The sequence below is a fragment of the Drosophila obscura genome, unplaced genomic scaffold, assembly GCF_018151105.1.
Source record: "Drosophila obscura isolate BZ-5 IFL unplaced genomic scaffold, ASM1815110v1 contig_46, whole genome shotgun sequence".
In the NCBI taxonomy this organism is placed as follows: domain Eukaryota; kingdom Metazoa; phylum Arthropoda; class Insecta; order Diptera; family Drosophilidae; genus Drosophila; species Drosophila obscura.
In genome coordinates this window covers 786752-1341783 of record NW_024542835.1, presented here as the reverse complement: position 1 = coordinate 1341783, position 555032 = coordinate 786752, and the positions used below count along the sequence as shown (strand labels likewise).

Genomic DNA, 555032 nt, shown 5'->3' with positions numbered 1-555032 from the left:
TTTTATGAGCCTCGAATAGGCACAACATTCGATTTGGGTTCGTTCTGCCCCGAGGGAGCATGGAAAATTATGTAAATTTGTGCAGGGCCAGACAATGAGAAAACTGTAAACATGTCGCATAAATTTAATTAATTACAATTTCTTTATCCAATCGACCCAATTTCGTTGGGAGCGACAGAGACCCCAGTCCAGTCCCCCAGTGGGGAGCGAATGGTAAACGTTTTATGGCCGCACAGCAGCCGCCTACAGATCATCGGAGATTAGGGCTTGGATATGGAGGAGGGGGAAGGTTATATGGCCAAAGGCCGAAATCACTTGATCACAGGTTCGAGACGTTGTCATCCAATCAAATGCTCTTCGATTGGCTTTCCACAACAGGCTGAGGGCATTTCTTATTCAAATTTGATTTAGTTTTCCATACCGTACCACTTGTGGTGCAGGGGAGGGGAGTGGAGTTCAGGTATTGGTACGGCATGAGCCTGAATGGCTCGGGAGGGACGGGACTGACCGCCTTTGGCAGCTCATTAAGAAAGTTGTTCCGCATTCATTTTTTATCGTCGTTGTTTATCGTGCCGCTTGATTATCTCCCTCTTATTTTCTTAGGCACTTTTCTCTCTTCATCTTGTCGCGCTTTTTATTGTCAGGCGTTTATTCTACCTAAATGTTTTGATAAGTTCCCCCCAAAGTCCGCCGGCTGGGTCCCGTCCCCGCGTGGACCCGACCCTTCTGGGTAGTGGGAAAATTTATGTGGCATCGTTTGTCATTTGGTTTATGGCTTGTTTAGGTGAGATGAGATGCGACATGGGGGCTTTATAGTTTCGGGTTACTCCTTATGACAGATTAGCCGCCGAATAATACATATAACTGGGATCAAGGGTATCGCATGATGCACCCATATGCACATGTCCAGATCCCGTCAATAGCTTATCCAAGGCGTGCATCGATTTCTACTTTCAGCTTTCGTTTCTTTAACTAAGCTTCTCTGAGTAAAGTTAATCTAATCTTATCTGTTTATATATTCTGAGACCAGCTAGATATCACGATCATCGCATTGCTCTGTTCAGATCATTTTATAATTGTTGCAGATTTGTCTGGTTTTGAGTTCAGCCAAGGGAAATGTATACCAATGTTCATATAAACTGCATATCTTGTAGCGCGTAAACTCATCTAAACGAATCAAAAGAAAACCGTTTAGTAAATCACGTTTGAGGTGCAACCTGTCATCGCTACTTGGGGACACAATTCGTTGGCTGTCACACTCATCATGTAATCATCGGGCATATGAACTATAATTTTTTTATGGCCAACATCCCCAGCTCCCTTGGGTCATAATTTAAACCTGAATGCCTCGTAAAAGTCTGTAAATTCTTTATTTTTACACATTTTTTATGAACGAATTACGAAAATGTTCATTCAAAAAGAATCGAAAGGAAAGTCACCGGAACGGGCGGAAGGCTCGAGAGCAGATGCCGGGGCCAAGAAAAAATATTTTATTAACACTTCGTTCCAATGAAGATCAATATTTTTCTTAAAACGTGAGACTTGCGGAGCGCCGGCTGCCTGCAGCTTCCCCCTGGACGGGTTGGGTTGAGATGGCGGTGGTGGGGGATTATTGTTGCTCCGTTTCCCGGAGGCTGCCTGGTACGCGTATTTCAACAGCGGCAAGAGGGAAATTAATTTTAATTTTTCAGCCTCCGCACTTGTGGAATGGGGATCCGATCCGATCCGTGAGGCTCTTACACGAGTGCTTTAATTGTGCCATAAACCCGTCAGCGAGCTGCACCGAAACTATTCCAACGTTGTTTATTTTAATTTATATTTGTTGAAGTTTTTATTTATTTTCTAGCTCTTTTTGTTGCCCAAATCATAAACTGCGAGAGCAGCCCAAGAGAGAGAGAATGAGTCAGTTTATAAACACATGAATCACTCGGCAAACGGAAACTTGTGGGTTCCCATTCTCATTCTCCGCTCGCCGCCTCTCTGGGGGCAATCTTGGGTTTCTTCTTACTTTCTGGCAGGGATGGCCAGCCATTAGCTCCATCGCTCCCCCCTGACGGTGATGCGCGCCATTTCTCAGGGTCCCTGAGCACTCGATCCGATCCCCACCGCCGGCCCTCAGACTCCGCCTAGGTAATTACCGGTCATTAATAATATGCAGATGTGCCTCCTGCGTCCTCATGCTTTCCGTGCTTGGTCCCCTCCTCATCCCCACCAGCTCGAATTTCACTTTGCCATTTCTTTATTCACAATTTTTCGGTTATGTTCTGTTTATGTTTTTATGGGCCCCACATCTCTCTCAAGCACCCAAGTCGAAATACATTTTGGAGTGGCAGTTACGGGTGAAAATGGAACAGAATGAGTCTTTGCTTGTCTTTTTTTTCTTCTCATTTCCATTTCTTGACCCCCACGGGATAGACAACAGAAATCGTTTCTGTTATGGGAAAAGTGGGAATCTAGGGGAGGCTGAGAGGCTGAGATGCTGAGAGTCTGAGAGGATACCGACCACATCTGCTCAGAGGTGGGAACATTCATTATGATATTCATATTCATGGAAATTGGTACTGTGGATGAAATATAAATCACACCCGATACCAAAACTGTGAACCACATCAACGACAGTTTCGCATCGCATCTGGTGCAACTCTTTCGCCTCGTAGTCCCTGGCTCGGATCGCCTAATGAATTGTCTCTCGAATAATGGAATAAAATTTGATTATACACAACCAACGCTGCTGCAGCTGTTGCATGCTCCACCTAATGAATAAGTGTAAATTCTAATGGAAAAAGCGTTAAAAGATGGTGGAATGGGGAAGAGAGAGAGAGAGAAGAGAACAATAAGAGCATCAAGTGCTGTAAAAGAATGCAAACTATGGCGAAAATTCAATTAAAAATGTAAAACAACTCAAAAGCGCGAAGCCAGAGAGGAAGGGACTGCAAGCGGAGAGTGGTGAGAGGAGAGCGGAGAGTGGAGGATGGCGGATGGCATGTGATGGAGCGCACGAGAAGCGACAATGCAAACGAACCCACTACATGCAATTAGAGAAGGAGAATGGGATGGGGAATGGGGAATGGGGAAGGAGATGCGAGCAGGAGGAGCAGCTGGCCGGAATAAAGGCGGGGCGCAGTGGAATTGGGTGGGGATTGGAGCTGTAGCTGGAACACAGTTGGCTTTGATTGCTCAATATGCGTGTCCGGTGGGACGGTTGGTTTATTGTATCGTGGCTTTAGTGCGAATACAGAGGCTTCCAGCTGCAGGTCCAGCTCCAGCTCCAGCTCGTACTCCCCTGAACACACACATAATGCCCAATGGCACGGATGGACCAGGGCCGTAAAATTGACAAAGAACTTAGTTAAAGCGAACACAACAGCAGCCACAGTCGTGGGCAGCAGCCAGCAACTAGCAGCACGAGGGATCCGAATGGCTGTGTGGGCGGGAGGGCCAAATCGGGATTATGCCTTTCCTGGTTACTGCAGATGGCAAATGTAGCACGGTGCTCGCTAGGGTCTGGTGTACGGAGGTATTGTGACGCTAAAGGATATTTCACACACATATTTTCATATGTTGTTCATAGCTTTAATATAATTTATAATTTGACAAATATTATGGATTCCAGCTTGATTGGCTTTGGCATTCAGAAGCATGGGGAAGCATTCAGAAATACTTCAGCTTTGACTAAGATTCACGTCTGCTATTGTGGCATCTTGTACAACCCCCAAATCAACCACAAGCCGGCTTACGGAGATGGACAGACTAAGTACTATATATTTCCATCTTCCAGCATTTTCACTCAAGTCAATTAAAGTCCTGCCTCGGGGAGTAGAAGTCCTGGCCGGGCTTGAATCCAGGGCCAACAAATCGCAGTCCTTGCAGCCAAGACCACCATTTATATTGGGGCTAAGGAGGAACAACTCTTTTGTGCCAGCGCAGAGATTTATTTGCTGAGATTTGGGGAAAGAGTTGTGGCCCCCGTCCCATCGGGTGCCGTCCCAGCCGCGTGATTATCCAGTGCATTGAACGCGACCAGACATTAATTACCAGCAGCTGTTTGGGACGCCCTCCCCCTCCCAGACTGTTCCCCCTGCGGATGCCTTGGGTGGGTTGTGCTGGTTGAGAAATCCAAACCGCATATTTGCCTATTTATGAGAAATTATTTCACTGTCGTGGGGGCAGGGAAAGGAATTTCCATGTCATATTTTGTCTCTCCGACAGAGATGAATCTCCAGTGTATCTGTGCGTAGGTGTGAACTCCTCGGATTTCCATAATTGTTGTTCCCCAGTTTCAGTTTTTAGTTGAAACATTCGTGGATTATGCACAAACATACTCATACTCATACACATACACATACACATACACATATGTATGAGCATCGTAAATATTATACGAGTTTTCATGTGTTTTCTCCGTTCTGCGGCATGTTTCTCCACCCACTCCGCTGAGGGGTGAGCGGTGCTATGGTGCTAAAGACATTAAAACTGTCATAGCATTGGGCACTTAATTTGATATTCGAGCGAGGGATAATTGGAGCAGACCGAGGCATGAGTGCGCGACTGTGGAAACGGGACCCGGGATACGGTGTACGGGATACTGTGCTCGTGTGGCTACGGTGCGGGAAAATCATTTCTGACATTTCTTGGCGGGTTCATGGGTGGCCCACACACAGCAGCAGCAGCAGCAGCAGCAGGAGCACTGGAGGGGAGTGGGCGTGGGAGTTGCTGCAGAAAACGGATGGGGGAGCTGGGGCAATTTGCTCTATTTTTGGATGCCTGTGGCTGGGAGCTGGTAGATGGGAGTGGAGTAAACAATAGCTGGGACACAGCTTGGGGCGCTGGTGCCACTTGAAGGTATTCGTTTTGTATCCATAGTAAATGAAATCAGAAACTAAACTAAACTAAACTCTTCTTTCTACCATTCCCATCCCTAGACTGAGCTGCAGAATGTTATGTGGTTCATCATTGCTGGAGCATTACTATTCACAGCCAATATCGCCGAGAACCACTTTCCATCTTGTCGCATCTCTGGCACGTTCCTATCGCGGATCTGTCGCATAAATCAGAATCGCAGTCATCACTGGCTGGCTGTCGGGCTGGCTGTTTGCAATTGCCTTGGCCCATGGCCCATTGCGGCCCGGGGCTTTTCCCACGCTTTGGCATTGGCGGATGGTCCGCCACCCAGCCACCCAGGGGCAGGGCCCGGGCCCTTGCCGCTGGTCATAAACCATGCGTTGTGTTGTCCCCGTATAGGGAGGGGAGGAGGGGAGAGCAGCGCCCATAAAAAAGGTCTCCTACAATATAATAAACAATTTCCTGATAAATCGTGGAACGTCGGGTATGGTTATGGGTACGGCTGTGGGGTATGGCTGTGGGGTTTTGACTATTTGGCATCGGATTGGGTTCTCTGGCTGCTCATTGGCATGCCGCAAATGGCAGTGACGGCGTCGAAGACGACGACGACGACGATGACGACGACGATGACGGGAAGGCCATCAAATTTATGGCAAACAGAAATTTATGTATTTTAAAATGCAAGCGAAATAATTTAGCCCGTCTGAGTGGAAGGGAGCTGTGAGTACAGTAGATGCAGTAGATGCAGTGGAGTGCGAGTGCCAGTCCGAGTACGTGTCTAATGTGCGAATGGGACGAGGCTCTAATGAGCCAAAGGGCCCTATGCCTGGCTGCCTGGCTGCCTCCCCAGTCGCCCCTTGCTGCATTGTTGCACAAATAACTCAAGTTGCAACTAATTACGACGCATTTCGTACTTAACAACTGAGGCAATAAATTCCGAGCGTGGCCCATGACACGACTGACGTCAACTGGCGGGACTGCGGCGACTGCTGGTCGCCACCGCCTGGCAGATTTCAGTCTCTGATTTTTGCTGCCACTGCTGGGGCAACATTTAGCACGCCTCGTCATCATATTCGGAAGCAATACATCATTCCGCAAAGGGTCGAGTCGGGCGGCAGGCAGGCGGCAGGCATCAGGCATCCCATGTCCGCGGCATGTGTCACGATGGCAACCGAGTCACTTGCCGCAAATTGGTTTGCATTTCATGGGGATCCTCCCCATCCTCCCATCTCGTTAGCTGCATACGCAAATTGCCCCCCATGCGCCGCATGGAGGGGCTGTGTGAGTCGGAGACTGCGTCAGGTAGCTCGTAAGTTGTAAATGAGTTTGGCACTGACGTCGACACGCATCAAGACCGCATCGGAGCAGACTGGAGCACGATGGACAAGATGGCCTTCCTCCCAGGGGAAAGTTAAACAAAAATCTACGATTCTAAGATCAAGGCTATGGGAGGGACAATTTGTAATGATAGATTTAGTCAGCTGTTGTTAGACCCCAGATGCCATCAAGCCCTGCACCCAGTTCCATTTTCCATCACACAAATGAATGCCACAAAAACACAAAAACACACTACAAACAAATTGGCGACAAATTTGATAATGAGTTGTATATGTATATTCGCTTTTAATTGTAAGTCAAACATCGCAACAACTGCCGGTCACGCACCGCACAGACAGCCAACAGAAAAAGCCAAGCCGGGGGCCGGCCCCCTCCTGCCACATCCACAACCCACTCCCAGCCGTGGGCGTGAGCTGCATACAAATGGCAGCAGCCACGCCCACGCCCACGCCCACCTATCGCCTATCGCCTAATCAGGCAAACACATGGGCGCTCCATAATTACATCGGAGCTGTCTACGTGCCGGCCACCGAAACCCGAAATTAAGAGCAACACAACAACAGTGACAATGGTGGCAAGACCCATACGCGCAACAAAAACTGCACCAGCGACGCGACAGACAGTACATGCAACATGGGCAGCAGCAGCAACAATGGACGAGAACACAGCAATATCGTGCACTTTTTTGTCTGCAATAAGTTGCTCGGAGCCCACAGTGCAAAGGTGTCGCAGGTGATTCAACCCGTCGAGGGTATCTGTCGATATATTTACATTATACCCCATGTTCAGAAGCGGATCACAGGTAGATCACGGGACGGGCTATGTGCGACTTTACATGCGTAATTTAATTCCAGAGATTTGAATGCTCAACTAACTTCAGCTGCGATTCCACCGCCCATCAAGAGTGTGCCTCTACTTATGAGTGCTTTGTTTTCATCTCCATTCGCTTTCCCCAAAAATATAGTGACGAGTTCCGCAGTGCATAACTTTTTGCGTTCACACAAGGACAGGGCCAGATCTCATCTCAATCACTTGCTCCCTAATCACGTTGATTGCGAAATCAGCGGCTTCCCTCTAGACCCAGTCCCGCCACTGGCTCTGGCTGTGGCTGTGGCCCTGTCCTTGTCCCAGCCTCTGCACCAGAACCTTTCTGTGCATCATTACTCGTGTTGCACTCATCACGTGCGAGTGGGAACAACAGCTACAACAATGCCAACAATTGCAGCAACAACCGCACAATCAGTTGGCTGCCACTGCCACTGCCACGACCCCCTCCCAACCCCTTCCGCCCTCATGGGGTCGTCGCCGGGTATTGAAGTTTTATTGGGCACCGACGACAGACGTCTACGTCTGCTCCGCTCCTGCTGTTGTTGTTGTTGCTGCTGCTGCTGTTGCTGCTGCTGTTGCTGCTGTGGGCAATGCCGAAGCCGCTGTCAGCGTTGTCGTCGTTTCCGTTTGACATTTTGTTAACAATTTCGACCACAATGCGTTTCATTGCAGCCAAAAGCCAAAGGGTGGAGCTGGCAGTGTCATGAAGGGGGAGTGGGGAGGGTAGGCGTGCGTGTGAATGGTGAATGAATGCATGAATGAGGCCGCGCAGCAGAGCGCTGCCCCGCGAGGGACGGCAGAGTTATTGCCCAAGTGAAATCAAACGACAAATGTCATCGAGCTAATGAATTGAAACGTGCCGAAATTGGGCCCACTCCCCTCTGATAAAGATAATGACGATGAGGCTACATATGCATATACATATGTACATGCATAGTAGATTACCACAGTACATGCTCTCTGGAATAACTTTCAGCATTTCCATGCGCATATTGCATATTGCAAATCAGATCAAACAACCAACCAGCCTAAGTTTATTATACTTATAAAAACTCTTATTTCATAGATGGCACTGCAAGGGAGTTCGATGGATGGGTTCCTACAGGCGACCCTCTTTGTTTTTCTGTTGCTGAGACTGAGACTGAGCTGAGACTGTCCCTTTTCCAGGTGTGTTCGAAGACAGTTAGTGGCCCAATGAAGCGCATGAACAGCGAATGTGTGTCCGGGTTGTCCGGGTTGTCCGGGGAACTCATTGAAATTGGAAAACTCATTAAAGCCCAGCAAGAGGAGGCGTGGGGAAGGAGGCGAAGGGCAAATCCTGCCCGGACTAAATAAATGTTAAAACGCAGCGAAGAAGTGTTAAAATATTCACCAACTTTGTAACTCTTTTTAACGAGCGATGCGTAGCGCTGGGCGGGGAGGGCCGGGGCCGACCGGGCGCCACCAGCCAAAATAAACACATTTAAAGCGGAACTTTATGCAGAGCCAAACTCATTTGCATGTTAAATGTTTCACCAAAACCGAAATAGCGGGGACGGGGCAGAGCATCTATGTAGTAACCGGAAAATTGTCTCGGAAGTTCACACTTTAAGGCGGCGATGAGCAAAAAATAAAAGAGAGAGCGCGAATGCTTAACGAAAATTTTAATTAAAACTCGCCCAAGACGAGGGCGAGTGCGCGAGTGCGTAATGGAGCTGGCTGGAGCGTGGCTCGTGGCTCGTGGACGCCCCGAAAATGCCACGAAAATGGTGCGTCTCTGGGAATTTCAATTAAATGCGCACATCCCGAAAAGGCCACACAAAGCCACTGAAATCGAAAGGGAGCCAAGAGCCGGGTTCAGTTCCATCGCGTAAGTGATATAGATAAACACTCGAGTATGGAAAAAGGATTTCTATATCGACTTTGGGTGTCTAAGCTGCTTTTGCGTGAAGCGGGGGGCGGGGCATGAAATGGAAATCAGTCAGGACTTTAAGCCAGTGCGACACTTGAGCTGATAGCAGGCAGCCAGGGACGTGGACGGGACCGGGACCGGGCCACGCCAAAGCCAAGTCATGGCAGCGCCCACTCAGGAGCTCCTGCCTCTCCTGCTGTGTCTCTATAGTAGATGCGGCCAAGAGCTGGGGGCTGACTGCAAGTCAACTGTCTACTTTGCGTGTGCCCAGGACAACTGTCGGTGTCGTGTTGGGGGCGTCTCCTTCTCCGTCTCCCCGTCTCCGTCTCTGCGTCCTCGTGCCCGTCCACGACTCGGGGAATGTGACTGCGGCAGCTGGCAGACACTCGACAACGCTCAAGTGTTCCGCTGGCATGTTTAAGATTAAAGCTTTGCGCCTTGCAACAAAAGTTGCACTGACAATGGGCGGCCAGCCGTACAACGACGACGACGCTTACAAGTGGGCCCCAGGCTCGGGTCCGGAAAGGAACCCCTCGTGCAGCCCATACCCATACCCATACCCGTACCCCTTCCCCTACCCGTCCACAGAACGAAAGTGCTTGAAACATTTGCAAAAAAGAATGGCATGCGGAATTGCAATGTCAGAGCTTGTGCTCCAGCAGCAAACCGAGCTCACGTTGATGCCACTGCTGATGTGGGAGGGGAAGGGAGAAGGAGGCTGTGAGGGAGGCTGTGGGTGGATAAGTGAGTGCACGGCCTTGTCCTTGCTCAGCCAGCTGGTGCAGGAAGACTCCTTCCGCACTGAGCCGGGAAATGTCTGACATAAGTAATTTAAGATATCTGCTAAACTAAAGTTGATGCTTACTAAAAGGGTGTACACTGTACACTGTACACTTTACACTGTGCAGTGCCCCCCTGATGGGATGGTCGCCGCCTGCTCCATATGAAGGCGCAGCCTCCCACCCATTTTGTATTGATTATTACCAACATCTTTTAAGAGATTCCCCGTTCACATTCCTAGCCCATATATTCACCCAAAGAGAGTAAAGTATTTTAAATTCCTATAAAATATATTTAAATCCAAAAATATCCCACAGGAAAGAGGAAAAGAAATTTCAATCCAGCTAAGATAAAATAATAAAGAGAGTGAGCCTCAATTAACAGGGAAATGTGCCCTCACTGAGAGTATTACCTCTGGCAGGCTCTAGAAGGACGTGTTAATGGAGTCATAACTAAATATGTGTACTTCCCCTGAGGACCCATCTCAGATCGATGCATGCAACCTGCTCAGGAGTGGCCCTTGCCCCCATCAATCTGTTGGCACTTTGTACGTGCCTGTAGAGAGTGGTGTTTGCTTATCCAAAGATGGCGCCGCATTCAGTCGAACTCCTAGCCCAACTCTAGTCAAGCGTCTCCAGTTTGAAAACTTTTTGCATTAGCAGCTGCCACTAGTCCATCTCCTCTCCATCTCGCCTCTCCATCTCCGTCTCCGTTTGTTTCTACTAGTGCTGATGCTGCTGATGCTGCTGCTGCTGCTGCCGGACCTGATTGCAACTGGTGTCTGTGGCATAATTGATTCGCTAACCACTGAAGCCCGACTGGGGCTGCAGATGGAGCTTCTCCTGAAGTCGGTGCTGGTGCTGGTGCTGGTTCTGGTGCTGGTGGCTGCTGTTCGAGTGTCTCTGCCAATGTGTACTTTGCCACTAAACGTTTTGCTGACAAGCAGCCACTTGTCTGGACGAGTCCCCATCTCTCGCCTCACCCCCAGCAGCAGTTGGCCTGCACATCGTCGTCGTGTTAGTCAATCAGTGACTTTTCTTTGGCAACAAATTTTCTAAATGAAAATGCAACATCATTTATCAACATCAAAACAGCAAACGGCAGCACATTGGCCGCATCAACGAGGGGCAGCTCGGCATGGGTCGGGCTGATTCCCTCTGAAGTGGCACTGCACTCTCAGCAGCAGACTGAGGCTGAGACTGGAGTTGCAGCATCAACTGGGAGCCGACTTGGGGCACTGATGCCACACCTTTTCTGGCCGCAAACTTGAACTCATTAGAAGGCGCCGAGCCCTGCTCAAAGGGAGACTCACATCAAGAGATTTGCATGCACTTCATTAGCCGCAGTATTCCAGACGCCCACATGGCAGCTCAGACCACTTCACACATCCATCCAGACCCAGGACCCAGGACCAGGCTCGGGCTCAGGCTCAGGCTCAGGCACAGACCAAGGCCCAGAGCCATTCATCCATCCATCCATCTATCCATCCATCTGCCCTCTGGCCACATCAATGACAATCCCAAATTGCAAGTTGTCGCTGGCTGTTTACTCTGCTCCTCCCCCTTTCGGCCTCATCGTGCTCCCCGGCCCGGGCTAAATCAACACTGTCCAAGTGGAAATAAATTACAGAGGACTTTGTCATGTTGTCCACTCTGCCAAGTCAGCCTTCTTAGCCTTCTTAGCCTCCCCCTCGCCTCCCACTCGTAGCTGGACGTTTTGGCTAAATAATTGCAATTTTTATCAGAGAACGCAATAAATGCCAGGCGGGCGCAAGCGACCCCTACTCGAGGGAGTGGACTGGCCCAACTATCCACTCACTATCGTGGCTATAATACTCATCGTCATTGGCATCGGAGACAACAGACTGTTGTGGGCTGGGCAATGTCTTGTTGGTCGGTCGGTCGGTCTTGGCTTGGGATACTCTGCGATGGGGCTAGACGATTCTCACGCACATCTGGAGCAGTGATTCAAAGCCCGTTGGGAATATACCCCTTTAAGATAATATATTCTCGTAGCTTTAATTAATTATCAATTTTTGGCAGCTGATTGTCTGCCGTTCCGGTTAGAGCATTTGAGCATCGCTTTTGCTCAGGGTTTGAGTGTTTTCTAGTTTCTTATTTGGCAAACTTTCTCGGACAGACGTCTTGGCTCATATGCCTTGGCACTTAATTGGATTTCTGCTAAAATTGCGTTTATTACTGCGGTCTCTTTGGCCAGCGCGCATCGTTCGTCCTTATGAGGTGTGAAGGGGCCAATAATCAGGGCCCTCCAATGCCATTGGCCCCACCCAACACTCATAAGTAGCTGCTGACCAGGCAGGCGGTAATTAAGTTTTTGGAATGCTCTCTAGTCTATGCATAGCTTGGGGTCTCTGCGGTCTGTGGTCGTAACGGACTCAACAGAGCGGCTCAAGGTGCGAACAGGGTTGGGGGCGATGTGGCAGGGAGTGCTTAAAGTCACCTGGACTAGCTTAAAGGCGAGTTCGGAAGGAAAACACACACCCTTTTCGAGATTGTAGGTGAGTGACAATTTGTTTGGCTGTCAGTCCATCAGTCCATCACATTGACAACCGAAAAATCTCATGTCAATTGCAGGACATAAATCAGAAACTAGTTGAATTGAGTAGATGCAAATTGCGAGGACTCTGAATGGAGTCATGTTTATCCAGGGCATGGCAGGGCATGGCAGGACAGAGGTTGACTTGCTGCGAAGGATCTTTTGGTTGCCCCACATCGTCTTCGTTTAGTCGGCAAATGGCGACAATTTGTAAAAGGAAACGCCTGAATGGAGAGGGGAGAGAGCTCCCCTGCGCACTCTGTAAATACTTTTCACACATGTGGGGGGTACGAGTACGGATACGGATACTGCTCTGCCCTCCTTTGGCGTACCTTTGCTTGGCTTTTCTTATTTGCCTGACCCCGTTTCTTTTGGGAGGATGGGTTGACTTGGGGCGACTTGATTACGGTTTTCTATGCGATCTGAATGGCGTTTTGATAGCTCCTAATGCAGCTATCTGGCATCGCGATGCAGTCCACTTAGTGCCAGTTAAGCTGAGTGCACACTCACTCGACCCTCTGGGGGCACTTTCACTGCCCCCGCATCCCGCATCCCGGCTCCTGGCTCCCAGCTCCCAGCTACATTTCCCACTCATCGCTGGTATGCAAATGGCAGTCAGTCCTTGAGCCTTGGCCAGCAGCAGCTACAGCTGTGGCTACTCTTCCTCCTCCGCTGGACAGCCATAATGCACTTGATACGAGCACCCATACTCGTACTCGCACTCGCACTCGCACTCGTATATATTTTGCAGGCAGGGCACTCGACGCTGCTTCGTTTTGTGACAAAGTGTCAGGAGGGGCCGTCTGGCCTGACATTCCAGCCATATCTCTCTGAGTTATATTAAAAATTACCGCCTAGGCTGGCAGTCTCTCTCTGGGAAGAGCACTTGAGATTTATGACCCTGTGATTATTGCTTCACTTGTCTGAAGATATAACGGAATCCGTCTCATAAATCCTACGTCAGTTTGGATTGGTTTATTGGCTGTTGGGGCCAAAGTATGCAGTGGGTGTGAAGGGGAGGGGCTGGAGCAGATTTAAACCGAAACAACTTCCGGTTTCAGTCCCTCTGATTCCACTCCTGACTCCACCCCGCACTGTTTGTATCTTATTATATCTGATCCATCACCCCCGTGGGCCATACATTTATACAATTAAGCACTTAATTGTCTGACAAGCAAATTGCTTTGTCAATATTTTCACCAAGTCATACCCCTCGTCCTTCATACGTCCCTCCACCATCTGTCTCTATCGCACGCAATTCTGACAGCCTCAAGGAGCCCCAGCCCCAGCTCCCGGAATCGGGTGCTTCACCTCCACCTTCGCCTCCATCTCCATCTCCACTGCCAACCATCAAAGAGGCTTTCAGGCATCTGACCACAAGTGCTGTGGTTGTTGCTGGTGCTGTTGGTGTTGCTGCTACCTAAAAAGCTTCCCTTTTCCCGTGGGGGGGTGGGTGTCTGCCTCGTGTCACTTATATATAAACTTCACTTTAAGCTGTCAATATTTATAAATATTTACACGCCACGAACGGTGGCGGGACCCGGCAGGATTGGAGCCCTTCTCTGTTGTGGCTTGGAGTGGCTCTTGGTGGTTTTCCATGTATCTATCTGGATTGTATCAGAGACAGGAGCCGGCCAGTGGGAGAAGCCAAACAGAAACGAGAAATCTGTGAATACGTGAAGGAGGATTGAAATGTTATTTTGATGTGGGATACATCTAGGGCGGAGCGTGATTTTATTGTTTGGTAATTTATTAAAATTCATTAAATTTAAAGTACGAATTAACCCGATTCCGATACATTTTAAGGGAATTTTAAGGGAAACAACACAAAGGCCGTATTAAATGTGGAGAGATACAATTTGCGTGTGGAATCATCCCCTAAGTTCAGCTGGGTTCAACTGGTGGCTTAAATTGCCTAACCCACATTTGACAATCATTAGGCATAATAAATTTCTCCTGTTATAGCCCTTAGCCCTTTCTGCTGAGACTCCCAATCTCCTGTCGCTGACTAACAAAAGAAAACGATAAACGACTACGGCTTGCTTCCGTTTGGGTTCGATTCGATTCGGCGGGGGCCATAAAACTCCAACATAATTCTCAGGGCCTTCAATCTGAATGATATTTTTATGCAAATCGTAATCAAGAGAGCAAAAGGCACACGCACGGGTACGAGTACGGGTACGAGTACGGGTACGAGTACGGGTACGAGTACGGGATCGAGTTTGTAGGGGGGATGTACGGACGGACATATGCCGAGCACAATTCGGCTTAATAAAAAGCGAACAAATGCCTCCTGATAAGTGTAAAATTTACAATTCCAATTTCGAATTCAATTTTCAGACAGTTGTGCCAAAGTCTTTAAAACCGAACAATGAAACGAAAAGTTCCATGGCCCTAGCTGAGGGCCCGACAACAATGGGGCAAGGATTTGTGGAACAATGCCGCAGATGTTTAACACATATTTTCTCAACTATTTAAGCTGTTGATTTCAACGCTCAATCAAATAAAATTAAAAATTTCCAATTCCCTCTCTTCTTCCAGTGCACTGCAGGGTCCCTCTCCAGGGTTGTTCCTGGCTCTAATCTAGTCTCTAATGAAGTCGTTAAGGGTTGCTGGGTAGTTCTTGGCTCTGCTCTCCTCGGCTTCGCATGTGTGCGGTTAACTTTTGGCAAACACACACAGAGCCCCAGCCCCAGCCTCACCCCAGGCCCGAGCACAGAAGACGATGGAGGTCCATTATTGTTGGCGTTCCAGCCGGCAAATGAATAAATTATCAACTATGTATGTGAGGTAGGAAAAGTCGTTGCGTTCTTCTACGAGTACGAGTAATGCTGTCGGGTAGTTAACTTCTGTGTACGACTGTGCGAGTGTGCGAGCGTGCTCTAATTGCAGGGCCTTGTCGTCAGGCTATTAGAAGTCGGCCCTAATGGGCCTCATTGGGTCCGGAATGGGGGGAGCGGCAGGGGGCTTTAAGTTGGGAGAAGCCACAGCAACATTAGCGCATAAAAAAGGCATTTGTAAGACATGAAAGGTACTCAGTCAGGGGCAGGTGGTTTCCTTTCCTTTCCATTTCCATTTCTATTTCTTTCCTTTGCAGCCCCTAATCCCCCAACAGCCGACAGTCTCCCCCAACACAAAAAAGGAAGACAAATCAATGCAGGTGTCACAAATGTCAGACGACTGCTTTCGGAGCCGTCCTGCGAGCAGGAGGAGGATATTAATGTCGCCAAGTGAATTGATGATGACGATTGTTGTTGTCCCAAGGCATAAGCCGATTTGCCATCTTATCACAGGTCCATCCCCGTCCCCATCCCCACCCCCATCCCAGGCACACGGCTTTTGATCCTCTCTCCGTCTCCGTGTCCGCTTTTGACTGCGACTCCACCTCAGATTCTGATTCTGATTCCGATTCCGATTCTGACTCCGATTTCAATCTCTGAAGCGAGCTTTCATAATGGGCTTCCCCTTCGCCGATTGACAGACATAATAAATCATGTGTTATAGTATTAATCAACCGGCTGCCTGCCTTTTGGCTGCTCTTCTCCTCTGCTGCTGTTGCTGTTGCTGCTGCTGTTGAGGTAATCGCTTGACATTTATTGCAGCTACCCCTGGGATCCCGAGGTAAGACTGGCTTTAAGTCCTCCACAGTAGGCGCTCCTGATTGCGACTCGCCGGCCTGCTTCCATTCTTGAATCTGTCTCTCGGCTTGCTGGCTGGTTGGCACTTGCTGTTCGTCTTTTGCTCTCCGGCCATTTCCTTGCATTGTTTCTCTAATTGCTATTTGTCGCAGTGTCCTTCAGACCCCCACAAGCCCCCACACACACCGAATAGCAAAGCTGTCTGGCCGTCACATTAAGAACTTGTAAAGTTAAATTAAGTGTTTCGTCCACTAGGCAGAAAAAAGCCACTCTCTGCGCAGCGGGGAGCAGTTGCAGGAGTTCTGAGTGGAGTAATTGGAGAATGTAAGCGAAGGTATTCTGAAAAATATAGAAAGGGGAATTCAATGGGAAGTTCTCGCACTTTGGAACAACATCCAAACAATTATTTTATAACGAAGAACGCCTTCCCCAAACTACATGGAATACAAGTACAAATACATTTATTTTACTCAATTAATGCCCCAAAAAGAAACCAATTAAAGAAAACTCTGCTCTGCAGTGCCATTGAATTTGCGTATAATTTCTGAAACCGCCCACGCAGCTCCCTCGCATTGCCTGAATTCACCTACAGAACATGGCTAGTAATATTATTTAATTCGCAGACTGGTAATTGTAATGCAATTAAGAGATTAGCTGAGAATGCCATTAGGCTTTACTCTGCTCGGGGAGAGGAGAGCACTACAGCGGAGATGGCATTGGTGTGCAAGTTGTCAGGAATGGTCCTCTGAGTAGACTGTCTCCTACTTACTTCTTTCCATTCGGAAGCACTTCAATCATGTCTCTGCTTAGAGAATCCGAGCCAAAAAAGAATGGAATGCACTTTTCAATTATTTAAATGACATTCCAAAAATCTTAAGTGTTTACACGATTTGCTTGAAAGAGGGAAAGAAAAGTCTGAGAGGGGAAGGGGAAGTTCCGATGAACAACTTAATGTAATTGCTGGCCCTTCGACGAGTCTGGAGGACCGAAAACACCCAAATCCGATACAGAATAAAAAAATGAACCCTCCGGGGATGAGGACAACTTGTGGGCTGTCCACACGGTCCATTTAAATAAACCCAATGTTGACTTTGGCAAACTAGTTTGATTTCTTTTCGAGTATTTTTTGTTAAAAATAAATGTCCCTGCATTTTATTTTGCTTTCCATTTGATTTGATTTCCTGCCTAGGTCTGTCCCCGACTCTGGTTCTCCTCCTGCTCGTGGGAGTTCCTTTTCCAGCTGATATCAGCAAAAATCGCAAATCAAATAAAGCAAATTGAATAAAAGACAAGTGCCACGCCTCTGAGTCAGAGCCAGAGACAGAGACAGAACCAGAACCAGAGACTAAGTTCGGAAGCGAATGACTGTTGGGTATGGCTGTGGGAATGGGAATGGGAATAGGAATAGCAATGGGCGTGGCAACGGACCTATAGTATAGTATAAAATTAGTTGCTAGTTGCCATTCGTCGAGCGCTGGAAATGCGAGGAAAGAAATCAAAATGTTCGCATAAAAGAATTATCTGTGCTTAAGTTAGATTATCCCTGGGCCATAGAATCCAATTGGCAATTGAATGGAAAGATGTCACAGATTCGATTTTGCAACTCCACTTTCCTGCCCATCTCTGCACCCCTCTTCCCTCCCCTCCACTGCGATGGCTTCCCGTCCCGCAAATTCGACTGCCACTTGAAAATCTGTCCAAGCGCTGTATCTGTATCTGTCTTTGTATGCATTTGCTTTTTCTTTTATCCAGTTTCATTTGATTTTCCTTGGGCTTAGGCAACAACCATTCCAATGTCTTTGTCTGTGGGTGGCCGCATACATATAGCATGCGGGGGTTGGGAGTGGCCAGGGTTTTGGGTTAGACAAATGTTATAGCGCTATCAAGAAGAAGGTGGCACTGAAAGGAGGGTAGATGTATATGTACCCATTAACGTTGTTGGGAATGGGGATGGATGATGTCGAGAGGACGCCTTTTTGATCCTGAATTGTGTTAACCCACAAATCGTTTCGTATTATACATGCGAATACAATACTTGGAGTTTACAGCTTTCGAAACTACAGGAAACATTTCTTTTGTAGAATTGCCAAGTAATTAGGTTTTTCTTTTGTGCAATATTCAGCATATTGGTAATTGACTGGCTCCCAATAAATGGTCTTGCTCAGTCCTCATACATGATGATAAATCTGTTCTTTAATTCTGTTCTAATAGTTCCACTACAAGAATTCCAACTTAAGGGTGTGGTCTCTCCTCCTTAAAGCACTTTTTCATTTAGTTGAATCAATCATGTTTTTATTAATAGAGTTTTTCGGTAACTAACAGAACACTTCATTGATGTAACCAACCAATCAACCATTTACTAACTACGAGCACTACTCTGTTAACACAAAGCTCCCTCGAGTACTCCTCTGTCGCTCTTGTTGGCCTTAGGGGGGGCTTCGATCTCCCGAATAACCTCATTCCAGAGACTTACCTCCCGTCTGATAAAGTCCAGGATAAGGGGCATCTCATAAGCTCGTAAGCTGGGCTTTATGCCTGAGGAATGGAATGGATGTGGATGCTTCGTCGAGCACTGGCCGTGGGCCGCTGGACGAGTACACTTACCGCGACGCTTGCACAACATCCTATACAGGCTTACGATGCAGTCGAGGGAGCGTTCCTTGTCCAGATTGTTATTGGCGATGACGTCCTTGCAGCTGCTTAGAATCTTCTCCCACTTGAGGCACGTCTGACGCGCCTGGTTGTACGAGCGCTCCATCCTGCCCAGGTCGTTCTTGAGGCCCAGCACAGTTAGGGCCGCCTCGCTGGTTAACTGAACCATCCGTTTTCGCATTTTCTCGATTTCCTCTAGTTTCTGGTTCTGCAGTTGGCTGATCTCCACCTGGGCAAGCACTAAGCAGGAAACAACAGACAGATATGGGGACACATTGGATGGCCTGAGTCTGAATGCTTACTCAGCGCGTCGCAGCGATCGATGCAGTCCTTGGGGGACACAAAGATATCGGACACCTTCACCACATCGCTAAGGACGCGCTCGTATGGCTGAAACTGGGTCACCGTGGCCTTAAGATCAGTGCGGAAGGCCTTCAGTTCGGAAATGGAGCTCTTGAAGGAATCGATTCCCTTGTTCAGCTCCACGTGCAGAGCAGACTGCTCGTGAATGACCTTGTTTGCCGCCCGCTTCTTGTCCACGCAGTCCTTGAAGAAGCTGTTTACCTCGACGAACCGCTTGCGCAGGCGCTCCTGCATCTTGTACATCTTCCGAATGCGCTGATTGTTGGCCAGGGACTGGCGCTTTGCATCTTGAAGCAGTTGCTTCTGCAGCTCCTTCATCGCATTGTTCTCGCGGAGATTTTCGATGTACATTATCTCAATCGAATCGCCTGGCGAGTCCCAGTTGGGAGGCTTACTAAACCATCACGAGGGATTCAGGTGTCGATGAGGACTTTTTAGTTACGAGGGTCACCAATTAGCTTACACAAAGTATTGGTCCTGCTGGCGAGAGACGCGATAGTCGCCGACGGCCTGCTCGGGACGGAGATCCAAGCTCCCGACCACATCGATGGTGAGGGTGGGCTTGTGGCGCGGCATTTTATCGTTGAATATAAAACCTCCTATAAAATATATCTGATATAATTGTACGTTATATAATTATCTATCTCTGCTGTATGAATACGTTTCGGGTCACAGTTAGACTGTATATATCCAAAGGGAAGACAACTCCAGTCCCGCCTACTGTTTGATTGCTTGAAATTGTAGTACTATCATTTGCTGTTTGCTTTGTAAAGTAATTCTCAATTTTATCTGCTTTTATTATATGGAAATAGCAACGGTCAAACCATTTTATTTAAAAACAATTGTGATTTTCTTCAGGGCGTTAGCTAAAAGATGAACGAGAAGGAACGTTGTGAGTCGCTTCTGTGGACGCGACTCTACTTTTAAACCCGATACTCAGTCAGTATACATGTAATCCCATGATTTATGTAACCCATTCAATATATTTGAGTATGACTAAGCGCTTGGAAGAGGTAGCGTAGCTACCGGAAAATGCACTACACGCCTTTTGCGGTGGCAGAAGAGGGCTGTTCGAAATTTTGATTCAGTGTGATGTCACAGAATTCTGTTGCTCTAGCTTATGGTCTCTGAAAACTAAGGCTATGATGATGATCAAGAATATATATATTTTATGGGGTCGGAAGCGCTTCCCGTCTGGCGCTTAGACACATCCACATAAGCCACAAATCTAACATATTCATAAACTCTTCAAGTACAGGGCTTACAAATTCTCAGAGTTATATTATGTGGCAAAAAATGTACGTAAGTAGTACCAAAGGTAATATAATATTTATGTGTTAATTGTGTTTTGGTGGTAATACCCATCTTCAAAAAGCCCTTGGCAACTATTGCCGTGGGGATTTTCGATCGCCCAGGCAACCAATGTTTTGTTCGTTTCACCACAATAAAGTCATGTTCCAAGTAGGTGCCGCACTATTTGTTACAGTAATAATACACAGCTACCAGCAAACAGCAAACAGAAAAACTCACCAAATTAGTATCCAAAACATTTCTTTACTACGTTTTTAAGTCAGGGGACTCAGTCAAGATGCCACGCGTTAAGCCCACTAAGAAGCTCGACGTCTTGGGCAACTTGGACCTGCGGCCCGAGGATGCAGTTGGGGACTACCTCAACTCCAAGATGCAAGACAAGTTCTTTGTGTAAGTTGTTAACATTGTCAGTGGGACGACATCCTTCCTCAAGATTAAAACTCGCTCAACAGAAAGCCGCCGAACTCAGACTCTGCTGGGGACTCCATCGAGCTGTTGTTCATTCAGAATCATCGCGAGCATGATGCCATGACCAAGCTGCAGAAGGAGATGCTGGCCAGTGCCAAGAGGCAGACGGAGCTGAACTCGTCTCGTGTGCGCAAGATGTACAAGATCCAGGAGCGCCTGCGAAAGCGGTTCATCGAGGTGAACAGCTTCATCAAGGACTGCGTGGACAAGAAGCGTGCGGCGGACAAGACAATCAACGATGAGATTGTCCTACACGGCGAGCTCAGCGATGGCATTGAGAGTTTCAAGGGGTCGATAGGCGAGCTGAAGGCCTTCCGTGAGGCCCTCAAGGCCACCGTTCAGGAGTTCCAGCCGTACGAAAAGGTTTTGGATGAGGTGGTAAAGGTCTCCGACATATTCGTCTCTCCCAAGGACTGCATGGATCGATGTGATGCCCTAAGTGAGCATGCGATGAGTCGAGTCTAGATATAGCCCTCTGACACATTATTTTAGTGCTAGCACAGGTCGAAATCAACCAGTTGGAGCAGAAGAAACTCCACGAAATCGAGGAAATGCGCAAGAGCATGGTGAAGGTTACCAATGAGGCTGCCCTCACGGTGCTGGGCCTCAAAAATGATCTTGCCAAGCTGGAGCGCTCCTACAATCAGTCGAGGGTCTTGTGCCTAAAGTGGGAAAGCATCCTGGCCACCACCAAGGATACCATAACCAACAGCTATATGGACAAAGAGCGGAGTCTGGATGGGGTCAACGTCCTGTACCGCACACTCTGCAAACGCCGTGGTGAGTTCACGATTCAGTGCTGATTCGATTCCAGCGAATACACATCAATAAACTTGATCTACTTTACACAGATCTACAGCCCAATGTACCTCGCAACGACGTTGAGAAACAGATGGATTTCATAAAGGCCGAGGTCGAGATATTGATGGGAACTTTGCAAACCTCCCAAGGCGATAGAAAATCGGATGAGCATGCCGTTGGAGATTTGACCCTCTGCTAGCCGGGCCAAATTTTAATGTTTTCGTTGGAGATAAATTCAAAAGAATACTACAAGATATTCAGAAAAAAAAATTTGTATTGTGGAATTGATATTATATTTTCGTGCTATATAAAGAGCATCAGATGATTAAATACCGAAACATCGGCAGTAAAATCACATACGAATATGTGACAAGTAACATGACTTGTCAATTGGATAACTCATATTTCAATTTTATATATTTCATATTTAAATTTAATGTGTATCATATTTAAATTTAATATGTTCCATATTTAAATTGAATATGGTTTATGGTATTAATTTGCCTAAGCGGACCACATTTCATGTCCTCATGGCGTGAAGTGGTTAAAGTTTTCAACTAGAAATGTTCAAATTAAGTCATAATAATATTCAATATGAATATGAAGCATATTAAACTACAAATTTAATATGTTATAGTTATTTTAAAGTGTTTTGTATTTAAATTAGATATGACCGTATTAAAAAAGCCTTTTTAATACATTTATATTTGAATCAAAGTGAATTCTATTTAATTTTAGTATGTTTGTATTTAAAAATCGCATATTAATTTGAAATATGAGTGCAGTTATTTTTACTATGCCTTTTTTCTATCAGTATAGATATATGTACATATATGAATATTTCAATATATTTTATTCTTTTGTGCACTTTAAGCAGTGTCAGCCAAACACTCTCTGTCCAAAATATCCTTTAGATGAAACTGAGTGACCCTTAACTCCATATCGGCTCTTTTTCATCCGCTGCTCCTCTTTTCTGCACCGTGGCACATCATTCTCTGTCTTTGGCTTTGACCTACGACTGCAGTTGGTAACTGTTATTAATTGTCCTACGCTGCATTCGCTTGTTAATGCCACTTTCTAATTGCTTTTACCTCATAAATCTCTTGCCCCAAGTAGCCCAAGTAGCAATGCTTTGTTTCTTCACTCGGTCCGTGCTGGATCCGGGCACGCCATGGCCACGGGTCCGGTTTTTGTCGCCCGCTCTGCAGTCATCATAAGTCACCAAATTGTCGGACACTCAAGACAAATGTGACGCTGGCTTATTTAATTAGAAAGCTGCAGACAGGGCCAAGTCCGAGATGAGAGTGCAGCTAACGGCCCTGGTCTGTGCATCAATTGGACATTAAGCACAAACTGCGCCAACTTCGCTTGACGGCTTTTTAATTACGTCAGCCAGGAAAATGTTTTCCCAGCCCCTACTTCTCATTCTCTGCGCTCGACAATTAGTATTTTCCATCCCCCCATAGATGGCCAAAAAGGGCATTGTCAATTGGTATCTCGTATTTTCTTTCTATTTTTCAATGGGAAAAACTTTTTTAATTACCCTCGAAAAGAGACACTGGAAAAAAGCACTTCTGCCGACGGCTCTGATTTTCAATTATATATTGACAGTCGACTCGATTCGTCGTTTAACCTGTCGGCCCCTTGACATGAGCCGGCCCCGTTCTGTTCCCAATGCTTCGCTGAAAGTTCTCACCAAAAGTTTCGGGCTTAACACTTTTGTTGGCGTGCAACTTTAATGCTGGCTGGATGTCGGCTCTTTTTTAATAATTGATGCGTTTTTTTGGCTGGGCTGTTGCAGGCTCTAAAAATGATACCATTTTGTGCATTATTGTATTATTTACTGGCGATTTAATTGCATTTTAATTATGCGCAAATGTCAAAAAGATAAACGAAATGTGGCAAAAATATTTAAAATAAAAACAGAATTTACACGCGAGCAAAAGACAGAGATTAGCGGGCTGACAAATGCCCGCGACCAAAAATAAATCTCAGATAACCAGAAACCAAAGCAAAAACACACACGCAGTGAGCTGGAAACTATCCCCACACCCAACCCGTTCGGGGTCTGACATCTTTATGCCCGGTCGCGGCTTCTGGTCGTGTTTCGATACCCGTTCTCCGGAGACATTTCCGCTCTGGCTGGTCCGCGATTGGGGTCTGCAGCAAAACAGAATAGAATAGAATAGAACAGAACAGAACAGAAAGGTGTTAGAACTCTGCCGTCTGCAGGGTAGGTGATGTGATGTGATGTATGAAAACATTTAATTAATGCTGACAGCTGAAAATGTCGCGGCCACCTTTTGTTGTGTAAATTCCATCGACTTCTTCCCGACGCGACCCGAGGCGTTGGACTCTATAATTATGATTAGATTTCGCTGCACGTTGACTGCTGCTTGAGCATTTTTCCATTTTATTTTCATTTTCTTTCTATTTTCAACTCGCTCCGGCTCGTTTTTCAATTGAGCAACACGTCAACAAATTAATCCGCTTAGCACTGGCGTACTCCTCCTGGGGGTTGACAGACTAGACAACAGCCAGACCCATCCACATTCAAACCCAAACGCAAACCCAAGCCCCAACTATAACTTAGACCCTAGCCCATACCCAATGTATCAGGTCGGAGTACAGACCGCCGCCAGACGTTTGTCCAGACGGTCAAGCCTTAATCCCTAATAGTTGTTGGCTCTCAAACTTTTCTAGGGTTTCAAGTGGGGGTTTTTTTGTAATCTTTAATGCCCGCGGGTGTCAAGGTGAATGAATGGGACAATTGCGAGTTGGGGCTCCACTCCACTTGGCTGGAGGGATAATTAATGGATTCAGTTGTTCAGCAAATGTACAGCAAATGAATTAAGATTAGCATAACACGGGGACTGCAATCGTTAATTAAGTTAAACAAAGTTGTGCATGAAATGGAATGACTCCTAATAAAAGCAAATAATACTCGAATTTCAACAGAAAATTTCGACCATTTTCCAAAGCAATTACAAGGCTGTCAATAGAAAATGGTGAATTTCCCACATTTAATCATTTTCCGAATTCATCAACAGACAAACAGCCGGGATTACAGCCAATTTGCGAGTAATGCCAGCCCAAAGTATTGACCCTGGACACGTTGTGTGTGTATGGTATGCTATGTAGGTGCCCAGCCATATAACCTTTGGCTGGAGGGCAAAGTGCTCGGCGTCTGACCAGTCTCTGTGTTCTGTGCAGAAGGAAAACAGGAGCAACAGCCATTTTCATAGTAATAACAATATATAACACACAAATTTGAATAACAAATTAACTCACACACATTCATGAAGAGCTCGGCTGAACGGAGAGCACGATGAGTGACATTCAGGAAGTCTTTGACTCTGCCCCTGCCCCTGCCCCTGCCACTGCCACTGCCACTGCATTTGCCTCTGTCTCCGACTCCGACGCCGTCATGTGGCGTGAGACTTGAAATTGCTTGCCATTCGACTTGGCACTCCTGGGCGAGCCGCATACAACATACAACATAATTGAATGCCTGCAGGATATGCACATAGGAGCAACCATAGCAATAGCCACAAAATATTTGCTTATGTACACGAGACCAGACGAGAAGAGACCAAACCAGACCAGACCAGACCAGGCCCGAGCTGAGCGGAGCGTGGCGTGGCGGTACCAGCCCCGACCAGGCCCAGGCTCTCGACCAGCAACCAAATGTGACTTTGCAGCGTCAACGTCAATGTTGCATAAATCAACACACCGACGATGGCGCTGCCAATTCTGTGGCTCTACTGTATACGCCATGCCCCTTCATCCACGCCCCCTCAAATCTGATTGAATATTTCAAGCTATGCATCTTTAATAATGCGCCACGATGTCGGCGACGTCGACGTCAATGTCGATGACGGTGCCCCAGGCTGTTTGTGGTAGCAGGCATGCAAATGCAAATGTGCAAAATGCAAAATGCACAGTAGCTCTGGGCCTGGCTCTGGCCCGTCGCGGCCCAGAGTGTGGAGGATGTAATTTGGACGCTTTTTCCTGGCTAAACTGACCGATGTCTTAGCAGGGTTCCGGGTTGCGGGTCCCAGGCCGGCAACGCCTTCTAATCAAACTTGACTTGACTTTTCTTTGCTACGTGTTTGAATACCCGTCAGTCGTAGCTGCCAACGGGTATACTCATACTCGTATTGTGTTCGTGTAGGTGTATTCGACACTCAGCAGAAATCATCCACACCCTCTTCGATCCATTCTCTCCGTTCGTTTTGATCAACTGGATATATCTACCAGGATTTGGAAGAACACACCCCAGAATTATATCTGTTTCAGTACGGATTTGGGAGTACGGAGTAGCGGGTATATGGTAGTCACAATCCTCGAATCTAACATTCTGGCTGGTATTTTTTCTAGCCAGCAGAGAAAAAACTTTAAACTTTGAATCGAGACTTGGCTTAGGTTTCCTTTTCGGTTTCGGTCTGGCAACATCTAATTGAATCCGACCGCATCAGGATGAAGTTCGTCTTTGGCGACAGTTTTGTTTGGGGTTTCTGGCTTGAGACCTCCGTGCCCTCCCTCCTTGCCTTCGCATTCCCTCTTTCCCAGCCCTCTTTGGGCCCTATCTGCTTTGTGTGTGTTTAGTTGACCGCAGTCAAAAATAGCTTTGAAAAACTTTGACTGCGAACGGAAGAGTCTCCCTGCGGCCCCTCGCAGCATGATGAGGTGCTGTCTGGGAGATTGCTGGCTGCCTGGCATCTTTGTCAGAGTCAAAAGTTTGCCATAGTTCAAGTTAATGTTGTGTGACTTTTGGTAGTTTTCTTTTCGGTCAGGCAAATGAACCATGTTTCGGATGATGTACGAGTATTGATGTATTGGCCAACAAAAAGGAGAGAAACTTTTAATAAGTTTGTCAAGTGCTTATTACTCGCATAGATCGCATGATGGCCAGGGCAAAACTTTCCGGGCTAAAAGAAACCATTGCAAGAACGGGCCAGGGCCAGAGCTAGAACCAGGCCAGAGTGAGGCTCAGGCTGATGCGAAACTTTTGACAGCGTCTCTCTCATAAATAGAACGTGGCCAGAAACAATGGTCTAACCCGCTTTGCTCTGTTGTCCGTCCAGTTAATTAAAATGTTGTATTCAAGTTAACTACTGCGGCGGATGGTGGATGGTGAATGGTGGATGGGGTGAATAGTGGGGCTCAGCCTAAGCTGCGTATGCGATATGTTGCACCAGGACGAGACGCGAATTGTAGCAAATCAGCTTAGCGTGGCTGAGCCGTGCTACAGCCCCAAGATCCAACAATGGAGATTGCTGTGGAGGGTCTGGGGTTGAATTTAATTTAGCTTCTGCCTTATTTTTTCCACCGCTCGACCCCAGCGCAGGTGGACGAGACAACAATGCGCAACATGAGACGCACTACACATACGCAGGGTTGGCCGCACAGGCCCTGTGCCCCTTCACCCAAGTTGGTCCAAACCACAGGAGATTAATTTCGTGTCTGTGCATTCTTTTCACAACAAACTGCACGGAGAGTAAGCCAGACAACACGCCCTAATCCCGAGCAGGGAGCACCGCAGGGTCACGACTGAATCGCCACAAAAATGGCTTTAAGATTGAAAAGTTTTGCTCTTACATATCAGAAACTCATCAAGCAATCGGTTTGGGCTCGATAATTACCCACATGCCCAGGCAGAGATCAGCTTGGCTGGAGAGATGCTCATTAAGCAGCAATTAGTCACACGACCTGTTCCACTGGCACTCTCCATTAGGACTGGGCGTGGCACAAGTGGCCCAACCAATCAAAATGACACCCTGTCAATAATATCAACACGCAGGATAAGCTCTCTCCTTAGACCCCACACCCACACGCCCACAAGCCCACAAGCCCACTCCCCATTACACTTAAGGAGTTTGCTGCTGCTGATGCTGCTGCTGCTGCCGCCGATGATATCCTGCTGACACTTTGGACAAGCCGCAAGCCACCGACTTTGATGTGGGCAACAAGAGTAAGTCGGGGAGTGGAAGTGGAGGTGGAGGTTGGAGTGTGGATGGATATTGGTGTCCGGCAAAGGTGTCTGTCCTGCAGCGGAAGCTGTGCATAATTGGAAAATAGTTTGTAGGCATCGGACATGCTGAAACCCCGCTGACTGCTTGGAGAACACCCCGGGTCGTTAAGTGGCTTATGGCTTAGCTGACCAGCTGTACAGCCACTGGCCTGTCCCTATAATTGGCCCGGAACTGGACGCCTGCCTCAGCTACATGCGGAGGAATCGACTCTGGGAATTAAGCAAGTAATCATTCCAATGAAATGGAGCAGATTTTGCATCATAACAAGGCATATTTTCGGAGCCATCCAGGCCCATCTTTAATATTCACTTTCCCATTAAGTAAAAGTTTCTTCCCCAATTTTCCATCTCTGCCAGTTGCTACTTGCCAACTTTGTGCCAGGAAAAAGTTTGCTGGCGTTGGCTCATAAATTTCAAATTTTGAGCCACGAACATAAGTTCTGCAGCTTCCACAGTTTTCAAAAAACTCCGCAAATCCAAAAACTCATTACGGTAATTAGACAGGAGGAGGAGGGCTAGTCGGCCGGATTGGCCAGCAATGGGGAGATGGGGAGCCCGCTAAGTGCTCCTGTGGCCGATGGAACATTTCAAATTTTCCATATTTTAAATTGATTTCTGCTTCCCGCCAACAAGCGCTATCATTTAGGCCAATTGCTGGATCTGTGGCTGATTGGGGGGGGCTTTCCTACTCCTACTCCTACTCGGGCTCGTATACATGGGCATGGAGTATACATATTGCTTATCAACTGTCAGATGCACTTCCCGCTTCTGGGTCATCGAGCTCGAATGGGATGCTAATTGAGTGGAACGAGCTTTGGGGGTGGAGCAGGAAGCGTCCAGCCCTGACCCCTTCCGCCGGCAATTTCCCTTTCCCCGCACTGAACTGTGTAAACACTTCATAAATAATTTGCTGATAAATTTGTAGTTTCTGTTGTTGGTTGGTGGGTGCAGTTGTGAAATATGACAATAAGTGCATTGACAATGGCATCATAATTATGAATTTTACATCGATAAAAATTTCATTTAAATTCATTAATTTTTATCGCAATAATAATAGTTCGCACTCATTATATGGTTCATTATGGTCCTCGTCGTGGCCGGTTTTACGAGTAGCTGCAGTTGTTAATGCCTTTAATTCATTTTTGAACAACTGACATTCACAGGCAATTCATTTTGCCATTTAATTGCCTGCTCGAATTGCCTGCCGGCCATTGCAATGGCAGGCCATTGAACCCTGATTGAATATTGACACCATTTCGAAAGTGCTCGACGCAGGCCGCAAAGTCCCCTTCAATCGGAGCGGAGCCTTTCTATGCGCCTCTCATCTCATGGTTAGGTGTAGGTGTCTCCTCATGTGCTGCAGCAATCAGCTTTTGTTCGCCTGTGCGTGCATTTTCCATTATGTTCATTTGGCTCTCAACGTGGACGGACGAGTGGAAAGGAAACCACAGCAACACAGCAGCACTGCAAAGGGACGGTCGCCCACTTTCCTCAGCCACTGCCTTTGTGCAAGTACATATACAAACGAGTATGCATATACATTTATCTGTATGCATGCATCCCATATCCTCGTCCATACTCGTTAAGGGAGAGCGCCAGTTGGGCTGCTGTTCTCTTTTGTCTCGGGCAACCGCATTGAAATTAACTTTAGTGCCATTTAAAGTTATGCGCTTCATAAATTTGCAAAAACAGTTTCAATTAAAATGCGGCCATCATAAAAAGGAAATGCTGTCGGCTCACATTGCTCCTGCAAATGCAATACAGTTGTTGTAGCTGCTTGTTGCAGTTTCAGTCGTAGTTGTAGTTGTAGTTGATATGTAGAGAGACGCGAACAAAAGGCGCTGAACCCGACCACACGGCCAATAATGCCACTATCCAGGGGCGCACATGCCGGGGAGCTTTGATTTTGTATAGTACCCCTGTTTGATAATCTTCCACGCCACTGTCTCTGTTCACAGTCCATTCGTTTGCATGCGCCTGGACTACGTCCGGCTATCTGCTCTCCCTGCCACATCCACGGCCATGGCCCCGTGGCCGTGGCCACGTCCAAGACCCCCACGACACTGTCATCATCATCAACATAATTTGAATGCAACGCATTTAATTGCAAACTTGCATTAATTATGATTGAACAATTTTAAAATGAAACTGTTTCACCACACAAAAGACATTTCCTTGTCATTTTTCGCATTGCTTTTTCTGGGCCGTAAGCCTGCGACCGCGCCTCCTATCTATCAGGATGGAGCCATGTCTGCCTTTGTCTCCCTTATCTGTGACTCAGTTCCGCAAGTAATTCAAAGCACCTTGGGGCGACACGTGGAAACTCTCATTCTCATTTCCCCCTACTCTTCTTCTTCTCCATGCTTATCGGCTATGAAACTCCAAGGGCTCACCTTGCCATTGCCCTGCGGCATTTGGGATCGATAAGAGGCGTTGGTATTGGCCAACGAAGGTGTGGGACCAGCTATATTTTTATAGGTCCTTCCATGAAATGTATCGAATTTTTAAACTGGCGGCAAATTGCCTGAGCAGACGAAAGTTTTCGTCAAGAAATTATGAAAGTTTACTGGGAAATAAATGAAGGACTTGACTCATGGCCGGGAACAAAATCAAGTTGTTGATTGCATATGTGGCTCCTGCGCTTAATAACCAAGTCCTTTTTCACTGTTAAATCAAATTACCAGCTTCCAATCGACTCTCGAGCTCTGCATTCTGCATTTAATCCCATCCAATCAGTGGGGAAATACTGGTGTATTCAGAACTATGTTTATATTTATATTTGAATATGGAATATTTTATCGAAATTGATTGATTAACTTGCAATGCATTGGATGAGATTTCGTGTTGCCATGACATTACCTCGTCCCTCGATCTTGATGAACGTTCACCGACGTAACTTTCATATGTGATTTTTTTTGTCATATTTTTGTTAAATTAAATCGGAGAGTAAATTGTCTACCTGTTTTATCAGATAGAAAAAAACTTCCAATAGGGTAAATTTCAAGTTTTGCCAAATTATGACTTAGGGTATAAAGTACTAGAGCTTTATCTTCCTTTTTTTCAAATTACAATCATTCAATAAACTTGAATTTTTAAATAAATTAAGTATCTAAAGTGCTTGTTGAGTGGGGTGTCCTATTTAAGCAGCGATGAGTTACCTGGTGAATAATTGTGTGTGTCTAACAAAATAAGGTTTATTAAAATGTTTTTGCTCATGTCATTGGTATGCATAAACCACTGATTCTATGAGCAGAAGCAAAGAAGCAGGAACCTCAAAAGCAACGTCACGATAATTGAGTCAAAGAAGACAAACCATCATCTTCTTCAGGGTTTTTGCAGTATTATACGTTAAACTTGAACTACTTTTTATCTTTTGAAATTGATCGTATAGAAAACGAAATAACTCTACTCCATTAGCTGTACTTAGGTACAAGTGTAACTCCCAAATGTTCTGCTATTAAATGTGCTGCTATTAAATGCTAACACCAAGGGCTTCCCAAACGACTGCTCTCAATTGTGGCTTGAAACTGTAATTCCCATAAAACCTGTACCATCCATTCGAACAACTCCAAAACTCTAAACCCAACACTTAAAGCTTTGTAGCACTGCTACATAGGTATCTTGTAAAACTTCAATCATTTATCTCTTTAGTAGGTACAATTCTTCTCCGTTTTAGTGGATGTTTAACTCTGATATAATCACCGATATATCTGAGGGAATTCGGAAGTCGACGCTTATTTGGATGCATTGATTAAGCAGAGATTCGGGCGGAAAAATTGAATTTACAGTTAATCAGACATGGCCACAAATGCGCTATGAGCAAACACAAGCGGCAACAACCAACAGAACAGCCAGCATGAAAAAAAGTGGCTAACGATGGGAATACCGGCACAGCCTGGAGCGTGGATTGTGGCAGGGATTGGAACGGTGGAGTACCATTGCACACGTGTATTTTTTTTCCATTCGGTTTTTGCCTCATACCTCCGTCGTGATTCCTCCTCGCGTCAGTCCTTGCCTGGTATCATAATTGTTGAATACACCGACGACGACGACGATGATGCCGCCTATAAAATAAATCAAGGATAATGCTGAACGGAATTAAAAATTAAACGAAGTGCGCCATTTACTGCTTTTTTTATGCTGCGCCATGCCACAGCCATAGCCAGAAACAGATACAGATGATGGTGCTGGTGCTGGTGCCTCCTGGTTGGAGTCCACGTTGTCTAGGGGCTTGGGCATCCCTACATCCATCCATATTGCATATCGTGTGTGCATAGCCGATTTTTATAGACGCTTTTTATTGCGCATTTTCCATTGATGTTGAAATTCTCGCCCATTTTTCTTTATTCTTCCCGTTCTCTTTACGTCCAACTTCCACCCTGCACCCAGCCAGCTCCTCCTTGTCCACTGCTCGCTCGTTTTATTTGAATGAAAATTGGTGAATTATATGATAGACGTTGTCTACGTCTGGGCGTGGCCATGCGGGCGTGGCATGGCGTGGCGTATGCGTAATATTTTACAGTGAAGCGAGGACCATAAGAGGAACATAAGAGAGAGGAGAAGGGGAGAGGGCCCACTCCATTGAATGGCGTGGCAAGGGTCGTGGCAGTGGGTGGTCCATGGGAGGACTAATGGCGGGCGCGTTTTGTTGGATGGGGAAGACGTTTGCTTGGCTGCACATCTGCTCAAGTAGCTGATTATATTTGGAGCGCAAACATTGTTAACTTTAAGAACTTTAAGTGGGAGCTGTGGAGGGGGCTTCCCTCAAATGGGGGCTAAGAACTTTGAAGGTCTTACAAAATTAAAGCACGAATACTTCGAATGGCAAATTGCAAATCTGACCAATTTTTAGTGTTTATCTACTTTTGAAAAATATTTCTCTCCGTAAATCCATTTAAAAGTATTTTTTTTTATAGACACCTTTCAATTTAAAAATTGTTTTATCTCGATGAACGTACGGCTTATACAAGCCACTCAATCATTTTTCATAGCAGAACCAAATCAAATGGGCTCCTCGTCCTTATCTTAACATACATACATATGTACATGCATACATCCATACTCGTACATAACCCCATCAAACAATCAATTCCTGGCGACCCTTGTCTGCATAGCAGTTCGTGTGACCCGCATTTGAGCCATTTATAAAAACGGCAGCATTTTTTGGTGGCAACAAGAAAATTTGTCAATGGGAGCAAACAAATAACTTCAAGGACTCGCCTATACTCGTTCCCTTCCTCACGAGTCATGAACAAACTCTGAGGCCTCCGTGGGGCCCAATCCCAGTCCCTAACTTTGGGGCAGCTTCATTTATGGCAAATGACCCTCATTACTTGGACTTATTACCAGAATAAATTGAGTTTTGGCTTAAAATTCTGTTTTGTCAGGATCCATCCCAGGATCCCAGTTCACCCTCATATGTAACCGACCCGAATGAACATTGAGGGACCGTTTGTGAAGCGCTCGAAAGCCCCCCGAAAGAATTTTTAAGCGAGCAAAATTAAATATTAACTTTCTGCTTCCTTTATTCGCCAAATTGTGGAGAAATTGAAATGAAAATTGAGTTTACCTGGGGTGCGAAGGCGACAACGATGGGAACTTGTTCGTCCCACTGCTTCATTGAAAATCCATCACAGTAGCTGTCAAAAGACAGCTCTATACGTATCCGTCCCCCTGCTCGACACGAACTTTAATTGCTGTTGCCGTAGGCGCCTCTGTAGATGTGGAAAATGCCAAATCAAATATTGACAGAAAGTAAGTAAAAGCCTGCGCTCCGCTCCACTCCTCGCTGCTCCACCTCTTCTCCCACTTCTTCCTCTCCATCAACAAAATGGTAAATTCGATTAAGTGCCACGCCTCTAGGCGCAGCATTGTGAAGCCATTAGCCCGGTTTCTGTTCCTGCTCCCGACTCAGTCCAGCGAAATTCAATTAAAAATGCATCATAAAATGAACGTTGATGTGATTAGTGGCCTGCTTCCGCTTCCGAGCTTGGGACACTGGAAATGTAAAATTATGAGTGCCACCAAAAGGGAAACACTCGTACTCATACTCAAATAAGGTTCTCTCCGCAGGAGGCCTCCTTTCAGAATGGATCTGTCTATCCTTTGATATATGCTAAAACGAATCAAAGGTATTGGAATCATTGACTGACAGTCTTAAAACTGGGGTAACGTTACATTGATAAACATTTCTAAGGCCATTTTGCACAAGCAGTACATTCAACACCGAATTTCTAATTTCAAGCAGTTTAATATTCTAAAAGTCATTGAATTTGAGACATAATTTTTTCAATCTGCGATGGTATTAGGAATTTGTATGCTACATCCATATATCTTTAGGACTTCATTGCATAACATACCAGATAGTTCGGGCGAATGGTAAAAGGTTCAAGTCATTCAAAACGAATGTGTCCGATCGCTTATGGAACATTTTTAAAACAACAATTTTGCAAATGGGCAATGCCTAATGCTTTTTTTTACTTTTTCCAACTTGGTTTTTAATGATAATTTAGGAATATCCCTCCTCCCGCCTTCCATCTCTAGTCCTTTTTCCTCTCAGAAAAACTTGTAATTCGTTAAACTGCTTTCATCCATACCAAAATGTGTATTTATATTTTGGGCTAACTCCTTCTCACAGTGCCATCTTGAAGCCATAATTCTAGCCCCAACAGGTCCTGCCATCCCGGTCCCATGCTGTTAATGAAGCCATTTGAGTGCTCTGGAAACTTACAGAAACTTGAGAAGGTTCTGGCTCTGTCTGCTTACAAATTGGGCAAGGACGAGACACATAAATTAGAGGAGAACGAAAGTGTTCTTGAACAACTTTGGGCGAAATAAAGGAGGCGGTGGATGAGGTGCAGCAGGAAGAAGCAAGAGGATAACCCATAGCCAGTATCGTAAAAATCAACAACCATATGGTGAGGTAACAAAAAATAACAAGCCATGGCACTTCACCGTTAGTCACCCTCGGGTGACACATTACCCCGACCCTAAACATCACTCCCCCGAATGTCCTGGGCCTGGATCCTTTAGAGCAGGCAGGAGGCAGCGAGCGAACGTGAACGTGCTTGAGGCGCGAAGAGTATAAAAATATATTTCAATTAGTTTTGTTTTTTACGTAGTTTAAGTTCTATTGCCCAACCATAAAACGTTCGTGGAGCGGTTTCTAGTTCGACAGGCTCGTAAATTATGCGACGGCGAATCGTAAATAATTTTAGACTCCTAATAGGTTTTTACAGCTCTGCAGATGAACAGATGTTGTTGTCTATTTTCATGGCCCATAAAGACACGAGCCGAGCCGAGCGCGGGTGCAGTGCATGCTAAAAAGGAGTTTTCCGCGGCACCATACTAATTCTCTCTAGAAATATGATATGTTTGCCTGACTGATATACATATGTATGTATGTATGAAGTGTTCATGAGTTGAGATGGGGTCGGATAGGGTGCGTACAGGGGAGGTTGTCTCGTTTTCAGTTTTATTTCCTCTGATTGAAAGTTTTCGTCTTTGACTTACTTGAATGTGGTTTTTTCTTTACACAAATATTTATAAGAGTTACTTGTTTCTAGTTACTTCTTTCTAGGAATGCATCATCGGATCATTTGAAACCAATTAAAAATACTACGAATTTACCTGCTTAAATATTCTAAGCAACATTCCATTGTTTTTGGGTGTCTCTCCTCTCAATCATCATTCGCAAGGATCCATCATTATCCCGGCTTGAATCTCTCTTCAATCTGTTGGCCCTTCAGTCCCCACCTTTTCCAGACACTTGCTTATCAAATCAAATTATCTCGCATATTAAGCGCATTATTATTCCCACCCAGACATTCGTACATACATATGTATGCACAGTCCAAAGCTCCATGATGATTTGATTCAAACTGACAGTCGAATGCAAACAGTATGGTGCACCGCTTAAAACCGTCAAAGCAATGCAAATAAAATCAAATCGAATTAATGTTGGAGCATTTTCTGCCGGCCAGAAGGCATTTCAGTCCCTTTTTCGGCCCCCTGATTCTGTGTGTACGATGGATGTTTTGGATGTTACATCCAATGTCCCAGCTGGATATTTTACTTTGTGTGCAATGGAAATTCGCAGCGAATAAATTCAATTGGAGTTTGACCGTTTAGGACACAAAAACCAAAAAAAATTCAACCGCATCACAGTCAGAAAACCCAAACCACGACAACAACACACAGCACCAAAAACATTTTGATATGCCCAAAACCAAATTGAATTTCCCGCTGCCGTAAAAAGCGTTATAGCTGTCGGTATAGCGGTCCTTCGTGGGACAGACCCTTCTCCCTTTCCAGTACGCCTCCACTCGAACTCCATTGCCCACTATGGAATCTGTGTAGTTTGACTCGTTCTGGCCAGCATCTTATGCTCTTGGTAGCCATGCAAACTGGCTTAAGAAATTGAAAAACCAAATTTATTTTTCCTCCTTATTCTATTTTGTTTTTGTCTTTATCTTCCGTCTTCCCGTTGTTTTTCGTCTTTATGCCACACTTATATCATTATTTTGTCCGTGTTGTGTTTGCCTGTGGTTTCACCGATAAGAGTAAATGGAACAACACAAAACAAGGCAATAGACCCAACTGGAAAAAAGAAACAGGGAAAACGATGAGCCATATAAACTTGGCCGCGTTGGTTGGGGTTTGCCGACCTCGACTGGACTGGGGGCTGGAAATGTATGATTATCCTCGTATTGTGATGTTGTTGTCGTTTGGTTGCCCCGTGGAAAATTGGGTATATATATCTCATATATCGTATGCATGTTCGGAAACAAAAATGTCACTTGTCGATATTCCTTAAGTCAAGTCCCAAGTATATTAAAATGGAATTTACTGATTGACAGATTGTAAATGTGGTAATCACCAAATCTATACATTAATCATCATTAGAAAATAGTAAATTATTTAAAGGTGTAAAATAGTTCCAATGCATCAATATAAAGGATCCATCCAGTACAATATTTGAAACATCTGCTAACTTAATATTCGAAAGTCGAACAACCCTGCCTGTGTAAATAAGAGTCCAATATCCATATGCCATTGTCCAACTAATAAAATAAAATGAGTGGACGGATCTCTACAATATATTTTTAGGAGGAAATTTATATGAAAGAACGTCTACATAATTCTCAAATTTGCAAATGGAAATGTTTAACTTTCTGTAGCAATCCCAAGCGAGTTTTGCTTTTTTACATTCAACATATTTGATTGCTAGCAACAAATCTTTCTTTCATTTGAAATCCAATGGCCGAAACATTACGTTTTTTATTTACGTACTTATTTTCTTATTGTCAATATACAGCAATAATTGAAATAGTTGATTCAAATAAATAGAAATTGATAATGTTGATAGATAGATTAGACGGGATACAAATGAGTCACATATAATATACATTCTCAGTTATCTCCACTCACCATATCCTGTTAGTAGTCTCTCTTGGTTCCAGCCAATTTCTCACTGGGGCTGCCGTATTCTTTGCTGCCGACAGTCGCATCCGTTGGAGGCAGTAGGCAATTTCAGTTACGACGACTGTCAGCAAAATGAAATCATTTCTTCGGCTCGTTCGGCTGTCCAACTGTTCGTCTGTCCGTCTGTCCGTCTATCCTTCTGTACGTCTGTGGCTCTGCGAGCCAAAGGAAAAACATCATAAAATACGTAACGAACGACGATTTGCCTGCCGTCTACATGGGCCGTGCTCTGTATTTTTTCATCCGCCGCCTCCACTCGTACATACTCATACTCGTACATATCCCGGCCGGAGTCCTGCATTTAGTTTCCGGTTCGCATTGCTTTTTGCATGCTCAGGCCGTTGGCAGATAGAATTTTCTGCTTTGTGCCAGAGTTTTCTTTTTCCATGGGTTTTCCTAGCTCGCTGTACCCCTACCCCTACCCCTGACCAGCGAAGCGCGTAAATGGTGATGACAATGGTGTGGGAGGGGGGAATTGGGTGGTGGCGATGGGGTGTCCTGTTGACGCGTGTATCCATTGACAACGCTTGTGGAGCCGCGCTCCTCCCTCGCAATGCAGTATTGTATCCCTATTCCATCGCCATCTCTAGCCCCAGTCTCTATTTGGGGCCATCCCTTCCTCACAAATCACACAAACTGCTGACGCATGCGGTGCTACCCGAAACAAGAAAAAAGAGGGGAATGCGATTCGCTGAAACAAATGCAAAAGAACGGCGACAAAATCAAATAAAATTGTTAAATTGAATAAAAATCGGCAGCTGGAAAATGGAAAAATATTTGCGCATTTAATGCAATTGCAGACATGGGAATCCCACCATAGCCGGCAGGCCAATTTGTAGTGCTCCCGGGTATCCTTTCATCCTTCCCCCTCTATCGCATCCCCCATCAGCGGCAGCAGATGTACCCTCCCCCCAACTCCTGGGGGATCGTATCTGTTCCCGGAACCGCCCGACCACCGAAGCGTGCCGTAATTAATGGCCCATCGCAGTCGGCATCGTTTTAATGGACAGATGCTGGGCCTCTCCCTGCATAAAGCGATAAGGTCTTCATTTGGCATTCTCATTGGTAACTCCATTAGCGCGGCCATTGAGTGTTCCACATTAAGCAAATGTAAATGGTTACAATCACACATACACTTGTAGGTACAAGTACAAGTGTATTAAAGAGCGTTAGAAGAAGGTTTTGGGGGTTTTTAAGTGAAGGCGGAGTGAAATAAGTCCAGCCTCAAAGCTCACTTTAACTAAGAACAGATCAACAACAGATGGTTCAGCAGAGATAGGTATACCCTTGCATTGCCATTTATCAGTACAAAGTAAGCAGCTTTCGTCAGCTATATGATAAAGTCATGTTGTCTTTATCTGCGTTACTAATTAGTGCTTCGAATCATAGAACCCTTCACATCGCCGCAAGCGTGGAAGTCCCAAGATCCCAAGTCCCCTCCTTCCCGTTCTGTTCTGGCAAAAGTACCTTTGTTCATGATTTTCCTTGATTAATTAGGAGCTAGCCACGAAATAGACAAAGCGTGTTGCCTGCTCAGAAGTAGGCAATGCTTTTTGTTTACTTCTCGACTCAACAGCTCCTGTAGAACCTGTGCTCACAGTTGCGACTGCAATTGCAGTTGCTATTGCTGCGAGTGTACGTACATATACTTCAAAGTTTCTTTCAAGTTCAGGCGCAATGCGCTCGACTCATTAAAGTTACACAAAGATGGCCAGCCAGACGAGGGAGGAAAAGAAAAGCCGCAAAAGGAAAACTTGAAATGGCAGCTCAATCGGAGTGGAGTCCGCCGCTCTCCGCTGCTCCTCGTCCTGGTCCTGAAAGTGACCAACTTGATGTCTCGAGCAGTACATCGGCTATTTTTTCTTTTTCTGCGTTGCTTCCACAAGAAATGCCACAGGAAGGGGTAGGAGAAACGGGATCCGTGCCCCTTCATCAGGGCAAACGAAATCGTCAAAAATCGCACTTATCGCCCCAGCTAAGAAGTCGACGAGTGGGTCCAAAGGAGAGAGCTGAAGCTCTCTGAAAACTTAATTTCCGCTTTTCGGCTTGGTCTGAGGGGGAGATGGGTTTCGAAAGTTTATGGCTGCTCGAGAGTCCTTGGAACAACAAAATAAAACTTAAAATAACAACAACTATTTGCTCGTAAACAAGAACATTTCTCTCAACGCCCCAACACTCCACTCTCCATCCAGGGAGATGGATGGATAGATGACTGGAGGGAAGGTACTGGCGGGGTTCTTTGAGCTGCATAGACGGGAAAAACTTGGAGCGGAAAAAAACCGAAAAACCAAGCCAACGAACCAAACTCTGAATTTGTCTGCCGGAAATCCGCAGGAAATCGTTGGATTCTCTTCCAGAAGGGTTGAAGCTGTTGGCCAAAAACGATTGAATGGGGGGACTGAATGGGAACCCCAGCAAATTGTCTCGTCTTTAGTTTAATTTCTTGGCCTCGGCCTCACGTCCATCGCCTGGTAATTATTCGTACAGCAATTGAGTATTGGACTGCGGCCAATCGAGTTAATGTGGCAAACATTAAGCATTAGCATCCAGCAGCTGAACAATCGAGCAATCGAGCAATCGAATAGTTGAACAGTTGGCCCGGCCCGGCCACATCGTCTAATCGTTTGACGTACAAATAATTTCCAATGAGTTTGCGGCTCATTGAGCCCGGGGACGTGAGCAGACCAGAGCATAGCAGGGCAGGGCAGGGCAGGGCAGGGCACGACAGACTGGACCTGGAGAATGGGCAATCTGGCCGTGGGGAATGGCCAATCTGCTTTTATCCAGAGTTATGTCCGAATGCGGCTGCTTGGACTAAATGCTTGGGTTGAATTCAAACTAACCCTGAAGAATGTCTGCTGCTCGGGTCGTCTGGCCTGACGGAGGTCTTGGCATTCATGTGAAACAATTCGACATCAATTAATGCAAATAAATATCTTGCAATGAGAATGTGCGGATTCTTTGCCTGATTCTTTGCCTCGCCAGGACTCATGGCAGTCGGCTTTTGTAATTTGTAATTGGAAGACAGGACAGCCCCTCCGTTAATGAATTTTGCCAAGCAATTTTTTGATACGAAGATATTAATCGCCAAAGGGTTGGGCTCCTAAATCAAGCCTAGAATATTTAATAAGTAATCATCGGATAAGGCAATAAGGGGTAGTTATAGCCATGACTTGCCTGAGCTATCGACCTCAACTAAGGATAGCCTCTGCTGGCCTATAAATTACAATACGGTGGATTGCTGCTATGTTATATCTGTTTATATAATTATTGCAATTTACACGCCAGCAGAGGCAGGTATTTATCAAGGATTCATGTGAAATCAAATGCAACTTAGAACTAAAGAAAATATTTATCGGATAAGTTCACACGACGACATCAAACAGAAACAGAATCAGACCTCTAGCTTATTGGCTCTGAAACATTATTTGATATTGCGGAACTGATTAGCTAACATTTGAAACAACTGCAGGGAAACCAGAATGAAATGCATTTTAATTATTATATTACTCGGTTCAACATTCAGCTCCAGCAACCTCCGAATTTTGCCTTCGACAGTTTCTTCTATATTTTCGGTGGGGAATCATTCTTTCCATTATGAGGAGTACTCCAAAATTGCACTCACCCGTCATGGCAAATGCATGGCCAACGGACACTCACACAGCATCAGCGTTGGTCGCTCTGTCTTCCCCAACGACCCCTCCGGGCCGACCTCTCACGTGGGTGCAATGGAAAACTGGCACTTTTAAAGTGGCCCAACACAAAGAGCAGCTGGAAAGAGTTTTGCATTCTCATAAATGCCGTGGCATAAAGCAAAGTTGTTGAAGCTGTTATTAAGTACATAATTTCTGTTGGGCAGAGGCGAGTGCCGGAGAGACCGGGAGGCAAGGCAGAGCCACGCCCATGCAGACATTCGCTTTGCCTCCTTCAGTTCAGTTCCGTTCAACCTGCCGATTCCTCCGTCTGCACCTGCCCCTGCTCCTGCCCTGCCCTGCCCTGCCCCTGCAATGTGTTTCTATTTAATTTTTATGAAATTGCAACGCAACCAAAAATGCGAGAGGCAAAAGCAAAAAGGCAAGCAAGCCAGCAACAACTTTTCGCCGTGGAGGTCGTTAACACGTTTACTGCTTGGTAGTACCGCACTTTGCTCACCCCTTCTCTTCACCCACCACCCACCACCCCGCACCCAAAGAGGTTGCCACGTTCGGAGGAGCGTTCTCGGAGGAGCAACAGTTAACGTGGCGTATGCGCAACGTATGCATTTAATTTAATTTCATTATATTTATGCGCATCTATAGAAATGTGGGCGGACACTGGTATGTGTGTGGGTGTCTGTGTGTGCAACCCCAGGATGGGGGTGCGGGAGGCGTGGCATGCAAATTGCAAAACTTTGTGCTCGGCCCCATTTTACGTTAAATAATTTATGTGGCAATGTGTGCCACACACCAACCCATCCCATCCCATCCCCTCGCATCCACTCGAATGTTATGCTGCATTTATGAATTTAATATTAAAGTGTCATTTAATTGACATTTTTGATAAAATATATTGCATACAGATATCATATCGTACGTATATATACCCGTACGATATGTGCACTTATTTTTATGCCGAATATACATTATTGAAGTGGGGATGGAAAAATAATTCAATTAATTAGCAACAAGTATTTGGGCCTTTAAATGGTTTCAGTCGCAAATGAAATACCAAACGAATTTGCACCAATTTTCAGAATATATCTCGTTGGAATTCAATTAGCCAGCCAGCAGTCCTGTCCTAGTCCCCTGCAGGGAGAGCCACCGATCGCAGAGCATCTGCTATTTAAATATTTTGTTAATTTGCATTTGCTTTCAGCTAAAACACCTCCGCCACTCACGGCCAGGCCACCACTGTTCTAGCCGTTAATAGCCATCTATGTAGATAAACATTGCCTGATGCGATTTCCAAGTGGAGTTTTCGCACTTGTTTTTCCCCCCATTTTCGGGTTGTTGTTTGGCGCGACAAAATTTCATAAATAAACATTCGCGAAAATTATGCGGAATTTCTCATTGAAAATTGTCGGGCCGGAGTCAGGGGTGTCGATGTCGATGGCGTTGCTCTTAACTAAGCACTCGGACAGTGCATTAATGCTGTTGCAATTTGAATTTTGAAATATGCTTTTGGGATACAAATTAGAGGGCAGTCGCCTGGTGGGAGAACACAGACACAAGGTGAAGGACTGCATTCGTTAGTTATGCTGATCCAGGAGGCCAGTAAAAAAAGGGTTATATTCTGATATCAAAGGAAACTGCACCGAAAGCTCTTTCCAAAGGTAATGAGGGAATCTACGAGCGGAGCAGCTGTAGAGTGGCCACACTGGCTTAAATGTAGCTCTCCCAGAAATACAGTTTTTTTGGCTTACTCTCTCATTATAAATGCAAAATGCGTTGAGTGTTCCGGGCTGATTTGGAATCGGATTGTGGTTCACATACACTCCACAAGTTTTTTATTTAAGAGTTCCTAAGCTCTGCCGTTTACTTAGCCTTTATTCCGTTACAACAAAGGGGGCCTTCTAATTTTGAGTCCCCCACATAATGGGCAATACTTGAAAGCACTTTCACTCATCGTCAACCCATTTGTGGGTGGCCACCTGCTCCCGCCACAGCTTCCCGACTAACGAGACTCTTTGACCAAGTTATTTACAAGCGAATTAACTTATTATCCATAAAGTAAACCCCATTTGGCGGAGCTCTAAATGCAACAAGCAAAAGGCTTTGGCGTGCTTCAGCTGCAGCTTCTGCTCTGCGCTGCTCTGCTTTGCCTTTCCTTACCTCTCTTTGTTTGAGTTACTTGCAGTCTGCAATCTGCAATTGTTGGGCCACAGCGGAGCACAGACCGGGCACCAGCCTGGTACCAGCCCAGACCAGACCAGACCAAGCATCGTCGTCATCATCATCAACATCAACATCGTCCTGGCGATGGAGCCGTGGAAGTCAACCCAAGCGGAAATGCTGCTTTTAGCTCGTTTTCAGCAGAAATGTTCCACATTGTTTTTCGTATTTCGTTTCGTTTAGTTTATTTTTTGCCCGTTGTTTTCTTGCCCAGTTAAGAGATTTTTGCACGACTAACACAGTTCCGCTCCTTATGTGCCATATTTTAGTTTAAGTTGTACTTTTTGCGTACTCCTTTGTTTGGCTTCTCTATTATGTTTCTGTTCCCCAGTCCTTTGTTTTATAGATTCGTTAGTTGGCTGCAAAGTGGACGAGTGGGAGAGTGGAGGCTAATGTGAATCTGAATGATTTTTAAGTGCACTTTTAGCCGGATTAAGCATACGACCTGGAGTCTGCCGTGAGTGTGCGTATTAATATGTACAATAGGGCGGCTCCACATAAGACGTAATGCTCAGCCTGACCTTTGGCCCCCTTATCCCAGCATCTCCACAACTCCACAATTCCTTCAGAAACCACATTGAAAAATCCTCAAATAGCGCACAAAATGTCATGTTCTCTGCCAATCAGCCCCTGCGGATCGTTATTATTTTTTAACCTACCCGAAAGAAAAGGCCGAACAAACAGTACGCACAGAACACAACAAAATCACTCCTCGTAATTGAATTAGAGCTCCAGAGCTTTGTTTTCAACTTTAATTTGTTGTTCTCTTTGGGACCCAAAAAACAGAAAAATAAATCTCAAAAATAAATACAGAAAAGCCATAAATGCGTTGGAAACTTTTTAATTACTTTATATGCGAATGAATTTTGCTACTGTTTTTTCCCCTGTTTTTGTTTATATAAATAATTCTTCCGTTTTCTCCCATTCTCCCCTCTCTTCCCCTACCACTCTGACTTTGAATTTTGTTTATTTTTTTGTATTATTTTTTGTTTTGTTTTGGAAATATTATCATAAATTTGTGAGCTTTTCTCGTGTCCTCATCCCTGCCTCGCTGGCTCGCCGCCTCGCCGCCTCGCTGCCTTCCCAGCTATCCCACTAATTAGAAGTGTTTGTTCTGTGGGCGTGGCCCTATTGTGACCCCGTTTGGGTGTCTGTACGTGTCAGGGAAGTTTTCCATAAACTTTTCCAGCGTTTTTGTCCGTTGATTGCTTTGACACTTTTAAGGCATTTTTTCGTTCCTCTTGAAATCAAATTGAATTGTTTATTAAAACGAAACATGGATATGATGATTGCCAGGCATTGTTTTGTGGGTGAGACTTTGGGGAGTGGTGTACAGGGGGACGGGGACATGTCTTCATGATGTCATCTGTATAAGGATTTACATAAATACATATAAATATACGATAGTTGAGGTGATAGAAGGATTTTTCCTCCTATTTCCTTGCGGTAATAAATGCGTCAAAAGCCCACACAGAACCGACCGTCAGAGATGTCTCACTGAAGAATAATTTGCACAACAATCACCCCATCGAATCTTCATAGAACTTTCAGAATAGGAAGAGCGCAACAGTTGAAATATTCCAAAGTTTACATTTCCAACTCATTAACCGGCACAAACTGCGAACATATCTCTGGTGCCTCGTTGGTTCCCCTAGAATTTGAAGTTCCAGCTTGACCTGGAAACAAAGCCAGCAACAATGGCAATAACAACAACTAATGGTTAAACTAAGACCATATATTAGGGGTAAGAGATGCCAACTCGCCCTGAACTATTCCTCAAGCACCCCACATCAAGCAATGTACCGAGCCCCCTCAGCCAGCACAGACACGCTTCTAAAACTTTCTAAACTGCACAGAAACTTGCACAGAGAAATTGATAAAATTTCTTAAAGTCGCCGGGGGGACACATTCCGGACGATCCAGTACGAGACCCGGCACGAGAACCAGCATCAGAACCAGAAGTGGGACCTGGACCCGAATCTCGTGGTCTTTAAAGACTGGTGGCAAGCACAGCGCATAATCATTTGCAAGTCTCATTTGTGCTAAGTAGGGAATAGAGCGGCGAAGAGCGGAGGGAAGAGTATGCAATGGTGGATGGGGGAAAATGGTGCTTGGGGGATGCGTACCACGCATAGCACGCGTTGCAGCTGCAAAATTTGCATTTAAAACTGTTGACGGCGTTTTATTAAGTTGAAGATAAAACCAGGAAAGCCACAAACTAAAAGTAAAACACGAAACTTTTCCCAAAAGCTGCCGACCGAAGCTGTGAAGCGCCACCCAACTACGAGGGGGTCACCGCCCAAGGGCGTGGGGGGAGTGGCCGGGGCGTGGTCAGGCGGAGGTGAGGCAGTGAGACGGCAAAACAGACAGGGAACACCGCAAAAGGCAACGAATGTCGGCGGCGCACAGTGGGCCTGATGTTATATGAATAAGTTATCAGCCAGGAACAGATAAGCCCTTAACAACCAAATGTCCGACTGTCTCTGTTCATCTAAATCATACTACCAGTATACGCATTTCAAAACCGTTTTAAATATGGTAAGCATATAAATTTCCTTGGAATTTGATGGAATGGAATAACGCTTCTACTTAATATAAAACCATTTTAAAACTAATTTCAAAGCGAATCCATAGTCTTTCGTGTTTTATTTTTTTAGATTTGGACCAATTTATGTAAATGGAAGTGGCACCCAGAATAATTAATCCAGAAATATCTCTCTTTTCAAACTTTGAGTTTTCCCCCATAATATAATAGAAAATATAATTTACATACTCTACATACCAACTTTATGCATCAGTATCTATATGCGACACCCACACCTTTGTACAATTTCTTGAAATTTTTCTATCCTAAATATTACTCTTATATTTAATATTGCGCACTATGGCATACTTTGGCACACTTTGGGGACACTGTGCAGCATCGATGGCAGCGCTCCCGTTGTGAGTTGTGGATCCTTCGGCGCCCCCGTCGTCTCAGTGGTCGGCGGTCGACTTTGTGTGTTAAAGGATATGTAACTTGTGGGCTGCCTTACATAACCCCATCCCCCCTCCACCGCCCTGCACCCAGCTCTCATCTGCCCCTTTCTGGTGGCAGGTTGTATTTGAGAGTGTTTTTTTTAGAGCAAAAAGTTGTATGTAAACGAAAGTGTTTACAAAATGAAGTTGCCACTTGAACGAGTAAACAAATGAATGAATTCATTGCTTCCTGTGCTGGCGAGGTGCTGGCATGGACGACCCTGCCGGAGGGCAGCCATCAGTTGCGTTCCGGTCTGGGGTTCCCTATTCGGGTTCGGGTTATTTGCCCGACGTAGGTGTCAAAAGTTAAAGCATCGAAGCGCAAAAGTAATGCAAATTTTAAATGCTTCGCCATTTATACTCGTACATTTGGCAGCGGAACAACTTTTTCGGGTCAGAATGTGGCCTGCTCCCATGGCTGGACGGATGGTGGGTGGGGAAAGGTCGTGTGCGAGGAGGATGTGGCCTGGCGCAGGGTTGTTGGGAGCGCGTGTGCCAAAGCAATTATTTCGCTGGCAGCATTCTAAACCGAAGCTGCTAATAGAGCCGGAGATGGCCGAGTGCAAAGCTTAGTGGGGTCGCACTTGCCATAAGCTATGTCTCCGCTTAAGCTGATCCGGCCCCAAAGAGAGGCGACTGGAGGCGCGAATAATAAAGAGGCGCCACTAAAAAGAGCGGGAGGGTCACTGTGCTAGTTGGGAACTGGGAGTGTTGGTGGTGCCAAGCATTTCCTTATTTCGGTTTTATATTTAATACAATTAATTTGGGGGCACCCATTGACGCCATCCAGACATTAGGACTATATAAGTATATATAAGTATATATGTAAGTACCACATTAGACCGAGTTGCTCTAAAGGCTCCATACAGAAATATTTAAGTTGGCTCTGCTCTTTAAAAGATTTATTATTTCTTTAGCGTTCTTAAGCTCATTCTCAGTCTGTCTGTCTGTAAATCTCTACGGAGGATTTCCCTAACCTTCCTTCCACTTTTCCCTTCTTTTTGCACTCTCGCTACAAAGTCCAATGTTCGTATATATGTATATTTATGTATATATATATATACCTACCTACTCTACTCCAATCCACTCTAATCCACTTTCATAAGTCCCATTCCAAAGTGACTGCTCACAATATCTTCGCCATTCCTCCCATGACTACCATTCTGCTAGATACTAAACATTTTAAGCAAATGACCATTGCCCATAACTTATGCCATTTAACAGATACAAAATGCTTTTCATATTTTCCACTTTCGCACTTCATGACCATAAAACATTTTCGCTTCCTTATATATCAAGGACTAACGAATATTAGATCCAAAAGTTCCTCGTTCCCTGCTCCTGGACTCTTGTACTCCTATACTCATACACTCCCCCCCACAGTCCCAGGGTGTTACAAAAACAAGCAGGCAACAAAACCCCAGAACAGACAACTTGAACTTTCGCCCCGAAATTGCGCAACAAAATGCAAAAGTCAAAATTCTGTGGTGCCGCCCCTGGAGAGGGCGTTGGGGCGCAGGGCGAGGGCGTGGCTGGGAAATGAGCGTTGCCAAAAATTCTCTACTGTTGTGGAAACCTAATGCATGCATAATCAACTTTGCTTAAACTTGGGCGCCATTCTCGCAGTAGTTGCTGTTGCTGTTGGTTCTGCTCTTTATGCTCCAATTGCTGTTATCCTCCTTGGTCCTGATCGCTCATGGTGTTGGTGTTGGTGTTGGAGCTGTTGGTGGCGTTGCTTCTGGCGCCTTATCTCTGGCTGAAAAGGCGCCAAGTCAAACTCAAGTTAAAGGTTCATTTCATTAATTTGCAAGTCGCATTTAGTGCGTCGATGTCGGCGGAAATTTGCATTTAAATCCCGTGGCAAAACGAGCAGAAAAGAGTCGAAGGGCGACGACAACGAAGACGACGACGATGAGGACTAAGACAGGACGGTGGATATGGAAAATATGCTGGAATGCGGAGCAACAAGGGATGCGGAACTTCGATGGTAGTGGGGCAGGAAGAGTGGGCCGGGGCTGTTGTCAGTGGTTGCGTGGCAACTTATGGCAGTGCCATCTTGCTGGCTACCCTAAGAGGGTAAGACAACTATCTAATAACACTTCACATTCAATCCCGTATTTGTATTTGTATTGAAACCATTTTGATACCAGTTGCTGTTCGGGTCACACTGACTCTCATACTGATTCAAGTGGAACACTATTTGCCATTGGGTCACTTGCATTCCGGCGAACTCTTCACCATTTTATTAGTATCAGATGCACAGCTTAATGGTCGTTGCTACATATGAAAGGGTACTCCAAGTTTCGACCTTCTTTTCCGGGGTGCACGTGAACTCATTCAAGCCGAAGTTGTTTCGCAAATGAATCTGCCACTAAGCGCTGATAACTTTTTGTCGACTGTACGCGTGCCCTCTATCTTTTCATTAGCCATTAATAACTTGATATCGATGGGCAGAGTAGAGAGCCGTGAGCCTAGGGGGCTGGGCGGATTTGGGGGGCGGCTTGTCGGCTTCCACAATGGTTTCAGAGTGGTAGCCACAAGCCGACAGTCGGATAGGTTGCTGGGACAGCCGTATCCATACCACTCCGTTCGCCTGCGGTTGACACGAAATTATGTTTGCTGCTAGGCATCCGAAATGCTGCTAATTGGCTGCCCATTTGCGGCCCGGTTTCAATTCCAATTCAAATTTAAGGCTTTAACACGGCCATTGCGCCATTGTGCCATTGCGTGGTGCGTGGTGCGGCACCACGCCTCGTGTCCGCATTACAAGAGCAGCTATCTCGGCACTCTATTGCTTGATGCGCACTACGCTCCTTTGCATAATCAGGAGAGGAGTCCGGTCTTCCAGTGCTACAGCCAGCGAGCCAGTCGGTTCCACATTAAGTGCCGCGTGAGAAGCAGAGCATCTGCGCCTCTTCTGCTGGAGCAGGAGCAGGAGGACCGACCAGGACGAGCTCTTTGGGCTATAAGCATCGCCCTGTAGCTGTTAAAATAAACACAAATTATTTGTGTAAACTTTGCCCGGATCTCCCTCCCTCCCTCTCTCTCTCTGTCTCTGTCTCCCTTTCTTTCTTTTGGGCCAACCACTTTGAGTCCACTTTTGTAGAATATGAATTGAGGGATTGCGATGCCTAAGTGGCTGATGCCTGAATCTCTCACTCCTCGTCACTATATCCCTTTGCCGATTCCCAGCTCCCTCCTGCGACTTTGATATGGTGGTGGGGGTAGGGGAGGGGGATGGCAGTAGAAATTGATTGATTGAAATTGATCGCTTTCGCCTCGAAAGAACTCCGGGAAGCAGGAGCAGGAGCAGGCACAACCCTTCTCCAACCTGTCATGTCATCGGGCAATCGGAGACGAAGCTGGAGATGGAGATGAAGTTGTTGCCGTCGCTGTCGCTGTCGCTCTCACTGGGCATGGCACTGGGCATATCGTCCTGGGGTCAGGGATGGTTAGGTATTTGAAGCATGCAAATCGATATGTATGTCAATTTGTCACGCTTTTCATTTGCGTTGGGTAAATAGCTCAAAATTGAAATAAATAACAATGCTGTTTGCCATGGCAAGTTTTTCCATCATGGCGGACGAGCTTCGGGAAATTAAGTTAGCTCAAATTTTAATTTAAATCAACACTTTTGTTTGTCTGTGTATTTGCGCATTAATTTCAAGGTTTCGTTCTACGAGTACACGAATCCAAAAACCAGCTCAATCGGCCTAAAAGGAACTCAGTCAATAATTTTCCTCAACTATGATAAGATAATATTCCCCCCAAGCAAAGGGTTCAAAAGGGAACCGAAATGGACCGAATTTAGTTCTTGCAACAATTTCCTCGGTCAGACCTTCCCGTTCCAACCCATTGGATATACGAGCTGAGGAAGGGCCATTCAGTATTTCTCCGCCATTCCTTCGGAAAACAATTTACATGCTCTCGAAAATGTTCGAAATCTTCCCGTTTATGCTTAATTCGGTCTAGCATTTCAACACCCACACAACGTCGAACGGAACATAGCTCATGGACATTATAAACGACGACGACGCCTCCGACAAACATTGAACGCCCGTTTCATGTTCCGTTCGAATAATTTCTGTGACGAGAAAAAATTGTGGGGTGCGAGGAGAGACACCTAAATCGCAGCCCAGACGAATGTCAACTTCTTGCCCCAACCTCTGTCAGGGGTCGGCGGTTCTTAAAACGCTGCCGCTACATCGCCACATATTGTTGTCATTAATTAAAACGTTTTATGGATTACATGGAGCGAGGCGGAGCGTGGTGAGCGTTGTTTCTTTTTGTGTGTGCGAGTATTTGGGGGGTGGGATGGGGGTGTCGTGTATTTTCACCTTTCCAATGATTTTTCACCATTTTCAGCTTGCCACTAAATCACTTTAATATTCAAATATTTTCAGACACACACACACACACACACCTAAGAGTAAAACGAAAACGAAAGAATGAAAGACAAACTCGAACAATAAAACATAAAAATGTCAGAGATTCCGAGGCCCCGTACCCGTGCCCCTGCCCGTCCCGACAGGAAACCGGAGAGGGAAAGCTCCCCTTGGCCTATTGATATTCCATGGAGGGTTCGAGCTCCAAGAAGGAGCGATACGAGAGCGGGATACGAGTTCGGTATTGTAGAGCAGTGGGGGTCCTACGGAGGAGCAAATGCTCGCTATAAAAATGTCACATAAATACCAAAGTCGAAGATGAAACTTTCTTTCCCGTAGTTTTTGGATATTCTGACCCAGTTTTCAAGGCGAAGGAATTTCAATTTAGTCTGAAGGCCTGCCTAGCCTGCCTGTCTGTCTGTCTGTCTGTCTGTCGCTCTGTATGTCTGACTGTCAGTCGCGTCCCGTCCTGTCTCTGTTTGGGATGTGTCGATGGCAATGCCATTACCATTATCCGGCTGCCGGAAATTAAATGCAATGACAGCAAGTCCCGACAGGGCCAAAGAATAAACCGCATATTTTAACCCTTTGTTGGCACGAACAGAAGCCCAGAACACACACACACATACACACACCTCTCCACAGTAACCCTGATATACTCCGCTCCGACACCCCACCACCCCATCGCTCTGACGCCTCAGATGTCAGAGACAAGAAACAGCTCCTTTCACCTGTCGCCCGTGTTTATGGATATGAAAAATGTCAAAGAGTTGCCACCTCTCTGGCTTCTGGAGCTGCTGCTCCTGCTCCTGCTCAAGCTACTGCGTTGTCCTGCTAGCCGCACATCAAAGGTAATTCCCAAAGGAGCTCGTGGAGAGTTTTCGGGTGACTCTCGCCATTTACTTTTCCTCAGCCGGGAAGCAAATGCAGCCAAAAGCAGTTTTTAATTTATTTTATGCGACTTGCAAAGCCAAAAAGAAAATTGTCAAAGGCACAAACCCAACACAAAGGATAAAATTCATAAAAGTTCGTGCTCACTTCGTGGGGCAGGGGCGGGGGGGTCGATGTCGGCTAAGAGCTGCAGCTGAAGAGCTGAAAATGCTGAAGAGCTCTCTGACAAGTCAAAGAAGTGATAAGTAAAGGCGTTCAACGTTTGTTTTGGTTAATGGGATTAAGAAAAATTGTATAAAGAAATTCATGCCTGAGCGTGCACACTTGACCCTTGGAAGGAATATCTTTGAAGACACGAATCACGAGTCCTCGTTCACTGAGGAAAATAGAACATATATGAACAGAACGGATTATTTCATTCCATTCATTATATTCTATTTTACCCAAGTATAAAATAAAACCTAATATGATTCAGCAATGCACAAAAGAGCAATCACCACAATTATTGTTCCGGATTACATCTCCTACTCAAATCCTTTTCTATCAATTTCATAGACCAACTTCCTCGACCAAACATCTTCCAATTGCGATTCATTCAGCTAATGGCAGCAGTTCGCAACTCATCCCGATCTGTGCCAATTGCATTAGCCATGAAAGCACTTCAAGCCCAGCCCCGATGAGTCAAACCGAGTCTCTGGCTCTGGCTCCTCCTCTCGTAAGCTGCAGACTGCAAGTGTCAAAAACTTAATTAAAAACGCGTTGCTTGAGCTGCTCTCGGCCAGAGTGGCGGGGCAAACAAACTTCAGCGTTAGCTACGTACAACTACTCGTACTTCTGCTACTCACTGCGGCAGGCACTTAATTAGACGTTAAACACTTGTAAAACGCTCGGCGATAATGGATGCGTGGGCTCCTACTTGGCTCCCACGCAGGAAGAGTTTGAGTAACTCCAATAGAAAGCGGGCACAAGTATCCAACAAAAACAATAAAGATATCGCTATAAACTATGTGAGTATATTATACTCGTACTACGAGTACTACTACGAAATATCGTAATGGATTTATTCATCTTAAAGAATTTAAATTAATTTCAAAATTTCCTTAGTCGGATATCCCCCACCAAATGTGATAATTTTTAAAACATATACAACATACCGTATATTTAGCCAATTAATTAGTTGTGCTCGTGTTTGGAATGCCTGAGTGCAGAGTTCCCGGCCGAGATCTCAGCTACCTATCCCGGCGAGCTACCACCTGTCCATGTTGCTGGCTCGGTCATTAGTTAATTCACTGTACAGAGAGAAGTTGCCAACAAACTAACCATAAATTGGGGCGGGGAAAATGGTGTTCGAGACATTAGAACCAACTACAAGTGCAGGTACGAGTATGCCAGTACCAACGTAGTGGAGGGTAGAGAAAGGTGCGCGTTGCTGCCAAAGTGAAATCGTGTAAATTGGACCACACAGACCCCAGAAACCAGCCAGGACAGGACAGGCCAGGCGAGGCCATACTCAGTGCGGAACCAGAGCCAGAGCCAGTGCCAGACCGACCAAACCCAAACCCAAACCAAAACCCAAACTAAGTGTGAGCTCTGCTGACTGGGAAAGTTTTGCATGCGATTCAGAGACGAAGATGGAACGGGCGGAACTTTATGCATATCGTGCATATGCGGTGGGTATTTCTGGTCGACTCTCTGCTCGCACTCCCCTCATATATATTTTGCATAAATTATTATCCAAGAGAGGCAGGCAGGTGGAGCAGAGCAGCAAACAAGATAATGCCACAGCGGTGCAACATCATTAAGGAAATTACTTGTAATACAAGCAGCAGGTACTTACTGCTCCCAGATACTGCTCACTGCTGACTGCTGACTGCTGCTGCTGGTAAGGAGGTGGCAATGGAAAATTATCATAACTACGGCGGCCAGGTCTGGGCGAACAAGCGTTCTCAATATTTCAGATGCAAAAATAATTAATGTGAGAAGCTTTGGCAGGTTGGTTGGATTTGATTCTGGTTCTGGTTTCTGGTTTCTGGCTGGCCGACTCTCACCCTGATTCGGATTTGGTTGTGGATCCACTCTGTGCGCCGCGGAGCCCCACTCTCCCCCCTACAAAACCGAGCGACTTTTGCTGCTCAAATCGTGGTTCGTCTAATTAGTTCACCTGCACGTAGCTGCCATTCCATCTTACCCGAAAGGCTTACAAATTAAGCTATTTGCTGTAGTTGTGCCGTTGATTGGCTCCGGGTAGACCCCGATACGCGTGTGGCAGCAGAGACTCGGGAAACAACCAACAAATTGAAGCGTCGCAATGTTAATTTGAAGGAATATGAGCAACAAATATTTAAGGTCGCGTAGGTGAAGAAAACACACACAAAATACTTAGGATTGTCAATATCAAACACTTTTTCGTGTCAAGTTGTTTGTTTCCGATAAACTGCCGAAGGATTTTGGTGAAACGCTGCACATTACGTGTGTCCAATTTAAAGAGGTGGCATTTGTTGCACTTGACAACTTGGGTAATGTAATATAATTTAATTAAATAAACAATGTTCGCTTGACAAAATTGTCCGAGTTCTTGCTGTAACCACGTGTCGTATCCATGTCGGTTTGGATATGGTTTTACTGGAAATTATTTTAGACACAAATAAAATTTTGCAGCTCCAAGGCTATCCATTTACCTCCTTGTCCATTCCCACGAACACTTTCACTGACCAGCCGTGGGCCCCTCTCAATCCCTAACGCAGAAGTGAAGCAGAATCCTTGCAAGGACGAGGCGTTAGACGGTTGCTCTGCCGGTCGTTCGGTCGGTTTTGCTTTGCTAGTTACACGAAAATTCTGCTGCAAATTACACAAAAATTAAATGCATGAATAATTCGAATGGTTTCTGTGGTCAACAGCCCGAGTCTCGGGGCGGGGTTCCTCCTCTAATCACACAAAGGGGGAAAAGGAGCGGAGCTCAAATGGGAGGCAAAAGGAGCAGGAGGTTAGCTGCTTTGTATTTACCCTGCATTTTATCGCTTTAACACTCTGACACAATGAATATAAATATTTGGACAGCAAAAACAGCATCAGCAGGAGGAGGAGTAAGAGCAGCAGCAGCAGCAGCAGCGTCATGTCCTGGCAACAGAGTGTGTGTGTGTCTGTGTGGACTTGACCTGCGCATAAATTGTAATACAAAATGAAATGCTGTCCGACGATTGTAGGAATTTTCGTGAGTTTCCCACTGGCAAATTTCGCTGTTATTTATCGTGTTCATTTTGCCAAAATATTTATCATATTCACTTCAGACTCCAGATATGTACATCGATGCATATGCATCGATCGATGGCGCCCAAGAAATATTGTGTTCTGCCATTGAAAATGCATGAAAAAGTCGTACAGTTTATGTGCACTTTTAGTTAACTTTTTTGCAGAGGAGAAGGAGGGGTGGAAAACTCGATAGACCTATAAATTGAGTGCCAAACAAGAAGTCAAAGTTCGTTTAAAAGGAAGCTCCTCCCGGCACTGCCACCCCGCTCCTCGCTCCAGTTCCACTTGCCACAACCTTTTTGCCTGGCAAATTTGTCGCAGGAAATGTGCGTTATGTCCTCTGTCCTTTGGCCCTTTTGGGAGGCGCCACACCAGCAATCTGCTGCTCCTTATGCTACGCTCAAAGCGAAATCAATTTCCGCCATAGAAAACTGCCGCCGTCCTCCTGCCGCCCCTCTCCGGCGGCACAACTTTCTTCCTGTTGCACAAACAAATATTTTGCACCGGATGTTTGGGTCACAGTTTCCCCCCAGACTCACCCATTCCATAGAACACGTCTGCCCTGTAAAATATAGAGCAGAGCTTGAAATAGTTATGGCCCCAAGTATGCGAAACAATTGCATTTGATTTTGCAGAAAATTCAATTTCTGATTCCATTAAAGTTGGCCACGTGCGGAGCTTTCTAAAAATGATTCACTTGGGGGAGGTGCAAACCTACAAATGTATTTTCAACAACCTGGTTTTATTTATGCTTGACTTTTCATCTCTAATCGCCCTCACTCCTCTTTCCGTTTGATTTATTTAATCTATTTCACAAAAAATAATGTGAATCAATAAAGTCAAACATAATTAATTCAAAAATTACCCACTTATCGTATCAGAAGCTAAATTAGGAGTAAAATGTTTTAATTTTGGAAGATGATTTCCATCAAATAAATTTTATTTATTTTAATTGCTAACTATTCATTTTCCCCACTGGTAATGTCAGATTAAATTAAATATAGCCTCCTCTAAGGTCACAAAGTCACAAGAAAGCCCCTCACTTTATTTGCATTTTATTTACTGAATTAATTTTCCACAATTAAACAATTAAAGAAAAAGCATGGCTGACTTAAAGTGGGGAACGCAGATTTACCAATATTCAGGTGTTATCCGGCAAGAACCGAGCTCAGACCTCTTGCTGAAACAGCTTCATTAGTTGCCCAGCACGACTTTGCCTACGTCTCTTCCCTGTCTCTTCATCTCAGCCTTCGTCTACAGTTTTGTCTGGGCAGAAGACCGCAAAAACTTTAAGTCACGCACTGCCCCAGCCCGTGGCCTCCATCGGCGTGAGTCCTTGGCCATATCGGGGCTCGGCTAGCTGATTCCAAAGTCACTGAAATGGGCGGCAAAGTTTCTCGAATTTATTTCTTTTCTTTTCTCTTCCCGTCCTGTTCGACGGCCGAGGCAAAGTTTCGTTCCCATTGTTGTCCCTGGAATGTTGCTAAAAGTTATATTATGATTTTTTCCGCTCGGTTTGGTTTCTGTTTTCAATTTTTGTGGCTGCTTTACTTTTTATTTTCGTCCTGTTTTGACTTTGTTGACAATTGAAATTGATTTTGCGGTCAGTCACAATGGGTGTTGATTTTCCCGAAATGCTTCGTATCACGAATAAATAGTCCACGCACTAAGTGGAAAATCTGAAATGAGTTTAACAGAAACAAAAATCATTTGATATTTTGGCAAGATAACTATTTGCTATCAAGTGCCAGACATTATTAAATTTTTGTATTTTTTCTCCCCTCTAAATAAATTGCTGCTCAAAATTCGATCATAAATAACAAATAAAACAAATAAAACCGAAATTCAAACAAAATAAATCACGAACGAATATGGCGCATTAATTCAATACAACCTGAGGGCAAATCTGAATCATGTGAAGGAGAAGGAGCGCACAGGAAGATATGTATGTACATATGTGTATATGTTTATGTATATGTCCGACATAATTGACATTTTAATGCGCTGATAGTTGGGCAGCGATAAACCGATTTAATATTCTGATAATTGTCTCGCGCACACCAACAATTATGCCAAACTTAATCGAATTGTCAACTCGATGGCAACGAGCATGGTTTAAGTGCTGCTCGGACACCGCTGCACATGCCCAATTTTATGAGATATAGTTCGGCAATTGACCAAGTGAATACCAAAATTAAACGAAAGGTCGAGGCAGGCGAGCTATTCTTCTCTTGAATAAAATCTTAATAAACGAAATTCATATATATACTATTCCCATGGGGGAATTCTCCACAAATTTGTAGATTCATTTCCATGCATAATTTTTTGGCTCATTAAGTCTACATCTCATCCATCTCCTCTATGCTGGGCGTAGATCACAGCACAAGAGCGCCGCTCGATCGCGTTCCAATGCTTCGTTCCATTTAATTTTCCGGTCATAACCACGCCCCCCTGTGGCTGTCATCACCACTTTTCCTCCGTAGTTCACCCTTTCTCCACAATTTGTTGCGACACTCAGATAAATGGGGGGACATGGCATGATTTCCAGAGGCGTGTCCAACAGTTTAGCTCTGGTTATTGATAGCTCTAAACTTCAAGTTATAATACTTTTAAATGATCGCGATATTTTATCTTTTTTTAATAATAATTTTTGTTATTGTTTGTATTTCTTAGTTAAGGTGCGCTACTGATGTTTTTTAAGTGACGTGGTAGATGGAATCACACTGAGCCCCTCTACATAGCTGTTAAATAAAACTTAAATTTATGAGTAATCCCTTGATTGAGAGTAGCCTCAGCTCTTCCCGTCCCGTAGCTCCAACTCCTGCGGGGGCAAACCTTAAGCAAATAGTGGGGAATAATGATTTCGGACGGTTTATTTGCCACTTTTTGTAGCTGGCATTAAAATTGAAATTGAAATGCCACAGACCGACCGCAGCTAAGGGACGGGACGGGACGGTACCCGACCCCAACCCGACTCCGAACCGACCAGCCCAGCATCATCGTCTGCTCCTGATGATGATGACATGATGACACAAAACCAAGTACAGTGGTCACCAGCTAAAACTGCAGTCAGACCGATGCCAATCACGTGTCGGGCCGTTCAAGCTGGGACAATTCGTTTGGGGATTGGTGGAGACTGGAGAGTGAAGGGTGAAGGCTGAGTTGGGCTGAGTCCTGGGCAGGAGTGGAAATGGGTGTGTAAAACAAACGGAGTGGCGACAAGCGCATAGTTTCATTATCCTTCCTGGAATTGTCAGCCAGCCAGCGGAACAGGCACGGACCTGTCGCTACATGAGGAGAATTACAAATTTTTGAAATGAAACTGAAATCAAATAAAGGACAGAGCTCCATCCACACACCTCACACACACACATCAGTCAGTCAGTCAGTCATTCAGTCGGCGGGAGTGGGTGGACAGAGCTGACATATATGTATGTGTACATAAAGTATATAGCTGGGAAAGTATACAACAAAAGCAACGACAATGCAACGCAATTAAAAATGGCTGTGTCGAGCAGGGGAAAAAGGAAAACGAAGCTGAAAAACAAAAACAAAAACAAAAAAAACAACCGAAAATTGGCAGCAGCAACAACAGCAAAACTGTGGAATGACAAACATGCTGCGAATTTGTAATCCGTAATATGAATTCGAATTTAAAGATACGAGTATTTCCATGGACCGGTGCAGCAGCTGAAAACAATGTCAGCCATCCAGAGAACGGAAACGGAAGCAGCACCAGAAACAGGTGAATATGATTGCAGTTCGATTTAATTGAGTTGCTGGAATGCCGGAGAAGAGAAGGAATGAACGGGCAGTGCAGCACACGGACATTAATATGGATATGTGGAGGCATGGGGCACCCGGCACCCCTCTGTAAAAAAGGGATAAGCAAAAAAGATTGGCAACAATCCAATCAGCTATACTGTAATTGGCAAAATGCAAAATTGCGAATGAATGAATACTTTTTGCGGCCAATTGATTGAAAACTCAAAATTGGCAAAATGATGGAATGTAATGCAAATGCGGTTTCTCTTCGGTTTCGGGTCGGTTTGATTCGAGCTTCGAGGAGGTGGGGAGGGGGTGGAAGCAGGGAGAGAAACCTCAGCGAATCCTGTGAGTCACCTGAGTCAAATTCAGGGAGCTTTATCACTTACGAGTGGAAAAATATAGCAAGGCTTAGTGCGTGGCCAGTAGTTCTAATTATGCGAATTTGAAATTAAAATTAAATGATTTATTGCTCCCCAACCGGAATAGGAATAGGAATAGGAATACGCATCACATCCTTCGTGTTTCGTGGTTTGGCAATACCCTATAATTCATTTCACATATCTAATCGATCACTTTACCAATTATTTCATCCTTCGATGCCTGTCCACATTTATTCTGCGTTCTCCTCCTGCACATGGCCTGCTTGCAAACATCCCAACTGGCTGACTGATTGCTTTGTCTTATCGGGGCACAAACCGAATACAATTCAATTTGTCCAACTGCCACACCCACCCAGCCCTGCCGCCCAATTTGTCGCTTTTTTGCTTGCTTTTTTGCCACGTTTTACCTCTGGCTGTTTTCTGCCGCTTCTAATCAGAATTTGTAACCAATTTTCAGTGCTCGGTGCGTTCCTTTGACGCTCACGCAATCATCCAGAAACCATTTCGAGCCAGCTCTGAGTGAAGCATTTGATTTTGCGATTGAATCAAACAATCAATTATCTTGTCTTCTCTCGCTCTGCGCTTCCTTTTCCCCATCTTCTCCCCCTTTTTTTCGGGCTGTATTTTTGCTGTGTTTGCTGCCAGCTGCAATTTTCATTGGCCACATTTTTGTCAAATGGCCAAATGACAAAAGCCAAAGTGAATGGCAATGGCTGCACTCGGACAGAGCAAGCGAAGGAAGAAATATAACAGAAATGCAAATAACTTACAATTGAGTAAGAACATTTCGGGCAACAGCAACGTTTGAGGAGAGAACGGCACAGGACGATAAAGCAGGCGGAGCATAATACGGATTGAGGGACAGGCTGGGGTCACGTAATGGATATCACACTTACCAGCTTACTGCCACAGAAATAATAAATCCGATGGATTGAACCTACACCTATGCAAGTTATTTATTTATTTCATGCTTTATCCTAACCCTATACATACCGTAGAAGTTTGTAATTTTCCCATCGTAGAATATACAAATTCATGGCTTTCAGCTTTCTCTAAGAGAAAATTGCAACAATCACATCTCCAAACTTCCACTAAACAATTTAGAACCAGGAGGGGAGCCCGGATTTTTAGTGGCTGACGCGCGTTTGTCGGCCATCTTCTGAGTCAACAGGAAGTCAAATATATGCACACTCACTCATACACACACACACAAACAGATACTCACACATATGGTTATGGTGAGACAAATACCAACATGTCCGCGGTAAAATGGCGAGCATAAATTTCCGCTTTGCCATCCGCCCGACTTTTTATGAGCCTGGAAGGGGGCGAGCAACTGAGTCAAAGATTGTTTATGGTGGCCAACAGTTGATTCATCGCATTTAATGGATAATGCCGGGGCATATTCAGCAGAAAGAGAATCAAATTCATGTGCACAGTGAGCGAGAGGCGGGCGAGGCGATTGTCTGCCATTTTTATGCTGAATTTATGAATTTATTTTTGCGCCACACAAACTGTGGGAATGTGCGAAGAGAGCGAGATATTGAGCAATAAATTTGCAAAAGGGACATGTCTCTATGCAGATACCCTACAGAGTATTCTGTATTGAAATGAGAGCTCCTCCATGCACGTAGCTCCTTCATCAATTGTGGCAGTTATCCTTCTGCTCTTATTTTTGAGATCCCAGAGCCCCAGAATTGCTGGCGATTGCTTCTGTCCCCGTGGTCCAATTGTTTAACCAGATTTCGATGGCTTATCATTTAATGAACTACAGACTTCACATTCACAAGGAAAAACCTGCAATTCAGTACTCGTATAACTAATGTCCTTTTACGAGTATAGCCAGAATCCCCCTGTGTGCACACAGGCCTTGCTTGGCATTTGGTTGCCTGCGATGAGGGCGGCGCCTATTTTTATTTGGGTCAACTTTTATACGAGTATGCACATAATTACAAAACCCAACAATCTGAGTCCCTGTGTGTGTGCTGTCGGAGATAAAGATAAAGCATTTATGAAGACAGACAAGTGGGGATTGCGGCCGAGCAGGACAAACAAACTCTCGCTGCCCCAACCTCTTCCACGACACTTCCTGCGGGAGCCCAGTGTCTCCGAGTCCTTCCGAGTCTCACTTATTTTCGCTGTTCTAATAATAAGAAATAATGTCATTTGATGTCGTATTCCTACTTGGCCTATTGTTCGCTGGCTGGCTGCTGATGTCTGCTGGTGTCACAGCCACAGCCAGCCCCCTCGCTTTTAAGGCACAAGTAAAATATTTATGCGACAAAAGACAATTTTGGATTTATGTTTCTGTGTGTATTTTGTTCTTCTCGGTCGTACAGCCAAACAGCAACCAGCAACCGGCAACCGGCAGCCGGCAAGCGGCAGCCGACAGCCGGCACTAGAAGTAGCTGAGTTCGGGCTTTCTCCTTTTGCCTTTTTCTCTTTTTGGTGCGAGTATTTTTGCCTTTTTGCTGAACAGGAACTGCTCCATAAATAGCACAGCCATGGCAGGCTCTCTCGTGTGCGAATTTATGTGGCTATGTGGCAGGAAATTGTATGGGAAGAAGTCCAGATGGAAGGAGGGGCCTTAAACTGGGACAACAAATTAAAGTGCTCTGCATTAATTGAAGTTCATTTTGATGGATGCGACAACATTTCCATATTGCAGCTAGAAAAATTACGGGAGCGACAAATGGTTACCATAAGCCACGGAGAGTTAAGTTCCCCGGAAATCAGCTTAAAAATCCATACTGAAACCCTAAACGAATATCAACCAATGTTATATAAGTTATACAAGCAATTCTCTACTCTGGCCAGGCACACAATACTTCCGACAGGACTCGACTCGGCACTTGCTTACAACACAAATTCTGGCACTCAGCAAACACATCTTTGGCATTTTACTCACACAGATCCCGAGCATCCGGGAATGGGATGGGGGGTCCTGGGCTAAGTCGAAGGGCACTTCATTTTCAATATCAAATTTCGGCAACATTTTTTAGCAGCCGCAAACACTTGAACATTTTCCCAGCGCTCAATTAAAGGCCATTAGCCGGGAGCGATAAATCCACCCATCCACCCAAAACTACCCGAAACCCCGATCCATTGCAATGTGTATGGCCAAGGGATATACACACATATGTATGTATGTATGTATGTACTGAGAACACGCATTGAGTTACGCAGACAAAAGACTCGAGCTGCTCGGAGAATGTCCCCCCCTTCAACCAATTTCCATATGCACAAATTCACATCGCTCCACGCTCCCCCTTGGCCATGACGTTTCTGGGGCCCCTGGAGCACAGGCCTTGTTCGAATACTAGACGAAAAATGTTTCGGTCCTCGAGCTTGGAGTAATTAAAGTTTTGCACAAGTGTCGATAAATTATGCGGAAGACGCTCTATGCAAATGGCTTACAACAATACACCGAACAGCAGCTGCCGGGCGGGACTTGACGGACTGACAAGCGGACAGACTGACATTTGGACTGAGGGACGGGACGGACAGTTGGACGTTCTTTTAGCTTTCGAATGACAGGCACTTCATCATCGTGTCCTTCGGCGAGTGTGTAATTCATCACGCGAACAACCGCAGCATCAGCCCCCCCAAGCCCCAAGCCCAGTCTCAGTCTGAGTCCATGCCTTGGCTTCGGCCTCGGCCTGAGCTTGGGCGGGCAAAAGTGACATGACATGTTGAGCCTGCATTTTGTGAGATGGGATGGGGGATGGTGGGATCAAATCGGGGATGGGGGCGTGACAGGAAATTACTGCCGCCTGTCTTGTGGCGACCATGGCACATGGCAGGGGGAAGGCTTTATGTTCTGCGAGCTGCTTTTCGTGATGAGGCAAAAGGAATGCTATTAAGCAAGTTGACATTAATCGCTGTGACTTTTCAAGATGCTGTAGAATAAGGCACAGGGGTGGTGAGGGGCACACGTGCGAGTCCGGGTCCTGTATGCTAATGAATCTCTGGTAGCTGTAATGTGAAAACAATTAAGTATGTAAAACGAAAACCTTGTCAAAATGTTCGTCATGCATATTAATAGGTCCTCAGTGTAGCAGCAGCCCATGGGCAGCAATTAGTTCGTCTTGAATGGGAAAACCCAAGACAACTTCTATCAGATGGGGAAATAACCTGGTTTCTTTTATACGAATTCATATCCAATATGAAGCTTCGATCCTTGTGCTTAGAACCTTCCCAACATAGCAATAAATTCGGAAATACATAGACAATCGTCAGGGTGCTTCGAATAAATATCCATAGCATTAAGCTACGCTGAGCCCTGTCTGTTTGTCTGTATGCTAGTTCCATGAATTGGATTTGTGTGCTTAGCCGAGCTAACTGACCAAACCCACAGTCCAGAGGCCCCACACCCTCAATCAGCAGTTATGTACTTAGTTAAATCCTAATTTATGTTGTGGATTGGAAAATAGTCAGAGCTGAAATACGATGCATAATTTTGGAGAGATCCAATAAACAAGATTACGCATACGCCATGTTGCACCCACCCCACCCCACACTCGCACTCGCACTCCCACTTCCGCCTCCTGTTGTCCTGCTGTCATTAGACAAACAGAAACTTTCGGAAGATTTACTATACATATTTATGTTTGCACAATTAATGAACAACTAATGCGCTTGTTTACTGCTCTCACTCGCCCGTACCGCCCAACCGCACCCCCTCGACTAATTTCCGGTTGCCCCAGGACCAAAGTTGGGGAAGCTGCATGCAGGCTTCATGCAGATGCAGATGCAGGCTTTGTATTATTTGTGGCATCCTGAGCATTAATGTTAATGCAATTATGAAATTCGAATCTTGTTCATTCACAAGCTGATAATTCCAGGGCTCTGATTTGAGATAAAGGCGTGCCTGCCCAATGGCAAGTGCAGGTTGCACGTGGCATGTAAATATTATAGCTAGGATGCTGTCAGGAGTGACACAGGCCAACAACCAAAGTTCAAAGTTGTTCAAAGATGTTCCAAGGCGTTGAACCAGTGTGCCTGGGATACGAGAACCAACACAAGAAGCTTTGAACTCGAGTTTGACAGCTGTCATAGACGGTGAAACCTAATTGTCCTTCGAAAGTTTCCATCAGTCCATCCAAAACCCAAACTAATTTACGTGGCTTAGCTGGACCATCTTAATCCAATTCCCATATTAACCCCTAACCATATTAATGGTAAGAGCGCCATCGATGACCCCACCAAATGTATCTCTCTTCTTTCGCTTCCGTTGACATCTCACATCCAAACAATAAGTCCTCCAAAGTTTAGTTTCCTTTTAGGGCGCATCGTCATGTGCGACGATAATCCCAAACAAAATCGAAAATCGCTTGCAACTAATTTGATTTCATTGAAATGAGCTTTCAAGGAGTTTCCTCTAAACATCCCCTTGGGCCTCTCCATTTCAGTCTATCGTTTGCTCTCTTAAATAGCGCTAATCATAAGAATGAAGTTTATGTGCTTTTACGAGCACTTTCGGCGTATGACGATGGCGATTAGCATTAAACTTGCCCGAGAGCCGCACATAAAACCGTTTTATGTCCTCCCATAAACAGGTGAGAAGGCGAGCGAGGCTGGAGCGGGCTGGGGAGCGGAGCTTGTGCCATGTAGGGGGACACACAGGTGACGCCAAGTGCCGTGTCCCCCTCTCAAGAGCCAAAATACCCGTAATGCTCCGAATTTCGCTCAAATGTTTTGGCTTTTTATTGGGCGCGTGCCCCGTCCGAGTGCCACCGCAGTTGACTTTCCAAAATGGCCAACACATAAAAATTGTATTAAGCCATAAAACGGTGAGAGGTGAACTGTGCACTGCCGAAACGGGGGAAAAAATAAGAGCATCTTAGAGGGTACATAAAACGATTTTATTTGCGGATGCAATTCAATTGAGTTCATCTTACACAGCCGCGGCCAACAAAATAGTACTTCCCGGACGAGAACAGTTAATCGTAATAAGTAATTAGAGTAAGTAATTATATTCGCCCTATTTATTTTTTGTAAGTTAACAATGGACTTAGACTTGCTTAAACCTTTACAAATGTACTGACTGCATCGTAATTATCTCAAAAAATAAAAGGCACTTATATTTACTCATCAGATAGCCGATAAAAGCAGAGTGAGTCCATTCTACTGGCCGCATCTGTAACTACTTCTCCTCGGAAACGCACACAGAAAATGTTCACTAAAATCTGGGACTCGATTCATCTATTAGGGACTATTGTTTCAGCAGGGTAAACTTCATTTGATGTGAATGCATGTTTTCCATTTCTCATTGGCTGAATCTCCCTGCGAGTGTAAACATTCCTATAAGGGTCCCAAAAAAACTCCACAGTCCCCATATCCCCCCGATTTTACATCGTTTTTTTTCTCTTTTGCTTTTTTTCGTTTTTTTTATTCCTCATATTCTTTGTGTTGTTTGTCGCTTGTGACAGGAGCAGGGGGCGGGGGGGTTACAGGAACATGCCACTTGAATGCGGAATCCTCTTCGTTTGGGATTCGCAGTCTGAAGTCAAGTGAAGTCTGTTCCTGCTGATGCTGAGGCCATGGATGCACTTGCCCCAAATATGATTTCAATATTTTTTCAGCTAAGAACATTTCAATTTATGTTCTTTCGGCTTGGGTCTGGGTCTGGGAACTGGGGTCTGACCCGCCCGGCGCACCAGTATCCTCCGGCTCGGGGCAAACATAAATCGCAGAGCATATTACACAATGCGAGATGCGTGCCCGGCTCAAATGGAGCCCAATAGGAGGGAGCTGGGACTCCAGGAGGAGTATTCCATCTCCATCTCCGCCTCCTTTTGACTGGCAGTGTTTGCATTGCAAATGGTTGCCACGATGGTGGGTTTGTGGATCTGGCTGTGGAGGAGGAGGATTGAGTAAGCATAGTTAGGGGTTACGGGAACAAAGAGCAAACTTTTTACGCTACGATTGCCCTGTTGCTGAGCTGAATGAGGCATCGTGGTAAGGGGAAACCCACTGAAGAGCGCCGGCTTATGGGCAGAGATGAGTGCTTCTACTTTGCAGTCGAAGGAAGCGCCTTGGAGTCTACCCAGACCTGGGGAACCATCCCCATCGGGTATGTATGGAAATAGGATTTTTTAAATATTTATACCTGCCATCATTAATCTTGTTCCGAAATCGATACAAATTGAGGTAACTAAAGCGTAGCCAAGCCCAAGCCATCGTGTCACGGTGCCATCGCCAGGAGATAGTTGGAGGGAACAGAGTCATCCCCGGATCGGAGCCCCGCCTGCTCTACGTGTCCTGCCTGCTAAAGCATTCAAATTGTTTACCGTATGAGCGGGGGTCGTGGGACGAGGGAAGCGCACGTGAATGCCAAAAGAAAATTGTAGTAAATTTTAAATGGTACGGCAGCAAAAATGTGCAGCGACTCCTCCGGCTCCGAAGCTCCCTTCCATGCTCCTCCGTTCTCGCCTCGAACCAGGAGCCGTTGCCTTGACGCAGTGTAATTTATTGGCAGCACGTTTATCATGCCGTCGGCTCTGCCTCTGACTCCGACTCAGCAACTCTCCTACGAGCAAGTGCAGTGCAACACCGCGTCCCGCCACAGCTCCAGACTTCAGCCCGAGTCCTCTCTCCGGTGAGCCCAAAAAATGCAACCATGCGCCGCATGCAAAAATGCCTATGCCTAGACCTGAAGCATGCCCTGCTCCCCGTCAGCAGTCCCCTCCCTTTGCTGCAGTTGGATGTGTGCCTGTGTCTGTGCCTGTGCCTCCGAGCCTCGTTCTGGCTTGCCACAATATTTGCACAAATTGCATCCACTGAGCAACGGCGTGCGCCTTTGCACAGCCTCAGCCTCAGCCAGAGCCACAGCCACAGCCCCATATACATCCTTTTTACTTACTTTTATCGGTGGCCAATGTTTGTCGAGCATTTTGAAAGCCTCCACTCGGAACCAGAAGGGAGTGGATGCGAGGCCGTTTCCCATTGTTTGTCTTTCGGGGAGCTGGAGCTCTGCCGCAGCAGCGGCTGCAACATTCATTAAAATGTTGCCAATGTGTTTCTGTGGCAAATTGAAGCTGTCTGCAGGAGGCAAGCCCGATTCACAACGGAATCTAACCCCGGCATTTCGGATATGCATTCTCCGAGTAGTTCCATATGCATAAACATGAGGCAGGGATTACACTGGAGGTGAGTTGCATGGGGCAGGGGCAAAGGCAGGGCAGCCAGCAATGATTGGAAATCACAGGTCCCTAATGGTTATTTCAGACTGTGCATCCACTGAGCCCCACAAATGGAGATGCAGGACACATGCGAGTATTTCCAAGCATCCATTGATGGATCATTATCAAGCGAGCATTTGAATTATGAAACTCAAAGTGGGTGCACTCTGCCTCTGCTCTGATGATGTACGAGTATGCACGAACACAATGTGAACAATTTTTAATTTATATTCTATTTATTCCTGGCTTGTACTTGGCACAAAATCGCTTCTGCCTGCTGTCTCTGCCACAAGGAAGTCTGCTCCGATGACAGTGCACTTCCGCTTTCCTTTGGCATATTCAACTTGCAGCTCCTTTGTCTTCCCTTCTTCCTCTTCCGGGCATCTCCGTTGCAGCTGCGCCTCAAACAAATGGCCAAGCTTCCAGCATGAGCAACTGCATCTAATTGTTATTTAACTAAATCATAAACGTTCGCAATTAAGGCGGCGTCTGTGCTCCTGCGGCTCCTGCTTCGTTCTTTTCTGTGCCCTCGTTGCGGCGCCCCAAACTGTTGACACTTTGTTAGCAATTAGTTTGGTCAATAGAGTGGGGCGGTGGGGCGATGCAGTCGATCCGATCCGAGCCGAGCCGAAGCGAGCTCCTCTGGAGAAGGACGTGAAGTTGAGTGGTGGCGAGGCCAGTCCCCTCGTCCCAGCTCGTAGGAAAGTGCCTGGACCAGGCATCGCCTGCCTCAAATGTAGAAAATTGCAGCAATTTTTTGCCATCTAATTGGGGCAGTCACAAAAAGGAAACGAAACGAAACGAAACGACGCTGTGAAGACGTCGAGAAAGAAGAGAGTCAGACTCCTGTGGGTAGGGAGGAGGGAGACCGGGCAGAAAATTAATTAAAATGCTGACTTCTTTTCTATTTACACAACAAATTGCGGCAAATGCGCATAAATCAATTTGTTCGCACCGTTCAATGCTTTCCGTTTTCCCCGCCGGCCCCAGCAGTCGTTCGGGTGGAGAGGACAATTTGGGTGCGCACACAGACCGGGAGAAATTCAATTTTCCATGCATATTTCATATGTTTGTGTTTTCCAGAGTGTTTAAAGCCGCACTCGATGGCCCCTTGAAACAACCCCGACCCGAGCCCAGACACCCAATGGAGCAGCGCCAACAGGTTTCCCCCCATTCAGGGTTGGGCTTTGGGAGTTGGGTTATGTGCGGGGGTCAAACAAGGAGAAAAAATAACAGAACAAAAAATCGAAAAAATGAAAAGCTACCCAGTAGAGCTCGCCAGAAGGGAACCCACAGGAGGAGGGCTGGAGAGGAAGGCATTGTGTTTGGGAGTGGGGAGTGGGGAAGGGAAATGGGGCTACGGAAAGGGACAGTCGTGCGTCTGGCAGGGACTGTCAGCCTGCTTTTGATTCATGCGTTAAATGAAAATTAATCCGATTTAATCTGTCGCTAATTAGGTTTACTTTGGGATTTGTTTCGCACCTCTCAGCGAACCGGATCGATTCGCCCTTGCCGCCCCTCCCCCACGACCACTTACAAAAGCTGCGCATTGTATTCGGAATGGAATCAATTAATGTTCCAGAGCGGCTCGCGAACCATCCGCAATTTGTTAACCAAATGGCGAAATAGATTAATGGCTTGGGCATGCAAAAAGAACCTTGATTTATTGTACGCTTCTACATATGTATATATGTACATTTGAAGCAAATAAAGTCACTAATTAGTTTCAATATTAAAGAAAGTTAGCATAATCACATGAACTACAGTTTTCAAATTTTCTGTCAATTTCTAACGATTTTTATAAGGAATTCTGCCGTATCCATCCAAAACTTATTAAAGGGAAATATTAAAACTAATTGTGAACTAAAGTAAGGGCTTAACTTCTATCTGTATGCCCAGCAGATTGCCTATGAACCTCACAACTAAAGAGAATTTGGGTCACTTAGGCTTTGCCACTCGAAACGACTCCTGACATAAAATTAACCTGAACGAATGCCTCCATTCGATTGGTATTATATGATGGTGGTGGCTAAGCTTTAACAAGATATAAATAACTGGCTCAGGTCGCACCATCCGGTCACATCAATCCGGCCCTAGTCAATGCCGATGATGACACTCATACGCACTGTTGCCCTTTCAAATCCTAAATGCGTCTGCCGGCGATAGCTGCTGTTGACAACGTTGTTTCACCCACCCACACACACACTCACACACACACACACACACTCACACATTTACGTGTTCCATATGGCTCTGTCTGTGTCTTGACTAAGACCAGCCTGGTCGTAGTCCTGGCTGGTTGGCGTTGGCGTTGGCGTTGGCTGCCTCATTTCCATAACGAAAACAAAGCCAAAAATCTGAAGTTTCATTAGAAGAGAAGAGGCGGGAATCGGGATCCAGCTCGAACTACGCCTCTGCTGTGCATCCTCTCTCGCACATCTCCCTCGAGCTTGTTTGTGCTTTCATTTTGGGCGATGTCAAAAACTGCCAAAGCCAAACCCTCACCGGCTTGCCTCACCGTTGTCTGGCAGGCGTCTGTGCCTGCCTAGATAATATGCTTAATACGTTTTTATGGGCCCGGCATTCTGGTTCCATTTCCATTTGGAGTCTCGTCCTGCGACCTGCGACCTGCATCCCTATTCTGCTTGCTATTTGCTGTTTGCTGTTTCATTGTTGCTGCCAACTGCCATTGACTGCTGCTGTTGCTGTTGCTGTTGCTGTTGCTGCTGCTTCTAGTGCTGCTGGTGCTGCTGCTACTGCGTCGCGTGAAATCAAATTTCCACTGAAATGACTTTTGGCCAAAAACAAAAAGTTTTTGTTTTCGGGTTTCGTTTCGGATTCTGGGCTCTGGGTTCTGGGCTAGGTCTCAGACCAGTTGAGCTCTCATCTGTGCTCCGGCTCGTTCGTTTTGGGGAGCCATGAATTATGCAAAGGACTCTTGGCAGCCGTGCCTGTGCCTGTGCCTGCCTGTTGGTTATCAGAAACTATTGACCCATTAACGGGTATTGCTGGTGTCTGTGTCTGTGGCTGGTGCCTGGTGTCTGGTGCCTCGTACTGTGTGTGTGCGTGTGTGTGTGGATGACACTTGAGTGCAACAAAACCAACCATCCACAAACTAATTAACATAACGCATTAAAGCGGCAAACACTCTGGAATTATGTCAAGTGTTTCAGCCTGCAGAGCCATCAAAGGATTACGGACTGGATGGCTGCATGTCTGATAAGTATGCCCCGTTCTCTGGCTTTCCACTGTTTTTTGCATCTTCAGCCTGGAACTGCATTTGCATTTATCGGGTGGGCTTCGGCGCCTGTAGTATGGCTAGGCCGCGACTTGGACACGCTTTGTTTGCGCTTTGACACGCGCTTCTGACACTCAAAAGGCAGTTCAAAGTAACGACGACGACGAAGATGATGATGAGGATGATGGGAATGATGGAAATGATGGTGATGCCATGTCCCGACATCTCTGACAGCCAACAACGCTCAACTCGAAGGCAAAACTCTGGAGCCCGGTCCCAGCTGCAGCCGCTGCATATTAAACACTCAAGTGGCGCCACTCTCCAGTGAGTCAAAGGAACTGACTGAGTCTGAGAAACTGACGAACCTCATACGCAGCATGTGGAGAGCTTTCTGACGAAAAGAATCCCATACGATTAGTTCAGTTAGACGAGAGACACACTGCCTCGATGGGGCAAGATAGCAAACTTATGAATGTCGCAGTCAACACTTGAACTGCCTGAGAGATGCGGGAGCTCTCGGTACTTGAACTGCTGGAAATTACTCGACCCATGGGGGAAAATGTGAGTATTTTTTAGGTTTACAAATGATTAATTAGGTCAGACAGCTTACAACGAACGCCATAAAAGAGTTTCCGAATATAAGTTGGTAGCTTGGGTAGGCTATGTAACTGCAGAGACGTTGAATGGAAAGCGTCTTCTGAAAGACTTTCTGAAAGAAAGAATCCACCACAAAACTAGCAAGGAACTGATTTTGGTATTGATAAAGCATATAAATCATATCCACATAGCTATGAGGAATAGGAGTGTTGAGATCTGATTGTATAGAGTTCTACTATCGATCAGCTGATTGGGTATCATGTGCCAAGTGCTTAATCGCCACCGTCTCGGGGACTCCCCTCTACTCCACTCATTATTTGCTCATTATTTTTGAAACACAATGGCCTGGCCGTAATAAGCAATTACATAAAAGTTGATGTAATTATTAATTATTTAATGTAAATATAAATAAAAGTCACGGGTCCCATGCGCACTCCCAGACGTAGTACTCGCATCCGCACCACCCGTGTGGCAGCGTGTGAAGCGCAATAAATGTATTTAAATTTATTGCATAATAAAGATTAAATATTTATTTACACAACGTTTCAATTAACTTTCGGCTTTTCTGACCATCCATCCATCCCGTCCCATCCCCTCAACTGGTCATCCCGTCCTTCCCGTGCATTTCATTCTGTTTTTTCGCCAATTTAATTATAAAATTTATTGTTTAAATTCGAGTCAGCAACAAAATGGCGGCCGAAAACCGGAAGTAGGTTGCCGCCGGTAGCCAAAACCAGTTGAACAACAGCCCCCTGAGCTGTGCCCACTGTACCCACTGTGCCCACTCTCCACACCTTCCTCTCTATTGTGCATATCTCTTTTCGCTGGCCGTCTGGGAATGTGCCACATTTTATGCGGCCGCTGGCTAGGCGAGTGCGAGGACGTGGCGAGTGAAGAGGGGAATGTAGGCCGTATTCTTGCCATAAATTTCCAGCCAGAGCAGACGCCATCGTCGCCGAATGGTAAAGAATTTGCAGCGTTTTTCCCTCTCTCTCTTCGGTCGGGTGTCTGTGTAAATTTCACTCGATTGACATTGGTCAAGGGGTCTCTGGAGCTGCAGTTCTGTTAGTTCTCGTTTCCCCTTGCGGGGCCCCACTTCAAAGTCAACGCAGCTGTTGCCCGGCACAGGAAAAAAGAGTCCGGAAACTGCACGGAAACGGAAGTCGCAGTGGCAATGGCGTAGGGACAGGAGAGGGTGACACAGAGAGAGAGAGAGAGAGAGAAGTAGCAGCTGTGCTGACTATCCATATACTCGTCTCATCGTCCTTTTCTCTCTCTCTCTCTCTCTCTCTCTCATCCTGGTACCTCCACCAGAGAGCTGGGGGCCAAATGTCCGTGGAGAGATGAAAGTCGCGCTGCTGCTGCTGCTGCTGTCGCTTTCAAAAATTCATATTCGTAATTGTTGACTGTATTGTCGCCCCGCCATGGTCGCCGCTGCCAGATTCAAAAGGATTGCCACAGTCAAGACTCGCAAAAAGCGATTGTCCAATGGCTCCTTTGAAGTTTGACTTTTTCTTCATTCTTTCGTTCTTTATGTCCCCTCAATTTGCATCATGTAATTACAATTCAATCTAATGGAATGTTCCCACTGAATAAGTGGGATGCTTCACACAGCATCTAATATTTCAAGACTTCATATTTAAAATATGTTAATGCCAAGCTATGGGCATTCCCTTCAATTTTTTTCCCTTTCAGCCCAAATTTTTAATAGAACCAGTTCTCCTGCAAATATGCATAGTTCCACAATTGTCATGCACTCATGGGAATCTTCACTGTCTCGCTGAACCCTTAAAGTGCATTTTTGGGTTTGGCACTCAGCTCGACTCGCGCTTCTGTGGAGCATGCAAAATATACAATATTTTACAGACTAATCTTATGCGACCGGAACTGCTGAGTTCCGGCTCAGTTTTGCCAGCGTTTTCCGCTTCCCTGACCGTAGCCGTAGCCGTAGTCCCCATGCATATGTCTTGAACATCCTGTCTAGAAGCCAACATGCAACACGCAGCGATAGTAGAGGGTTCCATTTTGGGTAGCAGTCCGAACAGTACAAAATATGTACATTGCACATATGTACATACATACATATGCACATATATTCTGTTTCGAGTTGATCTTTTGACTGTCATAAATCCTCGGCTGAGCCGCCTTTTCACGAGTCTTTGGGGATCCCCCTTGTGGGGAAATTATTTTTAGCTTCTCGCTGAAAAGCAACTTAAAAATAGACGAAACTTTCTCTCTCATTCTTTAGCTGTGGCGGGTTCAACGCTTTCGAGTGCACTTAGCAAAGTGCCGCCAGCATTATTAGAGCGACCACACATCATATTTATGTATACACATTTCCTTATAAGTAGATGGACCCACACCCGCACCGAATGCCGCTCTGACACCGACCCCGACTCCCGTCCAGAGCGGAGTCAAGTGCAGCCGACGCGCCGCTTTGTTAATTGCGACGTCGCTGATGAGTTTAATTGAAATAATGTGCTGCACTCTTGGCGGGGGCACAAGTGGGAAATGCATTAATAATAATTTTCGTTTTTTTTTCTTTCTCTTCCAAATGAATTTTACGCCCAAAAAGCAGAGCAAATGACAGAACGAGCAGCCGCATTGTCAACATTTTCAATTGCCTGAAGCTGAAGCCTAACGAAGCACACAGTGGCGACTACCCCATGGCTCTTTTAATTGTTTTCTTCTCTCAGTTCCCCTAATAATATACGAATACACGTAAAATCCTTCTTTGCAGTGCTAAATTATGTCTCTGCATCTAAATCTGCACTACAATTTCCCAACTTTCTCTCCAGAGAAAACCTATTGTTTGCTTAATTAATTAGCCTCTATGGCATAACTTCGATTGGGAACATTAGACTTGCCTGTTTAGCATTTAATTCGCAGACGGAACGTAATAGGTTAAAGCTCAACTGACAAATAATCTGAGTAAGTTTTTGACTAAATGCATTCGAGTTGAAAATATTTGCAGGCTGCTTCGTTGTCCGCCTCGTTCCCACTTTTCTGAACTTTATTCTGATGGCTAACAAGCTGAAATGGCTTAGCAGAGGGTACCGACTGTAAGATACCCAGGGGTAAAATGTGGAAAGTGCTTGAAATATTCAAGCCGCACTGGAAGGAAGCAACTAAATGCAGAACTAAATTGAATGTACCATGGACATACCTTATTTGGTGGCATTAGCTGGCGATACCCAGCCGGGGCGGAAGGTGTGTGGCACGCATCTACAGGCACCAAACATACCCCTGTTGTGCACGCTCAACGGGTATAAAAATGATCTATTGTAGTGCTGGGGGGATGGGGGATGCTGGAGTGCTGTTGCTGCTGCTGCTGCTGCTGCTGCTGCTATCTCTGCTGAATAAATGGAACGAAAAGAGGCTGCGGACCGAGAACTACGGAGGACTCCCGGCTCTGTCGAGCGAAACTTGCGGCGGCTGCCCCGAAAAGTTAAGTGAATTGTGCAAAGTTTCTCGCTTGCTGCAAATTTGTTCGAGGCACAGAAAAAAGTTGCGGAAAAAAGGAGAGGGGACGCTCTTGCCTATGCTCATGCTCATGCTCGTATCCCCATCCCCATCCATGACCAGCCAAAAAGGTAAATATGCCGAAGCAGCAACAAAAGTAACAATGCCAATACAATGGGCACCTAAATGTGCTCCCAGATGCAAAAATGGTTTCTGTGGTTTCAATGGCAACGCGACTCGACTCGACTCTACTCGACGGAACGGAACGGAACGGAGGAGGACTCTGCTCCGACACTGGGGGTGAACCGCTAACGCTGTGAAATTTAACGTCCTGAACTTTTATGGTGTTGTGCCCAGCCGGGCTGCCACCAGGTGGGGCACACACCTGAGCCACCAGTTGCATTGACACAAGCCCCATAAAATGAAAAGTTTTTCCCCTTTCTCCGCCGCTCTTTGAGCACCAGCACCAGCCCAGGTGTAATTTGCAATTGTTGTTGCATGAGCTCTTTGCCAGATGAAGTAATAAATGTTGCATTTAATGTATTAGGGGTGTTGCGGTCTCGGAGTGGCACTGTCGGAGCAAAGCGAGACTGGCAGATTTTACGGGTATGCATGCCATAAAAGTGATTTACGAATGAAATTGGTTTGGTTTCGGCTAACGTTCTGATGGTGATTGTAAAGAGACTTCATTAAAAAGTGCATTATACCCGCATAAAGCCAACTAACAAAAGAAAATACTCTTATCGTATAACCTTCATCAAAGGCTACTGAACAGGCAAGTTTTAACTGAATCGTCACGATTTTTGTGCTGCATCGTTCCTTCCAACTACACAATTGACAGTCTCACCCTCATGGATTGTCAAATGTAAAACCGAAACTCCAGGCATGATCAGTCCTGCAATAATAAGCTGCAATCTATAATCTATAATCGCTTGTCAAATTCGTGTTTAAGGGGGAATAAAGCTTTCCCCGATGAGCTTGGATTTCCGGCCACCACTCGATTGTGAGGCTTCCCAAGCCAAAACCAATTTGAAGACATTACAGGGAAAACAAGCACTTCAGAAATGTGCAGACCATGTTAGCCGGAAACCCGATACCATAAATCAAGTCGGACACTCTCGGAGCTAAGCTCCTCCCAGCCGTGGCGTAGTCGTAGTCGTAGCCTGGGACAAATGCAGTCGATTAATTGATTGTCTAAATGCACTTGTAAGCAACTCGGCGAATCAATGAAGTGTGGAAACAACCTCAAGTCTCCGGGCCGCCCTCGCGTGCCGTGCATCGGGAGCAGACCGGCTCCCAGACGACATTCACATGAGTGGAGGAGCAGGCGAATAAAAAACGAGGAAAACAGAAACAAAGAACTCTGTCTGGGAATTGGATTTTGCGGTTTCACGTTTCAAATTACCATCGACAGCAGCTGACAGCAGATACACGCCCGGGTGCCGGGGAAAGCTGCCAAGAGATACTCTGACCAGCGATTTCCGCAACAGAGTTAGCCACGGTTAATTGTCACTATCGCTGTCTGGCTCTGTTTCTGGCTCTGGCTCTGGCTCTGGCCCACCTCCGAGTCTCGCAATTATGCCGTATTCCATTTCAGTGGGCGTGTGTGTATGTGTGTGGCATTTTTATAGGAATCACTGGAATGACTCTTACCCCACCAATCCTCCTCTGCAATCGCTTGGAATTTGCCTGCAATCCATCCGCGTCTAAGCCACGCTTCGCTGATTCCTGAAGGTTCATCAAGTTGTTAAATATTTAAGATTTTTCCGCCTCTCTTCTTTGTTTTACTCTGCAAACAGGCGGACAGGCTGGCTGGCTGGCAGGCTGGCTGGTTGGCTGACTGGCTGGTTTAATCATGTTAAACATTTTATGGACAAGCCTCAGTGGTCGGTCTCGGTGTGCCCAGACTCTTTTTGTTGGTGCGCCAGAAACCTTTTTGCGGTTGTCATAATTGTAATTTTGGTCACTGCAGGGCTGCGGCACAAAGTGCATAAATTTATGATGACCAACTGGAGTCTGCACTCGGAGTCGAGACCAGGACCCAGAACCGGACCCGGACCCGGACCAGGCCACCACTCTCAAAGCCCAAAGCCATCCCTGACACAGATTCGGCAATGTCTGCGTCATAAATGTCACAGAGTGGAGTGGCTTAAATACATGCATACACACACACACATATACATAGTTATATGGTATAGTTATAGTATATTCAAATGCACGTACATTTCCAGTTCCAACTGTTCACAGTTTTAGTCAAAGTTGGCTGGGGCTTGTGGCTAAGTGCATATTGAGCAGAGTTTTTTGATGAAAAGTAAAAGTTTTCAATGTGCTTCTGCAGGAGGCAGGACGCTGGATGTGAAGCGCTTCACCACTTCCGTTGCCGTGATGGGACGAGACGGGCTTTCGCTTGAGGGCATCAAATTGGTTAAAGGAATGGGCAAAAGGGCTCGAGCATCACTCCCCCAAACTCTAGATTGATTTTCGCAGCTCCGTCGAAATCCGAAACTTGTTGGCCGGTGCAGTCATGCAATAATTTTAAGCCACACTTTGTTAAATGAAAACCCACCATACCCCCTGACCGGGGAGGTGAGCCTGTCTGGCTGGTGCCGATTTCATTGTTGACTGAACATTTACACAATTTATACGTCAACGTTTATTCTATTTAAAACTCAAAACAATTTCCCAGGGCTTAGTAATCAACAAACCAAAAAAACACAAATAAAACTCCATCAGATGGCGGTACTCGTGCATGGGGCCAGAAGTGCATCGACCGAAATTGTTATCCATGTGCGGATGGCTGGATAACAGTTCGGCTAGATGGTTACTGGATGGCTGTTATCAATTCATACATACATATATGCATGACCACACATACATATATGAATGTATGTAGGTAGGTACGATCCATGTGCATATATCCAGACATGGCTGAATCGCCCTTAAATAACCAAACAACAACTACAAGTGGAAACACAAAAAACAATTTGTGCTTGTTATTGCAGCACTCTTTATTTACTCTTGCGCATGCTGCGAGGAGAGCGAATTCTTAAATTTAGTTTCCTAAACACAAATTGCATATAAAAAATCAAAACAGTTAGAGAATATTTCTGTATAAAAATGTATAATTTGTTTAACATGTACTGCTGATGATAACCAACCGTGGCGAACCAACTGGGCCACACCGCCACAATTGCAGCTGAATTTCTATATAAAAAATAACGTACCTACTATTATGCCCAGACGAGATTCAAGAGCTGCTCTTCGTTTTTATTTTATAAATTTATAGATTTTTACTATATTTTCAAAAGATTTCTGATCAAATTTCCTCGAGCATAATTCAGTCTCACTGATTTGCTAATACATATTTTGATAGAACTTCTCAACATCTGTAACATCGCTATCCTCATAGCTATACATAAAAAAGTAGTCATGAAAATAGTTGAACATCTATCTATCTATCTAACTTAATCGCCTTCATCCAATTAGAACATATATTCCCACCGATCTACTACATTTTCACTATCCCCATCGTGTACATGCTTGTATGCCCACATAAAGCTGTAAGGAACACCGCCAATAAACATAACAATGGATGGCCATGAGGGCTGCTGCACTCCCCCAGAGATACATGAAGAGGAGGCTGTGCAGGAACTCGTTTAGGAGCCGAACCTCAATTTGTTTTAGCGCTAAAAATACAAATAAAATACCACCAGCTTCCATCCTTCGTCCTTCGTCCAGTGGTGACCCTTGAAAAACCACACCAATTTGCAGCTGCAGCCAACATTTTACGCCGGGATACTGTACACGAAAAACAACATCTGAAAAATCATAAAAACAGCAAGGATATATTGGTGGAAAGAGCCGGAGCACAGGAGAAGCATAGATGGAGATGGAGGGGAAGAGCTGGGCGGCGAAAAAATATGTCTATTTAAATTTGTTTTGTGGTCTCGTTGTGTTCGTCTGCGGTTCTTTTAGGTAATTTGCACATTTTACACGCAGACAGGACGAAAGCATCGGGTCTCTGGGCCAGGACATACCCGTACTCGCACTCGTAGATAGATAGATAGATAGATACGTATATCGAACCAGACCGGACCAGAGCAGAGCAGAGGAGGCAGGTCGTAGGGAGCAGTGGGCCCAGCTATAACGCAAATATTGAAATGTATTTGGCAGCTGCGCTCGTATTTCGGCCAAGAGTAAATAGACGATGTTGGCGGTAGCTGCGGGAGGGAAATGTAGAATCAGGCTGGAAATTGGTCTATAGAGAGAGAGAGAAGAGGATGAGAAGAGGGGGAGAGAGCAGGCGGGATGTCAGACATATGTGCTGCGTGCTTTTGGTGCTGGCACGTGATTTGCATTTTAAAGCGATTCCCGGCCTTTTATAATGTGTAATATGTAATCATAATGCAGCGGGAATTAAAGACGATAAAAATATTAATCATACGCCGCGTGGCGCTCATTATGCGCCACTCGAGGAAAATTCCGAGGAAAGCCAACAAGTAACAGCCACTCCCAAAGGAGAAAGACACAGAGTGGAAGAGTGTGCAAGAGAGAAAGCTGTCAAAGAGCCGGCTCTGAAAATAATGAAAAGTGAAAGGCACCACACAGGCAGGAGCAAAAGAAACCACTAGGAGGAGGCGCTACGGGGGCGTAACGGTCCAAGCAAATTTCACACGAGCCCTCAACGGAAGTTTGAAAAATTTAATTAAAGCTGACGGCGCTGCGGGTATCTTACAAGCGCATGGGCCGGAGTTTGGCAAAGTGGTAGAGGTTCTTGGCTTGGATGTGGATGTGGATGTGCCCGGAAAGGAAATTCCATGTAAGTCCTGGCTGAATTGTGAGGATTCGCTTAGAGCTTTTGGAGCGAACAGATCAATAAACGTAACTGGAGAAGTGTATGCATGTGGATGGAAGAATATTAATGTAGGGATCTTTATTTCGCTCGATGAGCGTACTATTGCTTCGAATCATTACAATTTATAAAGAAATGTTTGCTATTCTCTACATGGATGATCAATCGTTATTGTCGATCTGAAATCATATCATATTTTTTCTTTACCCAAGCTGCAATATGAGCCATTGATAGACCACAGGAACTTTGCTAAATTTACATGTAGGCAGACCGGCTTAATGGGATTAGCCACTAGCCACTCTTCTGACGAACCAACGTTGGCAGATAGGCCAGATTGATTTGAATAATTTACACTGCCACAAACATAGCTTGTTTGTGAAACTTAATGGCAGCTTAAACCTCCCTTGGAACTTGTTCGATGAAAGCTTTTATTCATTTTCCTACTCCAAGAATTTAGGGATATATTCGTTTTGTGGTGGATGTAGATGTTTCGATATAGTCATGTCTGTCTGTCCATCTGTTCATCCGTCCGGGTGTCCTTCTGTGATATCAGACTGTTGCAAGTGAATTTCAAAATGTCGGACCGCCCTTTTCGCCCGTTTACACTTACGATTGACTGAGTACCGGGTATTAAAGTAGAGCCGCGGACCTTGCTGCGGCTTACAATGTTCCAACCTGTCTTGTTTTTTTTTTGTTTTTTTTATATCGGAGAAAAATCTATTTCTTTAGAAATGTAAAGTTTCTTTCATATTCCTTCCTTCAAAAAAACAAAAATTACAAGTAAAGCTTTTATAGATTTCAGTACTATGCACAAGTACTCAACCAAGAGATTGAATAATCTTCATTCAAATACAATTTATTTGATGAAAATATCTTTATTCGTTCAGAAGTTATGATTTTTGCAAGCTTAAATGCGCGAAGGCCCCATTGTGTGACGCCAAGATGCGACATACTCGCAGGAGCGATCATCAATCTACAAGTAAAAGATTATTTTATTACAACAAGCGCAAGTGGTCCGTAGTGCTATTAAAAGTGGAATTTTCAGTGCATCAAGCATCGATAAATGCACCACGTCTAAGCCCTCCCTCGCTATTTATATGGGGGCTTCGTTCTGTACGATTGTCTGTCCGTCCGGCTGTACTCTCATGTCCCCCTCCACTCTCTGGTGTCCCGTATACCGCTGAAATGTGTGTGTGTGTGGTGTGTGTGCATGTGGGTTAATAACGTCATTTATTATGCACTTCTTTCCGGCATTTCCGGTATTTACCGCGCACGCGACACGACATATAAATGTTGCCATAAATTTAGGACTGCAGCACCGCAGGACCAGGACTGCTCGGAACTCGTGACAGTCTTATACATATGCATGCACTCGTATCTGTGTCTGCGAGTGTGTCGAATGCAGTTCACGTTTATTCAGCATTCATGGTTACGACTCCTCCAAGGATGTCTTCCCTGCAGTCGGTCTCAGAAGGTGCAACCAGCGCGGGCTCTGTTCTGGTGGTACTTTTGCTCAAATAACTTGCAATTTACTTGCCGTTCCTGTGTCTGTGCTTGGGGGTCTGTGTGTTGCGAAAAGCAACTTCCGTTGACGCCTCCACCATTTTGTTGGCGCGCCGCAAACGCCATTTTGTAGAAGCAACAACACGTCGTCGGAAGAAATGCAAATGCAAATGCAAAAGGCACACCACCTGCCCAGAATCCCGTTTGTGTCTCGTGTCCCCACCCCCATTCAAACAGCATTTTATTTCAGTTTGTTGCCTTGGCGGCTTATAAATTTATATTTTTCAGTGAGTTGTTGTTGGTTTTTGGGATTTTACGGCGCAAAACTTTACGGTTTACGCGGTGAAAGTGGCTTCGGTTACGCTGGATTTCCTTACCTCACACATAAATTTCCATTTCGTTTCAGCCATTGGTTTTGCCCAGAAATTGAGTAGCTGCAAGTACGAGTACTCATAAATCTCAGCCAGTTCAATAAGGTAAACACAAAAACTGAAGGTTCAACTTTCCTGGTACTCTGCTGTTCGCTTTTTCACCCCACGTGATTTGCATTCACGTACTTATACGTACCCATAGTATATGCAAATGGGAATCCCTTGGATAAAGTCGGAGGAAGTGCATTAAATGTACATGCATATGGAGTCAATGGAAATTTTCCCTTTGCAACTTAGTTCTTTTTCTCTTGTCTGATTTTTTGGCAATCCTAAGTGCGTTCTCTTCTCCATCCAGAGACACAATCTTCTCCGAAAAGCTGCATTTGCTCAGTATCTGTAGACCAAACATGGTCATTATTCAAGTTTATTATTATTATTATAGTTTTTGTACATCCCATCATCTAGTATACAGCTCCCACCCACACCGTGGTCATCGCAACCAATTTATATCAGCAGGGACCACCAAAGGCGCTGCTCAATTAGAGAACATCAATAAGTATCTCCATGTCCATCTCCATCTCCACCCCTAACCAAAACCCTAACCAACCGCATGGAAGAAATTGACATAATTTAGTATTAAAAGCAGCGGCGTGGTGGGCAGTTCTACTGCCATAAAAGGGGTGTGGGAATGGAAGAGTATTATTGAAAATGGCACAGCACATGAATTGGTATATAAATTCTTTAACAGGAGCCAGTTCAGTTTTCAACTGAAGACTTTATGATTTACTATATTTATGTAAAATATATTTCGATATAATAGAACAGTAGACTTTAACTAGCCGCATTTTCATCTAGTTATAAGTTATTTGCGTGACCCTGCCCTGAAGTAGAGCCGCATTACTCGCACTTGACTACGCCTCTGATGTGATGTAAACTGTAAACAACGACGCAAGCGGCGCCATCCTCGACTGTCTCGCCTCCTCTTTCGGAGTCTACTTGTACTGCCCTTGTCCTGCTTATTTATTGCCATAATTCAAACTCAATTTTTATCTTTCAATGCTCGTGTTCCCCGTAATTTGCTGGGCACGCTCCGAGTGGGGTCCAGTGCTCTGCGGGGCTGTGGGCGGCTGAAGGGGAGCGGGCAGACCGTAAAATATGCAAAAATAATTATGCGCAAAGTGCAACAAAACAGGGAGGATGCTGTTCAGTGCCACCATCTATGAGTCCGAGAGAATGCAGTTGTAAATGTGACCGTTTATTTGTTTTCATATTTGTTTGTTTGTTTGTCTGTTTGTTTGCCGATCTGACAACGGAACGCAGCAGCGTTATATATATATATATATCTGGCATGGGGCTGTGGATAGGGATAGCGATGCCGGGAGGGGTGGGGTGACAGTTTGTTTGCCTGATTATTTGCTTGCCAGCCTGTTTTGCATAGTTTGCTGGGCTGCTGGCACATTCAAAAATTTAAAACTCATTTGATTTGCATGAAAATTCATTGGCTTTCCTCGGTTTATTTACCTCTCTTTGATGTGCATACATATGTACGAATGTATGATGGTATGTACATATCTCCTTCTGCAGTGCTATGTTTCCGTTGAATCTGCCAGCGCCAGCGCCAGCGCCAACAACTAAAACTACACAAATTGATGCGCATTTATAATTGTTCCAAATGTGCACACAGACCTCTCCTCTCCTCTCTCTCTCTCTCCCTCTCTCTCTCTCTCTCTCTCTCTCGCTCTTCATCTCGTTTTATCATCAGCCGAACAGAACAGAACAGAGCAGAGCAGAGGCTGGCCAAGACCAGTCAGATCCGAAACCGATTCCGATTCCGAATCAAAATAATGAAAATGTAATTTCATTTCAGACCAAAAGACCCAGCACTCAGGCACCCCACCACCCCCACCCGCCGTTCGAATCGCTCTTCCGCGCTGTTGTTTGTTGTTTGTTGCTTATGAAATTAATTTTCATTGATTTGGCAAATGTTGAATTCATAATTTTGACGCATTATTTTTGCGTGAATTTCGAATTTTGTTTATCTGAATACATTGCCGTATTAAAAGATAATGAACCAGGCCGGGGTGGGAGATCGATGGGAAGCGGGAGCTGCGGTCTATGATGGACATTTGCACATCAAATGGAAGACTCTATGAAATATAATCGGAATCAGTAATGAGTCATGGCTCGTTGGGTGACTGAAACGCATTAATTATCATTTTCGTTAGAGCCATGCTACAATATAATTTCAGACATATCATTCAGACATTCGTTCAACGACTGAATAAACTTGAATCAACTTTAACCAAAGAAAACCATCTAGGGCAGTGGTATTAGAATATTAATACTTAAAATCGTCCCCAGTTGGGTCAGTGGAACGCCCCTCGATTCCCACTCACTTGTAGAATTCCACATGCAAGAATATTATAATTGGCGAAGTGTAGAAAGTATTCTAAAAGTTATGGTTTAAGCTGCACTCAAATGTTCAGTAAAGTTCCGTCTGCCAGTTAAATAACAAATTATTTCAAGCTTATTTGCCCGGCCTCGGCCATTTTACCATCAGAATTAGCAGTGAATTATTAATGCGGCCACTCGAACACCAACCTTGACGCCTTAATTAAGCAACTTCATCCGCATCCCCATGATTGGCACTCTTGAAAAGCCAAGCGGCATGCGGCGACCCCAAGGCTCGGGCTAAGAAATTTCAAGAACATTTAACACATTGCCAAATCTAGCATAGCCTCCTCCTACTCCTACTTCTCCTCCTGATGCGAAAACTACCCAAAACACCCACGACAAAAGTTCATGAAAATTTTATTTACACGCTACCAAACGGTCCAAATTAATCTCTCGCAAATTTATTTGAAAATGTGCCATAAAAATGCACACAAAAAATGCCGGGCAGTGGCAGTAAGCCGAACAACCAGGACTGTGAGCCAACTCGGGGGTTGAAGCCTCAGGGGAAGGGGCTGTGACTGTGCAAACAAGCTCCATACAATTTTCTTTCACTTGCCGCTTTGCTCAATTTTCGCTTCTCTCCTGCCTCTGCTCTGTAGTTCTTTGTGTGTATGAGTGCTGCTTGATTTTCGATTTGTTTCTTAATTTCTGCGAATTTGTTCTCTGCCCTCCGATTTGGGCAAACCCTATGACCCACACACGGGAGAAGGCAGAAGGAAAGAAGGGTAAGGAAAATCCTTGAGGCGTCCACGTCCACCCACTCGAACCATAAATACTTCCCCCTGTCAGCGACTGATTTCCCTCTGATTTATTTGCAAATGCGAATTTGCTTTTTATGTTTTTATTTGTATTTACTTTGTATTCGCACCACGAGTTCGGTAAGCAGTCCGTACAATTTTCGATGGGGAGGGTACTCCCACTCCCTTCCGCTTACCATCCCTCACCATCCCTCTCCATCCTCAACCATCCTCGGAGGTGTGAACATGCTTTCTTGCATGTTCCACCCTCTGCACCCATAGCCGCTGGCTCCGCCCCAGTGGGGTAATTTTTCTCTATTTTCCTCAGCACTTTCACTTGGCTTCACCGCAGCTCGCATTTTTTGTTGGCTTCTCTTTTCCCTCACTTCAACCTCGCCTGCCTCGTTTTTCTTTCCTTTTTTTGCCATTTTTCTATACACACAGTAATCATTGCAATTTTGATGCTCCAATAATTTGGAAATAAGTTGGCGATGGAAGGGTTGCTGTTTGTCCGGGAACCCTGAGTTGGAAGAAGCGAATTCGGTAGCAGGAAATGTGGGTCAACGACACTCTGCTCCACTACGTTGCTGAACTCAACTACTTACTAGTATAATCCTCTCAAAAGTTGCTTGAATATACACCACAAACACTATTTAAAACCATTTCCAAAACAATTCTGTTTAATTATCATGCAATATGATTATGATTATAATTTGCTCGATTATTCGTTGCCCATTCCTAACGTCTCGTAGTATAAATTCGTGATTTAAATTAGTTACACTGATAGAGAGAGATTGACATATCTATCTTTATCTCTAGACAGCTAGATATAAATAAAAAAAAACTGTATAAAACATGGTAATTTTTAGCACACTTCATCGCTGGTTTAGCTTCGCTTGCATCCTGAGGGTCACTAGTCACTATTCACCCCCACTGTTCACCTGCCACCCACCAGCACACAGAAAAGTAACGATTCCCAAGGGAGCTCTTAAGGAACACCCCACAACAGCTGTCAGCTTTTCGGAGTGTCCATGTATGGCTCTCACCTAATGAATCAATTCACCTTTATCCACCGCACCAAGTCAGACACTACCCTTGGGCACCAGCTCCTCCTCGGCGACTACTATCCACGAGGCCGAACCGAGTCATATGTGAGAAGGAACGGCCCACAAGAGCGGAAATCAAAGTTCCACAGCCCAAACACGCACCCCTGACCGAAACAGAACCCATCTGATGACCATGAATAAAAGCGACAAATGTCAGTTAACGCCTAACGCCTAACGCCTCGCATCCAGGCGAAACATCGCCCATCGCCTGGCGATGGCTAAATAAATTTGCATTAGGCTAACGTCAGGGGCTATACATATACCTATACCTATACGGAAGGGGTCGTAGCGGATCGGTTTGGTGGATTCATATACATAAATTATCTAGGGAAAGGAAGAGCGCGACATTCCCGTTTCTGTCGGGGAATCCAAAGGGGAGTGCGAGAACTTGTTTATATTTAAATTAGTAGGCAACACAAACAAGGATGCCGAGGAGGACATAGCAAGGACGTCGCCCAAAGGGTGACAGCCACCACCACCATCGGCAACACCAACCCTCACCACCACCACCACCACCACCGAAGAAAGGACCTTGAATTGTGACATCTGATTTGCTTTGGTTGCGCGGTAATGAGCATTTTATGAAGATGCCACCGAACTGACAACTTAATTAAGTTGCCATTGTATGCGGCGAGGGGTTGGCGGTGGCTCGGCGAGGGGTGGGAGTAGGTAGAGAGTGGGGGGTGCGTGCGGGTGTGGGTGAGGGTGAGGGTGAGAACTCTACAGAGGCTTTTCCCTTTGCGGCACATGTAGCAATTTCTGGGCAATCAGAGCTCATTGTGAGCGGAGTGTCACCATAGGCCTGCAGCAGCAGCGCGACTGACAGCAGCGTAATCCCCTCGACTCCGCCCCATTATGATCGATGGAGCCGAGCCGAACCGATCCGAGCCACGACAGACCGCTGACTGTGCAACAAATGGCTGCAATTAATTTAAGCGTTTCGTTTATTAATTAATAACTGGGCAGGCCGCTCCTAGGAGTGGACAACTTACACCTGGAACTCGTTCTCAGGAATTCGTGAGACTCCCAACTATCCGCAGCCCCCACTCCTTCATCCCCACCCATTATTTTGTGGAGGTTGCAACTCATTAGAGTGCAATTTTGGTGTGAAATTGATTGTTGGTCGGTGCAACAACTTTAGTTAGTCGATCAATCAACACAGAAACCAGTCTTCGACTGTGATTCTGGTGTGTCTGGTGTTTGGGACGATTTCGTTGGATCTGGCAATGGATATTCAGATTGCGGACAATATTGATTGCTTCAATGGGCGTGCAAGCCAGTTATATATTTGGGTATGAAAGAATGAGAAAGTGTGTATCGTAATATGCACATATTGATAATACCCACTGTACCACTGTACTCAAGGCATCACACACTGTAACACTTACGTAAATATAAGTCCCAGGCATATCTTATATGCGCGACATGAGAGCAACGTCGGCATGTTTAGCATAACCGACGGCACCAGAACATTATCCATTCATGTGGATGTGCATCCTCTCTCTCCGAGTTCCTAGGAAATATGTATATATATCTACATGTATGTATTACTCTCGCCACCTCCAATTTATCCACTATAAAATTAACGTTGGATTGCTTCAACTCTGACTCGTTTTAGTCGTATAACTCCATTGATTTCGGAGTAGAAATATGGCTTGGCTGTGATAATTGTGGATATAGAATGACTTGAGGATGAATTTCGGATTTTATCTTTAAACTAAACTATCTCTGTCATTCCCAAGTTCCATCACTGGCAATTCTCCCTTTTGTTCCAAGTAGTTACCCGTTGTTGGCCCCCAACAAAACACGCCTTCTTACAACGATTACCGGTCTCATGGCCACAGTCAAATATTTTAATAAAGTGCCCGAAATGTGTCACTGGCAAAACTCAAATTACACTTCATTCCAGCTCTAGCTCCAGCTCTAGCTCCAGCTCTTGCCGCAACCTAGAGCACTGTTTTCCATCTGTTCTCGCTTGGGTGGAATGCAAAAGACATTTCCTCCATGGACCCAAAGGCATTGTCTGCTGCACGATGTCCCTGTCCCTGTGCCTGTCCCGCCCGGGCTCGGGTCGAGAGTTGAGGGTCGCCTGGTGGCATATTTATTTAAGCAATCAGCAGACCGCTGCTGGAGCTGTGCTCACTCAAGGCCCTCTCTCTTCGCAAATCAAAAACACAAAACTAATTCCTTTGACAATGCCACACGCAGGGGGAAAAGTGGAGGATGGGATGGGATGGGAAGCTGGGTCTTTCAGGCTTAAAATGAAACCTCTGAGCGAGTGAGTTGTTGGTTTAAGGCCAGGCCAGGCCACACTCCCGGCTCCTGATGGGGCTGTCAAAGATGCATTCAAGGATTAAATTAATGTCACTGCCAGTGGACAATGGCCTTGTGCCCGTGCCCGTGCCTATGACTGTGCCTTGGACTCTGCTCTGCTCCGAGATCACTCGGATCCCAGGGACCCTGGAATATTAACGCTTAATTGTTTGCAGGAACCTGCTACTGAAATGAAGTCATAAAGAACCTTTAAAATATGGAAATGTATGCCCAGTCCCAGTCCCAGTCTCGGTCCCAGGCCCAGTCCGAAGCCCTCAGGGATCTCAGCTAGGCAGCAGGCCGAAGGTCTTGGCTTCTTCATCAACATCTTGATTCTTTCTGGTTCTGGTCTATTCTTTAAATCAAATCGCATTAACATTTCTATACAATTTTCTGCTCGCCTTCGTGACAAAGAAGTGGGAAAAAAACTCGTAGGAATATAAAGTGTTTTGTTGCTGGCTGATGGCTGATGGCTGGTAGCCTGCCGTTCGCTGGAGGAGGAGGAGAAGGAGGAGGAGGGGCAGGGGCAGGGCAAAGCGCATAAAAAGGATATTTGACACTTTTAAATGTGCGCTTATTGTGACTGCCCGGCCTCTCTTCAGTTCCCCCTCCAGCAACGACATTTCCTTTTTATATATATTTTTTATTTCCTTTGTCTGTGGAACTATTTGCTGCCTGCCTCAGTGCCGTCTTCAATTTTTGTTATATTTCTTTCGTTTCTTTCCTCCTTTTATTGTTTGCTTTTGTGTGCCGTCTCCGTCTCCGTCTCCGAGCAGGCATCAGAAGTCCCCGTAGCCCCTCTATCTGGCCCTGCTGGTAGAATCAAATCTATTGTCATTTTGCCAGCTCTGTTCCAGGTCCTGCCTTCGGTCCTTCGCTGAGCACTCTGCCGTGTCTGTCCCTCACTCTCTCAATACTCTTAGTCCTTCCATCCATCCATCGCGGCCTCAGCCTCCTTCTTGGCGCGGTCTAAAAGCCCCAAGCATTCGCTTTTATTGGGTTTTTATTGTTTTTTATACGCCGCCTGCTGCGGGTTCGAGTTGCGGTACGTCATTGCTGATAGTTTTATTATCAGGAATCAATGATCTATAAGCGTTTTCTTGCCACGTTTCTCGTTTCCTATTTTTTGGATGCGAAACTGTCAGCACGTACATCTCAACGTACAGAAAGTACAGTGGCACGAGAGCTAACACACTGGGAAAAACTGTGCCAAAAAGGTTGACTATACATCGGGACTCTGGTCAAAAAATAGAAAACTAAAACATTGAATTAAGTTCGATTCTCATCGGAAAATGCTTCAAAGGTATATGCTACCATATCCTCTTATTCTTGTTCAGAAGGAAAAAAGGAACATATTAATGCTATGCTTTACTGCACTTAAAATGGTTATGAACTGTATTTACTTGGAATACATTTAATATATTTCATACGGGACCTGTACGAGCCATGGGGAGGAAGTCCATTTCGAGGATTATCAGCCGTCAGAATGCCATCGATGAGTGCCAAAGATGTCTGGCGTGTCCTGGCCCAGTCAGCAAACACTCTGCTCTAGAACTCAGATGTGTGTCAAAAACACTGGCCAACCCAATTCGCATTGCTGTCAACATGGCTTTCTACCTTCAGTCGTGGTCTTGGCTTGGTCTCTCCTCTTCCCTCATCTCCTCTCCTCACCGCCCCACTATACTCGTCTCTGCCGCCATCACGGGACTCTGTGAAATCGCATTTCAAAAATTCATTTCATTTCCTTCGAATAAAATGAAAGAAAGTAGACAAATAATAAAAATAAAATATATTCCATACAAAGCGAGGAAGTACTTCTATTTTGAACACTGGGAAATGGGAAATGGGAAATATTTCTGCAATCGTTCATTGAAATTATGACAAACGCATTTCTAAGCTGTCGCATTGATTGCATTTTTAACCAGCCAGCCCTCCGGTCCCTTTCCATCCCTCATTCATTCATTCCTCATCTGGTCCATTGTGCTGGAGATTTTGCACCTTTTCATCAATGCGCGACTTGAAAACGGATTAACAAGCGCTCAGGTTCCGGCTCTGGCTCTGGCTTCGGCTTCGGCTCAATCCGATTCGATTTTGGATGTGTCTGTCATTTTCCTTTACAGTTGGCAATTGCATTTTCATTTTCATTTGAGCCACCTTTGTGTCGACACCTTTTCCTCACCCTTTGTGCTCCCGTCATAATGAGCGACAACTACAGACCGCTTTGCCACCAATTAAGGAGATTTTTAAGCGGCTGAGATGTGCTGAGCTGCTTTCTGTAATCAAATGTTACTCCCAGGGAGGCGGATGGTAGCTCGAAAAATTCGGTCTATTGACATCATCCCGTCGCTCTTTCCATCCATAATTCCATCTAATTGACACTGACGTTTGAGGGTTCTGTTTGCTTGGGAGAACCGAAATCAATTTTCATAAATATTGAGACAGCCGCATAATTGATGCCGGCAACCTCAAGACCCCAAGCCGCAGTCAGAGAACTACTATTCGAGTCTCTTTGCATAGTTTCCTGGTTGATTGATGGATGAACGGATAGATGGCTGATGAAAACGACCGAAAGAAGGCAAGTCCGAAATATTGGCCTGCCTGGACCCAGCCGAGATGTGTGTCTCTCTTAGTAGCCCATCTCCCCCTCCCCTGAACAGTGTAATTTATTATCTATTTACCAAAGTATTTCCACCATAAATGCTGATGCCGTTTCGATGCTCTCCATCTCCTCCCCATCTCTGACAGTTTTCCTTATCAGAAATGACTACTAATTGACTGATTTCCCCTGCTCCTACTAATACGTATCGCTTGCCACATTCCTGTTTCTTTTGTTTTATTTGTGCGGCCGGAGCGGCGGCCAGATTAAAATCTTCCTTCCCACACTCACACGAGTACATTCCCAAATTGGATGCCCCGGGCGGAGTAGGTTTACAAGTCGATCAATCATTTGATTGACGCCACATTGCACAGCATGAAGGATATGGATGTGAGCGTGGATGGTGACTGGTGAATGGGATAGTGGGAAAGGCAGCGCCACCTGTTTTGGCCAGGAATAGAGGCCAGAGTGGAGTGGAGCGGAGTGGAGTGAAGCGGATCAGAAAGTTTGGTCAGCAAACTGACGGCTGTTACGGCTGTGAAAAAGAGAAAGCATCACTCATCTGGCTGATTGTGAATGAGTGGAGGCAATGGCGGAGGAGGAGAAGAAGGCGGCCACGTTAATCGTTACTGCAGCTAAAAATGACTTATTTGGAGGCATCGGTGTTACCTTTGCGTACATCGGGTACTCCTGCCATCCCGCCGCCACTTTTTCCACTTTCCGACTGCTCCCCTGCGGGTCCTAGCGCAGCGTTACCGTTTCAGTTACACAACTAATCGTCAAACAAAATCCATTGACATGTAAACAACGTTTGAGTGAATTCCCCCCCGATCCCAGAAGGCCAGACAGAAGGCATTACTGTCCACAGCATCGGAGCGCCATTTGGACCCGGTTAGCTGGTCGACAAAGCCTGCTATACACACGTGGGTTCTAGGGTCGAGAGGTTTAGATATTACATTTATAGGAAGCGCTACACGATCCACAATTCATCCATCCACCGTCTGAATGAGTTAGTAGATCTTCGGAGATAAAATAAGTGTTTGATTCGGTTCTGCACATTTAGGCGAAAGTTTCAGATTTATTTTCCCCCTTATTGTCTTCTTTTGATCATGGAGGCCATTGTCCAATTAAAAAGTTCATTTTCTACTTGAAGGAGTCCGGGACAAGGTGAAGAATCTGTAGATTCCTTGGGTACCCCTCTGTCGGGACAGGCATGACCCTCCACTGGGGAGTTTCTCCCTTTTTGTTTGTTTGTTCGATGGAAGGAAGAACAACAAACAATCACAATTTTTTTTGTTTCTTTTATTATTGAAAATCGCAACGAAAAGGACGGTAGAACGGGACGAGAGTCGCTGCGGGGTGAGAAATAAAAAGAAAGAAAAATAAAAAGAAAAAACATCGGCAGAGCCGAAAAATTCGCTGCTAATTGCTTTTAAAATGCAAAAGCCCCGGCAGATAGAAGGGTGGGGGGCAGGGAAGGGGCGGCACAAAGGACCAACATTGACTTTGGCCTGGACAGGCGAATACTGGTAATAAAAACCGCAGCTGGCTGGCGCAAACAGTGAGTGCAAAAAGTAAACGGTGCCCGTAATTGTTTATGGAGAAGCCCAAAAAAGAGGGCCGCACCAGGGTCGCTCGGATGGATGGACCAGCAGGCTACACATAAATCAAGGATAATGGGCAGCGTCGTCGAGTCGCCATCGCCATTGCCATAGCCATAGCCATCGCCATCGTCGTCGCCATCCTTGTCCTCATCATTGTCCTCCTCATGGCCGTGCGGTTTTGAAATCCGTAATTCGATGCCTTTTGCATTGGGTTGTGTTGGGTTGGGTTCGATTCCCTCTTTGGCCTCGGATTCGGATTCGGCTTCGTTTCGCTTCCTTTCGATTCATTCGTTCATTTTTGGTTTATTAAAAATTGAAAACGCATTCAATTTATTCATTCGACTCTCGCCGAGAGCAAGGTCATCCCCCCACTCCACTCCACTCCCCATTCCTCTATTCCTCCTGCCCATTCAAATCGATTCAATGGCCCCGCCGCGGGGGGTGGACGAAACGGGACGCGACGCGACTTCTCTACCGGGATTGGGATTGGGATTGGGATTAGGGCGTTGTCTGGAATGACGTTTCGTGGCAGTTGTGTGAAATATTCGCTCCGCTCTGAACAGAGCTGTTGTGTTGTCTTTAAATCAATGTTAAAGCAATTTGTCACGGCCAACTCTGGCTGCGACAATGAGCCCAACGAGCGTTGAGTGGTTCAGCCGGGGAGGAGGAGGATGTTCGGAGTGGTACGAGGAAAGGGGTTCGGTTCGTTCTATCGGCAGTTCTTCCATTGTCACTGCCGCTGGGCTGGGGCTGGGGCTGGGCTGGGCTGGGCGCTGGGCGACTGCCATTACCTGTCAAGTGAGTTGAAAACAAATCGCAATGGGCATGTCAATAGGGCACCACCAGACCGGAGTCGAAATGCTCCCAATCCAGAATGCAAAGTGGCGGCAAAAAGGCCGTCGACAGTTCAATGGTCTGGGGTCAAGTCAATCGAGTTAGTGGCGGAGTACGAAATCCATTCGACAGTGCCAAGATCCGAGGAGAGTCTGCTATGGATGGGGGAAGTCGGCCAGAGTGGAAATCAAATTTATGCAAACTCCGTCTTCGCTTTTATGATTTGAGCTGGTAAACACAAAATTTCAGTTTACTTTCAGTTCGAGTCCGTCTCATTCGACTGGAATGCTGCACTGTAACTCCCTCTCTCTCTTTCTATATCTCTCTCGTACACGACACATCCCCCCCTTCACGTGTAATGTGCATAATTGAGTTGACTGCGTCTAAGTAAAAACATCACAACTCCATTAGACTGAAACATGGGAGCATGGGGGAGAGGGAGAGTGTCCTGCACTCACAGATAATCCAATTAGAGCGGGCGGTAAACTGAAACTTCAATTAAATAAAAGTGCAACACAAACCCGAAACCAAACCGGAATGTCATCCAATATCTAGCTGGCCACAACGAGATGCAGAGAATACAAGAAAAACAAGAGAGAGAAAGTCCAGCCACGGAGCACAGAAAGCACCGCCGCTCTCTTTTCATTCGATTCAACTGAAAGTTGGCAGGACTGCGTGTATTGCCTCAGAGCCTTCGATCTTCTCTTTTTCACTTATGCTAGTGCCGCTTTCTACTATGGCAGCTACATACATATACGTAATACGTATGATAGCCTAATGATCATGTACGAAAACTCCCATGGGCTTATTGTAGTCTGGACGATTCTTCCTCGATCGATCCAAACTGATCTCCCTCTCACTTTTATTATTCTCTTTTCTCTTTCTTATTCCACACGCTGTCGGCAAGGAGAGTTTGCTTACATCTGTGTTGGTGTAGAGTGTACAGCACAGAGAGCTTAATGGTTAATTCGCTTCAAACAATTACAGTGGGCTTAACAGTATGTAGTACGTACAATATGTACATAGTGTTTCGGCCCAACCATTAGTTTATTCCAAAATTAATTTTAAACTTTGTAAATTGCTTTCGTTGTTTATTGACATTGACACGTCCACTGTAAATTAACCAAACGCTGACGTTCCACCCAATTAGTCTACTCGTATGCAAATCTCTCTGCGCATATGTCTACTTTAAAATGTCTTTATCGTGATTTATCTGGCCGGACTTAGGAGTGAGAAGTCGGCTTCAATTCAAAGCTGCTGGCATAAATAAACATTACGAGCATAACGTTGAAAGAACACCAATTGTACTACTCGGTAGAGCAATCCCGGTACTGGACACATTGAATAGATGCAAGAGAAAAGATTGGCAGCTCAAAAAACAGTACATGAGTATGTATTAGCTGTAAACACGAAAGCTTCTTCGGATGCAATGTGTATAATAAACCTACTATCCTTTGTAATGGCTTAAATCTAGAATTAAACAACTATTAAAATAATTAAAGTGTTTCCTAATTTTAATTACAATCCAAAATTATAAGACGCCTTAGAAGGGTATCAACAGAAGGAATCCCCCACGTTGTGGGCGTCACAGATCCCAGATCCAAGGGAAGTGAGAGTGCGATGGAAAGGGAGTCTGCTGAGCTCGCTCTGTGGGAGTCATAAACAACACAACCGGATTCTCGAAATGTCAGGGAAGCAGCAAGGGCAAGGGAAGAGAGGGAGTCCCCGCCGGAAGGTAGTGAGTGTGAGGCTGGGCCCGAGAGTCAGAGACGCGTGCAGCAAACGGCGTCGAGTCGATAGCGATAATTATGTGGGCGTGTCGGCAACCTGCTGCCAAATAAGGCCCTACCTACCCGCTCCCTGTCTCCAGCTCTCTAGCTCTCCACCTCGCCATCCGACTCCCTATCAAACACAAAATGCCGCACGTGTCGGAGAGGTAGTGAAGGAGTCAACCTCATCCACATTCACATTCACATCCCACGTTCCAGTGGCTGCGTGTGGGTGTGCGTGTGGGTGTGGGGGTGCACAAGAATTGCCGATAATCGCGCCTGATCGGCGGCCTTTTTGCAACAGCCACCAGTCTGCCCGACGTCTGCCGCAGCCCCATCCCCAGTCCCATCCCCGGCTCCCGCCCAGCACCTCCATCAACTTGCACTTCACTTAATTAAATTGCAACGGAGCAACGTTTGTGGCACGGATGTGCCGCATTGAGCAGCGCTGCTTGAAAGCCGCCGCACCATAATCGAATTATGCGGCAAGTGCGGCACAAGAGACAGCGAAAGACGGAAAGAAATACGATGGCAAAAAACATTATTAAAAGCTCATCAGCAATTGGCATGCGACGTGGGTCGCCCAGCCAGGGACAGCCAAAAGGAGGAGTAGCCCTGGAGCCCAGGCCAGCGGAATGGTTAGCCAGCGACGACCCACAATTAAACGGAAGCGGCAACTTAAAAATGACTTCATTAACTAACCTTTTACGCTCAAGTCGAGGGAACAATGACTGGGGATCAGACACTGGGGACTCCGTGCTCAGCCGGAGCCCCTCAGCCGGAAATGGTGGAGCAAGTAGCAAAGCAGTGCCAATATGGAAATGCACTCTGTTCCATTCAACAAGTGCTTAATCAATTGTCGGACCACAGGTCATGGTCATAGGTCTCACGAGGTCGTACGGATTCCATTCACCTGGGAAATATATATCGTATATATTGTTTTCAGTCAATTTACTTCTTCGACTTGGCTTTTGGCTTTCCGACTTCACCCTCGAGCAGTTTTCTGGTTAGTTCTTATAATTATACAAATACATTCGTATACCAATGCGACTTTTTAAAGCAATATCCTTTTAGAGCGTTTCCCATTCCTAGCCCTATGCTGCCATAAAATCAAATCATTATATATCGGAGTACACCCATTCTGCCTTAAATGGTTCTCGGTTCTCGGTTCTCGGCTCTCCATCCTTCCACTTGGGCTCCGTTGCCCAGTTCGGAGAAGTCCCTTCAAGCTCTGGCAACCAAATCGCCTTCATATCACTCACCCTTAGACCCATATAAAGGTATCTGCTAGCACTCGGATAACGTGTGCACATTGCCATGCCCATTATCGACGGCATCAGCATCGTCGCCAGAGTGCAACACTCTGCGTACTCCATGCCACATCAGCGATGCAATCCACGTGCAACTTTTTGTATGTTTCATGTTTGTTTTTTGCGCTTTTCGTGTGTTGTGTTGTGTTGTGATGCCCATGTGCCAGCTCCAACCAGAGCAGTTCATATTGAATGCGACAGGAAAATTATGTCCACACATTAAATTGACGCTGCTCGTTTTTGGGGAGACGGAGCGCCCAAGGAGTGGTCCACAGAGGGCAGGATAAAGCGGGTGGCAGAGCGGAGCGGAGAGCCACTCTACTAGTACAAACACTCCGACCCCTGAGGCCACCGCATCTCGGGCGCTTGTCAACTTAATTTATGCCCGATGCCGAAAGCAGGCGGGCAGGCAGTAACCATCCAGTTCTGTTGCGTTCCCCTCCCGACATCATCCATTCGTACCTCGGCTGGCCTGGCTGCAGTCGGCAAAGAGTGCGCGACAACCATCGCCATCGATCGCATCGGTTCGGATCGGCTCTGCTCGGTTCGACTCTGTGGAGATGGGATGGGAGATCGCGGATCGTAGTCGTCATCATTGCTCTGGCAACTTGTGGCGACATTTTTCATGTCTTCATGTGATCGAAGGCATAAATTATCGCAGATCGCAGATCCCGAGTCGAGTCAACCGTTGTTTGTCTTCTTTTGGTCGCGGGTCTCCCTCTCCCTCTCTCTCTCGCTCTGTCTCTCGATTCCACAAGAGGCATTCAATCTTTGTGTCAACAGAAATTATTTTTAACAGCAACTACAAGTACAGCCATCAGAGCACTGGCAAACTGGATGGAGTCTGAAGCAAGCGACAGAACGAACGACCGAACGACCGAACGAACGTCCAAACGAAGGAGCGAGTCTTGAGATTAATTGGACCTGATTACGAATGTTTTGTATGGCAAAATAGCAGCAACTGCAACTGCAACTGCATCATGGATGGGATGGGGCATTCAGCCTTGTAAAATTCACATTTGGATCTATTAAAGCTAATATGTGATGATGGCTAGTGGGCCAACATGGAAGGATACGAGAATTCGACATAAGTTTTATGATTCCCTCCCGTGTTAGAGTAGGCAAATTTTCAGTGGTAGAAATCGAAACAAAAGGCACAAACGGCATAAATAAAACGACTACAACGACTACAAAGGGCGGGTGATGGATGTGGGTAGGTTCCCAGATTGAGTAATGGGAAGAAGGAACCTGCAGAACGAAGATTCATCTGGACTCATCTGATTTCATCCATATAACTGGATGGTGGAGTGGAGTGGAAACTTCAGGCAATCTTTTGAGTTCAAAATTTAATTGAGTCTCATGACAATTATATTTTTAATTGTAACCCGGACAAAGCGCCGAGAGTGTCTGTCTGTATATATTCTAATTATTTGTATATACTTACCCACTAAGTTCCACTACTTAAAATCTCCTTTCCATTGAGCCAAGATTAAGTTAACCCTAGATCTCCTTAAACTCGGAGCGCTTTCTTATCCAATTTCCGGTCCTTATGTGGATATTTGTGGCTTCCGCTCTGAGATCAAAATTCCGCTGTCTGCCACAAAAGTTTGCATCAAGCCGAGGCCCCTCCCACAACTCCCGGTCCAACCCGGCAGCTGCGGTTTGTGGGCCAGAGAAATACCTTAATAGTTTATTAATGATTTTGCTGATGCCGTCGAGGGCTTTTGTTGCAGCACACTCTCCAGAAGTTTACTGTAAGCGGCTCGAGTAAAGTGGCGTGGGGGACGGGAGCGGGAGCGGGAGCGGAGGGCAAACTATCTGCAAGTATCAAGCCAGGCAACACTTTCTTTTCACGTTTTTTAAACCAATTATAAAAGTATTCAGTGCAGGGAGGAGGGTGTCGTAGGTACCATAGTGAGGCGGGTGTTGGGTGGCGTCCAGGGGAGGAGGTCCCTGGGCCCAGCAACACTTCCTGGCTAAAGTCTATGAAGCCATCATGTGGAAAAACACTTAATTACTTCAGAAGAGCTGGCTGGTACAAAAGTGTAAAGTGCCTGGCCCCGCCCATGCCTCTGCTAGTTCATAAACAGTTAACTAACTAAAGTAAACTGGTAGCTCTCGCAGCCAGGCTAGACTTCGGATGGAATGGCATCGGATGGGATGGGATGGCATCGGATGGGAGGGAAGTGAAGCCATCAAAGGTTGCCCACTCCTGGCTGCTCCTTGAATGCCTGACGTGTAGTCGTATTTAAATTAGATTTGCCTGAAATCGTGCGTGATTGTCAGCGTCGAGGGTGGGTGGTCGGGGGGGAGCCAGAATGGAAATAAGGTGGCACTAGGAGTAGAGGATTGGGGCTGAGTAGACCTGAGCAAACAGCATTACCCATGTATTGCCAAGGAGCATTTTTGCGTGTGTGCTGCGCCACTTGAGAAACTTGCAAATTGGATTTCGGTTTGCCTCCCTCTCCCCCTCCCCATGGCCCACCCACCCACCATTCCGACAAAGTTTGCGAGAACTTTGAGTGTTAAAGTTCGCATTTGCCCGGCATTTGCCCACGTGGGTGCCGCATAAGTGGCAGGGCCGAGCACAGGTCGATCTGCTCCTTCCCACGCTGACTCCTGCCTGGGCCCTCAGTCCCTCAGTGCCCCCCAGTCTCTTTAATTTGAATAATTTCAAAACTCTTCGCTCTTCTTTCTGGGTCAATTAAAGCGAAGCGCTCGTTCTCAATCAATTAAATAAAGTCCAGTGACGGCAATTGTCTGAAGGGGCCTCGTCGCGACCCTCGCGGCATAGTTAATTTCCATTTAATTTCATTCCAATTTCAAATTTTGTCTCAGTTCTTGGCTTTTCTCTGTTTGTTTTGCTTCAAGTCTTGTGGTAGGAAGGAAATGAATCATTTGTGGGTCGTGTGAGTGCGTGAAGGCTGTTGAAGTGAATTGAGAATTTGTCTTAATCAGAGCTTGGCTGGTCTGGTGGGAACCAACCTGTCCCACTCCCACCGACACTTCGCTGGGGAACTTCTCCCACCACTCCCACCCCCACTTCGATGGACCTCAAACGGAAGCATAAATAATGGAACGAAATGGCTGACAATTAAAGCCGTTTTAACGCGCATTTGTAGCCAAAGCACCGCAGGACATTTATCCAGGACAGCCAAGGACCAGTGCGCCCAAGACCAAGTCCTTGCATAGCATAGATAATAAATGGGACCCAGGGTATAGGGACGCAGGGTATAGAGGGGGAACTAAACTGTTTTGACTTTGTTAATAAATTGAAAAATTATGATAATGCCCTGGGAGACAAGGAGAATGAGAACGAGAACGAGAACGACAACGACAACTGTGTGGGCGCATTAAATTAAACAAAAGCAACTCCTGGGACAGGACTCTAGGACTCGTGCAATGCGCAACGCAACATTAAGCAGGCGACGCTCCACTCCAGTCTGGCAACTGGCTCTGGGACATTAAGGCCACCGAGGCAATGATGCAACATATTCCAGCGACCGTCGAGAGCTGGCGTTCCAAGACGCCGCAAATGCGCAATTACATTCTCCTGCGTCCTGCGTCCTGTGTCCTGTGTCCCTTGTCCCGCGTCCCGTTTCCCGTGTCCTGTGTGCGTATCCGCCTGCAGCCGCCGCCGGTGGCACTGCAATAAAGTGTCACTATAAATAAATAATAACGCCCTCAAACTGATGCAGGGAGAGAAGAGCGAGCGGGAGAGCAGCATGCGCTCGTGTGGCGCCCGCTGTGCGAAAATATTGAAAAATTGTAATTGTATCTATAAGATACAATTACAGACCGGACCCCGACACGTGACTGCTCGGCACGGCTCGGCTCGCATCGCATCGAGTGCGAAAAGTCACCGGCGGCGGCTGGCTTCGACGGCACTTAATGGACCAGAGTTCCGAAAGCAAACAAAGTAACGCTTGATTGCGGGCGGATTGAACCCCGAAGCGGGTCAGACTCAGACCAGGGGCGGCCTTGGCGAAAAGGGCAATGCGTAAGCCCTTCACGAGTGCAAACACAGAGACAGAGACAGAGAGGGAGAGAGAGAGGCAGCAGGAACCGGAAGCGACTAACGTGCCACTGCAGAGATGAGAGATGAGAACTGCGATGAGATGAGATGAGATGAGTGGAGTGGAGTAGAGTGGAATTGGGATGGGCTGGACTGTGCCCGAGGGCAGGATAACGGTCCGTGTGTAAATGCTAAATGCTCCCAGTGAACGAAAGTGTGAAACTAAAGGCAGCCGTCAGAGGAGAAATGGGAAATGGAAAAGGGGTTTCCAGCAATGGCATTGTACGCGACAGGGTCCTACGAATAAGGTATATTTAAAGAGCGATTGAGCGGTGGGAGAGTACAGTGGAGGAAAGAAAGGAAGTCGAAAGTGTGCGAAAATATAAGAGCAGAGCTGAGCTCTTAGCTTGCATATTTTGTGGTGGTAATTATGAGCCGTGGCCCACGAGTATTCCAAATCTCATTTGCAAAAGGTTTGATTTATGATTGCAATCTATGCATGGCAGGCATATAACAAAGAAGGCGCACAAATCATTTCCTTGTGAGAGCCACAATCGTGCGGCTGAAGGACCCTCAAGGAGAGTCGCGTGCCCGCACCCAGCATAAGGCCAGGCGCAAAAGCGCAGGATCAACTTAAGTACAGGCCACAACAGACGGGGAGACAGAGCTCCAAGGACACGACTGGCTGGGTGGGGCGGGGCGGGGCGAGACGCACGTCCATGGTCAGAGTCGCATAAAGTAATATAATCTCTTCTTACAAGTACGACAAAAGCGACCACGACAATGCCATATGCTGTGTGGTGTGTGGTGTGTGCCCGACCCAGGCACACCCCACACACCCCACACTCTCCCGGGCAGCTCCCCTTTCGACCCATCTTTGTCTGCCTCTCTGCAGGCATCTCGGATCGAATTTATAGTCCCTGCAGTGCCAGTGGGAATCGGGCAATGCGACGACGACTCGCGACGAGTGGAACAGCAGCAGCAGCAGCAGCAGCAGACGGTCTGAAACATATTTATAACTAGAGCAGTCCCGTAATGAACTCATATTTTATAACCGCTTTTATTAACCCATTGATAACCGACCATCCGAGTGCTCCACTGCGCATGGAATTAATGCGTCTGTCTCGGGTACCCGTACCCTGTTCCCTGTTCCCCTTTCCCTGAGAGGAGGTTGATGGATAGATTGGAAGAATGAGAGTGCGGCAGGGGGTGTGGCTCAGGGTCTGAAGGACTGTGCTGTGGTGTGCTGTGCTGTGCCGGTCTGGCGGGCGGGCTATCAGACAAGTCCTAAACTGCCGACCGACTTGTGACAAATAAATGTCACATTAATGTCAGAGCCTCACAGGCTTCAGTGCCCATCTCCATCTCCGTGTATTCCAATCTTCGGGCTGCCCAAGAGACACTGCACCGACCTTGGAAATTGACTGAGAATTTCAGTTGGAAGTTGGTAGCTTGGGGAAGGGCATATTCCGAGTTCGAATGCTAGAATAGGGAATGGAATGAAAGTTCTACGAGCATAGCCATAATTGTCGATATAAAGTATTTAAGAATTGTTTTCCAATTATGCATTTAAGTATCATCCGTATTCGGATTTACCCCAATACTTCATCTGCAATACATCTTTTAATTGCCATTATAAAAGCCCTTCAGAACCTGCTAATTTCGTTTCTTTAAAGTAGATGTCAGTTTAATTTCCACAATGAATACTCGCAGCTCACTCAATGAACTTTTAACTCGTGCCCAAGTCACGGCACACTCGCACCGCGGTGCACCGCTGCGATCCCAAGTGGTTCGTCTGTGGTTCATCTTACTACAGCCTCGTACAACGTTTTCGTGCATGCTCCGAAGGGCTTTGGGTTTTGTTTCGAGAATATCTGCGATAAGCCCGTGTTATGGCTCTGGGATAGCCGTTAATGAACGTGTTGTTTCTGTCTGACGATGTGGCTGGCTTAGTGCAGTAGTACGAGGAGTATTGAGTGAGGGAGAGGCTGATGGGATAATCGGGGCAAGGGAAATCCAATCCTTTGGGGATGCTTCTGCATTCAGGCTTCGGCAACTCGAATTACCCATTGTTCGTTCTCGTATTATTCCAATTATTTCTGGCTACTTGTGTGGCTTCGGCCACTGGCTTCTGTTTCAATGGGTGTTCCCAAATCTCTCAATAACCAAAACAAGAGGGAGAGACGATGACCGCCTGGATGTTTCACGTTAATAATAGCCGTAAAATGAGCCAATCCTCAAATGAAGTTCTCTGGCCAGGCACCTGCCTCTGAGCCTGCCTTCTAGCCGAGATTTCGATGAAAGAACAATGACTAGGCCAGGCCTGACCCCTGTACCCAGAACCGTATTGAAGATGCGCGTGTGGTCGGTCGGTCCACAGACACAAAAGAAAAGCAAACAATGCAACAGACAATAAATAAACAATAGATTTGTTTGACGATTGCTACCTCATGTTCTCTCTATTTCTCCTGCTACGAGTATATCCATGCTCTAACCCCAGGACCCCAGGACATGCGTTTTAAATTTGTCGCCTGCATAAATTTTCCAGCCTCCTTCGACTCTTCTCCGGACTGAGCTGCTGTTGCGGTCCCTTCTTGAGTGCGTGTTTGGCCTTACAAATTTCCAGCTAATGCCTATTTCCTTTCCCCATGCCAGCGTTCCATTACGTAGCCTTTCCAATATCCAATATCCAATATTGTGTAAACAAATGATGGCAGTAGGTGTCGCCTTACCATTTCCTCCGTCCTCTCTGCACTCTGTTTCTAGTGTGTGTCGTGTCGCATAGATCATGGTATCTGAGGAGCAGCAGCCTGTTGGATTCGGTTCCGCCCATACCATCCCATCCCATTCCATTCCTTTACTTTCCTTTTCCTTTTTTTTTTGGGTTGGTCGGCTGCTCGGTTGACAGTTGCCAGCAGCTGTTCGAACCATTATCATTCTGTGTTTATCTGTCCCCGTGGCTCGCTCTGGATGCGGGTGAACCTATTGACACAATTGTTTTTGCTACACCGCTACACCGTGGGGGTTGGACCTTCCCCTCCCTTCCCCTCCCTTCCCGTCCCGTCCCGTCCCTAATGCTGTCTGGCAATTTCGAGCCATTGTCTCTTCGGGCTATTTTTAATTATTTGTATTATATTTCAGTCGCTTACACTGATGCGTTTCGAGTGTTCAATCCATCCATTCAATCCATTTCTCCTCGTTAACAACATTAGAGACGATAATGTTCTGCGTGTTACGGGGAGATCTATGGACTGCTGGAGAGCAGCTTTTCCAATATTTGTCACTGGTTCGGGCTGCTTCTCACTTACATGGTGGTCTGACCCGTGGACCCATAGTCGGGGGAGAGGGGACTCTAATGCGGTTACAGTGTTGGGTCATTCTGGTCAAACAGCGCTCTCAAAAACGACTTTCGCCTCAACTTTTGCCAGCTGCCTGAAAGACTGAATTTCAATTACGAGTATTCTATCCCAGTGCTCTGCCCACCCCAGAGATACATCACGATTGCCGGCTGGGGGCTTGAGCTCCGCTCCGTTAATACCTTCGAGGTTGCCTGCTGCCATGGGAGGATATTACGCTTTATTACCAGATAATTTCATTATTTAGCCAAAACATAATCAAATGTACCCACATCCCTATCCATCACATCTCTACCCCTACCCCTACCCCTACCCATACCCCTACATGCACACACACACACACACTCGCACACACAATTAATTTCATAAGCTTATAAAAACGTGCAGAAGCAAAGGAAAAAATTCACACACAAAAAAAAATACACGGAGTGAATCTGATAAACCAGGCAGGCAAGGCAGGCGCGGCCTGGGGTGAGGGGAGGGGAGAGATTTGGGAAGACCGAAAAACCGAAGAGAAATTATATATAATCCCGACGCGCAATCAGCGTGTAAATTATAAGGGACGAAGGCTGTGCCAAGTGCCGCAAAACTTGCTAGCGGTTCTGCAAAATAAAGTAATGCGAAATAATCCTTGGGTTGTTATCACACACAGGCACATACAAATACAAATACTATAGCACATACACACACCTCGTGGTCGTGTCCTCGAATACATAGAAGGAGCTCGAACCAGCACGACACCATCACACACCACCACCCCCATTCCCCACCACATACCACTCCATACTCCTCCACTCCACTCCACTCCGCCGTGTGCTCGCGTGGCGTACAAAAGCCTAAAGTCCGCCGTTCGTCACCCGTATCCATGGGGGGGGGGGGAACGGGAAAACTGGAAAATGCAAAGTGGAAAGCGGAAAGCAAAGCCATGATAGGGAGACAGGATATTTACACAACATACAATATTTGCTTAGCATGTGTGTGTGTGTGATTCGAGCAGAGCAATAGATTTCATACAGTGCGTTTCAAATGAATAAAACAGTTTGGGTATTATTTCGAATGGAAACAGTTGTGCCGGGGAGCATTTTCCGACTTCTCATTCCGACTTCTCATTCCGATTTGGCCTGACGCACCTCGATACATAACGCGGCCACTAAAGTACAGCGCAGCCAGATACCTACATTTATGCTTCAGACTGTATCAGATCCAACGCTGAAAACGCTGAACGCTGTCTCCTCCGTCCCGAGCAAAAGATATATGAGATTGTCGATGGTGCATCGATGGTGAAAGGCGATCCGATGTGGGCGGAGCGGAGTTCGATAACAGGCTAAAGTAAGGGCCTGAATGGCCCGTTTAATTCGTCGGCTCATTAATCGATCAAATACAGTTTGAGCTCGGGAATATCTTCCAAGTCCCCTAAGTCCATTTCAATTCCATTTTCACTCTCCGAGCTACCACTGTACCACTGTAGTAATAGTTGCAAGCGAATGCTATTTGCAGCTTGCAGTAAATTAATTCAGATAAGTGAATATTACACATATTACAGACATGAGATCCGTTTCCCAACATGTTTAGATCCGCGCATGAAACTGGGATTCTCTAAAGAGTTCTCATTGATTTACTAACGTTTAATACTAGCCCCTTCATACCAGCTTATGTATGTATTTATGTGCGAGTATATCGCCCGTGTAGAGTAAGTCCTGCCTCACTTTCCTCTTTGGCATTGTAATATTTTCTCTTTCTTTTTTTTTCCTGTTGTCTGCTGCAAAATCAGGTTATAATGGTTTTAATGAAAATTTTTATCTTTTGTTGCAGCAAGCCCCACACACACACGCACACACACACACACAGCAGAATCCCAGCAGGCCAGGCGATGAAAAGCCGCATTGTCATCAATTCTGCCTTTGAAAAGAACAACACAACAAAAAGGATGCGATATATGTACATACATATATGTACGTAGAGAGGTAGTCGCTGGCAGAGGCTGGGGACTGGCAAGGCAATCTTCTTTAATAGGGTGGTTATGACACCCGTTTTTATGGCTTTATAGTTTATGTTACGAACCAATTTTTTAATTTATGCACAATTTTGCTTAGCCCCAATAATGTTTTTTCCCCGTCCGCTGCCGGGGGTCGGACTGGAAGAAAAAAACCAAATTTGGATCGGTGATGGGCAAAGTTCAAAATTCGCCCCGCCCCCTTCCGACGAGGATGGGGAGGAGGCTTAGGCTTAAGCTGAAAATGCCCACCAATTGCGGGGTGCCCCCCCGGGAGGGGCCAATAATGTTTTGGGGGGGGGGGGGGGGGGGGGGGGGGGGGGGGGGGGGGGGGGGGGGGGGGGGGGGCTTAAGCTGAGCCACCAACAAGTATGTCATTGTCACTAAATAGTGTGGCACCACAAGCAATTGGCCTACGCCCTAGGGCGGAGTGTTGCGATGGCAAAAGCCCTGCCCATCAAATGGGCCCCTTAAATCCGATTACGTGTGCATGCAACAATTTTGTGACCCTTCTGCCTGAGTCCGGACTCCGGACTCCGGAGTCTGGACTGCGGGGCCCTAAATGGATTAACGCTTCAATGAGAATTCATTTAAAATACAAAAAAAGTGAACCAGGCCCCGAATCCTTTTCCAATCAATTGTTCACAGAGCCCCGGGCAAAGTTTCGTATTACACGATGTCTGAAATTTGAGCACGAGTAATTTTTCAACACATCCAGATACAAGATACCCTCTGAAGACAGGGCCCTCTGAATTGTTCCTTTTCTTTGTCTCGGCCTCTATTCGAGTGCGCAAAATCTGCTCATAATTCGTGGAAGTAACATGTTAATTGAGTTATCAATGCACACACCTTTTCAGAGGCCTTCTGGGGCCCGCTCCTCTGCAGATTAATCACGCATTCAGCGGAGATTGTCGATTTAAGAGTGTCTATTTCCGCACTGAATCTGATACACGATAGCTGATAGCTATAGCTGGTTGAGGCTGAGATTGAGTTACAATAGATGACAGCTGCGCTGCGCTGCGTGTTTTATCGCTTCTGATTGATTTATTGCATCTCAGTTTGGGGTTCCAGTTGCAGCTGACGGCGACAAAGGATTAAGCGAATTGTTCCCCACTCAAAACCCCAAAACATACTTTTATTCAGATGCCATTCCATGACCTGTGGTTGACTGCAGAGCCCCACGAATGTGCATCAGACAGGGGAGGCGGCTGCCGGCTTGTGAATGGATACCACTGCCCCCATTGCTCCTCTCTTCCAATATATCTGCTTATCCATCTATGCAAAAGAAATAACTCGTGTACTTTTGTGTGCCACAGCATTTTATTGATAAACTTCTGCCCACTACTTCTGGCCATGCCAATGCCATTCCCCGCCCCGTCCCGCCCAGGCACAGTTCAATGGGCACAAGCCAGCTGCAGCACTCGGAACTCGACTGCCACTAGGACTTCCAGACCAAACCACGCCGAGTCGATCCAAGCCAAGCCAAGCCAAGCCAGGCAGACTCGAAACGCAGTTGTCGCAAAAAGAATAAAATACAACAAAAATAAAGTTGTGTATCTGCGAGTACAGTGCGCGCTGTAAATGTAAGACGATTGATGGCAAGACTGAATTTTAGCAATGATATTTTGTACCGTTTTGGGGAATTGTCTGTCGCTGTATCGAAATGCAACAGTTACCATACGGTAATTCCTCTAGAAGCATACCGAATACATTTCAAGTTACAGAAATAAATATGTATCCAAATATAGTAATTATTAATTATTTCAGTGGCACAAAACCGAATCCTAGTCTGTATCTAAATACTGCGAAGGGTCTTGCTACGCAGACTGACTCTGTGAGTCCCTTCGCGCCATTAGTTCGGCCTTGTGTCGAAAACCTATGCAGCACAGTGTAATTATCACGAGTGTCTAACGGAACATTAAATTATTAGATTCGATCTCTCTAACAATGTTAATATAGAATTAAATCTGTTGCGAAAAACAAATTCAGCTGTGGAATAAAATCTTTAATCTGAATATCCCACTAGTTGTTAGGGACAGCAGCAGATGAGACGATTTAGATATTACTCGTAATATACTTTTGACCCTCACTGTAAAGTTGTTCAATAAGTGAGAAGCTCATACTTTATGGCACTCTTGGACCTGATGCAGGGGAGGCCGAGGCCCCCAGAAGACACCTTTTTGCCGAAATTGAAACGGACGTGAGCCAAAAAATGCAGCAAAAAATGAGAAATAGACACGACACGGCATATACATACATACACCAAGGGAGGTGAAAAGGAGGATCTGCAATGTGGGACGGGACGGCGAACGGGCAGAAATGATTAACTACTCAACTACGCTAACCGGTCGAAGGAGGGTGAGGTACGGGCACGGGCACGGGCACGGGCTAGAGTATAATGTTGTCGCAGTCGGAGAACTGCAGAAGAAAAATGAACTTAAATCAATAAAGAGAAATATGTACACACAAGCAACGCGAATGTGTCTCAAGGAGTCCCTCCGGCACTCCTCCCCAGACGGGGAAAACTAATGAGCAATGCCTACACGTTTATGGCCAAAAGCCAGTGGCAGGTGGCAGTTGCCTCGGCAGTACGTGTTGGTTCCTGTACAGGCCCGTGGAGTGTTTAATTTATGCGCCGCATATGTCGCCAGCCGACAGACTTTCCAGGTAGACACACATGGCTCCACTCGCTTCCAGCTCTGGGCTCTGGGTTCTGGGCCTTGCTGCGGCACGTAGTCCAGTCCGAACTCGAACTAGACCAGACTCAACCAGACAAGGCCTTGCCTTGGCCAAAAGTTTAATTAAATTGCACGTTGCGAGTGTTATTACAGTGAGAGGGTATTACAAGTATTATTATAGTTTGTTATTGCGCTTCCTGACCTACCACCGACCACTGCCCACTGTACCCCCCTCCCTTTTTCGGCGTCTACGCAGAGTTGTGTTGGTTTAGGTGCCAAACCCATAAACAAGTTGGCAGCTCTGGCAAGCTGCGAGTGGCGGGGAAAAGCAGTTGCAATGCTAATGAATTGGGAAGGGTCAAGGAGTCCCCTCCATTTACTATGATGCTAATCATAATATAATATTTTATAACATGATCGTGACTTAAAGCAGTTTACGGATAGCTTATGACTAGTTTCTTTTCGGATTTTTGGAGCTTAAAAATCGCAATATTATTCGAAATTCGCTTAACTAAGAGAAATCCCAGAGCATAGCAAAACGGAAGGAGGGAAAATTTAATCCGCTGGGCACTCTTCGATCCCACGCCAACGGCCAGGCGGCCAGCCAGATATTAGCAAACATTTACGAGTGTGGTGCAAGTCCCCTCCGATGATAGAGGGACAGAGAGAGAGAGAGAGAAAGAGTCGGGCAGACAGAATCCGGCTGAGACCGAGACGGAAGCATCATTAATCTTCGACCACATTCAATAATCATGCATACCATACTCGTGGAGCAGAAAATATAGCAGAACAGAACGGAACAGAATGGAGCTGCACAGAGACCAGGGATGTTATGTGCCCGGAATGGGATGCCAAGCGGGGGAGACTCACTGCCTTCCATGCATGCTGGGCGAGTCTCACTTAACGCCACATTGGAAGTGGGACTGGGACTTGGACTCGGACTCGGAGTAGAACTGGGCAGAGCGAGCGATGCTTTAAATTACGCCAATGATTTGTTGCATAAAACCAAGTGGCAAGTGGCAATATGGCAGCAAGTGGATGGCCCAAAAATGAAAGCCAAAGCCGACAAATTGTGCAACTGCAGCTAGAGCCAGAGCCAGACCCAGAGGCAAGCCAAAGCCAAAACCAGACTCAGAGCCACAGTCAGAATCAGAATCAGAGCCAAGTCAAGTAGAGTCAAGTCTGTTCACTCTCCCCGCCCCTCTGGGGTGTGCTGATTTTGGCAGCAAGTGGCAGGGCCACATTTCTCGGTTGAATGGAAGCGCACACTGCCCACCACAACCCACCACACAGTGCCATCCACCAACCACCATCCACCGCCCACCACCCACCGTCCTTGTTTGGAGTCTGCATAATTTTTATTCTATGCCTTGGCAACGTTTCTGTTTCTGTTGCATTATACGAGTGCGCCAGCTGGCTTCCATCCTCCTACGGGCTCAAGCCTGGATCAAGGCCCATTCTTCCCCTGGCAACGGCAACGGCAATGGCAACAGCAACAGCAACAGCAACGCCAACGGCCAGAGCAGTTGCACTGCATTGACAATGGCAAATGATTAAGTTGCTTATTCGACAAATTGATGTAGCGCTTTGTACTCGGATGTAGGATGTATCTCTCGAGCTGTGTCGCTTGTACATTTGTGTGCGTACATCTGTGTATCCTCGATATAATAGGCTGGCTGCCAGGGAAAAAGGCAGCATTCAAGACACCAGCCCCAGAGTTAAGATAAATAAAAGGAAATAAAATGTTTGAACAAACGGGAACAAGGATTAAGGATTCGGGATTGTACCCCAATGCAGAACATATAAATAGTAAAATAAAATAATATACTCTCATACACAGTTCACACAGCGATTAAGCTGAAAGGGTATCGGCAGCTTCTGCCTTCTGGTAAAAATATTAATACGTCGCTGCGATATAGAGAACGCCTTAAAGCAAAAAGTTCTAGTCGAGGAACTAGGTAAATATTTCAAACCCTTTAAACTTACCCATGCGAAGGTAACGAGGAGATCAGAAATAAAACTACACAAACTCATCAAAATACTCAAAGTATTGGCTACGAATAAAAAATAAACTATAAACGAGAAGGAACGTGTGAGTCGCTTCTGGGGACGCGACTCTACTTATACCCGTACTCAGTCAGTATATACATTTTTGACCTTATGATTTTTAAGAATTTTAGAAAAAAAAAAAATTTTAGATTTTACATTTTTTTGCTACATATGATATCTACATCTACATATACAATGTATATTCTACATCTAACATGTAGATTTTACATGTTCCAATTAGATTCTACATCTCCTCCGCTAGGGGTTGTTCGCGCACTGAACGCGGCAGAATGTGCGAGCGAGAAGGAAAATGAGATGCGTTGTCGTGGGCGGGAGGGGGAGGGGTAGCAACTGAAAATTAATTTCTTCATTCTGGCTATATTTATGATCCGATCTGATTCAGATTCGGCAATCTGGTAGATATGGGCATTTTCTACCATACTGCGTTTTTAGTTTTATCATATTTTTAAAACTGTGCCTGCCACAGATTTTCGTCCTTTGTGTGGGCGGAAGGGGGCTGGGCGAAATTTTGAAATACACTTGTAGCAGTGTGATATCACATGAGTCTGGAAACCAAATTTGGTTTCGCTAGCTCTTATAGTCTCTGAGATCCAGGCGCTCATCAAGACCGACGGACGGACAGACGGACAGACGGACGGACAGACGGACATGGCTATATAGACTCGGCTATTGATGCTGATCAAGAATATATATACTTTATGGGGTCGGAAACGTTTCCTTCTCTGCGTTGCACACATCCACTTTTACCACAAATCTAATATACCCCTTAACTCTTTTTTGAGTACGGGTATAAAAATAAAATAGTGAAATAATTGAAACTTATCTACTCGTAGGTTCACAATGAAAATAGATGTACTTGTACGAGTGCACTTGATGACCAAAGTAGATGAGATGGAGACAGATCACATGGGCATTGCCACTAAAACTACTCCAATGGGGCGCCCCGCCGAGACATCAATCGCTTGGGATCTATACTAAATCACAAGTTTGGAAGTGTTTTATGAGCCCTGTGACTGTAGGCAGACTAAGCGTCAACACGAATAAAGCCAGTGGGGGTGGGTCGTGGGTTACTTGAAAGGTAGGCAGGCAGCATCCATACTTGAAGCAATTAATCACACTCCGTCCAGCATATGTGGGACATTTTGGGCAACTTAGCTCGGGAACTCCATGCCAGGCGGAGGTGGTAGTGGAACTGGAACTGTAGCTGTATCTGGGAGCGAAAACGGTTTAAGATGAATAATGACAATTGGCAAAAAGTCAAAGGCAAAGGCGCAAAGCGGCGGCGGCACGAAAAGCGGCGGGCGAAATGATAAATGAATGCAGGTGGCGTCGTCTGCGAGTGTTGGGGGGAGGCTAATCGATTGACAACGACAAGAAAAAAAAAGAGGAAAAGTTTTTAATGAATTTTCAAAAGGCGTTATAATCAAAAGGAAGAAGAACTTCCTACCCGATCCATCCCTCTCCAACCACTTCAAACGAATGACAGAGGACAGAGAGAGTGTGAGTCGCAGTCTGGGGCTGGATCTGGGTCTGGGTCTGGAGGCACGCCCGAGTAATTCAATAAAACTTTGCGACAAATGAAGCCAGCCACCGCCGGAGTTGAAGTTGTGTAGCCGTAGTCGTAGTCGTAACGTAACCGTGACTTCAATCAACTGGCGAGGGAAGCGAGGAGCGAGCCATGAGCAATGGAGCGATGGCTTGCAAATGAAAATCATTTCCTTCCATGTCATTATTATGTATTTTACCCCAGTCGCCGCGACGGTTTTCACTTTTCTGCCATTGGCTTTGGCTTGGCTTTGGCTCATCGACACAGATACAGATACACAGAAACTCGTGCAGTTGGAGCTGGAGATGAGATGAACCCACCAGAGATAACAAATAAGAGCGTTTTGGCCGCGTATTCCGACTATGAGATACCCGCTACCACGATCCATTAATATCGTAGAATGAATTAGTTTTCAAACATACCAAAATAATATTCAAATGGTACATAAAAAAACCCGATTACAGTGAGGGAAAAATAAGATTAAAGAATAAAATGCTTATCCGATAGTGAAAATTACAGCATTAATGTAAATGTAATATAACATTAGAACAGTTCCTCCACACTTAAGGGGTTGTATCTCTAACGCTTGTCTGTTGATCAGGATCAGGATCAGTATCAGGAATATACGATATGCCCTTGTTCGCTACGAGCATCGGGTACACGAGTAAGGAGCAAATCCCAACTTCTGCTCCAGCATTCGCCTTCGTTACCCGCCGAGCCGAACCGAACCGAAATTTTACTTTGCCGTTTGTCTGGCGTTGTATGCTTTCCGTTTCCGCTTCCTTAGCCGTTTGCAGTTTTGTTGCTGACGCTGCTCCTTCGCCCTCTCCCTTTCCAGACCGCGTCCGCCATCGCCTCCATCCCTCCGCTCCAGCCCAACGACGGCGGCGGCGGCAATTTGGAGAATTTTTCACATAAAAAATAATAAGAAAAGTTGTATGCTAATGTTGTTCTCCTCTGCGCTGCTTCGGTCTCGTTCCGCTGCGTGCTTTGTGTGCGTATTGGAAAAGAAGAAAAGAAATTGAAAAACAATTTTTGCATTTGGCATTTTCTCAGCGGGATGGAAATGCGCGGGAGGGTGTGGGTGAGGGCTGAGTCGACTAGAGAAAGTGCCCAAAGAACTTCTAGCTTAAACTTAAGAGCTTACTGTAGACGTACTGTGGATTCCAGCCCCCAGAAGGGTTACATATCGAAACATGTACTTAATTTATGCTTCGCGTACTATGTATTATTTTTTGTATATTTTGGTGTGTCAGCTATCTGTTACATTTTTCAATGCCACTTATCGTTCGACTCATTGTCGGAGATGATGTTGGTTCGTTCCCCCTACAATTATTGGGATAAGCTAGTTAGGTGCTCTTTTGCTCCTCTCTTCCTGCCATTACTATTGACAACCTGGGAAGAAATTAACCCTTAACACAAACAGCCACCCACGAAATGAATTAAATCTTTAAAAGCAATTCCAAGCGGCGAGTTTCATCAACTTTTTAATTAGTTTTGCAATCGGAAAAAACAGAATGGGAGGAGCGGAAACTTTCCCAGTCGAAGCTTGCCGAGCTGATGGAACAATCAGGAGGGAGCGAGTCATACGGGGCGGCAAACTTTGCTTTATAATTTCAAAGGTAAATATTTATTCTCCTGCTAATGCCTCGCGGCCATAATCAACAGCTTCAAAATGCCAACCGAACCGCACCGAATAAAACTGAGCAGAACTGAACCGAGCCAAACCGAACCGAACGGAACGGAACAGAACTGAACAGAACTGGACCGCGTCGCGCACTCTCTACAAAGTAATCAATTTTTTGAGGACACTCCAAAGCCCGACCGACTTTGGCAAAAGTTGTGTTGCAGTTCCCAGAGCCATCAGCAGGAACCCCATCCGTTCGGCTGCTCCCCCACCCCCCAACAACCAGCCGGCACTGCCCAACCGCACCCACCCACACCCCCAGCTCATCAACCACAAAGTTCAGCCATCACCTGGACTCGTCGAGCGCCGCAGGGTCCGGGGACTGGACTGGCCTGGCCTGGCCTGGCGTTGGCTTCCCAAATGGCTCCCAACTGACTAGCTGACGGACGACTACCTGTCGTCATTTCGGTTGACGCTCTCACTCTTGCTGCAGTACTCTTGCGAAGGGTGCTAAAGCTATCCCTGAAGCTTGGACAGTTTCGCCTGAACTATACACGAGTATATTCTGGATCAGCATCCACAGCTGAGTCTGACAGTGGCAAATAAAATTTGAATCATTTTTCCACAAGATTTAAGGATGTGTAAAACGGAAGAACTATAAAAAATGTCCAAGAATAGAAAGAGCGGTCGGTGAGGGTATCTACAGGTTCGGCTCTGAGCCTAGTCTATCCTCAGGTGGTGTGGTCGCTGCCTCTCCTGATGTGCCCCTTTTTGTTGTGGTTGTTGTTGTTGTTGTTGCTGTTGTTGTTGTTGTTGCTGTTGTTGTTATCCTTGTTGCTGGTGTTTTACGGTTGTGGGCGTAGTGCCGTCGCGCTGCCGAAAGTTTTTCCGCTAAAAAGTGGAAATGCTGCCTCACGTGCTATGAAATTTTTTATATTTGTTGATTTTTGGCTTAGAGTGTTGACCAAAAACAAAGTTCCAGTTGGCTTTTGTTTTTCAATTTCAAGCTGTTTTTTTTTTGCACTCCCTTTTTTCTTCATTTTTTTCCTTTATTTTTTTGTTTGTTTTTGCCAGGGCCGGGGCCAGAGCCAGGCACCCATCAATGTGAACCCTTTGACGTTTTGGGTTTCATGTTGGGCCTGTGCGCCTCACTACACTATTCACTCCCCCTGCGCCGCTTGGTGTTTGCCTTTTTAATAACTAAATATCCTTTGTCAGCCCGCTGCACGGCACTTTAGTTTGATTGGAACGCAACTATTGGGGCCCGCTGCCCATCAATCCCCTTATTGGCTTCCTCCCTGGCGCGGAGACTGCCATCAGAAATGACGCGAAAGTCAAACGGCTCCTCTGCCCTTGTGGGATTCGCTGGAAGATCTCTCTCAAAAACTCTTTCATCGATATCTCTTGAAACTTTTGAGAGTTGGAAAACTTCCGTCGTTCTTCTGGCCAATCTGGTCACAAAAGGGAGAGGCCTTTGACCAAGCTGCTGTTTTCCTTGGTCATCAATAACATGAGCGGAATTCCATCAACAGTTTGCGATTGACTTACGGGTATATGGACCACAGAATTCAAGAATTACTGCCGTGTACGAGTACTATGAGTTCGTACAACATTCTACATTATGCAGGGGTCCGAATCGTGATTTTGGGTGGGGGAAATTAGCCTGCAGCTTAAATTGTGTTCTCCCATTCAAATTCAGCATAAAGCCCGAGCTCTGCGAACTTAATATAATCCACTTTCGCGTGGAGTGTGGGGTGTGGAGCGTGGATCGTGGAGCTGCTCCACACTCTGTGACATTATACTTATTAGCTTTCGATTTGCGTAGTGGCTTTAGCTAAATGCCACTGGTGCACGGGGCACGTGCCGAGCGAGCAGCGTTCGGCGAACGTTTTTTAAGTGATGTCTGCCCGGTGCCGGTGGCTGGCCCGAGGAGGACACAAACTAGTCCTCTCCTCTCTCTCTGGCTGGTGGTGGTGTGACAGGCATATTAAAAAGGACACTGCCAACATCATGTCCCCAGCATGACGTGCCAAAAACTAAGTAGTGTCAGCATGGCAATCAAAAGGCATGCCACGGCTTTGCTCCCATTCCACGTGCAGGTGTGCGGGCAGGGATCAGAACCAGAACCAGAACCAGGAGCAGGACCGGGACCATACCCACATTTCTCTCACTCCTCGCCTCAAATAGGCAGTTGGCATTACATGCCTTTTGTGTTGCCCGTGCGCCTGGATACGCAAAGAGATTGCTTCTGTTACGTAGCCTTCCATTGGGTTGGGTTGGGTTGGGTTGCCTTCCATTTCGGTTTTGGTTGGGCTGTGTACGGCTCTTGGAGATGTGGTGCAGGTGCTGGTGCTTAGGCTGTAGGTGTAGGTGTAGGTGTAGGGTAACCAAACAGCACATTGCTCTTAGAGCACGTTGTTTTAGGCTAAGTGACGGGCGTGGCCGTGGTCGTGGCCCGACTCAATTGTTGCCCCCGAATGGAAATGTTTTACTTACTTTACCAAGGGCTTGCTCCATAGCGACGCGATGGCATGCCCATGCTCATGCTCCCATTCCGATTTCCCAGTTCCCCCCGCACTTATCAAGGAGTCCATTTGGTTGTGTTTTAAATATTATGCACGGACGTTTATTGAAATGGTATTTCTCTTGTGTCTTGCAATGCAAATCATAGCAATAACTTAGCACCTAATGCCATCTGCTTAAGTATATTACACAAAAAAGGTACAACTTAAGTCTGTAAGGGGTGTGGGAGGGAGTGTGGGGTGGGGAAGGTGGGGAAGGTGGTTGGAAAACTCTCTCCAACTGAGAAAGGGAGGGATCTGTGGGGGAGTTATCGCATGTGCACTAACATTAGACAAATATTTACGGGCTTATACGTACTAGCACTACGGTTCTTAGACATGTACGTACACGTGAATACACTTACATATGGTAGATATACGTTCCGGTATTGTATTGGTATCCCGCTAGTGCACTAGTGTCCGTATTTATAATGACTGCTCCTTCAAGCTCTCTCTGCTCGAAGCTACTCGACCAAAACGCGCGACAGACAATCTGACAGTGCGGATCGGTTCCTATCCTAGTACTGGGGCTATGCATGCATTACTATCCGTATGTTTATTTGTTTTATTTGCTTTAGTTTATGTTGAAATTCATTGAAACTTTTACCTGGCCTTTACTGGGCCTTACTAGCTCTTCTTACAGAGTATTAGAGGGTCTACAACAGGGGGGGATGCCAGGGCTTAAGGGTGTTAGGGCGTGTACTCGTATGTTCTGTATCTTCTAATCGTTTGAAATGCATTGAAATGTCACTTGTCCTTACACGCTAGCCTACAATTAAAAGAGTTGCATATATGGGGAGAGCATCGTCGGGTTGTTGGCCTCTGGTGGTTCCTCTTTCTGAGATCTTCTTCCTCGCTTCGCTCCGGTTGCCCAACACACCCACTCCCACTGCTTCTGCATAAATACGTAACTATCTTCATAATCGTACCATATATGTGGTACGTGCGGGGATCTGCGGTCTAGCTGCAAGTAGGTGCGAGCCCCGCTCTAGGCGCTACCTTTTAAATATGTCTTTGGGAACAGAGTGGACGACGTGGTCTGCTGGAATATCTTGCGACGTCGCCTCTTGTTGTATTTACAGGTCTTGGCATGCTTCAGCACCGCTGGTTAAACATATCTGGTAATCTGGGTGTGGAACTCCGAGAGGCAGATCTGCAGCTGGCTGAACGAGGGTCGCTCGGCCGGCATCGAGGCCCAGCAATAGGCCATGATCGTGAAGCTGCATGTGATGAGAAAACAGAAATAATGCACTACTTTAGTACGGGAAAAACACTGGGGAAACTCCGCCAGCAAACGCCAGCAAACGCCGGAAACAGTCCACAACGAGACGCGAACAGACGGGCGGGCTTTGGGTATACGAATATGGGTCTGAGGTACACTTACAGCTCGTCAGGGCAGTTGAAGGGCTGGGCCAGTCGATAGCCGTCCTTGAGATAGTGCTCCATCTCATAGGGATCGATCTCGGCGTAGGGCAGCTTGCCCAGCGTGCACATCTCCCACATGAGGACGCCGAAGGACCAGACGTCGCTGCCCTCGTTGTAGTGGGACTTCTGAAGGGCCTCCAGGGAGAGCCACTTGATGGGTCGATACTCGCCATCGCCCAGGCAGTTGTAGTCCCCGGCAAACAGGTCCCGACTGAGGGCACTGTCCGTCAGCTTGACGCGCAGCTGATCATCGATCCTGAGGGAGAAAAGATGGAGGATGGCAAAGGCGCTCCTTAGATCGTAGCTCGGTGCAGGGACAGGGCCCAGAGATCCCATTCGGCGGCTCTACTTACACACAGTTCCTGGCCGCAATGTCCTTGTGGATGACGCCGTGGTTGTGCAGGTGCTCCATGGCCATGGCCAGCTGGGAGGCCATCAGCACCGTCTGAATGGTGGTCACACTGCGAGCGTACGAGGGGTCCTGCAGGAAGGTCTTCAGGTTGCGGACACTGCCCGTGGCAGCATACAGGACGAACGGGGTGGCGTAGTCCTCGATGGAGATGCCCAGCACGGAGAGAACGTTCGGGTGGATGGCCTCGTAGAGCATCATGGACTCCTGGAGCAGGAGGTTCACTTGCAGCTGGCTGGCGTGTTGCGCCACAGTCTTAACCAGAACCTCCTGACAGTCATTGTAAGTGCCGCGATAGATGCGCCCAAAGTTTCCCTCCTGCACGAGACAGGAGAGACGCACGCGGCACTTCTGGACTGTCAGCTCCTGGAGACGGCGGTTGAACTCCTCAGGCTCATGCTCATATTCGCGAAAGGGCCGCGTCAGAGTCGCGTAGGTGGGTGTTATGGTCGAGGGGCAGACATAGATCGAGTTGTGGGCGGTCGACGAGATCGTGGGCAGTCGCTGGAAGCTGGAGGTCTTGATCAAGTGCACCCCGTTCGAGGGATGGCGCTTGGAGGGACCCTTGGCACAGTAAGCGATCAGAATGAGGGTGGACACGAGCACCAGGGCCAGGATGCCGCCCACAATCAGGGTCACCAGGCCGCTGGCCGGCGGCACCAGGTTCTCCCTCAGCATCGGATCGAAGTCCCGTTTGGAGCCGCCCGCATTCCCATTTCCATTCCCATTGCCATTGCCATTGCCCCGACCCACATTTGGTGGTGGCTCGGTCACCGCATTCCGGTGCTTCTCCTTGTCGTGATCCTTGGCACTAGGGGCCAAGTGCCCGTTGGCCACGACGTGCTCCTCGTTGTGGTCGACATAGTGAACGTCCTCGTGGCCGCCCAAGGCCGGCTGCAGCACGTCGTCGTCGTCGTACTCTTCGTGGGCGCTGTCCTGCTCCTCCTTCAGGCAGATCTTCTTGCGCTTGAAGATCAGGTTCGTGTTGTTGTTGGTGGCCCGGTCAAGGATCACCTCCACGTTGATGGTGACGGTGACCTCGGCGTTGCGCGTGCCCGAGCACTTGAGGGCGATGCCCCAGGTCTGCGGCTCCTGCGGCACGTCCCCGATCCGGGAGATGTTCAGCAGCGGGCGGGGCAGCACGTCCGTATCCGAGGTGGCCACGTTGATGCTGTACGGCAGCGGGTGCTCCACCAGCGACTGCCACGTGAAGGTCACGTCGCTGATGTTGGCCGGCACGGGAACGGCGAAGTTCAGGGCGTAGTCGTTGATGGCTCCCTCCCGCACATAGTACAGCTCCGCGGAGACGCCTACAAGGAACAAGAGAGAAGGCAAAATCCGTTAGCAATGCTTGTTGCATGTTGCATGTTGCAACAGTCACAGTGACTGTGACTGTGACCCTACGAATCAGGGAAGAACTTTTCGCCCAGTCACCCGGAGACGTCTGCATAATCAATCACCAAGGATAAACCGTTTTCTTCTGCTCCCTTTCCTGTGGGTGGGCGAGGGCGTGGTGAATTGATTTCCCCTCCCACTCGGGGCTCGGCCAATATCTGTCCCTCGAGACACTTCAGTGACAGATCGAAGGAGTCAAATGGCATTCCGGCACTCGCCTCAAAGTGTTTCTCCCTCTCGTGTATTTTGTAAACAGTCAGCAGATAAGTTGGATATTATACATGTATATGTATGTATCAGTTTATTACGTTAACTGAGCCCGGGTAGCGGGTAGGTACGCAGCACCCCAGCACAGACACCTGTCTAAGGGTGTCTCTCCCTCCCTGTGCGTATCTGCATTGTATCTAAATTGATCTGATAGTTTTGACAGCTTGTGCATGTTGTACGCTGCCCCTGCCCCCTACTCCGAGGCTGTAACTGTTACCTGCCTGCCTGCCTGCCTGCCTGCCCGTCTCACAATGCACTTTTAATTTAATTAGCCGTACGATTACTCATTACTCGTGTTAAGGGGTGACGGTGGCAGTGACCCCTCCCTCACAACGAACCCTGCCTTGCGTGGAGCTCAATAAATCAATCAAAATTTAGGACCAGAGCGGACCGCGGACCCCTGGCCAAGACATGCGACTCCGACACTCCCCCTCCCGCGTAGGCGTGGCCCGGTGGGCAGGTTAAATGTTCATGCTTAATTAAGGCTGCCTGGCTGCTGCTGCTGCTGCTGCATGTGTGCGTTGCATGCCCCGTCTGCACCCGTGCGCCGCTGCAGCGAGTGGCAATGTTTATTGTAGATTTTTATCGCAGTTGCAGTTGCCGTCGCCCCTGCCCCTGCCCCTGCCCAACCCCCGTCGCAGTTACATTTTATTCTTGTACATTTTATTTTAATTTATTCCACTTATGCTTCGGCCTATTCATGGCACCCACAGAGAGAGAGAGGGAGAGAGAGAGAAGGTAGTGCATAAAGCGGTCTATATATTCATATCGTACTAATTAGTGGGGACAAGCCCGGCACCCAGACCAGGGCCAGGACCAGGCACTCCAGCTCTCCAGCACTGCCTCTACGGCTCCTTGCACGCTTCGTTTGCACTCTGGAAATGTAATTAGTAGCGATGCCCTAGCAGGGAGGGGAGCTGGCTCTGGCTCTGCAGCTGGAGCTGGAGGCGGAGTCGGAGTCGGAGTTCGAGGTCTGGGGGTAGATATGAAAAACTGTCGCATAATGAACTGAGTCGGCAGAGATAGAGAGCTGATGATAACTGCCTCGCGACGGGGGGGGCCAAGGGGTTAATGGGCCTCAGACATGTGAGGTGCAGCTCGTAGAATGTGAAAGCGCAGAAATTTAAGGAAAATTCAGAATAAAAACCTTGAAGCTTTTGGAACAATTACAATTTAAATTCCTTTCCGCACCGCACCGCACCACCCCACCCATTACCCCACACAATTATAGACAAGTAATAGCAATTGGGACTGGGACTGGGACTGGGACCAACCCCAATAGCAAGCCTCAGCCCCGCGCGACGCGTTTTGCATTTCAACGCCAGGGTCTAGTGCTAATTAGTGTGGATTGCCCAGCAAATGAAGTAGATGCCAGGCAGGCGGAGCATGGTGGGGCAGGTGCCGTGAGGAAAATCGATTTTGCCCAGCACCCATCAATCGGGGAAGGCGTGGGGGCAGTGGAGAGGCGCCAGCAGCTCCCGAAAACTTCTACTTGAAGTGCCACTGACACATAAATTCGACGCTGGGCGAAAAGTAAAAGTTTTAGCTGCGCGAAGTAAAATAGGGAAAAGGAATAAAAGGGAGACGAAAGCAATTGCGTCTCCCGCTGGGCCAGTGGCGATGGAAGAGTTGACTTACAGCGGGGAAATCTCTGTCGGATAACAGACAAAAAAATGGCTTTAATTTGGCTAAAAACGTCTCGGAAATTCGTTCTCCGTCGCTGGAATAAATCCATTCAACTGTTCGAGTTCCACAACGGCTTGCACATCCACAGTCACAGCCTCAGCGAAAGCGATTTGAATTCATGGCACGACATCTATTTAATTTCAATTACAACCCTAAAAACGCCATGGCTAACGCACAAACCGAAAAAAGGAAAAGAATTGCCAATTTTGTGAGCTCCCCAATAGCCCCAGAAAACTCGTGCGAGTGTTCCCCCATCTCGCCGCCTTTCAGCAACCCGTCCGGATCCTAATTTATGCAAACCCAAGCCAGACATGAGTGAGATTTCCAGGCCAGACCAGAGCAGACCAGACCAGACCAGACCAGACCAGAGCCGAGCCAGACCCGAGCCAGACCAGAACCAGACCATATCAAACGAGTAGTGGGTAGTTTGGATATCATTTTATGCTTTCTTAACATATTTTTTTCTGTTGTTCGCTCGCCCACATTGCGTCACTCTCGTCTGTTAGGGTTTTGGGACTGTGTTTGCATCTGATGTGGTGGGGGGGTGGGGATTTCGCAGGCCATAAATCCGAAATTGTCTTTTGACACATGAATATGTTGTGCATTAAAGCAGACCCCAAGCGAGAGCCCTTTCCCCAAACAGAGACAGTGACAGGGACAGGGACAGTGGAGGGTGGAGAGAAGGGAGGGAGGGAGAGACGACGCGTCGTACAGAGTCTAAAGTCAGACGACATTTTTATTATTATCTGGGGGAGTTATCTGACTCGGCCCGCGGCTGAGGCTGAGGCTGATGATGACATTTGGTTGGGCATTGGCCTAGAAGCTGATGCTGATTTAGGGCCGCTTTCGGATGGGCCATTCGGGGGGTGGAGAGACGAGGGTTGGGCAGACATCTAATGGGTTTTGCCATTTCAATCTCCATCCCCATCTGCATACCAAGACCAAGAGCCGCAAATTTGTCTAAGCCAAAGGCTGGCTCATCATAACTCAAGCCTCCTCCTCCCTTTCTTCTATCGCATTCCTTTGATGCTCAAACGAACTGCTAAAATGCAGCTTGCAATTCTCCAAATTATATGTTAGTCGAGGATGCTGATTAAATCGCAGTGGAGTCGAGTGGAGTTCGACTCTGAGTCTGAGTCTGAGTCTCACCATAAAAGGTCAAGAGCAGACATGGATGCCGGGTGCCTGGTGCCTGGTGCCTGGTTCCTCGACAGTGAACAGGGCAGACAGCGAATGAAGACCAAGGTAAGGCAATTTTTATGCTCAAATGGTCATGATTCGTGCTTGGCTGGCTTGGCTTGGTGGTTAAGAAGGCCTCCTCGCAGAGCGCTGTCTGACCAAACAACTTATCATCAGCTTGCACCGCTCCACTCCACTCCACTCCGCTCCGCTCCGCTCGGTTGCGATCCGCAGAGCGTCAGAGTGTAAGACAAACAAGCCAAAGGACATGTGAAGTGACTCCAGCCAGGCAACGTTGGGGCTCCTCTCTGACAGTCTGCCAGTCTTCCAGTCTGCCAGTCAGGCGCAGGCTGTGTGGCAACTTCATCCAGTAGCTGCCAAGTATTTCTATTTGTATTTCATCGCCCGCTCGAGCAGCTGCAATTTATTTTCCCCATTCCCTTCCTGCGTTTGCGTATGCTTTTGCGTCTGCGTCTGTGTTTGGGTATGAGTCTGAGTCTTGGCCTGGCCTGGCTCTGCATCCAGCATCACGGAGCTATTGCTGCTGCTGCTGCTGGTTCTGTTCCTACCTTTTCTTATTGCCCGCCTGCAGCACAAACGCAATCATCATGTCCCAGTCCGGCCCTGCAACTCCCCACTCCAGAGCTGTGTATTTTCTTTTACATTATCACCTCGACGCGGCCTCTTCATCGAAGACTCCCTCCTTCCGCGCCTTCCGCGCCTGGTCTTGGCCTGGTCAGCACCATAAATTCTGCGAGGCTGCCTGCAGTGGTGCATAAATTATGTTACCAAACGCTTGTAGATTTCTATGACAAAGCCCATAAAAGAAACGCATTACATTTATGGTTCTTGCAAGCAATGGGAATGGCAATGGGAATGGGAATGTGATCTGGGGCGTCTGTCTCAAGCTTCGTTAGGTCTCTTCTCTTTCTTTCAATTAAAAATGTAAATTCCGCCTGTACTGGGAAAGGGAAAGGGATCAGGATCGAAATCGGAAGCGACTGGGGGTCAGTAAACCTCTCTGATTCAGAGGAACCATTGATGAAAACTTGCGAGAAGAGAATCTTGTCTCAAGATATCTAGGGTGTAGAATTCCCTGCCCAATGGCCGATACTCCTACGAATTGCAAAAAATAAATGAAAGCCTCCAAAGGACTTTGCCATCGCCCACCCAACCAACCGCACCTCGCCTGATCCCATTCGGGTCAAGACACTTAAACAGCTTAATTATTCCCCCACTAATCTGTAATTAATCTAATGCCCGAGCTACTTGGCCGATATCTGCTACAAAATACCCTCAAATACGGCTCAAGTGCTTGGAGCAGGTGCGCCACCCCAACCAAGCCGCAACTTGGAAGTCGACACAGGACTCCCGCTGCCACTCCGAATCACAGGGTTGGCAGGCGTCCGAGGGAGTGAACCGAGCCGATTCGAAGCGATGCCATGTGATGTGAAGTGAGTCCTATGAACTCATAAAAAAATCAAAAGGAGCATTAACAGGGAGGGTCTTAAATTTAATGTGATTATCTGGAGAAGTAAATGTGATTATTATCCGAGAGACCAGATAGAAGGCACCAACACCTGGTGAAGCGGCAGCAGCAAACCAGCAAACCAGCAACAGCCGCAGGGAATCGTGGCAGATACCCGTATGGCAACAGCCAGCCACATATCCATCAGTCCTGCCCCTCATCCCCATCAGCTCTCTCCCATGACAGTGATTTCCCCCACAGAAACGCTGGGACAGAGGCAGCCATTAACTTGCCACTGGTGCAAAGTTTTCTTTCAATTTTCCAGGCAATGTTGCCACATACCGCTGGCTCGCTCTTGCTCTGGCTCTTCCCCTTCCTTCTTGTGCATTGCGTGACGTAATGAAATTTTTATCACCTTTAGCTGAGGGATCCGTCTCCGTCTCCGCCAGTATCTGTATCTCTTGTATCTGTGTATCGGTGTCTAGGCGCTGTCATAAAATGTATGTTAAGTCATAAAGCGAGGGCGGTGCTCGGTGCTCGGTGATGGGATGGCGAGAGGAGAGCAGGTGCCCCCAGAGTGTGTGGCCCAGTTGAAGGTGGAGATGGGAGCTTTCGTTGCGGTTTACGTTCGGCCTGCCTGGGTCAGCTTCTAATGGCGTTGCGGCTTGGCATGGATTTGCATCCATGGGTGGTCGCCGGTCCAAAGACATTCCACAGAAACTCGCAAAGTCGTATGTGAATTTGTTTCTGTGTGCTTTGCGAGCCTTAAGTAAACAGAAACTTCCTGTGCTGAAATTTTTCGGAGTTCGGGCCGGCGTAGGGGGCAGGGGCGAGCCTTTGAGGTAGAATTTATGAACAATTTTTGACAAGGCAGCAGGAGCAGTTAGCAGGCACCTCGGGGCATCGCATCGCACACAGCCCAAAACAAACAGCGAGGCGATGCGAGTGCCTACACTGGGAGAACAGTCAGAGCAGTCATTGGCCATGGGGACATGGAACATTCCTGATTTATCTTCCAGTTGCTCCCTATTGTTCCTGACATCTCCATAACGCTTTGTGTTTCTCTCGGTGTGATTCTGGAGTTGCTGGAGTTGCTGGAGGAGAACCAACGCACATATTTTTCAATAGCACCCCCGGGATGCTGTAATTTATGACTCTGACCGAGTGAGGAGCACACGGACACGGACACGGACTCGGTCGTATTGACTTTTTGCCGAGCAGCTGCTGGGAGGCAAACAATAAGCCAAAAAGAGCGGATGGCAGAGCGGGAAGTGGGAATAGGGGAGAGGGGAGAGGGGACAGGGAAGAGGAGTTGGAAGTGCAGATTAGCATTGTTGCATTGGTGGCACTCACTGGTGTAGGAGGCGTGGCTGCCACTGAAGTGGACACTGTCTACACCCCGCACCTTCTTCTGGTGCGGCAAGCGTGAAAAGTTTTCGGCCTTTGTTTGGGCCTGGAAGAGTAAGTGTTTTTTGGGTCAAGCAAATACAAATACAAATACATACGTATAAAGGTATGTATGTACACAAACATACATACATACATATGTACGTGTACTTTGGGTATATTTTCATTCGTTGCTGAAAAGTGCTTTGGGCTTTACTTTATCATCTTGTAAACGTGACAAGGCAGCAGGAGAAGGAGACAAATGGAAAATACAATTTTTTTACCGAATCCCACACACGGACAGTGGCCGGACAGGGGGAGGTGGGGATGTGCTTTCGCTACGAGTATTCTTCCCTGTTTCCGTTTATCCTTTGCCTGATTTCCCCTCCTCTGTGGTCCATTCGACTCATCAACTCTGGTGGATGGTGGATGGTGGATAAGTGGCGTGTGAGAGGAATACACAGTCGAGGTGCAGATATAATTAACACAGCTTAGCGGTGAGATAATTGCATGGGATCTCGGGCAGTTTATCGCAAGTTAAATGGAACAGCAAATGGGGTAGTGATGGGTAGCCACCCACCCACTTGGGCACCCGCTGCTCCTGTTCCAAGGCGAATTCAGAAGCTGTTGAGTCCGCTCCTTTTCCGCTCACTTAATAGATTTCCATTTGAATGCATTCGTTCATTCACTTATTTATTCATCGGCCGCCCCGCCACCCCTGGCTTATGCCACATTTAAATATGTTAATGTGTTAATGTTGCTAATACCCCTCATTCCTTCTCCATCTCTGTTCCTCTCCATCTCTGTTCCTCTCTCTCTCTCTCTCTCTCTGTCTTTGTCTTCCTTTCGACACACCCAACTCAAACAGACACTCAACGCCCATTTGGCTGTCCAAACAAACGCACCCAAGAGAAGGAGAAGGAGAAAGAGAAAGAAGATAGGGGCGACAAGGAGACAGGGAGACAGGGCGAGCAGACATGATAATAACCGCGACTAATGCACGGCAGAACGCAAAGCGAATTGCATTCGCCGCGGAACGAATCTACTGAATACCCATGGGCCATAGCGAGCACACTCACACGCACACTCACACTTACATGGGAGTGGAACAGGGGAGGGACAGGGACAGAGACAGAGACAGAGACAGAGACTGCCGTTTCGCTTTGCTCTTCTCAGATGAAATGAAATTTATAAATATTCCGTATCATCGCTTAATTAAACTTAAAATAAACCGCAAAATAATCAGGATTCTTGTCCGCCCCGCTCTGCTCCCTTCACGTGCCATGTGAAGTTTCCCTCACGCGTGACAGACGAATTCCGAGTAAGGAACCAGCAGAGGTTCCCCAGCCTCAGTCCGATTGAAGACATCAATTATCTGGTCAAAGCTGTTGCTGGGAGCTGCGACTGGGCGGGGGGTGCTGTTCTCTTGTATATTTTGATTGGCGCAAAATTGTGGAACAGCATTCGGCACATGTCGAGAGTGTTGCGAGCCATCACGGCGCGCCCTGACAAGGCGGAACCGAGCCACACAAACGATCAGTGGGTCGAAGCGAAGGAATCGGAATTCCAAAATTCGATGCGCTCCGACAGATTTTATTGCCTGAACCGCATTGGCAATCAGTTTTTAAATACTTCGGATGTATTTTTAGTGGCGTATTCAGGCACATTTCCATGGGACACGATACCCTCCACATTCCCATGCATTTTGGCGGAGAATAGAAGCCCCCAAGGAAGCTGTATCTATTATAGACTTACTGATAGCCTGAATATCCACTACAACCGTACCCATAGTCACAATCCCGATCCCCAGCCAGCCCCTCCTCAGCTGTTGCTTCAGCCCTGCGCTGATCCCCTCCCAACCCATTCGATGCAATCCCTCATTATTACCCATTAGGCCCCCACATGCACATCATTTTTGCGGCCCTTAAGTGCTCCAAAAATTGTTAATTGCCAGAAATGTTATCAGAACACACACACTCCACTCTCTTGGAGAGAGAGAGAAAGAGAGTTTCCTTTCCCCTCATCGCATCCCATCCCAGTGCGTGGGAAGCAGCTAATGGTGCCCCTGCTTCTGGGAGCGCTTCTGGAGCTGCTTCTGCGACTGCTGAGCAAACTTGTGCGGGCGTGTGAAATTTTCCAATAAGCTGCATTCGTAATATTTGTATGTACACTCATACATACATGAGTATGTATGTATGTATGTATGTATGTATGTATGTATGTATGTATGTATGTATGTATGTATGTATGCGTGCTCCACCCATGGAGGAGATACTCGAAATTGTGCGTAAAGTAATTAGCATTATATTAATAGATTCCCTGACAGAAGCCCGTTATGCCCGTTACTTTGCCGTTCGTTTCGAGGAAGTTTGGCCCGGGAACAGCGACTCTCGATTTAAGATGAATATCGATTTGCACTCAACTGCTGCCCCAAGGTGCTGCACCACCCACCAGACCTCATATCATATTCCCACAATCAATTCCAGCATCAAATGGATGCCAGACACGCGCCACCTCCCCGCTCCGCTACTACCCCTGTCCTTTCGCAGGAAAGGACTAAAGAAGGAACAATACCAGCCAATGAAAAAATTAAATACGAAATAATAAAAAATAATTTACGGCCTCATTACGAGAGTCATGTGAGGAGCCGCCTCTGCGGAGGGCAGGGGAGGGGAGGGGAGGGTGGCGGCAGGCAGGCCAAGCAGGCAGGCGCCCACTCGGAATTCGCCAGCATTAAAAATATGATCCGCTGACGGCACTGTGCACAGTGGGGTGAGAATAGGCTGGGATTGCAGCAGAGCAGCGTAGAACATTTTCCATTCAGGGTTTAGGGATGTTTGTGGGTACAATGGAATCCCTCCGAGTCCTTTATTCTCGCTCATGTCGCATGCACTTTCCTCTAGACGCGAACCACTGTGCCACGCCATCAGTGGAATGCCAGCCTGCAGGCAGCCTGCAGGCAGAGGTTTCAGGCCCGTTCTCCGAGCGAACCGTTCAGCGAGGGTTCGGGAGCTGAAAGGAGGTCTCATCTCAGCCATCGCCTGCACCAGGGGTGGGTGTATGGAGTATGTGTGTGGACCTGGTCCGGGCATGTCTCCAGCTTGGTGTCGGAGTGGCGGCTCGGGTAAGAGCAGGACTCAGCCACGCTGCGGCGTGCTCAAGTGCTCGGGTCCGCCTGCTTTCCATTGAGTCGGTCCCTCATCCTCATCCTCATTCCATTCACCCACTCCCCTACCCTCTGCCTGACGGTGCCGCGCATTTCCCTTCCGGGCACAGTTCCTCCCGTTTGTTTGCATACGCAGCGACGAGGGTCAGGGAACTGGGGATGGCTGCTCTGTTTGCACGACGCATTTCTGGTCCATTAAGTAGCATTGCCGTTGCTTTTTCTGTAGCTGTTGCTGTTGCTGTTGGTTTTGCTTTTGCTGCAAAGGTAGAATGAGGAGGCCACCACCAACCCAGACCCAGACCCAGGAACGAGAATGACGAGCCTGGAACGTTTGTCATTCTTGTGTGCGACTTTTCTCACTTCTGCTGTGCTGGCCTTGGCCACACGGGGGGAGAGTTCGGCGGGCAGGGTGAGGAGAGGGTAAGTGCGAGTGTCAGAAGGTATCCACAAGATACAATTGCTTTTGCCGTGCACGCGTCGAATGCTTTTGGCTTTGTTTATTTAGACGTTTTATTTGCAGCTAAGCTGATGCATCTGCCCACCCCATCAGCAAGCACCACCCCACCCCACCCCACCACACCCCATCTAATCGCTCATCATGATTGTGGGAAAAAGATTTCTCCCGCAAAAGCGACGGAGGAAGATTATTAAATGCGTTTATTTCTTTGCAGCCCCGAGCTTACTCCTCGCAGACAATCGTTTTTGGCAAGCTGATTTGGCCATTTCCCAGGGATTACCATGTACTTAAGTCTCTTTTACTTTGATTTAATCCGTCCCCACCATCCGTCCCACCCCCCCAGACAAAATGAAAATCGCACTTCAATTGTGTTTCGGCCTTCCCGAAACTCAACAAAATACAAAAAAAATACTGAGGAAATTCCAAATGAGAAATTATTTCCACAGCCCACATGTGTTTGGCATCAGTCCGGGGCAGCCATTAAATCCGCCTCATAACGGACGCAACAATTTGTCTAGCCGATAATTGTCGGAGCGAGGAGCGGGGGAAGCCAAGGAGTGCGAGTACACGAGTATGAATGTGGCCAGAGCTGAGGGAAAAGCACACTCAATTGGAAATGGTGCAACTCATTCTAGAGGGCGGGAGTTGGGGGTTCGGGGTTGGGCTATAGCGGAGCCTCAGCCTCAGCCTCTCCCCTTTCGTGTCTGACGACCACCAATCATGCAAAAAAAAAAAAAAAAAAACAAACCCGATAAAAAACCATCCGAAAACATAAACAATTGGATCTGATTAAATTAATTTGATAACCAGTCCGGAAAGCTCGGACAGCTCGGACAGACCGGACAGACCGGAGAGGGCTTGGAAGCACTTGAGATATGACAGGGAACCACAATTCTTTCTTGGGTCTCTTAGGGGTTGCTCGTGTGCGCGTTGCGTGCTCTGCTAAATGGGAATGTGAAATATGATTTTAATTTAAATAAATTTAGTTTAATTGAAAGCCTGGCCAAACGGGCTGGCCGAAAGCAATTACAGATAGTTTAATTCTTCTTTATTTCTGTGGGCCCTTTTGTGATAGCCGAGTGCCATAAATTACATAGATTGACAGCCAAGATTCTCGAAGCATTTCACTTGGCAGTGTTCAATAAAACTCTACCGAAGCGGGACTACAGCTAAATAAAGACTGCGTCCTGGTGCGACTTTACTGCAAGGATATGTGCCAGATAAAACTAAGTGAACTGCAGTTACATTGTGTTATGCTGTCATGAATGTCATGAATTTTCCAGAGTTGTACATCAACCAATACAAATAGGTATCTTTCGGTAAAGATATACGTATATCTTGTTTAGTTATGGCATTGATTCACATTTGAGACCAGAAGTTAGACTAGAATGTCATTGGCAGTTGCCAATGCCGAAGTTGGATTCCTAATTTATCCCATTTAAGCTTCTTTTCTTTTTTCTTCATATAATTTTATCACTTTTAATACATTAAATTCTTTCAGTCTAATATTTTACTTAAGTTATTAAACTAAATGTAAACGCTCTTGGGGTTACATAAATTGCAGACACGAGTTCTTGCCCGCTCCTCTCATTTTTGCCTGCCATTCCACGCAACTGGTCAAGTGTCCGCCGTGGCATGCGTGTGTCAGGTAACAAGCACACATACATACATACATATATACATATGTATGTACATGTGACAGCTTGTTGGCTGTTGAAATGGTTGTGTTTGTGTTTTTGTTTTTGTTTTTGTCGCTATTATTGTCACAGGCCACGGCTCTGCTCCGGCAACAACATCCACTTCCGCAAATCATTTAGTGATTCAATTAAGCGCGAGTGGAGGCGTCAGTTGCGGGGCGTGGCCAACTAACCATAACCAATTTTTAACCGTACCGTCGCGACGGTCGTAGCTGTTGGTGCTGCTGTGAAGTGCGTTGGCTTGGCCAATGCTTATGCAGCGATCGTGGAGGGTCGGGGCGGGGCGGGCGGGGGCGAGTGTAATGTGAAAGCCACTGAAGAGCCAATGACTTGCAGTAGGTGATGACGAGGAGTAGGGTGATGGGGGCGGACACGTGTGTGCATCCGCGGCAGGATTTAAGTGGCAGCTGAGATTCCGCCAAGCGAGCAAAATGCTGCAAGTGCTGTTGCCGCTGGCTGCGTCATCGTCCTTGCGCTTGTCACTGCAACAGCGTCAACACGGTTCCAGCCATCTGCTCCCTCTAATCCTTTCTCTCCGAGTTGTTCATTTGCCAATTACTCGCTGCGCTCAGCGGGCCAGCACCGCACCCACCCATAGCCTGGCAGTGGTACGGCATGGGACGGGACTGAGTTGAGTTTGCTGAGTTGTTTATGTTCTCGTGGCAGAGACAGAGACTGCCTTCTCCGATTCGAATGCCACTGTAATATTAATTATTCTGTCTCGAACTGTATTTTCCCCCTGCAAATGGCAAATGGCAAATGGCTCCCAAGTATGGGGAGGATGATGATGACGCTCTTTACTAATTGAGTTCACATTACTTGCCGAAATATGTTCTGTATTTTTAGCCAAATGTTCTTGGTTTTATTAGCCAAGCGTGAGTCGGCAACAATCTGCAGTTGGATTTTCAGCATTTTCCTCTGCAGTGATGAATCTCTTTGGCCCAGTGGAAAATGTCAAATCGTTTAGAGAGGCATGAGATTAGCAAGTGTTGATAGACAGACCCGAAACGTGACTGGCAATTGTCGATTGGATGAGTGGATGGGGATGACGGTGGGGATGGGGATGTGAATGCGGGTGTGGATCTGGATCTGTGCAGACAGATGGCAGGGACTCTCAAAGTTGCACAAAGTTTTGCCAGGCCTGGGCGTGGTGCGAAGGAAACTTTTGGGTGACAAAAGATGAGGAAAAGTGTTGAGGTAATGTTTCAAATGATGAATGATTTATCTAGCACACTTCTGATTGGTTTTGAATGCGGGTGGAAGTTTATTTGTTAAGCCCTCCATACGACTATTTGAGCTGAAATTACGGACATCAGTGTCCCCATTCTAGTTGGAGCCAGAATCTTTTGGCATTTTAGGAACGAATTTCCACTCTGTGGGCATGTAACCTCCTTTAATCCTCTCTGTGACTCAGGCCTTCATTATGGTGGGTCTGTTGGGCACTCGCTGCCACCGCAACGGAATCCATCAACCGGATCGACTTTACATATCCGCTCATTTCGCTAACGAGCAGAGCCACCGAAGCGCCCAGCAGAGCCGAGTAGAACGAACCTATGATGTCCGATGTCCGATCCACACCTGATGACACGGTTTACATAGAGCAGAGCAATTTGGAGCGCACTTCACTCAGGCTGTGGGGCTTTTGGGGCGGATAGATTTAACCCAACGAACGGTGAATGTGAATGCCATGCGACGCGCCCCTTCACATTCCCCACAGCTGCAGCTACAGCTGCAAGTGCACAAAACGCTGCTTCTTCTGCTGCCGCAGACCCTGCTGCTGCCCAGCTCCTCCTCCTCCGCTTTTTTGCTGGTTTGCTGGGTTGACAATTTAATTGATGTGCACTCACACAAAGGCTTTTGAAGCGACCGCTGAAAAAATAAAATGACACCTAGCCATATGCACATACATATGTACATATGTATGTATATACATATATGTATAAACATCGCAGAGTATCGCATATAGGGAGCCGAGAGCCAGAAGTAGGTCAGGCATGCAACCCGCTGTCACCGCTGAATAATTGGAGAGGGTCGTCTCCCCAGCCCAAACCCAAACCCAACCCAACCCGAATCCGTAACCCAAACCAACAAAACCAAACCAAAGCCAAGCCGGAGCCGGGCCAGAACCCCTCTGGCCACTGGCAAGGGGCTGGGGCAAAAGAACAGCGGCAACTGCTTAATGGGTTTAAATTTTGATTTCGTTTGACACGCTGCTGACACAACTAATAAATATCTGGGGCCGCGTCAAGTGCAGGGCCGCGACTGGCCAATACCAACGTCTCCCCCGCAGACACCCGCAGATCGGCAGCGCCACTGATTGATTGTCTGCTGGCATGGCGCTCGGGTAATAGGTGTAGGTGTAGGTGATAGGTGATAGGTGCCTACGCCTACCCCAGAGCTCAACCATCGAATGCACTGCATGAATTACGACGAGTGGCATCGGTGATAACTGCCCAGATAAGCGCCTGATTAGCAGTAGCCCCTCAATTGGAGTTGCACTCGTCCCAATATTTACCCAGTTATTCAAGAGTGACGCGAGCCCCTGGTGCTCCCAGTGCTTCCAGTGCTCCTAGTGCTAGTGCTGTGGCCATCAATCACTTGGCCTGTTTGCACGAGCAGCCGCAGCCCGAACACTGGTGGGGCCAGCGAGGCGTCGCCCAACGAGTGTTGTAAATTTTACAACATAATTTTTGATAATGCTTCCTATCTGCGCGCAAACATCTCCAGAGCAAACAAACACTTTGCATGTGTTTTACGATTCCATTGCTCACAGCCCATGGCCCATGGACTTGGTCTCCGTCCCTACTCGGTCACCTCACCTCACCCCTTCCTTTCCCTTTCCCTTTCTCAGGCTACTGATTTACTGATTTTTCTGCAGGGCCCTGTCGCGCACACACAGTCCCGAACTGAGGTGGCTGTAAATTCTTTGTTGGGCCTGCGACACATTGTAAAACAATTTTCCTCACTTTTATTGCTCTGGTGACATTTTTTGGCAGGATTTAATACTCGGAGTACGACTGCGAACAGATAAGGTGGTGAGAGTGGGGAAAGGTGTTTGGGATGCGGATTGAAGGCTTCTTTCTGGCTTGGGTCGAGGTTGAGTCTGATAAGTGTGAAGATACTAAATATCTGTATAAATACGATATACGATCCCCTCCCCAAATTATGGAAGCCACTGAAAACACACACACCAAAACTACGAGTATACGAATTTATCCGGATAATCTGAGTTGCCAGCAGAAGGAGGTAGCTTCAAGAAGCGGATACTGGGGCGATACGGACGATTGATAATCTTTACATGGGGCTGACTCACAGTCGAACACCAAGAGATGCAAGAGATGAAACCCAAGAACATGAGGGCAAAACAAATGGCGAGAAAATATACAGAGCATATGAATGTTTACTTAATTGATAATCGATTTGCTAGCCCCGAAACTAGGAGGAAAGGGAACCGACTTTGGCGATTCTCTTGGGGCGATAACTCACCGATTAGCCGCAACACCTCGTGCAGATTCAGGAAGATGTTTAGGTGGGCCTGGGCGCCGCTTAGGAGGTAAAGTAATCCAATAACGAAGACATTTCTCCGGATGCCGGCCATTTCGGTGGGTCTCTCGTCTCTGCTCTCTGACACTTTTCGCTTTGATGAACTGTTCAATTTATTAAATGCCGCTACAAAGTTCTCTTGGTTCTGTTTATGTTTTATTTAATTTACGTATGGCACTTGTGGCACTGGCAAGAACTGAATTTTCGCTGCACTGGTTTAATAATAATATTATAATTATGTGTCACTGCATTTCAGCTCATATAATTCTCCGAAGAACTCGAATCTAACGTTGCCCATGAAATCACCGACTCTACCCGCGCTGGCTTTCCGCGACGAATTTTTCTTGCGCGCACCAGGCTGAGGACGTCCTTGCTCGACGATTCAAAATTCAGTTATTTCAGTTACTTGGGCCCGCAAAAGCCCAAAATATCCCCGACTTGCTGCAAGCCAGAGAATAATATTATTTATTTATTTATTTTATTTACAGCCGACCGTAGATGTTGATTTTATATATTTTTGGAACAATATTCGATATTTTTGTGGGACACTACGTTGTTTCCTTGTCGGCGGTGCTTAAGTGTTTAATGTTTAAGTTCACGAGTTGAGTTCAAGTTTCGTTCAATTTGCGCGCGCATGACCGCCCGTGTTCAAAATTTTTTTGTTTTGAACGTATCTCGACTTTGCTCGACATGTTCATACCATTTTATGTTGCTGTATGTTGCTGGAATCCTGTGACGTCACAAGTTTTCACGACAACGAGGTGGAGTCCAGCAGCATGCTGCTGGCATGCCACGGTAAATGTTGCTGCGAAACATGTTGCTAGAAAACCTGCCATATGCAACATTTTATGAAGGCAAAATGAAACTACATCGACACTAGATTATGTATACATTGTCATTTTTCTCAAAGGTATTTTGCATTGGATCGATCTTTAAACATTGTTATTAAACTTTAAAAATAATTCTATCGAACATGCTGCGGAAACAAAACATGCTGGTCAACATTTACAAGCTACACTTCGTACAACACCGCAGCATGAAGAAACATTTTCGGAGGGTATAACAGTTTCAACACTCAACAAAAACTTAACAGTGCAACAACATTTAAAGTAAAATATCTGAATAAAAAATAAGATTCTCTTGGTTTTTCCGGCTCAAATAACTGAAATAATTGAATTTTTAATCGTACCAGGGTCGTCATTCGTAAAAACTAACTGTTAGTTCAACTGCCTTTTTTGTGCCCATCTTGATCTTACGGCTGGATAACCAGGCACCGTGCCCCTAATCCGAATATGGACATGGACGGCTCTAGATATGTATATGTATATATGTACATATATAACCATTTTTCGCATTTCAAATTTGGTTTCTTAATCAAATTACCAATTTAGTTGAACGCGAGATTTTTTTGTACATGCTCTTTGAATATTCCTTTACCTAATTTTAAAAGCCCTTTTTGCGGTTCTGACCCGTTTGGCTTCTAGATCGATAGCAGTGATGCGAAAAACGGCCAATAATTGGCTGACGAAGCTCTAATTCCCATACAAAATCCAAATCCGAGTCTATATCTGTCTGTCTGTCCGTTCGTCTGTCCGTCTTGATGAGCGCATAGATCTCAGAGACTACGAGAGCTAGAGCAACCAAACTTTTTTTCTCGACTCATGTGATATCACACTACTACAAGTTAATTTCAAAATTTTGCCCCACCCCCTTCCACCACCACAAAAGACGAAAATCTGTGGAGTCCACAATTTTGAAGATACGAGATAACAAAAAACGCAGTATTATCGTAGAGAATGACCATACCTACGAGATTGATGAATCTGGATCAGGTCGGAAGAATGAAGAAATTTATTTTCAGTTGCTTACCCAGCCCCTCTCTGCACTGAGGAACCTACATATTCTCTTTCTCGCTCGCACATACAGTGCAGTGCGCCACCTTTCGCGGAGATGTATAATCTACATTGCAGATGTGTAATATACATTGTAGATGAAGATGACGGAAGTAACAAAAAAAATATAAAATATTTTAGAATTCTACATATTCTACTGAGTGCGGCTATAAAAATAGAGTCGCGTCCACAGAAGCGACTTACAACGTTCCTTCTCGTTTTTTTCAATTTTATCTTGACTTTACGAGAATATATCCCTAATTTTCTCGAGTTTTTCTACATGCTCTTTAAATATTCCTTTCAAAGTTGAGAAACAGACAGAAATGAGGTCAATATACTAATGATTTCATATATTTCATCCATTAGACAAGGAAGATCTGAAAATAAATCCGAAAACAGTTCGATAGAAATTTTTAAGTTTATTAGATATTTCTTTCAACTATTTCAAAGTAAAAATTGTTTAAATACATATCGCATGATTCTTTTTTCGGTATCTTTATACAGGGAAAGTTCGGAAATTAGAGCCACCACAAATTAGAACTGTCCAGAAATTAAAAACGGGCATTTAATGCACTGGCGACTCTGAAGAATAAAAATATAAAAGTATTGCCCACACAGTTTTGCCTTATGGGTTAAAGTAAAAATAAAAATGGGAATCCCCGAACCACATTGCGCACATCTGCAATGTAGATTCTATACTTCTCTTCGAAAGATCGCGACGTCACAGGGCAGAGTGTGTACAAGCGAGAAAGAGAATAAGTAGTGTCAGCAGCGCAGGAGGAGGTATGCAAATTAATTTCTTCATCATTCATCAAGAATATATATACTTTATGGCGTCGGAAACGTTTCTTTCTCTGCGTATCACACATACACTTATACCACAAATACAGCATACCCGTTAACTCTTCTAGTACGTAACACTGTGCGGAAAAATATAAACTTTTAAATGTACTATGTACGAGACAAAGACTAGGTTGTAGGCCCGGAGGAGTAGATCACTGCCTCATACTAAAAATATATACAGAGGTATATACCCCTCAAAATCTTTTTAAAAAAATCATAGGGCGCGATTTGGTTACTGTGCGCCCTTTCGTAACACTGCCCGACACGATTTTCCTCAAGGAACCAAACCAACTTTTTCTGAAAGATTTGGGGCTTAGAAACTGTTTAATGATTTTTTTTTCTATTGCAGAACTTTTTTCTAAAGAATTTTAAAAAAATTTGTTATAAACGTTTTTAAGAGGAAGTGATTCGATTTAAACTACTCCTAATTTATAAACCTTTACACAAAAAATTAAAGGACTCAGGATATACTTTTTTTCAACTTTTCCTGAGTTTATATGTCAAAATTTCGTAAAAAAACACCGTACTAAATTCATCATTTGTGCATTTGAAAACTAAATATTTCCCAGACGGTAAGCTAAAATCAGAAATTGTTCGGGTCAATGTTGACAATGTTGGAGAAACATTATGAGTGATAAAAACTTTAAATTTGGGTCGGGCATATCCATTCTATCGCCACAAATCAAAAATCCTTTGAAAGGAAAAGTTTGAAAAGTTTTCTTATCAAACTATTATTTTTTGTTTGAGTTAGTTTCTTTTTTTCTCAGTTAAAATAATGAAAGTGCCAGTTACCAAATAGCGGTTTTAAAATTTTTTAAAAAGATTTTGGGTGTATATTGCAAATCCAATTTTTGTGGGGTGCAGTGTACATTTACAAGTTTCCCATTTGTCACATTTTTTTTTACATTACATTTTACATTTACATTTTACATTACATATTTTACATGTAAATATAAAACATCTGCTTTTTTTCTTTGCTAACACGCCACCTATTACCATTACAATTACTATTATTATTACCACCAAATACGCCATCTATACTACATACTCCGAAATTGGTGAACATATGTATGTGCATATATATTGAAATACGTCAAGTATATGCGTCAAGCTGGCTTTCCAGTTGAGTTGGGAGATGCGCTGTGTCAGAATTTTTAGATTGTTTTACTTTTACTGGCTTGGTAGCTGCGTTTTGCTGGAAAACCTCATTTTGTATCAAGTAGTGTATCTAGAGACGGCTACGAACAATGTCACAAAATTATTATCATCAGCCCAGCTGTAAGTCGATGGATGGATCAACGGACACCTGGTGGGTGGGGGTGGGTGCCGGAAACTTGGGCGTGGGAAATAAATAAAATGTAAACATAAAATCTGTTGTTTGATTTATTTGAAATTGCATTTATACATACATATACATACATACTATCAAACAAAAATACCGAAAATACCAAACTATATCATCAGTATATTGTCGTTATATTTCTGAGGGTCGGGTCAGGATTAACCACACATTTTTCTTCAGTGGTGACACCTGTTCAATTTTAACCACACATTATGTGGAGGAGACTGGAGACTCTGGAGACTGATCTGAAAGTCAGAAAGTCAAGCAAGAGGCCGGAGGAGGCACGCCTCACAAGTGGTTCTATATGGAAAAAAATAAAAGAGCACATACCGATGCTTTCAAGCAGCTGAACACCGCACATTCTTCTGGCGAAGGTTTCAGTTGATTGCAGAAATATTGAATACGCTTTCACAGATCTTACTCTCACCTTCCGTGTCCTTTGCTGGAATTCCCACTCGCTTTGGACGATGGAATGGCCTTCTTTCGATTCGAAATGCCTTACGATTCGAAAGGCAGGTCTTAATATAAGTTATGTTATAAGTATAGTCTTAATCAGTGTACTTATACTTATACGTATACTTGATGTTTGAGCATTCTAAAGTCTTAATCATTGTACTCACGCCTTTGCTAGCTCTTCGATTACGGGCAACAGCTCCTTGGGATGCGCCTTACGCTTATGCGAGCGACAATTCGGAGAAGTCCTTGTCGCAGAAATTACACTTGTACGGCCGTATGCCGGTGTGCAGGATGAGATGGGACTTCAATGTTTTGGTACGCTTGAATTCCGCACCGCAGAGCTCACACTTGTATTGCCGCTTGTCGGAGTGGACTATTTTGTGCTTGTTGAAGGTTCGTCGCTCTTGAGCTTCAGTCCGCAGATGTTGCACTCGTAGATGGTGGCACTGTGCGTGTCGGCATGCACCTGGAAGTGGATTCAAAGATTAGATTACCCTGAGTCTGGCCTTGTTCTCGGTGGCAGATGGGCATTCGAAGGGACACTCGTCGGTGTGGACCAGCTTGTGATCATTGAGAGCGGCGAGAAAATTGAAGCTCTTTGCACAGATGTAGGGCTTCATCTGCTTCCATGTGGCGCTTGAGGGTTCCCCGGCGTGGTGAAGAGCTTCGCACAGTGCGGGCAGGAGTTGTCCGCCTTGTTTTTGGCCGGAAAGTGACTGCGCTGGTGGGTCTGCAGCTGAGGCACTGTGGGAAAGCTGGCCCCGCATTGGTGGCAGTCGAGATTTGGCAAGTCGTTGGGCATGACATTATGCACTTCCAGCATGTGTCTCTTGTATGCATTCGGCTTTTTGTAGGGTTTGCGGCAGATTTCACATTTGTATGAATATATGGTAGGTTTCTCGTCCTGGGAGTTTGGCACAGGGTCATCCTCAACATCGGATTCTGAGCTTTTGGCAAGCTCTCCTCTGACGGCTCTCTTCATATGGTTTCACATCATTATATTCCTCGTTTTCGCTCTCTTCTATTATGCTATCCTCGTAGCACTCTTCTATCCTCTGCCTCAACATTCTCATCTTCGGCTTCCACTTCCTGCTTTTGCTCTTCCTGTATTTTCACTTGCACATGGAAGTCCTGTGGCGTTACGCTCTCGACATGACGTGCTTCCACTCGTCAGTAGACCACAATCCGTATTACATTTTAATGCACTTATTAGGAATATTCTTAGAACAGAAAACTCTGTAAAACAAAACCAATACATTTTTTCTTTATATTCATATTCTTATACTACTCCTTTCGTGTTTGCACGAAATGCTATTTACTCTGCATCTAACGTGCCGAAATATTTCTCGTATTTCTCGTACGGACGCTTGTCGACAAGCTGAAGGTGTTCCTCCACGTATACGCGAAAACATTTCATTTCAATATAGTTCTCGAATATCCGTTTCGTCTCCGCTTTCGTAGTCCATGATATTAGCCTGGGCGCGGACCGACGTGCGGCGCGTATTGAGAGGCAGGGGAACACTCTCAGTGGACAGACTTTTGCTTGTAGACGCGACTGGCTCCTTATTTTTGACAGCAGCAGAGCTTCCATTGGCCCGGTGGGGATCATCTAATCGGATAACCTTGGATAGCGGGACAAGGTCATGTGGGTCGTCATCATCTTGAAAAAAAGGGGGTAAATTTACAAAAACACCTTGCATTGTAAAATGTACTTACCAGTCAAATCGCTGCTGGAGCTGGAGACGGCCTTTCTTTTCGTTTGTTTCTTCTTAAGCTTCGCCAACTCTTCTTCCAGAATGTTTGGATTCTGCCTTAAAAATCGGCGCAACTTCTTTTTGTATCTATGGAAGGAAAGTAAGAATAATTATTACATTGCACTGTAAACTTAACTTAACTTGACTTACATAGCTTGGCCTTTGGCGGCCGCTTCTATGTACGGAACCTTGCACTCTTTCGAAAGCTGATGCCATTTATCATAAATGAATTTTTCGCGGTGAATTTTCGAAAGTTGCAGCCAGGTTTGCAGGCAGTCGCGTTTCAGTTCCTTCCGTCTTTCGTTTGTGAACCGCACATAGGCTTTCAATGGTGGTTTAGGGGCTCCTGGGGCAAAGATGCGGCGTTTGAGTTTCTTTATTTTTTGATCTAAAAATAAAATGAAATAAATATTGTTCTAATAATGTTCGGTTCGTACTTACTTAGAACGTCGTCGCTGTCGGAACTTGAGCTCAATTCGACTGTGATTCAATTCCCCAGGCGAGCGTGTACGTCATGGACGCTCTGAAGATGCATCTTCAGATTCACTTTCTTAGCGCTCTTATATGGACAGAGCGGGCATTCGAAATCTGTTGTCTTTGGTCCAAATGCACAGCTATACTGTTTATGTCTTAGTAAGGATTTTTTAATCATTTTTTTCTTGCATTGTTTGCATCTTACGAATCCTAATTCTAGTTCGCTCTAGAAAATATAAATAAGTGAAAATATAAAATATACTTACATATACTTTAATTTACTTACATCGCTGGAAGAACTGCAACTTGAAAAACTGGACGCATGACCATGCACTTCAACCCATCTTGTGAATGTTACGGGCAGGTCTTTGTTCCATGGCCTTTCGTCCCATGGAGGTAGGCTGGAGGTTGTTGGATGGTCTTCATCGCTTGAAGAAGATGATTTGATGATTAAAAGGAAAGTGGCAAAAAGTTAACAAAACTCTAAACAAAAACCGGCGCCGGCTTGCAGAAAAATGAGTGTGACCAGATAGGCAGATGAGATGATGCCAACTCGGTGGAAAAAGGATGGACGCAAAGTGCTCAAAATGAGCCATTTAAAAATGGCTGACTTTGATGATTTAATTTAATTTTTAAATTTACCTTAAAGTTTGTTCGCTCTAGAAAATATAAACAAATGAAAATAAAATGATATGTAATCCAACAATATATGATATGTAGCTTGGCAGGTCAATTTAAAAATAAAATATATATATTTATTTTGTGCTCAATAATTGAGCCGCGCCGCTCATTTAGCTCAACTGAACGGCGTCGACGGCGGCCGGAGTCTTCTAGATTTTTCGGCGGGCGTTATTGAACAAACGGAAAGCACGTGGCTTCAACTACAGTACAGTTCAACAGAAGGTTTTTCTCATTTTCCTTTTTTTTCGTTTTCTCAACGTAAGTATTACCATATATATAATATATATAGAGAGCCGTTGCAAACTGCCTGAAGTCTCATTGTAGAGTGTGTTGCAAAAATCCATTTATTTGCTTGCTGAGTTTTGGACCACACCATGTCCGCCTTCGTGTGGGTCACTTCACATAAAGGTGCTGTTTTATTGTTAAACAGCTGAAACTCACAGCGATTGTCGACATTGAAGACTGTTTGATGATCAAAGCAGATGTATTCTGCGTTGAGTAGTTTAAAGCAGCGTCGAAATTCGTGACAGGCAACATTTGATCAGCTGGTAAGTGATCCCGGATTTGGTCTAGTTGCTCTCTTAATTGCTCAGGAGATACTAGTGTTGGGCTTATTGTCCGATGGTGAATGCCGATTAATACATCAGATATGTCAGACTGCATACGTTGAAGACTCGTTGTCAGCAGAGTTAGTTGTGCTGTGAGCCCTAGGTATGACTGAATTAGATGATCGCCATGATATGTTCCTCTTTCTCGGCTGATGGTTGCCACTTGTTGTTCCAATACCTTTAGGCGGTTGTCCATGGCTGACTTATCCTTCCTGATCACGTTCATTGTGGAGTCGACAATTGACGTTTGATTTCGTAGTAGATGTAGCAGAAAGTCTTCGTTGGTTTGTACCTTTTCGATTACTTTGGCCATTTTCTCAGCATATGTAGAGTCAAGTACACCGAATAGCTGGTGTGCCACGTTTCCTACTATATCCAGCGGTGATCTGCGTTGTCGAGAGGCATCATTAGCATATTTCCTGTTTGTAGTTCTTTGTACAAATGTTGAAAGTGTTGAAATATGGAGTTGCACGCTGGAACATTTTTTAGTTCAGGGCACATGTGTCTTAGTTCGGACATTCCGGCTGACATGACTTGCATATCCTTCCAATATGGATCCAAGTCGTAGTATACAATCATGGTCCATTCGGAAGTGGTCATTCTTGAGGTTCCAAGTTTCTCATAGAATATTCCAGGCTTGTTTGCAAATTGCGTCACATTTATTGATTGTGAAAATGCTAATGGCAGCATGAGAAGTAGCACTACCAATGTGGATGTTAGTGTAGGTAATGATAACCCTTTTCGCTGTATTGGTGGCTCCTTTATTTCCGCAATGTCTTGAATAGCATTTTTGGAGCGTTTTGTTGCTACCTCCTCTGAGAGTAATGGGGCGAGACGACTGATGGGGCGTTTGTATACGCCGGACGATGTTTTGACATCAACCACTCGTACATGGTTGTCTTGCCCAGGATAAGTTTTGATGATGCGACCCATTGGCCATTTCATTACTGGAAGGTTGTCTTCCTTCACCAAAACTAATAATCCTTCGGTCACGTTTGGAGCGGTGGTTTTCCATTTATGGCGAGTTTGTAGTTCGTGGAGGTATTCCGTAGACCATTGTTTCCAAAATGCATGTTTTAAGCGTGAAACCAATTCCCAGCGCTTAACCAGAGTTTTCTCTTGACGATCGGTGTTGACGTCAGGTGCTGCGGTCAAAGGTTCACCGATCAGGAAATGCCCTGGAGTAAGCGCACTTGTATCCGTTGGATCATTTGACATTGGAGTTATAGGTCGGGAGTTCAGAATTGCTTCAATTTCGATTATGACTGTGTTCAGCTCCTCAAACGTCAAGGATGCTGTTTCTGTGGTTGTAACTAACAGCCTTTTCGCTGATTTTACCGCAGCTTCCCAGAGGCCGCCAAACGATGGGGCCCGAGGAGGAATGAATTTAAAATCTACTTGTTTTTTTTTGCAATGATTTGTGATCAGAGCATGTGCCCTTTCGCTAAATATTTCTTCTTTCAATTCCTTTAGCTTGTTATTTGCGCCGACGAAATTTGTTGCGTTGTCGCAATGAATAGTCTGACACTTCCCGCGTCTGCTAAGGAATCGCCGGAGTGCTGCCAAGAATGCATCTGTGGTTAAGTCACTTACTAACTCCAGATGTACAGCCTTTGTGGAGAAGCAGCAGAATACGGCAATGTATGCCTTATCTGGCCGTTTTCCTCGGATTTTATGGTGGATCATAATTGGTCCACAGTAGTCAACGCCTGCATTAAGGAATGGGCGTGCTTGCGTGACTCTTTGTGCTGGAAGATTGCCCATGATCTGGTGCATCAGCTTTGGTCTGGCTCTGGTGCATGTAATACAGCTATGTATGATGCTTCTAGCCATCGTCTTGTCGTTGATAATCCAATATTGTTGTCTTGCGATTGCCCTTAATGCTTGGGCACCGCAATGCAGATTTTCCTCATGAAGCTCACGCATAATCATTTTGACTATTGGGTCGTTGTACGGTAGCAGGATTGGATGTTTTGCATTGAACGGAATTTGAGCTTCTTCGAGTCTTCCGCCAACTCGGATGAGCTCATCATCTCCTAGTAAGGGAGATAACGAAATGATTGAACTCTTTTTATCCACTGTTTTATAGCGTTTTAATTGTTTTAAATCCGCTGTGAACTCAACTTGTTGAATCGTTCGTAGGATCATAGTGCGAGCACGCCTTAGTTCTCCTGCGCAAAGTGTCGTTGTAGGTGCTCTATTAGTTGTTTTGTAGCAGAAGCGAAACATGTACGCTACAATACGTTGTAGTTTGTTGAACGAGTTGCTATGTCTGCATGTGTATAACTCTTCTCCGAGAGAGCTAGATGCGATTGGCAAGCTGACATGCTTAGCCTTTCTCTCGAGATTTCTGGGCTCAATGATGGGTGGTTTTGTCCATTTATCTTCTGATCCGTGCAAGAATAATGGTCCGTATAGCCATAGACTATGATCCCTTAGCTTGCTTGCTAGGATTCCTCTTGAAAGGACATCTGCTGCGTTGTTGGCTGATGAAACATGACGCCATTGTAATTGGTTCGTCAATGCCTGGATTTTGGCGATTCGATTTGCCACGAATGTGTGGTATGTGGACGCCGATGCGTTAATCCAGGACAGTACAACGGTGGAATCAGTCCAGAAGATTCCTGATACTGTGTCAGGATTCATATGGAGATCCTTTCTAACTCGATTGGTGAGTTCGGCACCTAAAACTGCAGCGCACAGTTCTAGACGTGGTAGGGATTGTTTGGCGGTGGGTGCTACTCGAGATTTTGAGCATAATAGTCGTACAGAGACCTGATTGTTTTTGTAGGTGGCTCGTACGTACACTGCCGCGCCATAGGCTCGTTCCGATGCGTCTACAAAGGTATGTAGATCCTGGGTGACTGGCACTTTTCCATCATATACGTGCCGGGGAATCTCCATTGAGTTTAATGATTGTAGGTCCTCCCGGTACTCCTTCCATTCGTTTTGGAGTTGTAATGGCAGTTCATCGTCCCAATCGAGTTTAATCTCCCACAGCTGTTGCATAAATATTTTTGCCTTGACTATCACCGGGGCAAAGAGACCCAGTGGGTCAAAGATTTGGGCCAATTCTGAGCACACGACCCTTTTGGTGATGCGTGTTGCTTGGCTTTTTGTGGTTCGTCCTCGCAGTTGGTCTTGTTTTGGCATCCAAATGAGACCCAGCGTTTTCACGCTGTATTGCTCTAATGTTTCACCTAGTTTGACGTCGTTTACAATGTCCTCTTTAGGGATTCCTTGCAAGAGCTGGTCGTTGTTGGAGCACCATTTGCGAAGTTTAAGACCGAACGGTAGCAATATTTTATTAAGTTCTTGTTGAACTTGTATCGCTTCCTGAATGGTATCCGCGCCAGTAAGACAGTCGTCCACATAGAAATCGTTCTTCAATGCAGCAGATCCAATAGGTAATCTGTTTTGGCTCCGAGTTGCCAAATGATCCAGACATTTCGTTGCCAGGAATGGAGCAGATGTGGTCCCATATGTGACTGTTTTTAAGCGATAGTACCTGATATCTTCAGATGGATTGTTTCTCCAGACTATCATCTGATGAAACTGATCCTCTGGACTTATCCACACTTGTCGGTACATTTTCTCGATGTCCGCTGTGAATACGTACTTATGTATACGAAAACGTAGTAGAATGGACATAAGTTCACTCTGAACTGTGGGTCCGGCATGCAGAATGTCGTTTAGAGACTTTCCACTTGTTGATTTGCATGATGCATCAAACACGACCCGTAACTTTGTGCTGGTGCTCTCAGGTTTGAGTACACAGTGGTGTGGTATGAAGTAGTGTCTCTCCGGCACTTGAGTTGCTGGGACCATCTTCATGTGTCCAAGTCCTTCATATTCATTCATAAATTCCACATAGTCTTTCCAGGTGTCTGGTGAAATCCGTCGCTCTAATGCCAGGAATCGTTTCGTTGCAGTTTCCAAAGACCCCCCCAGGGCTGAAGAGTGTTCGGAAAAAGGGAGTTTTACTATCAACCTGCCATCCGATGCTGTTTGTAAGTTCTCTATAAAGTGAGCTTCGCAATGTGCTTCGATTGGCGTGCGTGGTTTTTCTTCCGTCTCTAAATTGTCCAGAGTCCAGAATTTTTCCATTAGCTCGTTGAGTCCAATTGCACAAATGGATGCGGAGTTGTGTGCAGACCTGATTTTTCCTGCCACAATCCATCCCAATTTTGTATTTTGAAGCAACGGACCTCCTGACTTTGGCTGTTTTTGGTCTGGGAGTAGTAGCGAATAATAGTGTTCTGCTCCGATGAGCATGTCGACCTTTCCCGGTTTATAGAAATCCGGATCTGCCAATGGGCAATTGTTTGGTATGTTCAAGTTCATTTCATCGAGTGCCTGCGCTGGTTGATCAGCAATTATCTGAGGTAGTACGAATGCTTCAATTCTTTGCGTAAATCCGCCGTGAAGTGATTTTATTAGAACATTTACTCGTGCTCTGCTGGTCTTTGACTGACCTCCAATTCCTTCGATGCGTAATGTTGTATCATTAAGTTTTACTGACAACATTGATGCCATTCGTTCAGAGATCAGGTTGATCTGTGATCCTGAATCCAGCAAGGCTCTGAAATTGGCTCTCTGTCCATTGTTTGCTTCTACTGCTACTTTTGCTGTAGCTAACAGGTTGTAATTATTGTTACTTGCTGCGCCAACCGTCGGTGCTCTTGGTTCTGTACTTACGCCCGATGGTATGTCCAAGTGCAGCAGTGTATTGTGTTTTTTGTCGCATTTGAAACATGTCCGACCTGGGCATGCATTTGTTTTGTGGCTTGTTTTAAAACAGTTGACACACAATTTCTGCTTTTGTACCCAATTTAGTCGTTCTGATGGTGATTTGGAGCGAAACTCATCGCATCCGTAGAGCCAATGGCTTACCTTCTTGCAGAATGAGCAGAGAGGCGTCTTCGATTTTCCAGTATTTACTGTTGCACATGTTGTGCCCTTTGGCTCTTTCCTTGACATTTGTGTCTTTTTGCCTGTTCCTAGAGCTCGAACTCTTTGTTCTAGGAACTGAAGCATTGTGTCCAAAGCCTGTATTTCCTTTGAGCTTCCCAATGATTGCTCGTACAAGGCTCTGTTAGTGACATCCAGCTTATTTTTGATGACGGCAATCAATATTGGATCCCATGTGGATATATTGATGCCCAATCCCTTTAGTGATGCCAGGGATTCGATAGTTGTAACGTACGACTCTTTTAATGACTTGGAGTCGTCATTAACTGTGTTATAATTTAGGAAGCGGTTTAATACCGTGCTAGCGACGTCTCTGGGATTGTTGTATGTATCAATCAGAATTTCCCAGGCGCTCAAATAGTTTTCTTCCTTTAGATCGATATGTCGGATCAATCTTTCTGCCTCTCCAGTTACGGTTGTTTTCAGATACCACATCTTCCTAACTGTGGGCATGTTTGTTTCATGTATCATAAATGAAAACAGGTCATAGAACTGGGACCATTTCAGTATGTCCCCATCAAACTTGGGAATGTTAATGCGTGGAAGCTGCACGTCATTATTGTTTGATGTGGCTGGTTTTGCCAATGCACTTTGAACCTCTTTTTCCAGGGTCAGGTAGGCTTCCATGTTGTATCCTCCTTCCTCTGGGTTATCGTATTCTTCGTGAATAGTAAAATGGACTTCTTGTGCTTGAGTCCATAGTGATTTTATCAAATCACTTGATGTACGTCCTCCCGCCTCTGAGAATTGTCTCAGAATGCGTTTTATGGACGCTACTATGGCGACATAGTGAAGGCAATTTGCTGTAAGTCTCCGTGGTGACAGCGTGTTCCTCCATTTCGCCTCTTACTTGGGGTCGGGGTCACCAAATGTTAATGTGTGATTGTGTGTGTGTTTTGGTATGCATACGGTACATAAACCGTCTAAAAATTTGTCGTCGCAACTAGAACTTGAACCAGTTGGACTGCGGAGAGGGTTTCCTACGTCGAGCAAATGAGGGTCTGAAGACACGGCGACAGCCTCTGTTGATTGCAGTTGTAGAGAATGAGTGAACAGGCAGTGATGGTACTGTTTCTGATACTGATTTTATTCAACAAACTTAATTTCTATTTATAGGTAACAAAAGGTACAGAAAGTGCTGAGTCTAGTTAGAATATGGTAAAAGGGAATTGGAATTAATATTGAATTAATTTGGATTTAATATGATATTGTGTTATTGGGCAATTGTGATAGTCAGCAATTGCACCAGTGTTTTTGCCCTCTGACGAGCGATCGCATCGTTGGCAGAAATTGCTGCAGAAGCGGTTATTGTTGACTCAGCTACAATGCCTTGTCGTTTGTTATTATGTCTCCCGTTACATGGGTCGACCTGACTTATTCGATAAGTGTATATTATGTAATATTAATTACTGCATAAATATGCGACTGAACAATATATATATATATCATATTTTCCTTTCCAGATGTCCCTTCACCAACATTTTCATTTTGGCGGCGCTGGCGGTGGTGGCCGTGGAGGTAGCGGCCGTGGAGGTAGCGGTGGCCGCACAAACACCCTAAGGGAAAGGCAGGATCGCAGGCAAGCCATCTGCGACAGAGCGTTCGCGATGATGATGGCCGTCCACCGTGGCGAAACGGGCGGCATGGCAGCCGACGGGCGCGCCTTGCTGGAGCGTCTGAGGCAGCATAATGTGCTGCCATACGTTTCGGTGGCCCCCCAGCAGGCCCAGGCACCACACGTCCAATACAACGTAAGTATTACCATATATATAATATATATATATATATTATATTTCATATTTTCCAGCAGGCCCAGGTACAACACGTCCAATATGTCTCGCAGGAGGCCCAGGCCGCTCATGTCCAATATGTCCCGCAGGAGGCCCAGGCCGCTCACTGGAGCAATAATACATACATTTGTCCAATGGACCAATAATGATAATAATAATACAGCGTGCAGGATTTCAAATGCTCCCATATCCATGCAGTGTCAGCTGTCAACGCGCCCGTCACGTATTGCCGTCACTGCGTATCCAGCAGAAGAAACTAGCAAGAGCTCGTGCACGTGCACGCAGCCAGCAGGAGAAACTAGCAAGAGCTACCACCTCCCGCCAAGTACATACGGCTAGTGGAGATCATATGTACGCGAGTACGCGTACAAAGAGAGATGCAGAAAAAGATGCAGAGAGAGATGCAGTGAGAGATGCAGAGGAGGATGCAGAGGAGGATTCAGAGGAAGAATCAGAGCAGGATTCAATCGTAGAGCGTGCCATAGAAGAGCACGAAAAAAAATCAGCACGAGCACAGGTCCAGTTGTGCCCCATCACGGGCATACTGATTGGCCGGGAGGAGCAGCAGCGACAAATGGAGCTGGAGGAGCAGCGAGAGCTGGAGCAGGAGGAGCAGCAGCGACAACAGGAGCACGCCACATTTACACGCCACTCTCCACTTATGGAACAGCCTCAGGAAGAGGTAGTGAAGGAGTGCAGCGCACCATCAGGTCCGGCCACAACCTCGAGCCGATCGATGAAGATTCAAGGGAACCATCCCTGGCTAATGAGCCGATCGATGAAGATTCAAGGGAACCATCCCTGGCTAATGAGCCGATCGATGACCCGAACAGGCTTTGGTGCATTTGCCGACAGCCTCACAATAATCAATTCATGATATGTTAAAACTGCAAGTATGAAAAAAATTATGTTTAAAATATTTACAAAATATTCCAAAGGGGTAAAGTTTCCCAAAATGGAAATTCAAGATTCCATAATGCAAATGCTCTCAATGAGCTCTCATTTGGTTGAGGAGGGGATTATAGATCTCAGGGACAATTTACGGCTTTTTCAGAACAAAAAGTTTGTTATATATTTTGATGAGTACCATTTGTACCATTTTAAGTATATGAACAAAGTTTTGCACAAAGTTAAAATCATGGCAGTTGCAGCATTTAATTTGAAAGGAAAAAAATTCAAATATCTTTATTTGAAATTAGTTGCTTTAAAGAAAGGATCTAAATTGGGTTCTATCATAATAAATGAAGCCGTGCAAACTGTTTTAGAACAAATTGTTATTAATGAAATGGAAAGTAACTTAATGGCGATCATTTCTGACAAATGCCGTGCAAATTCCTTTGCAATTTCCACAGCTGGTACATATTTCCCAGTATTGGCAGATAAAGATCACTTAAAGAGAGTGCATATCAGGCACCCACTCAATGTAGACGTGGCGTTAGAGTTTACGTATAGTCAAATATTTGCAAAAACCACTTATTTTAGAGTTTGCACAGATATAAAAGAACGGATATCTAGATTAAATGAGCATCAATTGTCGGAAAAACTTAGAAAAAGTGCCATCGTTCAAGTAGATAATATAACAAAATTGTTAGAAAGGTATTTCCCCACTTCTAATAGAGACATAAATTTATCGAATTTAATCAGCGACAACTTTGAGCTGAAAGGAAAGACGATAAAAGAAAATGTTGCAAATATTATGGCATTTGCAGATTTGGATGATGTTAAAGCTCACCCAATACATTATCTAACCACCGTAGTGGGAAATGTAATAAACCTTTTAGAATGGAACGAACGTTCCGTAAAAAGGGAAATGCATATTAATGAATTGAATTAAAAATAAAAATCTTGTCTTTACGAGATAAAAATCTTGTCTTTACGAGATAAAAATCTTGTCTTTACGAGATAAAAAATCTTGTCTTTACGAGATAAAAATCTTGTCTTTACGAGATAAAAATCTCGTTATTATGAGAAAAGCTGTCCGATCGACCTCATTTTCCTTATTTGGAAATGAAAGATCGCTGATGAGGAAGAGTGGTTTCTTCCGAAACAGTTCCATTATTATTATTATATAACGCATTTTTTAATAATTGTTAATTGTAATCATATATGTATTTATTAAATTTAAGGAAGAAAAATAAATTTTTAAAAGAAAATCAAAAGTCCGTCTTTAAGGAAGAAAAATAAACTTTTAAAAGAAAATCAAAAGTCCGTCAACCATCTGTCTGTCTGTCCTTATAGATATATATTTAAATTTGATGCTGCTGCTCCGCCAGTGTGTTGAACTTCATCGTCGCGACCCTCGTACCTGAAATGAGAGCGGGGATGTGTGTGCGTGACACCCATCTTTTGGGTTGTGGACAACTACACCCACTGCCTGGGACCGGTATTTAGTGGTAGATTTGCAGTACTGCCAACCATTATGCTCATGATGAATTGCACTTTCAGTTCTTTGTGATCGGAGTGGCTTGTCTGACCACTGCCGTCGTCAGCATTGCCTATTGGATTGGTTTCCCCTTTTGGTTGGCTATGGAGCTTCACTGGAGAGAGCGATAAAGGTAAATTTATGACTACCATTGCCGAGTTTTTTTACTTGAGCGAGTTTCTAATTGTTATTTTAGAACCTTGCGATCTATCGTCATCCTTACATATTAAAATATGTGACCACATGGGACCAGTCGGGACAAAAGCATCTTGCCACGGAGAGAGTCAGGCCACTTAACGACGTGCTGGCACTAACCATACAGTATATAGATGTGCCAGTTCATACAACAAAAGGGGCGCAAGCTGGGTGTTCTGTCCCGGCTCCCAGCGCTTTGGCTCTGTGAGGCTGAGACACTCGGGTCGGGAGCTGGGCCGTTCGGCATGTATGACTCATGTCGGGAAGCGAAAGCAAGCTGAGAATTGCAAATGTATGTGTGTAAACAGACACGACAAAATTTTGTATCAATTCTTATTTTCCGAAAACGTTTTGAGTTTGTTTTGAGTTTCGTTTACAGGTTACGTAAATGTGTGTGTGCCATGTATTCACACATACTATGCTTGTGTGTGGGCTCTACAATTGTTGGCCGCTTGAATTGGTTTTTCGTTTTGTTTTGAGGGCTGATGTGATGTAGCGACCTATTCAGGGCCGGATCAACCCTCAACGGTGGGCAACCATCAATATGGGGCCCTCCTTTATTTTGTATTTTTCTCAGTGGCTATTATATTTTTTATTCATTATTTGGAGTTTTGTTTTTTCAACAAAATTTTTCTTTATCCCTAGGAGGCCCTAGGCAACTGCTAATCCGGCCCTGGACCTATTCCCGTCGTAAGACTTAATATTTTCTTGGTGTATTCTGTCGCTCGACTCGACGCGGGTTGAGGCATTGACGAAGCCGAAAGCAGAGGCAAAGGCTAGCCTAAAAGAGAACCGCGCGCCCGTCGCAACATCAGCTTTTCAAAACAAAACGAAAAAATATTTTATGAACCGCTTCGTCAATGCCTCAACCCGCGTCGAGTCGAGCTACAGAACAAACCAAGAAAATATGAAGTCTTACGACGGGAATAGGTCCAGGGCCGGATTAGCAGTTGCCTAGGGCCCCCTAGGGATAACAGAAAAATTTTGTTGAAAAAACAAAACTCCAAATAATGAATAAAAAATATATTAGCCACTGAGAAAAATACAAAATAAAGGAGGGCCCCAGATTGATGGTTGCCCAGGGCCCGGTTGAGGGTTGATCCGGCCCTGAATAGGTCGCTACATCACATCAGCCCTCAAAACAAAACGAAAAACCAATTCAAGCGGCCAACAATTGTAGAGCCCACACACAAGCACAGTATGTGTGAATACATGGCACACACACGTTTACGTAAACCGAAATCTCGAACAAAGTCGGTTTCGGCAGCTAAAAATTATTCTATGCATACAATCATATATTTTGGAGTGTACACGTACATAACACATGCATGCTTGCTGCCAGTCGGCTCGTGTGACGTCATGAGCCGATCGCGGCCATTCCCAGAGCCGAACGCGGCCAATCCCAAAGCCGAAGATCTGGGAACGTTCGCTGCAAGCTCAGCTGCGCCCCTTTCGTTGTATGAACTGGCACATCTATATACTGTATGGTTAGTGCTTCAACCCATCTTGTGAATGTTACGGGCAGGTCTTTGTTCCATGGCCTTTCGTCCCATGGAGGTAGGCTGGAGGTTGTTGGATGGTCTTCATCACTTGAAGAAGATGATTTCATGATTAAAAGGAAAGTGGCAAAAAGTTAACAAAACTCTAAACAAAAACCGGCGCCGGCTTGCAGAAAAATGAGTGTGACCAGATAGGCAGATAAGATGATGCCAACTCGGTGGAAAAAGGATGGACGCAAAGTGCTCAAAATGAGCCATTTATAAATGGCTGACTTTGCGGGTAATTTTAAATTTACCTTAAAGTTTGTTCGCTCTAGAAAATATAAACAAATGAAAATAAAATGATATGTAATCCAACAATATATGATATGTAGCTTGGCAGGTCAATTTAAAAATAAAATATATATTTATTTTGTGCTCAATAATTGAGCCGCGCCGCTAATTTAGCTCAACTGAACGGCGTCGACGGCGGCCGGGGTCTTCTAGATTTTTCGGCGGGCGTTATTGAACAAACGGAAAGCACGTGGCTTCAACTCAAGCAGTTCAACAGAATTTCTCATCTCATTTTCCTTTTTTTTCGTTTTCTCACCGAAATTTCAACGTAAGTATTACCATATATATAATATATATATTATATACATATATATATTATATTTCATATTTTCCTTTCCAGATGTCCCTTCACCAACATTTTCATTTTGGCGGCGCTGGCGGTGGCCGTGGAGGTAGCGGTGGCCGTGGAGGCGGTGGCCGCACAAACACTCTCAGGGAAAGGCAGGAACGCAGGCAACAGATCTGCGACAGAGCCTTCGCGATGATGATGGCCGCCCACCGTGGCGAAACGGGCGGCATGGCAGCCGACGGGCGCGCCTTGCTGGAGCGCCTGAGGCAGCACAATGTGCTGCCATACGTGGCCCCCCAGCAGGCCCAGGCACCACACGTCCAATACAACGTAAGTATTACCATATATATAATATATATATTATATTTCATACTTTCCAGCAGGCCCAGGTACAACACGTCCAATATGTCTCGCAGGAGGCCCAGGCCGCTCATGTCCAATATGTCCCGCAGGAGGCCCAGGCCGCTCACTGGAGCAATAATACATACATTTGTCCGTGCAGGATTTCAAATGATCCCATATCCATGCAGTGTCAGCTGTCAACGCGCCCGTCACGTATTGCCGTCACTGCGTATCCAGCAGAAGAAACTAGCAAGAGCTCGTGCACGTGCACGCAGCCAGCAGGAGAAACTAGCAAGAGCTACCACCTCCCGCCAAGTACATACGGCTAGTGGAGATCATATGTACGCGAGTACGCGTACAAAGGGAGATGCAGAAAAAGATGCAGAGAGAGATGCAGTGAGAGATGCAGAGGAGGATGCAGAGGAGGATTCAGAGGAAGAATCAGAGCAGGATTCAATCGTAGAGCGTGCCATAGAAGAGCACGAAAAAAAATCAGCACGAGACGCCGAGATTCAGCGGCGAGCTGTCAGGCGATATGCCCAGCACCTGGCCCATGCCCGCCAGCAACAGGTCCAGTTGTGCCCCATCACGGGCATACTGATTGGCCGGGAGGAGCAGCAGCGACAACTGGAGCTGGAGGAGCAGCGAGAGCTGGAGCAGGAGGAGCAGCAGCGACAACAGGAGCACGCCACATTTACACGCCACTCTCCACTTATGGAACAGCCCCAGGAAGAGGTAGTGAAGGAGTGCAGCGCACCATCAGGTCCGGCCACAACCTCGAGCCGATCGATGAAGATTCAAGGGAACCATCCCTGGCTAATGAGCCGATCGATGACCCGAACAGGCTTTGGTGCATTTGCCGACAGCCTCACAATAATCAATTCATGATATGTTAAAACTGCAAGTATGAAAAAAATTATGTTTAAAATATTTACAAAATATTCCAAAGGGGTAAAGTTTCCCAAAATGGAAATTCAAGATTCCATAATGCAAATGCTCTCAATGAGCTCTCATTTGGTTGAGGAGGGGATTATAGATCTCAGGGACAATTTACGGCTTTTTCAGAACAAAAAGTTTGTTATATATTTTGATGAGTACCATTTGTACCATTTTAAGTATATGAACAAAGTTTTGCACAAAGTTAAAATCATGGCAGTTGCCGCATTTAATTTGAAAGGAAAAAAATTCAAATATCTTTATTTGAAATTAGTTGCTTTAAAGAAAGGATCTAAATTGGGTTCTATCATAATAAATGAAGCCGTGCAAACTGTTTTAGAACAAATTGTTATTAATGAAATGGAAAGTAACTTAATGGCGATCATTTCTGACAAATGCCGTGCAAATTCCTTTGCAATTTCCACAGCTGGTACATATTTCCCAGTATTGGCAGATAAAGATCACTTAAAGAGAGTGCATATCAGGCACCCACTCAATGTAGACGTGGCGTTAGAGTTTACGTATAGTCAAATATTTGCAAAAACCACTTATTTTAGAGTTTGCACAGATATAAAAGAACGGATATCTAGATTAAATGAGCATCAATTGTCGGAAAAACTTAGAAAAAGTGCCATCGTTCAAGTAGATAATATAACAAAATTGTTAGAAAGGTATTTCCCCACTTCTAATAGAGACATAAATTTATCGAATTTAATCAGCGACAACTTTGAGCTGAAAGGAAAGACGATAAAAGAAAATGTTGCAAATATTATGGCATTTGCAGATTTGGATGATGTTAAAGCTCACCCAATACATTATCTAACCACCGTAGTGGGAAATGTAATAAACCTTTTAGAATGGAACGAACGTTCCGTAAAAAGGGAAATGCATATTAATGAATTGAATTAAAAATAAAAATCTTGTCTTTACGAGATAAAAATCTTGTCTTTACGAGATAAAAAATCTTGTCTTTACGAGATAAAAATCTTGTCTTTACGAGATAAAAATCTTGTCTTTACGAGATAAAAATCTCGTTATTATGAGAAAAGCTGTCCGATCGACCTCATTTTCCTTATTTGGAAATGAAAGATCGCTGATGAGGAAGAGTGGTTTCTTCCGAAACAGTTCCATTATTATTATTATATAACGCATTTTTTAATAATTGTTAATTGTAATCATATATGTATTTATTAAATTTAAGGAAGAAAAATAAATTTTTAAAAGAAAATCAAAAGTACGTCTTTAAGGAAGAAAAATAAACTTTTAAAAGAAAATCAAAAGTCCGTCAACCATCTGTCTGTCTGTCCTTATAGATATATATTTAAATTTGATGCTGCTGCTCCGCCAGTGTGTTGAACTTCATCGTCGCGACCCTCGTACCTGAAATGAGAGCGGGGATGTGTGTGCGTGACACCCATCTTTTGGGTTGTGGACAACTACACCCACTGCCTGGGACCGGTATTTAGTGGTAGATTTGCAGTACTGCCAACCATTATGCTCATGATGAATTGCACTTTCAGTTCTTTGTGATCGGAGTGGCTTGTCTGACCACTGCCGTCGTCAGCATTGCCTATTGGATTGGTTTCCCCTTTTGGTTGGCTATGGAGCTTCACTGGAGAGAGCCCAATGGAGAGAGCGATAAAGGTAAATTTATGACTACCATTGCCGAGTTTTTTTACTTGAGCGAGTTTCTAATTGTTATTTTAGAACCTTGCGATCTATCGTCATCCTTACATATTAAAATATGTGACCACATGGGACCAGTCGGGACAAAAGCATCTTGCCACGGAGAGAGTCAGGCCACTTAACGACGTGCTGGCACTAACCATACAGTATATAGATGTGCCAGTTCATACAACAAAAGGGGCGCAAGCTGGGTGTTCTGTCCCGGCTCCCAGCGCTTTGGCTCTGTGAGGCTGAGACACTCGGGTCGGGAGCTGGGCCGTTCGGCATGTATGACTCATGTCGGGAAGCGAAAGCAAGCTGAGAATTGCAAATGTATGTGTGTAAACAGACACGACAATATTTTGTATCAATTCTTATTTTCCGAAAACGTTTTGAGTTTGTTTTGAGTTTCGTTTACAGGTTACGTAAATGTGTGTGTGCCATGTATTCACACATACTATGCTTGTGTGTGGGCTCTACAATTGTTGGCCGCTTGAATTGGTTTTTCGTTTGGTTTTGAGGGCTGATGTGATGTAGCGACCTATTGGGCCGGATCAACCCTCAACGGGCTGGGCAACCATCAATATGGGGCCCTCCTTTATTTTGTATTTTTCTCAGTGGCTATTATATTTTTTATTCATTATTTGGAGTTTTGTTTTTTCAACAAAATTTTTCTTTATCCCTAGGAGGCCCTAGGCAACTGCTAATCCGGCCCTGGACCTATTCCCGTCGTAAGACTTAATATTTTCTTGGTTTGTTCTGTAGCTCGACTCGACGCGGGTTGAGGCATTGACGAAGCGGTTCATAAAATATTTTTTCAGAATACACCAGAATACACCAAGAAAATATTAAGTCTTACGACGGGAATAGGTCCAGGGCCGGATTAGCAGTTGCCTAGGGCCCCCTAGGGATAACAGAAAAATTTTGTTGAAAAAACAAAACTCCAAATAATGAATAAAAAATATATTAGCCACTGAGAAAAATCAAATAAAGGAGGGCCCCAGATTGATGGTTGCCAGGTAGGGATCCGGCCCTATAGGTCGCTACATCACATCAGCCCTCAAAACAAACGAAAAACCAATTCAAGCGGCCAACAATTGTAGAGCCCACACACAAGCACAGTATGTGTGAATACATGGCACACACACGTTTACGTAAACCGAAATCTCGAACAAAGTCGGTTTCGGCAGCTAAAAATTATTCTATGCATACAATCATATATTTTGGAGTGTACACGTACATAACTCATGCATGCTTGCTGCCAGTCGGCTCGTGTGACGTCATGAGCCGATCGCGGCCATTCCCAGAGCCGAACGCGGCCATTCCCAAAGCCGAAGATCTGGGAACGTTCGCTGCAAGCTCAGCTGCGCCCCTTTCATTGTATGAACTGGCACATCTATATACTGTATGGTTAGTGCTTCAACCCATCTTGTGAATGTTACGGGCAGGTCTTTGTTCCATGGCCTTTCGTCCCATGGAGGTAGGCTGGAGGTTGTTGGATGGTCTTCATCACTTGAAGAAGATGATTTCATGATTAAAAGGAAAGTGGCAAAAAGTTAACAAAACTCTAAACAAAAACCGGCGCCGGCTTGCAGAAAAATGAGTGTGACCAGATAGGCAGATAAGATGATGCCAACTCGGTGGAAAAAGGATGGACGCAAAGTGCTCAAAATGAGCCATTTATAAATGGCTGACTTTGCGGGTAATTTTAAATTTACCTTAAAGTTTGTTCGCTCTAGAAAATATAAACAAATGAAAATAAAATGATATGTAATCCAACAATATATGATATGTAGCTTGGCAGGTCAATTTAAAAATAAAATATATATATTTATTTTGTGCTCAATAATTGAGCCGCGCCGCTAATTTAGCTCAACTGAACGGCGTCGACGGCGGCCGGGGTCTTCTAGATTTTTCGGCGGGCGTTATTGAACAAACGGAAAGCACGTGGCTTCAACTCAAGCAGTTCAACAGAATTTCTCATCTCATTTTCCTTTTTTTTCTTTTTCTCACCGAAATTTCAACGTAAGTACTACCATATATATAATATATATATTATATACATATATATATTATATTTCATATTTTCCTTTCCAGATGTCCCTTCACCAACATTTTCATTTTGGCGGCGCTGGCGGTGGCCGTGGAGGTAGCGGTGGCCGCACAAACACTCTCAGGGAAAGGCAGGAACGCAGGCAACAGATCTGCGACAGAGCCTTCGCGATGATGATGGCCGCCCACCGTGGCGAAACGGGCGGCATGGCAGCCGACGGGCGCGCCTTGCTGGAGCGCCTGAGGCAGCACAATGTGCTGCCATACGTGGCCCCCCAGCAGGCCCAGGCACCACACGTCCAATACAACGTAAGTATTACCATATATATAATATATATATTATATTTCATACTTTCCAGCAGGCCCAGGTACAACACGTCCAATATGTCTCGCAGGAGGCCCAGGCCGCTCATGTCCAATATGTCCCGCAGGAGGCCCAGGCCGCTCACTGGAGCAATAATACATACATTTGTCCGTGCAGGATTTCAAATGATCCCATATCCATGCAGTGTCAGCTGTCAACGCGCCCGTCACGTATTGCCGTCACTGCGTATCCAGCAGAAGAAACTAGCAAGAGCTCGTGCACGTGCACGCAGCCAGCAGGAGAAACTAGCAAGAGCTACCACCTCCCGCCAAGTACATACGGCTAGTGGAGATCATATGTACGCGAGTACGCGTACAAAGGGAGATGCAGAAAAAGATGCAGAGAGAGATGCAGTGAGAGATGCAGAGGAGGATTCAGAGGAAGAATCAGAGCAGGATTCAATCGTAGAGCGTGCCATAGAAGAGCACGAAAAAAAATCAGCACGAGACGCCGAGATTCAGCGGCGAGCTGTCAGGCGATATGCCCAGCACCTGGCCCATGCCCGCCAGCAACAGGTCCAGTTGTGCCCCATCACGGGCATACTGATTGGCCGGGAGGAGCAGCAGCGACAACTGGAGCTGGAGGAGCAGCGAGAGCTGGAGCAGGAGGAGCAGCAGCGACAACAGGAGCACGCCACATTTACACGCCACTCTCCACTTATGGAACAGCCCCAGGAAGAGGTAGTGGAGGAGTGCAGCGCACCATCAGGTCCGGCCACAACCTCGAATCATGAGCCGATCGATGAAGATTCAAGGGAACCATCCCTGGCTAATGAGCCGATCGATGACCCGAACAGGCTTTGGTGCATTTGCCGACAGCCTCACAATAATCAATTCATGATATGTTAGGTCTCACCTATTAAAACTGCAAGTATGAAAAAAATTATGTTTAAAATATTTACAAAATATTCCAAAGGGGTAAAGTTTCCCAAAATGGAAATTCAAGATTCCATAATGCAAATGCTCTCAATGAGCTCTCATTTGGTTGAGGAGGGGATTATAGATCTCAGGGACAATTTACGGCTTTTTCAGAACAAAAAGTTTGTTATATATTTTGATGAGTACCATTTGTACCATTTTAGGTATATGAACAAAGTTTTGCACAAAGTTAAAATCATGGCAGTTGCCGCATTTAATTTGAAAGGAAAAAAATTCAAATATCTTTATTTGAAATTAGTTGCTTTAAAGAAAGGATCTAAATTGGGTTCTATCATAATAAATGAAGCCGTGCAAACTGTTTTAGAACAAATTGTTATTAATGAAATGGAAAGTAACTTAATGGCGATCATTTCTGACAAATGCCGTGCAAATTCCTTTGCAATTTCCACAGCTGGTACATATTTCCCAGTATTGGCAGATAAAGATCACTTAAAGAGAGTGCATATCAGGCACCCACTCAATGTAGACGTGGCGTTAGAGTTTACGTATAGTCAAATATTTGCAAAAACCACTTATTTTAGAGTTTGCACAGATATAAAAGAACGGATATCTAGATTAAATGAGCATCAATTGTCGGAAAAACTTAGAAAAAGTGCCATCGTTCAAGTAGATAATATAACAAAATTGTTAGAAAGGTATTTCCCCACTTCTAATAGAGACATAAATTTATCGAATTTAATCAGCGACAACTTTGAGCTGAAAGGAAAGACGATAAAAGAAAATGTTGCAAATATTATGGCATTTGCAGATTTGGATGATGTTAAAGCTCACCCAATACATTATCTAACCACCGTAGTGGGAAATGTAATAAACCTTTTAGAATGGAACGAACGTTCCGTAAAAAGGGAAATGCATATTAATGAATTGAATTAAAAATAAAAATCTTGTCTTTACGAGATAAAAATCTTGTCTTTACGAGATAAAAAATCTTGTCTTTACGAGATAAAAATCTTGTCTTTACGAGATAAAAATCTCGTTATTATGAGAAAAGCTGTCCGATCGACCTCATTTTCCTTATTTGGAAATGAAAGATCGCTGATGAGGAAGAGTGGTTTCTTCCGAAACAGTTCCATTATTATTATTATATAACGCATTTTTTAATAATTGTTAATTGTAATCATATATGTATTTATTAAATTTAAGGAAGAAAAATAAATTTTTAAAAGAAAATCAAAAGTACGTCTTTAAGGAAGAAAAATAAACTTTTAAAAGAAAATCAAAAGTCCGTCAACCATCTGTCTGTCTGTCCTTATAGATATATATTTAAATTTGATGCTGCTGCTCCGCCAGTGTGTTGAACTTCATCGTCGCGACCCTCGTACCTGAAATGAGAGCGGGGATGTGTGTGCGTGACACCCATCTTTTGGGTTGTGGACAACTACACCCACTGCCTGGGACCGGTATTTAGTGGTAGATTTGCAGTACTGCCAACCATTATGCTCATGATGAATTGCACTTTCAGTTCTTTGTGATCGGAGTGGCTTGTCTGACCACTGCCGTCGTCAGCATTGCCTATTGGATTGGTTTCCCCTTTTGGTTGGCTATGGAGCTTCACTGGAGAGAGCCCAATGGAGAGAGCGATAAAGGTAAATTTATGACTACCATTGCCGAGTTTTTTTACTTGAGCGAGTTTCTAATTGTTATTTTAGAACCTTGCGATCTATCGTCATCCTTACATATTAAAATATGTGACCACATGGGACCAGTCGGGACAAAAGCATCTTGCCACGGAGAGAGTCAGGCCACTTAACGACGTGCTGGCACTAACCATACAGTATATAGATGTGCCAGTTCATACAACAAAAGGGGCGCAAGCTGGGTGTTCTGTCCCGGCTCCCAGCGCTTTGGCTCTGTGAGGCTGAGACACTCGGGTCGGGAGCTGGGCCGTTCGGCATGTATGACTCATGTCGGGAAGCGAAAGCAAGCTGAGAATTGCAAATGTATGTGTGTAAACAGACACGACAATATTTTGTATCAATTCTTATTTTCCGAAAACGTTTTGAGTTTGTTTTGAGTTTCGTTTACAGGTTACGTAAATGTGTGTGTGCCATGTATTCACACATACTATGCTTGTGTGTGGGCTCTACAATTGTTGGCCGCTTGAATTGGTTTTTCGTTTGGTTTTGAGGGCTGATGTGATGTAGCGACCTATTAGGGCCGGATCAACCCTCAACCGGGCCTGGGCAACCATCAATATGGGGCCCTCCTTTATTTTGTATTTTTCTCAGTGGCTATTATATTTTTTATTCATTATTTGGAGTTTTGTTTTTTCAAAAAAATTTTTCTTTATCCCTAGGAGGCCCTAGGCAACTGCTAATCCGGCCCTGGACCTATTCCCGTCGTAAGACTTAATATTTTCTTGGTGTATTCTGTCGCTCGACTCGACGCGGGTTGAGGCATTGACGAAGCCGAAAGCAGAGGCAAAGGCTAGCCTAAAAGAGAACCGCGCGCCCGTCGCAACATCAGCTTTTCAAAACAAAACGAAAAAATATTTTATGAACCGCTTCGTCAATGCCTCAACCCGCGTCGAGTCGAGCTACAGAACAAACCAAGAAAATATGAAGTCTTACGACGGGAATAGGTCCAGGGCCGGATTAGCAGTTGCCTAGGGCCCCCTAGGGATAACAGAAAAATTTTGTTGAAAAAACAAAACTCCAAATAATGAATAAAAAATATATTAGCCACTGAGAAAAATACAAAATAAAGGAGGGCCCCAGATTGATGGTTGCCCAGGGCCCGCTGGGTTGATCCGGCCCTAATAGGTCGCTACATCACATCAGCCCTCAAAACAAAACGAAAAACCAATTCAAGCGGCCAACAATTGTAGAGCCCACACACAAGCACAGTATGTGTGAATACATGGCACACACACGTTTACGTAAACCGAAATCTCGAACAAAGTCGGTTTCGGCAGCTAAAAATTATTCTATGCATACAATCATATATTTTGGAGTGTACACGTACATAACTCATGCATGCTTGCTGCCAGTCGGCTCGTGTGACGTCATGAGCCGATCGCGGCCATTCCCAGAGCCGAGCGCGGCCATTCCCAAAGCCGAAGATCTGGGAACGTTCGCTGCAAGCTCAGCTGCGCCCCTTTCGTTGTATGAACTGGCACATCTATATACTGTATGGTTAGTGCTTCAACCCATCTTGTGAATGTTACGGGCAGGTCTTTGTTCCATGGCCTTTCGTCCCATGGAGGTAGGCTGGAGGTTGTTGGATGGTCTTCATCACTTGAAGAAGATGATTTCATGATTAAAAGGAAAGTGGCAAAAAGTTAACAAAACTCTAAACAAAAACCGGCGCCGGCTTGCAGAAAAATGAGTGTGACCAGATAGGCAGATAAGATGATGCCAACTCGGTGGAAAAAGGATGGACGCAAAGTGCTCAAAATGAGCCATTTATAAATGGCTGACTTTGCGGGTAATTTTAAATTTACCTTAAAGTTTGTTCGCTCTAGAAAATATAAACAAATGAAAATAAAATGATATGTAATCCAACAATATATGATATGTAGCTTGGCAGGTCAATTTAAAAATAAAATATATATATTTATTTTGTGCTCAATAATTGAGCCGCGCCGCTAATTTAGCTCAACTGAACGGCGTCGACGGCGGCCGGGGTCTTCTAGATTTTTCGGCGGGCGTTATTGAACAAACGGAAAGCACGTGGCTTCAACTCAAGCAGTTCAACAGAATTTCTCATCTCATTTTCCTTTTTTTTCGTTTTCTCACCGAAATTTCAACGTAAGTACTACCATATATATAATATATATATTATATACATATATATATTATATTTCATATTTTCCTTTCCAGATGTCCCTTCACCAACATTTTCATTTTGGCGGCGCTGGCGGTGGCCGTGGAGGTAGCGGTGGCCGACAACACTCTCAGGGAAAGGCAGGAACGCAGGCAACAGATCTGCGACAGAGCCTTCGCGATGATGATGGCCGCCCACCGTGGCGAAACGGGCGGCATGGCAGCCGACGGGCGCGCCTTGCTGGAGCGCCTGAGGCAGCACAATGTGCTGCCATACGTGGCCCCCCAGCAGGCCCAGGCACCACACGTCCAATACAACGTAAGTATTACCATATATATTATATATATATTATATTTCATACTTTCCAGCAGGCCCAGGTACAACACGTCCAATATGTCTCGCAGGAGGCCCAGGCCGCTCATGTCCAATATGTCCCGCAGGAGGCCCAGGCCGCTCACTGGAGCAATAATACATACATTTGTCCGTGCAGGATTTCAAATGATCCCATATCCATGCAGTGTCAGCTGTCAACGCGCCCGTCACGTATTGCCGTCACTGCGTATCCAGCAGAAGAAACTAGCAAGAGCTCGTGCACGTGCACGCAGCCAGCAGGAGAAACTAGCAAGAGCTACCACCTCCCGCCAAGTACATACGGCTAGTGGAGATCATATGTACGCGAGTACGCGTACAAAGGGAGATGCAGAAAAAGATGCAGAGAGAGATGCAGTGAGAGATGCAGAGGAGGATGCAGAGGAGGATTCAGAGGAAGAATCAGAGCAGGATTCAATCGTAGAGCGTGCCATAGAAGAGCACGAAAAAAAATCAGCACGAGACGCCGAGATTCAGCGGCGAGCTGTCAGGCGATATGCCCAGCACCTGGCCCATGCCCGCCAGCAACAGGTCCAGTTGTGCCCCATCACGGGCATACTGATTGGCCGGGAGGAGCAGCAGCGACAACTGGAGCTGGAGGAGCAGCGAGAGCTGGAGCAGGAGGAGCAGCAGCGACAACAGGAGCACGCCACATTTACACGCCACTCTCCACTTATGGAACAGCCCCAGGAAGAGGTAGTGAAGGAGTGCAGCGCACCATCAGGTCCGGCCACAACCTCGAGCCGATCGATGAAGATTCAAGGGAACCATCCCTGGCTAATGAGCCGATCGATGACCCGAACAGGCTTTGGTGCATTTGCCGACAGCCTCACAATAATCAATTCATGATATGTTAAAACTGCAAGTATGAAAAAAATTATGTTTAAAATATTTACAAAATATTCCAAAGGGGTAAAGTTTCCCAAAATGGAAATTCAAGATTCCATAATGCAAATGCTCTCAATGAGCTCTCATTTGGTTGAGGAGGGGATTATAGATCTCAGGGACAATTTACGGCTTTTTCAGAACAAAAAGTTTGTTATATATTTTGATGAGTACCATTTGTACCATTTTAAGTATATGAACAAAGTTTTGCACAAAGTTAAAATCATGGCAGTTGCCGCATTTAATTTGAAAGGAAAAAAATTCAAATATCTTTATTTGAAATTAGTTGCTTTAAAGAAAGGATCTAAATTGGGTTCTATCATAATAAATGAAGCCGTGCAAACTGTTTTAGAACAAATTGTTATTAATGAAATGGAAAGTAACTTAATGGCGATCATTTCTGACAAATGCCGTGCAAATTCCTTTGCAATTTCCACAGCTGGTACATATTTCCCAGTATTGGCAGATAAAGATCACTTAAAGAGAGTGCATATCAGGCACCCACTCAATGTAGACGTGGCGTTAGAGTTTACGTATAGTCAAATATTTGCAAAAACCACTTATTTTAGAGTTTGCACAGATATAAAAGAACGGATATCTAGATTAAATGAGCATCAATTGTCGGGAAAAACTTAGAAAAAGTGCCATCGTTCAAGTAGATAATATAACAAAATTGTTAGAAAGGTATTTCCCCACTTCTAATAGAGACATAAATTTATCGAATTTAATCAGCGACAACTTTGAGCTGAAAGGAAAGACGATAAAAGAAAATGTTGCAAATATTATGGCATTTGCAGATTTGGATGATGTTAAAGCTCACCCAATACATTATCTAACCACCGTAGTGGGAAATGTAATAAACCTTTTAGAATGGAACGAACGTTCCGTAAAAAGGGAAATGCATATTAATGAATTGAATTAAAAATAAAAATCTTGTCTTTACGAGATAAAAATCTTGTCTTTACGAGATAAAAAATCTTGTCTTTACGAGATAAAAATCTTGTCTTTACGAGATAAAAATCTCGTTATTATGAGAAAAGCTGTCCGATCGACCTCATTTTCCTTATTTGGAAATGAAAGATCGCTGATGAGGAAGAGTGGTTTCTTCCGAAACAGTTCCATTATTATTATTATATAACGCATTTTTTAATAATTGTTAATTGTAATCATATATGTATTTATTAAATTTAAGGAAGAAAAATAAATTTTTAAAAGAAAATCAAAAGTACGTCTTTAAGGAAGAAAAATAAACTTTTAAAAGAAAATCAAAAGTCCGTCAACCATCTGTCTGTCTGTCCTTATAGATATATATTTAAATTTGATGCTGCTGCTCCGCCAGTGTGTTGAACTTCATCGTCGCGACCCTCGTACCTGAAATGAGAGCGGGGATGTGTGTGCGTGACACCCATCTTTTGGGTTGTGGACAACTACACCCACTGCCTGGGACCGGTATTTAGTGGTAGATTTGCAGTACTGCCAACCATTATGCTCATGATGAATTGCACTTTCAGTTCTTTGTGATCGGAGTGGCTTGTCTGACCACTGCCGTCGTCAGCATTGCCTATTGGATTGGTTTCCCCTTTTGGTTGGCTATGGAGCTTCACTGGAGAGAGCCCAATGGAGAGAGCGATAAAGGTAAATTTATGACTACCATTGCCGAGTTTTTTTACTTGAGCGAGTTTCTAATTGTTATTTTAGAACCTTGCGATCTATCGTCATCCTTACATATTAAAATATGTGACCACATGGGACCAGTCGGGACAAAAGCATCTTGCCACGGAGAGAGTCAGGCCACTTAACGACGTGCTGGCACTAACCATACAGTATATAGATGTGCCAGTTCATACAACAAAAGGGGCGCAAGCTGGGTGTTCTGTCCCGGCTCCCAGCGCTTTGGCTCTGTGAGGCTGAGACACTCGGGTCGGGAGCTGGGCCGTTCGGCATGTATGACTCATGTCGGGAAGCGAAAGCAAGCTGAGAATTGCAAATGTATGTGTGTAAACAGACACGACAATATTTTGTATCAATTCTTATTTTCCGAAAACGTTTTGAGTTTGTTTTGAGTTTCGTTTACAGGTTACGTAAATGTGTGTGTGCCATGTATTCACACATACTATGCTTGTGTGTGGGCTCTACAATTGTTGGCCGCTTGAATTGGTTTTTCGTTTGGTTTTGAGGGCTGATGTGATGTAGCGACCTATTCAGGGCCGGATCAACCCTCAACCGGGCCCTGGGCAACCATCAATATGGGGCCCTCCTTTATTTTGTATTTTTCTCAGTGGCTATTATATTTTTTATTCATTATTTGGAGTTTTGTTTTTTCAACAAAATTTTTCTTTATCCCTAGGAGGCCCTAGGCAACTGCCTAATCCGGGCCTGAACCTATTCCCGTCGTAAGACTTAATATTTTCTTGGTTTTCTTCTGTAGCTCGACTCGACGGGTGACGAAGCGGTTCATAAATATTTTTTCAACGAACAACCAAGAAAATATTAAGTCTTACGACGGGAATAGGTCCAGGCCGGATTAGCAGTTGCCTAGGGCCCCCTGGGGATAACAGAAAAATTTTGTTGAAAAAACAAAACTCCAAATAATGAATAAAAATATATTAGCCACTGAGAAAAATCAAAATAAAGGAGGGCCCCAATTGATGGTTGCCCAGCCCGGTTAGGTTGATCCGGCCCTGAATGGCGCTACATCACATCAGCCCTCAAAACAAAACGAAAAACCAATTCAAGCGGCCAACAATTGTAGAGCCCACACACAAGCACAGTATGTGTGAATACATGGCACACACACGTTTACGTAAACCGAAATCTCAAACAAACAAAGTCGGTTTCGGCAGCTAAAAATTATTCTATGCATACAATCATATATTTTGGAGTGTACACGTACATAACTCATGCATGCTTGCTGCCAGTCGGCTCGTGTGACGTCATGAGCCGATCGCGGCCATTCCCAGAGCCGAACGCGGCCATTCCCAAAGCCGAAGATCTGGGAACGTTCGCTGCAAGCTCAGCTGCGCCCCTTTCGTTGTATGAACTGGCACATCTATATACTGTATGGTTAGTGCTTCAACCCATCTTGTGAATGTTACGGGCAGGTCTTTGTTCCATGGCCTTTCGTCCCATGGAGGTAGGCTGGAGGTTGTTGGATGGTCTTCATCACTTGAAGAAGATGATTTCATGATTAAAAGGAAAGTGGCAAAAAGTTAACAAAACTCTAAACAAAAACCGGCGCCGGCTTGCAGAAAAATGAGTGTGACCAGATAGGCAGATAAGATGATGCCAACTCGGTGGAAAAAGGATGGACGCAAAGTGCTCAAAATGAGCCATTTATAAATGGCTGACTTTGCGGGTAATTTTAAATTTACCTTAAAGTTTGTTCGCTCTAGAAAATATAAACAAATGAAAATAAAATGATATGTAATCCAACAATATATGATATGTAGCTTGGCAGGTCAATTTAAAAATAAAATATATATATTTATTTTGTGCTCAATAATTGAGCCGCGCCGCTCATTTAGCTCAACTGAACGGCGTCGACGGCGGCCGGGATCTTCTAGATTTTTCGGCGGGCGTTATTGAACAAACGGAAAGCACGTGGCTTCAACTCAAGCAGTTCAACAGAATTTCTCATCTCATTTTCCTTTTTTTTCGTTTTCTCACCGAAATTTCAACGTAAGTATTACCATATATATAATATATATATTATATATATATATATATATATATATTATATTTCATATTTTCCTTTCCAGATGTCCCTTCACCAACATTTTCATTTTGGCGGCGCTGGCGGTGGCCGTGGAGGTAGCGGTGGCCGTGGAGGTAGCGGTGGCCGCACAAACACTCTCAGGGAAAGGCAGGAACGCAGGCAACAGATCTGCGACAGAGCCTTCGCGATGATGATGGCCGCCCACCGTGGCGAAACGGGCGGCATGGCAGCCGACGGGCGCGCCTTGCTGGAGCGCCTGAGGCAGCACAATGTGCTGCCATACGTGGCCCCCCAGCAGGCCCAGGCACCACACGTCCAATACAACGTAAGTATTACCATATATATAATATATATATTATATTTCATACTTTCCAGCAGGCCCAGGTACAACACGTCCAATATGTCTCGCAGGAGGCCCAGGCCGCTCGTGTCCAATATGTCCCGCAGGAGGCCCAGGCCGCTCACTGGAGCAATAATACATACATTTGTCCGTGCAGGATTTCAAATGATCCCATATCCATGCAGTGTCAGCTGTCAACGCGCCCGTCACGTATTGCCGTCACTGCGTATCCAGCAGAAGAAACTAGCAAGAGCTCGTGCACGTGCACGCAGCCAGCAGGAGAAACTAGCAAGAGCTACCACCTCCCGCCAAGTACATACGGCTAGTGGAGATCATATGTACGCGAGTACGCGTACAAAGGGAGATGCAGAAAAAGATGCAGAGAGAGATGCAGTGAGAGATTCAGAGGAGGATGCAGAGGAGGATTCAGAGGAAGAATCAGAGCAGGATTCAATCGTAGAGCGTGCCATAGAAGAGCACGAAAAAAAATCAGCACGAGACGCCGAGATTCAGCGGCGAACTGTCAGGCGATATGCCCAGCACCTGGCCCATGCCCGCCAGCAACAGGTCCAGTTGTGCCCCATCACGGGCATACTGATTGGCCGGGAGGAGCAGCAGCGACAACTGGAGCTGGAGGAGCAGCGAGAGCTGGAGCAGGAGGAGCAGCAGCGACAACAGGAGCACGCCACATTTACACGCCACTCTCCACTTATGGAACAGCCCCAGGAAGAGGTAGTGAAGGAGTGCAGCGCACCATCAGGTCCGGCCACAACCTCGAGCCGATCGATGAAGATTCAAGGGAACCATCCCTGGCTAATGAGCCGATCGATGAAGATTAGGGAACCATCCCTGGCTAATGAGCCGATCGATGACCCGAACAGGCTTTGGTGCATTTGCCGACAGCCTCACAATAATCAATTCATGATATGTTAAAACTGCAAGTATGAAAAAAATTATGTTTAAAATATTTACAAAATATTCCAAAGGGGTAAAGTTTCCCAAAATGGAAATTCAAGATTCCATAATGCAAATGCTCTCAATGAGCTCTCATTTGGTTGAGGAGGGGATTATAGATCTCAGGGACAATTTACGGCTTTTTCAGAACAAAAAGTTTGTTATATATTTTGATGAGTACCATTTGTACCATTTTAAGTATATGAACAAAGTTTTGCACAAAGTTAAAATCATGGCAGTTGCCGCATTTAATTTGAAAGGAAAAAAATTCAAATATCTTTATTTGAAATTAGTTGCTTTAAAGAAAGGATCTAAATTGGGTTCTATCATAATAAATGAAGCCGTGCAAACTGTTTTAGAACAAATTGTTATTAATGAAATGGAAAGTAACTTAATGGCGATCATTTCTGACAAATGCCGTGCAAATTCCTTTGCAATTTCCACAGCTGGTACATATTTCCCAGTATTGGCAGATAAAGATCACTTAAAGAGAGTGCATATCAGGCACCCACTCAATGTAGACGTGGCGTTAGAGTTTACGTATAGTCAAATATTTGCAAAAACCACTTATTTTAGAGTTTGCACAGATATAAAAGAACGGATATCTAGATTAAATGAGCATCAATTGTCGGAAAAACTTAGAAAAAGTGCCATCGTTCAAGTAGATAATATAACAAAATTGTTAGAAAGGTATTTCCCCACTTCTAATAGAGACATAAATTTATCGAATTTAATCAGCGACAACTTTGAGCTGAAAGGAAAGACGATAAAAGAAAATGTTGCAAATATTATGGCATTTGCAGATTTGGATGATGTTAAAGCTCACCCAATACATTATCTAACCACCGTAGTGGGAAATGTAATAAACCTTTTAGAATGGAACGAACGTTCCGTAAAAAGGGAAATGCATATTAATGAATTGAATTAAAAATAAAAATCTTGTCTTTACGAGATAAAAATCTTGTCTTTACGAGATAAAAAATCTTGTCTTTACGATATCGGTAAAAATCTTGTCTTTACGAGATAAAAATCTCGTTATTATGAGAAAAGCTGTCCGATCGACCTCATTTTCCTTATTTGGAAATGAAAGATCGCTGATGAGGAAGAGTGGTTTCTTCCGAAACAGTTCCATTATTATTATTATATAACGCATTTTTTAATAATTGTTAATTGTAATCATATATGTATTTATTAAATTTAAGGAAGAAAAATAAATTTTTAAAAGAAAATCAAAAGTACGTCTTTAAGGAAGAAAAATAAACTTTTAAAAGAAAATCAAAAGTCCGTCAACCATCTGTCTGTCTGTCCTTATAGATATATATTTAAATTTGATGCTGCTGCTCCGCCAGTGTGTTGAACTTCATCGTCGCGACCCTCGTACCTGAAATGAGAGCGGGGATGTGTGTGCGTGACACCCATCTTTTGGGTTGTGGACAACTACACCCACTGCCTGGGACCGGTATTTAGTGGTAGATTTGCAGTACTGCCAACCATTATGCTCATGATGAATTGCACTTTCAGTTCTTTGTGATCGGAGTGGCTTGTCTGACCACTGCCGTCGTCAGCATTGCCTATTGGATTGGTTTCCCCTTTTGGTTGGCTATGGAGCTTCACTGGAGAGAGCCCAATGGAGAGAGCGATAAAGGTAAATTTATGACTACCATTGCCGAGTTTTTTTACTTGAGCGAGTTTCTAATTGTTATTTTAGAACCTTGCGATCTATCGTCATCCTTACATATTAAAATATGTGACCACATGGGACCAGTCGGGACAAAAGCATCTTGCCACGGAGAGAGTCAGGCCACTTAACGACGTGCTGGCACTAACCATACAGTATATAGATGTGCCAGTTCATACAACAAAAGGGGCGCAAGCTGGGTGTTCTGTCCCGGCTCCCAGCGCTTTGGCTCTGTGAGGCTGAGACACTCGGGTCGGGAGCTGGGCCGTTCGGCATGTATGACTCATGTCGGGAAGCGAAAGCAAGCTGAGAATTGCAAATGTATGTGTGTAAACAGACACGACAATATTTTGTATCAATTCTTATTTTCCGAAAACGTTTTGAGTTTGTTTTGAGTTTCGTTTACAGGTTACGTAAATGTGTGTGTGCCATGTATTCACACATACTATGCTTGTGTGTGGGCTCTACAATTGTTGGCCGCTTGAATTGGTTTTTCGTTTGGTTTTGAGGGCTGATGTGATGTAGCGACCTATTCAGGGCCGGATCAACCCTCAACCGGGCCCTGGGCAACCATCAATCTGGGGCCCTCCTTTATTTTGTATTTTTCTCAGTGGCTAATATATTTTTTATTCATTATTTGGAGTTTTGTTTTTTCAACAAAATTTTTCTGTTATCCCTAGGAGGCCCTAGGCAACTGCTAATCCGGCCCTGGACCTATTCCCGTCGTAAGACTTAATATTTTCTTGGTGTATTCTGTCGCTCGACTCGACGCGGGTTGAGGCATTGACGAAGCCGAAAGCAGAGGCAAAGGCTAGCCTAAAAGAGAACCGCGCGCCCGTCGCAACATCAGCTTTTCAAAACAAAACGAAAAAATATTTTATGAACCGCTTCGTCAATGCCTCAACCCGCGTCGAGTCGAGCTACAGAACAAACCAAGAAAATATGAAGTCTTACGACGGGAATAGGTCCAGGCCGGATTAGCAGTTGCCTAGGGCCCCCTAGGGATAACAGAAAAATTTTGTTGAAAAAACAAAACTCCAAATAATGAATAAAAAATATATTAGCCACTGAGAAAAATACAAAATAAAGGAGGGCCCCAGATTGATGGTTGCCCAGGGCCCGGTTGAGGGTTGATCCGGCCCTGAATAGGTCGCTACATCACATCAGCCCTCAAAACAAAACGAAAAACCAATTCAAGCGGCCAACAATTGTAGAGCCCACACACAAGCACAGTATGTGTGAATACATGGCACACACACGTTTACGTAAACCGAAATCTCGAACAAAGTCGGTTTCGGCAGCTAAAAATTATTCTATGCATACAATCATATATTTTGGAGTGTACACGTACATAACTCATGCATGCTTGCTGCCAGTCGGCTCGTGTGACGTCATGAGCCGATCGCGGCCATTCCCAGAGCCGAACGCGGCCATTCCCAAAGCCGAAGATCTGGGAACGTTCGCTGCAAGCTCAGCTGCGCCCCTTTCGTTGTATGAACTGGCACATCTATATACTGTATGGTTAGTGCTTCAACCCATCTTGTGAATGTTACGGGCAGGTCTTTGTTCCATGGCCTTTCGTCCCATGGAGGTAGGCTGGAGGTTGTTGGATGGTCTTCATCACTTGAAGAAGATGATTTCATGATTAAAAGGAAAGTGGCAAAAAGTTAACAAAACTCTAAACAAAAACCGGCGCCGGCTTGCAGAAAAATGAGTGTGACCAGATAGGCAGATAAGATGATGCCAACTCGGTGGAAAAAGGATGGACGCAAAGTGCTCAAAATGAGCCATTTATAAATGGCTGACTTTGCGGGTAATTTTAAATTTACCTTAAAGTTTGTTCGCTCTAGAAAATATAAACAAATGAAAATAAAATGATATGTAATCCAACAATATATGATATGTAGCTTGGCAGGTCAATTTAAAAATAAAATATATATATTTATTTTGTGCTCAATAATTGAGCCGCGCCGCTCATTTAGCTCAACTGAACGGCGTCGACGGCGGCCGGGATCTTCTAGATTTTTCGGCGGGCGTTATTGAACAAACGGAAAGCACGTGGCTTCAACTCAAGCAGTTCAACAGAATTTCTCATCTCATTTTCCTTTTTTTTCGTTTTCTCACCGAAATTTCAACGTAAGTATTACCATATATATAATATATATATTATATATATATATTATATTTCATATTTTCCTTTCCAGATGTCCCTTCACCAACATTTTCATTTTGGCGGCGCTGGCGGTGGCCGTGGAGGTAGCGGTGGCCGTGGAGGTAGCGGTGGCCGCACAAACACTCTCAGGGAAAGGCAGGAACGCAGGCAACAGATCTGCGACAGAGCCTTCGCGATGATGATGGCCGCCCACCGTGGCGAAACGGGCGGCATGGCAGCCGACGGGCGCGCCTTGCTGGAGCGCCTGAGGCAGCACAATGTGCTGCCATACGTGGCCCCCCAGCAGGCCCAGGCACCACACGTCCAATACAACGTAAGTATTACCATATATATAATATATATATTATATTTCATACTTTCCAGCAGGCCCAGGTACAACACGTCCAATATGTCTCGCAGGAGGCCCAGGCCGCTCATGTCCAATATGTCCCGCAGGAGGCCCAGGCCGCTCACTGGAGCAATAATACATACATTTGTCCGTGCAGGATTTCAAATGATCCCATATCCATGCAGTGTCAGCTGTCAACGCGCCCGTCACGTATTGCCGTCACTGCGTATCCAGCAGAAGAAACTAGCAAGAGCTCGTGCACGTGCACGCAGCCAGCAGGAGAAACTAGCAAGAGCTACCACCTCCCGCCAAGTACATACGGCTAGTGGAGATCATATGTACGCGAGTACGCGTACAAAGGGAGATGCAGAAAAAGATGCAGAGAGAGATGCAGTGAGAGATGCAGAGGAGGATGCAGAGGAGGATTCAGAGGAAGAATCAGAGCAGGATTCAATCGTAGAGCGTGCCATAGAAGAGCACGAAAAAAAATCAGCACGAGACGCCGAGATTCAGCGGCGAGCTGTCAGGCGATATGCCCAGCACCTGGCCCATGCCCGCCAGCAACAGGTCCAGTTGTGCCCCATCACGGGCATACTGATTGGCCGGGAGGAGCAGCAGCGACAACTGGAGCTGGAGGAGCAGCGAGAGCTGGAGCAGGAGGAGCAGCAGCGACAACAGGAGCACGCCACATTTACACGCCACTCTCCACTTATGGAACAGCCCCAGGAAGAGGTAGTGAAGGAGTGCAGCGCACCATCAGGTCCGGCCACAACCTCGAGCCGATCGATGAAGATTCAAGGGAACCATCCCTGGCTAATGAGCCGATCGATGAAGATTCAAGGGAACCATCCCTGGCTAATGAGCCGATCGATGACCCGAACAGGCTTTGGTGCATTTGCCGACAGCCTCACAATAATCAATTCATGATATGTTAGGTCTCACCTATTAAAACTGCAAGTATGAAAAAAATTATGTTTAAAATATTTACAAAATATTCCAAAGGGGTAAAGTTTCCCAAAATGGAAATTCAAGATTCCATAATGCAAATGCTCTCAATGAGCTCTCATTTGGTTGAGGAGGGGATTATAGATCTCAGGAACAATTTACGGCTTTTTCAGAACAAAAAGTTTGTTATATATTTTGATGAGTACCATTTGTACCATTTTAGGTATATAAATCATGGCAGTTGCCGCATTTAATTTGAAAGGAAAAAAATTCAAATATCTTTATTTGAAATTAGTTGCTTTAAAGAAAGGATCTAAATTGGGTTCTATCATAATAAATGAAGCCGTGCAAACTGTTTTAGAACAAATTGTTATTAATGAAATGGAAAGTAACTTAATGGCGATCATTTCAGACAAATGCCGTGCAAATTCCTTTGCAATTTCCACAGCTGGTACATATTTCCCAGTATTGGCAGATAAAGATCACTTAAAGAGAGTGCATATCAGGCACCCACTCAATGTAGACGTGGCGTTAGAGTTTGCACAGATATAAAAGAACGGATATCTAGATTAAATGAGCATCAATTGTCGGAAAAACTTAGAAAAAGTGCCATCGTTCAAGTAGATAATATAACAAAATTGTTAGAAAGGTATTTCCCCACTTCTAATAGAGACATAAATTTATCGAATTTAATCAGCGACAACTTTGAGCTGAAAGGAAAGACGATAAAAGAAAATGTTGCAAATATTATGGCATTTGCAGATTTGGATGATGTTAAAGCTCACCCAATACATTATCTAACCACCGTAGTGGGAAATGTAATAAACCTTTTAGAATGGAACGAACGTTCCGTAAAAAGGGAAATGCATATTAATGAATTGAATTAAAAATAAAAATCTTGTCTTTACGATATAAAAATCTTGTCTTTACGAGATAAAAATCTCGTTATTATGAGAAAAGCTGTCCGATCGACCTCATTTTTCCTTATTTGGAAATGAAAGATCGCTGATGAGGAAGAGTGGTTTCTTCCGAAACAGTTTCATTATTATTATTATATAACGCATTTTTTAATAATTGTTAATTGTAATCATATATGTATTTATTAAATTTAAGGAAGAAAAATAAATTTTTAAAAGAAAATCCAAAGTCCGTCTTTAAAGGAAAAAAAAAAATATTTTAAAAGATCAAAAGTCCGTCAACCATCTGTCTGTCTGTCCTTATAGATATATATTTAAATTTGATGCTGCTGCTCCACCAGTGTATTGAACTTCATCGTCGCGACCCTCGGTACCTGAAAGAGGATGTGTGCACTCCATGACACCCATCTTTGGGTTGTGGACAACTATACCCACTGCCTGGGACCGGTATTTAGTGGTAGATTTGAGTACTGCCAACCATTATGCTCATGATGAATTCCACTTTCAGTTCTTTGTGACCGCTGCCGTCATCAGCATTGCCCTATCGGATTGGTTTCCCCTTTTGGTTGGCTATGGAGCTTCACTGGAGAGAGCCCAATGGAGAGAGCGATAAAGGTAAATTTATGACTACCATAGCCGAGTTTTTTTAGCTAAAGATAGTTTCTAAATCATTATTTTGGAACCTTGCGATCTAACTGTCATCCTTACATATTAAAATATGTGACCACATGGCCGACCAGTCCGGACAAAAGCCCTCCCACGGCGAGAGTCAGGCCACTTAACGACGTGCTGGCACTAACCATACAGTATTAGATGTGCCAGTTCATACAACAAAAGGGGCGCAAGCTGGGTGTTCTGTCCCGGCTCCCAGCGCTTTGGCTCTGTGAGGCTGAGAGTGGGGCGGGCTGGGCGTTCATGATTATGGCGTCGGGAAGCGAAAGCAAGCTGAGGCTTGCAAATGGTGTGTAACAGACACGACAAAATTTTGTATCAATTCTTATTCCGAAAACGTTTTGAGTTTGTTTTGAGTTTCGTTTACAGGTTACGTAAATGTGTGTGTGCCATGTATTCACACATACTATGCTTGTGTGTGGGCTCTACAATTGTTGGCCGCTTGAATTGGTTTTTCGTTTTTGTTTTGAGGGCTGATGTGATGTAGCGACCTATTCAGGGCCGGATCAACCCTCTCGGCGGGCGAACCATCAATGGGGCCCTCCTTTATTTTGTATTTTTCTCAGTGGCTATTATATTTTTTTATTCATTATTTGGAGTTTTGTTTTTTTCAACAAAATTTTTCTTTATCCCTAGGAGGCCCTAGGCAACTGCTAATCCGGCCCTGGACCTATATTATATATATATATTATATTTCATATTTTCCTTTCCAGATGTCCCTTCACCAACATTTTCATTTTGGCGGCGCTGGCGGTGGCCGTGGAGGTAGCGGTGGCCGCACAAACACTCTCAGGGAAAGGCAGGAACGCAGGCAACAGATCGGCCGCCCACCGTGGCGAAACGGGCGGCATGGCAGCCGACGGGCGCGCCTTGCTGGAGCGCCTGAGGCAGCACAATGTGCTGCCATACGTGGCCCCCCAGCAGGCCCAGGCACCACACGTCCAATACAACGTAAGTATTACCATATATATAATATATATATTATATTTCATACTTTCCAGCAGGCCCAGGTACAACACGTCCAATATGTCTCGCAGGAGGCCCAGGCCGCTCATGTCCAATATGTCCCGCAGGAGGCCCAGGCCGCTCACTGGAGCAATAATACATACATTTGTCCGTGCAGGATTTCAAATGATCCCATATCCATGCAGTGTCAGCTGTCAACGCGCCCGTCACGTATTGCCGTCACTGCGTATCCAGCAGAAGAAACTAGCAAGAGCTCGTGCACGTGCACGCAGCCAGCAGGAGAAACTAGCAAGAGCTACCACCTCCCGCCAAGTACATACGGCTAGTGGAGATCATATGTACGCGAGTACGCGTACAAAGGGAGATGCAGAAAAAGATGCAGATAGAGATGCAGTGAGAGATGCAGAGGAGGATGCAGAGGAGGATTCAGAGGAAGAATCAGAGCAGGATTCAATCGTAGAGCGTGCCATAGAAGAGCACGAAAAAAAATCAGCACGAGACGCCGAGATTCAGCGGCGAGCTGTCAGGCGATATGCCCAGCACCTGGCCCATGCCCGCCAGCAACAGGTCCAGTTGTGCCCCATCACGGGCATACTGATTGGCCGGGAGGAGCAGCAGCGACAACTGGAGCTGGAGGAGCAGCGAGAGCTGGAGCAGGAGGAGCAGCAGCGACAACAGGAGCACGCCACATTTACACGCCACTCTCCACTTATGGAACAGCCCCAGGAAGAGGTAGTGAAGGAGTGCAGCGCACCATCAGGTCCGGCCACAACCTCGAGCCGATCGATGAAGATTCAAGGGAACCATCCCTGGCTAATGAGCCGATCGATGAAGATTCAAGGGAACCATCCCTGGCTAATGAGCCGATCGATGACCCGAACAGGCTTTAGTGCATTTGCCGACAGCCTCACAATAATCAATTCATGATATGTTAAAACTGCAAGTATGAAAAAAATTATGTTTAAAATATTTACAAAATATTCCAAAGGGGTAAAGTTTCCCAAAATGGAAATTCAAGATTCCATAATGCAAATGCTCTCAATGAGCTCTCATTTGGTTGAGGAGGGGATTATAGATCTCAGGAACAATTTACGGCTTTTTCAGAACAAAAAGTTTGTTATATATTTTGATGAGTACCATTTGTACCATTTTAGGTATATGAACAAAGTTTTGCACAAAGTTAAAATCATGGCAGTTGCCGCATTTAATTTGAAAGGAAAAAAATTCAAATATCTTTATTTGAAATTAGTTGCTTTAAAGAAAGGATCTAAATTGGGTTCTATCATAATAAATGAAGCCGTGCAAACTGTTTTAGAACAAATTGTTATTAATGAAATGGAAAGTAACTTAATGGCGATCATTTCAGACAAATGCCGTGCAAATTCCTTTGCAATTTCCACAGCTGGTACATATTTCCCAGTATTGGCAGATAAAGATCACTTAAAGAGAGTGCATATCAGGCACCCACTCAATGTAGACGTGGCGTTAGAGTTTGCGAAAGAACGGATATCTAGATTAAATGAGCATCAATTGTCGGAAAAACTTAGAAAAAGTGCCATCGTTCAAGTAGATAATATAACAAAATTGTTAGAAAGGTATTTCGCCACTTCTAATAGAGACATAAATTTATCGAATTTAATCAGCGACAACTTTGAGCTGAAAGGAAAGACGATAAAAGAAAATGTTGCAAATATTATGGCATTTGCAGATTTGGATGATGTTAAAGCTCACCCAATACATTATCTAACCACCGTAGTGGGAAATGTAATAAACCTTTTAGAATGGAACGAACGTTCCGTAAAAAGGGAAATGCATATTAATGAATTGAATTAAAAATAAAAATCTTGTCTTTACGATATAAAAATCTTGTCTTTACGAGATAAAAATCTCGTTATTATGAGAAAAGCTGTCCGATCGACCTCATTTTCCTTATTTGGAAATGAAAGATCGCTGATGAGGAAGAGTGGTTTCTTCCGAAACAGTTTCATTGTTATTATTATATAACGCATTTTTTAATAATTGTTAATTGTAATCATATATGTATTTATTAAATTTAAGGAAGAAAAATAAATTTTTAAAAGAAAATCCAAAGTCCGTCTTTAAGGAAGAAAAATAAATTTTTAAAAGAAAATCAAAAGTCCGTCAACCATCTGTCTGTCTGTCCTTATAGATATATATTTAAATTTGATGCTGCTGCTCCACCAGTGTATTGAACTTCATCGTCGCGACCCTCGTACCTGAAATGAGGCGAGTGTGTGTGCATGACACCCATCTTTTGGGTTGTGGACAACTACACCCACTGCCTGGGACCGGTATTTAGTGGTAGATTTGCAGTACTGCCAACCATTATGCTCATGATGAATTCCACTTTCAGTTCTTTGTGACCGCTGCCGTCGTCAGCATTGCCTATTGGATTGGTTTCCCCTTTTGGTTGGCTATGGAGCTTCACTGGAGAGAGCCCAATGGAGAGAGCGATAAAGGTAAATTTATGACTACCATTGCCGAGTTTTTTTACTTGAGCGAGTTTCTAATTGTTATTTTAGAACCTTGCGATCTATCGTCATCCTTACATATTAAAATATGTGACCACATGGGACCAGTCCGGACAAAAGCATCTTGCCACGGAGAGAGTCAGGCCACTTAACGACGTGCTGGCACTAACCATACAGTATATAGATGTGCCAGTTCATACAACAAAAGGGGCGCAAGCTGGGTGTTCTGTCCCGGCTCCCAGCGCTTTGGCTCTGTGAGGCTGAGATACTCGGGTCGGGAGCTGGGCCGTTCGGCATGTATGACTCATGTCGGGAAGCGAAAGCAAGCTGAGAATTGCAAATGTATGTGTGTAAACAGACACGACAAAATTTTGTATCAATTCTTATTTTCCGAAAACGTTTTGAGTTTGTTTTGAGTTTCGTTTACAGGTTACGTAAATGTGTGTGTGCCATGTATTCACACATACTATGCTGTGTGTGGGCTCTACAATTGTTGGCCGCTTGAATTGGTTTTTCGTTTTGTTTTGAGGGCTGATGTGATGTAGCGACCTATTCAGGGCCGGATCAACCGGCCAGGGCACCATCAATCTGGGGCCCTCCTTTATTTTGTATTTTTCTCAGTGGCTATTATATTTTTTTATTCATTATTTGGAGTTTTGTTTTTTCAACAAAATTTTTCTTTATCCCTAGGAGGCCCTAGGCAACTGCTAATCCGGCCCTGGACCTATATTATATATATATATTATATTTCATATTTTCCTTTCCAGATGTCCCTTCACCAACATTTTCATTTTGGCGGCGCTGGCGGTGGCCGTGGAGGTAGCGGTGGCCCAAACACTCTCAGGGAAAGGCAGGAACGCAGGCAACAGATCTGCGACAGAGCCTTCGCGATGATGATGGCCGCCCACCGTGGCGAAACGGGCGGCATGGCAGCCGACGGGCGCGCCTTGCTGGAGCGCCTGAGGCAGCACAATGTGCTGCCATACGTGGCCCCCCAGCAGGCCCAGGCACCACACGTCCAATACAACGTAAGTATTACCATATATATAATATATATATTATATTTCATACTTTCCAGCAGGCCCAGGTACAACACGTCCAATATGTCTCGCAGGAGGCCCAGGCCGCTCATGTCCAATATGTCCCGCAGGAGGCCCAGGCCGCTCACTGGAGCAATAATACATACATTTGTCCGTGCAGGATTTCAAATGATCCCATATCCATGCAGTGTCAGCTGTCAACGCGCCCGTCACGTATTGCCGTCACTGCGTATCCAGCAGAAGAAACTAGCAAGAGCTCGTGCACGTGCACGCAGCCAGCAGGAGAAACTAGCAAGAGCTACCACCTCCCGCCAAGTACATACGGCTAGTGGAGATCATATGTACGCGAGTACGCGTACAAAGGGAGATGCAGAAAAAGATGCAGATAGAGATGCAGTGAGAGATGCAGAGGAGGATGCAGAGGAGGATTCAGAGGAAGAATCAGAGCAGGATTCAATCGTAGAGCGTGCCATAGAAGAGCACGAAAAAAAATCAGCACGAGACGCCGAGATTCAGCGGCGAGCTGTCAGGCGATATGCCCAGCACCTGGCCCATGCCCGCCAGCAACAGGTCCAGTTGTGCCCCATCACGGGCATACTGATTGGCCGGGAGGAGCAGCAGCGACAACTGGAGCTGGAGGAGCAGCGAGAGCTGGAGCAGGAGGAGCAGCAGCGACAACAGGAGCACGCCACATTTACACGCCACTCTCCACTTATGGAACAGCCCCAGGAAGAGGTAGTGAAGGAGTGCAGCGCACCATCAGGTCCGGCCACAACCTCGAGCCGATCGATGAAGATTCAAGGGAACCATCACCTGGCTAATGAGCCGATCGATGAAGATTCAAGGGAACCATCCCTGGCTAATGAGCCGATCGATGACCCGAACAGGCTTTGGTGCATTTGCCGACAGCCTCACAATAATCAATTCATGATATGTTAAAACTGCAAGTATGAAAAAAATTATGTTTAAAATATTTACAAAATATTCCAAAGGGGTAAAGTTTCCCAAAATGGAAATTCAAGATTCCATAATGCAAATGCTCTCAATGAGCTCTCATTTGGTTGAGGAGGGGATTATAGATCTCAGGAACAATTTACGGCTTTTTCAGAACAAAAAGTTTGTTATATATTTTGATGAGTACCATTTGTACCATTTTAGGTATATGAACAAAGTTTTGCACAAAGTTAAAATCATGGCAGTTGCCGCATTTAATTTGAAAGGAAAAAAATTCAAATATCTTTATTTGAAATTAGTTGCTTTAAAGAAAGGATCTAAATTGGGTTCTATCATAATAAATGAAGCCGTGCAAACTGTTTTAGAACAAATTGTTATTAATGAAATGGAAAGTAACTTAATGGCGATCATTTCAGACAAATGCCGTGCAAATTCCTTTGCAATTTCCACAGCTGGTACATATTTCCCAGTATTGGCAGATAAAGATCACTTAAAGAGAGTGCATATCAGGCACCCACTCAATGTAGACGTGGCGTTAGAGTTTGCACAGATATAAAAGAACGGATATCTAGATTAAATGAGCATTAATTGTCGGAAAAACTTAGAAAAAGTGCCATCGTTCAAGTAGATAATATAACAAAATTGTTAGAAAGGTATTTCGCCACTTCTAATAGAGACATAAATTTATCGAATTTAATCAGCGACAACTTTGAGCTGAAAGGAAAGACGATAAAAGAAAATGTTGCAAATATTATGGCATTTGCAGATTTGGATGATGTTAAAGCTCACCCAATACATTATCTAACCACCGTAGTGGGAAATGTAATAAACCTTTTAGAATGGAACGAACGTTCCGTAAAAAGGGAAATGCATATTAATGAATTGAATTAAAAATAAAAATCTTGTCTTTACGATATAAAAATCTTGTCTTTACGAGATAAAAATCTCGTTATTATGAGAAAAGCTGTCCGATCGACCTCATTTTCCTTATTTGGAAATGAAAGATCGCTGATGAGGAAGAGTGGTTTCTTCCGAAACAGTTTCATTATTATTATTATATAACGCATTTTTTAATAATTGTTAATTGTAATCATATATGTATTTATTAAATTTAAGGAAGAAAAATAAATTTTTAAAAGAAAATCCAAAGTCCGTCTTTAAGGAAGAAAAATAAATTTTTAAAAGAAAATCAAAAGTCCGTCAACCATCTGTCCTTATAGATATATATTTAAATTTGATGCTGCTGCTCCACCAGTGTATTGAACTTCATCGTCGCGACCCTCGTACCTGAAATGAGAGCGGGGATGTGTGTGCATGACACCCATCTTTTGGGTTGTGGACAACTACACCCACTGCCTGGGACCGGTATTTAGTGGTAGATTTGCAGTACTGCCAACCATTATGCTCATGATGAATTCCACTTTCAGTTCTTTGTGACCGCTGCCGTCGTCAGCATTGCCTATTGGATTGGTTTCCCCTTTTGGTTGGCTATGGAGCTTCACTGGAGAGAGCCCAATGGAGAGAGCGATAAAGGTAAATTTATGACTACCATTGCCGAGTTTTTTTACTTGAGCGAGTTTCTAATTGTTATTTTAGAACCTTGCGATCTATCGTCATCCTTACATATTAAAATATGTGACCACATGGGACCAGTCCGGACAAAAGCATCTTGCCACGGAGAGAGTCAGGCCACTTAACGACGTGCTGGCACTAACCACATATAGATGTGCCAGTTCATACAACAAAAGGGGCGCAAGCTGGGTGTTCTGCCCGGCTCCCAGCGCTTTGGCTCTGTGAGGCTGAGAACTCGGGTCGGGAGCTGGGCCGTTCGGCATGTATGACTCATGTCGGGAAGCGAAAGCAAGCTGAGAATTGCAAATGTATGTGTGTAAACAGACACGACAAAATTTTGTATCAATTCTTATTTTCCGAAAACGTTTTGAGTTTGTTTTGAGTTTCGTTTACAGGTTACGTAAATGTGTGTGTGCCATGTATTCAACACACTATGCTTGTGTGTGGGCTCTACAATTGTTGGCCGCTTGAATTGGTTTTTCGTTTTGTTTTGAGGGCTGATGTGATGTAGCGACCTTATTGCCGGAGCCTTCAACCAGCTTACGACCATCAATCTGGGCCCTCCTTTATTTTGTATTTTTCTCAGTGGCTATTATATTTTTTTATTTCATTATTTGGAGTTTTGTTTTTTCAACAAAATTTTTCTTTATCCTCCTAGGCAACTCTATCCGGCCTGGACCTATTCCCGTCGTAAGACTTAATATTTTCTTGGTGTGTTCTGTCGCTCGACTCGACGCGGGCCGGGTCGAGTCATTGACGAAGCCGAAAGCAGAGGCAAAGGCTAGCCTAAAAGAGAACCGCGCGCCCGTCGCAACATCAGCTTTTCAAAACAAAACGAAAAAATATTTTATGAACCGCTTCGTCAATGCCTCAACCCGCGTCGAGTCGAGCGACAGAATACACCAAGAAAATATGAAGTCTTACCGGGAAGTAGGTCAGCCGGATTAGCAGTTGCTGGGCCCCCGGGTAACAGAAAAATTTTGTTGAAAAAACAAAACTCCAAATAATGAATACAAAATATAATGGCCACTGAGAAAAATACAAAATAAAGGAGGGCCCCACATTGATGGTTGCGTCAGGGCGTGCAGGATCCGACCCTGAATAGGTCGAGTTTGGTTTTAAAGTTGTTAGAGGACACAAATACAGGCATAGTTACACACGCCACACGGTTTATATTCGACACAGCTGCAAAGGTGGTCTCTCTCGGCTCAAGCCGGAGGCCGGGCCCTCAAAGCTATCGCTCCCGACCGAAGGCCTGGGAGCCAATCGTCCAAAAATTTTATGCAGGCAGTTTTTAGTCGATTTGACGCCTCTATGTGTTGTTTGCTTAGTGGTGATACTATCAAACAAAAATACCGAAAATACCAAACTATATCATCAGTATATTGTCGTTATATTTCTGAGGTCGGGTAGGGATAACTAGTGGTGACACCTGTTCAATTTTAACCACACATTTTTCTTCAGTGGTGACACCTGTTCAATTTTAACCACACATTATGTGGAGGAGACTGGAGACTCTGGAGACAGATCTGAAAGTCAGAAAGTCAAGCAAGAGGCCGGAGGAGTGTAACATATAACGGTGAGAGGGGCTGTTCAAATAACTGAGCGGGGTACGCGATGGCTTCCGGCTTTTCTCTGGTCGGCTGGGGTGGGTTTTGAGGAAGAGGCCGTCAGTTATTGTTCTCACTTGGTGCAAATAAACAAGAAAATAAATTCGCGTACGAAAGGAGGGGAACGGGAAAGGAAGACTACAGTACAGCAAACCAACACTAACGGAAGAGATACATCAAAGATAAGGGGGGATAGCGGTCAGGCGATGCTCGATCTTGGGCTGCATGTGCTCAGCGGCACGGACGCCCACCCTACCATGATCCCCTATAAGCCAGCTGGTCGCCAGGGATCCCTCCCAAAATCGTACAGGCATCAGGCTGCGGCATTCGGGACAGGCATGGGTCCAACAAAAAAGGGATTTAATTCATTTTACTAATGCTATTTGTATTAACTAAATTAACTTTCACCATGGTACTTCAGGTTCTACCCATGTAGTTATCTAGACATATCTATTCTTCAAAATAGTACAGCTGTCGAAAATTCACTAACGTGCGGGAGAGTAATAGGGGAGCAACCTCAACTTAGATCTAGTAATACCTATAGGAAATTAATTAAAAATAATAAACCCAATAATGAATATGCAATACGATCTAACAATAATATATAATATAATGTAATGTAGTAATAGTAATATAGTAAATATTCAACTTAAATCAGGCTAACATCAGAGGGAAAAGAATTGTGTGCAAGTACGGGGTACCACAGGTGTCTTCATGCCCATTCTCACTGCCAAAAATAATCCACAACCTTTTTATTGCGGTTTCCTTTTAATGCCCGTGTGGATCGTATGTTCAATATTCTCGCTCTCGCGCTCATGACACTCACTCTCACCCGCACAAGCCAACTTTCTTGGGCCAGGCAAAGTTATAGCGAATTCTCACTTACATGATCATATGTACATATGTTACCGGGTCCAGCGCCGAAAGATCTTTCGTCGAGACTTGGTTCCACCTGTAGCTGAGAAAGAAAAACGAAAAAAAACGAGAGAGAGAGAGAGCGAACTGAGCTTTCAGGGAGCTTTTGGGGAGCTTAGCCCTCTGCTGCCGTCGGAGCCACTACACTGGGAGGTTATGATTTTACTGGGATTTTTAATTCACTTTGTTACCTCACTTCGCACATTTTTCTTTTCGCCCCGTTACATATTATCCACTGGGAATCTCTTTTATACTAATATAAACTATACCAGGGTAAACTTCCTAACCAAGGCTCTCTTTTTCGACTTTGCTCTGCCCACTCTCACTAACACACGCACAGACACCGAAAAATCAATTTTGGGTTATGGTTCCCATTAGTTGGCCGAATCACTCATTCCGCGGTAGAGAAAGTATATTCCGATGAGTTTGGCGCACTTCCGGTAACTTCCGGTGACTTCCGCTCCCTTTAGCGATCGAGGGTGTCACACCGTGATCCCGGCGGGAGCAGCAGCGTTGCGGCCGATTAGAGTCTGTCTTGCTTACTGCAGCTTTGCGCTCAGCTCTCGTGCGGTTGCACTTGATGTACTCAGTTTAGAGCTTTCTCCTCTAGCTATGTAGCAGCCTATAGCCTAGGTGCCATTCTGCGGTAATTAAGATAAAACAGAAGAGCACAAAGCCGAAAGACATATAAGCGGGGGGAATCGGATATAACCCTAACTACGAAACTGGTGCAATAATTACCCTTTTCCCGGTATGGCACCTTGCATAGATTTATTTTGTGTAGTTGAAAAGATCGTGGCTGCTGTCTGGCTCCAAAAGCCTTTGCTGATCAGATAGTGGTATTGACAAAAATGACTTAACGATTCGATCGTCAGAAGAGAAAGAAAGAGTTTTGCCCCGGAAACTACTTAGGAGGCCCTGTCAAGGCTTCCCCTTTAAATAAATATATATTTAAAAGCTTATAGCTGCGTTTCCCCTTGCCCAGTAGAACTGTTATACTATTACGATGCACGAACAGTGCCTACTTTTAGGATGCATCACCACTCGACAAACGACCCATTACACACCCCCCTGCCAAAATCACACTTAGGGGTTCAATACTCCCAAGGGTGATACTCGTTTGGAGAGTTAATTCTATCTATCATTGTTTTATGTCTTTAGCATGGTACTTTCCGACTAATTTACCCTGAAGATCCTCCAATTCATAATAACTATGTCCTAACCTTGTCCTTACTCTTGCCTTTACAAACGTCGGGGCGAGTTTTGCATTAAACCCCTTTGCAAAGTTGCTTTGTTGATGGTTTCGCCGAAATACCTCCTGCCCTGGTTGAAACGATACCTCGCGACTTCGCAGATTATACGTGTTTTCATTCCTACGCTGTTGCTTCAGCATGGTTTGTTTTCCCTTTTTGCGAATGAGGTCGAATGAGTCTCCCCTATCAAATGCAAAAGACTGATCCTCTAAAACTCCTAGGTTTCGTAGCAATGGATAGGCAGAGCCACTCGTAATCATATTCTGACCGAAAGCCACCCGATACGGACTACTGTTTATGGCTGCATGCACGCTTGATCGCAATGCACATGCTATCGAACTCATCTGTTCATCCCAATTACTTTGGTCGGGTTTGATATAAGCCTTTATTGCTGCGATCACCGATCTATTGACCCTTTGCGAGGCATTTGCTTGGGGAGCGTATACCGCGGTGTATGAATGTTTAATGCCGTATTTCTGCAATAGTTCATTAAACCGGTGCGACTTAAATTGCACACCATTATCAGACACCATAACCTCCGGCACGCCAAAACAATGGAATAGTTCTTCCTCTATAAATGGAGTAATGGCCTCAGCCGTAAATTTCTTCACCGTTTTCAAAAACGGAAATTTAGAAAAATGATCCAACACCACGAAGATGCCGATGTTTCCGGACTTGCTGCGGGGGTACGGCCCTAAAAAGTCCACATAAAGCTTCTGGAATTTCCCCATTGGCGGTCTCAACGTGTAGTTTGGATGCTTGCTACCTTTACAAATGTCACAGCTGCCTATAAACTCTTTCACATCCGTCACTAGGTTTGGCCAATAATAATAACGGCGAATTCGCTCTAGGGTCTTGTTTATCCCACCATGCGCTGCTAACGGGTGTTCATGAGCCTCCTTCAAGACCTCCTGTACTAATCCATTAGGGATCCAAAGTTTCCAACATAGATCGTCGGCAATTTTTTCTCCCGTGGCATGTTCAGATCGCCGATATATCAGATTGTCGACTATTTTCACGTCTGGCAATCGATCTTGGTTAGCCCGAACCTTAAACATCATCTCTTGATAGTCAGCTGATTGAAATTGAGGGGATCGTAAATCAATTAAGCTATCGAATTGAATGGCTGAGAGATCTTCGGTGAAAACCCTGGAGAGGGCGTCCGGAACAATGTTCTGCGATCCCTTTCGATGGAATATTTTAAAGGAAACCCCTTGAAGCTTCAGCGCCCATCTTGCTAACCTGGAGCTTAGATCTGCTTGGGACATAAGCCACTTCAAGGAAGCATGGTCCGTGATTATGGTAAACTCCTGCCCTTCTATGTATGGCCTAAATTTTTTCACACACATCACGGCTGCCAGACATTCTTTTTCCGTTACGGAATAGTTACATCTTGGCCTTCAGCAACTCAAATGCTTTCTGCGCCTCTTCGGTCCACTTGAACTTTAGCTTTTGCTTGAGCGTCCTAGTCCTTGATGAACTTATGATACCACCCTGTGAGACCTAAAAAACGTCGAACCTGTTTCAGTGACCGAGGGATAGGAAATTCTTTTATCGATTCTACTTTTTCAGGATCCGTCCGAATAGTGCCATGACCAATGACATGGCCAAGATATTTGACTTGCTTCAGGCAGAAATGTGATTTCTGGACATTTATGGTCAAACCCGCTTGCTGTAAACGCCCCGCTACCTCGGTGAGGACATTCACGTGTTTATCAAACGAGTCGGAAATGACTAACAAATCATCGAGGTACACAAATATCTCGTTCCGCAGCCCTGAAGGAATAACCTTATCCATAAGCTTGCACATTGTTTGTGGAGCATTAGATAGGCCAAACGGCATGACTGTGAACTGATATAGGGGTCGTCCTGGTACAGTAAATGCAGTTTTGTCGCGTGACCTTTCTTCAAGAGGGATCTGCCAATACGCGTCTTTCAAATCAATGCTTGAAATAAATTCCGCTCGCGGCAGCCGACTGAGAATCCCGTCAATAAGAGGCATTGGGTAGGCGTTTTTATACCCGTACTCAAAAAAGAGTTAAGGGGTATATTAGATTTGTGGTAAAAGTGGATGTGTGTAACGCAGAGAAGGAAACGTTTCCGACCCCATAAAGTATATATATTCTTGATCAGCATCAATAGCCGAGTCGATATAGCCATGTCTGTCTGTCCGTCTGTCCGTCTGTCTGTCTTGTTGAGCGCCTAGATCTCAGAGACTATAAGAGCTAGGGCAACCAAATTTGGTGTATTTCAAAATTTCGCCCCGCCCCCTTCCGCCCACACAAAAAACGAAAATCTGTGGCAGGCACATTTTTAAAGGTACGATAAAACTAAAAACGCAGTATCGTAGAGAATGACCATATCTACCAGACTGCCGAATCTGAATCAGATCGGATCATAATTATAGCCAGAATGAAGAAATTCATTTTCAGTTGCTTCCCCTCCTCCTCCCGCCAACGACAACGCAACTCATTTTCCTTCTCGCTCGCACACGCTGCCGCGTTCAGTGCGCGAGCAACCCCTAGCGGAGGAGATGTAGAATAGACATTGTAGATGAGATGTAGATAGCAGATGTAGCAAAAAAATGTAAAATGTAATTTTTATTTTTTTTTATCTAAAATTCTAAAAAATTATAAGCTCAATAATGTATATACTGACTGAGTACGGGTATAAGTAGAGTCGTGTCCCCAGAAACGACTCACACGTTCCTTCTCGTTAATAGTCACTTCATTAATCTTCATACTATCGATGCATAGCCGCACATTGCCTGGTTTACGTACCATAACGACCGGCGATGACCAAGGGCTATTCGACTCTTCTATCACTCCCAGCGACAACATTCTATCAAGTTCGGTATACATGAGCTGTTCGACCGCTGGAGAGACGGCATAGTGCCTTTGCTTGATGGGTTTAGCATCTCCCACATCGATATCATGCTGTAGCAGGGTCGTTTTCCCTAGGCCTCTCTCTGCAAATGAGGGAAACAATTTAATCGTTTCCACTAACTGGGCCTTCTGTTGTACTGACAGGGGCAACTGATTCGGATCATCCAGCAACACGCCTGAGATGGTCGCCCCCAGAGCTTTATTAGACAAAAAGGCAGGCAGCAAGTTAAACTTCGTCCAGAAATCGATCCCTAAATACAAATCTTGCGACAAAGACGGCACAATCCACAAGCGAAATGTCTGGGACTCTCCCCTAAACTGAATAGTAGTATTAAGTCGACCAATAATTGGTTGCTGCTTGCCATCTGCTGTACTAACCGACGCTTTAATAGGCCTGTAGCCCGAACTTTCCTTTTGCATTTCGGACGCCAGAGTTCCTCCTATACAGCTGATCGAGGCACCCGTATCCATTAGGCCTGTTACGGTTTTGCCTAATAAATACACTTCTGCGTACGGTCGCCAATCCTTGGAATCGTTGACTATTGATGCGAGCACATTTCGCTTTTCTGCCTTGTGTTTTTGCCGATATTGTAGTCGACGCTGTCTCGACCTACTGACTATTGATTTCTGACTCAACTTAGTTTGCCTCTGAGACCGGATGGGTAATGGAAATTCTGGTAATTCTGACAACTCCGGTAATTGAGATAAATCTAGTAACTTTGACAAATCTGGTAGTTTGGAACTAGTCGGTTCCACTAGGGGTCGGTGTTCGACCCCTTTAGGTTTTTTGATGCATTACATCGGTTACACGATGGCTTGTACGTATTTGGTCGCCCACAGCCGTAACAAAAGACCTTGCGTTCTGCTACACACTCCTGGTAACGATGACCATGCACTCCACAGTTCCAACAAAGGAGAGACACTGCAGCCATCTCTAGGTCCTCAGACATTTCATCTGGGCCCCCCGGCGGCCCGAGGGACGGCGCGGGCGTAACGTACGCGACCACACCGTTCGCGAGTGCGAACTACATGCCGTAGCTGAGCCACCGACATGATCGACACATGCAAAATTTCGTGCTGAATATCAGCGGCAAAATTGGCTCTCAGGATTTCCAGCAAGGCTGGTTCCGTCAGAGGTTGCACGAGTTTGTCTGCAATTGAGATGATGGCTTCATAGAAAGCATCAAAGTTCTCATTCCCTTTCTGTTTTCGCTGCGATAACGCTGAGCGAATCTCCAGATCGGTTCTGCCGTCTTTAAACTGCGCTCTCAGTGCGGCACTTAGTTGAGGCCAATTTACTATTGCGACACTTTTATGATACCGCCAGAACCACTCACTAGCGCTACCTTCAAACAAATTGCTAGCATACCGAGCAAGCAATTCCAAGTTCCCATCTAACGTCTGTCTAGTAAGAGCCTCCACTCGGTACACAAAATCATCCACTCCCATCGACGAGTATCCAGAATAACGCAGTTTCCAATTGGAAATTATTTGATTTATTCTGTCTGGTCTCAGCTCCGCTGTACCTTGGGATCCCCACGGGGAACGGCCTTCAGGGACGCCATTGTTCAACGGCCCTACTGATTCTCTCGGTGGTATTTGAAACAGTTGTTCAAATGTCTGGGGTGTAGCCTCCCCTTGCGTTCCCATTTCCGCGTGTGGCCTTGGGGTCGTATTCTGAATGGCTAATCTTTGGAACCCCACTTCGATCGAGTGTGTCATCTGCGCCATGGCTTGTGTCATTTGCGCGATCTGTGACATGGCTTTGGTCAGAGATTGGGTCATTTGCGCCAAGCCATCAGTCATAACATTGCCCTGCCTATTCTCGGCATTGCCATTTGGGGGGTCTACTGCCTGAGCAACCGGTTGCTGCTCTGTACCTTCAGATACAGGAATACCTTGAGATCTTGTTCTAGTCATGTTGCGCGTTTCTGACTGGGAACTAGAATTCTGCGCCGCAGCGAGTTCGTCTGCTAAATTAGGAGCTGGAGTCCCCAAATACGCAAAACAGACTGGACAGACTGTTTTTTCTCCTTCTCGACTTAGCAAACACCCAATATGAAATATGTGCTTACACCTAGTCTGGACACACTGCGTTGGGTCTTCAATTTCTATCACACAAATCCCACAGTTTAAACTAATATCTAATCTTTGTTCACTTTGTGACCCGCTTTGGGCGTGGAACATGTTCCTTTCACTCTCAGTTTTCTATCAAATAACTATTTTATTTCACTCTACCATAAATCCGAAAAGTAATTAATGCGTTTTCTTAATCTTTGATATTCTATTTGTATTTAAATTGGTAATAATTTGCTTGATCTAAAACCAAAAACTTTAATTAAAAAGATATGTATGACAATAATAATAGTTGGACCCTCACCTAAACCTTCATGCTCACAGTTTATTTTACCCATAGCATCGAACATACAAAAGAGGACGATTCACATTAAAGAAACCTCCTCAATACCAGCCGGGAGTAAAAGGGTCCTGTACCATAGTTGTATACCACGGCAGGAATTCCGCAAACACACGCCGATCTCCATTGAGGAGAGAATACCAAATTACTCGAAACCGTCAAGGGTCAATTTTTCGATAATCCGCCCACAAATAATAATATAGGGTTTTGAACGCTCATTTGACGGAGGAAACCCTCACACAAAACACAAAGGAAACTCTGCAATGTTCAACCCATAGGTCAGTTCCGATATGCAGGTCACCTCACCGTTTCGTATAGGAGTGGGAAAAATTAAAAACGAGAAAAAAGTTCCGGGAAACATATAGATGATTCAGACTTAAGACAAAGCAGTTGGTTGCTGTACGGAAGTGGTTCTCGAATTAATTAGTTAGCGGTAAGGCTATCAATGTGACTGATAATATTTCCTTATTCCAGCCAAACTGCATAGTTCGAACGGGACATGCTTCTTTAGGGACATTATATGCTCGCATTCGCTCTCGCGCTCATGACACTCACTCTCACCCGCACAAGCCAACTTTCTTGGGCCAGGCAAAGTTATAGCGAATTCTCACTTACATGATCATATGTACATATGTTACCGGGTCCAGCGCCGAAAGATCTTTCGTCGAGACTTAGGTTCCACCTGTAGCTGAGAAAGAAAAACGAAAAAAAAACGAGAGAGAGAGAGAGAGAGAGAACTGAGCTTTCAGGGAGCTTTTGGGGAGCTTAGCCCTCTGCTGCCGTCGGAGCCACTACACTGGGAGGTTATGATTTTACTGGGATTTTTAATTCACTTTGTTACCTCACTATTATCCACTGGGAATCTCTTTTATACTAATAAAAACTATACCAGGGTAAACTTCCTAACCAAGGCTCTCTTTTTCGACTTTGCTCTGCCCACTCTCACTAACACACGCACAGACACCGAAAAATCAATTTTGGGTTATGGTTCCCATTAACTTCCGGTGACTTCCGCTCCCTTTAGCGATCGAAGGTGTCACACCGTGATCCCGGCGGGAGCAGCAGCGTTGCGGCCGATTAGAGTCTGTCTTGCTTACTGCAGCTTTGCGCTCAGCTCTCGTGCGGTTGCACTTGATGTACTCAGTTTAGAGCTTTCTCCTCTAGCTATGTAGCAGCCTATAGCCTAGGTGCCATTCTGCGGTAATTAAGATAAAACAGAAGAGCACAAAGCCAAAAGACATATAAGCGGGGGGAATCGGATATAACCCTAACTACGAAACTGGTGCAATAATTACCCTTTTCCCGGTATGGCACCTTGCATAGATTTATTTTGTGTAGTTGAAAAGATCGTGGCTGCTGTCTGGCTCCAAAAGCCTTTGCTGATCAGATAGTGGTATTGACAAAAATGACTTAACGATTGGATCGTCAAAAGAGAAAGAAAGAGTTTTGCCCCGGAAACTACTTAGGAGGCCCTGTCAAGGCTTCTTTGCTTTCAGGGCGTTGTGCCGGCCTATCAGTTCTTCCCTTTTTTATGGTTTTCATTTTTGAATACCCTTAATGCTTGGTCGAAACTTTGCCGTTCGGGCCATCTTCGGTCATTGCCCTCGCTCAGCAGCATTCGAGCGCAGTAAGCTTTAAATAAATATATATTTAAAAGCTTATAGCTGCGTTTCCCCTTGCCCAGTAGAACTGTTATAATATTGCGATGCACGAACAGTGCCTACTTTTAGGATGCATCACCACTCGACAAACGACCCATTACAGGAGGCACGCCTCACAAGTGGTTCTATATGGAAAAAAATAAAAGAGCACATACCGATGCTTTCAAGCAGCTGACCACCGCACATTCTTCTGGCGAAGGTTTCAGTTGATTGCAGAAATATTGAATACGCTTTCATGATCTTACTCTCACCTTCCGTGTCCTTTGCTGGAATTCCCACTCGCTTTGGACGATGGAATGGCCTTCTTTCGATTCGAAATGCCTTACGATTCGAAAGGCAGGTCTTAATATAAGTTATGTTATAAGTATAGTCTTAATCAGTGTACTTATACTTATACGTATACTTGATGTTTGAGCATTCTAAAGTCTTAATCATTGTACTCACGCCTTTGCTAGCTCTTCGATTACGGGCAACAGCTCCTTGGGATGCGCCTTACGCTTATGCGAGCGACAATTCGGAGAAGTCCTTGTCGCAGAAATTACACTTGTACGGCCGTATGCCGGTGTGCAGGATGAGATGGGACTTCAATGTTTTGGTACGCTTGAATTCCGCACCGCAGAGCTCACACTTGTATTGCCGCTTGTCGGAGTGGACTATTTTGTGCTTGTTGAAGGTTCGTCGCTCTTGAGCTTCAGTCCGCAGATGTTGCACTCGTAGATGGTGGCACTGTGCGTGTCGGCATGCACCTGGAAGTGGATTCAAAGATTAGTGTTGCTCGGAGATGGCTCCATGGATCTACTCTACCCTGAGTCTGGCCTTGTTCTCGGTGGCAGATGGGCATTCGAAGGGACACTCGTCGGTGTGGACCAGCTTGTGATCATTGAGAGCGGCGAGAAAATTGAAGCTCTTTGCACAGATGTAGGGCTTCATCTGCTTCCATGTGGCGCTTGAGGGTTCCCCGGCGTGGTGAAGAGCTTCGCACAGTGCGGGCAGGAGTTGTCCGCCTTGTTTTTGGCCGGCAAGTGACTGCGCTGGTGGGTCTGCAGCTGAGGCACTGTGGGAAAGCTGGCCCCGCATTGGTGGCAGTCGAGATTTGGCAAGTCGTTGGGCATGACATTATGCACTTCCAGCATGTGTCTCTTGTATGCATTCGGCTTTTTGTAGGGTTTGCGGCAGATTTCACATTTGTATGAATATATGGTAGGTTTCTCGTCCTGGGAGTTTGGCACAGGGTCATCCTCAACATCGGATTCTGAGCTTTTGGCAAGCTCTCCTCTGACGGCTCTCTTCATATGGTTTCACATCATTATATTCCTCGTTTTCGCTCTCTTCTATTATGCTATCCTCGTAGCACTCTTCTATCCTCTGCCTCAACATTCTCATATTCTGCTTCCACTTCCTGCTTTTGCTCTTCCTGTATTTTCACTTGCACATGGAAGTCCTGTGGCGTTACGCTCTCGACATGACGTGCTTCCACTCGTAAGTAGAACACAATCCGTATGGAGCTCTTCATAGTCCACAGACCCTACATCCGGGCTTAGGTTCTGCAATCTAAAGAAGAGCGTCTGGACGCGTCGCACCCGCTCCGAGAACTACGACTACTACTAGCTATTTTTATTACATTTTAATGCACTTATTAGGAATATTCTTAGAACAGAAAACTCTGTAAAACAAAACCAATACATTTTTTCTTTATATTCATATTCTTATACTACTCCTTTCGTGTTTGCACGAAATGCTATTTACTCTGCATCTAACGTGCCGAAATATTTCTCGTATTTCTCGTACGGACGCTTGTCGACAAGCTGAAGGTGTTCCTCCACGTATACGCGAAAACATTTCATTTCAATATAGTTCTCGAATATCCGTTTCGTCTCCGCTTTCGTAGTCCATGATATTAGCCTGGGCGCGGACCGACGTGCGGCGCGTATTGAGAGGCAGGGGAACACTCTCAGTGGACAGACTTTTGCTTGTAGACGCGACTGGCTCCTTATTTTTGACAGCAGCAGAGCTTCCATTGGCCCGGTGGGGATCATCTAATCGGATAACCTTGGATAGCGGGACAAGGTCATGTGGGTCGTCATCATCTTGAAAAAGGGGGATAAATTTACAAAAACACCTTGCATTGTAAAATGTACTTACCAGTCAAATCGCTGCTGGAGCTGGAGACGGCCTTTCTTTTCGTTTGTTTCTTCTTAAGCTTCGCCAACTCTTCTTCCAGAATGTTTGGATTCTGCCTTAAAAATCGGCGCAACTTCTTTTTGTATCTATGGAAGGAAAGTAAGAATAATTATTACATTGCACTGTAAACTTAACTTAACTTGACTTACATAGCTTGGCCTTTGGCGGCCGCTTCTATGTACGGAACCTTGCACTCTTTCGAAAGCTGATGCCATTTATCATAAATGAATTTTTCGCGGTGAATTTTCGAAAGTTGCAGCCAGGTTTGCAGGCAGTCGCGTTTCAGTTCCTTCCGTCTTTCGTTTGTGAACCGCACATAGGCTTTCAATGGTGGTTTAGGGGCTCCTGGGGCAAAGATGCGGCGTTTGAGTTTCTTTATTTTTTGATCTAAAAATAAAATGAAAAATAAAATATTGTTCTAATAATGTTCGGTTCGTACTTACTTAGAACGTCGTCGCTGTCGGAACTTGAGCTCAATTCCGATTGGGATGATTCAATTCGCTCAGGCGAGTCGTGTACGTCATGGACGCTCTGAAGATGCATCTTCAGATTCACTTTCTTAGCGCTCTTATATGGACAGAGCGGGCATTCGAAATCTGTTGTCTTTGGTCCAAATGCACAGCTATACTGTTTATGTCTTAGTAAGGAATTTTTAATCATTTTTTTCTTGCATTGTTCGCATCTTACGAATCCTAATTCTAGTTCGCTCTAGAAAATATAAATAAGTGAAAATATAAAATATACTTACATATACTTTAATTTACTTACATCGCTGGAAGAACTGCAACTTGAAAAACTGGACGCATGACCATGCACTTCAACCCATCTTGTGAATGTTACGGGCAGGTCTTTGTTCCATGGCCTTTCGTCCCATGGAGGTAGGCTGGAGGTTGTTGGATGGTCTTCATCGCTTGAAGAAGATGATTTGATGATTAAAAGGAAAGTGGCAAAAAGTTAACAAAACTCTAAACAAAAACCGGCGCCGGCTTGCAGAAAAATGAGTGTGACCAGATAGGCAGATGAGATGATGCCAACTCGGTGGAAAAAGGATGGACGCAAAGTGCTCAAAATGAGCCATTTAAAAATGGCTGACTTTGATGATTTAATTTAATTTTTAAATTTACCTTAAAGTTTGTTCGCTCTAGAAAATATAAACAAATGAAAATAAAATGATATGTAATCCAACAATATATGATATGTAGCTTGGCAGGTCAATTTAAAAATAAAATATATATATTTATTTTGTGCTCAATAATTGAGCCGCGACGCTCATTTAGCTCATCTGAACGGCGTCGACGGCGGCCGGGGTCTTTTAGATTTTTGGCGGGCGTTATTGAACAAACACGTGGCTTCAACTCAAGCAGTTCAACAGAAGGTTTTTCTCATTTTCCTTTTTTTTCGTTTTCTCACCGAAATCTCAACGTAAGTATTACCATAGGAGCGAAGACTGAGCGACACCCGCGCCGAGAGGGGGCGACGGTATGTGGCAACATCCGGTATGCAGCCAAAAAAAACAATATTATTATGCCCGGGGGGGGGGATTACCATATATATAATATATATATTATATATATATATTATATTTCATATTTTCCTTTCCAGATGTCCCTTCACCAAAATTTTCATTTTGGCGGCGCTGGCGGTGGCCGTGGCCGAGGAGGTTGCGGTGGCCGTGGAGGTAGCGGTGGCCGCACAAACACCCTCAGGTAAAGGCAGGAACGCAGGCAACAGATCTGCGACAGAGCCTTCGCGATGATGATGGCCGCCCACCGTGGCGAAACGGGCGGCATGGCAGCCGACGGGCGCGCCTTGCTGGAGCGCCTGAGGCAGCATAATGTGCTGCCATACGTTTCGGTGGCCCAGGCACCACACGTCCAATATGTCTCGCAGCAGGCCCAGGCACCACACGTCCAATATGTCTCGCAGGAGGCCCAGGCCGCTCATGTCCAATATGTCTCGCAGGAGGCCCAGGCACCACACGTCCAATATGTCTCGCAGGAGGCCCAGGCCGCTCACTGGAGCAATAATACATACATTTGTCCAATGGACCAATAATGATAATAATAATAATAATACATTGTTATAAAATATATATATAATAAATACATAATATAAATATTTTTGTGTTTGACAAATACGGCGTATCGCAGCCACAAAGCGAGCAGAAGACAACGAAAAAGGGAGCAGGACTGCCCAAGGAGCCGAAGGGCTCGCGCAGGAACCTGGATGTGCTGTCGAAGATTCGCTTCTCCTACGAGGCTTATCCCCTCAGCTCCATATACTCCTCGCGGCAGGTGCTGCTCGTCTCGGAGATCGAGATACGCGACCGCCTGCGCTCCTCGGACATCAACAAGTTCCTGTATCATCCGAACATCAGCAACATATCCCGCCGGCTCGACGAGAACATGGTCATTGTGAAGGCCCTGAATGTGCGGCCCAATCCACAGAAGAGCACCGCCGAGGAGTGCTCCCTGCGCGTGTCCATTCTGCCCATCAAACTGAACATTGATCAGGATACGCTGCTCTTTCTGGAGGACTTCTTTTCGGCGCTGCTCAAGAACTCCTCCAGTGCCAGTGCCCCAGCGAATGCCAAAATGGAGGTCAACTCTGCCTCCGACATGCCCTGCAGGATTTGGAGGCGAGGGAGATTGTGGAGAGGAATCTCGATGTGCTCATCGACGAGGGCAAGGACAACACGGCCGAGCTGGAGGATGATCCCCTGGGTGGAGAGTCGGCGCCCGTCTACTTCCGGGAGGTGATCTTCAGCCCCGCACTGCCCATCTGCTTCGACTACCATGGCCGTAGGATTGAGCTCTCATTATGGGCCTGGCGCAGCTACAAGGATAGGGCATCTGTCTGCGGGAGCTCGTCAACCGTCGCGGCATCCTGGGCTGGAACAAGCTCTGCGAATTCCTCTGCAAGGAGTGGCTGAAGGACATCAAACGCAATCAGCTCACGAACATTCTGATTCTAACGATAATCCAGGCGCAGTTGTTGTTGCTGACAGATGCCAGGATTTCCACCGAACAGATAGTGGTTGTTGGCCAAACATCCATATGCTGTATGTCACGGCGATCCTTAACCTTACTCAGACTCTAGAAATGTATTTTCTAGTTAAATGTTTACTCATTGTTCGATTTCAGACTTACGGAGAATACATAGATTTCGTCGCGTTCACAATCAATCGTAGCCCACAGTGTGATATCCATTGCAGCCTCCATACAAATATAATGAGGCGTTTTTTGGCATCATCCACCAACTGATGGCCACCACGATTGCCTGCAAACGAATGTAAATATATATATGTATATACATGTAAATACTGACCAGGTTTGCCTCGCTTTCAGTGTGTTTCATATGCCAGCTTGTACAAATACTCGTCCATGAGACCCTCATCAATGCACTCGGCCTTCTCAAAGTCCCCTTGCACCACCTTTGAAGCGGAATCAGAGGAATTAAAATGTAAAAGCACAGAAATAACAGAGTCGTTACCAGGTATTTGTGCAATTCACTGATAAGCGGGTGCTCGAGTTTTACATTTGTTTGCTCCTGAAGGCAGGGCAGTCATGTAGCCCTGCTGACGAAAGTGTATTATAATTCTTCATTCGCGCACACGTATACATGGGATCGTCTTGGCCGTGGAGTTCGATGTACCATATACTATACGATGGACCCCGATATGTTCTCCGAGCCGTCTTCGGTCATGCAGCGCAGGTTGAATACTTCTGGTATATTGTCGTTCTTGAGTCCTCTGGGGGCGGGGGCGGCGGTACGCCCTCGGTAGATGGCGCAGCCGGTCCAGGCTCGGGAGACTCTGCGTCGAGCGGAGGTGGCGGTCCCAACGGAGTGTACCATCAGGGCGGTGGTAGCGCAAGAAAAGACGCCCACTTTGAGCGGAGTCTTCTCCAGCAATTCATTAACTGTGGATTGGTATAATGATTAAATAGCTATCAACCAGAAGTAATATCTCTAAGGTTCCTTACCAATATGTATAACGGGCTTCATGAAGTCCGTTCGGTGTATGTCAAAGGTGCTGCTGCTTTCCGATCCCCACTTGACATTAGATGGTATGCCCAGGGTCTCGGCCACAGGGCCACGGATCAGTTCTTCCAGCAGCTGATCGCGATCTTCGTCAATTTCAAACTTCACCATGGTGCGGTACTGTCGTTCTGGCAGGAGATTTATTTTATATCACGATTTTAGTTATACTTCCAGGCACTCACCTTCGGGTGTCATGGCCAGCTGCCTCTGGAATCGGTCGCCGAGGGTCTCCTTCAAAACATTGTAAAAGTCAACACCTTTGGAGGCCTTCATTACCTCCCACTGGGTGTTGCCCCACTGGGCAGTGGCCTGGATCCGCCTGGGCGCCTGGACGTCCGTCGACGAATCCCCAATCCTGATCTCCCGGTCCATATCCGGCCTTGCCTACGGTTTGCAATTGTTTGTGTGAGCGATAGATAGATAGATAGATCGTAAGACGGTGATTTATGGACGCCTCTTGCTATACGTGGGAAATCTCACCTGGTGGACAACGGACCATGCACTGAGGGACATTGCAGGAGGTGAAGTTCTTTGAGATTCAAACGGACAGTCCAAAGGTTTCAGCGTCATATCGCTGGGCACGGAATCCAGCTTGAGAGCCGTTTTGGATCAACTGCAAAGGAGATGCACGGTCAGGCCCCGAAATATTTATGAAATATCTCACCTTTCTAGCAACAATACAAGATCCAGGCTCCTTTATGTTGCAAACGTGCATTCGCTCCGCCTTCTCACCAGGTATTTGTGCAATTCACTGATACAGTTTTTTTTGGTTGCGTTGCGCCGATCAAGTGCCAAAAAAGATATATATATATATATATATCCTTCAACCAGTGGAAAATGCCATGCCGCTAATCTCAATCTAAATCTAAATCTTAGATTTGGTTAATCTCCAGTGTTTATTTATTATTTATTTGACCTTTTTAGCATACAAAATAAACAAAACATAAAACCGTCGCCCGTTTTCAGAAAATGAGTGTGACCATTCCATCATGTCACGATGTTTGGAACGGAACGGATAATATAATATAATATAATTTTTGCAATCTACGAATTAAAGTCTGCTTTCAAAAGTAAGCCCGAAATTTTTTGCGACCGAGGGCTTATCTTATCTTATTATTATTTACTTTATAGACCTACAAAATGCAAATTTTTTTCAACCGATAAAACTAACGATAAATCCGATATGGATGCTATCGAAAGTTGTATGAATATTTTTAAGACAAAAAAAACACGCGCAACGCAAACCGTTCCGTTCAGTTTTTGTTATATAGTTCAGTGTTTAAAGTTTAATAAAATGGAAAAGGAATCGAAGTCAGGAGGAGCCGGCACGCCCAAGCCCCACAATGCTGGCATGCGATGTAAGAGTTATAAATATAAATATATATAAATATTCACAAAATTTTATTTCAGATGGCTCCGAACGATGTTTTCCCCATCAATTGTGGGAAAATGGGAAGGTATGATTCTTGATACATAGCATATTATATAGCTTACACATAGCATACATATTACACATATTACATGTGTGTACAAATTGCCTGCTCTTGTTTCTAGTGTGTAGGTGGAATTTTTTAGGTGGCATGGCTGTTGGCACAGCAGTCGACAAATGTCAACTAAATGTAGTTTCACGATCGACGATCGGGAGCCACCTGTGTGTTCTTATATTATTATTATTATACCCTCAAAAAAGATTTGAGGTAAGATTTTTTAGATTTGTGGTAAAACTGGATGTGTGCAACGCAGAGAAGGAAACGACCCCATAAAGTATATATATTCTTGATCAGCATCAATAGCCGAGTCTCTGTCTGTCCGTCTGTCCGTCTTGATGAGCGCCTGGATCTCAAAGACTATAAAAGCTAGAGGAACCAAATTTGGTTTCCAGACTCATGTGATATCACACTGCTACAAGTGTATTTCAATTTCGCCCTGCCCCCTTCCGCCCCCACAAAGAACGAAAATCTGTGGCAGGCACATTTTTAAAGATACGCTAAAACTAAAAACGCATTATCGTAGAGAATGCCCATATCTACCAGACTGCCGAATCTGAATCAGATCGGATCATAATTATAGCCAGAATGAAGACATTTTTCTGTTGGTTCCCTCTCCTTCTCCAGCGCTGCTGACGCTACTGATTCTCTTTCTCGCTCGCACACTCTGCCGCGTTCAGTGCGCGAGCAACCCCTAACGGAGGAGATAAAAATTAACCGTTAACTGAAGATTTTTTCGGTCATATCATATGTTTTGCATGCAAAATAATTAAATATAAAAATACCTTTAGAAAAAGCTAAAAGTGAAGAAATCACATTTTTCAAGTTTTCAGGCAAATTTTCTCATGAAAACCACTGAGATATTCCATTGCATTATGAAAATTTGGACATTTCTTTATACAGCTGTGGCATAAATAATAGCACCATGACACTCAATTTTCTGTATTGAAGGATTTTATTTAAACAGTGGTATTCATGAACGGTTTAAGAACAAATATATATACTTTAGGATGTAATCTAATGTTTCCGAAAGCAATAGTTTGTATTGCAGACTTCAAACGAAAATTACACTAGTCAACACGATTTTTCCTCAAGGAACAAAACGAACTTTTTCTTAAAGATTTGGGGCTTAGAAATGGTTTGATGATAATTTTTTTTTTTTCTATGGCAGAACTTTTTTTTGAAGAATTTTTGAAAACTGGTATTTTTTTTTTAAGCTTTTTTCAGAGGTAGCGCTTGTTTTTTTCACATAGCTCTAGTGTCTTACGTCTGGTTGTAAACAACTTTGCTATTTTGAAAAGATAATTAAAACAGCTAGAAGTTAAGCCCAAACACTTTGTGATTACAGCTTACCGTCTGGGAAATATAAAGCATTGAAATGCAAAAATGATGATTTTTGTGCGGTATTTTTTACGAAATTTTGACTTTAAAAACTCAGGAAAAGTCGAAAAAAAATTATATCCTGTGTCCTCTATTTTTTTGTGTATAGGTGCACTAATTTGGCGTCGTTTAAGCTGTAATCACAAAGTGTTTGGGCTTAACTTCTAGCTGTTTTAATTATCTTTTCAAAATAGCAAAGTTCTTTACAACCAGACGTAAGATTCTAGAGCTATGTGAAAAAAACAAGCGCTACCTCTGAAAAAAGCATACAAAAAAAATACCAGACTTCGAAAATTCTTCAAAAAAAAGTTCTGCCATAGAAAAAAAACCATAATTCTTTAAAAAATTTTAAATCCCCATATCTATCAGAAAAAGTCGGTTTGGATCCTTGAGGAAAAAAAAAGTTCGATTTTGTCGAGTAGTGTTATCAACCAAAAATATTAAACTTAAAAAAAAACGAGAAGGAACGTGTGAGTCGCTTCTGGGGACGCGACTCTACTTATACCCGTACTCAGTCAGTATATACATTTTTGAGCTTATGATTTTTTAGAATTTAAAAATTAAAAAAAAAATTTTATATGTTACATTTTTTTGCTACATCTGTTATCTACATCTACATCTACAATGTATATTCCACATCTAACATGTAGATTGTACATGTACCATTTATATTCTACATCTCCTCCGCTAGGGGTTGCTCGCGCACTGAACGCGGCAGAGTGTGCGAGCGAGAAAGAGAATCAGTAGCGTCAGCAGCGCTGGAGAAGGAGAGGGAACCAACAGAAAATTAATTTCTTCATTCTGGCTATAATTATGATCCGATCTAGTTCAGATTCGGCAATCTGGTAGATATGGGCATTCTCTACGATACTGCGTTTTTAGTTTTATCGTATCTTTAAAAATGTGCCTGCCACAGATTTTCGTCCTTTGTGGGGGCGGAAGGGGGCGGGGCGAAATTTTGAAATACACTTGTAGCAGTGTGATATCACATGAGTCTGGAAACCAAATTTGGTTTCTCTAGCTCTTATAGTCTCTCAGATCTAGGCGCTCATCAAGACGGACAGACGGACAGACGGACGGACGGACGGACGGACAGACGGACATGGCTATATCGACTCGGCTATTGATGCTGATCAAGAATATATATACTTTATGGGGTCGGAAACGTTTCCTTCTCTGCGTTGCACACATCCACTTTTACTACAAATCTAATATACCCCTTAACTCTTTTTTGAGTACGGGTATAACAAATTTAAAAGAAGCTTTCCAAATTTTTCATTAAAGTAGGTTACTTTAGTTGTATTCAAAGGTTAATATTTTGTTGTAAAGCCTTTGGAAGCAACCACAGTGTCTCAGCGTCTTGTCATGAAAGTTCACCTCATTTTCGCATCTTTCCTGGGAGATATGGCACCACCAATAATGCCTGATACCCCAAAGATCAATATTGTTCCTTGGTTTCATATTAGAAACATATTTTTTAGCTTTAGCGCAAAGATTTTTCATGGTGTTCATATCTGGCGACTAAGCAGGCCAACGCATTACATTAAATGCACTGATCTCGAACCACCTTCGATGCTTCCTTGCTGGTCTGTTTTAGATCATTGTCCTGATGGCAGACACAAAACAACGGCATTTCCTATTCCATATAAGGCAGCATCATTATTTTCTAATATTTTAATATAGACATGTTGATCCATCATCCATTTGTGCCATGTATTGGACCACCTCAATAACACGAAAAGCATGCCCATGCAATGATACTTATCCCTGAGTGTTTAATGGTTTTATATATTAGCCAGGGGTTTTTATTCTGCATTAGGTGTCGTCATACATAAGATTGATAGCCTTTTCCACAAAAAAAAATAATTTGACTTTCTTCGGACCACATGATGTTTCTTTGGGACAACTCCAGTGCTATTTGCATACTGCACTCACTTTGCCCCATGGCTTTCTTTCTAAAGTGGATTTTTCCTAGGACTTTTGGCACTTAATTTATTATCTTGTATGCAAGAACTAACTTTGCTCATCCTTGGCGATTTATAAGGGTCCTTCTTGCTCTCATCAAGCAGTAGTTTGACCGGAAATGGCGGTATCTCGGCTTTTATTCCGTGTGTTTTTTGTTGGTTGCATGTTTTAAAGCATTGCGAATCAATGCTCAATGATCAACCAACAATTTGCTTCACACTAAGATAGGTGTTTCCTTCTGAAATAAAAGTTTTAATCCTCATGCTTTTTTCTTACCTAAAGTGCTTTCTAAGACCCAAAACTACTTTTATTTTGTTAAGTTCTTGCCAAAATCAATCTAAGACACCGTGTTTTAATTTATTTAAGATCATAAAATATCAAAAAGCTCGGAAAAGTAAAAGTTTTTATAAAAAACCAATTTTAGTGCTATTTTTGTTGCCGTCTTATTTCGCACCTCTTTCGCAAAATTGCATAAAGTAATAAGAACAGTTAGGATTTTGAGAGTAAGCACACTTCTCTCAGAGAGGAGATATGTAAACCTAATTGATATTACAGTAGAGTGCAAAATATGTTGGTTAGTGATCATTTTTTGAAACAATAAAGACTGTGGTACCAAACAGTGCTATTATTTCTGCCGCAACTGTAAGTATACACAAAAAAATACGATGATTATGAATATTTTATTTGTCGGTCCTGGTTGACCATTCGGCGGATATGCCTATATATAATTTGATTTTAAACGTTTTATTACAATATAAGAAACAAAATATGATACAACTGTATGTAACCGACTCACCCTCGTTATAATAAATAACAATAATAATATTTACAATAACATTTTTGGAACATTTACAGCGTGCAGGATTTCAAATGCTCCCATATCCATGCAGTGTCAGCTGTCAACGCGCCTGTCACGTATTGCCGTCACTGCGTATCCAGCAGGAGAAACTAGCAAGAGCTCGTGCACGTATTCAGCAAGAGAAACTAGCAAGAGCTCGTGCACGTGCACGCAGCCAGCAGGAGAAACTAGCAAGAGCTACCACCTCCCGCCAAGTACATACGGCTAGTGGAGATCATATGTACGCGAGTACGCGTACAAAGAGAGATGCAGAGAGAGATGCAGAGAGAGATGCAGAGGAGGATGCAGAGGAGGATTCAGAGGAAGAATCAGAGCAGGATTCAATCGTAGAGCGTGCCATAGAAGAGCACGAAAAAAAATCAGCACGAGACGCCGAGATTCAGCGGCGAGCTGTCAGGCGATATGCCCAGCACCTGGCCCATGCCCGCCAGCAACAGGTCCAGTTGTGCCCCATCACGGGCATACTGATTGGCCGGGAGGAGCAGCAGCGACAACTGGAGCTGGAGGAGCAGCGAGAGCTGGAGCAGGAGGAGCAGCAGCGACAACAGGAGCACGCCACGAGATAAAAAATCTTGTCTTTACGAGATAAAAATCTTGTCTTTACGAGATAAAAAATCTTGTCTTTACGAGATAAAAAATCTTGTCTTTACGAGATAAAAATCTTGTCTTTACGAGATAAAAATCTCGTTATTATGAGAAAAGCTGTCCGATCGACCTCATTTTCCTTATTTGGAAATGAAAGATCGCTGATGAGGAAGAGTGGTTTCTTCCGAAACAGTTTCATTATTATTATTATATAACGCATTTTTTAATAATTGTTAATTGTAATCATATATGTATTTATTAAATTTAAGGAAGAAAAATAAATTTTTAAAAGAAAATCAAAAGTCCGTCAACCATCTGTCTGTCTGTCCTTATAGATATATATTTAAATTTGATGCTGCTACTCCGCCAGTGTGTTGAACTTCATCGTCGCGACCCTCGTACCTGAAATGAGAGCGGGGATGTGTGTGCATGACACCCATCTTTTGGGTTGTGGACAACTACACCCACTGCCTGGGACCGGTATTTAGTGGTAGATTTGCAGTACTGCCAACCATTATGCTCATGATGAATTGCACTTTCAGTTCTTTGTGATCGGAGTGGCTTGTCTGACCACTGCCGTCGTCAGCATTGCCTATTGGATTGGTTTCCCCTTTTGGTTGGCTATGGAGCTTCACTGGAGAGAGCGATAAAGGTAAATTTATGACTACCATTGCCGAGTTTTTTTACTTGAGCGAGTTTCTAATTGTTATTTTAGAACCTTGCGATCTATCGTCATCCTTACATATTAAAATATGTGACCACATGGGACCAGTCGGGACAAAAGCATCTTGCCACGGAGAGAGTCAGGCCACTTAACGACGTGCTGGCTAAGCAGAGCGACATACAAATTTGCCTGGGTCTACGAAGGATACTCTGCAGCCTTATATTTTTGATTGAAAAGGCACAGGCAAGGCATTTAAATATATGCACACATTCCGTTTACGTGACAGACAGAACTGCTGGAGGAACTCTTCAACTCGTGCCGTCCCGGAGCAGTGGGTGGCTTCCTGCCCGGCGTCAAGCAAATCGCGAATGTGGCCGCCCTGCCAGGAATTGTGGGTCGCTCAATCGGCCTGCCTGACATACACTCCGGCTATGGATTCGCCATCGGGAACATGGCCGCTTTTGACATGGATAGCCCGCTGTCGATAGTGAGTCCTGGCGGCGTGGGCTTCGACATCAATTGCGGGGTCCGCCTGCTGCGCACCAATTTGTACGAGAAGGACGTGCAGCCCGTGAAGGAGCAGCTGGCACAGTCTCTGTTCGACCACATACCTGTCGGGGTGGGCTCAAAGGGCATCATTCCGATGAACGCCCGTGACCTGGAGGAGGCCTTGGAAATGGGGATGGACGTCTGGGCCGAGGACAAGGAGCACTGCGAGGAGTACGGCCGCATGGTGAACGCCGACCCCGCCAAGGTAAGCATGCGGGCCAAGAAGCGTGGTCTGCCGCAGCTTGGAACACTGGGTGCCGGCAACCACTACGCCGAGATCCAGGTGGTGGACGAAATCTACGACAAGTGGAGCGCCTCCAAGATGGGCATCGAGGAGAAGGGCCAGGTGGTCGTCATGATACACTCGGGAAGTCGCGGCTTTGGTCACCAGGTGGCCGCGCTGGTGCAAATGGAAAAGGCCATGAAACGCGACAAGATAGAGACCAACGATCGGCAGCTGGCCTGCGCCCGCATCAACTCTGTGGAGGGACAGGTCTACCTCAAGGCCATGGCGGCGGCGGCCAACTTCGCCTGGGTCAACCGCAGCTCCATGACCTCCATGCCAGGGGGCGTCGGAGACTCTCCGCCTACGTGCCCTTAAATTGGACCATGCCAAGTGGTCGCCCGATATCGTGAATGCTGTCTGTAAGGTTGCACGCTCCCTACTCTTCTTGGACATGCGTCACTGTGATGTGCGGGATTATCAGATAACACGGCTCTTGGAATCGGCGGATAAGATGGAGGCTCTTACTCTGCTGCATGTGCACAATCAGACGGGAGAATCTTATCTGCAGTACAATATACTCAGCAAGGTGCCAGCCTTAAAACTCATCCACATAACGATTCTCGGAATATTGCCGTTTTCACCTGAGGAGCTGTCCCAGCAGTGCACGCGCCTCAGCTTTTTGATTAGCGACTTGATCAACAGGGAATTCAAAATATACGGACCAACAGCTTACCTACAAAACTACTATAAATATTACCATGAATATTTCAAGACCCACTGAATGTTACAACCAAAAAATGTTAAATGATCTCAAAATAAATCCGTAAAAATAACCGAAAATATGTATTCAGTTCATGCTGAACCAGTTCGCATGTAATATCATATATCATATCTTATCATATCTTCATTTCGTATTTGCAGGAATCGACCTTCGATTTGCCAAATTCTGTCTTTACCACCATTGGTGTTGCCAGCTCATTCGCCTCTTCTTGTCCTCGTCTTTGGCATCACTTCCAATCCTGACCAGGTCTCCGTAATCTGGAGCGACGGATTGAGCCCGGCTGGCACGCTGAAAATTGTGGAGGAGCTACCCACATTGATTAAGTTCAGGTTCAGCAGCTTCAAGTACAGGGCATTGTTAAAACGATCCGATTTCTCCGTTTTCACTGTGACCAGGTGCACCAAAAGGTCAAGAGTCTATCCTGAGACGCGTATGTCGGCCAAGTGGACGAACCGGTAGATATTATCCTGCATCGCTGAAGTGATGCAGCGCCTTGAAGATAGGACTTCCGATAGGACTTTCTTGCAACCGGACAACTAAATTTGGTCCAATTACTATACACATCACAGCCTGGACTGGTCATGTGGCGAAATGGAAAAGAAAGCGTAGAACTTTCGCAAAAAAAATAGGGAAACGCTTGAAAGCCTTGTTGTGTCGTTCTTCCTACAAAACTGCTACTTACCAACAGAACAGAAATCAATATTCTAATGATTTCATATATTTCATCCATTAGACATTAGTTATATCTCAAAACAATATTTTCCGACTTGTTTTGAGATATAACTGTAGTTCTTCTATAGAAATTCAAATTTTCTGAGATATTTATTACAGGGTAGATGACTATGAAAAAAAAAATTTTTGAAATAAGTTTTATAATAAAAGCTTCTAGACATTGTAGCACCATTTTATCTTGCAAACTGAATTTTGAAAGATTTTCCTTTCAAATCCAGTTTATTTCATGAAGATATCTTGATTCGTTCAGATGTTATTAATTTAGCAAGCTGAAATGGCCGAAGGCCCCATTGTGCGACGGAAGAAAAGGTTGCTGGTTGGTACAACCAGTACAAATATATTCCATATATTTGATTTAGTGCAAATTGTTGTTGGACGCGGAGAAGGCGTGTTCCCATCGGTTAGAAAATTAATTCAAAACTCACTAATAATAAAAACAGTCAATATGCCAAGTTTAAACATTCTAGCTTTACTGTGTAGGTTAATGCCATACAAAAACAGCATTTCCGCCCACTGTGCGTTGGCTGGCGATGATTAAACTGACTAAAACGAATGAAGTTGAGCCGCTCCGTTTCTACCTTTATGTACATGTCGACGCAGTACTTTTGAAACAACCGGCGATATCTCAACAGATAATTGTCAACCTCTGGTCGAATCATCAATAGATACGCATACAAATTCATTGCTCTGACCTTCTTATTCGTTTTCTGCACGTTCGTAAAAACATTCTCCTGGCAACAACTGAATACCACTGACAACAAATTTAAATCAAATCAGTCCAGCCGTTCTTACGAGATGTACCATACATTTTCATCTCTCCATTTATATACATATATATAGATGGGGTCGGAAACGTTTTCTTCTCTGCGTTGCAAACATCCACTTTTACCAAAAACCTAATATACCCCTTAACTCCTCGAGTACGGGTATAAAAATGGAAGGGAACTATCGCAATCCGGCTAGAAAAGTGCAATAATAAAGATTAATGTAATCTAATTAAGTCAGTCGAATGAATACCGATATTCGAATTTACTAATTTTATATTCACTACTCATTTTATTAAAACAGGTAAGCAAAACTAATTGAGACTATTAAGACTGTGACACGACTACAAAACAATTCTTCCAGCTTCTGATGCGTTTAAAAACGTTGTCATTTCAGGGCCAATCCTTCTAATGCAATATTAAGCTTATGACATATTAATTCAAATTGGGATAAATATCTTACATAATATAAATAACACTGCGTTAAAATAGAAGCTTTTGAATGTACTTTGCCCGAGACAAAAATTAGGTTGTAGGCCCGAATGAATTTGCAATATACCCCCTTTTAAGTACGCAGAATAAGGTTATTTATTAATACTAGTTGCGTTTATAATATATAGTGTTTGTGTGTTCCAACTCCCATGCGTTCGACGATAACTTGATTGTCCCGAGAAAAAGGCCAAGCACTGCAATATAAGCAAATTGAAGGGCACATACGAGCTATTAAAGGCTCATGCTCATAGGAATATTTAAAGATGAAATAGTTCTCATTCCGAGGATTCCAACGATCCCCACTGATAATCACTTGGAGTTTAAACGAATTGAGTTCCAATTCCTCTTGCCTTCGCCATGGCGGTTAACAAATCGCATGGCAAATCCTTGATTGTTTGTGGTCACCACTTAAAAAATCCATGTTTTTCTCATGGTCGGTTCTACGAATTTTTTTTAGAATTATAAATAATTTTTAAATACTTCTTCTTTTTTTCATTCTGAAAAGCTAATTGATGCAGCTAAAAATTATACCCAAGCACCTTGTGGTTTTAGCTTACCGAAATATTAAGTGGAGTGCGTGGCTGGATGGGGGGACAGGAGCTTATTTTAATTAAGTAGGTGGCAGCATCTTATTTACTTTACGCGTGATTCAAGTATATTTTTGATTAATTTTCACCATTATACATAGTATGTACATATGTATGGCATATGTGGTGTAATCGATATAATTAAATAATTATAAATAAGTGCATAAATGTTTGTCTAATTATAGAAACTACAGCGAAATCATTATTAGACATGGAATGTATGTAAGCCTTCACACATATGATGACAATAGGAACCATTGAAATAATATTAAACACCGAAACTTTTAAACATTTAAGAACGGACCATGGCTATGTTTTAAAGAGAGCGTATTCTATTAACTTATGTATGTCCGCCTACAGACAGAATGTAGCTTGTATTGGATACCCAATCCAACCCAAATACTTGACATTTTGACACAATACTTTGGCCTGCATGTAATACTAATGTATTGTTTATATGTTATAGGTTTATATAGATTAAAGCTCTATTCTTCCACTTTCAGCTGGTCCATGGAGCTTAGAGTCGTTTCGATGAGCAAATTGTAGTCCAATTCGTTTAGACTCGCCTTCGCCGTCAGCAAGTCAAGAAAAGAGTCCAGAGGTGACAGTGTTTCCGCACTAAGATCTGAAACATGAATTATCACGTGAGTTACAACTTTAGAAACTACACCATAAAACAGAAACAAAAAGACGCATGCATTTTCAGACAGGACAGAGACTGGCAAACACGGAGTTAGATGAATGATGGCGCTGTCATCGCTTACCAGTTATCGATGAGTATTTGAGTATTCTACCAAATGCGGGACTGTTGCCTGAACACAAAACTAGAAATGCTCAGGACGGCCGTGGTTAAAATGATAAGTAGGAAAACCAAAACAAGCGAATGGCAAACAACTGTGTGAGGCTTTCCCAAGGCTGAATCGGGGTGGATGTGCGTGCAAATGAAATTGATTCAAAATATGAATGGGGAAGAAGGAAATCTCACCGCTCCTCGCGTTGGTCCGCAACTGGTTGGCACAGGCAGATGGTCGCTGCTGGTGGGGGGCTTCCTGCTGCTGACCCGATAGGATGTTGGCTGCATGCTCCCGGCCACGGATCATGAGGCTGTCCGGATGCTGCCAGCATTTCAGCAGCCTCTGGGCCCGCTGCTTGGGCAGGGCTGTCAGTAACAAGAGCTTTCGCTCGATCCCCAGCGGGGAGTCTTCGATATCTGAAAAGGAATCGGAAGTAAGTTAGTGCGTCAAATTAAAGTAATGCTCGAAAGTAATCCCACCATAGACAATACTCTTCATCACATCCACCTGCAGCTCAAACACGTGGTTCTCCACGTACTGCAGGAACATATCAAATTCCAAGGCCCGATACCCCAGGTAGGTAAAGAACGATGAAAAGCCTTCGGGCAGGGGAAAGGCAATCGATTCCACAGCCAAACAATACCGCTCCAGGATGAGAAACAGTGAATGCTGTTGACTGCCAGCCATTTGGTCACTAGAAAACAAAAGGGCATTCAACAAATTTCCTGTAAAATCCCGTAGCAAGGAGTCGATTTCCTTCACCCACATCAGTTGAAAGCCCCGCAATGTCTCCACACGTGCATCGAGGCCCGTTGCTCGGCACACCAACGAGCATAGGGCCCTGGAAAGCTCCAGCTGTGAGGACACGAACTGCGAGGCAACGGCATGAACATGAGCCGGAGCCTGCGACCGCTCGAAAAAGGTCTCCTTCAGCCAGCGGAATCCTGTTTGCGGTTTCGACGAGTGTTTAACCAAATGGACGCTCAGTTCCCGTAAATACTATCAGCACATCGTTAGTAAAGCTCTTAGGGAAAAGATTATTTTAATTACCACAGAGATGACATGCTCCTGTTTGCTGGCCGTGCATCCCTCAAGCTCTATGAAGGGCAGTACTTCGTTGCTGAACGGAAAAGCGCTGCTGCTGCTGTAATCCCCAAATCCGCCGCCGGTGCCCGTATTCGGCGTCATTGGTGTGGTAGAACGGGATAAAGCCTCCGGCTGATAGCACGCCAGACTGAAGATCAGCTTCTCTGTGACCTGTTCAGCGCTGAATCGTGGCTGCTCCTGCTTGGCTGACTCGTTCAGTAGGTCCCAGAGACGTGTCCAGATATCGGTGCGGTAAGGCGATAGTCGCTGCTGCGGCGAGAGCAACATCATGCTGGTGTTGTGAAGCGTCTCGTGCGACAGACCCACATTGATGTCAGCCACACGGGCATGGATGGGGCGCGAAGCTATGGCCGTTGTCAGAGGTATGAGTCTCATCAGTGGCTTGGCTTCTTCGGGCAAACCTCGAACGGCAGCCGCATAGCTGCCCGCCACGAGGGCCTCCTTCAGCAGGGCCACCGTATCGAGGGATAGAGGACGCTCCAAAATGGTGTTCAGCAGCTCCGCCAGGACATCCAAATCATTGGAATGCAGTAAAAAGTAGTGAATGATGCTGATGCGATTGTCCAGGGAGCTGTCATTTCGGAACGCCTCAATGAGATGCGATCTGGGCACAGTCAGCGAAACCAAGTCCAAGGTGGCTGTGTCATAGGCCAAGGTGCCCCACTTCCTCAAGGGCACAAACTGGGTAATCCGGGTAAGATCCGGCCCTCGATTGTGGGCCGCACAAACGATGTGACAGATGGGCTCGTGCTGCAGGCCCACATCCAGCAAGTGCACGAAGAAGGCCGAGGAAACGAGCAAATGGTGCTGACCATGCAGGGAAAATGTGGGCCGTAGCAAGCGAGCCTTCTGCCAGGGAACGCCTGGCATAACACAGTGCACCACACAGCCGTGATGCAGCAGCGTTACGGAATAGGCAAAATGCACCTCCTGCTGCTCAGTCTGCATGGGCTGGTACAGGTAATAATGGCAGACGAAGAACATGCCCGAACTGTCCGCCAGAATGATTAAGTTTAGCGTGCTATCGTGCACGCGCAGCGGGACAGCATCGTCGTCGTAGCTGGGCATTGAATCATTCGAGTCATTGGAGCCCGTTGGCAGCTTCGGCAGATTTAGGGGTATATTGAGCTGGAAAGGCCGAGTGCATCATCACAATAACTGGGTTGACTAAGCTATGTAGCCAGACTACCTACCACCGTTTCCGTCGGCTGTTTCTCGTTAAACTGAAAAGCGGACAGTGTTGGACTCAGCGTGGGAGCTGCCTGCCCGCCTGTCTCCTCCCGTTCGTCCAGCAAACTGAGACTTTTCGCCTTTGGCTTTAGGTGTATGTAATACAGGGCCTGGCACTCTGCATCCCACTGAGCCCAGCTGAAGTTCTTGGCCAGTTTTTCATGTGTCAGAATGCTAGTGTCCAGCTGCCAGGCACTGCCTTCCGCACCACCAGGTTGCGTTGTGGTCGAGCTTTGCTTGACGATGCAATTGTACTGCTTGATGGCTGTACGGGAGAATATGCTTAAGGGGGTTCCTTACTTCACGCCAAACTCAGACGACAACTACTTACATTCCTCGTGGGTGAGCACCAACAGTTTGTCCTGCCAGCAGGTGCGCGTGGCGCCCTCCACACGCCACAGAAACTGTGTCATTATCTGTCGCGACGAGGGCTCCTCGTTAAGGGGTGTGGGCGAGCCGCTCTCGGTGCTGCGCACTTCCACAACGAAGGCCTGGTAGAACTGTCCCTCGGACTTGACAACATACGAGAGGAGAGTCACGCTGCTGTTGATGCTCGCCTGGATGACCTCGCAACAGGGCATGGTCCACAGCAGGCGCAGCTGCTTTTTGGTGGCATGGAAATGTCCAATGCAGGTCTCACGTCTCTTTTCATCATCCAAATAGTCAAATATCCAGGATGTTAACAGTGAGCCGTCCTGCTCCTGGCCTAAAATTCTCCATTCATTCGCCTTTTCTGCTTCGAGGGAGCAGTTAAATAAATGCTTAATTAGCAGTAAATGGCTTTGATATTAAACTTGCCTATGTGCCCCTGGCTGGCCAGAAGTCCGCAGAAGTTGGCGGCCAAGTTCTCCTGACGCAACATTGTGATTTTTATTTAAAATCGTCTCATTTTTTTGTGCAACCCGCGGATAGGCAGTAAAAATCAATAACAACAGCTGTGTTCGCGGCCATCGGTGTGACCGTAAGCTGAGAGCCACAAAAATACCACACAATAGTGTTAAATATTTCAATAAGTAGTGTTGGAAAAGTATCTTAATCTTGTTAAATTTTTTCAACGTAAAACGAGAGTAACGGGCTAAATTATAGAGTAATAGCCTTTTTACACTGGGCGCGTCTGCTATCGATATCGGAATAGACGCAATGAAGCAGAAAAGGCGTTTACATTGGCAGACGTGCGTCTTGAATTTTGTTTTGGGTGCTTGATGACAAGGAAAGTAAACAAATTTTGAGAAATCAACAGAATTATGCAAGACGACAAGAAAATGGACGAAAGAGAATTGATTCTTATATTTATTTATTATGTTCAGACATTTCTTTGTAGAGCTTGTGGGAGATCTTCTTAAAATTATGAAAACCATCGAAGTTCGTCTCCAGCAGTGTCATAATGGCATCAGGGGATCACAAAACTGTCGTATGATAATAATACAATCAGTTTCAAGTATTTTATTTAATGACTTTATGTATATTTTCACCTTTTTGCACAATCATACATTTTTAGCGCCAAAATTTGATTTTTGATCTACAATTTTTTGTTGTTATTAGTGGTGATAGTTGCGCTGATAGGCAGAAAATCCCAAAAATGAGCAAAAGCAATCGAATATATCGAATAGACGCACATGAATCAGAAACTGACGCAACTTTTTGCCACCACTAGGGCCCTATGCTTAACCTATGTAAAAAAAACTGCGTCTTCGCCAAGACGCAAAGAAGCATGACGCAGTCCCAATGTAAACAGCCTATCAGCCTGGAGAAACATCGATGAAAGCATCGATGCATCGATGTTTTTAAACTTTTTGGAAACATCGATCTTTAATGGCGACTATCGATGTTTTTGCAAGGTAAGTAAAGTGATGGAAGCGGAGAAGGTACATACATATGTGTAAAAATGTATTTATAAATTGAATTATTATCTGTATTTAGATGTTTTCAGGTATTCAACTGGTGGTGTAGGCAACGTCGGTGGAGGTGCGGCAACATCGTGCGAGTCCGAAAGGTCTTTCAGCTAGGCTGGACAGATCATATCGGACCGTCGCACCAGACTTAAAGTTGATGTCCTAAATAAACTTATGTATCAATAAGAACCAAACCATTTTCTGTTAAACTTATAGAACAAGTTTTGTATTTTGATCTCATTGAATTTGTTTTTTTTTTTGCTTTTACGAATATTATTTATTTTGTTATAAAATGAATAAAATCTTTTCACTTAAATCAATTTAATTTAAAAAAAAAAGTGTGTCCACGAACATCGATGTTTCACCACCTCTACAAGACAAGCAACATGCCATCGGATAATTTTCTAGTATCTATCAACAAAGTATATTTAATTTCGGTATATTTCTGGGCGTCAGACGGTATATTTTATTGATAATTCTGCGGGAACATTTCTGAAAGAACAGTTATTTTGAACATATTTTTTTTGTGCAAAAAGAAAGAAAATAAAGTAAAACTTTGAAAAATTCAAAATGCCGAGTGAAATAATTACGCTTCAACTGGGCCAATGCGGCAATCAGAGTGAGCAAAAACTTCAACTGGTAACTTCGCCTGCTAATTTTCTGTTTAAGTTGGTTTTGAGTTCTGGAAGAGATTGTGCCTGGAGCACGGCATATCCCCGGACGGAGTGCTCGAGGACTTTGCATCCGACGGGCAGGACCGGAAGGACGTGTTCTTCTACCAGGCCGACGACAACCATTACATCCCGCGCGCTGTTCTGATCGACCTGGAGCCGCGTGTCATTCAGAGCATTATGACTTCCCCATATGCCAAGGTAAGTCAACTGGCCTAGAGTCCAGAAAACGAATCAGTGCGGAACGATATACTTCTTTCCCTTGGTAGCTCTACAATCCGGAAAATGTGTTTCTGTCGAAGCATGGCGGCGGCGCAGGAAACAACTGGGCCTCCGGCTTTAGCCAAGGCGAGCGCGTCCAAGAGGAGGTCTTCGATATACTCGACCGGGAGGCGGATGGCAGCGATTCGCTTGAGGGTTTCGTGCTGTGTCACTCCATTGCCGGAGGCACGGGGTCTGGCATGGGTTCATACGTGCTCGAGCGACTCTCCGATCGATTCCCCAAGAAACTTATACAGACCTACAGTGTGTTCCCCAACCAGGATGAGATCAGCGATGTGGTCGTGCAGCCCTACAACTCGATACTCACTCTGAAGCGGCTAACCAAGTGCGCCGATAGCGTCGTGGTGCTGGACAACACCGCTTTGAACCGCATAGCCACTGAGCGTCTGCACATCCAGACGCCGACATTCACGCAGATCAACAATCTGGTCTCCACCATCATGAGTGTGAGCACGACCACCTTGCGGTATCCCTCGTATATGAACAACAATTTGATTGGTCTGATTGCCCCGCTGATACCCACGCCCCAGCTGCATTTCCTTATGACCGGCTACACACCGCTCATATCGGACTATAAGGTGAGCTAAGCGAGCTGATCACTCTATTGCTCTTCCATCCAAACCACTCCTTATGTTATGATGGATTCCAGACCAAGGCGAATGTAAGGAGGACAACCGTGCTGGACGTGATGCGACGCCTACTGCAGCCCAAGAATATGATGGTCTCCTCAACGGCTGACAAGCAGAATCGACATTGCTTCATCTCCATATTGAACATCATACAGGGCGAAGTGGATCCCACTCAGGTGCACAAGTCCCTTCAGCGTATAAGGGAGCGTAAGCTGGCCCAGTTCATACCCTGGGGCCCGGCTAGCATCCAGGTTGCGTTATCGCGCAGCTCTCCCTATGTGCAGACCGCCCACAAGGTGTCCGGACTGATGATGGCCAATCATACGGGCATTAGCGCGCTCTTTAATCGTGCCCTGGCGCAGTATGACAAGCTAAAGAAGCGCAACGCCTTTCTGGATAATTTCCGTCGCGAAGATATGTTCAAGGAGGATCTCACCGAGCTGGACTTGGCCCGAGACACTGTCGACTGTCTAGTGCAGGAGTACGAGGCTGCAACGCAGATCGACTATCGCCAGTGGAGTCCCCGTGTGGAGCCAAAGGGAAGAGCTTGAGCTATGAAATGATTTTGTATTTATAAAGAAGTTTCAATTGGCGTTGAGTTACATTATATACTTGAATATGTTGTGTTGATCTGATCTGATCAGACTTTATCAAAACTTTTACTCTTCAGCTGCTTAGCTGTAAACACGGCCATGACAAGAGGGGGGTGAAGGGTGCATTTGCCCCGGCCGCCCCAATTTAGGGGAGCCGATTAAGATAATGGACCGGTTCTTATGCAGTTTCAAAGTTTCATTTTTGCCCATCCAAAATGTATACATAATCATGTATGCTTTTGAAGAAAATGTCCAAATTTGCTAATGGCATGCAGCACAGGTGTCTGTTTCGTGGTTCTTCGCAAACATTCGCCCTTTAAGCTGTTCCTCACTGTTGTGTTTCGGTATGGAGAAAACGTTGTGTTCAGGGTGAGAACTAAAATCGAACTGACTTTATTACTCTCTCAAGCGCTCTCTGAGCATACATAAATTCGGGTGAGGTAGTGTTAGTGTGTATGTGAATACATTTCAATGGATCGTGAAATAATACTTATGTTGCTAACATATAACACTCACCATGATGCAATTATATAAGGTGGTCTCGTCGGCAGCAGCAGGCCCTTAACAATACTTACAATAGGTGCGAGTGAAAGGGCTCAGCAGTAAGTGTGAGTGAAACAACAATAGAGCGTGTGGATTAACCCTCTAATGGTCCATGGGGTTTAAAGTTGCCGGTTATAATAAAAGGAGTTGATGTGTTTTTTATAATTTAATTTTTAATAGTTTTGAATTTGAAATTAAGCGCTGTTTTTGTTTCTGAATAGAAATTTTTTGGTTCAGACTCTTAATTCTAAAATAAATTCTTATCTTAAAATAAAACCTTTTTATATCTAAATTAATATTAACATTTTCGGAAGCCATTATCAATTTTTCCTTAACGTTTTTTGTTATGTTAAAATGTTCTTTTATAATGTTTAAAAATATTATTTCCAGCTCTTTCAGTTCATTTTTGAACTGTGCAGAAGGTTTTATAAGTCCACCATGCGAGACCTCATCTACGTAGGTAAATGTCGAATTTTCGGCAAACTCATTGGAAAGTCGCAGTTTTTTGATATCATAGCCTGCTAGGTACTCAATGGCATCCTCCGTTAGCTCGTCTAGCTCAGTTTCTGGTGCTATGTTGTTATCAATGTCTACCACAAAATCTTCATATTCGTTCTCCTTGTTGTGTTGACTTAGGTCTGCTTGAGTAGGTATGTCTAGGTTCAACCAAGTGTCAGAATTGTCTTCATCAACATTTTGATTGTTTGACAATAATTCAGTATTCTTGGCTGAATAAAAAAAAAGATTATTAAAAAATGATAATAATAAAAAATAAAACATGGTAAATCACAAAACAAAACACAAAATACAGAACACAGAACAAACCTACAAACAATCACAATCAAAACTTTTCTGGCTGAAACATAGAGCTAAACATTTGACAATTAGTATTTTTAAATTCAATTATTAATTAATAGAGTGTTTCAATTTTGTCATACCTGTTATATATTTTCTTAGCCTATACTTAAATTGAAGTGGAGTCGGATGGTCAAACTGTCCACCTTTAGACCGCATGGCGCCAAAAAAATTCTCCACAATGTCTTGGTTAAGACGACTTGTTAAAATATAACGAATCTCGTACTTCTCCGATAAATATCCATGCAAACCAGGAAGGGATGCATTGTTAACTAAAATACCTTTTTGGAACGGAAGCTTATGAGCTTTGCCAACTATCTCCGTGCGCATAATCTCAGACATTTTAGCCAAAATGCTTCGTTGAACTTCGATTTGTTGGCCATAGGGCTGCGTCGCTTCAATGGAATTTGCTGTTGATAATTTCGAATTGAAAACGTCAAACCAATCATTGAATATTTTGAAGAGATCAGCGGTTTCGCATGCGTTCTCTACTTCATAACCCAACGCATAGCATCGTCTAATGGCGCTAGCGGTTGTATTGGAGAACAGTTGTGTTGCCAATTTGACCTTCTGTTTAGCCAGCGAACCAATATTGATGTGATTATCGGTAATCTTGAACAATATTGACACATCTGATTTAGCACAGTGGCTGATTGTCTGCTGGACTGTCGTCTTAGTCAATCTATTTCCGTTGATGACTAATCCGGAGTGGACATAGTGGTTACGGATCAACTTTACCAGATGGGGAGTATCCGAAAAAACAAATATTTTCAATTCTTCATCCGCTGGATGGCTAAACCAGGTCTTTGCTAAACAAAGAAAAATGTTTCAAATATCTCTTTTGTTTAATTTTGTATAAGAAACTTACTCTCCGATATGCCAAGCTCCCTCCATAATCTTTGATTTCCAGCGCCCAAATCAGAAACAATGGCAACAACAGGATAACCTCTTTTGTGAAGCTTATTTATAATTGATAGCAAAGTATCCGCGTCCATTCGAGCATTGAAATCAAAGTATACTGGCTGCTTCCAAGATTTTTTCAAGCCACGCGCTATGGCCAGTTGAACATAGTTGCTCGGCTCATAGACAACATCCGCTGAGCTGTCATACTCGAAAGCAGCAGCAACCTTCATTTCATCGAAGGACAAAACGCAGAGCTTATCCACTTCGGACATTTCCTCATTTTCCATGAGGTCTATCACTACGTCTAGCTTACCGGCATTAATTTTCACATCTGCCAACCATCTATATAATGTTGCTCGACTCGGCAAAGGAAATCCTTTTCTATATAGATGATTGTAGGCACGAGGTCCCGCGGTATGAAGGCAGATGGCAGCAGAAATGTCTGTTGCATTAAATACAGCTCTCTTCCCTCCACTCTTCAAAATATTTATTTGCGTCTCGGTGAAAATTTTTCCTAAAGATTTGTTTAATTCCTCGTACTCTCCAAGTTGCTGGCGTAAAGATAGCATCTCCTTCTCCATAAGGCGAAGTTGTTTTTTCAGGCTTTCGTTCTTAGTTATGGAGAACGTTACGATTTATACATTTTTCCCTACATTACAAGTAAATTATTGTTTTATTTATTTAAACACGGTTAGCTTACTCTGTTTGCGTGCTCGAATCGGCGTAGCCTAATTTTAAAATATTTGGTTCAGGCTCTGGGTCTCTTTCCGGAACAGCATCGTCATTTAGGCGCCTTCTTTTAAAGACTTGGCCTTTAAAATGCGTGTCGCAAATTTTGGAGTTCTCTCCCAGGCTGCAGCCTAGAGATTTCTCCCACAATTCTCTTTTCACATTACATTTTGGTGCCTTTATCAATTTCACACCGAGCACGTGCTTGCGGCAAACGCGGCAATATGTCATTTTTTTTTTAAACAAGGGTTAAGGTTTGGCAAAAAATTTGTCCGTACCGAACCTTTCACTACAACAAGCGAGCGCGCACTGAACGTTAAGGTCCTCAAACCCGAACGATTCGGCAGCCGACGAGACCACCTTATATAATTGCATCATGACACTCACCATCCTCCTCTTCTTCTAGTTCAATCACGCGTTTTTCTACCCGTACTCGAAGAGTTGAGGTATATTAGCATCAAAACAGCCGAGTCGATATAGACATGTCTGTCGTCCGCCTGTCCGTCCGTCCGTCTGTACGTCTTGTTTGTAGCCGAAATCTCAGAGACTATAAGAGCTAGAGCACCAAATTTTGCTTCTAGACTCATGTGATATCAAACTTAGTCAAGTTTGTTTCAAAATTTTGCCCCACAAAGGACGAAAATCTGTGGCAGCCACAATTTTGAAGATACGATAAAACGATAAAACTCTGTTTCGTAGAGAATGCCCATATCTATCAGAGTGCTGAATCTGATTGAGATTGGATTAATTTTATAATCAGAATGAAGAAATTGATTTTCAGTTGCTTCCCCCACGGTACTTATTCCCTTTCTCGGTCGCACACACTCTGCCCTGTTCAATGCGCGACGATTTGTCGAGATTTATAATCTAACTCTGTATGTAAAATCTACATAACAGATTTAGCAAAAAAAAAAAAGTACAATGTAAAATGTAAAAATCTACATAAATTATAAGCTCACAAATTTATATACTGACTCAGTACTGGTATAAAAGTAGAGTCGCGTCCATAGAAAGCTACTCACACGTTCCTTCTCATTTGTGCATTTAAAGCGTGTGAACCGCGAAAACGCCCAAAACGTTGTCTTCTTTTACGAATAAATAGAGTTTAAGATTGTTGAATAAAATCAGTATCAGAAACAGTACCATCACTGCCTGTTCACTCGTCTACTCTACAATTGCAATCATCAGAGGTTGTCGGTGTATCTTCTGACCCTCATTTGCTCACCGTAGGAAACCCTCTCCGCAGGCCAATTGGTTCAAGTTCTAGTTGCGAAGACAAAATTGTAAACGGTTTATGTACCGTATGCATACCAAATCACACACACAAGCACACGTTAACATAAATAAATGAGAGAATAATAAATTAGAGAATAATCATTGTCCTATTAGTATCCGTTTAGACATCTATTTGTATTTAGCCTGAGCACTCTTTGCCTTTTATTTATCAGAATGTGTGTATTCGATCGAATGAGTTCAGTTGGTTGCTAAATTCGATCCGGTCAGGTGGGTTGCTTAGCAGATTCCCAGAAAAGTTTCACAGGTGAGTGAGAAAAGTTGAAAATTCCTTGGAGAAAACATCTCAGCCCCAATACACAATATACATTCTATAGATGTACATATGTCTTTAGCCATATCCCTCTTTACACCAATCACATGCACCTACGTGGAAACGTCCATGCAGCCTCTACCTTTCCATATCATCTCTCTACTATTAGCCTGATTGACTAACCCGATCCTCGTCCCACCTCCAGAGCCGCCATGTGCTGTCCAAGTCGCTATTATCGGACCACGCCGTGCGTGCAGTGCTGCCTAATCGACTGCAGCTACTGCTGCTTCCAATCGGACTGCTGTGGTCCCTGCTGTGTGACCACCCACCCGCCTAGCTTGTGTGGCGGATGCTTTGGTCCTTGCTGCTAACTGGGATTCCTTTTTTTGGCATCCACAGTACGAGGAGAACGAAGCAGGCGAGTTGACTTAGAGCAACTTTCGAGGTTGACGAGCTACCGAACATCGGATGTGAGCTCATTCCGACTTTGAGCCTGGTTGTAAGCACAACAACAAAAATTCCAATTTTCCAATAACTAACATCTTTTGGAATACTACACTATTTTGATTGTGGTAAGTGGCTAAGAGCATTCCCCTGATGGAAATCGTTTTGCTACTTAGACTTCATGGCAACTCTTTCTACCTTTCACAGAACACTTGTGCTCTTTGTCGGAACCAACAACAGCCACCTCCACCCTCCATCCTCCATCTCAGCAGCAGTTCCTGCTGTTGCTCCAGCTGATTGGGTTCGTCGATATGTGCTGCAATCCTGGTGGCTGCTGCGGCCTGCCCGCCTGCATCCAGTGCACCAACTTCTGCTTCAACTGCTGGACCGGCACGGCGAGCGTTCCCAGCTGCCGCACCGGCTACTCGCCCGGCTGTCCACTCTATCGCGGTTGCTGTGGTGGTCCACGAGGTTGTTGCTAGCGACGCTCCTCGATGTCTACGAAATTAAGAAATAACATTCGCCCTCCCAAATAAAATCATCCGTGAATAAAACCCAACAAAAAGAACCCCACACGACAGTTTGACTGACCGAGTACCAGCCTATACCTATTGAGGCGTCGAGGAGCTTTAGATTTCAGAAATGAAATCCCCTCTGCTGACGCTGTATCTTTTTAGGCACATCATCATAGTCAAATTAGATGCTCGTACCCTGGGAATGGAGGGGTGCCCTTGAAACCACTTGTGGCAGGTGATAGTAGGTGGGCTCCATCATTTGAAACTGCATAGGATGTTCTTGCTGAAGTGGCGTTGGCCCCGTTACATCGAGGGGAGCTTTCACTAAGGAGTTAAGAAGGAAGTGCGTGTGAGGGGTTAAGTAGGAGTGACGAAATCAGAAAACGTGCTCTGAAAAACTGCTGTCAGATATCGAGGCCAGGGTCAAACCCGATAGTAAAAATTGAGAAGTGAGTGGTGAGCAGTTCGGGCCCATAGCTTGGCTCGGAATATTGTAGCCGGGTCAGGTATCTTTGCTGGAGAGGATTCCTTTTTTTTTTGGAGAAGATAGGATCGGTTTCTTGAGAGGATCGCGTTTTGCTGGAGTGGGCTGTATGTCCCCCCATATTGGGAAGTGGATAATTCTCGACTAGCCAGACGATCCGACGTTCCAAAGCCGTGAGTCCGTTCTATATTTATTTACATATTTACTTACATATTTATTTGTTCTTTATTCTAGTGCTCCAAGATATAATTTTAAGGCCACAAAAATTATTTTATTTTTAAAATTAAAAAATTTATTTCTATTAGTATTAACATCATCTTCAATCTTTAAATTGTTTAATTTTAATAGAAATATTTTGGTTTTGTTTATCCCTTTTTTATTATTTTTATTATACAAGGGGTATAAGGGGTATATTAGATTTGTGGTAAAAGTGGATATGTGTAACGCAGAGAAGGAAACGTTTCCGACCCCATAAAGTATATATATTATTGATCAGCATCAATAGCCGAGTCGATATAGCCATGTCTGTCTCTCCGTCTTGTTGAGCGCCTGGATCTCAGAGACTATAAGGGCTAGGGTAACCAAATTTGGTTTCCAGACTCATGTGATATCACACTGCTACAAGTGTATTTCAAAATTTCGCCCCGCCCCCTTCCGCCACCATAAAGAACGAAAATCTGTGGCAGGCACAATTTTAAAGATACGATAAAACTAAACGCAGTATCGTAAAGAATGACCATATCTACCAGATTGCCGAATCTAAATTAGATCGGATCATAATTATAGCCAGAATGAAGAAATTAATTTTCTGTTGGTTCTTCCGCCCCCTCCTGACAGAGACACGCTACCTATCTCTTTCTCACTCGCAAACTCTGCCGTGTTCAGTGCGCGAGCAATCCCTAGCGGAGGAGATGTAGAATATAAATGGAACATGTACAATCTACATGTTAGATGTATAATATACATTGTAGATGTAGATAGCAGATGTAGCAAAAAAGTGTAAAATGTAAAATTTTTTTTTTATTTTAAAATTCTAAAAAATGATATGCTCAAAAATGTACATATATACTGACTGAGTACGGGTATTAATAGAGTCGCGTCCCCAGAAGCGACTCGCACGTTCCTTCTCGTTTTCTCTAGGCACATGTGACCTGCTTTGATCTCTCCCGGAAACTAACCTTCCTCAATCCTAACCTTCTCGGTCACGTTTTTTTTCTTCCTCCCACCACGCATCCCTGTTCCCGACTCTCAGGATCCGCACCAGATGTCGCTGTCATACTTGCTCTCCAACCCTAGCCACTATCGTGTTCATCCCAAGCCGTCCATAACAGTGTGTATTGCTTAAGTTTAAATTGCGTTGCGTTTCCAATGTGTTTTAGGTCATTTGGGAGCTGATTCCAGACTCGAATTAACAAGAGCTCTCGATAAGGCGGGACTGGAACACCTCTTTGCCTCTATAAAGGCCTAAAAAGATACAGCGGCAGAAGAGGGGACTATACATTTCTGACAAAGACGTTGGCCAATCTAAAGCTCCTCGACGCCTCAATAGGTATAGGCTGGTACTCGGTCAGTCAAACTGTCGTGTGGGGTTCTTTTTGTTGGGTTTTATTCACGGATGATTTTATTTGGGAGGGCGAATGTTATTTCATAATTTCGTAGACATCGAGGAGCGTTGCTAGCAACAACCTCGTGGACCACCACAGCAGCCGCGATAGAGTGGACAGCCGGGCGAGTAGCCGGTGCGGCAGCTGGGAACGCTCGCCGTGCCGGTCCAGCAGTTGAAGCAGAAGTTGGTGCACTGGATGCAGGCGGGCAGGCCGCAGCAGCCACCAGGATTGCAGCACATATCGACGAACCCAATCAGCTGGAGCAACAGCAGGAACTGCTGCTGAGATGGAGGATGGAGGGTGGAGGTGGCTGTTGTTGGTTCCGACAAAGAGCACAAGTGTTCTGTGAAAGGTAGAAAGAGTTGCCATGAAGTCTAAGTAGCAAAACGATTTCCATCAGGGGAATGCTCTTAGCCACTTACCACAATCAAAATAGTGTAGTATTCCAAAAGATGTTAGTTATTGGAAAATTGGAATTTTTGTTGTTGTGCTTACAACCAGGCTCAAAGTCGGAATGAGCTCACATCCGATGTTCGGTAGCTCGTCAACCTCGAAAGTTGTTTTAAATCAACTCGCCTGCTTCGTTCTCCTCGTACTGTGGATGCCAAAAAAAGGAATCCCAGTTAGCAGCAAGGACCAAAGCATCCGCCACACAAGCTAGGCGGGTGGGTGGTCACACAGCAGGGACCACAGCAGTCCGATTGGAAGCAGCAGTAGCTGCAGTCGATTAGGCAGCACTGCACGCACGGCGTGGTCCGATAATAGCGACTTGGACAGCACATGGCGGCTCTGGAGGTGGGACGAGGATCGGGTTAGTCAATCAGGCTAATAGTAGAGAGATGAGATGGTAACTGAAGATCCATCATAGAGGAATGTCGTAAACAAATTGCGATAAGAAGCAAACGAGACAAAAGACAAGAAATATTCAAACATCTCTATTGTGTGACCCCTCTTAATAAAAATAAAACAAAATTATTCTGTAAGATTATTCTGTAAGAAAATTCGTGCGGGTACACTGCTTGCTAAAACCGAGAACTACCAACGAGCAAGCAAACTGCTTCTACTTTAAATGTTTGCTGAAGGTATTAAACGCTGAAGTAATAATTCACACTTCGCTCAACCCCGAAATCTATAAGAAAAAGTCATTTTGGGCCACAGCCTAATTGTCATGTTGACTAGTGTAATCAAAAGATCTATTCCACGCAAGTCTCGGGTAGGTATGTAATAACACAACCAACTATAATCAATATAAAGATGTATTTTAATACAATTCGCACACAATTAAGTTTCACTGTGATTTTCGGAGGCTTGGTCAACAAATTCTAGCTGAGCCGTTTCTCCATACTTTTACTTTACCCCAAGGTCTAATTAATTCTCCTTTATGTATGTACATGTAATAACATAAGATATAATATTTTAATTTCCACTTTTCCTGAGTTATCAAAATTTTGAAAACAAAAAGTACAATAAAATCATAGTCTTAAAGCTCAATATTTACCAGACGGTAAGCTGAAATCACAAAATGCTTAAATCCAATTTATAGCTGCATTTATTAGTTTTTCAGAATGCCAAAAATGGTTACAACCAGCTGTAAGATACTCAAGATAAAGGCGCTACCCCTGAAAAAAGCATTACAAACTAAGTTTTGTATATAAATGTGATTAACTATTTTTTAAGCTCCAAATCCATAAACAAAAAAACAAAAGATTCTTGCCACAATTTTCATACATTTTCTCAGCTGAAATTATCGCTATACGCTCATATTTGAAGCAATTCAACTTGTTTTTTTAATTGTTTAATTTTTTTTTATTTGTTCGACACATGATCATCTATAACTGCCATCAGAAATATAAACAACAATATTATTAAAAATCTAGCAAAATATCACTATTAATAAAACATCATCCAAAACGTTTACTTATTTGGATACCTGCTCACAAAAATATTGAAGTCAATGAGCTAGCCATTAGCGCCAAATCTGCTCCATATAGTTCTCTAATATTAATCCATAGCACCTGACATAAACAAGTTCCTAAAAAGTAATATGCTCACAGATAAACACAAACAAATACAATTAACATTAAATTGGTACCAAATCTTTATATAACGAGAGGGAACGTGTGAGTCGCTTCTGGGGACGCGACTCTACCTATACCCGTACTCAGTGAGTATATACATTTGAGCTTATGATTTTTTAGAATTTTAGAATTCATTTTAAATTTTTTTGCTACATTTGTTATCTACATCTACAATGTATATTATACATCTAACATGTAGATTATACATGTACCATTTTGATTCTACAGCTTTACAGCCAGCGGGCTCTCGCGTCCATAACGAGGCAGAGTGTGCGAGCGAGAAAGAGAATGAGTAGCGGGTCACTTGATGAAGAAGGCGGGGGAACCAACTGAAAATTTATTTCTCCATTCTGGCTAAATTTATGATTCGATCTGATTCAGATTCGGCAATCTGGTAGATATGGTCATTCTCCACGATACTGCGTTTAGTTTTATCGTATCTTAAAAATTGTGCCTGCCACAGGTTTTTTCCTTTGTGGAGGTGGAAACGTTTCCTTCTCTGCGTTACACACATCCACTTTTACCACAAATTTAACTCTTTTTGAGTACAGGTAGAACAATTATATATCAGATTATGAATAAACAAAAAATTCAACCAAAACAAAGTTTTTCCCATGTACAAGCAAAAATAATAACATTAAGACTAGGACACACACTAATAACCAGCCAAAACTACCTAAATAAAAACCCCACAAACATCTGTATAAAATGTAATGATGTACCAATGAAAATATAAAATCTACTAAAATGAACACCTAAAATATTTGGTAACGATAATTCTATTTCATTACTATCCAGCCCTTCTGAAAACACTAATATTGTTTTTCACAATATAGCTTTTAGTCCTATATATGATCAGTTTGTAAATAAAGGATATAATATAATATAGGCGAAGAAAGGACTCCAAGGAACCTTTAACACTTACCTGTGAAAATATTTCTGGGAATCTGCTAAGCAACCCACCAGACCAGACCGAATTTAGCAACCAACTGAACTCGTTCGATAGAATATACGTACATACATTCTGGTAAATGAAAAGCCAAAGCCTGTTTAGCCTAAATTCCTATAATTCCTAATGCCTAAATTCCAGCCTATATGTCAAATGGATTCAATTAAAACAATGGATATTCTGGATTAAAATTCTGGACAAGCTCAACAGTCGGAAAAATAAAAATAAAATGCCAAAACAGGTACAAAAATCCGACCGTTTGTTCGCCGCCATATGAAACGGTAGGAAAAGCATTGGAACCGGAAATTAAAATTTTTATTGCATTGTGAGCACCGTAAAAAGGAAACTTGCTTCACATGCCTTCCCGAAACTTCCATTGGGTAATTTAATTTCTCATTCAAGGAAGAGTCGTCTAACCAATTTGTGCTAGTTTGCCCAAAAAATGAATTTTATCGGTCAATGTAGTTTATGCAACGCACCCCATTATTACCTAATGTGTACTCTTGGTCAGGATGAGATGAATATAGTATACGTAGAGCCATATAGAACCACCCACTTCTAAGGAAAAATTAAACTCGATTGCTTTATTTAAAAACAAAATAATTTTATTGTGTTTTGATGGAAATAGAAATTCTTACAATAATACAATTGTGGTTGTTGGTTTTTGTTGCTTGGTTGGTTTATTATTACTGATACACAACATTTTTTAAATGTTAATTAATACCGTACTTTAATATAATAATAATTTCATGTTTCGTTTTTTTTTTGTTTTTTGGTTTTTGGTTTTTCTCATTTTTTAATTACTTCGAAAATTGTGGCCCCTAAGCATTAAAAGACTTTTCATCGTTCTCTTTTTATTTTATCAATACTCGTATTATTTTGCAAGTTTTTTTCGATGCTGTTGCTGTTGTTGGTATTTCGAGTACTATTCATAATCAGTATTCAGTATATATAAAATTCATAGAGGGTGTCTTTTCCAGAATTAGCTCTAGCAAGTTGCAGCATTTCAGATATTATTATATTATTCCACGTGTATAAAAATATTTATATATAATTTACAGCAATTATTTGTTGCTTTTTGCTTTACTTACACATTACATTAATGAGTTTTAATCTTTGTTTGACTTGTTTTGCTTTTTTATATATGTATATACATATATATAAAATGCGCATACAATACAGTTGGAATCGTAGTAATAATAATAGTTAATGAGTTTATAACGTTCACATTCAATTAAATCGTATTCGATATAGTTACGATTTTGATTACAATACACTTTACTTTGTTTTTTCTGTTCTTTTTGAATTCAAATCTAGTGGAATACAAAAAAAACACAGCTTTGTGGTTATCGAAAAATAGAAAGTGATCAATTTAAATGCTTCGTTTTGGTTTGATATTCTTGAGAAAGTTGTCGTTATCTTTAAAGTTTAAACTGTGCTTGGTTCGTTGGTAGGATCCTGTACTTGACTTACTGACTGAATGATTCAATGAGTGAGTGAGTGAGTGAGTGGGTGAGTGAGTACCATGCGGGGGCTTGAGGAGATGAGCTGAGCTGATCCTGGCAGTAAGTAAGGTTGAGTGTCAGTAAAAAAATGAACCAAATCTATGTAATTCTGTATGTATGAGGTTAAATGTTTGTATGCATATAAGAAACAGTATATTGCATATAGTATGCATTTGGTGGGCGTGTATATCGTTTTTTTCATATTTTTTCATTTCTTTCAACACAAAAATTTAACAATTTCCTCTTTCGAAACAGCTGAGAATGGCGCCTGACAAAGTCTCTATATAATATATATAATTATGCATATATGATTAAAAATGCCAACCCTCAATGATATACATTATTTGCATGTCAGTCCATATTTTCCACATTCTTGTCCTTTGCTTTAACATGTTTTTTTTTTTTTGTTTCGTTTGTATCTCCTAAGTTTAAAACAAAATTTGAGCGAAATATAAGAGTTTCAACGGAACGATTTGTGAAAACAATTAACCACAGGGAAAACATATTGTTCAGCGTATAAAAAGTTTGCTTTTGGTTTTTCCATTAATAATATGTGTTTAAGTATGTCTATGTGTATGGTATATATGTATGTAAAAGCAATTTAAGCAACACCCTGTATACTCTCGTTTTTTTTAGTTACACTTTCAAATTCAACTTGGCTTTAGCAGAGACTTTCAAATTTAAATTCAAATTGCGTTTAAAGGGAATACATATATTGTACGTATAAAAATTAGTTCTTAGTCAAAAAATATATAAAGGTCAGCTATAAAGAAAACTTAATTGTAACGACATTTAACATTAGATTGGTGTTCTGTTCTCGTTCTTATTTGGTTTAGGTTTCTTTTCCACTTATTGATTAATATTAATAATTATAAAAATACATATATATATATATGTATGTATGTATATGTGTATGCATGATGACTAGATGATGGTTCCATGATCGGCGTAGTTGCACTATATATGTAGCTATGTAAACACTAGAATCTATATCGAATGCGTATGTATGATTATGATTAGATGAGCTAACATTTATGCATCGTATGTATGTATGTGTATCTCAATCGTCTTGTTTTCCTCCTTTTCTGTCTACGTGTGTATCTGTGTGTGAGTGTGTGTGTTTCTTGTGTGCGGTTCGACCGTAGAGACTCATTTACACTAATTGGAAATACATACATACATATACCAGTGTGTATGTATGCATATTTATATACTTTTTTGAGTCCCGAAATTGATTTAAATTAATTGCATAACGAAAACTGTCCAATGCACATTCATAAGAGTATATGCGAGTAGGAGCATATGTCATCCATCCTTCATTACATATGTATATAGATCTTCCTTTCTCAAACAACAAATTTAACATAGCAGAAGTGAATGGGGAATGTTTGTTAATAATATACAGAGATTAGATAGAGTGCTATCTCCTCTATTCAAATGAAATGCTGTATTCTGTCTGCCAAGCTTTGGGTGCTGATGCTGTCGTGGTTTTTGCTGTGCAGCACTGCAAAAAAAAGGGGGTACAAAAATTAAAATCAATGGGTAACAACAAAAAGAAATTATACCAAGCAACTGGAAGTGTAAATTCAATTCTACGCACACTCTCTTTGGGATTCCTGTGTTCCACCTTAAAAATACAAATCAATGCAATCAAAAAAATAAAGATAATAGTTGTTCCATAATTAGAATTCCCTCATTTAGTTATTGCATTTTCCATTGCCCATTTGGTTCTCATTTAAATTTTCATTAACTTTTACCTTAAATTCCTAACAATTTTTTATTATTTTTGAAATGCGTTGCTTTGCTTTAAAAATTACAAAAAAGCTTGGGATATGAATTGTTTAATAATTTTTTTTTGGTTTTTTTTTAGTCTTCAATAGGAAGATTAAGCAGCTAACAACAAACAGTTAATATGCCTTGTGTTTTGTATACGCACTATTTTTATCGGTTATATATGTATATGTATATTATGTATATAAATATTGTATTTTGCAGCTAGAAAAATTAGCGAAAATATTTATATATATTTATATTTGTAGTTGTGGATGTCTTGCGCGTTTAGAGTTCTAGGGTTTTTATTCAGTTGAGTTTGTTTTGAGAAAGTGAAAGATCAGTTTTCATCTAAAATCAGTTGAGTCTTCGTTCCTCAGTTTAAACAAGTGCAGTATGGAAAAGCGGAAACGGAAAAGTCTGTTCAGAAAAATTCCCTAAACGAGTCTCATATTCATTTTATTTCACATAAGAGTTTTTTTTTTAGTTTTTTTCAAGTTTTTTTTTTTGTTTTATGTTTTTAGTTTCACGTTTACGTTTTCGAAGCAGTCTAAGATTTTGTTGTTTTCTAGTGTTGAAAAATGGTAAGTTTTCTACTAAATTTGGTTTTTTTGCCTTTAAATACACACATAAATATATTCGTATATATTTGTAGATATATATGATTTATATATACGGTTCATAACTTACGGCTTACATATGTATGTAGCAGATGTAGCCTACTAGAGTGTAAATGTATTACAGATGGAGAGGGCCGCGTTTGCGGGCATCAACTTCAACTTGATTCGTTATATAGTAGCAACATTATAAATATATATGTATATGCATGTATATGTGTATAATTTGTTGTGTAAATGTTTTCAATTCGTGTATAAAATCAGTCATAGTCAATTATTTGTTTGGTTTTTAGTGTTTATCAATAATGTTTATGTTGTGGTTGGGATTACTAGTCGAATGTGGGGGAAAAAACTCGCCAGAAGAAGGGAATAGACTGCTGAACTTTTTCCAATCTGATTGATTGATTCCTTGCTCCCATTGACAAAGGGAAAATTATAAGAGGGGAAAGAACAATCCTTTCTACAATTTTACAATATTACGATTCGCACAAATGACATACATACAAACAGACACTACTCAAGCATGCATATTGAACATACATAAATTTATATAAATACTTTCTTGATGTACATATGTATATTTATCTGTATATATGTATGTATACTTATATTCTGTTAAAACACTTTGACGGACTATAAGAATTAAAATTCTACTTGCAGAAAACTGTTGGGGCTGCCGCAAGGTCGAGCGATTCGGATTCGTTTTGCATTCGTGGCTGCCCCAAGCATAGACACGCATAATCATTTGGTTATTCAGTTAAATACTACATAGTGTTTAAGCATTTCTCGAGTGGTTCCTTTATGCATAGTCTAATAATACTTAAAAACACTTCTACGAAGCCAGTTTGAATTTTAATTTACTTTTGGTTTTAGTTTTTTATTAGTTCGCTGCTGGTTTGACGTCTGTCAATATCGATCCCCTTGAATTTTTACAAAATTTAAATTCCATACAAACATGCTCAACAACGCCGACGAATGCCTTTGATTTACGTTTTGTTTCCTTTCCTTAATAACATTTATCAAAAATATAAACTACAATTAAAATGATTTTTGGTTTTCTGGTTTAGATATGACATACAAACATATACATATGTACGGATACACCTACTTGCATAGTATATGTAAGTATAACCTATCCCCTAGGTTTTTTTTCCACGTAACTTGTGCCTGGCAGTCTCTTGACCCGCTCGAAAAAAGACAGAGAGCCCAGTTCTTAGGGGGGACCGATCTCGCTTGATTTCGATTTTGCTTCGATTCCATTCAACATTCATATAGAGCTCCTAACAATCACAAAAAATAATAGTCGTAATAGTAGTACATATTTTCTCGCACATACATAGGTACGTGTATATATGAGTGATATACAACACTAGCATGCACTGCATTTGCCATTGCCTTTGCCATTCATTAAACAACACTTACACTTAGCTCTAATGAAAATATTCCTTAAGGATCGCTTCCTAGAACGGACCTGTTGCCTTCATTTCCTACTGGTGGTGTTACTTTTCTTTCGATTTCCCTTTCTGTTATTTTCTTCTCCTGTTTTTGGGAGGGAGAAACGAGACCTTTCCCCAAAAAACTAATCACAAATGGCCACACACGCAAAATGGCCAGCTACATATACTATATAGGTAATGTTAACATATATAAATCGGTTTATACATATGTATGTACGTATGTATGTATGTAGAGATATTCGCATGCGACAAAGTCAGCGCCAGAGTTGTAGGAGAGTTCAACCACTCTGACACTACAGTTTGGCGACTATATATATTCGTGTATATGTATGTATTTATGTATATCTAGGGGAGAGCACAGTTAGTTGGCGGTATAAAACGTTTATCGATTCGAATTATCAGAAATAAAAATGCATACACGAGTACTGTCCTATATGTAGTTAGTTTTGATAGCTCACTGTGCTATAGTTATACGATCTAGCTTATACATATACATATATATGTACATAAATATGATTCCTTATGGTGTCCTTTGGGTCGCGTGTGTGTTTGACTTCTTTTTGACCAATTTTCGCATATAGAGAAACATATATATTTAAAAAAATTATTTCGGCTTTCTTTATGTTTTTGTTGTTGCACAGTCTATTAGATTCTCAATTCATCAAATGTTTATCAACATACATTCATCATATATATATATATATATATATAAGTATATACAGTGATGGAAAAAATAATAGAAACGGCATGTGCATTCAAATTTGAAACCAAATATTTCATTTTTGGAGCAAATTGTTTGAATAAAAACAACTGTGCTTTGTTTCAGGATTTGGATTTGGATTCTCTTTTGGGCTCCTTTCGTAAAAATTATGAGCTTGGTACACTAATTTGTAGAAAGATCACGTTTTTGTCTTGGAAAAAATAATAGAAACGCATTCAAATTTTGTTCTTATATTGTGATAAAACGGCTAAAATCGAATTATAGAGGCAATATATTATCGCCAAAAGACAAAAGAAGATATGAAATACCTATTCCTGAGGATCCCGTTTTTGTTGTTGTTAATTTTCGGTTCAGAATGGAAATTGCCGTTTCTATTATTTTTTCCATCACTGCATATAACCATATGAGGTTTATATATATTTTATACCACTACTACAGACACAGGGGGATGTCAGGAGAGGGAGAGCAGAGAGAGAGAGGGTCTCAGGGTGGTCATCAGGGGTGTACAAAACGTCGCAACTGTTCAAACTATAAAAATCAAATAAAAAATAAATCAAATCAAATAAAACTACTAAATAAATAAAGCAAACAAGTTAGGGTTTTTTTTATCAGAATATATATCAAAATCTTTAATGTTTCTTGGTTTTTGTTTTTATTTTGTTTGTGGCATTTGTTGGATTGTGTGTGTGTGTGTGCTTCGTGTAGACAACAGTTTACAACAATTTGTGGAGCAGAGGGTCTGTCTGGTTATTGTTTAGTTTTTTGTTTTAAATACTATAATTTATAGTATAAATACTATAATTTTTATTTGCATTTCCATTTGTGTGTGTGTGTGTTGGTGTGTCTGTGTGTGGTGTGTGTTGGTGTGGGTGTGTGGTCGTTTCATAACATTTAAAAACCTAATAATAATGATAATAATAGTTGATAAACATAAAAACAAGTTTACGCAAGCACAAAATACAAATAAAAGTCCTCGCCGGAATCGGTCTATGCCATCCAAAATGCTAATAAATACATTTAAATAGTTTGCATTCGCATATACAGTAACTACATTATCAGTTATGTAGGTATGGTATTGGTATATTATATGCCTATTAGGCCATAATAAATACCATCAATTAGCAGTTTTTCATTTGTTTTCTTTTAACAATTTTTATATAAAAAAATTTCAACAGTTTTTAGTTTTTTTTTGTGGTTTTGTTTTTTGGTTGTCAAGTAAAAAGTTTTCTCACACAGAAAATGTACAATACTTTCATTTCCCCCTCCGTTGCATCATTGCATCGTCGTCGTCGTTACAGCTACATACAATACATAATGACATCGTTCGTCGTTACAAGAGAAAACTACAAAATATATGCTCGTATATATAATAATCTCACTTAATAAATACACACAAAAATAATCATAGAAAACCCAAAAAAAATACACTAAGAAAAGCGTTTTTCCAAAACAAACAACGAAAGCGCTAGCATATTTAAATAAGTAATACATAGGTATGTATAATAATTATATTCAAGAAGTCTAATACCTGCTTATGTGCGTGTGTGTGTGTGTGTGTATGTGTGTCGGGTGGTCATGGGGGGCGGGGGCTGTTGGGGCTGATGAGGCTGCTGGGTTACAGGGGCTCCAAGCAAAACCAACAAAAAAAGAGATTAAATACTTTAAGAATTACAAAATAAACATTTTTTAAATGCTGTTCCTGTTAATGTTGCGTTTGTAGTCTCAAAAGGTTCGGTTCCTTACATATTCCCCCCCCTGCTCGTCTAATTATTAATTATTATTTAACTAACACTTAGAGAACACTTTAGTTAGCAAAGTAAATGCCTTAAATGGATACAGTGCGCGCCACAAGCATAAGGAGGCACGCACTGTCGGCCCTCGAAAGAGAACCTAACGTAACGTAGCGAAGCTGCTGCCTGTTTTTCTATCCTTCCTTCCTTTCCATTTCTCCTCTTCCTTATGTTTCTTTAATAATTTTTAAATTATTTGAGATTTTTTTTTGTTTCACTCTTCAAGTGTTTCCGTCATACTCGTACTAGTATATATGTATAGGGACACATATCTATTATATATCTAGTTGTATAATTATAGTAGTTATAAATGTTAAGTCTTCTGTGCTGATTGCCAACTTTCAGTTAAATGTATTTGTTACTTTAAAATTGATTTATGCACACTTTTAATTGGAACATTAGTTCAAATTGCATCGAAACTGCCACTATCTGCGGTTTAATTGAACAACAAATTCGAAATTACGCAAATTGCAGCTGGAAATAAGCAGGGTTACTCATAAATACTCGTAAGGGATATACATATGTACTCATAAATAAAGGATCAACAATTATGAGCACGATTTATGCTGATTTTGTGTCAGTTGTGTGTGGACTTGTAAATTATGAAACGGCAAAGATTGGTTTGGCTTTGTTATTATTTTGTTAAAGATACTTTTTTGTGTGGTGTGGTATAGTAAAACAATGGAATAAAAAACATAAAACGTAAAACATAAAACGTAAAGCTAGTCGAGTATAAAAATGAATTCTGTTGTGTCGCGGTTTGGGCTCAGTTTTGGTTCGGGTTGGGAATCGGGCGTGGGTGTGGGTGTGGTTTTCATATAAAGGTAGCAAACATTTCTTAAGCAATAGGTTTGTATAAATAATCAGTAATCAATAGATAGTATAATCAAAAAATAATTTATAAACATAAAAACAGTTGTATAATATATATATGTATCAAATTTTTATGCAATCAAAGAATAATAATAACAAACAAGCTGCGCAGTAGTGATACATCTAGAATTACAATCGGTTATCAAATAATTACGCTCGATGCGCAGCCACCTTTTCCTCGACTCGACCCTTCTTCGACTATCGATCGTCGTTATAAGCAGCTAATCGTTATTTATAGTTTATTATTTTTTAGTTTTTTGTTTTATTTTTGTAATCTATGTTTTCTCTTGCTTCTTCCATAGTTTGCAACGAACATGAGAAAGTGGAGGGACTTCTTCTGGTATTATTATGCATATAAAAATTCTTATTTTGTGGTTTACTCTTGTTTTTTTTTGTTGTTTTTTTTTCTTTCGTTTTTATCCTGTTTGGACTTGCGCACGCGAGAGATGGAGCAGGGAGCAGGGAGCAGGGAGCGGGGGGCAGGGAGCAGGGAGCTGGGTGATAGTGATAGTGATATAGAGGGGTAGGTGGACACGATCCGACTTGAACTTGAACATGAACATGAATACATACACATATCATAAACAAATACACACAAAAGTAAAAACTAGGCTTAACAGTGTAAATATATATGTATATAAAAATAAAACAAAATTCAACAATAATTTAAAAGGTAATAAAAATCGTTCCAACAGTGTGCGTGTGTGTTATACAGATACTGAGCGAGTTACAGAGCGGAGCGGGCCTACTGCTCGCTACCCTAGGATTTGAGAGACAGAGACATATATATATATATATAGAGAGAGAGATAGAGAGAGACATGGGACATGGATGGGACATAGGAAAGATCAGAAGAAGACAGGAGACAGGTGACAGGTAAGAGAGTGGTGGGAGAGTGACCGCGCAAGTCAGACTACTGAGAGAGTGTGTGAGTGAGAGAGAGACGCACAGGCACAGGTCCTTCCGCACGTGGCTGCGGCTGTGGTTGTGGATGTCGAGCGTGTTTACATACCCACGGGCGCCAGCTGCACGTAGCGGTAGATGTAGAGGCGGTAGTCCTTGCTGGCCAGCACCACGCTGCCGTCGTCCATGAGCGCCACGTCAAAGCACTGGGCGTGCTTCACCTTCGACTCGAGGGCCGAGATCAGCTGGCCGTCCTGCGTGAAGATGGTCAGGTTGAAGTTGTTGTGGTTGTCCGCGATGAGGATCTCGCCGTTCGAGTTGATGCCCACGCCGATGGGGTAGTTGGTGATACCCTCGCCGCCAATCTGGCGCAGGTACTGGCCCTCGTAGTTGAACACCTTGACGCAGTGCGCCCGGTTGTCGCTGATGAAGATCTCCTGTTTGTCGTTCACCACGACGCCGTTGGGGAACTCCAGGTGCTTTGAGCACCCAAACTTGTGCAGCACGTTGCCGTTCTGATCGAAGATGATCACGCGCATCACCTTGCACTCCACTACTATGATCCGCCCCTTGTTGTCCACCGTAACGCCGCGCGGATGCTGCAGGATCGTAGCCCCGAACTTGCGCACGAATTGTCCGTACTGGTTGTAGATCTGGATCTGGTGCGTCGGCGACCGCTCCGTCACGATGATGTCGCCCGAGTTGCGGACGACGGCCACGCGGTTGGGATACAGCAGCTGCGAGTCCCGCTTGCCGCACTCCCCGAACTGGAACTTGAAGCGGCCCTCCTTGTCGAAGATCTGGATGCGGTGGTTGTTCGTGTCCGCCACAATGATGTCGTTCTGCGCGTTCACCGCCACGCCGCTCGGCTCCGTAAACTGGCCCTCCATCACCCCAAACTCTCCGAACTTGCAGTGGTAGATCATCTTCTGGCGCTTGATCTGCGACTTGGGCGGGTATATGGTGGCCGAGAGCAGCTTGTTGGTCAGGTCCAGCAGGGACTCTGAGCTCACGGCGCTGCCGCCTCCTACCACGCCCCCGTTGCCAGACGAGAGACTGGACAGCTGGCTGGCAAACGCGTCCACCACGGCAGAGCTGGCGCCGCTTCCACCCCCAACCGATGAGAAGAGGTTGTCGCTGCCCCCGTTGCTCCACTTCTCGTATGGATTGTAGTGGGCCACGGTGCCTGCTCCCGATCCAGAGCCGCTGCTGCCGCTGTAGCCGCCCCGCTTGGGCAGAAGCTCGCCAAAGTGCTGCTCCACGGCCAGGGCGCTGCGGTCGCGGCCGCTCAGCAGCAGGCTGCTGCCATTCGTGTACGCCCCCCCTCCGACGGAACTGCTCTCGAGCAGGCCACCGCTCAGGCCCAACCCCAGGCCATGGAGAGTGGATTGGGTCTGCAGCTGGTGCTGCTGCGCCTGGTGCAGCTGTTGATGGTGGTGATGCTGGTGGGCGCCCGACTGACCGCCCGAATGATGGTGGCTGTGGCTTCCAGCGCTACTGGCGCTGCTATTGCTGGCGCTCTGCGTGGGCCGAGCGATGGGCGGCTGCTTGCCGTGGCCGCTGCTGGTCTGGCTGAGGGCGCCATGGCCGCCATCAGAGCTGCTGGCCCGGATATAGCCAAAGGTGTTGCGTACTCCGGCCTGGATCGACTGGTAGTTGGACATAAACTCCATCTCGAAGGGCAGCTGCATGTCCTGGATGGCGGTCTGCAGCTGCTGCTCCAGGGACTTGCGCAGCAGAAGGGCCTCCGCCAACAAAGCGGAGGGCGGAGCGGGCGAGCGCTCCACCGCTTCGCATGTGGACAGGCCCTTGTCGATCAGATCCCGTGAGCGCTGCAGCCATGCGCTGTTGCTGTTTATCTTGGCCGAGTAGAGGGACTCGAGCTCCTTCAGCAGCTCCGTCTTGCGCTCGTCCAGCATGGAGGCGAAGAACTGGTGCGTCTCGTTCAACTCGTTGTGCGCCTTCTGGTACTGGAGCTTGACCTTGGTCAGATTCTGGTCGGAATTGCCGGCTATGCCCACGATCTCACCGATCTTTCCGCGCATGTCCGCCAGGAGGGTCTGCAGGGCCGTCTCGTTTGCCGCGGAAGCTGCAGTGGCAGCCGCCGTGGCCAGGGCTGGTGACTGGACGTTCTCCAGCTCGTGCAGGCCAGTCGAGTGCTCCAGCACGATGCACTCCTTGCACACCAGAATGCAGCAGGTGCGACAGCTGAACTTAAGCAGCTCCTGCTTGTGGCGTGGGCAAAAGAGTTGTCGCTGCTGGTGAACTGAGCTGTAGAGGCTCTCCTGTTGCTGTTGCTGGTGTTGATGCTGCTGCTGCTGCTGCTGCTCCTGGGAGCTGGCCTGGGCGGCGGCGGCAAGCACGATCTTCGAGAGCTGCGACATGGGCTGGGTGGGCAGAAGCTGCTGCTGTTGTTGCTGTTGTTGTTGCTGTTGTTGCTGTTGCTGCTGCTGCTGCTGGGTGTCAAGCTGCTGCTGCTGTTGCAGCATCATGGTCAGGGAGCTGGCGTACTTGAAGTCATTGGAGGCCGGGTTGTTGCTGGGCGGGCTCACCGCCAGCGGCAGGTTCGAGGCGGTCGCGTCGAACCCCTTGATGAGGCACACGTTGTGGCCGTTGAAGCAGTGCATGAACTCGTGGGCCGTCACGCAGTTGGCGCACAGGTAGCTCTGGCAGTCAAAGCATTTGGCCACCGCGTCGCTGCACTTGCTCTTGCAGGCGGTGCACCGGGGCGGGGAGCTGCCGTTGTTGTTGACGCTGCCGTTGCTGCTCCCGTTGGATGTGTTGGAGGAGGCGCTGCCAGTGCTGGAGCTCCCCTTGCCCGCGCCCACGACCAGGCTACTGATGCCCGAGGTGCTGCCGCTGGCGGAGCTTTGAAGATTGCTGCCAATGACGCCGGGTCCGTTCGAGGACACATTGCTGGCGCTGATGACGCTGCTGCTAGTGCTGCCGCACCCGCTCAGGCCGCTGGTCGATGAGCTGGATGAGGACGACGACGAGGAGCTCGACGAGGATGAGGACGAGCAGGAGGACGAGCTGGCCGAAGAGCTGGACGAGACGGAGGCCGATATAGGGTGGTGGCCATTGATGACGGTCACGTCCGATCGTGCCTTGACGCCGACACTGCTGCTGCCGACGCTGGTGTACTCGTCGCTGCAGATCGCCGAGTCGCTTGCCGGTGGCGATGAGCCGCTCAGGGTGAGCGGGGAGTCTGATAGGTAGCCGGCGTGCTCGTACGACTCAATCGAGTTCGCACCGCCCCGCATCGAGTCCAGAGATGGTGTCGGCGAGGACGCCATCTTTGTGTAATGGCCTGCGTTGGCTTCGTTGACCGTTAGGAGTAACAGCTGTGGCGAAGAGTGGAAGAGACAGAGAGAGAGAGAAATTGAGAACATGAATAAATAATTAATTGGACAACAGTCCCTGTCTAACCTGCCCACAGTCTAGACTCCAGACAGCGCCTCCCTGGGACTGATCCCACCTCCCTCCCTCTTCTCACACACCGAAGCGCAGAGTTGAGTGACCATGAGTCATCCCTTTCCCCCTGAATCCCCCCCGGACCCTCTTTGTCTCCATAATTTGACAGTAATTGTCTCCCCCCACGTAACTGTGGCATCTTCGAAAACAACCAAAAGGGTCCGTACCGTACCAGCCTCCCGACTCGCCAACTATCGCCCCCCACTCTGGTAACTGGAAACACGCCCCGCCAATTGGAAACACCATTAAAATTATTGAAGGAAGCAGACGGAAGCAAAGCGAAGCTGTACCCGGGATGAAAGCAGCCGCACTCATAGGGTTCCCCAGCCATCGACTCCCGCCACCTCCCCCCAACAACAAAATGCAATAAACGCACGCACAACCAGACAGCACCGCACCGCACCCCTCATTCACATTCAATTCACTCCCTTGGCGGTTCGCTCGTTGCCTTGGACAGAACTTTACAGGACCAAAACAGGACTGGGCAGAGAGCCACCCACCCCCTCGCCAAAGAGTAAACAAAAAGAAACTTCTCGGAGTTTCAGCTCCGAACTTCCGTCAACAAGGAAATCAACATAAGAGGCAATCGCGAAGGGGAGGGAAAGCAAAGAGAACGCAACGAAATCAACCCCGAAAAATGCGCGGGGGAGCGGAAGGTGAGCGAAAAGAATTCGGTTTGAGGGGGGTTGCTGACTGGGAGAGGCGAGAGGGCAGAGGAGCTGTGCAACTGTCTAGACTGGAGTACATTTATCATGCACACACACACACACATACACATACATCCGGCATACAACTCCAACTCACGCGAGAGAGGGACAGGGCGACGACTCACCTTTACTGTTTTGTTTTTGTATATCTTGTTGAAAATTCTATGTTCTAATATCCGCTTTCGTTCTTCCGTTGCTCAGCTTGTGGTTGTTGTTCTTCTGTTCTTCTCTCTAGTTGTTGCTCTCTGCAGTCACTAATCTGATTGCTCTCTGCTTGCTGTGGCTGTGGCTGTAGTTGTAGTTGTGGTTGTGTTGCTTTTGCTTTTGTTTTTGCTTTTGCTTGCGGGGACACGCTGAAACAGATTTGTGTAGCATACTTTTGGGTACTGTCAGTTAATGGCGGCGCGCGCACAAGATGCTGCAATGGAAAAACAAAATAATTGTAATTTAAAAATATTTATTTTCGTTAAAGGTTCATCTTAGTCACTATTATGATGCTTGGCTATTTGAACTAACTCAGGGGACTATGACGTGCGTGTCTGGGCTAGGGTACTGCCAGAGAATACATGTACTGTCCCCGCGCGACGTGACGCGAATGGCAGTTCAGTTCCCTGCAAAACTAACTTTGCGCATAATGCAGCGACCCGGGTAAAGCTCCCAAGCCGCAGCGGCAGCAGCAGCAGCTCAGTCGACTGCGACTGCGACTCAACTTCGATATCGCCGCCTGCAGAATGAGCGAGACCATGTCCTGTGCCTGGGGACCAGACAAAAATGCAGAAATGCAACTCTGCATTCCACCTGGCTGCCTACGTCAGAGCTCCGGTCCCGGTTTGCAAATTAACGGCAAAATGCCCACAATTACTGAGACAGAACAGGCGAAAAATCAATACACCACACACACAATGGTCTGCTATTCACATGCATACGCGGCAACAAGGTGCGAGAGAGCCAGCAAAGAGGAGAGCGACAGACCTGAGCGCGCGAGAGAATGAACTCTCGTGCCGAACTGTTGAATGCCGGTCCGGTCCAGGTCCAGAAAAAGCAGAGCACAGCACCATAGAAGCAGCTACAACATGAACAAACTGCATCCCCTGGCGCGCATAGTTGTTGCTGTTGTTGTTTAGCAACCCCTAAAACAATATGGCGGCTTCCAGACCAGACTAGACCACCCACCCGAAAAATTCTCGAAAAACCTCCCCCTCAAGAGCAACAATTTTCCATGGCAGAAATTTTGCGAGTGCTACAGGTTGCGTGCTCCGAGAGACAGCGCTAAAGAGAGAAGAGATAAGGCAGCAAAGAGAGAGAGCACGAGAGAGATAGCAAGCAGGAAGAGTTCTCAGAGCCCGCGTCGCTTTTCTGTCGCTGCCTGCGCATGTTTTTTTCCCAATTTGGGCAACGACCGCAATAAGCAAGCGAAAGCAATAGCAACAAAGCGTCTACAGCTCCCTTTCTCTCCCGCTCTGACTCACTAGATGTGGGCAGTGGGCTGTGGGTGGCTGGCGGCATGTCTGCTCTATGTTGCCGCAGAACTTTCGAGCAGCAGGAAGCGCTTATGCTGCCGTCGCCAGCAGTGCTGTTGCACGGCAGCATAACGGTGCAAATTTCTGTATGCCCTCCGATGGCGAGAAATAGCCAGACGACAGACACAAACGATTTATGTACATATGTACATATGTATGTATGTTACATGCACACATCAATGACCAAAGTAATAGGCCCACTACCAGAACCAGCCTAAAATCGTGCCTAATAGATTGTATTTCTTACAGATTTATGTAAATGTGGACTTTAAATGCATGAAAATCGAGATCCTCTAAGTATAGTTTGGTCTGGTCCAAATTGCCAACTGGCTGCAGAAGATTACATGGAAATAAATAGGGGTTTGGTCCTGGTTTTCTGGCTCTACCTATTTTGCGGCGCTGCCTGTTATTGCAAACTGAGGGAACCTCAGCTCTATCTCAAGTTCTGGTCACACCTGGAGCCTACACCAAGAAGTGACTCATAAATAAACTTTGGGCGCTGGTGATAATTTCAACAAATTAGTTAATATACACAAGAATAGCGCTAAAACGTCACCGGCATATCCAATAAAACCAAACGAAGGTAGGCGGGGGTACGGCGTTTGGTTCGGGTTGCTGGCCGAGGTTGATAGTAGGCGCGCATTGTCTATCGATTAGATTAGCACATTTCTGATTGGGGCACTGCCCATGCTCCGCTGCGAAGAGGGGCGCAGGCCAAACTGTCGAACTGTCAGTCCGATTGTATATCATGACAAGATAAATATCATTTCGGGCCATCAGAAGAAGCGCCCGGATCTCAATATCTCCGCCATATGTTTTCTCTGAAGTGGATCGCTGAGGCGAGTGTTAGTGGTGAGGAGGCGAAGAAGGGGAGGAGGGGGTACCAATGAAATGTACAAATTCCAGACGGCTTGTAAGTGTTTAAAAATAGAGAGAAGAGGAGCTAATAATCAGACGGTGCACTGCAATCTGCCTCTCCCTCCCCCGCCATTATCCCATGATAAAGAAAGAAGAAAGAGAGAACTGGGAAGTGGGAAGTGGAACAAACGGCGCAGCAAAACAATTTTACACGATTATGAATTTCATGGCTCAGGAGAGTGGCTGTTGCCAGCAGCGAGGGCCCTCCTGTTGGACACGTCGATGGAGATCGTTATGTTCCCGACGGAAGTAGGGGGGGCCCAGAGAAAGAGACAGAGAGACAAGTTCAAGCCATAGGACGCCGAGGGAGGAGGGGGGAAAGTGAGCAGTTCTGGTTCTGCAGAACTCCTCTCCCCCACAAACAAACTCAAAATAAACAAAGCTCTGTTCCACTTCCATTCATTCCCCGCTGCCTTTTGGGGTTGCGACGGAAACTGCGACTGCAGCAGAGTTCAATGGTACCGCGTGCCCAACAACAAGAACAACAGCACCAAAGAGCATGTCACACACATACATACATACATACAAGTGCAAAGATACAACTATACTCAGGCACGGAGCGAGGAAGAATGAGCAGGCCATAAAACAGAACAAAGCAAACTAAATTTACCTGATGCACACACACACACACACACACACAACAAATAAATACACACACAGGAGCAGCACTTCTTCTAGAAGATAAAATATTCGTCCCAATCGCAGTCCCGATCCAATCCAATCCCCAGGTTGGGACAAAGGCACCGCCACAGCACGACCCGCCGCTGCTCGATGCAAATTTTGTATGTATGTTCCCCAGAATTTCGCGACGTTCCGCCCCACCCTCTACCGTACCAAATGACAGGCGGGGGACTATGCGTCAGCTCTGCCCAAGCTGCTGCTGAATGAAATTTTATTGAACAAGACAATGGCGAAAAAAAATCTGCGACGCCAGCCACAAGGGAGTTTTATTGTAGCCAAGAGAGTGAAAGAGAGACGCAGACAGCAGCATCCAATTTAGCAGACAGCCTCCCGATCCCGACGCTAGCTCTCCCACGACTAGCGCCTGCTCTTTCCCACTGCTGCGGCAGCCCGGCAGGTCAACGGCGTCGCTGCAGTTCTTGTTGTTCCTCCTCCTCTTCCTACTGCTCTTTCTGCACAACAGTTTTCTTTCTTACTGCGCTTTGTAGTGTCTGTGGTTCGTGTTCTCCCGCTCCCTCGCCGGCCCTTCCCTGCTGTTGACAGGCCATTAGCCTGAGCGAGACAGGGACAGATGAAGTGTGTGACTGTGGCTGTGTGTGTGTCCTGGCCACAGAGGAGCAGAGTATAATATTGGGACTGGAAGTACAGTGCCGGATCGCAGCATAGATGCAGCAGCACAAACAAATTGGCGTTATCTATTGACTGCATCCAATCAAACGGAACGTGTTCTGCCGCCTCGTTCCTCGTGTTAACCACCGATAAATATTTGCTATCTGCTTTAACATTTTCAATTAGAGTTGTACCATTTTCGATTTCGGTTATTTTCGCCCCGACCAAGTGTGTTTGTGTTCCATCTGGCGTTATCTATTACGTGGTGCAGCAAACGCGACTCTACACTGCGTGACAATGGAAGCACACACAAAACAAGAAATTGGTTCAGAAAAACGACCCCGACCATGCGACCCACTTCTGGAGCGAACAGGAAATGCATTGCAGCCAAGACGCTGAACCCCGACATATGTGCAATATCCACCCATCGTACCCATCGTACTAGCCAATAGATTCCAGATCGTGGGCCCAAGCGGTCCCCTAGAGCTATAGAGCTAGAGCTAGAGCCCCATCGGGGGCGACAGCTTTCAATCAGTCAAAGCCAAATCGAGCGTGAAACAAGACACATGGAGCCACATCCAATGTTTTTTTTTCCATTCCGTGTGTTTATGTTCAACGTTCGAGTAGAGGCAAATTTTAAACACGTTTTAGGTTTTGTATTTTAATGAGGAGAGCCCCCGAGCGTCGCTGGCACGTCGATCAGTCGGACCGGACCGTCTGGCTGCTCGTCAACAGTGATTAACTTTAAAGAACATTGCCGTAATATTTTCTGTTTAAAATACACACAGAAACAAGAAATAAACCCGTGTTTTGTTCTTCCGCATCGCACAGACCCAGCAAAAACAACAATAACAGCTTTAACAGTCGAGTGTCTGAGGATTGTTTATACAGTTGTGTCGCAATAAATAGGATCGCCCTGGGGGAACCGGAGGAGGGGTAAAGGTAGCCCCACGAAGGTAAGCGTTGTGTTGCACCACCACCACACCACCCCCACAGATAATGATTCTTTGTCCTTTGCACTCACTGGTGGGAGAGGGAGTGGGACCGGGCACATCCGATGCCGGACGCGACACGAAGGGCGGGCGTTTAACGAAACAAGAAATGAGATAATAATAACAAAAAGCGCACAAACGCAGTGCTGCCTTCAACAACAACACAACGAAGAACAAACACAAAGCAGAGAGCGGAAAATACACGCGGGGGTCCAAAGGGGGCAGAAGGCGGGGCTATGGAGCAACAATGCAAGTGATGCGCCGCAAGATACACTCGTAGACAAATGGATGGCAGAAGGCGAGAAGGAAAAAAGGCAGCACACACACAATCACCGTCACAGAACACAGATACACTCGCACACAGATGCAACCACGAATGCTTGCTTGCTGCCGCCGATTCTAAACAAGTTGATGAACTCTGCTCGCCAGCTACGGCGTCAGCGTCAGCGTCGGCATCAGCGTCACAGAGAGGAAGAGAACCACAGTTCAGTTTTATTTTTCACAAGTACATGGGCATATGTATCTGTACATATGTGGCTGAGGTTTTTGCAGTTGTGAGTTGCACTTATATTTATTTTATTGCTTATTCCACTATTTTTAATACTTTTTAATGCTTTTCCGCAGAACCAACTGCACACGCACACACACAGACACTCACGGGTAGACGGTGAGAAAACAACGTCGCGACGGGGCTGCTGGCTTGTTGGTACGACGCGAGCGCACACGTTGCTTTTCAGTTTTTTCGCTCAAATATAACAAAATACCTAAATGCTAACTGAATTCCGTTGCTTTTCCGGCGAGTGCTAAGAACGGAATGAGAATGGACAGCCATAGCAAAGAATAATTTTACAAGATACAAGATACAGCAGAGGCAGCGGCAGCGGCAGCAGCAGCGACTGCGTGGAACGCGGAACAGAGCGACGTCGAAACGGAATGGAACGACGCGACCAAAAAACTCACTCAACCAGTTATCGCTGAGACAAAGAACGAGTGCGAGAGAGAGGCATGGCAGGCAAAATCTAGTTTCACAGTGGAATGGAGTGGCACTCGGAACATGATGTATGTATTTACATCTGTATGTATGTATGTATAGATAGCTAGGCAGCGTTGGAATCGTTGGCAGCGCAGCCGGCGATGAGACTGACCTCTGACAACCTCCTACACAGACACGCACACTAGTGTAAGGAGAGCGTACCAGCGCCAGAACATAAATTGCGCGAGGGAGCAGTGCACTCCAGAGCAATGCAAGTGAGAGAGGAGTAAACGAGAGAGTGTGTGTGTGTGTGTATGTGGGAACAGTGGGAGCAAAGGGAAGAAATTTCAGTGGGCACGGGAAACTTCTTGGGCACAAATGCAAAGTTTTCCAAGAATGAGTCAAAGCTTAAAATTAATTTTTATTTATTCATATGTATATGTATTATATAACATCATTTATTTCTGTATTGTCCATACAATTTGCATAAACAGGAATTGAGTTGCAGGTACAATACAAAGCAACAACAAAACCAGCCGAGCTGAACTGTTATTTCTTGTTCTCTTTTGGTCTTTCTCTTCGACTGGAGAAAGGAAGAACAGTCGAGAACTGAAACACACACTCACACACACTTACAATACACTTACTCTTTATGATCATAAACGACTAGTTTACACGCTGTAACTTTAGACTTTAGTGCTGATGCAATAGGAGGAAGCGGGACCCAACGAGAGAGCGAGAGAGAGAGAGGGGGAAAGAAGAGAATGTAAAAGTCTGCGCGCTTGCGTCATGTGCGTTTTGGTGTTCAAAGCGGAGCTTAAGAATAACGTGAATAGCCACTGCCGCTGCCGCAGTCAAAGCCAACGCCGGACACGCCGCGTATCATAAACCAGTCTAAAAACGCGCACGCCGCCTGGCTGTATAATTATGCTGCTCTTTCAACGTACATATGTATGTAAGTATGTGTGTACATATGTATACATGTATGTACACCGATAGGTTTTGAGTATGTTCAAGTGTGTGAGTGTGTGGTTGGCAGCTACAAAGGGCCTTAAACTCTGCTTAAAGTCAAGGTCAGTGATTTCTTATTCTCTCTTTGGACAGCATTGCCAATTTCGATTGGTTGCCGTGATTGGCAGCAGGCAGCGGAAGCAGAGGAGAAACGCGTCTGGTATGGCTCCACATCCCCGCTGCTCCTCACTACTTCTTCCCCATCAAGCCACAGGCCAGGCCAGGGCAGATTCCAAGAATTTCCAGAAGTTCAAGTGGTGGCTGCACAGGAAACAAGTGGAATATGGCACAGGGAGAAGAGATGCCTTGTCTCTGCCTGCTCCACTCTACTCCGTTCCATTTGTAGCCCCTGTGATCGATGTACCCTTGGCCCCCACCGAGTTAGCACGAGCAAGAGACAGAGACAGCGCTCGACGAGTCTTGTCCTTGCCAGCGGTTCATGAACCTCCTGTCCATGACGGACGGCGACGTGGTTAAAGTAGCAAAAAGATACCGATACGGCGGCAAAAAAGTCAGCGTCATGCCAACAAAAAATTACGCCAACCGCTCAATACACATATGTATGTACATATGTACACTGCTGAGAGAGCGAGAGAGTATCTGGTAAGGGGGGATGCTCGTCTAGGCCAGGGCACAACACAGCATTAATTTCCCCGACCTCAACCTCAACTATTTTTATTGCCATATTGACAGACAATTCAATCGAACCCGTTTCAATAGCCCCGCTCCCCCGGCCTAGACACTGTCGTCCCCTACCACACACCAAGCTAATTCAAGTAACGGCACGAGGGGAAGAGGAAGGGGGACGGCTCGATCCCTTTTAGCAGCTGTCGCCGATCTACCCCTGCGCTTCCACAGCCACGCCACTGCCACCAGATGTTTCCCTTGGACGAACGATGATCGGAGGGCAAACCCAACCCCAACCCATAAACCATCCAACAACAGCAACAATGCACACGTATTTGTTATGGCTCTTTCAATAATTTTTGGGAAAGACGATGGAAAAAATGTGACACTTGAAACCGGAAATTAGCAGCGGCAGCTGTCGCTGTCGCTTTCCCACTCGTTGCGTCTGCTCCTTTATTTTATCCGCGCTCTTAGCCAGGTGGGAAAGAGTATGCTTATGCACTTAAGAGACCACAAAGAGAGAACTAACACAGAGTGCAGCTTCTCTCTAGGACACAAGGCTGACCGAATGGGTAATGCCCTGCCTGCTTCTACACAAGTATCAACAGGAGGAACATTTTTAAGATCTTGCATCACTGACAAACAAATCTGCGCATTAGTCCACCACGAGTATAAACAGTTAGCTACACGTTTGGTTCCGGAACACGAGCGATTTGAGCCTTGAGTAATAATGGAGCAATGGAGACAGTATCAACGAGAACAAAAAGTTCCTCCATCAGCTTTTCTTACGCTGTTGAATTGCTCAATTTGGGTTGGCAACAGCAACACCACACAAATACGTAGAAGAAAACGAAGAGGAAAAAAAAGAACAAGGTATAATGGAGAGAGGGGGGTTATTATGTTTTTGGTGGCATAAGGCAATGTAACTCTAGCCCCGTGGCCCGCATATGTATGGTAGTTCGTAGATCCGAGAGACGATCCAGGCCCATGCCCAGGTCCGAGGTCGGGCAATACTGACCGTTCTCGTCTTTCAACGCCCACCATATCCCCTTACATTACCGCTAATAAGGGCTCTTTATTGAACTCTTCTCTCACTCGCTCTCCTCTTGATTGTTGTACCCCCCTGCTGAGACAATGTGTCTCTCCGCACTGACCTCATAATTCGCATTAAGCCACATAATAAGCGAGGAAGATCATCATATTCCTCCGAACCCCTGCCCCGCCCTAAATTGCACTGGGTTCGGCCATCCATGAGCAGGAAATTTCAATCAACCCGTTGAAATTCGAACTTCTGCGGGCCACGACTCGAGCTTTTTTATATACCCTTGCAGAGGCGCTTATATTCTTTTAGTGAGACATTGCGACGATCAGAAGGAATCGTATGCAACGCAGTGTGGTATAAAGTTTTGTTTATGCAACTAGTTTAAGAACTATCTGTAGGAAGATAAAACAATATGTCGATGACGGTCTTTGTTTTAATTAGAAACAATAAAAATGTTTAGGTATTGGTTAATGGAAATAATATCTACTAGATTCTTCTTCTTTCTACTGCCTAACGCTTTGCAGCTCCATTTGTGGAGGGACAGATTATGTCTGGCCTCAAGGGTATTGTTGCTTCGGTGCTAATAAATTAATTTCCATTCATTTTTCTGCTGCTGCTTTTTCTGTGTTCCCCTTTAGTTTTTTTCGAGTTCTCAGAAGGCTCGCGGTTTGGTCAAAATGTTGCGAAAACGATGCGAGGGGGAAGGGCTTTAGCTGGAATCGGACAAAGGCAAACCGGTGAGAGCACAGGGGCGAGAGGTAGCGAGAAACAGCGCTTAAATGACATTAGTTTGGACACAATAAATAAAACGTTAACAGCGCTAGAAAAACAAAGACAACAACATCAGCAACAGCAACAGAAACAGAAACCCCAAAAGTCAACGAACGGCTAAAAAATTCACGAACTTGAAAAAAAAGTGTGTAGCCAACGTTGACGCAAGCAGCGACAGAGGCAGAGGCGATGTCAATAAACCAACTATCCGACGACCTGCGTCGTTGCGGCTGAGTTGCTTAGACGCGGTCCATGAATATAGCCACAGAAGCAAAAGCAGCAAAAAAGAATAGACAAGAATAAACTTGTTGCTCAGGCAAACAGCAACAAATCGCTTGATAAATGTCCTGTGGCGGCAGCATACAAACGTACATAAATATGTACATAAATACACACATACCTACATATGTCTGTACATGTGTATGGCAAAAGCTCAGCGCGGAAGTTGAAGAGCAACAACCACGAGAATATTAAGAACGCATCGATGCCGTCAGCACATGTTTCGCATGCTTTATGGGCTCCTCCTACTCCTACTTCTACTGATACTCCATCTATCTCTCTCGCACCCATTACACACATCGCATACTACTTCTCCTTCTCCCCAGACAGAACCGAACATACATACATATGTATGTACGTACGCACGTGCGATATATATGATTAATGCTCTCGTCCTACTGATGCTCTGGCAGAGGGTATGAGCAGTGGGTGGACAGTTGGGATGGGTCACTCCAGAGAATTAGAACAATAAAATTTAAAAAAAGTTATATATTTTAGATTCTATAAAAATCTAAATCTGATCGAAGAGTAAATGTACAGATCGCATAGATCGATCCTGAGCAGGGTATTTGCGGGATGCGGCTGGACCCATGCTGACAGCGTGATTCATGCTTGTCTTCATTTGGTTATCTTCCGCCCTCATGACAGCGGCAGGTATTGGGTTTCTAGTACGAAGGATAAACATGGAAATGGGCCTAACGGGGCCCCTTGCCCTTGCCTGATAGATTTATTGTCGATGCGAAAATAAAAAGCTCTTAAGTACTCGTATTATTCTCTCCTTGAGTATCCCTCTCTTTTTCTCTTAGAAAACAACAATGTTATTTATGCAGCACAGGAGAGAATGGAGCCCCCAGAAAGTGGGGGGAGAGACGGGTAGTTTGAAGAACTTTGTCACTGCCTTGTGTTGGGGAGGGGGTGCTCTCGTGTGTGGTGTGTAGGCGAGTCTCATGTAATTGATGAACGCTCTTATTTATTGCAGGCTTTAACTGTCACTTTTTGGGACATTTTCCCAGGGAAGTCCTTGCCGGTGAGGGTTCTCGTACCTGAGATGCTCGATGCTCATGTTCGATTCCTCCATGGTTCAATGCCACAGTTGTTCCATTTACCATTTCGTTCCTCTTGCCAATTCACCTTCGCCCACAGTTGCGCGATCTTCACACGCGCGGACTGGGCGTGAGGGGGCGGGAGAGTGGAGGAAGGGGGGTTAGCTAAGCGTCTGTTCTTTTGTTTCAAACTCGTTTGTTGGCTCTACCTAGGCAGAGGCTGTGGTAGAAGCAGAGGCAGCAGCAGAGGCTGGACTGGAGGCATTTCAACTTTCAAAAAAAAAAAAAAAAACAAATTCAGCGCCAGGTTGTACTACGTTAATACATATATATATATATATATATATATACATATGTACATATGTATGCATGTACACTTGAACCCCGTGACTACAGAGTCTCTTTGTGATGCCTTTTTGGTCGTCTTGGCCAAATTCGCTTTGTTTTGCCTGCTTTATTGTTATCTCTCGTTCTTTGCTTATTTGCTTCTGAAAACTTTTCTTTCTCCCCGCTCTGCCTCAGAGTTCTGTTGCCCCCTGCCCACATTTCGCCAACCAACGAAGCAGCTGTCATTAGGTCTGCGTTCCATTCCCCAGTTCCCCACAGCCACTTCCCCACAACCACTTCTAATGTCTTTGTTGCCTTGCCTTCCTCTTGTGGCGTTCTTTCACCTTTGCGACGGGGTCTTTTTTGTGACTGTGGAAATTTTTGTGGTACGAGCATTTTGGCAGAAGGTCAACGTTCATAATTGTCTGTATTCTGTGGCACTCTTTAAGCCAACGAAGCGGGGCAACGCGGGCTCCTTCTCTCACACAATTTTAATATTAGATGCGGCAAATTATTAAATTTGTTTTATTCAACGGAAATGGCACTTTGGGTCGATCCAGAACGTGATTTTCTGTACAATCCCCTCTGTATATCATGTTAGGTATGTACATATGTACACATTTTTTGAGCATCAAGCCTTGCTACATTCATACATAAACATACATACATCTATGGTTAAATATTTAAATTATTTTTTAAGATGGTTTCAGCAGCATGGTGTAAAATTGAGAGCCGAAAGAGCATTCTATGGCGTTACTTTTAAAATTGTTTTGCATAACTCTTCCTCTTCACATTCTCAATTCGCACCCCATTCTTATTATTTTCCTAATCAGATCTGGAAGTTCTTTCGACTGGGCCTGCATCCACTTGCTTCCCTGAGAGCCGAGCCTTGATTGGGTTATTCCCACCTTACTTTCCCCAAAGAACTTCGGAGCGAAATTCCCCTGTTTAAAATTGGCTCTCCAAAGGTTAAAGGTTGCCACCAGATTAGGGAGAGGCCCATTCCCAAAAGTGGGGCGTTTGATCTATGAAGCCGAAATGGAAACAATTATATGATTCCATAATTATGGGGATTGTCTGTTTGGTAAATGGGGTGGGGCGGTGAGGTGAGGGGATGCCAGGCCAGGCACTAACTTCCAACATCATTAACCAGTTCTACGGGTATGGTCGGTTTCTTCGGAGTTGTCTGCACTCACGAGTAAATGAACCCACCCGACCCTCGAGAGCGCGACCCGCCAACACAAGAGCCGAGAACTCAAACAACAACAGCACAGCCCCCCAACAATCAGATCCGAACAACTGCCAATCATCGAGCAGCGGAGCAGCGAGCAGCAAGCAGCAAGCCACGATAGCGGCGGCGTTGGCGTCCACGAACATTGACCTTCATTAAAGAACAAGAAGAAGAACCAGAACCAGCTTCAACATAGTTTTAAGCTCTGTCGTATTTTCTCTGATAGCTGCTGCTGCTGTTGTTGTTGTTGTTGTTGTTGCTGCTGCTGTGGGCCATCAATCACTCTCCTGCTCGCTCACTCAAGTTTGCTCTTTCAGTACTTTCCAAACGAGGCAGCGGTCGTTTTTTGGTGCAGCACGGACACTGGACACACTGAGACTGGAGTTAGTCAGAATGGTGTTAGATGTTAGTTGCGAATGGATATGGGAACCCTGTCTGTCCCCGACAATCCCCTGTGTAGAGGAGAGGCTGCCTCGTTTGGTCAGTACTTGAAGCTCTTTCTTTGTCTACTCTACGAGGCGCTGTATCTAGCCAACGGTACATTTGCGTACGTTTCTCTGCTGTAACAATATTATTATTTAATACTGACACTTTACAGCACAGAAACAACACCAACACACGAAATGCAGAATGCGTTGCCTAGCTTCTGGGAGGAGCGGGAAAGGGGCAGGGGGGGACTCACTTCTCGTTTGGAGCTGAATCACCACAGCCCAAAGCCACGAAAGAATAAATAATAAGTGACTTTGGCCAGGCAGACAAGCGGAGGAACAGAGAGAAAGAGGAGGAGAGGAGAAATATCTAATAAGAAATCAGCAAAAGCCGAGTCTGAAAAACGTGTTTCTGTGTTTTTTTTCTTTGTTTTTTCTCTTGTTGCTGTTTTTTGTTCGTCCCCCGGGTGGACGTTTGTTAGACAAGGGGGAGGGAATGTTAGAGGGAAGAAAGAGTCGAAGCTCCAAGTAAATTGTGAAATCATTTCTATTTCGAAGCAACAACAAGCGGAAGCAACAACAGGAACAACAGGAACACCAAGCCAGCAGAAACAAAACCAAAGAATTGATAGGAATATATGTACATATGTATGTATGTATATACATACGCGCTGGCTGGTAGCTTCTCCCTGGACATCAGCCCACCCCCCACCAACACTCAACAACGGCATTTGCTTTGTTTTATCAGCAAAAGCTAAATATACATATGTACATATGTATGTATGTACAAATACTATATTTTGAGCTTCACCGCACTACAATACTCTGAATATTTCCATATCAATGTTTCAATGCGGACTCAAGTCGGTCCGCTCAAGGCACATCAAATAAAGGTGAGGCAGAGCAGACCCACTCCTGTACTGGATCATGTACTGTCATTACTGATTACTGTAAGTGTTTTTTGCACCATCCGGACTGCCTTACCCCGTCTATTGAATGTGTCTTGGGTACATGATGATGCTGATGCTGTTGCTGGCTCTTGCTCTGTTTCTTCTTGCGCGTGTCGCCGTTATTGCTAGATTCATTTGCTTTAACAGCTGTCTTGGTGTCGGCTCCGTCGTCTGGCCCCTGAGAACACAGAACCAAAGCCAAACAAAGTCAAAGAAAATGAAAATGCAAAGACGCAGGCAGCGTGTGAACTTTTCGAGCTCCGCAGCTCAAAAGAAGAAAGAAGCGGGAGAGCGTCACCAAGTGCAAGCAAGCAAGAACACAACGGAGTGGCGCGAGGGGTCGTTCTGTGGATACCCTTGCGGATCCGTCGTGCCCATGGAAATTCTCAATACAATATACATTAAAAAAATCGTTTATGTTATTAATTATCTCTAATTGTATAAAATCATTTAGTACTAAATATTTTTTTTACGGTTTAAATATTATAGACTTTATCTCGGCTAATCAAATTATCATACCCTCTCCAGCAAGGGTATGGACAAGAGCAGCATCAGCCAGAGAAACAATATGAGAACTCAGATTCAAGGCTACCCAGACATGGTGGTCAGAGCGAGACGGCGCGTGAGCCACAAAGGAGGAGACACGAAGGAATCCAAAACATGTGTACATCAAAAGGGGAAAAGACACAAGCAAAGCAAACAAACAGAAGACACATGCTGGGGTCTCGGTTCCAAGAATAAGCAGAGTAAAAGCACAGAGCGACTGGGGCTTGAAGGAGACGAATCTCTGTTGAAAGATTTCGCAGCTCTGATAGAATGCCCCCCGCCACAGACACGACACAGACCCTGCGCTGCGATCCCTGCCGATCATTATGATGATAATGGTATCTATTTTAATAACACAGCCCAACCTGTTCAGGCACAACCGAAAGAAACCCAAACACCCTTCCTGCCTAGCAGGGAAACTATTCAAAACAAAAAGTTCGTACAAAATTCCCACGAACTCACGAACCGTGCCCCGCCCTTCCCTCTCCAGCCATGCTTACAACCCTCTTTACTGGGCCCATAAAGATTCATTTACAAGACACTTTTCTTGGGACAATTTTCCGTTTCCATTTGCATGCGTTAAATTTTCGCATACTCATTGACGGGCGGGACGGGACGGGACGGGACAGAGACCGAGACCGAGACCCGACCGAATCTCAAACTAGGGAAAACTACCCCTGACGGTTAACAAAAGTAAATGACCTTTAATAATGATGTTCAGCAAATTATGTGGACAAGAAGAGGAAACAAAAGGTAGAAGATAGAAGGAACACTGAACAGGAACTGGAAATGGAAACGGTTGTCCTACCGAATCATCCAACTAAAAACCATCAATCTCTTACACAAACAAAAACCACACCCAGACATCAGGAGGAGGGGGCTGCAATGAAACCATTTTATGTGGCAAAACCCCCAAAGGTAAAATAACACTAAAAGAAAAGCCCAGCTCCAACTCCCCCAGAGAGGAGTGCAATTAAAGTCGCTGCTTGAGTTTATGACGTCATAAAGTTGCAATCGAAGATTCCTCGGCTGCCCGCCCCCCCTCCACCCCCCGTAGCAATGTAAATTCATATTTTAATACATCTGTATCTACATAAAACGTAAAAAAGAATACACATAAATTCATAATATTTCCGATAAAGGTGTACAGACCCATTCAAAGCCAGGCAATCCAATCCACATCCAAAACACCCTCCAGCCAGCTCTAGTGGAAATCAAATCAGCTAGGGTTGCCATTGTAGTATACAAACGCATATTCATATCAACATGTGTGTTCTGTGTGTGAGTGTCGTGTGTATGTGTATGTGTACGTTGTGGAGGAGGGTTGCCTTCGTCTGCCTGGGGTCAATGCACAAAAATGCGTAGAACGTGCCGTGCCCAGTCCGCAGCACGTTGTGGGGTTTTCGCACACTCGCACGCAGCCAGCGGCAGCACTGATGCTGGGGGAGATGTGGCTGTGGGTGTGGGCTGGGTCTGGCCCAAAAGTTTGTTGACCCCAAAATCAAGAGACAAAAAGCAATATGCGTAGCTGTACATGTGCAATGGCATTGGTATATTTCGGGGTAAGACGCACCCCTTAAGAGGGTGGATTAGCAACGGTCCCCGCTCCACCTCCACAACCCTACACTCCGCTGCGATACCTCTCTTCCGCTGGGGCATTAATAATACGGCTGACATGACTATTTATTTATTTGCAAGACACTTTCCCTAACGCTCCTGGGTCTGGGCCTGGGCCTGGGTCTGGGGGTGGCAGACTCAGAACCCGACCAGACAGACCAAAAAAAGGATCAAAGTCAGACGCACACGATATGCCACCAGTATGGTGGAAATTCAGCTTTCAGCAATGCAGTGAGGCAGACGTCGGACGACCCCAGCAACCACCCTTCCTAGCATGAAGCAGGAGCTGCGAATGCAAGGCGAAAGAGCGGCAGCTGTAAAAGTTCAACAATAAAAGTAGGAAGCAACAGAGCAAAAAAAGTGAAACGAAAACGAAATGAAACTACACACACACACACACACACACACACACACACACACAGGGTACAAGGACTGGCTCAGGACATTGCCGCCGCTGTCGCCATCGACAAGGGATGGGGCCCGTCCTCCGTGGCTTTCTCACAACAACCACCACCAACAGGAGCAATACGGACGAGGGCAACAGACGGCATTGGACACATTTTACGGTTGTTCCACAGCGTATTATGCAAATCTCTTCAAGCAAACAAAAAATGTTTTAATTTCAATGGAAAATCTCTTCGAAAGTTTCCATACCCTTGCAGAGGGTACAATACGTTTTCTGACAAAAGAAATGAAAAAATCCAAATAGAATTTATATTTATAACAATATATCCCTGTCCAGCTGATACATTCCTGCTAGCTTGATCGGATCGTACATATGCATGTCACATATCACTCTAACAGTTGTGCAGGGTATTAGAAGCCTCGGCCCAAAAGCAGTCCAGTCCCTTCCTGTTTTGACAACTCTCATTCCAATTGTGCAGCTCACAGAGCAGCCCGAAAGCCAGAAAAGTGTGCAGCGAGAGCAGAAGCAGCAAGGAAACAAGAGCGAAAAGGAAACAACAGAAGAATGCACACACATATGTATGTATACATCATCTGTATGTATAAAGTACGGCTGCGTCTGGGACGGGACGCGATCACGCACACAGGCAGACATACAGACAGAGAGAGGGTGGGAGGTGTGTCTGTCTGGGCAGCATTGTTCGTTTACTCATTTAATTTTTTGTTGTTTTTGGGAATTCTAAAAATGCTCTCAGCTCCATCCTGCTGCGCTGCCTCCTCCTCCGCCCGTATCGAATGCAGCCGCCAGATGACAGGTTTCTGCCTCTCATTCTCCGCCTGCCTATTCTCACTCTCATTCTCCGTCTCCGGCTCTGGTTTTGTCTGCTTTTTATGCTCTTTCGTGCTGCTGTTGCCGCTGCTACTGCACAGGATGTTGGCCTCGCACGCTGTGGTGTGGTGTCTGCCTGCGTGTCCGCATCTTCCTTGGCATTCGCCTTCTGCCATGGCCATTTATACATATGTACATACATACATATGTATGTACAAATGTATAGTTTTCACCAACCATTAAAATACTCGAATGTAGTTTGGTTTGGTTTGAGTTTGGCATCACTTTTATTACAATTGATGAATCATAAGTTACTTGGCGCTATATATGTCGCTTACATATGTATGTACATATATGAAAATATTTATATACATATATCAGTCAAGTCAAAATTCCCCCCTCTTGATCCAAACACCTATAAAACTATTCCGGAAATTGTTTATTGTCAGAGTAAACATACATACATACATATGTAAAAATTTAAAGGGTTTACATGTACATACATATGTATGTATTTGCAAGCAACATCAGAACCTTTGCATATTCCCAGAAATATTACAGTGCCAGTTTTTGCTTTTTTTGAGACGATCGTGCCGCTTAAATGCAATTCCTTTGTTGCAAATAGAGCGAGGAGAGTAGCGGTAAGCAAGATGGGAGCAGCTGCCTCGCTCTCACAGCATAATACATACACCAATGTACACACATACATACATATGTATGTAACGCCGGTAGGCATGGCATACATACATACATATATGTATGTGTTCACTGCAGCGATGTAAAAACAACAGAAAAAGGGCGCACAGCATAATGGGGGAAACAAAATGGAAGCGGAACACAGCCTAGACCAAATTGCAACAACTTTTTGCAGCCTGGCGAAAATTAGGGGGAACGCATGGAGTTGAATGAAACGAACGCCAGAGCGAGACGAGACCATTACAAGTGTGTAAGTGACGAGGGGACGCAGCAGGGGAACACATGAGATAACGGAACATGCTTTTGCATTAGTCACCACCACCGAAAGACAGGCTTCGTTGACAAACAACAGATGTGTGGGGTGAGGGGTGCTTTGTGAGGGAGAGTCAATGACGCTTGGAGCAAGGAGGAAGGGAGCTGCTCGGCTAGCAACCTAGCAACGAAACAAGACATTTAAACCATTTGTAATTATTTATTAGCCGAATGTATCAAATTGTACACGACGACACAATAAAACAGAACGCCAAAGCTGTCTCGGCGTTCGCTTCCGCCTTCGCTGGCTTCGACGCAGCAAGCAGCAGCGGCAGCTGCCTGTATGTCTGTTATGTTGTTTGTGTGTGTGTGTGTGTGTGTGTAATGCATGAATTTGCATAATTTGGATTGCGGCCAAAGGGAGGCGTGGCTGTCATGGCCAAAATCAAAGTGACACTTTGGAGTTCAATAGGTGTATTTATTAACTATATTTCACTGTATTTGTTGCTGTTTCACACAAACCTGTATTGCAGTTTATTCCCGTTTATTTATGGGCGCGAAAACGCAAAGGTATATGGACGCCTCCGGGCCGCCGTAGTGTGCGTCTGTCGGTTTTTTTTTTTTTTTGAACTGCGCCACTACACGCTCAGCGTATTGCGAAAACAATTATGTTTGCCGTTGCAGTTTTTTTTGCTGCAGCCTCGCCTTGCACATAGCGGTTTGGTTTGGTTTAGTTCTTTGCTTCTCTTTTGCCGCCTTTTCTGCTGCTTAAGACTTTTTCGCCTTCAAACAAACACATTAACAAGCACAAATAAACGAATTAACAGCTGCGTCGTATGTCCCAAAATCCGCGACGAGAACTTATTAGAGCTGGAGTTATAGTTAGTCGTCTTGCTTTAGGTAGGGCTTAGAACAATATCTATAATATAAATTAAAAGACGCTCAAATCGCCGGCAGTAGAGGTGTCAAACCATCGAGGGCACTATCGATAGTATCGATGTTTTGCTGCTAGCCGCTACTATCGATGGTTTTGCGACTATCATGATAGTATCGAGCTACAGTTGTTGCGCTTTTGATATGTTTGGATCGGTTGCTATAAAATACGAAGACACATTTGTAAACGAATCGACAGGTGGCATCTAATTTTTACAAGTTGGACAAGTTCCTAAAAGGTTTCAATGGTTTTTTAATAATTATTTCAGCCCGATATATCACGATAGTATCGATTGTTTTTTCAAAACATTCGACGTTGATATTCCTCGATTTTGATATTCCGTTTAATATTCTTAGCTAGTTGGCCCTTTCAGCCCTTAACATATAATATTATGCAATTTCTCAATAAATTTTGTTTAGGATTGGCTAGTGTTCAGAACTATTTTTCATTGGATTGTTTAGATAATAGGGTACAAACAAAAGCGGCCAAAGCATAAAACGTAAATGTTGACTAAATGTGACGTCAGTGTTGCTGGTCAACCAAGTTTCTTTTATGCGTATGTACCTTTGTATACCTTATTTCTTTTAATTGATGTTAAATGTTTTGTTCCAAGCTCCATTGAAACATTAATAATAATGATTTTATCATAGATTGACATGTTTTTAACCTCTTAATGAATATATTTGTGTTTTATATACACATTTATCCCGGTTCTGATACCTATTATTGGTACCCGTGAGCTACAAAATTTCGTTGATGTCTTTAAAAAAGAGACTGACTAGTTTTGGCATTAATTGGAGCCTGAAATTACAAACAATATCTCAAGTCCATAATATCCATTTTCCCAAGGCATGCAGATTGTTGCTCATTCCGTGCCAAAGTTGCACAACAATGCTGCTACTTCATTTCCCCATGTTGCTGAAATTTTTCCCATACAAATCAAATGTATCATACGGGAACCGTGTGGAACATCACAAATAAAGTGACCAAGTCTAAAAATACGATTATATACCAGGAAGGTGTTCAAATAAAATACCATAAAGTATTTAAAATACCGTGAAACGGTCACGTCAGCCTGTTTGCATTCGATATATATTAACAGCGGGCTATTGAGCGCAAAATTGAGTGCTGTTATGCGCGGCATTGTCTGTCGCATGTGCCGTGCACGTTGTTTTTTTTTTTTGTAAACAAAAACGATCCTGTACAAAATGGGAGCCCTAGCAGAGGTTGGTGCCAAAACAAACCATAGCAGAACATAATGCCCACTGATCCGAATATCCCAGCTTGCAGGCGACGAGAAGAACGGCGAGGGATCCCGCACCTTTGTGTTCCTTAACGAGGGCCACACACTGGGCAACGCTCTGAAGACGATCATCGCCAGGTACCCAGAGGTAGACTTCTGCGGCTACACCATCCCCCATCCCACCGAGCAGAAGCTGCACTTCCGCATACAGTCGCGCCGGGACCGAGCCGTCGACCTGCTCAAGCGCGGACTTGAGGACCTGGAAGCACTGTGCGACCACACTATAGACACCTTTGGGAGGGAAATGGATAAATTTAATGCTGCGAATGCCAGAGGAGTGCAAGAGAATACATGAGTGGTTCCTAGACGACGCTGCGCGCTTTCTTTGGGTCGTAATTGGGCTTCCGCAGGTGGTGGTAGTTGGGTAGGACCTTGCGGAGGAAGTCGATTTGCAGCGTCTGAGAGCCTTGCTTCTCGATCGCCTCGCGCTGCAGTGCTTGCTGCCCGTACACGATGGTATTTTCCGGCAGCAGCTGGGCCGTGTGCATCCGTATGCCGGCTCCGACCACGCAGCCGCTTGGCACGATGACGCCCGGGCCCACATAGCATTTGCTCTCGAACACGTTCTTGTCCCCGATGCGGTCCGCCTCCACCGTGCAGCCGACCTCGAAAACGTTGTGTGTTCCAACACTGAGAATGTTGTTGGCATCCCAGCTGGCCCCGGCCTGCAGCCGGTGAGCGATGGTGGTGTACTCCTCCAGAATGCAGTTCTCCCCAATGATAATGGGACCCGCCTCAGCTACGACAGTGGCACTGGGGTGGACAACGCAGCCAGCGGAGAAGGTGATGTCACCGCGCAGGTTGCTCTCCTCGCAGACCACAGCCTTGGGCATTACCTTAATGCTGGAATGGGTTGTGGGGTTTAAAATGGAATATCTCCAGTCTGTAATAGCTGCTTCTCACCTGTTTTCAGAAGACATTTTTTTGTTTTGTTTTGGTTTTCCTGCTCAAAAATACGAAAGCATCGAACTCTGTTATCGAGTGGTACATACGTGACTATCGATTATCCGGTGGAGCAATCTGATGAAATTTTGTGCACATTTTAATAAGATTTTCTCGAGAAAAACACTTCATTAATCATCATTGTCGAACAGAATAGGATGCCCGCGGACTTGGCTGATTTAACCATAAGTAAGTACATTTGTTGTTTGCCAAATAACGACACGTGCCAGTCCACGTTGTCAGTATCGGACTGCAATGTGCATCAATATTCATACTTATACGTCCGGTGTGTGCCTCTGTGTGTGTTCCTTCCTGTGCAGGCGCCCTCTTCACCTCTGAGAAGAGTGGCAGCGACGAGTCTGGAGATGGCAGCGAGGCCAAGCCTTATAAGAGCATCTTGCAGGCGATGCGCCATGCCGGCAAGGAGCCGTTCCCGACCATCTACGTGGACAGCAAGGACCCGAACGCCGCGGAGGCTTTTGAGCCTGCTGCCAAGTCCCAGCTGAAAAAGATCCAGAAGCTGTTCGTGCGTGAGGGACACAAGAACGCCGAAAAGCAGCAGCGTGAGGCTGGGGATGCCGAGAAGCGCCAGCAGAACCTTGAGGAGGCGCGCAAGGTTAAGATCTCGGAGGACCCCAGCTGGCCCGTGGCCCGCAAAATCCGCATCATGGAGGGAACCGACAACCGTGGCTCTCGAGTTAAGGTCTATGGCTGGGTGCATCGCCTGCGCCGCCAGGGCAAGGCTCTGATCTTCATCACGCTGAGGGATGGCACTGGGTTCCTGCAGTGCGTGCTCAACGACCAGCTCTGCCAGACGTACGACGCTCTCACCCTGAGCACCGAGAGCACTGTGGTGCTGTTTGGCACCCTGAAGCTGGTCCCGGAGGGCAAGTCCGCACCTGGGGGCCATGAGCTCAATGTTGACTACTGGGAGTTGATTGGACTAGCGCCACCGGGTGGCGCCGACGCTATACTGAACGAGGAGGCGCAGCCGGATGTGCAGCTGGACAACCGGCACATCATGATCCGTGGCGAGAACACCTCCAAGGTGCTTAAGATGCGGTCTGTGGTGATGCAGGCCTTCCGGGCGCACTATTTCGCACGTGGCTACAATGAGGTGACGCCTCCCACATTGGTGCAGACCCAGGTGGAGGGCGGCTCCACGCTGTTCAAGCTTCAATACTTCAGTGAGGAGGCCTATCTCACGCAGAGCTCGCAACTGTATCTGGAGACCTGTCTCCCGGCACTGGGTGATGTCTTCACCATTGCACAGAGCTATCGGGCGGAGCAGAGCCGCACGCGCCGTCATCTGGCCGAGTACACACACATCGAGGCAGAGTGTCCCTTCCTCACTTTTGACGACCTTTTGGATCGGCTGGAGGACCTCGTTTGCGACGTGGTCGATCGTGTGCTGAAGTCCCCATGGGGCCATCTTGTAAAGGAGCTGAACCCCGACTTTAAGCCGCCGACGAAGCCCTTCCGCCGCATGAACTATTCCGATGCCATCAAATGGCTGAAGGAGAACAACGTGACCAAGGATGATGGCACTTTCTACGAGTTTGGCGAGGACATTCCAGAGGCCCCCGAGCGCAAGATGACCGATGCCATCAACGAACCCATAATGCTGTGTCGCTTTCCGGCCGAGATCAAATCGTTCTACATGTCGCGCTGCCCGGAGGATAAAACTCTTACCGAAAGCGTAGACGTGCTGCTTCCCAATGTTGGCGAAATCGTCGGCGGGTCCATGAGGATCTTCGACAGCGAGGAGCTGCTCAAGGGCTATCAGCGCGAGGGCATCGACCCCAAGCCCTATTACTGGTACACCGATCAACGCATCTACGGAACGCTGCCTCATGGCGGCTATGGTCTGGGACTGGAGCGCTTCCTCTGCTGGCTGCTCAACCGCTACCACATTCGCGAGGTTTGCCTCTATCCACGTTTCCTCGACAGATGCAAGCCCTAAGCATTTGCTATCCATCTAGCGCCAGCATTTATAAAAATAGTCCTCGAACTCGACTATTTTCAGCTTCAGCTCTAATCATAGAAACCTATCTGTATCCAAAATATCCTCAATAAAGGCAGCGCCTATGCTTGATCAGAATGTCCGGTTGCCTGTTTACCGCTCGGTCTCTGGAGCTAGGCGACGACATTCCTTTAACGTCGTACAGCTCAGATCCGGACATCATGATGAAGAAAGGGGAAACATAGTGATAAGGCAATCGAAATCCATTGAAAGACCAGCCACCAGGAGATAGAAAAGCAGCAAGAATTGCAAAAAAAAAAAAGAAAAGCATACAATTAAATAGAAGAATACTTCCGATTCGTTTGGAACACCTTTCTATATTCATCGTCAAAAAGCACTGCCGTCTTGGAGAACTTTCCTGTTCGTCATCACCTCACCCCCTTGTGTTTAAACTTTAAAGTATCCACCGATCAGCAGTATGGATATACTTTCATTTTCGTTTCACTTATGTGTCCCGTGACATAGTTTCAGTTCCCCTTCTCCTGTACACTTAATTGCTTATTATCGGATCAGCTTGTGATATTATCAAATAACTGTTCGATGTCCTTGTCCATGTAGGTCTCGGAGTTGTTCATTGTCTGGGAGTCGTCAAGCTCCATGTCCTCTTCTTGCGTGTCCTCGTCCTCGCCATCGTCGTCCTCATCGGCCTGCGGCACCGCCTCAACCTCAGCCATTAGATGTTCCTTGCGGTAATGGCTGCGCAACAGATCGCTTATTGTGGCACAGACAATTTGTCTCACCTGAGCATCGAAGCTGGGTGGCAGCCATCCGGTGCGTTCGTTGCAAATGGCGCCAGTCAGGGGAGTCGGAATCTTCTCCAGCATATCCTGGATCTTTTGGATGCGGACGTCGCAGTAGCGAAGCATGCACTGTCTGGAGCGAGGCAATTTGTGCTCGTCGAAGTAGGGATAGTCAATGTTCTGGACCAGATCACACTTTGGCTCCTCTGCTCCAAACTCCAAACTAGACAAACTCGGAGACGCCAGTGCCAAAGCGCAGGCGAAAGTCAAAGGTCTGGTAGTGGCGGCTGTTGAAATCCTTGCGCGGATCGTATCCATAGCGCACGTACAGCGTTCGCCAGGGTCCAATTGGGCTTCCGCAGGTGGTGGTAGTTGGGTAGGACCTTGCGGAGGAAGTCGATTTGCAGCGTCTGAGAGCCCTGCTTCTCGATCGCCTCGCGCTGCAGTGCTTGCTGCCCGTACACGATGGTATTTTCCGGCAGCAGCTGGGCCGTGTGCATCCGTTATGGATGGATGGATGGAACGCTCAGGATACGAGATTCCTAAATCGACTAATGATTAATCATGAATCTGCAATCTGCCCCTAAGACTTAAATTTACAATATTTAATTATTACAACTCTACGCACGATTTGTTTTAAGCGAAATTTGTAAGAGAAGCTAAATTAGACTCTTAATCTCGCGTCGTTAAAACACATCGAATTTAATTGTGTATAGAACATATCAACTTAGGTTCTTGGCTTGGAAGTTATCTTTTTGGCCAATTACTCATCTCTACGAGAATTAGCTTTACTCATCTCTGTGAATACAGTAAAATCGATAGTGTCTCGCTCATCGTTTCTGGCTCTTTTACACCAGACCATGGTACAACTATAAAAGGTAGTCCCATCGCGAGAGCTGCTCTCTTTTGAGGACGGTATTTTAGCAGTATACAACAACAGTCAAAGAGTGCTACCTCTTTCTAGCGCATGTCTCTCGTGCGTGGTGAATAAGCTGGTGGTCCTCCACTCAGCTGACGACGTCACCTATTAGTAATTTCACCATGCAACGGACCAACCATTCGCTATCAAATCGTGGTGGTTTTTTAATATTTTCTCTCTTTTTCGAGGTGAAGAGAGCGCTTTTGTGGTGACTTTCCCCTCTTTTTCGTGGTGTGAGCCGCATGTTCCTAACGGGAACCATATGGAGCGTCGCAACAATGAATCTTCATCGTTATTATTAATGATATGATTTAATCTATTACACTACTCAACAAAATTGAACTTTTTCTTTAGGCTGATAGATTTCGGGACTTAAAATTTTTTGTAGCACTTTATTTTTTTATCATGTAATTTTTTTTTAAAGAATTTTTAAAATCTGGTATTTTTTTCATGTGTTTTTTCAGAGGTAGTGCTTCTATTTTTCACATAGCTTAAGTATCTTATACCTGGTTGAATAGAACTTTGCACTTAGAACTGGAAGATATTAAGCTTTCAATTTCAACTTTCATAATTTTTTGCGGTATTTTTTTTTTGAATTTCGACTTTAAAAGCTCGGGAAAAGTCGAAAGAAAAATTATTCTTGGCATGCATTTTTATGAAAAAAAAAAACAACAAAATTATGAAGTTTGAATTTGAAAGCCAGGCGTTAATCTGCAGATACAAAAAGTCTGGGTCCGATTTATATCTGCATTTGCCAGCTTTTCAAAACTGTAAATTCCTATGCAACCAGATATAAGATACTTAAGTTATGTGAAAAATACAAGCACTACCTCTGAAAACTAGTATCACATGAGTCTGGAAACCAAATTTGGTTTCTCTAGCTCTTATAGTCTCTGAGGTCCAGGCGCTCATCGAGACGGACAGACGGACACGGCTATTGATGCTGATCAAGAAACGTTTCCTTCTCTGCGTTGCACACATCCACTTTTTCCACAAATACAAGATATATCCCTTAACTCTTTTTTGAGTACGGGTATAAATACCATATTTAAAAAAATCCTTAAACAAAAAAATTAATTCATAATTCGTTAAAAATTTTTAAACCCCGAAATCTATAAGAAAAAGTCATTTTGGGCCACAGCCAAATTGTCGTGTTAACTAGTGTTATCAATGGATATTTTTTTGGTACTCAGCGAACTTGTGAAGCAAAATTTTTTGGGTACAAAAAGATAATATTTATTATTGTACATCAAATACATGTAAAACTTACGCAAGTAGTAGCTTAAAATAATAGTAAAAGTAGTTACAGTAAAATAGTAAATAATAAATTCCTAGTCAGGATCAGTGCCTGGGGTCTGTCAAGCTCACCATAGTGCCCAGCATCCATGTGAAGACGATTATAGCTGGAAACGAGTCCGACATAATTTCTGGACAGAATGCGTTCATCATCACGAATAAGTTCCGCATATTGTCGTTCAAAGATTATCCGAATCTCTCCAGCTTGTAGCTGTTGACATTCTCCACGTTAAAAGGTATCCTATCTAGGACCAATTTTCGACGCCTTATTGAACCTTATTATGTAAACATACCAATGAGAAAGAGTTTTGAAAACTAACCAGTCCTAAACAAAATTGATTGAGAAATTGGATAAAATTATTTTTTTAGGGCTGAGAGGGCCAACAAGCTAGTAATATTAAATGGAATATCAAAATCGAGGAATATCAACGTCTTGTCGTGTCCGTCAGTATATGTACGGTATATTTTGATGGCATTGCATGGTATATTTGGGTATATTTCTGTGGGTCAGGCGGTATATTTTATTGATAAATCTTGTGGGTCTATCTGTCCTTCGGAACCACTAACGCCAACAGTTGAAACCACAAAAAAAATATATATATATTTGATTAATAAATCCACTCCACAAACAGCCATCAAAGCAGGTACTGCAGCATCAGCCACATTCGAAATTAAATTGCAAAGTATCGCTTGCTATGCAATGGTAAGTGTTGCTGCAGCAATCATCTCGACAAGCGGACGCGGCTGCCACTGAAATGCGGCACATAATGAAATGTAAACAACATCCTCTTGTTGCCTGCAGCTACAAACTATCCATCAGACGCAGCTTGTACAATGCCACGGCACTCCAATCGGATCTCAGCCGCCCGAACCACGGCCACGCCATCGGCAATGTGGATCTGGAGTCGGCCCGTCAAAATGCCAGAATCGTGGTTATAGGCGCCGGTCTGGCTGGTCTATCAGCCGCTCAGCACCTGCTGTCGCATGGTTTTCGGAGGACTGTTGTCCTGGAGGCCACCGAACGCTACGGAGGACGCATCAACTCCCAGCGCTTTGGCGACACATTTTGCGAACTGGGTGCGAAGTGGGTGCCCATCGATGGCTCTCAAGACTCTACGTATGAACTGCTGCGCAATGTCGAGGGGCTGGGCAAGCGGATTAGGCAACCGGAGAGGCCCGAGTACGTCCAAATAGACCACGACCAGAATAAAGTTAATCCAGCCATGGTTGACCTGATCGATGCTCTATTCCGTCAGCTTTGTGGGGGCTTGAGGGTCTCGGACAAAGTCAAGACTGGCAGTGACCTTCACTCGCTGGACAACGTGATGGCCTACTTTAAGACAGAGAGCGACAAGGCCATCGGACTCGCTTTTAAGCCGGAAGAGCAAAATACGGCGAGAGAGATTTTCCAGTCACTATTCAAGGAATTCAGCAGCGTCCTGGGCTGTTGCTTGGAGTACGTCAACATAGAGCATATTACCAGCTGTCCCGTGCAAACGGATCCTTGTCCGATCTATGTGCCCACCGGCTTGGACAATATTGTGGACGAGCTGACTCAACATCTGGGCAAGGAGCAGCTGCAAACGGGCAAGCCCGTTGGCCAGATACAATGGACGCCGTCGGCCCTCGGAAATCACAACAGCGTGGGTTGCCTTGACGGAAGTTTGTACAATGCTGATCACATCATTTGCACTCTGCCCCTGGGTGTGCTCAAGAACTTCGCTGGCATCCTGTTTAGACCTACGCTGCCGAAGGAAAAAATGATAGCCATACGCAACCTGGGATTCGGCCCAGGCCCGCTCAAGATCTATCTCTCCTACAAGCTACCCATCAGCCTTTGGCTCAGAAGCAACCTGCGACCGCTCGGCAATCTCATCAATCGCGTGGCCGATCGCCAAGCGGAACGGAGCTGGACACAACAGGTGGTGGAAATAACACAGGTCCCCAGTAGCCAGCACGTGCTGGAGGTGCGCGTAGGTGGTGGCTACTACGAAGAGATTGAGAAACTGCCGGACGCCAGGCTCTTGGAGCACATAACAACGCTGCTGAGGAAATGTATTAGCAACCATTTGGTGCCTTATCCACAGGGAATGCTGCGCTCCAACTGGAGCACCTCCGCCTGTTATCTCGGTGGACGTCCGTACTTCTCCACCAGAAGCAGTGCCCGCGATGTCCAGCGTCTGGCTGCTCCGCTGGGCGGAAAAGCTCCCAGCCTGCTCTTTGCCGGCGATGCGACGGCTCTGCATGGTTTCGGTACCATCGACGCAGCGCGATCCAGCGGCATACGAGAAGCGCAGCGAATCATCGAATACTATAACATCAAGCAATACAACTGATGCAGTCGGCTTTCAAAATTGCTACAAGCAAAATCCTAGTCAAAAATTACCTAGTTACAATTACAAAATTTCTTTTTGTTAGCAGATAAATTTAATTATATGTAGCATAATATACATTTAAAGCATTAACAACAACAACAACAACGATACGATAGGATGATAAGATACTAAATTGTGATGCGGCGATGAACGGTGAACGGTTCCCGATCCATCTTATTGCGATGCAAATTCCCTAAACATGTCACAACCCAACCGAGCGGCTGAGCTCGGCTTACTGCGCGGCCTCCAGCTCTTCGGAGGCGGCGGCACTGACCTCCTTCCACGAATACACCATATCTTCGGATTGAGTGAAGCGCGAGCAGACGGCCATTCGCAGGAAGTACACATCCCGTATCTTCGCCGGCACCATGTGGATATTTCCCCGGCCGTTGATGCGCTTTAGCAGCGCCTCGTTGCGCTCGTTGCTACCCTTGAGCCGGAAGCAGACGAGGCCCATGTTCACTTCGGCGGCCAGCTCGAAGCGCTCATCCGCGGCGCACAGCTCCCCGAACTGTGTGGCAAAGTTGCAGTGGCGGCGGATGTGGGCCTGCAAGTTCTCGACACCGTACAGCCGCAGGACGAACCAGAGCTTGAGGGCGCGGAATCGTCGCCCGAGGGGAATCTGCCAATGGCGGTAGTCCGGAGCGGAGCCTTGCATGTCGTGCTTCAGGTAGAGAGGATCCACATTAAAGGCATTCACCACCCAGCTTGGGTCCTTGAGCCACATTGCCGAGCAATCAAAGTTAACAAGCATCCATTTGTGTGGATTAAAGTTAAACGAGTCGGCCGTCTCGATGCCCTTCATCAGATGCCGGTACTCCGGACAGATGAAAGCGGAGCCAGCGTAGGCGGCATCCACATGAACCCACACATTGTGTTTGTTTCCCACCGGACCACATTCGTCCAGGCGGTCGAAGGCGCACGAGTTGGTCGTGCCCAATGTGACCACCGCATAAAAAGGTATCAGGCCATCCTCCAGGTCCTGCTCGATGGCCTTCTCCAGAGCATCGCCACGCAAGCGACTCTTCTCCGACTGCACCGCACGCAACTTGACCCCACCCAGAAGTCCCGCTCGCTCCACCGAGGAATGCGCCTGATCAGAGCAGTAGCCGACTAGTTTGCCAATGATGGTGTGCTCGGTCCAGTCCGGATGCTGAGCCTGGACCTCTTTCACCTTCTTCGCTTTGGCGCCCAGCAGGGCTACCAGAGTGGACTCGCTGGCCGTGCCCTGGATGACACCACCCCCCTTGCCGCCGGAACAGGCAAGGAACTCGGAAGGCAAATCGATCATCTTACCAAGCCAGTCCATCATCGCCACCTCCAGCTCGGTGCAGGCGGGACTTGCAATCCAGGTGAACCCTATGCATGCGATCGCTCCACTCAACATGTCAGCCACAATGGCCGGATACGAGTTTGCAGTGGGGAAGTAGGCGTGAAACTTAGGGCTGTGCCAGTGCGTCACACCTGGCATAATCACTCGTTCGATATCCTGCATCACGTCCTGCCAGTTCTCGGGCTTCTCGGGCGCTGCATCCGGAATCAGAGGCTTCAAGTAGCCGGGCTTCACCTCAGGCAGGACCCGTCTGCAAGGCACAAAATTGCATTAGCCAGTTGTATACCCATCTATTCAGGAAATCTTTCTCCTAATTGCCTCTCAAACTTAATTACCCCAGGCCAGCCCCAACCAACTATGTATGTGTATGTGTGTGTGTGTGCGCAACAGCAGCTTCCCCAGATTGTTGCCAAGGGTAATAAGAAATCAATAGCAATATCTACAGAAGTGGGCGGAGGCGGAGACAGAGGCAAGAGGGAAAGATGTCATGGTATGGGTAGAACTGGCATAATAATATTCTTCATTGTGGGAGTTATTGTTAAGACCCTCATAAGCCCAACATTTTCGTTTCTTTTAACGGCACCAAATCCTGGTAGACAAATTTTGAATCATGCCAAAGAAGATCCATATAAAATTAACTGCTAATTGAATGTTAATTCCAAATTTTTCCAGTTATTGTCTGTTTATTCATTATCCAATACGACCAAATTCAAGGCAATGGAAAATAAAACGAAGCCGTTAGATTTGCCAAAGAACAATGGAACGGCAACACACGTACATATACACGCCTATGCAAAGACTACCTTGAAACGCCAGCATTAAAAACCGTTTCAATGCTGTAATAAACGATTAGCTTCATGTGGCCAAGAGCAATAGTACAAATATAGATAGTAAGGAAACATGGCGTGTACAAAAATGAAAGTGTTTAACTTCAGAGTGCTGGGAAGGCCGCTGAAAGCGAGCGGGAATATGTAACAAAGCAAAGGTCGGATCGGAGAGACTTTCCCATGACTAACGCACAGTACAGTGCCGCGTGCCCGTTGTGTGCTGTGCTGTGTGCTAAATGTCATTCACTTGCTTGAAATCGAACAGAACGAACTTTCATATTAACACCGCACGCTGAGGTCAACCAACAGCAGCCGATATGTATCACATCTGTGTATGTACGTAGTACGTACGAGTATCGAATGCCTTAAATTAAACTTAATTTAATTTAATTCAAACACACCGATACACACCTCACACCCTGGCTAACCTCTCTCGCTTACCTGTCTCGTATGTTCTCCAAATATTCGGCTATAAAGTCCACCATTGATTTGGCAAAGTCCTTGAACTCCGGGGCCTCCATGTCGATCTTTAAGTAGAAAGGCGGGACACTAATAAGTGTAGAATATGGTGGATGTTAAGTTGCTCGTTACGCGACATACCGAGACCTTGGGATCCTTATCTTCCACCTTGGCCTTAGCTTTAGGATTACCGTTAGTTTGCGTGGGTTTGTTAGTGGTATTAGTAGGTAGCTCGCTCATTTTAGGCTCGTTGCAATTTATAAATTAAACACTAAGTGAGATCGATGCTCTGAGCGGGTTAGGTAAGCAATGGGAAAAAGTTGAAATGTTGATATTAAGTTTTATTAGTAAAATATTCACTACATATGTATGTATGTATAGATAATGCTAATCAGTACAGCAGCTGCGGCCCCTCCGCCACGAACTATTTTAAGCACGTACATACAGATGTGGGTAAAATTACACACAGACATACCCTACTCGTCAGTGTGAATCAATCTACTCGTATTATTCGAATTAATGTTTATAGCGATGTATTTGTATGCATAAATGTGTAAGGGATCTCCCAGTTTTGTGATTTTACATTTTCGGTTAAATATAATTAGGAACACACACACATAAACGTATTTGGCATTACTTTCGGCTCAGTGTAATTAATTTGACGATTAGAATTTCAGGTCCATTTTTTGAATTAATGGGTTTGTTTGTATTTTTCTCAACTCAATTCACTTCTAGGCAACGCAAACAAGTTGGCATTGGAGGCAGCAACTTTTTGCCCGCTACTCAAAATAAAAACTTTTTTCATAGATACACAACTTGTTAATCCAAAAGCCCAAAAGTAGTAAAGACAGGGAATTCTGCATATACTTAAAAATTGGGCCAGACCCTCGTATAGGTCTCTAGGTTACTGGGCTTGGAGACCGTCTTCGAGTTCAAGCAACAGTTGCGTATACGCCGCGTTAGCACAGAAAATAAAATTGTGTGTCCATATCCATTCAGTAATTATGTTGCCACAGCACTTTAAGTGTTTGCACGCACATATATGTATGTATATACATTTGTAAATGTCTATTCGTAACTGCAAATATTTAATAAAGAGCCACTTACCGTGTACTTTAGGTAAGTGAAGTGCCTTTAATTATTAGCACTTGTCGCGCTTTGTTTCCGCTTCGAACTAAATCTTTTGGTCTACTGCGATGCTTTCTGAGCTGTGATGATGGACCTACTCGGTGCTCGGCGTTTGCTTGTTAACTGAGCGCTGCTCGCACTTGGCCAAGGCATTTAAAGCCCAGCAGCAACCCACCGCCATCGTATCGGGCACGGGCAGGACCGGTTCAAGCCCCTCGGTCGTGGCTACGGAATGCAACATTCTCAACTTGTTTGTGCGATTCTCTTTGATTTGTTATTGCGCTCTTCTGGTGATTTTTTTTATTGCGCGTGACTCAGTTGCAGGACATTACACTCGGGGCCCAGTCAATGCAGTAATTAGCGGGATAAACCCGAGTACTTGACAGCAAGTGGGTCCGAGGAGATGACAGGAAACATCGAATGATCTTGAATTATCTTATTTGAAGTTAGGGGCATTAAAAGATCTAAAAAGATTCATGAAAAGGTTTAAAAATTAAACTAAAATTAATAATAATAATAACTTTGCATGTTTGTTTCTAAGATTGTTAAACCCATTTCAAATTGAAATGTAAAGACAAACCCGAATGCGTTAAATTCGGCTCACGTTCCTGCTCCTCCAATCCGTTTTTGATTCCCAAGTTTCGTTTTATGGGGGCAGTGCGAGTGAAGTCCAGGAATCCCCTGTCATGAGTCACACAGAGCAGGGATTTTCCTCAGCACGAGCGACAAAAAAGATACAAGCAAATTAAATTCATAGAAAACGAGACATTTATCATATCATCGCATTCGCACGGCTTACGCGCATTCACAAACAGGTTTTCAGAGCATCAACTGTGACGTGGTACGGGCGGCCCGATCCGCTCGTGTTATCCGATGAGATGTTCCACTCCATTATGCTGGTGACGTCAAAGAGTTCCATATCCTATTGTGCCAGGGATGTGGAGCTGAAGAAGTGTTCAGCAGGGGGTGGGTTGTGGCTGTTGGCCAACTGTTGCTACGCGCCGAGGAGAGTGTGCCTGACATTTCAACGAAGCCACTTTGGCAAATCACTTGACTGAATCAACAGATTTTTATGCCATGCCCGACGGCCCTGCTTCTGATTGTAATGCGTTGAGAGCATGCCCCAACCAATCGCCCCCACCCACAAATATGTGCGCACCTCCTGTGCGAGTGCTGAACGATGGGGTCGAATAAGGCAGACTTTTCTACAATTTGATTTATGGCAGACTTGAGTTGGGAGAACGGGAACATAGAAAAGACTTTGGCATTTATTCATGTCCCTTTGAGATGGCGCCGTTAAGTGGGGGACTGCATAATCAGGCATAAAAGACCCTGCAAAAGAACATAAGAGAGATTCACAAGCAAGCAAAATTGAAGTCAGGAGCAATACAAAAAGTATAAATGGAAATAAATTAAACTCAAAGCAAGGCAAGGCGAGTAATGTGTATTATTTATTGTATTGTTTCTTCACATAATCAACATTCGCTGTTGGTTTAGTTTACAGTTTTATTGATTAACTGGATTCAGTTTGGATTGATTTCGATTTTATAAACCAATTCGCGGGGTGGGCTGCGCTCAAACGGCTCAGACGGAGACAACTAAAGTTGAGCTGAGTTGAGGCACACGCTGCGACAATCGAACCAACCATAGTGGGGTAGTGTCGAAAAACCATTGAAAAGGGACAAATTTTTGGTTGTTTCGCTTCATTTTTCCAGTCAGTCAGTGGGCGCGCATTACAATAGTGCATATTTCAGCAGAAACAAATCGAAAAGTACTTAGTAAATGCTAAAGGTAGTTACAACTTAACGGAACTAGACGCGCCGAGCTACTGCGCTATGGTCGATGGCAGATTCAGGAGCGTGTTCTGGCCACTAGGCAAGTAGGCAACGCCGCGGGATCTTGACAGCTGGTAGGCAATGTCCTCGGCGGCTTCAATACGACGCAGCTCGACCAGGCCGTCACCAGCCTCGCCAAACGATTTGGCCAGCAAACCGGCAGCGGCGGCATCACCCTCCGCTGAAATGATCGAAGCCAGCTTCTGCTGCTCGGCCTTCTCCACAACGAAGCGGGCCTTCTCGGCCTCCTGCTGGGCAACCTGTTTCATCTCAACGGCCAGCGTAAACTCGCGGCCAAAGGTCAAGTGTGTCAGAGAGATGTCATCCAGAATGAAGCCGAACTGATTGGCGCGCAGGGTCAGCTCCTGCGATACGCGCTGTGAAACCATCTGGGGATTAGGCATAAACGTTAGCACAAAGGTCTTCCATTATCGTTTCTATCCAAACTCACCTCGCGCTGCGTAATCAGCTCTCCGGCATCGAATTGAGCGACGACTGCCTTCAGCACCTCAGGGGCAATGGAGGGCAGGACACGCTCATCGTAGTCCTGGCCCAAAATCGTGTAGATCTTTGGCAGCTGTTCGGGTATGGGACGGTACAGGATGCGCAGTGTAATGTTAACATTCTGCAAATCCTTGCTGCCCGTGATGACTGGAACGTTGCGGGGCTGAGAGCGTATGTCGAAAATAATGGGGCGCTGCACCCACGGTATGAAGAAGTGCGTGCCCTCGCCAACCACATGCTCTTTGATGCCGGTGAATCGGTCGAAAATCACAGCTCGATGGCCTCCCTCCACATTATATAATGCGGAATTGACAACGCCGCCGAGCACGGCCACTCCGAGGCCCATCTGGCCAATGCGATTGAAAAATTGTGCAGCCATGTCTGAACAAAAGTAAGAAAGAAATTATTGGCTTGACGTGTTGGCTATTTATTCGTATATGTATGTAAATAAAAAGCCGACTAGACTTATCAATTTCATCAACTTTTTAGGTTAGAACGTCATTGTTGACCGACAACGTGCAGGGATCATGTTTCTATGCCGTAATAACATAATTCTAAAGTTTCGCGAGACGCGAGATATTGGAACTTACTAATTACAACTTTTTAATGTGAATCTTTACAAATTAATACACAAATTTTATTTAAAACACGAATTTGGCCGTGTAGAGCTGCAAACATGGATACTATCGATGAAAGAGTTCGAAAGCGTTCACTATCGATATTCAACGATTCCAATATATACAAACGAATATATATATGCGATTCCTGGGTATTCGTTTGCTTCGTTTTGCAACTCTTCCGTAAATATATCCGATTAAATAATCAACTTTCTATAACATTGGCTAAAAGATGGGCCAACTAGCTTGGTTTTGAGCAAATGTTTAAGGAAAATGTTTGTTAAATGTTTAACCCCCACAACAGCAGCAAACAGTTGTTATCGATAGGTTAAATTCAAACATAAAAAATGAAAGGAAACAAACGATTTATTGTGTCATTTCGGCTCGCCCAGCCCCCTTAGGCATCTTTTTGTTGGTCGAGTCCTCCAACTCCTTGGCTTTGTAGTAGTGCGGGGCCACTTCCAACAGCCACTTGCTTTCGATTTCAATAACCTGCCTCATATACTCCTTGGAGGTGAAGACCAGCTCATGGTAGAGCACCCAGCGGGGCAGCTCCTCGAACAGCGAAGAATTCGGATGAATCATAACCGTCTGGTTGTGCTTGATGGTCTTGTAGTGGCCGCCCTTGGAGAGGCGCGCAACATGATAGAAATATCCGGCTGTGGCCGCCTTGCGCACATTTATAGTCTCCGGCAGGCAGCTGACCATGTCGATCTCGACGCGCTGCATCAGGCCCACCAGCTGCTCTCGGACATCTCGTGCCCGCTTCATCGAACGGTACTGGATGAAGTTCTCGTAGCACCACTGCGTGCTGTAGTCCGTCTCCGCCCACTGATTGTAGACCTGGAGCAGGCTCAGGTGGTCGCCGTGCATGTGGTTGAAGTTCTTGCGGGCCGTGTCCGCGTGTATGATCTTGTCCTTGGGTCGATAGAAGATGGCACTGTTCACCGACAGCATTGCGGAAATCGTGACCATCTCCTCAGAACATTTGTACCTGCGGAAAACCCATCAAGGTAAAGTTTTTGTCTTGGAGCAACATGCCGTCAGTACTCACTTTTCGCTCGCCAGCAACATCTTGCCCATCATGGGATCCACTGGAAATTCGGCCATTCTCCGACCTAGCTTGGTTAGCTCCCCATGATGATTGAGCGCACCCAGAGCATATAGCTGTTCGAGGGCCAGGACGAGTGTCTCGTGAGGAGGGGGATCCAAGAAGTCAAAATGTATCAAATCGTTTATGCCCAAGGCCTTGAGCATAAGCACTGCGTTGCCCAGATTAATGCGCTGTATCTCCGGCACCGTATTGTCCTCCAGCTCGTGCTTATACGCCCATGCCGTGTACAGACGGAAGCATTTGCCGGGCGCTGTGCGCCCCGCTCGGCCAGCTCGCTGATTCGCCGATGCTTTTGAAATGGGAACCACCATCAGGGACTCCATGCCGGTGCGGGAATTAAAGTTGTTTTGCTTGGCAAACCCCGGATCGATCACATAGACAATGTTGTCGATCGTCAGGGAGGTCTCTGCTATGTTCGTCGCGAGGATCACTTTGCGGGCATGCGGGGGCGTGGGCTCGAAGATTTTAGCCTGCATGTCGCTTGGAAGGTTGGCATATACGGGAATGACGATCAGCTCGCGGATTTTTGAGCCCAGCCGCTTGACGCGATCCTGCAGAACCTCCTGGCAGGTTTCGATCTCATCCTGGCCCGTCAGAAATACCAATATATCGCCCAAGGGTTGAGTGGCGTGTATCTGAAGCACAGAAACGCAGCAGGCATCAATATAGTCCGCCTCAGGGGCCTTTGTGTAGAATATGTCCACCGGATATCGACGTCCGGGTATGCGGAAGATCGGCGCATCATCGAAGAAGGCCGAAAACTTGTCCGCGTCCAGGGTGGCGCTCGAAATAAGCAGCTTGAGCTCTGGCCGGAAGCGAGCAATGTCCTTGACCAGCCCAAAGAGGATGTCCGTATGCAGAGTGCGCTCGTGGGCCTCGTCAATGATCATCACACTGTAAGAGGCCAGGTCGGGCTCCGAGAGAAACTCACGATGCAGCGTACCGTCCGTCATGTACTTGAGAATGGTGCGGTCCGAGGTGCAGTCTTCGAAGCGTATGCTGTAGCCCACCTCGTTGCCCAGCTTGACGCCCATCTCCTCGGCTACGCGGGCCGCCACAGACATGGCAGCCACTCGACGCGGCTGCGTGCAGCCAATCATTTTCTTGTCCTTGGTAAAGCCCGCATCGACCAGATACTGCGGCACCTGGGTCGTCTTTCCCGAGCCAGTTTCACCCTCAATGATCAGCACCTGATGCTCTTTAACGGCGGCAATGAGATCCTCTTTGAACGGATACACGGGCAGCGAGCGGCGCGTCTCGTCCAGGGTGAGCCGTTTGCGCTCTTTTTCCGTTAGCTCTGGCTGGCGGCTGGATGACTTTTCGCGACTGCCGTCGAGCGTCAGGGCCTGAATGAAATCAATCTGATCGTCCAGCAACAGCTCATACTCCTCCTCGGCCTTGACGTCCTTAGCGCCGAACTGGAAACGGGCTGAGGCCAACTGCTCGGCTTCCCATTTCTTTTGCTCGGAATTGGGCTGCCGCTCGAAGTCGTCCACCTCGACATACTCAGCTGAGAAAGAGAAAAACATCAAGTGTGCATTTGCGTATTGCATATTGACTTACAGCGCTCGCCCTTCTTCATGTCCTGCGGCATGTGATAGCGCTGTACGCGCTCCAACTCCCGCGCCTTCTCGTGTTCCTTGGCGATGTTCAACAGCTGCTTTTTGTACTGGCGCTCTTCCCGCTCGGGCTTGGTCAGGCTGGTGAAGCGAAACGGATCATTAGGTTTGGCTTCTACTCAAAAAGCATTGCCGCTCTCTTACACGCTCTCCTCGAAGAGATACTCGTCGTCCAAAATATCCGCCTCCAACTCGGCCACTTTGTCATCCTTGCGCTTTTCAAGGTACTGGCGTCGCGACTGCAGGCGCAAGTGTGGGACGATCTTGTCCCGATCCTCGTGCTCCAGCTTCAAGCGTTTGGTGGCTTCCTCGATAGCCTTGCGGGAACCCACCGTGGAGTCGACCACCTTACGTGTACGGTCCTCATCGCGCTGCTTCAGTCGATTGGCGAACTCGTCTCGCTCCTGCAGGTCCTTCAACCGCGACTCCTCCTCGCTGTCCGGCTCCTCAGCACTGCTGCTGCTGCCAGCCGTACGTTTCCTGTTTTTACCCGACATTTTCCTACAAACTATATACGCGCAAAATCAAAACAATGCTCCGGCATAGGGCTGCAAAACCATCGATGGCACTATCGTTATTTTCGAACGATATGTTTCAGATAATTGAGATAAGTAAGATTTCGAAGTCTAGGAAATGAACTAAGCGCACTTATAAATTATGTGAAAGACTTCAAACAACCAAATCACAGCTAAAAAATTATAATTTTTGTAGTTTTGTTGAGGAAAAATAAGTTCAAAGTGACACGCCGATATTGCATTATGATGAGAAGCGAAATGCAACGCAAAATACGATTCTCTTAAATACTGGAAGCGAACCGCCAAAGCATTGAGTTTATTTAATTTTGTGCCCATTTTACCAAATACATATTGATCGTAATGCTATGACACTAGACTTGACTTTCCTAACTTTGCTATCCAACTATAGAACCAACTGGATGCATATATTTCTCTCGCTCTGACTGCAGGCATTTCCCATAGGGCTATTTTTAATTTGTAGCTAGTCAGTTAGCAAAGTCCAATGTCATAGATTCATTCGTATTCGACAAGGTCTCGGATATGACGCATCTCTAAGAAGTTTGCTGGGGGAGTTAGCAAGAGAGGGTGGTCCAAGATGGGACGCGGCGTGCATAGAATTTTTTAAAAACCAATTTATTTCAATCAATTATGTCGCGACAGTTGAGTTTTAATCCCCGCAAGGAATATGAATTGATTGAGTACCCCGGCCGTGTAGTAAACCCGGAGCGTATGCTGGACACCTTGGGGGGAATTGTCAGCGTTTCAAAAGTAAGTCACACAGTAGCTCACAGTTGGATTTACATTCTGATCTGCTTGTTCCAGGTCTTGGGCGACGAGGAGAAGCGACTGAAACTACGCTTTCATCCGCAGAACCCCTACAATAAGCCCGCCTTTGGCGATTGCACCGACAAGACTGGCGTCCTGCTCTCGGTCTCTGTGCGGCGACACAAGCGGGACAAGCTGCGACCTCCTCAGTATTTTGTTCGCGTTCTAGGGCACTGCAGCCGCAGCTTCTCCTTTGAATGTGAGTTGGCGTACTGAGATTGACAAGACAGCCGTCTAATAATCTTGGTTTATCCTAGCGCTCTGTGATTTTCAATACTTGCCGCTGTGGGCCACGCCGCAGAGTGACAATAGCCTCGCTGCGTCGAAGCTCGAGTATGCCCTGGAGCAAACGCAGCCGACGGGCGTGACCGACCTGGAGTTCTTCAAGTGAGTCCGAGTCGTCACAGTCCGAATCGAATAACCAGAATAACAGCAGCTTCTTGCAGACGGGGGCAGAGTCAGCTCCTTTGCCTGCCCGAGCTGTTTGCCCGTGTGGACCTTGTCCATACCGGAAACTACCGCATCGACGGGGCGGAGGATGGCCTGCAGGAGGTACTGGGAGTGCTCACAAAGTCAACGTATGACAGCTATGACGTGATCTCATTCAACATGCTGGACACCTTCCCCACCCAGGCAGACGCTCAAATTTTGAAACGCCTCAAGGTGAAGTACGTTTCCGATGAACAATTTGCGCGCGTTCAGAAATTATTCGACGAGTGCCCCATATGGACGCGCATAGCTCTGCTGTACGAGTCCGGCGTGGGCACCGACAAGCTCAAGTGCATCATACCGTCGCTAGCCTTTTACTTCAGCAACGGACCCTGGCGAACGCTGTACGTGCGCTATGGATACGATCCGCGCAAGGATTTCAACAGCCGCCACTACCAGACCTTTGACTTTCGCCTGCGCTTTGGCACTGGCGTCTCCGAGTTTGTCTACTCCAGGAAGTCCGCCAAACTGAAAATGACCTCTGCTGCTGGAGCAGAGGAGCCAAAGTGTGATCTGGTCCAGAACATTGACTATCCCTACTTCGACGAGCACAAATTGCCTCGCTCCAGACAGTGCATGCTTCGCTACTGCGACGTCCGCATCCAAAAGATCCAGGATATGCTGGAGAAGATTCCGACTCCCCTGACTGGCGCCATTTGCAACGAACGCACCGGATGGCTGCCACCCAGCTTCGATGCTCAGGTGAGACAAATTGTCTGTGCCACAATAAGCGATCTGTTGCGCAGCCATTACCGCAAGGAACATCTAATGGCTGAGGTTGAGGCGGTGCCGCAGGCCGATGAGGACGACGATGGCGAGGACGAGGACACGCAAGAAGAGGACATGGAGCTTGACGACTCCCAGACAATGAACAACTCCGAGACCTACATGGACAAGGACATCGAACAGTTATTTGATAATATCACAAGCTGATCCGATAATAAGCAATTAAGTGTACAGGAGAAGGGGAACTGAAACTATGTCACGGGACACATAAGTGAAACGAAAATGAAAGTATATCCATACTGCTGATCGGTGGATACTTTAAAGTTTAAACACAAGGGGGTGAGGTGATGACGAACAGGAAAGTTCTCCAAGACGGCAGTGCTTTTTGACGATGAATATAGAAAGGTGTTCCAAACGAATCGGAAGTATTCTTCTATTTAATTGTATGCTTTTCTTTTTTTTTTTGCAATTCTTGCTGCTTTTCTATCTCCTGGGGGCTGGTCTTTCAATGGATTTCGATTGCCTTATCACTATGTTTCCCCTTTCTTCATCATGATGTCCGGATCTGAGCTGTACGACGTTAAAGGAATGTCGTCGCCTAGCTCCAGAGACCGAGCGGTAAACAGGCAACCGGACATTCTGATCAAGCATAGGCGCTGCCTTTATTTAGGATATTTTGGATACAGATAGGTTTCTATGATTAGAGCTGAAGCTGAAAATAGTCGTGTTCGAGGACTATTTTTATAAATGCTGGCGCTAGATGGATAGCAAATGCTTAGGGCTTGCATCTGTCGAGGAAACGTGGATAGAGGCAAACCTCGCGAATGTGGTAGCGGTTGAGCAGCCAGCAGAGGAAGCGCTCCAGTCCCAGACCATAGCCGCCATGAGGCAGCGTTCCGTAGATGCGTTGATCGGTGTACCAGTAATAGGGCTTGGGGTCGATGCCCTCGCGCTGATAGCCCTTGAGCAGCTCCTCGCTGTCGAAGATCCTCATGGACCCGCCGACGATTTCGCCAACATTGGGAAGCAGCACGTCTACGCTTTCGGTGAGAGTTTTATCCTCCGGGCAGCGCGACATGTAGAACGATTTGATCTCGGCCGGAAAGCGACACAGCATTATGGGTTCGTTGATGGCATCGGTCATCTTGCGCTCGGGAGCCTCTGGAATGTCCTCGCCAAACTCGTAGAAAGTGCCATCATCCTTGGTCACGTTGTTCTCCTTCAGCCATTTGATGGCATCGGAATAGTTCATGCGGCGGAAGGGCTTCGTCGGCGGCTTAAAGTCGGGGTTCAGCTCCTTTACAAGATGGCCCCATGGGGACTTCAGCACACGATCGACCACGTCGCAAACGAGGTCCTCCAGCCGATCCAAAAGGTCGTCAAATGTGAGGAAGGGACACTCTGCCTCGATGTGTGTGTACTCGGCCAGATGACGGCGCGTGCGGCTCTGCTCCGCCCGATAGCTCTGTGCAATGGTGAAGACATCACCCAGTGCCGGGAGACAGGTCTCCAGATACAGTTGCGAGCTCTGCGTGAGATAGGCCTCCTCACTGAAGTATTGAAGCTTGAACAGCGTGGAGCCGCCCTCCACCTGGGTCTGCACCAATGTGGGAGGCGTCACCTCATTGTAGCCACGTGCGAAATAGTGCGCCCGGAAGGCCTGCATCACCACAGACCGCATCTTAAGCACCTTGGAGGTGTTCTCGCCACGGATCATGATGTGCCGGTTGTCCAGCTGCACATCCGGCTGCGCCTCCTCGTTCAGTATAGCGTCGGCGCCACCCGGTGGCGCTAGTCCAATCAACTCCCAGTAGTCAACATTGAGCTCATGGCCCCCAGGTGCGGACTTGCCCTCCGGGACCAGCTTCAGGGTGCCAAACAGCACCACAGTGCTCTCGGTGCTCAGGGTGAGAGCGTCGTACGTCTGGCAGAGCTGGTCGTTGAGCACGCACTGCAGGAACCCAGTGCCATCCCTCAGCGTGATGAAGATCAGAGCCTTGCCCTGGCGGCGCAGGCGATGCACCCAGCCATAGACCTTAACTCGAGAGCCACGGTTGTCGGTTCCCTCCATGATGCGGATTTTGCGGGCCACGGGCCAGCTGGGGTCCTCCGAGATCTTAACCTTGCGCGCCTCCTCAAGGTTCTGCTGGCGCTTCTCGGCATCCCCAGCCTCACGCTGCTGCTTTTCGGCGTTCTTGTGTCCCTCACGCACGAACAGCTTCTGGATCTTTTTCAGCTGGGACTTGGCAGCAGGCTCAAAAGCCTCCGCGGCGTTCGGGTCCTTGCTGTCCACGTAGATGGTCGGGAACGGCTCCTTGCCGGCATGGCGCATCGCCTGCAAGATGCTCTTATAAGGCTTGGCCTCGCTGCCATCTCCAGACTCGTCGCTGCCACTCTTCTCAGAGGTGAAGAGGGCGCCTGCACAGGAAGGAACACACACAGAGGCAAACACCGGACGTATAAGTATGAATATTGATGCACATTGCAGTCCGATACTGACAACGTGGACTGGCACGTGTCGTTATTTGGCAAACAACAAATGTACTTACTTATGGTTAAATCAGCCACATCCGCGGGCATCCTATTCTGTTCGACAATGATGCTTAATTTTTTGTTTTGTTTTGTAGGTGTCAAACCATCGAGGGCACTATCGATAGTATCGATATTTTGCTGCTAGCCTCTACTATCGATGGTTTTGAGACTATCATGATAGTATCGAGCTACAGTCGTTGCGCTTTTAATATGTTTGGATTTTCTGCTATAAGATACGAAGACACATTTGTAAACAAATCATCGACAGGTGGCATCTAATTTTTACAATGGACAAGTTCCTTAAAGGTTTCAATGGCTTTTTAATAATTATTAGAGCTATCACGATAGTATCGATTGTTTTTTCAAAACATTCAACGTTGATAGTTCTCGATTTTGATATTCCGTTTAATATTACTAGCTAGCTGGGACTCTCAGCTCTAAACAAATAATTTTATCCAATTCCTCAATGAATTTGGTTTAGGATTGGCTAGTTTTTAGAAGTCCTTTTTATTGGATTATTTACATATTAAGGTTCAAACAAAAACAACATAAAACGAATGTGTCGTCGTTTTGTGGCGCTACCAGACTCCTGCAATTCGTAGTTGCTGCGGGCTGCCATACCGTGATATTTTGTGATATGAAATTCGTCAATTTTGATATTCAGTTTAATATTACTATATTGATGGCCCTCTCAGCACTAAAAAAATAGTTTTATTCAATTCCTCAATGAATATTGTTTAGGATTGGCTAGTTTTCAGAACTATTTTTCATTGGATTGCTTACATATTAAGGTTCAAACAAAAGCGGCCAAAGCATAAAACGTAAATGTTGACTAAATGTGAGTCAGTGTTGCTGGTCAACCAAGTTTCTTCTATGCGTATGTACCTTTGAATACGGTTTTTTTTTTTAATTGATGCTAAATTTATTGTTCCAAGCTCCATTGAATCATTAATAATAATGATTTTATCCTAGATTGACATGTTTTTTTACCTATTAATGCATATGTTTTGTGTTTTATAAATACATTTGTCCCAGTTCTGATACCTATTATTGGTACCCGCGAGCTGCGAAAATTCGTTAATGTCTTTAAAACAGAGACTGAGTTGTTTCTGCATTAATTGGAGCCTGAAATTACAAACAAATCTCAAGTCCATAATATCCATTTTCGCAAGGTTTCAGATTTGTTGCTCATTTCCTACAAAAGTTGCACAACAATGCCGCTAATTCATTTCCTGAAATTTTTCCCATACAAATCAAATGTATCTTACGGAACCCTATGAACGTCGCAGCAATTAATCTACGTTCCAAACGAGAAGGAACGTATATGTGAGTCGCTTCTGGGGACGCGAAAATTTTCCTTATACCCGTACTCAGTCAGCATATACATTTTTGAGCATATAATTATTTATAATTTAAAAAAAAAAAAAAGTTTTACATTTTACATATTTATTGGTACAGTGTTATCATTTATACATCCACATATACTATGTATATTCTACATCTCCTCCGCTTGAGGTTGGGGGTCTCGCGCACTGAACGCGGCAGAGTGTGCGAGCGTGAAGGAAACATTCTGTCCAGAAATTATGTCGCTTGGCAGGATGCTTCACATGGGCAGGGCATATGCAACAGTATTTATTTTATTTCTTCTATTCTGGCGTATAAAAATCGATCCGACTCTAGTTCAGATTGCTGCCATATAAACCTGGTATGAAATGGGCATTCTCTACGATAAACTTTTTTTGTTATATTTTAATGCAATTAAATATTGTGCCTGCACAAAGATTTACGTAACCCTTGTGGTAAATCGGGCTAATAGGGGGCGCCATGCGACAATTGCAATTGCAATTGTTATGTAATTTTATAGCGGGCGGGGGTCAAAAAGGGAAGAAATAATAATTAATCCGGTTCTTCTAACAATCTAATGCAGACTCATTAAATTTGTTATATTTGCATGGTAATTTCCTTAGGCCTGTAATAAAGGGATCGGAAGACAAAAGTAGTCTGATAACGGTGGAACGACAGATTTCCTACTATGTTGCCTCTATATTTTTCGGTCTATGTTTCGCTGATCTAGCTTCTTTATACTTTCCATTGGGTCGGCAAAATTTTCCTTCTCCTGGATTAAAAATATGGCACTTTTACCACAATATTAAATATATAGGCCCCCTTTAACTCTTTTGAAATGATGAATAAGGGTACATAAATAAGTAAGAACAACAAACCAATGACAAAATGGATGAAATCATAACCTTGAGTACGTTTCAGAATTTATTGGTAAAAGTTCTGGAGCTAATTTTAACATTATTATACCAAGCCAACAACACAGTAACCCCATTGTTGAATTTTGTGGGATCACAACTAAACTCCACTAAACATGAAAAATACGTTTACAAAATACACAAGGTTTAATCGATCTAAAATACACAAAATGTAACAATCAGATAATTTTAAGAACAACAACTAAGTAAATACCTTCAACTTTAAAATTTTTAATAAAAATTGGAGAACTCTTTGAACGCGACCATTTGCACTTTTGTTTTGACGTGACTTGACGCAACGGGGGGCGCATTTCTGGTCCAGTAAATTATCCGGAATGGTTTGCCAGGGCGTTTTTGCTAAATCTTTAGATGGATGATGGGCACCCTATGGTGAGCTTGACAGACCCCAGGCACTGATCCTGACTAGGAATTTATTATTTACTATTTTACTGTACCTACTTTTACTATTATTTTAAGCTACTACTTGCGTAAGTTTTACATGTATTTGATATACAATAATAAATATTATCTTTTTGTACCCAAAAAATTTTGCTTCACAAGTTCGCTGAGTACCAACAAAATATCCATTGATAACACTAGTTAACACGACAATTTGGCTGTGGCCCAAAATAACTTTTTCTTATAGATTTCGGGGTTTAAAAATTTTTAACGAATTATGGATTAATTTTTTTTTAAAGAATTTTTTTAAATATGTTATTTATACCCGTACTCAAAAAAGAGTTAAGGGATATATCTTGTATTTGTGGAAAAAGTGGATGTGTGCAACGCAGAGAAGGAAACGTTTCTTGATCAGCATCAATAGCCGTGTCCGTCTGTCCGTCTCGATGAGCGCCTGGACCTCAGAGACTATAAGAGCTAGAGAAACCAAATTTGGTTTCCAGACTCATGTGATACTAGTTTTCAGAGGTAGTGCTTGTATTTTTCACATAACTTAAGTATCTTATATCTGGTTGCATAGGAATTTGCAGTTTTGAAAAGCTGGCAAATGCAGATATAAATCGGACCCAGACTTTTTGTATCTGCAGATTAACGCCTGGAAGATATTAGGCTTTCAAATTCAAATTTCATAATTTTTTTGTTTTTTTTTTCATAAAAATGCATGCCAAGAATAATTTTTCTTTCGACTTTTCCCGTGTTTTTAAAGTCGAAATTTAAAAAAAAAAATACCGCAAAAAATTATGAAAGTTGAAATTGAAAGCTTAATATCTTCCAGTTCTAAGTGCAAAGTTCTATGCAACCAGGTGTAAGATACTTAAGTTATGTGAAAAATAGAAGCACTACCTCTGAAAAAAAACATGAAAAAAATACCTGATTTTAAAAATTCCTTAAAAAAAAATGACACCATAAAAAAATAAAGTGCTACAAAAAATTTTAAATCCCGAAATCTATCAGCCTAAAGAAAAAGTTCAATTTTGTTGAGTAGTGTAATAGATTAAATCATATCATTAATAATAACGATGAAGATTCATTGTTGCGACGCTCCATATGGTTCCCGTTAGGAACATGCGGCTCACACCACGAAAAAGAGGGGAAAGTCACCACAAAAGCGCTCTCTTCACCTCGAAAAAGAGAGAAAATATTGAAAAACCACCACGATTTGAGAGCGAATGGTTGGTCCGTTGCATGGTGAAATTACTAATAGGTGACGTCGTCAGCTGAGTGGAGGACCACCAGCTTATTCACCACGCACGAGAGACATGCGCTAGAAAGAGATAGCACTCTTTGACTGTTGTTGTATACTGCTAAAATACCGTCCTCAAAAGAGAGCAGCTCTCGCGATGGGACTACCTTTTATAGTTGTACCATGGTCTGGTGTAAAAGAGCCAGAAACGATGTATGGATATGTGCGAGACACTATCGATTTTACTGTATTCACAGAGATGAGTAAAGCTAATTCTCGTAGAGATGAGTAATTTGCCAAAAAGAAAACTTCCAAGCCAAGAAACTAAGTTGATATGTTGTATCACTAACCATACAGTACTGTATGGTTAGTGGTTGTATACACAATTACATTCGATGTGTTTTAACGATGCGAGATTAAAAGTCTAATTTAGCTTCTCTTACAAATATCGCGAGTTCCCTCATATGTAGAAGGATATTTGTTTTAAACAAATCGTGCGTAGAGTTGTAAATACTAAATATTCCACAAAACCTGGGCCGAAAGTTCTTTTATTTTTACAATAAATTTTTGACTACAGATATAATTGGCACCATTCCTAGACCACACTAGTTATAAATTAGAGTAAGTTGGAAGTTTCAATCCTTGAACTTTTAATTGCGCCGCAAGGATAAGGTATGAGCAACGACAATATAACAGAAAAGACTATCTCCATAGAGCAGTTATTTTATTGCTATTTATATTTGACATACATTTTATTTAAACATATGGGTTTCACGCCATAAAAAATGCTTCAACCCTAAATATAATGCAAAAGTTTATGAATATATAAAAAAATTGTTTATAGCCTTAATAACATTAGACTTTGATGGCTTTGCTGCAAAAAGAGAGATATCATGAGAGACAATAATACAAAGTTCAACAATCGGCCAGCTCGACTGGAGAGACAAGCTGACGCATATGTTTCTCTCGCTCTCACTGCAAGTCTAATGTCATAATGGCCCTTAACATAGCTATTTTTGTTTTGATTCCCACAAAACCAGCTAAGGCCAGGCAACACTGATTTGGACAATATTAGATTTACTAAGCGATCTGGCAGCTCTGGCGATATTAACGTATATCGATATCAGATATTTACCGCCAAATATTTAAAGTGCACTAAATTAAAAATCTATAGATATTATCAAGATCTTTTCCTCCCCTTCCACGGTACTTTCGGGATTCTGTCCATGTTCAACTGCATTATTCACAAGAGAAATGCTCGTTATTTTCAAATGTAAATTGAATTTATTTCTAATAACTACAAAACAAACTAAGGACATCCTAAACATAAATAGTTCAATTGTATAGGAATCGGGCGCTATTGTCGTCACTGCGACTTCTCGTGGGTCCCGCTATCACTGGCCAGATGCATCTGAAAGTGATGCGTCAGATCGGAAACATTGCCGGGTTTTCCGAGCAGCCAGCGATTTCTCAGCCAGGAGGGCCGTCAGCTGCGTCTCGATCTCTGTCCAGGCAAACTCAATGTCGGAGGGCTTTGCATCCATGCCGCAGACGGCAAATCTGAGGAACTGGCGTCCCGCATGCTCGGCCTTCACCATGTAGATCTTTTTGCGCTCCATGAGTCGTTGAAGAAGCTGAGCGGTGTGTTCATTGTCACCCCTGGGACGGAAGCAGACCAGCCCCAGTGCTTGGGGGGCAACCATTTCGAAACGCGAGTCGTTCTTTACAAATTCCTCGAACTGTTGGGCCAGCGCGATGTGCTTGCGTACATGACTGCGCAGTCCCTCGGCGCCAAGAGTTCGGAATGTAATCCACACCTTGAGGGCACGGAAACGGCGGCCCAGAGGGATCTGCCAGTGGCGAAAGTCTGGTATTTGAGATTGGCCCTCGTGCTTGTGCTTCAGGTAGATGCGGTCCACGTTGAAGCTGTCCACTACCTTATTGGCGTCCTTCAGCCACATAGCCGAGCAGTCGAAATTAACTAGCATGAACTTGTGCAGGTTGAAGTTCAGCGAGTCCACGCGATCTAGTCCCCTGCGCAGCTCCGCGCACTCTTCAAGGGCAAAGCCGCCCCCTGCATAGGCTGCATCCACGTGAAGCCACACTTTCAAGGTCTGACAGACATCGGCCAGCGAATCGATGTCGTCATAGGCGCACGTCCCTGTGGTGCCCAAGGTGGCAACACATATGACCGGTATCAGTCCAGCTGCCACATCGTCCTCGATTGCCTTCGCCAGCGTATCGCCCCGCAGGATCAGATCATCGCCAGTCGGCAGCAACTTAATGGGCATGGCCGCCAGCACTCCCGCCTTCTCGATGCAACTGTTGCTCTGGTCGGAGGAGTAGGCGATTAACTTGCCTCGCACCTCGCTCTCACTCAGTTCGGGATGCGTCTCCTTGCAGCTGATCACTGCCTGCTCCCGGGCGGCCAGAACGGCTACCAGAACGGCTTCACTCGCGGAGCCCTGAATCACACCACCGCCAGGCCCGTCGCTGGCATGCTGGAAGTGCTCGGGAAGCTTGAGGAACTTGGCCAGCCAGTCCATGACCACCACTTCAAGCTCAGTACAGGCGGGACTGCAAATCTGGGAAAGATGGCAAAGAGAAAAGTGGCTTGAAATCAGTGCAGAAAATATGATGATGTAGACGTAATCCAATGTCAAAGGAAGAATATGATTCGGTGGAACATTTTACTGAGTTGTCATTCCAAATGAGAGCAACAATCGGACGGAGCACAGATTGATTCATTTGTAGATAATAGCTCCACCCTAATCCACCCTAAATCTTGAAGGGTACACAAAGAGTGAACAGATTGTGGTCCATTGTTCGGCCAAGGCAAAGTTTCATCTTCACAATTTGAACAAGTGACAATTCGCGATTGATTTAAATGAACTCTCTTCGATCTTCGATCTGCTGCTGCCATAACCTGTTTATCGAGTTCTCGGTCCCACTTTCACTCTCCATACAATGGGCGCCCCTTCAGCTGACCAAAACAATGAGATTTCTCCGCACATTGTGGTCGTTGGCCGTTGACCGTCTGACCTACCCAGCTGAAGCCGATGATGCCGAACCCACTGGCCAGCATCTCACCCACAATGGAGGGATAGGATGTGCTGGTGGGATAGTAGCCGTGCATATTGGGCGACTGCCAGTGGGTGATGCCTGGCTTGATCACGCGATTAATGTCGCTCAGCACCTCGGTCCAAGGTTCAGGCCCCTCGGGCATCTGTTTGGGCAAGAGATCCAAGAGATAGCCAGGCTCCACAGAGGGCAAAACCTCATGGTCGCGTATGTTCTCCAGATAGTCGGCCACAAAGTCGACTGCCGCCTTGCCAAATTCCCGAAACTCCTTGGCATCCATAGCGTTACTATCTCCCTCTTCCTCTCTGGCTGAGTCGATATCTCGGTTTCTATTTGCACTTTTCACGTTCTGTTTGTTCTGGCTTTTTGCTTTCGGTTCGGTTTGTTTACACTGTGCAAAAACGAAAATCACCGGTGATGCTTCACTACGTAGCCTGAAGTTCAATGTGAAGCCGCACTGCGATGACCAGCGGCTTTTATAGACTGTGCAGCCGGTTGGCTCAGGTAGCGCACCTGACTCTCTGAAAGCCATGCACAGTGGGACGTTGTCACGGTGTCACGGTGCCACGGTGCGGATCTAATCGCTGGGGGGAGATTAGGGAACGATAATCGGGCCGATCGTGGATTTATGACGATCATATAATGCGTGGGGCATGACTATAGAAAAACAATTAGTTGGCAATTCCCTTAATTATCATTAAGTTGGCTAAGCTATAATCTTCCAACCAGGTAGATCGTTATATTAAAGGGTCTCTTGCTGATTTTTTTCAGAGTTGTAATGAAACATCTTTGAATTCCATGAGAACGACAACATTTAATTCAGCTTCGCTCTTTTCACCTGCTCTTTGCGCTCTTTGGGCTGCGCTCTTAACTAAAGATTGGTTGGCCGTCTCTTTTAGCCCAACCGACGCTCCGCTCTCTTTCAGGTACGCTCTTAACTTACAGCATTCATGCACTTGTAATCTACATATCTCATACATTGACAATAGGTTTCAAAAGTGGGGTTTCTTTAAATCTATTGAGTCGACTCGTTGACTGTTTGATTCAAATCGAATCAAAATAAGTAAGTAATGGTGCAAAACATTTTGAAACCATCTTAGGTTTCTCTTACCCAACTAAAGCCTAAGACTCCAATGCCCGCAATCAGTAGTTCTCCAACGATTGATCCTGCCGACGAGGAGGATGGAAAGAAGGCATTGAAATACGGAGACTGCCAATGAGTCAGTCCGGGCAGGATGATACTTTCCAGGTCTTTCAGCACCTCGCGCCAATGCTCAGGCTTTTCTGGGATTTCCTTGGGCAGCTGATTGATCACTGTATACGGAGCGACGCTGGGCAGGACATCTCTATGGGATACGGAAAATAAGATTTTGTATAAGCCCTCTCATCACCATTGGCCGAACACACGGACGAACGACCACACACCTCTCCCGAATCCCACTCAGATAGTTGATAATAAACTCAATGGAGGCGTGGCCGAATTCGCGGAACTCGTCAAAGTCCATGGCGATGAATGGAATATCCTGGCTGGGAGCGATAGTCTAGCACGATCTTCAGAGAGGTTTGTTTTTGATTGACAGCCGCTGTCTTAGTTCCGTTCCGAGCTTGTGCACCGCTGACATTCGAGTCTACAAATGAGCTGGCTGCGCTTTAACCAAGCCGAGCTTCCATGAGATCCGAAATTCGAGCGTCGCGTAGGCCGCTGCTGCTCCGTAAAAGCGAATGAAAAATGGTTAATAAAAATCCGGCTATGTGTGAAAATGTGCACTGGCAGCAAGTTTTTGTTTTGGGCAGTGCGGCGGCTGGCCCATTGCCGAGATTTATGTTTATGTAACTGCGACAGAAAACGACGTCAAGACACATGGCAGACAAAAGTGAAAAACGTCGAAGAAAAGTTAAATGAAGTGGACTTTAATTGTTGAATAAAGACAATAGGCAACAGTCTACGCTGCTACGCCGAGCATTACCAGCCATTGTCATCATCATCAAACTATTCATTTTCTCGGACTGCTTACTGTGTTGTGTCTCTCCCAATCCGGTTCCATATCATCGTGTCAGCAACAATTGACGGCCCCAGGCCCAGCTCATTTGGCAAAATATTTGACGTGGTTAACCATTAACAGCTCCATTAGATGGCCAACACCTGAGTCGCTGCTGCTGCACAACAAAGCCCTAAAATATTTGAAAGTCAACGTCGATTTTGTAAGCGCAGACCGCAGCCCCTCTGCGGAAGCGCATAAACTTGCAGTCTGGTGTGGATAGATCACATGGTATTGGCCCGTATTGCATCGGACTGAATGTTGGATGCATTTCATCAGACATTCATTCCATTTCAGGGTCACGATGCGTTTTGTGCTTCGTTGTTAGCCTATATTTTTGTACCCGGTACTTGCAGAGTTCAAGGGTATGCTGTATTCTTGTGGATGTATGCAACAGAAGAAAGGATGTAAGCGTTTTATAGCTCCATGGATTGTATGCATACTAATTAATGCATAAGTTAATTCGCGCTTCTTTGCGTACATCTAGATGCTGTCTGTGATGTTACAGATCTGGCAGATACATATGTAGTTATTTGTGAAATGTTTATTATATAAAAGATACAACGTTTAAAAATGAAAAAAACAGGCAAATGGAATATCTATTACAATTTTCCTTCACTAAATAAATATTTAGTAAAAAAATAACAATTTTACCTTTGAGAGCTTAAAGTTTCCCAGACGGTAAGCTGAAGCTACAAAGTGGTCAGGTCCAATTTATAGCTGCATTCTTCAGCTTTTCAGAATCGCAATGTTCATATGTAATGAAAAAAGCATTACATGTAAAAAAATCATTAAAACAATACAATTTTGTTTAAATTAAAACGAAAAAACTCTGCTTAGAAAAAAAAACATAATTTATTAAACACTTTTAAAGTCCCAAATCTACCAGAAAAGGTCGGTTCGATTTTTTTGACTATCTATCGCCAGCGTTTAATATAACAGAAATAATACTTATTTGTTGGGTTATTTTTTTGGCCATTGATTTGCACTAAAAGAAGAAGGACATTACTTGTCAATCGCCCCGTGCACTCGCAGCCAGCTGTTTACCGCCCAACCCCTAGAACGACCTTCCTCTGGTGTCCATTTTGTTTTTGTTGTGTTGCTGACTGGGATTGGGGCTGGAGCTGGTGCTGGGGTTGGGCTTTGGCTTTGGCTCGGGGTTCAAAGTGTTTGGCAAAGTATTTGGCGCGCTCTAAGCGGCTCATAAATAAATTCGAAAACAAAATCGTTTTGCAGACGCAGGACCTCTGGGACGGAGCGAGCAGGCGGCGACTGGAGGACCCTTTGCAGATACAGCAAACGCAGCCACGGTACAGAGTGCTTCCAGTTCAGTTTCTTCCTCGTCTCTCTCCCTTTATGTGAGTGCGAGTGTGTGTGTTTTCAAGTGACAGTGCGCCTGCGCTGGAACGACTTTAACCCTAGAAATAGAAGACACACACACACACACACAGATACACTGGCAGACACACCCACCCACTCGCAGCCCACTCGCCACCCATCCAACCAACCTGACTGTTTAATGGCGACGCTGGGTCGACGATAAGATAGCGGTAGTTCTTGCGCATGTCCAAACACGTCTCTGCATTGTTGCTGTTGCTTATCAGCGATTTCCAATGCTTTCAATATAAAGGGGCGGCGCTTGTTTTCCCCTGGAAGCTGGTTGTTGTAGCTTTTGCAGTTTTGTATCTTTTGTTGCTTTTGTTGCTTTTGTTGCCAGTGACCGCGCGTATTGACTTGGACTTTTGAGTCGAGTTAAGTTTCGTTTCTCATATTTGTTCGTTCTGCCGACGTCGCAGTCGCAGTCGCTGCCTCTGACTTTTAAGTGCTGTTTACTGTTGTTTTGGGGCCACGAAGGTGTCGCCCAACGTTGGTTTTTCTTGTTGTTCTCGTTGTTGCTTCAGCAAAATTATCATTTTCCTTTTTTCTTCAGCGGGATGCTCTGCAGCAGTGAAGTAGCAGCAGCAGCAGCAGCGTGGAATTCTTGGGGGCAAAACATATTTTTGTTTTCGGGGTAAAGTTTTTACGTTTTACAAATATTTTAATGCTCACTACAATGTGCCCACCCCAGGAATTGGGGGGGACACAGGATATGCGCATGGCCAAAAAACAAGCATAAAAATGTCATCGCCTTCGCTGTTGGCGTCGCTGCTGTCATTGTTCTTATGCAGCGCGCCTCGTGTCCCGCTCCGTATCGCACCATATTTAACCATATCATTTGCGTCATATTAAGATCAATTGGGAGACGTATTCGTATTGTACACTGATACACAAATGCATAGAGACATATGTGTGGGGGCACGCACCCAAAAGCCAAGCGGTATAAAAAGTATCGTGAAAAGTCAAATAAAGACAACTCGCATAGTCCGAAACGGGAGCACAGCGGGGCGGCGCGGCGCGGCAACAAAAGCGTCGAAAAGTGCGCAAAAAAGCAACGAAGAAGAAACAGAGAAAGAAGGCGAAAGAAGCACGCACAGAGGGAAATAAATAAAGATGCAGCGCGGCAAATAGAAGAAGAGCGAAACAACAAAAAACAACAGTAAAAGCAAAAGCAAGAGCATCAGCAACAGCAAAAAGCGTCGCCAACAACGCAGGCGACCGCTGGCTGCTCAGACAGTGTTGCCATGCTCTGTCGTGCCGCTGGTACCGTTAAAAGTTAACCGTTAGCCCTGCACTGACAGTGCCGTCGCCATTTTGTCGTTTCGCATTTGCCGTCGTTTCCGTCGAGTTCGTTGTGGTCCTCGCCGTCGCTATCGCCGTCGTGGTTCTCGCAAAAAATTATCTTGCTTTGAAGTGGAGTCCAATGGAAAATAATATAAAAAGAAGGAAAAAGTAAAAACTACATATAAACTCAATTGTGGAAAACTACATGTCCTGAAATTAAGTGTGAAAGTGCGGAGACGAACTCCTGAACCAAAAGGGTCGTTGCAAAAGTCGCCTCAAATGAAAATAACTACAACGTAATTTTAATTTATTTACACCATTCTTCGTGTCTACTTAGATGGAGTTTCTTTCTTAGTAGCTTAAGGTTAATTTTGCGTCGCAATTCCTTCCCAAAGGAATCGTAGACAGCTGAATGAAAGGGAATATTCGTCGAGTGTAGATTAGAGTCGGATGGAATATTTATTATCAATCACAGATTTTCAGACTTTGCGGCCAGCGATGAAAAACATCGGTTAGGAGATTGTCAAGGAACAAGTAGGAGCTTCCAGATTTTCTTTCTTGGGTAGCATTCCGGCAGAGCAGATTTCATTAGCTAAGAATGTGATGAAGTATTTAATATAATTTTATTGAATTGCTTTTAGGTGACGTACGTACGTACGAGGATTGCTTGTACTCGTAGATTGGTAGTTTAAATGTATGGGAAAATAGAATTGATGTCTGCCTGCACCTACATAGAATATTTAGTTTATAATAAAATATGAAATTTGTGCACTTAATGCAGAAATAGATGACAAAATAACCTTAAATTAAAGCCAAGTCGTCACGAGCTGAGTATTTTATTTACATTGTATGTATATCTGTTTGCGCTAGTCCTAGTGTCTAGTGTCTCCATCCTACGATGCGTAAACAAATTTAAGTTGTTCGCCACCGTTGAAGCTCCGCGCTGCTCAACTGATAGAGCCGATGCACTGGTATGTAGTCGAAAGAGCACACGAACGCTATAGCGTCTCAGCCGAACCGAACACAACGAACAACAGAACCCAAATCGAATCGAAAAGAAACCGCCGCGATAAGAAGAAACCACGACGGAGCCGTGAGACGGCGGTGTGCCAGCAGCAGTTATACAGCGTCTCCGTCTATAGCTAGCTGGCGGTTGGCTAACGGTGCCTCGTTTCACGGTTAGCGAGTCGCGAGTGAAGCCTCTACAGGGAGAATATATTGAGAGAGAGCAGCCTGGTGGATTGGGGGATATTATTGTGTAATAATTTCTTTGAATTCAAATATCACTCATACGACGCGTGTGCCAATCCCCCACCCAGTACCATTGCCTATTGCTGTGCATGCATTTGGTCTTAGCAATGATGCAAACCCTGAAACCGCCGCCGCCGCTACATCACCACCACCCACAACAGCAGCTTCCCCAGCACCTGACAGCCATGGATAATCATCAGCAACATCCGCCGCATATCCATCAGCCGCAACAGCAGCAGCAACAATTGCCACCCACGCCGCAGGCATCGCACCTGGTAGGCGGCCAGCACAATCATCTGGCTGTCGACCATGATGACCCAAATCCTGAACTGGTGCTCGCCTTAATTTCAAGGAATCGTGCGCTCGAGGGTAAGTCAAGTCAAGCCCGGGCCAGTCATGCCGTCTCCGTCATATCTTCTCTCTGTCCGAAAGGATTTGGGCTTTGTCTAAGAATTGTGCAGGCTTTAATTATGCAAAGTTTTTGTTTTCCGCTCTTTGTTTTTATGAACCACAAAAAGGTCACAGCAAAAGCCAGGAGCCAGGTTCCAGCAAGGCTTGAGGGCCTTGAGGGGGGGGGCCCTCACTTTGATTGAGACACGTTGAAAGCGGCTCATGTGAGCGGGAGGGGAGGGGGCCTTGCGGTTGCTCTGGCTTATGCCTTGCATAACATTTACATGTTCAGACCGAGGCAGCTTAAGTGTTTTTCAATTAAATACGTGAGCTTTCCTGGTGGGACACCGCCATCGCCATCGCCATCACCATCCCACTCTTAGGAGCTCATTTCAAATGCTCTTTTAGGGATGCTGATGCTGAATGTTGCGGCTGTCTGGGCTTTCCTATCTTGCAGCTCGGCTTTTCCCCCGTTCAGATGAGCTGGTTGAAATATGGTCCGGGGGGACAGTAATATACGAGCGTGTCCGTAACTTGGAAACTGTTTTTCTTTCGCTTGCGAGAAAGTTTTTAGAGATGATTTATCATGGCTAAGCTTTGCCGGCCAAAGGAACTTCTTGCAACTCCTTGGACTTAGAGCTTCGCTCCACTTCATGTCGCATTTATGATTTCGTTTCACACACACACGAAGATCCCACGCCAAATCAATTGACAATCCCCGGGCTAAAAGCCAGTCCACAAAGTTGACGACTGAAGTGGAGTGGATTGCTGGGCGACTCAGATAGAGACACGCGCCGTTGACATCGACAAAAGCTGTAACCAAATCCAAAAGCCGAAACTGTTGACAAACTCCAAATGTCCCTGGCATTGTTCCTAATACGCAGGGTATGGTATTCGTATTCCCAGCTGAGCCTGGAGAGCCGCTCGCTGCACGTGTCGCAGGCGGCCTGGAAAAGAGCAGGCCCAGCTGATGGTTCCATCTCCATCTCCGATCCCGAATCCGAATCCGACTTCAAGTGCGGCGGGATTTTGTTTGGAACACGCGTAATTACAGACAAATAAATAACAGTGCAGTGCCCGAAACCGCATGTGCCACATCCCTCGGCCTCGGCCTCGCCTCCGCCACGTGTCACTAATATGTACGGGATGCAGCCGTGGCCGAGTGCGTGCACCGAGCAACATTGAGGGATCCAGCCGGTCCCAGTCTTAGTCCTAGTTTCAGTCCCAGTGGAGTTGAGTGACGTGCGCTGGGCGACGTGCAAAAACGAGCAGAAAAATTGAATTATGCGCTTGCGGTGCTTCTTTCTACCCCATCCTGTGCGCGGTCTTCTGGTTCGGGCAATCGACAAATATTTTGTTATTTGCACATAAACATATTTATCGAGTTTGGGTTTGGTTCTTTTCTTTCCCTTCCCATCCCATCCCCCGTTTCAAGTGCGTACTCGAACGCTCGCTGGCTGCACCCACGGGTGTTCTGTTTCAGCTTCACCCGTTCGGCTTTCTCTTGGGCCTGTCAAAAATTGTGTAAATATGTTTATCATTTCCACTTGCCTGTGGAGACGTTCGGACGGACCCTGTGCACTTAACGCTGAGCAAACATCCAACCGAGCCACCCACCCACCCCATTTCGGGACGCTAGGCCAGGCCAGGCCAGCCCCGTCGCACTTGTCGCTCAACCGTTGGCCGCGTGTCCTTCGTTAGCCGTTCTTGTGTGGCTTTCCTATTAACGGGAATGCCAGCCACCCCTACCCCCACCACCACCCCCACCCACGGAGTGAAGCGAAGCAAACCCACCCCACTCCCAGAGCAAGCTAAGCGTATCCGTTTCTGGTTTGTTGTTTCCTTCCTTTCTAGGAGGGGTTCAGCATTTCTCGCCCTCAGCTCACATAATTTGTCGTAATGTCAACAGGCGAGATCACGACCAGCAAAGCAAACACTCGTTATGGCATTGGGAATTTGGAATGTCTATTGAAACTCGACTCGAGAAAGTCGCGGCCTATATGTACATATGTCCTACATGTAGTGGTAGGCGATTAGATAGATGACTTCTCCACTGCCTCTAGCCGCCGAGTGACGGATCATACCCATCTCGCATGCCAGAAGTTGGCGCAGATCCCGGCGTACCGATTCGACCTGTGCCGCAGTGGCTGTCGGGTCGATTGCCACATGGATTTCGCGTAGGAAATTGGTGGGTGCTCGTCCGAAGCTAGTCTGGGCACTGCCATAAGAGTCGCTGTCCAGACTGGAGTCGTCCTCCGACTCGGTTCGGTAGCTGCTCTCTGTGGTGTAGTCAGACGTCTGGGGGTCTGTCGTCGGCAGATGGGCACTGCCGATGGTGCTGATGCTGCTCGTCCGACTGGTGGCTAACTGGTCCGCTGAGTGGCGCGAGGAGCTGCCCATCAGGTCTTCGCTGTGAAGTGATTCGTTCGCCTCCTCCCGCTCATCGGGTTGGGAGCGTGACGACGAGTGATGGGAAGTGTAGCTCGGCTGCATACTAGTCTCGGACGGCGTCCGTCGCGGTTCAAGCTTGATCTCCAGGGCCGCTTTCATCTCGTCCGTCCATTCGCTGGGATAATTATTTCTCTGGCTCGAGCCGGAGCTTTTTGACGCTTTAGCCTTGGCCCCAGGAGAGGTATCCATCCCACTTGACCGTATTCTTTGGGTCACCTATTTACTGGTGGCTTTACTCCGAATCGGTGCTTGTCCCAACCTCGTGCGTGAAATCCGTTTGTGTATACGAGCTGAAAGTCTTTTGTATGCGGGCCAGGTCCCGTCGAAAAGCGTTGAAGGCAGCCAAGTTAATATCGGACATCTGTGGGATTGCGGTGAGGGCTAATCTGGTTTGGATACTCTAAAGATACACAAATCTGCACGCCATCTCACCGTTATACGCTTTAGCTGTGGTCCAAATAAACTTCCCGTGATCGAGTTCTAAACATGAGCTCAAAGTGTTTTCGATCTACTGTGAACAAAGTTTAGATTCGAGACAGTATAGGCACGGCATGTTACGATTTTGTGGGCTCTCAGGCTCCAAGGTGAATCCGTAACTCATTCAGTATTCAAGGGCTCGAGCTATGTTTCAGATATCCTAGGCTTTAAGCCTAGAAAAGGTTTTGCCCTAGGGACGTCCATATCTCATGGCTTGCATGACCCCAATACCTTTGGAGACCTCCGCTGTCGGTTGAGCACACTTTGGACATTTCTCATGGCAGCAGGGCACAGCGCCATACCGTGAAAGAAGCCCGTACATTCGCATCCGAGTGCCGGGCCGGGCCGGGTCGGGCTGGGCCCATCCTATCCTCGGTCTCCGTTACTCTCTTCAATGGCGCTGGCAAGCAAAAGCGGACCCAGAGCCAAGTTGAGAAATCAGTTGATTCTGTTATTTTTTCCTGGTTATTGTTGGCTGTTGGCTGATATTTTCTTTCTTCCTTCCTTCCTTCCTTCCTTATGGCGTCCACATAAATCATTTTTTCGCCATTTTTCGGGATTCGGGGATGCGATGCGCCCTCCTGCATATTTGATGGCATCTGGGGCTGCGCTTAGCATCGACGACAGCTTTTTGACTAGCCGACTTCTGGCTGGCAGGTAAAACTTGGCAGATTCCACGCTCTCTACGCCTCCTTCCCTTTCTCTTTCTCTTTCTCCTTCTCGTTCTTCGTCCCCTTTTTACTCCCAAAATTCTGTCAGTTCTTTATTTTCTTTCGCTTTCTGTGTGTGTGTGTGTGTGTGTGTGTGTTTTTGGCTAGGTCTGGCTCTTCCCGCATTGAGGGAAACTCGGCAGCTTGTTTTTTTTGGGGCTGGAGGGAGGGCGAATGTTCAAGTTATGTTAAGTAAATAATGGGGCGTTCATATGACGCTGGAAATGTGTGGGCGTGGGGATAGGAGATTGCGGATTGCGGATTGGGGAGAGTTTTCTTTTACGCTTTTCTCATACTTTTTTTTACTCACGGGGGATGTGCACAACATACATACTTACAAATGTGTGTTTTTGGCAGTCAACTGTTTACTTTTGTATATTTTTCCTATGCTTAATACAATAAAATTGGAATTTGGCTTGATACAAAAGATACGAATAGAAAACATGGCAGTTCCCTCTCCGTTGCATCGTTATACACTACACTTTGAACTTAAACGAATATTCATTTATAATTTCATATTAATAATAGCATTTCAGCATTGCACTGGCAGAGAGGATAATGCCAAAGGGAACGTATAATGAAACACTCAAGAGGTCTTTAAAGGGATCACTTGGCCCATTTAAATTGTCAATTGGCAATTGTTTGCTGACGGTAATTAAGGGGAACTGATGACAGGCACGGGAAGAAAAGCATTTTATAGTTGAAATTAATCAAAATCATTTTATGCTTCAGCTCTCCAATACCTGAGTTCGAACATTGCCCAATCTTTTATCCACACAGTCCACATAGTAATGGAACGCACTGTCTCTTTCGGATAGCATAAGAAGAGGTTTCTAGACTCCACTTCATCGGAAAACTAGACTGGATAGGGTAAGGGTAGAGCTCCCAGTTCCTTTTCAGTCAAGTTGGTTTCATTATTGTCACTTGAAAAGGTCTCAGACCTTCACTTCGGAATTGCCACAGCCCGAAAATGTTGCGATACTTCAACGTAAAAACTTTTTCGCTTTCGCTGCTTTGCTTTTTCCGGAGTAAACAAGAGGGGTACACAAACATTACCCCCCCCCCCCCTCCCTATATGTGTACATACATACATATACCAGTATTCGCACAGACGAATATTTATGTGCTTATGTGTGTGTGTGTGCTGTGGGGGCGGTGAAGGGGGCGTGAAGGTGGGGTGCCTGTGGGGTGCCTGTGGCAGGCACAAAAGACAACATCGCGTTGTTGCAGTGTTATATGTAACTCAAATTTCAGTATTTGTGCAGCACACTTTGAGGAGTCACAGACTCCCATGCCATGCCCCAGCCGGAGTACCACCACTTGGCAGCCACTCCCCATTTGGCAGCTGGCAAAAGCTGTCGCTGTCTCTACACTGCGCTGGCTTCCATAAAAAACAATATCCCGCAGCGAACTTTATTAAATTACACGGTTTTGACAGTTAAGCAACAGCCTGGCTCAGGCCCCACTTCTCCAACGAGTTCCGTCCCCCAATTCACCCGATTCCCCCAATTCTTCTCCGTGTTATCCCCCTTATCCATGGCTCTCTTTCTGGTCCTCATGCTCGTCCTCGCCCTCGCTCTTCTAGAAGTGAAAATCATAATTTTTCTTATTTTATGTAATATGCTCAAAGCTGCCAACAACCCGGAGAACAGCCCAGACCAGACCAGACCGAACCAGACCCAACCTCCGCCTCCCTGTTGGTTGGCTAGCAACGTGGTACTGGCATTCCTCTTTCTATTCCTATTCCTATTCCTCTGGGGCCGGTTTAGGCAAATACGAGTCGAAAATGCTGGCAATAACAAAACGTACAGGGATACTTATTTTATTTTATTTAATTCTCTTTTCGGAGGCTGAAATCTTTGAAATGGCAACGGCAACGCAGTTGATAGAACATTTGCGTGTCTCGCCCTGCGGCTCTCCTGCGTGGTCTGGCACTGCGGCGGTGTGGGGTGGAGTGGTTGCCGTTACGGTTACGGTTACGGTTAGCAACTTCTTTGTTTTTATCATTCCGCAATTAGCGGGCCCATGTCCGCTCCCGCTTATCGGCCCGGGTCCGCGTCCGCGTCTGGGTCTGGGTCTGCGTTTGGAGCTGGAGCTGGAGCTGAAGCTGGTGTAGCAGGGGGGGGCAGCTCTTTGCTGCGGGTGTGTAAATATTTGAAGAGCATTTCAGTCGATACCTTGAACGTTGATTAGGTTCCTCTGGGTTTGTATCTCAGTATCTAAGTATCTAAGTATCTCAGTATCTCAGTATCTGTAAATACGCAACGCGTGCATTCTTCGCGCTGTGTTTCCGATTCTCATGTGAGCGTGTATCTTAGGTGCGATGTTCTCTACTGGTTATCGGCCTGCTACAAGAATTGCCCATTGAGACGGCAACACTTTGTTTGCATTTGTTCCACCGTTAACAAGGTACACGGCACCCCAGGAACCCCAGGAACCCCAGGAACCCCGCGTACAAGTCCCACCGAATATATCAGTTGATAAGGCCACAAAAAACATGAAACAGAAACAGAAACTGTGTTCTAAAAAGTGTCTTCTTTCGTCTGCTGATATGTGTGAATGGGTGGCAGGAGGAGGAGGTGGAGGAGGATGCGGAGCGAGTGACTTTTATGAGTTTATTGGTACAAGGTCCCCGATCCAGAAGCCCTTCTCCCCCTTGCAGCGATAAATGAGGCCTATTATCATGAATCCGAGGCATAATGCAAAAATTTTCCTTTCAGCCTCCGCCTCATGCCTCTGCCTCATGCCACGTCCACCCACCCTCAACTGCAACCCCTTTTGATGGCGATTCGTTTCATGCTTTTATTTTATCACTGATTATTTTCCACATCGCTATGCTCATTGTCCCGGTTCTGTTCTGTGCTGGCTCCTTTGTCCGTGGTATATCTAAACAGGTGGTCCCAGCAGGTGGCTGGCACTAAGGCTGCGCTGCAGAGAAGTCCCCTTTGTCTGGCTTCGCGCTGCGATCCCTTCTCACCCCACATCCACATTTATGCAGTATTTACCTTTCAATCATGCCCGAACATTGTCTGCATTTTTGATTTATGCTTTTTGCTGGCCAGTCGAGTCAACCGCAAATCAGAAGCGACAACAACTGCGAGACACAGAGTGTGTGTACATATATTTCGACAGAGGGATACCCTCTACAGCTAGAATGGAAATTAATATACCCTGGCCGTCGCAATCGACTGCCGTGTATGGCGAATCTGATGACAGGTGCGGTAATTGTAGAGCTAAGCCAACCTCGACATGTTGCCGGGCAGTTCCCATTCCCCCTCCCAGTGAGTCACGACCGGCGATCAAGTAAGCATCTAATTTTAGCTGAATTATCTGCTAGGGTTTTTTGTGGCAAAGATAATTATAATCGAGGCGCTGACAATGAGGCCAATCTCAGAGAGTTACGAGTATTTTGGCTATTTTAAGAGGCTATTCACGTCGGATCCACTTCCAAATGCATATGCATATGCATACATACATACATATATACATACCTGTAGTATACACATTGGCAGGAGTGTCATTATAGAGCGATCTAATCCGCGATATGTCAATTTTCAACAATAATGGCCGCGATTAGTTAACTTATCTCCCGCTGTAGGAGAGTCCAGTTCCGTTCCGTTCCGTCGGTTCTTCTGGCTCCCTATCAGCCAGATACCCTATCACATCTGCAAGGGGAAAGCTGTATACTCCGAACCGATCCATTTGGGATGAGCTGGGAAGGTTGTGTGGCTGACATCGGGCGTAGAGCGGACGCGCACGGAAATACTCGCAGCTCGAAGCGATTCGATTGTATATTCATTCGCTTATTGCTTTGATTTTGGGGGAGCACCGTTGGCAGTCGTCTCTGTCCACTTCTACGGGCTTATCGGGCTTATTCAGGCGATAAGTAAAGGTCTGTGTACACTGTGCACTGCACACTATTCCGTCTTGCCTCCTCTAGAGCCGATCCACACCGATAAGTGGCACTCGGGGCCCGATCGAATTGGTAGAATTGGAAGAATTGGAGAAAGAATCAAATCGCGGACCCTGCATGCAGTTTTCAGACTCTTCGGAGCTTCTGGCCTTCTTCAGTTAGTTGTTTGTCCGGACATCTAAGAAGTGCCGCTGGGTGGTTCTGCTTCGACACGGGCTCTGTTTGCACAGATTGCTGATCTATTTTCCAACGAATCCCCGGAGCCGGAGTACTTGAAAATGTCAAACAAATGTTGAACAACTAGCGATGGCCCAAGCGAAGCGATGGAGGCACGCGTGCTATCTCTAGGGCTCGACTGGGGTGGGACACACTCACCTGGAAGTGGGGGCAGAAAGTCACCGATAGAGACAGAGACAGAGAGACAGAGAGAGAGAGAGAGAGAGAGAGAGGCTTACGAGCCACTCCAGCGCTGAGCTCTTGTCGAGTGGCCATATAAATGTGGCACTGATTATGCCTCGAGTAGCTGATTATGGGCAATTGAGAAAAAGTAGCATGAAGAAAGTCATATGTACGATATACCCCGCATGCACAAAGACCGAAGACCGAAGACCAAAGACCCACTGCTCGGAGCTAACTCCAATATAATCGTTTATTAAATCTAGAGTAAAGTTATTTACGTTCTTTGAAGTCACCGATCCGTAGGCAGCGTAGTCGACAAACGGCTACCAACTGATAGTGGCGTAGAGTTTACTCAACGCTGGTTGGTGGTGGGAGGTGGGAGGTGACCCAGTAAGTCGAGTCGATGTAGGGGAAGGGCATGGGGCTCGTAGCACTCGCAGATAAGAAGCTAGAAAACCCCTTGAATCTCTGGTCCACTCACACTCACACTCACACAAATCACTGGCTGGCAAATAGATAAATGGGTTTATTTCCCAAACACATGACACCCATCCAATACCATCGGGATCGGTCGCTAGCTTCAACTCTGACCTGGCCATTGACTCGAACGTATGTCGCAAATTATGCGATGCTTGCTGAAAGCGCTCACTGAACAAAATGATTTTATTGCACGAGCCTTCGACATGGAGCTGGGGCATAGAATGGGCAAAGTATCCTCCTCCACTTGAGACCATTCGCCCATATGTTGCCATTTGTGACAAAACTGCACCAGGCACGCCATCGATGGGAGGGGATGGTGTGGTATGTATGGGGTTGATACTCTGATACTCCGATACTCTGATACTCGTACTCGTGTTGTACGAGTAGCTCGGAGGGGAAGCCAGGAGGCCTGGAGATGCTTCTGCTTCTGCCGCTGGTGCTGCTGTCGTTTGTTGTCGTTAATGCCCAATGGGTGGCAAATTGTTTTTTATTATCGCCCCGGCCGAGCCGAGACAAGTTGGGTTGGGCTCGATGTTCGGGATTCGGGATTCGGGGTGAAGCGTGAACGAGTCCTTTCCCCCCTTTATCCTTGTCGATTGCGTGAATAAAACTTTAATGGAACGACACAAATCCCTGCCGTTGACGGTACTCTCTCTCTCGTACACCCTGTCCTGGTGTCTCTAATGCAAAGTAATTGAGTGCGAAAATGCCGTCAGTTTGTCAGAGGTTTTTGTGGCTGGTTGGTGCTTGAATTTTTGATACTTTATGTCCCGGGCACATCCTCCCAGCCATAAGCAGGCATCAGGAGTGCACTCCGATTGCATCCACAGTCGCCCGGCACATTTGGGAATTGCCCGGAGACCAAATGAAACAAAAAGCTAACAGAGGAGCGGCTCCTAAATGGTCAAACTACTTTTGACAGTAGTACGTGTGGGAGAGGGTCTCCGGCCCCAGACTCTGGGGCGACAGGCGGCGTGGGAGCGCGCCCGAGGCCAGACAACTCCGACTCCACTGTCACAGAGAGCTCACGTAAATTGTTGATTGCAGCTCGTCCATTGCACGTCTCGAATCCGGAGCTGAATCTCGACTGAGACTTGCAGCTAAGTTGAGTTTACGGCCCTGATCCTCATCCAGCGCAGAGGAGGAGTGCGAGCGCAGGGAGTGGCTCTGTGTACGTGACCATGCAGCCATAGGACCAGGCCCCGCCTCGGTGTCGTCCCCCGGGGGCACAGATTTAACGCTTTTCCGGATGCTGGAGGGGAGTTGTTGTTGCTCAACCAGGAGCTGACAAAGTATTTTGAGCGCGGCTACCCGCTACCGGCTACCCGCTGCGACATGAATGAGTACTGGGCTGAAGGTAGCAATTGCTAGCAATGGAGAATGTGGTTTCTGGCTGAATTATTTGCTTGCATAGTCCAATCTCAATCCATGTTAAACATTAAAATAATAATAATAATACGTATTGCATTCATCGGAGACGATTAAACATACAAAAAATAGTTCAGAGAAATCAGTTCCCCATCGAGGAGACTCTCTCCCATTGAAGTTCCTGTGTTGGTGCTGCATATTCCACTCTCATTAGAGCACCACAAGTAATACAATCTACTTGCGATGCAATTTATATCAGATATGAATATCAGATGTAGTAATACATATAAGTCAATGGTGTGGGGCTATTGGCACTCTAAGCACACATTTAAATAGTTTAGGGGAAGCGAATCTCATAAACGCTACCCACACAAAATATGTGCATCTATAAGTTGTGTACATCTTTTACAAATGTCACCAAGTGCAGTAGGAATGACGTGTTTCAATGGGAGATGCGTATAAAATTGAAGTCACAATTCCAGCCTCCCCAATTACCTCCAATCCATGTCTTTGGATTTATGCCATAGCTCCCCATCAACACACAGCCCCGCACACTGACACACCCGCACATAGTATCCCTTTTTGGTCCTTTTATAAATACGGCGACGTCCATTTTTGTGGCTGATAATTCAACAATAGGCAAACGGAAATACCCGTAGCTCCCCTGGCCCCGGCGCCCCATCGAGTCCACCCCCACTGAACGCTTTCAACCATTTTCTGCGCCATCTTGGCTTCATCAAACGCACACAAAAGACCAAGATAATGGCAGGCCATCAGAGGATGGAGCGCAGAGAAAAGAAAAAGAGAGGAGTGGAGAGGATAGGAGAGGAGAGGAGAAGAGTGGAGCTGCTCTCGAAGCAGGCAAATAAAATGGGCACCACCGAAACGAAGTCGCTATAGCAGACGTACAACCGTACACCATTCCGTACACCCGTACACCCACACGGGGGACGTTTGGTGGCAGCTTCAAAGGAGGAAATCACCCCAAGTGTGTATTTTTATAGAGACCGCAATAAACCTTTTTCTTCAGCCATTTCTACATTTTTTGTGTGTGTTGTTCGGCTGATTCTGGCTGCTGGCAGCTGGCAGCTGGCTGATGGTTCTGGGTTTGGCCCTAACACCGACTGGTCTGGTTCCATGGTATGCCCAAGTCCTGGCATGGCCCCTTTTGATGAAGTTGCAGTTGTGCCACACAATACACTAGATGAATCAGAGGAGGAAGAGGGAAAGAAAACGTTGTCCATAACCATAAAGGCGGCTCAACGGGCCGGGCCGGGCCGGGCCGGTCCCACTCCGATTGATGATGGCCCCGGCCCGGCCAGGAAGCACTCAAAATTGAAAATGCGAGGTAGGGTCCCTCGCCAGGTCTTTAGCTGCTTTTCTTTTCTTTTCAGTTCGTTTCTGTTCTTTTCTAAGCTTGCGCCCATCTCGCCCCCAGCTCATGTCCAACCTAAAGATATCGGACATGGGCTTGGCATGGCGTCGTCGTCGTTGTCGTTGTCGTCTATGATACGGAGTATGCTCACACATTGGCTCGCCACCCTCTTTTTCTGGGGTTTTTTGTTTGTGTCCCGCTTTATAGCTCCGGTCAAGGGTGCCGGTGGTCGCTCGACCGCTCGGTCGCTCGGTCGGTCAGCCTGCAGCTCGGACTCGACGCTTCAATGGCTGCCGACGGACGAAAGCGCGCCTTTTTTGTTTGTACAACAAGCGAGCGAAATGCTTTTTGCAACAAAAAAACAAACAAAAGAATATATAAAACGAGACAAAACGAAACAAAAACGGAAAAAAAAAAACACACTGAAAATGGCGAAATGTGTGGCGACTGGAACTGGATCCCATTGTTTAATGGCCGTCAGCTGGAATGTACGCTTGAAATTGAAAAGTTATTGTGTTGCACGGCCCCTGCCACCCACCCTGACTTGCCCCCTCGGCCCCACCTCACCCCATCCCGTCTCTACTCCTCATCTCGCCATTTTCGTTCCAATTGTCCTGACAAGCTGCCGCTCGCAGTTTTTGTGCTCAAATTGTTGAACCAACATATTTGACAGTTAATTTTTGGTTTAACCGAGAAATTTCTGGGTGCCTTTTTTTGGCTGGGGAAATGGCTTTTGTCTGTTTTTGTTAGTTCCGTTCTCGATGAGGTGCTGGTGCCAGGCTTGAGTCTATTACTGGACTAGTTACGAGTAGTTGGGGACTGTTGCTTGGCATTGCAATGAACGAGCCAACTTAACCGAAAGTCGGGCTAATCTAATCCCCCTCAGTGGTACAACATTGGAGGGAATGGGTTTGCTTCGGCCTTAAGGCTAAGACTGAAAGCAGTTCTAGTAATTATTACAATATGTATTCAACTCAAGCGAAATGTGTAAAGTATTTAAAGATTCTCCAAAGCTATTTGTAAACGCTGAACCACAATTTGGCGGCTATTGGAATGCGTGCTACACATTAATGAACAAATTTTGTTTGTTTTTAAATATAGGCCCGTAACGCCTAGTGCTCGTTGAGAGTAAAAGATGACCTGTGTGTGGGTCAGCGAAAATATCAAAATCCAAAAGAATGTATAAATGCGCCTCCAAACGATCAACGCCGAACTTCACAAAGAAATGCATGCAAAAGAGAACCACAATTAAGAAATTGCATAAGCACCGAAGAAAGGCAGAGTACACGTAAACCCTCGCCATAGAGCCTTTCCCCTCTAATAAGGGGCGTCCACACAAAGGCTTAATCAGAAGAGCCGGGAGGACGAAATGGGAATGAGAGGAATGCAATTATAATAGGCATAATAAAAAAGAAACATGCTGAAAGCCGGGCCGGAGGAAAACATGTCGCAACGCTTTGTTGCCACTTACTTTGAATGCTTAGAGGTTGTGGGGCAGGTTGAGGTGGAGGTGGAGCTGGAGGTGGAGCTGGAGGTTGAGGGGGCAAGGCCGTAAGTGCTCACGGCCGGAATTAAAAGCAAACGCATTAAAAGCCCAAAAAGACTTTCACCTTGGCGTAAGAGGCAAATGGCGACAAAACAGGCGACAAAATGGCCCAGCTGCAGATGGGTATACGTTTGCCTCAGCCTTGGGTTTGGGCGTGTGTCCGCGTCCGTGCCGGTGTCTCTGTCTGTGTCTGTGTTTGGGGTTTCTGTTTTCCCCAGGACTTAATATTGCATGAGCTGGTAGCTCGAAGCTGGTAAATGGTAGCTGGTAACTGGAGAGGACTGCGACCACACGACACCGGCAACATTTTTAATTATGAAACACTAAAAGTGGCAAAGCCAAAGTGCAACACGGCGTCGGTTGAGCCACGCGCTAATGAAGGGGAGCTCGGGGATAGAGATGGGGAGGGGGAAGGGGGACGGGAACGGGAGCGGGAGGCCATTGCTATTAACTTAAACGCCTCTTGCCGGTTAATGGAAATGAACCTCGTCGACGTCGTTGGAGATGGGCAGTTATCTGGTTAAGACAGCGTGGGGGAAGGGAAGCGCACGCACTCGGGCACGGCTGGATGGATGGAAGTTCGTTCGGTTCGTGTGAACACGGCTTAACTGTGGAGGCGAGGAGGAGTGGAGGCGTGGAGGAGACCTGCACAGGCAATGTATCGAGTTGGGTTACGTAACTGTTGAACCCTTAATGCAGGCACGTGTGCCGCACAAGTGAGGCGTTTTTAACGTGGCTAACAGCCAACAAGTCAAGTGCGAGTGCGAGTGCGTGGCTCGCACCTTCGGTTCCTCCCTTGGCCTCCTACTCTATCTGAAAAGTTAGCCCTGCAATTGAACGGAAACTTAAGAAGCGCCTAAGCCACACGCGTTTTACGGAGTTTCCACGCGGCTAGAATTTCCATATGACTACGATTACCATCCACTGGCAGAGGGGTGGTTCGGGACTGAGACGACACCGGGTCGCGTGGCATGGACGATGAGTCCACTTAGCGAGTCGAGGCTTGCTCGCTTGGCTCCTCCCTCGTGCCTCTCTTTGCTCATCTCTGGTTACACAGAGTCTGAAGTCTTTTTTTATTGCTGTGTTTGCCGTACTTCAATATATCGATGGCTAAGCTGACTTCCCGGCATCCCATTCCACTCCATGCTCAACCAGCCAGCCGAGGAGTTACATAAGTGTTTCCTACCAGTCCCGGCCCGGCCCGGCCCGGACAGGGACAGGGACAGACGCATTCAACAGTTGGAGAGCTGCTGAAAACGCTTCTCTGATCTGATCTGCTCTGCCTCGCACGGGGGTTGCACGGAAATTGATTAAGGTCATTATGCAGTTGGGTAGACGTAGACGGCCCCGGCCGACTGACACTTAATCCCAGCGGCATAATCAGCAACATATTGTAGCAAAAAGCTTCGCCATAAAAAGTAGCAAGTTTTTGTTTTCACCAAAATTGTACACCCTTGGAGGGTAGGAGGAGGAGTGCAAAAGGCTAAGGGCCCTGGGCTCGCAGTCCTGTACGGCTTACCCATTTTAGTTTCACAATAAACAATAAACTGGGCTGTCTGTCTTCGCCCGACCGAAAGCGGGGAGTGCCCAGGAAACCAGTTTACCTCTCTGGAGGGTGCGCCCACCGTCACCGACACCGACACCGACGGGAAGCGGATTATTCATGAGGTCAGGGGGCATAGGAGCCCCTTCGAATCGTAAGGGGGCGACTAGGTAGGTAGGTAGGTGGAGGTGCATGCCCGTCGTTGCTGTGGCAGGCGACATAAATGAGCGAAACAGAACAGCATTGACAGGACAGCAACAAGTGAACCACCGAGGAACAAGCCCGAAACATGTCCTCTAAAGGCGCAGGGAGCAAACTCTCGACCCTCCACCCCACCCCCAATACGCCCCTTAAACGCTGCAAATGTTTTTATTACATTAAAAGCATTAACATTAACGGTATGTAGAGCAAAGTACCCTTAGAATACCCGCGCAGACACAATGGGGAACACGCCAGGCCGCCCCGGCCCTGGCCCCGTCCCTGGCCCTGTGCCGCACTATATCGACAATGCTCGTGTGTCATCAGTGCGTGGCAGGAATAACCCCCGATAGCACGCTGCGACTCGGGGTGGTGTCCTTAAATAGAGCGCGGCAATGAATATTTTGGTATTGGTAAATTGTGGATTGCGGCTCAGGCCTGGTCTCTGAAAACAAACAGCGGGATTTTGTCATAAGCGAGAGCTCAGTCCCCAGCATATTCCTTTCTTATTTGTATGTCCTGGAGCGACTGCACAGTTGTCAGCAATGCGGCCAAATTGTGGTTCGATAATTTCGATCCCATAAGGAAACTGATAAAGGTGGAAATTAGAGTGGTCTCGATTGGGCATTCCTATTTGTATTGCCTTCGAAATAAGAAATCTGTCCCCCTTATCTATTACCGAAAGTCGATATATGTACGTTTCAATATTCAGGTGAATAGAAAATTGCTGATTATTGCAAAATAATACTAAATAATCTCACTTCCATTGAATCAATTGTTTAACCCTCTGCAATTAACACTCTGAAATATTATGGAAAAGTGTTGTCGTGATTCTGCCCACTGTGCGCACCCCTTGCAGCCTGTTCCGTCGCATTGAGGACTTGACTTTGTCAATGAGGCAGCACAGACTCCGAGGCAACTTCGCAGAGAGTCCATGGGCCGCCACCCTTAGTTCCGTCTTTATTTAACTTTGTCGAATTGATTTCGTTTGGGCAACAGCAACAGCAACAGCAGCATCAACAGCAGCAGCAGCAGCAACAACAACAGCTACCACAGTAAGAGGAGTAGGAGTGAGAGTGGGAAGGGAGTGGAGTGGAGTGGAGTGGGAAACCGGCAACACCCTTGAACAAGAACGTTTTCCTTCCATGGTCGCGCTGCTGGTGATGTTTCCATTTGTGCAAAATAGAGCACTTAACGGGGAAAACTGCAAACAAATTATTGCACTTGCTGTCACCAGAGTCTGTGCGTGTGCCCCGCCCTCTGGCCCGCCCCAGCCCCTGCCACAGCTACAGCCACATCCGTATATCCGTATATCCGTATCCATGGCTGGCGCTGCATACACTTAAAGGATTACAAGCGGATCTGTCGCTTGTTTGCCGCTAAATGGACGCATTTACCCGCTGCCAAAGCGGGTAGGGTGGGGTGGGTGGCAGGACACAATGGTCGGGCAGCCTTGCCTTTGCGCGCTTTTTATGGCCAATGAATAGATGAATGACAAACTGACTGGATGACTGACTGACTGACTGACTGACTGAGGGAGTGCGAAGCGGAGGCTAAAGCGAAGTTACTTAATGGATTTGGTTAAGTGCTGCATTGACATTTTGATAAATGCTTTGGAACAGATGCGCTGCCGAGCAGCAGAGCGGCTAAAGCGGGGCGTTTCCAGGCGGGCGAGACCTTCTCCTTTGTCCTGGACACCGTTACAGCCGTATGATAAATAGTTCTTTCTTTCTTTCGCTCTTTCCTTAGAAGCAAAAGGAAAAGCCTCCCCAGGCAAATTGATTTTAACTCGAATCTTCTGGCCAGAAAACATAACCAGGATAATGTTTCTCTATTACTTGCTATATATCCAAACTTTAGCTATTTAAATCGCCTCAAATGCTTTTCTCTTTGAGCAAATTAATATCACATAATAAAATGCACAGCTCCCAGCTAAATATGGTTTCCTTTCCAGACAATTTTCCAACTTACCCCATAAAAATGGAAATTTTTTAAGTATTTGTTCAGTTTGTATCCTTAAACCCATCTGTAGAAAACAGTCAACCCCCACTCGTCACTACAGAAACCTCAGGCAGACCCTCCCCCACTCTCATCCCCTCCCCAGAACAACACCAACCGAAAACGAGTGTCAATTTTTTGTATTTGGTTGCCCTCAAATGGCGAAACTTTTTGTTTTGTACAATAATTTTGATCTTCAAGTGGCTCCTAATTAGATAATATGCGGCCTCGTTCGTGCTGGCCCAGGCCCTGGCCCAGGCCCAGGCCCATCCAACGTTGGCTGGCGCAGATGGCACAGCTCTTTCCGCATGCAAAGTGACGGCGCGTGCAATGGCCACAGTCGGCCACAGTCCCAGGGCAAGAGGCAGATTCACCTGGGAAAAGCACCGAGGGGTGCATACCCTATAGGAAACTCATGTAGCTCATGATGCGTAATTGTTTATTTACTTGGAGTTCGATCGTAACTCGCTATAAGGCCGGTTTTAGAACAAAGTAAACCATACTCTGAAATTCCACAAGATCGCAATCGAAGATTAAACTGACTACACTGACTGACAGGCTGACTGCATCGAAAGAAAAATTCGTGTGGTCCGTAACTTGGGAAACACTCCCAGAGCAGAGTATTTAAAAACGTGAAGTAAAAAGTTCAAGTCAAAAAGGCAGCGCATGAAAAAGGCGTCCGTCGACGGCGAACAATTTGAATCCTAATGGATGCGTGCGCCACGGCCAAACGACTGGCACGCACGCGATGAGGGCACAGCTGGCAGGGAATGGAAGGGCCGGGTCTATTCTGTCCTAGTATGGTTATGGTATGGTTTGGCTCCAGCCGGGCCGTGCCGGGCCATGGCGGAGGTGTAAAGTTCACGTGTGCCCACTTACCCAACCCACGGCAAGATGACGTTTTATTAATGCTTTTGGAGTGCTTTCAATATTTTATCGCGCATTTTGCTCTACGACTTCGGTGAGGTGAGGTCCGTGTACGGGGCTCGTCCAGCCTGGACGCTATCTACCGCTTCTGGTCCTGTTCGCCTGTTTTTACCCCTTTCGGAGTGCATCGGGCGTTGCGTAATAACTTTTAGTTGGTCACTTTGCGGGCTGATGGAAGGGCATATACTATGTAGAATTGGCTTCTGGGGCATATAAATAGTGCCCAACCTCAGCCCGACCCGCTCTTCCTTCCACTTCTATTATGATGCGGACTTCGAGCGGCGGACTGTTTATCTAAATGGGTCTTTTGTTTTACTATGCGCGGGCTCTAATGGAATAGGTGTAGGTGGAGCCATGTGGACGTGGACGTGGACATACACCCGCTCAGTATGCGTTGATTATGGTCATTTTCTGCTTGGGTTGTCCTGCTGCAGCTTGGTGGTTCTGACTGCCGCGGAGGGAGCTCAATTAAGTTGTCAATCTAATTACTATAAAGCGATCCAAGCAGATGTCAGCAATGACCAAAATAAATTGTAGCCAAGAATCGATCAGGGGAAGCTAATTATATTCTCAAGAACACTATAAAGTAGGCGAGAGTAAGGATAAGAGATATTGGAACATATTAGGAGAAGCCAACTGAATTTATGAGGCTGCATAGAATTAATTTTAAATGGAGAAATAGATACCTGTTTTGATCATTGATGAATTTAAGAAAGGGATTGGAAGACACTCTTATATTAATTATTAATGTTATTATTATTAATTAATTATATTATTAATAAGAATATATTTAAAACCAAACAAAGGGTAGGCAATGCTTTCTTCTCGTGGCAAACTTTTTGTTCAGCATAAAATGCCCTGAGAAAGGGTATAAGAACCAAATAAAGAAATAAGAAACGAAGAAGAAATGTAAAAAAGCGAACAATATGAAAGTGTAAGCTTAAAAGCAGCAGCGCAGAGTGGACCAGTGGCAACGCTTTCAAGTCGGAGCGCCAACGCGGCACGACAGGCTAAGGCCCAAGTGGATTTGACACGAGGACTTTGGACCAGCGGCAAGGAAAGGCACACGGCCAGGACAGGGAGCATCGGAGGTTGCTGCTTCTGCTGCAGGCGAGCCATTTTGCAGGGCGTGTCTGCAACCCCCAAAGCATCACCTTCATGGCTGTTGCTTTTGCTGTTGCTGTTGTCGTGGAAAGTGTGTGGGTGGTGCCGCGCACCATCCCACTCCTGGGTCCTGCTGCTGCTGCGGCTGCTGCTCCTGCCTTATAGTGGATGAGTATTTCGTGTTTCGGTTCCGGTTATGCCACAAACTCGGACTATGGACAGTGGACTGTGCGTGCGTCGACTCCGGTCGCACAAACGTTCCACGTTTTTGGCCATATGAATTTTTGAACACTCTGTCTCTGTATACTTGATACGAGTATCTCCCCTTATCCAGAGCATGGTGGCATGGTTACGTAAGAATGGTCGGTTTTTGAATCTACAAAACGTAATTCCAGCTTTGACTGCGCTCTGCCAGTTGCCAGAATACTTAAGCCCCATTCACCCCCAGCGATGTCCCATTGTCCTGCTGGGCAGATAATGCTCCCCGACCCGACACACACGTACACATAAAAGCACTTTCCCATATAAATATTAATGTATGTATGTATGTGTGTATGTGTGTACACAAATGTGCTTTCGGTCGCGTGTAGTTGTGCCTGTGTGCGTATCGTATCGCTCAATTTGCCTTCGATTGCGAATCCGCCATTTTACCTACGGTAGCCATTCAACAATTTCTCTTTTCGGGTCTATCCTTTTTCCATCGTTTCTGCGGATAGCGACGATAATGATTTTGCATGCACGAATTTCAATGTTTCTGTCGATTAAATTCGTTAAAAATACCCCGAGAAGTAGACTACAGAGTTTTCTCATAATTGTATCCGCCTTAGGTTTAAAGTCGGATAGCGATCGATACGATTGGTATATCGTATATACCATATATATGTCTTCGACATTTGTACATTGTACATGCAGACAGACTGAACAATATATATTTATAGCCGTACTCGAAGAGTTAAGGGGTATATGGTATTTGTGGAAAAGTGGATGTGTGCAACGCAGAGAAGGAAACGTTTCCGACCCCATAAAGTATATATATTCTTGATCAGCATCAATATCTGAGTCGATATAGCCCTGTCTGTCGTCCGGCTGTCCGTCTGTCCGTCTGTCCGTCTTGTTTGTCGCCTAGATCTCAGAGACTATAAGAGCTAGAGCAACCAAATTTGGTTTCCAGACAAGTTACAAGTGTATTCCAAAATTTCGCCCCTCCCCCTTCGCACCCCACAAAGGACGAAAATCTGTGGCAGCCACAATTTTAATAATACAAGGAAAACGCAGTATCGTAACGCAGTATCGTAACGCAGAGAATGACCATATCTATTAGATTGCCGAATCTGGTACAGATTGGATCATTATTATTAGTCAGAATGAAGAAATTAATTTTCAGTTGCTTACCCCGCGACTCTCTGCCCTGAGCAGTGCGGGAGTTTTCGCGGAGAAGAAGTATAATCTACATTGCAGATATATAATCTTTATTTAAGATGTAGTATCTGCATTGTATATGTAGATGACAGATGTAGCAAAAAAAAGTAAAAAATATAAATATTTTTAAAGTACGGTACGGTACAGTATACTGACTGAATACGGGTGTAAAAGTAGAGTCGCGCCCACAGAAGCGACTCACAACGTTGCTTCTCCTTTAAACTATTTTGCATACCTAAAACCATTCTAAAGAATCTCTACAAGTTTAATTTGTTTTATTTGTTGAATTCTAATTTTTTTAATTCGATTTAACTGATTTTTTCTGTCACTAGCATACATATTTATACAGCATCCCATTTAACGGGTGTCGCAGCATACGAATGGATTCATTTTAATATAAGTACATAAGTATGCGTGTACATAAATATGTATATGTGTTGAGGGAGAATAAGACCAGTGTTCAAAAATATGTACATATACCGCTAGCAAAGATTGGGCCAATTTTCTGCCGTTTTTTTTCAGATAGCTCAATATGTTAGAGAGAGGCTTTGTGGGATAAGTTTTATCAAGAATCATTATTCTTATAGGAAATACTACACCGATAGAAAAAAGCCCTGAAATTTTAATATTTTCACTTAGATTTTAATACTTATGCCATTGATTTTCATCCAAGAGTGGTTGTATTAAAATTAAATATTTTTTACTTAAATTTTGATATTAATATAGAAATATTTAAATTTAATATATTTCATATTTAAATTTAATATGTTTCATATTTAAATTTCATATTTTCATATTTAAATTTAATATGTTTCATATTTAAATTTAATATGTTTTATATTCAAATTTAATATGTTTCATATTTAATGTTAATAATGTTAATTATATGCTTCATATTTAAATTTAATATGTTTAATATTTAAATATAATATGTTTCATATTTATATTTATATTCATTTTTAACTAATTGGTTATTATTTTGCGTACGCAAATTACATTTCAAGTCCTAATGGTGTGAATTGGTTAAAGTTTTCAACTAGAAATAATCGCAACATGAGTAGAACTGTATTGGTTGTGATTATGCCCCTGCGCAGAGATAATTTTACTTTGTATTCAAGGCTGCAGCAGCGCGAACCAGTTGGGAATTCGAGGGACATACAAAAATAATATAAACATAGTTAAAATAAATACAAAAAATATTTGATTTCATTTAATATGGAATATTTAAAATAAAAAGTTTTTCCTTTGGATTTTAAAAGAAAAATTTTGAAATCAAGTTTTAATAATATTCAATTTAAATATGAAACATATTAAACTACAAATTTAATATGTTATAGTTATTTTGAAGTGTTTTGTATTTAGATTAAATATTACCGTATTAAAAAAGAATTTTTAATACATTTATATTTGAATCAAAGTGAATTCTATTAAATTTTACTATGTTTGTATTTAAAAATGGCATTTTAAATTCAAATATGATTGTAGTTATTTTTACTATCCCTTTCTTCTATCAGTGTATTAATGGAAAACGGGAGTATGAAAATACCAAACCGGTTTTAGCAGGTTTTCACTAGAAAGCTAATGAAATTGTAAGGAAATGGGCTAAATTAGTTGTAAACTATGTACAATATACCGAAAAGTGTTTTTTGACATTTGCCATTTAATTTTGGTGGAACTCCTCAAATGAGGTTTGCAACGGCAAATTATATCAATTTAATTGAACAAATATTCTAAAGTCAGGATGTGTGTATTTACTTCAAATAAAAAATAAATAAAAATAAATAATAAAATAAAAAATACGCTCACAAGTGATGAAGAGAACGCGACACAAAAACTCAATGAAGTAAACAACAAAATTAAAGAAAAAAAGAACGGAGTTTAACATAAAAACGTTTAAATATTTGTAAGAAAAACATTTCTGACTTTAGGTACACGATGGTTCCATGAGCAGATATTTGCTAGGGTATTAAAAGGTGTTCATTGGGAGTAATCTGTGGTATGTATTGGTATAGAAGTATAGAAGTTATGTCGCGAAAACAGGAAAATACCTTTAAATTTCTGTCAAGTCAAATTAAAAGAAGTTCCTTTAAGGCGGCCAAAGTCCAATTGTCGAGTTCGATGTTTGAATGCGCGAATGCGTGCGTTTGTGCCTCGTACATGTGGACAGGTGTAGGTGTAAGCGTAGGTGTAGGTCTCTGTGGGAACCCACAGTTTGGCTTTTACAGGACGGAGAGAGAACTAGGAGGGAGCTGCCAGTAGAAAGCGGAGAGATTTGTCGGCTGGAATTGAAATAAGTTTCTGTGCGCAGACGTCGCTCTGGCCCCTCGATCAGCCGGTCGAGCAGTCAGTTGGAGTCAACAATTTAACGCCTTTAAGGTCAGGTTTTTAGCCGTACAGTTACGAAACAATGACACTGCGCAAGGCAACAACAAACAGAGCAACAGTGCAACAGCAACAATAAGCAATGGCAGCCAAATGCACGCAAAACTGAGATATAGGGACGAAGAAGAAGTGAAATAAAAAGGAGAATGGCAACTGCAGCGTTGCATAGCGAAGATATAGTACATACATATGTATGTACATATGTATGTATGTATTTATTATTAGAACACACATCCGAATTCGCCAGCGCACTCAAAAAGGGACGCCAGAGCGAAACAGGAACTGAGAGAGAAAGCGAGAGAGACAGAGAGAGAGGGACAGGCCCATCGTGGGAGGGGGAGGGTGAAAAAGCCAAGCTGAAAAGAGCTTTTTGAGACCACTCCCCGAAAACTGCAAGCGACGGCGGTCACGACGTCGACGCACACAAAACAACCAATCCCAGGCACAAATATACGTGCATAAAAACTGAAAAGAAAAACTCACTCACACAAACACAAACACTATCACAAGCACACACAGAAATTTGGAATTGAATGGAATGGAATGGAATGGCAAAGTGTTACAATGCAATTTCCCCGCCGCCCCGTTGGGCGACCAACCCAAACTCAATTGTTTGGGGCAGAAAAAGAGGCAACATAAAAGGCCATAAAAGGCTGGAAAACGGGAAAGCTGGAAAACTGGCACAAGCGAGATATTACAAAAGCAACAGAAACCAAAGAGCACACAGTGGCGGGCCAACAGTGGCACAAGAGTCCGATTCCTAAGGGTTGGGTTGGGTTGGGTTCTGTTCTGGCTGTGATTATGTCAGCAGCAGCCCCGTTTCTGTCTCTTTTTCTGAGTGTTTCGTCGTCAGTTACTTTCCAAGCGTCGACGTTGCCTGCCGCACTTGCCACAAGGAGATATGTTGCTCGCGTCGCAATTCGTGCATCGCAGAGCCAACTGTAAAAGACTGTGATAACGGTTAACGGTACACGAAACACCAAACAATAAAAAATAAAAATAACAAAAACCGAAAACCGAAAGCCGAAACTCCGAGGAACGGCCTGTGGATACGAGTATATGTACTTATACCCCTCAACTTTTGCATCGCCGTCGGAAGCGCGAAATGTAGAAGAATCACCGAAAATAATATGTGGCTGTGCCTGCGATAGTGAAAGTGTGGATGAAGGAAATAAATCGAAGAATAACTTCATAGAAACCAGAGAAAATAGAAGGAGGAACGCCCAGACTTCCCCCTAAACAGCATGGAACTTCTGAAGCTAATGATGTTCAAAAGTGACTTTCTGTCCAATGGCAAATGTGATGATCGCGTACCGCCGATTAATTTGAGTCAATTGCCAGAGTTCTTACTGTGTAAGTTGAATGGATAAAAGCAATGGATCTGACGATACTCAAAAGATATCTCTGATCGAAAGAGCACGCCTAGAAGGAAACGCAGCTTAGCAAGCTCAGCATTTACTCGTACAATAATTTTATACGACATGGTGAAAGTTTATGCGCTTACGGAGATCCATACCTTCACTTCCCTCCCAATATATTGCTAATACATGTTGTTATATGTTGTTATATACCTATTTGTTTTTGGGTAGCTCAATCCACACTGCACATCGTACAAACATACAAACATACATATATATGTATGTATACGCATAGATTCTCGTAGATTTCAAAATAATGTTGAAGGTTGGCTTTCTTGGATACAATTTAAGATTTATGTATGTCCTAGAAATTGGAAATATTTTCCATACCCATTATCTTATTGGAGGAGTGTGGTAAAGGCTAAAGTATACCCTGGACTCTGTATTGATTGCGGTCTTATAAGCTTGGTCTTAAGTATTTCAATACTTTCCCAGAAATGGTTGCGTTGAAAAAATGTCATCTTTAATTCCAAACGTAACATTCCATCGGTTGCTTTGCATCTATTACCTTTTTAATATAGGCACTTTTCAAATAGACGACAAAAGCAAATTCAATTCTGAATCAAATTGCTCAATTATAAGCTGTGTCGCCTAATGAAAAACATTGGACTGAGAAAAGTAAAGAAAGGATTTAATATCAAATATAATAAAATGGGTAATCTTTAACCGATCAGAAACTTTAGAACGTTTGGCCCCACCACCATGATGATTATGGAATAAACGAAAGCCACTAACAACAGATTTCCTCACAGCTACGATACCGAAGTGCGGCGGCTGCCACGAGCTGATCTTGGACCGATTCATCCTGAAGGTGCTGGAGCGAACGTGGCACGCCAAGTGTCTCCAGTGCAGCGAGTGCCACGGTCAACTCAACGATAAATGCTTCGCCCGCAACGGTCAACTTTTCTGCAAGGAGGACTTTTTCAAGTAAGTAAATTTCTCTAATGCCAGCTGGAGTGGCTGGAGGGGCTGAAGGGGGTGTTCTAGTTGAAGCGTCGCCGGTTTAATGAAAATCTCCCCTTGCCCCATTGCCAATGTTTGGGTCTAACAGACGGTACGGTACAAAGTGTTCCGCTTGTGATATGGGCATACCGCCAACCCAGGTGGTGCGCCGGGCCCAGGACAACGTCTATCATCTGCAGTGCTTCCTGTGCGCGATGTGCTCCCGCACTCTCAACACGGGCGACGAGTTCTATCTGATGGAGGACCGCAAGCTCATCTGCAAGCGCGACTACGAGGAGGCCAAGGCAAAGGGTGCGTTTCGTAAGAGATCCTTGGCAGAATTCTGGTTCAATGGCTAGACTTGATTCTTGGTTAATTGCAGGTCTCTACTTGGATGGCTCGCTGGACGGCGATCAGCCGAACAAGCGTCCGCGAACCACAATCACCGCCAAGCAGCTGGAGACCCTGAAGACCGCCTACAACAATAGCCCCAAGCCCGCCCGACACGTTCGGGAGCAGCTGTCACAGGACACTGGCCTAGATATGCGGGTGGTCCAGGTCTGGTTCCAAAACAGGTGTGTGTCTTTCGGTCAGACACTCTAACGTGGCCAAAGTAACGACACTAACATTGCTGGCAACTTGCTTACAACATTGCAGGCGGGCCAAGGAGAAACGACTGAAAAAGGATGCGGGACGCACCCGATGGAGTCAGTACTTCCGCTCCATGAAGGGGAACTGTTCGCCACGCACTGACAAATTCCTCGACAAGGATGAACTGAAGGTCGATTATGACAGCTTCAGTCATCATGGTAAGTTTGAGCTATGTCTGGTACCTCAAGAGATAATTACACATATCTTTGGCCGTATCCCCGGAACAGATCTAAGCAACGACAGCTACAGCACCGTCAATTTGGGCCTGGATGAAGGCGCCTCACCGCACAGCATTCGCGGCTCCTACATGCATGGCAGCTCTAGTCCGTCTCAGTACCCGCCGAGCAGTCGCTCGCCGCCGCCAGTTGGCCAGAGCCATACCTTTGGATCGTACCCAGACAATATTGTGTACACCAATATAGGTGAGTTGAGTGGCTCCTGTGTTTTCACAGAGATCTTAAATCCACAATCTGTTCTTCGACTCCCGCTACAGATCATGCGACGGGCTCTACTCTGCACGCCAGCAAGTCACATCACCGCCTGCACAGTAGCAACAATGTTTCGGACCTGAGCAACGACTCAAGCCCCGAACAGGGCTATCCTGACTTTCCGCCGAGCCCCGATTCCTGGCTTGGCGACTCGGCAAGTACCAACAACACCAGCAACAACAACAACAACAACAGCAATAACAACGGTGGCAGCGGCAGTGGTGGAGCCAGTGCGAATGTCAGCAATGTCACCACGGCAAACCCCGGCACGCCAAGCGTACATTACTGATACTCAAATCTGCTTTTGCGTTATTTTGAGATGCAGTCTCGCAGTCTTATTCTCTCTGCCCAGCAACAACAACAGAAGCTTTAGCAGCGCCATGTTGAAAGCTCTGAGTAACAGCGACAGCGAAGCTAAGTTGTTAACGGGAATAAGTCAGGAGATGTGGCAACGCGGCGGATCTAAAACTGTAGATTTCAAGTTAATGCCATTTGGGTGCGTCTCGTCTCCATTATAACCAATTCGTGATTAGCGAAAAAATCCTCATCAAAATCAACTAGTTCAAAAATTAGCAAAAACAAAAAACATCTCTCAACTTTTTGGGTACGCAGGATCTACAGAGGCCATCTTTTGATGGGGTGCGAGTCGCGCCCACATGGCATTACCCTTAAAGCCTTATTTGTGTTTAGATAAACAAAAACCCTTACACAATTTGCTCAAAATAATTTATTTCCTTTACTTGGTCATCTACGTCGGTGGATTGAAAACAGATTACGTATTTGTACCTACTTTAAAGCTTAATTGATTGCATCACTTCCTGGAACAGCCGCTCTATCATTTACCATTGAAACCCTTCCCTGATATTTTACTGTAAATAATGTATATTTGTGTATAGTGAATGAACTCTAAAACTGAATTTTAAATTAAATTAAGTCTGTATAGCGTCAAACAAATGCGGGGTAGTAGAGCAAAATATGCATGCATACATATGCTAGGCTCGAGCCCAAAACAAGTTATTTATTGCTTTATATAGGAATACAACCAAATTGCATAGGAGAAATATCAATTACGAAAACGTGATGTCGTATTTATATCTAATGAAAACCCAAAAACCAAAAATATTTAAACAGCATAGAAATGTCAGTAAGGAAGCAACTAAGTAAAAAAATGATAAAATGAATGCGATGAAATAAATTACTATTTGACACATAAGAATAAAAGACAACAAATTTGTTAACACCGAGTTTAATTAAAATTGGGCGAACAGTCTGCTCGGATTTTAAAATTCAAACTTTAGCGGTGAACCGATAATCAAGCGGCCGATAGACAAAAGCTCGCCACCATGTAACTAAGTAAGTAAGTGGCGCGACGGCTACTAGCTGAACTAAAACGCGTTAAAATATTATAGCACATGTTAATGATATGTAGAAATGCAATTTCCTTGCATATTTTTGGGTGTACATGCAGATATAAAATGCCATGTTAACAAAGTGGTTAACATCAGTTAACTTGGTTGTTCTCTGTTAAAACCTATGCTAAACCGTAACATTAGCCTGTTAACCTGATCTGCTCGAGTAGTTATTCAGGCAGGCTCAAATTTTCACATTCATTTGCATTTCATGGCGTTCTGAAATCCACTTTTGTAACTTTACTCTTTGTATCGATAACCAAATCGGGCTGCCACAGCTGTTAAGATGAATTCACTTGTTTTTGTCCTGACCAATTTTTATACCCGTACTCAAAAAAGAGTTAAGGGGTATATTAGATTTGTGGTAAAAGTGGATGTGTGTAACGCAGAGAAGGAAACGTTTCCGACTCCATAAAGTATATATATTCTTGATCAGCATCAATAGCCGAGTCGATATAGCTATGTCTGTCTGCTCTCATGAGCGCTGTGCGAGCTAGATAGGCAACCAAATTTGGTTTCCAGACTCATGTGATATCCCACTGCTCGGTTTGTCGAAATTTCGCCCCGCCCCCTTCCGCCCAAAAGTGGCAGGCACATTTTTAAAGCAACTGAAAACTAAAAACTCATTCTGGCTATAATCTATCCAGACTGCTGAATCTGAATCAGATCGGATCATAATTATAGCCAGAATGACGAAATTAATTTTAAGTTCCTCCCCTGCCCCCTCCAGCCAACGACAACAACTCATTTTCCATCTCGCTCGCACACTCTGCCGCGTTCAGTGCGCGAGCAAACCTTAAAGGATATGTGGAATCTAAATGCTACATGTACATTTTACGTCCTTTTGATGTGGGATACATTGTATATGTTATGGAAATAACAGGTAGCGAAAAAAATAAAATAATTTTTTTTTTTAATACTAAAATTCTACAAAAATCTTGTACGTGCAGTGTGATACCACATGTTAGTGTTAAAACCAATATTTGGAACATTGCCTAGCTCAGTCTTAACAAGAAAATAATTGCGTTTCGTTCTTTTAATTTTTGCATTCTGGCTATAATTATGATCGTTTTAGTCTCTTTAAAATTGTGGCTGCCAGGCGCTTTGTGGGGACGGGGCGAATTTGATCAGAGGGGTCCACATCAGACGGACCAGGCGCTCATCGAGACGGACAGACGGACAGGGACGGACGGACGGACGGACAGACAGACATGGCTATATCGACTCGGCTATTGATGCTGATCAAGAATATATATACTTTATGGGGTCGGAAAATTTTCCTTCTCTGCGTTACACACATCCACTTTTACCACAAATCTAATATACCCCTTAACTCTTTTTTGAGTACGGGTATAAAAAGGGCACAAGCTCAATTGCACTGGTAATGGTGTCATATTCATATCAATGCATCATTAAGACATCTATTTTTTCCTTTCGCAATTAAGATTTGTTTAGTTATGTATATCATTTGTTTTATAGTTTATAAACCAAAATTCACCATTTACATCTGGCATAATATTATAATGGGATTACGGCCTTAGCTTTAGCTTAGCAAAGCTCCATGGGAAAGAAGCTTATTCCGGCGGCGTGTTGTCGTGTATCCACTCGGCGAAATGAGCTACTGACGTATAGACACTCGGTATACGCAGTCCGCCGCAATTGTCAGAGCCGAAGGACATGATTCCTATCTGTGGAAGGGATTGTTAGCCTGCAAATTCTAATAAAGGCCAGCACTTTTACCTGTGAGAAGATGCCGTTCTCTTGGATAAACAGGGGCGCTCCGCCAAAGCCCTGGCAAACATCCTTGCCCTCGCCACCTGCGCACATCCATTGCCCCTCAATCGAATTGGGAGACTCAAGCGCGCCAGTGGAGCCGTAGTTGCGCAGACAGAGGTCCCAGCTGGTCAGCGGCACATCCAGATGTGCCATCTCAGCCTGGCGAATGCTCGCCGTGGAAATCTTGCCCCATCCAGCGATGGTCGCCCGCTTCCCCACCACCAGGTTGACGCGTGTCTTTTGCAGACAGATCGGCTGTGTGGCCACTACCGACAATACATATAAATGGGATGGAGGGTTGCTATTAATCTTAAGTGCGGCTGCGGCTGCGGCTGCTGTAGCAACATTGTTGCATGACATGACCCAGTGATTAATCTCGCGTTCGGCTCACGTTCTCTTAATGGACATTATAAAGCAATAAGGATAACCACAAACAAGTTGGCCAGCAATCTGGGTGACGCCCAATTCGGCCCGCAGATGGTGTTGCTTACGACGTGGCCACATTTTAATTAGCCAATCGATTTCGGATCTTCGGATCTTCCAGCCCAGTGTCTGTAATGACTCTGGTTGTGATATTTTCGGAGTGACGGCAATAAAGTTTTTCGCTTCAAAATTCAGTTCAAGCTCTCCGAAGGGTCCATCATTACGTTTCGGTTGATGCCAATCTTTCGGTCGACAACCAACAATTTAAAAGTATCAAACAAAAGTTAAGTTAATAACTCAACGGATCGAATTCTTAATGTGATGTAGTGATGCTGATGCGTTGTTGCAGAAAAAGATCGCGGTCTGATGTACGTGGTTTTATTTACGTTTAACAAATTTAATGTTGCATTGTATCCACATAAAAAAGTTACTGGCTTGAGCTTAAGTTCCCCTTCCAGTTTCTGCAAACCCTTTACGTATAGCTATCCAGGATCTTGAATCCAAAGTTCGTAGCCATTGAGCCGAAACTAAAAGCTGAGAATCAAAGCGGATCCATATCCATTGGCCTGGTCGCGCTCAAGTCATTAGCTGCACCAGCAAGCACGCACCAAAGCCCAACGCCGCCCAATTAAGCGATCAACAGCAGCCCAGTCCAGTCCCCTCTCCCTACCGGACTGTGCTACGAATGGTGGGATGGGATGGGATGGCAACGGGGTCTCAACCTTAAATTAGCGACATGCGACCCAGATGGAGATGGGATGGAGCGTGGTCGACATTTGTGAACTTGGAGCGAATGGATGTGGATGTGGATGTAGATGTAGGGATGACAGAACAAAACGATTTTTAATTAACGTTGACACTGCCATGCGGAACCACACCTGGGACCCCACCCCACCCCACTCCATATACTTTATCGCTATACCTCTCATTGGCACTTACCCGAGTAGTTGAGCGGCGTTTTGAGTACCAGGAGAGCAATGTCATGATGGTAGCTACCTTGCTTGTAGTCTGGGTGGACGATCACATGGCTGATGGCATGATTCACGGAGCGTGGAGCGCAGAATCCGGTGTTGGCGCAGTCCGGATCGCTGGAGGTGTCGTACTCACCCACGCGCACTGACGACCTGCAAGGGCCGAGTGAAAGTCGATTAAGTCCGATAAGTACGAGTCCATCCTGTTGCCACTGGACTCTGTGACCCACTTACAGTCGATGCCCATCGGCCTTGGCCAACGCACAGTGGGCGGCCGTCAGGATGACACGACGCGCGATGACAGCTCCAGCACATGGATAGGCAAAGGCTCCCGTATTAACATCTGAAATGAGCCCACATCTTAGCTACTCGTATCATCAGACCAGGTGTCACAGTGCCACATCCGCTCATGCCACTGCCACTGCCACTTACGCTTGAATCCAATGCGCGCCACGAACGGATACGAGCCCAGTCCCTTGTAAAAGTGTCCCTGCACCAGAGACTTGCCACACACCTGGTTCTTTTCCAGGGGACTGCTCGGACAGCAGACGTACGGCATCTCCTCGGCGGCACCGCCACAGTATAGCGACTTATCGCCGTAATAACAGCTCCTCGCCACCTCGTAGATCAGGGCCGTACAGTCGTGCAGCGGCGTGCATTCCGTTCCCACTGAACACACGGACTGGCTGTTCTCTTGGTAGTATGAGCGAGCGAATAACGAGTGTCCGGTCGTCTCATTTCCTGGTTGCGCTTTGCTCGCTTTGGGTTGTGCATACTGTGCGGGGATCAAAAGTTGCTCTGAAAGTGGGAACAATCAGAACATATTAGTTCGAATTGGAGTGGACTTGGGGCGACTTTCCTATTTATTTTCGAATGATATTCAGCGCCATCTATTGACAAGTAACTTGGCTTGGAATCCTATTTTATACCCTTTTTAAAAAAATTCTCTTCATGGGATATTTTTTGGGATGTAAAGCGAGGACATTTGGTCGCGATTTTCAGCGCCATCTGTTGAGAAGTAGCTTGGCAAACAGATTTTCGACAAGGTAGTCTCGAATTTGTATTTATTTATTTTTAAACGAATCTGTTGGGATAATTTGGGAAGTACTACAGCAGAGAAGAATGCTGAGCATACTAAATATACTGAATACTGAACGAAGACAGATAGAGCCGGGACTTTTTCTAAGTAGGACATGAATAATTTTCGGATCTATTTTTAATCCTACCAAACTCCCCGGATTCCGTTCGAACGCCAGCCAAGATTAGGAAAACCATGAGAACTAAAAATAACACTTTAATCATTATAAAACTTGGAAACACTATTATGCCGATATTAAGCACTATTTGCAGTTATGGCCCACAACTTTTTTCCGTTTATAACCGTTCAGGTGAAGCGAAGCGATCTGACTAAATGAAAACTAAATACGATATAAGTTAGGTACATGCATGCATACATACATATGCACACATGTATGCCCATACATATGTACATATGTACCTTCATATGGCCGCTGCTCCACTCGTCGGTCGTCTGTCTGCGGTTATTAACTGATTGTATGGTCTCATTTTCAGGTTGTAATTTCAATGTGTTTTTTATTCTGTTCTGCTGCATTTGTTGGCGCTTTGCAGTTTTAAGTTTGACACATTTTGGGTATATCTTTTCTGGATGCTATACAAAAAATAGCAGTGGAAGCATGATCAATGTGCACCATAAAAAAGTATAAATTATCTAACTAGAATTGGAATTTTTACTCCAATTGGCAAAGGGACATTTTTCGATTCCTTTTAATACCCAGAAGGAAGTTTCTTCCTAACCTTTCTTACTGTCGTTGAAACATGATGTGTTGTGTTATTATTTAGGTGAGTTTGACGTACGTTTTTGGTTTTATTATTTTTTAGGCAATTGTAATATGTGGATGTTGGATGTGATGTGATCAGTGGGGTTTGATAAGCTCGCTGCCTTTCACTGACCAAACTTCAGCCCGCTCCGGTTCCAGTTTTTTAAGCAGGAAAACGAGCGCGACAAACGCACATTAAATTGTTTTATGTTTGGACGTATGTGCGCATATGTATGTACAATGTATGTATTGTATTGTACGAGAATGTGCCAGTAGTACAAACGTATGCTTGACTGCTAAATGGCTTTGTCATTTTATGTTGAATTTCCTCTTTTTTTGTTAGTAAATAATTAATGGTCAAGCTTTACTTTCGTTGCGTTTTTACGGCACTTAGCGCAGCGCATATTTATTATAAATAATTTCACTTTCCTAATCGCTATTCCCTGTAGTACTTCTTTTGGTTTTGCCTAGCCGGGTCTATGAAAATTGTCCAACAAAATTTGACAATCAACTAACCATAGTCTTCTACTCGGTATGAATTGCATAATTGAGCCTAAACTGTTAAACCATCATCAAACAAAGAGAGCTACCCACATATATGGATACAATGCAAATACATTCAATTTATATATAAATATATATGTATGTATGTACAAGCATACATATTGTTGTTAATAAATACGCTGCTCGTTGTTAGGTTTAAAGTAATACTACATGTTTATTGCGGATATTTGTAATGCACTTGTCGGCGGCTCGAAGACAACGACTTGAGTCCGTGAGATGATAATGTAGGGATAAGGATGGATAAGAACTATCGATACATATAATTTGATAGATTTCAACACATATATACAAACATACATATGTGTATGTACATTTGTATGTACATATGTATGTATGTATGTATGTGCAAAAAAAACCTCTGCAATTTTAGTACGTACCGTTATGCGACACTTTTTGACGTTTTTATGTGGCCATTAACTAGCTAAGCTGTCAGTAAATGTAAACTGCCAAAGTTTTATTGGCTTATGCCCATTATTAAATTAAATAGGTAATATTTATTGTGTGCATAGCTTAAAACAGAGGCGCCTCTTGAACTCAGGCTTAGACCTAGAACAATATTTTGGCTCAACTCAACACTCTATATTTATTTAGAGTTATCTGGATGTAACTTTACTCTCATAGTGCTTCATTAGCTCAATCGTTAATTAACTCCGATCATCTTCAGGACCAGGAACCTCACCTCCTTGATTTCATTTATATTAGTATTATTATCATAACGTTATTATAACGAAATAATTAAAATAATAACTACTCGAGCAGATCAGGTTAACAGGCTAATGTTACGGTTTAGCATAGGTTTTAACAGAGAACAACCAAGTTAACTGATGTTAACCACTTTGTTAACATGGCATTTTATATCTGCATGTACACCCAAAAATATGCAAGGAAATTGCATTTCTACATATCATTAACATGTGCTATAATATTTTAACGCGTTTTAGTTCAGCTAGTAGCCGTCGCGCCACTTACTTACTTAGTTACATGGTGGCGAGCTTTTGTCTATCGGCCGCTTGATTATCGGTTCACCGCTAAAGTTTGAATTTTAAAATCCGAGCAGACTGTTCGCCCAATTTTAATTAAACTCGGTGTTAACAAATTTGTTGTCTTTTATTCTTATGTGTCAAATAGTAATTTATTTCATCGCATTCATTTTATCATTTTTTTACTTAGTTGCTTCCTTACTGACATTTCTATGCTGTTTAAATATTTTTGGTTTTTGGGTTTTCATTAGATATAAATACGACATCACGTTTTCGTAATTGATATTTCTCCTATGCAATTTGGTTGTATTCCTATATAAAGCAATAAATAACTTGTTTTGGGCTCGAGCCTAGCATATGTATGCATGCATATTTTGCTCTACTACCCCGCATTTGTTTGACGCTATACAGACTTAATTTAATTTAAAATTCAGTTTTAGAGTTCATTCACTATACACAAATATACATTATTTACAGTAAAATATCAGGGAAGGGTTTCAATGGTAAATGATAGAGCGGCTGTTCCAGGAAGTGATGCAATCAATTAAGCTTTAAAGTAGGTACAAATACGTAATCTGTTTTCAATCCACCGACGTAGATGACCAAGTAAAGGAAATAAATTATTTTGAGCAAATTGTGTAAGGGTTTTTGTTTATCTAAACACAAATAAGGCTTTAAGGGTAATGCCATGTGGGCGCGACTCGCACCCCATCAAAAGATGGCCTCTGTAGATCCTGCGTACCCAAAAAGTTGAGAGATGTTTTTTGTTTTTGCTAATTTTTGAACTAGTTGATTTTGATGAGGATTTTTTCGCTAATCACGAATTGGTTATAATGGAGACGAGACGCACCCAAATGGCATTAACTTGAAATCTACAGTTTTAGATCCGCCGCGTTGCCACATCTCCTGACTTATTCCCGTTAACAACTTAGCTTCGCTGTCGCTGTTACTCAGAGCTTTCAACATGGCGCTGCTAAAGCTTCTGTTGTTGTTGCTGGGCAGAGAGAATAAGACTGCGAGACTGCATCTCAAAATAACGCAAAAGCAGATTTGAGTATCAGTAATGTACGCTTGGCGTGCCGGGGTTTGCCGTGGTGACATTGCTGACATTCGCACTGGCTCCACCACTGCCGCTGCCACCGTTGTTATTGCTGTTGTTGTTGTTGTTGTTGCTGGTGTTGTTGGTACTTGCCGAGTCGCCAAGCCAGGAATCGGGGCTCGGCGGAAAGTCAGGATAGCCCTCTTCGGGGCTTGAGTCGTTGCTCAGGTCCGAAACATTGTTGCTACTGTGCAGGCGGTGATGTGACTTGCTGGCGTGCAGAGTAGAGCCCGTCGCATGATCTGTAGCGGGAGTCGAAGAACAGATTGTGGATTTAAGATCTCTGTGAAAACACAGGAGCCACTCAACTCACCTATATTGGTGTACACAATATTGTCTGGGTACGATCCAAAGGTATGGCTCTGGCCAACTGGCGGCGGCGAGCGACTGCTCGGCGGGTACTGAGACGGACTAGAGCTGCCATGCATGTAGGAGCCGCGAATGCTGTGCGGTGAGGCGCCTTCATCCAGGCCCAAATTGACGGTGCTGTAGCTGTCGTTGCTTAGATCTGTTCCGGGGATACGGCCAAAGATATGTGTAATTATCTCTTGAGGTACCAGACATAGCTCAAACTTACCATGATGACTGAAGCTGTCATAATCGACCTTCAGTTCATCCTTGTCGAGGAATTTGTCAGTGCGTGGCGAACAGTTCCCCTTCATGGAGCGGAAGTACTGACTCCATCGGGTGCGTCCCGCATCCTTTTTCAGTCGTTTCTCCTTGGCCCGCCTGCAATGTTGTAAGCAAGTTGCCAGCAATGTTAGTGTCGTTACTTTGGCCACGTTAGAGTGTCTGACCGAAAGACACACACCTGTTTTGGAACCAGACCTGGACCACCCGCATATCTAGGCCAGTGTCCTGTGAAAGCTGCTCCCGAACGTGTCGGGCGGGCTTGGGGCTATTGTTGTAGGCGGTCTTCAGGGTCTCCAGCTGCTTGGCGGTGATTGTGGTTCGCGGACGCTTGTTCGGCTGATCGCCGTCCAGCGAGCCATCCAAGTAGAGACCTGCAATTAACCAAGAATCAAGTCTAGCCATTGAACCAGAATTCTGCCAAGGATCTCTCACGAAACGCACCCTTTGCCTTGGCCTCCTCGTAGTCGCGCTTGCAGATGAGCTTGCGGTCCTCCATCAGATAGAACTCGTCGCCCGTGTTGAGAGTGCGGGAGCACATCGCGCACAGGAAGCACTGCAGATGATAGACGTTGTCCTGGGCCCGGCGCACCACCTGGGTTGGCGGTATGCCCATATCACAAGCGGAACACTTTGTACCGTACCGTCTGTTAGACCCAAACATTGGCAATGGGGCAAGGGGAGATTTTCATTAAACCGGCGACGCTTCAACTAGAACACCCCCTTCAGCCCCTCCAGCCACTCCAGCTGGCATTAGAGAAATTTACTTACTTGAAAAAGTCCTCCTTGCAGAAAAGTTGACCGTTGCGGGCGAAGCATTTATCGTTGAGTTGACCGTGGCACTCGCTGCACTGGAGACACTTGGCGTGCCACGTTCGCTCCAGCACCTTCAGGATGAATCGGTCCAAGATCAGCTCGTGGCAGCCGCCGCACTTCGGTATCGTAGCTGTGAGGAAATCTGTTGTTAGTGGCTTTATTTTATTCCATAATCATCATGGTGGTGGGGCCAAACGTTCTAAAGTTTCTGATCGGTTAAAGATTACCCATTTTATTATATTTGATATTAAATCCTTTCTTTACTTTTCTCAGTCCAATGTTTTTCATTAGGCGACACAGCTTATAATTGAGCAATTTGATTCAGAATTGAATTTGCTTTTGTCGTCTATTTGAAAAGTGCCTATATTAAAAAGGTAATAGATGCAAAGCAACCGATGGAATGTTACGTTTGGAATTAAAGATGACATTTTTTCAACGCAACCATTTCTGGGAAAGTATTGAAATACTTAAGACCAAGCTAATAAGACCGCAATCAATACAGAGTCCAGGGTATACTTTAGCCTTTACCACACTCCTCCAATAAGATAATGGGTATGGAAAATATTTCCAATTTCTAGGACATACATAAATCTTAAATTGTATCCAAGAAAGCCAACCTTCAACATTATTTTGAAATCTACGAGAATCTATGCGTATACATACATATATATGTATGTTTGTATGTTTGTACGATGTGCAGTGTGGATTGAGCTACCCAAAAACAAATAGGTAGCTTTATATCATATAACACAAACTATCATATACCCCTGTTCTATTTGTGTGTCGGCAATCAAAAAATGAACTAGGAGTAAGGTCGAATGTTAACGGTTCTTATTCTTGGTCGTACCGATCATCCTTATTCCAGCTATATTAATATAGTGATCAGATCTATCCTGTTCAAACATTCTTACATAATCCCTGCAGAAAATAAAGTCAAACTAGGAGAGATATTTTTTATCGGTACGTTGCAACAACAATTTAACCCTTACTTTCCAACTTACTTATGCACAGTACGGAACGAAATGCACGCCGCTGCACGACTGTACGGCCCTGATCTACGAGGTGCCGAGGTGCCGAGGAGCTGTTATTACGGCGATAAGTCGCTATACTGTGGCGGTGCCGCCGAGGAGATGCCGTACGTCTGCTGTCCGAGCAGTCCCCTGGAAAAGAACCAGGTGTGTGGCAAGTCTCTGGTGCAGGGACACTTTTACAAGGGACTGGGCTCGTATCCGTTCGTGGCGCGCATTGGATTCAAGCGTAAGTGGCAGTGGCAGTGGCATGAGCGGATGTGGCACTGTGACACCTGGTCTGATGATACGAGTAGCTAAGATGTGGGCTCATTTCAGATGTTAATACGGGAGCCTTTGCCTATCCATGTGCTGGAGCTGTCATCGCGCGTCGTGTCATCCTGACGGCCGCCCACTGTGCGTTGGCCAAGGCCGATGGGCATCGACTGTAAGTGGGTCACAGAGTCCAGTGGCAACAGGATGGACTCGTACTTATCGGACTTAATCGACTTTCACTCGGCCCTTGCAGGTCGTCAGTGCGCGTGGGTGAGTACGACACCTCCAGCGATCCGGACTGCGCCAACACCGGATTCTGCGCTCCACGCTCCGTGAATCATGCCATCAGCCATGTGATCGTCCACCCAGACTACAAGCAAGGTAGCTACCATCATGACATTGCTCTCCTGGTACTCAAAACGCCGCTCAACTACTCGGGTAAGTGCCAATGAGAGGTATAGCGATAAAGTATATGGAGTGGGGTGGGGTGGGGTCCCAGGTGTGGTTCCGCATGGCAGTGTCAACGTTAATTAAAAATCGTTTTGTTCTGTCATCCCTACATCTACATCCACATCCATTCGCTCCAAGTTCACAAATGTCGACCACGCTCCATCCCATCTCCATCTGGGTCGCATGTCGCTAATTTAAGGTTGAGACCCCGTTGCCATCCCATCCCATCCCACCATTCGTAGCACAGTCCGGTAGGGAGAGGGGACTGGACTGGGCTGCTGTTGATCGCTTAATTGGGCGGCGTTGGGCTTTGGTGCGTGCTTGCTGGTGCAGCTAATGACTTGAGCGCGACCAGGCCAATGGATATGGATCCGCTTTGATTCTCAGCTTTTAGTTTCGGCTCAATGGCTACGAACTTTGGATTCAAGATCCTGGATAGCTATACGTAAAGGGTTTGCAGAAACTGGAAGGGGAACTTAAGCTCAAGCCAGTAACTTTTTTATGTGGATACAATGCAACATTAAATTTGTTATACGTAAATAAAACCACGTACATCAGACCGCGATCTTTTTCTGCAACAACGCATCAGCATCACTACATCACATTAAGAATTCGATCCGTTGAGTTATTAACTTAACTTTTGTTTGATACTTTTAAATTGTTGGTTGTCGACCGAAAGATTGGCATCAACCGAAACGTAATGATGGACCGTTCGGAGAGCTTGAACTGAATTTTGAAGCGAAAAACTTTATTGCCGTCACTCCGAAAATATCACAACCAATAAGAGTCATTACAGACACTGGGCTGGAAGATCCGAAGATCCGAAATCGATTGGCTAATTAAAATGTGGCCACGTCGTAAGCAACACCATCTGCGGGCCGAATTGGGCGTCACCCAGATTGCTGGCCAACTTGTTTGTGGTTATCCTTATTGCTTTATAATGTCCATTAAGAGAACGTGAGCCGAACGCGAGATTAATCACTGGGTCATGTCATGCAACAATGTTGCTACAGCAGCCGCAGCCGCAGCCGCACTTAAGATTAATAGCAACCCTCCCTCCCATTTATATGTATTGTCGGTAGTGGCCACACAGCCGATCTGTCTGCAAAAGACACGCGCCAACCATCACCGGTTGGGGGCAAGATTTCCACGGCGAGCATTCGCCAGCCTGAGATGGCACATCTGGATGTGCCCTGACCAGCTGGGACCTCTGTCTGCGCAACCATGGCTCCACTGGCACGCTTGAGTCTCCCAATTCAATTCAGGGACAATCTTCTGTTTATCCATCTTCTCACAAAGATCCTTCGGCTGTGACAATTATTGCGGGCTGCGTATAGGTCTATGGCTCATTTCGCCGAGTGGATAAACGACAACACGCCGCCGGAACAAGATCCTTTCCCGTGGGACTAGCTAAAGCACTAATCCTATCATAGTATCGTATTTTTTAAAGCCAATATAAATAGTATGTACATATGTATGTATGTATGCATGCCCATGTCTTGCTTACTTGTGTATGTGTGTGTAGCATTGATCTGATATGTAGATCACAGCACACGCATGCACCCAATAAATTAGTTTAATTGAATTAATTGAACTTTGACACGAACCATTCGTTGCGGCTTGAAAAATATGAAATGATCTTCTATACAAATGGGATCCCCTTCCCTCTTCGATACTCGCGATGCGCTTCAAAAGTATGCATACCAGTATGTAACTGAAGTATATACATACATACATATAAGTATGTACCATTTTGATTATACCCGTTACTCCCAGCGTACATGGGTATGGTGTAAATGTGTGTAAATAAATATGTACAATAGTCAGATATTACACTGAAATAAGTCTATCGAATTTAATTTCGCATAACCCATATGTATGTATATTATAATTAAGAAAACACTATAAGGTGTATGATGCTTACGGATGGCAATGTAACTTCCGTACTTAAGAGTACGTCAAACTACACCAAACTACACTCGACTTATTTTTTTTGCCCTTCAATTAATAGCTAAACGGCGAAATTAATTTCCCATCAAGCACTGTAGAAAAAGGATATTACTATTTATTCTAGTACTGAATACAAGTGTGTACAAATTTCGTTACTCATGGTCGTATTATGAATCAGCATGGACTATGCTGTCAGAACTTTTCTTTCCCGCTCGTTAAAGTTAATAACTTCTTGAATGCTGCTACCTCAGTTTGGGCTTGTTGGCTGTATAGGATTAATCTGACTTGATTTCCTGTTGTCTGTCGCCCATGTCTGTGTGTTGTGTGTGTGTTGGACCATCTACATATGTATACCGGTGCTGGGGCTGACAATCAATGCCAGCCAGCTGTTGGAGTCAGCTGTTTTTATGAGCTGGTTGATCGTTGGCCAGCAGTCTTAGCCGAATGCTGATGGCCAAGAACGAAGCAGTAATAATCCGCAGGCTGCACTGAGCGAATTTTTGGGCATCAAGCCCACACACCGATCCCATTGCATAATGGGTATGGTGCCACTTGCGAAAGCGACACATTAATAAAACTGTAAACGTTTTTCTCGGAAATCAAACGCCCTTTTAATCAATTTACGTCCGCGTCTGATGCGGTAATACAGAAAAGGCCTCGCTGTGGAAGTGTACAGGGTCGAACGAATAAGACACTAAATGAAAAATCAATTTTTTTGCTCTCCACAGACAGACGAGGTGCCCAGACGGCCAGTCGGCAAATGATCGTCGCGGGCACACATCGTCTGCGTGCACACATCAGGGGATTCTTTGAACATTCTCCCCAAACTGCAGGTGGCGTCGTGAAATTTCTGCATAGTCTACGTTTTTTTCTTGTGTGATTGCTTACGTTTAATAGTTTGGGGTTTGTTTCTAGTATAAACTAAATGAGTGCTTAATAACTAAAGACTAACTAGCTTATAGACTGTCGATCGAAATTCCGTGAGGGCATTGATGGAAAAATCGCTTCGCTTCAGAGAACCCGATTCTGTTTAGCAAAATGATTCATGTACATGTACATATTTGGTAGTTGAGCGAGATTGTGAGGATGATGCGGTTCCAGTCGAAGGTGTCTCTGAAAGAATAGGAAAACATGTGTGGCTGTTAAAATACTTGGTTAAATCACAAAGTAAAAGTAGTATTTTATTAAAAAAATTGTCTCCGGCTCATTGCATCTCATCCTCATCCTACTGCCATGCCATCAATATGATCTTCAGCTGTCGCACGTTTTGAGGTCTTCAGCATGCATAATCTTTGATCACCCCGTCCTCTCACGCAATCAATCTCTGCGAAAAAAGACGACTGCAGAAGGAACGCATTCTATGAGCAGCCTGTGCTTTGTAAGGGGACAGGGAATAAAGGGTAAAGTAAATAACACAAAAAGCCAAAGAGTAATACTCGTAAAATAATACAAACAGAAAATTTACAAAAAAATATGTTAAACGCGCGTATATTAGTGTCCCGTTCCAGTGTTTGTGTGTGTGCGTGAGTGCAAGTATTTTGTTTGCTTATTCTGGAGCTTTTCGACAGCTAAGCACATCATCGTGCCCAAAAACAAACAGAACAAACCCTTCGGGAGCGCAAACTCGTGTGATTTTTCGCCCCCGATTGCCAGTTGAAACATCAGCGCGGAGAGCCGCTCTCATAAACATTGGGCTAATCAAGATGGGCGGCCAGCCAGGGCGCTAATTAGCCGCACGGCAGAAAGAGCGCAGGGGAGACAACGCAAGTGTAATACATACATACATATGTATGTACATAACTGTAAGCAAATCGGATCAAAGGCAGAGCTAAGCAATGTGGAGGAGTGTTCGGTCCCAGCACAATCAGCCAACAGAGCAACACGCAGAGAAGAAGCCTCACAGCATGGGTTTCGGCAACAACGCTGTCGGTCTGATGCTTTTGGTGCTCATGGCCTTCTGGGGCGTGGGTGCGTCTGCTCCGGGTACGGAGCACGAGTGCACCAGCATCGACATCCGCAACGAGTGCAGCAAAATGCACCTGCTGGACAACTGCACCGTGATTACCGGCTACGTGATGATCACGCTCATTACCACCCCTCCGTACTGCAACTACTCAATGTACAAGTTTCCGAAGCTGATGGAAATTACCGAATTCATGATCTTCACGGAGGTGCGAGGACTGACCCGCGTCAACGAAATGTTTCCAAATCTAACCGTCATACGCGGCCGTCGCCTTTTCCTCAACTACGCCTTGGGAGTGACCAGTATGCTGGACCTAGAATACGTAAGAGAAGAGCAGCAATGCCAGGTGGAAAATCTCAATCAACGCTCCCATTCCAGCTGGAGTTCCCCACGCTGGTGGCTATTCAACGCGGTCATGTATACATAGGAAATAGCCCCAAGCTTTGTCAGCACGAGGGGGTTTGTATAACAGGTAAAATTTTTCCGTTGTCATGTGTAATGACGCCTTTTCCCTCCTCACCAAATAGGTTTATTGGGATCTTCTGACCCTTAGCCGGGGGGAAAATCACATCATGGTTGGATCCAGCAGGTGCAGCACAAGTGCATGCAGGGGATGCAGCTCTTCCTACTGCTGGTCAACGTACAATTGTCAACGGTCCCAAAATGACAATGCCGCCCACAATAAGGAGTAAGTCAAGGTCTACACAAATCATGGGCCCTTCTTTAGTTCTGCTACACTCTACAGAAAAGTTGACGACTGCCATGAGGAGTGTCTGGGGGGCTGTACCCAAAACTTATCAGCAACCGACTGCCGGGTCTGTCGCGGAATCAGCGATGGTGGCGTCTGTGTTAAGAGGTGCCCGAAACACAAGTGAGTTTGCAAGATTCGAGGAAGGCGTTTTTATATTTGATTAATTTGTATCTTTCATCCTTTTGCAGGTATCTCCTAGAGCAATATCAGCGCTGCTACACCAAGGAGGAGTGCGTGAAAAGGCACAACCACTATACATTCGGTTCCCAGTGCGTCGGCTTCTGTCCAAGTGGCTACAAGGCAAATGAGAAGAACGGCTGCATCCGCTGTGGACTGCAGGAGGCCTGCATCAGTGTATGCTCGCCCGAACCGTCAAACAATGCGATCACCATTTACAATCTGGGAGACGCAGAGGAGCTTCGTGGCTGCCAGATAGTCAATGGAAGCCTGATTATAACCATACGCAATCAAGTGAACGAGACGCAGCTGTTCCAGAGCCTAAGCAGCATTCGCGAAATACGTGGACACCTTAAAGTATATCGGTAGGCATCCGTTACTTGCAGTAGGTCGGTCTTCGTCAGGGAGTAAAATCTCATCTCGCTTTATGTAGATCGTCCCAGCTTAGAAGCTTGAAATTTCTCAGCAATTTGGAGCGGATTCATGGAGATCCTCTGGAGAATCGGCAATACGCTCTTATACTTTATGACAACAAGCAGCTGGGCGAACTTTGGAAACCGGAGAGTAAGCTGGAGTTCGTAGAGGGTGGCATGTTCATGCATCGCAACAACAAGCTGTGCAACAAGCATATGAAGGAGTTCCAGGGCGTCGTGACTCACGACAGGTCACTGGATTCATTGCAGACCAGCGACCAAGAGGTTCTCTGCAGTCCATCAAAGTTGCTACTAGTTGTACAAGTAAGTTAGGTCGATCCCCAAAGTATTACATCCGCTACTCAGAGAGTCACCGACATAAAAATGTAGATGAAGATATACATCGTCATCCGTCCGTCTGTCTGTCCTTGTCTGTTTGAATTATTCTGCTGAGTTCCTACAGATTATTATATATAGAGCAACACGATTTGCACACTCCACTCCCGTGATATCACATTGAAACATGTTCTTTTTCATCACTGATATTCCGTTTCAATCCCATATCTACAGAAACGCACACATCGCACTGTGAAATTAAGCTGGCTGAAATCCCAGACCAGCCATGAGCTTGAATTGATCCACAGACCATTGCCGCCGGGAGTATTTTATCCAGAGGAAAGCGAACTGGAAGCTCCAGTGTGCATACGCATCAATTGGCAACGCCGCCTTCTATTCCCCGATGAGCTTTCCGAGAACGGTACCCACTACTATTTCGTGTTAGATGAGCTAGAGCCAGACACGCGGTACGCCTGCCTGCTGCGCACTTTTGGAGGTGATCTCAGCCAGGAGGCACGCAGCGATCTGATCTACGTGCAGACGGAACGGGACATACCACAGGCCCCGCTACTGGAACTTGTAAGAAAAACGGATAGTTCGCTGACAGTGCGTATGAAGAGTCATGATCACCACCACTATATGCTAACTGTTTACGAGCTGGGAGACGATGAGTCCTATGTCGATAGCCGCGATTACTGCCACCAGCCATCGTACTTGTGGCAAGATATGGACGGCGGGCAATGGCGAGCGTTCGAAGACTATGACGATTGTTGCGCACACCAGAGGGAACAGGCGGACGATCGTCACTTTATTGCGGAGATGCGAAAGCAGTATCGTTGCAGCCTGGACAAACATGATCAGTGTCACGATCTTGACCAGAAGCAGGCGACTCTGATGAGGGTGCAAATACCCTTTAACACCTCAGAATACGAACTCCGACAGCTGCACCGGTATCGACTCTACTCACTACAGCTTCAGGCCTGCAGCGACCTGGGATGCAGCAGCCACACAACTCTCAACGAGCGCACCAACTACACACTGGGGGCGGACCTACTGACCCAGTTGACCGCCTGTCGTGTCCCAGACACCAAGAAGTACATCCTTCGCTTTGCCGAGCCCGTACAACCGAATGGCCAGGTGGTCAGCTATGTAGTACACTATCGCAACAATCTGTCCGACAGCCATATGAGCTGCCTGACCAGGCTGCAGCACGCCACTGCCGAGTATGTGTACATGGCGCAGCTGAACGTATCCTTCAGTGAATGTGCCGTGCGGGTGCACTCACTCGCCGGAGACGTGCTGACGCCTTATGTGGCAATCACCTGGTGCAGCGAGCAGGAGCAAGTACTCCCACACAGTAGACCAACAAAGCAACTTAACACTCCGTTAGATGTCTCACAGCTGAAAGTAGCCTCGTCTCATTCACGCGGCATAAGCATATTTTTGGTTTGCTTCCTCTTCGGCTGCTCGCTGTCGCTTATGTGGATTTTGTACAAGCGCCGGTGCTGGCGAAAACTGCCTGCTCTGCGGCGCTATGTTCCCGTCCGGGAACAGTGGTTGCGAGAGCGCCATCACACGGAAGATCGCGAGATCCTGGTCGATGGCTTTGAAACGGTTCGTTTCCAAAACAACAACAACAGCAGCCCCCGAATGTAAGCATAAAACACAAATTAAATGTCAACTTACGCAAAGCCAGAATTGGAGGGAGTTACATAGTCGACGTGGGCTTGGCATATTCCTCGCTCTCATTGGCGCCGCTAGCCTCAGGAATGCTTTCCGAGGGAGGGGTGGGCGTGCGAGGCGTCTCCACCTGCTGGCGTGTCTTGAGCTTGATCCGTTCGAGCTTGGCTTGTTCATACTCCTTGAGCTCTGATAGCTTTAGTTGAATAGTTTGGAGTTCCCGGCGTCGCATCTTATTTTACATAAATTAGAGGTGTCAAACCATCAAGGGCACTATCGATAGTGTCGATATTTTACTGATGGCCTCTACTATCGACGGTTTTGAGACTATCATGATAGTATCGAGCTACAGTCGTTGCGCTTTTGATATGTTTGGATTGGCTGCTATAAAATACGAAGACAAATTTGTAAAAAAATCGACAGGTGGCATCTAATTTTTACAATGGACAAGTTCCTAAAAGGTTTCAATGGTTTAATAATTATTTCAGCTCGATACTATCGCGATAGTATGTTGTTTTTTCAAAACATTCGACGTTGATATTCCTCGATATTGATATTCCGTTTAATATTACCAGCTAGCTGGGACTCTCAGCCCTAAACAAAAAATTGTATCCGATAGATACATAAATTTTTTAAGAGATTGGCAAGTTTTCAGAAGTCCTTTTTATTGGATTATTTACATATTAAGGTTCAAACAAAAACAGCATAAAACGAATTTGTCGTCGAAACACAAACATGTGCATTATTAGGTAATAAACATGTCAATCTAGGATAAAATCATAAATAATGTTTCAATGTAGCTTGGAACAAAACATTTAACATCAATTAAAATAAATAGGGTATACAAAAGTACATACGCATAGAAGAAACTTGGTTGACCAGCAACACTGACGTAACATTTAGTCAACATTTAAGTTTTATGCTTTGGCCGTTTTTGTTTGAACCCTATTATGTAAACAATCTAATGAAAACGAGTTCTGAAAACTAGCCGATCCTGAACAAAATTGATGTATCTATCGGATAAAATTATTTGTTTAGGGCTGAGAGTGCCAACTACCTAGTAATATTAAACTGAATATCAAAATTGACGAATTTCATAACACAAAATATCATGGTATGGCAGCCCGCAGCAACTACGAATTGCACGGGTCTGGCAACGCCACAAAAACGACGTCACATTCGTTTTATGTTGTTTTTGTTTGAACCTTAATATGTAAATATGTATTGTATCCAATAAAAAGGACTTCTGAAAACTTGCAAATCTTGCAGAAAATTTATATATCTATCGGATAAAATTATTTGTTTAGGGCTGAGACTGCCAACTAGCTAGTAATATTAAACGGAATATCAACGTTGAATGTTTTGAAGAAAAAACAATCGATACTATTGTGATAGTATCGGGCTCAAAAAATTATTAAGAAACCATTGAAACCTTTTAGGAACTTGTCGAACTTGTAAACTTGTAAAAATTAGATGCCACCTGTTGATTTGTTTACAAATGTGTCTTCGTATTTTATAGCAGCCAATTCAAACATATCAAAAGCGCAACGACTGAAGCTCGATACTACCATGATAGTCGCAAAACCGTCGATAGTACTAGCCTCAGTAAAATATCGATATTATCGATGGTGCCCTCGATGGTTTTTTATTATACAAAATAAATAATCACAGCCATGTCGAGGTTCAGTGGGGCACTCCAGCTGACTGATTTAGACGATTTCATTACACCATCACAGGTTCGGTATCAGCAAAGTATGGCTACAGCATTCAAAACCATTTAATGTTTAATGCCATTTAATTTCACAATGATCCACTAGGAATGCATAAAGCCCGTGACGGTAGATAAGACAACATTATCAAAGACTGGGGCTAAAATCACTGTTCAGGAGGATGGGTACTACGAGGAATCGGAGGTAAGTTAAGTGGATGGATCGATGGAAAGGAACTTTTTTCCAATCCTATTTTTATCGAATTTTAGAGCGGCAAACAAAAGCTGCAGAAGGTGGAAATCACTCTGCAGGATTGCCTGGCTTGCTCCGGCTGCATAACATCAGCTGAAGGAGTGCTCATAACACAACAGAGCCAGGAAGAGCTACTGAAGGTATTGCGGGAAAATGCAAAAGTTAAAGCCACTGGGGACATGGAACAAGTTCGCACAATTGTATTCACCATTGCCACACAGCCCCTTCTGAGCCTGGCCCATCGCTATCAGCTAAGTGTGGAAGAAACTGCCCGTCACTTGGCCGGCTACTTTCGCAGCCTGGGAGTGGACTATGTTCTGTGCACCAAAGTGGCTGACGACCTGGCGCTCCTGGAGTGCCAACAAGAGTTCGTAGAACGGTACCGCGACAACGAAGAGTTGACCATGCTAAGTTCTTCGTGCCCTGGATGGGTGTGCTACGCAGAAAAGACACATGGCACTTTTATACTGCCTTACATAGCAACCACGCGCTCTCCCCAACAAATTATGGGCGTACTAGTGAAGCAGTTTCTGGCGGAGAAGCTGAACATACCTGGCTCACGGATCTATCACGTTACAGTGATGCCTTGCTACGACAAGAAGCTTGAAGCGTCGCGCATGGATTTCTACAGCGAAGTGAATGGATCGCGAGATGTGGACTGTGTTATTACGTCAGGTAAGTGGATAAGCGAAGTGAACAAATTCAAACGAATGAATAATAACATTTCCTTGGACTCGTAGTTGAGGTGGAACAAATGTTGACCGAAGACGAACGGGCACTTTCGGAGCACGAAGCTTCAGATCTGGACTGGCCCTGGTCGGATCAGAGGCCCGAATCAATGGTCTGGTCACACGAGGCTACACTATCTGGCGGTTACGCAGAGCATATTTTTAGATTTTCCGCCAAAGAACTTTTTAACGAAAATTCCCCGTCCGAGCTGAATTTCAAGCAGCTCCGAAATCGCGACTTTCGGGAAATTTCGCTGGAAAAAGATGGCAAGACTGTTCTGAAGTTTGCTATTGCGAATGGGTTCCGAAACATACAGAATTTGGTGCAAAAGCTAAAGCGAGGCAAAGGGGCCAGTTATCATTTTGTTGAGGTCATGGCTTGTCCTTCTGGCTGCATCAATGGTGGCGCCCAGGTGCGACCCACCACTGGCCAGCACGTCCGTGAGCTAACCCAGCAGCTGGAGGAGTTGTATAAAAAACTTCCCCGCTCTCAGCCTGACAACGCCCTGACGAAGCTTATCTATGGAGATTTTCTTGATGGTGCTCACACGGAAAAGTCAAATGAGCTGCTCCATACCAGCTACCATGCAGTAGAGAAGCTCTCAACAGCACTTAATATTAAATGGTAATATTGGTTGTACATACATATGTACGTACATATATGGTTTATTTAATTTAATATTGTGTTGAATGTGGAAAATTCTACTCCTTTCTTATTCAGTAGCGTATATTTAAGTCGCGAAAGATTTTTAAATAATTACACATTTTTATACCCGTACTCACAAAGAGTTAAGGGGTATATCAGATTTGTGGTAAAAGTGGATGTGTGCAGAGCAACCAAATTTTGTTTCCAGACTCATGGGATATCACACTGCTACAAGTGTATTTAAAATTTTCGCCCCGCCCCCACAAAGGACGAAAATCAGTGGCAGCCACAATTTTAAAAATACCAGAAAAGTAAAAGTGTAGTATCGCAGAGAAGGACGATGTCTACCAGATTGCCGAATCTGAATCAAATCGGATCATTATTATAGCCAGAATAATGAAATTAATTTTCAATTGCTTACCCCACCTTCTCCGGCACGAGACCACGCTACTTATTCTCTTTCTCGCTCGCACTCGTACTCTGCCCTGTGCAATGCGCGACCTTTGCGGAGAAGATGTATAATCTACATTGTGTGTGTAGAATCTACATTTTAGATGTGGAATCGACATTGTAAATGTCGATGTAGATAACAGGTGTAGCAAAAAAATGTAAAATTTAAAATTCTACCTAAATCCCAAGCTCACAAATGTACATACTGAGTGAGTACGGGTATAAAAGTAGAGTCGCGTCCAAAGAAGCGACTCACACGTTCCTTCTCGTTTATAATTGATTAATGGCTACAGGTATGTGCTTTATTTCCGAGCAGGGCGGATATGAATTGATTTGATGTGAGAAGCTTCAGCCTCCCTCGCAGCTTTCAATGGCTGACGAACGCCGAGAAAGAGCGGAGCAAAGGCAAGGCAAGGTTACATTAAGAACTGCTCTTTGTTCTGCTGTGTGACGGCGCTCATACGAACAGGAACAAAAAAGTATTTTTTCGAAGGTTCTCCGGGTGTTTGGTAACTACTTTCACCTTTTTGAATATTACGCACATCTTAGGTCGGGCAACTAAACGTACACTGCGCATGTCCAACCCAGTAGCGAGGAGGACCACGACCACCGACTGGAAGCGGCAACCGCAACAGCCATTTCCATTGCATCACATCAGGAAGCATATTTGGCAAAGGAAGGTCAAGCCGTGTTATCGTTGTCTGGTGCTGTGTGGCTGCTGGCTGGGTAAATAAAAAATCAATGAGCTGGAGCAAATGTCCTTAGAAACAAAAATGTTGAGTTTCGTTGACATTTTTAATCAATTATCGTTTTGGGGCTGATAAAATCAATACACATGCCGCAGGACTTCGAGTGAACGGTATCCTGGCAGTAGTCTTTGCGTAACCAAGCAAAAAAGCTCTTAAAAAAACAAAAAAGATTGTGTTTATATTATATAAGAAATTCAAGTGAGTGGAGATTAACAATTTAGATGACAAGATGTCGTCTCCATCAACACATCCGTATGGCCTCTCAGCGGATGAAATGGCGAGTCAGTTCGGAGCGACGGCGACTATACCTATACCTACACATGGCTCTACCGGACCACCGCAGTCGACTAGACGTCCTGGTCTAGATCGGGAAGATGCCTTGGAATATTTCATCAAGTTTCCCAAGCCCTCTGCAGAGAACGATTTTGTTTTGGCCGACAATGACAACGAGGACAACAATGTTCCCATTGTAATGCTGCTGGGCTGGGCGGGCTGCCAGGACCGCTATTTGATGAAGTATTCCAAGATATATGAGGATAGAGGGTAAGTTTGTGGAGCTTTCTACCGTCTGGGGTATCATTTCTCCTTCTTTCAGCCTTATTACTGTTCGATACACGGCTCCGGTGGACACGTTGTTCTGGAAGCGTTCTGAGATGATTCCTATTGGCGAGAAGATCCTAAAGCTAATTCAAGACATGAACTTTGATGCTCACCCCCTGATTTTTCATATCTTCTCCAATGGCGGCGCCTATTTGTATCAGCACATCAATTTGGCTGTCATCAAGCACAAGTCACCGCTTCAGGTGCGCGGCGTGATCTTTGACTCAGCACCAGGCGAACGCCGCATGTTGGGGCTGTATCGCGCCATTACGGCCATTTACGGAAAGGAAAAGCGCTGCAATTGCATCTCAGCGCTGGTCATAACGATTGCTCTGAGTTTCATGTGGTTTGTGGAGGTATGTAAAGTTTAACAAGTGCGAAAAGCGAAGATCTAATGGCTCCATCTAATGGTTTTCAAGGAAACGTTTGCGGCCTTTAAAAGCTTGTTTGTGAAATCGTCGCCGGTCCACGCCAGTCCATTTTGTGATCTAAAAAACGAAGCAAACAAATATCCCCAGCTATTTTTGTACTCCAAGGGCGATGTTGTTATCCCTTACAAAGATGTAGAGAAGTTTATTCGGCTGCGTCGCGATCAAGGCATTGATGTATCTTCGGCTTGTTTCGAGGATGCTGAGCACGTTAAGATCTACACCAAATATCCCGAACAATATGTCCAATGTGTCTGCACTTTTGTGAGGAAATGCATGGCACTTCCTGCCTTTAATGTTACCGTGGCTCACCCAGGATGCGGGTTCAACGAGCTCCAAGAGAAACAAGAGCATACAAATCTGAAATACGATTAGACGCCAGCCGACGTAGATACTACACTACAAAATTGCAAACATTTGAGCAGCGTAACAATTAATTCTTAAAGAAAAATGTAATTACTAAGCACATCTTTGAACGCTTTATAGTAGAAACGAATTTAAGAGTTATCTTTGCAACTAAATCCTTGCAAAAATTTTGCAAACTCCATCGCGCAGTTAATAAACCCTAATTTAAAAATGCAATGAACTATTTCTATCTTGTAAAAAAGAAACGCCTTTGACACCTTAACACAGAAACTATTTTTAAGTTTAAATAGGGAGTAAGGTCTCAGAACGAATCGGTTGGTATCCGTTCACCAATGGTGTTATTGGAAAATGTATGTGGTCGTAGTAATCCTAGTCGATCTTTTTCAACTACACTACTCGACAAAATTGAACTTTTTTTCCCGCTGTGGACCAAAATTACTTTTTCGGATACATTTCGTAACGGTCGGTATTTTTTCAGCTAAAAATGAGTTTTGAGTCGTTTTGGTCAAACGGCTGCAACTTGGCCGCTTATCCATCGATTCTTACAAACAATACCTTACACAACGCTTAATTTATGCGTCTATCTAAAATAAAAAATTAATGCCAAGAAATATTTTTTTTTTCGACTTTTCCCGAGATTCTAAAGTCAAAATGTCGGGAAAAATACCGCAAAAAATAAAATAAGTTCATCAATGGCCAAAGAACAAAAATAATGAAAGAGTACACCTCCTAATCGGGATCTGAGGTTAAAGTCACACTCGACAAAACAAATCAAGTAAAATATTTATTTTTGAACACTATTATCTAAACAATCCCATTTAAAATAGTTCTGAAAACTAGCCAATCCTAAACAAAATTCATTGAGGAATTGGATAAAATCATTTTTTTAGGGCTGAGAGGGCCAACCATCTGAATATCAAAATTGACGAATTTCATATCACAAAATATCATGGTATGGCAGCCCGCAGCAACTACGAGTTACACGAGTCTGGCAGCGCCACAAAACGACGTCTTTTTGTTGTTTTTGTTTGAACCTTAATATGTAAATAATCCAATAAAAAGGACTTCTGAAAACTTGCCTGGGCAGACGGGGGTCGGGTCGGGGCTGATGAACTGACTTTACTTTATAAATTGCAGAGATCTCAATAAAAATGAATCTGTGGTGATGCGTGGCATTTTCAAGCGGGAGTCTCATGTGGTAAAGAGGAAAATCAAAAAGTCGCCGCCTTACGAGGGCCTCCTGTCCTTGTTCCAGGGGAAATATAACAGCGGCAGTGGTCTGGTAATAAAAACTAAAGCGGAGCCAGATAATTTCATAGAGCTGGATGATGCCTCTTGTCAGCCAGTTGAACAGGCTGCCGGGGAGAGCGTTATCTTCTGGACGACTGAAACGGAAACGAGTGAAACGGAGTCCGCTGAAGAGACAGTCAGCGCCGAGGACATCATAGAATTTGAGCCCAAGGTGGCAAATGATGCCAGCGCCGAAGCCAGTACTGCTCTATTTGAAATTCCGGATCTACCGCTGGACGACGTAGAGGAAGTTATCACGTAAGCTATCTCATCTCGCTCACCTTAAAGATCATTGGCGAATAGCAGAAATAGAAGAATATGAAATTTGGGTTGCAGCAACTTCCACAGCAACCTGGATGCTAGAGTAGCAGGCCAGCGGTCGTTTCTTCACAACATGGCCTTCTTTGTCTGCCGTGACAGGCATCCTCTGCAGATCATTCAGGCCGAGGGATTCAAGCATTTGATAAGTGAGTTGTGCCCTGGTTCTAAACTTCCCAGCGTGGATGAGCTGGGCACTTTATTTACAACCAGCGGCAGCTGCAAGCATCGAAACTGTGCCAACAATTAGCAGGACTATCCACGCTCTCCTTAAGTTGTGCCGTTCACACGAAACCAGAGGAGCGAAGTTACCTGGTGCTGGCGGTTCACTTCTTCGAGGGACTGGAAAAGGTTTCCAGAACGTTGTCGGTACAAATCGTACTTGAGCTACCGTACACGCATAAGTTGTTAGTGTGTTTACTAGTTAACTAGTACGCTGTTAACTAGTAGGTAGCAGGTCTACTGAAAAATACGCGACTACTGACTCCAAAAAATTTTATTAATCTATTAAATTCCAGTTTTAAAGTACATATATTAAAGAAAATAGGGTATCGAAGCTCCCATCCTGTGTATACCCTCCGGGGGTTTCCCCCTTGAAATTAAGGAAATATTTGAAATCTCCGGCTTCAATCAATGCAGAAACTAGTCAGTTATGTCAGCGAAATGTTGTAGTTTACAGATCCATACCATGTATATGAATATACTAATATAATAATGAATATACTATGGAAATATATTAAATAATGTCAATCAACATTATCGTCCAGAGCAGCTTGGACAACTGAATTTTAACATTAATTAAAGGAAAAAGGGTATACAAATTTCCATTCTACCCGTTAACAAGCAACAAGTGCTTAAAAGACGTAACATTCCATTCCAACTTACGTTACATTTCATTCCCACTTACGTTGTATGTTTTTAATTTTTTCTTACCTTATTTTATGAACAATAACATAAAAAAGTCCTTGCAACTAACCAAGTCCTTAAAACTAACCAATCTTGTAGAAATTGTATTAATCTATCGAATAAAATTTTGTGTTCAGTGCTGATTGTGTTAGCTAGCTAGTAATCTTAAGCCGAATATCAAAAACGAGGAATATGATTTCCGATCATGGACTGAGACCGATTAGCCCATTGTTGACCGGTGGGTATTTAAATATAAACACGACTATAACGAAACCTGAAGAATTTTAGCTCAACTCAAGTGAAAGATATTGTAGTTTTTTTTGTAAATAATAAGGATGAATAGGATGATCTACAAGAAGAATTTACAAACATTACTATTTGCCGCGGCTTAACTCAAGGTTTTCAACTGTTTAAATAGAGGGGGGTTAAGTGAGTTAATTTACGGTATTTTTTATAACATAACATAACATAAGAAGGTATATTTCGGTATGTTTCTGAGAGTTAGGCGGTATATTTTATTACGCGGTCACACTAGTGCGAAGAAGAAGAGAACTTTTCAAGATGGCGGAATGTGCGAAGAAGAAGAGAACAAGCGAAAAATCTTTAAGCGTATTTAAATGTACAAATGCATACAGCTCTACATCTTTCAAGACTCAGCACATTTTAAAAGCTAAACTAATCAACTTTAAGACAACCCAAGTACATCTGCCACCTTGTGTTTGCCCCTCCGCACCGCCAAAGAACTGAGTTGAGCCAAAAAATCGAAATATTGCATCGACGGACGGCCCGAAGGTATCCCTACACGCAAGAAGAAAAGTCAGTCATTTATTTGCTGAACACTGAGAAGCATTTTCGCCAAATTGAGGTAAATGGTCAATTAACACAGAGTAGAGAGTTCCCAGACCCCAGTCCGCTGCACTGACTCCTCGATGCTCTCCCTCCATCGGAAGATACGCACCACACAACAAAATTCGACACATTTCGCCGCCACGCCGCGTTCTGTGTCTGTGTGTGTGCTGTGGGCCCTACTAAATGCTTGGATATTTAACATTTGCAGACTCCAGAGCACAGACAGGATTCCTGCCCAGGCGGCTAGGGTGTTATAACCAACGAACTGCCCCGCCACAGCCAGAAGCAGACTATGTCTGACTTTCTGCGTCAACAGAATCCACAAGAGCATACATAGCCATGGCTGCGACGAGGAAACTGCAAGGTAAGCAAAACAGATTTACTTTTCAAAGTGTTTGTGTCTGCCTTCTCAGCTGTGCTGTGCAGTGCTCTACATATGTATATCCAAGTGAATATGTCGCCTAATTACCAAAAACCACATCTGCATTTTCTATTTTCTCTGTGGGTCTAGGCGAAATTGATCGATGCTTAAAAAAAGTAGCCGAAGGCGTAGAAACGTTTGAAGATATCTGGAAGAAAGTACACAATGCTACGAACACTAACCAGAAGGTAAGACTTGTAAACTGATCTATCTAACAGCAGCTAGATAAATTCGATAAACACTATAAACAAATCAAAGGGAGCTTAACTCTACTCTACTCCACTGTTTTTTTGAAGTTGAGCAAATAAACTAATCGAATTTCGTTTCATTTATATTCCACAGCAAAAACATCTGCAGGAGAAATATGAGGCAGATCTCAAAAAGGAAATCAAGAAGCTTCAGCGATTACGAGATCAAATTAAATCCTGGATTGCCTCGGCCGAGATCAAGGATAAGAGCGCTCTGCTCGAAAATCGAAGGCTCATTGAGACGGTGAGCTTTTCTAAATGAATTACATTGAATGTTATTGGAAACTATTCTTTCATTCTCTGGCAGCAAATGGAACGCTTCAAGGTGGTCGAGCGCGAGACAAAAACAAAGGCTTATTCTAAGGAAGGCTTGGGCGCCGCACAAAAAATGGATCCAGCGCAGCGAATCAAAGACGATGCGCGAAATTGGTTAACCAGCTCAATTAGCTCACTGCAAATACAAATTGATCAATACGAAAGCGAAATTGAGTCTCTGCTGGCGGGTAAAAAGAAACGATTAGACCGGGATAAGCAAGAGCGCATGGACGACCTACGGGGCAAGTTGGACAGGCATAAATTCCACATAACAAAGCTGGAAACTCTGCTTCGGTTGCTCGACAACGACGGCGTCGAAGCGGATCAAGTAAACAAGATCAAAGACGATGTCGAATATTACATTGATTCGTCGCAAGAGCCCGACTTCGAGGAGAATGAGTTTATCTACGACGACATCATTGGTCTGGACGAAGTGGAGCTCAGCGGGACGGCCACAACCGATAGCAACAATAGCAACGAAACCAGCGGGTCCCCTAGCAGTGTTACCTCCGGCGGCAGTCCATCCCAATCGCCCGTCACAGTACAACAAGTGCTGCCGGCATCCGTGCAGGCGGCAGCAAATACTGGCAGCAGTGCAGCCAGCGCTGCCTTGTTCCAGCAGCAGCAGGCAGCGGCCCAGTCGAATGGCAGCAATGTGGGATATGCGAGCGATACTAGTGCAGCCTCATCTTCGGCAACAACATCGACGGATCCAGCGGGCAGCACGGCTACCTTAAGCGGGGGTGGAGGCGGCGGCAGCGGCGATAAACGCAACAAAAGCAGCGAAAGCAATACCAACAGCAAATCGAAAGTATGTATTGTCTATCATGGAGATCACATGGAGGCAGAACCCAAACCTTATTTTCTTTTTTTTTTAGCCTCAACCTCAGCAGATCATTAAGCCCACGCCCGTTCGTGCGACGGCCAAGGCGGTTCCGGGTAGTGAACGTAAGTACCTGTAACTGTCGTGTCTTCCTCAAAACACTCCTTTAATGACGATTCCACTCTGTTCAATTGTGAAGCTCAAGTCAAGATTGTCAGCTCGACGCCCAGCAAAAACCAGCAGCTGCCCACAGCTGCAGCGGTGGTAGCTGCCACCAACTCAGCGCCGAGCAGCAGTAGTGCCAGCGGCAGTGTCAGTGTCAGTGGAAGCTCTAGTGCTAGTGCAGCCACTGGGGCGGCAGCACCAACAGCCAGTGGTCACAATCCTGCCGTACAGCCGCATGCCCCAACGCCTGGTCTAACTGCCGCCAGCATTGCAGCCGCAGCAGCCGTCTCAAGTTCTGCTACCCCAGCGATTGCAAGTATCAGCAACGTTCAAGGCCAATCTGTGATTCAAGCAACACCAACAATTGCATTTGCGGCGGTGGCAAAACACAATACATGTATGCGCCAGAAACAGGCTTTCGTAAAGTTCTTATTTATCGTGGAGTCCTCTTTCTAGCACTCCTGGAAAACGGTCCTGTACTGCAACAGCCCACAGTCACAACGGTAGCCGCCATTGTGGGAGCCGGCGCACAGACCCAACAGCCACAACACCAGCAGCAACAGCCGGCACAATTATCCAATCTTCAAACAAATTCCTCACACTTACAAAACGGTATGATCTGTCGCAATATCTGTCCTTTAAACCCTTCCAATGTAGATGCATTCGTGTAGATGAAAGGTTCCTGATATAACGTCGGGTGTGCGTAGTTTGTAAAAGCCGTTGTCTACAAAAAGCATTTCCTCTGGAGCAGCCAGAGTGCTCTTCACGACGAAGGGTCTTCCCCTGTCCCATCTAACCATATTGATTGAAAATGTATTTGATATTTGCAGGTCTACCTGTCTCGGTCAGTAGTAGTGACAGCAATAGCAATGTCGTTGAAGCAATTTCATTGAAAACCATGGCCCAGGAAGCCATCAATCGATCCGCGATCGATGCCAATTCGCTAAGTCAGCAGCAGCAGCCTCAGCAGCAGCAGCAAAGCAACATTGACACGAGGCAGTTACAGTCGCAGCAATCACTCCTACAACAGCATTTTAGCACGGAAAATACTGCCAACCAGCCGCAGCAAGTGGCGTCGCAACAGCAGCAAAATGCAGCTGCTGCGGCGGCAGCGGCTGCAATGGGAACAATTGCGGCTGCAGCACATGCTGCGGCAGCCAGCAATGGATCCACAGCTGGCAGTGGGCTCATGAATCTGGCAAATGCTGCAGGTCAGCCAACCAGCGGTAGTAACAAGACGCATGCTTCCCAACAGCAAATGGCCACCACGGAAGCGCACATTCCTACACTGCTGGGAGTAACGCCGTTGGGGCCAACGCCACTTCAGAAAGAACATCAGATGCAGTTTCAAATGATGGAGGCCGCCTACTATCACCTGCCACAGCCCATGGATACGGAGAAGCTCCAAACGTATTTCCATCGCGCCCCAGTGCCCACGCCAGCGCACTATCCCCAGGTTAGCTTTAATGTGAATAGTGTATGCAATGAACTACTATATGGCAAATAACATTTGCACTTCAATCCAGGCACAGCTGCCCATATATGATACTGTTGAATTTTATCAACGACTCTCAACGGAGACGCTGTTTTTTGTGTTCTACTACATGGAAGGCTCTAAGGCCCAATATTTAGCTGCCAAGGCACTGAAAAAGCAAAGCTGGCGATTCCACACCAAATACATGATGTGGTTTCAACGGCACGAGGAGCCCAAGATTATCAACGATGATTACGAACAGGTGAGAAAAACAGAGCAATGGCCGAAGAAATGACTGAAGAATCCTGAGGCAGCACCAGAACCAGGAGTCTATTGACCAAGAACTTTCCTTCCTTTCCCCTCTATTCCCAGGGTACGTACATCTATTTTGACTATGAAAAGTGGAGTCAGCGAAAGAAGGAGGGATTCACCTTTGAATACAAGTACTTAGAAGACAAGGAGCTAAATTGATAATGTTGCGATGTGTGTTGCTTCGTCTGTCTATAAGAAAATCAATCCATTAAAACAATAAAAGAAACCAATACCATTTTCATACAAACCACAACCACAACCACAACCACAACCCAACCCAACCCACTCCCAAACCTAAACACATAACCCATAACATACGCCTAGAAACAATAAACAACAGAGAGAGAGATCAAGAGAAGGAAAGAAAAATAAGAGATAACGCAAGCAAGCTGTAAACATAAGTTAAAAGGAAAAAAATGAAGTATGATAATTGTTCGGAATGCATGTAAAAACATATGCTTTTTTTATATAAATGTTTTATTGTTTATAATTACGTTTATTTTTTTTACACAATTCGAACCATCTCACGGCCCTCCAGAAATCAAGAGCAAAAATGAGAGATAATGAATAAGAAACCCCTGCAGAACTCCCAGAGCCCAGACCACAGATCCATGTCGCTTAGCGTTCCTTTAATCCATTCAAGCAAATAGCATTGCAAATAGTTACGTGATTCCCTCTCAACTCCCAATTCGCATAATGTATAAAAGTTGCATCCGAGTGCAGTACACTTTTAATTATAAAAAAACAAAAATAGAAACAAAAAAAACACATCAAAATCATTTAGCGCACCGATTTTTATGCGTTTTTTCGCGTTTAGAATAAGACGCGAAAGAAAAACAAACAAATTTCAGCTGATCTTATTTAAATTTATTAATGTAATTACGATTACTAAGATCATTGATTAAGTTGAGCATGATGATGTGCCGAAAGGCGAGGAAACAACAAATTAATGCATAAATGAAACTTTTTTTTAAATATAAGAACAAAAACAAAATAAAAGCGTGAGTAAATAGTTGAACTTATTCTGCGTTCTGTTCTTTTGATTTGTCTAAATATGTATGTATGTATGTATATCGGAATGGTTCTAGCTTTTGCTTTAAAGTTAGTGTTGCTCTCCACCTCCTCCTCGTTGGATCTGAGAGCTATCTCCTCCAAATGTCACCGAAGTAAAAGCTAGAGCTTGTTCCATTATTTTATTTTAGATATTTGATTGAGATCCTGATTTCCCGATGGATTGTTTAAATGTTAATATTATAATAGTCAAATGATTAATGGATAAAGAAATTGAAAAATAACCGCATTTTAGAATGTTTTTGCGTAAATATAGCATTTTTGCTAGCAATGTATGACGAAATATTTAACAATTTTACAAAAATAGTTTTAAACGCATGCAAGACAACAAAACAAATTGAAAACATTTTAAAGATTAATGAAAATGCATCAAAATATACATGACATTCAATTACATGAACTTTATTGTACAGTTTACAGAATTTCAATCTAGTTCGTGCCCCAGACAACATCATCTTCATCCTGATCGTGACCCCAGCCCTGATTCGCCTCATCATCCAGCTCGTCAGCATTGGCGGTCACTGTGGCAGCCGCAAAGCGACTGGCATCCACATGAACCACTGCAGGGTCACTACTACTGGCTTCTTTGCATTCTATGACCGGCTCCATGTCCTTAAAAAAATCAAACTCTGTCGACTCTGATCTACCTGGTCGCGTAGCCAACTGAACTTGTATATCAAGAGCGCTGAGATCATCAATGAGCTTGCGACTTGGTTGCGCGGCTAGCTTGTACGTTGATACTGATACGTTGGAACAGGCGGTACGGTAAGAGTCGCTCGAAGAGGCTTGCGTCGCCTGTGTGGAGGCACAGCTGTTGTTTTCCAAAATATTCAAAGCCATCTCGTCGGTGGGCACCTGTTCCTCGAATCCAGCTTGCTTAACGTGAAGGCGCTGGAGCTCATCTGTAGTGTCCCAGTCAGACCAGACCTCCTCCTCATCCGCGTTGATCAATGTGTTGTCGTGGGCAGCGGTGGAACTATTAGAATTGTTGGCAGGGTCGCTGCTGCGGTCCATCTCCAGAGGTGTTTCATTTAAATTCGTCAGATCCTTCTCGTCTTCACCGCCATCAGGACTAAGTCGCAGCGACAGAGGAGCTACATTGTTTTCTGTTGGCAGGGGGCTGCCGGAAACCATGAATTCGTCGTCTTCTGCATCTATGGAATTGCCATTCATCAAAGGAGTTATGGAACGCGGTTCTACCAACAGATTCTGGCTGTCTGTGGATACAGCTGCATGCGGGCGACCATCGGAAAAGCAGCGACGTCGGTCTCCACCCAGAACTTTATTAGCCCCTAAAATAGGCACCAAGTCAGCCATTGATCTTAATGTTTTGGCCACTAGCACGTCATTGGTGTCGCTCATTCCGAGCTGCAAATGCGGCAGAATCTCGCTCTGTAGCTGCTCATCATCCAAGAGACGAACGTATTCCATAAAATAGTCTAATAGTATCAAACGGATTTGTGCATCTCGGAGGCGGAACATCTTGAGTATATGTGGAAGAAGATACTGTACGTAGGTCTGTGGAGAAAAAAGAGATGACGTTGCGCCGTCTGTGGCCTTAGTCCGTAGCACGTACGGCAACACACACAGCTGGGCGGTGGGATCCAGTAAAACCATCCTGGAAAGCAAATCGCTGGCAAGCTGAGAAGCGACCATTTGCTCATCAAAGCAACGCAAACGTTCAATTAAAGTGCTAAAAAACTGCTGGCGCTCTTGGATCGACTTCAGCGGCAACTCAAAGAGAAAGGAATGTATTAATACAAATTCATGATTGAAGTACGGATGCAGCAAGACGGCTGAGAGCTTGGGTCTCAACTCTGTGTTTTTGTGTTTCAAGTGGGTGCAGCAATACTCTCGAAACTCGGGTACATGAGGAGTACCAGCGTCGCCTGCAGCAGGACAGTTCTCCAGGACACTTTCGCATAGGTAAGCAAAGGCGAACTGCTCAAAATCTGCCACGAGGTTTTTGGGATCCATAAACGTACTTGCAAGATCCAGCAATTGTTTGTTGACCTCCTTAGCCTTCCAAACGTACTCAAATCCAGCTAGACGCCAGCTCCCACTGTCTGTCACGTAAACGGAATGTGTGCATATATTTAAATGCCTTGCCTGTGCCTTTTCAATCAAAAATATAAGGCTGCAGAGTATCGTTCGTAGACCCAGGCAAATTTGTATGTCGCTCTGCTTAGCCAGCACGTCGTTAAGTGGCCTGACTCTCTCCGTGGCAAGATGCTTTTGTCCCGACTGGTCCCATGTGGTCACATATTTTAATATGTAAGGATGACGATAGATCGCAAGGTTCTAAAATAACAATTAGAAGCTCGCTCAAGTAAAAAAACTCGGCAATGGTAGTCATAAATTTACCTTTATCGCTCTCTCCATTGGGCTCTCTCCAGTGAAGCTCCATAGCTGCCCCTTCACCATAACTTCACCCTGAAATATGGACAGAAGCTGGCCGCCGCCGCCTTCTTCGTTGGACGTCGTTGGGGACTCTGCATTATATAGGGCCCAGAAGTCGTTGACCTCTACCGCATTTTTGTCAATAATTAAGCCTTTTAATTTGCTTCCTTCATTGCCCATTGTTGATCAATTTATCATTAAAATATACCCCCGTCTGACACTAAGATATATACCGAAATATACCTTCTCATATTCAAAATATACCGAGGAAAAAAACGAACTTAGCCCACTTAACCCCCCTATTTGAACACCTTGAGTTAAATTACTAACCATACAGTAGACAAGGCCAGTTTCATACAAGGCCTGCCGAAAATAGTATGTATGTATATGTATGTATAAATGCAATTTCAAATAAATCAAACAACAGATTTTATGTTTACATTTTATTTATTTCCTACGCCAAATTTTCCGGCACCCACCCCCACCCACTTGTCCAAAAAAATAGCGAAAAACGAATTTTCGGTTCAAGCGGCAATTCTACAACCTTTCGGTTGGTACTAGACATTACAAAACAAAATGGGCACGTTTCATAATAATATTAGAAATAGGTATTCGTGCGTAAATTCCAAATGGTCGATAATGGGCTAAAGCGCTCTTGATACATTTTTTTGTATTTTACGGTATATTTCTGTGGGTCGGACGGTATATTTGATCAATAAATGTGTGTGTGAGTTTAGCATGTTTATGTTTCAATGTTATTTTCTCGACCGCGATTAAACTTAAATGCCCAAGAATATATATAATCAAAATCCTGGCATAATTTTCTGTGTCAATAACGCTTTTGCGCACACCCTCGCAAAGCAAATGCTGAATCGAAAACACGGAAAGGAATGCTGCCAAGATTAAACTCTTAAACAGACTTTAACAATTATCAATTGATTGATTATTTTTAAGGAAACTATACTATTACAAATATGGATCTTTACGACGATATAGACAAGGCTCGAGCTAGTCAAATAGATGGATGGGGGGCATCGGGCATCAAAATGTTGCAAACACAGCTCGCAGTTAAAAAGGCGCAGCTTCCCAAGCAGAAGGAGCCGATTAAGAAGCCGGTGAGATTGTATGAAAAACATAATTTGCGCTGGTGAAACAATTTTCCATCTTCAGTTAATGACACCTCTGGTAAATCTGCGCGCCAAGCGTCCTCCGGAATCGGAAACTCCCCCCTTTTCGGCCATTACGGTGTCGGTGGCCAAACCCGTAATTTCAGGCACCGCTTTGCCACCTCCGGTCCTTGAATGCATAAAAAAAGATGACTGGGATTTTGTGGATGAGTACGATCCGCAGTGGCCCAACGAGTATGAAAAACTAAAAGAAAAAACAAAGAACAGTGAAAAGTCACGAAACAGTGGCGTCGGTGGTGCCGGAGGAAGCGGCCGCGAAGACCGTGAACGGGACAGAGATCGAAAGCGTGGTCGCAGTGGTCGCCGAGAAAACCACAGAGATGACTGCTCACCGCCGTCAATGAAGTTCAGCGGATTTGGACAGCGGCAAAGCGACGAAGACAAGTATAGTCCCCCACCCCCGGGATCTGTAGCAAAACAAGGTGGGGGCGCTGCAATCGCTCCCCCACCGTCACTGCAAGAGATATCCATCGACAATGGAGATGGTTCCTCCAATGTAACAATACCCTACTCAGCAAGCTCGGTGGCTGCCAAGATAATGGCGAAATATGGCTTTAAGGATGGACAAGGACTCGGAAAATCAGAGCAGGGAATGTCCATGGCCTTGCAGGTGGAGAAGACCTCGAAGCGTGGTGGACGCATCATTCACGAAAAGGATGTGTTCGTGGCCCCACCATCCACGTCGCCACCTCCGTCAGCGTCAAGTCCGGGCCATTTGGCTATGCCGCCACCGCAGATTCCAATGGCAGCGTCTGCATCTGCTGTCACTGAACCTGTGCCCAGCATAACAGAAATAATGAAAGATCCCAGCAAAGTGGTCTTGCTGCGAAACATGGTTGGTCCTGGCGATGTAGATGAGGAGCTGGAGCCAGAAGTGAAGGACGAGTGTAACACAAAATATGGGGAAGTTAACAGTGTCATCATCCATGAATCATTTGGAACTTCGCCAGAAGATGCCGTCAAAATCTTTGTGGAATTCAAGCGCATTGAAAGCGCAATTAAAGGTAACTACATCTGCATTGTCTGTTTTGTTTTCAGATTTTAGCTAATGCTTTCACACACCCAGCTGTTGTAGATCTTAATGGGCGTTTCTTCGGGGGACGACAAGTGCGTGCTGGATTTTACAATTTTGACAAATTTAAAAGTTTTCAATTAAATTAGTATTTTTTAAAAACAAAAAAAATCAATCTAGTTTCTATTCACTGGTATAGATGGCTCCTGTGAAAGCTATCGATAGCTATCAGCACTAACCATACAGTATATATGTATGTATGTACATAGATGTAGCAGTTCAGTTGATACAAGCGACACATATTAGGACATAATGTCCATTTTTGTCTATTTCTCGACTTCTAATGTGAATGCAAAGAAAAACTTAATGGACGACTGCCCCACATTCTTCGAATGTATTGACTAATTTACATTGTTATATACGTTATCCAGTTGTTTATTTTGTATTAAGAGTATAATGGTAGCACTTGGGACCGCCCGCAGCAAATTCCGTTGCGACGTTTCGCTTGGATGAACTGGCGCTGTAGTGTATACACGACGCAGACACGTAGCTATAGCGAAGTTAATATATTATTTAAATGTATAAATGTACTCTTTGTCAATTTTGGAAAATAGCTCGGAAATTATAAACAAAAGTTACGCATATTTAAAGCAAACATGGTTTAATATGTCACTACCATACCATGCTATTGTGGGAAGTCACAAGAGAATGTCGTGTCGTGCCTAGTACGCCTAGCGATTGTGAAGAGTTGGAGAACAGAACTGAAAACAATTAAAATCGAAGCCAAACGAAAATAAAACAGATAAATCAAGTTAAAGAAACCCGTAAAAAGAGAAGAAAGTTATTAAATCCCCAAGGTGAGTGAAAGAGTGCATCGATGAGGAAATTGTCGATAACCCTTAACCCCATCCCATTGGAACGAAACCAAACCTACTGTCATTTGTCGTGTGCCAAAAAACATTCCTCGTTCCCTTTTTCCACAAATGCAAAAAACGGTAAATTCTCAATCTTCAGCGGCACAGCCATAAGGCTGTGTAATTAAATTCAATTAAGCGAAAGTAAAACAGAAAGTTCATTTGTGTCTCAGTTTCATTGCAAAAAGGCGAGTCGCGCGATTCCAGCCAGTCCACTCGCCTCTCCGCCCGCCACCCAACGTTCACTGCTGTGAACTTGTGAACCAGCCAGCCACCGACTGCAGCTGCTGCAGCTGCAGGAACATTCGCATGTAGTTGTGCACTGCAACAGCAACAGCCACACGAAGCCATCGCCCCAATCAAATTTGTTATGCTGTGTTCCATGCCAATCAGCAACACAGCGCCAGCATTGTTCGAACGCGCATAACAAACCCAGTCGCCAGTCGTCAAGCGCCGCACGCCCACAACAGTGGTGGCTGTTGTTTTTGTTGTTGTAACCCCCCTTGATGGGTCACGGACCCCTGTGCCCCAGGGCCTCCACTATTGCCTCATCTGGACCAACAAGGTAAGGGGAATGGACGAAGGGTTGCTACTGCTACTGCCCACCGATTCCTTTAGTATCGCACGCACGTACTAAGCAATCTTCCGGCTCAAATGTGGAGCACTAGCTGCTCTGGGATGCACCTCCCCGCTCGACAGTAAGATAATTTTTTTGGCGGTTCTGATCTGCCTGCTCTCACCACCACACGCGCACTCTTGAAATGGCCCGCACTCGCATTCGGTTTGTTCAATTATAATTTGAAGAATCTATTTTTATACTGAATACAGAACATTATTCAGCGCCTGCACTGAACTCTTGTACGCACCATAAGAAAATTGTTATTCTGACAAAATTGGGTGTGTTTCTTAACATATGTGTGTATATATGTTTCTCCATCCTCCACTCCATTTTTCTAAGCACCTTTCATTCGAGATTTGTATTTGTGCTTTCATCTCGAACCAAGGTGCCCGTGAGATTCCAGTTCGCATTCGTTTCCGTTTAAACTTGAACAGCTTGTACATTTAACATTTGACTTTTTCGTTTCTCCAAAAAACACTACAATTCTCTTCCAAATTTCCGAACCGAACACAATCGCCTGGCGAACAAACTCCGGATGTGCAGTGATGGTCTTGGTGAGCAACGAATGGCTGAACAATAAGGATGACGAACAGAAAACAGATCCAGCAACAGCGGCGACAGCATCGGGAGCAGTCGGAGCACCAACAGTGAGTAACGGAGGAGTATCGACTGAAACAGCCGCGAGGGGATCGCTCGATACGGTGAGAGCAGCAGTTGGCGCAGTAGGAGGAGGAGGGGCGTCGACTGTCAAACGCAAGAAATCTCAAAACTCCCTTAACATGGACTCGACAAATACGATGAAGACCGAGCAGGATCTTCTTCAGTCCATTGAGAGGGAGAAGCACGAGCTGGAGACAGCGGACAGCAATAATGAGGAGTCCGACGAGAACCAGGAGAACAATAACGTGCAGGAAACCGACTCCAACACGAACACATTGCAGGGTACGAGCACTCCAGACCGTCGCTTTTCCCAATTGCCTGCATCCAGCCAGGTGCTACAGATGACACTGAATTCGGTTCTCAACGCAAACAACACGGCAGTGGGTGGGGGTGTTCCCACTGCCAGCAGTCTCTTCAGTTCATTGGGCGGACACAACAACGGCCTCCAAAGGGAGCAAAGGGAGGCGGACTACGGCACACTGTTATTACCACAGACACATACACAGGGACTGGGATTGGCATTGGCATCCACTGACCTAAACATGAGCTCGGAGACGGATTCGGGAGCAGCTACTGCTAAGGGCGAAGCCAAAATTGTGCTTCAGTGCGAGGCAAAGTCGCACAAGTTTGAAACGCGGTCCATTCTGCTGCATCCGAACCAGGAGTGCAAGGTTGGCCGTCTGATAGCTAAGAGCAAGGCCAGCGAGGAAAACGCGATCTTTGACTGTAAAGTCTTGTCGCGCAATCACGCGATGCTCTGGTACACACAGGATGGCCGCTTCTGGGTAAAAGATACCAAGTCCAGCAATGGCACATTTATTAACGACAACAAACTGGGCAATGATCCAGTCGAGCTTCACTTCGGCGACACGGTCAAGTTTGGCGTGGAAGTGATCGAGAACTCACGACAGGAGGTGCACGGCTGCATCATAGCCAGGGTGACACTCTTCTTGCCCGATGGCAGGGAGGCCATATCAATCGATACGGATCAGCTGCAGCTGCTGGGACCCAATAGGATTAGTTTCGACGAGATCCAGCGCCTGAACTCATTTCTCCAAGAAGCCGCGCAGAGGGAGAAGACCCTCAAGGCGAAATTGAACAGTTTGCAGGGTGTGCTCGACGCCACGCGGAAGAACTCGGCCCTATGCTGGCAGAGCATGATAACCGAGGACCAGCTGATTCACAAAATCAATCTTCTGGAGAAGAAACTGCAGATGATGGAGAAAAATGTGCCAGAAAATGCGCTGCGTAACGAGGTAAGGGTTCATTTGTCCTTCTGCTGCTCTTACACTGTTACAAACCTTCGCCCTCTGTCTCTTTCTTTGTCTTTGACAGATTGTAAAGATGCTGGAGGACAAGACAACGTATCAATTAACTGCCAAAGAGGCTCTGCGCAAGGTGTACCAGGAGCGCTGCGATGCTATGCAAGCACTGTCGAGGGCACAGTTGTCGATAGAGACCTCTGAAAATGAGTGCGTAATACTGCGTGCTCAGATCGGTACATCGAAGCAGACGCTGCAGGACTTTAATGCGCGGCTCGAGAAGCTCCAGCAGGAGTACATGGATTACAAGCAGGAGTCGCTGCGGCAGCAACAGGAGGCTAAGGAACAAGAAGAACAGCGCTTGGAGCTGCAGAGGGAACAACTGGAGCGTGAAATGGAGGAGCTGCGTTTGCAGGTGGTCCGACTCCAGAAAACCATTGACGAGCATGACAGCGAACAGAGGCTGCAAGAGCAGAGTGTCCTGCAGCAGCTGGACGCGGCAATTCCCGACGATGGCGATGACGATGATGCGTACGAGGACAACAGCGACGACGAAAGTATGGACGAGGCACAGGAGAAGGACTCAGCCACAGAGCAAACATCTGACATGGAGACGAAGGATCAACCAACGACAGTGTCTGAAAATCAGAAGGTAATCATATTCCATCTTACATTCTCTAGGTTTTTAAATAATCCCCCTCTCCTTCGCTAATTTCAGACTAAGACGCCCAAGCAACAGATCGATTTTGATAACAAGAAAAAGGTGATTCGTAGATCGCAGGTAATGAAGTTGCTAAAAAACTCAGATCTCAGCAAAGGCGTATTAGGCGGCGATGTGCTGAAGGCTATCCTTAACGACGCCGGCTCCGAAGATGAGGATCACGAGCAGGAGCAGGATCAGAATGAGGAGACGGATGTGCAGGCATTAAACGTGCGACCTGAGCTTAGTGCGGGCATTAAGCGAGAGGCGGCAAAAGCTGCTAGCGATGAATTCATCCACAATTCACCGAAGCATGCGCGTCTCAATGGCATTGATGAAATGCCAGAGCCCTCGAATAACCAATTGCAACCTGTACTCTTAGTGCACAAGTTGGAAAGCCAAGAGACGCTGGTGCGCGATGAAGAGATTCCAAATATTGAATATGATTTCCCCACAGATCAAGCAATCGAAATGCTGCAGGAGGAATGTGATAGTTACAAACAAAAGACGGTGTTGCTAACCAGCGACATTCACTCTCTGAAAGAGCAGATTGACAATCTAAAGCAACAGCTTGGGCAGGAGCTTCAGCGCAACTCACATAAAGAGCAGCCTAAAACAGAGACAGAGGCAAAGGCAGAGAAAGAAAACGAAGTCTTTGACAATGAGCCGCGTCAGGCGTCTGGCCAGGACGAGAGTCTCCGCCTGGACACTGAAAAAGCCTGGGACGAGGACCTCGCAGCCATAAACGACTCGCAGGTAGTACGCGAGGAGGAACTAATTGTCTACAAGGAGCGACTAGAAAAATCAGAAAGCAGCAATGTACAGCTTAAAAATGAAATATTACAGCTTCGTACCGAGCAGAAGCGTGAGCAGCCCCAAAATCTGCTATTTCTGTACCGGCTCGTGCCTTTGGGCTGCCTAGCTCTTGCTGGCCTCATCTACTTCCTCTCCATTCGCATCTAAGACACTTGGAACTATCCCAGACACCACAAAACACACCAGCGCGAAGCAATTGGAGCCATGGGGCTGATGTGGTGTATATGGATGTAAAGCTTGAGAAGTGCAACCGGAGGTGGCCACCGCATTTTCGCCGTTATTTATAAGTAGTCCCTCACCGAGCTTTACAATATTTAATTTGCTTTATCGCCTAATTTCTTTTGAGCACAAAATTTAAAGTCGTAAATTTAAATAAATCGTCGACCCGAACTAAGGAAAAAATTATAAAAATGTTTAAAAAATACATAATAAAAAATAAAAAAACGCAAGGTTAGTTAATTATAAAACCCCTTGATTTTCCAATAATCGTCTCATCGAACTTCGCACTTCGAAAAGCCGAAAAAGTTCCATGATGCGAGTATTGGATTAATCAGTCGAAGATCCCAGCTCACAATCGCACCCAGAGCGCGTCTTCTAAGCTAGCATTAAGTTGCGATAGCGATGTAGTACCAGCTATATTTTATATGCTAAATGTTGATTTATATATTTATACTATTTAGCTGATTTTATTTTCGATGTCTTTGTAAACGGGTGGAGTGTGTGGACGTGGACACGGCAACAAACGAAAGATATTCAAACGCTTACGATATAGCAATATGTAAAAATGAGATAAAACGAATATATTATATGTAATATTGTATGCAGCAACAATTGAATAAACAAACTGTACAACAAAACAAAATTAGACAATGTCTGCACTGCTCTCTGCAGTGTGCCAGTTATCAGAATAATCATCTACTTTAAAAACAAACATCCTTTCGAGTATGTACATCTTTATATGCATCTTTTAAACTGACGGCCCGGCCCCGAGTGGCTGCAGCAGGGTAAACAACGTTTTATCTTTGTTTTACGTCGCATAAGCAAACTAAGATGGTGGCTTTATTTCCATGTACGAAACACGGGAACTCTAAGTCAATCCCAGAGTACCTCCTGGATTACCTGGAGTTTCGTTCTGCAGCTCGGCATCCGACATGCTCTTCCAAACATAGGGCAGACACCTGTTATTTGCAGGAGGAATAAATTTGCAGAGCTGTTGCCCCGCCAGCCCCACCAGAGGACGGCTCCTCACTCTGAACAATTTGAAAAATATAAATTTGATATGGAAATAATTAAGTTCCTTTCTTGGGGCTGCATCTCCAATACATTTCTAAAGGGTTATGTATTTTATGTACGTTCTTACTTTTTCTTTTTTATTCCACCTAAAAGATGGAGTTTGTAAATCAATATTTAATAAGATGCTGTAAAAAATTGCCTATTTACTTCTGAAAACGGAGAGTTAGGGGCTCGTGTGTTGGCAATATTTTTATGTTAAATAAAGCTGGATTGAATACAAAAATTTAAGAAAAGGTTGAATTAAAAAAAGCTTCAGAAATTAGCTAAAACAAATTAATTAATAATAATAATAAAAAAAATAATGAGGCACCGGAGTCGATTTATTTACTCCCTGTACTGTTAAGCGCAAAATGTACTGCTGTTATACCGACGCGCCAGTGCCAGCTAATAAAAAATGCCTCTGTCTAAATGTTTTATATACAGGGGTGCCACAGAAATCATTTCCGCTGGAAAATCACCTCAATTCCATTCCGCCGTGCCACACACTGATTTTTCAGCGGAATCAAAATCGCTCACAATTTATCCTGCGAGTTGATTAAATACACCCATAAAACACACCCAAAAAGATTCGAATCTTACTTTCCTATAAAGGTTGTTCGATTGTTGGTTAACCCTCATCCAAATAATTTAACATTACACATGTTGAGTTAATAAAATAAGCATTTTAGTAAATCACTATTCAATCCGCTGACTGAATTTTCACTTAACGATTCCGCTTTCAATCCGCTGCAGAGCGAGGTGGCCACCTAGGCCGATTCGGACTTTCGAATTCGGAGTTGTCGAGTTCGGAGTTGAAATCAATAGTGATATGGGAAACCGCGCAGAGGATTTCCGCTTAAAAATTTCCGCCGTGCCACAGAATTCCGAGCGATTTCATTTTTCTTAGCATTGTCACAAACCAAATTCGAACTAAGGCTAGGGTTGACACCTCTCAAGATTCAATTCGAATAGGGTTCATTTTGCAGTTTTATTGATTTTATCATATAAAAACAATTGGTTTTTCTTTTTTTCTTTTATGATATAAAATATTTGATATTTCAAAGCTGTACTTTTATAATTTCAAAGCAAAAAACATCCCATATCGTGCGAGTCAAACAAAACAATGTACTCGGCAACTCTAGCAGTTGTCTGGCAACTCTCCATGCATGACAGCAATCAGCTGTTCAAAAAAAACACACATCTGAATTTTACGGTAAACTTAATTAAAATGTTTTTACCGAGACTGTTGGCCATCGAAGAACTACGGAGGCAACATATTAGAATACAAACCTTGCAGCGCAGGCTTCTCAGAACTTTGCAGTTCCAAATTTCATAATTTTTTGCGATATTTTTTTTTCCTAAATTTTGTCTTTGAAAACTCGGGAAAAGTCGAAAAAAAGTCAATCGGCTGCAAGTTGACCGTTTATCCATAGATTTTAATGAGCAATACCTTAAACGACGCCTAATTAATGCGTCTATCTAAAACAAAAAAATGTTGGCCAAGAACTATTTTTTTGTTTACTTTTCCCGAGTTTTTAAAGTCAAAATTTCGAAAAATAAATACCGCAAAAAATGATGAAATTTGAATTTGAAAGCTTAATATCTCTGGGTCGGATTTACAGCTGCATTTGTCAGCTTTTTAGAACAGCAAAGTTCTGTGCAACCAGATATAAGATACTTAAGTTATGTGTAAAATAGAAGCACTACCTCTGAAAAAAAACCATGAAAAAAATACCCAGATTTTAAAAACTCTTTAAGCCTAGTACTCAGATCGAAGTACTGTTTGCCAGCAAACGAATGTCATATATTCTTCGCGCAGCCAGTGTGTGACCAGAGGTGTGCACTGCATTCCGAACGGTTACTCTGCTCAGACAGCTGCTTGGTTTTGTTTAAAGTTAATAAAATGGACTTCTTCGGCTGGGGCCGCTCTTCCCCAGCCATATCCTGGGCTCCCCAATATTTTATTGGCAAGGTAATGTGTCTGACTATCAGCAGCAGCAGATGGCGACGCCTCCCGTGCCGGACACCGTGAAGACAAACTGTTTTGAAAGCAATATTTGTTTTATATTTATGAAAATTAATAAAAATAATAAATTATAATATCCAGATAATTGTCATTCGTATAACACTGCATTAATTAGATTATATTTGTCTTCATTATTAAAATATTCCATTTGATTTTTTGTACTCTTGCAATGTTTGCTGGCAAAATATATCAAATTGATATAATTTTCGAGGTGGGTCTAAGCATACCAAAAAAACATGCATATACTTCGGATACTTTTCCAGTATATACCGACCTTTTTTTTGTTGATCTGAAAACTGCCTTCCGTACAGAGCCTAGAAAACAGTTTTTGCCGTAAAAAAGTTCGTATCGGCTTCATACGAATATCAACCCTGATTATGTTCGCGAGGTGTTTTTTTCGATCTGAGTACTAGGCTTAAGGTGGCTCGGACACCTAAAAAAAACGCTAAGGGATCTGCTTCAAGACAACCTAAAATGAATCACAATCAACTTCCAGAATCCCCATAATGATAAGCAGGGCTGTCGATAGTGAAAAAAAAAACTCCATCGATAGTCAGCCACAAACAAAATGGGAAGTACTATCGATGGTTTTTCAAAATTCGTAGTGGGTTTTTAAAATTTGATCTCTTTTCAGTGGTGAAGAGAGCATTTTTGCGGTGACTTTCCCCTCATTTTCGTGGTGTGAGAAACATGTTCTTAACGGGAACGCGTATGGAATAAAGATTCATTGTTGCGTCATTCCATACGCGTTTCCGTATGATACATTTGATTTGTATGGGAAAAATTTCAGCAACATGAGGAAATGAAGTAGCAGCATTGTTGTGCAACTTTGGCACGGAATGAGCAACAAGTCTGAATACCTTGGGAAAATAGATATTATGGACTTGAGATACTGTTTGTAATTTCAGGCTCCAATTAATGCCGAAACTAGCCAGTCTCTTTTGTAAAGACATAAACGAAATTTTTTAGCTCACGGGTACCAATAATAGGTTTCAGAACCGGGATAAATGTATATATATAAAACAAAACATATGCATTATTAGGTAAAAAACATGTCAATCTAGTATAAAATCATAAATAATGTTTCAATGGAGCTTGGAACAACAAAATTAGCATCAATTAAAAGAAATAAGGTATACAAAAGTACATACGCATAAAAGAAACTTGGTTGACCAGCAACACTGACGTCACATTTAGTCAACATTTACGTTTTATGCTTTGGCCGCTTTTGTTTGAACCTTAATATGTAAACAATTTAATGAAAAATAGTTCTGAAAACTAGCCAATCCTAAACAAAATTCATTGAGGAATTGGATAAAATTATTTTTTTAGGGCTGAGAGGGCCATCTATCTAGTAATATTAAATTGAATATCAAAATTGACGAATTTCATATCACAAAATATCATGGTGTGGCAGCCCGCAGCAACTACGAATTGCACGAGTCTGGCAACGCCACAAAACGCCGATACATTCGTTTTATGTTGTTTTTGTTTGAACCCTAATATGTAAATAATCCAATAAAAAGGACTTCTAAAAACATGCCAATCTTGTAGAAAATTTATGTATCTATCGGATAAAATTATTTGTTTAGGGCTGAGAGTCCCAGCTAGCTAGTAATATTAAACGGAATATCAAAATCGAGGAATATCAACGTTGAATGTTTTGAAAAACAATCGATACTATCGTGATAGCTCTAATAATTATTAAAAAACCATTGAAACCTTTAAGGAACTTGTCCATTGTAAAAATTAAATGCCATCTGTCGATTTGTTTACAAATGTGTCTTCGTATCTTATAGCAGACAATCCAAACATATTAAAAGCGCAACGACTGTAGCTCGATACTATCATGATAGTCTCAAAACCATCGATATTAGAGGCTAGCAGCAAAATATCGATATTATCGATAGTGCCCTCGATGGTTTGACCACCTCTACCGCGAGTTCTATCTTTTCCAATGCTTTTCACAAAATATTTAAATTAAATTAAGTGCAAAATTCCAGCAACAGTCAGCAGTAGTATAGTATCGCACAAAGTTTGTGCCTAGCGTTTATCTGTGATCTGTGATGAGGGAGTGGCGCAAGCAGTGGTGAGGGTGAGCGAGAGCCCGAGACGCAGGCCAAAGTGAAATGTGCGAAGAGGCAAAAAAGGGAAACCAAGCGGGAGTGATTCGAGTGGAATAAAAAGTGTAATTGGTTTTAGTTAATTATACCAAAACGTTTGTGCTTTTAGCTGCATTCTTGTGAGCACAGAGAGGCCCAACAACCCCAACCCAACCCATCTGCAGTGAGTGACTGGTGCAAAACACAGCACTGGGCATTGAGCAGAGGAGAAACAAAACGAAAGCGAAGCGAACGGGAGGAGGAATACAAAAAAAAACTGCCTTGTTGGCTTACACAGACTTACGGGGTTCGGTTTGGTACACAAGGTGAGGCCACGATAAAACCAAACAAAAATGCATAAAAATAACCCATTGCGACACTTGACATCTGCCTCTAAGAGAAGGTGGTGGGCAAGGTGCTGCCCGCACCGCACCTAAAAGTGGAAAGAAATCGTAGATAAGCCAGTGCCGTTCGCTATTTTGATAGCAGCATTTAGTCCCAGGGCCGTGGGGAGGGGTTGCTGTGCGCTGGTCCGCTGGCTGGAAAATAAAAGAACAAATCGAACTGTCTTCTGCCGTGCATTCGCAATGTTCTAGCCGAAAAGCAACCTGTTCTCCCTGTTAACGCGATTTTGCCATACCCTCGTACTCATGCTCGTGCTCGTACTCGTACGCGTTTTAGTTCCCCCCCTTTCAGCTATCTCTCTGCTGACTTTGTTTGACTTATCGCCAGTAAACATATTCGTTCTGTGCGAAAACATCCAATCTACTATCTCTACTTGGTACGAGCCCCTACTAAGCAAACCATCAAGTTCTCCGGGCCTAAAGCTGAGTTTTCTCTTCTGCGGCAGAGTCGGCCGGATGATTCATAGGGCTCACACATGCAAACTGTGTTTGGGTTTGTTAGAACGCGAGTGTTAGCCGCCTTTGCTCTTACCTCTGCTTGTAACAACCAGAGGTAAATGTAAAGTAAAACTGTCACTCCCGTCCGCATCATGAAACGCGTGCGGATCCATGCACTGCCCCCACCAACATGTCTTCAAGATAATCAATTAAAAAGTGAAACCCAATCAAAGGCAAAATAAACTGAAATGCGGGCACAAAACTCACCCTATCGCCTTTATTGCAAATAAAGCACCCACCCACGCGTACGTCGCAGACGCGAGCCACAATTGGCAACTAGCCAAGCAGCCAGCACCAAATTTTCGCCATCCTGGATGTGTGCTGGGCAACTGCGACAAAAATTGGGGGCTCAACGACAGATTTAAATAGTTTCGGTTTTAACACGTTTAACGTTTAGGATGTTTTTCCTTTTCGTATTTGAGATAGAAAGGTCTTCCCTCAGTGATTCTCCGCTTCAGCAGGATGAAATTTGAGTGGAATTCAGCCCAAACTTCTTTGCATTGATTATCTTTGTGGCGCTATTAGTGTCCCGTCCCCCCATCTGGATCCATCTTTGCGCTGAAGATGTCATTGAAGGTGAATCCAGAACAGAACAAGAAGAAAAGGCAGCTGTCCTAGCCTCGATTCCTATGGGGTCATGTTATCCGTGTTCAAATGGCATTCGAAGGAATCAAATTAACAACGTTGGGCGGCCTTGCCCTGGCCTGACGATTTATTCATGCCTAGAGATGTGTACACACGGTGGGGCTTTCACTGTATGCCATATTATAGTTATAAATTATATAAAACAAAGTAAACGTGAATATTTCTCAATCAATTTGAATTTGCGTATTCGACCAGTAATCCCTGGCTCTCGCTGATGATGGCAACTCCGACAGTTGCTGCAACAACCGGCATTCTGGCAGCTTGACCAAAAGTTCAAGGACAATCCCGACAACCAACCCCTTGGCCAGTGGTTGGCGTTGGTGGCACTGGGGGAAAATCAAGAACGAAAAGTGTCTTGTCTGGAATCTGCCAAGAAGCAGCACAAGTGGTGCTGCGAGCTGAACTTTTACTTTTCCATTCCGTAGCTATGGCTGTGGGATGTGCCACTTCGCTCTGGGTCTTGTTTCTGCCTTTCAAGTCTGTCCCTCACGAGGCAACTCAGTTTTTGTGGCAGCCAGGGAAATGTGGAATTTTCACACTCTATGAGGAACCAATAAGGCATCATCTTGTGCGTCTCCCATCCACTCACCTATGACGCCAGGTATTCCATTCAAATTGAGATAGTGTTAACTTTTTCTTAGGCTCTGTTTGGAATTCTATCTGAAATTTTTCCTTTAACCCCAGACAAGGTTGCTGCAGACCAGTATCAAGGGTAGGGGTAGTAAGCTTCTCTTGATTATACGCCTGGCGAATCCAGATTCACATTCTTTTGGTGTTTGCATGGCAGGAAAATGCCTCTCCTTGCCTCTGCTCGTTCTCCCACAACTTCCGACTCTTTGGAGGGCGGTACTTCCGCATTTATGTGACTCAGTTCAAGGGTTGTGGCGAAGATACTTGAGCACCTGGCAGAATCCACCAGACTCTATCTCTGCTCTTAGGACACCCCCATTAACCACATGCTTGTGGCAGCTGAAGCTGTCTGGCGACGTTCAAGGACGACTGCCACGTCTTATCCCCCTGCTTCTTGCTGCTGTCGTTCATGACCCAATCAGCTCTGGAAATGCCCTGATTGAACTCTGCTGCATTAGATATACGTTCCCTCTTTCACGTCCTACCAATGGGAAGAGCGGGAAATTGATTAATTCCTCTTTGAGCGAGAGTTCACTTTCCACTAGCACCCTATTTTGGGAGCCACAAGACCACAGATTGCACTCGAAAGTGGGAATTCCAATAAACCTGAGGATAGGGCAAACTATAGTTTCGCCATCAGTTTATGAGTGCTGAGTATGGCATAGGATAGGGTATCGTATAGCAGTCGCCATTCGTTACATTCCATACATTCGTTTCGCACAAAAAACAGATACCGCCTTCGGTCACTCATTCGAGTGCATGTACACACGAGTAAGAGTACGTCCTAATTAACAACTTTTATGAACTATGGAAAATTGGCTACGAAAAGACAAGTAAAGAAACGAAAGAAGAGCTAGGGACAGCCCTGAATTGAGTGGTTTGCCACAGACTTTGCTGTGTTTCTTGCTTCTGCTGTTGCTATTGTTAGGAGCAACAACCGAGGATAGCTCCATGCAGAGCCACTTCGCTCGTACGCACCTGTTCAGTGAACGCGCGCCGACTAGTACCCACCCGGTTCCAGGTTATTTTATTTGAGTGGGGGTTCGGATCTCTCTTCTGTGACTATCGTCACAGTTTTGTTTTCGTAATGTGTGACCATTTCGGGCGAATGTCAATTCAAATATTTATTCATTCTTGTTTACAAGTAAAATTTAATTATAAATTCGATATCTGTTGTGTCGTCTATGGTGTGCCGTCTGCTCTGTGTGCTCTCTGGGTGGATCGGATAAACATATGTGTGGGTCTCTGCCTCTCTCTCCGCACTGCCTACTTATGTCGCCACTTATGTCGATTCTCCGATTCTACTGCCAGACACAGCCAGTCAGCCAGCCAACCCACTGGAAGCCGCCAACGCCACATGCTTATCGATTTTTAGCTTAGTCCAATATACGAGAGTACTTCCCTTCCCCACGACAGTCTTTCCCTGACACTCCCTCCGCAATAGCCTCTGGCAAAACAATCCTTTTCTACCCATGCAAATGGAGAGGGTTCTGTGAGGGTTTTCCCAGATGTTTGCATTGTACCTTATGCATCAGAGATGCACACAACATTCAGATCAGAATTCATATTAATCTGCCATAGGAACGATCGATCTGGAATGGTACTAAAAGCCTCGGTCCATGAAGCATGTTGGTTTCTTGTCATCATTTTCTCATGGTTCCATTTATAAATGTCATCCTCTAAACTTCAAACCCCCATTTCGGACGCCATTTTCACTTTTCAGCTTTGAGCCACAAAAAGGTCAAATGACTTCTAGACGTTGCGACGCGTCGTCGTCTGAGCAACCAAACAAAATGTCAAGAGTCATGCTCGCTTCACTCCATGGGCTCCATACAGCGCCAGTCTTTAAGTCTGCAGGTGGCCAACTCAGAGAACTTTTGTCCGACTTGGAAATGCAGATGGAAGCGGACAGATCTCGTCTTTGGTCTAAATAGACATTGTGGTCAAGGGGAAATAGCGAATTGCTTGAATTAGTAGTCAATATATTAACGAGTACGTACTTATACATATCGTGCTTACTCCCCAGATGCGCCTTGTGCGTGCTTGTGCTGAAAGTGCTGCTGCAGGTGGCGTCATATCAAGTAGCTCACAGTAATGAGGTAATAGAGTTGCAACTACGACGTACCACACACGTATTAGACAGCATTGAGGAGAAAGGCAGCCAGGCACCATCTATATGGCCATCGGCAGCGGCTCTACCAACTGCAGAGATAAAAATATCGCCATTCCATTAAAAACGAGAAGGAACGTGTGAGTCGCTTCTGGGGACGCGACTCTACTTATACCCGTACTCAGTCAGTATATACATTTTTGAGCTTATGATTTCTTAGAGTTTTACAAAATTTTACATTTTTTTGCTACATATTTTATTTACATATACATACATCTAACATGTAGATTCTACATGTACCATTTAGATTCTACATCTCCTCCGCTAGGGGTTGCTCGCGCACTGAACGCGGCAGAGTGTGCGAGCGAGAAAGAGAATCAGTAGCCTCAGCAGCGCTGCAGAAGGAGAGGGAACCAACAGAAAATTAATTTCTTCATTCTGGCTATAATTATGATCCGATCTGATTCAGATTCGGCAATCTGGTAGATATGGGCATTCTCTACGAGACTGCGTTTTTAGATTGATCGTATCTTTAAATTTGTGCATGCCACAGATTTTCTCCCTTTGTGAGGGTGGAAGGGGGCGGGGCGAAATTTTGAAATACACTTGTAGCAGTGTGATATCACATGAGTCTGGAAACCAAATTTGGTTGCCCTAGCTCTTATAGTCTCTGAGATCTAGGCGCTCATCAAGACGGACAGACGGACATGGCTATATCGACTCGGCTATTGATGCTGATTAAGAATATATATACTTTATGGGGTCGGAAACGTTTCCTTCTCTGCGTTGCACACAAATTGTTTTAACACAAATCTAATATACCCCTTAACTCTTTTTTGAGTACGGGTATAAAAACCGCCGGCACGCGAATACATTGAATACTCACAACAAAAAACAAAATAAGAAAGGCCTGAAAGCAGGCGCTTTCCTCTGATCCACTGATCCGATTTACAGGTTATTGTACACCCAATCGGGAGTGAGAAAAACTTTGATTAAAATTCGAGTAGACCGCAGCATACTATACGAACATCATTGGACAGTCAACTTTGAACTTGAACCCACCCCCCTTCTAAATTGTTTCTGTACTCTGGCAATGATCTGCCTAAAGATGCAGACAGAACTTTTCGGTGATCTAAAAGTATTCCTACCGTCCCGACAAACTCCAAGCAGCAAACGGCAATGTATGTAAGTCCTTAACGAATAACCAGAAGAGCGGCCAAGGCACGGCCTGTGCGTGTCTGGTTTCCCTGAAGCCGCTGACTCCCCGCAGCTGTTCCACGCCTTTACTCAGGTGGTTGGTTACCTGAGCAGAGTCAACTTTCCGTCTTTCTCAAATGGGACACGGACACGCCCGTTTTGGAGTCCTCTTCTTTGTGTCTTTTGCGAATGGTGGCGTCATCGCCAGCGCTAGCGCAGGGCTGGGCTGGGCTTGTGGCTACCTGCCCAGAAAGCGGGAAACACAAGAAAGCTTGTGGCCCTACGGAATCTAGTGCAGCAGGCCATCCAGAGCCAGATAGCAGAAACAATTTACGTAAATTAGCGTAATTACGGTTTGAAACTTTTGCTGAACGTAGCATGTGAGAGATAGTTTCAGAGTTTGTTGCTTGGCTCGGGTGGCAGCGGGGACTGTCTGTGGGTCAACCGAGTACCGAACCGGTTTGCCAGTTCGTGTGAGAAGGAATGTGTGTGTGTTCAGCGGTCAATAAAATAATAAATAATAGAAGCTGCTCAGAACATTGTCATAAAACATAGCAAAAATAGGCATTTGTATGAATAAAACGATAAGTAAATCTAAACCAAGTCAAGCAACGGAATCAGCAACGAAGACTACCTATAAATGAACGCGTTCCTGTAAAGACTATTCCTTTGGGTCCGATCTAATTGTGTGATGTCTTTTTATTGCTTCTTTGCAGCATGGAAGTGCACAACAGCCTGCACTGCACCGCCCCTGTGCTCTCCTCACTGCAGGCAAACGCCTCCGGCAGTGCCACTCCCAAGAAGACGGCCTCCAGTAGTGCGGCAGCAGCTCAGAGCGCACTCCTCAATCAACTCAGTCAGCAGCAGAAGGCCCAGGAAGAGGCAGATTCTCACAGTCGGCGTGACTGCGACAGTCCCGCCAGTTCCAACTCGGAGCCGGAGAAGGAACTGGACGAGCTGAGGGATCTGAACGGTTCGCTGACCGGCAGTGGAAGTGTGGGCAAGTCGAACGGCTCCCTGAGCGGCGCCTCTTCGACCACTTCAGCTCCAGCTGGAACGAGTACGCCTGGCACCGCCAACACCAATGGCTCTGCCAGCGGTGCAGCATCGCTGAGCGTCGTGCCAGCCACGGCCCATCTAAAGAAGCGCATCACAAGCAGCCGCACACCGACCCGCAAGGCCCATCGCATTAAGTTCTATCGCAATGGGGATCGCTTCTATCCGGGCATAACCATACCCGTGTCCAACGAGCGATATCGGTCATTCGAGAGCCTCTACGAGGACTTGACTCGACTCCTTGAGGAGAATGTGAAAATACCGGGTGCTGTGCGCACCATCTACGACATGTGTGGAAAGAAGGTTAGTGTTATATCCATCAGATTAATTACTGATACTGATTTTCTTCCCTTAGATTACCGCCCTGGAGGAGCTGGAGGACGGTCAGAGCTACGTTTGCTCCTGCAATAACGAGAACTTCAAGAAGGTGGAGTACAATACCAGCTCCCAGCCCCTGGCCAACCTCACGCTGGCGAACAACAGTCGCTCGTGCAACCATCGCTTGGCCAAGCTGCAGCGGCCCGCATCTCCGTTGAAGAACGGAGTGCTCAACAGCAGTGCGTCGGCTCCAGTTGGCGGAGGAGCCGCTGCCAACGGTAGTCCGTTGAATACTTCGCGGTTCAGTGAGCGAGACAGTGTGGTACATCCGCGCATCGTTACCCTCATACGGAACGGCACAAAGCCACGACGCATAATAAGATTGCTGCTAAACAAGCGCAACAGTCCCAGCTTCGATCACGTGCTGACCGCCATTACGCAGGTGGTCCGCCTGGATACAGGATATGTGAGAAAGGTCTTCACCCTGTCGGGCGTCGCGGTGCTACAGCTAGCCGACTTCTTCGGCTCGGATGATGTTTTCTTCGCCTACGGTACAGAGCGGGTCAATACCGTGGACGACTTCAAGCTGGAGTCGGAGGAACAGCGCGCCATCAATGCTATACGAAAGACGCTCCGCACGGCGGGCACCGCCTGCAAGGGACCCAAGCCCAAAATGCCCGTCAAGAGCAAAAAGGCATACCCGCCAGGGGAGCTGACAGCCCACGCTGAGGCTCAGCTTCAGTCAGCAGCCAACGAGGACGATGACCAAGCGGCGCTACTCAAGAGCACTGGCGTGGAGGTTGCCGAGCTGCCAGCTGCCATACGCGACAACTATACGCTAAGCCAAATCATTGGCGACGGCAACTTCGCCATTGTGCTGAAAATTAAGGAACGCCAGACGGGCATTCCTCGCGCTCTAAAAATAATCGACAAGAGCAAGTGCAAGGGTAAAGAGCACTACATCGACGCGGAGGTGCGCGTCATGAAGAAGCTCCACCATCCGCATATTATCTCGCTCGTCTTGGATGTGGACCAGAATACCAACATGTATCTGGTGCTGGAGTATGTGAGTGGTAGGTCTATGAACAATAACATCACCTCTTATCGAACCAACGGCTGCAGTCTGAAATGTATCATAAATCGCAAATTACTAATTTATCTTCATTTCTCAGGGGGCGATCTTTTTGATGCAATTACCCAGGTGACGCGATTCTCGGAGAGCCAGTCGCGCATCATGATCCGACATCTGGGCTCAGCCATGTCTTACCTACATTCCATGGGCATTGTGCACCGAGATATTAAGCCGGAGAACCTCTTGGTAAGTCCCAAAATGTTACATTGAATCAAGTAATCCTGTTGACACTGTTGCCTCTGTGCCCTGCTCGCAGGTTGAACTGGATGAGTTTGGAAATGTCGTTCAACTGAAACTAGCTGACTTTGGACTGGCCTGTGAAGTCACCGAGCCTCTATACGCCGTCTGCGGCACGCCTACTTATGTGGCACCCGAAATATTGCTGGAAGTGGGGTACGGCTTGAAGGTAAATACTTACATATAAGTATTAATGCTGCAATTTAATTGATTTGTTTATTTGTCCTGCTCACCGCAGATCGATGTTTGGGCCGCTGGCATCATATTGTACATACTGCTCTGCGGCTTTCCACCGTTTGTGGCGCCTGACAACCAACAGGAGCCGCTTTTCGACGCCATCATCTCTGGTGTGTACGAGTTCCCCGATCCCTACTGGTCGGATATTGGTGATGGCGTGCGCGATCTAATCGCCAACATGCTTCAATCTGATCCCGATGTTCGCTTCACCAGCGAGGATATATTGGATCATTACTGGACAATGGGCAACAAGGAAATCGGATGCGGCGACTACAACAGATGAATTATGGCCGTGTGGGGTGTTTAAACAGAATCTAATCACGCCCACTTGCGACGTTGTCGTTGGCGCCGCGTAGTTTTTGTATTATGTATTTTAGAACGCTATGTTATAGGCTTTTATTTATTCGCACATTACCACATACACCACGATAATCCTGTAGTGTAATAGCGGTAACTACAAACCAATTAAGACAAAACAAGACACGACGAGAAACGAACAGACAAACAAAAACAAGCAAACCCCAATATTACTCGTACAAGTGAAGTTTCGAAATTCCAGTTTCCAAACCGTTTACGGTTGGTTTCGCAATCATATATTTAGCCTTAACTTTTTAACATATGTATTTATATTTATAGCGAGTATTCAAGTGAGAATCATATTTTTTTATTTGGTACTTTTAGAATGTTTTAATTGGTTAATAAACCGCAAGTTGTGTATATTTTCATAAACTCTGTTCATTTTTCTCATTGATTTCCCCTGCTTCCTTGTTTCTTTTGATTTGCTTAGACCTGACCCGCACAGGAAAACAGAAATTAGACTAAATCAAACAATAATTAAGCGCATTTATAAAGAACACCAATAAAAACATTGGAGTGTGGACATATATTGTCAATGTGTATGTGTATGGTCTCGCTTGCGGTTTTATTTTTTCATGGGCACTGGGTTTGATTTGAATGTCGTCACCAAATCGAACAGGAGACTTCTAGCTTGTGAACCTTCGCTTCCTGTTATTTATCTCCAGATAAAGAAATCTTTAAAAAGGGTCTATCTCAAACCTATTTTGAAGATCGAAGGGTTACCCCCACCCCCAACCTACAAACGATGAATGTCTAAATATAAATAGCCAAAAACTTGGGATTAACTCATGAACTGCTTAATTTTTTAGAGAGTCAGGGCCGAGAAGCAAAGAAATATGATTCAATACTTTCATTTGAAAGGTCTTAGTCCAACCAAAACTTCTATCGCCTTGATTCTGCTCCTTCGTTTATAACAATAAAATTTTGGGTGGCAGAGTTTAAGTGAGGTCGTTGTAGCCACGAAAATGGACAAATGGACAAAATGGGAGACCAAATGAGGTGATCACAAATTATGGCAAATATTAAAAAATATGTACTGGATGATCGGTGATTGAAAGTTCCTGATCTAGCTGAATGTATAGGCATCAACTGTAGTATAAATAAATAATATTTAATCCACTGTACATTAATCACCGCTTTTTGGCAGCTTAACAGCTTTAAGCTTGATAGATATAATCCTGTTTTCTGAAAACTATTGGTTGTAACTCTTTTTTTCGGTAATTTTGACCAAACGAAAGAAATAGAAAAACTACCTTTAAAAACAAAATTAATTTTTTTTCCAATAAGTTAATTTAATTCCTCTCAACTAATAAAAAATCCAACAAAGTTCTCTTGAACTATTCATCGTCGGCCAAATGAGGTGGCTTTAATGACAAGGAGACCCACCAAAAATTAACTTCAAAATTTTTAATGAAAAAAATAGTATAAATTGGTTTAAGAAAAATCAAATTGAGATGTTTCAATGCTTCTGCACAGTTCGCCGTAGAAAAGAGAACCATATTTTGAAAATTGTCACTGCAATCGCCAATCTGAATCACTGAAAACTCCTTCCGTTTAAACGGTTCATTAATTTTGTCAAGACGGATTTAATTATGGTCATGTCGATTTCCAGTGATTAATCAATACTACTACACAACAACTGTAACTGCCAGTACATAAATTGGCTACTATCTGGTCTTTCAAAAAAAAACGAAAATCTGTGGCATCCACAATTTTGAAGATACGAGAAAACAGATTGAATCTGGCTCAGATTGGATCATTACTATATTCAGAATGGAAAAATTCACCTTCAGTTGCTTACCCACCCCGTTCCAGCGCTGCAGCCGCTACTCATTGGCTAATACCTGTAGCTTTTAATTCGTTTACATATGTTAGCCTAATAGCTAATCGTGCAGGCTCCGGTTTTCACTTTCGCTAAAAATTAACGATTTACTTCTGAAAGGAGAGGCTCTCCCGTTTTCAAAACGGCAACATATTTCTGCCAGAAAGCCTAGAACTCAGATCGAAAAACTGTTTGCTAGCAAACAGTTGTCATATATTTTTCGAGCGACCAGTGGTGTGACCAGAGGTGTGCACTGCATTCCGAACGGTTACACTGCTCAGACCGCTGCTTGGTTTTGTTTAAAGTTAACAAAATGCACTTCTTCGGCTGGGGCTCCCCAATATTTTATTGGCAAGGTAATGTGTCTGACCATCAGCAGCAGCAGATGGCGACGCCACCCGTGCCGACCACCGTGAAGACAAACTGTTTTGAAAGCAATATTTGTTTTATATTTATGAAAATGAATACAAATATTATATTGTAATATCCATATAATTGTCCTTTATATAATGCTGCATTAATTAGATTCTATTTGTCTTCATTATGAAAATATTTCATTTGGGTTTTTGTTCTCTTATTGCAATTTTTGCTTCGTGTTTGCTGGCAAAAGATATCAAATTGATATCTCTTTCGAGGTGGGTCGAAACATACCAAAAAACAAGCAAACACTTCTGATACTTTTCCAGTATATACCGACCTTTTTGTTTTTTGATCTGAGTACTGCCTTCCGTACAGAGCCTAGAAAACAGTTTTTGCCGTAAAAAATTTCTTATCGGTTTCATACGAATATCAACCCTGATTCTGTTCGCTAGGTGTTTTTTTTCCATCTGAGTACTAGGCTTAAACGGATTTTTATACAACAAAACGAATCTTAATTGCAAAAGAAAATTGGAAAAAAAAAACACTGATTGATGCATTGACATGAATTTGACACCATTACCAGTGCATTTGAGCTTGTGACCTTTTTATAAATCATTTTTATCAAAAACAACCTCAAAAAAATTGGTCAGGGCAATAAGAAATAGTGAATTCCTCCGAACAGCTGTGGCAGCCCGATTTGTCTATCGATTAGTGTCTAGAAATATCGATAGCATTTAATATTTTGCATGAAACTATCGGAACGAAGCAAATAAGATAAACAAGAAATGATATGTTTTAATACGAGCAATATCCTAATTGAAATTAAAAAAACTGATGGTTAGATATGGCAGAAAAACTGCCAGCCAATAGCGTAAGTTTTGAGAAAGAGTGTGGACGCACTTGAAACAAGACCTTTCTCTTGTCTAGGACTCTGGAACGGAGAGCACTGAAGAGGATGAAGAAGTTGAGCCCAAATTCAAGTACCAGCGCATAGCCAACGATCTCAGGAATATACTCAACGCAGACGTGGTCACATGCACTGCTGTCCATTTAAAGGTTTGAAAAATTCGCATTCCCAAAGTTGCATGGGTCTTTCCTACTAAAGAGATTGCAGTTTCTTATATTTGGCACGTTTCGAGGTCGCGTCTACTTGCTGGATCACCAAGGCAACTCGGTTGAGTCCAATCTGAGCAACAACGAGCAGTACACGCACAAAGTGGCAGTTAACCAGGTGGATGTCGACCAAAAGGGCGAGTATGTTGCCACATGCTCCGACGATGGCAAAGTGAGTCATTTTGCTGTATGGGGGGTGGACGTTGCAATCACATGTAGCAATTTTTTATCAGGTCAACATCACGGGTCTCTTCAGCTGCGAGAACAATCAGAATCTTAGTTTTGGAAAATGCATCAAAGTTGTGGCCTTAGATCCAGATCCAAAGTCTCGCGTCAGACGGTTCATAGTGGGTATGTTCAGCACATTTGTGGATCCAAGATCTATTCTAATTGGCTCGCTCTAGGCGAAGACAAACTCATCCTTTACGAGCGAAATCTTCTCAAGAAGCTCAAACCCACCGAACTGTGTGCAGTCGAGGGCAGTGTCTTGTCCATTTGTTGGCAGGGAAACTTTGTGGCCTGGGCAAGCCACTTGGGCGTTCGTGTCTATGATTTAAGTGAGAAGTGCTCTTTGGGACTGATGAAATGGGAAGTTCCTTCGCAGGCGCGTCTCGAGAACTTTCGTTGCCACTTGCGTTGGTCCAATGAGCACACATTGCTCATTGGCTGGGTGGACACCATAAGGATTTGTGTTATACGCAAGCGGAATGGGATTGAAGCCGCTTCTAGCAATTTACCGGGCTATGTTGTGGATCCCGGTAGGTATAGTGAACTGAACTCAATTTATAATCGTATCTAATAATATTTATTGCATTACAGTCTCGACATTTCAAACTACTTTCTACATTTGTGGACTGGCCCCACTGGCGTCCAGTCAGTTAGTGGTACTTGGCTATCGTAAAGAGCGCAGCGCAACCTACAAAGCGCTCCGACCCGTGCTGTGCGTCATTGAGTACAAGATGAACAGCAGCAAAGAGATCTGCACAGACAGTCTGACGCTCCGCGGCTTCGAGGAGTACACCGTCAACGACTACAGCCTAGGCTGCATAATTGAAGAGAATCGGTATTTTATTGTGGCTCCCAAGGACATAGTGGTGGCCAGTCTTATAGAAACGGACGATCGTGTTGAGTGGCTGATAAAGCACAGGTAACTGATTCCTTTTCATTGGTTGAAGCCATGTACCATATGCCATACGCCAGTCTTACGGCTAGACAACTATGCTATCGCAGCATTTTTCTGAGGTCCGCGTCCAATCGTAGTAGTACTCCAGTATGGTGCTCGGGCCAATTCCGCTACACGTTTGGCCGTGGTAGATTGCTCTCATCATTTCCTCGGTTCGTTTGTGCATGAGCAAGTGATACGTTTGACACTTTCGGGCCCTATAGGCAGTATCAAATCGGGGATCGTGCCAGCGATAAACATGCCGCAGCGGAGCTAGCCAGGTACCAACCGACACATCTTCCGACACATACGTGGAGAGCACATGAGAATTATTAACGACATGCTCGCAGAGCTTTCGGGATAGCACATATCCACCGCCTAGAGCATAGGGTAAATAGTTTTTGCTCAGATAATAATTAGTCTCCTTCCAGGGACCTTTTCCCTTGACCACTGAACGACCATTAAAGTAGCCCCAATAGAGCTGCGGCAGGGGGTCGTGCCCGTATTCGGGTGTCTTGCGGAGCATCTTGCGATCGTAGGAAATCAGCTCGTTGAGCAAATGGTCCAATTTGACGTAGGTATCGTCGTCTACTTTGATCAAATAGGAGAAATTGAAGTGATGCGTCAAAGCATCCAGGGCCTGCAGCAATTTCTCTGTGAGATTTCCGTAGGTGTCTGCGAGCCGTGGGAGCAGTAAGAGATCGTTGTACTGCTCCTGCTCTCTTATCAACTCAGACTTCATGCCGCCGGGTATCTGCTCAGTGCCAATCGCGAAGAGATGCTTTACTTTAATCTTCCGCTGAGTTTTTTGTGAACCTTTGCTTAATAGGCTCTCTTGCCAGCTTATATATTTCCTTAAGCGGACGGCCTGCTGAGCGACCAATTCCATTTGCAAGTGCCCATTGGAGCCATAGGTAGGCAAGTAGATGTGATCTTCGGGATAGTATGGCTGCTGGAGGGGCTGCACCAATCGAAGCCAGGTCTCTCGAATACTATTCCGCTGTTCAACATTGCGGGGGCTGCTAAGCACTAGCACCATGAGAAACAGATCTGGATGCGGCTCCAATTTAGGCACTCCACTCCGGTGGGACGGGCATTTGTCCACTGAACTCAGTATTTTTGTAATAAAACTTCCAAAAAAGAAGGCAGTTATGGCAGTGAAAAGGGTTACAAGGTTGTTCAAGCGCCGCATTTTTGTTCGTGGACACTCGACGTCTTATGTTTTACATGGATCGGATCCCAACATGGACAGTATAGCTAATACATATTTATACTGTTTGCAATATGGAGCGCATAATTGCGAATTGATTTTAGATACCACCTCTGCTGTTCGTTGATTCTATTTACTTCCTTCCTTCATCTACAGTAAATTCGAGGAGGCTATCGACCTTATATCAACACACGGCGGCAGCTTGCCGGTTCTTTCAGTTTCCAGGTGCGTTAAAATATTTTTTAATACCATATAAGTTTTGATAATATTATTTAACTATTTATAAAGAAAAATATCGCTAGTAATAATATATCGATTAAACGCGGATTTGAGCATTGAATATCGAAAACTATCGTGTTGATACTTTCGATACCAAAAAAAAACTGCTAAAAAAATATCGTGTCACGGTGTTTGTGGATGAACTCCACAAAGCTCTGGGTAATTTTGTTAATTTGGTTCATGAGCGAACGACATCAATGCATCGAGCAATTACCTCCGCTTCGTTTCTTCGGCTTGCGTTGGCATACGAGCCATCGACTCAACTCATCCGAAGGTGCTCTAATTGCAACATGAGTCAGATGGCATGTGTTGCGCACCAGGAAAAGTGCAACTACCTGTAATTGAGACACCGCCAGAACTATTTAACGGTCTGCTGATCCGCCTGGTCCTCGATTATTAAAGACCATTGGTAAATTTAATTCATGCTTCAAAATAACATCGGCAAATGGTCAATAATTCAATTCAACATTTAAGTCAAGTGTACCAAAATGTGGGCTCATTGCTGCCAATGCCAAACGAAGCACAACTACGTTTCTAGATCCACATTGATGCTACTATAACTTCAGTTTGCAAATAGCCAGGCGCAAAGTCAGAGAGCTGGGCGAACTACTAAGGGAGCACAATGAATTATGGAAATTATAAAAATCACACATGCACAACTTGAAAAGTTACAATCATGCTAACACGCATCGATCCTAATAAAACACCAAATGATGATCGCGTGCGTGGATTCCAAAGATCTTGTTGTTGACAACGTTTTATAGATGGTTCATGCTTGGCGACCGCACGAGAAATTGTGATTCAAAGAAGAATCAATAATCTTGAGTTCATCGCCGACATACACCGATAACACTAGTCAACACGATTTTTCCTCAAGGAACAAAACGAACTTTTTCTTAAAGATTTGGGGCTTAGAAATGGTTTGATGATATTTTTTTTTTTTCTATGGCAGAACTTTTTTTTAAAGAATTTTTGAAAACTGGTATTTTTTTGTAAAGCTTTTTTCAGAGGTAACGCTTGTTTTTTTCACATAACTCTGTATCTTACGTCTGGTTGTAAAGAACTTTGCTATTTTGAAAAGATAATTGACGCAGCTAGAAGTTGATGCCAAACACTTTGTGATTTCAGCTTACCGTCTGGGAAATATAAAGCATTGAAATGCAAAAATTATGATTTTTGTGGGGTATTTTTAACGAAATTTTGACTTTAAAAACTCAGGAAAAGTCGAAAAAAAATTATATCTTGTGTCCTCTATTTTTTTGTGTATAGGTGCGTTAATTTGGCGTCGTTTAAGGTATCGCTCATTAAAATCTATGGAGAGACTTTGGAGCTAAAATTCGTTAACCAAACCTAAAAAATGGAAAAAATGAACAAAAAATACCTTTTTGAAGGCGGCGGGCCCAACTGCCAATTGGGAACAAAGGAACGCGATCAGGTACCAAATGTACAACCCTTGCTCGTTTGCTTTGTTCCCAATTGGCAGTTGGTTTGGTTAACGAATTTTAGCTCCAAAGTCTCTCCATAGATTTTAATGAGCGATACCTTAAACGACGCCAAATTAACGCACCTATACACAAAAAAATAGAGGACACAAGATATAATTTTTTTTCGACTTTTCCTGAGTTTTTAAAGTCAAAATTTCGTAAAAAATACCCCACAAAAATCATCATTTTTGCATTTCAATGCTTTATATTTCCCAGACGGTAAGCTGAAATCACAAAGTGTTTGGCATCAACTTCTAGCTGCGTCAATTATCTTTTCAAAATAGCAAAGTTCTTTACAACCAGACGTAAGATATTAAAGTTATGTGAAAAAAACTATCGCTACCTCTGAAAAAAGCTTAAAAAAAAAATACCAGACTTCAAAAATTCTTCAAAAAAAAGTTCTGCCATAGAAAAAAAACCATAATTCTTTAAAAAATTTTAAAGCCCCATATCTATCAGAAAAAGTCGGTTTGGATCCTTGAGGAAAAAAAAAGTTCGGTTTTGTCGAGTAGTGTAATTTGCTGAAACATTTGCAAATCATTTATTAGATATAGGCGATGGAGAAGTTGCTATAAAATTGCCAATAAATTTCTCGGCACAATTGTTGATTCGCAAAATGCTCTCACTGAACGTGTATTCCCAGATGTATAAACACCACACTTAAATCATGCAATGGCTGGCAGAAAGAACAATTTTGGCAGCAAAAAAATGTGGAATGTGTGAAAATCGTGCAGTTGTTGTCAGGCGAATCGATCGATACAGTTTGCGATGTGAACGATGTTGTACAATGTACATGATCAAAAAGAGCTTTTGAACTCACTTGATTTGCCAGGCATGCCACCACACGTTATACGACTGAACATTGGATCACCGGTAATTATCTTTAGAAAGCACATTTTGACTGCGACAAATGGTTTGCCAGGTCAGTGAGGTGGAAAACGATCGTGTGAGCAGGGGACTTGTCCCCTAGTTTGTTATGAGTTAAACTTAATTAAATAATATAAATTCGAGGTTCTTTATCTATGCAACTCATCATAATTGCATTATATCATTTTACAGGTTGTACATAAACCATTTGCTGACCCTCAAACAATACGAAGATGCTGCCAAACTTTGTCTGCGTATGCTGGGCAACAATAAAGCCCTTTGGGAAGAGGAAGTCTTCAAGTTTGTCAAATGCCAACAATTGCGAGCTGTTAGTGCCTACTTACCGACATCCGAGAACTGCAAGTTGGATCCCCATGTCTATGAAATGGTTTTGTACGAGTTTCTGAAGTTTGATGTCAATGGCTTTCTTAACCTGATCAAAGAATGGCCGCCACAGCTCTACGATGGGTTGGCGGTGATAAACGCCATACATGATAATTTTCGCAAACAGAATGCAAACGAACTGCTAGAATCGCTTGCCCTGCTCTACTCGTATCAAGGGGACTACGAGAGCGCTTTGCGGATGTATTTAAAGTAAGTAATTCGATTAACTAACTGGAACTCTAACGAAGAGTCAATATTTTGGTCAGATTGCAGAACAAGGATGTTTTCGAACTAATACGTCGCTATGAGCTCTACGGCGTAATTTCTAAATTAATCATTCCACTCATTCACTTGGATCGCGAAAGAGCCTTCAAGGTATTACTGGACAAAAAAAAAATAAAGCCTGAAGTCGTCGTGCAGCAGCTAGAACAGAATCAGGAGTACCTATACTGGGTATAATTCCTATATATTTGAACCCCAAGATGAACAGCAGATTAGCCCTCTTCCTTTTTAGTTTTTGGATGACCTTCATAAGATTGACAGCAGCAATGTATTCCAACACAAGTTAGTTGAGTTGTATGCAAAATACGATCGGTCGAAGCTATTGCCCTTCCTACGACGTTCCAAGGAGTATGTCATACAGGATGCGTTGGCCATTTGCAAGCGCGAAGGTTTCTATCCGGAAATGGTATACTTGCTGGGCTGCATGGGCGGAGTAGAAGCTGTAGAGGCCCTTAATATTATTATTCACAGTGTATGAGAATGCCTACAACATATGTAAGTTGAATACAAAGTTTAATGGAGGACTTTCATTTTCAGATGAGTGACATTGAAATGGCAATTGAGTTTTGCAAGGAGCACAATGACAATGATCTGTGGAATGTGCTTATTGATGAGTCCACCAAGCAGCCCGAAATTGTAACGAAGGTCTTGGACGGCATTGTGGGTTAGTTAATCAATTACACATACTTTTCTTCTCAAAATGTACCGTCTCGTCTCTTCTCGTTTAGACTATGTGAATCCAGAGATAGTAGTTAGTAAAATTAAACTTGGACAGACCATACCAAATCTGCGTGAATCAGTAATTAAAATGCTCTGGCACTACAACACACAAGAGGAGGTGCTCTCCACAGCCCATGACATTCAACTGGATGACTATTTTGACAGCCATTCGGAAGTTGTTGCATTGCGGCAACGGGCGCAGCATGTATCCTACGACCACCACTGTCCTCAGTGCCATCGTCCAGTCATGATGAAAAGCACGACCCACCGCAATTGCCTAGTTGCATTCAAATGTGGTCATATCTACCACGAGTTGTGTATGCCTGGCGGTATGACCAACGGGCAATGCGCCGAATGCAATATGGTCAACAGTGATCCAAGCGAGGAGTAGTGCGGTTGTGTTTCACAATCAACAAATGAAATTTCTGAGGAAGGGTTAGTCTCCCACTCTTTCCCTCTTCTTCAGGATGCATTTTTCAACTGTTACCTTTAAGATTTGCGTGAATGTTTATTTATTGCTTTTAAAATTTAAAATAAAGATTGAATTTGACGTCGATTCCATTGTAGTATCGAATGGAAACAATTGCACTAAAAAGTGTCGATTCGTTATCGTATCCCCAAATAGATTAAAAAAACCATTCTGCCGTGTTCTATAATAGAAATTGTTTCTCATTACAATTTTTATTTCTTTTTCACACCAATACGAACTGCAACAGAAGATAAGCGCACCTAGGCATCAGTCTCGGACTGAAGCTTGGCCACATAGGCGGCCTTGTGGGCGGCAATCTTGGTCTTGCGCTGCTCGTTTGTGAGTTTCTTAGCATTCCACCTCTTCTTCGTAACGCCAACAGTCTTTTTGGCGGTGACCTTGTGGGTAGGGTCGCTACGAATGGCCTGGTGGGCTTTTTTATAGATATCCTCAAGCTGCAAGAAAGGCACATAATTAGAAAAAAATTCAAATATCATTCTGTAGGAAAAGAACGGAATGTGCAACCATAACAGGAAGTGCGATCCATTGAGGGGATTTAACTTCGAACACAGGTCACTGGGCTTTCATGTGGTCCACTTTTGGCACAGCCAGCGTTGTGGGGACTGAACGCAGCAGTAATTTTTAAAATGGACGTTGACCTAGTAGAAGTGTCTTTTTACTTACATCATCAGCACGGATGCCCAGTTTTATGTAACGGCTGAACTGGCGCTTGAAGCTCTCCTCGTCTTCCTCCTCCAGTGTGCGCATATAGTCGGCCACATGCTGACCAAATATGTGAGCGCGATGCACGTCAGCATTAAAACTCTTGGTCTCTGCAGAGTAGCCGGGGAAACGCTTCACTGAATGTGGAATGTTAAGTCCACCATCAACAGCGCCCTTCATGGCACCGAACACACGAGCTCCGGTTGTGGTGCGCGCCAAGCCAACATCCAAGAAGCAACGGAAAGCACCAGGTCCATCGTCGACTGGCTCCACGTTGAATTCCTCTCCGGTCACTTCAGTGCATCCGGCATACAGAGAGTCCAGGCCCAACTTGTTGAGCACACGACGGGCAACCAGCAGACCAGTGCAGTATGCAGCAGCGTAGTTGGTCAAACCGACCTATAATAATAACTCAAAACATATGATTATTTCCCAGACTTTTATTTTTAATTAAATTTTGCGATTCCACTCACCTTAATGCCATACTTCGGCAACTCGTGCGAGTAAGCGGCACACACGACGCGGTCACCCTCAATGCGAGCATATGCGATCTGGACAGTAATGTCCTTGTTGGAGAGACGAACAATCAAACGGTACTTGGGCGTGTTGTACTTGTTCTTATCCTGGAACGTCAAGCGCTTCCTGGCATAGTAATCGGTCTTACCCTCACGACGCCTGCGGAATTTAACCTGGTAGCGCTTGAAGTACTGCTTGTTCTTGACTACCTTAACGAAACCCTGCAATTGGCGAAAACACAGAACACTCAAGTTAGTCTCGATACGAAAATCAATCTAGCAATTACCGTGGCATCTTCGAGCGTTTTTAAAATGTTTCAAGCTTTTTAGATAGCACACAAAACGATTTAGGCATTGGTTTAGTTATAAGCCAGCAAATGCTCACCATTTTTCACTTTTTAATGAAAATTTAACACCGCTACACGATGTTTCCACGTAGGGTGAAAAAAGAAAGAAAGAAGCAGTGTCAAACCATCGAGGACAATATCGATAGTATCGATATTTTACTTCTAGCCTCTACTATAGACGGTTTTGCGACTATCATGATACTATCGAGCTACAGTCGTTGCGCTTTTGATATGTTTGGATTGGCTGCTATAAAATACGAAGACATATTTGTAAACAAATCGACAGGTGGCATCTAATTTTTACAATGGACAAGTTGCTAAAAGGTTTCAATGGATTTTTAATAATTATTTGAGCCCGATACTATCACGATAGTATCGATTTTTCTTATCGATGGCTCAACTATCAATCGTTTGACAGCTCTAAGAAGCAGGGCAGTGTGACAGCCGATTTACTGATAAAATATACCGAAACTGGAATGCTTAATCTATCTTTTGGTATTTAATGGTATAGTTCATACAGATTGTGGTATTCTATTACAGTATATTTCAATAACATTACAAAATAGAATAGTATTTGAATTAGCTCAAACAATCCTCAGAATCCCCAGTACTCGGATCAGCTAAATTTATAATTTATTTATTTATAATTTATAAATAACTGGCAGCTCAGAAAATGTTTGCGATTTGTAAAGGTCACTCTATATTGGGGCGAAATAGATTTATATTTAAACATGCTGATTTTGAAATTATTAAAAAATTGTATTTCTAATGGCAGTATATTGCGATCCCAGTCGCAATCGAATGTTAGTTCCACAGTCCGATCCATCTGCACCTTGCGTACCATATAACCGTTCACTTTCGCATTGTAATTTCTGTTGAATGTTCAATATTAGAGGAGGTAAATAAATTAATGTTTAATATTACCATAACTTTATTTAATACTGTAGAATTTCTATCAGAATCCAAGGGATCCATATTTAAGATAAGATGATGCTTGAAATAGTAAATGGCAGAGGGATCGTCACTTTGAAGTGTTAGAGATAAATGATGTTCCTCTCCATCATCATCTGTATTCCTCTGTAGGCGTAGCTTGATATCTATGAAAAATATTTCCAAAAGAGTCTCCTTAAAATTACCAGCGGCATTGAACAGATTTGCCATTTGCGCCAGTGTAAAATCATTAGGTACTCGAATCTTTTCGCAGATCGTTAGACTCGTCTTTTTATTGTAAATCGGTAGATCATTATCTGACCGTAGGTTTACGGCCGTCACACTTCCGCCAAAAAGGGCGCTGTAGGTGTACGGACTTTCTTTTACCTCAATGGGAAGGAGCACAGCACTTAGTTGACCATTCAAATCAATAAAAGAAAACAATTTCAGAGTGAACTCAGGCAGACGTTCGTTTCTTTGTTTTCTAAACGAAACTACCAAATTGCACCTTCTATTTAAAAGTAGTTCTGCTGGCAATACATGAACATGGGCCTGATGGTCATCAGTCAACATCAATAGTTGCCAGTGGGTGCTATGCATTAGCTGCTCACAGCTGGCTAAACTTAATTTGAAAATGGCATAAACGCAAGTACTGTGAAGTTCCATCTGGGCTGGTTGCAGGAGCATAACAGCGTCTCGACAGAGAGGTATCTGCCGATGAAACTCTAGGGACGCCTTACAGCTTCCGGCAATCCATTTGCTATTTCTGCCCACCGCCACCAGTTGCTGTTTTTGATACTCTCTCTGTATGGCCAACTGCAGGAGGACTGGTTGCCTTTCATATTTATCCAACTTCTGGGTCTTTTCTCGCAGGCGCTGTATTGTAGCAGGCGTAAAATCACTCATCAATGAAGAAGTATGCTTGGGTGCTTCCTCCTCGCCTGAACCAAAGTCAATGCGGTAGAACATGTTGTTGTCACTGAGACAAACCAATTTGTCGCTGTTGTTTACCCAAGTGCAGGCCTGTATGCCCGGAACAGACTTTGCCACGCTCTGAACAAGACACTCGTCAAGCTGGGCGCTATATGCAACTCTCAGCCGCACTATCTGCTCTCCATTGGTGTAGTATAAGTCCCCGTTCTTACTGGTGGCATCAAAGTCATAGTCCAACCATTCCGAGCCTGTGTGATGCATTTGGCGCTGCTTATTGCCCAACAGTTTAGACACGTACCATATGTCCACGCTGCCGCTGCTAAGAATGACCAAACAGAGATTCTGGCGAGGCAGAAAACGTACAAAGTGAATAGAGGCAGCATAGACACAAAGTAGTTCAATGTGGTAGGCTTGCTCCGGCTTTTCTGGGCGTGGCTCAGCCTCAGCCTCTGCATCGGAAACCAAGGCAAATATATGTCCAGCTATGCTGAAAATATGTACATACTGCTGCTTGACCACGTTGCCTCCAAACAGGCGCTGCATTAAATGTTGTTCCTCCTCATCAGAGACTTTAAATGTAGTCAAGGTGTATTCGTCGTTTTTCCAGTCGCACTGGAATATATTCTGTTCATCGTAGGTTATATCGAAAGTGTGCTGCAGAGTACTTTCGCCCTTCTCCAAGCCAGGAAGATCCAGGTAAATCTCTAGCAGCAGGCGCTGCTCTCTCTCACGAATCACACTGAACCCCTGATCTGTTGGGGCGAAGCACCTCACTCCACCTAACCAGCTAACAGAATGCAAGGCTTTGATCGACCCAAAGCAATATATCTGGCCGTCCGACATTAGCAATATTGTATTATATTTCAGGGTGTGTATGCTGCGGAGATGATTTCCTTTGCTGGTGGGCAGTGGAATTCGAACTCTGCTCATTTTCATCTTGTTCGTACCTTTCGGTTTCTTGAAACGAAAATTTAGTAAATAGAATTCGTTCCATGTAATAAACACAGACTTGCAGGAAGACGCCGCACTGACACTGATCAATCCTCTGGATTGGAATAGCGTATCATCCTCAATTGACCACTGCTCCTCCTCGTTGTGGCCCAAAGTATCTTCATGTTGGGAATCCATCTCGATGTATTTAATTTGACTTGGGATTTGTTTTAAATTTTGTGGATAGAGCTAGTCGCAGCTGTTCCCGTACTGTAACCCTGTAACACCATCTGCTCAGATTCACAATGAATTCGAATCTCAAATTAAAATCGACCGCGAATCTGATTGCATACAGATTATTGATAAGTCAGATTTCTTTATTCACTATTTTCAATTATTTTAAGCTTTTTGGTTTTTTTTATTAATCCATTTATCACAGCACTGTTTCCAGCCCTGGTAGCAAATAAAATATCGGAACGGATACGGCATCGCTCAAGAAGCTGGCATTCCGACTACTGTTTTTAATATAATAATTTTAATATAATAAATAATATATAACAATGAATAGCCATTGGTTTGCGCTGCGTCCACTAATGAGGGCTAATCAGCGACGCTTTGCCGCAAAGCTGACCGACCACCAGACGGAAATGATGGCGCGCGGTCTGCCCAAAAGGGAGAAACTGATTGGGGTCGAGGATATTATAGTCGTAGCGTCTGGAAAAGGGGGAGTAGGAAAAAGTACGGTCGCAGGTATGTAAGTAATATTGCATTTAAAAGATGTGTCGTAATCAGTTTGATTTATAATCCAATACAGCTAATTTTGCCTGCAGCCTGGCCAAGCTGGGAAAGCGTGTGGGTCTGTTGGATGGGGATATTTTTGGTCCGAGCATTCCTCTTTTAATGAATGTGCACAGCGAGCCCCTTTTGAATAGCCGGAACCTAATGATTCCGCCTCAAAATTACAACGTAAAGTGCTTGTCAATGGGCATGCTTACGCCACCCGATGCAGCAATCATTTGGCGCGGGCCCCTGGTCATGTCAGCCGTACAGCGCCTACTGAAGGGAGCCGAATGGGGCCCGTTGGATGTTTTGGTCATAGACACCCCTCCGGGCACGGGAGATGTTCATCTCTCCCTAACGCAGCATGCACCCATCACAGGTGTTATTCTGGTGTCCACACCGCACGCCGCGGCCGTGGAGGTTACTCTGAGAGGTGCGAAGATGTTTGAAAAGTTGAATGTTCCCATCTTTGGTCTGGTTGAGAACATGAGGTTCTCCATCTGCGGCAACTGCAAGCAGCGCATAGAATTTTTCAAAAATGCTACCACCGCAAAGTCGCTTCCTGTCACGCTTATATCCTTACCACTGGACGCTCACATAGCCGAGTGCGGGGAGGAAGGTGTGCCTGTCGTTATAAAATACCCAGATACCGACTATTCCACAATCTTTACTCAACTGGCTAGACACATTCTACAAGTTATAGAGGAGCGGAAGGTCGCTTCACGTTAAGATGCGAAATCTTGATGGTAGTTATATGATATACGTGTTAACAAAACAAAATCAGTGAAAAACAAAGCTGTGCAATAGATTTATTTATTTTTCTTTAGTTTCTTCATTTTTTTCATGGTCTTTCGATAAGCGTATTTGTCTGTGCGTTGGATTACCTCATTGTATTTCCGTTTGTTAAACTTCTGGAAGGCCTCGTCCTCCAGAAGTTGATCAACTAGTGATTTTTTGGCCTTCCTTGTGTTCTTTTCCTTGTAGTGATCTAATGCCGAATGTTGAACGGTTCCGATCTGGAAGTATTTGGGTAGAACCTTCAAGTCATTCTTCTTGTAGAACTGCTTGGGATTTAGAACCGATCGCATCTGAATGATTTTTAGTTCGTTGCGCATTTCTTCGGTGACTTCAGTGGCTGGCAGATCAAACCATCCGCTTCCTTTGGTTTTTGCACGTTCCGCCTTAAAAAAAGGTATTTTTTAATATATGATACTCTGCACCTACTATATTCTTGAACTACTGGTCTATCAGATTACTAAAGACGTCGTCAATGTGGCTTCCAGCTCCAGCCTTAGCAACTGCTGTGTGGGTCGACAATAGCTCATTAGTGTTTCATTATATGGAAAGAATATTAGCCCAGCTCTAAATTATCTGCCTTGAACTCGACGACAGACAACAGTCTAGCTCTATGGCTGCTAATGTCCCGTTGGCCTTACAGCCTCTACAACATGCTCCAACGTAGTAGCTAAGATTACAACGGACGAAACTAGAGTAGCTAAAGTCTGCGATTTTGAGTCTCGTCACAGCAGTTGCCTCGAGCAGCGTGAGCCGAGCACTTGCTATGAATATACGCATAACTTCCGATGTCGAAAATTTCATCATTTGTGTGTGAACAAATATTCTCCCTCTTCAACCACTTACTCTGTTCAGAATGCATTGCTTTCTCTTGCCTACAGTAGGCAGAGCATTGCGCTGCTCCAGACCCGGATCTAAAACTCGTCTCGACATAAGCATATCCTTTTCCACATTTTCCGCCCGATTGTTTAAGTCTGGTCCATAGCTGCAGTCCAACTCTGTGACCCGCCTTCGCTGCTCTTTTTTGTGTTTGCTTGAATTTTCCACCGCAGCTTCTACTTTCCGTGTAATCGCATCCAGGTGCTTGCCAACTTTTGATGGGGCTGGCTTTGTCCCAGCCAACGAAGAATGCACAGCATTGTTTATATCTTTGCTGCTCAACTTGAGCCCAAAAAGTTCCGTTTCGCTGTTTGGCGTCTCGTCGTCACTGCTTCCCTCGTCATCTGATAGCAAGAACCTATCTTTATCCTTTATGTAAAAAACATTTGTTCCTTGCTTGCTCTGCAACTCTTGGTTGCCAGTTTTGTCCACTAAAAATATGGAGTCCATTTTCCTGTTTCGTTTCTCTTTTTCAATTAAAAAAGGCGCAAACACATGGCGTACGTTCTACTGAAAATTAAAATACCAAATGTGAGCACCAGCAGCTGTGAAGGTATATTTATGGTATTTGTGGTAAATTACAATAAACAAAAGGGTGGTATCAAAATTAGCTCAGACAAGTGCTAGTTCCAAATATGAACGAATTTTTTCGGAGTTAAATTTAATCAAAACCATAAATTCATGACAAATATAATATGTTGAAGAATAAAAAAAATCAATTGGTATATTATATTCCCGCGGTCACACTGGGTTACTATTCACGTGTTCCCTGTGTACGTCACACACCTTGCATTTGATATACTTTTGTATAGTAGTTTTTAGCACTTTCCTATATTTTGTAGTATTTTTCCAAGACGCGTAGTTGGGCTCACCTCGTTGTGCTAATGCACCGAAGTAGAAAATGTGTTGACCTTTTTTCTTTAATCCTTATTTTATAAACAATCTAAATAAGACGAGTACTTAAAATAAAGCAATCTTATAGAAAATAAATTGATTTAACTGATACAATTATATGATCAGTGCGGAGAGTTCTAGCCAGCTAGTAAGTCTAAGCCGAATATGAAAATCGAGGAATATCAAAGCAATCAATGCTTAAATACAACGTGTTTTGGTTTCAGCAGATGTCTAGAGTCTAGGGTAAACACTATACGAATGTTTATCCTCAATTAACGTAATAAATATTGAGTGAAAATTACAATTATAATGAGAATATTGTATAGTAAAACTCCAGGAAAGTGTGTAAGGAGCTGCTTGAGTCGTAAAACGTAGATCGGTATATCGTCGCACATTGAATCGAAGTGTTCCTTTCGGGCTACATCAATTGCGCACTTCTAGGAAACTAAATTTTTATTAAAATGTCTGCCTACACAAGCAAAACGGGAGTGACTTCCATTTTAAAGTCGTTTTCAAGTGCCGATCGCGAGCGAGCAAAGGCTGCGGCAGTCAACAAAGTGAGATTCGCCACTCCCAAGGAGAAGGGACTTTTGGAATCGGTGCGTGCGGCGCAAGGCGGAAATTTTCACCTTGTCAAAGAATTTTCTTATTATCTTTTGGAAGCGGATCTTGACGTAAGTATTGTTTCGGACCTCACAAATGCAGGCGATTTTGCATACTCAAATTAATCCATCCATCGTAAACAGGACGATGAAGTATTACAAATCATGAAGGATGGAAGGAAAATTGTGCACAGCCTGACTCCAGATTTTGCCAACGTTGTTGAGGCTTTGCTTTCCTTTAACTGGCGAAAGCGTTCTCCAGACGTCATCAAAGCTTACACAGAATTCAGCATTGACATTATGGTAGCCCATAATACATATATCCCCATAGGAATATCAAAGTGTATTGTCCATTGGATACCTGGGGATCTGCACGCTGCCGACTGGGTCAATGGATGTCCAGCGGAAGGAACACGCACTGAGTTGAAAACAGTTCACGACATCCTCAACCGCATTTTGACCGCTGTGCCCATGTCGTTTGATGTGGTTATTGATTCCATATCCAGTAAATTTCCATACTTCAAGAAACCAGCGCATGTCACAGCTGGCTATCTGTACAATGTGCTGTGGTTAATAGAGTACAAACCGGTGATTGAGGAGCTCGTTTTGCAGCTGGTTTTGCAGAAGTAAGTAACTAATAGTGCAAATTTGTATCGACATTAAGTTATTGCCTCTATTCGATCCTATAGACTTCTTATATTGGATGTAAATGCTCCAAGGGATGAGATCGTCGAAACAGAGGAGGATGAAGACAAAATGGACGAAGACGGCGTCTTTACCATAGATGACATACCCACTGACACAGTGGTCAAGCAGCCGAAAGATTCGGTTCATCCCATTGGACACACACTAGATACATGTCTGTCTATGCTTTACAAGTTTGTGGACAGTAGATTTCAGTCCGAATTTAGCGAGGATAAACGTTGGGCTGCAAATAACTTCTTTAGGACGCTGCTGTATATCTTCGACGAGGTTTTGTTGCCCAGTCACAATACCCATCATGTGCAATTTTTCATCTTTCAAGTGTGTAGCATTCGCCCGACATATTCAGAGTTATTTCTAAGCTCGCTCTGGTTAAAAGTGCAGAATCCAAACGTATCGGCTATTATTCGTCACGCTGCTGTCGGCTATATGGCCAGCTATTTAGCTCGCGCTAAATTTGTCCCACTTGGGTAAGGAATCGATGAAAGCGAGCTCTAAGATCTAAAATTATGGTAAATACCGTGATCTATCTGTTTTAGCACAATTAAATTGTATCTCAACGAACTGAGCAACTGGGCGAATAGCTACATAGGGGACTCTGACCAGTACAGCAGCCAAAATGGCTCGTTAAAGGCCAACATGGTTTTCTTCTCCGTCTGTCAGTCTATTTTCTACTTGATTGCCTTTCGTGCAAAAGACTTGACAAAAGGTAAGGCATTACATATTCTAATAAGTACTCGACTTGATTTGTTGTTTTGCTTATAGATTTGCACTTCCTTCAATTACTTCCCCTCTCACGAATTGCCATGTCCCACTTAAATCCTTTGCGATACTGTCTACCAGCAGTGGCCACTGCATTTGCAGGCGTAACGCGGACCCATCAGCTCGCATATTGCCACACAGTTTTGGAGCGTAACGCTCGACGAAAGCTGGCCACCGTCTATGGCCATGACAAGGCTATGCCTGAGGAGACGCTTGAAACATTTTTTCCCTTTGACCCATACTTGCTGAAATTGTAAGTACCAATTATTCCCCTTGCTCTCATTTTAACCTATGTGAATCTTCTGTTTCAGATCTAACAAATATATTGAGCCCAACTATCTGGTTTATAAAGCTCATGATATGGACGAGTGTGCCGCAACAGAAACTTTTCGGCGCAAACGTGGCGACTCTGAAATGGTTGAGGAAGACGACTTTATATTGGCGGACAAACGTCAGAAGATGAACGAAGTTTCTAAGAGCCAGGAGTTCGACAAGCACTTCCATTTCGGAACTTCGCCGGGCTTTAATTCATAATGTTGTGTTGTACATAGTATTGATAAAGTTGAAATATACTTTCGCAACTGGTATTTTTCATATGAGTGATGATGTCACGCGATGTCGTTCGGCCCGCATGTGTTCGATCCTGTGGCCCGAAGTTCGAAAGGTTTGATAACAAATCTCGCAGGTGAAGGGGCGTTCGCCGGTGTGGAGACGCAGGTGAATCTGTAGAGCTGACTTGGAGCCGTACAACTTGCCACAAACTTGGCAGTTAACTGAAAGTCGCTGAGAAGAGTTGAGGTGGGTTGCCAAATGCATAGAGAGCGTCGATTTAAGGGTGAAGGATTTCTGGCAGAAGTGGCATACGTGGGATTTTGTTTTAGTGTGTGTTAGCAAATGTCTGGATAAATCGTTTGTATTCTTAAAGGCTTTTCCACACTCGACGCAACTCTTCAGTGATATATTTTTCCCACAGGGTGGGCTTAAGCGGCTTAAATGCGTCAACATATGACGACGGCAGTTGAGCTTTCGTTTATATATTCGACTGCAGTAAACGCATTTGTAGCTTCTGGCTGAAGTAAAATTTTTCTGTGCGCACGGCAATACCTGCTGAAGTGCGTGCTGCTTATTTTTGTTCAGTTGCCGGCAATTACTCGATTTACTATGCATCCGCTTTCGATGCTCATTTAATTTGGTTTGGGTGGAGAAACGCTTTAGGCATCTGTGACATGGATACGGTTTTTCCTTGGTGTGCGAGCGTCGATGTCTGAGAATTGTAAATTTACAGTTATAGTTGCACCGCATTCTCCGCAACATCAAGTTCTTACCTGATTAGGTCGTAAGTCTTGAAAAACTCTTTGGCGCAAAACTCGCAGACATAATAGCATCTGTTCGGAGATCGCTGTATTCTTTGAACGGTTAAGGTTGTTACTTGCCCAGAAGGATCCAATCTATCCAGAACTGCTACAATGCTGCACTGTGGCTGCTCTTCCATAGTGGTTTGCAGGCTCCCACAGCGCTTGGGGGTGTTTTGTGGTCTTGCTACCATTCCACTCTGCAGGTCTAGCAGAGCAGTCAAAGCTTGATGGGCAACTTGGTCGGTATCTTCAGGCACGGAATTAGTTTCGGATCTTGCATGCTTTATGCGTTTATGACGCTGTAAAGAGCTCTGCTGGGAAAAGCTGAGCAAGCAGGCTTCGCACTGAAAGAGACCACAGGGCCTTAACTAGAGCCGTCAAAATAGACAACCAAACCCACTTACAACGTATGACTTCTCTTTGGTATGTACAACTTGGTGCCGGCGCAGGAAAGTAGGTTTTGCGAATTGCTTTCCACAAGTTTTACACGTATTACTATTCATTATTGTGTCCTAAACAATAAAACTCGATGCGACTTGATAAGAAGAAACTAATCGATAGCAGCTGTTTATCGAAGAGATATTTTTTCCCAACAAGAAAATGCATTGTTTACAATTGTATAGAAAATCAATTCTTTTTTACACTTGAATTAACGAATCTAGACAAATAGCAAACACAATCCGTTTATTTATGAGCTTAGGCAATGAATTCGTATGGAATTGGTGCCAGGGCGATGGGCTCCTCCAGTTTCTTGACGAAGTGAGCCTTCTTTGGCTGCTCAGGCTGACGCTTCAGGGTGACCCACTGTCCCTTCTCCTTGGCATCCTTGAGCAGGCGCTCATTTTCCTTCACGCGACGCAAGAAATCCTCACGGCACTTTGAGTGGTGAATGTGCTCGATGCGCACATTAACGCGCTTGGCTAGGATCTTGCCGCGCACACGTTTGTTTACAATGACACCCACTGCATGCTGCGTTACATTAAAGATGCGGCCGGTCTTGCCATGGTAGGCTTTGTAGGGCAGACCCTTTTGCACAGCACCATGTCCCTTGATGTCGACAATATCACCAATCTTGAAGACGCGCATATATGTGGACAGCGGAATTACACCATGCTTGCGGAAGGGGCGAGAGAACATGTCTCTGGTGCCGCGACGATAGCCCTTTGAGTTGGTCATTTTGTAATGTGTAGTTCCCTGCAAAAAACAGCACTGTTAGAAGCGTTTAACATCGCATTTACACGCATAGCACTCCAGTGCAAAGTTGCACGCGCTTTGCATTGAATATAAATAAATTATTTAGTGTATTTTGGGCACAAAACCACCTAACCTTTTACGTATCGACGTCCACGCGGTCGTGAAGTTGGGGAAAGAAAGAAAGATGGCTACCTGCACAAAGTTGCCACGTTGTTGAACTACCTGAGCAGAGTTGCCACTTTGCCGTTGACGTTCAAACAGGGCTGCGTGAGTATTTCCCATCACTGTTTTATCGATTCGTTTAATTTGGCGCACAACTATTTGGTTTGAAAATGTTTGCAGCCCTAGACAGGTCACTTACAAATCAATTTCGCATTCGCCATAGGGGCTAGGCCAACATTTTGGTAAATAAAACTAAAGAAATGTGAATATCGGTTCTATTGTTTTATCCTTTTATTAGGGGAAACATTTTATACAAATTCAACAGAAAATTAAAATTACTTCGCGTTTTTACGTTTGAGCACTTTGGTACACACATATAATAGTAAATGTCATTTAATATCGTTATACAATTTTAATATTTTAACTATCGCATATACATTAATGTTATATAGGCATATTCCATATAACTTAATACATAGTTGTCCGTATTGTTCACAAAAACTTTAAGAATGTGGCGTCACATGGATAAATGGAATATCAGAGCACAAAACTATTACTTAATAGATGTCATGTCATTGTCGTTTGTCAAATACATGGGACATTAGGTATATATATGTATGTGTATATATAATAAATATTGTAAATAATATGTATATGTATATGTTTGCGTATACCAATAGAAACAGCACATACTTTGACGTTCAACATAAAAAATAGGATTTAACTTTAAGTGTTCTTGCCATTATAGTAGTAATTAGTTTAGATTTAGATTAGTAGTTTATACATCTGTCGATTTGTTTGGTTATTTTGGTTTGTGTAATACATGCATGCATTACGTTTGACTGTTGGCTTGGACCTTAGAAATCCCACTACATAAGCAGTCTCGTTCATATACTCGTACATATGTATATGTATATAGTAGAATGCACTACTTAGTCCCATGAAGATTAGGCTGCCTTCTTGTGTCCGTTCTCCAACGGCTTAATCGGCGAACTGGCACGGTTGCAGTTGCTGTCATCGTTGGGCTGCTTTTTTTCCTGTTGCTGTTGCTTCTGTATCTGTTCTAGGCGCGTCTTATATATGTAAAGTGATTGCAAGGGGACATGCAAGAGCTCCACAATTTGCGTGAAGTCTACCACTGAAAGAATTCGGAATCAAGACTATTGTCTATGGGTAACAATCTCAGTTGGGTTCTCACCGTCATCAGCCGTAATATGACCGTGGCGTATTAAGAAGTCGATCACCACCGGCGCAGAGGTTGTCTTAAAGTCCGGCGTAAACACTCGCTCCACACACTCCTTGGCTGGTAGCAGTTCAAAGGCCTGCACCTCGCCATCAGCGTTGTGGGGAACGAAGTCAAGAGGCAGCTCCAAGTCGAACACGTACTCCGTGTTGGGGAAAAGCCCCTGTCGACTTTCAAAGAAGAAAGAGACACATCCGGCTGACACTAGGTTCTTGACAAGATCACATGGAATGGATGCCTCCTCAGCGGCTTCTTTAATAGCCGTCTCCTTAATGCCAAAGCCCACAGATAGGCCGCCCCCCACCATATTATCCCACTTGCCTGGCCACGTTTCTTTGGTATTGGAACGCTGCTGCAGCCAAATGCACAAGCCTTGCGTCGGATGCCTCACATAGCCGTTGATGTCGACGCCATATTTGCGTACTCCAAACAGGGGCGTTGCCGCCCGCTCCATTTTTAGCAAGGCCCTGTGCTCGGACTTCACCTCGAAGTACTCATCCCGCCATCCCTGCAGAGCCGGGAACAATCCCTCGCTGCGCAGGTTACGCAATACTTTCTCCAGCTGCTCTGTGCGCTCATTATAGTCACGGAATGCCGGGTTCAGCTCCACCAGGCCCTTGGGTGAATGATATATAATATTTGTATTAGCAAAGGACATGTGAATGCACTTTAGATAACCGCAAAAGACCTACCTGTTTCGTCTGCTCACAGTCACGTATGCAGAACACTTCAGGATACTTAACAAGCTGCTTTAGAACATCCGATTTTATGAGACCAACTTGTTGACCCTCAACCAGGAACGGACGTATATCGCCCTTGTGAAAGCCTGTTAGTTGTGAAGATTATCATTTATTGAATATGCTGACGTATGCCGCCAAATCAGTTTCCAGGTTACAAATTTAACGAAAATTATGAATAAATATGTACATATACATACATTCTTATGTATGTATGTACATATTAGCAAATATGTTCCTTTCAAAAATTGGGGTATCAGGAGAAACCCGTTCTATCAGCTATCGAATTTTGGTGAACCATTATCATAGTGAATATGTATGTATGTATGCAATGATTTATATGAAGCAGCTGTTTCCCAAAAATCTGGACTGAAGCTTTTGTGCTGAACCTGTGGCCCAGCTCGTACAGGGAATACATCAGTGGTGGTGTTCTTGAAATAAACTCAGAATAATCTACTCAGAATAGCACTCGTTTTATTTAGTAGAGAGTGTATTTAGCACGTGATTGCTACAGTCTTTGCGATGTTTTCCAAACAGCACAAACGATGCGTCTAATCTCGTATCCCCATAAAAACATTCATAAATAAGTACATTAAAAGCCAGTGAAGTAAGAGTGATTTGTACTCTATTTCGATTGCAAGATATACGCTACTAATTCTTTATTTAAAGTACTAATTTAAAAAAAACATCAAGTTCCTATGATTCTCGTTATCCAATGATACAGATTTCATTAATAATTCTCTTCTATTGATCTCAAGATCTCTCTATGGCTCTCAAAGAATATACGTTCAGTTAATTACACTAGTCAACACGATTTTTCCTCAAGGAACAAAACGAACTTTTTCTTAAAGATTTGGGGCTTAGAAATGGTTTGATGATATTTTTTTTTTTTTCTATGGCAGAACTTTTTTTTAAAGAATTTTTGAAAACTGGTATTTTTTTTAAAGCTTTTTTCAGAGGTAACGCTTGTTTTTTTCACATAACTCTAGTATCTTACGTCTGGTTGTAAAGAACTTTGCTATTTTGAAAAGATAATTGACGCAGCTAGAAGTTGATGCCAAACACTTTGTGATTTCAGCTTACCGTCTGGGAAATATAAAGCATTGAAATGCAAAAATTATGATTTTTGTGGGGTATTTTTTACGAAATTTTGACTTTAAAAACTCAGGAAAAGTCGAAAAAAAATTATATCTTGTGTCCTCTATTTTTTTGTGTATAGGTGCGTTAATTTGGCGTCGTTTAAGGTATCGCTCATTAAGATCTATGGAGACACTTTGGAGCTAAAATTCGTTAACCAAACCTAAAATATGGAAAAAATGAACAAAGGAACGCGATCAGGTACCAAATGTACAACCCTTGCTCGTTTGCTTTGTTCATTTTTTCCATATTTTAGGTTTGGTTAACGAATTTTAGCTCCAAAGTGTCTCCATAGATCTTAATGAGCGATACCTTAAACGACGCCAAATTAACGCACCTATACACAAAAAAATAGAGGACACAAGATATAATTTTTTTTCGACTTTTCCTGAGTTTTTAAAGTCAAAATTTCGTTAAAAATACCCCACAAAAATCATAATTTTTGCATTTCAATGCTTTATATTTCCCAGACGGTAAGCTGAAATCACAAAGTATTTGGGCTCAACTTCTAGCTGTTTTAATTACCTTTTCAAAATATCAAAGTTCTGTACAACCAGACGTAAGATATTAAAGTTATGTGAAAAAAACTATCGCTACCTCTGAAAAAAGCTTAAAAAATACCAGACTTCAAAAATTCTTCAAAAAAAAGTTCTGCCATAGAAAAAAAACCATAATTCTTTAAAAAATTTTAAAGCCCCATATCTATCAGAAAAAGTCGGTTTGGATCCTTGAGGAAAAAAAAGTTCGGTTTTGTCGAGTAGTGTTATTAATTGCAAACCCTTAAAGCACGCCCATTCCGATTAGATACGGCCTTTAGTGAGGAATGCGATTACAGTTTCTAGTTTACACCTGTTTCCTGGTTATAAAAATAGCAAATATGTACTCCCAAGCAAAAATTGTTCTGCAGATACTGATTTGTGTTCAAGCGAGACACTTTTGGCTCTTCTTTCAATTTTGCCAGTTTACGAACACTGAATGGTCGTTTCCGCAAATTGTTTGGATTTACTTTAGATTATTCTGAGTTTATTTCAAGAACACAACCACTAATATATTTACTGTACGAGCTGGGCCACAGGTTCAGCACAAAAGCTTCAGTGCAGATTTTTGGGAAACAGCTGCTTCATATAAATCATTGCATACATACATACATATTCCTTATGATAATGGTTCACCAAAATTCGATAGCTGATAGAACGGGTTTCTCCTGATACCCCAATTTTTGAAAGGAACATATTTGCTAATAGCTAAACAATACGATAACAATTTTGGTTTTATACGTGATTTAGGTGCTTATGGCAGCTTAGTTTTGGAACACTGCTTATCAGGAAGAAAACTTCCTACAGAGATAGCTTAAGTAAGGGTAATCGTTAATTAAATGACACACCACCACACATACAGGTGTATATATGTATTTATATATGTACAGTTAACATTCGTCGGAAACTGTTCGAAAGGCGGCTCTGGATGTAAAAACTTGGCTGTGAGTGTGTGCGTTTTCAGAGTTCCCCCTGCCGTTTCTCCCTCCTGGTCAAACGCTTTGATCGGCCCAAGATGACGCGTGGAAAATCTTTTTGCAACAAACAAGGAGACATAAACGGATGGCTGACAATGACATCCAAGCGCTACGGAGCCAAGGTTCCCAATTATAAGAAACCAATTAGGCTGGCTGTATTATGTATGCACAGATGTACAGATATGTACATATGTATATACAATGTATATTTAGCTCTTGTGTTCCGCTTGATAAAAATGATCTTGCATAAGAGCTCTGGCTCGATTGGCGTTCTATTGAATTCTGTTAGCGGTAGTTATTACAGTTTACAGTGAATGTAAGCTGATAGGGAACAGAATATGTACATATGCATGTATGTAGGTAGCTGTTGAACAATTTGGTGTAATCCACTTTGTGATTAAATTGCAGGTTGCAGGAGGTCTAGCTCGGTCGAGCAGGCCAGCACACAGCAGGCTGCGGAATCAGAAACGCACTGGCATACACATACGCACCCACACAGGCAAGTAAACAAACTAATCGATAAACAGCAGTACTAGTACACGTACGTATGTATATGTCGACTGCCTCTGAATCAGTTGAAGTCTTCCACAAGCACCACCCACCACAATCCAACATGCACATACATACGTACATATGTACACATCCACACCCGGAAGGCAATGACCAAACCTATTTTCAGGGCCCGGTTTTTGTGCATTTTCCGCTAAAGTGCATCATTATCTTACCTGTCAGATAGAAATTGTTAAACTTTTGCGCCAGGATCAGCAGACGAGACAGCTTGACTTCGGTTGAAGACATTTGATGCGAGTTCAAAGCAAAAGCAAAATAAATACACTCCAGAAACGCCGGCACCTTTTTCGCCCCTGCTGACTCTCCCGTCCAGCAATCACACAACAAATGATTTGTTGGTTAAAAAGGCTTTGATGTTGGTCAGTTGTTGTCCTTTCTAGGCACCGCAGCGCTCGCGTACGCACACACACGCACTCACACACACTTTACATATATCTACCTTGTTCTATTTCAATTAGGAAATAGGAATTATTATCTTAAGGACAAAACAACACATCTAAACTCAAGGCAACGAACACAGCCCAGCGAACAATGAAAACAAAACAGTCAGAGATATGGACGATACTTTTTACTATTGATACTATTGGTGGGACTGTTTCGTCGACGATTATATCCAATAGAATCATCGTCTGTACGTCAAACTGGTGATGGAGAACAAATGTAGCCTGTTTCATGAAAATGCAACAAAACTAGTTTCTTAAAGTCGCTGAAATGAACGTAAAATATTGGAATTTATAAAAGCAGGAACAGAAAATTGGGAATATTTGACCGATATATCGGTATTTTTAAAATGACATTTCCGACATCGCGATAGTTTAATATAACAAATTTGATGTATCGAAAGTGCTCAACATCAGGCGTGCTACCCCCCATACGTCACGCTGACAAACTAGAAACGAAACTAAGAAAACAAGAGCGTGCGGAAATCGTTTGCATCTGTAGTGCGAAGCGATTTTTTTTACAATTGACCGGCTGACCAAACAACAAAATTATAATCATTCCCTTGGCAAAGCAAGCACACAAATTCAAAAATGAGTGACGACTTTCTGAGGAAACCATTTTCATTGGCGCCCGCGCCAGCCGGTAAGCAAAGAACTACGTTACGCAATGTGACTCGTTTGTTACATATGTACTAGCTGTGGATTGACCTGTTGGTTTTTCCTGAATGAAAATACATTAGTTTATTCCTTTCTAATCACATGGTGCAGCTGAAGAAGCAACAACATCAAACTACACACCGGGTGCAAGCAAATTTAGTAGTGCTCCGGTCTCGCCATACCTCAACTACGATTCCCGCTTCCTGCAGCAGGCACAGCCCGAGTTCATCTTTCCGGAAGGAGCCAACAAGCAGCGTGGCCGTTTTGAGCTAGCCTTCTCACAGATTGGCACTTCGGTTATGATTGGCGGAGGCATTGGCGGTTTAGCGGGAGTATACAATGGTTTCAAAGCCACCAACGCGCTCAATCAGACGGGAAAACTGCGGCGAACTCAGTGAGTAGATAATGAAATTCAATATCAATTTGTTGTAACACGCATGCTTCTCTCCAATCTCAGGTTAATCAACCACATTATGAAGCAGGGTTCTGGAACGGCGAACTCTCTAGGGACCCTGGCGGTGCTGTATTCGGCGTGCGGTGTGCTTTTGCAATACGCTCGTGGCGAGGATGACCATGTTAACACAATAATTGCGGGCTCTGCTACAGGCCTGCTGTACAAATCCACAGGTGAGGGAGGGGCTCAACTTTACCCAAAAAGTGACAATTAATTGATTCCAATCGTTTTTTAAGCTGGCCTACGGAGGTGTGCACTTGGTGGCGCTGTTGGGCTAGGCATCTCGTCGCTCTACTGCCTATACCTGTTAGCGCAGGAGAGAGGCACCAACTCAAGTCCAAAATTCCTGTAGATAACGATGGCTAAGCTTGCCAGGCACGAGCACACAGTAGACGCTTGTGTAGACGCTTCGATGGGCTTGACCACGTAATATGAAGTTTTGTTTTATATTATAAATACATATATATCTTAGGTTTATCTGGACGCATACGATCGTTTCATGTTCATCAGGCTTTAGGCTTTAAGACCAAAACTCTTGTAGCTAAGAAAGTACGCACTGGATGCTACACCAAAAAATGTATAAAAGCCTCAGTTGTGTGCTTTGAATGCAACGTGCTGTAAAGTATGTTTTATTGTAACCGAAGAAGCCCCTGTACTGCACTACACTGAACCATAAAACAGTTTATATGTACGTTCGTCTAATAGTCCAGGTCCACGGAATCGGCCCCAGTGAGGGTCAAGACTTTGACAGCCTTGCTTCCCTCGTCCAGCACGTTATTAGCTGGAGCCTCGCAGCTGGTGTCCTGTGTGGAGCATGTGTGGCAGTGGCAGTTTACCGCCTCCATGTAGTGATACTTGCTTATGCCCTCATCGGCTTGGGGGTGACAGTTTTTGAGTATAGCTACCGCTGGCTGCCGCTGGGCATGCACGCACACGGGATGAAATGAGCGTTTGTATGGAAATTTCCAATCCGATATTTCGCTAGAGTCACAGCGGCCCCAACAGGACCAAACGCTCACATAATCCCAGCACTCGCGGCCAAGCAAATCGGATTGGGTTACCTTGTATGTGTAAACGCGTCGATGGCAGCCCAATGGAGCCACTGTCGGACCACTTTTGATGGGTTGGAGCTCCACCAACTGCGTGCCGACGACATGCAACAGGGGTGTTCCCCAAGAAGAGTAACCAAATTCTGAAAAAGAGAGTAAAATATGCTTTAGACAGAGTCCAGGCCCCTTCCAGGCAGAACTCCGTTCTTAATGACCCTTACAGAACTGCACAGCCAGCCATTTTTCCTTGGTTTCAAGCAACCGTCTAAGAGGTGGACTCTTCGCGGACGACCGCGTAGTGGCTGACTGTGGCGCCTCACGCCTTCTTTTTATATGCCAGCCCAGCTCCGATTACAGCGACTGCGCTGCGGGCAAGCTCTTTTATTTCTATGCCAACTCGCCCACCCACCCAACTCGTCCCAGGTTTGCGTACAAAAAAACGCCTGTAATGATTTTGAGCTCAAAATTTTGCATATTCCATTCCGCTTACTCGAGCCGTTGCCGTTACCAATTTGAATTATAATTTGATGGCAAGGATTCATTTACTACTATTACAATGCAGCGATTTATTAATTTAAAGTCTGCACAATGCCAGGAATTTAGATATAGCTTCGGTACAATTTTGATGTATACTGAAATTTGGATTTGCGCCTTGGAGGCGGTTTGCTTGTCGTCTCCCGACAGATTTCGGACACTTTGCGGTTGCTTAAAAAGGAATTGGGGCCGAAAGGATAAACTTGTTATGTTTCAGAGATATCGAAAAACGGTTCCAACGGTCGTGGGCTGCGCTGCATGATTTCTCTACCGGAAACACTGCAGCCCACGCTAACGCATCTTCTAATGTGATATGTGTCTTTGTTGTCTCAGCCGGGGTTCACGGGGATATGGCAGGGTAGGGAGTCAAGGCCGGGGGTGGGATTCGGTATGCCGTCTATGGCGCCAGCGCCTAGGCTCGACGACGAATTTCATGAACCGAACCATACCGCTGATTACGCAGCTGCACGCGAAAGCGCCGATTATTGTCCTGTCCGCGATCGTCCACCGCCCGATTTTCTTGTCCTGGGCCAGGCTGGGGTTGGGCTTGGGCTTGAGCATGGGCAAGCACTAAGGCACCACCCGGAGCAGCAATGGCCGGCTGTCCAAGCGGCAGTGGGGGCAGGGGCAAGGGCAAGGGCAAGCCCAGCTGCTGCAGTGCCAGTTGCGGCTGACCATTACCTTCTTCGTCATCGTTGGGACTCTCGTAGTCATCGAGTGCCGCGTCATTGGTTGCCACCAGCGAGTGTGGCGGATTTCCATGGCCAACTTCGTCTCGAGCCATGGCCGAGGCCATTAATCGCTGACGGCGCTCTTCCATTAGGCGATCCCTCTCCTTGTGTATGTAGTCCCGTTTGTTGGGCAGTCCAGCTACATTATTGGCCGACAGTGCGGAGCGCACAATGTTCATATCCGTGGCCTCCATCCACTCATCTGTCTCGGCCACATAGCACTCAGTGTGGGATATGGTAGAGACGCCGTTGAAGCCCCCAATTGCGAATATCATATCATCGATGATCTCCAGGCCGAAGTTGCTGCGCGAGTGATTCATTTCCCTGATAAAGTGCCAGGCCTGAGATTCCGGGTCAAACCGCTCCCCGGTGGCCAATCGGGCGGTGCCATTGAAGCCCCCAATCACATACAACTGGCCCTTGAAGGCGACACAGCTCACCCCAGAGCGACGGTGGTTCATGTTCGCTATTCGCGTCCACACATTGGTAGTCGGATCGTAGAACTCTGCGCTGTCCAGGCACTCCTGGCCATTGAATCCGCCAGTGGCATAGATACGCCCCTTTAGGGTGCAGGCACTGGCATCAGACCGCTGCATGTTCATGGGTGGAATTATGGACCACTGATTTGTCTTGGGATTGTAGCGCTCTACAGTGTTTAATCGATTGTGCCCGTCGTAGCCCCCGATCGCATAGATCATCCCATTCAGCTCAGCCACGCTGACGTAGCAGCGGCGGCAGTGCATTGGAGCGACCTCGCTCCACTTCTTCTTCACGGCATCGAAGACCCGGCATGTGTTGAAGTACTCGACGCCGTCGTAGCCCCCAATGGAGTAGATCTTGAAACCGATTACGGCGGTGCCGTGGTATGCGCGGGGTCCAGCTGGGTCTTCGGCATTGATGTTCACCCAGCGGTCAGCGCGCGTGTCGTAGGTCTCGATGCAACCCTTTGAAGTGCCACCACTCCAGCCGCCAATCGCAAAAATCACCTCGTGCGGCAAGCGAGGCATGGCCAGCGGCGGCGTGGTGAGCTTTGGTTGAAAGGGCATATTAAAGGGGACGTATAAGTAGTTGCTGCAGGTAAGAGGGAGAGCATTAACTATTAACATTACCTCATCGGCCTGTGGGTTTAGAAAGTCCAGGTCATACATGAATTTAAAGGTGTCCACTATCAGCGGCTTGGCTTCCTCGCACTGCAGGACATACGGGTGCTCCTTCACCTCCTCCATGAAGCACTGCGGATTGCGATAAATTTTGATTGAAGTGGCAGCTGTGTGGCAGATTTGGAGTTTTGGATTTGTATACGCACCTTTGGGGTCATTAGACCCAAACGTACGCCTGTCATCAAATGGGCAACGTGCTTTTTGCGGTTCTCTGGATCCCGTTCTATCCACTTGACACACATCTTCCACACATAGTCCTCCTCCCGCGTGTTGAGCTCATCGTCGCTAATTATGGCGTAAAAGTCAGTCACGTTCATGTCCAGGATGTCCGTATTGCGAGCTGCCACCTCCGTGAAATACCGCAGTGTATAATTGCGCGCCTTCACATGCAAGTCGTCCAGAAACCGAAAGCTGTCGCCAATCAGGTATGTAAAATCAATTAAAATGGGTTTTAGCTGATGAAGCCAATTATGAGAGGATTACTGCACTGCACTCGTCGCACTGCCTTCCCTTCCCTTTTCTTCCACAACTCACCGTGCAAATCCCATGATGCTGACACAGTTCTCCGGCGTAAGGGTGCGGCTGAGGTACTCCTTGCACTGCTTGACTAGCCCCACCATGCCCACGTAATCCGCACATATGAGAAGCTCGTGCACGTTGTCGTCGCAGATGTTGGTCTTGCGGAGGTAGGCATACTGGATTACACAGTTCATGATGGATGCTCTGACGCCCGGTATGTTGACGACGTGGATCTGTTCACTGGCGCCCCCCTCCGCTCCAAATCCTTGACTTACGGCATTAAAGCCCGTAAACTGTGCGCTAGTTTGCGTGGGAAAGCGGAAATTTGAAAATGTGGTCGGTTTGGACTTGGGGGCTTTGTCGGGACTTGACTGCACTTGACTGGACTTACCGAAAGTAGGAGCTGCAGGAGCACATGATGGCACGATGCACATTGAACGCATGCTCGTGCTCCCCGACTGAGATCTCTGCATCACACAAAAGATTAGCCTCGCGAAGTTCATTGAGGGTATTAAGCGCCTGATCGCTCACTGTGGGGGCCAAGGACTTGCTAGAGGACTGCGTGGACCCAAGCCCGAGGCCGCCATTGGACAACTCATCTCCCTGATAGTTGATCTCCATGTCCACCTCCATGGCTTCAAATGGGAGATCTGGGACCAGTGGGACGCCCTCAATCACACCGTGAAAATGTTCGACGTTTTGGTTACGATGCATTTGGCAGTGTCTCGATTAAAGTCTGCTGGCAGCAGAGCAACGGAATGAAATGTATTCGTATTGATTGGGCTAAATTGTGTTGGTGTAGGAATACTGCTCAATAAATATTTAACGACAACGAAGCTGTTCTCGCCACTAACGAAATGAGACTAAAGAGTTTCGAACTGAAACTGAGCACATACTTAGTTCCTTGTACTGTGGGCCCAGCACAAACATTTATTCGTTTATGACAACCATTTCTGATCTTTTGTATCGGCCCGCAGGAGTATGTGGAAGATCCCCCTGTACGTTTAGGCTTTTGATGAAATTGAACACTTTTGCTTGTGCGGGCTGTATTTCCCAACTCCTGTGATAGAGTAAACATACAACTTATACTACCATGATTTGAATAGACTCGGAGGCCTTCGGATATCATTTTAAGGATTCTTTTCCGCATTCCATAAGAGATAGATCAGATACGAGGTCAGTCCTTTTAGCCTCCCATTTAAAAATCATGCTTATAACTTTTCCTTCCACTTCAGAAATACCAATCACAAAATAGGGATTGTATTATACTTTGCTACGTTAATCCGAGCTCTCACGCATCGCTCGACTCAACAGATTTTTGGAGCACCCTTGCAGACATGTCCTATTTTTAAAAAGCAATAAAACCATTATCAATCTTATGTTAGTTTAACATTTGCTATTGTTGGTGCTATTCCAGTTTCATTTCAATAAAATAAGCATATTTATTTATAGATCTGCACAGGCCATACTTTCTTTATTTACGCCTTGAGCATAGCATGGTTTAATATTCAAGATGCAAACCCTTGCCTACCCTCCTGCACGGCCATTAGGTTTATTCGATTGTCGCGATGGTCCATATCCTTCGGTAGCTCTGCGCAGCCGTTAAATTCGTTCAGCTCGAATAAAAACAAGGCGAGTATCTGGGCGCAGCAAACAGTTGGCAAGATGAGGTCGGCCCAGTGGTTTGTATTGCTCTGTTGCTCTTTCTGGTTCTTTGCCGGCGAGTGCAGTTTGGCGGGCAAGGATGTTTGGCTGCGTCCTGGATGCCACAAAGTTGGCAACACGCGGAAGATTTCTATTCCTGATTGTGTGGAGTTCAACATAACGACCAATGCCTGTCGGGGATTTTGTGAATCATATTCTGTACCCTCGATCCCCTGGGCAGGGGCCTCGCTTACTGGACTGTTCAAGCCACCAAAGCCGGTAGTGAGTGTCGGTCAATGTTGCAACATGATGAAATCAGAGGAGGTGGGTCGATTCTTTGATTCTTAAGCCCTTTCGGTGTTGATCTTATCTTAAGATTCTGTTGTTTCTTTCAGATACAACGACGCGTATTGTGCTTTGAGGGAATTCGAAATGTCATCTTTAAAAGTGCCGTATCCTGTAGCTGTTACCATTGCAAAAAGGACTAGATGCGATTTTTGGAAAAACCATTGAGCTAAGTGTATGCCTGAGCCACTTGATTGATTTTGTTTAGCAATATGTATACATAAACTATCCTGTAATTGTTAATTCCTCGATTGGCGCGTTTGATTTGGGGCAACCACAAAAACGACCTATCAACGTATGCACTGCTAAAGTCTTGTATCCTCCGAGATGCAAAGGAACGCACGGATCGAAGAGTGTATTTCTGCATTGGTACGAAGTGAACACTCGAAGGCATCTCCGACTCCATAATGCTCGTCAATTATAATTGAATGATAATTATCAGTCATTTGAAGCTATCTCGTGCCATTTCTTCATGAAAAGGCCCAGCATTTATCCGAATAAGTCGAATTGGACCACTTTATCATGCTATCATGGTAACTATTTGCCAAAAAACAAGTAGTTTTATTTAAAGTAATATGAAATGATTTTAATGGCAGAAGTGAGTACTAAATTCTCTCCTCAAACTTTAGAACAAGAGACAATAGCTGAGCCCTGCCAACCTTCAGACAGGGATTTATAATCGATCTCCAAAAGTATTCTAGCTTGCCCAGATATTTATGTATAGACACTACAATTTGGATCTTGGCTTATCGGGTTTCTCTGGGGCTGGGGCTGGACATTTCTCTAATACATCTTTCATTTGCAGGAAGGACTGTCGCAGTATTTTGGCGAACTTTAAGTGATCTGTCGCCTGACAGTAGCGCCAGGCAGATATAGCCAAGATGATGTCTTGTTCACGTGGGTTATAGCAGCATGCGTAGCCATCATCCACAGCGGGTCCATAGCCCATAAAGGCATCATATATCGTGGCCACCTGGGAGGTGGACATGCGAAAGTGGGAAGACTTGACGACACCCGGCGAAGAGAAGAATTTCGGGATGGGCTTGCCGTTCTCCTGAGCCATGAGTTTCAGCCCGAGCAGATGGCGATCGACACCTTTGCCTTGTAAAGCTAACCTCGTATAGGTCTGATGGCTGTTTACCGCCGCACGTAGTTTGTCAACACGCTCCTTGTTCGTGGCTTTGTCATCCTGCATTGCCAGACAGAAGGCCAAAGATTCATTGGAACACGACCGTATGGTTTCCGTACGCCCGCCTTCGAATATACGCAAATGGGCAGACTCGTATTGCGCCGCTGGCTCATTGTGCATTCTGCAAAAAATTTGAGACATACTTAATTATGTTTGGTTCCAAGTGAAAAAGATATGAGCTTTACTTGTAGAATGCCAGCTGCAACGCCATCTGCACAAAGCTGTCTGGTCCCAGGCGCTGTTTTTTGATGAAGCCCTTTCCATAGCCTTCAAATTTGAGCACCTTCATCTGCAGTTGAAAGACGAGGTTGTCAATGTTCCGCTTCGCAATGAACAACCATTGCTCGATGCATTCGTTAATAGGACAAAATGCGAGTTTCTCAGCGGGAGTGAAGTTGTCCGTGGCACCGCATTCGCCAAAAGATTGATCCTCCTTCCTAAAGAAATACGTTGGTGATATTTGTGGTTTTGCTTTCTTTTTCCACTTACATCTTCTTAACCACATAGTCCATCATCATGGCTATGGGCTGACCCTCAGCTGGAGAGTGCTCGTAGGTAAAGCCAACATTTCCATTGGGATTCACAACTAATTGAATAGTCTTATCCATCCAACGGTTGCCGCTATTCACGTTGCTGCCACCGCCATGGATCAGCCCCAGAATCAGTTCATTGGTCTCTTCACTTTCCGGAAGATCGGTACACTCATCCATCGATACGGTGAACAAAGCACCTTGGATGGCGTCGAGGGTGGCTTTGTTTCCTGGATATGATGACAATTGCTCGTAGGCCTCGGCCCAATTGTCTCGCGAGTCTGTGGTCAGAATGCCGTAGGGCACCCCAGTTGTTGTCGCCTTGTTCATAATCTCTTCCAGTTGGCTGGCCAGACAGCTAGCGGCAATCAGCTTTCCCTCCTTATTGTAGAGTCGCATTTTGTAAAACTATAACATAGAGGAAATCGATCAACTTGAGTGATACAAAATTTCAGCTACAGCATTGCTTAGCTTACATGATTCTTATGAATGACAACCACATAGTTGGAGCAGGGGTTATAGACAAGCTCATCTGTAAGTCGTTTTGGTATACGACAAGTTCCAAAGACTTTACTAAACTGTCCATTGTCCAGCTCGTTTTTTCCCATCTTTACGACGGGGATTTTTCCCTCATGCACAATGTCGTTAAACTCGCCCAGGCCAAAGATAACTTTGGAAGTGTAGTCGACAACGGCATGCGCATCCTTGAACTTTTGCCTTGGGAAAGTCATTCCAGGGCTAACGTAGACAGTGACTGGAGACCGGTACTGCAAATAGGCGGTCTTTAGCCAGCGATGGGCCAACCAATTCTTCTCTGCGCTGCCCACATCCTCCAAGAGCATTTGCAACTTGTCGCCCTCTTTATGTTTGAAGTCTTCAGTAATTTTCTTTTGAAGCTTAAGTTCGTCAGGTGTCAGAAGGGGCTCGACGGTGCTGATGAAACGATTCAATGTTTCTTCCAGCGGTAGGACGTGGTAGGTCAAGAGATTTTGTTTCTGTGTAGCTTTAGAAGACTTAGGCTCGGACGGTGGCGCGGGCGGGTTCTTGCTGCTGCTGTAGCTGGCGGGAAGCAGATGCAGTTTGGCAAGCGCATTGGGCGACTGATGAGTGATGGAGTTCTTTGTCTGCAAGAGAATCGCGTTGAGATGATAGTTATTTGAATTATTGCAGACAATTAACAATAATAACTTGCCAAGTTCCACAACACTTTTCCATTGCCCAGAAATCTCATTTCGGCGCTGGGCTTCTCAAACGATCTATCAAAAGAAGGGCTAGGGCGAGAGGGCGAGCAATATATATGTTTAGTTGTTGTGCACCAGTTTTGCGAGCAAGTGCCGTGCCCAACTCCTGGACCCCAAATTCACCTTTGATATTTGTACATAATCTCACCGAGTATCGCTACTATAAAGGCGATAAACAAATACCTTAAGATTAACGTCCAAGGGGCAGTTGACGATCAACTAGCGTTGGAGTCCACGTAGACAGTAAGTGCAGCACGGAGAGAAACTGCTATCAGCGACCGGTTTGCCATTTCCATGGAGCCGCCAGAGTTTTATTTGAAAGTGAGAGCGACTAAATACTCACATATGTATGTATGTGTATTATGTAGGCCTTGCGCTCTTTCATGTGAACGGCAGGACTTTACCTTTTCTTTGAAGTATGCTTCCCACAACACGACTGCGGTCCCTGTCAGCTGGTGTTCTTGTATTTGAAGCTATATATTTAATAACATTTAAAAAAATTTCAGCATTTACAGTAAATTTTGTGGTTTTGTTATGAGGTGAGCATGGCGTAAGGCAACACTGGCTCGTAGTGTTGAAAATTCAGCTATTTTAAAGCTAGTAATGAAATTTCTAAATTGCTGGAAAAACTTATCCGGAAATCGGCTATTGAAAATAGCTATATTTTCTGAAACTAGTGCGAATGGGATTTTATGAATGAATATAACATTTTATGTTAATGCTCGATGGTTTGACTACGCGAGAACATTAAACGTTTAGTTGTCTGTGTGTAAAACCTGGTGTTTTCACATCTAAGCCGCAAACTGTCATTGCAAATGCCGAACTAATAGGAAATTGAACGCGTTTGAACTCATCCAAGAACTCGCGGTTGATACCTGCTATCTCCATTGTAGCATTCAGCTGCAGTTCGGCTTCCAATAGCCAATTTTATCTTTAATTGCTTAAGTTAAAAAATCTCCAAACTTAACCATTCTTTAATCCCACTTTTTACTCCAGTTTTTACGGTCGTCCAGCGCACCGACTGATGTCCTTACCACCAATACATATTTTATATTTTTAATATTTTTGTGTGCTTCGCTTGGCATTGAATGTTGAATTGAACCTATAAACATTTCCCATAGTATTCTGAACTATTTCTGTTGCTCAGAACGATGTCATTTGGAATGGCGTTTCGTTTAGCGTCCACGGAGCTGTGAGTAGTACTATCTACTTCTAGTAAAATTACACGGATGATAGTATCAAAAACAAAAACTAAAACAGAAAACCATCGATGGACCGCGATTTATTACGTGAAGAAACTATTTGGCGGTCAGATATTACATTTTTGCCCACAAATGCTTTTGAACAAAATATCAGGTGACGACCCAAATATATGATAGAGAGATATTGATAATATTTTATTGTAAATATAAGTTAAAAACAAGAGCATTGAAGATCATTCTCTGCACAGTTCCCTGGCCGCTAAACGCCATCGAGCATGGGATAGGATGGGGCAGGGGTCGGCAACCTTTTCTCAATTTTTAAAGAGCCACTCAAGTGGTTCAATATCATGGTTTTTGATGTGAATTAGGTATCCACATTTTATTTTTGTTTACGATTTTTTTTTTTAGGTTCATTATGTAGGTTTATTGTAAAAAATTATTATTATTGTTTACGATGAAAAGCTTTTAAGAAGACAAAATATTTATTGATATAAAAACAATGTGTAAAGTGTGTAATTTTTGTCCAAAACATATTTATTTTATCTAGAAGTATTCTGATTGCTGTCCAGTATATTTCTTCAAGAAATTCTTTTTATTCAGTAGCTCAACAGTGATTGATGTATTGAACATCGATATTTTAGGGAATAAATGGCTTGGGTTGGCATTTCAGGATGGAGGTTATTTTCAAAATAGTATGGGTCAGTAACAATCTTATTTTCCTGCTTGCAGTATATATTTGCATTACAGTAAAATATGTTTGTGTGAGTTTTGTAATTAAAATATAATTATTAATATTTACGCATGGAACTTGAGAGGCGCATCTTGGCATCGAAAGAACCGCATGCGGCTCGCGGTCCGCAGGTGCCGACCCTGGGATATGGTGTTCCGTTCCTCCTCAGCACGTTCAGGGTTTCTTCGATACCAAATTTTTTGTATCGGATCATTTCAAATTCAATTCACAGCAATATATACTACAAAGAACGTATAGTTCCATTCAAATATGCATATGTACATACAAAAGAAAAAAGTTTCTTTATCTTTAAATAAAATGTCGCTTTTATTATTAGTATTATATTACTAAAAACTAAGACAACTACAATTCTACAGCAAAACGTTCAGTCCTGCTTATTAAATTCTGCTTCAATACAACATCACAGCAATTTTGAGCAACTCGAGTACAACACGTTGCAATTAACTAACTGATGTTTAGGTTATAATTTGCTTTAATTCATAGTTAAACTCAAATTAGGGTTGTCGCCTCATGGAGGCGACTACGGCTAAGACTACAATTTTGTATATGTACATAAACATTGCCATACCATACCCCTGCTAATTTTAACAATGGTATCTGGAGCTGGCTATTCACATAGGATGCATGGGTTCTGTTCTTCTTGGATAATTTGGACAACGACTATCGTTTTATTTTTTTGTTTTCTAAAGCTATCACAGTATTAAAACAGCAACTTGGCTTTTATATTATTTACACTAAATAAAATGCTATATAAAACCAAAACAGCGATGTTGATGCCCAATATGCCCAAACTACGACGCTACGATGAACTTAAAACTACCGACAACATAATCTACCAGCTAACTCAGAATTCTAAACGTGTTTGGGGTCTGTTCCCCCAAACTGATGGGGATGTGCGTAGGGCATCCAGCCTTTCCCATCGCTGCTGTCCACGTTCACATGGGAGCTGGAACTTTGAACAGAGGAGGGCGAGCTGGCGAATCCGCTGCTGACAAAGCTGACGGCCAACTAAAATAAGAAAAAAGAAAGCACATCGATTAATTAACATGTCAAAGTTATTCAATAGGTATTTAGATATTCAGACGTTTGCACACTCAGAACGTGCCATGTGAGAAATGGGTCCGCGAATTGTGCAGACTGTCGGTGGACCGAAAACGGGTTTGGTCTGCAAGCCATCAATTCATTTACGAGTAATGCTGTCGACTGGTTGACTTAACGAATTTTCATTAAACGTGCCCAGACATTTGGCTATAAACAACAGATTCGAATAATCAACGCCCGCCATAGACACGTTAGACGGCTTGGCGTCGTTTTCCTTACAAGGCGGTGGCTCTCCAGATGAAATGATATAACCGACCAGTGCTGGTATGTATAAAGTCGAGCACGTTTGCCTATTTAAGACCTCTTCTTAGACGAGTGCTCTACCCGAACGGCCACCCTTAGTCAGCAGAAACCTTCACTCACTTGATGCTTGGCTTCGGCTCCGCCCGCACTGCTGCCGGCCAACTCTGAATCCAGAGGGTTTTCGTCGAAGCACTCTATGCAGATGTCATCTTCTCCATTGCAGTGCTCGGCTTCTATGCAAGAGCTGGACGTCGTGGAGTTGCGGCTCAAGGTGAGGGTATCGCATTCGTTGCCCTCGTCGCTGCTCTCTCCTGCGTCTGACAGGGCAGGCTCCATTTCCAGAACGTATGCCGACTTACGACGACGCTGCTGGAAGGTCAAGTCCTCGTCCGTGGATCGTCCGATCACATGCTGCTTGTTGGCACCCGCCAAATTGTCTATCAACTTGAGTTCGCAGGGACTGTACACCTGATTGGTGGCACCTCCCGTTAGATTTTGAAGAAGATTCGCTCGGGCATTTTTTCCCTCAGAGATATTGGTTGCCTGGCGGGCATAGCTGGACATGTGGAGGGTGGCCCTCGTAATGGCGTAGCCTAAGAGCCCCACTCCCACAATTAGAGCAATCCAAAAGCCCAGAGGATTGACGAGCGGCAAGATATTCAGATAAAAATTGAATCGCGAGTCCAGTGAGTCCGGCAGGCTGGGCATCATCTGAAAATGACGCAAAAGATCAGTCACGGGCTCAATATGAGTACATAGTATATATGTACATATAATTGGGATTAGTAATTACAATTTCGAACCACAGCATCGGTGCAGTCAGGTGGCTGAACTTGGCGACTGCATCGAAATTGGTCAGATCCTTGAAATGCATGTTGATCTGCACTTTCACGGACAGCGATAGCGGTAGACCGGATTCCTGAAAGTAACAAAAAGGAAATATTGTGAGTAAATACACATATGTATGTATATATGTACATATGTTTGTATGGGTTGGTTGCCTGCTTTCCAAGCTCGACACCGTTTCGGCTGCACTTGGCCTAATTTTGGCTAATTGCACTTGAATGTAGGCCTGGCTATACGAAATATATGTACACAAATATGTATGTATGTATGTATGTACGTACACACGATATGATGTGGTAGTTGTCCTTAGTGATTTATCGAATTTTGAATTCGCGCATTTTGCCTTCTGGCATTGTTGTTGTTGCTATTCGTATTCCGTTTTGTTGCTTATGGTTTATTCATTGTATTTTTCATTTCGAAAAACCGGTAAAACTTGAGGCGAAATTGCTATTGACTGACTGACTGATCACTTGATCGAATCTTGCTCTGATTCGATACTATTCCAAAGCGCCAAAAGCTGGATAGCGACTCCGACTGCTAGTCATCTGGCCTGTGGGTGTCAAAGGCAATGCCAAAGGCTCAGTTGGCAATGATACTCGTATAGAAATTAATTAGGCAATTAATTGCTCTATTGAAAATAGGAAAGTTGAGCGGAAGCTCAATGCATACGTGCAAGCGTGCATAAAAGCAATGCCAATGCAAAATGGTTGGGATGCTAATGGCCGCAGAACATATTGCTTATGTTTAGTAGCTACTAAGCTGCTTGCCACTACACCTCTCGCCCATATTAACTTCCTGCTATGGATTCGCTTTTATTTGCGAATGAAAAGCGGCTAAATCGTGACATGTAACCAGTTTTAACGATTACTTAATTAGCCGGAAATGTAAATGCGAGTACATCGTACAGCCTCAATTCGTAAAGTTCTCCAATCTGGTCGGAAGCAGAGGAAATTGGAAGATAGCGGAAGATAACAGAATAACGGGGCACCTCAACTTTTGCACGCTTAAGTCGCAGCTTTTAGTTAATTGTGACATTTTTAGTACGAACGAACTCCTACTGACACATTGTAGCAGCTTCCCGACACTGTGACACTGATGATTTACACATCGAAAGTATTTGCTTTATTCAAAAATAAGTAGTAACAAGAAACACGGGCGAAAGGGTGGAATTTACTCCGCTAGTTAGTTGTACGAGATTATTCACTTACCGGTTGTATGACAAACGCCGACGAGTGCTGGGCCGGATCAGGATTCATGCCGGTAATATTCTGCTGCAGCCCCACATCACCATTCATGAAGTGGGGGAAGCTCAGGGAGATTGGGAAGCCGTAGTAGCAGTCAGTGACGTCAATGAGTCCCACCGGCTGGCAGTCACCTGTGAAGAATAGAGATAAACAGGACAATGATCGTTACAGGAGGGAGTCAACATCTTTCCACAGCAGTCCCCTCGAGCAACAAGGCGTTGCTCGACAAACTTTTTCCGTGACATTCCGTGACGTTTCATACCGAGTCTCAAGGGTATTGCCAAGAGTTGCTGCAAATAGCGTGTCTCTGGACTCAAGCGCACAGTTTTAAATTGCAAAAAACAGTAAAAAAAATAATAATACATATTGGAAGCGGCACGCGTGGTCCCCACGTGCGTCACTGCCTCAACTTTAGTAAACAGAAATTTTCCATACAAACTGGAAACTATGCTAAGAGTTGCTTGGGCAAAACGGAAAACTAGAACTAGACTAGTGCCTGAGACTCGGTTTATACAAGTACGAGTATTAATTGGAATGAGCTTTCGATTTTGAGTAAGCATCAACGCCTTATTTAATACTCGTATACGAGTAGTCTACAAATAAAGTGACATAACGACATGAGTCTTACCTTTGCGGCAGAAACACTTGTTGGCCTCATTAGTAGCCCCGTTGTCAAAGGCATTATCCTCGAAGACGTAGTTATAGCCCTTCAGACTGCCAAACGTTCGCTGCTCGCCCACACGATACTGGCGCCAAAAAAAGGAATCAATTCATAAATTGTATTTATGTTACGCGTCTGACTGAAGAACGTGCATTGAAAACTTACCAAATTGATGGGCCTGCACATGCTCTTTCTGAAGAACTTTATCGTCTCATTGGGGGCAATAAAGCTCTTGAACTTGGTGCCATCTGAGGCATACTCGATGTTGCTGCAGTGATCGCCCTGCCATTGGGGCAGAGTGGTTTCCCCGCGATAGGTGGCATATAAGCCGGATAGTGCCGGATTTGGCACGCCCGTGTAGAACGTCTCAAAGTCCGTGGAGAAATCGTACATGCGATCGATGAGCCCAACCTTCTCAAAGGATATCCAGTTGGGGAGGAAGGTATTGCCAAGCCTGGCCAATGCTGAGGGATATCCAAACATGAATTCTTTGGCAGTGGTCCGAACGATGGGCTCTGCCTGAGTGCTCTTAAAGAGGGCCTGCAGGGGCACTCGAACCCAGAACGGATGATTGGCAGTCAGGTGTGAGATGGCCTGGAAAGAGACATAAATATATGTAGAAACTTGTAAATGGATAGGCCTAGGTATAGAAAGTGTATTCGCGTGCTAAGATTCCACAGATAAAGTGCAGTTTTGATTCAGGTATAAAGTATAAAGTGGCTTCATGTGTGTAACTGCCTTCGCGGCAGCATCTAATAGTATCTAATATCGGTCTCAGCAGCTCGTTACTACAGGCTATTACAGTCAATAAATATTACATTTAATTAATACAAATTACGTATTTCCTGTGCTGCGGGATAGATTGATGGATTGATTGACTGGTTGACAAACTAGGCCCTATGCATTATTCAACGTTTTGGGCTCTGGACCCGGATCAAATGGCGTTGCGTTCTCTTCCGCCCCCTTCCGCCCTCTTCCTCTCTATCCTTCATTCCTTAGTTATTTCAGCTGATTGTCACCTAAACATCACCTAGAAGCAGGGCATCAGGCATAAATTAAGCAACTTTAGCTCTATGCTAATGAAAAATACTTGTAATTGAAACATCATTAAGACGACAATTAATTATAGTTTTTATAGGGGCATATACATATTAAATTTGTTTACGATTTTCAATTGACCCGAACGTCAAACGCGAAACGACGATTAATCAGTGAAAATTGCTGCCAATCATTTGACATTGGCAAACACGCCCCCCTCCGCCATAGCAATCGATTGAGGCAATAGTTCTCCTGGTTTCCAAGTCTCCAGTCTGAAGTCTCCTCCCATTATCGGTACATCTACACATGTACAGATCATATTTTATGTCCCGCAGGTAGACGTAGGGATTGCCCTGTCGGGCCCATTGTTGGCTAATTAATTGCCCGCCATTTAGTTAAACATACTCACAGTACTTTTTCTTCTCGCTGTCATTGTGGCTGTTAATGTGAATCGTTTATTGACCCAAATGCGGGGAGGGAGAGAGAGCCACTGCCCCACTGTTTGCCTCGCGAGGAGCTTCGTTGCAGGTTTGTTTTATCATACTGTTCCACACAGCGGAAATGATTATTTTTCGTCGTGTGCCAGGCACGCGATCGAACAGCCTGTGCTGTTTGTTTTTTCTGTACTGTGTACTCGGTCTTGGATCTTGGATGGCAAAGCAAACAGTGGGAAGTGCAGTGGGATAACAGTACTCTGCTCGTGTTTTGCATCTCCCAATTTGCATATCGAGATAGCGGTAGGGCCTGCCTGCCCTATTACGAGATATTACAAGTGAATGAACACGTCATAATTGGGACGGGGAATGACATCACTCGAGAGAGTGAGCCTTTCCGAAGGCTTGCCCATGTGGTTCATGACGTAAAGCAGTTTCCTCCACCTAAGCTTCTGAGCTTTCTGCTTGCAATGGCAAAACCTGTTGAGTATGCTAATGAAAATGACGGACAATCATCACTGAGTTGCCCACAGCGCGCTGTAGCACTGCAGGATGTGGAAGCACTTATAATCCTTGCAGAATACTTAACATAATAATACTCGTAGTATCCTATCAGATGTCACCATATGTATGTACATATACTCTTACTCACCAGCATGGCAATATTGAGCATTATCACCTTATCATCCTCTCGACGACCTTCGGACATATGCTCCTGCCAGACCAAAGGATGACTGGGAGTTGTCGACATGGTATTGTTCTCATTGAACGTGATGTTCTCGTGAGTCATAATCTCCCTATTGGAACGGGCGAGTGGGTTAGAAATGATTTCAGAGGTTCCGGATAATTTCCGGATAACTTACTTGTACACATATGGACCAACCTGCTCCACCTTGAGCTGTTCGCGGCCCGCTAGAAACGCCTCGGCATTGGTTATATTGAAGAGATAGATTTTTATATACAAATCGACTGGTGGCTGGGCCCAAAGATTGAAGATTTCGCCCTTGTCAGCCATTATCAACTTCTACAAAGATATCGTAAATAAAGTTCAGAGAGTTGTCGCCCGAGTAGCTCAACAACGCGCACAACTTGCAGGCACCTAAACCTAAACGAGCTGCATTTATGAAAGTACGTGCCAGCACCCGAAGGCTGAAGCTCCTCACTGGGACTTGGGGGCCTGGGGTCTGGTCTGGTGCGGGCTTCCAATAGGGGCATACTCACATAATTGGCAAACAATTTGACAAAGGCTAAGGCCGGCAGTTAAAAGCTTTAGTTTCTGTTTATTGGACTTACCCATTTGAATATCAAATCGTAGGGTTGAAATACTTTAACCAGCACCGCCGTTGTTATGGCCAAAAAACCAATCGCTAGAAGCAGAAATGCGCCTGCAAAATGAGAGATACAATATGAAAGATCGTACAATACATATAAATTTCCTCATTAAGTTCATTAAAATCAAATTTCATTATGAATAAATAGCCAGGCACGTGTACCACACGCGAAAATCGAAAAATGAAATGAAAAAATAGAATATTCATTGAATTACCATCTCCAAAACTGATCATCATTCCGTCTACTATGTACATACATACATTTTATGTATGTGATCAGCTTTGGCACACAAGCACACAAGAATATCGAGCGAGCTGATGTTTCTACCATACCCTGCTCCAAAGAGCTACTCCATGCATAGGTGCTAAAAATTAAATTTCTATCCGAACGTTTTTCGTCAGAAAGTTCGATTATTGGGACGGGTTCGTTGGGAATGTATGTATACAAATATTTAATAAAGTTAAATCGTTTCGCCTTCGAGATATGTACTTAAAAATGAAGCTGTAGCGCCTTTCTTTCCTGTTTGCATATCACAAAAGTCGACCTTGAGAATCGCAGTGGCCTGCCATGCCGCATGGAGTCTGTTGACACTCCCGACACTCTTACGGCTGCCTGCCTCACTGACGTGAATTATGTTAATTGCAGTGAATTGCATTATGCCGTACATGACAGACGCAGACAGCTGTGGACAGCAGCTGATCGGACGATTAGTATGTGTAAGTCAATCGGGCGATCTTCCAGCCGTGACGTATTGCGACCCTCGTGAGTCTCGTGAGTCTGATGGACTGTGAGAGACTGTGGGCGTTGGAATACTAGTATGCATACATACGTACATCCATGCATACATGTACATATGTATGTATGAATGTACGTCTTGTGTCAAATATGTGGCTCTAGCGTGTACGTAGTGTAAATTATTTGAATTTTATGGCCTATAAGTCACGATGCCCCGACTATTCTGAATGCGTGCATATAAATGTCTTCATTGAAACAATAGCAACAGAATAGCAACAATCACGTCGTCAGCAGAAAAATGCTTTGGTCATGTGAGAGTGCGCAAAATGGACAACCCGGCTAACTGTCCACCATTCCACCTGTTTTTCCCGTTTCCCAGGCAGCTTCTGCTTCTGCATCTGCATCCGCGATGCATCACATCTATTGTTGGGGCCATATGCATCTACATCGAAGACATAAATGCGTGGCCGGGACACGTGAAGCGAAATCGAAAAGATCTGCCGATAAACCATCTTCAGATGGAGAACCAGAACTGGTTGCTGATTATCATTCTGGGCAATCAACATTTATATTTGCTTTTAGTCGTCAGGCGTGCGCTAAAATAAACTCAAGCGTTTCTCCCTCTCTGGTGGCTTGTCAGAGAGGGGTGTGTTGTGTACTCCGGTGGAATTTTACTGATTTCTGGCTAGGGCCTGGGCCTCGACTCGTTTGGGCCCTAATGAGATACCTACTCTATAAAAATGAAGAAAGATGTGTATATTTTGTATGCAGTGGGAATGGGTTTCGCAATGCAGTGCATTGATGAGCTTGTTGCCGAGCGGATAGTACTCTTAGTTTCCTATTAGCAGTGGGATTCCCACACCAGTCAATCTGCCACATACTGCGAATCACTTATCACTCGGGCACTTGATTAACGATGCACACACATGTACATATTGTACACAACACATCGTCTAGCATAGGCCCAGATCTGATACATCGATGAATCAGCAAACCAAACCACTTCTGACGCGATCAACCGCATAGAGCATATCAACTTCGTAGTGGCCTTGCTCGGATCATTCTCTTGCTTTTGTCTCGTGTTCCTTGTGGTAATGACATTGACTTTGGCTTTGCCTTTGGCTTTGAACTTGTTCTCTTCTTCTTTCTATTCACTCTATACATACTTCAACGATCTCTGCGTCCTATCCTGCTGCGAGGGTCGTTGCATGCACTTCTATGCGCCAACCAGTTTCGAACAGACTTTCCATTCACAGCTTAATTCCCTCTACTTCCCACATCCCACTCCCCACACTCAACATCGTTCTTGCTTAAGTATTTTATGGCAAATATTTGTGTTGCTGCTTGCCCAGTTTCAGTATGGCCTTGGCTGGGCTGAGCGACTCTCTGGAATTTCCACATTCGATAGAAGTTCCTTGGAACCCCGGATCGCCGGCCCCACGGCTAACCGCAAGTTTGCTCGTACAAAGTGTTTTCGGAATGGTTTGCCTGTTTCTGTTTCTAAATCTGATTCTGGCTTACATATCACTTGGCGTCGGTTTCGCAACTGCTGGAAGTGGCGCAGCTTCTCCAGCGAGAAGCGACGGTGCGAGTACAGTGCGCCCAGAAATTCTTTTATCGACTGGCGCCGCATGCGGCGGCGCACCACAGTCATGATGGGAGGTGATGATGGGGGTTTTTCGTATTTGCAGTGTTCGTCAGGCCAGAGTCAAAATCAAACTAAGACTGAGTGACTCGCTGGGGCTCCGATGTGCCCTCGGGAACTTTCATTTCCTTTGAAATGATGTTTAATCGCCCAGAGGGCGTTTCTTTGGCTATGGCATGCGGTACGATACTTCGCAATCGCATGGCCTCCGATGTGCTCCATCAGAGTCATCCTCCCAATGCTGTCCAATCGCACCATCAACTGGTCTTATTATGATTTAAAGGGGGAAACCAACTATTGATAATCTGATATTCCAGTATAGTTTCCATGGCTCAGCTAGGGTATTCGATGGTCGCATTGCTGTAACCATTTCACATTTCTGCCTCTTAATTAATCACTTTGTATGCAGTGTTGACCGTTTCGTATTTGTGGCTAGATGCAAACGTCTAAAATGATGAACAAAGAACTTGGCAGTCGCACACACAGATGTACACGTACACGTACACGGTACTCAGTTCTCAGTTCTCAGCTCATATTTATTGAAATTGTGCTTGTACATGCAAATTATGTTGTGCTGTTCGGTGCTCTTTGTTTAATTGCTTTGTTTGTTTTGCCAAATATCGGCTTCGGAGAGTTCTGATTGGACTTGCCCGGCACGTACCGCCAGCTGTTGGTGCCTGCCACCCACCGAGCAGCCCTGCTCGTGGGAATGCGCCGCTTCATTGGCACTCCGCACACGCCACACCATACACGCGAACCCGCTTCAGTTCGAGTTCGAAGGGAGGGCCGGGGACAGAGGAAACTCTTGTGAGTCCCAAGTTTGTGGCTGCAGTCTTTTGTTTGACCCTCGAAAAACTAGAAGAATGCTGGGTAAATGGCGCTGACAACCCCACTTGGAGTAGTTTGGACTCGTTTCGGACGCTCTTCGGTGACGAGTGTGGGTCAAGCTCTATATAGTATCCATATCAGAGTTTCCTGGCTGCTCCGCTCGGTGATTAATGGCCATAGTAAAACCTTATTGGCCGGTCAGCAATATTGAAACCTGATTGGAGTCTTCAAACAATTTAGATTTATTCCTATGACGTCAGCCAATCAAAGTTCATTGAATCATCCACCACGAAGGTTACGTGGAAAAATGTTAAGTGAAAGTGTCAGCCGATCGAGACAATTCTTGCGCCTCCACTCCCAGGTTGCTTCACCTCACACACTTAACCCATTTGGGTCGGGGTCTACAGCTATGTACCTTCTCTGCCTGGCATCCCCGTGGGACACCTCTGCACTCGAGCCATGAATCACTTTTATTGCTCGCGGACAGATATCATCATGATCCAGCACCCAGCCAGCACATAGCACCCATAGCACTACAGATTTCTGTTTGCTCAACGGTGATTTGGCAATATTTGTGCTTAAGGTGGCGGGGAATTACCCATAGCCCCATACGCTAAGAGGAGGGATGGTCTGGAGCGTCAGGTCGTTGGATCATTGGAACGTTGAAGAGCTGAGAGAAGAGCCGATGCTGATGCCGATTCGACCCGAGACCGAAAGCTTCTATAGAGCCTTTTGAAACTGCTGACAAGTGTAACCAACGCTGCCGCCAATTGATTGCGTCGTAAGCAGATGGATGCTGGATGTTGGATGTTGGATGCTGGATACTATATGCTGCAACATGCCGCAAACTCTTGCCTGGGCTGAGTCACTATTGCAAGCAAACATTTTTAATGGGACTTATTTGATTTTCTTGTCCGCTGCGCCTGTGTGCCTGAGTGCCTGGGTTCCTCCATCCTCTTGTTGTGGGGTGTTTAAAAAATTAAACTCAAACTAGAATTCGCCTCCTCAATAATTATAATTATGGATGCCATGCCCCAAACTTGTTTTGCTACTTTAGCCAAACATATCACGGGCCAGGCTGGTGCCGTGCCCACCCAGTGGGTCTCCCTTCTCTTTAATCACCGCCAGATCGGTCTGCCCATAACTTGATGCGTCTCAATCAATATGGTGGGTATGTAGAATGTCTTGGGGATCTATTCTGTTTTTCGGATTTTATTTCGCGTGTGTTCTTTGTGTCTACTTTGTGATTTGGGCATTATCTATGTGTCCGCTTTTTTGCATAAATAATTTTGCACGTCGAACAAGAACAAAAATAACTTATAACGTATAACGTATAAATAAAACCCATCCGACAATCCTGTTTGGCCATGAACAGGCACTTTTTTATTGTAATTATTTATTGTGAGGCATTCGCCTTTGATAACCGCAACAAGCCACATCACATTTGTTCGCTGGCCAATTTATGCGAGCGAGGCGCGAAACTTGTCTGTTCGGTTCGGTTTTTGGGTCTGACTTGGACTTGGACTGGGACTGGGACCGCCCCCAAATGAATAATAAATGTGAGGCCGTCGAAATTCCCAATCAAGTCGCCACCAAATATTATTCTGCATCGTATCTTCTGTTTACTCCGAAGAAACTTTCTGGCATTGCACTCGACTCGTGGAATAGAAAAGCATCTGCAATTTGTCAACGATTATGTATCTCTAGAGTCTAGTCTAGACTCTGCTGAACGGTGTATTGACTGGTCCTTTGCATTTTCAAATCAATTTTGACTTCATATGTATATTGTTGTGCATTCGGTTTACCGGGGAACTGCTTTGATCTGATTCATAGATTTTGGTGGCCTGTGTCAATGCTCTCGGCCAAACTGATCTCATATGCATATACATATGTATGTTCATATTCATATCAACCTGTTCTTTGGCCGCCAACGGAAACTATATGGATAAACGTACCAACGTATCGGTTAATATCTACATACGCATATACTACGTACAATATATTAATCTTAGTTTATCTCAGCTCGAGCCATACAATAATTGGCAAACAAACCCTACGTAAGTTAAATTCATCCACAGAACCTACATACATACATTATTGTGTATATGTACATGTGTATACATGTGTACGTATGTATGTACATATGTGATGTTCCTTCCAGAAAGGAACGAAATTCCAGCAAAAGATAGCCAATTAAGGAGTTAATTGCAGACACGGCTCTTTTATATTTTTTGCGTAATCCAAAAATCAAAAGATAATTGCTTAAACCCTATCTGAACCCTGACCCCTGTGTCTATCAATTAATTCTGTGTGCTTTTCGTTCTGGCACTGGTGCACGTGGACTCTATTCAGCGTTTAATTTTGATTAAAGGAAACGGTCTCAATTTGCAGTTGATTGAGTTCTGGCATCATTAAATTATTGGCAAAGTGAACTACAGATCAGAATTGATTCCTGACGTGCCCATTTGTATATTTTACAATATTACATCCCTCCTGTTTGATTTGACTAATTCCAATCGGACAAAATCGTATAAGGAAGTACTCAGCACATGCTTTAACCAATGTTCATATCACTTGAAGCCAAATAAAATACTCGTACTGAGTGCGCACATACTCGTAACTGCAAGTGTATGTACATATGTATGTACATATGCATGCAGTATGTATGTATACGTATCTTTTGCTATAGCATTATTAAGTGTTTGTACTTTTCTTCAGAACACACATACTTTGAAAGTTCTGCAAATGAAAGTGTTCGAAATTTCGTGCTGTTCACGACCTCGACGTTAGCGAAAATACGAGTAATCAAGCTGTTTTTCTAGGTAAAGTTTTTGCCGAATTTCGCTTGTACCGCATATGCAGTGGTCTAAGCACACAGCTAGGTCGCCGCCAGCTGCAATCACAGAGGTCAGCGTTGATATGCGGCTGCTGCTACACTTGTCATTTCGATCGGCTGTAATTCGAAACTTGAACTTGCCTCACAGCTCAAACAGTCATTTGTACATACAGTACACACGTACATAATATATGTACATACATATGTATATGGAAAGTGGGATATGTATCGATTACGAGCATGTTATGGTCAAGTTCAGGGTCCAACTGCATTGGCAATTGCATTGGTAATTGATTCGGAAGCACTTTGGGCCCGCTCTTTCGGATCTTGTTTGGCTTATAGCACGACAAGATAGTTCGAGAAGACTTCGAGCCAAACTATGTCATTGTCGAATCGGCTTTGGCTTTTGTTCATTTTTGAATTTTGCTAATCAAAGCAACAACAAACATAAAGTGCTATGCTAAACAGCTTTGATGGCTTTTTGTGAGCCGTTCGTATCGTATCTTATCGCATCGTATCGTATCGTTTCGTTTCTTGTTTGTTTGTTCCGCATGTGGCAGAAGCGCGCGGTTAAAAACGCCTCGAACAACAACGTTTCATAATTAATGCAGCTCGAAATGATCTTCAGGCAATCGCTTCAGACGCACAGACGCAGAAGCAGAAGAGGGTGAAGCTTAGAAATTTCTAGATATCGACCGCATCACGCCTGCAGCTGTACAGCTCGAGGGCTTCAAGAGACCATTACGAGTACTCGAATTATTACAACTTACGTGTGGGAACTCGATTGCGTTTGCCTTGGTTTGGCTCGTTGAAGAAGCTGCCCAGGATGTCCATCGGCTTCATCGAGCGATTCGCCTTGAGGCTCTTTCGGCGCTGGGCCCTCTGCAGAGCGGCTAGAGCGGCCGAGGCGGCGACAGGATCCGCTTCAGGCAAGGCACACATGCTGGATCCTGTTGGCATCATCGACATCGATTGCTGGTGGCCGTTGCCGTTGGCGCTGGCGTTGGCGGTGGCCTCTTCATCGCTCACACAAACTGCACTATAACGTCGCGCAAACATTTTGCCAAAGTCCTTCATAATAACAGTTTGTGTTTGGATACTTCGGGGGACATAAATATATATTCTCTGCGAGTCTTTAAGTTTCTTACTGTTTCTTTTACGTTTACGTTTACGTTTACTTTTGCTTTTACTTTTAACTGCGTTCGTTTTCTGTTAACACATTTATTACACTTTGCTTGAAATATTTCAAATGATCTTTTCAGCCGCGGCACTTAAAAACTAGTGTTGGCCTTTGCTGCTGCAGCTCCTGGATCATGAATTCAGAATTCCCTTTGTATCTTATCTTATTTGTATCTTGTAGCTGGACTTGGGCCTAAGCGCGTTGGCGTCCGTTCGCTAGCAATGCTCGCTTATGAATGAAAACACGGACGTGATGCGATCGACCAGGTAACGTACGGCTTTAGTTTAGTAAGATCATCTAGAGAGGGAGAGCTGCCAAAGGCCAGCGAGAGAGTGAGAGTGCGAATGCGAGTGCTAGTGCTAGTGCGAGAGGGGAGCGCGAGCGAACCCGTCCTAGGGTCTCTGTCGTGTCTCTCCTCGCGGCGATGGCCTACGTTACGTTGACACGCCGACGCTACGTAGCTGGCAACAACTCGCAGCTCGCAGTTAGCTCAGCTGTTGCTTTATTTTGAGCCGGTCTTCTGATCGATCTAAACCAGAAGCAAAAGCAGAAGCCACAGTCAGAGCCACTGCCAGAGCTAGAAGGAGCTTAAGTCCAAACCTGTTTGGATCTAGGCTGGGATGCTATAGCCGGCCCGGTCTGGGCCTCGACCATGCCATGTCTGGGAAATACCATGCCTTGCCGGCTGACTCGTCCGTGTCTTGGACGCCACATTACTCATACGACGCGTGGTTGGCCAGAATGGAAAACTTTTTGGTATTTAAATTTAACAAGATTCAATCGAGCTCCAGTCCGTCTCGATGTCCGTCAAAATACGCAGTTCAAATAATGTTTATTATTTTTCCGTCCGTAAACAAAGTCGCCGTTTATGTGTCTGCGCCGAAATACTCGTATTTCTAAAAAGTCTTGTCCAGCGGTTTTTATTTTTTTTATTTTTTGTTGTCATTTAATAAAAGACAAATTACATTCCACGTCTCTGGACTGAGTCTCTGGGATTTTGAATCAGCGTCGAATTCGGCTTGTTTGGTTTAGAAATTTCACGAACTAACAGGGGCCTAAAGGCTAATGATAGGGCGGCGGAGAGCTGGAACTTGTCTGTTGTGGCTTGTCTACTGGGTGGAGTGGACAATGGAACTATGGATTTACTTTTGAACGGTTTTGGAACACGCCCCTCGCCATACCGACGCGTTTGCTAACACTTAAGTGGCTTGATATGGTGTTCATTCGATTGGCTCTGACAGGTGGGGAGAGTAATACTCCTAGAAAATCGATCTCGTATTTGGGAGCTGCCATCATCAGTGCTGCAGAGTGCTGAAGAGTGCTGACTGATGTCGATTGAACGGATTTCTCAACTTTAAGTATTGGGTGCACTGCTTATTTGAAAGCTATTTTCCGTTGCGTTTTGAAATTTTTGTACCCTAGAAGTGGGTGTTATGCAGTTGAATGAATTTCTGTGCTGACTCCGACCACATTGGGTACCTTTCTTACTTAGTACGAGCATATTCTTCATTAGCATCAACAGTCGAATGTCCTTTAGTTTTAAACTTAGACAAGTGTTTGCACAGAGCTGTATTTCGGTTCTAAGCAATTACTGCCCTCACCAAAAAAATTAAGGGGGCGGTTCTGAACGTTCTGACGTTCCGGTACCCGAAAAGCAAAAGTATTGGACGCAACTCTTCCTTTGTTTGTTTTTATTTATTTGATTTGTATTTGGCTTCTCCATGCCCCAATTTAAATTGCACTTGCCTGATTAACATTATCAATTGAACTCTAGTCTATTTCTGTTCCCAAATCTAATGTAAATTATTTTAATTTGTTGTATTTGGATTTGTATTTGGTTTTTGGTTGCGCTCAAGTCTGCTCGGAGAGGGTAGGGAACCTGCAACTATTGTGATTCCGTTGGAAATTAAATATACATGAGCCAAGAAGCGAGAACCTGCTCGCAATTCAGGTGGGCTATGGCTACCCATTCTAGGGCGCAACGGCGCGACGTCAGTGCTATCAATACTAATGATAGTGCCGGAGATTGCTAATAACTCCTGACCCTTGTGAACCCTGTGACTGTTGATGTAGTTGTTTCGAAAGTCAGTCGCAATTACGAGTAATATTTAATAAAATCGAAACGGCGACTGGACTGACACTACCATTAATAAGGGCGAGTTAGCATTAGCCAACCAAACGCGCTAATTGGAGATGGATCCGCCAAATGGACCCACGGACCGAAAGGAATCAGAACGGAATGCGATGCAATGGGAATGATCCGTACAATGAATTGGAAAATGGCCAATTAACGCCAACTTATATCAATAACACATTTCATTGTGATACCCTGTTCGCCGATTGAACGGTGAGGCTACCTTATATGCAGAGTAGGCTCCTTTGTCCCTTCCCTTCATTTTAAAAATTGAACGATTGAACTATTGACAATACGATTTGGGTTGCATCCAGTTCAAGACATAGCCTCCGCTTCCCTCGCCATTAAAAAAGTATATAGATTAGAGCAAAGATTGTCTTAGATTGTCAATCATCTGGGTTACACGGTTATTCACTCTACAGGAAAAAAATGCCCAAATGCGCTCAAAAATGCCCAGTATTTCGCTTTTAGCTTTTAATAATTGCATATGTGGCTAGCAAGCTATGAAGGCATACAACTGGCTAATTGCAATTCCAATTTGTTAACTAATTCTGGGAAATGTAGTAGAAAAAAAATAATCAAAGCAGCAGCAACAATTATTATAATGAAAACATCACATTGCACATATGTAAAAATATACATATGTATGTATGCATGTCAAACCATCACATCTGCATGGTACATATGTATGTGTTGTACAAATTCATTCAATTATTTTGATTCTCACAAAGAAACGCCTGGCCTACACCGGTCACCCCGACATCCCACGCTCTCAAGACATACAATCCTATACTATATTTTTATACAATTAGTTTTTAAATTTTTGATAATTTTTTTTATTTGTGTATTGTGTTTTTATTTTTATATGATCAAAAATGCGAGTTCAAACGTCTTTGGCAAGGCCACGGCCTGGCTTTAACAATGAAATAGATTGATATCTCCTCAGGCTCTCCTCTTTATTGGAAACTAAACATTTGAACGTTGATGTGGGTTGTTGTTGTTATGGTTGTTGTGATGCTGGTCTTATACATATATATATGTATATTCTTTATTAATGAATCAGAGATTAACGGCAAATGAAACGTCAATGCGGAAATTATTTAAATAAGAAATACAAATTTAGTAACAATAAGCCAGCAAAAACAGACAAATTTTAATAATCAATTTAATTATCTGTTGGAAAATGCATGGTATCGCATAGTTCTATGACACATTTGCATGCAATTCAAAATGAAAAAGTATACGGAAAATACATTTAGCTAATGTGAACATTTTGTATAATATTTTATTGCACTGCGAAAAGGTGTGGAATGTCAGAACTGCATGCGCCTAAGATTTACATTTGGTTTTGAAAACATGTCACATTCCAGTTTAAAAGGGATAAGATCATTCTTTGTCTGTTTTTATAGCATCCCATGCGGCATAGTTAAATAAATATGTACGTTTATGTAACTATTGGCTACGGATGTAAATTAATGAGATTTTAGTACACAAAATTAATGTTATAAAAAGGGTATTCCGCAGTTGGGAGTCGCTCAAGGCTGTCTATATTCTGATTCTTCCGTACTAGACATCTATGACCCTATTCAAGTGCAATTTGATATTTCGATTAGTAGCCAATTGATGAAATTAATGTAAGCAAAAGTACTTGAAAACGATCAACCATTAGCATGAATACTCCCAGAAAGGTCGACAAATGTAATTTATCATAGCTGGAGCTTGAGTTTATGTTGGGAGTATGATGATGAGTTGTTTGTAATGAGTAGGTTCTCTCCAGGTATGCAATATTGATGTGGCACAACTGTACTTGCAATCAATTGAAATAGATGGACGACAGCCGATTTGTTAGTTTCCCTAGTTAAATCATTTGTCGATCATTAGCTCTCCCTATCATTTTTACTCGTTTCTGAGAGGCAATCAGTCAAAAAGGCTTTTGCTATATTAGAGAACTTGTTTCCCTCCGCTTTGCTCAGTGCTTGATTAATGATATGATACGAGTGTAGGCGAAGCCCCCATCCATCCCCCACACCCATTAACCACTGATGAGATATCTAATCAGTAATATCAGCAAACAATATCTAGAAAAATGCAATGCAATAAGTGCCAGAGGAGAGTGGAAAAAAAGTACAAACGAACTTCGAGCAATGCCATAAATCGGAAGACTTTGTAAACTAGCCATAGCAGGCATGCAAATTTTTACCAACGGACGCCAAATTTGTGTCTGTGGTTAACAACTCGTACTTCACTGGGCAAAGCGAACTTTGCACTTGTCCGGATCAACACATGCTGCTAATGCTACTGCAATTATCCCGCAATTATCAATTAACATTGTTTCTGAATCGATTCTTGATTTCTTCAAGTGCAAACACGGCGGTAATTAAAGCTGCTCCGGTTACGGCTCTGGATCGACAGTAATACGTACGTTAGAGTTTAATAATGTGCTTGGAATGGGTGTTTGACTTGTTCCGGTTGTAGCTTTTTGTTGGAGTACTAGTACTCCAATCCATACACAATACACATGTAACTGTAATACGACCTGGCAACTAGTCAACGGGATGTTGACACGTAGCTCGTAGCTATTGAGCTACGCTAAATCCTCGAAACCATCAGCCTATTAATTGCCTTTAATTAAGTCATCGCTTCACAGGTTACAGCCAAGTTCAATCTGATATCGTTATCCATATCCCCCATGTGCGATGTGTGTCTGCTTTTTCTGCTGTGTCAGGCTGATGCAGGCAAGGAACTTCCCCTGTCAGACAAAAAAATTAAGCAATCTTAACCAAAACATACGCAATGAGCTAAGAATATTCAACACAAAAATAAAAGGCAGGCGTTTTGCCGAAACAATTTCATGATACAGGCAACAACTCGATCGAAGAACAGGTCGCGTCGTCATAGTATGTACATATGTATATCTGTATGTATGATAGTATGCACGTTATTTACGAGAATACCCATATGTATGTACATATGTATGTATATATTTTGAGTCAGCACTTTTCTTTGATGTGCTGAAGAGCTGCTTGCTGATGATGTTTTATCTCTTTTTCATCTTCTACTTTTTAAGAAGCTTGTGAAAAGAACTTTGTCTTATTGGCATAACAAATTGCTATGTGGACGAAATATTATATGTTTATATATATGTAGTGAATCGAAAAGAACTTCGGTTCGCAAAACGTTGATTGAATGCTCTGGAAACAGAATAGAATTGACCAGAACCAGATAAATAGAGTAAAAATGCATACTATTAAAGATTTTTGCTAGCGGAAAAAATATAATAAAATATCCAAATCAAAAGGAATAGAGATATTTATAATATTAGTCATAGAATGACAAACCGAGTATATCTATCGTTGTCCGGCTATCCGTCTGGCTTTTTTTCAGTCGGCTTCCACGTACGATATGTAAAAAAACTAATAAAACCCTGAGTTCGATAGCTAGTAGCTACATATCTCAACGACATTTTCCTCTACACACATAGTTCATATAGAATCATTTTTACAAGTCGGCCGGATTGGACTATATATATGTATATAGACTAGGATAAAAAATAACTTTTTGCTGGACTCTTCACTTACTCAAGCGAAAGCGGTAGGAGAGTGTTTAATTTGTTATTGTCTGAAGCTGGAGGCGTATATTGTCATATGGGAATATGAAAATTCATAGAGGCAGAGCCAAAACCGCTGAAAAGATTTACGGATATTTTGACGCCATATTGCTCACTTTACGTGTGATTTTCAACGCCATATATTTCAAAGTATACTTTTAATGGCCGTCGGCGATCTACAAAGTATACATATGAAATTCGTCGCGCTTTTCTGAATTTGTTCAGATTATATTCTGTCGCTAAGCCTGCCAAGCCTTACAATAATTTGTAAGTACCCCTTCGGGAGCACAGCAGGAGCGTGTGATTTTATTTTGGTTTGTTTTGTCCATGTTTTGCGTATTTCAGTTGGCTAATCATGAATTTGCAAAAAAATTATTGGTGAATCAACAATTTATTCACAAAAATGCTGTGAAGAATTTCAAACCACCTACTGGTTGTGTTTTAGAATTTAAATACAAAAATTAATTTGTTATGCGTCGAAAATTAAACGTATCAGGGAGTGCTTCGGTTTTTGGAAAAAGGCATAATAATAACGATGTACATACATATGTACATATGTAAGAGTATGTATATTCAAAATTACAGTAGCACAGAATTAAGCATTACGTTCGTTCGCGTGGCGAGCCGGGCGATCGATGTCTGTGGATTGGTCATGGCCTTGTAACAGTTTTTCCATCGCAAGTAGCGTACAACACATTGCTAACTACGAGTATTTATGTACATATGTACATGTGTATGTAGCATATGTATACCTCTGATTGATCGGCTGGATTGGGTATTATCAGTGCTGCGAGTCGAGCCAAGTTCAAGTTCACGCATCTCAAGTACGACTCAGTGACCATCCAGGCAACAGCTTACGTACATGTGTATGTATGTAATCAATTTAAGCGACAATCAAATTGTTTTATGTCAGGTATACAGCTTACAAGCATTTAAAAGCCCATTAATACCCATAAGCGCAGCGCAGTCGAGTATAATAATTAAACAAAAAAGCTTACTTGTAATTCCCAAGTAGAGCTTAAATGTCCGAGCATAATGAAGACATTTAGAGGCTGCTGATGGTCATAAAAATATCCATAAACAATGCTCTAATTATATGGATTATGGTTGGGGACATTAATTTTGAAAAAAATATTGAAGCAAATTGTGTGAGAATTTAATTATCGCCATGGGGAGGGACGTAGTGTGTGACAAATGGGCTATCTGTACAAAATGTATTTATTATCTATTTCGTTTGGATCTAATAAGTGTAGTGTCTAAAAGTAAGTGAAGATCAAAGAACTAAAAATGGTATCTTGTGCCAAGTTATTTTCATGGCTATTCCCTTAGCCTCTAATCTACCCTTTTGAGAATTTCAATCCCTGATTATTGTGATATCTGATACTCGGTAGCGGGTACATTGATCTCTGGACAATCTGAAAAAGCTCGCCCGCCATTTGGTGTTGTATAACTGCCAATCAATGATGATGACCGAAGTGACCCCCCAGCTAAAATATATAAATTAATTAAAATAATCTAGAAAACTGTCTAAAAGTACACATTTATATAGAAAGAATCTCAAAATGTAAAGATCGCGATCTCAATTCATATTAATATATAATATTAGTTAAATGCATTTAGTGTGTTGTATGTACATACATATGTACATAACGTACATAACATAATTTATCAGTATAATCAGCGTTTGCTAATCCATTTGTTTGGAAATTGGTTTTTGTTTTTTGGTTGATGGTTGTCTCCCCAAATAGTATTTTCATTTTCTACATCTATTTCTGCAGTAGTATATCGTAACTTACTCTTTTGCATCACTAACATTGTTGTTGCTTTTATTTGGGTTTCGCGTTTGTTAATTGTTAATTGGATTATGGTACTTCATACACACACCGACGACGGTAAGCTCTCTGAAGGAGAAGGGTAACTCGTAGTAACTTCTCGGAAATGGGAGCCGGTATTTCAGATTATCCGCGCCGCGCAATTACAAGATGGGCTGGTGACTGCTAGCAATTAAATGAATCCGATTTCCTGAACATCTTGAGTGATTGAAATGTTTTTATTAAATTTCGTTATTTAATGTCCGACATCGGAATTTACATACACACAAATGTATTATAATTTAGTACATTCGCTCGGTTCGAGCAGAGCTTTTTCGAACGATGCCGAACGAACGAGCTTATCAGAAGCTCTACAGCAGCCAAGAATCAGGCTGAGGAACAGACAATGACAATGGAAGTAACAGGAACGAGGGTATTTCCAAGTTATATGTACATACATATGTACATATGTACAAATGTATGTAAGTCCAAGTTTTGGAATTGCCCAAACAGCTGTCCGGACTCAGGAGTCGGTTAACTCCTGATCGTGAACCTCTCTTTTGGGAAAAATACATGCATACATACTACGAGTATGTATGTATGTATGTATATGTATGTATGTATGTATGTATGTATGTATGTATGTAGAAAAACACACACAAGTGGATCGGACCGCTTCTATTTAAATGGTTAATCAGCATGTGCACTATTGAAGTCGGTTTATTTTTGCTGTTGTCACACCATGAAATGTCGTAGGCCCAATTACCCAAATCCCTGAACTCATTTTCTTCATTTATTTCCTTATTTATTTCATTATTTTTATTCACACACAGGCAGCCAGACAGGCACGCAACAAAACCGACTAACTGGCAGACTTCACGAAAAGAAAAGACTTCAAAGAAAATGTTTAATCAAAATAGTAAAGTATCCCAGCCACTGCCGGAGCCAGAGAAGTCGTTGAACGAAGACAAAAACGGCGACGCAGAAACAAAAGGAAATCTAAAGGCAAAAGCACGATAGCAGAAGTCCGAAATGAGAGACTGAAGGAGAGACTTTGCTCTTTCTCTCGTTCTGTGTACTTCATTTCCTCTCCTCCTCTCACTAAGCAAGAAGCATATCAACTAACTGTACATGTCTTCCACTTGGAAAACTCTAGTTTTGTGATACGAAGCTTGGAACGAAAATAAACATGGGTAAACGACTAACATGGGTATGTTAATGCCCTACTTAAACCGATCGAACAGAATGTAAATTTTTGTACATATATACATACATATGTACTGTAGATATATATGTATGTAAATATGTTCAATCTTGACTCGAAGTCCCTTAGCTTTTCCTTCTTTGCCATTGCAAATAGAGAGGATAGTAGTTACGAATCCATATACGCACATATGTATGTATGTACATACATACGTATGTATGTAAATAAAATAGCTGAATATGAGCACAAATATTAGAAATATACATACACATGTATGTATGGTATGTGGTTGAACTTATCTTTAACACTTTGTGTATTGAAACGCCCACAATAAATTTTTCAGATTTTATTGCATTTAATTATTGGCTAGCTAATCCATTAGCATGTATTCAAATTGCCTTTGGACTCATTTAACTTTTTTAATTTCTAGTTTACTATATTTATTCAAATTTAAGCAAATCCCAAACATTACTACAAATATCTTCCGTGCTGCTCTGTATCAGTGGTGAGGTTACCACAAGGGAACATACTGCTGCGGTTGCGGTTGTGGTTGTTAAGCCTTGTCCATTATCCACCATTAATGCAAGTCGAATGCGTTGTGACCGTGTTCTGTAATGAAAGTGCATTGAAGATACATATTTCAACCGTGTATGACGCAAATCTAGATCGTCGAAAGACAAAGTGAAGGGAATTCGATGCTCAACTTCCGCACTTATGTTTCTTGTACAGCTTCCCTTTAACGTCACTGACCAGGCCAAAAAAAATCAGTCTTGTGCTTCACAGATCAGCGATCAGATATGCTCCTGTTGAAGGCAGCAATCGTGTGAAGCAATGATCAGTCCAAGGCTTTCCATCAACGCCAGGGTACGCACGCCCTGTCTGGCAACTCTAGGCGGCTTGACACCTTCCAGCCTCCAGCCTCTCTCTCTCTCACTCGTTCTGCACACGTGATGCCGCTCCTCCAATCCACTCATACTCATCCACTTATCGATCATGGCGCCAAAGCCGCGCCAAAACATTTCCAGTCACCTCAGTTGTTGTCCAAGTGATCGCAAGCGAATACTTGTTTGTCCCTCTGTGTTTTAATTGAATTTGTATGGTGCCCGGCGAAAGAACACGCGGTTTATACTTAGCACATTTTTTGTTTTCTTTATTGCCTTTTTTATTCGAGTATATTTTCTTTTATTTAAATTTAACGAGTTTCTCATTAAACAACCGATTCAATTTAATGAGACCTTTTTATTTGTATTTGTCAATTAGTTAATTTTCTCATCTACAATACTGTTAAATTGATTTTGTTATTAATACTTTTTTATCGGCTATTAACTGCCATTGTTGCGGGGCTCAAAGATAACACCTACATTTATTTAAAAGGATATCATCATTATTGATTTCAAGCGGAGGATCGTCTATACATATTTCGACCATTTCAGTGGCACACGTGAGTCTTTTGGAAAGGGTACAAAGGGTACGCGATTGTATTATTATTTTATTGTTGGGAGAAGTGGGTAAAAATAATAAATTCACTGATGCATGGCTTAGAAAGAAACGGTGTAGCGAATTACTCGACAAGAAACTCGTCGGTAATGAAAACATTGTTAATTAAAATAAACTATTTTAAAACAGATAACCTTTGCTTAGTAATAATTACATACATATGTAATTGGATAAAAGAGCTTATATACAAATTATAGCCGCCAGTTATTCTGTACCCTTAAAAATCATCCATTCACAGCGATTTAACTCCACTGTTCCACTAACTGTCCAATAAACAGTTGGGTAAGAAAAACAATAACGTAACGAAAATCGGCCCAGGTTCCACTCAATAATACCTTGAAATGTTTTGCGTGGGAAGCTATTGCTATGGTGTGTCGTCTCTCTTCCCTTATTCTCATTCTTTATCTGTATCTCTCTCTTTATCACCCTCTACGCTGGCGTGCTGACATGACCAGCAGCCTATTTTTCATTTTAATTCCATTTATTTAATTTATATGCGAATGCAAATCATTTCATGTTAACAGTTTTATTAGACCTCCTCCCGCGCGAAGTCAACACACAAATGATTATTTAAATGTTGTTATTCCATGTGATTTTTAAATCAATACGCCGGGCAATCGTCAGAATAATGCTTACAATAATTTTACATGAATCTCAAAATATTCCGTTTGTGGGTTTTTCTCTAATTGTATGCATTCCAGATAAACCGCAAACGTACCCGGCTTACCAGAGGCGTGCCAAGCACCGATATTAACACGTGAAGTCAGCATAAAACTAACCGGCAGCGCATTTTCTTCCACCGACATGGGCGAACGTTTGTATAGGTATGTACATATGTATGTAATATATTTTAGAGCACTTGGTAGCAATATTTCGAATTCCGATTACATTTCGATTTAATTCTAAGAAAAACACCCGAAACAAATATATGTATGTATATACATGCTTATTATTCATATATTTATTTAGTGATTATTTTCTTTTCCAACGGAATAGTTGGCCGTGTGACAGGGCTGGAAAACTACCGACCGCTTACTATGCGCCGGCGCAGACTCAGTCACAGCCACAAATTTACCAGCAACAAGCTGTATCTTTGCCATCGGGCGTACTTTGTGCGGATTTCAGCAATTCCGGCGTGGGTCTAGCTGGGGGATTGCGCTATTACAACAGTAACGGATTGGCTGGGTATATGCAGCCACCAGGAATGCTGCCTGGGAAGTACGCCAGTATTCCTACCCAGTTGGAGGTGTGCCAGCATGCTCATATCAATGGCAGCGCTTCCTGCTTCAACCGAAGTCGCTATATGCCGTACAATCACAATCGCTCCTGCGCGGCTGCAGCGGCTGTTGCTGCCGTACCCGGCCATCCGTTGCTGCATAATCATCAGCAGCAGCAACAGACGTATCAGCCATATGACTCCATCTATCAGACGAACAGCATGTGCCCTCTCTCCCTGCCCATGGCCTCGTCGGCAGCTCCGCCCCCTATCAGCGCCTCCGCCAGCAGTGCCACGGACCACACCAGCGTGGTCGCAAACAGTATCTCAGGCACTGATTTTGGCTACGCCAGCAGTCTGATCGATACAATGGCGCCCAGCATGGTGGGTCCCCGTTCTAGGGCCTTAGCTTCCACAGTGGCCCCAAGTGGCAGTAGCAGCAATGGGGAAGGGTCTGGTCAGACCTACGCCACAATTACCGATCCCAGCGATGCAGTCACTCTGCAAATTACCAATCTGGACTACTCACTGGATGAGTCAAGTCTGCGTAACTTCCTTATGAACCAACTGAAGCCCATTACGCCGGTGGTGTCGCTGATCTTTGAGGGCAGCTCCTATGCCAAGGTCACTGTGCCGGATCTTTACGTGAGCGCCCCACCGCATGCCATGCCCGATTTATTTTTGAACTTCCTTTTCCAAAGTTTGCCAAGCAGGTCGTGTCCAATTTGCATCGTAAGAAGATTGGGCACAAGCGTATGCTGGTCAGCTACACTCGCGACTCTTCTCTGACCGAGGTCAACACGTTGCGTTGCCAAGTCGCTGGACTGTTGAAGGTATGAGAAACTTGGATTTGCACTTATCCATTTAAGTTTTCCTTTGTGTCCCACCCTTTTGTGCTCTTTCCCAGGATGTTCCGTACTATACACTGCCGATGTATAAGTTCCGAGAGCTTTTCCAGTCGCGCTTTAAAACCTCAATCAGTGTTCTGGATTTGTACAAAATGCAGGACATCTGTACCATCAACTCGGATAACAATGAGGATAAGTTTATTAGTCTTCAGCCAGAGCTCGTAAACACCTTGGAGAGCTCACCTCTAATGGAGGGACTGCAGCACAGTGTCCCTTATTGCACCGTTCACTTCAAGAAGGAGCAGCACAAGGGATGGGCAGAGCAAGATATTGAGCCGCTGCCCAACGTATTTATGACTATTTCAGAGATCCAGAAGCTCATTTATCCGCTTCTCAAGCATCATCCAGGTGACATACCCGTGGCCACCCTTCTGCATTGCATTGAGGACCAGCTGAAGGTGTCGATTATGGCTAACGAAAGCGGCGTCAACCTGGAGCACTTAGTCTGCTGTGTTCAGGGCATACAGATACAGGTGAATAACTTCGGCATTAAGATTCTAGGCTGGTTGGAGCTGAACAAGGAGATGGCATCATCGATTGGAGCCATCTCGTGCAGCTCGAATTTGAGTAGCTTAAACGGCAGCGACCGTTCGAATGTCTCGGGCGGAAGCTACTTTAAGAACTCTGTCGCTGATCCGCTTTATCAGATTTCGCGCGAGGTTATCGAACTCGTAAAGATGTCACCAAAGTCGACGATGAAGTTCAATCGCTTTATCCCGGCATATCACAATCATTTTGGCAAGCAATGTCGTGTGGCGGACTATGGCTACACAAAGCTCATTGAGCTCTTTGAGGCACTGTCCTCCGTAGTCCAGATCATGGGCGACGGAGAGAATCGCCAGATAACTCTTACTCATCGCACTCAGATACGCAGATTCACGTCCGACCTGTTGCGGATCCTACGAGCTCATGGTAATAATTCGGTTCTGCTGTCCCAATTGCCGGGCATTTTTGCTCAGACCCAGAGTCGGAATTTCGATGTAACTGACTATGGAGTGTGCGACATTGTGGACATTCTGGATGGCCTAGTCAACTCCAATATTGTGGTCTTGAGCTCCGTGCAGCAGGGAAAGGACATTCTCATTTCAATGCCGAAGCGCAAGCAGACGAATAGTGAGCTCGAAAAAACATGCGTTTTTGCGGGGGAAATGGTGGAGCTCTTCCAGAATTCCCTCCAGTACACAATACTGTTTCAGAAGTTCGTACGTTCGTATCACTATCACTTTGCATACCAGTGTCGTCTCAGCGATTACGGTTTCCTGAAGCTGGCCGACCTCATGGACGCCATTAATGGTGTAGTTGAAATGGAGTTGACCGGTGATGAGGACAAGAAGATCCTACTCTCGCCAAAGGTGGCCAGGCGTGTGTTTGCTGAGCAGTGCGAGGACCTCATACGGAATGTCACTGGTAACTCCACGAACTGCATGAAACTGGAGCAGGTGCTAAAGTTGCACAAGAAGAAGTATGGCTACCAGATGCAGCCGCAGACGTTAGGGGTCTCGGATATAACCACGGCCATTGAGCAGTTACCCTATGTAGAGGTACAACACAAGGATCAGGACACTTGGCTGATTTGCCACAATGATGATCTGGAATTCCGTCAGCTGTGTTATCGGGCTTGTAAGCATATTCTGCAGCGAGAGTCTGCAGCTCCATCAGCTACAAGTATCCCGAAAGGAGCCGTTGAGTCTGTCTCCTCATCAGCATCGCCAGCCCTGGAGCCCTTGCCTAAAGCTCAATTCATAAGCGAATTCAACGCAAAGCACACGATCCAGCTTACAGAGACTGCTTTGCATGCCATGCGACATACCATCGAGGTGAGTGAGTTCTTCATCTACATCCCGTAGTTAGACCTTTTAGCGCATTGACCTCGGTGTCTTCCCAGATCTACGATGAGAATGATCAGCAGTGCGTTCGCCCTACCAGCTTCATGAGGTTTCTGATGTCGATCGTCCGAATGCTGGAACAGCGTCCCAGCATGTATCTGTACGAAATCAAGAGCGGACTGGACTGTGGTCTGAGCACAACTTTTGAGTTTGGATTTCCCAACTTATATTCGGTGGTGGCTGCGCATGAGGATCTCTTTACGATTAACAAGGGACCCACTCAGGAAAGGAGCGATGTGTCACTCAATGTGAACTGCGCATGTAAGTAAGATATATTAGTGGAAAAGACAAACTACGCTATCCCTCCCCCCTTATTCCCTCTATAGTGCGTCTCAGTTCAGGAGTCAGTCATCAGCATTTGTTCGGCTCCCTGAAGTTGCCCTATGCCAAGCACAAGGCGCAGCGCACCTACCGTACTCCTCTGGGCGAACACAATCGTCCACCACCTGCTCAGGCACCACCGCCACACAAAACACGAGCGATTGCCAATGAATATGCGAACAGTGTGTCCAGTACATCCAACGCGTCCTTCAAGCCACAGGTAAACAGCTTCCAGAACTACCAGGAGCAGTATACAACAACCACAAAATGCTCTCCACCGAGTGCGAACTCGTCGTTGCTGAATAGTTTTGGATCGAGCGCGGGAAACCTTAGCTTGTACAACAGCTGCTGCAACAAGGAGAACTCCCTAAACTCCTCCCTGCAGCTATTTAACAGTTCGTTCAACTCATCTGGCGACCTAAACGTCAGCCTTGGAGCCGGAGACTTGACCAACATTACATCCAGCACCATAATGCCAGGCACTCTTCATGCGCACTCGTCGGGCAAATTATGGCATCGCCGTCAGGCTAGTTTCTATCCACAGCAGATGCAGCCTCCACTTCAACCTTCCGTTATGCAGCACTCAGTGAATGCATCTGGGGATCTATATGATTTAGTTAGTTATACTGTCGCGCCGATAGGCTCCATCTTTGAGTCAGCAAATCCTGATACGCACCCCGCAGAGGTGAGACATTCTACATTAAATGTGGCATTGGCTATTTTTAATTTTAATATACTCTTGACAATATAGAAATTACCTTATTGGATCGATCCCATTTGGAGCAATCAATCGGAACAGAAACAGCCCAATCAAAATGTACTCAATATTCGTCTTCCCGAGCTAAAGTCGCTGAATGTGTTGCCCATGCTGCTGTCCCCATATACCATATCTAAAAATGAGAACATGAAGCGACAGCTATTTAATTTCGATAATCATGACCGTAAAATAGCTTAATAAGGCGGAAGCACCAAGTTTCTGTCCTTTTCATAAAGATAAATATTTTTTAATTTAAGCGCCTTCTGTCAACATTTAACACTGTGGCATTTAACATTGTAAATCAGAAAAGAAAGACATCTAGAGCGAGAGGGGGGATCAAGTAGGACGGACTCCAGGAGAGCCAACGTTATTAGAATCCCAACCAAATGCTTCGGATATTTGCTGTCGCTTTTTATTTTAAGCGCTTCAATTAAAACTTTTTTTATAAATCGTTAATTAAAACAGATATTTTGTATTAGCTGTTATGAACATTAATTATAATTATTAATTTTTTCATTTGTTTTGTATACTTTATTAAACTGCATTCTAAATCTATCTATTTTATAATACTGGTTGGCCTAAAGTTACTGTCCTAAAAGTCTGGGGCCACAATTCGAAAAAAAGCATTGGCTAGCTCGATACCGAAGAAGGTGGCAGCATTCGCGGGAAAAGCGCGCAACATAACCGGGGTAATTCCTCTGTATAGCGCCAGTAGGCCGTCATTTTTCATGAGATCCACAAAAACGCTTCGTATGCCATGCTTGTATGTCCCCTCAGGAGCTTCAGTTAAGGTTGTGGGTAAGATTTGGATAGCACTCGAAATTGAGTTTACTTACCTGACTGCAATCGACTCTTAAGAACATCGGCAGGCATTCCCCCAATCCAATAGAAAATACCCGCCATTCCACCGGCTATGATGGCCGGAAACAGATCCACATTGGGTCTATCATAGCGTCGCTTGTACTCAGACGTCAATATCTCGTAGCTGAGAAAATATAGCCCATTAGCAGGTAGATCTGTAAAGAACACTTAAATATTTCACACAACAACTATCGTACGACAATCAAAACCACCTCATAAATAGTATTAATTGCCGCTTTGTTACATCAATACAAGGCGCTATGGTTATCTAATCTAACATTTAATAGAACAGTTTTTGAAAACCTGAGTTACATGGAATGGTGTACATATGTAATGTTCGAAGTCAACCGAATCAATTAATTAGAATGACAAGAATGGCGCAATAATAGTGTAATAACCGCTGCTTACATAAAAAATAATTTTAGGATGAAAATTCATATAATAGAAGTCGAGTATAGTTAACCCATTCCGTCCCGGTTAGTTTGATTTTTAATGAAATTTTGATCTGTTGACTGGATGACGAGACGTAGTAGTTGAAACGAGAAGGAACGTGTAAGTCGCTTCTGTGGACGCGACTCTACCTTCATACCCGTACTCAGTCAGTATATAAATTTTGTGATCTTATGATATATGTAGAATTTTAAAATATTTTATATTTTTTTTATAAGCTCACAAATTTGTATACTCACTGAGCGTCCAAAGAAGCGACTCACAAGTACCTTTTCGTTTATTTTTCGCTCTAAAAAATTTTTATTTGATTTTGTTATTATTGCTTATTTGTTAAAAATGAAATGATTGATATATTAAAAAAATTGTTTTGGTTTGCTTTATTCGTTTAGCTGTTATTTGCGACGAAAGTCAGTGGTTATGAGTGTGTACTCTCTTTTGCCTCTCGCTGTATGTATGTATGTTAGGTAAGGTTAGGTCAGGGCGGCTGTCAGGCGCTATGAGCCCGTTACACGTAGGTAGGTTTCGGCCCGTTGCGGATGCGCTTATAAAGTGTTCTATCCTTCTGGGATAGATTGTAGACATTTCTGAAATGTCAGTTATGAAGGGCGAGCCCAAGTGTTGTAGCCTTCTTCTACTGACAGCCGGGCAGAAGCCGAACAGGTTTTCCTGAACATTCGTATGTCCCCGTCTGAGATCGGTGGCCCCTTAGAGCCAGTTGTCTCTGTGAGGGATAATTATTTCAAAAGGGGTATCGGTGTACTCACTCGAAACGCAGAAGCCCGTTTTTGTATGGACGATATTGTTTCCATTTAAAATGGATGAGTGACCGATGTGCTGTGATACCCATAGTTTAGTCTTTCAAACGAATTGCTGCCATTTTTGCCTGGTCAAGGCTCAGATGGCATTAGATAGTTTTTAGCGCATCATTTGGGGTGGTGCGGCGAACTCCACTGAAGCATCGAGCTGCAGTTCGTTGAAATTTGGCCAATTGGTTGGTGATGAAAGGGCTGGCCACCATATTGTAACTACATAGAGTATTATTGGTCTAGCTACTGCTAGATATATCCATTGGACTATGATTGGGATCATGCCGTATTTAGAGCGTTTAGAGTTAAGAGGGGTATCGAGGCCTTCTTTACTCTTTCTTTGATATTCAGGTTCCAATTAAGCTTCTTGTTAATTCTCAACCCTAAGTACCTAAGTAAGCACTGTCGCTGAAGGAGAGCCTGCATTCGTTTGGTATTGGAGGGTTGAGATGCGGATTTTTGTATATATTTGAGAATAAAAAAAATTCCTTTTTTGAAGGATAAACTCCCAGACCATTTTGACAGTCGCGCGAACTTCGCGGTCATTAAACTGCAGAGGGTTTGAGGGTATGCCTCTGTACGCAGAGGGTATGCCACTACTTTGCAGCAAAGTCCTCGATCTTGTTTGTATAGGGCCAGAGTGTTTCTCCTCGTTGGCGCTTGTGGCTCTGTTGAAGAGAGTCCTGCAGCTCCTACGTAGGATATCTATTTGTTTTGAAAACCAGGGGGGGTGTCTTTTTCCCCCTTGGTTTGCTGCCGTGAAGGGCTTGTTGCATGTTTCCGTGAATCTGTCCCCTAAACGATTTAGATCGTCTGGAGTGATATGGGCGGGAGTAGTTCATCCATGGTTGTACTAGATGTTTCCCAGTTGGATTTCCTGGGTTAATGTAGTCAGTAGGTTTTAGCTCTCGAGAGATAGAATTTTCTCGATATACCTATGGTCAGAAGAGGAGTGGAAGGAAGTGGAAGTTGTTTAGGACTTTCAAACTCTTGACTTTTGATGTCTGATAGTTTGTGAGACACTAAGGTGAGGTCAATAACCTCCTGACGGTTTTTATGATAAAAGTGGGGTCGTTACCGCGATTACAAATTACCAAGTTAGAGTTAAGGATGAAGCTGAAAAGTGACTCACCCCCTCACATTTGTATCCGAGCTCCCTTATTTGGTGTGGTGAGCGTTGGCATCGCAGCCCATTAGGAAGTCTATGTCGTTTCCTGGAAATTTGCGCGAATGATATGTTGCACAGGACTCTGGAGCGCTTTGGGTATCGGTATTGGGAGCCGATTCACCACCCACCCCAGGTCCGGACCCCTTTGGGTTCGCCGCACATTATGTCCCTGCTGTGTAGCGGGTTAGGCCAGACCTTTGGGTCTGCCTTTTCCTGCCTTTCCCTATATGGGATTGCTCCCTGTTTGCAGTTGGGGAGTGCCAGACTCGTTTTGTGTTGTTTTTGTTTACCATTCTGTCCATTCTGTTCCGACGATTTGGAAAGAAGGGGTAGGTCCGTCCGGGCAGAGATTCACGTTTCTCGGATAAGGCATATCGTATCGTCAGTGTTGCTGCTTCGCGAACACCCGGTGGCTGTCCGAGACTGCTTATTTTCGGAACTCTTCCTCAAAGACAACTAGGTTGAATTTTTTGTGATACCTAGCTATTCGCAGCTGAGCTACCTACCGAGGAAGGCCGTTCGCTATCCGCCACCTGGTGCCTTCTGATCCATTTCAAAACTCAATGCGACGTATATGTACATATGTATGTAATACATATTATTTATCTAAATTAACTTTTTATATTTAAAATTGAACGCAATTGCATTTCATCAAAGTTCAAACTCAGATCATTTGTATTTAAACATGTTCATCATATCAAAAAATATATTTATTTAACATAACTTTATGACTTAACTGAACAAGAAAGAAACCAAACACTATATGCAATTAGAACTGTGGTGCCACAACATTAAAAAAATTGTTCGCCAACTCAATCCCAAAGAAACATGCCGCATTGGCTGGGAATGCGCGAATCATAATAGGCGTAACGCCGCGATACAAAGCTAGTGGCCCATCCTTTACAATTAGGTCCTTGAATACACTTCGAACGCCGTGTTTGTAAGTTCCCTCAGGGGCTGTAATATAAGAATATGCATACTTAGCTACTGCTCGTAATGGAAAGCAATTTTTAGTTAAAAGTACTTACCGGACTGCAGTCGACTCTTTAGGACATCAGCGGGCATGCCCAAGATCCAGTACGCCATACCAGCAGCGCCGCCAGCAAAAATGGTTGAGGCAGTATTAATCTGGCCTGTTTCCGATTTTGCCTTCACCACATCCTGTATATATTCATATACCAGGAAGTATAGTCCGTTAGCGGGCAAATCTAAAAACCAAACAAAACAATTATTGAGTACATTAAACATGCTAATTTTTAAAATCGAATCAACTCTTGAATTTATGTACTTACACAATAATACGAATATTGTAAACTTTCTCTTGTCCTTGGTAAATGTTTCTAAGTATTTTGATCAATGTCTCGAATTCCCAATTCTTGGATTCCTCTAGCAATGATCTCGTGTCAATACTTATTATAAATGAATAACATGCACATAAGTAATATCAATATAAATAATAAAATGAATTGTTGCAATTGTCCAAGAAGTACATACGTTCAGTACTCCCCCTTAATCGTGATTCCCAGAATTTCTTTGTCTTTAATTGATCGAAAATGTCTCTCTTATGTAAAACGATACTGCCTAATAAAGATCGAAATATTGCTGATCTTTTCGCTTCATTTTTTCAACTTTGCTACTCTGTTCCCTCCACTAGTCTTCCTTCTATTCTCACCTCATCATCTTTCATTCCAATCATTGATTTCATTGATTATAATGGCCTCTTCACTAATTTACAGTCATGTAATTTTCTTTTTCTACTTGCTCGGATATGGTTCCCAGTGCTGTTCTAAAACTTTGCGTGCACCTATCTCTCGGTGATTTTCCCACTTTCTGGAAAGAATCGTATATTATTCCCATTTTATCTAAATCGGATGTTTCTAATAACTGTGGTATTTTGAACTTATCTAACTTATCTTTAACTGAGGAATCTCAGAAGAGCCATCCTGGCCACCTCTTGTTTAATTTTTTCATTAAAGATATTCCCCATATTCATATTCATTCTCGAGTCCTAATGTATGCTGATGATGTCAAGTTATGTTTTTCCTATAGTGATCCCGTGCTCCCGTTATTTCTCCAACCCGATCTTGACGCCCTCAACAATTGGTGCTTAATAAACATTCTTCCTCCTAACATTTTCAAACGTACCGGCATGACATTCCATCGTAGTTAGCCTTATCTTATCGACTACTATGGATAGAGTAGTCGATAAGATAAGGCTGACATTTCCTTAGAACGCCTCTACGCCTGATCTATGCCTTCAGTGTACTTCAGTGTAACTTCTATACAACTTCTTGCTTATAGGAGAAGGTTGCGTCTCATTAACATCCACTCTCTAGAAAGCAGTAGGATTTGCCATCAGTAGCATTATTAACATCGCTGTCCCATCCCGTCCGACTAGCCATTGCTTTCCTCTTCATCTTCAACTATGTCTTACTTATTTCTCTGACCATGAATCTTTCCGTAGCCTTTGCCGTAACTACATTTCCATTTATTTTCCTTCGATACTTGTACTTTGAAGTTCAAATCTTTGTTAATCAATAATTTAATTTAATTTATTCTTGATTTCATAGGCTATCGGCTCTGACTTTCTCTGACTTCTCTGACTTTAACTTGGCTGTGAGTTGGGCCATAGCGGCTACTTGAGCCAATAAATCAGTCCCAGTTTGATTCGTATTCATGTAATTTTCATTTATTAGTTTAACTGCCCATGGTTAAACCTTAAGCAATAACCAACGAGAAGGAACGTGTGAGTCGCTTCTAAAAACGCGACTCTACTTATACCCGTACTCAGTCAGTATTTACGTTTTTGAACATATGATTTTTTTGAATTTTAGCATTAAAAAAAAAAATTTTACATTTTACATTTTTTTGCTACATCTGTTATCTACATCTACATATATTATGTATATTATACATCTAACATGTAGATTATACATGTACCATTTAGATTCTACATCTCCTCCGCTAGGGGTTGCTCGCGCACTGAACGCGGCAGAGTGTGCGAGCGAGAAGGAAAATGAGTTGTGTTGTCGTTGGCTGGAGGGGGCAGGGGAAGCAACTGAAAATTAATTTCGTCATTCTGGCTATAATTATGATCCGATCTGATTCAGATTCAGCAGTCTGGGCATTCTCTACGATACTGCGTTTTTAGTTTTATCGTATCTTTAAAAATGTGCCTGCCACAGATTTTCGTTCTTTGTGGGGGCGGAAGGGGCGGGGCGAAATTTTGAAATACACTTGTAGCAGTGGGATATCACATGAGTCTGGAAACCAAATTTGGTTGCCTTAGCTCTTATAGTCTCTGAGATCTAGGCGCTCAACAAGACAGACAGACGGACAGACAGACATGGCTATATCGACTCGGCTATTGATGCTGATCAAGAATATATATACTTTATGGGGTCGGAAACGTTTCTTTCTCTGCGTTACACACATCCACTTTTACCACAAATCTAATATACCCCTTAACTTTTTTTTTAGTACGGGTATAAAAATACCGGACAAAAATCATAATTTTTGCATTTGAAAGCTTAATATTTCCCAAACGGTAAGATAAAATCACAAAATGTATGGGTCTTATTTATTGCATTTCTTAGCTTTTCAGAATGGCAAAGTTCACCAAATGTAAGCCGAAATGGTGTCGGGTAGTGCAATTGGCTCATGACGATTAATGGTATTGATACATACATTGTATTGTATATACGTATGCAATAGATTTCACCGCATTATCCAACTCATTGCCCAAACAAAATTTTGTTTTAATTTTCTTATTACAAAATTTTAGCAAGCTCTAAAAATTTTTTTTTTAATAAAAATAAAAACATTTATATTACTATCTAACACAAGATAAAAATATTAAGGGGTGCCCAGTTAAAATTTGTAGGCATTTTTTTGGCTTAACCTTATATACATAAATATTATATAATAAATATAATAATATATGGTATATCGTATTTATATATTTTATACTAGAACATTTACTAATGATATTACAAATAAATACAGAGAGGAGATGGAGGAGATTCCTTGAAATCTTCTACGGAGCACGACCTTGTGCCCAATGGACTTTGATGGGCCAAACTTCTCGACTAAATGCTAATACCATCAATGAATATACATATGTACATTTTACATACATATATACGAATATCTCAATATACAGGCACAACACATGCACACGTTATACAATTTATGTTTTTCTTATTTCTTTTCTTATCCAAGCAGAGGATGTTCTTATCGACGACTTCCTTTAAAGCAGAGACGAATAATATAAAAACAATACTACGAGTTCAAATGGGAACCGCCTTCATCTCTCAGTAATTGTTCAGGCATGTGGCAGTTGCGCTGCGTTTTCGTTTTAGTTTATGAATGGCATTCGTCGAATAAAGCGTTACGCCAGAATGAAGATGAAGGGGATCGTACAGGGCTCAAAGACGCTGCTGATCTTGCTAATGCTGACGAAGGTAAGCTACTAGCTCCGAGCAGTATATTGATAAATACTCGTGTCTATGCTTAACCATAGTCGATACATGGATCTGCGCTGGGCTATGTTCTACGGCCTATGCCTGAACCGGAGCTGGAAGCTCGCACTTGCCCAGTCAAATGCGTCTGTCAGTTGGAGGCATTCAACGAGCTGCCCATTGCTCGTTGGGTTAATCACATGGCCAGGAAGCATGTGGATGATAGCTTGCTGCTAACCACACACACAAAACTAGCCACTTGCCTGATTCAGTCCCAAAATGAGTGGCAGGAACTTCGGGATTACTTGCCAATGGATTTGCAGGCTCTGATATTGCTCTACACCGGCAACGTAGAGAATCAACTGGCGGGTTGGTAACCACCTGGTATTCCGATTGGTAAACGAGTAATATATAATTAATTTCGCAGTGAACACCAGCAGTCTACGGCGACTTAATCAGCTAAGAACTCTGGAAATTCGTGGAATCGGCGCCACTCTGATCATCGATGATCCCCTGGAGTTTTTGCAGCATGCCAACTTTGAGCAGATCAGATTGCAGGCCAGCGATCGGCTGCAACGTCCAAAGTTCTCGAAACTTCCCAGTGACGACTATGAGTACAAGCCGCCGAGTGAGCTCCTTCCACACGGCGAATATTCTACAAAGTACCCATTGCAATTCGAGGATGCCGCCTCTGACATTGTCACCTATGAGCAGCACATACAACGACTGAAGCAGACCAGGATGCCCAGCTTTTTTGGATGGGGCAGACTGGAGGTGCTCCGCATACTGAGCTGTAAGCTGGATAAACTGCACTGGCAAATGTTCGACGGGCTAACCCAACTGAGGGACCTCAACCTGGAGAGGAATAGCATTGAGGAGTTGCCCCCATTCGCTTTCTCGGGTGCTCTGAACCTGAAGAGTCTCTCTTTAGCCCACAACGCCTTAAGTCGATTACATTATCTGGGTCTCGCTGGCCTGCTCCAACTGGAGACACTCAACTTAGCCGATAATCAACTAGGACGCTTAAGTGAATTAAGTTTTCCGCCCTTGCCAAAGTTGCAGACGGCAGATCTGCGCAGCAATCCTGTTAAATACATCCTTCCTGGAACGTTTTGGGTAATGAACGATACGAGGGAACTTCAAATGGGCAGCGATCAGGCGGCTTTGGATCTCCGCACTTGGTTTATTTATGGACAATTTGATTCCCTTAACGAACTACGCACATTAATCCTTGGCAATGTTTCCACTGAAACACTAGAACAGGGCGTGTTTAAGGTAAGCAAGTCCTCTTCAAAACAGCTTTAAAACATCATTAACTCCAACCATAACCAACCATTTACAGGGTCTTTATAGGTTGGAGGTCCTAAAGCTGCGGGGACAAATCCATAGCATACAGTTTGATGTCTTTGCAGGCATGGAACAACTCAGGGAACTGGACATTAGTCAGTGTGGCGTTTCGGAACTGTCCATGGATGCCTTCATGGGCGTGAAGCGACTGAAGTTTCTCAACTTGAGCCATAACAATCTTACAAATATGCCTCATGGGTTGCTGGATGATCAGCAGAGGCTTGAGGAAGTCCAGCTGCAAGGAAATCAGTTGAAAACCTTGCCCACGAGTTTTTCCCGCTTGCCACTTGTTCGGGTAATTCGTCTTGATCAGAATCCGTGGCAATGCAGCTGCCAGATGCGATACTGGAAACCATACTTCACAAATGTAGTGCGGGGACCTAGTGTGAAGAGGTGTGTAAAAGACATAAATGGCGATCCCCTCTCATGCAGATATGAGGCCCCTTATGAGACGGACAAGAGTGTGGTCCCCCGCTGCTCCAACTATAATGGACGCAGTGTCTATTACGTGCTCCGCAAGCAACTTCATTGTGGCGACATAAAAATTCTTCAGCCGCTAAGTCCCATACGGATCGGAACAAGGGGGCTTCCGCTGCCCCACTGGCGGAAGGTCGAGCTGCAGGACCAGAACCAGCAGTCAAAAAAAGCACGGCCAAGGAAAATAGCACACAGGCCTACAAAGCAACGCAACACGCTGCAGTTTGTGCTAAGGCAACAGAATCATCAGCCCCACTCGGATCCACTCGTGTTGGAGATGTCCAATGAGATTTAACCACTTAACTAGTACTCTAAGTTAGCTTTATGATTACTTCGAACTTGAATATATATGTAATGATAATGTAACCACATAGCCAATAGTGCAAATCACTAAAATGAGCTCGACTTACCCCTGAGCATAGTGGCGCAACTTCCCTTGAAGACACTGCGCAGTCCTCCCTCCTTGTAAAGCTTCGCAGCGCAATCGATCATTCCATTATATTTACGCTGACCACCCTGCCCTTGTTGTGTTTGTAGGAGGACTTTGATTCGCTCTCCTGGTGCCATAATCAGCGTGGAGAACAGGCCCGAAAACGAACCGGCCACAAATATTTGTGAGTAGGTGAGCCTCGCGTCCTCCCCTCGTTGCTGTAAACGTTTGCCCAACGCATAGCCCGCAAAGCACATGGCAAAAATAGGTGCAACACCAGTTAGTGGAGCTGACATGCCCTTGTAGAGGCCACGGACACCTTCATTCTTTATGGTTTTCGCAGCACAGTCAAAGGTGCCTTTGTAAAGTGGTTGCTCACCTGGCGCCGGTCGCGGCATTGTCTGCAAGCGCACCTGCAATGCAAAAAATGTTCCAAATCAGTTTTTATTCACATTAGTTAAAAAAGCTCACCTTTATGGTATCTAACGGATGTCCAGAAAGAACATTACAAATCCCACCGAAGCCGCCAGTGATAAAAGATTTGGCCGGATTCGCCTTTCGCTCCGTGGACACTTTTTCGACGCTTGCCATTGTAATTCGAAAAGATTTGTTTCTGAAACATAGTTTGAGTTTAAATCGTGTCGTGTACAAAGCATATTTTTTTCCCATCTACTGTTGGAGTTTGCACTCTTCCGATTATTGGATTGGGGGCTAATCTAGGGTCCACTCTACGCTTGCGATAAAGACTAAACCGATCAGATAAAACCGAGACGTCATGGCATTTGTTACGCCATCAAGGTGAATGTGAAGAGCTGATTGATGAATTTTGCAAGATGCTGTAGCAGCATGTCTTACCTGGTCGATGGTCTCAAAATATTGACTCGTCGGCCTGGAACGAACTGTGGCGGCTGTCAGCCACGCAACCAAGCAACTAACTATGTCTGTCAAAAAGCGGGACGCCAAAGCTCACAAAATGTGAGCGTTTTCAGATCAGCACTAAATGTTCACAATTTCCGACCAGAGGTATTTTCTTTTTTAAATGTCCTAGCAATTAATTAAAAATGACCTTCACTATATGTATAGCCGGCTGCTGGGTTGTGTGTGGGTACAAAGTTCGGAATTTTCCGTGCTCCGAGTCAAACCTGCTATTTATTTGCCCACGCCGTTGCTGACAATGCTTATGTTTTGATGGGGCAATGCTTGCCTACTCCAATTTTTAATTAGTATTTTGCATATTTATGCACTCGAATTTTTCACAAATAAATCCCCTTTTACATTTTTGACTAGTGTGCCCCATGCAAGGTGGTGTATTGCCACAACGATGTATTTTTGCCCAGCACAACAGCAAATTCGTTGTTGTGATTGGAAGTGTGTAAAATGAATAAGACCCCGAAGAGAGCGAATAAACAACCTTTTCTTTTTATCATGATGTAAGCATCATCGCTATAATTAACATTAACATATTCCTCAATTTTGATATTCGGTTTAGCATTATACACTACCTAGGACTCTCAGCAATTAACATTTAATTTTATCCGACTGATGAATCAATTTTCTAAGAGATTTGCTAATTTTAAGTATTCATTTTCATTTGATTAATTCTCAAAACATAGGGTTTAATTATAAAAGGTCATCAAACATAAAAAATAATACAAAAAAAAAATTAATTATGTACATGGTAACTACACATTTGCTACATGTGAATTGGACTTGAGTAGAGTGCATAACGCGTCTTCAAAAATACTAAAAACAAACTACTAAAAAATATTAGAAAATGCTAAAAAAATACTTAAAAATGTGCAAGGTGTGTAACCTAAACAGGGTACAAATTGAAAATGTATCGCACAAAAAATCTTAGGTATGTGTACCACTACTAACTAGGTGATTTCCTTCAAAGAAAATGGATTAAAAAATCAGAAGCATTTCATATCTTTTGAGAGCGCAGCCCAGCCCTGGCAGAGTATTGTCTATAAGGCCGATTAGTTTTTGGTATTTCTGCATTAAACAGTGTTCGGTCACTCTTTTTACATACATTGATATTATCGTTATATTAGTCGATAGCATATCGAAATAGGCTGTCCCAGCCAGCCAAAATTTACAAATTTTCCGCCACACCAAATTTTATGCATGAGCTGGTTTTTCATGGTGGATGAATCGGTGTTTCAAATCTGTCAAAAATACCCACCGTTCCCCCGGGATGGTGAGAGAGAATTTAGATGTGTGTTTGCTTTGTTTTTTTCTCTCATATTTCTGTCATTGTTTACATTTTTTCAGAAAATTTCACTTTTTCGTTGGGAATGTCGACTATTTATGGTTGCATTTGAAAATTATCGAACAAATATCGCATAGAAACGTGCGGATTAGGAAGGATGGTGGAATAACTGGTTAAATTTCCTTAGGAACCTTAGGAACCATCCCGGAAATGGATGGCTGGATGGGTGTAAAAGCAATAAGTTTTGCGCTTGACACTACAGGAATAAATAAATCACACTTTAGCGAATGTCGGAGCGCCTTGGTGCATGCCTAATAATTGTGTAAAAACACAACTTATTTAATTAATTTTGATCGTCGGTTAGTCGTGTGATTGTATTGTTGCCGTTCGTAAGTACGCCCTCTCATTACATTAAGCCGCTCTTTATCGTAGCTATTGTCCTCCAACTCTCTCTCTCTCTCTATCACCTAAATCTCTATAACTGTTCTTTCTCTCTCACTCTCGTAACTTTCTGAGCAGTAACGCTCTCACTCTCATTTCGATTTCGCTTTAAGCGTTTGCTCTGGACGTTGGTCTGATTGATATTTGCTTTGAAATTTTTTTCTCGAAAAAAAAATTAAAAGACTTATTATTATAGATTTTCCTGTCTTATGTGCCAAAAAAAAACCTGCAAACAACCCAGATCACCCATGACAAGCCCAATATCCCTTGCTGGCTTTGCGAAAGCTTAGTGCACGCAAAATGTGTAGGGATCTTACGATATGCCATTTCTCAAAACAAGGGCCTGCAGTTTAGTTGTGAGGAATTCCGTGTTGTGGAAAACAACACGCGTTCGTTTATGAGGAAGGCGCAGAGTGGCTTCAATCGTGGGCTTTAAACATCAATATGATCGGCTCTTGGCCATGGACACTCATTTCAGCAATTTACAGCTGCTGGCTAAGTCTCCGAGGCGCAAGAAGTCTACTCCGCGGGACTTGCAAGTGCCGACTGCCTCATGTCCGCCGGCATCTGAAAAACTTACTACTTACTGCAGCAGTTGATTACGTTTGCTACTCCAAAGGTAACGATCGCTGCTGGTGATGCAGATTCGGGAGCCGAATGCGTCTCTTCGGAGAGTATGCAGTTAGAAATGTCTGTAGCGCCCGTTTCCGTCGAATCCGCACCCAACTCCTTAAATATCCCATTAGTTTCGCTCCCACCAGCTAATGAACATCCCGGACCACCGGATATTGCAATCACAGGTACCAGACCTGTGCTGCCAAAACCACTGGTGGGAGTCCCACCAAAAGCGGCAAGTTTTTGTATCAAGGCTTGCCCCTGACCTTAAATGTGTAAAAATTGTACTTTTCTTACGCTTGGAAGATATCTTCCTTCAAGATAAGCGTCTCCCCGACTCAATTTGATACCACTTGTTCCGCCATGTTTTGGCCAGAGCATTTGGTGGTTAAAGAGTTTCCGGCTAAGAAAAAGAATAGGCCCATATAACTCTTCCTAGTAGTCAGGCCATTGCTCCATCTCCACCTCTACTTCTACCCATCCAAAAGACTAACTTCCTCTCTTTTAGTTACCTACCAGAATGCTAGAGGCTTGCGTAGTAAGCTCAGCACTCTTTTTCTTGAGAGTCTCAGCTTATCGTTCCACGTTATTGTGTTTAGCGAGACCTGGTTAAAACCGGAAATCCTTAGTTGTCCGAAATTTTGGCAGGTCGGTGCACGTGGGATTGCAATGGAATCTGATAGCCTTTTTACACTGGGCGCGTATGCTATCGATATCGGCATAGACGCAATGAAGCAGAAAAGGCGTTTACATTGGAAGACGTGCGTCTTGAATTTGGATTTGGGTGTTTGAAAGATACACAAATTTTTGAAAATCAACAGAATTAAGCAAGACGTCAGGAAAATGGACGAAAAAGAATTGATTCTCATATTTAAATATTATTTTCAGACATTTCATTGTAGAGTTTGTGGGAGTTCTTCTTCAAATTATGAAAACCACCGAAGTTCGTCTCCAGCAGTGTCTTAATGGCATCAGGGGGTCAGAAAAATTTCATATGATAATAATACAATCAGTTTCAAGTATTTTATTTAATGACTTTATGTATATTTTCACCTTTTTGCACAATCATACATTTTTAGCGCCAAAATATGATTTTTGATCTACAATTTTTTGTTGTTATTAGTGGTGATAGTTGCGCTGATAGGCAGAAAATCCGAAAAATGAGCAAAAGCAATCGAATATATCGAATAGACGCACATGAGCCTGAATGTATTTTAATAGGCCGTTTACCTTGGGGCTGCGTCATGCTTCTTTGCGTCTTGGCGAAGACTCAGTTTTTTTTACATAGGTTAAGAATAGGGCCCTAGTGGTGGCAAAAAGTTGCGTCGGTCTCTGATTCATGTGCGTCTATTCGATATATTCGATTGCTTTTGCGCTTAACTGCACATTTTTGCACTTTTCTGCCTATCAGCGCAACTATCACCTCTAAGAACAACAAAAACTTGTAGTTAAAAAATCAAATTTTGGCGCTAAAATGAATGGTTGTGCAAAAAGGTGAAAATATACATAAAATCATGAAATAAAATACTTGAAACTGATTGTATTATTATCATACGACAATTTTGTGATCCCCTGATGCCATTATGACACTGCTGGAGACGAACTTCGATGGTTTTCATAATTTTAAGAAGAACTCCCACAAGCTCTACAAGAAAATGTCTGAAAATAATAAATTAATATAAGAATCAATTCTCTTTCGTCCATTTTCTTGTCGTCTTGCATAATTCTGTTGATTTCTCAAAATTTGTTTACTTTCCTTGTCATCAAGCACCCAAAACAAAATTCAAGACGCGCGTCTTCCAATGTAAACGCCTTTTCTGCTTCATTGCGTCTATTCCGATATCGATAGCAGACGCGCCCAGTGTAAAAAGGCTATAAGCTTCTAGACATTTTTCTCGTGCAGACTTCAGTTTGGAAGATCTTAGTTTCAAACGCAGTTTATTTCATGAAGTTATCATAATTCGTTCACAAGTTATTAATTTTGCAAACTAAAAGGGCCGAATAATCATGCCCCACTTTCCCCACCACACACATCAAATGCACGATTAGATAAGATATTTATGAAAATTATTTTTGAGTTTATATAACTTGTTTATAAAACATATATGTATGTAAATATATGTGTTTACTACAACCGTGTGAAAATCTGGATATTCTGGATTAATCTGATGCCAGTATTTTTATGACATACATTTTGTTCTCAAAATAATAATCACTTATGTTTTTATTAGTTGAGCCCGGATCTTATTTCGTCAGTTTTGAGTTCTTCTCTATCAGTAGAGCAGGTTCCCACCCAGCTTCCGAATTATGTCCAACACTTAAACTTCAACCATTCTTAATATTTCAAGGCCACCCGACGCAATATCGACTTTGCTGTAGTGACAACGACGCTAGTTCATAGCTCAAAACTTCTCCCGCTGTCCTCCTTTTCTAGAATTTTAAGTGAATCGGATAATGTTTTTTATAATAGAATTACTTGCGATACTTGTGCGTCTACCACCTGAAAACAACAAAATTTAAACCATACCCATACCATATCAATTTTTAAATATTTTATCTGTTAAAAGAACGAGTAGCGCTGCAGCACTGGAAGGTGGGCTAGCAACTGCAAACTAATTTATTCATTCTGGCTATAATAATAATCCGATCTGAACCAGATTCAGCAATCTGAGTGTGTTTCACACATCCAGTTTTCCCGTAATTAGTTATATTTTTTAGCTATCTTTGCATGTTTAGCGCTTAGAGTTGTGTTTAGCTCTAATTTTCCTCGAATTTTAGTCTAACACCTATCTTTCCTGCATGCTCGCGATCGGTTCGGTAACACGCGTCGCGCGTCATGCGGCAGCGCCTCTCGGTCGGTTGGGCGGGAGGAGGGCTGCGTTTCTGCCTGGGTTCCGCGCGTAACAGGCTTCGGCTTGGTGTCGCATGGGCCACTTGATGGTGCAGTCATTGCATATCAACGTCCAACGTAAATCAAATAATCGAATACACCCCTTAACTCTTCGAGCACGGGTATAATAATAGGTTTACGTTTTCCACTAGACTCCAACGTAAAACGATGATAGATGCCCGCAGGAATAATAATCAAATCTCCCTTGCTCCTCGCCGTTAAAACGAGTTAATATTACCAACTACAAAAAATCCTATAGAAACGTTCGGTACATCAAAGTATCACCAAATACGTCCTTATGCAAGTGTTTAAATTGAAATTTAAATTGCATTTATGTAAACATTGCGACTCTAAAAATAAAAGTAGGTATATATTTATCTTTATTTAAATTATTTTTGAATTCGATTGGTTCCATTTATTAAATATTGATCGTTTTCATTTGATTGGTACATTTATTGGTTGCTGACTTTACTCTATGAGAAAGCACTCTTCTTAACATTAGGCTCGTTCTCTCACTTTTTATGTATTGTAATATATTCGATTTCCGACTAATTATGTATATATGTACATATGTAGGTATAAAAACATATGTATATTTTCTATGTTATATGTACGCTTGTATAAAGTTATTGTAGCAAAAGGCATAGAGGAATTTAACTAAATACATAATAAAAAAAATGGGGGCATGTATTATCAGTTTTTGGTTAGTTTATATATGCATATGGCGTTGAAGTCTGTTTGATAGCAGGATCTGGAAGCGATTACGAACACATACAAAATAATTTATATACAGTTTTGCATAAATAGAGTACATAAACATATACTAAATGTAAATGCTAATAAAATAATAATAAAATTTCCTTTAATACAAAATTAATGAATAATTAAACCATTTTAAAAAGTTAACAACAATTTGGGGTGGCCCTTTACAAAATTATAGATTCCTGACAGCTGGCACTTGCGTTCGTTATATGGATATGTCCAGTACATATGTAAATGCATACACGACATATCATATTTATATATGAGTACATATAACTATAAAAAGATTGTCAGTCTGGCACGAAAAACCCTAGATCTGGTTCTAGTTCTGGTTCAGGACTGCACCGAAATAAATTGATCAAATTGGGATTAGTGCTACTGCAGCATCAGAGCATTTAAATTACGCTGCAATATCGTATCTTTGACCGAATTAAACACAACATTGATGTTGCGCGTATCTATGGCAGTAGTGAAGTGATGGTAGATTCGACTGGTGCTGCTGCTGCGGCGTACGCTCATGAACATTTGCAGTATGAAGTTTTGGACGTCCAGAAGGGAGTGCGGATTACCATTAAATTGCGGATAGTACCAGCGTATATCAGTCTCTGGATTGCGTACTTTATGTTCGAGCAAATCCGTTTTATTCAGAAATAATATAATTGAAATGCCCTTGAAGGTGTTATTGTTGACAATGGTATCGAATATGTTCTTAGACTCCTCAAGGCGATTGGTTTTTCTATAGAATGGAATATAAAATAATTTGTAGCTTTTATCTGCTGTTCGATTAACACTTATTTGAGTTGGTATGTACCTGTCTTCGGCAAGCACCTGATCAAACTCTGAGCTAGATACAAGGAATATAATTGATGTGACGGATGTATCGAAGCATTTAGTCCATTTCTGGCGCTGCGTCCGCTGCCCGCCCACATCGACAAACACAAATGGAATGTTCTGCAATTCACATCGTATTTACGTTTACGTATTAACTAAATGCTTGGCTCACAGAGTCTCACCTGTACTTTAACACAAAACTCGTAGACACCCTTGGTTGCCTTGCGACAGTGCAATATATCTTTGTTCGTGGGCACATAATCCGGTTTGGCCAGCCGTTCGATTTCGTCTAGGAAATAGCTAACGGAATCGCTCTGAAAAATGCATAAGCCGGATAAAAAATATAACTCTTAGATAAAACAATGACAGTTACGCTAAAAGCTTACAATTTGGAATTCACGCCGTCTTTCGTAAGCTCTCCTTATGCCGCGATCCTGCCACAGGCGGCGTATTAGCGGTGCAAATTCCATGAATCTTAGTGCCTCTATTGCATTGCATTCCATTAATTTGGCATCGTTGGCATCCTGTTCGCGGCCATCGTTGCCCCACGAGATGTCAAGTTTTTCCCGAGCGTCCAACAGTACTTGCATTCCTGAAAAATATGTTTATTGCATTGGTGAACTGGATTGGACATACATACATATGTATACTTATCCACAGATAGTTCCGCACCTCTTATAACGTTTTGGTATATCACATGTTGGTATTCGCGCAGCAGTTCGGAATCAAAATTGACTCCGTGTATGATCCGCATTTGCTTGAGGAACGTTGACTTTCCCGACTCCCCAGCACCCAATAGCAGCAGTTTTACCTGGAATAAGACTACTTATCACTACCATATCCATGAACTACGGGCGACAATGGAACCACATATGACAATAATTTAATCCAGACACCAAGAAAAGCCACCAGACGATTAAGTCAATTGAATCGCTTTTTTATGAGTATAACTTTGTTGATGACTGCATCAAATGATGCAATAACAAAAGCCAGAGGCTGCAGTCAGCGTAAAAGTCAATCCCCGCGCCTCACAACAACGGAAAGTGAAAACTTGGTTGACGAATTATTTTTGTTTTTTTGTTTTGCCTGCTGCCAGAGAGATCAGCCGCTGAAGGGAGCTTAGCCGAATATGTGTTTGGGTATACGCATATGCAAGCTAATTAAAAGATCAAACCTTAGAGGGATGTGACCATAGAGGTTCAGGGCTTTGTTGGGGTTCAGGTGGTCGGTTGCAAGTCCCAGTGGAGATTACCTGCCGCCGAAACGTATGTTTCTCCTTCTCCAAAAACTTATCAATCTCTTTGGATTTGTAGCGCTGCTCCAGCTCCTCGGGCGTGCTGCGCAAGCGCACCAGATATGTGAGAAAGTTGCCGCAACATCGTAGGCAGGCAAAGCGCGAGGTTTGCAATCGACTGCCCTGACGTCGTAGTCGTTCCGCACCATCCGATATCAGTCCGCCCGCAGGCGTTGTCGCTCCTCCTGCTCCCGCTCTCGATTGGTGCTCTTCCATAAGATGTGTGAGAGTGCCTGTGCGGGTATCGTTGTTTCTGTTATCGCTGCTGCTGTTGTTGATACCTCTGCCTGCGTGTGTTAACGTGGTCAATGTAATTCTGGACATGGCTAGCCAACGCCTGACGTGCACACTTTCTACACACACACACGGACGCGCTAGACACTCACACATGCAGACAGCTGCTGCAGCTGAACGTTTAGTTGTAGATTGGCTTCCCTTCTGTGTGATTTGGTAATTGTTCTTATTGTTGCTACACAAGCTAAAATTAGAATCTCTTATTCGTTGCTAATTTATTGGTTTGGTCGCAATGTCGCCATCTCCAAAACATATCTTGACCACGACCACAAACCAACCGCCGCGGCAATGTTTGCACTTTTTATTTTGTATTTTAGCATTGCACCACTTCTTCGGAAAAGGTGAGTCGACACCCGTGTACTACCGCACTCCTCCAATTTACATAATTATCTGCTACGACGGGGTGATAATTTAAATTTGAATGAATTATTTTATTACGCGTCTTTCTTTCTTACGTATCGCCAAATTTGTAAATAAATTCGCATTTTCATGACATATGACAGGGTTGAGTTGGTTTAAAGACAGAGGAGCGGCTATCGATATTTGCGGATTCGATACATTGCTGCGATTACAGAATATGTGTGCTGTCTGTGTTGTCTGTTATAAATTACTTAATCATATTAAAACCAAAGTAACAGTGCATAGTTTAGCTGCGAAGAGAAGGGTTTGTCTCCCAAAATGCAACATTGTTGTACGTAGCCATCTGTAGACACGTCTAATGACTTTCTGTCCAACAACAGAGGCACTATTTGATACAAAATAAAGTTTTCAAGCTAAACACAGCCACCAAGCCAGCAAACATGTATCCGCAAAGTAAATCAATGGATCAATTCTGGCGCAGCGCTGCTCCCAGCCACTAACCATACAGTATACTGTATACAGTATACAGTCCCAGCTCAACTGCGAAGCCAGATTGATGCATATAGTTCTCCCGCTCTGACTGCAGTCATTCCCATCTCTATTTTTCCAGCTAGTCAGTTAGCAAAGTCTAAGGTCATACAATACTCAAGGATCGCTCCTCTCTAGGACCACTTTATTAGTTGACAACTCTGGCGAACGGCTGCCATTGTTTACGTTTTTTTTTCCTAGCCTAGTGCCAGTTTGACAATTTCGTTTGTACATTTAATTCATTCAGTCAATCGCTTAAAATGTTTATAATTACTGGCAAAGCTTCTTTGGTGTATGCCGTACGCCTTCCCGGCAGGGGCATGCACAATTTAAAGAGATACACAGGTGAGCAATCGCAGCACTGGACTGCTGTCCAGAGGTCACAAAGTTTAAAATCATTACGCACACACACACGTACCGTACGGTCCATTGGGACAATCATGCCAAATGATAATAGAATCAGACCCCACAGATGCTATAGATTGATACAAACATACATATGTATATAAATATTATGTATACATGCGGCGTATATTGAGTTGAACTTTGTACCCTTGGTCTGCCAAACTGCGCAGTGCTCCTGAAATATAAATATTTTAGAGAAATAACGATCATTTCTGCTTATATAGCCGTTCAAACTTTTCATACGAGCTCTACAATGAAAAATTATGCCGCAGCTGCTGCTATTCCTCTCCCGATCAATGTGGACGCCGCTGAGATAACACGCTTCTCACCACAGCGCTCCCGGGACATCTCTTGCACTGTAATGATGGCACAGGCACCCATCTCGACCATCGACATTACCACAGATAACAGTTATAGTGCCAGCTTGGCCGGTTCAGTCTACCAGGACCCCCACGTCCAGTCGTATGACTGCTTCGGCTCCATCAGCCTCAATTCGGTGATGCAGAGCAATGTTCCCACACCCTTTGGTGGAATGCACAAGTTCTCGCATCTCAACATGCCTGGGGGGCAATGGTCGCAGGAATATAAGTTTACATCGCAGAACCTCCACAGCTCACATTACAGCGCTCTTCGTGATAGCGCTCGTGCGGATTGGGGGACTTACGATCAGAATGCAACCCTTGGCACCAGCAGAGGTGAGCATCCATCAAACAGTTGTTACATTGGAATGACTTGTTGCATGCCAGCCGGCTCTTACTAACCTTACTAACATACTAGTTGTACATATTTGATATTTCATTTGGGACATCTCTAATGATGCTTATATGTTCATACAACACACTCGCTCGCATGCGTGGCTCTTGTTCTGTAGGCTGGCTGATTTCGACCCGGCGTAACTATAGCACACATTCTGCGCCACCCTCTTCCGAAACGAGTCCACCGCCGGCGAGACCAGCAACAATAGATGCCCCAATAAAAGCTAAATTAAGTAAAAAAGAGAAACTTAAGCAGGCATTCAAGGAGTATGGCACTACCATAATAACATTCCATGTAGGCATCTCGTTGATTTCGCTTGGAGGCTTCTATTTAGTGGTGTCCAGGTAAGGCGGTAACTACGCACTCATCTGCATTTGCCTGCCTCTAAGTTATTCTCAAAGGCTCTAAAAATGCACCAACTAATGTGGTTTTCCTTTCTTTCAGTGGAATAAATTTGGTGCCTGTTCTGGAACTCCTCGGCATAACATCAACAGCGATTGCGGAAAAGGTAGCCACTGGCAGCACCTTTGTGGTGGCCTATGCCGTTCACAAAGTGTTTGCTCCTGCCAGAATAAGTATTACGTTGGGCGCCACACCATTTATTGTCCGCTTTCTGCGGTCAAAGGGATTCCTGAAGTCAAAATCTAATAGCACCTAGTGCATTCGAAAACTACATTAATACATATATCCTCGTTATCAACATACCATGATTTTTATCTTGTCCCTGCATGCAATGTGATCTTTATTCGCAGAATAAATAAATAAAATAAAGAAAAACCAAGCAACTTTCCATTCAAAACTCTTACAATAGTTTTAGTGAACCGTCAGATAATTGCACAACAAGTATTCAAAGGAATTCCTGTCAAGTTGATCGTCGGACTGCTACAGACATTTTAATGAATTAAAAATACCCTTGTAATGTCTAAGAACTTGAAATACAAATTTCAATCTGGGCTTCTTCGCCATAAAAGACAATACAAATAATTCGAGTAGATATGTATTTCCTTTTTTTCAATTATATTTTTTGCTCATTTTTTTAGTGTTTCTTTTGTTTGACATATTTGTAGAAAAAATAGTTACAAAACTCTAGCTTTCTCCGCTACACACTTGCAATCCATCCAATCCGTCCGGGTTTATTCTGCCTAGACTATAAATATATTGGTATTAAGTAAACAATAATTGTAATAGTTATACAATATTAAATTAAGACTTATCAGTTAGACGAAAAAGATGCTGGAAGAACCAAATTAACAGTTTCAAATGTGTTCAATGCTCTCTTCAACTCCTGACCTGATTTTCCTGATTGGCTAAACTCCTCCTCCATCACTGTTTGTACGCTCTTGAAAGCTTAACATCTAATTGTACGTTCCCCCCTTTCAGTAACCTTCAACAGCTTCCTCGTCGATTTGTGCCTCGAGTTTCTCCTCAGCTTTGGCCTTGCGTCGCTCTATCAATGGCATGAAACTCCACAGGCTGGCCCCTGCGAGTAGCGTTAGTCCCAGGGCGTGGAAGAGTGGATTGAAATCTTTAACGGCCTCGGACCAGTAGGTACACAATGGCGGGCCTACCAACTGAAGAAGCCCGTTGACAAATAGACTGATTCCGTAGGACGATGTCAGGCGTTCTGTGCCAAGCATGTCTGCCATAATGACTGCGGTGATTCCCACATAAATTCCGGAGGCGAGGCCAAAGAGAGCACACCAAAAGCAAACCGTCCCGTAGGAGGAGGCAAATGGCAGTAGCGTGAGGGAAAGACCCGATATGGACAAGCCGCCCACAAAGTACCAGGTCTTGGGAATGAATCCCATGTCCGAAAGAGCTGAGCCGCCAATACGGCCAATTAGGTCAGTGGCGGATACAACAGAGAGAAGGTAGGCCGCCAACGATTTATTGAAGCCCCTGGCAGCGCCAAAACTGGGCAGCAAAATTATGAAGTTTGTGTAGCTGATGGCATTCGTCGAATTGGAGATTAGTATGACCAAGTACATAGGATCTTTGAGCAGGCTGAGGTCGAAGAACTTGGACCGCTGCGAGGACTGCGTCTTTCCCTGAGTGTCGTTAGTAGCCTGGGCTCTGTCTTGGCCAGTTGTGGCACCTGCTGATCCACTGCTGCCTGCCGAGCGCAGTGACAAATGCGATGAGAACTCCTTTGGCTGAAAGGACAACGTGCTGCCGTGATACGGTGTGCTGATGTACAAGAAGCTGCTGGTCGAAGGGGAACGCTTCGACAGTCGCGACCTTGACAAATTCCTCAGAGTGAGCTTGGAACTGGAGCGACCCTCGGGCACGGCGTACAGCGATGACTGCGAATTCAGTTGGCCCGGCGTAAATGTCTGATTTCTTTGGGGCAGCCTCACCGGCGTGCTGATCTTTCTCGTGCGCGGCTGGAACTCATCACCGGGCTTTGCGTAGCTCTGGACAACCGCCTCCGAGGCACTTCTCACGAACTGCTGCTTATCATCGTCGGGCAGATAGAGCGGCGATGGTGGCGAATTGTAGGGCAGCAGCTGCTTGTCAGACTGCTCGTGGTTGATTGCTGTTTCATCGACATTCTCGAACTTCATCACTATTCCGATGTCTTCCTCCTCGGGTATGTCGTCTAGTGCCTGGCGAGCACGGGGCACTCGAACCATGTGCTGTTCCACTGGCTCGTAGAACAGGGCAGCCACAAAAACGTTCAGTGTGATGCCGCCCATTATTAAGCAGGAGCCATGGTAGCCGTAAGTCTCCAGCAGCCAGCGCAGTAGAGGCGGCAGTATAATGCTGCCCAATGCACTGCCCGAGATGCACAGACCGTTGGCCAGTCCGCGCAGTTTTACAAAGTACGACGTCACAATATACACTGTGGGCGGAAAGGATAGGCCAGCGCCAATACCCACCAGAACTCCATAGCTAAACGACAAGAAATGCATAAATTTTGGAAATTAAATGTAATTCGGCGGTCTCACCTGATATACAAATACTCTATTGACGATGCCCAGAAGGACAGTATCATGCCCAGCGACGCTGAGGCGCCTCCCAGCAAGGTGACGGTCCGATATGAATACTTCACAGACAGAATACTGGATACAGGACCTAGCATGAACAATCAGTGAAAACTGAAAAGTTACAAGGGACAGATTGAAGCTCACCCAACGAACTGTAGAGGAAGTAGCATATTGCCGGGATCCATGAGGCCTTTGTCGTCGTCGCATTAAACTCCTCAACAAACTCAACGAAGAGTACCCCGAAACTCTTGATTGTGCCAGGAATGAGTATGTTGGTTAAGCAGGAACCAAACAGTACTAGCCAACCCCAGCCACCGTCGGGCGGCACCAGATCGTACTCTTCGCTGTCATCTTTCTTGTTGAGTAAGCTAACTGTGGGGCAATAGAAGAGAGAGTTAATGGATTACTCAAAACGGATTGACGTTGTCTCTACTTAACTCTACTCAAGCTCAAGTGCAATAAAACAAAATCGATCAGTTACATCCCCTTAGAAAACTGTCTCTTTTAACCATCCTCTGACTACACTACTCGACAAAACCGAACTTTTTTTTTCCTCAAGGATCCAAACCGACTTTTTCTGATAGATATGGGGCTTTAAATTTTTTTAAAGAATTATGGTTTTTTTTCTATGGCAGAACTTTTTTTTTAAGAATTTTTGAAGTCTGGTATTTTTTTTTTAAGCTTTTTTCAGAGGTAGCGCTTGTTTTTTTCACATAACTCTAGTATCTTTCATCTGGTTGTTAAGAACTTTGCTATTTTGAAAAGGTAATTAATACAGCTAGAAGTAAAGCCCAAATACTTTGTGATTTCAGCTTACCGTCTGGGAAATATAAAGCATTGAAATGCAAAAATGATGATTTTTGTGCGGTATTTTTTACGAAATTTTTACTTTAAAAACTCAGGAAAAGTCGAAAAAAAATTGTCGAACAAGGGTTGTACATTTGGTACCTGATCGCGTTCCTTTGTTCCCAATGGGCAGTTGGGCTCGCAACCTTACAAAAGGTATTTTTTGTTCATTTTTTCCATATTTTAGGTTTGGTTAAAGAATTTTAGCTCCAAAGTCTCTCCATAGATATTAATGAGCGATACCTTAAACGACGCCAAATTAACGCACCTATACACAACAAAATAGAGAACACAGGATATAATTTTTTTTCGACTTTTCCTGAGTTTTTAAAGTCAAAATGTCGTAAAAAATACCGCACAAAAATCATCATTTTTGCATTTCAGTGCTTTATATTTCCCAGACGGTAAGCTGAAATCACGAAGTATTTGGGCTTAACTTCTAGCTGTTTTAATTACCTTTTCAAAATAGCAAAGTTCTTTACAACCAGACGTAAGATACTAAAGTTATGTGAAAAAAACTATCGCTACCTCTGAAAAAAGCTTAAAAAAAATACCAGTTTTCAAAAAAAAAGTTCTGTCATAGAAAAAAATAAAAATATTATCAAACCATTTCTAAGCCCCAAATCTTTAATAAAAAGTTCGTTTTGTTCCTTGAGGAAAAATCGTGTTGACCAGTGCTATCAATTCTCTCTTAAAGCTAAACTAACGTAATCTTTGCTTTGCCTCCGTTTACGCTCTCGAACTGTCGCTTCACCCTTTCTCGACTTTCGTTATCTGGCCTCGTCAATGCTGCCGCTGCCATAAATCAAAATACAGTGATTGCTCATGACTTGGGAGGTCTTTCATTCGAACTACAAAAAAAAAAAACGAATATTTACTGTACTAAACTAATTTTTGCACAAATATCAACTTTCCGGTAACAAATTTTGTATGTTAATTTTTTTTTGATTAAATAACGTAATGTTTAAAATATTTCAAGTTCCTTAAATTTGTATATCACCAGCCATATACAGGTATTCTTGGATCTTTCAGAAACACAAGTTTATAACGTCGCAATGTGATAATGGTGTACATACTCAAAAATGGATCTGCTTACAGAATCAATCGAGTGCGCCCGATGCCACTGTGTCCCAGGTTGCCAAATGGAAATGGCTTAATCGGTGCTTGACTGATTGATCCTGGTCTGGATCAAAAATCTGTAATCATTTGGGGCAGTCTCCTACTCAAGCTTCTACATTCACAGACTACATACATAAACCTACATTACGCTGCGAGTTCACGGTAGAATACATATCTACATATGTATGTACATACATATGTATAAGGCTATGCGGGGTTATTAGATATGATTGATAGAGATAATCGATCAATTACGATAAAAAATCTAATTAAGATCCACCTAAATATTCAGAAATCTCTACAAGCAATCATTACACGGAAGGATTGTATGGATGGTATTGTACAGCCTTAAAGGTTTCTAATTTGTTAATAATGGATGTGATTCTTGTGATTGATGTGGTTTTTGTGGAGTTTACTGACCTTTTTTATTACTATTTTCATTTTTGGCTCCATTTAACTTATGATCTTTGCTGTTTGTTTTCTGTGTACTTATAACTTTTTCCTTATGCATGGTCTGTAAGAAGAGAAAGAGATGGAAAAAATTTTTTTTGTTGTTGATTGGCTTGTTTGTTGGGTGTAATGGAAGCTTAAGAACATATGTAGATCGTGTCTTTAATTGGTTTAATGTTAGTGGAGGGCTATTATTAAGATCCACTAGCCATTATAAACATATTGCAGAACGAAAAATCAAACACATTCTGGATCAGGATGCCTAATTGCAGTCTAGCCTTCATCAAATTGTAGGGGAGAGAACTCCAAAACATAAACATTTATCCATGGTCCACCAGAGCTTCTTCATCCATACATTTATATGTATGTATCTCGTGCTCTCTTTCTCCAAGTGTGGCTTGGAAATGAAGGGTTCCATTGTTTCCATTTATATATGTACATATGTATATATGTATGTACAGCTGTGGTCATGGAAATAGTAAAACTATTTTTGAGACACTTTCAGTCTTTCAAATTGAACAAGTGATATCCTTTTTTAAAGCCACTTTCCAGGCATTCCAAGCATTAGCACCCTGAAAAAATCCCTTTGCATTTGCATTCCATCTTCTTGTTTTCATGACCTAAGAATGCTGACTCGACTGTCGCTGATTAGGGACATTTTGTTGTTGTTTTTGTTGGTCCCAAATTTAAAAAGTGTGGCTATAGGAAAGAGTTTAATGTACATATTCGTGGACAGCAGCCGCAGAGCGTCGTTTGTCCCGTCGCATAGGAGGCCATTTCCTGAACGGCTATCGCAGAAAGTAAATGAAAATAAATTTTTGTTGGTACTGTAACAATTTCAAATTCAATTGGCTTGTCTAATTGAAACGCGTTGGAAGCAATTATGCGAGTTTCCATTTAAGTGAACGCGAGGTCTAGCCTCTAGAATTGATCATATATTCTTTTTATCTCTGTGGCGCTCTCCAATTTCGATAATTGAAGGAAAAAAGGCTCTTGAAGCGGATCAATCCTACTAAATTGTTGATTGTGCGCGAGACAAAAGGAAAACAAACAATAAACCAGTTTAAGCATGACAGACTTTTACGTATTATTAGCAAGCAATCTGTGCGACATTTGCACTTACATATATTGGTCCATAGCCGCTCCAATATCTGGTTACGAATAGATGTAATATATGTATATATATGTATGTGAGTACAGCTATACGTTTGTAAACAGAAAACGAGAAGGAACGTGTGAGTCGTTTCTGGGGACACGACTCTACTTATACCCGTACTCAGTCAGTATATACATTATTGAGCTTATGATTTTTTAGAATTTTAGAAAAAAAAAAAAATTTTACATTTTACATTTTTTTGCTACATTTGCTATCTACATCTACATATACAATGTATATTTTACATCTAACATGTAGATTCTAGATGTACCATTCATATTCTACATCTCCTCCGCTAGGGGTTGCTCGCGCACTGAACGCGGCAGAGTGTGCGAGCGAGAAGGAAAATGACTTGCGTTGTCGTTTGCGGGAGGGGGGACAGGGGAAGCAACTGAAAATTAATTTCTTCATTCTGGCTATAATTATGATCCGATCTGATTCAGATTCGGCAATCTGGTAGATATGGGCATTTTCTACGATACTGCGTTTTTAGTTTTATCGTATCTTTAAAACTGTGCCTGCCACAGATTTTCGTCCTTTGTGGGGGCGGAAGGGGGCGGGGCGAAATTTTGAAATACACTTGTAGCAGTGTGATATCACATAAGTCTGGAAACAAAATTTGGTTGCTCTAGCTTTGATAGTCTCTGAGATCCAGGCGCTCATCAAGACGGACAGACGGACAGACGGACGGACAGACGGACATGGCTATATCGACTCGTCTATTGATGCTGATCAAGAATATATATACTTTATGGGGTCGGAAACGTTTCCTTCTCTGCGTTGCACACATCCACTTTTACCACAAATCTAATATACCCCTTAACTCTTTTTTGAGTACGGGTATAATAATACATTCCTTTTGAACAATTGCCAACGTGAAAAGCGCAACAGCTGTGAGGAATCGATTGCATACAATTTGAATGGCAATGCATAGTTTTTGCGCTCCTGTGTACACCTGTGCACGTGTTCCACTGATTCGATTTTCTAATTTTCGAAAAATGTAATAAGCTAAAAAACGCCGCACCACGAACCATCCCATCCTCCCGCGTCCATTGTGCCCAATGTCTGTTGCCAACGGCTGATAACACTACTCAACAAAATTGAACTTTTTATTTAGGCTGTGAACCAAAATGACTTTTTATACCCGTACTCAAAAAAGAGTTAAGGGGTATATTAGATTTGTGGTAAAAGTGGATGTGTGCAACGCAGAGAAGGAAACGTTTCCGACCCCATAAAGTATATATATTCTTGATCAGCATCAATAGACGAGTCGATATAGCCATGTCCGTCTGTCCGTCCGTCTGTCCGTCTGTCCGTCTTGATGAGCGCCTGGATCTCAGAGACTATCAAAGCTAGAGCAACCAAATTTTGTTTCCAGACTTATGTGATATCACACTGCTACAAGTGTATTTCAAAATTTCGCCCCGCCCCCTTCCGCCCACACAAAGGACGAAAATCTGTGGCAGGCACAGTTTTAAAGATACGATAAAACTAAAAACGCAGTATCGTAGAAAATGCCCATATCTACCAGATTGCCGAATCTGAATCAGATCGGATCATAATTATAGCCAGAATGAAGAAATTAATTTTCAGTTGCTTCCCCTCCCCCTCCCGCCAACAATAACACAACTCATTTTCCTTCTCGCTCGCACACTCTGCAGCGTTCAGTGCGCGAGCAACCCCTAGCGGAGGAGATGTAGAATCTAATTGGAACATGTAAAGTCTACATGTTAGATGTAGAATATACATTGTATATGTAGATGTAGATATCATACGTAGCAAAAAAATGTAAAATGTAAAATTTTTTTTTTTTTCTAAAATTCTTAAAAATCATAAGCTCAAAAATGTATATACTGACTGAGTACGGGTATAAGTAGAGTCGCGTCCCCAGAAGCGACTCACACGTTCCTTCTCGTTCTGATAGATTTCGGGATTTAAATTTTTTTTTTTTTTGTCATTTTTTTTAAAAAGAATTTTTAAAATCTGGTTTGTTTTTTTGGTTTTTTTCAGAGGTAGTGCTTCTATTTTTCAAATAACTTAAGTATTTTATATCTGGTTGCAGTTCTGAAAAGCTGACAAATGCAGCTATAAATTGGACCCAGACACTTTGTATGTGCAGCTTAACGCTTGGAAGATATTACGTTTTCAAATTTCATAATTTTGTTGGGGTATTTTTTTTTTCGAAATTTTGACTTTAAAAACTCTGGAAAAGTCGAAAGAAAAATAATTCTTGGCATGCATTTTTTATTTATATATTATTTTAAAAAATTCCTTAAGAAAAAACTAAACCATAAAAAAAACATAATTCGTTAAAAATTTGTAAACCCCGAAATCTATAAGAAAAAGTCATTTTGGGCCACAGCCTAATTGTCGTGTTGACTAGTGTAATAGGTACAGAGTACGCATGCACACCATTCCTGCGCTACATTCGAGATTCTTATGCGATTTCCTTATGCGGTGTACACTGCTTTTCTTCTTGGAACCGTTACTATAACTCCCGCAAAAGCACAATCAGTTGTAAAGATAAGCTTCCTAGTCCGTCCGGATCGAGTTGGACGATAGGTCGGATCACTCTTTTCGGATAGTATCAGCGGCGGCGGTGGTATATGAGGAAATTTTCCCTCCCAATCGAGTTCCTGGAATAATTGCATTTAATAACGTTTAAAGAGCACCAAAACGGGTCGGGGCACCGGCTTTGTTGAGACAGGTCACAACTGTTTCGGAAACTACGAAGTGTTTCTTAAGCAGGTAGCGCCGTACGCGGCACAGACAAAGTCTCCAGACATGCTGACGACGCGATGACTCTGCATAGTCTTTTGTCGGATTTGTCACAACTCGAACAAAGGGAAATGCGCCTTAATGGCCATCAGCAGCTGTTTGTTATCGAAAGCATTTGCGAAGCTTGGACAAGGCGGAAGACACATTGCATTTGTGCCGAGTGCATTGGCCCCGACGAGATGCAAACGTCTTACGATTATGAGCACTACAAATGCATATTGTATATATGTAATACATAAATATATGTATACATATACACATATATGTACATATGTATGTATGCATATGTAGACTAGATTTTTAAGTAAAGCACCCAAGCAGAAAATTATTTCCATTAATGTTCCAGCTGTTGTCAGGATGCAATGGAATTGAAAACATTAGCACAGATAGCCGAAAAGCAACGTTCATTTAAAAACGGGAACACAAACGCACCAAAAAATTTCGACTCTTGCAATTTTCGGCTCAGTGATAATCAACTTAGCCCACACAACGGGTAGGTGGTAATAAACTGGCGACAAATCAAGCGGTTATTATCCCCCCATCGAAGTACAGTCCCCATACAATAAACGGACATGTGCGAAACATTGACCCACATTGGCATACATTTTCGAATGAAAACAAAATAAAAAAAATAAAGAGCGCAAACACGTATTTTTACTGCGATAGCAACTCATACAGCACAAACAACACTGCCTCCGCACAGTCGCAGAGCCACACGATGGAGTCTATCCGCCTAGCACTCGGGAAGGGCGTATCGGGGCCTGGCCTGCAAGTACCAACAACCCATTCAATGGCTGTCCACGAGTGAGGAAGGGGGAGGGTTAGGGTTACGGTTACGGTTACTTCGTCGCTTCACGGAAGGAAAAGGAACCCGTCTTGCCAGAAGAACGCCCACGGAAATTGGACTGAATTCGTGAAGCCAAAGGCGAAAATGCGTTGCCCCACGAATGCCCTGTTGTTATTGTGGTTCAACGCCCTTGAGGCTGCGACTACTGGCCGCCAAACAAGATAGAATGCACGATTGGAAGAGGGAAGGAAGGGTGTCTGAGATGTTGCTGGGGCAAGGTAATGGTTTTCCATTTCTGTTGTTGTTGCTGTGTACGGGTATGCGTCAGCTGTTCCAAGGTATTAATTGATACCTACATACATATACTTATGCATGTACCTTGAGATGTTTTTTATGGTGTGTCTGTCGAGAAAAAAGCCCACTCACCTTAAATGTAACTGTTTAGCTAATGTAAATTCGTCTTGGAGAGGGTTGTCAACACCCACAAATACACACATGCACATACAAACATAAACTGACGAGACGCACGTTTTTTTTCTTTTATTTTGAATTGGGTTGGTTGGTTGGTTTGGTGTTTGGCTGTTATTGGTGTCGGCTGTTACATGACACAATGGTCATTCGGCTCAATTTTGGTAATTAATGGTGGCAATGTGTTTTTGCTTTTGCATAGAAACGTATATTTACAAAAATATTACACTATGTACACAATTCTATACTTATATTTGTTCAAAATATATACAAAAACAAAACGTGAAAAACGAAAGACCCGTCCGTCGATTTCACGCGCACCACGCCATCAGTGTGACCGCGGATTTATTGATAAAATATACCGTCTGACCATCAAAAATATACCGAAATATACCTTCTCATTTTTTAAATATATACAGCGTAAATATACCAAGGAAATAAATATTTCTCTGCTAAAATTTCAAATTTTGCATTAAAGCTAGCAGAAATGTCTTATTTGTGTGCGCTGTGGAGCTGGAGGACGATAATGCACACCGCAATATTGGATAAATCTGATCCTGCGGGAAAAAAATGCAATCAACATGGCTCTCAGCTCCTTTTAAATGATTAAAATGAGTACATACCGGGTATAACATTAATAAATAATAATATCCATACATTCGGTATTCATTCGACTGCTTTAATTAATTTTAATTTGTCTTCATAGCTGCACTTTTGTAGCTGGCTTGCACTTGTTGCATTAAATTTTTAATGTGTGTGTGTGTATGTGCCTTATGGACGACGAAAGATAGAATATTTCGTAGCAGGCGTTTCGCAGACCGGTACTCAGTTCCGAGAAAAGGCCATTCGATACATACTAGAAAAGCAGCCGATGGTATTTTCCCGTCTCGATCGGAACATTGAAAATTTTCATCTTCCGTCGTCTAATGACACAAAAACACACACAACACACACACATTAAATATGGAAGGAAACAAGTGCAAGCCAGCTAAAAAAGTGCAATAATGAAGATAAATTAAATTTAATTAGGGAGTCAAATGAATACCGATTATATGGATATTATTATTTATTAATTTTATACCCGGTACTCATTTTAATTTTTAAAAAGGAGATTAAAACCATGTTGATTGCATATCTATCTTTCCTGCAGGATCGGATTTATTCAATAGTGCCGTGTGCATTATCGCCCTCCAGCTCCACAGCGCCCACAAATAAGACATTTCTGCTTACTTTAGCAATACATTTGAAATTCAAACAGATTCCTGCTTGTAAACAAACACCAAACAGTGTAACCGTAGAGCATACATTTTGCCAACTTAAGTCACACTAGGCACCGAGCGGAATATATAGCACTGTCGGTCGACTGAAAATTTAGCGCGTCTGAGTACTAGGCTTTTACAAATAGAATCTGTAAAAATTTCAAATAGTGTATTAACTATAGACGGGGAACTAGAATTTTAGGGAAACATTCTTCCAACAGGCGAAAAGAAACTTTCAGCTTATTAAATTTGATATATAGCTAATTTGATGATTATGTGCAATACGGTTCAATGCTTTTCGGTCCAATTTGGGAATCCTCAAAGCTCGTGGAAGTCCGAAAAAATCTCTTTCCAGTCCTGTTCTGAGCTAGGAAACTTTAGGAACTCCCCATTAAGAACATCGTACAATACAGGAATTGTATCCTTTAATTTATAGAAAAAACAAAGTTTGTTGATGTACTTGCCTTCTAACTCGCGTTTCAAAAGCCATTTCGCTGACCAAGTTTTCCCTTTTACTTTGTTCTGCTGTTGAAACATGTGACACGAAATCATATTATTATCAATCAAGTTTCTGAAAGATTGGTGTCCGCTGGAGTAAGGACAAAAGTAAAAGTAAATCGCTCGACGCGATTTGCGCTAACAACAAACATGATTTGGCTAAGTGCTTGACAGAACAAAGGGATTTCTGCATTTCCCTCCTCACCGATGATATCGGCATGCGCAACTTTGTCCCGAACCTCATTCAGGAATTGGCCCTTCTAGAGGGCGAGTTCCACCGCAGCATTCCTCTATCTCAAGAGACGGAACCGGATCAAGGCACATCGTTCATTCGCGTTATGGTCTGTTCTTGCTGACTTGCATAGATGTACATCTTTATGGAACTGGTGCCCGTCCAGGAAACGTGGCCCGACAGCTCCAGATCTATGTCCGCCTTGGCCTGGGCGAACCTGGGCACTCGACCGAAAATTAGCTAAGATATTGGCATCAAAATGGCAAGCATGTCCAGCTCTTCGACTATGCCGGGCATTAAGCTGTGCGTGGTCGCTGTTACATTGTCCATTAAAAATTTGGTCAATATAAGGCCATCGTGTCGTACTGCAATGGCGAAGTTTTCACGGGATGGCTTTATGGTAGTAGCTTTTTTGTACGATTGCCGCGAGCTCCTCTTCTGCATCACATCCTTTGGGAAGAGCCAGACTGTATTCGGGCATTAATTCAATTTTCTCCCAGCCATCTTTTTGCAGGTGGCTTTCCTCCTTAATCGTAGTGTCAAAAGATTCATTTGAGGCCGTCTTTGCTTGGCGCCGGACCAACCCTAGAGTGTTTTGCTCATGCTGATCTGATCTGGTCTAAGCAGGGCTGAAAGAAGCAAAACTTCTTCTCCAGAATGCAAGGAAGAATTTCCTGAAGGCGATGAAATCATCAATGCTGCCTACATTCGGGAAACTCCTAGAGGAGTTTTTAGACACCCCTGCAATTGAAGCAGCCATCCCATCTGTCCAGTTCGGATTCAGACTGCTACACGATACCCCATAGAAACTACATAGGATCACTGTACACATCGTAGACGGATTCCACAAAAAACAGTAGGTGGTGGCAGCATACCTGGATATCCAGCAGGCGTTCGACCTGGTGTGGCATGATGGTCTCCTTGCCAAGATCAAACGCCTCCTCAACCCCCAACTGTATATGCTGAAAAATCGAAAAATTCCTGTCAAACTCCATATAAAAAAACTGTGACAGGAATGTTTCGTTTACGTATTCCTGGAGTGTGTATCCAGCAACACGAGCGGAATCCACAGATTTATATCGATAGTTGCCTATCGGGACCGTGTGTGGACTGAGAGAACAGCTGATACCCAGCTCAGGAATATATAATTAACAATTCTTCCTGAAGTGAATGGTGCAAGATGTAGGCATAACTGTCTGCAAAACCAAAAATAGAGATGAAAATTATTTTTTTGTTTTGCAACAATCTATGCCGCCACCAACACAATCACTTCATCATCAGAGTGCATTTTTTCCTTTTTTAATTTTAGCAGAATTTTACAGTTGCCTCTGTTTACAAAACACAGCTGATTCATCAACCCTGTTTTAGCTATGTTCCACACCCTCACGGAAGAACTAGCAAATTCCTTGCCGCAATTTTCCGCGGTGCTGTAGACAGGCCTTTAAAGGCATCCGGGCCGGCGTACCCCAAGGAAGCGAGCTAGGGCCGTTGCTCTACACTCTATTCACACACGACATGCCAAAGCCTGAGGTTTTCCTCAAGTCCAGGAACCAGCCCATCAAAGTTGCAACATTTGCAGACGACAGGGCCGTCATGTCGAGCGCCAATCTATGACGCAACTGACAACCTGCAGGTCTACCTCAGCAAGTTCGAGAACTGGGCGTACAGGTGGAACGTAAGCGTAAATCCTGACAAATGTGCAGTGGTAACGCACACCCTCAAGAAGCAAACGTGCGCAGTAGTGTTCCTCCACGGAGAATTGTTTTCTTAGCATAGAGAGTACAAGTACCTCTGCGTCACCCTCGACACCCCGACATTCAGAAGCCACATCGCAAAAGTCAGGGACAAGCTGGAAGACAAGGCCAGGAAAATGTATTGGCTACTCAACACGAATAATAAACATAGCCTCTCCACAAGGTTCTAAGTTATAAGGTAGTCCTGGCTTCGGTATGGAGGTACGGAGTTCAGGTATATGGCATTGCTGCAAAGACACATTTGAACAGGATCAGCACTTTCCAGAGCCAGTTTCTACGGAGGATCACAGGAGCAGAGTGGTTTGTTAGAAACGTAGACTTACCCAGGGACCTTCGTGTCCCTAGGTGATGTCATAAACCGACAGACCGAATGGTACCAGGCCAAACTAGCAAACCATCCAAACGTCCTGGCAAGGAGACTTGCTGGAGGTAGACGTTTACGAAGGCAGGCCCGAGTCTATCCAACTGACCTGTTAACAGGAGGCTGTAGGAAGAACAAAAGACCTTAGTACATTTCAAACTTAGAGTATCGTCCTGTCACAGATCTCACTCCTTTCCTTGTTAATTACACTACTCGACAAAATCGAACTGTTTTTTTCCTCAAGGATCCAAACCGACTTTTTCTGATAGATATGGAGATTTAAATTTTTTTAAAGAATTATGGTTTTTTTTTATGGCAGAACTTTTTTTTGAAAAATTTTTGAAGTCTGGTATTTTTTTTTAAAGCTTTTTTTAGAGGAAGCGCTTGTTTTTTTCACATAACTCTAGTATCTTACGTCTGGTTGTAAAGAACTTTGCTATTTTGAAAAATAATTAAAACAGCTAGAGTTTTTAAAGTCAAAATTTCGTAAAAAATACCGCACAAAAATCATCATTTTTGCATTTCAATGCTTTATATTTCCCAGACGGTAAGCTGTAATCACAAAGTGTTTGGGCTTAACTTCTAGCTGTTTTAATTATGTTTTCAAAAAAGCAAAGTTTTTTACAACCAGACGTAAGATACTAGAGTTATGTGAAAAAAAAAGCGCTTCCTCTAAAAAAAGCTTTAAAAAAAAATACCAGTTTTAAAAAATTCCATAAAAAAAAGTTCTGCCATAGAAAAAAAAAAAATATCATCAAACCATTTCTTAGCCCCAAATCTTTAAGAAAAAGTTCGTTTTGTTCCTTGAGGAAAAATCGTGTTGACTAGTGTTACTTGTAATTCTAATTAATGTCAATGTCAAGTTTATAGAGTAGTAACAGTAAAATATGTAATTGTAATGTTTCTTTGTGATATATGTGTGAAATAAAGACAAATTTACCAAAATAAAAACGAGAAGGTACATGTGAGTCGCTTCTTGGGACGCGACTCTACTTTTATACCCGTACTCAGTTAGTATATACATTTTTGAGCATATGATTTTTTAGAATTTTAGAATTTTTTTTTTTTACATTTTACATTCTTTTCCTACATATGTTATCTACATCTACAATATATATTATACATCTAACATGTAGATTGTACATGTACTATTTAGATTCTACATCATCTCCGCTAGAGGGCACTCGCGCACTCTTCTTCTGAAATGGTTGCAACATTTGAAAATAGGGAACATTTTTTCTTTAAATATGAAAATATTTAATTAAATTATGCATATATGTATGTGTATATGTGTATGGCAAGGGGCGGTGTCTTGGCTAATCTAAAATTTACGTATTTTTACCTTATGAATGTGTTTCTTAATTCATAGCTAGTTTGAATTTCAAACAAAGAATATATTGAGCAACATCTCTGCAGCGTTCTCTAATGGCCGACTACGTAGGGCCGTTTAGTCAGCATGGGTTGGAATGGAAAATAACTAATATCTCTTAAAAGGTTCAATTGTGGCAATGGTTTTTTCTTTTGGTTGTTTGCTGAATATCGCAACTGTTTTTTCGTGCAGTCCAATGCTTGGCCAATTATTGCCTTTTTTATATACAGCGTAAAATTAAAAATAGTAAAAAAATGACGTTTCTTAAAAAATTCTAATAAAATATAATCGCAAAAAATATTTCCGTTTTATTCAATTCTTATTTTTAATTTGTTTAAACTAGGGGGAAAATATGTTCTCATAGCTTGAGTACTTTTTAAGAAAAATGCATTAACCATTGCCTTTTAAGCACGGTGTTCTTAATTTTTTCAAAAACAGAACAGTTAGTTTTTCAAAGCACGAGGAAGCTAGCTATTAATTGCTGTAAAACACAAACAAACTGGCTTAGCTTCTTCAAATTTTAAAAGGAATAAGCTAATGACAGAAATTCCGAGAACTTTTTAACTTCTCGCCAATTAATTGATATGGCAATAATTATTCTGTCAATGGTCAAACTTTGAACAACGATTATAAATCCTAAAATTTTTTTGTAAATTATAAAATTTTGGTTTTGAATAGCTTGTTCAATTCCTTATTGAAAAGTAACAAAAGTTTTGCCAAATTCAAAAAGATTAACCGACGCCTGCAATGCGGCGCTCGACAAATCCTGTCCCCCTAGTAAATCTAGGGGCCTCCGAAACTGGGGGAACTCCGGAAAGCCTACCGGAGACTCTTCCACAGAGCCAAAGCTCTAAATGTTGAGCAGAACTGATCCGAGTACAAGGTCAGTCTCTCAACCTTTAACAAGAACTTAGGTAAGCCAAACGCGCCTCATGGCGTAAGTTCTGCAGTGAAATCGAAAGTAACTCCGAAGCTTCTCGCTTGCACAAAGTGCTATCGAAGTTGACCCCAACCTTGGGGTACCTGAAGAAAGCCGATCAGTCATAGCGACGTCCAGCAATGAATCGCTTAACCTTCTCCTCAACACACATTTCCCAGGCTGCGTTGTAAACAGACTAAACTACAGCGCACCTCCTTCTGTTGTGTTGCCTCAAGATCCATTCTAAACCTGCTGAGTAAGAAGAACATATTCAGGGCAATTAAAAGCTTTAAGCCATACAAGTCTGCGGGAACAGATGGCATCATCCCAGTCCAACTGATTGACGCCGGACAAAGAGCCATAAACTGGCTCAACCAAAGTCGTTTTTATACCCAAGGCAGGTAAACCCTCGCACACTGTCCCCAAAGATTTCAGACTAATAAGTCTTTCGTCCTTTCTTTTGAAGACGATGGAACGGCTTTTAGGTCAGCATCTCAGGGCGAGTATTCCGACCAATCTAATCTCTAATTCTCAGCACGCCAATCGGAAAGGAAGATCCACCGAGACGGCCCTTCACGCGATTACATCGATCATTGAAACGTCCCTTAGCTGTAAGGAGTACACACTGGTGGCCTTTATTGACATATAAGGCGCTTTTAATAACATCATCCCAACCGCCATCACGGGTGCACTGACGGACCTGGGGACTGATTCCCGGACGGTGAGTCTCATCGATCAGATGCTTCGATGCAGGACCGTTGAGGCCTCACTGGGGACGTCAACTTCCACCAGGTTTGTCAGCAGAGGTACGCCGCAGGGCGGAGTCCTCTCGCCCCTCCTATGGACGTAGCAGTAAATGAACTGCTGCGAGAAATAGAAGGGGGTGGATGTCACGTGGTGCCGTACGCTGATGATGTTGCCATAGCATTCTCTGGGAAATTTCCACAGACGCTATGCGGGTGCATGAGAAGCACTCTCATGAAACTGTCCCAATGGGAAGACAAATGCGGGCTAGGTGCTAGTCCGTCTAAAACGGAACTAGTACTCTTCACCAGGAAGTACAAGATCCCGATACTGACTCCCCCAAAACTCGGTGGGGAAGCGCTAGTATTTAGCAAGAATGTCAAGTATCTTGGTCTGATCCTCGACAGGAAGCTCGATTGGAAACTGAGCATAGAGGATAGGGTAAAGAAGGTTACTGTGGCCCTCTATACCTGCAGAAAAACCATCGGACTCAAATGGGGAATGACACCGTATATAGTCCGGTGGCTATATACCGCCATCATACGACCAATCCTAATGTACGGAGTGGTTGTATGGCGGCCAGCACTGGACAAGAAAACTTATCTTAGCAAACTCAGCCGTGTCCAACGCATGGCAGAGCTATGCATAACGGGCGGACTACGCACAACCCCAAGCGAAGCCCTCGATACCATGTTGTACCTTCTCCCTGTAGAACTCATGGGGAAAAAGCTGGCAACTCTTTCCGCTCTCAGAATGAGAGAATCCAAACTCTGGAAAGCATCCACGTTTGGACACTCGGGAATCTTGACGAGACTCCCGCAACTATCGGAGGGGACAGATAACTGTATACCGAGTCATCACCTCTCGACGCCCTTCCAGGTATCAATCCCACTCAGGGAGGACTAGAAGAAGGGGCGAACCTGTATCCGCAAATGCGTTCCACATATACACTGATGGCTAGAAAGCTAGACGGCCGTGTGAGTGGAGGTGTCTACTGTAACGAGATCAACATTAGTCATTGTTTCAGACTTCCGGATCACTTTAGTGTTTTCCAAGCGGAGGTTGAAGCAATAAACGAGGCTATTTCGATCGTCTCCAAACTTTCTTTAGACAGTCAGTGTGCGTCTTCTCAGATAGCCAATCAGCTCTCAGAGCACTTGGCTCAATATCGTTGAACTCAACGACTGTTAACATATTCCACATGTCTCTTAATGAGACCTTCCTCACCGACATTTCTGACCTGTCCGAAATCAGACCAGGAATATTGTCCAAATACATCCAAGCCACCGGATGGGACTGCCCTTAACTCCGCAATCAGATTGCTCACCACGGTGTAGGGGAGAAGTGGTACACACCCATGCGGCATCACAACGGTCCTGTAGCATGACCAAGTGAGTTGGGGTGGGGGGGATTTCCTACCGCCTTAACCTAACTTAACGTTTGCCAAATTCAACAACACGATATCTTACGTTTGCAACGAGTTGCCACGACCAATTAATACCCCTATACAAAAAAATTTCGTCTAGCAAAAATAGTCGGATTTTGTACGAAGCGTAAATAAAAAGTTAAATTTTGTCGAGTATTTTAATTTTGCGAAAAGTAAGGCAGGAATTGTTATTGTTTTAAATGTACAATATAGTTTTTTGAACACATTAATTTTCATATGAAAGAAATGGATGACCTATGACCTCATGACCTAATACCAATATTATTAATCTATAAAGCTCACACAAAACCCTCTTAATGATAATGTATCTGACTTTAGTTGGGACCGTCGCTTCTGTGGACGCGACTCTACTTTTATACCCGTAGCTTATGATTTATGTAGAAATTTCAAATATTTTACATTTTTAGCAACATCTTTTATCTACATCTACAATGTCGATTACACATCTAAAATGTGCTCTACACACACAATGTAGATTCTACATCTTATCCGCAAAGGTCGCGCATTGCACAGGGCAGAGTGGTTGCGAGCGAGAAAGAGAATAAGTAGCGTCAGCAGCGCCGGAGGATTTGGGGGAAGCAACTGAAAAATAATTTCTTTATTCTGGCTATAATAATGATCCGATCTGATTCAGATTCGGCAATCTGGTATATATGGTCACTCTCTACGATACTGCGCTTTTAGTTTAATCATATCTTTAAAATTGTGGCTATCACAGATTTTCGTTCTTTGTGAGGCGGAAGAGGGCGGGCGAAATTTAGCAATACACTTGTAGTAGTGTGATATAGCATGAGTCTGGAAAGAAAATTTGTTTTCTCTAGCTCTTCTAGTCTCTGAGAACTAGGCGCTCATTAAGACGGACGGACAGACAGACATAGCTATATCGACTCGGCTATTGATGCTGATCAAGAATATATATACTTTTTGGGGTCGGAAACGATTCCTTCTCTGCGTTGCACACATCCACTTTTACCACAAATCTAATATACCACTTAACTCTTCAAGTACGGGTATAAAAAATAATATTAGATTACAAATAAAAATTAAAATTATTATGTGTGTAGCGAAAAATACCATTAAACTTTTTAAGTTCGGAGGGTTCGTTAACCAATTTTAGATCCACTGTTTTTCCATAGATTTTAATGAGCAATACCTTAAACGACGCCGAATTAATGCACCTATACACAAAAAAAAAAAAACAAAGGATATCGTATTTATTTTTTCGACCTTTCCTGAGTTTTTAAAGTCAAAATTTCGTAAAAATACCATGAAAGCTTAATATTTCCCAAAGGGTAAGCTAAAATTATAAATTGTTCAGGTCTTATTTATAGCTGCATTTCTTAGCTTTTCAGAATGGCAAAGCTCATTACAACCAAATGTGAGATACTTAACTTATGTGAAAAAAAGTGTTACCTCTGAAAAAAGCTTAAAAAAATACCAGACTTCAAAAATTCTTTAAAAAAAAGTTCTGCATTTAGCAGGCTAAAATGGCCGACAAGCGAAAGTGTAGAAAGCTTCACAAAGCTATAGATAATATATTTAGTTTTTATTCTAGGAATTTGGAGGAAGTTTTCATTGAACTGAAACTGTTCCAGAAATCCAGATACAGTGATGTACAACAGATTCATAGTCATTTATTATTAGTCTAGTGGGAAATCAATAAGCAGATGTATTTCCAACCACACAAATAGCTCTTCGGATTTTTTTTAACATTGACAAAGCGCTCTACCGAACGTTCCTCTTCACAATTAGTCGAATCAAAGCTGCTGAAAGAACTACAGTGCGACAAGGGCGACTAGTTGGGTATACTTTGATTTATCTTGATGATTTAATTGAGGAATTTTGCATTGATTGTAATTTTATTTATATGATGACGCTTTGACAATAAAATTCATGAATAGGAAGAATAGCCCCAAATTGATGATTGCCTAGGGCCCCGTTGGGGGTTGATTCGGATCTGGTTATAATAAATTGTTGTTCTCTTTCCGAGTTAGACGTTATGGGTCTAAACTTCAATAGACTAGATTGCTGGCAACGAGTCGCCTGTGTCGAGCATTTTCTGCACAAATATTTGTTATTTTATGCTCATCATCTATTTTTCTATGGTGAATGGTGGATAGGTGAAAACGTGTTTTACATCTTTCAAAAATTACCACCGTTCTCCCGGGACTCGTTTTCGAGATTTTATAAAAAAACCAAGGCAGTCGAACGGGAAAAAATATAAGTGGTTTTCAAGGCAATCATTAATCAAATTATATTTTGCTGATTTAAATGGGTTTTCACTTCAAAGTTAATGAAGCCCATTGGTTAAATTAGTAAAATTTCAATAAATTTAGATAAAATAATCGCAAAAATAATATGGAAACGTGTATGGAAATGTTTATATGCAAACTGACCCGGCCGCAGTATTGTGTATTTCTATTGCTCCAAACGATGTCATTAGGAAGCATGAATTGAATGTGTGATGAGAAAGTCGTTCCATGGTTCTGACGTTTTCTCAATTTCAGAAGTTGCATTTTGCGGATGCCCAACACATACCATCTGACTCATGCTCGAGCCGTTTGGGAGAAGTTCAAACACACCATGACACGAGATTTTTGTTATATATTATAGACGATCAATATATATTTGCGTATATTTTTGCACTCCACTATTCTCTTTCTACGTAATTCAAAATATTCTGGCTGTTCCCATTATGCCCAACCGACCAAGGTGCGCTGCCGAATGACGCGCGGCACGTCATGGAAATATAGCTTTGAAATAGTTATAATTTCGAGAAAGGTATGTTAATATTAGTGATTTAAGAAGAGGAAAGGAATTAGTGGTAGATATTAAATGGTAGAGGGAATAAAATCCGAGCTTAATACCCTTTCATCCAAGGAATAGTTCGATCTACAAGAGCAAAGAAATACAATTTCTAGTGTTTCTAATAGGAATCGTGAAGTTTATGCGGCTCAAGTCAGGGTTATCTACGTCACCCTTGATAAGAAATCACACCAAGTGTGTATCCATATGCCGCTCACTGCGACCGGTGGCTCCACTGGACGACAAAAATCAGCCAGTAGAAATTGTTTTCCTGATTCTGGAGAATAATGGTCCGATCTGATCTAGATTCTGCAACCTGCAATCTATATAATATAATTCTGTATGGTAAGGTGTATGGTAAACTATAAACTCTTCAAATACCTGGTTAATGATCAATATTGCGGAGTATTATGGAACAGCTAACCATCGTAATTCAAAGCAAATCCAGTTTGAGGAACATCCCGAAAATCATTGTGATCCATTGCCAATGTATATTGCTGTTGTTGTTGCTACCTGCAATTCACACATCAATTAATTAGCATAACAAGATACAAATCATAAAAATCATACAGTCTGCAAAGGTCAAATTGACCTGTGACGTGAATGAATACATGAAGAAGAATAAAAGGTTTCGACTGGTTATGGAGCTGGGTAAGAGTGGCAAATTATTCAAGTCGGGGTAATCAACCTTTGCGTTTGGGGATCGGCGATCATGACCGCTGAAACAGAACAATCACCCTGGTTAGGAGGAAGACCAACGTTGAAACTCACCGCGACGAGTACAAAATATAAAGCGTATTTTCCAGAGGCATGTACTCATAACAAGTTGAACAATGGAGCTGCGTTTATTTGTGCTGATTGCTCTGACGGTATTATTTCAAGGACAAAGTCAAGGACAACTCGTGCCGGGGCTTCGTACAGGCCTTGTCCCAGTGCTGGAAAATGGACAGATTCGAGTAGTGCAATATCTCGATATAGCAAGTACTGTCACACCAGAGACTGTGAAGGAACAATTCAGTAGAAGACATTTGACTCTGGCAAAACCACTTAAGACTGGCTCAAGTGCTCAAGCCAATTTGCCCAATTGGTAAATTAAAAAAAGCTTAAAAGCACTTTGTCAGGGAAATGTATAGTTGGATAAAATAAATTTTTGTTCGAAATAAGAGTATTTTTTTTTTTACGAATTTCTTATTTGAAAAAGAGACTTAAAAAGTTGTTTCTTTGTACGCTCGGACTGATGTAAGGGTGCTTCGGGCTATACACACCGGTGGAAGCGCGACTATACTCTCCTCGTGAGGGCGGCTGGTAACAGGTCCTGGCAAGGTCAAGTCTTTGCCATGGATGCTGGCTAATGGTAGTCAGGCGAAGAGAAGAAAACTCTGAGTGAAATGCATGGCCGAGGAAGTGCTCGGTCGATAGTATGCGAACTGTGGATACCTGCATATCCCCTGTTTAAACCAGGCTTTCTGGGGCAAACGGGCTATGCCTCGGGTGACCAACCCCTTCCCGCCTTCTCTTGGGAATAACTATGTCGAAATTAAATATAAATAAAAAACAAACTCTAAGGAGCTCGGTACTCCTTCTAAATAACCGGAGGCAAAAGCCCATGCGACGCCTGGGAAACCAGGTCCTAAAAAGACGGGGAAGAACATTATGACGGTCTACCGTCTTCAGGCTGAAGCCGCGTCTGGTAAGCGCTTTGTGACCGGGGAACCTGTCAAGTCCAGCCGATTGGAAGGTGTCCTGAATGAGGAGTCACTTGAGCTCCTGGAAAATACGGCTGTATTAGTTGATTATGGCTACAGAAACGTGATCATAGCTCCCTACAAATCCGGAGTAATACGCGGAGTAGTATGTATGGTGTCTGATGACATCCCAACCGGCTGCGTGTCGGATGAGAGCGACGCAGCCAGGTCTCAGGCTGATCGATATCGGGGAGGATCTTGAGTCCCCCGAGATTGACGGTTCTCTCCGGTCTCTCCCTTCTCCGGTCTGAGGACTTAAGACTATAAGCTATATATAGCTGACACCATAGATAAAACCCGAACCTTCATTCTGGGAAAAAGAGAGTTGCACTTATTTTTGCTCCCAAATTTCAGTAATGAAGACCCCAAGCAGCGCAGCGAGCCTCGAAAGCCAGGAGTGCTCACGTAGGATCTGCTTGGTTTATATGGGTCACGACCACCCTGACCCCCCTCCACACGCGCATCTCCGGTAGCTTATTGCAGAATGTGAGGCCAATGACATCGACCTAATTGTGGGATGCGACGCCAACGCACACCACTGCCAGTGAGGAAACACTGACACCAATGAACGGGGTGGGTCCCTTTGAACTGGTCACATTGAACTGAGGAAATGATCCCACCTTTATTATTAAAAATCGTTAGAAAGTTCTGGACCTCACACTTGATACAGGAAAACATAGTATCCTGGACGGTCCACAGTGTATCGTATCGAATTGCACCTTTTTTGGGAAAAATTGCGGCGACCGCTCAAATGATGCCCGATTTTGATCATATTTTTTTTTAAAGAGTCATTTTGAATGCTGCTATATGGTCTGCCCGGCTCTATGGTCTTGCCGACTCTCTAAAACTAACCTAAAAAAAAACATAAACTTTCATGAAATTAAAAATTTAATTGTTTAACCCTTTCAGGACAGAATTAAAAAGGGGGGGAATAAAAAAATAATTGAGGTTATATTATTGTTAATATAACCTTAAATAATAACCAAAATAAATTTCAGAGTCCTACTTATCCTGGTTCGTCCTTAGCGAAATGTTGCCTATATGCAACATTGGGCCGGAGTGGTATATTTAATAACTTATTGTTATTGTATTATTGTCATACCAGCGACAAGCAATTAAATTGTGCGTGATCTCAACTTTTAAATCATTAGATCCCGTACCTTCCTTAACGAGGTCCTTTTCAGACTTTAAAACGCAATTTTTATGGTGGTTTGGACGAATAGTTCCGACTGCGAGAATTCCTTTTTCTTTTAAAGCAATCATTTAACTTACTGAAGTGAACCAGTTATCACAAATAACTTAAAGTTTTGCTTTTCGGGAACACGGGAAGCCAAATGAAGAACAATGTCCGAGAACATTCCAAGTCCAAAGGAATCGCAAGTTCCTTCACCAATATAAAGACAGAAATCGTAGATTACACTAGATACGCCATCCCTTAAAAAAAATTTAAAGCCCCATTTATGTGACTTTTTTGGAAGATATTGCTTCAAGATATGTTGACCTGCAGAATAAAGGTGTGGATTTGAAATTTGATAACACTAGTCAACACGATTTTTCCTCAAGGAACAAAACGAGCTTTTTCTTAAAGATTTGGGGCTTAGAAATAGTTTGATGATATATTTTTTTTTTCTATGGCAGAACTTTTTTTTAAAGAATTTTTGAAAACTGGTATTTTTTTTAAAGCTTTTTTCAGAGGTAGCGCTTGTCTTTTTCACATAACTCTAGTATCTTACGTCTGGTTGTAAAGAACTTTGCTATTTTGAAAAGATAATTAAAACAGCTAGAAGTTAAGCTGAAACACTTTGTGATTTCAGCTTACCGTCTGGGAAATATAAAGCATTGAAATGCAAAAATGATGATTTTTGTGCGGTATTTTTTACGAAATTTTGGCTTTAAAAACTCAGGAAAAGTCGAAAAAAAATTAGATCCTGTGTCTAATTCTTCTTCAAAAAAAAGTTGTGCCATAGAAAAAAAACCATAATTCTTTAAACAATTTTAAAGCCCCATATCTATCAGAAAAAGTCGGTTTGGATCCTTGAGGAAAAAAAAAGTTCGATTTTGTCGAGTAGTGTAATTAGATATAACAACATACCTTTAAACGATATTTTGCTCATCAACGCTTTGATACTTCTCTTGCTCAAGTCCGTAGCATAATTCCCTCATTTTTTAGAGAAACGACTATATAAAATAGCTTTTCATAATCAATCGCACCTTTTTAGGTTGTTTAGAGTTTTTTTTAAATTTAAATTTAATTTCCTCAAATCTATTTCATGTCGTTGAATCGGCAATGCAGCTAGTCTGAATTTTGATTCACATGCCATTCGCAACACAGGTTTTTGACTACAGCCAAGTTCATCAAAACGTCAATAAAACGTTTTATTTCGACTACAGTGACCTTAAGCTCTGCTCCACCATTTTGCAACGCATATAAATTGGTTTCAGTACAGATTTTTTAAAGAATTTCGTCAACAAAGTACTTGTAAAAGTATGATATTGGTTCCATGGTCATTGAACCATTGATGGACCTTTTCCATAAATTGTTTGCTTTTTTTTCTATTTGAAAGATTTTTTCTCCATCTCAAATTGTCTTGATTTACTTTTTCCAAAATTTGCTGCATCTTTTCATCACTAAGTCCTCGATCATTATCTTCGCCCTCACTCCTCTTCAGCAATGCATCTTCAATAGGGTTTCCTTTGGCAACAACATCTTGCATTGTGTTTTCTATAAAATTGTCCAATGTCTCAAGTAAGTCGTTATTCTCTTTATTTTCTCCGTAATTTAAAATAGTGAATAGAAATTTTCCTTGACCCTTAAAAAAAGTTGCTAATCAACAATAACAGTACGTTAAGTAATTGTACTTTATTGTCTGTGATAATTTTTTACAATAAACCTACATAATGAACCAGGAAAAAAAAGGAATGATCGAACGCAATAAAAGGGCATGAGTATAGCTGAAATTTAATGAATACTGTGATTTCATGCAGTGCTCTAATATACATACATATGATTCATTTATTTGTAACCACTTGTAAAATGAAAATAGATTCGAATAAAAACAATCTTTGTTTTGAAGAGGGATGGCTGATGAGGATTTTCTTTATAAAAATCATGTTGCGTACAAATTCATTAGCCTTATTTATAATTAGTAGTGGTCCTTAAGACACCGAGTAAACTGTGCCTGTTGTTTCTGTCGCCAGTGCAAGTTTACTTGGGCGAGTTCAACAGCGTGCCGTACAGTGCGGGTGGCTAGCTTCTGGAGTTTTTTGTGGCAGTCGATGAACATTTTCAATGCCCCGTAGTCGTGAGGGCTACTTATGTGTCGAGTTATCTGTAGGAGCAACGCAGCTAGCTCACGGTAATTCGACTCGAAACTGCAACACGATTAAAGATGTTTAAATGTTTAAAGCTTTAATGGCACCGGTCTCTTACGATTTCGTTAGCAACGAAAAATTATTCATAAAATAATCTTTTGCCAAAGGGAATCCAATGTCACTCCGTGCAATGGCTCCGAAGGCTAAAGAAATGTCCTGTTTGCGTATCGACGAATTCTCATCGAAAATGATCTTAAGATATCGACGAATTACGAATTCTATCTGTGTGCATCCCAGCGCCTGAAGTATCAATCGTCGCTCACTGGCCACCGTAGCGTTAGAATAGCGTTGCCATAAAAAGTTCCAGTCAGACTCATCGCCTTGCCGCAGTGCTGCGCAATATACGACCGATCGAAGGTTTTGAGGTACGGGATTTGCCAGATCTGGATCGTTGGAAATAAACCAGCGATGGTAATACTGCACAGCACATTCAACGCAGTCGTAAAGAGCCAACCGACATGCCCATTGATTGATCAATGTCTTGTGAGCAATATGATGGTGTCGGCAGCGACCATTTGCCTCTGTTTCCATTCCACCAAGATAATCGTAAATTGGACTCAGCAAATCATTCATAAAGTGCTGTGGCTAAGGCTACTGCAAATTAAAGGCTTTAACTTAATTGTCCTACATCTAGCTAATTACAAAACTTTAGAATTAGTTCGGGGCTTATTAAAATTATAAAGAATAAAAGATAAAACGAGAAGGAACGTGTGAGTGGCTTTTGGGGACGCGACTCTACTTTTATACCCATACTCAGTCAGTATATAACTTTTTGAGCTTAGGATTTACGTAGCACTCGCGCACTGAACGAGGCAGAGTGTGCGAGCGAGAAAGAGAGTGAATAGTGGATCTCTTGCTGGTCTCTCTGGAGGAGGTGGGGGAAGAAACTGAAAATGAATTTTTTCATTCTGGCTATAATTATGATCCGATCTGAAATGTATGTATGTTCTTGTATGTACGATATGTACATACATATGTACATCGTCTTATATGTACATACATATGTACGATTTTACGAGTGTTATGTAACTGGGAGAGAAATCATTTTTATAGACATGCTGAAAAGTTATTCTAGCTTTGGCACATTTAATTATAGTCAAACCTGCAATCTGAATCCCAATTCTAAAGTATTCATACCTGAAACACGGCAAAGTCCGGAGATTGTTTCATGATCCGGTAAATTGCTGCCAAATGATCTAAAGCCGCGCGCCAAGGCATATACGCATGCTCCTGTTTGATATATCTAAGTAGGTCTAAAGTCAGTTTATAGCATAAATAACCATTCCAAGACAAAGCCAGAGCATCGTCAATTAGCTGGGCACGGTTCATAGTATGAATACGCCGGAAATCACCACCCTGTAATGTTTTAATTATGAGTTTCCAGTTGATGGTGTCATAGTTCACTCGAAAGGGCGCAGTCAGTTGAACGTTAAGGATAAGCCATTGATCCTCTTTAGCACCGAGTGGCGATTGAACCTCGAGAGGTATGTCTTTACCTTGGCTATCGCATTGCAACCATACTCGTGGCTCCGTGGCTGTAAAATTTGCCATGCTCCTGGAAGCATAGCTTATTGGAACAAACCAACATTCCTTGGAAAAAAAATTGTCCTTTTCCATGGTTTTATCTAGGCCGTGCATGAGAAACCTCCTCTGATTGATAGAGATCGTGTTTCTTGAATAGTCGCGGTGCACTGTGATCAGTGGATAGCCAGCTTGCAGCGTCCAAGTGTCCATGACCGTCTGTACGTCCAGATACTTGGGAAAACTACCGAATTTATGTGCAGCATCCGAGAGTGACCGCCATAGATCACTTTGATCTGCGTTGCTGTAGGCATGCCGCTTCAGATAGCAGTTAAGTCCATTGCGGAAGGTCGTGTCGCCAATAAACATGTGCATCATACGGATGATGACCGCACCCTTCCGATAGGTGATGGGGTCAAACTGCTCCGCAAACTGACTAGCTCTGCTCACCGTCTGGGAAACGGCACGTGTACTATAGTACGCATCTGAGTTAAGGACAATCATCATATTCTCCAGCGACTCCTCTGCGTAAGCATGCCACTTACTGCACAGCTTTTGCATGCCCAATGTAGCGACGTAAGTGGCAAAGCCCTCATTGAGCCATAGATCATTCCACCACTTCATTGTTACAAGATTGCCAAACCATTGATGGGCTAGCTCATGGGCAATGATGTTCGCCACACGCTGCTTGTCCACCTCAGAGGAGGCTTCTGGCGCATAGAACAGCGCCGCCTCGCGGTACGTGATGAGACCCCAATTTTCCATTGCTCCAGCGCTAAAGTCCGGCACTGCAAGCTGGTCTACTTTGGGAAGAGGATAGTCTATTTCAAACATACGCTCGTAATGGTCCAATAGGCGTGGACCGATCTCGGCAGCATACTTGCACTGCGCAATGGCCGATGCACGTGCCCAGGTGGTAAACTCAACACTGAAATCGTTTCGCGATGTAAGACCCGCAAAGTCGTTGACACTATAGCAAACCAAATAGGAAGACATGGGCAAAGTTTGCTCAAAAATGGTCCACAGCCAGTTCTTTCGCCCAGACCTGTCATCGTAATCCTGATTGAGTGCCAAGGTGTAAAACTTTTGAACCACTTACATGGGAATCTTCTTGCTGATGGGCATGTTACTCAGAGCAACGTATTTCGTGGGATGCCCCAGAGTAATGTTGAATGTTGCCTTGAACGCCGGCTCATCGAAGCATGGAAAGGCGGTACGCGCATAAGCGGGTTCGAACTGTGTCACAGACAAATATCTATAAACGAAGGGCCTGTAGATTGGAAATCTAATCCTCACCCAAGCTAGTCCTCACCTTGTTTTATTGCTGTTCTGATCCTTGTACGAGCTGGCATAATATCCAGACATTCCTCCCCCAAATGAGGCGAAGAACTGTATATACAGCGCGTAATTTTGTCTCGGTTCCAGTACTTTGCCCAGCACCAGTATATAATAATCATATTTCGAGTTGCGTTCCACAGCTCTTACACCAATCTTTTTCTTATTGCCGTTCTCATCCATATAATACAAGTTCGTTCGATTTGAGGTCATTTGGAGACGCGATCCTGCATGCAAGGTTATATTGCTGGTGGGCTGCAATACACGCAACTCGATTTCCACTTCGCCGGAAAAGGATAGCCGATCTTCGTCTTCCAAGTGTGTTAAAATACGCAAGTTGTAGTGTTGTGGTTGCAAAGTTTGCGGGAGACGGTAGTGATCATAGCTTGCTTGGCCAAATGTCGATATAACTAAGATATACGAAAGAAACAGACTCATTTCAGTTGAAAACATTTACTAAACATATGACATATATGTATATAAATATATATTTTCGAACAATTTCTCATGGCCAGTTCCTCCGTTTCTCACATTCAATATTTCAATCTTTTGACTTGCATAATATTTTAACCCGATGTTTGCAGCGCACAGAAAGAAATATTTCAGTGGAAGCGAGAAGTTTCAGGATAGTTCTACCTTTTATATCTCTGTCTTTCAGTCAAGTGCAGTGGAAAACTTCTATAACTGCAGCCAGTAGACTTGATTTGAACTAGCTGAAGCTACGTCGATTTTACACTCTTTATACTTTGTACACTTTTTATAAAGATTCCAGCCTTCAGTATTAGGTAACTCACGAGCTTTCATGCATGTATGCGGATGATACTATACTCTGTGCCCAGTATAAGGACCTCAATAACTTCCAGACCGGACGTTCCTGTCATGGTGCTGTGCAAATATTCTAAACAATAATGCATCGAATTGAAAATTAATAACATTTAAGCGCTCCCTGTTGGCTTTTTACTACCTCTGTCACCTTCTTATGCTAATAGATGAGTTTTAATAAACATACCTTCTTTGTATGTATGTATAACCTGCTACGAAAGCACGTGATTGTTCCGTTTTTCCGTGTTTGTTAATTTTTATACCCGTACTCATAAAAGAGTTAAGGGGTATATTAGATTTGTTGTAAAAGTGGATGTGTATAACGCAGAGAAGGAAACGTTTCCGACCCCATGAAGTATATATATTCTTGATCAGCATCAATAGCCGAGTCGATATAGCCATGTCTGTCTGTCCGTCTGTCTGTCTGTCCGTCCCGATGAGCGCCTAGATCTCAGAGACTATAAGAGCTAGGGCAACCAAATTTGGTTTCCAGACTCATGTGATATCCCACTGCTACAAGTGTATTTCAAAATTTGCTGACTGAGTACGGGTATAAGTAGAGTCGCGTCCCCAGAAGCGACTCGCACGTTCCTTCTCGTTGTAGAGTAGGGATGGGGTATTTCTCTATTCATTAAAAATACAATTATTACTCAAGTGATGCAGACACTATCCACAAAACCCATGACACCACTACACAGAACACAGACTGACAAGGACATAGTGGCGTATCGCGTGAGAGTCTTAATTGTGAAAGATATCCATCATAAATATGTTCTGTATATACTATGTACATATATGGTATATATATATATTTCGAGACATGTTTTATTTATTTTCAAGTTCTTTCAAACAGCTCGCCCTGTGGGCGCTGTTGGAAGCTGCCGACCTTTTTCGGCAAATCTGACTGTAAGCCCTGCAATATAAGCAGAGCAGTAAGAAGAGTACATGCGTGTCTGCGTGTACGCACTGAGTGCGCGATTTAGATGAGACGACAATAAATAAATTAAGAGCATAAGAATAGGAGATGTATAGAAGAGTTTATAGAGTACTCAAAGATTATCTCTCTAATCGATCCGAGGTATATTAAAGGGTTTCGAAAGCTCTTGTCGTTCAGAATTTTGTGGTCTAGTTTAGTAAATGGTCAGTAAAAAAAAAAGACGAAGTCTTCCATACCATATCATGTTGTTATTATATTGTTAAGAAAAAGAATTTTCCATAAAAAAAAAATTATACGATGACGAAGAAGAGGTTGGAGAATAAGGGAATGTTATTGCAAAACAACAATATAATGGTTTACACGGAAATTGGAATATTTTCCATATACACATACATATGTATTTACATAACTAATAACATCAGCATAATATGATTATGAAGAAACGATATAATACCAATCTAGGCTCAAACTACTCGACCTACCCTCCTTACATCATCGGAGAATTTTCAATGGCGTCTTATTCACAAGCTCATTCTCGGGCTTGTCGACTCCCAAACTCTGTTGGGACAGATCGATTTTACAGCTCCTTCCAGACCAACCCGTACTTTCCGGCCTATCCGTTTACCCTTCTGCAGATCTTACTTCGCCCAGCACGAACCTTTCCGTGTTCTTTGCAATAATTACAATTCCTATTACAATACCATATCCCCCGAAATATCCCTTGATATGATTGTACGTAACGTTTACCACACCTTTCTTTTCCTCCTCTGTTATATTTTTTTATACCCGTACTCAAAAAAGAGTTAAGGGGTATATTGTATTTGTGGTAAAAGTGGATGTGTGCAACGCAGAGAAGGGAACGTTTCCGACCCCGTATAGTATATACATATATTCTTGATCAGCATCAATAGTCGAGTCGATATAGCCATATCCGTATGTCCGTCTGTCCGTCTGTCCGTCTCGATGACCGCCTAGATCTCAGAGACTATAGGAGCTAGGGCAACCAGATTTGGTTTCCAGTCTCATGTGATATCACACTGCTAAAAGTGTATTTCAAAATTGCGACCTTCCGCCACCACAAAGGACGAAAATCTGTGGCAGGCACAATTTTAAAGATACGATAAAACTAAAAACACAGTATCGTAGAGAATGCCTGTATCTACCAGATTGGCGAATCTGAATCAGATCAGATCATAATTATAGCCAATATGAAGAAATTCATTTTCAGTTGCTTCCCCCGCCTCCTACACAAAAAGAGACCCGCTACTCATTGTCTTTCGCGCTTGCACACTTTTTGCCTTATATACGCGAGCGCCCTCTAGCGGAGGAGATGCAGAATCTAAATGGTACATGTAGAATCTACATGTTAGATGTAGAATATACATTGTAGATGTAGATAGATAACAGATGTAGGAAAAAAATTTTACATTTTTTTAATTCTAAATTTCTAAAAAATTATAAATATAATACACTGACTGACTACGGGTATAAGTAGAGTCTCGTCCACAGAAGCGACTCACACGTTCCTTCTCGTTTTCCTTAAGTATGTAAATTACTTACATTCTTCCCGTATGATCTCAGCCGAGGCTTTAGCCGACGGCAATGAAAGATCATAGTACGTTTTTATTATATTTTGTATCTACCGGCTCACTGGCTCGTTTGAGAAATAGAATAAAACTGAATTACAAACATCCAATACAAAAATGATAAGCTTAAAACTGTCCCCCAGCTTGGGCAGCGCTGCCCATGCAGTGGTCTCCAATTCTTCGTGCAAACGCTGTTGATGACCGGCGGATATTTATGCACCATGTTAACGCGATGCCGGCCCTCCACTTCAGCGCGGTATCAGCGTTCTTTCGAACGAGAATTCCTCTAATACTCTGTAGCTGGTACTCCGATAGAAAAAAGTCCTGAAATTTTAATATTTTCACTTAGATTTTAATAATTATGCCATTGATTTTCATCCAAGAGTGGTTGTATTAAAATTGAATATTTTTCACTTAAATTTTAAAATTAATATAGAAATATTTAAATTTAATATATTTCATATTTAAATTTAATATGTTTCATATTTAAATCTAATATGTTTCATATTTATATTGAGTATTCATTTTTAAACTAAATGGTTATTATTTTGCGTACGCAAATTACATTTCAATTCCTCATGGTGTAAATTGGTTAAAGTTTTCAACTAGAAATAATCGCAACATGAGCATTGGTTGTGATTATGCCCCTGCGCTAAGATCATTTTACTGTGTATTCAAGGCGGCAGCAGCTGGAACCAGTTGGGAATTCGAGCGACATAAAAAAATAATATAAACATAGTTAAAATAAATACACAAAATATAGGATTTCATTTAATATGGAATATTTAAAAAAAAAGTTGTTCCTTTTGATTTTAAATCAAAAATTTTGAAATCAAGTCATAATAATATTCAATTTAAATATGAAACATATTAAACTACAAATTAAATATATTATAGTTATTTTGAAGTGTTTTGTATTTAGATTAAATATTGGAAAAGCATTTTTAATACATTTATATTTGAATCAAAATGAATTCTATTAAATTTTACTATGTTTGTATTTAAAAATCGCATTTTAAATTCTAATATGATTGTAGTTATTTTTACTATGCCTTTTTTCTATCAGTGCACTGATAGTTCTACACTGCAGTGTAGGGGGTGTTAACTTGTATATTCCTATTATAGTTCATAGTTAGCAGATAATTGTTAATTAATTGAAATAAATATATATGATTATATAAAATAGTTTGGGGTCTTTTTGACGGCCGATATTATATTTTCTGTGCCTCTTCATCTTTTTTCTCTAACTCACACACAGCGTGAAGTGGGTTGGCGCGCGAGCGAAGCGAGTTGGCAGGGGGCTATCGCCTAGTATGTGAATAAAAAAGTGTTGAACTAAATTTGTTTACAAATTCTTAAAACTAATTTTTATTTTATAACAACCCAATACAAAATTTGTGTCACCGTTTTACACGGCCAATGTAAAAATATTAATATTGAAGATCATGGCAGAGGGGAAAAGCAATTGTTTTATATTTTCCATTAATGGCATGCAGCTCGTAGTGCATGTTTTGTGTGACGCTAACTGTTGCGTTTGATTGAGGAGTTTGCGTCAGGAAATCAACCGGCACATTCATACTATTAAAAGTCCAGTGAGGGGCCAGCGGCAGCCTAGTCACGAGCTCGAAGCACTGTGCCAACTTAGCTGACCACACAGACACCGAATCGAAACTCAAACCTTCCCGATTGTACAGTTTGACTATTTCATTGAAGTTTCGAAAGGTACTCATAGTTATTACAGCTGTCGGCTTGTCGCCGAAATAGTGTTGCGGGAAATCCAGTACCACTACGGGGGAACCAGGCTTTATGTGGCCATACCGCTTTTCCGTGTCCTCTTCCTCGTACTCCTCTATGTGTATGGTTGCAACGTTCATCCGGTCTATTAGCTTGAGCGATTTCAAGTAATTTGGATGTTGGTGTAGGCGTTCATCCATTGGTTTTAGATTAGCACTAATTTTTTGTATCACCTCCTCACGTATCGATTCTTCCACAAGAACGCTGGCGACCAGACCACTCCCAATCGGGTGCATCATATCCTTCACAATAGCTTTAGTTACCTGGTTTATATCTCCAGTTGAAAATAGGATTATAAGCTGCGGAAGCAACCACATCTTATGGCTACCATCTTCAGGATATCTATGTATATGTCGTCTAAGCAAGAAATTATAGACGTCATTTTCCATGCAATGCCCCTGTGTGTTAATATGACGATCGACCTTCTCATGGACAGCCTTGGAATTATTGAAAATATCGAGACCGCTCATTTTCGGTTACTTCAAATTTATATATGTTCTATAAATTATGAAAAGTTTTGACGGTTAAGTAAGCAGCTTCTTAGTTACACATTGAATACCTACTTACAGAGTTTATTTATTTATTTTATTCTCATAGAATAAAAGAATCGCATTTAATAGCCCCTACTGCAAAAATACCGTCATCAAAAGAGAGCTCTCGCAGCGTGGTGCGTGCAAATCCCCAACTCAACTAACAGTCGTGTACTTCTGTGCAAACATTAGAACACAAGCTGGAACGTTTGGTTGCAACGTTCAACCGCTTGCTGGAGCTCTGTGAGGACCTAGTCTAATATAATGAGAAAGAGGGATTTGTGGATCCAAATTTGGATATCGCCGAATATGAGGGAAAGTTTTATAGTGCCCATGCTATTTTCGCTGGAGCCATAAGTTAGCAGAGCAGTCACGACATTTCAAATATATTGCTATCTAGTACAGGTGAACTCCTATTTGAGGGACAAACACAACTTCTAGAGAAGATGCGGGATACAGCGGCATCCGCTGAGCTGTATTTTGAGAAATACGCATTTCTACGTTTTCTGGAAGATACGAGGATTGGTGTCAGTTTAGTGACTTGTTCTTGGGCTCAGTCGACAAGAAGAACAGTCTTTCCCAAAGTCAAAAGTTCCATTTTTTAAAATCCTATTTAGATGTAGAAGCTTTGTCTCTGATTAAACATATTCCTATTACTGATTACTGATAATTACCAGGACGCATTATAGAGGCTATAACAAAAAATCTCTGATTGCTCGGTCGTTCATTCAAAGCATTCTTTCGTTGCCAACTGCAAAAGGTTCAAACATCATCGAGTTGCGTAAATTAGAACCGTAGACGAGAGTATACCACGTATAAGCCCGTTGAAATGCGACAGCCGCGATGTGTTGCCTTTCCATATCTTAAGGCCTGTCTCCAGCACCGCTCAAAATTGCGGCAAGGAATTTGCTAGTTATTCCGTGAGGGTGTGGAACATACCTAAAACAGGGCTGATGATGTGTTTTATAAACAGAGGCAACTGTAAAATTCTGCTAAAATTAAAAAAGGAAAAATTCACTCTGATGATGAAGTGATTGTGTTGGTGGCGGCATATATTGTTGCAAAAAAAAAAAAAATAATTTTCATCTCTCTTTTTGGTTTTGCGGACAGTTTTTGCCTACATCTCGCACCATTCACTTCAGGAAGAATTGTTAAGTATATATTCCTGAGTTCTCTCAGTCCACACACGGTCCGATAGGCAACTATCGATATAAATCTGTGGATTCCGCTCGTGTTGCTGGATACACACTCCAGGAATACGTAAACGAAACATTTCTGTCAGTTTTTTATATATGGAGTTTGACAGGAACTTTTCGATTCCGCAGTGCTGGATACTATGCTTTACTCTCAAAACTAGACCTTGAATGCAAGAAAGCTTGGGGGGCTACTTCCAGTGCATCGTGCAAGGAAAATATGACCATAAATGACCTGTTCGCCTTTCTTTTCGATCGGTTTGATGCGTTTAAGTCTTGTCAAGATCCAACAGTAGTCCATGATACTCCCACTGTGCTGAATAGACGTCGTGCAGTTTTTCATCATGCGGACGTGCCAACTACGTCTGTTCGTAATTGCGTGTATTGTCACGGGACACACAGTCTTTATGCGTGCACTGAATTTAATGCTATGAACGTTGTGGATCGTCGCCCGTTTGCAATGAAGGGTAATTTGTGCTTCAATTGCCTAAGTCGATCTTATCAAGTAAAGAATTATAATTGCCGTCAGTGAAAGTCGAGGCACCACACTCTTGTCCATCCAAAAGAGATCGTCATTACACCGAGTACTGTTGTCAATACATCAGCTGACCCAAACTTACGCTCGTCCACACATTCTGCTGAGGCTGATCTTGCCGTGGTCAGCCATCATACATTTTTGAGAGGATTGTTGGCCACTAGTCAAGCCATATTGCCAACGATTTAAGTCACTATAGTCGACTCATGGGGCAACGAGGCAACCTGTAGGATATTGCTGGATACTGTTTCAACTTTAACGATGGTCGCCGAGTCGTTTATTCAAGTCGGATTATTCGTATACAAGTGGTAGGTCTAGGTGCAAACCCTGCTGGGGTTACTCGTCGCGCCACGCTCACGCTGCTTTCCCGCAAAAGCACAGCATCAGTGGCGGTAACAGGTCTGATTACGAATACTTAAACCTCCCCGATTCCAGCCCAGAGGATCGAGTCAAACACTACCCTAAGTGGTAAACCCACATTTTGTAAACCAGGCGAAATCGTCGTGATTTTGGGAGCTGATCAGAGCTGGACAACGCAAAGAGTTTGGTTTAGCATATCCTATTGCACTTCATACTAATTTTGGTTGGGTCATTACAGACAGCTACCATCTCTTTAGTGATGCTCACACCCACGCACTGGAAAACACGCTCACGAGGATCTGGATACCTTAGTTCGATCGTTCGTACCATTGACGCTAGTCCCGCTGAGCAACACTTCGTGCAAACGCTTACCCACAGAGACCATCGTCCAATATCCGTTCAAGGATTCCGCTCCGCCGATGGGGTCCACATTGTCACAGTTAATTTGAAAATATTTTTTTCTTTAATTTCATTATAAATAATTAAATGAAAATTTTCTCAGTTACATATAACATTTTGAGTAACATCTTCGTATTCAGAGTCAGTATATTTCGCTTAAACTCGAGGTTTTAACTAACAGCCAAATATACACATTTTTTACTGTACAGCAAGTGAAAAAATATTGGTTTATGACATGGACTTGGAATCTATCTGCAAAATTGAGGATTTATAACATTATAGGTCGTCCATCCGAAATTTCTTGCCTGGTACCATTCAAAATCGAAAACGACCGACACAGTTTTAACAATTAAGGAATAGATTTGTACACAAATACGAATAAAAATTGAAGTATCAATGCTCTTCTTGGGTTTTTTTCATTTCGTTCCTAGCGATTTATTTTTTATAGAATATGTATGTATACATCGATTAGTGTTTTTTGTTGATGTGGTTTTAAACATTTAATTTTCATAAATTGCCAGTAATGGCCAATGAAGATTTTAGTTTAGTTTTACGAGCGCCTTTCGTTTTGCTTTTTTAATACAGTATTGAAATAAAAATAACATAGTGTAATTATGGGCAATCCATGATTACAAGGGGCTATGGCTATGATTTAGGATTCTTTTTCTGCAGGCGTTTGAAAGTTTATTAAATTTATATGCTTTTAAAGCTTTTGAAGATACATTCAGTTTTGAGCATTAAATCAATTTAAGCACATTATTAATAGGAGTGGAAGAAAGTAAGGATACGAAACGGAGCCAAATTAACATCTTAAGTACGTATTTTACGAGGTAACACATTATGCATATAGTACATCTATGTATATAAATATTTTTTGCTTGCTTATTAGTATTACGAAAATGCACTACAGCTAGATGTAGCCATTGATTTCTCAAATGTATGCAAAAAGGTCCCAATGAATACCTTTTCAAACATAAACACAAAATAATCCGTCATTACACAATGATTGAGTAAATTCGGATAAAACATAAAGCAGAAACAATAGTATCATATAATAACAATATTTGCGGAAACAAGCTTCTTTTGAATATAGAACTGGACATGTGATGGATAGTTACGGGATAAGCTCATAAATAAAATGTGCCTTGAAATTTTTATTTTAATCGAGCTTAGGCTTATTTGGGCTGCTCGTCTGGTTTTGGAAGAAGAGGGGAGGAAGCAGCGGTCGTATCTCGGTCATCCTGCTCTCCATTTTGAAGGTCTCCTACATCTGAAGCAACTAGACTACTCATTGAGGCATCCTCCGTGGGTTCTGTGTTGCCAATCTTTAGTTCACCTTGATTGTGAACACTAGGACTATTGCTCTTCTCGTCGTGAGATAAATCAATATTCGTTGGGGATGAAGTTAAACTTCGGTTGGGCTTAGACGAACGTCTAGTGCTCTGGTTCGCCGCTAAGTATCGTGGCTTTTCATCTTCACTTATCGAGTGCAACAGACGTTCCACTTCATCGTCAAATGTCTCACTTGAAAATGTTCCGGATTTACGACTTTTATCCAATAATGTGGCCTTTTTGGCAGTAAGATATAGAACCCGTTTGATTGCAATGTATATCACATCTGATATAGCGCGAACAGAGTAATCAGGTACAAAGGATTGTCGAATTTTAGAATCCATATTCAGAGACTGTAAAGAGCCCATTTGCGTCGGTGAATCTAGAGAACATGGAATGTTAATGTTATAATAAATCAACTTAAAACGTTAACCAAAAATTTTGTGTCGAAAAGCAAACTAAACATTGATAACCAAAATCGATGAATTTTAATACATACCAATAACTACATTTTGAACCAATGCTTGAGTGCCAAAATAAGTAAATGGGCCACTTTCGAACATCAGAGCTTCCTTGCCAATGGTGACTTCCACACGGCCCTCCAATATAAGTACAAAAAAGTCGACAGCTTTGCCTTGTGTAAAAATGTACAGACTGGGGTCGTCTTTACTTTTTCCTTTCGCTTTGATATTGTGGAAAACGTCCTGATTTAGTAATCTCCGGAGGATTGGTTCCGAAATTACATCTTTTTTAAACGCATCAACAGCTGGAAGAATTGTTTTGTAGTCGTTTCACAGTCTCAATAGTCCCAGTTTTTTTTTTGTTTACCTGTGCTTAAGTACTGAAACGTGGCCAATGTTAGTTGTGGTGATATCCGCACGGCCTGCACCTCGCGGCGTTCGGCAAATGCTGAAAAATCTGCTTTTTTATAACGATTTCGTTTAACTTTAGTGCGGTTATCAATGAAGACATCCGTCTCATCGACAATTTCCGCCTGGATAAGTTCCTCAATTACATCCTCGAGAGTAACCAAACCAACGGTCTCATAAAAGGGATCCCCGTCTCCCTCATTGTTAACGCGATGCACAAATGCGATATGACCTATTGTGCCTTCCTTGAATTGGTTAAACATAATATCCAAGGTGTAGTCTTCAAATACAAAATGAACCGGATTTTGGTAGAATTCGCACAATGTTTTCAGTGGCGTATTGTCGTCGGTATCAACAAATGCCAAATCCTTAATGTAGAGCAAAGTCACAATATTTTTTCTATCCCCATCGTAGACCGGAATTCGTGAATAGCCCGAATTCATAATTTCTGATACAGTTTCAAAATCAAGTACAGCCTCCAATGAAAGCATAAAAGCATCATCAATATGTGTCATCACGTTTGCAACCGTCTTTTTGCGGAGCTCGAGAGCGCCCGATATGATATTCACTTCATTTTTATCAAGATCGTTGACATCGTTGGTAACCTATACAGTGGATAATCAATTTTGTTTGTAAAAGGTTGTAGAAATCTGTTCCAGGAAACGCGTTCCGTACTTACACGAACAAGTTCTTTTAATCGTTCTCGGTTGTAAACATTGCCAATTTCTTCACCCAATAGCGCATCGAGAAGACGAGAAACAGGGTACGAGAGGGGCGCTGTTATGGCCATTACAGTTTTTGTTATTAATATGGTTTTGGCTCCAATAGCCAAGCCATGTCGTGAACACACAGCCTGTAAAATGAATAAAATATGTTGTTTAATACTTACATATATGCACATACATATGTATGTTCATTACAAAAATTTCGAATAATATACTATACAATACATACACACATATGTATATGTATGTAATTTTTACTATGTTTGTAGTTACTTTTGAGTATTATAGTTATGGTACGGGATATTAAATAAAATTAAAGTAATCGTTAGTTGTTTTCAAAATGATAACGCGCTTTACGACAGATGCAGAGAAAGTCGACATTCCTGCTGAAACTTTCCGGCAAAGAGCCAGTTAAGTGAATTGCGGACCAACAACCGTTTAATGGTCATAAAATTTGTATCTCTTGCAATTGTATCGCAGACTAGCTCCATTTAGACCTAGAATTCTCAAGAGGGTACTTGCCAACCCATAGAAACTCAAGCCGCAGAGACAAAGCGCTAGATTCTTTAAAATGTAAGTCTCAAAACATTTTTCGAACACTCTAACGCGGCTTTAAACATATTTTTCGTTCCACATTACCAAGGATCAAAGGGACCGACCGGTCTCACTGTCAATGACTCGAAATTTCTGAGGGCGCAAAGAGGTGAGTAGCGTTGTCTATTAAAGGCTTAGATGCTTTCGTGTTTAGTGTAAACCCTTTCCTTAAGGACGACGCAGAGCGGCAATCATCTACACTGAATCTCCTGGCAGGTGCTTACGTACTCCTAAATTAGAGAAACATGCCACCTTTATAGCGGGCGCTAGCGTGTGGAAAGCGTGTCCACCAAACCACTATTTAAACAGCAATTGGAAATTCAGGAAAATTAAGCTTATTAAAACGTATGCACTGTTTCCTTTCTTCTTTCCGCATTTCTCATCCATGAAACCACATTGAGCTCATTTATATTAAATAATTATCTACTTCATCAAAAAGGAACTGTCGGTTGTTTAATCCACACAATTACTTCGTGGCAAATCAGCTTTGTATACGATTTTAAAACTAGTATTATCCATTTAAAAACCTACCTGAGGCGTGATTTCACCAAAGAGTACGATGGCCAGTGTGGAAAATATAACAGCAAAAAGTCCAGAAGTTAAACCATCCAGTAGAATGGTAAAGGTTGAGTTAACCAACACATTACCCAAGAGAATACTGCACAACAGATAATTACCTTGATCTCTGACGGGGGCTATTTTTGCAGCATATTTTTTTTCTTTTTCCGTGCCAGTGTTTCGCAGTATCTAAGTAAAACACACATATATAAATATATATAGATAATATAGATTTAGGTAAAAAATCGCGCTTAGCAATCTTAGAGAGCGACAGACCTTTAATTCAGTGCGGTCCATGGCCATCAAGCCCAAATTAAGCCCTGAGAACAAGGCTGAGAAGCATAGACAAGTTACGATGATCATTATTGCCACCCAGTTGGGTAAGAATGGTTCATACGTTTGTATCTTCAGCCATTGGGAATTGCCCTGATGCTCAAGAGGTGTGGTGGTTACAGCCGTGCTGTGCTGAAAGTGCAAATTTACAATTATAATTGTATGGTCTTCAAAGGTTTCAAACCGCAGCCCTGCACTCACATCTTTTGTATCCTCTGCATTTTTAGCACATATGTAATATAAGCTACTGGCCGAAGGAAATTTGACCCTATATGTGGCTGAAAACCCGTCGCTGGAGACTTCTAGGGGAGTAAAGAGGTCAGTGGCCGGCTTCAGACAAGGGCCTCCGTAATCATTCTCCTCATTAGTGAACGTGATAACAGTATTTTTCTGTAAACCATGGCCGAAAATTCGGAATTTTTGGTCTTTCGCAGTCAATACTCTTGGTATGCCATCGTCCGTCTCTGTTGAACCTTCTTCCATTCGTATGCCGAAAATCTGTATTGGGGTGACGGCTTCCCTCCGAATACGTATGCTAAAATAAACAAAATTTAAAAAAAATTAAAAACAAAACATTATAATTTTTATTTTGACGGTAGTTTATTCTTTTCATCTCTTTCTTGGTATAGCCATTACGTCCATTTTGCATTACCATTTTCGTCATACCCATTATGAGAAAATATGTAATGCAAACATGATCTAAACCATGATCTATCTTTTTTGTGCATTAAAAGGTCGACCCGCAGATATAAACATATGTGTATGTTTTTGACGAGCTCACAAAATCGAAATCGGACCACTAGTATTATATTGAATAGTGAACAATAGGAACGATACGTCAAAAAATGAATTCTTGTGAGAACAAATTTTTCAACGAAACCTTTACATTTGGTCAAAGATCTTAAATCTCCAAAATCATTTCAACGGGATCATTTTATACCTGGAATGAAGAAAAACGAGAAGGAACGTGTGAGTCGCTTCGGGGGTCATGACTCTACTTTTATAGCCGTACTCAGTCAAGAAATACATTTTTAAGCTTATGATTTATGTGGAATTTTAAAAAATTTTACATTTTACATTTTTTTGCTACATCTCTTACACTAGTCGACACGAGTTTTCCTCAAGGAACAAAACTAACATTTTCTTAAATATTTGGGGCTTAGAAATGGTTTAATGATATTTGATATGATATGATGATATGATATTGATGATAGTGCTCCTCACATAATTCTAGTATCTTACGTCTGGTTGTAAAGAACTTTGCTATTTTGAAAAGATAATTAAAACAGCTAAAAGTTAAGCCCAATCACTTTGTGATTTCAGCTTACCGTCTGGGAAATAAAAAGCATTGGAATGCAAAAATTATGATTTTTGTGCGAAATTTTTTACGAAATTTTGCCTTTAAAAACTCAGGAAAAGTCGAAAAAAAACTCATATCCTGTGTTATCTATTTTTTGTGTATAAGTGCATTAATTAGGTGTCGTTTAAGGTATTGCTCAAAAATCTATGAAGAAACTTTGGAGCTAAAATTCATAAACAAAACATAAAAAATAAAAAAAAATTAACACAAAATACCCTTTGGAAGGTTCCGGGCCCAACTACCAATTGGGAACAAAGCAAACGAAAACGGGTTGTACATTTGGTACCTGAAAAGTTTCTTCATAGAAATAGAGAACACAGGATATAATTTTTGTTCGACTTCTCCTGAGTTTTTAAAGTCAAAATGTCGTAAAAAATACCAGACGTAAGCTACTAGAGTTATGTGAAAAAAAGAAGCGCTACCTCTGAAAAAAGCTTACAAAAAATACCAGTTTTCAAAAATACTTCAAAAAAAGTTCTGCCATTGAAAAACAAAATATCATCAAACCATTTCTAAGCCCCAAATCTTTAAGAAAAGGTTGGTTTTGTTCCTTAAGGAAAACTCGTGTCGAGTAGTGTAACTAGCTTTTGTAATTAATAGCTAAAACTGCTTTAAAAAATGTTGCAAAATAAATGAAGCTGGTTTTGTTGAAGTTTTAATATTTGTCTATCAGTATAAAAATGATTTTCAGAGGTAAGATTGATGGTTCAGAAGTTAAACCACTTTTAAGTCAGTCAGATTTGATCCAATGCCGACTAATAAATTTTTCAAAAAGCTGATAAAGAAAATAAATTAGAGATGGTGGCTGATGATTGGGAAAAACGGCTTTATCGCATCCTAATACCCTGATTCAAATGTACATTTTACATACATATATTTTACTGATCGTCAGTTATTTATACTGTAGCAGCGTGAACTTCGAGCACTGATCAAGAAATGATAATTAGTGCAGATACAAAAAAAAAAATAAGTAAGACAAACCTGCGTCATTACCCAAACTAAATAAAAACGAAAAGGAACGTGTGAGTCGCTTCTGTGGCCGCGACTCTACTCTTATACCCGTACTCAGTCAGTATATAAATTTGTGAGCTTATGATTTGTGTAGAATTTTAAATAATTTAACATTTTTTTGCTACATCTATCATCTACCTCTAACATGTTTATCCTACATCTTCTCTGCGAAAGGTCGCGCACTGCATAGGGCAGATCCTCAGCAACGCCGGAGGAGGGGCAACCAACTGAAAATGAATTTCTTTACTCTGGCTATAATAATTATCCAATGTGATTCAGATTCGTCAATTTGGTAGATATGGCCATTCTCTAGGATACCAATGATACTTAAAATTGTGGCTTCCACAGATTTTCGTACTTTGCGGGGGCGGTGCAAAATTTTGAAATACACTTGTAGCAGTGTGATATCATATGAGTCTGGAAACAAAATTTGGTTACTCTAGCTCTTATAGTCTCTGAGATCGTGGCGCTCATCAAGACGAAAAGACAGACATAGACTCGTCTGTTGATGCTGATCAAGAATATATAGACTTTAAAGGGTCAGAAACAATTCCTTCTCTGCGTTACATACATCCACTTTTACCACAAATACAGTATACCCCTTAACTTTTTTTGAGTACGGGTATAATGAAGCCTTCCTCAGCGTCGCTATTAGATATCCCTTATCATTTTCAACGTTATCTCTAAAATGTACATACGTATATATACATATGTACACATGTTAAAGCAAGAAAGAATAGATGGATTTTCAGATCACCTTTTTGTTGGGGCAGCTACTAATACGACTTTTGTACAGTCGTCGCATTTCAATCAAATTGATCTCCGATATGAAGAAACTAGCGTAAAAAATACAACTTGCTAAGGATTTATTCCCCAGACTCAGAGGTTATTTGTACATGTTATGGGCCAGAGTATGCACATATGTATATATATATCCCTCCAAGTGTATACGAAAGTATATAAGTATGTATGAGCAAGGAATCCTTACATGTTCTAGTCTCCACATCATTGGACTAAACTCTGATGAAATTATACAAGGTGGAACCGGTCCCGTCCCTCTCTTTCGGATCTTATTCACACTCAAACAAATGCAATCACAGCGAGTTTGTTGTTGTATTAGCAAAATCAGCTCCGAAAAGAGAGCGCATTGCGGGACGGGACCACCTTGTATAATTTCATCATGGATCAAACAACTCCACTTCAGTTGCTGGTGCGCTGTCATGTTATATTAAATGTATTGTACTTGCATACATAGAGACGTGGATAAGCCTACATACTTATGTACACATGTATGTACATATATTCTGTGTCTTCGAAAGAAAAAGAGTATGGGTGTGCAAACATATATGCCTATAGGCATGGGAATACACAATCATGAATCAGCAAGAGCGTTGGCTAACACTGACACAATCCAGATTTTTTCGGATACCGATACGTCCCAAATCAGAAAAATTACTCGAAGCGTTGCACAGTGGGGCCTTGGGCATTTTTTGATTGTAAAATCTTATCTTCTAAACAACTAAAGAAATTTTCATTAATTAAATTGTATTTTACAATACCTAGGAGTTTGTGAAATTTTAATTTTGTTGCAAGTTCGAATCATTACTTTTCTGTAAAATAATTATTATATATAAAATAAACATTGGAAAGAATATCTAAAAATTTTAACATTTTTAAAGAATAGCTAGTTGCAAATTCATTTTGGGATCTCCGATTTTTTAGTGATGAAGGATATGAAAAAGCTGCCATAAAAACTTTTTTTCATCATATTCTGCACCTTTTCATACACTTCTCGGTTTCCGGGCTTTTTTAGACATCTACTGAATGGGTTGGCACTGATATTCAATTAAAATTTGACTATATGCCAAAAAAAAAGTACGCTTCCTACTGATTCCATTTTTATATTTTTCTTGTTTTTGTTTTTTTTTGCGCATTTCGAGGCCAATATAGTGGTTAGGTTAGTGAAAATTCACACAATGGTTGTTCTTTACTTGACTTTAAGTTATACCGTCTGGTCTTATATCTGAAACCTAATTGTAAAAATCCGTTACAATGCACCTTATACATATGGACATATATCTTAAGATCAACGACAGATAGCACTACTCAAAAAAATTGAACTTTTCTTTCCGCTATGGACTAAAATTACTTTTTTCTGATAGATTTCGTTATGTGAAGTTATGTGAAAAATAGAAGCACTAACTCTGAAAAAAAACATAAAAAAATACCAGATTTTAAAAAATTCTTTAAAAAAACTACACCATAAAAAAAATAATTCTTTAAAAAATGTTAAACCACGAAATCTATAAATGAAAGTCATTTTGGGCCACAGCCTAAATGTTGTGCTGAATAGTGTAAGAGCAATTACAATGAAATATTTTACTTGTTTTTTCATGCGAAGGTGCGACACTTGTCTCTCTAGGGCCACGTGGCAACAATGCTAACAATGTAAATATGAACAATGTTAATGCACCTTATAAAAGAGACCAGAAAAAGAATCATGCGTTACATTGTCTACAGATGCTGTATCTGTTGCACACTGAAAATTTTAAATGCTTATTTCTCCTAAACTGAAAATACGATTTCCTTCAAGTTTGCATTTTTGAAACCCAAACCAATCATTACATTTTAGACTCAGATAATAAGAACTAAATTCGGACCACTCTATCTTATTGCTGTCGTAACAGAGCGATCGTCCTTGGAGGAGCAACTTATTTGATTCTTAATATAATTCAACATACTTTGAAAACCAGAATTTTATTTATATTCGGAAGATGTTTCAACAGACTCAAGCAGCTGTTGTTGAATGTGTTTTTTCATGGATGAAATAGGAACGATCGATCTGCTCTGACCGCCTTTCTTTCTCGATTGTACTTTTCGCACACGAAATATTGAGCAGCGGGTATCTGTATCTCATTATAATTCTTAGTCGGAATGTGGACTGAGGCGCCCTTACTTCTTTTTAAATGGCACTGTATCGGTAACTATTACATACTAAATGATATGCCAACATATATTCATACATACACACATACATACATAGGTGTGAACGCAGTGTTCAGTATATTTATCAAATTATGACCAAAACCTTGGACGAATGGTACGAATACGTAATATTAAAATAGCTATTTTTGGTTTATGAGAATGTTATATAGCGTTCGATTATTAATATGTATTTGTTTGAAAGTAGTTGTACCCTAAAGAACACTACCCAGACCCAGGCAGTTTTCGTCCCGCCGTCCCGTAATTATGTCCCGTAAGAAAAATGCTGATAAAACGTTCTAGATACATAATTATGTACATATGTATGTAAACATTAAGATGTACATATGTATGTATGTACATAAATATAACCGAAAGTGAAATCGAAGCAAGAGTCAGCTGGACTATTCATTATGTTTACTTTATGATACGAGCATACTTTGACATACGTATGTATGTAGGTACTATGTGCATGCATTCATATGTACATACATATGTGGAATTCAATGCACATACAGAAAGTTTAGTTATCACTATTCTTGCGCGAGAACTTGCCTTGCTTGATTTTGTGATGACGACACCGACATCCATCTTAAGTCAATACTTTTACTGTTCTCTAGGGTTTGGTATGGTGTTTTCACAGAAGACCTAGCACTGGCACTGTCACCATTTAAAACGGAACAGAGGCCCTCATTTGCACCATTAGCAAAAATGAGTATAGTTATTAGGACCGCGAAATGTGTGCTTTTCATTTTTAACGAGCTAAGCAGCAAGCATGCTTGAGCAATTGATTTTTCATTTTTAACACGCGACTTCAAGTTTACAGCTTTTTGGAAAACGAAATTTAAGAGCCTTAAATTTGTGACCAGACTGCTAATGTTGTTTTTATTTTTATATTTTTCTGTCCATTTAGTCCGCTTTTGAAATTTATAAAAACACTGTTTACTTTTTTCCATACTACGTAATTTTTCCGACACGACAATCCCAAACAATATCCCTAAACAAAGTATATCGATATGCTAATATATATTTTCTTTTTTAATATATTTTTAGAACTTTTTTTTTTGAGAAATGTTCTCATTTAATTAACGGAATGAACTACTTTTCTTAAGAAATAGCGTAGTACTCAGTACCGAAAAATGTTTTGCTGTGAAAAGTGACATTTCGCTAGCTGCAGAGTGTGACCAGGTGTGCATGCTCTACGGTTACACTGCTCAGTCAGCTGTGTTTTGCCTCCAATTATGTTTAAGTTAAACAAATTTATTAAAAGGCACTTCTCCGGCTGGGGTCGCTACTCCCCAGGCATATCCAGGGCCATTCATTATTTTATTTGCTATGGCATGGGTCGGGCTATCGGCAGCAGAAGATGCTACTGGTACGACTGCCTGAAAACACCACGAAGGCAAAATGTTTTGAGTCGGTAGAATAGACTTTGAAATGGATGAAAGTAACTTAATCAGGCAGGCTCCGACTTTCACATACTTTTGGGTTTTACGTTTTCAACCACAATTCATACTTCTCATATCAAGGCGCTCTGATTTCTGACAAGGGGGGAGAAATGGTATCGATTTATCGATAACCAAATCGGGCTGCCACAGCTGTGCAGAGGAATTCACTATTTGTTGTTGCACAGACCTATTATGTCTGATCCAATTTTGAGGTTGGTTTAAAAAAATATTTATAATAATAGCACAATCTCAATTGCACTGGTTATGGTATCATATTTATGTCAATGCATTATTAAGTCATTTATTTCTTGTCCTTTTGCAATTAATAGCCTTTTTACACTGCCGCATCATTCTCGAAGGTGCGGAAAATTGATGACTCAGATCGAAAAACTGTTTGCCAGCAAACAAATGTCATAATTTCTTCGAGCGGCCAGTGTGTGACCAGAGGTGTGCACTGCATTCCATACGGCTACACTGCTCAGACAGCTGCTTGGTTTTGTTTAAAGTTAATAATATGCACTTCTTCGGCTGGGGTCGCTCTTCCCCAGGCATATCCTGGGCTCCCCAATATTTTATTGGCAAGGTAATGTGTCTGACTATCAGCAGCAGCAGATGGCGACGCCTCCCGTGCCGGACACCGTGAAGACAAACAGTTTTGAAAACAATATTTGTTTTATATTTATGAGAAATAAAAATAATAAATTATAATATCTATATAATTGTCATTCATATAACACTGCATTAATTAGATTCTATTTGTCTTCATTATTAAAATATTTCATTTGGTTTATTGTACTCTTATTGCAATGTTTGCTTCGTGTATGCTGGCAAAATATATCAAATTGATATAATTTTCGAGGTGGGTCTAAACATACCAAAAAAACAAGCAAATACTTCGGATACTTTTCTAGTATATACCGACCTTTATTTGTTGATCTGAGTACTGCCTTCCGTACAGAGCCTAGAAAACATTTTTTGCAGGATAATTTTTCATATCGGTTTCATACGAATATCAACTCAGATTCTGTTCGCGAGGTGTTTTTTCGGATCTGAGTACAAATTTAAGATTTTTTGTTATTAATTTTTAATTTTTGAAGAACATATTTATAGAAAAGAACAAATTTGTTTGTGCCAACCATGCCACATTCTCTGGCTATCATTTAAAAAAGCATGCAATTTGGTGCACGCGTTGCGGAGATCGGAGCCGCTTACACACAGATTTTTTTCTACAAATGGCAGAGATATTCTATGTTACGGTTGAGCAAAAAACAGGTATGATTTCTTATCGTTTCCATTCGAATAGCATCCCTGAGTCGGTCGACGGAAAATTTAGCTTGTCTGAGTACTAGGCTTTGTTGAAATTAATCATTATAATATTGGAAATACATACAAATGAAAATGCTATGCTAACAATATTTTATACATACACTTTATTAAATTCTTATTTGGTAGCGAAATAATGAAAATATCTTCCCCTCTCTAGGTCACACACCTTGCAACTTTTTTACAGATGCCCTTTGTATCAAGAAACTGCGTAAATATATTTGCCGTCAAAAAAATACATATCGATAGGTATATATTAAATGAAGATATATATTTAATAAATATTCACTATATTTTTGTACCATTCAGAATTAAAAATTCATTCAAAATGGATAACTCCGACGATCTACCGCCAATCGACATCGTTACATATATAACAGATGAGTTACAGCAAACATACAGAAACACGAATGGAGAGAAAGAAAAGGTGAAAGTACTCATTGACTTTCTTGAGCAACTTGAAAACGACAGCTCCATTGCCAAGCTCAAGTCTACACACATTGAGTTTGAATCGGGTAAGTTGGACTGAAATCATCATTATATATAAATCTTTATTAAATGTGATCTTAGATTTGGATTGGTTTAACGTCAGTCAACCTTTGTCTCTAGAAGGTCTGCGCGGAAAAGTTGTTGTTCTAGACTTCTTCACCTATTGTTGTATAAACTGCATGCACGTATTGCCAGAGCTCCATAGTCTAGAAGAGCGATTTCCCATTGAAAGCGGACTTGTAGTTATCGGTGTACACAGTCCGAAATTTGAGAACGAACGCACTACGTCGAACATACTGTCTGCTGTAGATCGATATGGTATCACGCATCCCATTGTAAACGATTCCCGTTCCGGTTTGTGGCGTGCTCTTGGTGTACGCTGCTGGCCATCAATAATGGTGTTGAGTCCGAGTGGTTTGCCCATGTTGTTACTTATGGGTGAAGGACATGGGATATTCATGCAAGAGTTTATTGGTGCCGCGTTATCTTTCTTTAGCCGACAGGAACAAATAAATTTCGGCAGTCTACCTATCCAGCTTTCAAGTCATTTGCATCCGGCGTCTAATTTGCGTTTTCCTGCAAAAATTGCTCGAAGTACATTGGGCTGCTACGCAATAGCTGATGCTGGTAACAATCGTGTTCTTGTGATGTCCCCTGATGGTGTCGTAAAACACAAGATCGGAGGTCTTCAGGCTGGCTTCGTTGATGGTAAATTGACTTTAGCACGTTTTAATAGTCCTCAGGGAGTGGCATTTCTTGATGAGAGAACGCTTATTGTTGCTGATACCGAAAATCACGCACTACGGAAAATATCTTTAGAAAATGAAATGGTGGAAACCCTTGCTGGAACAGGACATCAAGGAAACGAACGGATTGGTGGTCGTGTAGGTCCGTTGCAGTCTTTATCTTCGCCTTGGGATGTGGCTGTATTTCGCACGCGTGATATGGATATGTCTTTTCATCTTGACGAGCGTAATGTGCCTGAAAAAACAATTTTACTTATATCAATGGCCGGAACCCATCAGATTTGGGGATACTTTCCAGAGGGTATTATATGGTGGAAATTTCGCAAGTTTGAGCCACTTTGCTGTGTGTCGTTAATCGGCAACGGCCTGGAAGAAAATCGTAATAATTCATATCCACAGAACGCTGCATTTGCGCAGCCCTCTGGTCTGGCCATGTCAAAAGACTTTCTCTACGTAGCTGATAGCGAAAGCTCTAGCATACGGAAGGCATCTATGATTGATGGAAAAGTTATGCCAGTAGTTGGAGGGGATCGCAACCCCCTGGTAAGTTTTATTATTAAAAAAAAAAAAATACATATTTTGCGATAATAAAAAATACGTACACATTTACAATTTTCAGAACCTTTTTGCGTTCGGCGATGTCGATGGCAAGCTTTTCAATGCGAAACTTCAACACCCGCTCGGAGTGGCACATAATGATGCCGACAACAAGGTGTATGTTGCTGACACATATAATCATAAAATTAAAGTTATTGATGCCGAGACGAATTGTGTTTCGACATTAGCCATAAAGAGTCAAGAAGGAGCTCCTTTGATTTTCAACGAGCCAGCTGGACTATGTTTAGACGCAGACGGGAGGAATTTGTTGGTTTCAGATACTAATAATCATGCCATACAAATAATTGATTTGTTAACCCTTAAAGCCCGACCATTTTTACTAGATTTTAGCAAAGTTGATTGTGCTAGTGAAACGGATGCGCCGCAACTTCTACTAAAGCATGGCGAACCATATATGCTTAGGGCGTTGCCTTTGCATTGTAGTAGAAAGAGCACGATTAACTTTAATATTCGACTTTCGCCACAGCTTAAGTTTACAGAAGAAGCTCCGCAGAAATGGACAATAAGAACGATGAATAGTGCACTGGAGGTAAATAAAAAATCCGGATGCCTGAACAATGGAATGTGTAACTTACAGGCACAGGTTTTAAAAAACGATTTTGGCAGTGCAAACATCCCTGTATTAACCATTGAATTTGCGTTGAATCTGTGCGACTCAAAGTGCTGCCTTATGAAAAGGTTCTTAATTGGTGTTAATTGCGAGCCCAATGTCGAAGAGTACATACCTTGCCATGATGTAAATATTCAAGTCGACCATTCAAGTATAAGCTCATGAGGAGCATATTTTTTCCCGTATGTACAGTCATTTTTATTTAAATTGTTTATTTACATATTTTGTAGTTTTTATACCACCAATGTGACTATTTGCTAGAATTAAATGTTGATTAAAATGATAATCCTGATAGTCTCTTAAGCATAGAATATGCTACATTTTGTGCTGGAAATAAATGCGCTCTTACACAGTGTTTTTGCATATTTTTTTAGCTTCATCTGTGTTACCAGCTGCTTTACATACTTCAAAAAGCAAGTTTTTTAAAATGGATGCCTGTCTACCCTGGGAACCATCTATTGTAATAGTTGGAATAAACGTTACTTGTGGCCTGAGCGAATGTGTGGCTTCTCCGTTCTGTTTCAGCAGCTCTAATCCATGGTCACTGTCATAACATTTTTGTATGAGATCAAAGTTTTCACTATGCTGTTTCGCGCACTGAAAAGGATAAATGGGTTTCCACGAATGGAATATTTTAGTTCTTCGCTAATGACTGGTATTTTATGGCATAATTTACAAGTTTGCCGAAATCAATGTTTATAGTATAAACGTTACACTAAATATGTGTGTATATGGGAGCGACCCTGTTCCTTATACCACTATCCTACATAATATTATATTTTGAGGATCATTACCCCATAATTACCTTGTGCATTGCCTCTTGAGGGGAACGATTGTCTCGAATCATACAGGATACTACCTGTAACCGAACTAGCGGATCTTCAATTGCTTCAGACGCACAGGCGTGATAAATATTTGCCTGACATTCAGTCGGACCATGTTGGCAATCAAAACTTAATTTTCCATCGTTTTCACTTGTTGTCGCCTTGCCATAAGGTACAAGTAATATCTCCATTATTGGTGCAGCAGCCTCGTATGCTGTGAGTAGCTGTTTTGTAATAAAGTATTTTGAGTCTGGGCATAGAGCCTCATAGAAAACCATGACTAGCACGGGCGCTCCAATGGCCCGTTGATAATTTGTTTGATCCTGCAAAAAATTGAAATTAAGGTGGTAATAATTAAAAACAATAAACTTACATATATTCTTACCGTTAATGGAGGCAGAGGTGAATTGAAAAGTAAAATTCGTAGCAAACAGACGAGTATGACGACTACACAAATTATTATCACTATACGTTTACGTGTCGGCACCATTTGAGACATTCATGTGCGGTGCATGGAGTTCAACTGGTATGAATCGGGGTTGAAAAAATGCTAAAAATTAAATCATAAAATAAAAGCATTTACATTTACTTAATCATATTTTACCAAAAAAATGATTTACTATTGTACACAATCAACAATGTTGGTTGGGTAGCTCGAAGAACTGGTTCAAGTTCGTAAGAGGTCGATAAGTCGATAATACCTGTATGTAAATGTTTTGGCAAATTTTTGTTTTATTGTTACAAGTTATAACTTATACTAAATTATTATTTGTATTAATTAAATTAAATTTTTAAAATACATACCCAAATAGTTCCATTAGTTTCATTTTCAATTAATACGAGTTAAATGATTATACTGTGCGACAGTGACTTTGTACGTGGTGCAAGTCGAAAATTAGGTTGTTGGTTTATTTGAGCAGATCACATCCCATACCTATAACACTAGTCAACACGATTTTTCCTCAAGGAACAAAGCGAACTTTTTCTTAAAGATTTGGGGCTTAGAAATGGTTTGATGATATTTTTTTTTTTTTCTATGCCAGAACTTTTTTTTGAAGAATTTTTGAAAACTGGTATTTTTTTTTAAAGCTTTTTTCAGAGGTAGCGCTTGTTTTTTTCACATAGCTCTAGTATCTTACGTCTGGTTGTAAAGAACTTTGCTATTTTGAAAAGGTAATTAAAACAGCTAGAAGTTAAGCCCAAATACTTTGTGATTTCAGCTTACCGTCTGGGAAATAAAAAGCATTGAAATGCAAAAATGATGATTTTTGTGCGGTATTTGTTACGAAATTTTGACTTTAAAAACTCAGGAAAAGTCGAAAAAAAATTATATCTTGTGTCCTCTAGTTCCCAATTGGCAGTTGGGCCCGCAACCTTCCAAAAGGTATTTTTTGTTCATTTTTTTCATATTTTAGGTTTGGTTAACGAATTTTAGCTCCAAAGTCTCTCCATAGATTTTAATGAGCGATACCTTAAACGACGCCAAATAAAAGCACCTATACACAAAAAAATAGAGGACACAAGATATAATTTTTTTTCGACTTTTCCTGAGTTTTTAAAGTCAAAATTTCCTAACAAATACCGCACAAAAATCATCATTTTTGCATTTCAATGCTTTTTATTTCCCAGACGGTAAGCTGAAATCACAAAGTATTTGGGCTTAACTTCTAGCTGTTTTAATTACCTTTTCAAAATAGCAAAGTTCTTTACAACCAGACGTAAGATACTAGAGCTATGTGTAAAAAACAAGCGCTACCTCTGAAAAAAGCTTAAAAAAAATACCAGTTTTCAAAAATTCTTCAAAAAAAGTTCTGCCATAGAAAAAAAACCATAATTCTTTAAAAAATTTTAAATCCCCATATCTATCAGAAAAAGTCGGTTTGGATCCTTGAGGAAAAAAAAAGTTCGATTTTGTCGAGTAGTGTAATTTACAATATTCGCTCCCAATTAAATCAAACCCATTTTATACTTATTACACCAAGAATAGCTTGTTTTGACATTTTTAATATCTATGTATGTACATACTTATGTTGCCTTATAAATAAAATATTTAATAAAAGCATTTATAAACGAGAAGGAACGTGTGAGTCGACTCTCACACTCTACTTTTATACCCGTACTCAGTCAATATATAAATTTTTGAGTTTATGATTTATGTAGAATTTTAAAAAATTTTACATCTTACATTTTTGCTACATCTGCTATCTACGTCTACATCTACAATGTATATTCTACATCTAAAATGTAGATTATACATGTACCATTTAGATTCTACATCTCCTCCGCTAGGGATTGCTCGCGCACTGAACGAGGCAGAGTGTGTGAGCGAGAAAGAGAATGAGTAGCGTGGTCTCTTGCTGGAGGAGGACTTTCGTCCTTTTTGAATGCGGAATGGGGCGTGGCAAAATTGAAAAACAAACTAAATCAGTGTGATATCCATGAGTCTTGATTTTGAATATATACACTTTATGGATCGATTCTTTTTGTGCGTTACACACATCCACTATGACCACACATCTAATATACCTTTTATACTTTTACTTATACTTTTTAAGTACGGGTATAAAAAGCCCTCGATAGACCTCGATTTATTTTTACTATTTTATAAAATAAATAGATAGTACATGTATATTTTATAATACATAATTCATGTAATCCATACTTTCTTCGTTCGTCCGCCAACCCCCAAGTCTTCTATATCATTTTATAGATCTTTATAAAAAAGTTTTTTGTTTTTTATTTGTATTATTTCAATCATATTCATTACAAACATATTCTCGTATTATTTTCATTTAATCAAGAAGCATTCATATCAGTATTTGGAATTTGAAACACATTTGGATATTCATCGACGTTTGTGATCATCTGATTTTTTAGAAAACGCTTTGTAAATTTTCCATCTTTTATGCAAGGCGATAACCGATTCATATCACCGCATGGGACATAAATCATGCTTGTAGTAATTCTATCAAACAGTAGTTGATCAGTAGACGGATCTGGGACTTCCGCGGAAATTACACTATCTATTTCCTCAGGGCGTATTTTGTCGACTAACAAAATAAAAATGTGTGCATGAGGTAATCCTCGTTTTTGCCATTCAACTGAATACATCCAGCAGTTTTTTTGACCGTATAATTTTGTAATGCATCTTATTAAAGACTCCAATTTTTGTTTAATGAATAATTTCAATAATTTTTTGTGCTGATTACGTAGTTTGCCCAGCTCTCCAACTATTCCTAATTAAGGTTATGGTAATCGCATAGTGCATCTACGCGATTGGGGAGTGCGCGAATTATGTCCTCACCACCCATTAAGTCATTTTTACATTTGGTCCATAGCCATCCATCAACTCTTTCTGATGTGAGGAATATTCAATATCTGGTTGGTATGCGAATTAGAGACGAAGGAACGAAGCGGAAGTAAATGCTCTATTTACTGTTTGGCGTTGTTGGTAATTTTTTCTGATATTATCAATTATGTAGCCCACGTCGCCCACGTCTCCGTTTCAATTTTATTTGTTCATTTCGTACCTCTTGTGATTGAGTTTCATGAAATTGCGACAAGCCGCCACACACTTTTTCGTTATCTTCTTTGATTCGTTTGACTGTTCTTTCTGCTCTACTATTGCTCATGTATGTTGCATTATTTGTTCGAAGGTGAAACTGGGTCCCCTTGCATATTGCTGGCACTGTTCACGGTATAAAACAAAAAATTGACAAAATTCACAAAAAACGAGAAGGAACGTGTGAGTCGCTTCTGGGGACGCGACTCTACTTATACCCGTACTAAGTCAGTATATACATTTTTAGCAATGGATTATTTAAAATTTTTAAATTTTTTCGTCTTTTGTGGGACGGAAGGGGGCGGTGCGAAATTTTGAAATACACTTGTAGCAGTGGGATATCACATGAGTCTGGAAACCAAATTTGGTTGCTCTAGCTCTTATAGTCTCTGAGATCTAGACGCTCATCGAGACAGACAGACATGGCTATATCGACTCGGCTATTGATGCTGATCAAGAATATATATACTTTATGGAGTCGGAAACGTTTCCTTCTCTGCGTTACTCACATCCTTTTTTAGCACAAATCTAATATACTCGTTAACTCTTTTTTGAGTACGGGTATAAAAAACACAGACAAATATCAAATTGAGATTATGTGCCATAATACTCTGACAACTAAATCAAACAACTAATTGATCCAAAAACACTATAATCGCGATTAAAAGTCAATGGGCGGTAATGTGAAGATGAAAAATACGACCTATGCGCAGACCTACTTAGTATACGAAAGTAAATTCATAAAATTCGAGGAGTTCAAATTAACAAATTAATTTTGTTCTTTTTTTCATCTCGTTGAGAAGCACACCCCCGACTCATTACATGGTTAAAAATATACGAGTTCATTTTTTGATTGAGCTACAGGCGAGGCCACAAAAAGAGCACAGTTTTGGGTGATTAAATATCAACAAAAAAGCGAACAATTCAAAGCTAAGGATGATTTTTATGTTTGAACGTTCTCAATTTCGTTCTCTGATAGCCATGCCAAATTATTTAAGAATCTTATGTTTTAACTATATACATATATACATAGATATGTATGTACGTATGTGTTTAGGTCTGAAAATAAGCTCTTTCCTTAATTTTCTGAATAAATCTATAAGCATTTTTTTATTAAAAATAAAAAAATATAACGTTACAATTTTAACATTCAAAAAATTCTATAATTTGTTTTACTAATTATTTACTTATTAATTATAAAATCTTATTAAAAACTTTTCAACTTAACTAATGTCGTTGAAAAACTCCTTTTTGTTTTTCAGATAATTCACTTCGTCAAAGCATACAATGGGGACTGAAGCCAATGATTGACGGTCAAACTGTCAGTCAGACTCATTAATAACTTTTTTCCGTTTCTTTGCTGCCTGTGTCGTTTTCTGTTTCGACCAATCCTCCTAAAATTATAAGTTATTTATAAGATTTTTAAATGTTAGAGGGTTCAATATCAAATTTTCCATACCTCGCTCGAGTTTTCATCGGAAGAGTATATAGTTTTAATGATCTCCGAATTTTTTTTGTTTCCCGTGCTGTGATTATTTGCGTCCTTTTTACTAACTGGTTGCTTACGTCCTCGACCGCTTCCTCCACGGCGGCCAACGGCAGTGGTTTCGTCTTCCGCTGCCAATGCGAATAGATCGCTGAATTGTTTCTATAGGATTATATTAAATTATATGAACCAAATTACAAATATGTACTTAGTACTTGCCTTTGTGCTCTCATTACTATGCGAATAGGCAGATTGCAATGCCCGCTGCATCATATCATGAACATATAGCCCGGTACCTGTTCCGTGCCTGCAACTTCTTCTATAATGCTCTAGATGGTTTAATACCTATTCAAAAACAAAATTTAAAAAAAATGATTTGGTAAATCCTGATTCTATGCGACTTATAAACTTATAAACCTACTTGATCAGCGGAGGGAGTACTACTGGCCACTGAACTACCTTTAGATGGTCGTTTTCTTTTGTTAGGAGATGAGCTAGGATATTTTGACGTTAGCAAAGATGCAATGATTTCAGACAGCTTTTCTTCGTACCGCTGACACCAAAACCTATTAACAAAATGGTTTCATATTTATATATTACTAAAATGTAAGTAATTGTATACGTTTACCTTAACGCCGAAGTAACAAAGGGATCTCCCCTTGATTTAGCTTCCCTGCTTAGCATAAGTCGAATTATTTCATTCGTCGGCTCTTCGTTTTTTAGAAGTAAGAGAAAATGACTAAGTGCTTCCGGATGATTTGCAGCCTCCAATTCTGGCAATAGGTCCTACAAAGTTTTTAATTATAAACGTAAAAATTGAATAGTTGACATAATAGCCACTGCTTACCTGAATAGTCTTTAAGGGTACATCATGTGCTTGAACGAGTTGCCACAGACAGAATTGTTCGTAGGTCTCATAATCTAGACTCTCTCTAATACAATCAATTAGCCCATCTTGTTTAAAAATGGTGAGTTTGCCTTGCGCGACTGAGTATATTATGTCACGAACATTTTTTGCATCTATGCAGCGCAGTGTAATCCGCAACAGATCAGTGTTATTTGTTGCGAGTGACTTAAATTCTCGATATATGTCAGGCAAGAGCCATAAGTAAATGGTCGTATTTTCCTTCTCCAGCAGGTCGAGGTCTCTGACCAGGCAATTGCCAATCTTGTCATCAGTCGCATCGCATATTTGTCGATAGACTGTCGTTTTGAACTGATATGACAGTTGGGAATTTTTTCGGGTTTGCAACTTACAGTGAATCTTCATAAAATAGAGAAACAAAAATCCTGTTTCAGGTATGCGCTCACATATCTCAGAGAGCATCGTTTGAAAGGGTTTTTTGCTTTTATCATCGTTTTCGTAAAGAAAACGGAACAGACCATAAATGGGATAGCTAATGCTCTTTGCCAAAAACTTCTCATCAGTCTTACTCTCCGAGAATATATTTTGTTGGGGTAAGGTTTCCCGAAGAATTAAAACGGTATTCGAGATCACATAATTGAGCTGAAACTCCTCGAAGGCAGAAGCTGGTAAGGAGCGGAAATCTTTTAAAAATGCCTCCCATGTAAATGAGTTCCGTTTTGTAATAAAACATTCAAATGATTCGGCAATTGCTTCGGCTAGCTCAACCTTTGGCTTTTCTTTGAGTCTGACCTGAAAAGGAAAACTAATTATATTATTACTTTTTTTTTTGTAATCTGTTGAAATCTAACTTTTGAAAGTGGCAAGTCGTCGTCGTCATCGGTATTTTCATCGTTTTTATTATTTCTTCCCAAGCTCTCAACGTCTTGATCGCTGAAAATGCCTTCAATTTCTCGCTCTGACGGCGGTATAACCATTTTGCAGTCCTCATCTACTAGCGATACGACAGATCCGCTGTTCGTAGCAAACACAGCTCCAGCGATATCGAAATTTTCTGGAGAAATAAAAATGATTTATTATGATACGACTTTAAACGATAAATGCTTTGGAATACGAACACTGACCCCCATGCAATATTCGTTGATCTGCATCTTTTTTGAAAATTGGACCCTGAATAGAATGTGGTGCTGGATAAATGGGCTGAGATAGGTTTGAAGTAGACGACACAAATTCCCTGAAGTTTTCTCGTATTAAATTACGAAGCTCTCTGTCAAGCTTTGGCGATTCAAATAGTGGTTGTAAGTTTGGTATTACCTGTAAAAAAACAATTATTAATTATTTGAACAGCAAAAGATATATCTCATTACACCAAACCTGTTTGTCAAGTATAAGTTTTAATGAATTGTATACGCCCATTCGAATTTTATCCTCGTGCTTTACATAAAAGTTCTTTGTAATGCGACACAGAAAATCTAAAAGCGTACTGCTGACAAATGGATGATTTCTGATGGAGTGGTACATCACTAGAATGCCGGGCTCTATGTTCATAATATTATCTTTGGCTGGATCGAAAAATAACCAATCATAAAACAATGACAACTTTGCATTGGCCGATGCAATTGGGTTTGTGCATGATGAGATGAGCCAGCCAATGATCGCCCATCGCGGTATAATGTCCGAACAAAGCATATCGTTAGTCGGGTGGATTACATTAATGATAAAACGGATGAGGTCTGAGCGTAAGCTGTGCGACTCAGGTGTCGCGAAATACTTGTCCTGAAACCAATCCTGGTATCGCTTCTGATTACCAAATTTGACCGACGATGCTAGAAAATGTAACTTGCGTTCCATTTCTGGTAGAAGACGACATTGCAGAAACCTTCGACTTGTCCGAATTTGTAGTAACTGCCAAATTCCGTTGAATGTTGGATGTAAGCTTTTGGGATTATAAAGAATATCCCGCCATAGTTGTTCGAACTCGGGAATGCGCGCGACGTTTTGCAAAAGGCTATTGAAAAAATAAATAGAATAAAATATTAGAAAATGAGATTCATTCAAAAAACTTAAGGAAATTTTTATTTAGCCTTTTGTCTTTGTATGTATTTTTGCTTTTTGAAAACTTTATTTTCTATTCTTTTTAAACTTTTTTAATGGAACAAATAGCATTCCGTGCATAGCAGTAGTTAGTAAGAATTTTGTCAGTGCATTGAATCAGATAAATATACGGATCGAAACCAACTATAAAGACAGCTCTAAACCAGTTAGAAATTTAGTAAGTTAAACATTAACAAATCACAATCTGTCTTGAATGTCAAAGCTCTTCGGCAGGCCGAGGCTCATTCAAGGTTTTTTTGTGCATAATGTTGAACTTTCTTTATGCACCTACCGTACAAAATCTCTTCCTAGTGGAATGATATCATGGAATCGTTCCCGAATCAATGAGATTGTAAACTTTACTTCCTTTTGACGAAGTGATATCAGGGCAGGATTAGCATGGTCTTCTATGAGGCGAACATAGCTGTAAACTGTGGATTGTACGAGAAACGGATTGGCTTCCAGCCATGCTCTGTACTCGATGAATATATCGAGGAGACTCTCGACGAGAAACAGGTTCCTATGAGACGCATCTCCTCCGCCTGCTTGTCGTAAGCAGTTCCAAATTACATTTTCGACACTGAGTACCTGGTGCTTTACAAATTCTCGCAATACCCAGATAAGCTGTCTGCGGGCAACCTCCGTGAGCTTAGAATACTTCTCAGCGACAAGTAAGGTAAGGTTTGATACAATCACATTCATGCCGTCCCTGGACACAAGAGTTATGTCCCGATATGTTTTAGGAGCCATACCAGGGTCAGTAAGCATTATATAAAGGAAGCCAATTGAAATTTCTTCATGCTGTTTGTCTTTACAAACAAACTGCGACAGCATGTCGTGCATATCCTTATCACTAAGGCCCGCAATTTGTTGCTGCAGATTAATATAAGACCGCTCAAATTTCTAAAAAAACAAAATAAAAAATGAGACTATTATTTATTTCAAATATAACATTTTTGTTATTTAAAATTCGCACCTCCTCGATATCATCTTTGCAGTCAACCGCTGTGCAGACAAACAACTTTGAGACGTGTTGCTGCTGCTCCATTTGCTCGTTCGTGTGTGTGTATGTGTGTGTATGGTCTGCTCGAGTTTCGCTAGGCTATCAATTAATGTGCCTTTTAGTTTGCTTGTAACTTCATACCCGTACGCTTTTGAACAAATATGCGGAGAACGGCATTTGTAAAATATATTTCAATAAATATCTACTAACTAGTATTTTCTGTTTTGATTTCGAGTAGACAGAAAAAATGGTTCCTTCTGTTCAGTGTGACCGCGGATTTCTGACCCTCAGATATATACCTTGTCATTTTTTAAATATACCGAGGAAAAAACGAACTTAACCCAATTAACCCCCTATATTTAAAAAGGCGAACACCTTGAATTAAACAGCAGAAAATAATTCTGTTTGTAAATGTTCCTTGTAGGTCAATCATTCCTTTTTACTCACAAAAAAAAAAAAATTATCACGAGATCTAACACCTGAACTGCGTTAAAATACACTCAGTTTCATAATTTTAGTTTTTGTATAAAAATACCCAATGGTCGACAATGGGTTAAGCGTTCTCTCTCCATGATCGAAAATCATTTTGATATTCGGTTTAACTGGCTAGGACTCTCATCACTTAAAATACAATTTAATCCGATAGATACACAAATTTTCTACAAGATTAGCTAACTTTGAGGACTTTTTTTTATTGGATGTGTTATTAAGTAAAGTTTACACAAAAAAGGTCAATACAAAAAAAAAGCATAAAACGTAAGTGGGATCATTCCCAGTTCATACTTGTTGCTTGTCAACCGGAAACTTTTTTACCCTATTTCCTTTAATTAATGTTAAAATTCCGTTTTCCAAGTGACATGTTCTTAACCAAATAATCTATCCATATACATATATACAAATGTTGTGTTCATACCTCCGAACTCTATGCATTTGAAAAGTACTGAACCGTTTGAGCCCAAATTAAGACAAGTTTAAGCTTGCTCTATTGTTTACGTCAATAAATATTGTTGTATGAAGTAGGATTTTCTAGGGGCGTCAACCTTTAGTATTGTTTTCGATCACAGAATGAAGTAACCTTAGCTCTCGCTTCGTCTGGAATAGCTGCGAAGTTTTTACCAGGTGGATGAATTTATGGGACTCCAACGTGTAATATTTCTAAACTTGGGATGAACGTTTACGCATACCGCTTAATGGTTCGTGGAAACGAGGACAATCATACATTGAAATATCGTTAGTACATTGTGGATATTTATTCAAAACTGAAATAGAACGTTTGCTGTTATTTAGATTGAATCAGACGAAATTTCGATCCGAGGACTATATTCATTTGCGAGATTTCGTTGTGAATGACGGTAATACAAGCATTTATTTTAAAAGTAAAGCTAGACCTCTTCAAATTTACATAAATGCTTGTTAGACAAAACTAGAATTACGGAAAACAAATTTAATCTTTTGTAATTGTAATTTTGTAAGTATTTGTTTACATAAGCCATAAATTGGCCATTTTTTTGAAATTTCAATCGATTTATTTTCAGTGAGATAGTTTTCATCAACTTTTTCTAAAATATAAAATTGTACAGCGTCTGCTTCGCGTTTGTTGTTGATCCAAACCTCAAGCAGCGCTGCATGAGTGAACTCATGAACATCTGCAAAATGTAAAATTTTCCGAAAAGGGGCAAAAACGGGCCGAAAACATTAATACCATTTGATTCTATATTAATTGGTTAAAAGCACCTAATTTTAACCTTGGTGATTGGTTGTGCTGTAGAGTGTTGGTGTAGAGCTAAAAATAGACTCGAACCAAACATTGAGCAATTCAATAACAAAACATAACTCTCTAAAAACATGTACTAACAATAAATCGACATACCGTGACCTGGTATTCCTTTAAAATTCCTTAAAATTAGTTTTGTTCTATCTTTTTATTAAGGAATCAAAAAATGAAAACCGCAATAAAATATTTAACCCAAAAAAATTACATTAATGCCATAATTTTCGACTTTTTTGGAAAGCTTACAATTTTTCCATATTCATACATAGGTAGTTCACGTCACATGCGGGAATATGCTCAAAATACCATGTTCATATGTTCGTTATTACGGCCGTCCAGACTTATTCATCACCTTCACAAGTAATCCAGCTTGGACCGAGATAGTGCAGCTGTTATTTTTTGGACAATCGGCCGCGGATAGGCATGACATCACAGCCCGTGTAGCTGATGTCACTGATGTAAAATTATTGTGAAGCATGGAGTTTTTAAATCTGTGCGGTACTGTATTCAGTTGAATGGCAGAGAGGATTGGCACATACGCACATATGATGCGGTGAGATTTCACGACATAATGTTGATAATTTTAGCATGCGCTGTCATCAAGGACATGATCCATAGACCATGCAGTACACTCAATCCGAGTTCACCATGCATGGTAGATGGTAAATGTTCCAAGCGATATTCTCGAGCAGCCAACAGGAGACGATGGATATCCTTTGTAAGGTAGACGTTCAACTGAAGATGGCGGGACTTCGGCAACTTTACACATTCGAATTGGAGATATTGAGGTAGACAATCGTTGGGTGGTTCCATATTCGCCTCTGTTGTCAAACACATACAAAGCGCACATAAACGCAGACTTGAAATTCCGTGAAATCGATCAAATACATCTGCAAGTACGTGAATAAAGGCAGCGATATTGCAGTTTTGGTTTGGTGATAGGAATGCAGTGCGAGTTGTCGATGACATTCCCAATACCAGACTGGAAGATACATAAGCAGCAATGAGGCTGCATGTCGATTTTAATTATTTCCCATGCATGAACGCAATCCAACGTCCACTTGGAGAATGGCCAACGAGTCTATTTCACAAACGCAAATATGCAAGAAAGTCGTCAATCCACCATCACCTGCTGCAACTCTAACTGCCTTCTTTACCATATGCCAAAAAAACGCTTTCGCCAGAGCACTGATGTATTCAGAAGTGCCCACTTTTTCCACGTGGAATTTAACTGAAACTAAATATGTATGCTTATGATTTATGTAGAATCATAAAATATTTTGCATTTTACATTTTTTAGCTACATTTGCCATCTACAATGTAGATTATACAATCTACTATATAGATTCTACATCTTCGCAAAAGTTGCCCTGTGCAAAGTGTGTGCGAGCAAGAAAGAGAATACGTAGCGACTGCTCCTCAGAGAGGGGCGGGGTAGGCAACTGAAAATGAATTTCTTCATTCTGGCTATAACAATGATCCGATCTGTACCAGATGCGGCAATCTGATAGATATTTTCATTCTACATGATACTGCGTTTTTTCGTATCTTTAAAATTGTAGCTACCACAGATTATCGTCCGTTGCGGGGGCGTGACAAAATTTTAAAACAAACATGATTCACTGTGACATGAGTCTAGAATCAAAATTTTGTTGCTCTAGCTCTTATAGTCTCTGAGAACTCTGAGAACACAAACAAGACGGACGGACGAACAGACAGACATGGCTATATCGACTCGGCTATTGATGCTGATCAAGAATATATATACTTTATGGGGTCGGAAACATTTCCTTCATTGCGTTGCACACATCCAATTTTACTACAAATACAATATACCCCTTAACTCTTCGAGTACGGGTTTAAAAAGTTGTCGAACGAAAACCTGGAAACCTGAAATCCAACTTTTTTTTCCTCAAGGATCCAAACCGACTTTTTCTGATAGTTATGGGATTTTAAATTTTTTTTAAGAATTATGGTTTTTTTTCTATGGTTTATTTTTTTTTTAAAGAATTTTTGAAAACTGGTATTTTTTTAATGTTTTTTTCAGAGGTAGTGCTTTTATTTTTCACATAACTTAAGTCTCTTATATCTGGTTGTATAGAACAGTTCTGTTATAGCTGACAAACGCAGCTATAAATCCGACCCAGACTCTTTGCATCTGCAGCGTAACGCCTGGAAGATATTTAGCTTTCAAATTCAAACTTCATAATTTTTTTGATTTTTTTTTCTCTCGAAATTTTGACTTTAAAAATTTGGGAAAAGTCGAAAAAAAAATAATTCTTGGCCAACATTTTTGGTTTTAGATAGACGCATTAATTAGGCGTCGTTATTGGAGTCGTTAAGGTATTGTTCATTAAAATCGATGGATAAACGGGAGAGCTAAAAGTCGTTAAAAAATAGACAAAAAAAAAAATTGTTGGCAGGTTGCGGGCCTAAATAAAAAGATCAATTTTGTGGAGTAGTGTTATCAAAAAATTTTAAAGCCCCAAATCTATTAGAAAAAGTCGTTTTGGTTCCTTGAGGAAAAATCGTGTCGGGTAGTGCTATCAGCGTCTAAAACTTTTTTGACAGAGGAAATAATTTCAAGTCATTTTCATTTTACTTTATTTTATTGTGTTGAAATATTTGGCTATTGCACAAAGGGCCATCGTTTTTTTGGCAAATTTAAAAGCTCCCATTCTATCAGAAAATGTCGGTTTGGATCGAAGCGGAAAATAAGTTCAATTTTGTCGAGTAGTGTTATGAAACGATTTTGAATTATGCATTCAATGTTGCAGTTGTGGATTGTATTTTTTATATCTTATTTTAGAAAAAATCCTACCAAAGTGTTTTTGTATTGTCGACTTATAGCCTTTTTACACTGGGCGCGTCTGCTATCGATATCGGCATAGACGCAATGAAGCAGAAAAGGCGTTTACATTGGAAGACGTGCGTCTTGAATTTGGATTTGGGTGTTTGATGACAAGGAAAGATACACAAATTTTTGAAAATCAACAGAATTAAGCAAGACGTCAGGAAAATGGACGAAAAAGAATTGATTCTCATATTTAAATATTATTTTCAGACATTTCATTGTAGAGTTTGTGGGAGTTCTTCTTCAAATTATGAAAACCACCGAAGTTCGTCTCCAGCAGTGTCTTAATGGCATCAGGGGGTCAGAAAAATTTCATATGATAATAATACAATCAGTTTCAAGTATTTTATTTAATGACTTTATGTATATTTTCACCTTTTTGCACAATCATACATTTTTAGCGCCAAAATTTGATTTTTGATCTACAATTTTTTGTTGTTATTAGTGGTGATAGTTGCGCTGATAGGCAGAAAATACCAAAAATGAGCAAAATCAATCGAATATACCGAATAGACGCACATGAATCAGACACTGACGCAACTTTTTGCCACCACTAGGGCCCTATGCTTAACCTATGTAAAAAAAACTGCGTCTTCGCCAAGACGCAAAGAAGCATGACGCAGCCCCAGTGTAAACGGCCTATAATAAACTAATTTCTTGCAATTTGTGTCAAAAAGTAATTTCGCAAAAGTAAACTGTGATTTTCAACTTGTTATAAACACTTGTTACCCAATTTTGACCATTATTTATTTATTTGCAAGTTTGAAGAAATCCCTTCTGTCCTAATTGGTGTGGTGATCAATGGAAATCGAAATAAAACGAGAAGGAACGTGTGAGTCGTTTCTGGGGACACGACTCTACTTATACCCGTACTCAGTCAGTATATACATTTTTGAGCTTATGATTTTTTAGAATTTTAGAAAAAAATAAAATTTTACATTTTTTTGCTACATCTGCTATCTACATCTACATATACAATGTCTATTCCACATCTAACATGTAGATTGTACATGTTCCATTCATATTCTACATCTCCTCCGCTAGGGGTTGCTCGCGCACTGAACGCGGCAGAGTGTGCGAGCGAGAAGGAAAATGAGTTGTGTTGTCTTGGTCAGGAGGGGGCAGGGGAAGCAACTGAAAATTAATTTCGTCATTCTGGCTATAATTATTATCCGATCTGATTCAGATTCGGCAGTCTGGTAGATATGGGCATTCTCTACTATACTGCGTTTTTAGTTTTATCGTATCTTTGAAATTGTGGCTGCCACAGATTTTCGTCCTTTGTTGGGGCGGAAGGGGGCGGGGCGAAATTTTGAAATACACTTGTAGCAGTGTGATATCACATGAGTCTGGAAACCAAATTTGGTTGCCCTAGCTTTTATAGTCTCTGAGATCTAGGCGCTCAACAAGACGGACAGACAGACGGACAGACATGGCTATATCGACTCGGCTACTGATGCTGATCAAGAATATATATACTTTATGGGGTCGGAAACGTTTCCTTCTCTGCGTTACACACATCCACTTTTACCACAAATCTAATATACCCCTTAACTCTTTTTTGAGTACGGGTATAATAAAATTTATAAACACTCTTGTGAAAATGTTAATGTACAATTATTAGTTTTAAGTAAATACTCTTTCAAAACGAATTATACATCGTAAGTGACTAGCGCAATAAAAATAAGTTAATAATTGTAGCGTCAGGATATTGCATTCAAAAAATTAAATTTAAAAACGAGAAGGAACGTGTGAGTCGTTTCTGGGGACACGACTCTACTTATACCCGTACCAAAGACAATATAAGTATAAGATGCGTAACGCCACACGAAATTTCTGCACACGAATTTTCGGGGCTGGCTCTAGAGCTGGCTCCAGGCTCTCTTGAAATTTTTTAGAGAGAGAGAGAGCGCTCTAGAGCCAGCCGCTCTCTTGTATGCATACAGCATACGAAGGAACACGAAGTTGGTTCTTTGCCGATGCGACAGCCGAGCCGAGTCGTCGCGACGACTGTATGTGTGCACATGCATACGTTTTTTACAGCGCTGTCGAAATATACCCTTCACTTTATAAGTGTAAGTTAATTTTGCAAGACGCTTACCACCCCAATATTAAAAAACTGTTATATTGTATATGTATATCCCTTCAACGATAATTTATTTTAAGATGGTATATTCGATAATGATGATCGTATATACATATATAAAAATACATAATATATTTAATACATGAAATTCCATGAATCACATTGGAATAATTGCCATTAGGGTATTCAGGATGCGACGTATTCAACGCCGGTATATAATTTCGTTTCTCAACTCATAAAAAGGTTTCCGTCTCGAAAATCGTCCGCTTAGCACAAGTACGCACACATACGCACTTGCTGTTCTGTGTGTACTTACACATGCAAGCGGATTCTATTTTTAGATTCGTACGCTCTCAAATTTGTGCGAGCGAGATGGCGCGAATTTCGTCGCTGGCCGAAAAATTGTCTTGCATATGGCAATTGAAATGTATGAGCGTTCCGCATCTTATACTTATATTGTCTTTGCCCGTACTCAGTCAGTATATACATTATTGAGCTTATAATTTTTTAGAATTTTGGAAAAAAAAAAATTTACATTTTACATTTTTTTGCTACATCTGCTATCTACATCTCATCTACAATGTCTATTCTACATCTAACATGTAGATTGTACATGTTCCATTCATATTCTACATCTCCTCCGCTAGGGGTTGCTCGCGCACTGAACGCGGCAGCGTGTGCGAGCGAGAAGGAAAATGAGTTGTGTTGTCTGTAACGGGAGGGAGAGGGGAAGCAACTAAAAATTAATTTCTTCATTCTGGCTATAATTATGATCCGATCTGATTCAGATTCGGCAGTCTGGTAGATATGGTCATTCTCTACGATACTGCGTTTTTAGTTTTATCGTATCTTTAATATTGTGCCTGCCACAGATTTTCGTCCTTTGTGGGGGCGGAAGGAGGCGGGGCGAAATTTTGAAATACACTTGTAGCAGTGGGATATCACATAAGTCTGGAAACCAAATTTGGTTGCCCTAGCTCTTATAGTCTCTGAGATCTAGGCGCTCAACAAGACAGACAGACGGACAGACGGAAAGACGGACAGACAGACATGGCTATATCGACTCGGCTATTGATGCTGATCAAGAATATATATACTTTATGGGGTCGGAAACGTTTCCTTCTCTGCGTTACACACATCCACTTTTACCACAAATCTAATATACCCCTTAACTCTTTTTTGAGTACGGGTATAAAAAATTAAAGTGTATTGTCGTTTACCCGCAAATAAAACGCCAGATGTTTTTTTTTCCTTCAGCGCCACCTGGCAAACGTTCTGCCACTAAAAATATCTATATCAATTTGGAAGATCTTTTTTGTCGCTAGCTGTTACGTTTTTGCCACCGTAACTTCGGATAGATTTCAAGAATTTCAATAATTCCTTATGCTCATTATTAATTCGGGAAGCTCGGCTTTGCTCGAAGGCAAAGTATATGGCCGAAACGTGCATGCACACGATTGCGAATGCACGGTCGTGATATAGACGACTCACCACCAAAGATGTATATTTGTAAAAATGTATGTGATTCGTTTGCCATTGTCAGCAATGAAACCACTATGTGGCAAAATTTTTCTTTGATTATAAATATTGAATCGAATTATTTACCATTTGCCGTAGTATTGTAAACTATACCTGTTGCTCCAAACGATGTCACTTGCATGTATGAATTGAATGAGCAAGCCGTTCAATGTTTTTGGTGCTGTCTCAATTTCAGGTAGTTGCACTTTTCCTGATGCGCAACAAATACCAGCGGACTCATGCTCGAATTTTAGCGCATGACATTCTTTGTCTATAGCACCAAATAGCACTTTTGGATGATCGGAATATTCAACCCTCGTACTCCAATTGTCGTTGTTGGTTTCGATCACCTCGTGTGATTGAAATTCACGCAATTGCGACTTGCTTAAACGCACATATTCGGTATCTTGTTAGATTCGTCTGTTCTTTCTGACCACCGAACACAGTTTCTTGCATTATTCATTTCACGACCAAAAGGGGATACACACAAATATACCAAATGGATGTTCTTACTGATGTAAATCGGTATGCAAACCTTTCACACTCACAACACCCGTAACATTAAACCAGGGGTCGGCACACAGACTCACACATTCTGCTGCTGCGAAAGCCGAAGAATTGTGCATGGGGCACACGAATGCTTCTCTGCCGCTGAGGCAAGCGAGCAGATTATGAAGCCGTTTGTGCATAGCCCGAAGCATGTTTCTCTGCCGCGAAGTCAGCAGAGCAGAATTTTCTCTGCCGGTTCGTCATCAGGCAGAATAACGAAACCACACGAAGTCTTTACGCTGTACGTGTGCCGACTGCGCTGCCCGAAATTTTTTCCTATGCATACGACGCTGCCGGCCTCTGCATTAAACCAATATGTACATAGATTAAACTTTAATCATTAAAGAATAAAACATTTTAAAATCCTGATAAAAAATGATGGGTAGTGGTAGGACGGTGATAATACTTGATAAACTATTCTAATATCTACTAAATATAGAAAACAAATTTTATAAAAAACGATCGAGCCGTTTGGGAGAAGTTGTTACGCAATCCTGGTATTTAAAAAGAAAGTAACAGTGGATGTGGAAGTGGATCTGTGTAGAGGCCAGAAGGAAATCCATCATCTTTTAGTAGTTTTTTTATTTGGGGACAATCAAATACTCCTTCTTTCACTTTTGCCAGCGATAGACGTGGAAAAACAGCTTTTAGGTAACGCATTGATTCTCCTTCCTTATCCAGTGCTTTAACAAAATTTTTCATTAGTCTCAGCTTAATGTGAGAATATAAAGGAAACATTTGACCTGAACAGATATCCTACCTCAGATAACGAAAAAAGTAACTGTCAACAACATTTCATACCAAAGGAACGCGATCAGGTACCAAATGTACAACCCTTTTTCGTTTGCTTTGTTCCCAATTGGCAGTTGGGCCCGCAACCTTCCAAAAGGTATTTTTTGTTAAATTTTTTAATTTTTTAGGTTTGGTTAACGAATTTTAGCTCCAAAGTCTCTACATAGATTTGAATGAGCGATACCTTAAACGACGCCAAATTAATGCACCTATACACAAAAAACTAGAGGACACAGGATATCATTTTTTCTTCGACTTTTCCTGAGTTTTTAAAGTCAAAATTTCGTAAAAAATACCGCACAAAAATCATCATTTTTGCATTTCAATGCTTTATATTTCCCAGACGGTAAAATAAAATCACAAAGTGTGTGGGCTTAACTTCTAGCTGTTTTAATTATCTTTTCAAAATAGCTAAGTTCTTTACAACCAGACGTAAGATGCTAGAGTTATGTAAAAAAAACAAGCGCTACCTCTAAAAAAGCTTTAAAAAAAAATACCAGACTTCAAAAATGTTTCAAAAAAAGTTCTGCCATAGAAAAAAAACCATAATTCTTTAAAAAATTGTAAAGCCCCATATCTATCAGAAAAAGTCGGTTTGCATCCTTGAGGAAAAAAAAGGTTCGATTTTGTCGGGTAATGTAGTCAGACACATTACCTTGGCAATAAAATATTGGGGAGCCCAGGATATGCCTGGGGAAGAGCGGCCCCAGCCGAAGAAGTGCATTTTGTTAACTTTAAACAAAACCAAGCAGCGGTCTGAGCAGTGTAACCGTTCGGAATGCAGTGCACACATCTGGTCACACCACTAGTCGCTCGAAAAATATATGACATCTGTTTGCTAGCAAACAGTTTTTCGATCTGAGTACTAGGCTTAATAGAGACCTTTTTGTATGATCTGGCAACGCGTGGGTATAACAGAACAGGGAGTAATCAAATTCACTTTTGTCGATTCCATAGCGCCTTGAAATGAAAAGTATGACTTTTGGCTGAAAACGTAAAACGCAAAGTGAATGTGAAAACCGGAGACTGCCTGAAAATGTATATTTTGGTATATTTCTGAGGGTCAGACGGGTATATTCGTTCGATAACTCCGCGGTCACACTTCAACCCTTCAATTCGTGTCGTAAAAAAGAAGGAAATAAAGCAACGAAGAAACAATGGATGAACTTTTAAATGATGTTGTACCTCAAGAAGATTTGGAGGTGCGTTGTACCATTTTGTTTAATGTTTATTGCAGCACTTTCCTTTTACAGAGATTTGAAAAAAAATATCACCATGAGCTAGAGTTGGATGGAGAGGTAACTTCAGAGACAAAATTTGAGTACGTTCTGCCGATATTTGAAAAAATTTTGCAATGTGTACATATATTGGCAACATTTTCGGACATGACTGTGAACTTTTATTTTTCTTTAAAACCTTTTAGATATGCATTTTGTCTGGTTCGTAGTCGGTACACAAACGACATAAGAAAGGTGACTCATTATAGAAGATCTTTTTAACAAAAGGCGAGTTAAATATTTACATATTTACCATATATATAGGGAATTATGATACTGGAAGAGCTAGCACGAACGCATCCTGACGGAAGACGTGATTATATTTATTACCTAGCGTTCGGAAATGCTCGTATTAAAAATTATACTGAAGGTTTAAAGTATTGCAAAGCCTTCCTGGAAATTGAATCAAACGATCAAGTGCGCTCTCTAGAGGTGAATGAATATAAAATTTAGGAACAAATATTTAAATTTAACCTGGTACTAATGCTTCGCAGGAATACATTAAAAAGCAAAGCGATAAGGAAATTGCAAAGGGGATGGCAGTTGCTGGAGGAGCTGCCCTTGTGCTGGGCGGAATTTTGGGACTAGGAATCGCTATGGCTAGAAAGTAATGGAACAGTTATTTTTCACAACAGCAATGCTTTTTCCATAAAATAATTTGATTGAACAAAAACAAAACAATGCTACTGAAAAAAACGAGGAATAATGTTTATTGCCATTATTCTTTACATTAAATTCTTAAACTATCTTGATATTAATGATATATGTCTTGTTTTTTTTTTGTAGTAAACAAAAGCGAGATAAATAGTGAAACATCTCTTCCCTAACACGAGTTTTTATGGAATCTTTTTCCTTCCCAAAACGTGCAGATCACGATGCAGACGCTGGCTCTTAGGCAATTTTTAATATGAAGTCATTCATGCATACATATATTCCAATATTAACGTTTTTTAATCGTAATATCTAATCGTAAGTTATTGTTATATGCAAACTATTGTCAAATTTAAGTGATAGACACCAGCAATGTTAATTTAATAAATAATACCACTGTTATACTTAGTCCTAGGCTCCCAATTTTCGCATCGATTGATGTGGGTATTCAGGCTTACAGTGGAGCATTCAAGGATACATGTTCATCACATTTTAGTTGAAACACCTATAAAATCTTTAAAAATGAGTCAATCCTTGTGGTTTTTTTATACCCGTACTCAAAAAAGAGTTAAGGGGTATATTAGATTTGTGGTAAAAGTGGATGTGTGCAACGCAGAGAAGGAAACGTTTCCGACCCCATAAAGTATATATATTCTTGATCAGCATCAATAGCCGAGTCTATATAGCCATGTCCGTCTGTCCGTCCGTCCGTCTTGATGAGCGCCTGGATCTCAGAGACTATAAGAGCTAGAGAAACCAAATTTGATTTTCAGACTCATGTGATATCACACTGCTACAAGTGTATTTCAAAATTTCGCCCCGCCCCCTTCCTCCCACACAAAACAATTTTTTTTTTAATTCTAAAATTCTAAAAAATTATGCTCAAAAATGTATATACTGACTGAGTACGGGTATAAGTAGAGTCGCGTCCCCAGAAGCGACTCACACGTTCCTTCTCGTTTTTTTATATATTCTTTAATTATAAAAAATGAAAGAGTTTTTAATATTAAAAAAGTCAATGTATCCACTTCTGCACGTTGGCAATTTTTAAAATTTATAATTTTCAAAAAATGTTTTTTGCAAAACCTTATCACATTTTGAATATGCTTTTGGGCCTTCTCTCGGCTAAATTTTGTATGTGTTCGCCAGGTATCATGCGGCATTTAATTTGCACGCGGTCCCAAAGCTCATCGGCTAAAATTGTGATAAATTGGTTTGATAATGAGAGCTATCACGTAATGCAGACGATGCGTCGCACTGGGGCCCTCGAGCTCAGGGATCTCCAAGCTCAAAGGCCTCAGACTCTGACTAGCAAATCACCAACAAATCTCTTACTCCACACTTCTGTTTGAAACAGAGCTCGAAAAAGATGCTCAACCAATTTTTTGTATGCTGTCTGCTCGCGGAAAAGACAGAAAAATGAAACAGACGTGCTCTCTCTCTGAACAGAACACGTATTTTTGTTGCTCTCGTGTTTTCGGTCTCGTGCTGAGCGGCGAACGAAGCATAAGTGTTTTCCTACGAAAACAGTCTGAGCGAGAGACTTTCGTTCGGCGCTCAACAACTGATCATCAGTCACTGAGCAAAACGAGCCAGTGCATGCACGAAGTGTCTTTTTGTTGTAGTTGCGTTAGGTATTTGTTGTTGCTACTATATATTCCCTCGCAGGCAAAGCGTGGAAGAGGATGGGATAACGAAGAACGAGAATGTAAATACGAAATCATAGGCAAATTTATAAACTTAAAAGATTTAATATCCATAATTCCACATATTCTTCATAGCAAAACAAAAGTGCACTTTATTATTTCCCTGACGGCTCATCGTAATTGATCCACACGCTTCAACGAAAACAACAAACACACACACACACATACATTCGCAAAAGACACTTTCGGCTCAACGAAGTGTCTCAAGTGAACGAATGCATAAGGAGAGCGACAAGACACTCGCGTTGGTTGAGCAAAGAGCGAAGAGCGAAAAAACGAAGCGGAAGGGTCTTTTCGATTCCGTTTTTAAGCGTGTCCGCGAACAACCGGTTTTTTTCATGACTGCTTGCAAAAAGGGACCACTTCTTGCGAGCTTCAAACTTTGAAATGCAAGCACGAATTTGACATGTATAATTAGGCTTCGTTTAATGTATTGTTCATAAAATTATATGGAAAAATTGGATTTTCGGAGGGTTTGTCAACCAATTTTATCTCAGCCGTTTCTCCATAGAATTTTATGATCAATACTTTAAATTAATGAGTTTTTAAATTCAAAATTTTGAAGAAAAAACTACCGCACAAAAATGATAACTTTTGCATTAATATTTTTCAGACGGTAAGCTGAAGCTACAAAGTGTTCAGGTTTACTTTATGGATGCATTCATCATTTTTTTTAGAATGGCAAATTCATTACAACTAAATGTAAGATAATTAAGTTATAAGCATAAAAAATACATTTTTGAATTCTTTAAAATTCGTTAAAAAAGTTTATAGGCTTAAATCTATCAAAAAAGTCGGTTTGGTTCGACGCGTACATAAAAAGATACCTTTTTTTGAGTAGTGTAATTTTGCGAAAAGTAAGGAAAGAAAAAGATTGTAATTTTGTTAAATGTACAATACAGTTTTCTGAATACATACATTTGCAAAAAAAGAATTCGAATTACTTCATGACCTAGTACCAATATTATTAATCCGTAAAGCTCACGCAAAACGCAAAATCCATAGTGCTCAAGCAGAACGCTCTTAATGATAAAGTATCTGAGTTTAGTTGGGGGCGCTTTTGTTTTGTTTTTACCGGTGTCGTTTGCTATCTAACTACGCCACTGGCCTGCGCAAAGCCCAGATTTAAATCCCATTGAAAATCTATTGGCTCTGCTTACAAAATATTGGAAAAAATATATTTCTCTCTTGCAAAAATCCTGTTCTACAAATTTGATAAATATAAAATTATATAAAATATAGTATAATTTTATATTTAAGACGCGTTTATGTACATAAACCTCCTTAAATCGGTCTATTCTGTGGCATCCATTATTTCGAGGGATATTTGCAAACGCTAAAATACATATATAGAATTACTTTATCAACAATATTGCAAATATCTGGGAGGAGAAAGGAGGACACTTGAATAAAAAGCAAAACTAGATCTAGGAGCGGTTCGACCATAAAATCATATACCCGAACCCGAATTTGTCGACACACTTGATCGTAGGAAGAAGTGGCGCACATTTGTTCTTTTCTTATCTTTGGTCATAGTTTAAAAAGGTTATATTTTCCCCTATATAGCCCATAAGTTTTGAGAATAAATCAGTTCGAATTTACAACTCGTCTCAGTAACATCAACATTTGTGATCCTTCGATCCGAAGATCCGGAGAATTTGAGTCTTGCCTTTACCCTCTTCCCCTCTGGCCGCTTGTCTTTTGCGGTTCAACAAACTTTTAATTTTCTAAACTTCTGTGGGGAGAAAATTAGCGGAAATCATTGGTCTAAAAAATCAGGTCGCTGGGGCCCACGGTATACACTGTGGGTTGTTGATTCCAAAAACAGCCTTACACAAATAAGTATATAGATAAGTTCAATTAGCTTTTCAGAATGGCAAAGTTCATTACAACCAAATGAAAGATACTGAAGTTATGTGAAAAAAACCAAAACAAAAACGAGAAGGAACGTGTGAGTCGCTTCTGGGGACGCGACTCTACTTATACCCGCACTCTGTCTGTATATACATTTTTGAGCTAATGATTTTTTAGAATTAAAAAAAAAAAATTTTACATTTTACATTTTTTTGCTACATCTGTTATCTACATCTACAATGTATATTCCACATCTAACATGGTAGATTGTACATGTACCATTTATATTTATATATTCTACATCTCCTCCGCTAGGGGTTGCTCGCGCACTGAACGCGGCAGAGTGTGCGAGCGAGAAAGAGAATCAGTAGCGTCAGCAGCGCTGGAGAAGGAGAGGGAACCAACAGAAAATTCATTTCTTCATTCTGGCTATAATTATGATCCGATCTGATTCAGATTCGGCAATCTGGTAGATATGGTCATTTTCTACGATACTGGTTTTATCGTATCTTTAAAAATGTGCCTGCCACAGATTTTCGTCCTTTATGGTGGCGGAAGGGGGCGGGGCGAAATTTTGAAATACACTTGTAGCAGTGTGATATCACATGATTCTGGAAACCAAATTTGGTTTCTCTAGCTCTTATAGTCTCTCAGATCTAGGCGCTCATCAAGACGGACAGACGGACAGACGGACGGACGGACAGACAGACATGGCTATATCGACTCGGCTATTGATGCTGATCAAGAATATATGTATATACTATATGGGGTCGGAAACGTTCCCTTCTCTGCGTTGCACACATCCACTTTTACCACAAATACAATATACCCCTTAACTCTTTTTTGAGTACGGGTATAATAAAGCGTCTAAAAAAAGCTTAAAAAAAATATGTTTTAAGAAATTAAAAAAAACGAGAAGGAACGTGTGAGTCGCTTCTGGGGACGCGACTCTACTTATACCCGTACTCAGTCAGTATATACATTTTTGAGCATGATTTCTTAGAATTTTAGAATAAAAAAAAATTTTTTTGCTACATATGTTATCTACATCTATATATACAATGTATATTCTACATCTAACATGTAGATTCTACATGTACCTTTTAGATTCTACAAATCCTCCGCTAGGGGTTGCTCGCGCACTGAAAGGCAGAGTATGCGAGCGAGAAAGAGAATGAGTAGCTTGGTCGCCGCTGGCAGGAGGGGTCGGGGGAAACAACTAAAAATCAATTTCTTCATTCTGGCTATAATTATAATCCGATCTGATTCAGATTCGGCAATCTGGTAGGTATAGTCATTCTCTACGATACTGCATTTTTAGTTTTATCGTATCTTTAAAAATGTGCCTGACACAGATTTTCGTTCTTTGTGGCGGCGGAAGGGGGTGAGGCGAAATTTTAAAATATACTTGCAGCAGTGTGATATCACATGAGTCTGGAAACCAAATTTGGTTGCCCTATCTCTTATAGTCTCTGATATCTAGGCGCTCAACAAGACAGCCAGACGGACAGACGGACATGGCTATATCGACTCGGCTTTTGATGCTGATCAAGAATATATATACTTTATGGGGTCAGAAACGTTTCCTTCTCTGCGTTGCACACATCCATTTTTACCCCAAATCGAATATACCCCTTAACTCTTTTTGAGTACGGGTATAAAAATGGAGAGATAAAAATGTATAGTGCATAATCACGTGAGAACGGCTGGGCAGATTTAGTTTAGGTTCAGTTCGTATTTACCAGAAGAATGTTTCTACGTAAGAAAAACCATCGATCGCGAACAAAGTTAATTTTTAGAACGGCTGGGCCGACTTGGCTCAAATTTTGTTCAGTTGTTCGTAGTTGCCAAGACAACATTTCTAAGCCTAGTACTCAGATCCAAAAACTGTTTGCTAGCAAACACATGTTATACATTCTTCCAGCGGCCAGTGTGTGACCAGAGGTGTGCACTGCATTCCATACGGCTACACTGCTCAGACAGCTGCTTGGTTTTGTTTAAAGTTAATAATATGCACTTCTTCGGCTGGGGTCGCTCTTCCCCAGGCATATACTGGGCTCCCCAATATTTTATTGGCAAGGTAATGTGTCTGACTATCAGCAGCAGCAGATGGCGACGCCTCCAGTGCCGACCACCGTGAAGACAAACTGTTTTTAAAACAAAATTTGTTTTATGTTTATGAAAATTAATAAAAATAAATTATAATATCCATATAGCTGTCATTCATATAATACTGCATTAATTAGATTCTATTTGTCTTCATTATTTAAATATTTCATTTGGTTTTTTGTTCTCATATTGCAATGTTTGCTTCGTGTTTGCTGGTAAAATATATCAAATTGATATAACTTTCGAGGTAGGTAGAAACATACCAGCAATACAAGCAAATACTTCGGATACTTTTCTAGTATATACCGACCTTTTTTGTTGATCTGAGTACTGCCTTCCGTACAGAGCCTAGAAAACAGTTTTTGCCGTAAAACTTATCGGTTTCATACGAATATCAACCCTGATTCTGTTCGCGAGGTGTTTTTTTTTCGATCTGATTACTAGGCTTAAACGGCACTACGTAGTCGGCCATTAGAAAACGCTGAGGAGATGTTTCTCAATATCTTCTTTGTTTTAAATTCTAACTAGCCAACAATTAACAAACACATTGAGAAGGTATAAATACGTAAATTTTAGATTAGCCAAGCCACGACCTCTTGCTATATACATATATGCATACGCATTTAATTAAGTATTTCAATATTTAAAGAAGATTTATTTTAAGTATTGAAAATATATGTATCAAATTTCAGACTGATATATATTATTAATTAATATTAAATAAATAAATAAGTAATATTAATTTTGCAACGTGTTTAGGCCTAGTACTCGGATCCAAAAAAACACCTCGCGAACAGAATCAGGGTTGATATTCGTATGAAACCGATAAGAAATTTTTTCCGGCAAAAACTGTTTTTTAGTCTCTGTACGGAAGGCAGTACCACTAACCATACAGTATACAGTATATACAGTATATACAGTATACTGTATGGTTAGTGGCAGTACTCAGATCAACAAAGAAAGGTCGGTATATACTAGATAAGTATCCGAAGTATTTGCTTGTATTGCTGGTATGTTTCTGCCCACCTCGAAAGTTATATCAATTTGATATATTTTGCCAGCAAACACGAAGCAAACATTGCAATATGAGAACAAAAAACCAAATGAAATATTTAAATAATGAAGACAAATAATCTAATAAATGCAGTATTATACGATATTATAATTTATTTTTTTTTATTAATTTTCATAAATATAAAACAAATATTGTTTTTAAAACAGTTTGTCTTCACGGTGGTCGGCACGGGAGGCGTCGCCATCTGCTGCTGCTGATAGTCAGACACATTACCTTGAGAATAAAATATTGGGGAGCCCAGGATATGCCCGAGGAAGAGCGACCCCAGCCGAAGAAGTGTATTTTATTAACTTTAAACAAAACCAAGCAGCTGTCTGAGCAGTTTAACCGTACGGAATGCAGTGCACACCTCTAGACACACAACTGGCCGCTGGAAGAATATATGACATTTGTTTCCTAGCAAACAGTTTTTGGATCTGAGTAGTAGGCTTCAGAGAAAACGAGCGACTGTTCGACGTATCATAGCGTTGGAAAATGTTCGCAAAAAAATATTAAAAAGGGGAAGTGTCGACTATTAAAAGCTACAGTTTAAAGTTTGGTGCCTTTACCTTGCCCATTTTTTTTTTTGTCGATTTTAATAGATAACTCCCTAAATTGATTTGCAAACATGGACAAAATTGGTCATCGTTTGGTGACTCAATACTGTTTAATCAA

General features: G+C 43.4%; 68 protein-coding genes, 8 long non-coding RNA genes, 2 other non-coding genes and 3 pseudogenes across 130 annotated transcripts; 38 read left to right on the top strand and 43 right to left on the bottom strand.

Moving 5' to 3' along the window:
- Positions 1-18153: 18153 nt before the first annotated feature.
- LOC111079098 lies at positions 18154-19567 on the bottom strand. The gene is made up of 5 exons (XM_041595269.1): positions 19550-19567; positions 19352-19487; positions 18828-19282; positions 18478-18765; positions 18154-18408 (listed from the first exon to the last, which is right to left on the bottom strand). Exons 2-5 carry the CDS (start codon positions 19462-19464, stop codon positions 18254-18256), a joined length of 1011 nt encoding a protein of 336 aa, XP_041451203.1. The 5' UTR covers positions 19465-19487; positions 19550-19567; the 3' UTR covers positions 18154-18253.
- A 791-nt stretch (positions 19568-20358) lies between these two features.
- Positions 20359-21833, top strand: LOC111079097. Its single transcript, XM_022374116.2, has 4 exons — positions 20359-20589; positions 20652-21106; positions 21160-21447; positions 21519-21833. The coding sequence occupies exons 1-4, from the start codon at positions 20477-20479 to the stop codon at positions 21665-21667; spliced, it is 1005 nt and encodes a 334-aa protein (XP_022229808.2). The 5' UTR covers positions 20359-20476; the 3' UTR covers positions 21668-21833.
- A 93525-nt stretch (positions 21834-115358) lies between these two features.
- Positions 115359-134076, bottom strand: LOC111081209 (tyrosine-protein kinase Drl). Its single transcript, XM_022377200.2, has 4 exons — positions 133343-134076; positions 117100-118465; positions 116706-117002; positions 115359-116541 (listed from the first exon to the last, which is right to left on the bottom strand). Exons 1-4 carry the CDS (start codon positions 133452-133454, stop codon positions 116430-116432), a joined length of 1887 nt encoding a protein of 628 aa, XP_022232892.1. The 5' UTR covers positions 133455-134076; the 3' UTR covers positions 115359-116429.
- Positions 134077-138092: 4016 nt separating this feature from the next.
- LOC111081210 lies at positions 138093-138914 on the bottom strand (annotated as a pseudogene).
- A 426-nt stretch (positions 138915-139340) lies between these two features.
- Positions 139341-185727, bottom strand: LOC111081208. The gene is made up of 6 exons (XM_041595262.1): positions 185507-185727; positions 140447-140588; positions 140201-140386; positions 139837-140075; positions 139649-139773; positions 139341-139592 (listed from the first exon to the last, which is right to left on the bottom strand). The coding sequence occupies exons 1-6, from the start codon at positions 185512-185514 to the stop codon at positions 139351-139353; spliced, it is 942 nt and encodes a 313-aa protein (XP_041451196.1). The 5' UTR covers positions 185515-185727; the 3' UTR covers positions 139341-139350.
- On the top strand, positions 150544-150935 carry LOC121404879. Its single transcript, XR_005968251.1, has 3 exons — positions 150544-150593; positions 150656-150765; positions 150829-150935. It is a non-coding gene; the product is annotated as an uncharacterized LOC121404879 (long non-coding RNA).
- On the top strand, positions 155635-156040 carry LOC121404878. The gene is made up of 3 exons (XR_005968250.1): positions 155635-155684; positions 155747-155870; positions 155934-156040. It is a non-coding gene; the product is annotated as an uncharacterized LOC121404878 (long non-coding RNA).
- On the top strand, positions 160596-161001 carry LOC121404877. The gene is made up of 3 exons (XR_005968249.1): positions 160596-160645; positions 160708-160831; positions 160895-161001. It is a non-coding gene; the product is annotated as an uncharacterized LOC121404877 (long non-coding RNA).
- Positions 165664-166069, top strand: LOC121404876. Its single transcript, XR_005968248.1, has 3 exons — positions 165664-165713; positions 165776-165899; positions 165963-166069. It is a non-coding gene; the product is annotated as an uncharacterized LOC121404876 (long non-coding RNA).
- LOC121404875 lies at positions 170683-171088 on the top strand. Its single transcript, XR_005968247.1, has 3 exons — positions 170683-170732; positions 170795-170918; positions 170982-171088. It is a non-coding gene; the product is annotated as an uncharacterized LOC121404875 (long non-coding RNA).
- An 8287-nt stretch (positions 185728-194014) lies between the features above and the next one.
- Positions 194015-195108, bottom strand: LOC111081594 (annotated as a pseudogene).
- A 298-nt stretch (positions 195109-195406) lies between these two features.
- On the bottom strand, positions 195407-196510 carry LOC121404874. The gene is made up of 4 exons (XM_041595263.1): positions 196454-196510; positions 196081-196319; positions 195893-196017; positions 195407-195837 (listed from the first exon to the last, which is right to left on the bottom strand). Exons 1-4 carry the CDS (start codon positions 196472-196474, stop codon positions 195596-195598), a joined length of 627 nt encoding a protein of 208 aa, XP_041451197.1. The 5' UTR covers positions 196475-196510; the 3' UTR covers positions 195407-195595.
- Positions 196511-198049: 1539 nt separating this feature from the next.
- LOC111074604 lies at positions 198050-201145 on the bottom strand. 3 transcript variants are annotated; one of them, XM_022367444.2, is made up of 9 exons: positions 200637-201145; positions 200453-200585; positions 200155-200356; positions 199915-200100; positions 199586-199851; positions 199424-199508; positions 199259-199364; positions 199081-199210; positions 198050-199026 (listed from the first exon to the last, which is right to left on the bottom strand). In XM_022367444.2, the coding sequence occupies exons 2-5, from the start codon at positions 200540-200542 to the stop codon at positions 199592-199594; spliced, it is 738 nt and encodes a 245-aa protein (XP_022223136.1). In that variant the 5' UTR covers positions 200543-200585; positions 200637-201145; the 3' UTR covers positions 198050-199026; positions 199081-199210; positions 199259-199364; positions 199424-199508; positions 199586-199591. The 3 variants fall into 3 exon arrangements, with proteins under 3 accessions (XP_022223136.1, XP_022223135.1, XP_022223134.1); XM_022367443.2 differs by having other exon boundaries at positions 199424-199505; XM_022367442.2 differs by having other exon boundaries at positions 199424-199851.
- A 4736-nt stretch (positions 201146-205881) lies between these two features.
- LOC111081593 (RNA-splicing ligase RtcB homolog) lies at positions 205882-208160 on the top strand. The gene is made up of 2 exons (XM_041595299.1): positions 205882-206100; positions 207199-208160. Exons 1-2 carry the CDS (start codon positions 205882-205884, stop codon positions 208060-208062), a joined length of 1083 nt encoding a protein of 360 aa, XP_041451233.1. The 3' UTR covers positions 208063-208160.
- LOC121404897 lies at positions 208139-208468 on the top strand. The gene has a single exon (XM_041595297.1). It carries the CDS (start codon positions 208139-208141, stop codon positions 208466-208468), a length of 330 nt encoding a protein of 109 aa, XP_041451231.1.
- A 2580-nt stretch (positions 208469-211048) lies between these two features.
- LOC111074626 (protein pigeon) lies at positions 211049-215124 on the bottom strand. 2 transcript variants are annotated; one of them, XM_022367478.2, is made up of 9 exons: positions 214973-215124; positions 214506-214907; positions 214138-214439; positions 212888-214072; positions 212604-212836; positions 212317-212531; positions 212029-212253; positions 211808-211958; positions 211576-211668 (listed from the first exon to the last, which is right to left on the bottom strand). In XM_022367478.2, exons 1-8 carry the CDS (start codon positions 215034-215036, stop codon positions 211834-211836), a joined length of 2751 nt encoding a protein of 916 aa, XP_022223170.2. In that variant the 5' UTR covers positions 215037-215124; the 3' UTR covers positions 211576-211668; positions 211808-211833. The 2 variants fall into 2 exon arrangements, with proteins under 2 accessions (XP_022223169.2, XP_022223170.2); XM_022367477.2 differs by lacking the exon at positions 211808-211958 and having other exon boundaries at positions 211049-211668.
- A 1436-nt stretch (positions 215125-216560) lies between these two features.
- On the top strand, positions 216561-218283 carry LOC111081595 (tubulin gamma-2 chain). The gene is made up of 4 exons (XM_022377699.2): positions 216561-216685; positions 216736-216938; positions 217007-217597; positions 217669-218283. Exons 1-4 carry the CDS (start codon positions 216637-216639, stop codon positions 218197-218199), a joined length of 1374 nt encoding a protein of 457 aa, XP_022233391.1. The 5' UTR covers positions 216561-216636; the 3' UTR covers positions 218200-218283.
- Positions 218284-222706: 4423 nt separating this feature from the next.
- Positions 222707-224509, top strand: LOC111074620. The gene is made up of 4 exons (XR_005968256.1): positions 222707-222811; positions 223023-223389; positions 223469-224433; positions 224495-224509. It is a non-coding gene; the product is annotated as an uncharacterized LOC111074620 (transcript).
- Positions 224510-225920: 1411 nt separating this feature from the next.
- Positions 225921-228963, bottom strand: LOC111074614 (small cysteine and glycine repeat-containing protein 1). Its single transcript, XM_041595317.1, has 3 exons — positions 228871-228963; positions 226290-226656; positions 225921-226210 (listed from the first exon to the last, which is right to left on the bottom strand). Exon 3 carries the CDS (start codon positions 226104-226106, stop codon positions 225936-225938), a length of 171 nt encoding a protein of 56 aa, XP_041451251.1. The 5' UTR covers positions 226107-226210; positions 226290-226656; positions 228871-228963; the 3' UTR covers positions 225921-225935.
- Positions 228964-229481: 518 nt separating this feature from the next.
- LOC111074608 (brain tumor protein) lies at positions 229482-261429 on the bottom strand. Of its 4 annotated transcripts, none has more exons than XM_022367457.2 (3): positions 260981-261429; positions 242837-243129; positions 229482-241874 (listed from the first exon to the last, which is right to left on the bottom strand). In XM_022367457.2, the coding sequence occupies exon 3, from the start codon at positions 241824-241826 to the stop codon at positions 238632-238634; it is 3195 nt and encodes a 1064-aa protein (XP_022223149.2). In that variant the 5' UTR covers positions 241827-241874; positions 242837-243129; positions 260981-261429; the 3' UTR covers positions 229482-238631. The 4 variants fall into 4 exon arrangements, with proteins under 4 accessions (XP_022223149.2, XP_022223150.2, XP_022223151.2 ...); XM_022367458.2 differs by lacking the exon at positions 260981-261429 and adding an exon at positions 248036-248247; XM_022367459.2 differs by lacking the exon at positions 260981-261429 and adding an exon at positions 248090-248247.
- LOC111074615 lies at positions 246648-248987 on the top strand. Its single transcript, XR_002607827.2, has 3 exons — positions 246648-247198; positions 247271-247985; positions 248056-248987. It is a non-coding gene; the product is annotated as an uncharacterized LOC111074615 (long non-coding RNA).
- Positions 261430-262506: 1077 nt separating the features above from the next.
- On the top strand, positions 262507-262998 carry LOC111074613 (probable DNA-directed RNA polymerases I and III subunit RPAC2). The gene is made up of 2 exons (XM_022367466.2): positions 262507-262618; positions 262676-262998. The coding sequence occupies exons 1-2, from the start codon at positions 262601-262603 to the stop codon at positions 262988-262990; spliced, it is 333 nt and encodes a 110-aa protein (XP_022223158.1). The 5' UTR covers positions 262507-262600; the 3' UTR covers positions 262991-262998.
- LOC111074612 (dynactin subunit 6) lies at positions 262928-263790 on the bottom strand. The gene is made up of 2 exons (XM_022367465.2): positions 263599-263790; positions 262928-263538 (listed from the first exon to the last, which is right to left on the bottom strand). The coding sequence occupies exons 1-2, from the start codon at positions 263613-263615 to the stop codon at positions 262998-263000; spliced, it is 558 nt and encodes a 185-aa protein (XP_022223157.1). The 5' UTR covers positions 263616-263790; the 3' UTR covers positions 262928-262997.
- LOC111074610 (asparagine--tRNA ligase, cytoplasmic) lies at positions 263680-265738 on the top strand. The gene is made up of 2 exons (XM_022367462.2): positions 263680-263826; positions 263958-265738. The coding sequence occupies exons 1-2, from the start codon at positions 263796-263798 to the stop codon at positions 265598-265600; spliced, it is 1674 nt and encodes a 557-aa protein (XP_022223154.1). The 5' UTR covers positions 263680-263795; the 3' UTR covers positions 265601-265738.
- A 3424-nt stretch (positions 265739-269162) lies between these two features.
- Positions 269163-271075, top strand: LOC111074627 (protein anon-37Cs). Its single transcript, XM_022367479.2, has 2 exons — positions 269163-269318; positions 269418-271075. Exons 1-2 carry the CDS (start codon positions 269311-269313, stop codon positions 270949-270951), a joined length of 1542 nt encoding a protein of 513 aa, XP_022223171.1. The 5' UTR covers positions 269163-269310; the 3' UTR covers positions 270952-271075.
- LOC111074628 (aromatic-L-amino-acid decarboxylase) lies at positions 271028-274875 on the bottom strand. 2 transcript variants are annotated; one of them, XM_022367480.2, is made up of 3 exons: positions 273751-273898; positions 273592-273677; positions 271028-272573 (listed from the first exon to the last, which is right to left on the bottom strand). In XM_022367480.2, exons 1-3 carry the CDS (start codon positions 273847-273849, stop codon positions 271223-271225), a joined length of 1536 nt encoding a protein of 511 aa, XP_022223172.1. In that variant the 5' UTR covers positions 273850-273898; the 3' UTR covers positions 271028-271222. The 2 variants fall into 2 exon arrangements, with proteins under 2 accessions (XP_022223172.1, XP_022223173.1); XM_022367481.2 differs by lacking the exon at positions 273751-273898 and adding an exon at positions 274717-274875 and having other exon boundaries at positions 271029-272573.
- A 1290-nt stretch (positions 274876-276165) lies between these two features.
- LOC111074573 (protein l(2)37Cc) lies at positions 276166-277776 on the bottom strand. The gene is made up of 3 exons (XM_022367393.2): positions 277667-277776; positions 277024-277457; positions 276166-276961 (listed from the first exon to the last, which is right to left on the bottom strand). Exons 2-3 carry the CDS (start codon positions 277453-277455, stop codon positions 276563-276565), a joined length of 831 nt encoding a protein of 276 aa, XP_022223085.1. The 5' UTR covers positions 277456-277457; positions 277667-277776; the 3' UTR covers positions 276166-276562.
- A 265-nt stretch (positions 277777-278041) lies between these two features.
- On the bottom strand, positions 278042-281251 carry LOC111074609 (pre-mRNA-splicing factor ATP-dependent RNA helicase DHX16). Its single transcript, XM_022367461.2, has 4 exons — positions 280571-281251; positions 280371-280507; positions 278748-280317; positions 278042-278687 (listed from the first exon to the last, which is right to left on the bottom strand). The coding sequence occupies exons 1-4, from the start codon at positions 280921-280923 to the stop codon at positions 278060-278062; spliced, it is 2688 nt and encodes an 895-aa protein (XP_022223153.1). The 5' UTR covers positions 280924-281251; the 3' UTR covers positions 278042-278059.
- Positions 281252-281508: 257 nt separating this feature from the next.
- Positions 281509-283419, top strand: LOC111074611 (general transcription factor 3C polypeptide 5). Its single transcript, XM_022367463.2, has 4 exons — positions 281509-281709; positions 281764-281965; positions 282024-282153; positions 282213-283419. Exons 1-4 carry the CDS (start codon positions 281590-281592, stop codon positions 283186-283188), a joined length of 1428 nt encoding a protein of 475 aa, XP_022223155.2. The 5' UTR covers positions 281509-281589; the 3' UTR covers positions 283189-283419.
- A 202-nt stretch (positions 283420-283621) lies between these two features.
- LOC121404835 (asparagine--tRNA ligase, cytoplasmic-like) lies at positions 283622-285630 on the bottom strand. Its single transcript, XM_041595213.1, has 2 exons — positions 285531-285630; positions 283622-285399 (listed from the first exon to the last, which is right to left on the bottom strand). The coding sequence occupies exons 1-2, from the start codon at positions 285559-285561 to the stop codon at positions 283757-283759; spliced, it is 1674 nt and encodes a 557-aa protein (XP_041451147.1). The 5' UTR covers positions 285562-285630; the 3' UTR covers positions 283622-283756.
- Positions 285631-290700: 5070 nt separating this feature from the next.
- LOC111074584 (3,4-dihydroxyphenylacetaldehyde synthase 2) lies at positions 290701-294158 on the bottom strand. Of its 2 annotated transcripts, XM_022367414.2 has the most exons (3): positions 293920-294158; positions 293606-293840; positions 290701-291998 (listed from the first exon to the last, which is right to left on the bottom strand). In XM_022367414.2, exons 1-3 carry the CDS (start codon positions 293997-293999, stop codon positions 290808-290810), a joined length of 1506 nt encoding a protein of 501 aa, XP_022223106.2. In that variant the 5' UTR covers positions 294000-294158; the 3' UTR covers positions 290701-290807. The 2 variants fall into 2 exon arrangements, with proteins under 2 accessions (XP_022223106.2, XP_022223105.2); XM_022367413.2 differs by lacking the exons at positions 293606-293840; positions 293920-294158 and adding an exon at positions 292460-292948 and having other exon boundaries at positions 290704-291998.
- A 3001-nt stretch (positions 294159-297159) lies between these two features.
- On the top strand, positions 297160-325842 carry LOC121404886 (LIM/homeobox protein Lhx4). Of its 4 annotated transcripts, XM_041595281.1 has the most exons (8): positions 297160-297490; positions 298065-298814; positions 323296-323470; positions 323586-323797; positions 323868-324060; positions 324143-324294; positions 324364-324558; positions 324630-325842. In XM_041595281.1, exons 2-8 carry the CDS (start codon positions 298535-298537, stop codon positions 324911-324913), a joined length of 1491 nt encoding a protein of 496 aa, XP_041451215.1. In that variant the 5' UTR covers positions 297160-297490; positions 298065-298534; the 3' UTR covers positions 324914-325842. The 4 variants fall into 4 exon arrangements, with proteins under 4 accessions (XP_041451215.1, XP_041451216.1, XP_041451217.1 ...); XM_041595282.1 differs by lacking the exons at positions 297160-297490; positions 298065-298814 and adding an exon at positions 322001-322478; XM_041595283.1 differs by lacking the exons at positions 297160-297490; positions 298065-298814 and adding an exon at positions 322002-322478 and having other exon boundaries at positions 323595-323797.
- LOC111074616 lies at positions 300779-301475 on the bottom strand. Its single transcript, XM_022367467.2, has one exon. The coding sequence runs from the start codon at positions 301473-301475 to the stop codon at positions 300849-300851; it is 627 nt and encodes a 208-aa protein (XP_022223159.1). The 3' UTR covers positions 300779-300848.
- On the bottom strand, positions 301517-301829 carry LOC111074617. Of its 2 annotated transcripts, none has more exons than XM_022367468.2 (2): positions 301719-301829; positions 301517-301647 (listed from the first exon to the last, which is right to left on the bottom strand). In XM_022367468.2, the coding sequence occupies exon 2, from the start codon at positions 301645-301647 to the stop codon at positions 301519-301521; it is 129 nt and encodes a 42-aa protein (XP_022223160.1). In that variant the 5' UTR covers positions 301719-301829; the 3' UTR covers positions 301517-301518. The 2 variants fall into 2 exon arrangements, with proteins under 2 accessions (XP_022223160.1, XP_022223161.1); XM_022367469.2 differs by having other exon boundaries at positions 301517-301667; positions 301719-301822.
- A 1637-nt stretch (positions 325843-327479) lies between the features above and the next one.
- Positions 327480-330596, bottom strand: LOC111074605 (chymotrypsin-like protease CTRL-1). 2 transcript variants are annotated; one of them, XM_022367446.2, is made up of 6 exons: positions 330430-330596; positions 329636-330001; positions 329438-329546; positions 329172-329356; positions 327774-328075; positions 327480-327721 (listed from the first exon to the last, which is right to left on the bottom strand). In XM_022367446.2, the coding sequence occupies exons 1-6, from the start codon at positions 330503-330505 to the stop codon at positions 327608-327610; spliced, it is 1152 nt and encodes a 383-aa protein (XP_022223138.1). In that variant the 5' UTR covers positions 330506-330596; the 3' UTR covers positions 327480-327607. The 2 variants fall into 2 exon arrangements, with proteins under 2 accessions (XP_022223138.1, XP_022223139.2); XM_022367447.2 differs by lacking the exons at positions 327480-327721; positions 327774-328075 and adding an exon at positions 328660-328911.
- Positions 330597-332713: 2117 nt separating this feature from the next.
- LOC111074579 (LIM/homeobox protein Lhx3) lies at positions 332714-335460 on the bottom strand. Its single transcript, XM_022367401.2, has 7 exons — positions 335358-335460; positions 335086-335260; positions 334759-334970; positions 334496-334688; positions 334262-334413; positions 333998-334192; positions 332714-333926 (listed from the first exon to the last, which is right to left on the bottom strand). Exons 1-7 carry the CDS (start codon positions 335416-335418, stop codon positions 333643-333645), a joined length of 1272 nt encoding a protein of 423 aa, XP_022223093.2. The 5' UTR covers positions 335419-335460; the 3' UTR covers positions 332714-333642.
- Positions 335461-335948: 488 nt separating this feature from the next.
- On the top strand, positions 335949-338200 carry LOC111074618 (annotated as a pseudogene).
- A 1204-nt stretch (positions 338201-339404) lies between these two features.
- On the bottom strand, positions 339405-344404 carry LOC111074576. Its single transcript, XM_022367398.2, has 2 exons — positions 344140-344404; positions 339405-339926 (listed from the first exon to the last, which is right to left on the bottom strand). The coding sequence occupies exon 1, from the start codon at positions 344363-344365 to the stop codon at positions 344162-344164; it is 204 nt and encodes a 67-aa protein (XP_022223090.1). The 5' UTR covers positions 344366-344404; the 3' UTR covers positions 339405-339926; positions 344140-344161.
- On the top strand, positions 339554-344400 carry LOC111074574 (insulin receptor). 3 transcript variants are annotated; one of them, XM_041595212.1, is made up of 8 exons: positions 339554-339646; positions 340382-341098; positions 341155-341235; positions 341304-341464; positions 341522-341647; positions 341716-342069; positions 342138-342441; positions 342688-344400. In XM_041595212.1, exons 2-8 carry the CDS (start codon positions 340649-340651, stop codon positions 344107-344109), a joined length of 2898 nt encoding a protein of 965 aa, XP_041451146.1. In that variant the 5' UTR covers positions 339554-339646; positions 340382-340648; the 3' UTR covers positions 344110-344400. The 3 variants fall into 3 exon arrangements, with proteins under 3 accessions (XP_041451146.1, XP_041451144.1, XP_041451145.1); XM_041595210.1 differs by having other exon boundaries at positions 339558-339716; XM_041595211.1 differs by lacking the exon at positions 339554-339646 and adding an exon at positions 340069-340213.
- Positions 344405-345769: 1365 nt separating the features above from the next.
- On the top strand, positions 345770-347602 carry LOC111074575 (probable cytosolic Fe-S cluster assembly factor GL21135). Its single transcript, XM_022367397.2, has 4 exons — positions 345770-345869; positions 345951-346046; positions 346112-346769; positions 346835-347602. The coding sequence occupies exons 1-4, from the start codon at positions 345807-345809 to the stop codon at positions 347449-347451; spliced, it is 1434 nt and encodes a 477-aa protein (XP_022223089.2). The 5' UTR covers positions 345770-345806; the 3' UTR covers positions 347452-347602.
- Positions 347603-348567: 965 nt separating this feature from the next.
- Positions 348568-350275, top strand: LOC111074589 (transmembrane protein 53). Its single transcript, XM_022367419.2, has 3 exons — positions 348568-349210; positions 349263-349623; positions 349687-350275. The coding sequence occupies exons 1-3, from the start codon at positions 348897-348899 to the stop codon at positions 350068-350070; spliced, it is 1059 nt and encodes a 352-aa protein (XP_022223111.1). The 5' UTR covers positions 348568-348896; the 3' UTR covers positions 350071-350275.
- Positions 350276-351226: 951 nt separating this feature from the next.
- LOC111074619 lies at positions 351227-352002 on the top strand. Its single transcript, XM_041595296.1, has 2 exons — positions 351227-351609; positions 351688-352002. Exons 1-2 carry the CDS (start codon positions 351227-351229, stop codon positions 351917-351919), a joined length of 615 nt encoding a protein of 204 aa, XP_041451230.1. The 3' UTR covers positions 351920-352002.
- A 1132-nt stretch (positions 352003-353134) lies between these two features.
- On the top strand, positions 353135-358202 carry LOC111074577 (CCR4-NOT transcription complex subunit 3). Its single transcript, XM_022367399.2, has 11 exons — positions 353135-353440; positions 353633-353788; positions 353936-354033; positions 354188-354337; positions 354401-355219; positions 355287-355356; positions 355431-355793; positions 355853-356008; positions 356227-356852; positions 356923-357132; positions 357243-358202. Exons 2-11 carry the CDS (start codon positions 353764-353766, stop codon positions 357339-357341), a joined length of 2616 nt encoding a protein of 871 aa, XP_022223091.2. The 5' UTR covers positions 353135-353440; positions 353633-353763; the 3' UTR covers positions 357342-358202.
- On the bottom strand, positions 358118-360882 carry LOC111074578 (protein-associating with the carboxyl-terminal domain of ezrin). The gene is made up of 2 exons (XM_022367400.2): positions 360618-360882; positions 358118-360554 (listed from the first exon to the last, which is right to left on the bottom strand). Exons 1-2 carry the CDS (start codon positions 360831-360833, stop codon positions 358683-358685), a joined length of 2088 nt encoding a protein of 695 aa, XP_022223092.2. The 5' UTR covers positions 360834-360882; the 3' UTR covers positions 358118-358682.
- Positions 360883-361369: 487 nt separating this feature from the next.
- Positions 361370-363023, top strand: LOC111074572 (splicing factor 45). Its single transcript, XM_022367392.2, has 3 exons — positions 361370-361768; positions 361824-362844; positions 362907-363023. The coding sequence occupies exons 1-3, from the start codon at positions 361628-361630 to the stop codon at positions 362999-363001; spliced, it is 1257 nt and encodes a 418-aa protein (XP_022223084.1). The 5' UTR covers positions 361370-361627; the 3' UTR covers positions 363002-363023.
- Positions 363024-363513: 490 nt separating this feature from the next.
- LOC111074571 (sarcolemmal membrane-associated protein) lies at positions 363514-368640 on the top strand. 3 transcript variants are annotated; one of them, XM_022367390.2, is made up of 4 exons: positions 363514-363709; positions 364929-366301; positions 366381-366959; positions 367026-368640. In XM_022367390.2, the coding sequence occupies exons 2-4, from the start codon at positions 364931-364933 to the stop codon at positions 367968-367970; spliced, it is 2895 nt and encodes a 964-aa protein (XP_022223082.2). In that variant the 5' UTR covers positions 363514-363709; positions 364929-364930; the 3' UTR covers positions 367971-368640. The 3 variants fall into 3 exon arrangements, with proteins under 3 accessions (XP_022223082.2, XP_022223083.2, XP_022223081.2); XM_022367391.2 differs by lacking the exon at positions 363514-363709 and adding an exon at positions 363965-364331; XM_022367389.2 differs by lacking the exon at positions 363514-363709 and having other exon boundaries at positions 364800-366301; positions 367026-368639.
- A 4399-nt stretch (positions 368641-373039) lies between these two features.
- Positions 373040-382416, top strand: LOC111074606 (serine/threonine-protein kinase GA29083). Of its 5 annotated transcripts, none has more exons than XM_022367451.2 (7): positions 373040-373210; positions 373354-373549; positions 379424-380066; positions 380119-381154; positions 381254-381399; positions 381470-381619; positions 381689-382416. In XM_022367451.2, exons 3-7 carry the CDS (start codon positions 379425-379427, stop codon positions 381968-381970), a joined length of 2256 nt encoding a protein of 751 aa, XP_022223143.1. In that variant the 5' UTR covers positions 373040-373210; positions 373354-373549; position 379424; the 3' UTR covers positions 381971-382416. The 5 variants fall into 5 exon arrangements, with proteins under 5 accessions (XP_022223143.1, XP_022223142.1, XP_022223140.1 ...); XM_022367450.2 differs by having other exon boundaries at positions 373040-373216; XM_022367452.2 differs by lacking the exon at positions 373040-373210 and adding an exon at positions 373234-373252.
- A 2546-nt stretch (positions 382417-384962) lies between these two features.
- LOC111074592 (vacuolar protein sorting-associated protein 41 homolog) lies at positions 384963-392283 on the top strand. 2 transcript variants are annotated; one of them, XM_022367423.2, is made up of 12 exons: positions 384963-385097; positions 385154-385282; positions 385341-385511; positions 385573-385690; positions 385744-386097; positions 386159-386486; positions 387868-387936; positions 390534-390935; positions 390992-391178; positions 391240-391479; positions 391545-391671; positions 391736-392283. In XM_022367423.2, exons 1-12 carry the CDS (start codon positions 385071-385073, stop codon positions 392116-392118), a joined length of 2535 nt encoding a protein of 844 aa, XP_022223115.1. In that variant the 5' UTR covers positions 384963-385070; the 3' UTR covers positions 392119-392283. The 2 variants fall into 2 exon arrangements, with proteins under 2 accessions (XP_022223115.1, XP_022223116.1); XM_022367424.2 differs by lacking the exons at positions 384963-385097; positions 385154-385282; positions 385341-385511; ... (2 more) ...; positions 386159-386486; positions 387868-387936 and adding an exon at positions 390032-390347.
- Positions 386129-387988, bottom strand: LOC111074596 (beta-1,3-galactosyltransferase 6). The gene has a single exon (XM_022367432.2). The coding sequence runs from the start codon at positions 387691-387693 to the stop codon at positions 386548-386550; it is 1146 nt and encodes a 381-aa protein (XP_022223124.2). The 5' UTR covers positions 387694-387988; the 3' UTR covers positions 386129-386547.
- An 85-nt stretch (positions 392284-392368) lies between the features above and the next one.
- On the bottom strand, positions 392369-393926 carry LOC111074598 (60S ribosomal protein L5). Its single transcript, XM_022367435.2, has 4 exons — positions 393820-393926; positions 393393-393656; positions 392881-393318; positions 392369-392651 (listed from the first exon to the last, which is right to left on the bottom strand). The coding sequence occupies exons 1-4, from the start codon at positions 393820-393822 to the stop codon at positions 392457-392459; spliced, it is 900 nt and encodes a 299-aa protein (XP_022223127.1). The 5' UTR covers positions 393823-393926; the 3' UTR covers positions 392369-392456.
- A 453-nt stretch (positions 393927-394379) lies between these two features.
- On the bottom strand, positions 394380-397027 carry LOC111074593. Of its 3 annotated transcripts, XM_022367426.2 has the most exons (3): positions 396654-396739; positions 394706-396601; positions 394383-394653 (listed from the first exon to the last, which is right to left on the bottom strand). In XM_022367426.2, the coding sequence occupies exons 2-3, from the start codon at positions 396578-396580 to the stop codon at positions 394531-394533; spliced, it is 1998 nt and encodes a 665-aa protein (XP_022223118.2). In that variant the 5' UTR covers positions 396581-396601; positions 396654-396739; the 3' UTR covers positions 394383-394530. The 3 variants fall into 3 exon arrangements, with proteins under 3 accessions (XP_022223117.2, XP_022223118.2, XP_022223119.2); XM_022367425.2 differs by having other exon boundaries at positions 394380-394653; positions 394706-397019; XM_022367427.2 differs by lacking the exon at positions 394383-394653 and having other exon boundaries at positions 394750-394858; positions 394918-397027.
- A 14-nt stretch (positions 397028-397041) lies between these two features.
- On the top strand, positions 397042-398178 carry LOC111074599 (iron-sulfur protein NUBPL). The gene is made up of 2 exons (XM_022367436.2): positions 397042-397324; positions 397389-398178. The coding sequence occupies exons 1-2, from the start codon at positions 397135-397137 to the stop codon at positions 398081-398083; spliced, it is 885 nt and encodes a 294-aa protein (XP_022223128.2). The 5' UTR covers positions 397042-397134; the 3' UTR covers positions 398084-398178.
- On the bottom strand, positions 398140-399538 carry LOC111074600 (deoxynucleotidyltransferase terminal-interacting protein 2). Its single transcript, XM_022367438.1, has 2 exons — positions 398996-399538; positions 398140-398535 (listed from the first exon to the last, which is right to left on the bottom strand). The coding sequence occupies exons 1-2, from the start codon at positions 399476-399478 to the stop codon at positions 398164-398166; spliced, it is 855 nt and encodes a 284-aa protein (XP_022223130.1). The 5' UTR covers positions 399479-399538; the 3' UTR covers positions 398140-398163.
- LOC121404906 lies at positions 398597-398897 on the bottom strand. The gene has a single exon (XR_005968265.1). It is a non-coding gene; the product is annotated as a small nucleolar RNA U85 (small nucleolar RNA).
- Positions 399539-399894: 356 nt separating the features above from the next.
- LOC111074594 (RNA polymerase I-specific transcription initiation factor RRN3) lies at positions 399895-402575 on the top strand. Of its 2 annotated transcripts, none has more exons than XM_022367428.2 (7): positions 399895-400070; positions 400150-400596; positions 400669-401150; positions 401214-401696; positions 401766-401935; positions 401992-402241; positions 402300-402575. In XM_022367428.2, the coding sequence occupies exons 2-7, from the start codon at positions 400384-400386 to the stop codon at positions 402520-402522; spliced, it is 1821 nt and encodes a 606-aa protein (XP_022223120.1). In that variant the 5' UTR covers positions 399895-400070; positions 400150-400383; the 3' UTR covers positions 402523-402575. The 2 variants fall into 2 exon arrangements, with proteins under 2 accessions (XP_022223120.1, XP_022223122.1); XM_022367430.2 differs by having other exon boundaries at positions 400147-400596.
- LOC111074595 (zinc finger protein 569-like) lies at positions 402373-403863 on the bottom strand. Its single transcript, XM_022367431.2, has 3 exons — positions 403748-403863; positions 403314-403687; positions 402373-403252 (listed from the first exon to the last, which is right to left on the bottom strand). Exons 1-3 carry the CDS (start codon positions 403844-403846, stop codon positions 402580-402582), a joined length of 1146 nt encoding a protein of 381 aa, XP_022223123.1. The 5' UTR covers positions 403847-403863; the 3' UTR covers positions 402373-402579.
- Positions 403864-403951: 88 nt separating this feature from the next.
- Positions 403952-404772, bottom strand: LOC111074603 (60S ribosomal protein L21). Its single transcript, XM_022367441.1, has 2 exons — positions 404671-404772; positions 403952-404537 (listed from the first exon to the last, which is right to left on the bottom strand). Exon 2 carries the CDS (start codon positions 404517-404519, stop codon positions 404040-404042), a length of 480 nt encoding a protein of 159 aa, XP_022223133.1. The 5' UTR covers positions 404520-404537; positions 404671-404772; the 3' UTR covers positions 403952-404039.
- A 196-nt stretch (positions 404773-404968) lies between these two features.
- Positions 404969-410444, bottom strand: LOC111074597 (uncharacterized protein YJR142W). Of its 2 annotated transcripts, none has more exons than XM_022367434.2 (4): positions 410055-410444; positions 406635-406768; positions 405898-406558; positions 404969-405831 (listed from the first exon to the last, which is right to left on the bottom strand). In XM_022367434.2, the coding sequence occupies exons 1-4, from the start codon at positions 410125-410127 to the stop codon at positions 405647-405649; spliced, it is 1053 nt and encodes a 350-aa protein (XP_022223126.1). In that variant the 5' UTR covers positions 410128-410444; the 3' UTR covers positions 404969-405646. The 2 variants fall into 2 exon arrangements, with proteins under 2 accessions (XP_022223126.1, XP_022223125.1); XM_022367433.2 differs by having other exon boundaries at positions 404969-405837; positions 410055-410443.
- A 316-nt stretch (positions 410445-410760) lies between these two features.
- LOC111074601 (mitochondrial import inner membrane translocase subunit Tim23) lies at positions 410761-411933 on the top strand. Its single transcript, XM_022367439.2, has 4 exons — positions 410761-410982; positions 411108-411390; positions 411454-411623; positions 411687-411933. Exons 1-4 carry the CDS (start codon positions 410931-410933, stop codon positions 411800-411802), a joined length of 621 nt encoding a protein of 206 aa, XP_022223131.1. The 5' UTR covers positions 410761-410930; the 3' UTR covers positions 411803-411933.
- Positions 411934-412042: 109 nt separating this feature from the next.
- LOC111074602 (thyrostimulin beta-5 subunit) lies at positions 412043-413333 on the bottom strand. The gene is made up of 2 exons (XM_041595295.1): positions 413330-413333; positions 412043-412642 (listed from the first exon to the last, which is right to left on the bottom strand). The coding sequence occupies exons 1-2, from the start codon at positions 413331-413333 to the stop codon at positions 412149-412151; spliced, it is 498 nt and encodes a 165-aa protein (XP_041451229.1). The 3' UTR covers positions 412043-412148.
- LOC111074580 (kelch-like protein 10) lies at positions 413008-416319 on the bottom strand. Its single transcript, XM_022367402.2, has 5 exons — positions 415835-416319; positions 415459-415743; positions 415071-415335; positions 414874-414996; positions 413008-414792 (listed from the first exon to the last, which is right to left on the bottom strand). The coding sequence occupies exons 1-5, from the start codon at positions 416155-416157 to the stop codon at positions 413446-413448; spliced, it is 2343 nt and encodes a 780-aa protein (XP_022223094.1). The 5' UTR covers positions 416158-416319; the 3' UTR covers positions 413008-413445.
- Positions 416320-417089: 770 nt separating this feature from the next.
- On the top strand, positions 417090-417680 carry LOC111074583 (thyrostimulin alpha-2 subunit). Its single transcript, XM_022367411.2, has 2 exons — positions 417090-417411; positions 417483-417680. The coding sequence occupies exons 1-2, from the start codon at positions 417109-417111 to the stop codon at positions 417573-417575; spliced, it is 396 nt and encodes a 131-aa protein (XP_022223103.1). The 5' UTR covers positions 417090-417108; the 3' UTR covers positions 417576-417680.
- A 322-nt stretch (positions 417681-418002) lies between these two features.
- LOC111074582 (carnitine O-acetyltransferase-like) lies at positions 418003-420948 on the bottom strand. 7 transcript variants are annotated; one of them, XM_022367403.2, is made up of 6 exons: positions 420516-420945; positions 420344-420422; positions 419628-420275; positions 419111-419559; positions 418807-419058; positions 418003-418742 (listed from the first exon to the last, which is right to left on the bottom strand). In XM_022367403.2, the coding sequence occupies exons 1-6, from the start codon at positions 420530-420532 to the stop codon at positions 418160-418162; spliced, it is 2028 nt and encodes a 675-aa protein (XP_022223095.2). In that variant the 5' UTR covers positions 420533-420945; the 3' UTR covers positions 418003-418159. The 7 variants fall into 7 exon arrangements, with proteins under 7 accessions (XP_022223095.2, XP_022223096.2, XP_022223097.2 ...); XM_022367404.2 differs by having other exon boundaries at positions 420344-420407; XM_022367405.2 differs by having other exon boundaries at positions 420576-420945.
- Positions 420949-422626: 1678 nt separating this feature from the next.
- On the bottom strand, positions 422627-444221 carry LOC111074607 (scavenger receptor class B member 1). Of its 3 annotated transcripts, none has more exons than XM_022367453.2 (10): positions 436059-436702; positions 429206-429297; positions 428776-428936; positions 428565-428709; positions 426606-427034; positions 426408-426525; positions 425744-425910; positions 424483-424608; positions 423810-424400; positions 422627-423353 (listed from the first exon to the last, which is right to left on the bottom strand). In XM_022367453.2, exons 1-10 carry the CDS (start codon positions 436363-436365, stop codon positions 423198-423200), a joined length of 2292 nt encoding a protein of 763 aa, XP_022223145.2. In that variant the 5' UTR covers positions 436366-436702; the 3' UTR covers positions 422627-423197. The 3 variants fall into 3 exon arrangements, with proteins under 3 accessions (XP_022223145.2, XP_022223146.2, XP_022223148.2); XM_022367454.2 differs by lacking the exon at positions 436059-436702 and adding an exon at positions 431501-431648; XM_022367456.2 differs by lacking the exon at positions 436059-436702 and adding an exon at positions 444006-444221 and having other exon boundaries at positions 422628-423353.
- A 2039-nt stretch (positions 444222-446260) lies between these two features.
- On the top strand, positions 446261-452358 carry LOC111074560 (meiosis regulator and mRNA stability factor 1). 2 transcript variants are annotated; one of them, XM_041595198.1, is made up of 9 exons: positions 446301-446318; positions 446575-446665; positions 447423-447545; positions 447691-448582; positions 448639-448770; positions 448845-450662; positions 450731-450992; positions 451058-451737; positions 451804-452358. In XM_041595198.1, exons 3-9 carry the CDS (start codon positions 447526-447528, stop codon positions 452005-452007), a joined length of 4008 nt encoding a protein of 1335 aa, XP_041451132.1. In that variant the 5' UTR covers positions 446301-446318; positions 446575-446665; positions 447423-447525; the 3' UTR covers positions 452008-452358. The 2 variants fall into 2 exon arrangements, with proteins under 2 accessions (XP_022223062.2, XP_041451132.1); XM_022367370.2 differs by having other exon boundaries at positions 446261-446665; positions 447718-448582.
- Positions 452352-463441, bottom strand: LOC111074563 (congested-like trachea protein). 6 transcript variants are annotated; one of them, XM_022367373.2, is made up of 5 exons: positions 463311-463441; positions 462280-462421; positions 461789-462221; positions 452646-452825; positions 452352-452589 (listed from the first exon to the last, which is right to left on the bottom strand). In XM_022367373.2, exons 1-5 carry the CDS (start codon positions 463331-463333, stop codon positions 452402-452404), a joined length of 966 nt encoding a protein of 321 aa, XP_022223065.1. In that variant the 5' UTR covers positions 463334-463441; the 3' UTR covers positions 452352-452401. The 6 variants fall into 6 exon arrangements, with proteins under 6 accessions (XP_022223065.1, XP_022223064.1, XP_022223067.1 ...); XM_022367372.2 differs by lacking the exons at positions 452352-452589; positions 452646-452825 and adding exons at positions 455787-456051; positions 456123-456302 and having other exon boundaries at positions 463311-463422; XM_022367375.2 differs by lacking the exons at positions 452352-452589; positions 452646-452825; positions 463311-463441 and adding exons at positions 455787-456051; positions 456123-456302; positions 462951-463178.
- On the top strand, positions 459417-461895 carry LOC111074562 (platelet glycoprotein V-like). Its single transcript, XM_022367371.2, has 4 exons — positions 459417-459557; positions 459617-459923; positions 459982-460829; positions 460897-461895. The coding sequence occupies exons 1-4, from the start codon at positions 459459-459461 to the stop codon at positions 461671-461673; spliced, it is 2031 nt and encodes a 676-aa protein (XP_022223063.2). The 5' UTR covers positions 459417-459458; the 3' UTR covers positions 461674-461895.
- A 4957-nt stretch (positions 463442-468398) lies between the features above and the next one.
- On the bottom strand, positions 468399-471655 carry LOC111074565 (guanine nucleotide-binding protein subunit alpha homolog). Of its 2 annotated transcripts, XM_022367381.1 has the most exons (7): positions 471240-471655; positions 470812-471140; positions 470232-470370; positions 469946-470151; positions 469742-469873; positions 469540-469679; positions 468399-469464 (listed from the first exon to the last, which is right to left on the bottom strand). In XM_022367381.1, the coding sequence occupies exons 1-7, from the start codon at positions 471241-471243 to the stop codon at positions 469104-469106; spliced, it is 1311 nt and encodes a 436-aa protein (XP_022223073.1). In that variant the 5' UTR covers positions 471244-471655; the 3' UTR covers positions 468399-469103. The 2 variants fall into 2 exon arrangements, with proteins under 2 accessions (XP_022223073.1, XP_022223072.1); XM_022367380.1 differs by having other exon boundaries at positions 470812-471654.
- A 479-nt stretch (positions 471656-472134) lies between these two features.
- LOC111074566 (uncharacterized protein C18orf19 homolog A) lies at positions 472135-473973 on the top strand. 2 transcript variants are annotated; one of them, XM_022367382.2, is made up of 4 exons: positions 472135-472380; positions 472665-473135; positions 473312-473540; positions 473641-473973. In XM_022367382.2, exons 1-4 carry the CDS (start codon positions 472296-472298, stop codon positions 473852-473854), a joined length of 999 nt encoding a protein of 332 aa, XP_022223074.1. In that variant the 5' UTR covers positions 472135-472295; the 3' UTR covers positions 473855-473973. The 2 variants fall into 2 exon arrangements, with proteins under 2 accessions (XP_022223074.1, XP_022223075.1); XM_022367383.2 differs by lacking the exon at positions 473312-473540 and having other exon boundaries at positions 472144-472380; positions 473641-473729.
- A 25-nt stretch (positions 473974-473998) lies between these two features.
- On the bottom strand, positions 473999-484126 carry LOC111074564 (monocarboxylate transporter 13). The gene is made up of 5 exons (XM_022367379.2): positions 483746-484126; positions 478569-478662; positions 476328-476555; positions 476145-476271; positions 473999-476088 (listed from the first exon to the last, which is right to left on the bottom strand). Exons 2-5 carry the CDS (start codon positions 478657-478659, stop codon positions 474573-474575), a joined length of 1962 nt encoding a protein of 653 aa, XP_022223071.1. The 5' UTR covers positions 478660-478662; positions 483746-484126; the 3' UTR covers positions 473999-474572.
- A 10827-nt stretch (positions 484127-494953) lies between these two features.
- LOC111081924 (aminopeptidase N-like) lies at positions 494954-511305 on the bottom strand. 9 transcript variants are annotated; one of them, XM_041595325.1, is made up of 6 exons: positions 511278-511305; positions 503126-503558; positions 502913-503068; positions 501430-502858; positions 500351-500877; positions 499914-500292 (listed from the first exon to the last, which is right to left on the bottom strand). In XM_041595325.1, exons 1-6 carry the CDS (start codon positions 511288-511290, stop codon positions 500064-500066), a joined length of 2787 nt encoding a protein of 928 aa, XP_041451259.1. In that variant the 5' UTR covers positions 511291-511305; the 3' UTR covers positions 499914-500063. The 9 variants fall into 9 exon arrangements, 8 of the variants coding, with proteins under 8 accessions (XP_041451259.1, XP_022233779.1, XP_022233776.1 ...); XM_022378087.2 differs by lacking the exon at positions 511278-511305 and having other exon boundaries at positions 501430-502298; positions 502359-502858; positions 503126-503622; XR_005968262.1 differs by lacking the exons at positions 499914-500292; positions 500351-500877; positions 511278-511305 and adding exons at positions 494954-495498; positions 495557-495688 and having other exon boundaries at positions 503126-503622.
- LOC111074625 lies at positions 496007-496308 on the top strand. The gene has a single exon (XM_022367476.1). The coding sequence runs from the start codon at positions 496009-496011 to the stop codon at positions 496264-496266; it is 258 nt and encodes an 85-aa protein (XP_022223168.1). The 5' UTR covers positions 496007-496008; the 3' UTR covers positions 496267-496308.
- On the bottom strand, positions 507849-508818 carry LOC111081925. The gene has a single exon (XM_022378092.2). The coding sequence runs from the start codon at positions 508755-508757 to the stop codon at positions 507924-507926; it is 834 nt and encodes a 277-aa protein (XP_022233784.1). The 5' UTR covers positions 508758-508818; the 3' UTR covers positions 507849-507923.
- On the top strand, positions 510134-511722 carry LOC111074570. The gene is made up of 3 exons (XR_002607825.2): positions 510134-510477; positions 510540-510853; positions 510981-511722. It is a non-coding gene; the product is annotated as an uncharacterized LOC111074570 (long non-coding RNA).
- On the bottom strand, positions 511408-522199 carry LOC111074567 (unextended protein). Of its 2 annotated transcripts, XM_022367384.2 has the most exons (8): positions 521624-522199; positions 515917-516250; positions 515659-515847; positions 515356-515571; positions 514185-514358; positions 513465-514110; positions 513136-513402; positions 511408-513018 (listed from the first exon to the last, which is right to left on the bottom strand). In XM_022367384.2, the coding sequence occupies exons 1-8, from the start codon at positions 522022-522024 to the stop codon at positions 512480-512482; spliced, it is 2766 nt and encodes a 921-aa protein (XP_022223076.1). In that variant the 5' UTR covers positions 522025-522199; the 3' UTR covers positions 511408-512479. The 2 variants fall into 2 exon arrangements, with proteins under 2 accessions (XP_022223076.1, XP_022223077.1); XM_022367385.2 differs by lacking the exons at positions 515659-515847; positions 515917-516250; positions 521624-522199 and having other exon boundaries at positions 511409-513018; positions 515502-515520.
- Positions 522200-523999: 1800 nt separating this feature from the next.
- On the top strand, positions 524000-526588 carry LOC111074568 (NHL repeat-containing protein 2). Its single transcript, XM_022367386.1, has 4 exons — positions 524000-524088; positions 524149-524354; positions 524410-525617; positions 525694-526588. The coding sequence occupies exons 1-4, from the start codon at positions 524027-524029 to the stop codon at positions 526465-526467; spliced, it is 2250 nt and encodes a 749-aa protein (XP_022223078.1). The 5' UTR covers positions 524000-524026; the 3' UTR covers positions 526468-526588.
- On the bottom strand, positions 526471-527827 carry LOC111074569 (gamma-interferon-inducible lysosomal thiol reductase). Its single transcript, XM_022367388.2, has 4 exons — positions 527731-527827; positions 527512-527676; positions 527108-527449; positions 526471-526899 (listed from the first exon to the last, which is right to left on the bottom strand). Exons 2-4 carry the CDS (start codon positions 527623-527625, stop codon positions 526648-526650), a joined length of 708 nt encoding a protein of 235 aa, XP_022223080.1. The 5' UTR covers positions 527626-527676; positions 527731-527827; the 3' UTR covers positions 526471-526647.
- Positions 527828-531906: 4079 nt separating this feature from the next.
- On the bottom strand, positions 531907-536411 carry LOC111074624 (integrator complex subunit 3 homolog). Its single transcript, XM_022367475.2, has 11 exons — positions 536110-536411; positions 535426-536036; positions 534414-535047; positions 534164-534353; positions 533891-534093; positions 533022-533831; positions 532803-532960; positions 532596-532740; positions 532394-532519; positions 532148-532336; positions 531907-532082 (listed from the first exon to the last, which is right to left on the bottom strand). The coding sequence occupies exons 1-11, from the start codon at positions 536179-536181 to the stop codon at positions 532011-532013; spliced, it is 3210 nt and encodes a 1069-aa protein (XP_022223167.2). The 5' UTR covers positions 536182-536411; the 3' UTR covers positions 531907-532010.
- Positions 536412-537178: 767 nt separating this feature from the next.
- Positions 537179-538191, top strand: LOC111074623. Of its 2 annotated transcripts, none has more exons than XR_002607829.2 (3): positions 537179-537366; positions 537424-537604; positions 538177-538191. It is a non-coding gene; the product is annotated as an uncharacterized LOC111074623 (long non-coding RNA). The 2 variants fall into 2 exon arrangements; XR_002607828.2 differs by lacking the exon at positions 538177-538191 and adding an exon at positions 537672-538060 and having other exon boundaries at positions 537180-537366.
- Positions 538051-544561, bottom strand: LOC111074622. The gene is made up of 2 exons (XM_022367473.2): positions 544480-544561; positions 538051-538797 (listed from the first exon to the last, which is right to left on the bottom strand). The coding sequence occupies exons 1-2, from the start codon at positions 544505-544507 to the stop codon at positions 538469-538471; spliced, it is 357 nt and encodes a 118-aa protein (XP_022223165.1). The 5' UTR covers positions 544508-544561; the 3' UTR covers positions 538051-538468.
- Positions 544562-546789: 2228 nt separating this feature from the next.
- LOC111074590 (mitochondrial fission 1 protein) lies at positions 546790-548160 on the top strand. The gene is made up of 6 exons (XM_022367421.2): positions 546790-546908; positions 546960-547027; positions 547130-547178; positions 547248-547415; positions 547478-547590; positions 547770-548160. The coding sequence occupies exons 1-6, from the start codon at positions 546864-546866 to the stop codon at positions 547789-547791; spliced, it is 465 nt and encodes a 154-aa protein (XP_022223113.1). The 5' UTR covers positions 546790-546863; the 3' UTR covers positions 547792-548160.
- Positions 548161-555032: the final 6872 nt, after the last annotated feature.

Bases quoted from the DNA above. Each gene is read 5' to 3' on its own strand.
- LOC111079098 (XM_041595269.1), bottom strand. From the start codon at position 19,464: ATGCCGCGCCACAAGCCCACCCTCACCATCGATGTGGTCGGGAGCTTG. The intron at 19,283-19,351 runs GTAAGCTAATTG...GTGATGGTTTAG, and splicing joins CAGCAGGACCAATACTTTGT to TAAGCCTCCCAACTGGGACT. The intron at 18,409-18,477 runs GTAAGTGTACTC...TCCATTCCTCAG, and splicing joins GATGTTGTGCAAGCGTCGCG to GCATAAAGCCCAGCTTACGA.
- LOC111079097 (XM_022374116.2), top strand. From the start codon at position 20,477: ATGCCACGCGTTAAGCCCACTAAGAAGCTCGACGTCTTGGGCAACTTG. The intron at 20,590-20,651 runs GTAAGTTGTTAA...CTCGCTCAACAG, and splicing joins ATGCAAGACAAGTTCTTTGT to AAAGCCGCCGAACTCAGACT. The intron at 21,448-21,518 runs GTGAGTTCACGA...TACTTTACACAG, and splicing joins CACACTCTGCAAACGCCGTG to ATCTACAGCCCAATGTACCT.
- LOC111081209 (XM_022377200.2), bottom strand. From the start codon at position 133,454: ATGGCCGGCATCCGGAGAAATGTCTTCGTTATTGGATTACTTTACCTC. The intron at 117,003-117,099 runs GTAAGTAGAGCC...TTTCTCCCTCAG, and splicing joins ATTGCGGCCAGGAACTGTGT to GATCGATGATCAGCTGCGCG. The intron at 116,542-116,705 runs GTAAGTGTACCT...CATCACATGCAG, and splicing joins TTCAACTGCCCTGACGAGCT to CTTCACGATCATGGCCTATT.
- LOC111081208 (XM_041595262.1), bottom strand. The intron at 140,387-140,446 runs GTAAGTAAATTA...TATATTTTCTAG, and splicing joins GTTGCAGTTCTTCCAGCGAT to AGCGAACTAGAATTAGGATT. The intron at 139,774-139,836 runs GTAAGTCAAGTT...TTCCTTCCATAG, and splicing joins GCCGCCAAAGGCCAAGCTAT to ATACAAAAAGAAGTTGCGCC.
- LOC121404874 (XM_041595263.1), bottom strand. From the start codon at position 196,474: ATGCATCTTCAGAGCGTCCAT. The intron at 196,320-196,453 runs GACGTACACGAC...ATTTTATTTTTA, and splicing joins TGCATCTTCAGAGCGTCCAT to GATCAAAAAATAAAGAAACT. The intron at 195,838-195,892 runs GTAAGTACATTT...CCCTTTTTCAAG, and splicing joins CTCCAGCAGCGATTTGACTG to ATGATGACGACCCACATGAC.
- LOC111074604 (XM_022367442.2), bottom strand. From the start codon at position 200,542: ATGACGCTGAAACCTTTGGACTGTCCGTTTGAATCTCAAAGAACTTCA. The intron at 200,357-200,452 runs GTGAGATTTCCC...TGCAAACCGTAG, and splicing joins CATGGTCCGTTGTCCACCAG to GCAAGGCCGGATATGGACCG. The intron at 200,101-200,154 runs GTGAGTGCCTGG...ATCTCCTGCCAG, and splicing joins GCTGGCCATGACACCCGAAG to AACGACAGTACCGCACCATG.
- LOC111081593 (XM_041595299.1), top strand. From the start codon at position 205,882: ATGTACGCGAGTACGCGTACAAAGAGAGATGCAGAGAGAGATGCAGAG. The intron at 206,101-207,198 runs GTCCAGTTGTGC...TTTACGTGACAG, and splicing joins CCCATGCCCGCCAGCAACAG to ACAGAACTGCTGGAGGAACT.
- LOC121404897 (XM_041595297.1), top strand. From the start codon at position 208,139: ATGCGTCACTGTGATGTGCGGGATTATCAGATAACACGGCTCTTGGAA.
- LOC111074626 (XM_022367477.2), bottom strand. From the start codon at position 215,036: ATGTTGCGTCAGGAGAACTTGGCCGCCAACTTCTGCGGACTTCTGGCC. The intron at 214,908-214,972 runs GCAAGTTTAATA...CCCTCGAAGCAG, and splicing joins GGCCAGCCAGGGGCACATAG to AAAAGGCGAATGAATGGAGA. The intron at 214,440-214,505 runs GTAAGTAGTTGT...TCTCCCGTACAG, and splicing joins GGTGCTCACCCACGAGGAAT to CCATCAAGCAGTACAATTGC.
- LOC111081595 (XM_022377699.2), top strand. From the start codon at position 216,637: ATGCCGAGTGAAATAATTACGCTTCAACTGGGCCAATGCGGCAATCAG. The intron at 216,686-216,735 runs GTGAGCAAAAAC...TTTCTGTTTAAG, and splicing joins GGGCCAATGCGGCAATCAGA to TTGGTTTTGAGTTCTGGAAG. The intron at 217,598-217,668 runs GTGAGCTAAGCG...GATGGATTCCAG, and splicing joins CGCTCATATCGGACTATAAG to ACCAAGGCGAATGTAAGGAG.
- LOC111074614 (XM_041595317.1), bottom strand. From the start codon at position 226,106: ATGTGCTGCAATCCTGGTGGCTGCTGCGGCCTGCCCGCCTGCATCCAG.
- LOC111074608 (XM_022367457.2), bottom strand. From the start codon at position 241,826: ATGGCGTCCTCGCCGACACCATCTCTGGACTCGATGCGGGGCGGTGCG.
- LOC111074610 (XM_022367462.2), top strand. From the start codon at position 263,796: ATGCCCGCGGACTTGGCTGATTTAACCATAA. The intron at 263,827-263,957 runs GTAAGTACATTT...CTTCCTGTGCAG, and splicing joins CTTGGCTGATTTAACCATAA to GCGCCCTCTTCACCTCTGAG.
- LOC111074628 (XM_022367480.2), bottom strand. From the start codon at position 273,849: ATGAGCGAGCTACCTACTAATACCACTAACAAACCCACGCAAACTAAC. The intron at 273,678-273,750 runs GTATGTCGCGTA...TTCTACTTAAAG, and splicing joins ATAAGGATCCCAAGGTCTCG to ATCGACATGGAGGCCCCGGA. The intron at 272,574-273,591 runs GTAAGCGAGAGA...TGTGCCTTGCAG, and splicing joins TTGGAGAACATACGAGACAG to ACGGGTCCTGCCTGAGGTGA.
- LOC111074573 (XM_022367393.2), bottom strand. From the start codon at position 277,455: ATGGCTGCACAATTTTTCAATCGCATTGGCCAGATGGGCCTCGGAGTG. The intron at 276,962-277,023 runs GTGAGTTTGGAT...CCTAATCCCCAG, and splicing joins AGCTGATTACGCAGCGCGAG to ATGGTTTCACAGCGCGTATC.
- LOC111074609 (XM_022367461.2), bottom strand. From the start codon at position 280,923: ATGTCGGGTAAAAACAGGAAACGTACGGCTGGCAGCAGCAGCAGTGCT. The intron at 280,508-280,570 runs GTAAGAGAGCGG...TCGCTTCACCAG, and splicing joins TATCTCTTCGAGGAGAGCGT to CCTGACCAAGCCCGAGCGGG. The intron at 280,318-280,370 runs GTAAGTCAATAT...TCTCTTTCTCAG, and splicing joins CATGAAGAAGGGCGAGCGCT to CTGAGTATGTCGAGGTGGAC.
- LOC111074611 (XM_022367463.2), top strand. From the start codon at position 281,590: ATGTCGCGACAGTTGAGTTTTAATCCCCGCAAGGAATATGAATTGATT. The intron at 281,966-282,023 runs GTGAGTTGGCGT...GGTTTATCCTAG, and splicing joins CCGCAGCTTCTCCTTTGAAT to CGCTCTGTGATTTTCAATAC. The intron at 282,154-282,212 runs GTGAGTCCGAGT...AGCTTCTTGCAG, and splicing joins ACCGACCTGGAGTTCTTCAA to ACGGGGGCAGAGTCAGCTCC.
- LOC121404835 (XM_041595213.1), bottom strand. From the start codon at position 285,561: ATGCCCGCGGATGTGGCTGATTTAACCATAA. The intron at 285,400-285,530 runs GTAAGTACATTT...CTTCCTGTGCAG, and splicing joins TGTGGCTGATTTAACCATAA to GCGCCCTCTTCACCTCTGAG.
- LOC111074584 (XM_022367414.2), bottom strand. From the start codon at position 293,999: ATGGACTTTGACGAGTTCCGCGAATTCGGCCACGCCTCCATTGAGTTT. The intron at 293,841-293,919 runs GTGTGTGGTCGT...CGTATCCCATAG, and splicing joins CTGAGTGGGATTCGGGAGAG to AGATGTCCTGCCCAGCGTCG. The intron at 291,999-293,605 runs GTAAGAGAAACC...CATCTTTCCCAG, and splicing joins GAGTCTTAGGCTTTAGTTGG to ATTTGCAGTCCCGCCTGTAC.
- LOC121404886 (XM_041595281.1), top strand. From the start codon at position 298,535: ATGCATTTGGTCTTAGCAATGATGCAAACCCTGAAACCGCCGCCGCCG. The intron at 324,061-324,142 runs GTGTGTGTCTTT...ACAACATTGCAG, and splicing joins CAGGTCTGGTTCCAAAACAG to GCGGGCCAAGGAGAAACGAC. The intron at 324,559-324,629 runs GTGAGTTGAGTG...CTCCCGCTACAG, and splicing joins TATTGTGTACACCAATATAG to ATCATGCGACGGGCTCTACT.
- LOC111074616 (XM_022367467.2), bottom strand. From the start codon at position 301,475: ATGGATACCTCTCCTGGGGCCAAGGCTAAAGCGTCAAAAAGCTCCGGC.
- LOC111074617 (XM_022367468.2), bottom strand. From the start codon at position 301,647: ATGTCCGATATTAACTTGGCTGCCTTCAACGCTTTTCGACGGGACCTG.
- LOC111074605 (XM_022367446.2), bottom strand. From the start codon at position 330,505: ATGATTAAAGTGTTATTTTTAGTTCTCATGGTTTTCCTAATCTTGGCT. The intron at 330,002-330,429 runs GTAGGATTAAAA...TCCCACTTTCAG, and splicing joins AACGGAATCCGGGGAGTTTG to AGCAACTTTTGATCCCCGCA. The intron at 329,547-329,635 runs GTAAGTGGCAGT...GGCTCATTTCAG, and splicing joins GGCGCGCATTGGATTCAAGC to ATGTTAATACGGGAGCCTTT.
- LOC111074579 (XM_022367401.2), bottom strand. From the start codon at position 335,418: ATGAAAAACATTGGACTGAGAAAAGTAAAGAAAGGATTTAATATCAAA. The intron at 335,261-335,357 runs GTAATCTTTAAC...ATTTCCTCACAG, and splicing joins TATCAAATATAATAAAATGG to CTACGATACCGAAGTGCGGC. The intron at 334,193-334,261 runs GTAAGTTTGAGC...TCCCCGGAACAG, and splicing joins TGACAGCTTCAGTCATCATG to ATCTAAGCAACGACAGCTAC.
- LOC111074574 (XM_041595212.1), top strand. From the start codon at position 340,649: ATGTGGAGGAGTGTTCGGTCCCAGCACAATCAGCCAACAGAGCAACAC. The intron at 341,236-341,303 runs GTTTGTATAACA...CTCACCAAATAG, and splicing joins AGCTTTGTCAGCACGAGGGG to GTTTATTGGGATCTTCTGAC. The intron at 342,442-342,687 runs GTAAGTTAGGTC...CCATATCTACAG, and splicing joins AGTTGCTACTAGTTGTACAA to AAACGCACACATCGCACTGT.
- LOC111074576 (XM_022367398.2), bottom strand. From the start codon at position 344,365: ATGCGACGCCGGGAACTCCAAACTATTCAACTAAAGCTATCAGAGCTC.
- LOC111074575 (XM_022367397.2), top strand. From the start codon at position 345,807: ATGTCGAGGTTCAGTGGGGCACTCCAGCTGACTGATTTAGACGATTTC. The intron at 345,870-345,950 runs GTTCGGTATCAG...ATGATCCACTAG, and splicing joins ATTTCATTACACCATCACAG to GAATGCATAAAGCCCGTGAC. The intron at 346,770-346,834 runs GTAAGTGGATAA...TTGGACTCGTAG, and splicing joins GGACTGTGTTATTACGTCAG to TTGAGGTGGAACAAATGTTG.
- LOC111074589 (XM_022367419.2), top strand. From the start codon at position 348,897: ATGTCGTCTCCATCAACACATCCGTATGGCCTCTCAGCGGATGAAATG. The intron at 349,211-349,262 runs GTAAGTTTGTGG...TCCTTCTTTCAG, and splicing joins AAGATATATGAGGATAGAGG to CCTTATTACTGTTCGATACA. The intron at 349,624-349,686 runs GTATGTAAAGTT...ATGGTTTTCAAG, and splicing joins GTTTCATGTGGTTTGTGGAG to GAAACGTTTGCGGCCTTTAA.
- LOC111074619 (XM_041595296.1), top strand. From the start codon at position 351,227: ATGCGTGGCATTTTCAAGCGGGAGTCTCATGTGGTAAAGAGGAAAATC. The intron at 351,610-351,687 runs GTAAGCTATCTC...TTTGGGTTGCAG, and splicing joins GACGTAGAGGAAGTTATCAC to CAACTTCCACAGCAACCTGG.
- LOC111074577 (XM_022367399.2), top strand. From the start codon at position 353,764: ATGGCTGCGACGAGGAAACTGCAAG. The intron at 354,338-354,400 runs GTGAGCTTTTCT...ATTCTCTGGCAG, and splicing joins ATCGAAGGCTCATTGAGACG to CAAATGGAACGCTTCAAGGT. The intron at 355,357-355,430 runs GTAAGTACCTGT...TCAATTGTGAAG, and splicing joins GGCGGTTCCGGGTAGTGAAC to CTCAAGTCAAGATTGTCAGC.
- LOC111074578 (XM_022367400.2), bottom strand. From the start codon at position 360,833: ATGGGCAATGAAGGAAGCAAATTAAAAGGCTTAATTATTGACAAAAAT. The intron at 360,555-360,617 runs GTAAATTTATGA...TTGTTATTTTAG, and splicing joins CAATGGAGAGAGCGATAAAG to AACCTTGCGATCTATCGTCA.
- LOC111074572 (XM_022367392.2), top strand. From the start codon at position 361,628: ATGGATCTTTACGACGATATAGACAAGGCTCGAGCTAGTCAAATAGAT. The intron at 361,769-361,823 runs GTGAGATTGTAT...TTCCATCTTCAG, and splicing joins AGGAGCCGATTAAGAAGCCG to TTAATGACACCTCTGGTAAA. The intron at 362,845-362,906 runs GTAACTACATCT...TCACACACCCAG, and splicing joins CATTGAAAGCGCAATTAAAG to CTGTTGTAGATCTTAATGGG.
- LOC111074571 (XM_022367390.2), top strand. From the start codon at position 364,931: ATGGTCTTGGTGAGCAACGAATGGCTGAACAATAAGGATGACGAACAG. The intron at 366,302-366,380 runs GTAAGGGTTCAT...TGTCTTTGACAG, and splicing joins AAAATGCGCTGCGTAACGAG to ATTGTAAAGATGCTGGAGGA. The intron at 366,960-367,025 runs GTAATCATATTC...CGCTAATTTCAG, and splicing joins CAGTGTCTGAAAATCAGAAG to ACTAAGACGCCCAAGCAACA.
- LOC111074606 (XM_022367448.2), top strand. From the start codon at position 373,188: ATGAGGGAGTGGCGCAAGCAGTG. The intron at 373,211-379,423 runs GTGAGGGTGAGC...GCTTCTTTGCAG, and splicing joins AGGGAGTGGCGCAAGCAGTG to CATGGAAGTGCACAACAGCC. The intron at 380,067-380,118 runs GTTAGTGTTATA...TTCTTCCCTTAG, and splicing joins ACGACATGTGTGGAAAGAAG to ATTACCGCCCTGGAGGAGCT.
- LOC111074592 (XM_022367423.2), top strand. From the start codon at position 385,071: ATGGCAGAAAAACTGCCAGCCAATAGC. The intron at 385,691-385,743 runs GTATGTTCAGCA...GGCTCGCTCTAG, and splicing joins CGTCAGACGGTTCATAGTGG to GCGAAGACAAACTCATCCTT. The intron at 390,936-390,991 runs GTAAGTAATTCG...TATTTTGGTCAG, and splicing joins GCTTTGCGGATGTATTTAAA to ATTGCAGAACAAGGATGTTT.
- LOC111074596 (XM_022367432.2), bottom strand. From the start codon at position 387,693: ATGCGGCGCTTGAACAACCTTGTAACCCTTTTCACTGCCATAACTGCC.
- LOC111074598 (XM_022367435.2), bottom strand. The intron at 393,319-393,392 runs GTGAGTGGAATC...TTATTATTATAG, and splicing joins TGCCGAAGTATGGCATTAAG to GTCGGTTTGACCAACTACGC. The intron at 392,652-392,880 runs GTAAGTAAAAAG...CCTTTCTTGCAG, and splicing joins TGGGCATCCGTGCTGATGAT to CTTGAGGATATCTATAAAAA.
- LOC111074593 (XM_022367425.2), bottom strand. From the start codon at position 396,772: ATGGATTCCCAACATGAAGATACTTTGGGCCACAACGAGGAGGAGCAG. The intron at 394,654-394,705 runs GTAATATTAAAC...AACATTCAACAG, and splicing joins CAGTATTAAATAAAGTTATG to AAATTACAATGCGAAAGTGA.
- LOC111074599 (XM_022367436.2), top strand. From the start codon at position 397,135: ATGAATAGCCATTGGTTTGCGCTGCGTCCACTAATGAGGGCTAATCAG. The intron at 397,325-397,388 runs GTATGTAAGTAA...AATCCAATACAG, and splicing joins AGGAAAAAGTACGGTCGCAG to CTAATTTTGCCTGCAGCCTG.
- LOC111074600 (XM_022367438.1), bottom strand. From the start codon at position 399,478: ATGGACTCCATATTTTTAGTGGACAAAACTGGCAACCAAGAGTTGCAG. The intron at 398,536-398,995 runs GTAAGTGGTTGA...CCTTTTTTTAAG, and splicing joins AGCAATGCATTCTGAACAGA to GCGGAACGTGCAAAAACCAA.
- LOC111074594 (XM_022367428.2), top strand. From the start codon at position 400,384: ATGTCTGCCTACACAAGCAAAACGGGAGTGACTTCCATTTTAAAGTCG. The intron at 401,697-401,765 runs GTAAGGAATCGA...TATCTGTTTTAG, and splicing joins GCTAAATTTGTCCCACTTGG to CACAATTAAATTGTATCTCA. The intron at 401,936-401,991 runs GTAAGGCATTAC...TTTTGCTTATAG, and splicing joins TGCAAAAGACTTGACAAAAG to ATTTGCACTTCCTTCAATTA.
- LOC111074595 (XM_022367431.2), bottom strand. From the start codon at position 403,846: ATGAATAGTAATACGTGTAAAACTTGTGGAAAGCAATTCGCAAAACCT. The intron at 403,688-403,747 runs GTAAGTGGGTTT...GGTCTCTTTCAG, and splicing joins CCAAAGAGAAGTCATACGTT to TGCGAAGCCTGCTTGCTCAG. The intron at 403,253-403,313 runs GTAAGAACTTGA...TACAATTCTCAG, and splicing joins AAGACTTACGACCTAATCAG to ACATCGACGCTCGCACACCA.
- LOC111074603 (XM_022367441.1), bottom strand. From the start codon at position 404,519: ATGACCAACTCAAAGGGCTATCGTCGCGGCACCAGAGACATGTTCTCT.
- LOC111074597 (XM_022367433.2), bottom strand. From the start codon at position 410,127: ATGTCTTCAACCGAAGTCAAGCTGTCTCGTCTGCTGATCCTGGCGCAA. The intron at 406,769-410,054 runs GTAAGATAATGA...CACAACTAACAG, and splicing joins TAACAATTTCTATCTGACAG to GCTTTCACAAGGGCGATATA. The intron at 405,838-405,897 runs GTGAGAACCCAA...GAATTCTTTCAG, and splicing joins TCATATTACGGCTGATGACG to TGGTAGACTTCACGCAAATT.
- LOC111074601 (XM_022367439.2), top strand. From the start codon at position 410,931: ATGAGTGACGACTTTCTGAGGAAACCATTTTCATTGGCGCCCGCGCCA. The intron at 410,983-411,107 runs GTAAGCAAAGAA...CACATGGTGCAG, and splicing joins ATTGGCGCCCGCGCCAGCCG to CTGAAGAAGCAACAACATCA. The intron at 411,391-411,453 runs GTGAGTAGATAA...CTCCAATCTCAG, and splicing joins GGAAAACTGCGGCGAACTCA to GTTAATCAACCACATTATGA.
- LOC111074580 (XM_022367402.2), bottom strand. From the start codon at position 416,157: ATGCATCGTAACCAAAACGTCGAACATTTTCACGGTGTGATTGAGGGC. The intron at 415,336-415,458 runs GTGAGTTGTGGA...GATTGGCGACAG, and splicing joins AGCATCATGGGATTTGCACG to CTTTCGGTTTCTGGACGACT. The intron at 414,793-414,873 runs GTAATGTTAATA...TTTCAACCAAAG, and splicing joins TAAACCCACAGGCCGATGAG to CTCACCACGCCGCCGCTGGC.
- LOC111074583 (XM_022367411.2), top strand. From the start codon at position 417,109: ATGAGGTCGGCCCAGTGGTTTGTATTGCTCTGTTGCTCTTTCTGGTTC. The intron at 417,412-417,482 runs GTGGGTCGATTC...TGTTTCTTTCAG, and splicing joins ACATGATGAAATCAGAGGAG to ATACAACGACGCGTATTGTG.
- LOC111074582 (XM_022367403.2), bottom strand. The intron at 419,560-419,627 runs GTAAGCTAAGCA...TCTATGTTATAG, and splicing joins TTGTCATTCATAAGAATCAT to TTTTACAAAATGCGACTCTA. The intron at 419,059-419,110 runs GTAAGTGGAAAA...GTATTTCTTTAG, and splicing joins GACTATGTGGTTAAGAAGAT to GAAGGAGGATCAATCTTTTG.
- LOC111074607 (XM_022367453.2), bottom strand. From the start codon at position 436,365: ATGAAGGACTTTGGCAAAATGTTTGCGCGACGTTATAGTGCAGTTTGT. The intron at 426,526-426,605 runs GTAAGTTTTCAA...TTTTGGCGCCAG, and splicing joins TGTGCAGGCCCATCAATTTG to TATCGTGTGGGCGAGCAGCG. The intron at 423,354-423,809 runs GTGAGTGAAGGT...TTCTTATTTTAG, and splicing joins GAGCCGAAGCCAAGCATCAA to TTGGCCGTCAGCTTTGTCAG.
- LOC111074560 (XM_041595198.1), top strand. From the start codon at position 447,526: ATGGGCGAACGTTTGTATAG. The intron at 447,546-447,690 runs GTATGTACATAT...ATATTTATTTAG, and splicing joins ATGGGCGAACGTTTGTATAG to TGATTATTTTCTTTTCCAAC. The intron at 450,663-450,730 runs GTGAGTGAGTTC...GTGTCTTCCCAG, and splicing joins CCATGCGACATACCATCGAG to ATCTACGATGAGAATGATCA.
- LOC111074562 (XM_022367371.2), top strand. From the start codon at position 459,459: ATGAATGGCATTCGTCGAATAAAGCGTTACGCCAGAATGAAGATGAAG. The intron at 459,558-459,616 runs GTAAGCTACTAG...GCTTAACCATAG, and splicing joins TCTTGCTAATGCTGACGAAG to TCGATACATGGATCTGCGCT. The intron at 459,924-459,981 runs GTTGGTAACCAC...TTAATTTCGCAG, and splicing joins CGTAGAGAATCAACTGGCGG to TGAACACCAGCAGTCTACGG.
- LOC111074563 (XM_022367373.2), bottom strand. From the start codon at position 463,333: ATGTTAATTGCTGAGAGTCCTAG. The intron at 462,222-462,279 runs GTGAGCTTTTTT...TTTGCATTGCAG, and splicing joins ATCCGTTAGATACCATAAAG to GTGCGCTTGCAGACAATGCC. The intron at 452,590-452,645 runs GTAAGTAAACTC...CCTTAACTGAAG, and splicing joins TAAGAGTCGATTGCAGTCAG to CTCCTGAGGGGACATACAAG.
- LOC111074565 (XM_022367380.1), bottom strand. From the start codon at position 471,243: ATGTGTGAGTGTCTAGCGCGTCCGTGTGTGTGTGTAGAAAGTGTGCAC. The intron at 469,874-469,945 runs GTAAGCTTTTAG...TGCATTTTTCAG, and splicing joins GACGGCGTGAATTCCAAATT to AGCGATTCCGTTAGCTATTT. The intron at 469,465-469,539 runs GTACATACCAAC...TCCATTCTATAG, and splicing joins CAGGTGCTTGCCGAAGACAG to AAAAACCAATCGCCTTGAGG.
- LOC111074566 (XM_022367382.2), top strand. From the start codon at position 472,296: ATGTTTATAATTACTGGCAAAGCTTCTTTGGTGTATGCCGTACGCCTT. The intron at 473,136-473,311 runs GTGAGCATCCAT...CTTGTTCTGTAG, and splicing joins AACCCTTGGCACCAGCAGAG to GCTGGCTGATTTCGACCCGG. The intron at 473,541-473,640 runs GTAAGGCGGTAA...CCTTTCTTTCAG, and splicing joins TTCTATTTAGTGGTGTCCAG to TGGAATAAATTTGGTGCCTG.
- LOC111074564 (XM_022367379.2), bottom strand. From the start codon at position 478,659: ATGCATAAGGAAAAAGTTATAAGTACACAGAAAACAAACAGCAAAGAT. The intron at 476,272-476,327 runs GTGAGCTTCAAT...TGTTCATGCTAG, and splicing joins CTTCCTCTACAGTTCGTTGG to GTCCTGTATCCAGTATTCTG. The intron at 476,089-476,144 runs GTGAGACCGCCG...CTTGTCGTTTAG, and splicing joins ATAGAGTATTTGTATATCAG to CTATGGAGTTCTGGTGGGTA.
- LOC111074625 (XM_022367476.1), top strand. From the start codon at position 496,009: ATGGAGCTGCGTTTATTTGTGCTGATTGCTCTGACGGTATTATTTCAA.
- LOC111081924 (XM_022378084.2), bottom strand. From the start codon at position 503,601: ATGTTTTCAACTGAAATGAGTCTGTTTCTTTCGTATATCTTAGTTATA. The intron at 503,069-503,125 runs GTGAGGACTAGC...CTTCGTTTATAG, and splicing joins CAGAACAGCAATAAAACAAG to ATATTTGTCTGTGACACAGT. The intron at 500,293-500,350 runs GTAAGAGACCGG...ATCGTGTTGCAG, and splicing joins TTTTCGTTGCTAACGAAATC to TTTCGAGTCGAATTACCGTG.
- LOC111081925 (XM_022378092.2), bottom strand. From the start codon at position 508,757: ATGAGCGGTCTCGATATTTTCAATAATTCCAAGGCTGTCCATGAGAAG.
- LOC111074567 (XM_022367384.2), bottom strand. From the start codon at position 522,024: ATGGAAAAAAGTAAACAGTGTTTTTATAAATTTCAAAAGCGGACTAAA. The intron at 516,251-521,623 runs GCAAGTTCTCGC...TGTTTATTTTAG, and splicing joins TCATCACAAAATCAAGCAAG to CATACGTATTCGGAGGGAAG. The intron at 515,848-515,916 runs GTGAGTGCAGGG...TTGCACTTTCAG, and splicing joins ATGCAGAGGATACAAAAGAT to CACAGCACGGCTGTAACCAC.
- LOC111074568 (XM_022367386.1), top strand. From the start codon at position 524,027: ATGCCCTTTGTATCAAGAAACTGCGTAAATATATTTGCCGTCAAAAAA. The intron at 524,089-524,148 runs GTATATATTAAA...TGTACCATTCAG, and splicing joins AAAAAAATACATATCGATAG to AATTAAAAATTCATTCAAAA. The intron at 525,618-525,693 runs GTAAGTTTTATT...TACAATTTTCAG, and splicing joins GAGGGGATCGCAACCCCCTG to AACCTTTTTGCGTTCGGCGA.
- LOC111074569 (XM_022367388.2), bottom strand. From the start codon at position 527,625: ATGTCTCAAATGGTGCCGACACGTAAACGTATAGTGATAATAATTTGT. The intron at 527,450-527,511 runs GTAAGAATATAT...AATTTTTTGCAG, and splicing joins CACCTCTGCCTCCATTAACG to GATCAAACAAATTATCAACG. The intron at 526,900-527,107 runs GTAATTATGGGG...TATCCTTTTCAG, and splicing joins CTCAAGAGGCAATGCACAAG to TGCGCGAAACAGCATAGTGA.
- LOC111074624 (XM_022367475.2), bottom strand. From the start codon at position 536,181: ATGGAGCAGCAGCAACACGTCTCAAAGTTGTTTGTCTGCACAGCGGTT. The intron at 536,037-536,109 runs GTGCGAATTTTA...TTGTTTTTTTAG, and splicing joins GCAAAGATGATATCGAGGAG to AAATTTGAGCGGTCTTATAT. The intron at 532,083-532,147 runs GTATGGAAAATT...TTATAATTTTAG, and splicing joins CCGATGAAAACTCGAGCGAG to GAGGATTGGTCGAAACAGAA.
- LOC111074622 (XM_022367473.2), bottom strand. From the start codon at position 544,507: ATGCAAGTGACATCGTTTGGAGCAACAG. The intron at 538,798-544,479 runs GTATAGTTTACA...ACGTACTTGCAG, and splicing joins GACATCGTTTGGAGCAACAG to ATGTATTTGATCGATTTCAC.
- LOC111074590 (XM_022367421.2), top strand. From the start codon at position 546,864: ATGGATGAACTTTTAAATGATGTTGTACCTCAAGAAGATTTGGAG. The intron at 547,179-547,247 runs GTGACTCATTAT...CCATATATATAG, and splicing joins ACACAAACGACATAAGAAAG to GGAATTATGATACTGGAAGA. The intron at 547,416-547,477 runs GTGAATGAATAT...AATGCTTCGCAG, and splicing joins ATCAAGTGCGCTCTCTAGAG to GAATACATTAAAAAGCAAAG.